The 576716-nt window shown below is 23.0% G+C and overlaps 9 protein-coding genes and 3 long non-coding RNA genes across 19 annotated transcripts; 6 read left to right on the top strand and 6 right to left on the bottom strand.

The window, feature by feature from the left end:
* Nucleotides 1-46972: 46972 nt before the first annotated feature.
* LOC122499817 lies at nucleotides 46973-171751 on the bottom strand. The gene is made up of 4 exons (XM_043608340.1): nucleotides 170637-171751; nucleotides 99349-100431; nucleotides 59705-60496; nucleotides 46973-48161 (listed from the first exon to the last, which is right to left on the bottom strand). Exons 1-4 carry the CDS (start codon nucleotides 170802-170804, stop codon nucleotides 47364-47366), a joined length of 2841 nt encoding a protein of 946 aa, XP_043464275.1. The 5' UTR covers nucleotides 170805-171751; the 3' UTR covers nucleotides 46973-47363.
* On the top strand, nucleotides 68064-68908 carry LOC122499822. The gene is made up of 2 exons (XR_006301384.1): nucleotides 68064-68466; nucleotides 68755-68908. It is a non-coding gene; the product is annotated as an uncharacterized LOC122499822 (long non-coding RNA).
* Nucleotides 77919-79524, top strand: LOC122499821. Its single transcript, XM_043608344.1, has 2 exons — nucleotides 77919-78340; nucleotides 79167-79524. The coding sequence occupies exons 1-2, from the start codon at nucleotides 78041-78043 to the stop codon at nucleotides 79470-79472; spliced, it is 606 nt and encodes a 201-aa protein (XP_043464279.1). The 5' UTR covers nucleotides 77919-78040; the 3' UTR covers nucleotides 79473-79524.
* Nucleotides 82996-83840, bottom strand: LOC122499823. The gene is made up of 2 exons (XR_006301385.1): nucleotides 83438-83840; nucleotides 82996-83149 (listed from the first exon to the last, which is right to left on the bottom strand). It is a non-coding gene; the product is annotated as an uncharacterized LOC122499823 (long non-coding RNA).
* LOC122499820 lies at nucleotides 116268-117744 on the bottom strand. Its single transcript, XM_043608343.1, has 4 exons — nucleotides 117476-117744; nucleotides 116889-117031; nucleotides 116717-116818; nucleotides 116268-116411 (listed from the first exon to the last, which is right to left on the bottom strand). Exons 1-4 carry the CDS (start codon nucleotides 117714-117716, stop codon nucleotides 116283-116285), a joined length of 615 nt encoding a protein of 204 aa, XP_043464278.1. The 5' UTR covers nucleotides 117717-117744; the 3' UTR covers nucleotides 116268-116282.
* LOC122499818 lies at nucleotides 117870-121741 on the top strand. Of its 3 annotated transcripts, XR_006301383.1 has the most exons (5): nucleotides 117872-118044; nucleotides 118174-118338; nucleotides 119104-119478; nucleotides 119574-120819; nucleotides 120968-121741. XR_006301383.1 is itself a non-coding variant. In XM_043608342.1 (4 exons), exons 2-4 carry the CDS (start codon nucleotides 118177-118179, stop codon nucleotides 120033-120035), a joined length of 999 nt encoding a protein of 332 aa, XP_043464277.1. In that variant the 5' UTR covers nucleotides 117870-118044; nucleotides 118150-118176; the 3' UTR covers nucleotides 120036-121741. The 3 variants fall into 3 exon arrangements, 2 of the variants coding, with proteins under 2 accessions (XP_043464277.1, XP_043464276.1); XM_043608342.1 differs by having other exon boundaries at nucleotides 117870-118044; nucleotides 118150-118338; nucleotides 119574-121741; XM_043608341.1 differs by having other exon boundaries at nucleotides 119574-121741.
* Nucleotides 171752-217883: 46132 nt separating the features above from the next.
* Nucleotides 217884-219227, top strand: LOC122499830. Its single transcript, XM_043608351.1, has 3 exons — nucleotides 217884-218080; nucleotides 218497-218626; nucleotides 219126-219227. The coding sequence occupies exons 1-3, from the start codon at nucleotides 217950-217952 to the stop codon at nucleotides 219225-219227; spliced, it is 363 nt and encodes a 120-aa protein (XP_043464286.1). The 5' UTR covers nucleotides 217884-217949.
* Nucleotides 219228-227288: 8061 nt separating this feature from the next.
* LOC122499803 lies at nucleotides 227289-272382 on the bottom strand. Of its 2 annotated transcripts, none has more exons than XM_043608323.1 (2): nucleotides 272041-272382; nucleotides 227289-228365 (listed from the first exon to the last, which is right to left on the bottom strand). In XM_043608323.1, exons 1-2 carry the CDS (start codon nucleotides 272085-272087, stop codon nucleotides 227729-227731), a joined length of 684 nt encoding a protein of 227 aa, XP_043464258.1. In that variant the 5' UTR covers nucleotides 272088-272382; the 3' UTR covers nucleotides 227289-227728. The 2 variants fall into 2 exon arrangements, with proteins under 2 accessions (XP_043464258.1, XP_043464256.1); XM_043608321.1 differs by lacking the exon at nucleotides 272041-272382 and adding an exon at nucleotides 245176-245538.
* Nucleotides 272383-281535: 9153 nt separating this feature from the next.
* Nucleotides 281536-293719, bottom strand: LOC122499848 (protein Daple-like). The gene is made up of 17 exons (XM_043608378.1): nucleotides 293194-293719; nucleotides 292974-293062; nucleotides 290389-290698; nucleotides 289918-290031; nucleotides 289650-289831; nucleotides 288831-288912; nucleotides 288223-288401; nucleotides 287970-288096; nucleotides 287419-287542; nucleotides 286178-286731; nucleotides 283780-283971; nucleotides 283549-283694; nucleotides 283143-283238; nucleotides 282929-282992; nucleotides 282722-282830; nucleotides 282482-282597; nucleotides 281536-281893 (listed from the first exon to the last, which is right to left on the bottom strand). The coding sequence occupies exons 1-17, from the start codon at nucleotides 293239-293241 to the stop codon at nucleotides 281669-281671; spliced, it is 2757 nt and encodes a 918-aa protein (XP_043464313.1). The 5' UTR covers nucleotides 293242-293719; the 3' UTR covers nucleotides 281536-281668.
* A 2333-nt stretch (nucleotides 293720-296052) lies between these two features.
* On the top strand, nucleotides 296053-300730 carry LOC122499815. The gene is made up of 3 exons (XR_006301382.1): nucleotides 296053-296396; nucleotides 296636-296732; nucleotides 300284-300730. It is a non-coding gene; the product is annotated as an uncharacterized LOC122499815 (long non-coding RNA).
* Nucleotides 300731-304430: 3700 nt separating this feature from the next.
* On the top strand, nucleotides 304431-360333 carry LOC122499858 (sialin). The gene is made up of 8 exons (XM_043608393.1): nucleotides 304431-305312; nucleotides 344220-344437; nucleotides 344685-344930; nucleotides 347265-347349; nucleotides 350339-350556; nucleotides 354462-354611; nucleotides 355390-355522; nucleotides 359755-360333. Exons 1-8 carry the CDS (start codon nucleotides 305288-305290, stop codon nucleotides 360207-360209), a joined length of 1530 nt encoding a protein of 509 aa, XP_043464328.1. The 5' UTR covers nucleotides 304431-305287; the 3' UTR covers nucleotides 360210-360333.
* Nucleotides 313053-569226, bottom strand: LOC122499860. 5 transcript variants are annotated; one of them, XR_006301388.1, is made up of 6 exons: nucleotides 491659-492741; nucleotides 488239-488282; nucleotides 432691-432766; nucleotides 368157-368201; nucleotides 315804-315985; nucleotides 313053-313230 (listed from the first exon to the last, which is right to left on the bottom strand). XR_006301388.1 is itself a non-coding variant. In XM_043608397.1 (5 exons), exons 1-2 carry the CDS (start codon nucleotides 569218-569220, stop codon nucleotides 538737-538739), a joined length of 495 nt encoding a protein of 164 aa, XP_043464332.1. In that variant the 5' UTR covers nucleotides 569221-569226; the 3' UTR covers nucleotides 315276-315985; nucleotides 432691-432766; nucleotides 488239-488282; nucleotides 538661-538736. The 5 variants fall into 5 exon arrangements, 3 of the variants coding, with proteins under 3 accessions (XP_043464332.1, XP_043464331.1, XP_043464333.1); XR_006301387.1 differs by lacking the exon at nucleotides 313053-313230 and having other exon boundaries at nucleotides 315276-315985; XM_043608397.1 differs by lacking the exons at nucleotides 313053-313230; nucleotides 368157-368201; nucleotides 491659-492741 and adding exons at nucleotides 538661-538765; nucleotides 568755-569226 and having other exon boundaries at nucleotides 315276-315985.
* Nucleotides 569227-576716: the final 7490 nt, after the last annotated feature.

The raw sequence follows: 576716 nt of genomic DNA, 5'->3' as shown, positions 1-576716 counted from the left end.
AAATAACTACATTTTTTATGGGAATTCAATTATTTTAAAAATAAATTTAAATACAATTTTTCGCAAGAAATCAATTATTTTCAAAAAAAAAAATAAAATTTTTTTCGAGAATTCAATTATTTAAAAAAATTTTGAAAAATGTTTTATAAATTTGAAAAATTATAGTAAAATTTATCAAAGAATAAATTTATTTTCGTAAAATATAACATTCTTCCTAGGAATACAATTATTATTGTTAAAAATAATTATTGTAAAAATCTTCGAAAAAATTCAATTATTTTCGTAAAAAATAAAATTTTTCGAAGCAATTCAATTATTTAAGAAATTTTAATAAAATTCTTTCTGAGAATTCAATTCTTTTTAAAAATAAAATTTTTCCTAACAATTGAATTATATTTAAATAAAATGTATAATAAAATTCTTCGTCAGATTTCAATTATTTTCAATTTTTTAATGGAATTTCTAGATGGAATTTAATTATTTTCAAACATTTTGAAAATATTCTGAGAAATTCAATTATTTAAAAAAAATTTGAATAAAATTCTTCATAAGAAATTAATTATTTTTCATAAATAATAATATTTCTCTCCGACATTCAATTCTTTAAAAAAATTTTTAATAAAATTTTTGCAAGAATTCAATTTTTTTTATATATAATGACGTTCTTTGGAAGAATTTAATTATTTTCAAAAAGTTTTAAAAAATACTAAGAAATTTAATTTTTTAAAAAAGTTTGAATAAAATTCTTCACAAGAAATTAATTATTTTCATAAATAATAATATTTTTCTTCAGAATTCAATTATTTTTACAAATAAAATTCTTCACAAGAATTCAATTAAAATAATTTTTAATAAAATTTTTTCAAGAATTCAATTTTTCTCAAAAATAATAACATTCTTTGGAAGAATTCAATTATTTTTTATAAATAGTAAAACTCTTAACAACAATTGAATTATTGTCAAAAATTTTAATTAAATTCTTGTTAAGAATTCAATTACTTAAAAAAAATGTAATAACATTCTTTGGAAGAATTCAATTATTTTCATAAATAGGAAAATTTTTTTCTTTGGGAACATTAAATTAATTTTAATACAATTTTAATAAAATTTCTCAAAAGAATTCAATTATTTATAAAAATTTTAATAAACTATTTCTAAAAATTTCAATTATTCTCGAAAGTTTTGATAAAATTCTTTGTAAATTTCGATTATTTTCAAAAACAAGTAAAATTATTTTAATAATCTACATTATTTTCAAGCAATTTAAAGAAATTCTTCAAAAAAAATTTAATTGTTTATCAAATTGTTATAAAAGATTTAATTTTCTGTAAATAATTTAAATAAAATTATTAATTACAATAAATTTTTTTCAAAAAATTTTGACTTTAAATAATTGATTACTCAAAAAAATTTCTATTAAAAATTGATTAAAAAATTTATTTCATTTAAAATTTTAATTTATAATTGAATATTAAAAGCATTATAGCGCGAATTTTTAGAAATAATTGAATTTTGAAGGGTTGAATTTAAATATCTTAATTACTATAGAAAAATAATAATTATTAAATATTTATTTAAAAATGAAGTTATTGATGTTTTCGAATAATTTTCATTTTGAAGAAATTTGTAAATAAATGTAATAGAATATTTTTTGGAGTATCCAATAATTTTTGGAGTGAATGATTTTTTGGAGTGAATAATTTTTGGTCAGGAGGAAAAAAGTCAAAATTTTGTCTGGAAATCGGGGAAAAATCAGGAAAAAACAAAATTTAAACCTACCCTGTTTTAAAATTAGTGACGAAATTTTTACGTTCAAGGAAATTTATGTCAAATGATAATTGTGGTGAATGATTTTTTCGTCAAAAATGAAGTTTATGTTGAATAACTTCATGTCAAATAAATTGTGGGCGTTAATCATGCGTATCTTGTAAATAAGTTTTTCATTGTAGTCATGTAATTTTATGATTAGAAAGAAATTTAATAAAAAAATATTAGATATGAAAAGGAATCGCTTAAATCGTTTATACTCTTGTCCTAAATTTACAAAAACGTAATATTGCAATTGTACTCGAAATGACATACGGATTTGTTATTTTATTATCATTTCACGTAAAATAAACGTACCTTTGAGAAAGTTGAAATGGACCAAGAAAGAAATGTATTTTCTCTTGGTCTGAATAATGTACCGTTAAATATGAAGTTCAACAATTGCGCTTGTTATTTTAAAAAAAATATGATGTAATATTCACTTCTTTTATATTTCACGATTCTTACAAAATACATTACCTTTTTTTTCCCCCGTGTTTCATTAATCAAGGAAATTGATGTACGTTTATTGAAAAGATTTGTGCGACAGTTTACACAAATTTAATTTCACTTGTTAAACTCTGTTTTTTTGTCTGTATTTAATTTTCAACTGCTTGAAAAAAAATATTTACCATTTAAAAATTTATGGTAAATGGATTCGTACGTTTTACGCATTGAAAATTCGTCAACGATTATGAATCAAAAGGACAATGAATGAGTAAAATAAAAATGTCAAAGTTGTTGCAAGTTTTATGGGTTTGATATTTTTCATGGGACCTTTTAAGGGAACAACATAAAATGAGATCGCGACACTGATTTTAAAAGTGCAACACATATTTTACACATACAATAAAGGACGATTAAAAGGGGAAAAAAAACTGGATATCATTTTTCACTGCGAGATTTTTTTTTTGTCGGTGACGTAAATGGATGAACCCGGAAACTTTTTTTTCTTTTTCCGCGCAGTAAATGTAATTAAAATCAATATTAATATGGATTCAGAAATCTTGAAATGTCAGGGAATTTTATAAACTTTGAAAAAATGGAAAAGTAGCGGAATTTTTATCGAAATCCTGGAAAATTGTTTTTTCCAAAGTTATTGTGTATTTATTCTTTAAAAATTTGTCAAAATTAAGTTATTATCAATGTTTACTATTTCAATAAAATATTATAAAAGAATTCAATTATTTAAAAAGAAATTTTAATAACATTCCTTTCAAGAATTCAATTATTTTCAAAAATAATATTATTCTCAGCAGAAATTCAAATATGTTCAAAAATTTACAAAAATTGTCGTCAAATTTTCAATTATTTTTATAAATAATAAAATTCTTCTCAGAAATTAAATTATTCTTAAAAATTATGATACATTTCTTGGAAAAATTTCAATTATTTTCACAAATATCAATATTCATCACAAGAATTCAATTATTTTCAAAAATAACAAAATTTTTCACAGAAATTCAATTATTATTGAAAGTTTAAATAATATTCTACGCAAAAATTTAATTATTTCCATAAATAATTAAAATTTTACAAGATTTCAATTATTTACAAATAATTTTCATAAATAATAGAATTTTTTAAAAGGGTTCAATTATTTTCATAAATAATAAAATTCTTTTTTGCAATTTAATTGTTTTCGTAAATAATAAAATTCTTCGCAAAATTCAATTATTTTTATAACTAACAATATTCATCACAATAATTCAATTATTTTCAAAAATAACAAAATTTTTCACAGAAAGTCAATTATTTTTGAAAATTTTAATAAAATTCTACGCAAACATTTAATTATTTTCATAAAGAATAAAAAAAGAGGCAATCAATTATTTAAAAAACTCTTATAAAATTCTTTGGAGAAATTCAATTATTTTTAATACAATTTTAATCAAATTTCTCGAAAAAAGAAATTATTTTTAAAAATTTTATTCAAACTTGTCAATATACTTTTAATAAACAATTTTCTAGAATTATTTTTCTTCAAAAAGTTTAATTGAATTTTTTTAATTATTTGAAGTTTTTATTTATAAATATTAAATTGAAGAATTTACAAATAATCGATGAAATTTCGTAAAATTGAATAAGTTTCAAAAATTTTTAAAAATTCTCGTCAAAATTTCAATTATCTTTATAAATAATAAAATTCTTCTTCGAAATTCAATTATTTTCAAAAATTTTAATACAATTCTTGGCGAAATTTCAATTATTTCAATTCTTTTCAAAAAATTTCCTGAGTTCAATATGATATTCAAAATGTACTATTTTAATAAAATTTTACAACAGAATTCAATTATTTAAAAAAAATTTAATATAATTCTATGCAAACATTTAATTATTTTCATAAAATAATTTTACAATTTTTTTTTTATAAATTTCTTCACAATAATTCAATTATTTTCATAAATAATATAATTTTTACAAGATTCAATTATTCTCGTAAATAATAAAATTCGTTTCAAGAATTCAATTATTTTCATAAATAATAAAACTTATCGCAGAATTTCAATTATTTCTATAATACAATTTTTATCTAATTCCTCGAAAAATGAAATTCTTAAAAATTTTATTAAAATTCGTCCAAAGAATTTAATTATTTAAAAATTTATTGATAAAATAAATTTTAATGAACATTCAATAAATTATTTAATTTTGTATTTAGATAATTGAATTCTTGTAGAATTTTATATTAAAAATTGATTTAAAATTTTAGAAATAATTGAATTTTGTAAAGGTTTCAAATTAAAATCTTTGAAAATTTGAATTTTTCAAATTTTTAACTAATAATTCTGGGGAATTAATTTTTATTTAATAAGTTTAATTATGGTTTTTTTTTTAAATTATTTGATGTTTTTTTTTTAATCTATATTTAATTTAAGAATTTCCGAATAATTGAAATTTTGTGAAATTGAATTATAAACAAACGAATTTGAAAATTCTCAATGAACTTTTTCAAAAATTATTAAAAATAATGGATTTATAGAAGAATTTTAGTTAAAAACACTAAAAAAATTGAATTTTGGAGAAGTTACAAATTATTGCAGAAATTCAATTTTACAATTTCAAAAGTAATAAAATTCTTCGCAGACATTTAAATTGTGTTTAAAAATTTCTAATTTCTTTTTAGGGATTCAATTATTTTCATAATAAAATCTTAATAAAATTCAATATTCAAATTTTTAATTATAATTATTAACAGACACGATTATTTCAAAAAGTTGAAGAATATTGTTTGTTTAATTGATTTACTTTCAACGTTTTCAATTAAAATTATTTTTAAAAATACATTATTTTTAAAAAATTTAAAGAAATTCTTCAAAAGAATTCAATTATTTAGAAAAACTCTAATAAATTTGTTTAAAAAGAATTTAAGTATCTATTCATCGAAAGAATTCAATTATTTTCAATATTTTAGTAACATTCTTTGAATCAATTAAATTATTTTATTTTACTATGCTATCTTTAATTATTATAAAAGATGAAGAAATCGATGACTCCGAGTCTTCGACTCGGAGTCAACGATATCTTCATGTTTTATAATAATTTTCTTAAATGTTATTGAATTTGAAATTTTTGAAAATCTTAATTCCTGTGGAAAAATAATAATAATGAAATATTTATTTAAAAATGAAGTTACATATTGTTGTTTTCGAATAATTTTACATTTATAAAGAAGTTCGTAAATAAATGTAATAGAACATTTTTTTGTGTATCTAATCATTTTGCGAGTGAATCAGAATATTCTTCAGGGTCAGGGAAAAAGTCTAAGTTTTGTCTGGAAATCAGGAAGTTATCTAATTTGGTAAAAAATAAATGTATTTTTAAAAACCTGTAAAATTAAACGAATGTCTAGTTTCTGGTAATACAAGTCTAATCGAACTTGTAATGATGATTTGAATACTTTGATTCTAAAATGTATTTATTCGATTATAGAAAACTTTCATTTGCGATGAGCGTGTGCGTGATCTCAGCTGACCGGAAGATGGAATTCTCTTGATAGCTTCTCTTATATCGAACGCATCTCATAACTTTGTGCTCATTACGTGGTAACTACACTAAACCCCGGTACGCTTTTACTTACCACTTGACATTCTTAAGACATATCACGGTTGGAGAAACAGGTTCACGGAGACGAGAGGGAGCCGCGCAACACGGCAAAACTCGCTATGTACCATTAGGTGCTGCAGGTTGTCCGACCCCAGATCCTTATCGCGAGACACGCGTTTATTTGTGTTGTGTGTTGTGTCAAAAAATTGCGCAAGTACACTTATGATTCGTAGTTACCTGTCGTTCAAATGGTCAAATGATCATTTTCAGTTCGTTACATGCCAATATACATTGCTCCCCTGTCACTCCCAGTGTACATCTCAATTGATTTTTTCTTCCACACATTTCTTATTTTATTTACGTTTGATTGTATAATTCTGTCAGTGATCAGTTGATCACGTAGGTTGGCATCTGTTTACCTTTTTTCACTTGTTTCAAATTTTGTCACATTTGTCAAACTTTGGCAAATTTTTCCTTTTTGTTGCAATTTATATAAGGTCCCAAGGTGTTCACCATAGGGAAATTCTTGTTCATTATTTCGCAGCACTGAATAATTTTTGAGAATAATTCTCAGGGTTGCCACAGGTCAGGGAAATCAGGAAAAAGTCAGGGAAAAGTCAGGGATTTTTATTTAAGTAACTGGAAAAAATTGAATTTTGGAGAAGTTACAAATAATTGCAGAAATTCAATTGAAGCGTTTTGTGCAGAAACCGCATAAGTCCATTTTTTTCGAAAATCACTTTTTTATTGAAAATTTATCTTTAAATGAAGCTTTTCAATCTGGTAAAATATTACATAAGTGACTAAACTCTAAACCCTTAAAAAAAATAATTAAAATATCATTTTATGCAGAAACAACACAAGTCCATGATAAGTTTTATATTTATTTGTGATATTCTTGACGTATTTTAATAATTTATATTAAACAGTTTATATTATAAATAAAAACACTCATGGGAAGCAAAAAGTGACAGTGGTGACTGAATTATTTTAAAATTAGAAAATATTGAAAATTGGTTAAATTTATTCTTAAAACAATTTTATTATTTATAAAATGTTACTAAAAATTATCCAAATTTAATATTTTAAATAAATGTTATTAAATATTTCATAAAACTTTGATATTTCACTGGATTTAATAAATTTTCTGTGTTTTTCATTTCATTTTGTGCAGAAACAGCATAAGTCAAAATGTTTATTTATTTTTTAATTTTTTATATTAAGCAGATAATTAATTAATCATATTGGATTTTTTAACATATAGGTTAGTAGAATATAATGCAAAAAGCCAAATTAAAAAAAAATCTTAACATTTACGATAAAAACAGTTTTTATTGATTCCTGAACAATTTCGAATTATAGACTTATGCTGTTTCTGCACAAAACGCTTCAATTATTTTCAAAAGTAATAAAATTCTTCGCAGAAATTCAATTATGTTTAAAAATTAAAAAAAATTCTCATATAAAAATTCAATTATCTTTAAAAATAATAAAATTCTTTTTCAAATTTCAATTATTTTCAAAAATTTTAATAAAATTCTTTTGCAAATTTTCAATTATTTTCAATAAAATTTTCTCAATTCAATGATTTTCAATATCTACAGTTTTAATAAAATTTTTCAAAAGAATTCAATTATTAAAAAAAATTTTTTGATAAAATTCTAAGCAAACTTTGCAATAATTCAATTATTTTCATAAATAATAACATTTTTTACAAAAATTCAATTATTTTCATGAATAATAAAATTCATCATAGAATTTCAATTATTTTTAATACAATTTTAATTAAATTCATCGAAAAATTTAATTATTCTTGAAAATTTTATTAAAATTTCTCGAAAAAATTAAAGTTTGTTGATAAAATTCTTTATGATAATTTAGATTCGAAAAACATTCATTTGTTCAATAAATTATTTATTTTTGTATTTAAATAATTGAATTCTTGTCGAATTTTCAAATAAAAATTGATTTTAAAATGAATATTAGTTAACATTTGAGATAATAATTGAATATTTAAAGCATTATAGCATGAATTTTTAAAAATACATAATTGATAAAATACATAATTGAATTCTTTCGAAGAATTTTTACAAAATTTTTGAAAATAGTGACATTTTTCGAAGAATTTACTTAAAATTGTATTAAAAATAATTGAAATCCTGTGAAGAATTTTATTAATTTATGAAAGTAATTGAATTCTTGCAATGAATTTTTTCAAATTTTTTTTTAATAAATTGAAATAATGTAAAGAATCTTATTATTTATGAAAATAATTGAATTCCTGCATCGAATTTTATTACATTTTTTTAAATAATTGAATTCTTTTGAGAACTTTTATGAAAAAAGTAGATTATGAAAATATTTGAATTTCAACGAAGAATTTCATTATATTCGTGAAATGTAATTAAATTCTTACAAAAAAATTAAGAGAATAATTCCATTTTTCTAGGAATTTACTTTAAATTGTATTATAAATAATTGAAATCCTGAGAAAAATTTTATAATTTATGAAAATAATGGAACTCTTACAACGAATTTTATCAATTTTTTTTAAATAATTGAATTTATGTAAAAAATTGTATTACTTGTAAAAATAATTGAATTTATGCAACGAATTTTATTACATTTTATTGAAATAATTATACAGCTTTTGAAAACTTGTATTAAAAATGTAAATTTTGAAAATTTTTGAATTTCAGCGAAGAATTTCATTATTTGTGAAATGTACCTAATTGAATTCTTGCAAAAAATTTTTGAAGATAATTTTATTTTTCGAGAAATTTATTTAAAATTGTATTAAAAATAATTGAAACCATGTGAAGAATTTTATTATTTATGAAAATAATTGAATTCTTGCTTAGAATTTTATTATAATTTTTGTAAATAATTTAATTTTTTTTTGAAATATTTAATGTAAATTAAAATTTTTATAAAACATGAAGATATCAATAACTCCGAGTCGAATTGACTCGAAACTGCGAGTCAATTACTCCGAGTCTTCGACTCGGAGTTATTGATATCTTCATGTTTTATAAAAATATTCTTATAAGTTGTTGAATTTTAAAAATGTTTGAATTTGAATGTTTTGAAGAATTTTAATTCCTATGGAAAAATAATAATTAAATACTTATTTAAAAATTTAGTTATTGATGTTTGCGAATAATTTTACAATTTAAGAAATTCGTAAGTAAATGTAGTAGAATGTTTTTTTTGAGTATCTAATAATTTTTAGAGTGAATCAGAATATTCTTTATGGTCAGGGAAATAGTGAAAATCAGTCAGGAAAAAGTCTGGAAATCAGGGAAAAGTCAGGGAAAAACAAAATTAATTTTTTGTGGCAACCCTGATTCTTTTATTTCAACTATTAGCAGATTTAAATTTGTGTAAATTTTCAAACAAAAAAAAAAAAGAATAAAGTAGCTTTTTAGTGTCTGAAATTGAAAAAAAGTACCCAAATAGTAGCATAACGTAAAAAAACTAAAAAAGTAGTAAATATTAGGTTTTACTAGATGAGTACGAAGCCTGCAATTAGTATTTGTTTCGAGTTTTCGACCAATCGTAACTTTAATTTATGATCGAAAGCACTGTCCAAAACTCTCCTAAAATATCTTCTGAGATATTGACGTCTAATTATTTGAAAAATAAAACACTAAAAGCAAAGTTATTAAAAGTAATTTGCTCTGAAAAAGAAAAAAAAGGCAAATCAAAAACATCTGTATCCTAAAATAAAAATTCGTCAGAAGATCCTGTCGATTGAAATTAGTATTCGTTATGCAAAAAAAATCAGTGGAACTTTCAATTGTCGATAGTTTCACTTCCATCATCATGTAAAATATACAGAACGAAGTAAATAATTCCAAAAAAATTATTTCACAATGACAGATAATGTATAGTATACACAGTCACTTATAATCACTAATATAGTCACTTTATCAGTAATAAAAATACCATAACTCACAACTAATATTATCGCAATTTACTTCTTCTAATTTCCATCTTTTGTGTACGAAGAGAATTTTCCCAATTTCTCCATATAATTTTCAAACGGAGACATAATTATGGTACACATAGATAATTAGATATCGAATGTATACATTGACTTAATTTTTTCGTCTCTATTTTTAGTATTTTTTTTACATATTTTTACCTACGTATATGTATGTATGTACAGAAAATGCATATATTCGGTTTATGGAAAAAATCATGTTTTACCAAACTAATGACAACTTCCATATTAGAAAGTTTGGAATGATTTAACACGAGAAGGTATGACATGTTGTCATTTAGCGTTGTTTGGTTTAGAATCTTTAGTTGATGTCATTTCAAGTTTTGGATAAAAAAAAACTCGTGTAACGGTTAACGAAACGTTTCCTTAACGGGCAACAAGTTTTCTATGTTCAGTTGAAACATACTTTTTCCACTGATTTGTCGTCAAAGGTCCTAAAGGTCCGCTTCTACAAATCGATTATTCTTCTGCAAATTTCTCTCAACTTATTTTTTTCTCATTTTCATCATCATTATAACTTGATTTACATAGCAATATCTTTTTCTCTCTCTCTGTAAAAATAAATAGGTATTTAACTCATCGTCTCCCTCCTTTAACAAGCTGTTATCTTTTTTATATAATTTTCTCACAATTTCTCAGTGTTACTAATGAAAAATGTACGCATATATTTTTTCACACGGAATCAAAAGTTATTATTTTAATTTGCAAAATAAGAGAAAACTATTTGTTATTGCAGGAAATCGAGTCTGATGGTGGAGAAAGAGAGAAAGAGAGAGAGAGAGAGACTGATTCTTTTGGTTCCGCATTTAATAACATATTATATGAGTTCACGTTGATCCATGTTATAATAGTCAAGACATTCGTCCTACCTGATTTGGTTAATTTCTTCTCCAAGAGAACTAAACATTTCATGAGTTACACATCGCAATTTAGTAATCACGAACTATATTTTTCCAGTGAATTTCTCGACTTTGCTTTCACTAGACGATTTTTCAGTTATCCATCATACATTCATCCGTAACAAGAGATTGAGTACAAAAAATGGTAGAAAAAATTGATTTATTACACGTTTTGAAAGAAGAAAATACAATTTAGTTTCGATTAACACAATAACGTTGATATAGAAATCTAATCCTAGCGTTTCATCTACTGATGCAATTTGCAGCTGTGTATTTCCATTGTTTTTTTTATTGAATAAATGTATAAGTTTAAAAACTTCAATGTGAAATCAAATATTATAGAAACCCCCCCAAAAAAATATATTTTTATTTTAAAATGCGAAATTGTAACATATTGGACTAATTTTTGTTTCGACTATCCATCAAATATTCTTCCCTTTGAAAATCAACTTTTTTCTTTTAAAAAAAAAATTTTTTTTCTTAAATTTTTTCTTAAAAATCCCAATTTTTGATTTTTAAACAAGCTTTCGAAGAAAGTTATTAAGGTTTTTTTATTTGAAGAACAGTATTTATAGTCATCACAAAGACCATCCTAAAATTTAAATTTTGTTTTGGTGAATTTTTAATTACACTTGAAGAAAAAAATTTTACTTTTCGCAAACTTTGGAAAAATTTGAGTACTTTGAAACTTAAATCTCAGTCTTTAAACTTAGAAATTTTTTCATATAAAGATAACAAACATAAAATAACTTTTACTCGTTAGAAAAATCCAAGTTTGAAATTTTTGACAAACTGTGTTATTAGAATAAATTTTACTAAATTCAAAGTAAATTTTACTAATTTGTAATAAAAATTTACTACGGATATTATAAAGTTTACTCTGGAAATAACGATTTTTAAGAGAAAAATTAGTTACTATTTTCAATGAAAATTTTTCTACAAAAATTATTCAAATTTTCCTCGAATATTACAAGTTGCAATTAAATACCTATTCTTATTTTTAGAGTGAATATTACTATTTTTGAAATAAATTTTTCTAATTTTTATAAAAAGAATATTGTCTTTTAAAATAGTAAAAATTATTCTGGAAATAACAGTTTTTAATATTAAATTTTACTATTTTTGAAAGAAATTTTTCCAAGTCCCAAATTAATTTTACTAATTTTTTTTTCTGCAAAATTTACTTCGTGTATCGTACAATTTATGTAATATTTTAAAACAAAAGTAGCGTTACTAATTAAATTTTCGAAATATACAATTAACAAGATTTGGAATAATTGATATTTTGTAAAATTTAAAAAATAATTGATTTTTTCAAGTATAATTACACATTGTTATTACAATTTTTGAAAATCAACTTTTGAGGAAATTTAATGAAAAATCTTCAAGTGTAAATTTATGAAAATGAAAATTAGTAAAAAGAAGCTTCTAAAAAATAATATTAAATTTTTTTTTTAGAAAGTAATTCTTAAAATTTTTTTCATTGCAAATTTTTAAAATTCAATTATTTTCAATATTTTCAAAATTTTAATTCCGAAAATTCAAATAGGAAAAAAAATAATACAAATATTAAAATTTTTTAAAATTATTTTTAACATTTTGGATAGAACAATTATGGTGAAAATTTTTATTTAAAATACATTAGAATATTTTTAAAAAACTAATTATTAGAAATTGTTGTATCTTAATTTTTTAAGATTTACTTATCTTCGAAGAAAGTGAATGAAATTTTTTTTAAATTTACTTCTTTAGATTCTTATTAAAATTTCGGAAAAATCATGATTATGTTTATAATTAAAATTCTTCAAAAATTTGATTTTTTATTTTGTATTTTTCAAAAATTCAATTATTTTTAAAAGATTTTGTCAAATTTATATTATTTTTAAAAGATTTTGTCAAATTTGAATTATTTTCCAACGATTTTACCAAAATTCAATTGTTTTAAGAAGAGTTTGTCTAATTTCAATTATTTTTCAACGATTTTACCAAAATTCAATTGTTTAAAAAAGATTTTGTCAAATTTCAATTATTTTTAAAAGATTTTGGCAATTTTCAATTATTTTTCAACGATTTTACCAAATTTCAATTATTTTTAATAAATTTTGGCAAATTTCAATTATTTTTCAACGATTTTACCAAAATTCAATTGTTTTAAAAAGATTTTGTCAAATTTCAATTATTTTTAAAAGATTTTGGCAAATTTCAATCATTTTTTAAAGATTTTACCAAAATTTAATTGTTTTAAGAAGATTTTGTCAAATTTCAATTATTATTTGAAGATAACACCAAAATTCAATTATTTGGAAATTTTTTAATTGTATATATAATTGAGAGACTGACTATTATCTTTAAAAAATTATTTACAAATATTTTTAAAAGATAAATTTTAAGAGATTCTTTATTATAATTTTTTTAAAATGTTACAATATTTATTATTATAATAATAATAATCAAAATGCTTACTACTCTTTAATTCTGATTTAATAGAAAATTACTAATGATGTAAGCAAAGTTACCCACGAAGTTACCCAAAAAAAGATGCAGTAATAATTTTACTATTATGGAGCGAAATTTTTTCCAATTTTTTACAGTAGAATTTTATTAGCAATTAGTAGAATTTTTGGTAATATTTTTATTAAGCTTCGATAATAGTTTCCGTAATTCATTTAGTAAGTTAGATGACTAGTAGTGCGTTAAAGTCTCCCAATTTTTCTAAGGATATCAAATTGAGGCAAAGAACGAATCAAAAGTGTTGCGAAGCAACGTTCTGATTCGTTTTTTGTCTCAATTTGATATTTTTAGAAAAACTTTGCTACTAAAATATTAGTAAATATTAGTAACATTTAGTTATATTTTACTAATCGAAAAAGGAAAAAAGTCGTCAGTTCATTAATTAAAAAAGTAACTAATTCGAAAATGGTAGTTAAGATTATGTTAATATTATACTATTAGTTAATAAAACTTAATAATAAGTTAATAATACCATTAGCTCTAAAAATGCTGATAATTAAAAATTCTATTTGATAATGATACTGTTTTAGGTAAAAAAAGAATATTATTAGCTGAAACCATTATTAGTCGAAGATACCGTTAATTGAAATTAAAATCAGACTACTGGTGCTGTGCGGTGATTAAAATTAAAGCGAAAGAAAAGAAATTAAAAGAAAAATGACAGAGAGGTATTTTGCGAAATTCCATTTATGATTAAATATAATTGATAGAGTGAGAAGTAATTATTGGTGTTAGGAACAATGCACTTCTGGATTTTATATAGAGTCTGAAATCAAGTTTTTCCTTTCCTCGTCTTTATGGAGTAATTCCTCGAAATTCCATGCCGATTTCTCGTCGCGACCGCATCGATACTGAATCGAATGACTCTCGTTGTAGTGTGCCACGAGCCACTTGACCAATACAAACATTCATTTCTCCGTACTGTGTGTGTCTGTATATTAAATGCGTGTACAAAGTGTTAAAGTTGTACATTTCCAACATAACACGAACAAGAACCAATCTTCACTATTCACCGTATCAGCACAAGTCAAGAATGTTGAATTCACAAGGAAATGTCGATAGAGTCTTGCTTGTCCGAGAGACACGACCTACCTTACATTTTTATGTCGAGTTTGTAAAAGAGATTATTTTCTCATCGACGCATCTTTTATGTAGATAATAAAAGTAATACGTGGGAAAGGTTTCCGTTTTTCAATATCGAACTATCAAACTATGTTTAGCTTTAGAATAAATAAAGAAATTAAAAATTCGTCAGGGAATTCTGTTTTATCGTTATATAAGGAAAATGGGGAATTCGTTACTATGGAGAAATTAAACATTTTTTTCTCCTCGTCGTATTTGGTTAGTTTTGATTCAATTCTATTTTCAATGTAGCTAATAATTTTTGATTAGAAGATTAGTTTTCCGACATCGAAAAATTAGGAATTTTTTTCTGTGTTTCATTATAGAGAGTTGAGATTTTTTGCTTTTGTTCCATATAGGGAGGAGAGAGAATGAAAGTTAAATTTACGGGAAGAGTAAAAATAATGGACAATTCAGGATTCGCAATCATCTACTAAAACCTACTATTTACCACTTTTTCTTACGTTATGCTACTATTTGGGTACTTTTTTTAGATTTCAGCCACTAAAAAGCTACTATTTCTGTTATTTTTGAGAATTTCAACTACTTTAGATTCGCTAATAGTAAAAATCAAAAAACTATTTGAAAAAATTATAATCAAATTCAATTATACAAAAAAAAAAAAAAAAAAAAAAAAAAAAATTATAATTAAATTCAATTATTTTTAATATCTAGTAATTTCAAAAAATTTGCAAAAGAATTCAATTATTTAATAAAAAAATTTCATAAAATACATCCAAAATTCAATTATTTTCATAAATAATCAAATTCCCACAGGAATTCCTCTAATTTAGAATAGCATTTTCAAAAAAATTTCGAAAAAATCAATTATTTAACAAAATTTTTATTCAATTCTTCACAATAAATCAATTACTTTCACTAATAATGATTACTTTTCATAGAAATTTTAATGTTTTCAATTCAATTCTTTTTAAACATTTTAATTAAATTTTTCGCAATAATTCAATTATTTTCTAGAGTAATAAAATTCTTCTCAAGAATTCAATTATTTTTGAAAATTGTTATAAAATTTTTTCCAAAATTCAATTATTTTAAAAATAATAAAATTTTCGCAGGATTTCAATTATTTTTTATTAATACAATTTTACAGGAATTGCTCAAAAAATGTAATTATTGTTAAAAATTTAATTTCAATTCCTCGAAAAAATCAATTATTTAAAAAAATGATTTTATAAAATTCTTTGGTAGAATTCAATTATTCTAAATGTAATTTGAATTACATTTTTTTTTAAATAATTCGATTATTTTTTAAGATTTCAATCAAATTCATCCAAAGAATTCAATTATTTACATAAATAATTCTTCGAAAGAATTCAATTATTAAAGATAAATAACAAAATTATTTCCGAAAGTTCAATTCTTTTGAGGCATGTTAATAAAATTCTTTGCAAAATTCAATTATTTAAAAAAAAAACTTTTAGAAATTCAATTCTTTTTGAACATTTTAATAAAATTTTTTGCAATAATTCAATTATTTTCATAAATAATAAAATTCTTCTGAAGAATTCAATTATTTTTGAAAATTTTAATAAAATTCTTTGCAACTATTCAATTGTTTTCATAAATAATAAAATTCATCGCAGGATTTCAATTATTTTTTTGATACCTACAATTTTACAGGAATTGCTTTAAAAACTGTAATTATTCATAAAAATTTAATTTCAATTCCTCGAAAAAATGAATTATTAGAAAAATATTTTTTTAAATTCTTTGGAAGAATTCAATTATTTACAAAAATATTAGAATTTTTCACAGGAATTCAATTATTTGCATAAATAAATTCTTCGAAAGAATTCAATTATTTCGATAAATAACAAAATTATTCCCGAAAATCCAATTATTTTGAGACATTTTAATAAAATTCTTTGCAAAATTCAATTATTTTCATAAATAACAATATTCATTACAAGAATTCAATTATTTTTAAAAGTGATAAATTTTTTCTTCGAAATTCAATTATATTTTAAAAAATTCTAATAAAATGGTTCGCAATAATTCAATTATTTTCATAATTATTAAAATGCTTTTTAGGAATTCATTAATTTAAAAAAATTGTATAAAATGCCACACAGACATTTAATTATTCTCAAAAATTTTAATAGAATTCTTTGTAAAATTCAATTATTTTTACAAACTTTTGTTAATTTAATGATTTTTAATATCTACTATTTTCATAACATTTTTAAACAGAATTCAATTATTTAAAAAAAATTTAGTAAAAATCGTTTTAAGAATTCAATTCTATTCATAAATAATAAAAATTTCTCAGGATTTGAATAGAATTTGCATAAAAAATTAGTCGAAGGAAATTAATTATTTAAAATTTTTCATAAAAATCTTCGTAAGAATTCAATTATTTTTATAAATATGTATTTAAATTCTTTCATGAATAATAAAATTCGTTGGGCAGGAATTCAATTTATTAGCAGGATAAGAAAAAAATTAAATATTTTTGACGAAAATTAGGAAAAAGTTGGGAAAATAAAATATACATAAAATGGAATTTTTGGCATTTTTGTGAAGTGTCTACATCGAGTTTTTTTGATCAAGTTTAATTTTTCTATAGCTAATTTTTTTACTACTTTTTTAGTTTGAAAGCTGCTTGTTGATACTTTTTTAAAATTAATTATCGAATGTGAAGTCTGCAATGTACAAAATCGATTAAATAAATTTCTTGAAAAGATCAATTTAGAGTGAAAATACGTATATATTATATAAAAAAAGTAGACACTAAAATTCAAAATCTAAATAAGTGTCAAAAAATTGCAAAAAAAAATTTTTTTCACATTGCAAAAAAAAAGTTCAAATGCAAAAATGGGCCAAATGTCATAACTAGGGACAAAGTTAGAGCAATTTAAATTTAGACTTTTGAAAAAAAAATTTTTTTTACAGGATTTGCACAAAGAGTGTTCATAAGAGCCTAACGAGTCAGAAAGACATAAGATCATCCGAATTGGATAACTACTAAAAAAGTTAGATGGAAAATTCCAAACAAAAATATTTTATCAATTGAAATAAATTGTCTTGCGATTGAACTGTGAGGATACGAAATGAAATAGAAACATTTCCAACAATTATTCATGATTAATCAGATACCAGAGTCATTTAGTAATAATCTTATCGACGGGGTGATGATACAGTTTACTTTTTACTTTTACCTCCACTGACGATGTTAAAAGCCGAACTTGATTACGGATTATTAGAGTAACGAGTTACCTACATGAATTTAAAGCAGTTTAACGAAATCCACACATTCGCATTTCGCAGTTGCGATTATACGAGGATTTATAGTGCAGTTTATGTCCGGATGCGAATAACCGACGCTCATACAATTAAGGTGATAAGTTCGTGCAACAATTTTCACTATGGGGTAATTAACACAAATTTTTATATTGATTAAGTTATACTGGAGCGGATTCCAGTTTAACCGGTGTTCTTCTCAATGCAAAAGGTATATTGGTGCATTCTCAACATGAGACGTAACACTATCTCATGACAGAATTTGCACCTTGTTTTAAATGCATTTGGTTATGTTACACAGCGGCTAACGAGCGCCGCACACAAGAAACGTTTTTCATTTCAACGCTTCCTTTCTTTTTCTTTCTTTCTTTTTCATTTGCATCTCCGATCAATTTTTTATTTTTATTTTCTTTTGGCGAAAGTAAATAAAGTAGTCAAGATAAACGTCTTTCCGTTCTTTTCTACTTTATTTCTATTTTGTTTATCTAACAGTTAAATTAATAAACAAAATTAGTAGATTAATAATCGTCGCATTTTTTAAAGTCGTCGAAAGATTTTTTGCATTTAAAAATTTAGTCACGTATTAAACAATTCACTTTTTTTTATTTTTTTAAATTCAAATTCAAATTATAACGTTGTTTTCAAATAAAAATATAGTTTTGTCATTACAGGGTTGCCACGCAACCTGGAAAACCTGGAAATGTCAGAGAATTTTATAAACCTTGAAAAAAGCTGAAAAAGTCAGGGAATTTTTATTGGAATCTTGGAAAATTATTGTTTTCTAAAGTTATTGTGCTTATTCTTGAAATCTAATTTTTCTTTAATTCAATTTTCTTAATTCAAATTTTTTAATTCAATTTTAAAAGAGTTGCCATCACAATTTTTTTTGGTAATAATTCAATTATTTTCATAAATAATCAAATGTTTTTTACAGAGATTCAATTATTTTCATAAATAATATAACTCATCGCAGAATTTCAATTATTTTTAAAACAATTTTAATTGAATTTCTCGAAAAATGTAATTATTCGTCAAAATTTTATTTAAATTCATCTTTCAATTATTTTAAAAAGCCTTCCTATCATTTATTTATTAGAATTTAAGTATATTATTATTGTCAATACATTTTTAATTAAATTTCTTGAAAGAATTCAATTATTTTCAAAAATTTTAATCAAATTCTTTTTAACAATTCAATTTATTTTCAAAATAATTTTAATAAAATTATTCGTAGAAATTTCCTTATTTTCTATAATTTATAAAAATTCAATTATTTTCAATATCTACTGTTTCAATAAAATTTCACAAAAGAATTCACTTAGGTATTTAAAAAGAAATATTATTCAGAAATTCGTCTGAAGAATTGAATTATATTCAAAATGTAATAAAATTCAATTATGGTCAAAAGTTTGAAAAAATTATAGGATCAAAATTTCAATTATCTCTATAAATATTAAAATTTTTCTCCAAAATTCAATTATTCTCAAAAATTTGAACGAAATTCTTTTTAACAAATTCAATTTTTTTTCAAAAATTCTCCTCCATTCAATGATTTTCAATATCTACTATTTTAATAAAATTTTCCAAAAGAAATGAATTATTTTAAAAATTTTTTGACAAAATTCTAAGCAAACCTTTTATTATTTTTATAAATAACAAATATTTCACAGCAATTCAATTATTTACAAAGTTTTTATAAATTTCTTTGCAATAATTCTCTTATTTTAAAAAATATTCAATTTATTTTCACAGAGATTCAATTATTTTTATAAATATTAAAGAACTTTTTTAAAAATTATTAAAAATAATAAATGTATGGAAGATTATTCCATACATTATTCCATAAGATATTCTGAATAAATAAATAAATAAATAAAAGATGTTTAGTTAAAAACACGAAAAAAAATTCAATTTTGTAAAAATTACAAATTATTGGAAAAATTCAATTATTTTCAAGAGTAATAATATTCTTCGCAAAAATTAAATATTGTTCAAAAGTAATAAAATTCTTCTTAGGAATTCAACTATTTTCACAAATAATAACATTCTTCGTAAGAATTAAATTATTTTTAATACAATTTTAATCGAATTTCTCGTAAAATTTAATTATTCTTAAAAATTTTATTAAAATTCGTTGATAGAATTGAATTATTTGAAAATTTGTTGATAACGAATCTTTATGGGAATTGAATTTTAAGAAACATTCAATTATTTATTTTTGTATTTAAATAATTGAATTGTCGTAGAATTTTCTAATTATAATTGATTCAAATAAGAATTTCAGTTAAAATTGTAGATAATTGAATTTCGATCTTTGAATGTTTGAATATTTCATACTTTTAATTGAAAGTTGTGTAGATTTAATTTTTTTGAAAAAATTGAATTGAATTTTTTTTGAAGTTATTTGAAGTTTTTATTTTCTAATATTTGATTGAAGAGTTTCCAAATAATCGATGAAATTTCGTAAAATTGAATTGTAAACAAAAGGATTTGAAAATGTTGAAAGAAATGTTTTAAAAATTATTTTAATAATAATTAATAATAATTAATTTAAAGAAGAATTTTAATTAAAAATTTTTGGAAAACAATAATTGAATTAAAAGGATGAAAGTAATTTTGAATAAGTTACAGTAACAATAATAATTTTTTATAAGATGTTTAATTTCAAAAAGGTTTGAATTAAAAATTTTGTTAAATATAAATGTAGTTTTAAAAACCTGGAAAAATTCCGTTTTTTAATCTGGAAAAGTCAGGGAATTTGAAATGAGCAAAAGCGTGGCAACCCTGCATTAAGAAATGTCTTAAATTTTCTCTAAATTAGTCAAATTTACTAGAGAACATTGCAAACTTTGCAGTTTGCACTCGATAATTAATTTTAAAAAAGTAACAAAAAGTAGCTTTCAAACTACTATTAAACTTGACGACCAAAAAAACTCGTTTTAGACACTTCATGAAACTGACAAAAATTACATTCCATATTTTTTATTTTCCTCACTCTTTCCGAATTTTCATTGAAAATATTTACTTCTTTCTTATCCTGCTAAAAAATTGAATTTCTGCAACGAATTTTATTATTCATCAAAGAATTTAAATATTTAGAAAAATAATTTAATTTTTGCGAAGAATTTTATAAAAATTTTTAAATAATTCATTTTTTTCGACTAATTTTATGCAAATTCTAAATTAAATAATTAAATTCCTGAGAAATTTTTATTATTCATGTAAAGAATTAAATTATTACAAAGATTTTTACAAAATTTTTTTTAAATAATTAAATTCTGTTTGGAAATTTTATGAAAATAATAGATATACAAATTTTATAATTAAGAAAAATTTTTGAAAATAATTTAAATTTTGCAATGAATTTCATAAAAATTTTTGAAAATAATTGAATTACTGCGAAGAATTTAATGCAAAATTTTAAAACATTTGATTTTTTCGAAAAAGTGTATGCAAATTCTATTTTAAATAATTGAATTCTTGAGAAATTTATATTTGTTTGGGTAAAAATTGAATGTTCGTGTAAAATATAGTCAAAATTTTTGTTTAATAATTGAATTATTTTGAGAAATTTTATTAGAATAGTAGAAATTTTGGGATTTGCTATAAAAACAATATAATATTTCTTTTTAGACGTTTATTGATTAATATAATAGTAATATTATAAATTGTTACATAAATGTTTCTTACTTTTATTTTAGAGTAGTCGTTAATTATGGTTGCAGCTTATAGTCATTGTAGTTTTCTATAATAGTACCTATTAATATTGTTTTAATTGAATGAGATTAACAGCATGTGACTGTTAGATTTATAATGTTAATTTTTCGACCACTTTTCTTTTAAAATATTAAATAAATTGAGCTAGTTTTTTGTCTCATTCGATTTACTTTTGTCACACTACTGGAATATAACAAAATACATGAGTTTTTAATTTCCTAATCTAAACGACGTGTAAAATGTATGCATTCTGACACTTAACATCGTTGTAAATATTTCAAGTAGAAAAGTAATGATAGAAAGAGAATATCCAATTCCTAATACATAGGAAGCTAAAAAAAAAATTTTGTCCTTTTTAATTAAATCTGGTGGCGAAATCTTTTGAGGTGATACGTAAGACGTTTGATATTCGTCTTTAAACAATCCAAACTCTGAGATTTCTTGAATTACTTCATTGTAACGATCAGTGAGAGGTGAGTTGTTTGTTGATTCCCAGATGTCACCATAGTAGTTAACAATTTGTGGTAATATTTTTACATTTAACTCTTTTCCTTCGAAAACTGAATATTTATTAATATAATATTCAGCGTTCTGAATAATGCAGCTTACATTATTATATTTCGCTAAGTAATTTAAGCAATATTTTGCGAAAACTTCTTCAGAGGACCTTTTCGTAATTGCTATTTTTGACAATTTTCTAATATGATAAATAGAACTCTCACGTATATTTAGATAAACATTTAAACTCATCATTGGTCTAAATGCCGAATTAGCCAATTCTTCTAAAGATGAAATTTCAGGTTCTGATTGTAGATTAATGTCCAAAATTACAGAATAAAAATATCCTGTGTAAACAATACATGCTATCAATAAGGAACCATAAACTATTCTCTCTAACGAGTACGTTGGTTCATTATTTGCTGGCAATCCCATTATTATTTGACTAATGTTAAAAGTTTGCCACGTAGTCCTCTTGAATTTCATGAAGAATGCTACGATTCGAATAACGAGAATCGTTCCAATTGTTCCCAAGATCATATGCAAAAGTCCTGGTGAAAAATGAAAGACATTTATAAATTTTTCCGTTCTTGGAATGACTGCTTTAGTACCATCAATATTTTGTAATCGAAAGGGAAGAAATAACTCCCCATCATAGGGTATGTCATTAAATTCCATTTTTGACTTATAATACAGCCATCCATGTTGTGGAGATATGTTACTGTCTTTAAAATTCATCGCTTGCGCAAAAATCGATGTAAATATGTTTTCCATTCTTTCTTTTAGCTTTTCATTGTTGTGATGATTTTCATAGTAAATAGGAGTCATCATTTTGAATCCATTTAAATTATTTATTTTATTTGGAAACCATTGAATGCCAGAGAATATTTTCTGATTAGTGAAATTTTTGGTGAATAGATTTAGTTGACTCAAAAAAGGGGTCACTTGGTGGTTTTGATTGTACGTCATAATTGTGATGTCCAAATAACGATTTTCTCCAAAAAAGTGCAAAGTACTTTTAAGATACTGATGAGTTGAATTGTAAGAATTCATGATTAAATATCTGGGAAATGCTAATACTGTTCTTCTGTTTATTTGAATCAAAGATTTTATAATTTGGTGCATACTGTTTTCGTTCCTTAATTGAAATACAAATAACGTTGTCCTTCTAAAGTGCACTTCCTTCTTGAAGCGATCATTAGTGAATCTAGAAATAAAAAAGTTAATCATTATGTTTTGTGGTATTGTAAAAATTAGAATTGAAATGATAAGGCGTACATTACAGTTCATATAATTTAATAATTTATTTTAAATATAGGGATAAGGTGTTTACGTGAATACAAATTTGCTTATTTTTTTTTATTGGAGCTGATCGCGTCGAATTACATTTGTGCCAGTTCGAACACGACTGGTTATTTTTGAGTTTTCTTATAGAGGAGTTGGTGTAGTACTGCAAAAATAAGTAGTGGGGTACAGACATGGAAGGAGTAGGGTAAAAATGACCATTTTTTTATAGTATTGAAGGGTCTAATGACCAGATGGGTCTAGTTCTAAAATATCAGTCTTAAAATCAGATAAGTTTGAGTCTGGCGACCTGGTTTATGGTAGGGCCCAGAAAAGTGTCTGGAAAGTCCACTAGTTACCCTCAATATAATTTAACAGAATTGGAACAATATATAATAAAATTACAGATGTTACAAAACGTGCTTCTCAAGTAAAATTCTAGCTTAGAAGGACTATCCTTTTTAGTAATTTAGTTTTTATAACAGTATTTATACTATGAACCAACAAAAAATGTACAGAAATGTTCTTCGACAGATTACTTAAAACTAAAAGGATAAATTCATTCTCTAAACATTATTTGATTTCTCATGAGAAATTTGTAGTTCAGGGGAAAGTTTTTAGTTTATTAGGAGAAATCAGAAATTTATTTTTTCTTTACGATACCTTTCGAACAAATTTTCAACTTCATTGTAGTCGATGTTGAATGATGGAAAATTTTTGTTGACCGCTTTTAGTAGAGAATTCATCATAGGATTCATATTGGCGAATTTATCTTCATGAATAAACACAACTTGATGCAGTTTAGATTCATTTAAATAATTTACTAAGTCATCGAAATAATTCGTTGTTATTGGATCCTCGATAGTGATTGTTGAATTTTGTGCTAGAATTTCTTGCCACAAAATATAACAAAACAAATAGGTTTTAATAAACTGCATTATTCAAAAGTCACAACCACTTTCTTCCACGAACAAAAATTTTCTAATACAATTTCTCTAGAATAGATTGCTTATACTTTACATAAAATTATATGTTGTATAATACCTATATTGATACTAATATGATATACCTATATTGATTGTCTTAATATAAATTTGAAATGTAATCAATTTTATGAAACTTGAGTAATATCAGTAATCTACTAATGTATTAGTTTGATTATTTTGGTACTTTTAAAAATTCATTTCTTATAATATTAGATTCGATTAGCCTTATTAGATATTAGTAGAATTAATTCTAAGGGAAGTGTGCCACTTGTGGGCACCGTTTTTTTGTGTTATCAATACAAAAACTGCGTACCCTTAAGAAACTGACTCGCAATACTCAGATTAGTAGCATCTGCTTGCCGTCCAAGTTTACGTAGGGGGTGCCCACAACCGGCACACTTCCCTTACTAATATCTAATAGGGCAAGTGGACTAGTTTCTTAATGATTATAAGAATATTGTTACTGTAACTTCTTTAAAATTATTTTCATTGTTTCAATTCAATTATTATTTTCTAAAATTTTTCAATAAAATTCTTATTTCTAAATCAAATATTTTTAATAATTTATGATAAAGTTTTTTTTGAGAATTTTCAAATTCATTTGTTTACAATTCAGTTTTAACGAAATTTCGATTATTCGGAACTTCTTCAACTAAATGCACTAAAAAATAAAAATAAAAACTTGAAATAATTTTAAAAAATGAAAAAAAAATAGTTTCATAGAATTTTTAATTAAAAGTATGAAAAATTCAAATTTTCAAAGATTTTAATTTGAAACTTTTACAAAATTCAATTATTTCTAAAAAAAAGGCAATTATTAGTAAATTCTCCAAAATTCATTTATTATCGTTTATTATTTATGAAAATAATTGAATTATTGAGAAGAATTTTATAAAAAAACGTTTCAAACAATTGGTTTTTTTTCGAAAAAATGTATGTAATTCTATTTTTATGTTTAATAATCGAATTCCTGACAAAATTTGATTATTTTAGAAAAGAATTAAATATTCGTGTAAAAATTTGTCAAAATAGTTTTTAAATAATTGAATTCTTTTGGAAAATTTTATTAAAACAATAAAAAAAAAAAAAAAAATTTTTGAAAAAAATTGAATTTTGCAATGCATTTGATTATAATTCCTAAAAATAATTGAATTTTGGCGAAGAATTTTCCTATTCAATAATTATAAAGATAATTGAAATGTTGAAAATTTTTTTTGACTCTTTGAAAATTATTTAAATTTGTGCAAAGAATTTTATTAATTTTAAAAATAATTGAATTCTTGTGATGAATATTGTTATTTATGAAAATAATTGAATTTTACAATTAATTTTATAAAAATTCCTGAAAAATAATTGAATTTCTTCGAAGAATTATATTAATTTTGGAAATAATTGAATTCTTGTAATGAATATTTTGTTATTTATGAAAATAATTGAATTTTACAATGAATTTTAAAAAAATTCCTGAAAAATAATTGAATTTCTTCGAAGAATTATATTAATTTTGGAAATAATTGAATTCTTGTGATGAATATTGTTATTTATGAAAATAATTAAATTTTACATTAAATTTTATAAAAATTCCTGAAAATAATTGAATTTATGCGAAGAATTTTATTAAAATCTAAAAGAAGAATTAAATTATTTCTAAAAAAAATGTAATTAAAATTGTATTTAAAATAATTGATTTCTTTCGAACAATTTTCTTCAAATATTTTAAAACAATTGAATTCCTGTGAAAAATTCTAATATTTTTGTAAATAATTGAATTCTTTCAAAGGATTTTAAAAAAACATTTTTCTAAATAATTGATTTTTTCGAAATATAATAAATATTATCAACATTTTAATTGAAATAATTGAATTCTTATTGAAAACTTTATTTTTGAAAGTAAATGAATTTTTCGATTAATTAATTTAAAATAATAAATATAATTGACATTCTTCTAAGAGTTTTATTATTTATGAAAATAATTGAATTCTTGCTTAGAATTTTATTAAAAATTTTGTTAAATAATTGAATTTCCATGAAAAATGTTATTATTAGTGAAAGTAATTGAATCATTGTGAAGAATTGTATAAAAATTTTGTTAAATAATAAATTAATTTTTTCGAAATTTTTTGAAAATGCTATTCTATATTATAATTGAAATTCTGTGGAAATTTTATCATTTTTTTTAAAATAATTGAATCGTTTTAAAGAATTTGATTATAATTTTTGAGAATAGTTTTTTGACTTCTAGTATAAATTTTTTTAATTTAAATATAAATTTGGTTTATTTTGAGAAACGTTTAATCTTTTACTGTTTTTTGCATTGAAAGTTAATCTGTCATAAATTTTTGCAGATTTTCTGGTGAGAAAAGTTTTAACATTTTCTTGAAACGTATCAAAATTTATTCTATAGTTATAGTAAAAGTTATGAGAAATACTGAAAAATTCCAGACAGTATAGCTTTTACTTTATAAGTATAGTAAAAGTTTCATTACTCTTCCTTTTCGTGTACCCAGATCCCAGATCATGTTTATTGTTCGTTTTGGATCGTAATTTTTGTTTACAGTTGCTTTTGATCGACATTTCAATCTTCTTTTAAGGATCGTTAACAATTGTTGGGTAAAAATGGACTTTATAAATACATATAAAGTTGGTAATTTAAGTGTAACGGTACACCGTGTCTTCGTCAGTTAATTAAATTTTCATTTAACACGTAAAATGCAGTTCTTCGCTTATGATTTATAAGTATAAAAGTTGAAGAGAAGCACGCATGGTGTGTTATACCAAGTTGTTCTTAAAGCTCGTCTTTTTTTTAGGCAAAGATTAACGTCATATTTACAAACGTAAATCGTAATGTTCTTTTACACTTATCACAAGATGTTTGTGTTCATCAGTTAGTTATTATCTATGTCTTCAGTAACTTTATCAGCAAGAATGTAATTATTCTTTTTAAGAATATAAGTTTTGCATTTCTTTTAGAGTAATGTGTGTGTGCTGCTGCTGCTGCTGCGTTAGAGTATGATGCCGCGATCTTCTTAGGCACTAAGATTGTAGATTGGTCCGGACTTCATCTTCCTCTTCCTGCTTTTTCTGCATTTTTTTCTGACTTTTTTAGGGTTTTTTTTCACTTGACCCTTGAACTTTGTTTTCTATTACTTACTCCATGGGGAAGGTTGAATATTTTCTATCAGTCGGTATTTTGACTTAGAATTTAGAATTAATATTTAACATAATTTCGAGAATAAAATTCCATCCAAATTACAATTTATTCCAATTTTTATTTAAATTTCTTAATTGTTTTAAATATTAAAAATTAAATTTTTAACGAAACCACTAATTATCACGAATTTTAAAACATACCTTAAATTTGTTCTATTTCTGACAATAATGCATTTTAACTAACTTAATTTTATTGAAGAACTGCCATACAGTTATTACTTATAAATCATTTAATTAAGAATTTTTTTTGAAAAACTTTACTTTCAATTCTGTTGCAATTGGTTTCAATTTTACAAATTTTAACTCAATTCTTTGAAAGAATTTAACTTTCTTAATAAATATTAAAATTCGTTCCAGAAATTCAATTATTTTCAAAATTTTTTTTTAAATTCTCGTCAACAATTTAATTATCTTCATAAATAACAAAATTTTTCGCCGAAATTCAATTATATATTCAGGAATTTTTAAAAAATTCATTGTAAAATTCAATTATTTTCATAAATAACAATATTTATTACAAGAATTCAATTATTTTCAAAATTAATAAAATTCTTCGTAGAAATTCAATTATTTTTAGGAATTTTTATAAAATTCATTGTAAAATTCAATTATTTTCATAAATAACAATATTCATCGCAAGAATTCAATTATTTTCAAAATTAATAAAATTCTTCGCAGAAATTCAATTATTTTCAGGAATTCTTACAAAATTCAATTATTTTCATAAATAACAATATTCATCACAAGAATTCAATTATTTCCAAAATTAATATAATTCTTCACTGAAATTCAATTATTTTCAAAAAATTAAAAAAAAATTGTCGTCAACATTTCAATTATCTTTATAATAGAATAGCAAAATTCTTCAACAAAATTCAATTATATTCAGGAATTTTTATAAAATTCATTGTAAAATTCGATTATTTTCATAAATAACAATATTCATCGCAAGAATTCAATTATTTTCAAAATTAATAAAATTCATTGTGAAATTCAATTATTTTAATAAATAACAATATTCATCACAAGAATTCAATTTTTTTCAAAATTAATAAAATTCTTCGCAAAAATTCAATTATTTTCAAGAATTTTTATAAAATTCATTGTGAAATTCAATTATTTTCAGGAATTTTTATAAAATTCATTGTGAAATTCAATTATTTTCAGGAATTTTTATAAAATTCATTGTGAAATTCAATTATTTTCAGGAATTTTTATAAAATTCATTGAAAAATTCAATTATTTTTATTAAACAATATTCATCAGAATATAAAATTCTTCGCACGAATTTAAATAATTTTCAAAGAATCCAAAAAAAGTCGTCAACATTTCAATTATCTTTTTAATTGAATAGCAAAATTCTTTGACAAAATCCAATTATTTTCAGGAATTTAAATTAAATTCATTGCAAAATTCAATTGTTTTTAAAAATAATATTAGTCGTGACAAAAATTCAATTATTTTCAAAAATTTTAATAAAATTCATGTCAAAATTTAAATTATTTTCAAAAAGTTTTCTTAATTCAATGATTTTCAATATTCTATTTTAATCAAATTTCTCAAAAGAATTCAACTATTAAACTATTCCGAATAATCGAAATTCTGTAAAATTGAATTATATAAATAAATAGAATTGAAAATTCTCAAAGAACTTTTTAAAAAAATATTAAAAAATAAATGAGTTAAAGAAGAGTTTTAGTTCAAAATTGTAGAAAATAATAATTGAATTGAAATGATGAAAATAATTTTGAAGAAGTAGAATATTCTATATAATATAAAATAATGATTTTATCACTTTGTCATCCTTAATTATTATAAAAACATGAAGAAATTGATTACTCCGAGTCGAAGGCTCGGAGTGATCAATTTCTTTATGTTTTTTTAAATAATTTTCTTATAAGTTGTTTAATTTCAAAAAAGCTTGAATTTGAAATTTTTGAAATCTTTTTTCCTCTTAAAAAATATTTTCGAATAATTTTACAATTAAATAAATTCGTTAATAAATGAAATGGAACATTTTTTTGAGTATCCAATATTGTTTAAAGTGAATTCTTTAGGTTCAGGAAAAAAGTCAAAATTATGTCTGGAAATTCGGGAAAAAGTCAGAAAAAAAACAAAATTAAATTTTTGTGGTAACCCTGCAAATGTCAAATTAATTTTATGTCAAATGAAATTTATGTCAAATGGTTTTTTGTGTGGAATGAAATTTATGACAAATAATGTTCATATAATGTGAAAATTAAGTTAACAGCGTGTGACTGTTAGAATTTCAATGTTAGTTTTTCGACCACTTTTCTCTTAAAATATTAATTTTAAATTAAGCTTTGTTTTTGTATGAATAACTAAAATATAATGAGAAAGGACATCATTTTTTATAAATAAAATATTAATTTTTATAAATCACTTTGAAAGTATCAGTTGTACCGCGGTCAAATTTTTTTAAAAATTAAAAAGTGTTTTATAATAATAAATTTTTTAATTATCAAAACTTTAGCACCACAGTGCCTTTCCTCATTATGTTTTAGAGTTATTCACAAAAAAGCTATGCTTAATTTATTTAATATTTTAAGAGAAAAGTGTTCGAAAAATTAACACTGAAGTTCTAAGTTCTAACAGTCACATGCTAGCATCATGCTAGGTTATTTTGGTACTCGTTAGATTAAATGATGGTTTTTTGTCTTAATGTTGTATCTTCATTATGTTTCTTCTCGTTGCGAGTAGTTTGTAGTTTCTTTGCTATCTTGTCTTCTTGCTTATTTTCTTTATCTTCATTTTCTATTTGTCTTCATTTTATTTTATTCTACTGTTTTTTTCTTCTAATTTTCTTCTATTTCTTCTTCTTCTAATTTTCTTCTCTTTCTTCTTCTTCTTCTTCCTCTTCTTCTCTTTCTTCTTCATCTTCTTCTCCTTCTAGTTCTTTTTCTCTTTTTTCTTCTTCTCCTTGTTCTTTTTCTTCTACTTTTTCTCACTGACGTTCTAGCTTTTAATTTTCCTCTTTCTCATCATCATCATCATCATCATCATCATGATCATGATCATTATGATCACCATCATCATCTTGTTCTTCTCGCAAACAGCTTCAATAAAGCACTGTCTACATATATTTATAAATAAAAATTCGCAAAGCTCGTTTAATACAACGATATGAGTCTAATCTACAGCCGAGTCTTTTTACAGTTTACAGTAATTGTTTTTCCGGAAGAGCACATGCAGTTCTCATCTCCAAGGATCATATCCGTAATCTGATACCGTCCGCGAACTCATCCTTCTGAGACTTTAAATAAAAGGCATCTCTCTTTCTCTCTGACTCTACGTTCCTTATGTCACGGGTCACTAACTATATCACGTACCACCATTTATTACTGATTTCATTTTACACACAGGGTGTCTTGCGAGTGTGTCTTGAGTGTGTGCAAATCTCAACAGCAAGTGCGAACTCGTTAAAATAATTTTCTTTTTTCCCCTTTTTTCTTTCTTTTCCCCTGCATCTCTTTTTTTATGGCCTTTCTAAAATTATTACCGCGCATCATTTTCAACTAATCAGAACAAGCGTGATAAAAATAAATGCTGATGGAAAATTGCTTATATATGACGATAAATAGGTGAACTCATTTCTGTAATATTTCATTTTTAACGAGCTATAAGTACACGTGGGAAAGAAATTGTGTTTTTTTTCTTAATTATTTATTTTTATTTATTTTTATTTATTTAGTTTGGAGATGGTAGGTATAGGGAAATGTTTGTGGAACGTGCGCGAGGATAAAAATTAAAAATTAAGGATATGGTAGATATGTATATCAGGATAATAACTTATAACTAATTGGATAGGATTCGTTAAATTCGAGTAGGTTTGTTACAATTAACGGTACTTACCATTATAATTTAGAAAACAAAAAGTTTCGATTTTAATTATTACTGTGGATGTATGCAAATAAGGATTTCTTGCTTTTTATGCATAACTTCTATTATATGATAAAATCTAGGGTAGATTTATCTGTTGATGGTTGTTGATAACAGTTTTGATAATATTTTGCAGCTGCATGCAGTATATGATAGTTTCGATGAATAGCATTTAGGAATAATTCAGTAGTTGCATAATTTTTTTTTGATTAGTGATAGTGACTAATTTTAACAGATTAAATCAACATTTGGAGATAGTTATTTGATGATAATTTTTTTATTAGTGATCGTGATAGTGACAGTAATTTTAACAAATTAAATCATCTGTGAAAAAATAGGGTTGCTACAGGTCAGGGAAAAGTCAGGGATTTTTAATAAAAGTACTGGAAAAAATTTAATTTTTAGAATTCACAGGAAAATTCTGAATTTTGGTAACTTTTTTGTTTGCCTCATAAACTATGAAATTATCACGAATTCCAAAACAAAACCTTCAATTCTTTTATTTCTGTTTATTTTCAACAGTAATAAAAATTTTTACACATAATTTTTTTTAAACTCTTGTCAAAATTTCAATTATTTTTGGAAATAATTAAATTTTTTCGAAATTCAATTATTTTCAAACACTTTAATAAAATTCTCCAAAGGAATTCAATTATTTAAAATTTTTTTTTAATTTCCTCGCATTAATTCAGTTATTTTCAAAAATAATAAAATTTTTACAGAAATTCAATTCTGTTCAAAGTTTTTTTTAAACTCTTTTCAAAATTTTAATTATTTTTGGAAATAATTAAATTTTTTTGAAATTCAATTATTTTCAAACACTTTAATAAAATTTTCCAAAAGAATTCAATTATTTACAAATTTTTTTTTTTAATTTCTTCGCACTAATTCAATTATTTTCAAAAATAATAAAATTTTTTACAGGAATTCAATTATTTTCATAAATAATGAAATTCTTCGCAGACATTCAATTATTTAAAAAATTTTCTTAAAATTCTAGTCAAAATTTCAATTATTTCTATAAGTAATAAAAATTTTCTCGAAAATTCAATTATTTTCAAAAATTTTAATAAAATTCTTTACTAAATTTCAATTATTTTTCAAAATTTTCCACAAGAATTTAATTATTTATAAATTTTTTATAAATTTTTCGCACTACTTCAATTATTTTAATAATTAATAGAAATTCCATAAGAATTCAATTATTTCAAAAATTTTAATAAAAGTCTTGGCAAAATTTCAATTACTTTTAAAATTATTGTTTAATTAAAAATTTTCTAATTTACTGTTTTAATAAACTTTTGATAAAATTCTATGCAAGCCACATTTAATTATTTTTATAAATAATTAAAATTTCACAGGACTTCAAATTAATTACAAATTTTTTATAAATGTCTTCGCATTAATTCAATTATTTTCATAAATAATAAAATTCTTAGCAGAAATTCAATTATTTAAAAAAATTCTTAAAATTCTCGTCAAAATTTTAATTATTTTTAGAAATAATTAAATTTTTCTCCCAAAATTCAATTATTTTCAAAAACTTTAATAAAAATTTCCAAAGGAATTCAATTATTTACAATTTTTTTTTTAATTTCTTCGCGCTAATTGAATTGTTTTCATAAATAATAAAATTTTTTAAAGGAGTTCAATTATTTTCATAAATAATGAAATTCTTCGGAGACATTCAATTATTTAAAAAAATTTTTTCAATTCTCGTCAAAATTTCAATTATCTTTATAAATAATAAAATTCTTCTCCAAAATTCAATTATTTTCAAAAAGTTTAATAAAATTTTCCAAAGGAATTCAATTATTTACAAATTTTTTTAATTTCTTCGCACTAATTCAATTATTTTCATAAATAATAAAATTCTTACCAGAAATTCAATTATTTAAAAAAATTGTTTTAATTCTAGTCAAAATTTCAATTATTTTTGTAAGTAATAAAATTGTTCTCGTAAATTCAATTATTTTCCAAAATTTCCGTCAATTCTCACAAATTTATATTATTTTTGTAAGTAATAAAATATTTCTCGAAAATTCAATTATAAAATTTTTATAAAAATTCTTGACAAAATTTTCTAAAAGAATTCAATTATTTATAAATTATTAATCCATTTTTTCGCACTAATTCAATTATTTTCATAAATAATATAAATTTCTCTACAATTTCAATTATTTAAATTGTTTTGTGATAAAATTCTTTATGAGAATTCAATTTTAAGAATTATTCAATAAAATTTTTTATTTTTGTATTTAGATAATTGAATTCTCGTAGAATCTTCTGATAAAATTTGATTTTAAAATGAATTTTAGTTAAAATTTTATATAATAATAATTGAATATTAAAAACATTACCTATGGCGTGAAGTTTTATAAATAATTGAATTTTGAAAAGATTTTAAATTCGAAATTTCATTTAACTGAATTGTAAACAAATAAGTTTTAAAATTTTCAAAAGAACTTTATCATAAGTTATTAAAAATAATTGATTTAAAGAAAAATGTTAGTTAACATTCTAGAAAATAATAATTAAAATAAAATGTTGAAAATAATTTTGAAGAAGTTACAATAAAAATATTCTTATAATATAAAATAATGATTTTATCACTTTGTCATCTTTAATTATTTGGTATAAAAATATGAAGAAATCGATCGATATCTTTATGTTTTATAATAATATTCTTATAAGTTGTTTTAATTTCAAAAAAGTTTGAATTTGAAAAAAAAAAAAAATTAATGAAAAAAATTTCTGAAAAATTTTAATTCCTACGGGAAAATAATAACGATTAAAAATTTATTTAAAAATGATGTTATTGATGTTTAGGAATAATTTTACTTTTGAAGAAATTCGTAAATAAATGTAATTTTTTAAAATTAAATTGTTCATTTTTTGAGTATCTAATCATTTTTAGAATGAATCGCAGAATATTCATTAGGGTCAAGAAAAAAGTAAAAATTTTGTCTGGAATTCAGGGAAAAGTTCAGGGAAAAAGAAAATTAAATTTTTGTAAAATTATTGTTAAGATTCAAAATAAATAAATAAATAAAAAATTCAATTCAACCCTGAAAAAATTAAAGAACGTGTTTAGTGTAAAATTTGAACTCCAATCTGTATTTTAAAAGGAAAAGTAAATTGATTTATTTTCAATTGAACACCTTGTATAGAGTAATTCTTTTTGTACTTACTTGCACCCTGACAACCTTATAGCGATGCACAAGGCAGCAACAGTTAAGCAACATCGCTGTAGTTTATCATATATATAGGTACGTACCGCGCCCTCAAGCAGCTGCTGAACATGATTTTATGTGCAGCACGAGGAATCATCGAAGCATTAATAAGCTATTAAAATAGATGATTTCTTTTTTTCTCCTCATATACAGGAAATAATATAAAGGGAATTTATTACATTTATCTCATTACAAGATTCGCGGAAACGACTCATCGTCTTTTAGGTTCAATGTAATGCAAAAAAAAGATCGTTTAGTGCGTGTTCTGTGATCTTTTCATAAATTAACATAATGTAGTATTTATTGACACTGACAATTTTTTTACAATAGTCTTTAAATCTGATTTGAATCAGTGACTGACTTTTTGCTACATCAAGTTGGTTTTTTTTACTAATTTTAGTTTAGAGAAAAATTAGGAACGATTTTAGGGAAAACTTGTAATTATGAATTATAATTTAATTATAACTAACCTTGTGCAGGGATGCCACAAAAATTAAATTTTGTTTTTCCCTGATTTCTAGACAAAATTTTGACTTTTCCCTGACCCTAAAGAATTCGCTGTAAAAATTATTAGAACCTTAAAAAAAATGTTCGATTACATTTATTTACGAATTTATTTAATTGCAAAATTCTTCGATAATGTCAATAACTTAACTTCTTAACTTTTTCTAATCATTATTATTTTTTCATAAGAAAAAATATTTAAAAACTTTCAAATTCAAAACCTTTTGGAATTCAATGACTTGAAATCATCGTTTTAATTCAATTATTTTTTGAAGTTTTTAAATAAAATTCTTCTTTAAATCAATTATTTTTAATAATTTTTTAAAAAGTTCTTTTAAGAATTTTCAAATTCATTTATTTATATTTAAATTTTACGAAATTTCGATTATTCGCAAATTCTTCAATTAAATATGCATTCAATTATTATTATCTAAAATTTTAACTAAAATTCATTTTAAAATCAATTTTTAACAGAAAATTCTACAAGAATTCAATTATTTAAGTACAAAAATAAAAAATTTATTGAATAATTGAATGATTCTTAAAATTGAATTCTCATAAAGAATTTTATCACAAAAAAATTTAAATAATTCAAATCTTTTGACAAATGTACTGTAACTTCTTTAAAATTATTTTCATCGTTTCAATTTAATTAATTCTAAAATTTTTGAATAAAATTCTTCTGTAAATCAATTATTTTTAATAATTTATGATAAAGTTCTTTTGAGAATTTTCAAATTCATTTGTTTACAATTCAGTTTTGCGAAATTTCGATTTTTTGAAAATTCTTCAATTAAATATACATTAGAAAATAAAAACTTGAAATAATTTTAAAAAAAATGAAAAAAATTAGTTTCATAGAATTTTTAATTAAAAGTATGAAAAATACAAATTTTCAAAGATTTTAATTTGAAACTCTTACAAAATTCAATTATTTCTAAAAAATGCAATTATTAGTGACTTCTTCAAAATTCAATTATTATTTAAAACTTTAATCAAAAATCATTAATAAATCAATTTTTATTAGAAAATTCTACGAGAATTCAATTATTTAAATCCAAAAAAAATAATTTATTTAATAATTGAATGTTTTTTAATTCAAATTCTGCAATGAATTTTTCAAGAATTTTTGAAAATAATTTAATTCTTGTGATAAATATTGTTATTTATAAAAATAATTGACTTCCTCCGAATGGTTTATTATTATTTATAAAAATAATTAAATCCCTGAGAAGAATTTAAAACTTTATGAAATCAATTGAATTTTGCAATGAATTTTATTAAAAATTCCTGACTTTGAAAATAATTGAATTCTTATGATGAATATTGTTATTTGTGGAAATAATTAAATTTTACAATGAATTTAAAAAAAAATTCACGAAAATAATTGAATTTTTTCGAAGAATTTAATTAATTTTGAAAATAATTGAATTCTTGTGATGAATATTGATATTTATGAAAATAATTGAATTTTACAAAAATTCCTGAATACAATTGAATTTCTGCGAAGAATTTAATTAATTTTGAATATAATTGAATTCTTGCGAAGTTTACTTGGAATTTTATCCAAATTTTTTTTTTAAATAATTGAATTCTTTTGAAAAATTTTATTAAAACAGTAGATATTGAAAATCATTGAATTGAGAAAAATTTTTTGAAAATAATTCAAATTTTGCAAAGAATTTTATTAAATTTTTTGAAAATAATTGAAATTTGAAGAAGAAAGTTATTACTTTTGAAAAAAACTAAAAATTTGACGAAATGTTAATAAAATTTTTGAAAATAATTGAATTTCAGAGAAGAATCTTATTTCTTTTGAAAATAATTGAATTTTTGCGATGAATTTTATGAAAATAATTGAATGTTTGCGTAGAATTTTATTAAAACTTTTTTTTAAATATGTGAATTCTTTTGTAAAACTTTATTCAAATTGTGGATATTGAATATCATTGCATTAAGGAAAATTTTTGAAAATAATTTAATTTTGAAGAAGAATTTTTATTATTTTTAAAGATAATTGAAATTTTGACGAAAATTCTTGTACATTTTTGAAAATAATTGAATTTCTGCGAAGAATTTAATTAATTTTGAAAATAATTGAATTCTTGTGATAAATATTGTTATTTTTGAAAATTATATAATTTTCCCGAAGAATTTCATTAATTTTGAAAATAATTGAATTCTTATGATGAATATTGTTATTTATGAAAATAATTGAATTTCTGGAAAGAATTTTAATATTTATTAAGATAGTTAAATTTTTCCAAATAATTACATTAAAATTTTTAAAATTGAAACCAATTTCAACAGAATTGTAAATAAGGTTTTCGAAAAAAATTCTTCATTATATCTTTATGGCAGTTCTTCAATAAAATAAAATTATTTAAAATAAATTATTGTCAGAAATAGAAAAAATTTAAAGTTTTTTTTAGAATTCGTGGTAATTTCATTGAGGCAAACAAAAAGACGCAAAAATTCAAAATTTTCTTATAAATTCTAAACATTTAATTTTTTCTACTACTTTTAATAAAAATCCCTGATTTCCCTGATGAATTCTATTTTCCCTGACTTTTTCTGACTTTCCTCATTTCCCTGACTTGTGACAACCCTGTTATCGAGGTTCAGTAGTATTGTTACGTTTGTCATTATTATCACTATTTTTTCTTTTATTACAATTTTCATTATTTTTATCATTAAATTAAAAACCTTTTTAAAAAGTTTTTTTATGTGAGTTCGGAGTTTTTTTTTAAATTGCTTATAGTTTTGTAATGAGATATAATCTTTAGAAATTGATGATGTCTAATGGTGAATAAAAATAAATAGATTTTAAAAAGAATGAAATAGTTCTTTCACTAGATCGTGAGGAAAGGAAAATGATTATATTCAATAAAAAATGATGATTGAATTGTAAAAAATTTTATAGAGGAATGCAAAACTTTTAGAAAGCTTCTCTTTTTAGGATATAAATTAAGTTGATAGAAAGAAATTTTATGATAGTAAATTGAGAGAATTACTTTATGATATATATATATATATTATATACATATATTTTCTTTTTGATTTTGTTACGTATTGCAAAATATCCTTTACTTTTACCTCTTTTACGAATGAATATTTCAATCAAATGTAAAGTGCTTCTGATATATCATCATGATGTTAGAAACCTTCATTTAACTGTATCGAAAACAGGATAGATTGTCATAAATCAAGTTAAAAGCCTCATATAATGGAAGATATAAAAGCTTATGTATACATCTGGTGTGTCTGTGTATAGAAAACTTATATAGTGTCTTACAGAAGAAAAGATAAAATCTTTCATCTTATCTCTCGCCATTTTCCCCCTGTTCCTTGACCTGATTATAAACCCTCTTATCATTAGTCTTTATCTCTCGCTATTATCCTTTATCTCGTCTTCCTGATCCAAATTCTATTCAATGCTTGCAGTTTTTTTTTATCAATGACTTTCCATTGTATTGTTTTAATCGATTTTGGTCTTTTGCGTTATTTTTTACCACTTGTTTTCCATTTGTTTACTTTTTTTTTTTTTTTTTTTTTTTTTTTTTTTTAATATTTCAGGTTTTGAGTGACAGGAAAAAATGTGTATATACTTATATTAATTTAGTATATTTAAATTTTTAATGAAACTAACTAATTTAATAAATTAATTTTAATGACACTAACTTTGGATGCAGTAGAATAATGTATACATTTTGAATAGTAAAATTTACTCTGAAAATAAACACTTTCGATAGTAACCGTAGTTAATGTTTACCGTAGTAAATTTTGTTACGTTCAAAGTACTAGTTTTCATACTATAAAATTTACTCTCCGAGAAGTGAAATTTACATTAGAAATAACAACTTTCAATTGTAACGAATTTCAATGTGCAATTTTTTCTTTTTTTTAACAATCAGAAAGGTAAAATTTTACCATTTTTAGTGAAAATTAAAATTTTAAATAGCGATTTTTTAGAGATTATTAAGAAGCTGTCCATCTTGGTGACACTTTTCTTTATAACGAAGGAAAATTTTGACAATTTGAAAAAATACTTAAAAAAATTTGTGTGTTCAAAATAAAAAATCTTTTCTACGGTCGAAAGATACCAAATATATTTAAATTTTTCAGTATATTAGAATTTAACAAATTGGAACTTTTTCGACTTTTTTTTACAAATTTTTGTGACAAAATACCATATTTTTAGTAAAACTGGAGCTTATTTGGATTTTTATTATAGAATGAAAAGTATAATAGACAAATTTTTGAAAAGTTATTTTTGAATAATTTACCTAAGTAAATTTTTGAAATAGACAATTAAAAAGCTTTTGAATAACTGAAATTTTGTAAAATTTAATTCGAAATTGATTTTTTTCAAGTATTTTATTATAAATTTTGAAAATCAACTTTTGAAGAATTTCAATTGGGAAAATTTTGAAAAAATAATTTAATTGTCAAAAATTTTAATGAAAAATTTTCAAGTGTAAATTTAATAGAAATGAAAATTAGTTTCTAAAAAATATATTAAAATTTCTTTGAAGACAGTAACTCTCAGAATTTTTCCATTTTAATTTTTAAAATTCAATTATTTCAAAAATATTCGATTATATATTTCCAAAAATTTAAATATACCTATACAAAAAATAATAACATTAAAATATTTTAGAATTATTTTTAACATTTTGGAGAAAATAATCATATTCAAAGTTTTTAGTAATTAAAATTCTTTAAAAAATTTATTAATTTTTTAAAATTATACAAAACTTTCTTTTATAAATTTAATTAATTTCGAAAAATTACATTACAATATTTGTAAAAAAAAAACTAATTCTTAGAATTGTTTTATAATAATTTTTTAAGATTCAATTTGCTTCCAAGAAAGTAAATTAAAATTTGTTGAAATTTACTTTTTTCGATTCATCAAAATTTCGGAGAAATCCTTTATAATTAAAAGTCTTAAAAATTTGATTTTTTATATATTTTTTAAAAACTCAATTATTTTTCAAAGATTTTATCAAATGTCAATTATTTTTCAAATATTTAACAAAATTTCAATTATTTTTCAAAGAATTTATCAAATTTCATTTATTTTTTAAAGAATTTATCAAGTTTCAATGACTGTTCAAAAATTTTATCAAATTTCAATTATTTTTAAAAAATTTTACCAAGTTTTAATTACTTTTCAGAGATTTTCCAAATTTCAATTATTTTTCATATATTTTGTCAAATTTCATTTACTTTTCAAAGATTTTATCAAAGTACAATTATTTTTCAAAAATTTTTCCAAATTTCAATTATTTTTCTAAGATTTTATCTAATTTCAATTACTTTTCAAAGATTTTATCAAATTTCAATTATTTATCAAAGATTTCCAAAATTTCAATTATAATTTTTTAAAGATTTTATTAAATTTAATTTACTTTTGAAAGATTTTGCCAAATTTCAATTATTCTTCAAAGATTTCCCAAATTTCAGTTATTTTTCAGATTTTATCAAATTTCATTTTTTACTTTTTAAAGATTTTATCAAATTTTATTTACTTTTAAAAGATTTAATCAAATTTAAATTGTTTTTTAAAAATTTTATTAAATTTCATTAACTGTTTAAAGATTCTATTAAATTTCAATTATTTTTCAAAGATTTGACCAAATTTCAATAATTTTTCAAAGATTTTATCAAATTTTAATTACTTTTCAAAGATTTTTTTAAAATTCATTTACTTTTCAAAGATTTTATCAAATTTCAATTATTTTTCAAAAATTTTATGAAATTTCATTTACTTTTCAAAGATTTTATCAAATTTAAATTGTTTTTCAAAAATTCCCCAAATTTCAATTATTTTTAAAAGCCTTTACCAAATTTCAATTATTTTTCAAAGATTTACCAAATTTCAAGTATTTTTTAAAAACTTTTACGAAATTTAAATTTTTTGAATACTTTTTAATTGTATATAATTGTAAAGTTATTGTCATTCAAAAATTATTTAAAGATATTTTTAAAAAATTAATATTAATATTGAAAATTTTTTTATTAAAATTTTTGAAAATTATAAATTATAAAAAATTAATTTTTAAAATTTGTATTTATTTAAATAAGTATTTAAATAGTTGCATTCTTGAAGAACTTTCAAAAAATTATAATTTAGTTAAAAATTGTAGAAAACAATTAAAATTTGGAAGGGTTATAGTTGCAATTTGTCCTAAAAATTAGAACTTTTTTTTAGAAAAACTCCAGAAGTTGAAATTTTTTGAATTTGATTTCCTGTGATTAGATTTAATTATTTATTTATTCCCGTGATTCACAATAGTGAATTAAATAAAAGATTTTTCCGACTTTTTTCTATTTTTAATCGACTAAAGCGACTTTTTTTGCTCGTCGATCCGAGGCCTGTAATTTTAGTGTTAATATGTAAAAAATATTTTGATTTAAAATAAAAATAAAAATTTTAAAATAAAATTTTCTTTAATTCAAAAATATTTGTTTAAATTATATTTAATGCAAAAATATATTATTTTTTGGTTAAAACTAAAAAATACATTTAAAAAAGTATTCGAAGTTAGAAATTGTGTATAATTTGAAATTGATCATAATTTATATTTGAAAAAAATAGATTCTAAATTTTCATTTTTAACAAGGAGGGAAGGATAAAATGAAAAAGCACATTTTAATAAAAAAGCACAATTTTTAATATATTATGAAATATTATTAACTAATTTCTCATCATCTGAAAATAAGATGAGGAAAAAATAACAGTATGTTGGTACATATTTGTTTATATATTTATATATATATATTAGATTTATAAAATATTTATCTAGAATAGTGTGGTATTCTATTAAAATTTTTATAAAATTTTCCGCTTACAAATTAAAGAGAACAGAGAATGCGTAATTAAGGCACATTTTGTTTTACATATTATATATACGTAGTATATGAAAATAAAAGTAGGGGAATGTAGTCAAGGTTGGCCTACTGTCTAGGTAGGCCACTCGCGTTTTTTTGTCAAGTTCACTAGCGCCACCTACGCGCATTTTTGTCGAAGCTTGTCTTAGTGAAACCTAACTTTTTGTTCAATTACATTTTCGGAAAATCGAAAATTGTGTTTTCTGTGACGTCGGTACAAAAAAAGCTCAAAAAAAGTTTTGTGCATAATGTGAAAAACCATTAATAAAAGATAAAAAACAAATTGAATCGTCAAGGCAAGTATGCAGAAAATTTGTGGGACTCATGGTTGAAAGGAAAACAAAGTAAAAAATCGAATCCCGAAACGTATTTCTTTATGGTTACAACAATTCGGTAATGTTACTTACTGTCAAGGTCGGCCACTATGTGTTTAAAATGCGCAAAGTTGAGGACGAGCTACTTCATTTGCAAAAACTGCAATTCTGTATAACTCATAATATAATTGATCATCTTATTAATATTTTTATTTAATTTTATTAATATTTTAGTGCAAAACTTTTTTTTATTTATATTTATTTTTTTATATTGTTTATTGTTATTATTTTGTTATTTCATTAAGTTACAAACTGTAAACAATAAAGAATCAATTTTCCGTAACTCCAAACATGTTATTTTATTTTTTAACGATTAATGCCCTTTGAATTTTAAAAATGGCCGACCTTGACTGTAATGGCCAACCTGGACTACAAATTTTTTTTTTTTTAAATCTTTATAACTTTTTCATTTTTAAACCTGTCAATTTACTTTGTACAGAAAAAATGTTCCTATTAAACAGGACTTTCCAACCATATACTTCAATTGTCCAAATTCATTTTTAAAAAAAAGTTATAAACAAAAGTCAAAAAGGTGGCCGACCTAGACTATGTTCCCCTACTCTAATTATACAAAAACAGCACGGGCACCTAAATAATTGCTATCCTCCTGAATAGTAAAACAGCAGCGTTACTTTCCTAATAAATAAATACAGATTCTTTTTTTTTATTGCAATTCTTATCTATATTTTAAATTACTTTTGCATGTTTGAGTATGTATCAAGTTACCTCTGTATTCCATTATCATACATTTTATACAAAACCAGTCTTGATTCAGAACTAGCCAATAGGAAAATAGTATATATATATATATTTATATATTTACATACACACAGACTCTCACTCAATGATTAAAAGTATTTATGTGCGAATTAAAATTCTCTATACATCAAAGTTGGAAAAATTATTTTCGAATTTTCATTGGAAATTAGCTAATTGGAAGATTTTTCTGTTTTTGATGTGTTTTATTTGGTGTTGTATAATTTAATGCGTTATGCAATTATTGTCGTTAGGATTTTTTTTTGAAAGTTGGAAATGATTCGGAAAATATTTTCGAGATATATATGAAAAAAATAGTGTTATGAGTATTGATTTATAGGGAAATGGAAAATAGTGGAACAATTTCTTTTAAACTCTGCGCTACCGAAGGTCACGTAGTGATGCAATATTTTCTAATTTTGCAATTCGGTGAACTTTATATAATTACTGGGAAGAATTGAAATTGAATAATTATTTAAATAATTTTCGAATAAATTATTATTGATATTTACGAACTTTTTATGCAATGCACTTAGGGAAATATAGTTTTTTTTAGACTAATTTTTCAATTTTGCAAACTTTGTTTAATTGCGAATAAAGATTTAGAAGGAAATTATTAATTAAACAATTTTTAAACAAATTTTTATTGATATTTGCTTAATTTTTGCACTCAGCTGTCTGAAATGTTTTTTCCAAATTCGAAAATTAGCAAATATTTGCGTAGAATCGCGAATAAAAATTTATAAGAAAATTATTATTTAAACGATTTTTACATAAATTATTATTGCTATTTATTAGCTTTTTAACAAAATGTACTTAGAGAAACAAATTTTTTTTATAATCTTTCAATATTGCAAAAATTTGTTATAATTACGTAAACTGATCTATAAGAAATATTATTTAAATAAGTTTTTAATTATTATTGATAATAATTATTAACTTTTTATTTAAGGCACTTCTAGAAAAATACTTTTTTTCCTACCTTTGCAATTTTTCAAATTTTTTTTTATTTGTAAACAAAATGTAATGAAAAAATTAATTTGTGAATAATTTTTAGACGAATTATTATTATAACTTTTAATCAGAGTCGTAGTACACAAAAATCTTTGGTAGCGCGAAGATTAAAGTTATTGGGTAAAATACAATTTTAGAAAAACAATGATTTTCTAAAAAGGGCTCGAACTAGGTCCGTAAATCCCGTAAAAGTCCGTAAATTTGCTTGAAGTACGTAAAAGTCAGTATTTTTTTTAAAAAAAGGTCCGTAAAGTCTGTAATTTGATTGAGAAAAGACGAAAAGTTCGTAAATTGTACGATATAATTTAGAGAATTTTAGAGAAATTACAAATCATTGCAAGAATTCAATTATTTTCAAAAGTAATAAAATTCTTTGCCAACATTCAATTATTTTCAAAAATTTTAATAAAATTCTTGGCAAAATTTCAATTATCTTTAGAAATAATAAAATTCTTCGAAATTCAATTATTTTCAAAAATTATCCTGAATTAAATTACTTTCAATATTTATTATTTTAATTCAATTTTCCAAAAGAATTGCATAATTTTTAAAGAAATTTAATAAAATTCTACGCAAACCTTTAGTTATTTTCATAAAATAACAAAAATTTCACAGGAATTCAATTATCTTTATAAATAGCAAAATTCTTCGCGAAAGTCAATTATTTTTATAAAATTCATTGCAAAATTCAATTATTTTCATAAATAACAATATTTATCACAAGAATTCAATTATTTTCAAAATTAATAAAATTCTTCGCAGACATTCAATTTTTGAAAAATCTAAAAAAGATTGTCGTCAAATTTCAATTATCTTTATAAATAGCAAAAATTCTTCGCCGAAATTCAATTATATTCAGGAATTTTTATAAAATTCTTCCTAAAAATAAAATTATTTACATAAATAGTTCTTCGAAAGAATTCTATTATATCTATAAATAACAAAATTATTCCCGAAAATTCAATTACTTTGAGGCATTTTAATAAAATTATTTGCAAAATTCAATTATTTTCATAAATAACAATATTCATGACAAGAATTCAATTATTTTTAAACATTTTAATAAAATTTTCGCAAACTTTTAATTATTTTCATAAATAATAAAATTCTTCTCAGGAATTCAATTATTTTCATATAAATACTAAAATTCTTTTTAGGAATTCAATTATTTTCACAAATAATAAAACCCTTCACAGAATTTTAATTATTTTCAATACAATTTGAATCGAATTTCTCGAAAAATGTAATTATTCTTAAAATTCTTCGAAAGAATTCAATTATTTAAAAATATGTTGATTTATAGTAGAAGTTGCTAATAAAAGTTGATTTAAAAATAACTGAATAATATTCTTACATTAGAAGAATTAATTTTTTTGAAAAATTTTACTTGAATTTAACTTGAAATTATTTTTTTGAAGTTTTTATTTTCTGGTATATATTTAATTGAAAAATATCCGAATAATTGAAATTTTGTAAAATTGAATTTTAAACGAATGAATTTGAAAATTCTCAAAGAACTTTTTTAAAAATTATTAAAAATAATGGATTTATAGAAAAATTTTAGTTAAAAACACTAAAAAATAATTGAATTTTGAAAAATTTACAAATTATTGCAGAAATTCAATTATTTTAATAAATAATAAAATTCTTTTGAGGAATTCAATTATTTTCATAAATAATAAAACTCATTGCAGAATTTCAATTATTTTAAATACAATTTTAATCGACTTTCTCGAAAAATGTAATTATTCTCTAAAATTTTACCAAAATTCCTCAAAAGAATTCAATTATTTAAAAATTCATTAACAAAATTCTTCATAAGAATTCAATTTTAAGAAATATGCAAATATTTGATAAATTTTTTATTTTTCTATTTAAATAATTAAATTCTCGTAGAATTTTCTAATAAAAATTGATTTGAAAATGAATTTCAATTACAATTTTAGATGATAATTGAATATTTAAAGAAATATAGCGTGAATTTTAAGAAATAATTGAATTTTGAAATTAATTTTTTTTAAAAAGTTGAATTGCAGATTTTTTTTTTGAAATTATTTGTTATTTTTATTGAAGAATTTTAATTTTAATTGAAGAATTTACTAACAATAGGAATTTCGTAGAATTGAATAATTGTAAATAATTGAATTTGAAAATTCTCAAAGAACTTTTCCAAAAATTAAAAAAAAGAATATTAAAATGTAAAAGTTAGAAATTATTGGAAAAATTCAATTATTTTTAAGAGTCATAATATTCTTCGCAAGAATTAAATATTGTTTAAAAGTAATAAAATTCTTCTTAAGGATTCAATTATTTTCACAAATAATAAAACTCATTGAATTTCAATTATTTTTAATACAATTTTAATCGAATTTCTCGAAAAATGTAATTATTCTTAAAAATTGAATTAAAATTCGTTGATAGAATTGAATTATTTGAAAGTTTGTTGATAACAATTCTTTATGGGAATTGAATTTTAAGAAACACTCAATTATTCATTAAATGACTTATTTTTGTATCTAAATAATTGAATTGTCGTAGAATTTTCTAATTATAATTGATTGAAATATGAATTTCAGTTAAAATTGTAGATAATTGAATTTTGATCTTTGAATATTTGAATTTTTCATACTTTTAACTGAAAGTTGTGTGGATTTAATTTTTTTGAAAAAGGTCAATTGAATATTTTTGAAGTTATTTGGATTTTTTATTTTCTAATATTTGATTGAAGAATTTCCGAATAAGCGATGAAATTTCGTAAAATTGAATTGTAAACAAAAGGATTTGAAAATGTTGAAAGAAATGTTTTAAAAATGATTAATAATAATGAATAATAATTAATTTAAACTTTATAAAGAAGAATTTTAGTTAAAAACTTTGGAAAACAATAATTGAGTTAAAATAATGAAAGTAATTTTGAATAAGTTACAGTAACAATATTGTTATAATATAAAATAATGATTTTATCAGTCGGTCATTTTTAATTATTATAAAACATGAAGATATCGATCACTCCGAGTCGAAGACTATGTTGCTTGTTTGATGTATTCACGTTTTATAGTTATGAGAATATTTATTTTTTAGTTTTAAGTAAAATGTTTTCTTATTTGATTCAGACTGGTTATATTTTTGTCAGTAATATTTGGTTTGTAAATGGTCCGTAATTTTTAATTTTTGGTCCGTAAAGTCCGTATTTACTATTTTTAAATACTTTCACTGTTTCGAGCCCTGAAATGAATTCATTTAAAAGATATTCTAATATTTTAAATGATTTGAAATGATAATAGCTTTTCTCATAAATTCCGAATGGAGGGTGAAATGAATTAGCTAATTTCCCTGCCTTATACAGGCGTTCTCGACAAAGGAGTCACAACACTTGACTCCTGATCAGAATTCGGAGGCGTAAGTGCAGTGGCAGGCGATTTAACAACCGTTAAAATTTTCGAACTCTTCGAATCGTTAATACCATTTGGCGCGACGATAATTTCACTTTGATTTATTTTCACACCATTAGGATTATTAATCGTACACTTTTTATAATGCGTTCGCATATTACTGCTCTGGGAGAATCTCAAACCGCAATTGGGACACGAATACGGCTTCGTACCAGTGTGATAATTGAGATGTGTTTTCAGATGATGTTTCTTGGTAAATGCCTTGGTGCACAGTGTACATTGATAGGGTTTAAGACCCGAGTGTAGTCGCGTGTGTAGTGTCATGTTTGACCTGTCGGCGAACGCCTTGTGACACACTTGACACTCGTAGGGTCGTTCGCCCGAATGTGTTCTTAAATGTTGCTTGAGTAGCATTTTCCTTGAGAAAGCCTTACCGCACTGTTCGCATTGATGCGGCTTGACACCGGTGTGAATCCTGACGTGCATATTGTAGGCGACACGTTGATTGAAGCTTTTGCCACACTCGCCGCACGCATATTCCTTTCGATTGCGATGGATCTTCATGTGGGAGCTGAGGTAGCCACGATCGTTGAAATATTTCCCGCATTCCGGACAAGTGGCTGCAAACTCCCTGGTGCCTTCGTGTACGCTTCGATGATACTTATAATTCCGTAACTGGGAAAACTGCTTGCCACAGTCGGCACAACGAAACGGCTTCTCACCTGAGTGCGTCCTGCTGTGGACCTGTGGAAAAGGTGAGAGTTCCTCGCTTTAATTTCAGGGAATAACTCACAGAGAATTATATAACTTATAATAAGGAAGTTGTGATGATAAGTGCTCGAAAAACTAGTTTCATGGCTATTTTTATGCAGTTCATACTCGGATGTGTATTGCGATTTTTTTTATTTCCTTTCCTTTCTTTTCTTTTCTATTTTTTTCATATGTATGTATGAGTATGGGCGTTAGTTCCTTGTGGATAATTATTATAATTTCGTCTGGATAAATGAGAGATTAGAGAAGTATTTTACTGTCTTATTTAGAATGTTAAGAAGTACTTTGAGTTATACTTTTAACTTATTGGTATTACATGGGGATTACAAGTTATTATCTACTCTTTTTACTCTCTAAACTTGAATTAGTTACTTTTTACTAACGAAATAGGGTCGATTCGATCGACTGTTAACTAGAAAGTATCAAATTGCTACGAACTGATATCAAAACTGTGAACCAAAAACTAATTTGATTTAAATTTTTGATATCAATTTGATACAATTTGGTATCAATTTGATACCTTCAATAGAGTTGCCACAAGTCAGGGAAGTTAAGGAAAGTAGAATTAGTCAGGGAAATTAGGGAAAAGTTAGGGATTTTTATTAAAAGTACTGGAAATAATATTAAATTAATATTTCTGACAATAATTTCTTTCTAAATAACTCAATTCTTGAACCTATCATAAAATTATAAAACTCATAAATTATTTAATGAATAATTTTTATAAATAACTTAAATTCTTTTCAAATTAGTTAATTTAATTTTATAATATATATTTAATTAATAAGGGGTCATTCACAAAATACGTCACGCTTTTTCGAGCTGATTTTTACCCCCTCCCCCCCTTCGTCACATTTTTTACGTACAAAAAATTTTTTTTTCAACACTTCGTCACACACAGCTTGACACCCCCCACCCCACCCCCAGGAGTGTGACGTAGTTTATGAACGATCCCTAATTGAAAATAATGGATTTATAGCAGAATTTTAGTTAAAAACACTAAAAAAAATTGAATTTTGAAGAAGTTAAAAATGATTGCAGAAATTCAATTATTTTCAAAAGTAATAACTTTCTACGCAGAAATTCAAATATGTTCAAAATTTTTTTATAAATATTCTCATCTAAATTTCAATTATTTTCAAAAGTAGTGAAATTCTTCTTCGAAATTCAAATATTTTCAAAAATTGTAATAACATTCTTGGCAAAATTTCAATTATTTTCAAAAATTTTCCTCAATTCAATGATTTTCAATATCTACTAGTTTAATAAAATTTTCCAGAAGAATTAAATTATTTACAAATTTTTTATAAATTGCTTCGCATTAATTCAATTATTTTCAAAAATAACAACATTTTTTACGGGAATTAAATTATTTTTATAAATAATAAAATTCTTATTAGCAATTCAATTGTTTAAAAAAATGTTCTAAATTCTCGTCATAATTTCTTAAATAAATGAATAAATAACATTTAAATTATTTTTATAAATAATATAATTCTCCGAATAATACAATTATTTAAAAAAATTTTAATAAAATTCTGTCAAAATTTCAATTATTTACGATTTTTTTTATAAATTTCTTCGCGGAAATTCAATTGTGTTCAAAAATTTTTTAAAGTATTCTCGTCCAAATTTCAATTGTTTTCAAAATTAATAAAATTCTTCTCCAAAAATTCAATTATTTTCAAAAATTTTCCAAAAAAATTCAATTTTTTATAAATTTCTTTGCACTGATTTAATTATTTTCACAAATATGTAATTTTATTTTTACGGGAATTTTATTTTTTACGGGAACTCAATTATTTTCATAAATAATAAGAATCTTTTTAGGAATTTAAAGATTAACAAATTTTTTTTTTATATTCTCGTCAAAATTTAAATTATTTTTAAAAATAATAAAATTCTTCTCTGAAATTCAATTATTTTCAAAAAATTTCCTCAATATAATATTTTCAGTAGGTATCTACTATAATTGAAAAAAATTTTCCAAAGGAATTAAATTATTTACAAATTTTTTATAAATTTCTTCTCACTAATTCAATTATTTTCATAAATAATAAAATTCTTAGCAGAAATTCAATTATTTAAAAATTTTTGTTAAATTCTTTTCAAAATTTTAATTATCTTTATAAATAATAAAATTCTTCTCTGAAATTCAATTATTTTCAAAAACTTTAATAAAATTTTCCAAAAAAATACAATTATTTACAAATTTTTCATTCCTCGCACTAATTCAATTATTTTCATAAATAATAAAACTCATCGCAGAATTTCCATTATACAAAAATTTGTTGATAAAATTCTTTATGAGAATTAAATTTTAAGAAACATTCAATTATTCTATAAATTATTTATTTTTGTATTTAAATACCTAAATGAATTCTCTTAAAATTTTGTAATTAAAATTTATTTAAAAATAAATTTTAGTTAAAAGTTTAGATAATAATTGAATGTTAAAAAAAGTAAAGTTTGAATTTTTATAGGTTTTAAATTCAAAAATAGTAAAATTAACTACAGAAAATTATATAGTTAACGTTAATAATTGAAATAGTTGCCTTAAAAATTAATTAGTAGTTTTTTTTACTGTTAATTAGTAAATTTTGACTAAGAATTAGTAAAAACGATTACTAATTCATTCAATGAATTTATTAAATTAATTAGTCATTTTAGTCATTTTTCAGTTAAATTTTAATAACGAAAATTATAACTACTAAAAAATACTGCAGAGATCAAATAACTCAGTTGTCAAATTTGACTAAAAGTTAATCAGTCCTGATTCTAATTCATTTAATAGTTAAATCGGAGACATTCAATTAGACAAAAGAGAGTAATTCCGATTTAGAGTGTTTGTTTAAACAATTAGTAAAAAAAATAAATAATTATTAGTAGAAAATAACTAAATTATAGTAGATAATAACTAATTATTAATAGAAAATAACTGATTGAATTTGACTATTCAGTAGTGTGTTAGGCCTTTGGACTGTCTGACTCAACAGCAATATCTACTTCGAGATCTATAGTCTCCACCGAGAAAATCAAAGTAGATACTGCCGATTAGGTCAGACAATCCGAACGCCTAATGGACTATTACATGGGCATCTTCAATTATTATTAGTGAAGAAATAACTTTATCATTAGCAAATAAATAACATAAAAATAGTCAAATTTTACTAATTGAATTTGTTACCAAAAATTTTAGCGATTACTTACTATTTGATTTGTAAAAATATTAATTATTTGATTGGTAAAAATATTACTATTTGAACCATTGACTAACTTTTTACTATGCGGATTCGGTTCCCCATAAAATACAGTAAGCATTTTACTAATTATTTACAGTAGAAAACTACTGATTCAGATTTAAATAGTAAAATTATCGAAATTTTTTTTATCTAAAGATTAATGGATTCAACTGTCAAATTATCCACAGTGTTGCTAAACTTGATATTATATTATTATTTGTAACTATTTCCTCATTTTTATTTCTTCATCTTAAATATGTAGTTGAAAAATTTTTCCCTTTGTGTTGCAAAATTTTCATATTTCATACAAAATTGAATTATTCTTTTTTCTTTACATCACTTTCTATAATTTGTACGGAACTTTCTTATCCGGACTCTCCCAGTGGAACGAAAATCTTTCTTTACGATATGGTGAGATATTAATTTTGAATTTAAATTTGGAATTTAATGTATAAGGTTCAAAGGAAAATAGAAAATTAAAAATAACAAGAGAAAACTCTCTAAAAATATGAATAAGTAAAAAATAACTATTTTTTAGTAAAATCGTGTCTGACTTTTTGCTGTAGTAAACATTTTTATTAATTCAAAAGACAGAATTTATTTTTATTCAATAACGAATTGAATTGAATTGAATTTTTTGAAAATCTTTTTAAAATAATCGAATTTTCAATAGCAGGGTTGCCACAGGTCAGGGAAATCAGAGAATTCAGGGAAAAGTCAGGGAAAGTAAAATTGGTCAGGGAAATCAGGGAAAAGTCAGGGATTTTTATTTAAGGAACTGGAAAAAATTGAATTTTGGAGATGTTACAAATAATTGCAGAAATTCAATTATTTTCAAAAGTAATAAAATTCTTCGCAGAAATTCAATTATTTTCAAAAATTTTAAAAAGTTCTCGTCAAAATTCAATTATCTTTAGAAATAATAAAATTCTTCTTCAAAATTAAATTATTTTCAAAAATTTTACTTAATTCAATGATATTCAATATCCACAATTTGAATAAAGTTTTACAAAAGAATTCACATATTTAAAAAAAAATTAATAAAATTCTACGCAAACATTCAATTATTTTCATAAAACTCATCGCAAAAATTCAATTATTTTCAAAAGTAATAAAATTCTTCTACGAAATTCAATTATTTTCAAAAATTTTATTAACATTTCGTCAAATTTTTAGTTATTTTCAAAAGTAATAACTTTCTTCTTCAAATTTCAATTATTTTCAACAAAATTTTAATAAAATTCTTTGCAAAATTTAAATTATTTTCAAAAATTTTTTCTCAATTCAATGATTTTCAATATTTACAGTTTTAATAAAATTTTTCAAAAGAATTCAATTATTTAAAAAAAAATTTTTGATAAAATTCCAAATAAACTTTGCAATAATTCAATTATTTTCATAAATAATATTTTTTTACAAAAATTCAATTAGTTTCGTAAATAATAACATTTTTTTTACAAAAATTCAATTATTTTCATAAATAATAAAATTCATCATCGAATTTCAATTATTTTTAATACAATTTTAATTAAATTTTTCGAAAAATTTAATTATTCTTGAAAATTTTATTAAAATTTCTCGAGAAAATTCAAATTTGTTGATAAAATTCTTTATGATAATTTAGTTTCGAAAAACATTGATTTATTTAATAAATTATTTATTTTTGTATTTAAATAATTGAATTCTTGTAGAATTTTCCAATAAAAATTGATTTTAAAATGAATATTAGTTAAAATTTGAGATAATAATTGAATATTTAAAGCATTATAGCATGAATTTTTAAAAATACATAATTGAATGCTTTCGAAGAATTTTAACAAAATTTTTGAAAATAGTGACATTTTTCAAAGAATTTACTTAAAATTATATTAAAAATAATTCAAATTCAGCAATGAATTTTATTATTTGTGAAAATAATTGAATTCTTGGGATAAATACTATTGTTTATGAAAATAATTGAATTTTTCAATGAATTTTATTAAAATTCCTGAAAATTCAATAAATTATTTATTTTTGTGTTTAAATAATTGAATTCTTGTAGAATTTTCCAATAAAAATTGATTTACAAATGAATATTAGTTAAAATTTGAGATAATAATTGAATATTAAAAGCATTATTGCATGAATTTTTAAAAATACATAATTGATAAAATACATAATTGAATTCTTTCGAAGAATTTTAACAAAATTTTTGAAAATAGTGACATTTTTCGAAGTATTTACTTAAAATTGTATTAAAAATAATTGAAATCCTGTGAAGAATTTTATTAATTTATAAAAGTAATTGAATTCTTGCAATGAATTTTTTCAAATTTTTTTTTAAATAATTGAAATAATGTAAAGAATCTTATTATTTATGAAAAAAATTAAATTCCTGCATCGAATTTTATTACATTTCTTTAAATAATTGAATTCTTTTGAGAACTTTTATGAAAAAAGTAGATTGTAAAAATATTTGAATTTCAACGAAGAATTTCATTATATTCGTGAAATGTAATTAAATTCTTACAAAAAAATTAAGAGAATAATTCCATTTTTCTAGGAATTTACTTTAAATTGTATTATAAATAATTGAAATCCTGAGAAAAATTTTATAATTTATGAAAATAATGGAATTCTTACAACGAATTTTATCAATTTTTTTCAAATAATTGAATTCATGTGAAAAATTTTATTACTTGTAAAAATAATTGAATTTATGCAACGAATTTTATTACATTTTATTTAAATAATTATATTCTTTTGAACACTTGTATTAAAAATGTAAATTTTGAAAATTTTTGAATTTCAGCGAAGAATTTCATTATTTGTGAAATGTACCTATAATTTAATTCTTGCAAAAAATTTTTGAAGATAATTTTATTTTTCGAGAAATTTATTTAAAATTGTATTAAAAATAATTGATACCATGTGAAGAATTTTATTACTTATGAAAATAATTGAATTCTTGCTTAGAATTTTATTATAATTTTTGTAAATAATTTAATTTTTTTTTTTTGAAAAATTTTATGGGAATTAAAATTTTTATAAAACATGAAGATATCAATTACTCCGAGTCGAAGACTCGGAGTGATTGATATCTTCATGTTTTATAATAATATTCTTATAAGTTGTCGAATTTTAAAAATGTTTGAATTTGATTGTTTTGAAGAATTTTAATTTCTATGGAAAAATAATAATTAAATACTTATTAAAAAATGTAGTTATTGATGTTTGCGAATAATTGTACAATTTAAGAAATTCGTAAGTAAATGTAATAGAATGTTTTTTTTGAGTATCTAATAATTTTTAGAGTGAATCAGAATATTCTTTATGGTCAGGGAAAAAGTGAAAATTTTGTCTGGAAAAAGTCTGGAAATCAGGGAAAAGTCAGGGAAAAATAAAATTAAATATTTGTGGCTAGCCTGAATAGACAATTTGTGAAAGTAATTGAATTTTTTAAAAATAATTAAGTGGTTATAAGTTAGTATTTGAAAGTATTTTGGAATAATAAAATTTTATTAAAATTCTTTAAAAAGTAATTGAAGCTTTAGAGATATAACTAATGGTAATTGAAAGTTTTCGGAAGAATTGAATTTTTTAAAGATAATTCAATCTTTACAAACTAGTATAATTGAAAGCTTCTGAAATAATTGAATATTTAAAGAATTATAATAGATGTTATAGAAAATAATTAAAATTTCTTAAAATATATAATTATTATTAATTTTGAAATTTGAATACTGTCTATTAAGTTCGAAAGGAATTTCGAAATTCTTCTTTATTTATAATAACTTATTGATTTGTTAAAAAGTAAAATATATCGTAATTATAATAAATGAATAATAATGATCATTGTTTATTATTATATGGCGTATTCACTAATATAAAATCTAATCTTTTCGGGATAGATAGCGTCTAAGGAATAAGAATTTATAAATTAAAACATATCTTCTCATTTCTAAGTTCTTATCCTATATCTGCTTTTAAAAGTGAACAATCCTAGCATGGTTTTTGCTCATATGTGTTTCTACATGCACTTCATACTACATTGTATATTTATCTTGCATTTCAAAGTCTAGGCTAACAACCGGTCATTCCGTATTTTTCAATAATAATCCGTAACATTGTAGAGAGGCAACCAGTTATTAAGCTATCGTTTTCATTTCTAAAGATGCATAAAAATATTTTTTTTCCTCCTCTTTCTTTTTAAATTTCTGCTCTTCATGAAGGGTAATCAGCAACATTTTGAAGGGAAACTACTTATTATATTTATTGTAACTTGAAATATAGATAATTTCAATTTATTTCGAAGATGTTAATCTTTTTGAAGAGTTTGAAGTTAATTTCCTTGAAAATTAAATGTATAATATATTACAAATGCAAAACTTGACCAAGAGTGTATTTACTACTTAAATATACATATATATGCTCATTATTGGTTGAGAGGAAAGTTTTTTTTTTTAAGAATCTTTTTTCTCCATGCATTGCGGTTTCAAATAGTCATCGTCATGCATTTATCTATATGTGTTTTCCCATGCACGTGCCTATTCGTATATAGGTTATTCAATAATCGAGAATTTATTTTCAAAAAAGATAAAATTTGTTAGTTTATAAGCCATCACACATAGTAGGTTGTCTCTTAATTTGATTAGTAAATTACTTGTTATTATAATTATCGTTCATTCTAGTTTTGTTAGCATTCTTAGTGTTCTTAGCCTTTAGTCTCTTTTTAGTCATTTTTAAGTCTCTGTTTAGTCTATTTTAATTTTTAAGTCTATTTTTAGTCTTTCTTTAGTCTTTTTTTTAGTCTTCTAGTCTTTTCTGCTCTCTTTTAGTGCTTTTCCAAGGAAAAAATTATATTTATCTGATAGGCTATTAATTAGCTCCCGGTTATTATTTGATTAGCAAATTGGATGAAAATAGTTTTTTTTTTTAGTATAAACACTGGTTTTTGTAATAACCGTGATTATTAAATTCTTGTCAAATAAAAATATCCCTGTAACGGTTATTACGACCTGGTTTTATATCTCAAACTTACTGTAATTTCGATTGTTTTTTCTACATTCTTTATCGAGAAATTATGTAGAAAGTTTTCAACTGTTATTAAGTTTTAATTTTAATTTTTTACAAATTTTTTTCTAACAAAATAATGTTAAGTTTTAGGTAGCGAAATTTTATTTAGAAAACTTGGCCCTTGAAGTGAATAGAATTAAATTTTAAGAAGCTTTAAGATTAAAATTTTATTATTCATTTTGTGTTTAAATTTAATTTGAATTTCGCGCCATTAATTCTGTAACCGACCGTCCAGATGGGGATAAAACTCGCTCACAAACGAAATGCAATGAGTAGAGTATTATAGTTATTAAAATTACAGTTTGAATTTGGTTTATACGTGCGGTTAATAATTTTACTGTTAATTATTAATATTTAGAAATATTTATAATAATTATTATTATTTTATTACTGAGAATTATTAAGAATTAATTTTTATATTATTATTATCATTGTTAAATAAAATTATGAATTTTATCAGGGTTTTTGAAAATAATTGAATATTCGTAAACAATTTAATGGTGTATTAAAAAAAAAGTTAAGCCCTTTTCGAAATTCACAATTCAATATTATAACAAATTGAAAAGTTTTTGAATAACTGAAATTTCGTAAGCATTTGTTAAATAAAATTTAATATTTCAATGAGTTTTGTTAAAATTTTTTTAAATAATTCAACTTTTGAGAAATTTTAATTAAAAATTGTGGAAACAATTGATTCTTTAAAAAAAAAATAATTAAAAATTTTGAGAATTGTTAAATTTTACAAAGAATTAAAATTGGTGTTATAAACGGGATCAATTTAGTAAAAATTCTGATTGACACAAGTTGATAAAATTAGGGGGATTTCAGAAAATGTTCCTATCAAAAATGTAGATAAGTAATTAAAAATTTTCAAAATATCTGAATTTTTTAAAAATCTTTTAAAAATAATTGATTTTGATTCAAGAATTTTACTAAAAAAATTAAAAATTATCCAAAATTTAAAGTTTTATTTTTTAAGAATTTTAGTGAAAATTTTGTAAATAATTGAAAGTTCTTCAAATATTAAAAATATTTGAATTTTTAAAAACGTTTATTAAAAATTGGTGAAAATAATCAAATTTTTTAAAAATAATTTAATGTTTATCATCTAGAGATTAAGTTTTTTTTTAAAAATTGAATTTTTAAAGAATTTTAATAAAATTTTTTGAAAAAAATTTTAAAATAATTAAAATTTCATGTTTACAAACTAGTAATTGAAAGCATTTAAAATAATTGAATTTTTGAATAATTTTAATGGTAATTTTTGAAATAATTGGAATTTATTTAAACGTTATTAATAATAATTAAATTGTTAAACAATTTTAGTGGAATTTTTTGAAAATAATTGAATTTTTAAAAATTTAAATGAAAATTCTTGTAATAATTAAAATTTTCTAAAACTTTATTAAAATTAATTGAATTGTTAAACAATTTTATTGAAAATTCGTGAAAATAATTGAATTTTTAAAAGATAATTGAACGTTTATGAATTAGTAATTGAAATCTTTTGAAATAATTGAATTTTTAGAGAATTTTATTGAAAATTTTTGAAATAATTGAATTTTCCTAAAATATTAAAAATAATTGAATGTTTATAAACTATTAATTCAAAGTGTTCGAAAGAATTGAATTTTTAAAGGATAATTCAATGTTTACAAACTAGTAATTGAAAGCTTTTGATATAATTGAATTTTTAAAGAATTTTAATAGAATGTATAGAAAATAATTAACATTTCTTAAAATTCTATTTAAAGCAATTAGATTATTAAACAATTTTATTAAAAAGTTGTGAAAATAATTGAATTTTAAAAGAATTTTAATGAACATTTTTGAAATAATTAAAATTTCCTTATCTCTATTAAAATTGTTAAACAATTTTATTAAAAATTCATGAAAGTAATTGAATTTTTTTTATAGATACATAATTGAATGTTTATTATAATAAACTAGTAATTGAAAGCTTTTGGAATAATAGAATTTTTAGAAAATTTTATTGAAAATTTTTTAAATAATTGAAATTTTCTGAAATATTACAAATTATTGAATTTTTATTTTTAAGGAACTTTATTGAAAATTGGTGTACAGAATTAAGGGAACTTCACCATATTTATTAGTTTTTTTTTTAAAATTGATTTACTTCATATTTTTACTTTCAAAAATTATCCTTTTTTTTATTTGAACTTTCTTTAATTTTTTTTTTGTATAGGGGTAAAGGAAAAATTCAAAATTCTGTCCAGATGACAGGGAAGAGTCAGCAAGAAGCTAAACCGAATTTGTGGTGCAATCGAGAATTAAATTTTTTTTAAATTAACTGAATTTTATAAAGGGTCAGGAATCGGAGTTATTATTATTATTAAATTTTTTTTAAATTAATTGAATTTTATAAAGGGTCAGGAGTCGGAGTCAGGAGAAAAGTAAAAATTTCGTCTGAAAATCAGAGAAAATAAAATCGACTTTTTGTGACAACCCTGATATTAGAGATCGTATTCTAAAATTCCGGTTAGAAAAATACTCGCAATTAAATCCATGATGAATTTTATTGGAGAAATTTTTTAGGTTTTTAGTTCATCGGGAGTGGTTATTAGATTAGACTCTAGATCGCAGACTCAATAGAGACTCTAATATCCGCAAGTCTCATTGAAATGATACAATGAGTACAGAAAATAAAGAGTTTAAAAATTTTCTAACGACGATTTCGTGACAGGATCTATGTGATCAGTTGCTGGCAAATAAATAAATAGTATAAATTTTGAAAAAAAAAGAATAGAAATGAACGGAACCATAGCCACATTGGTAATAAACAAGCTCCTTGAATACTCGGAAAGTCACCTTTCTCTAAACTCCGCGAAACGCTACTTTACTGTCACATTGTTTCCGATTGTGGTGACGGTGAAACGTTTAGAACCCACAGGAGACTTACTTGTCTTTTTTCTTTTTCTTTTCATAGCTGAAATCCGTCAGACTACGTTTATCTCGTGGTCAAACGCGTTTATAACTCACATCATTTCTCAAAACCCGTAGGAATAGAAAAATAATTATTTAGAAAAACTCACCGCCACAATTTTATGATTGCGGTGTGAAATTCTTTTTAAAGAACTATAGCACTTTATTTCCAGGAATATAAATTCTATTTTCACTAAATTTATTCGCTCAATGGAATATTTTAGCGAAAATAGAAGAGAGAAAGAGATTTAAATGTTACATCATGAGAATAATCACCTTTAATGATGCCCTCGTCACGAAAGTTTTGCCACATTGATCGCATCGATGATCATCGGTATTATTGTTTCTTCCACGATTAAATTGATCGCTCGATGCCTCATTGTTATTATTACTGTCACTGCGAACGGATTCAGTTGCAATTGTCATTTTCTCACTGCACTGACCCTCGGCATCAATGTTCACATCGTGATGAGATTTATTTGTTTCTATTGAATCATTCGCTGCTTCTATTATTGAATCACAGAGTCTGCTAATTGGATGAGATATTTCTGGTTTTGGAGAATTTGTTTTTGAGCAAATTTTCTGTTGGGCAAAGTAGGCTTTCTTTGGATTTGGACGAATCACTTGATTTGGCGATGAATTTTGCATTGTTTTTGTCGTTGCACTTGTAGTTGTTGTATTTGTTGTATTTGTTGCATTGGTGGTGGTTGTTGTTGTAGTGAGGATAACAGTGGTATTAGAGTCATTGTTTAAAAATTGTCTAGTTGATGGCAATTGATTTGTATTTGGATAAAAAGCTTGTGATGTTCTTGAAATAACTGTAGGGAGTACGACAGGTTGAGCAACTGGTCCTGAAATGGGAGTTAAATAAAATTCCTGTCTTCTATCCTGACATGGCAAGTGTGATTCTTCTTCACTTGGGCATTTTTTTTCAGGCGATGTTGACACTTGTTCGGAATAATGATTGTTGACTGGGACAAATGGTTTTGGGGAGTTTGTTGGACTGCAGGAACGCGACTCGGTTGATTGTACTTCCGGTAGATGATGCTGCAATTTTCCACTTGGTTCCTGTAACAAAAAATTATTTCTTATTAATTATTTTATTGCTTCTTTTCTGTTTCGTTTTCGTTTTGGCTTTTTTGTTTTCGTTCTTTTTCTGTATATTAAAATTTGTAACGGCAGTATTATAATACTTATTATAGTAGTGCAGATACTGATTTAATACTGTTGCTTCAGAACAATATTAAATTCTGAACTATGGTTCAGTTTCTAAAATTATTGTTCTGAAGCAACAGTATTAAATTCTGTACTATAGTTCAGTTTCGGAAATTATTGTTCTGAAGCAACAGTATTAAATCAGTGTCTGCACTATTACTTCAGCATGACATAAAGTAGTAAAGTAGTAAAAGTATTGTTATCAATACAATGGTCAGTTTTAGCACTATTATTTCAATATTAGATGAAATAGAACAATGTTGTCATTAATACAATGGTCAGTCTATAAAATGGTCAAACATTACAATGACCAATTAATAGAGCAATCAATCATTACAATGACCAATTAATAGAGCAATCAATCATTACAATGACCAATCGGTACAGTGATAAATCAATACAATGATCAATCGGTACAGTGATGAATCAATACAATGATTAATACAATGATCAATCAGTACAGTGATAAATCAATACAATGATCAATCAATCAATACAATGCACAAGAAAATAATCCCATTTACGCAAATTACAGCACAAAACAGGTGCAACAACTTAAAGAGTATATTAAAGAGCAGAAACCGAATAATACGGATGTTGAAGAGAGGAAGCATGTCGAGGGTGGTGACTTAACTGTTAGCGTGACCCTGAGGAGCAGATCAGGTTCGGATGATTCGCGATAAAACCAAGGTCGCCGTGCTCGCTCTTTTTATACCGCAAAACGAGTATACCTCACTTTGTACCACATTATGCTTGTTCCTCAATACCCAACCATTTAAAACCTACACACAAGAAATTATGAACTTGAACATATTTTGCCCGCAGTCTCCGGGTGATTCCGTCTCTTTGCATTCTCCGCGGCCCAATATGACAGGCGAATAAACGATCTCTAGAATCTACTTCATCCAGACACAAAGACGTCAAGATATCTTTTCATTAGAAAGTGAAAAAAAAGATAGCCGTTGTTTCGTGCGCTCAATCATTTGATACTATCCAGCAGAGGGCAATTGTGTAATAAATTCAACGAATGCAAAAGCTCTCATATTCAACTGATGGATTTGACAGTCGAGAAAGGTTAAATTAATGATATTAGCACTTTTACTTCAAAAGGATTGGTCTACCCTTTCAAGAGAGAATATACTCGCAATTTCTACTCTGCTGGAGATTTCTTCATTTTCCCTCCTTTTTCAATTTTTTTTTCTCTCTTTTCAATTCATTAGAGAGATATTAGAATCATTAGCGATATTAGACAAATAATGAACTCTCTAATAGAGAGCATTTTTTTATTCGGATTTATTCATTTATACCTTCACGATGAATCACGTGAAGTGTTAAAATAACACCAGAATGGATTAAAATAATCTGCAACAGTTTAATCACTCTAGGATTAAATTAAGAAAAGAAAGGATTAAAATAATCCGTTTTGGTGTTATTTTTTACTATGAAATTGAATTTTAAATCAAACACCAAGTCGACAATTTGCCAAAAATTTGAAGTAAAATTTCAGTCATAGTGAAAAATAACACAAAAATTGAAAATTATGTTAATTCTGTTGCTTTTTAATACCTCACAATTTACTGTGATTCTGATGAGGTAAAGAAATTATGAAACTAATATTAATTTGTCAAAAGAACTATAATTAGAAAGAAGAGGAAACTTTGTGGAATACTTTCAATTTTCAAATGTAAATTTACATATTTATTGGACCTGTGTATTTTAAAGGAAAGTTTTCCGTCATAAAAGATGCTTTGATGGGAGTTGGTAGATTGCCTAATAGGTCACCGACAACAGGAACTTTTGCAAATGTTTACGACGACTATTACCATTTCTCAGGAGAAATATACGGAGCAATCTGACTAGTATTCCGTTCCTCTATGGTAAAACAACTAAGCTTTAAGATGACCACTTTCGAGTCAATTACAGATGCGTATATGTACATCGAGAGCCGCACATTCAAAGAAAAATATAGCTTTCCACCCTTATATAATATTAAAGCAACAAAAAAAGAAGATTTACCTACGTTACCATTTTTAAAGGTGTTTTAGATTCTCTATAATATACAACTTTCGCTGCTTTAAAGCAAAAAAAAAAAAAAAAAAAATTCACTTCTAGTGCAGGTGTAATTAAAAAATTTCTCAACGAAAGAAAGAGACGAAAAAAACCAAAGAAGAAAAAGGAAAGGAACAAAAAGAGAGACAACACTGTAAAAAGAAAGAAAGGTACGAATTTAGTATCAATTTTGGTACTAAATCGTAATTTTTTTTAATTTTAATACCGAAATCAGCTCTAATTTAGAACCCTTTTTTTACGATAAGAGAAAAGAGAAAAAAGGGAATAAAGAAAAAAAGAGAAAAGAAAAAAGAAGAAAAGGAAAAAATTAAAGAAAGAAAAAGAAAGATCAAATGTAGAAAAGAAGGAAAGAACCTAAAATTACATAAAATCATAAAAGCTAATTAATTTAAAAAGAAACGCGAAATAATGTAAAATTTCTCCAATTAACGATTCCAGATCTCACAATTATATACATTTACTTATTTGCATTACAGAGAAAGATAAATTTTATGAATGTGACAAAAATGTTTCCATTTCATTTCTTCTTAACGAGCCACCTTTTACGATTGTACAAAATGTCAAAGAACACAAATCGAGAGTTTCTGATTTTCTCTATTATACATGTACGTAAATATGATTCAAAAACATTATTAGTAATAGTAGAAAATGGAAGTGCTATTAACATATTTTCTATAACCATAGCTTTTATAACATTCATTTAAATTTTTTTTTATTAAAGTAAAAATTTATAATATATTTTTTTTTTCTTTTAAAAGCAAACAGATTTTAACAGATCAGAAATAATAATAAAACAAATTATAAAGAATAAATAAAGTTGGTACAAAAATTGAATTTTGCTTCTCTCTGCTTTCCAGGCAGAATTTTGACTTTTTCTCTCATCCCTAAATTCGATTTATTACAAGGAAAGAATTTTTAGAAGCAAAAAAATTGATTTAAAACTTTAAAAGTATTTTACCTGTTTTTTAAAAAATAGTTACTGTGGTAAAGTTTCCTCTATTATTTTCACAAATTTTCGATAAAGTAGGTACTTTAAAAATTCAATTATTTTAAATACTTTAAGAAATTTAAATTATTTCAAAAATTTCCATTAAAATTTTTTAAAAATTCAATTATTTCAAAAGCTTTCAATTACTAGTTTGTTCAATTCAATTCAATTATCTTTAAAAAAATTAAATTGTTTTCACAAATTTTCAATAAAATTGTTACACAGTTTAATTATTTTTAATAAAAATTTAGGAAATTTTAATATTTTATTCTTCTAGGAATTTCAATTATTTTCAAAAATTTTTTAAAATTATTTCAATCTATTTAAATTATCTTTATAAATAATAAAATTTGTTTTAGGAATTCAATTATTGTCATCAATTTGAAAAAATTCGCGTAAAAATTTCAATTATTTTCACAAATAATAAAACTCATGGCAGAATTTCATATATTTTTAATACAATTTTAACTGAATTCCTTAAGAGGGTTCAATTATTCGTAAAAATTCTATTAAAATTCGTCCGAAGAATTCAATTATTTAATAAATTATTATTTTTGTATTTAAATAATTTCTCGCAGAATTTTCTAATTAAAATTGATTTAAAAATTAATTGCAGTTAAAGTTATAGATAATAATTGAATTTCTGAGAAATTACAAATGATTGCAGAAATCCAATAATTTTCATAAATAGGAATAAAATTCTTCGAAGAAATTCAATTATTTTTAAAACTTTTACAAAGTTCTTAATTTTCAAGAATTTTAATGATATATTCTTTGCAAAATTTAAATTATTTTTAAAAATTTTCCAAAAGAGTGCAATTATTTAGAAATTTTCTATAAATTTCTTCGTACTAATTCAATTATTTTTAACTCATCCCAGAATTTCAATTATTTTTATTACAATTTTAATCGAATTCCTTATAAAATGAGAAAAAAAAATTTTTTTTATTCTTAAAAATTGGAATAAAATTCGTCAAAGAATTCTATAATTTAAAAATTTGTTGATAAAATTTCTGTATGGAAATTCAATTCTATGAAACATTCAATTATTCATAAATTATTTATTTTCGTATTTAAATAATTGAATTCTCGTAGAATTTTTTAATAAAAATTTGATTTAAAAATGCATTTTAATTAAAATTTTAGATAATAATTGAATATTTAAAGCATTTTGGCATAAACTTTTAGAAATAATTTGAATTTTGTAAAGGTTTCAAATTAAAATCTTTGAAAATCTGAATTTTCTATTTCGAAGAAAATTTCGAAAAAATCAATTATTTAACAAAATTTTTATACAATTCTTCACAATAATTCAATTGCTTTCACTAATAATATTTTTCAGGGAAATTCAATTTTTTAAAAAAATTTTTGCTAAAATTCAATTATTTCCATAAATAATAAAACTCAGAAGAATTTCAATTATTTTTAATATTAATTTCAATTAATTAATCGAAAAATTCAATTATTTTCATAAATATGAAATTCACAAGAATCCACAAGAATTCAATTATTTAAAAGAAAATTTTCATAATATTTATTATTTTTCGAAAAAATTAATTATTTAAATGTTTATAAAATTCTTATGAAGAATTTAATTATTTTCAAAAATAACAAAATTTTTTACACAAATTCAATTCTTTTTGAATATTTTAATAAAATTTTTTGCAACAATTCAATTATTTTCATATACACAATAAAATTCTTCTTAGAAATTAAATTATTTTTGAAAATTGTAATAAAATTGTTTGCAACTATTCAATTATTTTCATAAATAATAAAATTCATGGCAGAATTTAAATTATTTTTAATACTATTTTACAGGAATTGAACAAAAAATGTAATTACTTTTAAAAATTTAATTTCAATTCCTCGAGAAAATCAATTATTTTAAAAAAATGTTTTTTTAAAATTCTTTGGAAGAATTCAATTATTTACAAAAATATTAAAATTTTCCACAGGAATTCAATTATTTTTAAATATTTTCATAAAATACTTTTAACTAAGAAATCTGTAGAATTAATTTTTTTGAAAAACTTTAATTGAATTTTTTTAAAAACTATTTGAAGTTTTTATTTTCTAATATATATAATTAAAGATTTTCCGAATAATTGAGATTCCGTGAAATTAAATTATATAAACTTTAAATTATATAAATTATAATTTATATATTTATAAAAATATACCTATAAATTTTAAAATTCTCAATGAATTATTTTGAAAAATTTTAATTTACTTTGTTCGATGGTAATTGAATCTTAAAAAATTATGATAAAACAATTGCAAGAAATAGTTTTTTATAAATATTGTAATGTTATTTTTCGAAAATAATTGAAAAATTTTTGTACCTATATAATTAAAAAAAAATTTTTTTTACAGAATTTTAATTACAATTTTTGAATATGATTATTTTCCTACAAATGTTAAAAATAATTCTAAATAATTTTAATGTTTTTTTTGTGTATGTATTTGAATTTTCGGAAATATTGAAAATATTGAAAATAATTGAATTTAGAAAAATTAGAACGAAATAATTCAGAGAATTACTTTTTTCACAACTATTTTAATATTATATTTTTAGATCCTAATTTTTATTAATTTTCATTTTTATTAAATTTACACTTCAAGATTATTCATTAAAATTTTTGAGAATTCAATTATTTCCAAAATTTTCAATTAAAAATTAAAATTCTTTAAAAGTGAAAATTTCGTATTATACCAAACTACAAGTGCCAGTATAAATCTAATTCTTCCAGGCATGAGGCAACTTAAATGCTGTTCTAGTGACTTTTTTTCACTAAATTTAAATATTCTTGATGACTTGGTAACTTATTTTTCTAAGTAAATAGCGAAAAATTAAGAGTTAGGAACTCGCCTCAAATTGAAGAGCAAAAAAAAAATTGTTTACCTACAAAATTGTCTATTGAGGAAATATATCTATATTACATAAATATTTTGCAAAACTTGTGCTCGTTTTTAAAAAGCAAAAGTATAAATTTACATATTCTTTTTTTTTTCATACTCCCAAGTGTATCGGGAATGATGGATAGAGTGTAAATTGATGGAAAAAAAAGAAAAAAAAAGAAAAAAAATACACGGTTCTTAAATGCAACTCCTCGGTATAATTATGAGACCTATTCCGCCTTATATCGATTCAGTAATTGACGAAATGCGTCGATTATCAACAGTGAGGCATATAATATTACACAGCAGTCTTGTATCGTCACGGACAATTTAGTTTCACTTTTAATTTCCACCCTGGAGTAATTCGCTTTCTGCGCCATTGAACTTGACGGATGTTGATCAGTTTGTATTTTATGCATGTATTTACCAACCATTACCATTACACATTTATATACTTTTCTTATCCATTTCCTCGGTAATTTTCTTTCACTTCTCCTTGCTTTGCCTTGCTTTTATATACAGAGAATAGAGCTAGCCGCGTAGTTCATTTGAAACGTATATTTAATTGAAGGTAAAAAAAAGAAATCCCTCTCTGTCTCTCGACAACGATGAAAAATTAATCATCGACAAATAGCCACTCTTGGGTATAACGATTAGCACAGAAAAAAGAGGGAGTAAAAAGTTATAATGGTAATGGGTAAAACTCGTTGGGGTACAGGGTAGAGGGTAAAATTGTGAGGGTAAAATTGTTACCAGAATTTCCCTAGAAAAATGTCCGTGATTGTTGATATTATTTGATTAAAATGATGATAATTAAACACTGGTTGCATAAATTTAAATTTGAAATATGCACAATAAAAATAAGACACTACTGCACAGGTATAAATATTAACAATCTTGTCAATTTATATAATTTTAATCATTTTAACAATTCACATGACACTTGTAAAGAAACAGGCTTCGGAAAGCAAGATTTAATTCTCGAAATGAAACAGCAGAGTTGGGTAGGATAGCTATTGGACTAAAAAAATAATCACTCTGGAAATTTGAACTAGTTAAAAAGAATTAAATTAAGTATTAAAAAATTAGTTACTAATGATGAATTAATAATGTTTTTTTTACTAAAAATCTAGTGGAAAATAACTAATCATTAGTTAAATTTCATTTTCAGGTTATGTCGAATAACTATATAATTTTTAGTATAAATATACTAATTTTTTATTTATTTTTGAAGTAATAATTATTTTTTTTACCCATTATTAGTTATTTTTTCACTAATTGCTAATATAAAATTGAGCAATGAATTGATTAATAATAATGAGTCTATTTTTATCTAACATTTTCTTTTTGTTTATTTTATAAAAATTACAAAATTAATTAATTTTTTAATTTGTAATTTTTGAGGTTATGGCTGTATTTTGCATTGTTTCGTTTAAATTGTATCTGTAGGTTATTATTTTATTTAAATGTAATTTATACATATGTGAAATACTTGAATTTTTTTTACGTATTCTGATTAAATAATTATATTAATATATTTTTTTAGTAATATTTATAGCTAATGCATTTTATATTGACTTATAAACATTTTTACAATAAAATATTAGTTTTTCAGTCCCAGATAGATTTGGTAAACAACAATATTGTGTAAGCACCTTCAGTTACCGATTGTCAATTTTAGTTCTTGATACGGATGTATGGCGGCGTTTTTAATTGCGTTTTAGTGTGATAGACACGTGTCTACAAAAACTTTTACGCTTATGTTTGCAATGTTTATTTTTACAAAAACAAAATGTCACATTTATTTCTGAGTTTGACACTGCAGACGTTTAAATTATTTAAGAATTAATATCGATAATTGCAGGTAACTTAAGAACCATTAGAACTGTTTTCATGTTTAAAAAGGTAAATGTTCAGGTCACTTGAGGTATGTATAAAAACATTACCAATTTTTTGTGTGTTTATGATTATAGGTTACAGTAGGTTAAAAAGTTTGATAATTTATTTACGAACTACTTCTCATACAAATTATTAAGAATGTTATTTTTTATTTCCGATATTTTTTATTCATTATTCATTTTTATTGCACTGTAAAATATACCTTCATATATTATTACAATTCGGATTTATATACTCTTGTATACTGTTGTAGGTAAATTATTCGACCGCATTCATGGATGGCGTCGTCCTTACTTGGAAAATAGAGCTGCTTCACGTACTTAAAATATTTTTGCAAGAGTTACTATATAGAATACCAAAAATCAAATACTAATTGGACACACCAAAAAATAAAAATGAAACAATTATCTCTATTTGTATTCTTTGTTCTTCCTGAGAATCTAACCATTTTTGAAAAATTGTTTTCTCCTCTTAAATGTGGAATTTATATTTGGAAAATACATATGTGTAGATTCACGACAAAACTAGGCTTAACTGTAAAAAATCAATTTCAAGTTTCTTATGCTTATGGATATATTTTATAAAACATTTTTATATGCAAAAGACAAAAGTTGTAAATGTCAATTACTTTCGGCAAAAATATAACGTTTTAAAAACGGTATATTGTGTGCTTTCCAGGTTTCGAAGTCTAGTAGCAGGCCAAAAAAGTATGAAAAAGTAGAATTTTGGAAGATAAGTGTCCTCTAATTTGAAAATTAAGTGAATATATGTTGTTGTCGAAAAAATTGAAAAAAAGATACTAGAAATAGGAATTAACAAAATTAAAGGAGATCTTTTATAAGAATTTGATTTTTAATAACTGGCTCAGAATTTTGAGAAGTAAAATTAACACCTTCTTTCTCCTTATTATTTTTGAAAAAACTATCAATAACTGTTTATCATCCATCTAATTTTTTAAAATGAAACGAAAACATTTTTTAGTAATTTACTAATAACAACTGCTAAAATGTAAAAAATGAATTGTTTTTAGTCATATAATTTTTTAAAATTTAGAATCCACATAGCCATAATTTTGTACAATAATAAATTATGAGTAATTTAATTACAAAAAAATATTTTTAATTTTTTTCTAGATAGATCTTCAATATTTATAAATGTTTTTATAATTGAGCAACCGACTTAAAACATTGTATTATTGAAAATACAATTAATATTTTGAAATTTGATAAAAAACTTCTAAACATATAATAAATAGTCACGTTAAATAATATAAATTATAATAATAAATAAATAATTATAAACAAAAAGTTCCCTTAATTAAGGGGAGGGTACATCTATTCTTTCAACTATATGAAGAGATTATTTTAAATATTCAATAAAATTATTTTTATAGTAATTTTTGAGAGGAATTCAATGGTCATAAAAAAAATTCGTTAGAAAATATTTTGACCCTATTTGGATTTTTATTTTTCCTAAAAGTTGATAGATTTTGAAAATATATTTTTGTATCAATAAAAAAATTTCCGAATATATATTATACGAAAACTCATTTGTTTTTTTCTAACTAATTTCAGAACATAATATTTAAAAAAAAAATGTTTTATGGAATAAATTTTGTTTTTATCACTAAACTCGAATATTGGTAACTGAATTTGAAAATTTTTTGTAAATTTTTCTGACGTGACACATGTAAATTATTTAGAAACCAATTTTATAAGGAAGCACTTATAAATAATTTACGTATGTTACGTTAGAAGAATTTACAAAAAAGTTTCAATTTCAATTAATATTTGAGTTTAGTGATAAAAACGAAATTTATTCGATAAAAAATTTGTTTGAAAAAGTTTGTTCTGAAATTAGTTAGAAAAAAAAATAAATGAGTTTTCGTATAATAAAATTTAATAATAATCATATTTTTTTAAATTCTTAACCTGGAAACTATTTTTTTTAATGCTAAAACTTTTGTAAATATTAATTTTTTCATTAGGAAATTTTTTTATGAATACAAAAACATATTTTCTACAGAATTGCGTATGGATTTCAAAATCTATCAATTTTTAGAAAAAATATTCAAAAGGGGTCAAAATATTTTCTGACTACTTTTTTTATGACCATTGAATTCCTCTCAAAAAATTACTATAAAAATAATTCTATCGAATATTTAAAATATTTTCTTCATATAGTTGAAAATATAGGTGTTCCCTCCCCTTAAGAATATTTTTTGGAAAATACACAAATTAAATTTTTTTATTTTTGTTATGAATTTTATTGTCTGCTTCATATTTTAGAACTTCATTATTATTTTAATATTTAAAATATTTTGCATAATTTAATTTAAAGATTAGAATATTGAGATGTCATATAACTTAGAATTAATTACATATTCTTTCTACAAAATATGAAATCTTTAGTTTTATAGCTGCTGACTTTGATTTTTCGAGGGATTATAATTGAAGCGTTTTGTGCAGAAACAGCATAAGTCCATAATTCGAAATTGTTCATGAATCAATAAAAACTGTTTTTCTTGGAAATGTTAAGATTTTTTTTTATTCTGCTTTTTGCATTACATTCTACTAACCTATAAGTTAAAAACTCCAACGTGATTAATTAATTATCTACTTAATATAAAAAATTAAAAAATAAATTAACATTTGGACACATGCTGTTTCTGCACAAAATGAAATGAAAAACACAGGAAATTTATTGAATCGAGTAAAATATCAAAGTTTTATTAAATATTTAATAACATTTATTTAAAATATTGAATTTGGATAATTTTTAGTAACATTTTATAAATAACAAAATGGTTTTAAGAATAAATTTAACCAATTTTCAATATTTTCTAATTTTTAAAAATTTCAGTCACCACTATCACTTTTTGCTTCCTTTGAGTGTTTTTTATTTATAATATAAACTATTTAATATAAATTATTAAAATACGTCAAGAATATCACAAGTAAATAAAAAACTTATCATGGACTTGTTCTGTTTCTGTACGAAATGATATTTTAATTATTTTTTTAAGGGTTTATAGTTGAGTCACTTATGTAATATTTTACCAGAAAGGATTCATTATATGTACTGCTTTATTTGTTGCCCAAATCCTAACACCTCCTCTTTGAAATTCAAACTGATTTCCTTCTCCATGGCGAAATCTATAAATTTAAAATAAACAAAAATTAATTAAACGTAAACGAGCATGTGACACTTATTATCCCTCCGTCACACACCTTAGAAAAAATTACGACTTTACAACATTGTAAAATAAGCGACATTTCAACATAAACAAAGGAATCAACAAAAATTTAGTTTTAACACAAACTTACAAATATGTAGTAAATTATTCTAAATTATAAAATTAATAAAATTAATTTTTGGTCTCAAAAATAATAATTAATTACACGAATGCACAGCTTCGAAGGAATTCCTCTTGACATGTAAAAATAATGTAACATTAACAAATAAGCAAGAAAATCATTAAACAATTCATTTTAATTATATTTATAATATACTTTTGTCATTAAACAACAGTGGAACAAAAAATGTTATGAAAACTTGATTTTTTTATTTAACATAACCTCACTTTTTCGAGTTTTTTCTGGCTTTGGAACTTCATAATTAAATATTAATTATGTTTAAAGTGAATGTTTTTTTTAGAAATGTGTTGTGGAGTAAATTGTCGAAAGGTATAGAAACTGATTTTATTTTGCAACGAGGAAAACAAAAGTTATTTAAAAAAATACTGAAACCATAGAGCGGGAATCCCTTCCTAGGTGTGTGACGGAGGGTTAAGAAGAAATTAGAAATATTAAATTTTTTATTACTTACGTATCAGTGTAAATTTCCTAGGGCTTTTTTCAGTATTATATATTGAGAATTATTCCACCGATGTGCATGGAATACATCAACTGTCAATAAATCGTTAATCGACAAGCATATATAATCTTCGTTAATACGAATTTCATACGCCATTAAATTTACATTGTGTTCCATAGTGGTTACTGTACGGCAAACGAAAAGTGCACTATTATTTCTCCAGATAATAGCATGTAATGCTGCAAATTCAGGTATATTTTGGTCACTATAACGTACAGCTAAGAAGCACTTGGTCGAAACATATTTAATACCGTTTATTTTGACCCAATTAGCTATCTGCAGGCGTCTCACATCTGGAAACATTGCACTAAAGGGAAGTGCAAGTATAGAGACCCATTTTGTTGGACCTACACTGAGATCTCGATCCAATATTCCATTCATTACGTATGCTTGATTCAATTGGTGTTTATTAGCAAGAGTTAAAGGTAGATTTTTATAAGTCCTCATACATTGTGCGATTCTCTTAAAGTATTGATGTTTAGCTTCAGCTCTCATTGTTGAGTAGTTTTGTAGAGGTCCAAATTTAAGAATTGCTCTTATTCTATGAACCAAGAAATGCTGTTTTGGAATTAAATCTCTGTTGTAACATGTTTGAAAAGTTTCAAGATATTCAGATATACAAGATTCCAAGTAACCTAAAATAGAGATTGGTATTTTGTCAGCATGCGATATTAATATAATTTCCAACATTTTTAAATAATTTTCCAACGGTGACCACCCTTGAACAACTCTATCAGAAACAATTAACGGTAGCATTGTCACCAACTGTAACATTTGTGAAGCCGTCTGCTTAAATCCTTTAGAAGCATCTAACAATTGTGTCTCAGTAATTGGTGAAGGTTTAGCAGATTTCTCGGTATATCCATAGTCATAATTTGCTATTCTTTGGTTCAAGTCATGAAGCGTGATCAATTCTAACGTACAGCAAACTTCCTTCAGAAACAATCTTGTTGTAATGATGCAAATTCCTAATAAATCGTCGTGAGTTAAATCCGGTGGGGTGGATTGCGTAACATCAAAATTTTCAATTTCATTAAGCACGCTTCTTCTGTTAATGCCATATAGTGTTCGAAGAGCAGCTTTTTGTTGCTCTCCAACGGCAGCTTCAATTTCCTGAACTCGACGTTCATGCTCTTCTGCTGTTCGTAGAATCGTAGCATCTTCACTGCACATAGTTTTTATTTGAGTCATATTTGCCTTGCATATTCTACAAGGATGAAGTGCACTGAACGATTCTCGAAAACCGCAACACTGATGAACACCAAGATTATCTCCAATTAAGACTGATAATGTTCCGTAAATGACGTCACCGTTTGACAATCGAATACCATTTTGAATTTGCTTTAGGTCATTGATAATATGCTGAAGAATGGCGTTCATTCCATACACATTTATATGAGGGTTGGATACAACTCCAGCTAAATTAATAAATTTTAACTGTGACTTATTTTCAGAAGATATATCATCGTCCATCCAATAGAACATGCCTAATTTGTTAGTAGAAGATGATTTAGACCCCACGGCATCGCACATATCTACTTCGTCAAAATAAAGTTTTATAAACTTACAGTTTGGTTTTTGCAATTTATAGGAATGATTTTGGAAATAGCTTCCATCCATATAAGTTTCAATGGCTTGATTCTCATTCCTTCTTGGATTAAATAAAATATTCCCAAATGAGCCGTTTCCTAACCACGCAGTCAGCACCTTCGAAATAGGGACGTGAATAAATTCGTCTTTCTTTATTTTTAATGGCTGATTCCCATATATTGAAGATGAACCATACGGGACAAATTTCTCACCCAGCCTAATTCTATCAGGCAATACAACTTTAAATTTTTCCTCAAAATATTTATTTTGGTTATGAATGCTATTCAGTCCTTGACTGCAGTCAATGTTATTAATAATTTCGTCTATGTCTATGTACTCGTTCAAATTTATATTGTGTGTCTCTCCTAGAATATTTCTAATATTATTTAGATGACGAGAAAGATACCACTTTACAACTACTTCCATTTTCCTTAATATATTAGTCACGTCTTCATTAGTTGCTCTTGTACTACTTCTCAAATACAGAAGATATTCGCCTATAATTTCTTTCTCGGGGTTATCAGGAACATTATCATCTTCATCATAATCATCCTCAAAATCAGAATCTTCTTCCACATCATCGTCCGAAGTATCATCAATAGGATCTTCAATAATAAAGTCCTCGTCCATAGCTGGAAATGATAATGTAAATAATTAGAATACAAGCTAATAATAGTCAACAAAAATAATTAAGTAGAAAGGCTATTCAATTTGAAATTCTTAAAATGACATTTATATTAATTTATTCATTGTTTAATTTTAGGTAAAGTGAATAAATGTACTTTGCAATACATTCAGAATGAATTTCTTTACAGAAAAAAACATTGTATGGAATGTGGAATTACGACCCTAAGTTTCGAACGTTCAAATAAATGAAATTGATTTATTTCTTATTACATTTTTATTCAAATAATTTTGCTTTAATATAAAAACTTCACTTTTTTCCAAAAAATTCGGCATATAAAAACGAAAAAAAATTTCATGAAGAAAAATTTTATTAAATAATAATTGAATAACTTTTGAGCACAAACACGAAATTGAATGAGGCAAACACTAAAAAAATCTTCGCTACAAATTCTATAATATTTCGAAAAGAAACCTCTTGTAATGAGAATATCTTTATATTTTATTTTTTATATTTTTGTAATTCGTGCTTGTTCTCAAAAGTTATTCAATTATTATTTTATAACTTTTTTGTTTATAAAAATTTTTTATAAACATAATATAAAAAAAAATTTTCGTTTTTTATGCTAAATTTTTAGAAAAAAGAGTAAAGTGTTTTGGTTAACGGTGTTCGATGGTCTATTAAATTTCTCGATAATGTGCGACAAACAGTTATCACCCAACAAATACGGCACTGAACGATTTAAATGACGTGAAATTGGTAAACATTGATTTTGTAACAAATTTTTTTCTGTTCACCGGCACTTTTTACAAAATATGACAACGTACATTTGTCAAAAATGTTTTTAATTGTCTGAATTCAAAAGATTTTGTTAATCCATGCAGAAACGCGGTTGCAGCATTGGAATTACCATGGCAATGTAATGCGAATCATTTTGACAGCTGAGCCTTTACGCTCCCTGCATGCTTCTGCCCTCTACTGACAAAATGGCTGTAACATACGTCTTGTGGCCTGCCATTACATTACTTTTGTATTTCCAATCCTGCAACCGCGTTTCTGCATGGATTAACAAAATCTTTTGAATTCAGACAATTAAAAACATTTGTGACAAATGTACGTTGTCATATTTTGTAAAAAGTGCACGTGTGCAGAGAAAAACTCGTTCGAAAACGGTTGTTTACTAATCCCACGTCATTTCAAACAGACAGTACCGTTTTTCTTGGGCGATAACAGTACAGGGTGGCCACAAGTTTCAGTTTATCAATTTCCCTGACAATTTACTGACATTAAAATTACTTTCCCTGACAAAATTCTTTTTACAGGAAAATATGAATGTTTACGGAAAATGGGTAAAATTTATGAATTTGAATAATTTCTAAAAATTACAATTATAACCCTTCCTGAATTCAATTATTTTTTACAATTTTTAACTAAACTTCATCTCTGAATCAATTAATTTAAATAATTTCCCAAAAGTTCTTCTAGAATTCAATTATTTAAATACAAAAATTTAATTTTTTATAATAATTGTAATTATATAAATATAATAGTTTTCCAATTTTTAATAATTTACAAACAATTAAAATTGGGTAAAATCTTTTTAAAATAATTGAATTTTTGAAAAATATAAATAAAAATGATCAAATTTTTGAAGAATTTTAATTTTAAACAAGACCATGATTTCTCAAAAATTTTAATAACTCTAAAAAGTAAATTTTCATAAATTTTTATTCACATTGTTCGAAGATAGTTGAATCTTAAAAAATTATTATAAAACAATTCTAATAATTAGTTCTTAAAAATATTTTAATGTAATTTTTCGAAAATAATTGAATTTCTTAAAAAAAATTTTGTATAATTTAAAAAACTAATTAATTTTTCTTTAAATTTTAATTAAAAATTTTGAGCTTGATTGTATTCTCCAAAATGTTAAAAATAATTCTAAAATGTTATTATTTTTATACGTATTTGAATTTTTGGAAATATGTAATTAAAAATACTGAAAACATTGAATTTTTACAAATTAGAAGCTAATATTTCAATTATTTTCAAAATTTGCAATTAAAATTCTTCAAAAATTGATTTTTAAAAATTGTAAATAAATACTTGAAATGTTTGGAAAAAAAGTCGAAAAAGTCGCAATTTTTGAAAATAAGTCGAAAAAATTCTCAATTTTCTTAATTTCCCTGACAAAAATTTTTTTCCTGACATTTCCCTGACTTTACTGACAAAAAATTTTTTCCCTGACATTTACCTGACTTTACTGACAAAAATTTTGTTTCACTGACATTTCCCTGACTTTACTGACATGTGGCCACCCTGCAGTAAGTCGAACATAACCTACAAATTTTAGAGAACATCGAACGCTCTTAAGATGGAAAGGAGATATAACGATTTCAAAATTTTTCCAAAATTTTGACATCTAAAAAACTACTGAATATTTTGACGTCATATTTGTTGAAAATATTTCTTTTTGTGTTTAGATTAAAAGTTCTTAATTTCATTTCAATTGGTTTACTTACTCCGAAAAAACTGAAATCTCGCTTGAAATAGCACAACATATAATTTTTGTTCATTTAAAAGTTCAAAACTTATGAAATTAGATAAATACTTTTATAAAAAAAAATTAATGAATTTAGGCAATAAAAAAGATCCAGAATTTAAATAACTGCCCATTTAAAAATTTAAAAAAACATTAAAATGTTTGATTAAACTAAAAATTTTGTTTGTATCACTCATACAAATTTTTAACTATGCATATATATACAAATATGATGAATGTAAACGAAATTTTTTCAAATTATTATTTTTTGTAAAAATATTTCAAATCAATTACTTATATGCTAGAAATACGTTTATATTTTTATACATAAATAAAAACGTATTTAAATTAGTTTAAATAAATTTATTTACCTGTAATCCGTTATCCGTTATTATCGTTAAATAATCGATGATGATTAAATATCAACAGTAGAAAGTCTTTAAAAGGATTTCGAACATGACATGTAAACAAAGTGACAAACTTAGCTATCCGACTCCAAAATATTTTATTGTAATTTGCAGAGTCACCTAGTGTTATTCAAAAAATTAAACGGTTACACCTTTCCAGGCGCCTTAATGGAGCACTCACAGCTCTGCCTGCCTGCGCAGGCAGTAATTGGAGTAAGAGAGAAAGTCAATTAGAGTGAAAGAGACAGTAAATTCAAATTTGTATGCTGCCTACTAGCTGTTGTGAGTGCGCCTTAAGGGTGCACTCACATGGGGCATAAAGTCGGTAAACGACACAGCAAGGCATGGCCATTCAAATAAATATAAAGTGTTTTTATTTAACGCCCATGCCCAACCCTGCATATTATTGTTAATTTTTGTTAAATTACACAGATGGTCTAGTTGAAAGTACGACATTTTTCCACGCGTTTACATATTCAGCAAGTATTTCGAGAATAAAATGAACAATATTGATAAATATAATGTGAAAAGAGGTTTTTGTACGGAGTGTAATGAGTGTCCAGAGTTCGAGAGGAATCAGGATTCAACTAAAAACGTTTGTGGATATTGTGGGTGCTATCCTACAAAACACCGAAAATTGTCAGTAGATTCAATTCATGATGATTCTAATTCAGATGTTTCACAAAATACTTCTGGTGAAAATGAAAATTCATTGCAATTATCCGAGGATTCATCGGATGTGGTCGATAGAAGTGTGTTGCAAGAATCTGGAAGCGAAGAAATAGAAATAAACGAAACGGTAAATACAAAGTAATTTAATTTCATAAGAATAATCAACAGAAATTTTTTCAAGTATTTCATTGAAAATTTTGTAGACATAGGAAATTAAAAATGGAAAAATTTTAGCTTTGACAGAAATTATTTTATTTTATTTCATGTTCCAAAACTAATATATAAAAATTATAATTTTTAAAACGTGTTTTAATAAAAAATATTAACTATATTTTTTTATGGCTCATCTACATATTACGTCAAACTTGAATGTGGAGGAATTTGTGACACAAATCTTCATAAAAATTATATAAAGGTTAAAATGAATAAAAATCTTCAAGAAGGCGAATTGAACAAAGTTGAATTGTTAAAAAATCGATTTAAAATAACATTAACTGAAAAAAAGTTGAAATGAAAGGTAGAATGTCGAATTGTTAAAAAGTCAAATTGACAATGTATCGAATGGTAAAAAAATCGAAATTCTACAATGTTCTCTCTTTGGTTTCTTCACATATTTTCATTGTAACGTGTGTATTTGACAATGAAAATAAATTGAAAATAAATTCTACTTTTTAACTTTTCAACGTTTTTGCCTTTCAATTTTTCTTCCAATTTAACCTTTGACAATACAATTTTTTTATTTTTTGAATTTTTTGACCATTCGACGTTTGTTGCCATATTCAACTATTTGTCAATTCGAAATTATTTATTATTTTTTTATCACTTTTAAGGCCTAAGCAGAATAGAAACTTGTTAACGTATAGAAATGCACCTTCATATAGAAGCAATTTTGTTTATTGTAATAATATTTATTTAAATTGAATTATTTGGTAATTTTGATTTTATTATTTTAGACTGATCTAAGCACGTTAATACCGGAATTTCCCACAGAAATACAGGAACTGATCGATGAAGACAAGAAACTGTTAGCTTCTCAAATATCAGTAATAATTAGATTAGTTACTGAAAAATTGATGGAAAAAAATTTGGATATACCAGGAATAATTTTAGAAATGTCAATTTTGCTGACTGATAAATATCCCTTGCAACTTGCGAGCGAGTATGGCGAGAAAAACGTAAGTCCAATTTTTTATTTGATTAATATATTTTCAAAAGAAATTTGTAAGCGTATCAGTATCAGTATTTTAAATAAACTGTAGTACTGCACAGTTTATTTAAAATACTGATACTTGATTGTTAAGATATGCCTTCTCTCAGGGCAGATACTAATTTGATATATTTTCACCTTTTTATCTAAACAATAATTTACATGCATTATATAGAGTCAGACGCACAACCGTTTGAAATTCTGCTGCAAATACTATCGTTCAAGAAAAAAGGACGCTAAATGCTACTCGAAAAAAGGAAAAAAAAATGCATCAAATGCATTACCGAAATCGAGAATGACAGCAGACGAATTACGTGCGACACGAAGATCAAGGCTGTCAGCAGCGAGAAAAGTGGATACGAAGGAAATATTACTGAAGTGCCCTGAACTGCGGGATAAGAATGTGGTAAAAGCAAAATCATTTACTTATTATTTTGTTTTTCCTTCAAAACAATGTAAAACTTAAATAATTTTCATCACTTTGTGTATTTAATTTTAATTATGACGACTTATGTCGTATACAATTAATAATAAAAATATAACAAACTAATATTCTATTTTTAATTTTTAAAAATAACAGCTACTTTTGGAATTCAGCGAAATAGTAAATTTAGATGTCCCGAAAATGCAGTCCAATTGGGTGGAGCTACTACCAAATCTGTTAAAAATATTGAAAGTTCCTGCCAAAAATCTTTCGGTGGACGGGCAAACAATGTATGTCTTGTATTATTTGCCCAAATTATTTACAAAGGCAAAAGAGAAAGGCAAAATTCTACAATTGTTTCCTGTGAGTACTCATAAATTACATTAATTAGTATCTAAATAAGTTCTTGTTATCTTTTTAAGAACATAATGTGACCTCTAATTCATGCTGTCACTAAAACGTTAATTTTGTCCATAACTTTTCTCATAAAATATTAAATGAATTGAGCTTGAATTTTATGGAAATGTCTAAAATATTGTAAGAAAGGAAGTGGAGTGAGAAATTGTTGAGATATTGTTAAACAATTATGTTAAAACACTTAAAAATTGTTAGAAAATTTGAGGTTATAAGCATATTATTTTCTAATAATTTATAAATAGTATATAATAATTATTCAACAATGTATCAACTTTTCTGCACTTTAATGTCAATCTTCATCATATTTTAGACTTCTTTACAAAATTTTAGCAAAATGAAGTTACTACTTTGTTAAAAATGTTACGATCAAATTAGCATTACAAATGTAAGTGCGACACATACCTCATATCGCGATAGAAAATAAGCAGATGAATAATATTTTACTATAAAAATCGAGAGAGTTGACCAGTGTTTAAAGTTATTTTAAATCTAAATATTGATTTTTCAAAGAAACAAAAAGATAAATAACGATTACAAATTATGCATAATAATTTTTTATAATCCTAAAAATCTAAATAATTTGGGAAATGTTAACAGTTTTTTTTAAGAAAAGTGATTTTATTTAAAAATAATTCTTTCAGAAATTATTCATACAATATAACAAAACATATTTTTTTATTTAGACTGGAACGTCAATGGAAAAGATTGTTCCTGGTGTGACAGAGGCCCCAAAACTTCTTGCGGTTTCCGATAGGCCATTAGACGATCTACATACAATATGCTACAGTGACGGACAGCCAATTTTTGAAGCGAAAGGCCTCAGAGCCTTGCTGTTATTGCTCGCTGTATATTGGGTTTTCCAAATCAATTTTCCACCAGATGCTAAGCAGCAATTTTCTTTCATTGCAATTGCTGTCTTGAGAGACGTGGCAACAAAAGAAATTGATAAAAGCATTTTAACGAAAATAACATTGACAAATGCTTTAAAACAATGTAATTTACTGCCATCTGCATCATCTGAACAATAAATATATAGAGACAAGTAGTTAATGCTACATAGCTATTTACAAAATATTAAAAACTTCTTACAGTATTAAAATAGCTTTAATATATGTAATAAGAAAGAGAACATTTTTTCTTAATTACAATGTTTGAATTTGAATATTGTGAAGTGATATTTTAAATACTTTAAGTGTTATTTATTTAATTTTGTAATATATTCAGTGTTATCTAAAAAATTTAAATATTTTAATATTTTCTAAAAATAAATTAAAAATTTTAAATTAGGTAACTACATTAAACAATATTTAATGTAAGTAAAAACTCTAATACTAAGCATAAGTGAATATTTTTATGAACATAATTGCATAATAAACGGGCGAAATCTTCGATAACATAAATCGTGATAAAAAGCATAATACAGTTCAGGTCTCTATAAATTTATTTCCTTAATACTTGTTTTCAATGCATATACGTTTGCACTTCTTAAAATATTTTTTATATCTAATGTGCGACGAATATTAATAATTGTGTAAAATAAATATTTCAAAAAGAAAATATAAGTTCTAAAAATTTCATCCAAAAACATATTTACTTTCCTTTCCTCCAATAAAAGATATTACGAAATGAATCGAAAGGTAATCAGAGAAAACAAGTCGAATACATTTTTTTTAAATTCAAACGAATAATTGCATTTAATCTATTAACGACCACCAGAACGAAGAAATTTACAGTTCCTATTTTATATAAAAAATTCATTTTTAAAGTTTCAATCCACCATATTGGATCCGTCATTTTTAATTTTTAAAATCTGATTTTATATTCGTATTCAGCAACCCCGAAACTAAAGTAACAGTTACTTTAGTTTGACATATTGGAAATGAAACAAGCATTAATTTAGTATGTTTTTTCGATATCGCCAAATCTTTGTAAAGTACAGAGTTCAAGGTTTTATTTGTCATTATCACGTCAGATTTACCCGGTAGAAAATTTCAACAATTGACAGAAGCGTATTTTTTAGGAGTTTTACATCCACATATTTCTCAAAATCCTGACGTGATGGGAGATTTTTGTTATCAGATTCAGATTTATCGCAGCAAAAATTCAGGAAAATGACTTGCCTGTCTCAAACAACCGAAAAAAAATTTTCCAAAATTCAAAGTCGCGAATTGTGTATGCTAATTTTACGTTTCCCGGATGTCTTTAAGGTTACTGAATTAAAATTTGAAATAAGTTTTCAAAATCGATTAGAGTAGATGCACCAGTTTTGGCCACTTTAAGGAATTCCTCATTTTCAAGACACCTTTTATTATGTTAATTATAAAAAATGAGTGGCTGACAGTTGTTAATAGATTAATTATAATTCTTAGTTTCAGAATTTCTTGTCTTTAAAGGTTAAAAAAATAATAATATAATAAATTAATAAATATATAAAAATGTCAATTTTGTTAGTTTTGGCCACCCCATTTTCATGAATAATAAATATGATTATTATGAACATTGAATACATCTTTTAAGAACATTAATTGTAAAATGACTTTTTATCAAAAAATAAATAGTAAATAGAACCGAAAACTAGAAAAATTAATAAAAGTGTGTGGTTGGCCAAAACCGGTGCCTTGGTCAATACCTGTGCATCTACCCTATGCCACAAAATTTTAGAAAACTTTATCTAATTTAACTCTGTATTTTATTACTTTAGGATTTTAGGAAGAACAAAGAATACAAATAGAGATAATTGTTTCATTTTTATTTTTTGGTGTGTCCAATTAGTATTTGATTTTTGGTATTCTATATAGTAACTCTTGCAAAAATATTTTAAGTACGTGAAGCAGCTCTATTTTCCAAGTAAGGACGACGCCATCCATGAATGCGGTCGAATAATTTACCTACAACAGTATACAAGAGTATATAAATCCGAATTGTAATAATATATGAAGGTATATTTTACAGTGCAATAAAAATGAATAATGAATAAAAAATATCGGAAATAAAAAATAACATTCTTAATAATTTGTATGAGAAGTAGTTCGTAAATAAATTATCAAACTTTTTAACCTACTGTAACCTATAATCATAAACACACAAAAAATTGGTAATGTTTTTATACATACCTCAAGTGACCTGAACATTTACCTTTTTAAACATGAAAACAGTTCTAATGGTTCTTAAGTTACCTGCAATTATCGATATTAATTCTTAAATAATTTAAACGTCTGCAGTGTCAAACTCAGAAATAAATGTGACATTTTGTTTTTGTAAAAATAAACATTGCAAACATAAGCGTAAAAGTTTTTGTAGACACGTGTCTATCACACTAAAACGCAATTAAAAACGCCGCCATACATCCGTATCAAGAACTAAAATTGACAATCGGTAACTGAAGGTGCTTACACAATATTGTTGTTTACCAAATCTATCTGGGACTGAAAAACTAATATTTTATTGTAAAAATGTTTATAAGTCAATATAAAATGCATTAGCTATAAATATTACTAAAAAAATATATTAATATAATTATTTAATCAGAATACGTAAAAAAAATTCAAGTATTTCACATATGTATAAATTACATTTAAATAAAATAATAACCTACAGATACAATTTAAACGAAACAATGCAAAATACAGCCATAACCTCAAAAATTACAAATTAAAAAATTAATTAATTTTGTAATTTTTATAAAATAAACAAAAAGAAAATGTTAGATAAAAATAGACTCATTATTATTAATCAATTCATTGCTCAATTTTATATTAGCAATTAGTGAAAAAATAACTAATAATGGGTAAAAAAAATAATTATTACTTCAAAAATAAATAAAAAATTAGTATATTTATACTAAAAATTATATAGTTATTCGACATAACCTGAAAATGAAATTTAACTAATGATTAGTTATTTTCCACTAGATTTTTAGTAAAAAAAACATTATTAATTCATCATTAGTAACTAATTTTTTAATACTTAATTTAATTCTTTTTAACTAGTTCAAATTTCCAGAGTGATTATTTTTTTAGTCCAATAGCTATCCTACCCAACTCTGCTGTTTCATTTCGAGAATTAAATCTTGCTTTCCGAAGCCTGTTTCTTTACAAGTGTCATGTGAATTGTTAAAATGATTAAAATTATATAAATTGACAAGATTGTTAATATTTATACCTGTGCAGTAGTGTCTTATTTTTATTGTGCATATTTCAAATTTAAATTTATGCAACCAGTGTTTAATTATCATCATTTTAATCAAATAATATCAACAATCACGGACATTTTTCTAGGGAAATTCTGGTAACAATTTTACCCTCACAATTTTACCCTCTACCCTGTACCCCAACGAGTTTTACCCATTACCATTATAACTTTTTACTCCCTCTTTTTTCTGTGAGGTCAGGAACAACTTAATTTTGCCAAAAGCAGAACACATGCACATACGAGATTATATAGTGTGTATTGCCTTTAATTAAAGTGATGTTGAATAAATTTAAACTGGTGCGTGAAACAGTAGCTTTGAGGGAATAAATGAGTGGAGTGAATGGTGTATAGATATTGCGAGAGAGGCTGAGAACGATTTACGATTCGTTGAGTACGTAACAAATGGTTAGATGTCTCGTGGCGAGCGATGAACTTGTATATTATATACTGAATTACTGATGAATGACGTTTCTCGAATCTTTCAAACTCTTTAAGTGGACAGTTCGTCAGAAAAATTATGCGTTTCATTGAAAACACCGAAATTGAAAATAAATACAAGTCAAATAACAAGTTTAGAAAGAAGAAAAGGAAGAAGAAGAAAAGGAAACCAGTAATTGATAGATTCATTAAAGAGAATGACATTGGTCGGTTGGAAGCGAGTCACGCCGATTAGAAACGAGTTATCGTTGACTTCGATCGGCAATTACACTCGTTTAGCGGAAAAAAAATGCTACTCATAAATTTCAAGGTCACTTGGAAAGAAACCGCTTTTAAAGGGCATTGGGGAAAATAATGAAGGGTTGAGACTCTCGTTAAATTCAATTAGAAGAAGGATTCTTTTTCCGAAAGTCGAGCCGAAAGTTAACTATTAGGGAAATGGAAAGGAATAATTGAGAAATGCAATTTTTGTGTTGATCTTTTATGTTTTTTTTTTGAATAAAATTATTTATTAGAAATAGAAACAACCGAAAATCTTCTTTTTGGGTGTAAAAGATACTTCGCACTTATCTACCAAAACTTACTATTTACTATTTTTTTTTACATTATGCTACTGTTTTTGGGTACTTTTTTTAGATTTCACCCATTAAAAGCAACTATTTCTGTTTTTTTAGAATTATTTTAAAAAATTCTAAAAAAAATCGTTCGCAAGATTTCAATTATTTTCATAATTATAATAAAATGTTTTTTAGAAATTCAATTATTTAAAAAAAAATTTAATAAAACACCACACAGACAATTAATTATTGTCAAAAAATTTAATAGAAACAAACAGAATTCAATTATTTAAAAAATTTTTTGTAAAAATCTTCGTAAGAATTCAATTCTTTTAATGAATAATAAGAATTTCCTAGGAATTCAAAAGAATTTGCATAAAATTAGTCGAAAGAAGTCAATTATTTAGAAAATTTTATAAAATTCTTCACAAGAATTAAATTACATTTATAAATAATAAAATCCATCGCAGAATTTCAATTATTTTCAAATATTTTAATAAAATTGTTCGAAAAAAATTAATTATTTAAAATATAATTTTAATTAAATTTTTTTTAAATAATTCGATTATTCTTTTAGTTTTAATTTAAAATTCTTCCCAATAATTCAATTATTTATATAAATAATTCTTCGAAATAATTGTATTATGTCGATAAATAACAAAATTATTATCGAAAATTCAATTATTTTGAGACATTTTAATAAAATTTTTCGCAATAATTCAACTAGTTTCTAAAATAACAAAACATTTTACGGAAATTCAATTCTTTTTAAACATTTTAATAAAATTCTTAACAGTTGTTCAATTATTTTTATACATAATTAAATTCATCGCCGAATTTCAATTATTTTTGAAAATTTTAATAAAATTCTTAGCAACTATTCAATTATTTTAATAATTCAAATTTTACACGATTTACTGAAAAAATGTAATTATTCTTAAAATTTTAATTTCAATTCCTCGAAAAAGGCAATTATTTAAAAAAATATTGTTCTTATATTCTCTGGAAGAATTCAATTATTTTCTAATATTTTAATAAAATTGTTCGTTAGAAATGAATTATTTAAATGCAATTTTAATTAAATTGTTTTTAAGTAATTCAATTATTCTTTTAGATTTTAATAAATTTTTTCCCAAGAATTCAATTATTTATTTACATAAATAATTCTTCGAAAGATTTTAACTATTTCGATAAATAACAAAATTATTCCCGAAAAATCAAATAATTTTGAGGCATTTTAGTAAAATTCTTTGCAAAATTCAACTATTTTCAAAAATAACAAAACATTTTACAAAAATTCAATTCTTTTTATAAATAATAGAATTCATCCTCGAATTTCAATTATTGTTAATACAATTTTACAGGAATTGATCAAAAAATGTAATTATTTTAAAAAAATTCAATTTCAATTCCTCGAAAAAATCAATTATTTAAAAAAATGTTTTTTTAAAATTCTTGGAAAGTATTTAATTATTTACAAAAAAAATATTAAAATTTTTCACAAGAATTCAATTATTCAGAAAATTTTATAAAATTCTTCGCAAGAATTAAATTATTTTTATAAATATTTAAATTCTTTCATGAATAATAAAATTTGTTGCGGCAATTCAATTTATTAGCAGGATAAGAAAGAAGAGTAATTATTTTCGATGAAAATTCGGAAAATGAATTTTTTTGGTCGTCAAGTTTAATTTTTCGATAGCTACTTTTTTACTACTTTTTTAGTTTAAAAGATATTTTTTGATACTTTTTTAAAATTAATTAACGAGTGCGAAGTCTGCAGTGACTATAGATACTTGTTCCATAGCAACGGTTGCTATAGAAACGGTTCCTACAGCAACGGTTTCCATGGTAACAGTTGCTGTAGAATCGACAGCCTGACGACGGTTGCTACAATAACCATTACCGTAGCAACTATAATGGTTACTATAATTATCATGAAAAATATAAATAACTGCACTTTTTTAATTCGATCTCCATTTTCTTCAATTGCCGCTGATTTGCTGAATGACACTTGCTAAATAGGTCAAAGGTGTGCCCATAGAAAAAAGTAAAGTACGACTGCAAAATTTCTTTCCTTTCACAAATTCCTTCGTTTTTATTGTAAAAAAAAATAATCTTAATTTTAGAAGAAAGTATTTTTTTTAATAATATAATGAATATGTACTGAATAAGTTAATTTATAGATTCTAAATAAATAAATTTTAAATAAATTAATACATTTTAAGTAAATAATTTTTAAATAAATTAATAAATTTTAAATAAATAAATAAATTTTAAACAAATAAATAAATTAATAAATTCTAAATGAACTAATAGATTCTAAATAAATGAATAAGTCGCAGTTAAATTAATTTACAATTTCTGGAATTAATGTAATTTAAAATTCCATTTTTTTGCTAAATTTAGATATTAGTAATAAGTACTTAAAAGGATTAGAGATTTCATTTTTTTTTTTTTGGTCATCAAAGGAAAAAAAAATGACGAAAGATAATTTTACAGGTTTTTTAGTGAGGTGCTAATGAAAAATTGAATTATCGTAATGCAAAAATTATGTTATGAATAACTGTAATGGTAAAATGAGAGAGAAGAAAAATAACATTTTCATTTTACACGTGTGTCGTATATGGAGAAAGCAAAGTTGTAAAATATACCTAATTCTAATTCAAGAATCCAATGTACGTATCACATCATTAAGTTGTACACATACGTGAAGATATTTTCAAGTGTTTATTACACCGCACGTGTCTTCATAAATGACCCAATGTTTACGCATCTTCTTCTCAGATATTGGCAATAGGAAAATAGTAGTCATTTTCTCTCTCTCTCTCTTATTTCTTTTTCCGAAGAAATTGGGAAAATTTTTTGTTTCAAAAAAATTAAGTTATTAATAATTTTAAAATAATTAAATACTTTATAAATTATAAAATTCTTCTCTGAAATTCAATTATTTCCCAAAATTTTAATCAAATTCTTGGCAAAATTTCAATTCTTTCCAAAAAGTTTTCTTAATTCCATTACTTTCATAAATATTAAAATTCTTATCAGGGATTTAATTATTTTCATAAATAAAAAAATTATTCTGAGTAATTCAATTATTTTCAAAAATAATAAAACTCATCTCAGAATTTCAATTATTTTCAGTACAATTGTAATTGAATTACTCAAAAAAATTCAATTATTCTTAAAAAAAACTCTATTAAAAATCGTTCAACCAGTTCAATTATTTAATAAATCATTATTTTTGTATTTAAATAAATTAATTCTCGTAGAATTTCCTAAAAAAAATTTATTTAAAAATTAATTTCAATTATAATTTTAGATAATAATTGAATTTTTTTTGGAAATTATAAATGATTGCAGATATCCAATTATTTTCATAATAAAATTCTTCGAAGAAATTCAATTATTTTTAAAACTTTTTCAAAGTTCTCGTCAATTATCTTTAAAAATAATAAAATTCTTCTCCAAAATTCAATTATTTTTAGAAATAATGTAACTCATGCCAGAATTTCAATTATTTTTATTACAATTTTAGTGTAATATTTGATTGTATTATTTAATGTAATATTTGAATTTGATTTTAAGAAACATAAAATTAATAAATTATTCATTTTTGTATTTAAAATTGAAATTAAATTAAAATTTTAAATAAAATTTTAATATTAAAAGCAATATAGCGTGAATTTTTAGAAATAATTGAATTTTGAAAAGGTTTCAAATTAAAATCTTTGAAAATCTGAATTTTTAATATTTTTAACTAACAATTCTGTAGAATTAATTTTTTTGAAAAAGTTAAATTCAATTTGTTTTTAAAATTATTTCAAGTTTTTATTTTTCAATAAATATTTAATTGCAGAATTTTCGAATAATTGAAATTTTGTAAAATTGAATTGTAAACGAATGAATTTGAAAATTGTCAAAGAACTTTTTCAAAAATTATTAAAAATAATGGATTTATAGATAAATTTCAGTTAAAAACACTAGAAAAAAATTAAATTTTGGAAAAGTTACAAATTATTACAAAAATTCAATTATTTTCTAGAGAAATAAAATTCTTCTTAAGAATTCAATTATTTTTACTAATAATAAAACTCATCGCAGAATATTAAATATTTTTAATACAATTTTAATCGAAGTTCTCAAAAGAATTCAATTATTCTTAAAAATAAAAATTACATTAAAATTCGTCGAAAGAATTCAATTATTTAAAAATTTGTTGATAAAATTCTTTATGAGAGTTGAATTTTATTTTTAAGAAATATTCAATTATTCAATAAATTATTTACTTTTGTATTTAAATAATGATATTCTCGTAGAATTTTCTAATAAAAATTGATTTAAAATGAATTTCAGTTAAAATTTTAGATATAATTGAATTATAAAAAGCATTATTGCGAGAATTTTTATAAATAATTGAATTTTGAAAAGGTTTTAAAATTGAAATCATTGAAAATCTGTATTTTTCATATTTTTAACTAACAGTTCTGTGGAATTAATTTTTTTGAAAAAGTTTAATTGCATTTTTTTTTTGGAAATTATTTCAAGTTTTTATTTTCTATAATATATATTTAATTGGAGAATTTTCGAATAATTGAAATTTTGTGAAATTGAATTGTAAATAAATAAAATTCCAAATAATGGAATTCTCGTAGAATTTTCTAATAAAAATTGATTTAAAAATGAATTTCAGTTCAAATTTTAGATTATAATTATAATTCAATATTAAAAGCGATATAAAGTGAATTTTTTTGAAATAATTGAATTTTGAAATTAATTTTTTTGAAAAGTTTAATTGAATTTTTTAAAATATTTATTTGAAGTTTTTATTTTTTAATATGCATTTAATTGAAGAATTTAGGAATAATTGAAATTTCTTAAAATTGAATATTGTAAACAATGGATTTGAAAATTGACAAAGAACTTTTTCGAAAATTATTCAAAATAATTGATATAATGTAAAATTGTAGTTAAAAATTTTTGAAAATAAAAATTGAATTGAAATTATGAAAATAATTTGGAAGAAGTACAATATTCTTATAATATAAAATAATGATTCGAGCCCTGTAAATTCCCTGACCTGTGACAATTCCGAAAAAAAATTTGATGAAAAAAATGAAAAATTGTGACGCGATCTGAAAAAAACTAAAAATTCTAGGTTATGTTTGTATTATTTGGAATGAAAATACAAAAAGCAGATCAACTCTCAATAAAAATCTCTAATGTTCATGTCTTTACGTATAAAATAATTGATAAAAATTTATTTTAATTTTACAAAATTATAAATATAAAAATATAATTGTGGTTTAAAAAGCACAAACATAACCTTAAATGAATTGCTCCTTAGGTTGCTCTCTTCGAATTGTTTTTTCTCTTCTTTCTCAAATAAAAGTCTAAAATAATTTCCCTCCTTTTCCTCCCAAATAAAAACTAGACTTTAATGCATAAACAGTTACAAGTTTCATTCCTACGAGATAAATTGTAAGAAAAAAAAGCCACGTTTTTTTTTTAGTGGGTTAAGAAGACAACTTGCAGTTGTCCCACTCTTGTTTAGGATGCAAAACACGAGTAACAGTAACTTTCTCGTAAAACTCTTCAAGTCACATATATTGTATACTTAAAAACGTTAAAGCATGCGAGTCAAAAGAAGGGAGAGAGAAAAAAATGGTAAAAAAATATCTTGAGTATAAGAAACGGTTTTGATGTATAAAGAAGAAAAAGAAGAAAAAGAAGAAGAAGAACAAGAAATGTCAGGGGGAAAATATTAAAGAACTGAATACACGCAGTTTGAGAAAATCCTCATTTGAAACACGTACGAGCTGTCAACGTTCGAGAGGCAAAAGTTGCGGCTTGCGATACTTTATGCTCTTCAATGAGATTTCCGTGTTCACTCATCGTACCCACAAGTGAACCAACCAAGAAGCGGGAACGTGTTCTTTCACTTAAAAGTAGACAAACATCATCGTTGTCAATGACTAACCATCGCATCGCGAGTTCCGAAGTTTGTCAAGCGACAAAATCTTTGTAAACTGACAAATATTCTTGTTGAGAAAAAAAAATATTCATCCCTCTATTACAAGAAATTGTTTACATTATAAACTGCAATCGATCCTCAAAGCGCAAAGATGTCACGAGTCGATTTCATCAGTTAATAAACGCTTTTCTCCGCTAATTGAAAAAAAAAATAATAAAAAAACAGAAGAATCTATATTCACTATATGGAAAAATAATAATTAAATATTTATTCAAAAATGAAGTTATTGATGTTTTGGAAAAATTTTACTTCTGAAGAAATTTGTAAATAAATGTAATAGAACATTTTTTTTGAGAAAAAATCACAGGGTGTTCGAACTATTTTCGTTAAGCAAAATTCCCTGCTTTGTTCTAATTTTTCCTTGTTTTTTTTTCTCATATTTAAATTTATTTGATTTCGAATAGAAGTAAATCAACAAATGACATCCAAAAATTTTTTTACAGTTTTTATGAATAATTAAATTCTTTTGAATGTTTTTTTTTATAAATTTTAATTAAAATTTTTGAAAATAATTGAATTAAACAAACAATTTTTTCAATTTTTTAAAATAATCTTGTCTGTTCATCATTATAATTGAAAATTTGATTAATTCAATTTTATTAAATTTTTTGATACTAATTGAATTTCTGCCAAGAATTTTACTACTTTATTTTTTATGAAGATAATTGAATTTTTAGGAAGAATTTTATTAAAATTTTTGAAATTAATTGTAATCCTCCGAAGAATTTTATTATTTATAAAAAATAATTTAATTTTTGTGATTAATTTTATTTCAAAACGATTTCTTGACAAGAATTTGTTTAAAATTTTTTTAAATAATTGAAATTCTGTAGAGAATTCAATAATTTATAAAAAAAAATTGAATTCTTGAAAAGAATTTGTTTCAAATTTTTTTAAATAATTAAAATTCTGTAGAGAATTCAATTATTTATAAAAAAATTGAATTCTTGATAAGAATTTGTTTAAAATTTTTTTAACTAATTGAAATTTTGTAGAGAATTCAATTATTTATAAAAAAATTGAATTCTTGATAACAATTTGTTTGAAATTTTTTTTAAATAATAGAAATTTTGTAGAGAATTCAATTATTTATAAAAAAATTGAATTCTTGATAAGAATTTGTTTAAAACTTTTTTAAATAATTGAAATTCTGTAGAGAATTCAATTATTTATTTAAAAAATTGAATTCTTGATAAGAATTTGTTTAAAATTTTTTTAACTAATTGAAATTCTGTAGAGAATTCAATTATTTATAAAAAAATTGAATTCTTGATAAGAATTTGTTTAAAAATTTTTTAAATAATAGAAATTCTGTAGAGAATTCAATTATTTATTTAAAAAATTGAATTCTTGATAAGAATTTGTTTAAAACTTTTTTAAATAATTGAAATTCTGTAGAGAATTCAATTATTTATTAAAAAATTGAATTCTTGATAACAATTTGTTTAAAATTTTTTTTAAATAATAGAAATTTTATAGAGAATTCAATTATTTACAAAAAAATTGAATTCTTGATAAGAATTTGTTTAAAACTTTTTTAAATAATTGAAATTCTGTAGAGAATTCAATTATTTATTAAAAAAATTGAATTCTTGATAAGAATTTGTTTAAAATTTTTTTAACTAATTGAAATTCTGTAGAGAATTCAATTATTTATAAAAAAATTGAATTCTTGATAAGAATTTGTTTAAAATTTTTTGAAATAATAGAAATTCTGTAGAGAATTCAATTATTTATTAAAAAAAAATTGAATTCTTGATAAGAATTTGTTTAAAACTTTTTTAAATAATTGAAATTCTGTAGAGAATTCAATTATTTATTAAAAAAATTGAATTCTTGATAAGAATTTGTTTAAAATTTTTTTAACTAATTGAAATTCTGTAGAGAATTCAATTATTTATTAAAAAATTGAATTCTTGATAAGAATTTGTTTAAAACATTTTTAAATAATTGAAATTCTGTAGAGAATTCAATTATTTATTTAAAAAAAATTGAATTCTTGATAAGAATTTGTTTAAAACTTTTTTAAATAATTGAAATTCTGTAGAGAATTCAATTATTTATTAAAAAAATTGAATTCTTGATAAGAATTTGTTTAAATTTTTTTTAACTAATTGAAATTCTGTAGAGAATTCAATTATTTATTAAAAAAATTGAATTCTTGATAAGAATTTGTTTAAAATTCTATGAAGAATTTTATTATTAAAGAGAATAATTAAAATCTTCAAAAGAATTTTATTTTTTATGAAGATAATTGAATTTCTCGGAAGAATTTTATTAAAATTTTTGAAAATAATTGAATTTTAGAGAACAATTTAATTATTTATCAAAATAATTGAAATTTTGAGGAGAATTTAAAAAAAAAATTTTAAACATAATTGAATTTTTGCGAAGTATTTTATGGAAATTTATAAAAATAATTTAATCCTTGTGAAGAATTTTTTTTTAAAATAATATTCAAAACAATTAAGTAAATCTGAAGAATTTTGCTATTTATGGAAATAATTGAATTCTTGAGAATAATTTTTTTACAGTTTTTAGAAATAATTTAATTCTTTTGATGAATTTTTAATAAAAATTTTAAGAATAATTAGATTTTATGATTAATTTGATTAAAATATTGTATAAAGAATAATTGAAATTCTGCAATGAGTTTTACTATTTATGAAAATAATTGAATAAGTTGCAAAGAAATTTTTAAAAATAAAATTGTAATTACGGTAAAAAACTTGTCTTGATTATTTTCGAAAAATTCAAATAAAATTCTTTAAAAGAATTCAATTTTTTTAATAGAATATAAAAAAATTTTAATTATTTAAAAAATTTTCAATTATTTTTTTTAAAAAATTCAATTTTCTTGAAACAATAGAATTGAAAAATTTCAAAAATCTTATTTTTCAGAATTTTCAAAAAAACTTTGCGAAAATTCAATTTTTTAATCTTAGCACTAAGAAACATAAATACATTAAAATGAGACTCTTTATGAAATTCAATTATTTATCAAAATTATTAAATTAAAATACTTTGAAAATTCGATTTGTTAAAAAGTTTTTAATGAAATTCTTTAACAAATTTAATTATTTTCAGACGAATTTTACAAAATTTCTAATTCAATAATTTTTTTTAATTTATTTACTAACTATACATATGTGAATCAGTGACTGATTTTTTACTATCAAATTAATTATTTTTAGGTAATTCAAATTTAGAGAACAGTATAAATATCTAGAGAAATTGAAATAAAAAGCGAATTTTTGAAGAACGAATGAAAATAATAAAACTTTTTTTAATTTGGTAAAAAAAATTCCCGGTTAGTAGATTACCTTGAATCAGAATATTCTCTAGCGTCAGGGAAAAAGTCAAAATTTTGTCTCGAAATCAGGAAAAAGTCGGGAAAAAACAAAATTAAATTTTTGTGGCAAAACCTGCGTTTTTAATTAATACCGAATGTAGGAATAAACAATTTTTTTATTCGAAAGAAGAATTGAAAAGTTAAAATATAATAAAAAGTATTTAAATTTGCAGTTAGGTGAAAAATTAATACTTGGCTTGAATGAAAACGAGCAGTAAAAAAAAATTACACGGTAATATTCAAACCGGCAACATGAATCGAATTGGTAATTAGAATTGATTGCTCATCGTCAAATTATATTCGTGGAGGAAAATATTTCCGAGAATATATTGTAACCCAAATGAAACACTTTAAAATCCAAACCCAAATCTTTTAGTCTTTCTTAAAATTTGATGTTTTTTTTCACACGTTTTTCTTGTTCTTTTTAGTGAACAGAAAAAAAATTGAATTTTTTTTTATTTATAGATGTGTTATAGATGTATTTATAAATTTTTTATTTTTCATGAGAGTGTTAGAAAAGAATAAATTTTATTTGTTCAAATAAGATGGGAATGATTTTTCTATTTTTCAGTTTCTTATTCAAATGAGATGGAATGATTTTTCTATTTCTTCCTTTTTCCTTGTCTGTCTAGTTGTTAAAAATATGCTCGTACGATCGAATTGCTTCTTTTTGATAGTAGAGTAAAAGGCAGACACATATACACGCCATTGAGGCGTTGAATAAATTTCAATAATCATCTTGTCTCGATTAAAGCGTTTGTGAGACAAGTACCGAAACATCGTTAGCCTCAATTCCGCCCAAGTGCTTAAGGACATGAAACGAAAACCTTATAAGTCACACTTGGAGAGGAAAATTAGTTTTATTCTTCTCTCGCATTTTTCGATCCCTTTTTTTGCTAATTGAATTTTTTTTTCTTCTTTTATTAATGCGAGCGAAATTTTTATAATTATACGATAGTCGATTGTCGTTTTGTAATTTATTGAGAATTTTAATTTTATTGGTACCTATACCAATTATTTTATATTTATAAATACAAATAAATTTAACAATTTTAACTGTAGAAAAAATTTAATTAACACAGACTTCGCACTCGATAATTTATTTTAAAAAAGTATCCAAAAGTAACTTTCAAACTAAAAAAAAAAAGTAGTAAAAAAGTGGCTATCGAAAAATTAAACTTGACGACCAAAAAAACTCGTTTTAGGCTCTTCACAAAACTGACAAAAAATTCTACTCTATATTTTATTTTCCTGACTTTTTCCTAATTTTCATCAGAAATATATTTACTTCTTTCTTATCCTGCTAATAAATTGAATCCCTGCAACGAATTTTATTAATCATCAAAGAATTTGAAAATTTATAAAAATAATTTAATTCTTGCAAAGATTTTTATAAAAATTTTTAAATAATTGATTTCTTTCCACTACTTTTTTGTAAATTCTAATTTAAAAAATTGAATTCCTGAGAAATTTTTATTATTCATGAAAAGAATTGAATTCTTACGTAGATTTTTACAAAAAATTTTTTAGATAAATTGAATTCTGTTTGGAAGTTTTATGAAAATAGTAGATACTGAAAATCATTGAATTGCGAAAAGTTTTTATAAATAATTAAATTTTAAAAAGAATTTTATTAAAATTTTTGATAATAATTGAATGTCTGTGTAGTATTTCATTAAAATTTTTTTTAAAAATAATTGAATTCCTAAAAAGCATTTTATTATTTATGAAAATAATTAAATTCTTGCAAACGATTTTATAAAATTTTTTTTAAAATAATTGAATTTCCAAGAAGAAATTTATTACTTTTAAAAATAATTGAATTCTTGTAATGAATATTGTTATTTATGAAAATAATTGAATTTTGCAAAGAAATTTATTAAAATGCGTTAAAATAATTGAATTTTTGGTAAAAATTTAATTTTAATCTAAAAGAATAATTGAATCGTTTCAAAAAAATTTAATTAAAATTGTAGGTATTTAAAATAATTAATTTCTTTCGAACAATTTTATTAAAATATTTTAAAATAATTGAATTCGTGTGAAAAATTTTAATACTTTTCTAAATAATTAAATTCTTCCAAAGAATTTAAAAAGAAACATTTTTTTTAAATAATTGATTTTTTCAAGGAATTGAAATAAAAATTTTTTAAAATAATTACATTTTTTGACTAATTCCTATAAAATTGTATTAAAAATAATTGAAATTCGGTGATGAATATTATTATTTATGAAAATAATTGAAAGGTTGCAAAGAATTTTATTAAAATGTTTAAAAAGAATTGAATTTTTGTAAAATGTTTCATTTTTGAAAATAGTTGAATTTTGCAAAGAATTTTATTAAAATTCCTCAACAAAATAATTGAATTCTTTGGAAGAATTTTATTAAAATCTAAAAGAATAATCGAATTATGTCAAAAAAATTTAATTAAAATTCTATTTCAAATAATTAATTTCTTTCGAACAATTTTATTAAAATATTTGAAAATAATCTAAATCGTTCGATGGATTTTATTATTTATGAAAATAGTTTAATTATTGCGAAAATTTTTTTAAAATGTTTATAAAGAATTGAATTTCTGTAAAAAGAAGTTTGTTATTTTTGAAAATAATTGAATTCTTCATAAGAATTTTATAAACATTGTTTTAAATAATTAATTTCTTCGAAATATAATAAATATTATGAAAATTTTATTTTAAATAATTGAATTCTTGTGGAGATTTTATTATTTATAAAAAAAATTTAATTTTGGATGAATTTTATCAATTTTTTTTAAAATAATTTAATTCTTTTGGGAAATTTTATGGAAATACTAGATTTTGAAAATAATTGAATTTTGCAAAGAACTTTATTAAAATGTTTCAAAATAATTTTTATTTTTTAAAAATAATTAAATTCTTGATAACAATTTTACTATTTAAAAAAATAATTGAATTGCCGAGACAAATTTTTGTTACTTTAAGAAACAATTGAAATTCCGGTCAAAAAATGCTTGTTATTAATCAAAAATAATTGAATTTTTGTGAAAAATTTTGCTATTTAAGAAAATTATTAAAGTCCAGAGAAAATTTTTGTTATTTATGAAAATTAATTGAATTCCTGAGAAAAATTTTATTATTCATGAAAATAATTGAATTATTGCGAAAAGTTTTATTAAAACGTTTAAAAAGAATTGAATTTCTTGTGGAAAATTTTATTATTTAGGAAAATAATTTAATTTCCTTAAAAAGTTTTTCTTATTTTTTAAAAATAATTGAATTCTTTATAAGAATTTTACTTATTTAAAAAAATAATTGAATTCCCGAGAAATATTTTTGTTATTTTAAAAAAAAATTGAATTTTTGTGAAAAATGTTGCTATTTAAGAAAATAATTGAATAACAGACAAAAATTTATTATATTTTTTCAAAAATAATTGAATTCCTCGGACGAATTTTATTTTTTACGAATATAATTGAATTATTGCGAAAAATTTTATTAAAATGTTTTAAAAAAATGGAATTTCAGTGAAAAATTTTATTATTTAAAAAAATAATTGAATTTCTGAAAAAAAAAATAATAAATTTTATGAAAATGTTATATTCAATATAATTGAATTCTTATGCGGAAAACTTTATTTTTTTGGAAATAATTGAATTTTTCCTTTAATTGATTTAAAATCCTATTAAAAAGAATTGAAATTCTTCGATGAGTTTTATTATTTATGGAAATAATTGAATTCTTGTTTAGAATTTTATACACAATTTTTTTTTTAATTGAATTTCCACTAAAATTGTTATTATTAGTGAAAGATTTTTGAAATATTTTTGAAAATGCTATTCTAAATTAGAGGAATTCCGGTGGGAATTTTATTTATGAAGATAATTGAATTTTGGATAAATTTTATCAATTTTTTTCTTTAAATAATTAAATTCTTTTGCGAAATTTGATGAAAATACTAAATATTGAAAATATGAATTTCGAATATTTTTTTGAAAATAATTGGATTGTTTTAAAGAATTTGATTATAATTTTTTTGAATAGTTTTTTGATTTCCAGTATTAGCGAATTTAAAGTAGTGGAAATTCTCAAAAAAAAAAAAAAAAAAAAAAACAGAAATAGTAGCTTTTAGTGGTTGAAATCTAAAAAAAGTACCCAAATAGTAGCATAACGTGAATTAGCATAACGTTTTAGTATAGATGGTAGGTTTTATGAGATGGTAGGTGACAATTCGTGACAATTCGTTGCAATTTGATACTTTTAAGGTATCTCCGGCTGCTACTCTTGAAAAAATTGAGTTTTCATAGATTTTCTTCAAATTTTGAGAAAATGTTTCTGAAAATATCTCGTTTTTTGACATGGCAAAGGGTTTTGAAATTTTTACCACATTTAAAGGGTAACCAAAGAAACAATTTCTTAAAATTTGAAGAAAATTTATCGAAAATCGAGTTTTTCAATAAAGTAACAGCCGGAGAAGTGCCTTAAGTTAACAGTGGAATGAATAAAAATGGTAAAGAGGTAAAGAGGAGTACTCACTGTTTCCTGGTGAGATGGGAGTATTTGAGGTTGAATTTTAGGCGAATGATGAGGCCTCGTTAGTTGCCTCCATGGCGATGCGGTGACTTGATTAGCGACATGTCTCCTGGGAGGTTTCCACCTACAACAACTCTCACCACACGTTAGATCCTCACCAGTTTGTGAATAATCAAGCCTCTCGATGCTACTGGAAGTGCCGATGGTCGTCGTGCCATAATATAAAGGTGGCACTCTCTGCTCCAAGAACTTGTCATCATTCCTTTCGTGATAGCCTGTATCCGTGGCAATTCCAAGGCTAGTCAAACGATGCATATCGTCCCCTCTTGATTTGCAATTAGACTGTCTACACGACTCACTGAAAATTCTCATCTTAAGTGCATCGACATTTTCTGAAATTGGTTCACTGGGTCTTTTCGACGACAAGTAGGACGGTACATCATCGTGTCCCTTGCCAATAAAACTTTCACAATACCTAGACTCCTGTGAGTAGAGGATTTGATTTTTTATTGAATCCGATCGCATGTCTTCGGGAAGGAGACTATTTCTTTGCTCGCTCTCTGCAACTGCCGTTGATGTGGTTAAAATATTCTCGTGACTCATTTGCCAATAGGGCGTTGGACTTTCGAAGAAGAAGTTGTTTCGATATTTTATGTGATCGTCTGACCTGCGATAAATTTGTGAATTTGCTTTTGTATAATCATCATAAGCGGAATAGAGGGTCTCCTGTTTTTTCTTTAATAAATTCTGATCGTAGTCGTGCGAAAGAATTGTACGTCGAGGACGATGATACCATTTTTCGTTCGATGGATATTGATCGCACTCGAGATATTTTGTACTTATTTTTAGGTCCTTTATGTCCTCGGGTTTGCAGTCATTTTTCATAACCATTGGCAGTGGTGGCAGTTGAATGTGAAGTGCTTCGGCGGCTCTGAGAAAAGCGCTCAGTCTTGGACGTGGTACAGTCGCATTTCCGGTGTAGACGAAACCTAATATTGCTGCCAATTCCGGTCCCTCGACTTCCGCCAGAATTACTGTTATCGGCTCGCAATAATCGACGCCTTTACTGTGCGCCAATAGGACCTCCTGAAACAAAATAATTAACAATTGTTGTTTAACAATGTTCAACAATATTAGAACTCGAAGCAGTGAAAGTATTTAAAAATAGTAAATACGGACTTTACGGACCAAAAATTAAAAATTACTGACCATTTACGGACCAACTGACAAAAATAGAATCAGGCCCAATAAAATAAGAGAACATTTTACTTAAAACTAGAAATTCAATTTTTCATAAATATAAAACATGAAGAAATCGACAACTCCGAGTCTTCGACTCGAAGTCATCAATTTCTTCATGTTTTATAATAATTAATAATAATTATTAATAAAAATTATTATTATTATTATTTTTTTTTTAATTTTTGAAAAAGTTCTTTGACAATTTTCAAATTTATTTCTTTACAATATTCAATTTTACGAAATTTCAATTATTCGTAAATTCTTTAATTAAATAAATATTAGAAAAAAGAAACTAAAAATAATATTAAAACAACTCAATTAAACTTTTTCAAAAAAAAAATTAATTACAAAATTCAATTATTTTTTAAAATTCACGCTCTATTGCATTTAATATTCTATTATCTAAAAGTTAAACTAAAATTCATTTTTATGAAAAAAAATAATAAAAAAAAAAAAAAAAAATTTTTTTTTTATTATATAATAATAATGAAAATCAATTTTTATTAGAAAATTCTGCTAGAATTCAATTATTTAAATAAATATTGCGAATAAATAATTTATTGAATAATTGAACGTTTCTTCAAGTTCGATTCCCATAAAAAATCGATATCAACAAATTTTCAAATAATTCAATTATTCTATCAACGAATTTTAATAAAATTTTTAAGAATAATTACATTTTTATTATTTATGAAAATAATTGAATTCTTGCGAAGAATTTTATTCAAATTTTCAAAAATAATTAAATTCTTGTAAAAAATTAACAGGAATTCAATTATTTTTAAAAATTTTTAATAAAATTCTTGGCATGATTAAAAATAACAAAATTCTTAGCAGATATTCAATTACTTTCGGAAATTTTAATATTTTCGTAAAATAATAAAAATCTTTGCAGAGATTCAATAATTTTCAAAAATATCAGAATTTTAGCAGAAATTCAAACATTTTAAAAAGTTATGATAAAATTTTTTTTTTTGGTAGAAATTCAATTATTTAAATACAAAAATAAATAATTTATTGAATAATTGAATGTTTCTTGGAATTCAATTCCTATTAAAAATTTTATCAACAAATTTTTAAATAATTAAATTTATTGGACGAATTTTAATAAAATTTTTAAGAATTTTTTCGATGAATTCGATTAAAATTCTATTGAAAATAAATGAATTCCTAAAAAGAATTTTATTATTTACGAAAATAATTGAATCCCTGTAAAAATTTTGCAATGGATTTTATTAAAATTTTAGAAAATAATTGAATTTTATTCCTTTAGAAAATAATTGAATTTTATTCCTTTAGAAAATAATTGAATTTTATTCCTTTAGAAAATAATTGAATTCGTGTGATAAATATTATTAATTATGAAAATAATTGAAATTTTCCATTGGATTTAATTAAAATTTTTGAAATTAATTGAATTTTATTCCTATATAATTGATAAATATTGTTAATCATGAAAATAATTGAAATTTTGTAATTAATTTTAATAAAATTTTTGAAAATAATTGAATTTCGGAAAAGAATTTTAATATTTCTAAAAATAATTAAAAATTCTAACCAATCATTTCGATTCATTTAAAATACAGTTTCCTTCAATTTTTTTGAAAAAAATGAATTGTTTAAAAGAATTTTTTAAAGTTCTTCTTTGTTCTTTTCTTTGAATTAATTTATTTTTAAGGGCATTTGAACCATGATGACGTCACAGATTTAAAACTAATGCTTTGCACAAACTGTGACGTCATCAAGGTTCAAATCCCCTTAATTTAATTTCAATAAAATTTATTTTAAAGTATTCAATTACTTTCAAAAAAATTTTTTTAAAAATTCTATACCTGTAAGAAAATATTTTCTATAAAATGTTAATTAAATAATTAAATTCTTGTAAAAATTAGATTAATTATTAAATTAATTGAATATTTGCGAAGAATTTTAATAAAATTCTCTTCAGTAATTGAATTTATCTAAAGTATTTTCTTATATTCATGACAATAATTGAATTCTATCGAAAAAATTTTTACTTATGAGAATAATTAAATTCTTCCAAATTGTTTTCGTCGAATTTAATTAAAATTTTATTAAAAATAATTAATTTCTTATATAGAACTTTATTACAATTGTACTAAAAATATTTCAATTCCCGTGAAGAATTTTGTAAAAATCTTTTAAATAATTGATTTTATTTTGAAAAAATTTAAAGAAAATTATATTTTAAATAATTTCAATTCTACGATGAGTTTTATTATTTATAAAAATAATTGAATTACTGCAAAGAAATTGAAAAAAAATTAAATACAAAAATAAAAATTTTGTTGAAGAATTGAATGTTTCCTAAAATTGAATTCTCATAAAGAATTTTATCAACAAATTTGTAAATAATTGAATTCTTTCGACAAATTTTGATGAAAATTTCAAAAATAATTACATACTTCGAGGAATTCAAATAAAATTTTTTTTTTAAATAATTGAAATTCTATAATGAGTTTTATTATTTATGCGAATAATTAAATACATAAAAAGAATGTTATTATTTATGAAAGTAATGGAATCCCTGTAAAAAAATTTTTTATTACTTATAAAAATAATTCAATTATTGCGAAGAAATTTATTAAAAATTTGTAAATAATTGAATTCATGTAAAATTTTTATTATTTAGGTATAAAAATAAATAATTGTTTTCGTAAAATTTTTTCAAAATGTTTTTTAAATAATTGAATTCTTTTTGAACATTTTATTAAAAGTATAGATACTAAAAATCATTGAAAATAATCGAAATCTTGCCAAAAATTTTAATAAAAATTTCAAAAATAATTGAAACAATGCAAAAAATTTTATTTTTTTTCAAAATAATTGAATGTTTGCGTAGAATTTTATTAAAATTTTGAAAAATAATTAAATTCCTAAAAAAAATTAAAATCTTTCCAAGAATTAAATTCAAATTTTCTTAAATAATTGAATTCATTTGAAAAATTTTATTAAAATAGTATATATTGAATAATCATTGATTTGCAGAAGACTTTTGAAAATAATTGAATTTTAGAGAAGAATATTTTATTATTTCCAAAGATAATTAAAATTTTGTCGAGAATTTAAAAAAATTTTTGAAAATAATTGAATTTCAAGGAAGAATTTCAATACTTTTGAAAATAATGGAAATTTAGACGAGGATTTTTGAAAAAATTTTCGAACATAACTTAATTTCCGCGAAGAATTTTATTACTTTTGGAAATAATTGAATTTCTGCAATCATTTGTAACTTTTCCAAAATTCAATTTTTTTGCGTTTTTAACTAAAATTTTTAAATAAATTCATTATTTTTAATTTTTTTTAGGACTCTTACTAAAAAACTTTATCGTTTCTCTGACCAATTCTACTTTCCCTAAAATTTTTCCTGAAGTCCTTGATCTGTGTCAATACTGATTCTACTTGTTGCAAATATTATTTTTAAACATTTTTTGTGCCGAATTCAAAAATTTGTGTCTGAAGAAAAATCAAAAAATCGTGTTCGACTCGATTTTAATCCTACCAGGAAAATTCTATTATCTATCTCACTGAAAATCATAAAAAAAATTCTAAATTTTTGCAAAAAAAAAAATTTACACAAACCCTGAGGATATTTCCTTTTTGGAAAATAAATTATCAACGTAATTAAGTATCGTACTTTTTTTTATCAGACAATTAATATAAATGTCGGAAGTATGTGTTTTTAAAGTGAAAGATGCCACTCGAGACAACTTACATAATCTATCTTTTAATTACGACATTTGTAATTAATGAACTGTGATTTTTTTCATCGTGGCAATATTTAGTAGCACTCAAGATGGATAATAAACATTATATCTGTCGTGTTTTTCTTAAAATCACCGTTAGAGACTATTTCTAGATGAGAGTCCCCTGAAAATTAGTAGCAATGAGCGAATGGAAAGTGACTCATCTTACGAGACAAGTTAACGGTGATTTTTTTTTTCATCACTATATTTCTGCTAATGTTTTTCACCTAATAAATATCAAAATGTGCATAAATATATTCTTATCTCATTCGTAGAAACGCCGCAATTTTGAATATATAACGTCGAAGGTGTTCGAAAAAGACTGTAAATTTTCAAATTATCCTCAATTTAGTGTCAATTTTGTTTTTTTTGGACTTTTTTTTTTTTTTTGGTCGAGACGATGTGACTAAACTCGCAGTTATATTGCGTGAATTTAAATTTATAAAATGTCTACGATACTGCCGCATTGGGTCATTGGGGTGAGAATTTTTATGTCTCTATGTTATAAATGACACATGAAAGTAATCAAAAATAAATTATGCAAATCATTACAACAAATTATGAGAATTAATTGCACGAGTAACTTAACAAGTAATTATACAAATAATCGGGCAGATAATTATAGGAATAACATTTTTTTTTCCTATACTGTATATTTGGGTTTTTTGATAAAATATTGGAGTGTACAATTTTTTTTTGATATAATGAATTTGGATAAATAAGTAGCAGATGTTAATAAATAAATTAGCAGGAATAATGTTAAATAAATTAAGGATAAAACACATGTAGATTAATAGATTAACTAGTAACAATTCGCGCACTAAAGCGCGCGGCTAACTTCTTACATAATATTTTTAATAAAATAAGCAATTTTAAAAAATAATAGAATTTAAAAATTTGTAATTCAAATTTTTTTCATAAATATAAAATATAAATTGGAATATAGTTTTTAAACTATTACAATTCTATAATAATCATAATTTCTGAAACAGAGGATTCAGGGAAAAGTCAGACATTTTTATTAAAAGTACAGGAAAGAATTTAATCTTTAGAATTCATAAGAAAATTCTAAATTTTGGTGTCTTTTTGTTTGCCTCATAAACTATGAAATGACCACAAATTCTAATAAAAAAACCTCATTTTTTCTATTTGTGACAAAACTTCTTTTTAAATAACTGAATTCTTGAACAACTATTATAAATTATAAAATATAAATTATTTAATGAATAATTTTACTTCAATATTTCAAAATTAATTCAATTTTAAAAGAGTTGCGTTTACAATTTTCATGAATAAATTAACTTCAAACGGTTTCAATTTAAAATTTTATAAAATTTCAATGTTAAATGAATGCAATTAGAAATTTTATAGAACTTAGATTTTTGAAAAATCTTAAAAATTGAAATTTTTCTTGAAATTAGTTAAATTTGTCAATAAATTTAATTAATTATTAAAAATAATGGATTTGTAGAAGAATTTTAATTGAAAACATTTTAAAGAATTGAAATTTGGAGAAGTTACAAATAATTGCAGAAATTCAATTATTTTCAAAAATTTTAATAAAATTTTTCGCAATAATTCAATTTTTTTCATAATAATAAAATTGTTCGCAGGAATTCAATTATTTTCAAAAGTAATCATAAAATTCATCTTAAGAGTTCAATTATATGTACAAAATTAAAGAAGAATTGTTGTCAAAATCATAATGATTTTTATAAATAACAAAATTCTTCTCCAAAATTCAATTATTTTCAATAATCTTTTCTCATTTCAATGAATTTCAATATCTACTGTTTTCATACGTTTCCCAAAAGAATTCAATTATAAAAAAATTTTTAATAAAATTGTACTCAAATATTTAATTATTTTCATAAATATTAAAAGCTTTACAAGAATTTAATTATTAATAAATTTTTCAGACATTTCTTCGAAATAATTCAATTTTTATAAATAAACTTCGTTGCAACAATTCAATTATTTTCAAAAGTAATAAAATTCTTCGTAAAAATTGAATTATTTTCCAAAATTTAATGAAATTTTAATAAAATTCTAAGTGGACATTTAATTATTTTCAGAAAAAATAATAATTTCATAGGAATTCAATAATTATTTACTAATTTTTTAAAAAATTTCTTTGTAATAATTCAATTATTTTCATAAATAATAAGTTTCCTATTAAAAATTCAATTATTTCATAAAATTTTAATTAAATTCGTCGAAAGTAATTTGTAAAAATTCAATTATTCTAATAAATGAAAAATTTTATTCTCTGAAATTTAATTATTTTCAAAAATTTTAATAAAATTCTACGCAAACATAATTATTTTTATAAATAATAAAAACTTTACTCGAATTCAATTATTTTTATAAATAAATAAATTTGTTTTAAGAATTCAATTATTTTCATAAATAATAAAGTTCATCGCAGAATTTTCATTATTTTTAGTACAATTTTAATCAAATTCCTGGAAAAATGTAATTACTCTTAAAATTTGATCAAAATTCGTCAAAAAGAATTCAATTATTTAACAATTTGTTGTTGATAAAATTCTTTATAAGAATTAAATTTTAAAAAAACATTAAATTATTTATCATTTACTTTTGTATTTAAATAATTGAATAATTTTGAAAAGTTTTCAAATTAAAATATTTGAAAATTTTAAATTTCTATCCTTTTAACTGGCAATTTTGAAGAATTAATTTTATTGAAAAAGTTTAATTTTAATTTATTTTTAAATAATTGGAAGTTACATGGAAGTTACGTGGAATTTTTTTCCAAATATGGGAAATTTTCCTATATTCTCAAAAGGAAATTTTTTCTAAACATTTAAGAGAATTTTTCCAAACTTTTTTGAATTTTTCTACATTATTTCATGGGAATATATTTCTAAATTCATAGGAAGGTTTCGATAATATTTTAGAAAAATTCCTTTATGTATGTTAGTAAATTTTTCTAAATAATTAGTGGAATTTGCCTCTTAAATTTTTTTGGGAAAATTTCCACATTTTTTTTTTAACAGTGGTTTTAATTGAAGTATATTTGAATAATCGAAATTTCGTAAAATTGAATTTTAAATTTTTGAAAATCTTAATTCCTGTGGAAAAATAATAATAATGAAATATTTATTTAAAAAAGAAGTTATTGATGTTTTTGAATAATTTTACAATTTAAGAAATTCGTAAATAAATGTAACAGAACATTTTTTTGAGTAAAATTTTACCCTTTTTTTCTAAAAATTTAGAAATTTTCAATTTCATTTTCAATTAAAATTTGCAATTGACAAATAGAATTTATAAACATTTTTTTCCATTATTTTTAAAGAACTTTGAATTTTATTGAAGCAAATGTAATCAAGAAATAGAAATGATGCAAATTATTTCCTTATGAAAATTGAAAATTTTCTAGAAAAATATTAAGAAACGGAAATATGTGATGTTTTTTTCCCAAAAAAAAGAATCAGTTTGTGAACAATATTGTTATTGAGAATTAAAAATTATGCAAAAAATGAATATATTTCCTATTTCTTAATCATAATTTTTTGACAATTAACAATTTTCTATTTTTTATAAATAAAAAGGAAAAAAATTTGCCAAATTTAGATCAGCCAAACGAAATTTGTTATGAAAAAGCGTATAAAAAACAAAAATTATTTGCTAATTATATTTTTTTAAGTTTTCTAATTTCAAATATTATTTTTTTATAAATTATGAAAAATACCATAATAGCAAATTTTCGATTTTTCGAACAATATTTTCTAAAGAAAAAAAACAAAAACATACACAAAAACTAATTTCAAATTACGGACAGAATGAATGAAAGAATGAATTATACGAAGATCATTGTAGTTAATATTAGATTTATAGACTTACAGATTTTGTATGGAAAAATTAAAAAACAGACAAATGAATGAAAACAAGTTGTAAAATTTCTAATGTGAAAAAAATTAACTCGCGATAATTAAAATATTTATACTTTTTCCGGACGAATTTTATATATACAATTCATTGCATAATGTAAATGTCTCGTTTAGAGAGGAATTTTTTGAAAGCCTTGTTATTGGCAGAAATTTAAGGTGTTAACAATGTAGAACTTTCTTTTTTATTATATAATGAAGAATTTTATATTTTTATTCGGTAAAAACAATATAATTGCCATTTTCAAAAAGTTAATAAATATATAATAAATGTGTGTGCATGTGTGTGTAACCTGTCATGAGCATATTTATCCACATTTTCTAAATATTGATCTGCAAAATTTCTAGTTGTAAATATATTTATATATTTTTATCTTTCATAAATTGGATTCACCAATAAATGTTAATGTTCTTTTTTTCCCTCCCGAAAACACTATATAATTAGAGTGTAACCCAAACGTTTGACGTTTTTTGTCCCTTGTTGTTTATATAATAACAAATTACGTTCAAGAAGCGAAAACATACCTGACAATAACAAATTACGTATGAAAATAAATTACCAGTCTTATAGTGGGTAATAAAGAAAAAGGGAAAAGTTCTTTTTTTTTCTTTTTTATCTTCATGTGTAGGAAAGTGAATAAAAATTTATAAATACGTGAATTGTAAACGAGAGGAATTCTGTTGGGAAGAAGGTTTCATAGGAAAAACATATGCATACGATGTAGAGCAAGTTGATTTTATCGTTGCACATAAATTCAGGACAAGAGTGACGTTTGCAATCCAGTACATATGGAAACATGCAACGGATCTTTTTGTTTTTTTGAATTGTAAATCAGATGTTGAATTTAATACTTATTGAGGAAAAATTGATATTAAATATTGTTGATGTTTATGGTTTAGAAATTAAATTACGTGTCAACTGAAAGAATTTTTATTTTTTTTTATTATTTTTGTCATGTTTGTTTTTTTAGGTTTGGTAATAAAACCGTACTAACTACCGTTTCTTCTTAATACCGATTTTAATGAATATATACAACTACCGCCTGTTCTGACTGTCAAAGTTTGTGAAAAGTCCATTATCTTTAAAAAAAAAAAAAAAAAAAAAAAAAAAATATTCTAGAATATATAAAATCTTTGACAATTTGAATTATTTCAAAAAATTTCAATAACTTGAACTAAAAATTCAATTATTTTTATAATAGAATCTTAGGTAGTTTCAATTACTTCAAAAATTGTAAAGAAAAAAATTAAAAATTTACTTTAACTACTATTTAAGAATAACAATAAAACTCTTCTACGAATTTCTATTATATTTTCAAAAATTTTAAGAACATTCTTGACCAAATTTCAATTGTTCTCAAAAATTTTCCTCAATTAAATAATTTCTAATTTTCAATATTTAGTATTTTAAAAAAATTTTCAAACAATATTTAATTTTCCAAAAGAATTCAATTATTTTTAAAAATTTAATAAAATTCTACGCAAAAATTTCATTTTTTTCATAAATAATAAAAATTTTACAAGAATTCAATTATTTACAAATTTTTTTTTTATAAATCTCTTCACAATCATTCAATTATTTTCATAAGCAATAACATATTTTTTTTCAGTAATCTAAGTTAACAATTAATTATTTTAACGAAAAATAATAATTTCATAAAAATTCGATTATTTACTAATTTTTTTTATAAATTTCCTAGCTAGCAATAAGTAATTCAATTACTTTAATGAAAAAATAAAATTTTCTACAGGAATTCAATTATTTTCATAGATAAAATTCGTTGCAAGAATTTAATTATTTTCAAAATTCATAAAATTCTTCGCAAAAATTCAATTAGGTTCAAAAATTTTTTAAAAAATTCTATAAAATTCTAAGTAAGGATTTAAATATTTTCACAAAAATAAAATAAAAATTTTTTCAAGAATTCAATTATTCATAAATTTTTTGGAATAATTTAACTATTTTTATAAATAATAAATTTCTGTTTAGAAATTTAATTATTTAATTAAATTTTAATTAAATTCGTAGAAAATAATTTGTAGGAATTCAATTATTCTCATAAATGAAAAATTCTTCTTTAAAATTTAATTATTTTCAAAAATTTTAATAAAATTCTACGCAAACATTTACTTATTTTCATAAATAATAAAAATTTTACTCGAATTCAATTATTTATAAATTTTTTTATAAATTTCTTCGCAATAATTCAATTATTTTCATAAATACAATCAAATTCTTTTTAGGAATTCAATTAGTTTTAAAAGTAATAAAAGTCGTTGCAGTATTTCAATTATTTAAAAATTTAAAATCAATTATTTAAAAGAATTTTTAAAAAATTTTTCGCGGGAATTGAATTATTTTCCGTACAATTGTAATAAAGTTATATATAAGAAATTAATTATTTATAATAAAATTTTTATTCTTCTCCAAAATTCAATTATTTTCTTAAATAATTTAATTAATCTCATAAATAATAAAATACTTCACAAGAATTCAATTATTTATAAATTTTTTCGCAACAATTCAATTATTTTTATAAATATTAAAATTGTTTACAGGGATTCAATTAATTTTATAAGTGATAAAATTCATTTTTACAATTCCAATATTTTCCTAAATAATAAATCTCATCAGAGAATTTCAATTATTTTAGTACAATTTTAATTGAATTCGTCAAAAGAATTCAATTATTCCAAAAAAATTCTATTAAATCGTCAAAAGAATTCAATTATTTAGAAATTTGTTGATAAAATTCTTTATGAGAATTGAATTTTAAGAAACATTGAATTTTTCAATAAATTATTTACTGTTGTATTTAAATAATTGAATTTTCATAGAATTTTCTAATTAAAATTGTTTTAAAAATGGATTTCTGTTAAAATTTTAAATAATAATTATTGAATATTAAAAGCATTATAACATGATGAATGGATTTTTAAAAATAATTGAATTTAGAAAATGTTTCAAATTAAAATAATTGAAAATTTGAATTCTTTAAAAATGAAATTAATTTTTTTGAAAAAGTTTAAATGAATTTTGTTTCTTTTATTTGAAGTTTTTATTTTCTAATATGTATTTAATTGAAAAATTTCCGAATAATCGAAATTTGGAAAAATTGAATTGTAAACAAGTGGACTTGAAAATCCTCAAAGAACTTTTTCAAAAATTAATTATTACAATTGATTTAAAGAAGAATTTTAGTAAAAAATTCTAGAAAATAATAATTGAATTGAAATGATGAAAATAATTTTGGTCAAGTTACAGTAAAAATATTCTTATAAAATAATGATTACCTATATCACTAGGTCATCTTTAATTATTATAAATTGTTGAATTTCAAAAGGTCGGGTGCAGTTTTTCTAAAATGTATTTTCTAATTTTTCATTTTCTAAAAATTTTTTTTCTAATAAAGGTGAATTTATAAGAAACTTTTTTCTAATGAAGAGGATTTTCTGATTTTCTTTTTTCTAATAAAGGTCATTTTCTAAAAATTTCTTTTTCTTAATAAAAGTAATTTTCAAAAAAATTTTTTTTAACAATATTTGAAATTTCGTTAAAAAATTATAATAAAAAATAGAAATTATGCAAATTTTTTAACAAAATTTTAAAATAATCTAGTTAAAAATCGTAATTAACAAATAAAAATTATAGGAATTTTTTTCCTAAATATATTAAAAAATTTTTTCAAAAACTGTTTTATAAATAAATTAATTTGGGAATATAAAAATGATGCAAATTATTTTTTTTTTCAAAAATAAACAGAATTTTGTTAACAAATTGTGATAAGAAATAGTAATTTTATAAAAAATTTTCTATTCTTTTAAAATCTACTATTTTAATAAAATTGTACACAAACATTTTAATTACTTTCAATAAAAAATTTCACAAGAATTCAATTATTTACAATTTTTTTAAATAAATTTCTTCGCAATTATTCAATTATTTTTATAAATTTTTAATTATTATAAAATTTATATTATTATAAAACTTGAAAAAATCGATCACTCCGAGTCTTCGACTCGGAGCAATCGATATCTTCATGTTTTATAACAATACTTTTATGAATTGTTTAATTTCAAAAATGTTTGAATTTGAAATTTTTGAAAGTCTTAATTCCTATGAAAAAATAATAATATTTAAATATTAATTTAAAAAATAAGTTACTGATGTTTTTGAATAATTTTGCAATTAAAGAATTTCGTAAAAAAAATGTAACAGAACATTTTTTCCTTTATTTTCTATAAAATTTAAAAATTTTCATTTTCAAGTAATTGACAAATAGAAATGAAAAATATTTTTTTCCTTTATTTTTAAAAAACTGAATTTTATTAAAACAATTTTAATTAAGAAATAGAAATTATGTAAATTATTTCCTTATGAAAATTGGAAATTTTCTACAAAAGGTAATATTTTTTTTAGAAATTTTTTAGAAATCAAAATTTTTTAGAAAAACGTTTTTCAGAAAACAGATTTCATTAGAAATCGTTTTTTTTTAGACAAAAAGGATTAGAAAATATTTTTTAGAAAAAGTGGCCACCTACCATTTAATTGATAAAAGACAAGTAAAACCATCGATTTTTAATTCAAATAAATTTAAAAAAGAAAATTTTTTTTTTTTTTTTTATTGATGAATTATTACACAATTTAATTTATGTTCGAAAAAAAATTCATCACAAGACGAGTCAAAAGATTAATTTACATTCGAGAAATAAAAAATTCTGGTACGAAATAATTCATCACACGATTAATTTATGATTAGGAAACAAAAAAACAGAAATAATTCATCTATGACTATGTTTAGACGCATATTTATAATACACATCACACGGAAAAAAAATCCTACTGCACGTATCGCACGTATCAATGAATTCTTTTAGCATTATATAGTAAAAAAATAGAAAGAAAGAAAAAGTATGAAAAAAGAAAAAAAATTGTTCATAATCGTTTGGCTTGTCACAGTCAATATATTGACACTCGACCTGTCCTGTTATATACGATTGCAATATGCAAATGTCACACAGGCGTTTTATAAATTAGGTATTAAATTGTAAAAGGCATTGAAAAGTTAAACGTCGATGCTTTTAACATCAAGAATCGTAAAGCATTTGCTGTCGAATCAAGATTGTAGTTATCGACTGTTCACCTCTCTGTAATTAGTCACGATATTTTTAAAGAAAACACGTGGGTGGCTCAATCGGCAGACGATATGATTATCGGAGACCTTTCAGGTTATAAAGAAATATATAATGCAAGTTTTGCATTTAAACTATACGTCAACTCTCGAATGATTAAGTGTCACGATACAGATTTTTATTATCGCGATTTCTGTTTTTTTTTTTTTTTTTTTTTTTTTTTTTTCAGTGTCGATATAATATAATGTATAGCCCAAATGTGTTACAAATAATTAATGCAGGCTATTATTTATCGGTTTTTTTTTCCTCACCACACGTCATGAATATTAACCCTTTCATTATGTATTGATATACATTGGTAATACCAAATATTATCCTATCGTTATTGATACACATTAGTAATTATTATATGATGCGCCGTATCATTTGGGTGCAAAATATTCAGAGTGTTATTATTATCGTAATTATAGTAATTTGGCACTTGGCTGCAGTGTTAATGTTGAAATTTATTTTCGATTGTTAACTTCATGTACCGCTATGGTTGGGTAAGTAAAATTTTAGGAACATTTATTTTTTCATTATATTCGAGTTTAAAAGTTTATTTTTAGTTTCATTTATTGTGATGGTTCTCAACAATTACAGTTGCAATTATACCGATTATTATAATTGTTAATATTATCATTCATCCTTAATATTATTTATTAAAAAAAAAAAAAAAAAAAAAAAAAAAAATTACTATTATTTAACTGATTAACATTATTTGACAATTTAATGATTATTCATTAATATTATTCTCAAGGGACTCGAAGCAGTTAAAGAATTAAAAAATACGGACTTTCAAGACCAAAAATTAAAAATTACGAATTGTAAAATTAGGTCGAAAAGATCAATAACTTCTTTTTTAAATAAATATTCAATCATTATTATTTTTCCAGAGAAATTAAGATTTTCAAAAATTTCACATTCATTTTTACATCAATTTTTAATAGAAAATTCTACAAGATTTCAATTATTTAAATAGAAAAATAAATAATTTATTGAATAACTAAATGTTTCTTGAAATTGAATTCTCGTGAAGAATTTTATCAACGACTTTTTAAATAACTGAATTCTTTCGACGAATTTTATTCAAAATTTAAAGAATTATTACCTTTTTCGAGAAATTCCCCTTATGAAAAAAGAGTACTGGAATGAGTATTGGAAAGAGTACTGGAATGAGTATTGGGAAAAGTACTGGAATGAGTACTGGTTTGAGTATTGGTTCGAGTATTGGAAATCCAGTACTTTTTTCGCCTTATGGAAAATCTGTTACGAATAACATATGTAGCAGATATTGTGACCCATTGTTAAAATTTTAGCATTAAAGAATCTTTGGAAAATACGTGAAAAGTTTTGAGCATTAACTCTAACAGATTTCTCTCCGTACACTAATAAAAAAAATTTCAGAAATTTGGTAAAAACATTATATTGAACTTTTTTGCGGTTTATGCAATGAAATAAATTGATGTGAAGTAATTAATATAATTTATTATTAATTAAAATGAAAATAATATTTGACGAAAGTACATATAAACTGTTTTCATTTATAAATTTTACTTTCTTTTTCTTGAAGAAGCATTATTTAATTTTTTACGTAGCGCTGAGTGAAATAAAATGTGGTTATCATGCGTGTCACCAAATATTGAAAGGACATAATCTGTAAATAAAAACCATAATTAGCAAATATTTCCCAAACAGAACGTTATTTTAAAGTGATATCACAGTAATCTTAAATTTTTCGCCTTATGGTGGAAGTATTGTAATATTACATTCTTACCTAACATGCCCTTAACACGAATTGGACAAAGTTGTTTTTTTGGTACAGCATCCGTTTTCTTCTGAAAGTTTGAAACTGTTCCAGTCAAACTACTCTCTTTAAGTTCTTCTTTATCGAACACTACATTGCATATTTCCGACGTAAATTTTGATACACTCGCTCTATTACAACATGCCAATCTGTTGTAACTACACTCTCTTCCACCAATATTAATAACTTTATCCTACAAAAATTCAGTAAATTATTAGAAATATTTTTATTTAAAAAATTAAAAAATTTTAATAATAAAAAAGTGTTATAAAGTAAAAAGTAACTTTTACCATTTACAATATAAAACCAAAACTGACTGAAACTTCTACGCACTTTTATAATAAAAATTGCCAAAAATGCACAGAATTTTTCTGTTAAAAGAATAAACAATATTACATAATTTTGCAACAGATAAATTTTATTATAAAATATGACTAAAACTTACTTTGTGCTTTAGTGACGATTTTTGAGCTTTTAATATCTTTGGCTCATTTACAGCCAACGATTCTTTAGACAGCTGTTGCTCCTTTGCATCAGGAATTTTAGGTATAACTTGTAAGACACCATCAAATAATACTTCAGTAGGCAGGATTTCCGACTATAATATAAATATAATATTATTAGGACTGTTACTGTACAAATAAAATATATATAAAAATTGAACTCGACTGCGATGACATACCTTTTTATTTGAATCACGTCTTTGATCATTACCATTAGGAAACATTTTATCACCTGAAAGCTCTGTGGATGTTGTCGCTTGTGTTTTTAACTGAAACTAATAATTTTAATACCGCTGTTAGTATTGAAAGTAGTTTATTTACTATCAAATAGAATTGAAACTGCTTCGAAGAAATAAGAGTATAGCTTTTTAATGTACATAATAGCAACACACCTCATTATTCAAATTAGTAAGATCCACCGATGAATTTATTAGTACCGTGTCATAATGACCAAGGTCGGAGGATGTTGCTTCTTGTGCTATTAGTTCCGTGTCTTGGTGATAAATGACGGAAGATGTTGACGCTTGTGGTATTAGGCTCTTGAGTTTGAATTTTCTTCCTCTATAAGTTTAAATTTTTTTCTTAACAATTCTACGCTATTGTCAGAAGATTCACTAGAAGTCGACTTATCCGAATCGGAGGACAGTTCGTCATCACTTATCTGTCAAGGAAAAAAAAATTTTATTCGAATTACATTTTGGTAGATCTTTTCAAAATATGCGGAAAATTGGAAAATTCATCTAACAAGAAAAGTTAAAGAAAAAAATGAAAACTATATATCCAATTTTGACTACTCCAACTGAATTAAGATTGTATAACTTTTATATATTTTACAGGAAATCAAAAACTAGTAAATCAAATTACATTTTCCAAAATGTGTTCTAAGATTGAAAACAGCACAAATTGAATAATTTAGCTCTTTAAAATAATTTTCACTAAATAAACTATGCAAAACTGATAACTCACTGTTGTTCCTCTTGATTTAGCGACTTCCAATTTCTTAATAAAATCATCCTTTCTGATATTAGTAACTTTTTTCAAATTGACTTTTTTTCCCTTTTTTGAAATCTAAAATTAATTAAATATGTTAATTTGATCAATATTTGAATTTCTAGTGGAAAATTTATATTTTACAAACCTCTTTATTTCTTTTCATTCCTTGTTCATTTTTTTTACCACTGTGTACATTTCTGTTTTTTAGAAGTTTTCTTGTGCTTTTTGTTGAATCGAGAACATTCAAGTCTACGAGCGTTTTTGCTTTCTCGCACATTTCAGTCCAACCTAAAATTTGAAATAAAAATGTATTACAAAAAGAAAAATATTTCATTCTCATGTTTACAGGGTTATTTTTATTCAAGTTCTAAGATACTATTAAATATTATCAAAATAGTCATTTCTACAAGAATATTAATATAATCATTACTTATTTAGATATTTTTAAAAAGAACTATGTTATGAAATATCATTTTCAGTTCTGTAAATTTACACGATTGTGTATTTCTAACCTCAAAATAATTATTATCTTACTGAATGCAGTAAAATTACATAATTATTTAAAAAATTTCATTACAGAACCGTGTAATTTTACAATTTCAACTGCAAAATTCAATACCTCTCTTCTACAGCGTATATATAAAAAAAATGTTTTGTTGTCTGAAATACTTATTAAATTTCAAAAAAGAAAAGTCATTTTTACTACTATTTAGTTAAAATATTTTTACTTACTGCCCGCAGCAAGAATTATAGCAACACATTTTTTCCAATTACACGATTCAACTTTTTTCTTCATTTTAGACGCTGGCTCAATATCACAATCAGGCCATTTAATTAAGGTATCAATTCCCATTTCAATTGCATGTGACAATTTCTGCTCACTTAGTGGAATAAGAATCCATTCTTGAAAACCAACTGCGATTGAACAATTTTCATTCACGAACTCTAACAACAAACACTTTGAATCATCCATCGTATTACACTATTGCCATACACTGCATGTACACCACGTGCGTTTGATTTCAAATTTTCACATTTATGACTGCACATGCGTTGTATCTCTCTGCGCAGTGCGCATTAATGCGTATGTTAGTTATTATTGTGTTAGTATTAAACACTGACACAGTTTGTATGCGCGCGCCGAATGTTTTTACCTGGCTAATGACTGTTATAATTAGCAGTCGAATATTTTTGAAAATATTGAAATGTGATTTAGTGAAAAAAGTTATCAAGTCACAAATTATAAAATTCATTTAATTTTTTGATGTTGTCAACACATTAGAACTTTTCTATATAAAACAGTAAGTAATTTATTTCTATTTTTAATAATCCACCTGGGATTCCTAACCTCACTTCATGCATGCAATTCGTATAACTATAATAATAGTTATATTTCAATAATATAGTAATTCCAATGAAATGGTTAACAGAGAATGGATGAAGATGGATATAAACGATATTTACGTGAAGACACGGGGACAATACCAAAATCAACACAACGTTCGAGAGAAAAAATTTTGGTTGCACGTGCAGAGCACACACGTACTTTGCAAGCTAATTATCAAGAAATATCAAGCAATTCTAGTGAAAGTGAGGTAATGTATTTAATATATATGAGGTAATATATTTATTATTACATGAATATATTAAATTTTTTTATTATAATAATTATTAAAATTTTAAAAATGCACATCGAAAAAAATTTACTGTGATAATGAGACATTTTTTAAATATAAATAATATGCAGAACTTGAGCATTTTTGAGGGTCTCGATCAAAGCACCGGTTATAATTATTTGACGTTACAATTAGTTGGCCATTGAGTCGAAAACTTTTTTTCAATGTTCGATTGATAAGGCAAACGAAAATGAATTATAATAAAAATTGAAAAAGTTATTAATTATTTTCTAAACTGATACAAAATGATTGACTTCCAAACTTCCATCGCTTCATTTATCTGAAAAATTTTTACCACAAATGAAACAATTTTTCTCAAAGAGAAAAAAGATGCATAATTAAATATTCTATGGAAATATGCTTTTTAAAAAATTGAAATTAAAGAAAAGAATTTTTTCAACCCAGAGGCAAACTAATTCTATCGTGAAAGAATTATAGCCGGTTTTTCGATCGGGGACCTTAAAAAATATGTCTTTTAAGTTGTGTGATAATTTTTCATATTTTAACAAGAAAAATATTTATATAATTATTTTATAATCTGAACTTTTAATGTCTTCTAAAAAAATATTTTTTGAGTACTGAATGTTTATACCATTTTTTTATTATGAACTAGAGCTACAAATGCACTCTCATCTTATCTGGATATTATTTATTTCTTTGTTTAAAATTTAATACTTTCAACAGGAGGAGAGCAGTAATAATGGTGACTTTTCACATTTGGAAAAAAATGAAAGCTATTTGCATGCAATGGAAGAGGATATTAATTTTCCAGAACAAATGGAAGAGGAAAATAGCAGCATTGAACAACGAATGGAGGAAGAATCTTCAGACGAAAATAAAAATATTTCTAACGTTTCTGAAGAACGTGATGAATTAGAAACAGAAGATCTGCAAGCTGATAATGAATCAAAAGATAGTGAATCTGGTGGTTCCGAAAGTTCATTTACAGAAGAAATGGAGAGCGATATCTCTGATTCTGAAGATGATGAAATGTTTTCTGTGTATAATAGTGAGAATGATTTTAACGACTCGGAAGGAAGTCTTAATATAGATGTCCAGGTATGCTAAAAATATATGTAAAATTGTCAACTTTCTTATATACACTTGAAAGAATATTCAGGTTTTAAAATAATATATAATGTATTTTTTTATAGGAAAGAAATGTGATTCATGATAACTGCGACCTCACATATGAAGAATCTCATCTATTAATTTTGGCACAAGCTCTTCGTAATAATTTATCGGATGTTGCTTTAGAAAGTTCTATTAACCTAGTAGATTGTCACCTACCATACGCCGTACATCGCAGCAAGTACAATTTTTTGAAATCTTGTCCTGAGCCAAACGTGATTACATACTATTATTGTCCACAATGTTCAATCACTATTAATTTTGAAAATATAAATCGAGCAGAATGCGATGGATGCGGAGTACAGCACAATAAGTCAACTTTAAAAAAAGATATGAATTATTTTTTTTACTTACCTTTGGAGCCGCAGTTAAAGCGTTTACTTAATAGCAAGCATTTTCTAAATTTTCGAAAAGAGTGCAACGAAAGTGATGTTATAAAAGGTAAAGAATATCGTCGATTAGTTGAAAAAAAACGTTATTTCTGAAAATGATATAACTATTCAATGGAATAGTGATGGAGTAAGTGTCTCTAAATCTTCGATCAAATCTATTTGGCCAATTTTGGTTATGGTCAATGAATTGCCTTACCGATTGCGAAAAAATAATATGCTTCTGTGCGGATTATGGTTTGGCACAAAACCGCAAATGAACCTTTTTCTCCGACCATTTGTAGATGAGCTTATTGAATTGCATGATAATGGTTTTAAATCGACGACATTTGTTTGTAAAGATCCTGTAGTAATAAAAGTGCATACTCTTCTTTCTCCAGTAGATTCAAGCGCGCGCTCAAAAATACTAAATTACATGCAATATAATGGAGAGTTCGGCTGCCCTTATTGTCTTAAGAAGGGTGAAAGAATACCTGTAGGAGCTGGATATGCACGTGTTTTTTGCGGATGTATTGAAAAATTGCGAACATTAGCCCAACACAATAAAGATGCTAAAAAAGCAGATGGGAAGGTGCCAGTTCGAGGTGTAAAAGGGTACTGTGTTGTTAGCCTTATACCTTTGTTTAACGTTGTTAAATGTTTTCCACCAGAATATCTACATTCTGTATTAGAAGGAGTTACCAAATTAATTGTAAGCACTCTATTTAATTCTGCGAATTTTAAGGAGGAATGGTATTTGGGCAAAAAAATTAAAGACATTGATGATAAATTAACTAACACAAAGCCTCCATCTGAGATTACAAGAACACCACGTTCCTTAAATCACCTTGACAAATGGAAAGGTTCGGAATGGAAAAGTTTCCTTTTATATTACTCATTGGTATGTTTTGAGAATTATTTACCTGCTAAGTATTTAAAACATTGGTTTCTTTTTGTTTATTCAATTACAATTTTTTCCAAACAAGAAATAAATGAAATTGAATATACAAAAGCTAGTGAAGCACTCAAAAAATTTGTTTTGGAAATAGAGAATCTGTACGGGAAAGAATATATGAAATTCAACGTTCATATTTTACTGCATATTCCACCAGCTGTACGGAGTTTTGGTGCTCTTTGGGCGTGGTCAACATTCCCTTTTGAACATTATAACGGAGTTTTGAAAAAATTATTTCATGGTACTCAGTACATTCCGGAACAAATTTGTAAGTTCTATACAAGACTCTCCTTCATAAACTCATCATCAGACATTTTTTCTAGAGAAGATTGTAACAAGAGAGGCAAAAAGTTATTTCGTTCATTGATGAAAGAGTGTGGCGTTAAGAGGTGTATTCAATACGATGATTTCTTAAGAATATTTGGTGCTTCAAAAGATTTAAGTTTAACTTTAATTGAAAAAATCGTTATTGAAGAAACTCTTCAAGAAACAATTGAAGTAAAAGCTCAATCATTTGAACGTTTTATTTTTAAACATGTGTTATATCATTCTTTCAATAGTCGTAGAGTAATTAAAAGAAATAATGGGACAATTGAAACAGACGATGGACGATTTATGATTATTTCTCACCTTCTCATAGTAAAACTCGCTCGAAATGGGGAAAATAGACATATTCTTTTGGGAAACGAATTACAAAAAGAAAATAGAATTTTGTGCTTCAATGGAAACTTTTCTTCCAATGACTTTTCGTATATTGTAAAAAAAACAAATAATATCATTTCCTGTTCTCTTTCATCAATTAAAAAAAAATGTGTAAATGTACAAATGACCGAAACCATGAGTAGCATCGTACCACTTGTAAACCACATTGAAACCGATTGAAATAAAAATATAATTATACAAGATTAACGAACGATATTGTTAATGCCAGTCTTAATTTAAGCTCAGCTTGTGTGAAAATAAGAATAAGAAATCTGAATTTACAGATTATGTGTTATAAAGGCGAAAAAAGTACTGGATTTCCAATACTCGAACCAATACTCAAACCAGTACTCATTCCAGTACTTTTCCCAATACTCATTCCAGTACTCTTTCCAATACTCATTCCAGTACTCTTTTTTCATAAGGGTCGATTAAAATTGTATTAAAAATTTTTGAATAATTGAAATTCTACATTGAATTTCATTATTTATGAAAATAATTGAATTCTTGCGAAGAATTTTATTAAAATTTTCAAAAATAATTAAATTCTTGTAAAAAATTAACAGGATCTCAATTTATTTTTTTTTAAATTTTAATAAAATTTTTCGCATAAATTAAAAATAACAAAATTCTTAGCAGATATTCAATTACTTTAAGAAATTTTAATAAAAATTTTTCGCAAGAATTTAAATATTTTCGTAAAATAATAAAAATCTTTGCAGAGATTCAATTATTTTCAAAAGTCTTAATAAAATTTTTCCCAAGAATTCAATTATTTTCAAAAATATCAGAATTTTAGCAGACATTCAAACATTTTAAAAAGTTTTGATAAAATTTTTTGTGGTAGAAATTCAATTATTTTTAAGACAATTTTAAAAAATGTCTCGATAAAATTCAATTATTTTTAAAATTTTAATGAAATTCTTCGAAGGAATTCAATTATTATAATCTAAGATTTTAACTGAAATCTACATTTAAAACAATGTTTATAAGAAAATTCAACCAGAATTCAATTATTTAAATACAAAAATAAATAATTTATTGAATAATTGAATGTTTCTTGGAATTCAATTCCTATTAAAAATTTTATTAACATATTTTTAAATAATTAAATTCTTTGGATGAAGTTTTATAAAATTTTTAAAAATTTTTTCGATGAATTTGATTAAAATTCTATTGAAAATAATTGAATTCCTAAAAAGAATTTTATTATTTGCGAAAATAATTGAATCCCCGTAAAAATTTTATTATTTATGAAAATAGTTGAATGATTGCGAAGAAATTTATAAAAAAAATTGGTTATTAATGAAATTCTTGTGAAATTTTTATTATTTTTTGAAAATAATTAAAAATTTTTGTAGAATTTTATTAAATTTTTTTTTTGAATAATTAAATTTATTCTTCTGGTAAATTTTATGAAAATAGTAAATATTGAACAATATTTAATTATTGAGAAGAATATTATTACTTTTAAAAATAATTGAAATTTTGTAATGGATTTTATTAAAATTTTTGAAAATAATTGAATATTTGCGAAGAATTTTATTAAAATTCTCTTAAGTAATTGATTTTATGTAAAGTATTTTTTTATATTTATGAAAATAATTGAATTCCATTGAAGAAATTTTTACTTATGAGAATAATTGAATTCTTTCAAATTGTTTTCGACAAATCTAATTTTATTATTTTTAAAGATTTTTCAAGATATGTAATTGAAATTTTGACGAAAAGCATTGGAAATAACTGAATTCCCGCGAAAAATTTTGTAAAAATTCTTTTAAATAATTAATTTTTTTTTAAAATTGGAAGAAAATTGTATTGAAAATAATTGAAATTCTGCAAGGAGTTTTATTATTTAAAAAATTGTTGAACTACATAATTAAATTTCTGCGAAGAATTTTATTAATTTTGAAAATAATTCAATTCTAGGAACGAATTTTATTACTTATGAAATTAATTGAATCCCTGTAGAATTTTTTTTTATGAAAATAATTGAATTATTGTGAAGAAATTTATAGCAAATTAGTAAATAATTGAATTTCTGTGAAATTTTTATTTTTTGCGAAAATAATTAAATGTTTACTGCAGAATTTTATTAAAATTTCTTTAAATTTTTGAATATAATTAACTTTTTGCGAAGAATTTTATTACTTTTAAAAATAATTAAATTCCTGCAACAAATTTTATTATTTATGAAAATAATTGAATCCTTGTCAAAAATTTTATTTTTCCATGAAAATAATTGAATTCTTGCAACGAATTTTATTATTTATGAAATTAATTGAATCCCTGTAGGATTTTTTTTATGAACATAATTGAATTATTGCTAAGAAATTTATATAAAATTAGTAAATAATTGAATTCCTGTGAAATTTTTATTTTTTATGAAAATAATTAAATGTTTACTTAAAATGTTATTAAAAATTTTTAAAATTTTTAAACATAATTGAATTTCTGCGAAGAATTTTATTAATTTTAAAAATAATTGAATTCCTGCAACAAATTTTATTATTTATGAAAATAATTGAATGTTTACTTAGAATTTTATTAAAAATTCAAAAACTTTTTCAACATAATTGAATTTCTGCGGTAAATTTTATTATTTTTGGAAATAATCGAATTTTTGCAACTAATTTTATTTTTGAGAATAATTGAATCTTATTGTAAAAAATTTTATTTTTTATGAAAATAATTGAATTATTGCGAAGAAATGTATAAAAAAAAATTTGCAAATAATTGAATTCTTGTGAAATTTTTATTATTTATGAAAATAATTGTTTGCGTAAAATTTAATTAAAAGTTTTTGTTAATAATTCATTTTTTGTGGAAAATTTTATTAAAATAGTAAATATTGAAGTAAAATTTGAAATAATGAGTAAAATTTTTGAAAATAAAAATTGAAATTTTGCCAAGAATTTTATTACCTACAATTTTTGTAAATAATTGATTTTCAGAAAAGAAGTTTTTTATTTATAAAGATAATTGTAATTTTGCCAAGAATTTTATTAAAATTTTTAAAAACAATTGAATTTCTGCGAAGAATTTTATTATTTTTGAAAATGATTAAATTTCTCCATTCATTTGTAACTTCTTCAAAATTCAATTTTTTTAGTGTTTTTAATTAAAATTCTTCTATATATATATTCATTATTTTCAACAATTAATTAAATACGTTAAAGAATTTTACTAATTTTAAGAAGAATTTGGTTTATTAAAATTTTTCATAAATTTAAGTTTATTTACTTCAATAGAACATGTTGTTTAATTGAAATAAATATTTACTTGCAGGAATAAAAATTGTTTCTTAATAATTGAATTTTTTTTGGGAAATTTTTTTTTCATTGAAATCGTAGTTTCTGAAAATAATTGAATTTCAAAAATTTTTTAATAATAATTGAATAGTTTGGTATTTAGAGATTTAGAGAGTTCGAGCGTAGAAAAATTCTAGTAAAAAATAGTAAAAATTGACAGAAAACCGACGTTCCATTTAGTTAAAATTTTTACTTTCTGCAAATAGTAAAAGTTATCTTTCTATTTTTTTTCATATCTACTACAGCAATCGTAACTATACTAACTTTTATCAAAATAATACTAAACAGTGAAAGCAACGTAAATTCCGAATAAAACAATCATCTCCTAATCTCCTCCATTACTAATAATACAAAATGATGTTAATTGCCGGGAAGTAAATCGAAATTAATCCAAGAAAAGAAAATTAATAGCATTCGAATGTAATTAATTCTATATATTTATCAATTAATATTAATTGCATATAAAGAGAAGAATATAATGAAGCGATATAAAGTACTTTAAAGTGAGATAACGCGCAAATTCAAAGAAAGAGTAAAAGCAAAGAAAAAGAAAAAGAAGGAGAAGGAGAATGAAAACAGTAAAATTAGATTAAATGTGCAATCGAAATAATAATAAAGAGTTAAAAGGAATTGAAACAATTAAGTGAATGGATTCTATGGCGATTTCTATATACCTAATGTACAAATAGGTATTTGCTGAAAATTGAGAGAGTAAAATATATAACGCAATAATAAACTAAAAAGATTTCATCTCTCATTGGATGTTCGATTGAATATTTTGCCCACGATATTATATAATTATTTTCTGGATTATTTATTTATTGCGAGTACATGCATCTTGTGAAAGAGCATATAGACATTTTCCTGATTCCTTGGGCCCCGACCTACCGTAATACATGATCTCCTTATGCGGTGTACGTTTGATCTTCTGATAACTTCAACGTCAGTAGGAATAATATATCGTCTTATCTCGGTTCAACTCCTCGCGGAAGTCAAGTAATTTGCATGCCCGTATTTAGACGATCAGATTTTTTTTAGTCTCCTCCCTCTTTTATTTACGAAAAAAAGAAGAAAACTCCTCTGAAAGACACTTTTTGATGCTCAAAAATCAGACAGAAGGAATTTCATTCTGTCTGACCGCAGTTTAAAGTTAGTTTCTGTGTATGATTTTTTTTATTTAGAAAATATTGTTTGACAAATTGAAAATATGCAAGTATTTTTTAAGATTTATAACAAAATATAAAATAATATTTTAAATTAGAAAATTAAAAAATTTTTAAAAAATTATAAATAAATAAATTTTGTTTCTTATATGCTTTTTTATAATAAATTTGGTATGACTAATCTAAATTATGCCAATTTTTTTCCTTTTTATTTATAAAAAATAGAAAATTGTTAATTGTTAAAAAATTATGATTAAGAAATAGGAAATATATCCATTTTATGCATAATTTTTATTTCTCAATAACAATATTGTTCACAAACTGATTCTTTTCTTTTGGGAAAAAAAACATTTCTATTTCTTAATTACAATTGCTTTAATAAAATTTAAAGTTTTTAAAAAAATAAAGGAAAAAAATGTTTATAAATTCTATTTGTCAATTAGAAAATTTAATTGAAAATGAAATTGAAAATTTTTAAACTTTTAGAAAATAAAGGAAAAAATTTTACTTAAAAAAATGTTCTGGTAAATTTATTTACGAATTTCTTTAAATTTAAAATTATACGAAAACATCAATAACTTCTTTTTTAAATAAATATTCAATTTTATTATTATTTTTCCACAAAAATTAAAATTCTTCAAAACATTCAAATTCAAATTTTTTTTTTGAAATTAAACAGCTTATAAAAGTATAATCATTATTTTATATTAAGAATATTGTTACTGTACCTTTTTCAAAATTATTTTTATCATTTCAAATACAATTATTATTTTCTAGAATTTTTAACTAAAATTCTTTTCTAAATCAACTATTTTTAATAATTTTTGAAAAAGTTCTTTGAGAATTTGCAAATACATTTGTTTAAAATTCAATTTTACGAAATTTCAATTATTAGAAAATTCTTCAATGAAATACACTGTTAAAAAAAATTTGGAAATTTTCCCAAAAAAATTTAGGAGGCAAATTCCACTAATTATTTAGAAAAATTTAATAACATAAATAAAGGAATTATTCTAAAAAATTATAAAAAAAACTTCCTATGAATTTTGAAACATTCTCATAAAAAAGTGTAGAAAAAATCTCAAAAATTTGTAAAAATTCTATTAAATGTTTAGGAAAATTTCTGAGAATTTGGAAAAATTCCCATATTTGGAAAAATTTCCATGTAACTTCCATTAAACTTCAAATTATTTAAAAAAACGAAAATAAACTTTTTCAAAAAATTTAATTCTTCAAAATTGCAAGTTAAAAGTATAAAAAATTCAAATTTTCAAATATTTTGATTTTAAACATTTTCAAAATTATTTAAATACAAAAGTAAATAGTTTATTGAATAATTGAATGTTTTTTTTGAATTTAATTTTTATATAGAATTTTATCAACAAATTTTTAAATAATTGAATTCTTTTGACGAATTTTAATCTAATTTTTAAGAATAATTACATATTTCGAAGAATTCGATTCAAATTGTTCTAAAAATAATTAAAATTCTGCGATGAGCTTTATTATTTACAAAAAGAATTGAATTCCTAAAACAAATTTATTATTTATAAAAATAATTGAATTCATAAAAAAAATGTATTATTTATGAAATTAATTGAATTATTGTGAAGAAATTTATTAAAAATTTGTTAATAATTGAATTCCTGTGAAATTTTTATTATTTATGAAAATAATTTAATGTTTGCGTAGAATTTTAATAAAATTTTTGAAAATAATTAAATTTCACAGAAGAATTTTTCATTCATGAGAATAATTGAATTCTCACAAATTATTTTTGACGAATTTAATAAAAATTTTTATTCAATGATTGAATTATTAAAAGGAAATTTATTATTTATGAAAATAATTGAATTATTGCGAAGAAATTTATAAAAAAATCAATAAATAATTGAATTACTAGGAAATTATTTTTTTTTGGTGAAAATAATTAAATATTTATTTAGAATTTTATTAAAATTTCTTTAAATTTTTCAACATAATTGAATTTCTGCTAAGCTTTTTATTACTTTTGAAAATAATTGAATTCTTGCAACGAATTTTATTATTTATGAAATTAATTGAATTATTTTGAAGAAATTTATAAAAAAAAATTTAAATAATTGATTTCCTGTGCAATTTTTATTATTTATGAAAACAATTAAATGTTTGAGTACAATTTTATTAAAAATTTTTTTAAATAATTGAATAATTGAAATCTTGCCAAAAATTTTACTAAAAATTTCAAAAATAATTGAATTTCAAAGAAGAATTTTATTAAAATTTTTAAAAATAATTAAATTCCTAAAAATAATTTTATTATTTAGAAGAATAATTGAAATCTTGGCAAGAATTTAATTTAAATTTTCGAAACAATTGAATTCATTTAAAAAATTTTATTAAAATAGTAGATATTGAAAATCATTGAAATGAGAAAATTTTTTGAAAATAATTGAATTTTGGAGAAGAATTTTATTATTTATAAAGATAATTGTGATTTTAACGAGAATTTTTCTTTAAATTTTGAACATAGTTGAACTTTTGTATGAAGAATTTTATTAATTTTGAAAAGAATTGAATTTCTGCAATCATTTCTAACTTCAGTTTTATAAAATGTTTTTAACTAAAATTTTTCTATAAATCAATTATTTTTAATAATTACTTAAATTTATTGACAAATGTAACTAATTTCAAGAAGAATTTGAATTATTATCATTTTGCAAAAATGTAAGTTTTTTAAAATTCCTAATTAGATTCATTAAGAATCGAAATTTTATAAAATTTCAAATTGAGGCCTTTTGAAGTTCATTTATTTATGAATATTATAAACGCAACTCTTTTAAAATTGAATTAATTTTGAAATATGTAAGTAAAATTTTCATGAAATAATTTTTAAGTAATAATAATTTTATTCTTTATTCTTTATTTATTATTATTCTTTTATTCTTTATTTATTTGATTCTTTTATTCTTTTATCAAGAATTAGTTATTTAGAATGAAACTTATTTAAATTAAAGTTTTTTAAACAGAAATTATTGTCAGAAATATAGAAAAAATTGAAGGTTTTGTATTAGAATTCGTGGTAATTTTATAGTTTATGAGTCAAACAAAAATGACCGAAAAATTTATAATTTTTTTTTGAATTCTAAAAATTTATTTTTTTCCAGTAGTTTTAATAAAAATGTCTGACTTTTCCTTGAATCCCCTGTCTCAGAATATATGATTATTGTGGTTATAATAGTAATATGCTTCATTCCAATTTATATTTTATATTAATGAAAAAAAAATTGAATTGAAAATTTGTAAATTCTATTTTTTTTAAATTGATAATTTTATTTAAAAAACAATGTAAGAAGTTAGCCGCTCGAATTGTTGCTAGTTTGAATAATAATAGCAGACTTTAGTATTCTTCCCTCAAGGATTAGCTGGCATGTAATATTATTGTAAGTAGCTATAAGCTCGGCTATATAAGTGGAAGTATTTAAAAATGTTTCCTGCGCGCCCCAAAGTCATTCATCTCGTACAATCAACAATATATATATAGTATATATTATATGTATTTAAAAGCGATAAAAAATGTTGGATAAATCACGGGATTAATGTCGGTCTTGGAACTTGGTCAACTGGACTGTAAAAGGTACTTGGATATACGTATCCCGACCGGTTTACAATTCCAACTACACTTCTGGTTCTTATATACAGCATACGGAATCCGCGAGCGTGTGCTGTAAGTTTATTTCTTTCGTCGACGACAACTTCTATTCGATATCTCTTGCTAGGATTTATGGGAGACATTGGAGGACGAATAGAAAACTAATCATTGCATTTTTTTTTCTCTTACTCTCGTCTTAGTAAACCGATCAGAACATTCAGTGTGACAAGGGGCAAAAAAAGGAAGGGGAGAAAAAAACTCTTGCCGACTTAACTAATTGATACTAAGTATGGCTTAAATTATTTGGCGGGTGTTATCTTTGAGAACATTCCTGATCGACTTCCCTTTTGGCACCGAAAACAATAATTACGATAATGAGTTCTAATTGTATGTAATTATTATAATTACATCCAGAAAAATGTTTTGAAATCAAATATAATTTTCTTGCGATAATTAAAAAAAAAATATTTATCTCAGAGCCTAAAATTATTTGTTTTGATCCATTATTCTTTTTTCAGGATGGTATCTTCAATGGTAATCACTGTTTAAATGGTAATTATCATCATCTACATATTAGCTATTACTATTCAAATGGTAAATATCATCAGTGTGGTAATTTTTACTATTTTTTTTCTAAATTATTTTCCAAAAATTATTAAATTTTGGAAATGATAAAACATCTGGTTTTTTATAAATTTGGTGTGATACACTTCAGTAATTACTAATTTGTAATTTGTTACCACCAATGACAATCGCAATTACAAAATTATTTTCTCTTCCCCCGAAAGAAACATATAACTTTAAAAATAGACAAAAAAATAGAAAAACATTTGAAATGTCAAATTCCTTGATAACACTTTTCTAATAAAAGATTAATTCCGATAAAGAGACTTGATATTTTACAAAGCAATTATAAAATCAGAAATTCTTAATAAATTATTTTTTCCAATATTGTCTGATGCATTTCAAAAGATCTTTCGGATTAGACATATATCATTTATATAAAAGACAGTGATATGATTTTCCATGAATCTTGCGATAAAGTAATTATTATTATGTCTTTATTTTAACATTGATGAGGGAAAGAAATTTTTTTTTTTTTTTTTTTTTGCGAAAAATTATTGGATATTGCTTGAAAATAAAATTAAAAATTAAAGATAGTTAATATTCTCTTGTATTTTATAAAGCACTTGCAATTGTAGATATACGATATGGCATTTAAATGAATTGGTTAGCACGAATTCGTTTGAATTAGTGGATTAAATATCAGTAGACTCTCACAGTTTCAGTGTGATTTTAATCGTGATAATGAGAATTCGATTTCGTCACTTTGATAATGAAGAATGATGTTCCCATCACAATAAGAATTTTTTTTTTCGTATTTCTTTATTGTTCATCAGTTCATCTCTGCTTCTTAATCTACTTTTCAACTTTTCTATTGTAATATCCAATATCATCAATAATTGCTATTGCATTGAGAAAATTTTAACTGTACTAGCATTTCAAAATTATCATTACTTTCAATATTTTTTTTTAATAATTAATTGAATCAATAACATAATTTTAATGTGTTTAATAATTTAAACTCAAAAAATTTATTTGTTTCAATTTTAATTAAATCAGGGTTGCCACGCAACCTGGAAACCTGGAAATGTCAGGGAATTTTATAAACCTTAAAAAAAACTTGGAAAAGCCAGGGAATTTTGATTAAAATCCTGAAAAATTATTGTTTTCTAAAGTTATTGTGCTTATTCTTCAAATCTAATTTTTCTTTAATTCAATTTTCTTAATTCAATTTTAAAAGAGTTGCCTTCACAATTTTTATTCGCAATAATTCAATTATTTTCATGAATAATCAAATGTTTTTTACAGAGATTCAATTATTTTCATAAATAATCAAAAACTATAGATTTACAATTATTTTTATAAATAATATGACTCATCGCAGAATTTCAATTATTTTTAATACAATTTTAATGGAATTTCTTGAAACATGTAATTATTCGTCAAAATTTTATTAAAATTCATCAAAGAAATTCAATTTCTTAAAAGAATTCAATTATTTTCAAAAATTTTAATCAAATTCTTTTTAACAATTCAATTTATTTTCAAAATAATTTTAATAAAATTCTTCGTAGAAATTTCATTAATTTCTATAATTTATAAAAATTCAATTATTTTCAAAATCTACTATTACAATAAAATTTAACAAAAGAATTCAAATTGGTATTTAAAAAGAAATATTATTCAAAAATTCGCCTGAAGAATTCAATTATTTTCAAAAGTAATAAAATTCTTCGCAAAAATTTAATTATGGTCAAAAGTTTGAAAAAATTATCGTCAAAATTTCAATTATCTTTATAAATATTAAAATTTTTCTCTAAAATTCAATTATTTTTAAAAATTTTAATGAAATTCTTTTTAACAAATTCAATTTCTTTTTCAAAAATTCTCCTCCATTCAATGATTTTCAATATCTACTATTTTAATAAAATTTTCCAAAAGAAATGAATTGTTTTAAAAATCTTTTGATAAAATTCTAAGCAAACCTCTTATTATTTCTATAAATAACAAATATTTTACAGCAATTAAATTATTTACAAATTTTTTATAAATTTTTTTGCAATAATTCCATTATTTTCAAAAATATTCTATTTATTTTCACAGAGATTCAATTATTTTTATAAATATTAAAGAACTTTTTCAAAAATTATTAAAAATAATAAATTTATGGAATGTGTTTAGTTAAAAACACGAAAAAAAATTCAATTTTGTTAAAGTTATAAATTATTGCAAAAAATCAATTATTTTCAAGAGTTATAATATTCTGCGCAAAAATTAAATATTGTTCAAAAGTAATGAAATTCTTCTTAGGGATTCAATTATTTTCACAAATAATAAAACTCATTGCTGAATTTTAATTATTTTTTACAATTTTAATCGAATTTCTCGAGAAAAGTAATTATTCTTAAAAATTTTATTAAAATTCGTTAATATAATTCAATTATTCAAGAAATTCAATTATTTTTGAAAATTGTAATAAAATTCTTTGCAACTATTCAATTATGTACATAAATAATAAAATTCATGGCAGGATTTCAATTATTTTTAATACTATTTTACAGGAATTGAACAAAAACTGTAATTACTCTTAAAAATTTAATTTCAATTCCTCGTGAAAATCAATTATTTGAAAAAAAAGGTTTTTCTAAAATTCTTTGGAAGAATTCAATTATTTGCAAAAATATTCGAATTTTTCAAAGGAATTCAATTATTTTCAAATATTTTAATAAAATTGTTCAAAACAAATCAATTATTTTAAATACAATTTTAATTCAATTTTTTTGAAATAATATATTCAATTATTCTTTTAAATTTTAATATAATTTTTCTGAAGAATACAATTATGTCAATAAATAACAACATTATTCCTGAAAATTCAATTATTTTGAGGCATTTTAATAAAATTCTTCACAAAATTCACTTATTTTTAAAAATAACAAAATTTTTCACAGAAATTCAATTATTATTAAATATTTTAATAAAATTTTTCGCAATAATACAATTATTTTCATAAATAATAAAATTCCTCTCAGGAATAAAAAAATTATTGCAAAAATTCAATTTTTTCAAGAGTCATAATATTTTTTGCAAAAATTAAATATTGTTCAAAAGTAATAAAATTCTTCTTAGGAATTCAATTATTTTCACAAATAATAAAATTCATTGTTGAATTTCAATTATTTTTAATACAATATTAATCGAATTTCTCGTAAAATGCAATTATTCTTAAAAATTTTCTTAAAATTCGTTGATAGAATTCAATTATTTGAAAATTTGTTGATAACGATTCTTTATTGAATTGTAAACAAAAGGATTTAAAAATGTTGAAAGAAATGTTTTAAAAATTATTAATAATAATTAATAATAATTAATTTACACTTTATAAAGAAGAATTTTAGTTAAAAATTTTAGAAAACAATAATTGAATTAAAATTATGGAAGTAATTTTGAATAAGTTAGAGTATATTCTTATAATATAAAATGATTTTATCAGTCGGTCATTTTTAATTATTATAAAACGAAGATATCGATCACATGGAGTTATCGATATTTTCATGTTTTATAACAATTTTTTATAAGATGTTTAATTTCAAAAAGGTTTGAATTAAAAATGTTGTTAAATATAACTGTAGTTTTAGAAATTTGGAAAAATTCCGTTTTTTAATCTGGAAAAGTCAGGGAATTTGAAATGAGCAAAAGCGTGGCAACCCTATAATTGAATCAAATAAATTTTTTTGTTTAGTGTAACAAATATAGAACTTGTAAACAAATAAAAATTCCTAAATATTTTTACAGCAAACTTTTTATTCATTATTCGTATAAAAAGTATAGTTTTTTATTCGTATAAAAATCTAGACTACCTGTAGTCTAGATCAATACACAAAGAACAGAAAATATAAAACAGAAATAAAATTCTCTCCTTCATTTTAAAAATCACATGTATTTGAAAATATAAATAACGATTAAGATGTTCAATTTTATATTCCATTCGTTTTATTTCTATAAATTTTTCTGTCGATTTCTGTTTATTGAATTTTTATTAGAATTGAAATAAGGTAAAAAAAATGTTTTATAAAGAAGGCGGAACAATAAGTTGTACAAATTTTATTGCACTATTCTTCAAGAGTAGATAAATGTCACTGACCGCGAAGAAATGGACTATAAATAAAAAAGAATATATATAGTGAGGAATATTATTAGCAATCATTAGTCTTCTGTTAAAGGAAGTTTTAGTAGAGGAAACTATCAAATTGATCATAGAATTTATAGGTAGGTTGAAGCCAGTCGAGAGAGAAAGGATATATTATATTTTGTGTGTAGGAAATTCACCAAGCAAATTTTCAACTATATACACAATTTATTTTCGACCACCGATTTTATTATTCGCAATGAAAAATGAAAACATTCAGTTTCTGGAATTGCATTATTTATGTGTTTATTACAAAAACAAGGTTCCCCTATTTTTCCTTCTTTTTGAATCAATACTCATAAATCGATAATATTTTTTTAAAAAACTAAACGCTCGAATGGATTGTGTCCCATTTAAGTATCTGTACTGAAATTTATGTCCTTGCCATGTGACGTTAACCCCAATCTTCAATTTTACTTTAGTTTTATTTATTGTTCGAGTTGAATTGCAATTTATTTGTATTTATCGCGTCTATCTAAAAGTTTGACATTATATCCACATCAGGGTTAATTGTTCATTTTTCCAACGTGCTTCCGTTTCTATTTTATATTGACTAACGAAACTTTATCTTATTTCAAATAATCCATTACCTATATCAAGAAAAAAATTGTAATTTTTTCCCGAATCTATTTTGAGTTTGGACCTAAATAATTTTCTGCAATTATTGGCCCAGGATTCTAACTGAATAAAAAAGTTATTTTTTCGGTCATCTTTAATTTATTAGAAAACATGAAGAAATCGATCACTCCGGAGCAATCGACATCTTCATGTTTTATAACAATTCTTTTATAAGTTGTTCAATTTAAATAAGATTTGAATTTGAATTTCTTACTTCCTTTGGTAAATCCTGTTCCAAAAATAAGATTAAAAATAGGAATTTTGCAAATATTTTTTTTTCTTCTTCTAAATAAAAAAGTTTGAAAACCATAAAACGGTACTGTGATCGGTGCAAAATGAAACACTTCGCGAAAGCGAGGCAAAAGTAATAAAGAAAATGTCAAACGTAAGAAACTTGAAATAACCCTAAGCACGATAGGTTATGTCAGAGAATTTAAATGTATTTAATTTTAATAAATCGCATTTGAATTGTGTCAATGAATTCTTTGCTGAGCGTGCGACTATGAAGCAGTTGTGATTCGAATGTAAAAGGCCAAGAGTGTGCGTTCATCATTCGCGATAAAATTTTTCCCTTTTCGTTTATATTGCGGTGTACAGCCGAGAGAGTTGACGGATAGGAGTAATGCTCAGAGAGCCGCACCTGAGAATTTCCAGTAAAACGACCACGCCAATTTATCCAATTGTACTTTTAGCATTTAAACATCATATTTCCTCGATTATTACATTCTATTTTTATTTTTAGCAATCACAACGATACACGACATAATAGCTATATTGATGATAAAGATGATCATGATCGATATTGTACAAAGCGTGGATCATCGATTTTATCCAATAAAATGGGTCACGACAGGTGTAAAAGTAATAATGCTACTACATTACTCATTTTCCACCACGAAGGTGTCATCGTTATATCCTGATTCATGATACATTATTTCAATGATTTATTTATTATTCTTTGACGTGTTTCGTCTATAAATAAATCAAAAGCACTTCTAATTCTAATTTATTGTTTTCTAAACATATTGCTGTGGTAGCGGAGTTTTTATGTTTTATATTTGTTGCTGAAAACTATTTCTACAAATGTTTCTTGACAATTTCAAAGATTTCTCAAGGTTACAGTGAAAAAAAATTTGTTGAATCAAATAAAAATTACTTGATTCAGATATAGTTTACTTGTCTATTATCCATTAAATAATTATTTGAACTTTGTAAATATTTACTGGACTATGCTTTTAATTAAACATATTTTATAATTAAAGTAAACTTAATTTTTATTGAATCAAACTTATTATGTAATTGATCAAAATTATTATGTTTAATTCAAAAATAATTTTTGGCCGACTTTATAACAAAGATAATTGTGTTTGATTCAAAGTAAAATCTTGACTTTTTCCCTGACCCTAAAGAATATTCTGATTCGAAAACATCAGCAACTTCTTTTTTAAATAAATATTTAATCATTAATATTTTTCCATAGAATTAAAAAAAAAAATTTCGAATTCAAACCTTTTTGAAATTTAACAGCTTAGAAGAATATTTGTTATAAAACATGAAGTTTCATGTTTTGTATTATTTCATTCATGTCTTACAATAATTAAAGATGATCGAGTGATAAAATTTTTATTTTATATTATAAAAATAATGTTACAACAACTTCTTTAAAATTATAAACATCAATTCAATTCAAATCTTCTCAGTGTATTTCAATTATTTTCATAAATAATAAAATTCTTTTTAGGTACTGAATTATTTATAAAAAATTTAATAGAATTCTTGGAGAAATTTCAATTATTTTCAATGATTGTCAATACCTAATATTTAAATAAAAGTTTCCAAAAAAAATCAATTATTTTTAAAAAATTTTAATAAAATTATATGCTAACATTCAATTATTTTGAATAATAGTAAAACTTTTTGCAATATTTCAATTATTTTTGAAATTTTTGTCAAGATTTCAATTATTTTCAATGATTTTCAATATCTACTATTTTCATAAAATATTCCGAAAGAATTCAATTATTTTCGAATTTTTTTTATAAATTTCTATGCAGTAATTCAATTATTATCATAAATAATAAAATTGTTTAAAGGAATTCAATTATTTTCAAAAATCTTAACATTCTTGAGTAAATTTCAATCATTTTCAATTATTTTCATTGTTCACTATTTTAATAAAATGTTCCAAAAGAATTCAATCATTTAAGAAAATTGTTGATGAAATTTTCGTAAACAATTAATTATTTTCATAAATAATAAAAATTCCACAGTAATTCAATTATTTACGAATTTTTTTTATAAATTTCTTCGCAGTAATTCAATTAATTTCATAAATAGTAACAATTTCACAAGAATTCAATTACTTACCAATTTTTTTTTTTTTTTTATAAATTTCTTTGCAATAATTCAATTTTTTTAGAAATAATAAAATTTCTTACATGGATTCATTTATTTTTATAAATAATTAAAGTCATCGCAGAATTTTAATTATTTTTAATATACAGTTTTAATCGAATTTCTCGAAAAATTTAATCATTCTTAAAATTTGTCAAAGAATTCAGTGATTTAAAAATTTGTTGATAAATTTGTTGATAATTCTTTATAAGAATTCAATTTTAAGAAACATTCAATTAATCAATAAATTTTTATGTTTCGTATTAAAATCTTTGAAAGTTTAAATTTTCCATACTTTCAATTAACAATTCTGTAGAATTAATTTTTTTTTTTTGAAAAAGTTTAATTGAATTTTTTTTTTTTTAGAAATTCTTTGAAGAATGAAGGAAGAATTTTTTGAAGAATTTCCTAATAATCGAAATTTTGTAAAATTGAATTGTAAATAAATGGATTTGCAAATTCTCAAAAAGAATTTATTTCAAAATTATTAAAAATAATTGATTTAAAGAAGAATTTTATTGAAAAATTTGAAAAATAATAATTGAATTGATGTTTATAATTTTAAAAAAGTTGTAGTAACATTTTTATAATATAAAAAATTTTATCACTCGATCATCTTTAGTTATTGTAAAACATGAATGAAATAATATAAAACATGGAACTTCATGTTTTATAACAATATTCTTCTAAGTTGTTAAAATTTCAAAAGGGTTTGAATTCGATTTTTTTTTTTTTTTTTTTTTTTTTTTTTTTTTTTTTAATTCTAGGAAAAATATTAATGATTAAATATTTATATAAACAAGAAGTTATTGATGTTTTCGAATCAGAATATTCTTCAGGGTCAGGGAAAAAGTCAAAATTTTGCTTGAATAACAGGGAAAAGTCAGAGAAAACCCAAATTAATTTTTTGTGGTAACCCTGTATTAGCAGAATCAGAAAAAACATTAATATTTTTTTGATGAAAATTAGAAAAAATTTTGGGAAATAAAATGCAGAATCAAATTTTTGTGAATCGTCTAAAACAAGTTTTTTTTAGTCGTCAAATATAATTTTCCAATGGCTAATTTTTTTTACTACTTTTTTCGGTTTTTAATCTACGTTTTGATATATTTTTTTTAAAAATTAATTCTGTACTCTCAAAATTTGGCTAATATTGTCGATAAAATTCGATCTAGTATTCATCCTTTTAAAAACATTAAATTGAAATGTAATACGGTAAAATCTTGAAAAACAAGATTGAATTATACTCACGACAACATTGAACAAAAGTATTTACAATAATCCGGTTTCACGGCGCCATAATGTAAAATCAAAGCAAAAGACATGAATTTATTTTCTATGAGAAACGGATGTGTGCATTGACGCCATGCAGACACTGTATCTTTATTGGGAGCATGTTTCTGCTTACAATCGGTGATAGGAGAACATTAAAACTTATGGTTGTGTGTCGGTGCCGATAAACTAAAAGTGTTGCGACAACAGTAGGAAGTTGGAGAGAAGTATTCGATACAAGAGAATCGGCATTTTTTTTTTTTTTTTTTATTGCTTTTCTTTTTCTCTCTCTCTTTTTTCTCATCTATTAATTAAACTATAATGTGAAACTAACATCGATGCTCGGGCATTTTCCTAAAGAGTCTTACAACGATTAGACATTCCTTTTGCAACATAAGTTCTAGTCAATTTTACGAGTGCTTCGTGAGAAGTGAATTTTTCAGAATTCTTTCCTTTAATTACAATCGATGTTGAATTAATTGATGATTCAGTTTCTTAATTAAGAGGCCTTGCCCTGAGAAAACTATTTTTCATCAATAAAAAAAAATCCACTATATTGCAAGTTTTAAATTTTCAAATTAAATTTATGTTTTTTTCGTGTCAGGTCGCAATTTATTAAAGTAGTTTGTTTGCATCTTTGGATTAAAAGTTTTAATTTTAATTAATAATTATTCATTGAGGTGAAAAATACTTCTTAATTTATAAATAATTTCAATTAAAAAAGTTTGTTTGTTGAAACGTAATTTGTCTTACGTAATTACTAGACTGTTTCATCATATTTTAATAATCAATTAAAAATCTGTCTTGAGGAGAAAATTTCAATTCAAAAAAAAAGAAAAAAAATGTTAATGATTTGTAAATGGAAATTTTTGTTTCAGTTATTAATTATTAATTAATTTATCTATAGTAATTGACAAATTCTTTCATTCATTCTTTTTGTCCACATCTGAAGTTTGACTTTTGTTATTCCTTTTTTTTTTTCTTTAGAAAATATTGTTTGACAAATCGAAAATATGCAGTTATTTTTCATGATTTATAATAAAATAATATTTGAAATTGGAAAGTAAGAAAATTTAAAATAATTTTTTTTTATATGCTTTTTTATAATAATATTCGTTTGACTGATCTTATAATTATGCAAATTTCCTTCCTTTTCATTTATTAAAATTTTAAAATATTAGAAAATTGTTAATTGTTAAAAAACTATGCTTAAGAAATCAAGAAATCAATTTTATGCTTAATTTTTATTTTTCAATAACAATATTGTTCAAAAACAATTTTTAGAAAATAAAGAAAAAACTTTTACTTAAAAAAATGTTCTGTTAAATTTATTTACGAATTTCTTTAAATTTAAAATTATACGAAAACATCAATAACTTCTTTTTTAAATAAATATTCAATTTTATTATTATTTTTCCACAAAAATTAAAATTCTTCAAAACATTCAAATTCAAATTTTTTTTTGAAATTAAACAGCTTATAAAAGTATAATCATTATTTTATATTAAGAATATTGTTACTGTACCTTTTTCAAAATTATTTTTATCATTTCAAATACAATTATTATTTTCTAGAATTTTTAACTAAAATTCTTTTCTAAATCAACTATTTTTTTTAATAAGTTTTGAAAAAGTTCTTTGAGAATTTGCAAATACATCTGTTTACAATATTCAATTTTACGAAATTTCGATTATTCGAAAATTCTTCAATTAAATACACTGTAAGAAAAATTTTGGAAATTTTTCCAAAAAAATTTAGAAAGCAAATCAGGAAATTTTTTAAAAAATTATCGGAAACTTCCGATGAATTAAGAAACATTCGCATATGAAATAATGTAGAAAAAATCCCATAAGTTTGGAAAAATTCTCTTAAACGTTTAGGAAAATTTTTGAGAATTTGGAAAAATTCCCATGTAACTTCCAATTATTTAAAAATAAATTAAATTAACCTTTTTTTAAAAAAATTAATTCAACAAAATTGACAGTTAAAAGTATCGAAAATTTGAATTTTCAAAATATTTTAATTTGAAACCCTTTTCAAAATTATTCAATTATTTAAATACAAAAGTAAATAATTTATTGAATAATTGAATTTTTTTTTTTAAATTTAATTCTTATTATTAAAAAATTTTACCACTAAATTTTTAAATAATTGCATTCTTTTGAGGAATTTTAATCAAATTTTTAAAAATAATTACATTTTTCGAGGAATTCGATTAAAATATTGTTCTAAAAATAATTAAAATTCGGCGATGAGTTTTTTATTGATGAAAATAATTGAATTCCAGAAACAAATTTATTATTTATAAAAATATAATTGAATTCATAAAAAAAAATTTATTATTTATGAAATTAATTGAATTATTGCGAAGAAATTTATAAAAAATTTGTTGACAATTGAATTCCAGTGAAATTTTTATTATTTATGAAAATAATTAAATGTTTGCGTAGAATTTTAGTAAAATTTTTGAAAATAATTAAATTTCAGAGAAGAATAATTTTTCATTTCCAAGAATAATTGAATTCTTACAAATCATTTTCGACGAATTTAATTAAAATTGTAATAATTGAATTCCGAAGAGGAAATTTATTATTTATGAAAATAGTTGAATTATTGAGAAAATTTTTTTAAATAATTGAATTCCTGTGAAATTTTTATTTTTCGGGAAAATAATTAAATGTTTACTTAGAATTTTATTAAAATTTAAAAAAAAATTTTAACATAATTGAATTTTTGCGAAGAGTTTTATTACTTTTGAAAATAATTGAATTATTGCAACGAATTTCATTATTTATGAAAATAATTGAATCCCTATAGAAAATCTTATTGTTTATGAAAATAATTGAAATTTTTATGAGAATTTTTTTAAATTTATGAAAATAATTGAATTCATAAAAAAAAATTTATTATTTATGAAATTAATTGATTTATTGCGAAAAAATTTATAAAAAAATTTGTTAATAATTGAATTTCTGTGAATTTTTTTTATTTATGAATATAATTTAATGTTTGAGTACAAATTTATTAAATTTTTTTTTGAATAATTGAATTCTTTTGGGAAATTTATTAAAATAGTAGATATTGAAAATCATTGAAACGAGGAAAATTTTTAAAACTAATTGGATTTTGTGATAAGAATTTTATTATTTTTGAAAGTAATTGAATTTCTGCAATTAGTTGTAATTTCTCAAAAATTCATTTTTTTAAAATGTTTTAACTAAAATTTTTCTAAAAATCCATTATTTTTAATAATTAATTAAATTTATATTGACAAATTTAATTAATTTCAAGAAGAATTTTGAATTATTAACATTTTGCAAAAATCTATGTTTTTTTTAAATTTCCAATTAAATTCATAAAAAATTGAAATTTTATAAAATTTCAAATTGAAACCTTTTGAAGTTCATTTATTTATAAAAATTGTAAACGCAACTCTTTTAAAATTGAATTAATTTTGAAATATTTAAGTAAAATTATTTATTAATTATTCATTAAATAATTTATTTATTTTATGATAGTTGTTCAAGATTTAAGTTATTTAAAAAGAAATTTTTGTCAGAAATTTAAAAAAATGAAAGTTTTCTATTAGAATTTGCGGTAATTTTATAGTTTATGAGTCAAACAAAAAGACACAAAAATTCAGAATTTTCTTATGAATTCTACAAATTTAATTTTTTTCAAAACTTTTAATAAAAATTGCTGACTTTTCCCTGAATTCCCTAAATCAGAATATATGATTATTGTGGTTATAATAATATTAAAACTATACTTTTCAATTCAGATTTTATTTTTATAAAAAAGAATTTGATTTATTTTGGTTATAATATTAATAATCTATATTCCAATTATTCATATTTTATTTTTATGAAAAAACATTTTTAATTCTATTTTTTTTAAACCCGTGTAGAAATCACCATGCTATGCCTAAAATGATTATTGGCCCTAGCTTGGACCTAACTTGGCAACCCCTTTTTATATATCCTAGGCTGGTCCTAACTTGGTACTAGCTAGGAGATCCAGTTATGACTTAGAAAAATTTTTAGGAAAATAAAGTGTCAAAATTGATACATGAAAAACATGTAAAAATTGATAAATATTCTCAATTAATATTTATAAAATTAATTGATAATCATATTTGTTTAAACAATTTATTGTTTGACATAAATCAGAAAATTATACAAATACTATAAAATAAAGTTAATTTATTAATTTATTAATTCAGCAATTGTTTAAACAAATAATTGTTATTTACTAACTTTTTACACAATCAACCTAGAAACTAGCAGTTTTTTCTAATTTTGCAATAAGTAAATACTCAGATTAGTTAATTGCAAAATTTTAAAAGACTACAAGTGTCTAGACGCTTTATTGTCTTAAGAATTAATAAATAACAACAATTTTTTGTTTAAACAAATGCTGAATTGTTAAAATTATAAATTATCTTCATATTTCACTACTCAAGTGTAATAATCGCGAAGTTAGATAAAAACTGCAAATTTTTAAGTAATTTGTTACAAAAGTTAATATAACAGCAAAATTTATTTATTTATTTAAACAGATACAGACTGCAATATAATTATCATTAGTAAAATATATTTCTAATTTCGTTCGCTGATTTTAAGTTTCGTTTAAGTTGGTGCTAAACACTAAGAGATATTGCAATTCAAATGTGGGCTGACCCACCCAGGTCCAACCCAGGACCTACCTGGGCTTCCTAGTTTCATTAGCAAAAATTTCTAAGTCCAAGTCTAAAAAAATTTTTGCAACAAAAAATTAATGCTTAAAATGATTTAGAATAATGAAAAACGTGTTTTTAACATAAATTTTTTTGACATTTTTTTAAAAAGTGGATCACCCGCTTAATTAATTAGGAAAAATTTCCAAGTCCAAAAGACGAATATTTTTTTTAGACCAAGAAATTAATGTTAAAAATGATTGAGAACAATGAAAAACCTGTTTTTAACGAAAATGTATAGATATTTTTTTTCTTGATATAATATAAAAATATTAATTTTTGAATTTTTATATTTGGATATTATTTTATTATTATTGTTGTTGTTAAACTATTCTTTTTATTTATTATCGTGTATTAGTGTCAATAACTACTATATTGAATCATCAAAAGCAAGTCCACAAGTCACTGACAATAAAAATTTTGATCTCAACTAGTTTCATTAGCATAGTGGTTAGGGCGTTAGTCTCGTAGTCCGTAGGTCGTAGGTTCGATTCCCGCGTGCGTTAGATTTTATTTACTTCTTAGGTTTGCGTTTATTCCGATTTTTCTGCATTGTATTCGTATAAGTATGCAATTTAATGATTATATATACTGTAAAATAATTTAATTAACAAATTTCTAATTTTTTTTATAATTTTTAATGTATATATTAGAGGAATATATATTAATCTCTACATATACTAACATTATTTATGAATTCGCTTTTGGTCATCACTTAATTGAAAAAAATAATAATTAATTAAAACTAATACTTATTATTAATAATTTAGGTTATTTCTTTAACAAATATTATTAACTAATTAAAATTATAATGAAATAGAAAATACTGTCTGAGATGGTCCTTTCTAGGTCCTAAAATGGACCCATAAACTGGTCCTAACTAGGCTCCCAAGTTAGGACCAGGCTAAAATCGCATCACCACCCATTGTTGGTCCAACCTACACTGCCAACCTAGGACCAAGCTATTAACAGGGCAAAATAGGTAGGACCTGGCTAGGACCAATTTTCATTTTCCACACGGGAATTGCTAATTTTATTTAAAAAAGTATGTAAGAGGTTAGAATTGTTGCAAGTATTTTGATTAATAATCAATTAAAATTCTGACTTGAAGAGATAATTTAAATTGAAAAAATAAATGTTAATGATTTGTAAATAGAAACATTCGTTTAATTATTTAGCATATAATGAAAGTGTTATTAAATATAATTATAAAGGAAAGGAAAATTGTCTATGCATAGTGATTAAAATATCATCAAAAGGTTCAAATTGATTTCTATCTTCAGTTTGAAACCTTTGAATAAGAAGCAAGTATTTTTTAATTGACCAATGGTTGTTTACCTACCAATTAATTTGGTTGAGATTGCTTCTATTGCAACAGAATGATCGATGGTGTGTGAGATGAATGGTTTCGGCTGGGGGATCTCTTATTTAACGACCTACCACCATTATTTCATTAGTTATACGATAAATTAACGTGTGTAAACGGCGCGAATTATTTATTAGAATAACAATAAAAACACACACACACAGAGTTGGAAAAAAAATCGAATGTAACATTTTAATTATAATTATAAAGAAAATATAAGAGTCTTTTTATTCACTTGCAAAAAATAAAAAAAAAAATAAAAATGCGATAAAATATGTCAAATATTTTATTCACTCCCGTGTGTAATTATATTTGATTTCGTTATAAATTACTTGTATCCGTTATTACGAAAAAATATATATAGAATCTTAAAATTTTCGCGTATTTCACATCTCTCTTCTCGTTTTCTTTTCTTTCCATGAAATAAAATTCTAACAGAGCCTTAAATAGAGTTCATTAACTGCAATGTTTATAAAACGTGAACTTCGAAATAGTTCACTGGAAGTTTCGTCAGAACATTTATTTTAAAGTGGCTTTCACTATATATATATATATATATACTTGTTGAGGAAGCTGAAGAAAAAATTGGTTCCAATATTTATGTAGAAATTAAAGATTTTCATGAGATGGGAAATTATGTTTTTGTTATATTTATAAAAATAATGAAAATTTTAAAATTATTTTTTTTCTCAATTTCCAAAATTCTCGGAGAGAAAATTACGAATGATTAATGTTGCGGGCTTCTTCTACAGCAAAAGGGACAATTTTTTTTACTAAACTAATTAAATTAACCAAATTTAATCGAATTTTGCCTAAATTGCACAATATTGGAGCTCAACATTAAAACAAGGGATGAAAAATTTAATTTAGTTTAAATATTATTGTATTAAGATAATTAAGATCATTTCCTTTGCCTTTAGTTATAAATACATTGAAAAAAAAATTAAATTAATTTAATTTATTAATTTAATAAATAAATAAACTTAATTAAAATTAACGATTACTTGTCTATTAATAAACAAATATTTACTTGAATCAAATAATATTTATATTTAATCAAATAAATTGTACTTGAAGAAAGAATTTATTTTACTAAACAGTATTTGAAGCAAATACTATTTAGTTGACTTAAATAATAATTATTTGATACAAACAAAAATTTAGTTCATAATAGACACGAGTAATCATTTATTTTAATAAAATAGATATTTTTTTCTTGTGTAAGTTTCTCTGTAATAATATCATTTATCAAAATATTATTACCAAGTTAACTGATCTTGTAATTATTCATCAATTATTTGAATAAAATTGAAATTTTTATTCACTGAAAATTAGAATCAACTGAAATTTTTATGAAATTTTAATAAATTGCAATTTAAATAGAATTGAAATTTTGATCAATGGATATTAGAATCAGGTAAAATTTCAATATTAAATTGTAATTTACGTAAATTGTAATTTGAACAGAATTTAAATAGATTGCAGTTCAGAAGGAAATGAACATTGTTTAGTAATTAATAATTGAAATTTCTACAAAATTATAATTTCAATTAAATAGAAATTTTAATCCACTGAAAATTTTAATAAAATCAAAAATTTAATCCATTGAAAATTTTAATAATATTGAAATTTTAATAGAATTAAATTTTATTATTCTACTAAAAATTGAAATTTTAACAAATTTTAATTGGGATAGAATTGAAAATTTGCCCAACTAATATTAAAATTAGGTAAAATTCCAATTAAATTGAAATTTAAGTAAATTTTATTTTCGATAGAATTGAAGTTTAAATAAATAGAAACTTGGATAGAATTAAATTTCAAATAAATTATAATTTATGTTAGAAATTAAATTTTAATTAAATTGAAATTTGAATATATTTTTTTTACTTTGATAGAATTAAAATTTTTATCAACTAATTTAAGAGTCTGGCATAAATTTAATTAAATTGAAATTTAAGTGTACTGCAATTTGAATAGAATTGAAATTTAAATAAAATTTAAAATTTGGATAAAATTGAAATTTTTAACCACTTCTACTAAAATCAAATAAAATTATTATTATTTTTAATTTGAGTGAATTGTAAATTCGATAAAATTGAATTTTGATTGAATTTGAAAAAATTGTATTTTGGATAGAATTGAAATTGAAATTAAATTTAAATAAATTCTAATTTGAATAGTATATTGAATTTAAAGATTTAAATACATTATAATTTGTAAAGAATTGAATTTTGAATACTTAAATTAAAATTTGTATATATTGTAGTTTTGATAGAATAATTGAAATTTTGAAAATAAAATTGAAATTTTAATAGAATAAAAATTTTTGTCGATTAAAAATTAGTATTAATTGAAATTTTAACCGCATTTTTAATTTGGAACGAATTGAGTTTTCAATGAAATTAAAGTTTTAATACAATTAAAATTTTGATCCACTAAAAATTAGTAATTATTGTAATTTTAACAATTCTTAATCCCTTCAAAAAATAATTAAAATTTTTGACGAAAATATTGTAATTTTTATCGAGTGGATTTTAAATTGAATAAAATCTGATTCAATCGAAATTTAAATAAATTGTAATTTGAAAAAAATTGAAATTAATAAAAATAAAAATTTGAGTGAAATAAAATTTGGAGAAATTGAAATTTAAAGAAATTGAAATTTGAATAGAATTGAAATATGGATAAATTGTAATTTGAATATTAGTGACTGACTTTTTATTTTTATATTAGTACATTTTACCAATAAATAGTAATTTCTATAATCAAAATTCAATTCTTTTCAAATTATAATTTATTTAAAAATATAAACTATATATATATAATTTGTAAAGAATTGAATTTTCATTAAATTGAAATTTATATAAATTCTACCTATTTGGATAGAATTGAAATTTGAAAAAATTGTAATTTGGATAGAATTGAAAATAAATCAATTTTAAATAGATCACAATTTCGAAGAATTGAATTTTGTATTGATTGAAAATTGAAGTGAAAAATAGAAAAAAAAACTCAACGTAAAATTAAAATTTTAATCAAATTCAATAAATTATTATGAATAAAAAATAAATTTAAATATGACTTTTAGTTAAAAACACTAAAATAATTAAATGTTTTTAGAAAAGTTACAAGTGATAGTGCAGAAATTCAATTATTTAAAAAAATAATAAAATTCTTCGCAGAATTCCAATTATTATTAGTACAATTTTAAGAAACATTTATTCAATAAATTATTTATTTTTATATTTAAATAATTGAATTCTCGTTGAATTTTCTAATAAAAATTGATTTAAAAATTACTTTCAGTTAAATATTTAAATAATAATTGTTATAAATTTCTCAAAAAATGCAATTCTTCATAATTTTATTAAAATTCATCTAAAGAATTAAATTATTTTCGAAAATTTAAATAAAATTCTAGTCAAGAATTCAATTATCTTCGTAAATATTTAAATTCTTTTTAGAAATTTAATTATTTTCATAAATAATAAAATTCTTTTTAGGAAATCAATAATTTTCATAAATAAAACTCATATCGCAGATTTTCAATTACTTTGTAATATAATTTTAATCCAATTTTTTCGAAAAATGTAATTATTCTTAAAAATGTTATTTGGATTTCGTCATATAAGAATTTAATTATTTTAAAATATGTTGGTAAAATTCTTTATGAGAATTCAATAAAAATTATGTATTTTTGTATTTAAATTTTAAATAATTGAATTTTCGTAGAATTTTTAAATTAAAATTTTTGAAAATCTGAATTTTTCATACTTCACTATAACAATTGTGTGGAATTAATTTTCTTTTGATTATCTTTTGAAATTATTTTAAGTTTTTATTTTCTAATTTATATTTAACTAGCTGTCGTACCCGTCTTCGACGGGTTTTAGTTTCTACCAATACATTTAACAGTGTGTCTACCAATTTGGAAAATAAGGAAATAGCTCAGGAATTTAATTTGACCGGAAAAAAATAATAATTAGTTAGGTACCATTATAGCTATTTCAGTAGGAAAATATTACTATTTGAATCAGTGATTGACTTTTTATTATCAAATTAGTTATTTTAACCAATTCAAATGCAGAGAACAATATTTGTCAATTTGTAGTACTTTAATTAATGCATTAAAAATTTATCAAATTTCCCACCCAGTTTTTGGAGTTATAGTAGAGTCTAATTGGAACTAATTGTATCGCAAAGGTTACGACTGCTAAAACCTAACATAAGACCTATATTTTAGACTGAAAGTAGGGCTTAAATTTTGACCCGGGTCTGTTTTCATAAATATTATACATCAATAAAAATTAAAGTAAAAAGCAATTTTTTAAAAGCGAATTAATATAATGAAACTTTTTCTTAATTTGATTGGAAAATTCCCAGCTTTTTCCAGTTTTCCCCGTTTGGTAGTTACCCTGTTAAATGTATTAGTAGAAACAAAAAACTGTCGTAGACGGGTACGACAGCTAGTAATATAATCTATATTTTATATGAACTTGAGGAACAGTATTTTCATAAAAATAAGTAAATTTTTATAGCCATTTGTAGATTTATTTATGGATAAAATCAAGTAAATTTAAATTTAACAAAAAAAAGATAAACCGTGAAAAAGGACAAAGCAGGAAATTTTGTTAAATAAAATATACACCGTGTTAACTTTTGTCTTTACATTGCTCAAAACATCTCTAAAAGTTAAATCTAGAGTTAAAATAAAAAAAACGTTTTAACATATAAGTTTTTGCCTAGTGGCATATAATATGCTTGTATTGTATCAGAGGTGACTTACAATTTCTTGACATCCTGCAATATCATTTTAATCATAAAAAATTTGCATTTTCAATATTTCTGAAATTCTTGAAAATATTAGATTAATTTGATAAATAATTCTCAATTACACTATTTTTACGTCAAAATCATAATCAGAGACTCCAAAAATACTACTGAATTAAACTTCATAGTAATTAGTATCGATTTTTTGATATTGAAAATATTTTTATATTTACTTATAGGATAGTATTTTTTGCAAAATTATGCTAAAATCTGACTAAATAACATATAATATTGAATTTTAGAAAGTTTAAAAGCTATCCATTAAAAATGTGAAATTTGGAAATTTTCCATTTTTTCAAGTTTTTGAAAATATTTTTATATTTACATCTTAGTTATAGGATAGTATTTTTTGCAAAATTATTCTAAAATGTGACTGAATAACATGTAATACTCAAATATAGAAAGATTAAAAGCAATCCATGAAAAATGTAAAATTTTGAAATTTTTGATTTTTTGAAAACATTTGTATACTTACATATTAGTTATAGGACTTTATTTTTTGCAAAATTATGCTAAAATGTGACTAAATAACATGTGATACTCAAGTATAGAAACTTTAAAAGCAATCCATGAAAAAATTAAAAATTTTGAAATTTTCGATTTTTTGAATTTTTTGAAGAAATTGAATATCTCCCGTTCTAATTAATATTTTTTAAATCTGTAAATTTATAAACCTTCCTTGGGTCAATACCTAATAACCTACCAAGTTGGACTTAAATCGATTTACATGTTTTTGTGTGATTGGGGTACAAACTTTTTGTGACAGACATACGTACATACATACGTACATACATTAAATTTTTTAAGAATATTTTTGGAATCCCTGATGTCCATAATAACTAATCATGTTAACATTTTGAAGTTTTAAGCAATGTACAGACAGACATCTGATTTTATTAATAAGGATTGAAGAATTTACGAAGAATTCTTATAATATAAAATAATTATTTTATTACTCGGTCATCTTTATAATTATTATAAAACATGAAGAAAGCGTTTACTCCGAGTCGAAGACTCGGAGTGATCGATTTCTTCATGTTTTATAACAATTTTTTATAAGTTGTTTAATTTCAAAAAGTTTTGAATTTGAATCTTTTGAAGAATTTTAATTCCTATGGAAAAATAATAATTGATGTTTTCGATTAATTTTACAATTACAGAAATTCTTAAATTAATGTAATAGATTTAAGGCCAGTTTTACCAACTCCGATTAAAAGTTAATCAATAATTAAATCCTTAACCGACCAATCATGGGCGGTTAAAATGACTTTAATCATTGATTAACTTTTAATCAGAGTTGGTGAAACTGGCCCTTAATTTGGTAAATAATAAGTGTAGTTTTAAAAACCTGGAAAAATTTCGTAAGAAAAAAATATTTATGCGGTAGCAAAGATTTCTTTTTTTACTATGAAGTAAAATTTATGTGACAAAGTTTTTATAGTTTATAGTGCAAAGTCTGACATAGGAACAATATTTTGAAAGATTATTTTAAATCCTAAACTTGGCCTAATTTAAAAATTTGAAACCTTGAACCAATTGAGTAACTGCGCAATGATATAGAGAAATTTCCATTTTTAGTCAATAAAAGAATAGAAAAATAAAAGAATTATTGCAATTTTCCAACCCTCAATTGAGAGAGTAATTTCCCCCTGTGTGTCGCAAGAAATATTATCGGCGCCGTCAAAGTAAAATTATAACATTCTAATATCATACCTTTTGAGAGTTAAAAACACAACATAACACGCTTTGAATAGAAATGAAGTCATGAATTTTTTCCATGATTTTAACATTGGCTTTTTGAACTAGATAGAAACAATCAAAATACATAGGTGCGATATTTATAAAAGGTAGGTAGGTAGGTGTTGTCACTTATACAACTATATACAGTTGTGTATATTTAATAATATGTTATGTGTAGCGTAAATTTATAATTATGCATGTATATGTATGGTAATTTTTTGTTTCCTAAGATTCGTAACAAAGCATATAGAATAAACGAGAATAAACAATGTAGGATACATTTTATGTATGCATATATATGAACCGTGGCGAGTCAACCACCATAAAATAACTGAGTACAAGCATTTTAATGATTTTAATGCATTGAACTGATATCATTCGTATCGGATATATAGTTGTATTAGTTTTATATATAATGTATCGAGTGTAAAGGTAAACTCAGCATGAGAACTGTTCTCAGAAAACTTATATGTTATAAACACATCTCGAGAGCTATATACATTTATATTCAGGGATGAGATTTATGCAGTCAACTTAAGAGAAATTATTGCTTTCGAGTTAATTGCAAAATCTTAATCATTTCGTTATTATAACATACATGCAGTCGGATATATAAAATTAGATTTATAATTATTTATTAATACATTTTTTAATAGTTAATACCCTTTGAATCGAAAATTTACAGTTTTATCTTTTATGGACAAAATTTTTTATCTACATAGTACATACATGTTAGTTTTGTGCGGTTAGGTATAAATATATAAATTCCGAGACGATAAATCTTTTTTTTCTATTTTTAATTAAAATTCCATTTTTTATTCACATTTTTATATTTATAAAGGCAAAATATTATTTTCCTTCTTAAAAATAAATTTTAATTTTCCAGGTCTCGGATGACTTTTTCGACTATTACACTAAAAATTTATTTCATTCAAATAAATTATGAAATTACCACGAATTCTAAAAAAGCATTAAATTTTTTCTATCTCTGACAATAATTAATAATTAATAAATTATAAATTTATAAATTAATTAATTATAAATTTATAAATTTATAAATTAATAAATTATAAATTATAAATTTATAAATTAACAAATTATAAATTTATAAATTTATAAATAATAATTAATAATTAATAAATATTAAAATTCTTCCTAGAAATTCAATTATTTTCAAAAATGTTAAAAAAGTTCTCGTCAGCATTTCAATTATCTTTATAAATAGGTAATTATCAAAATTCTTCGACAAACTTCAATTTTATTCAGGAATTTTAATAAAATTCATTATGAAAATTAATTATTTTCAATATAAATAATACAAATTCGTTGCAAGAATTCAATTATTTTGAAAATTAATAAAATTCTTCGCAGAAATTTAATTACTTTCAAAAAATCATTAAAAAAAATTGTCTTCAACATTTCAATTATCTTTAGTCTTTACAAATGAATAACAAAATTTTTCGACAAAATTCAATTATTTTTTTTAGGAATTTTAATAAAATTCATTGCATCTTCCAATTAATTTCAAAAACTTTTCTTAATTCAATGATTTTCAATTTTCTACTAGGTATTTTAATAAAATTTTAAAATTCTTTTCATTGTTTTATTTATTATAAATAACAATATTCATCAACAAGAATTCAATTATTTTCAAAAGTAATATAATTCAATTATTTTCGAAAATTTTTCTTAATTCAATAATTTGTATATCTATTATTTTTTTTTATCTATTTTTTTTTTTAACAAAATAGGTATAAATAAAAACTATAGTTAAATATTTCTTAAAATTGATATCCTATAAAGAATTTTATCAACAAATTTTTAAAAAATTGAATTATTATTTTATAATAAAATTTTCCAAACAAATTCAATTATTTAAGAGCAATTTTGATAGAATTTCAATTACTTTTTCTAAATACAATTTTAATCGAATTTCTCGAAAAAAGTAATTATTCTTAAAAATTTTATTAAAATTCGTCGAAAGAATTCAATTTTTTAAAAATTTGTTGATAAAATTCTTTATAGGATATCAATTTTAAGAAATATTCAATTATTGTTTTTACTTATATTTTGTTTATTTTCTTTGTATTGTTTTTATTTAAATTTTAAATAAATGAATTCTCGTAGAATTTTCTAATAAAAATTGATTAAAAATTTAATTTCAGTAAAAGTTTTAGATAATAATTGAATTTTTGAGAAGTTACTAATAATTGCAATTTTTAGAAATAATCGAATTTTGTAAAAGTTTCAAATTAAAATCTTTGAAAATTTGAATTTTTCACACATTTAATTAAAAATTCTTCAAATGTAAAATTATATAAATGAAAATAAATGAAAGTAAATGGAAATTAGCTTCTAAAAATTATAATAAAATATTTTTCGAAATAAGTAATTCTTAGAATTTTTTTTTTGTAATATTTTTAAATTCCTCATAATTTTTTAAGAATCAATTTTCTTCGAATAAAGAAAATTAAAATTTTAGCAAAATTTACATTTTTAGACTTATTAAAATTTCGTAGAAATCATGTTCGTATTGATAATTAAAATTCTTCAAAAATTTGATTGTCTTCGTATATTTTTCAAAAGTTTGCTTATTTTAAAAAGATTTTACCCAAATTTTAATTATTTTTTTCAATATTTTACAAAATTGAAATTATTTTACAAAAATTTTGGAAAAATTCCATTTATTTTGAAAAAATTTTACTAAATTTCAATTATTTAAAATTATTTAATTGTATCCTGTTCATAATTATAATTAATAGTCTTCAAAAATCTAATTGTTTTTTTATATTTTGTAAAAATTGAAATATTTACAAAAGATTTTATCCAAATTTTACAATTTATTTAAATTTCAATTTCATAAAAATTTTACAATTTATTTAAATTCCAATTTCATAAAGATTTTCAATAGATTAAAATTTTGATTGTCCAAATTTCAATTACTAAAGAAAATTAATTTCTTTCCGAATTGCAATTTATTTAAATATCAATTTTGTCCAAATTTCAATTTTTTTTTCAAATTTTAGTTTATTTAAATTTTAATTTCATTTAATTTCAATTTTTTCCAAATTTAACTACAATTTATTTAAATTTCGATTGAATCCAATTTTATTCAAGAATTTTAATTAATTTGTCAAGTGATCTACTTTTTAATCAATTCTTATTTTTCACGGTCAGAATAAAACTAATAGAATTTTTTATCTATTTTTTATACTTAATTTATGCATATTTTAAATTGTGGAAATTTCAATATTGGTTTAAATTTTAATCCAATGCAAATTCTATCCATTGAAACTTAAAATTATCGACATTTTTATAATAATCTGAATATTAATAAATTCAAGTGTCAAATTTTCATACACCAGAGTTTTAAAAAAATTAAATGAAATTTAAAAATAGTTGAATTAAAATTTGATTAATATTTTTGTTATTTTGCGATATTATTCTTTTTGTTATTATTTACTTTATTATTTTTGTATTATTTATTTTATTATTTTCATATTATTTTCTTATTTTTATTATTATTTTTTTATTATTTACAAAAAAAATTTAGGTAGAAATTAATAACTTTGACCTATAATTATAATAAATAATAAACACTTTTTTCGTAACCCTTTCGTCAATTATTATAATTTCCAAAAATAGGTGACAAAAGAGTTACCAAAAAAAATTTATTTTCGCAGTAATTCACCTATTCAATAAAAGGTTCTACAATTCTTGGAATAATGTTAATTTTTTATTGGCAGTAAATTTATTATTGCAATCGTAATTGTACAAAAAAAAAAAAAAAAAATATTTTTCCGAATTTGTATATTAAATGATTAATAATAATTACAGCTCGAGCTCAATAAACTCTTGGTAATAATGTCTTGATAAATGATATCCTGGGAGGTTGGTTGGTGCCAATGTTGAAAATTACTTCGTGCAATACTGACATTTTCCTGTTAAAAAAAATTGATTTGAAAAAAAAATGGTTGTCTTATAATTACAATATTTGCTAGGATTGGCGAAAAATAAATATAAAGCCAACGGAAGAGAAAGAGAGTTTTAAATCGGAGATAGCTTTATTAACAGTTTGTCTGTGATTTATATCGTAATTATCGTGTTCTCGATTTCAATTAAGTTTCAATTTAGCCTTCGTCTGACGGATGTTTTCAACGTTTTCTTACGCTCGACTGATGAATACCTTCGCCAAACGTTACGTTTGTTTGTGTCAATCGAATCAAACCAACTTTCATCTCCTGAATAATAGAAGAAAAAGAAAAGAATATTCAATTTATTGTCAAATACCGTTTCATCAAGCGAATTTGACGATTGACTATTACCCATTAAATATGTAATAAATTTCATTTCTAATTAATTTTTTTCTTTTTAATTCCATTTTTAATTAATCGTCTATTTACTTCGTTTTTCGTTCAAATTCCCATTTTATTTACAATTTAAAAGTTTGCCTTTGTTTTTAATTTAAGTACCCAATTTTTTTTAATGAATAACGAATAAATTTCATAAATTTTAATATTTTAATTTAGTTGCAATTTTGTTTTTTTGTTTTCAATAATTTAAAAATTTTTTTTTTTTTTGAAGTTTTTTTTTAAATCTTTGGAATTTTTAAAAAATTGTTGAAAATCAGATTTAATGGCTTGAAGATTAAAAAATAACAAATGTTAATTAAACGAAATTGTTTTGAATTAAAAATTATAATTGAAATTGATATTTAAAAATAAAAAATTTCTTAACTTGCTTGATAATTAAAATTTATTATTATAAATTTTGAAAATTATTAATTAAATTAATTTTTAACTTAATTTTATCAGGGTTGCCACAGTTCAGGGAAGAATATGATTTTAATTTCAATTAATTTCCCAGGAATTCAATTATATTTTTGAATTTCAATTAAATCCACTGCAAAATTCAATTATTTTCATAAATAACAGTATTTTTCATAAGAATCCAATTATTTTCAAAAGTTAATAAAATTCTTCACAGCAATTCAATTGTATTCAAAAATTTAAAAAAAGATTCTCTTAAAGTATTCAATTATCTTCATAAATAGCAAAATTCTTCACTGAAATTCAATTATTTTCAAAAATTTTAGTAAAATTCTTTGTAAAATTTCAATTATTTTCAACAAAAAAAATTTTGGAAGAATTCAATTATCTTAAAAATTTCAAAATTCTTTCCAGAAATTCAATTATATTTTCGAATTCAAATTAAATTCATTGCTATAAATTTAAATATTTTCATAAATAACAGTATTTTTTACAAGAATTCAATTATTTTCAAAAGTAATAAAATTTTTCGCAGAAATCCAATTATTTTCAAAAATTTAAAAGAAGATTCTCCTAAAGATTTCAATTATCTTCGTAAATTATTTCTTCACTGAAATTCAGTTATTTTCAAAAATTTTAGTAAAATTCATTGCAAAATTTCAATTATTTTCAAAAATTTTAGTAAAATTCATTGTAAAATTTCAATTATTTTCAAAAAAAAAATTTTTTTTGAAAGAATTCAATTACCTCAAAAATTTCAAAATTTTTCCCAGAAATTCAATTATATTTTCGAATTTAAATTAAATTCATTGCTAAATTTAAATATTTTCATAAATAACAGTATTTTTTACAAGAATTCAATTATTTTCAAAAGTAATAAAATTTTTCGAAGAAATTCAATTATTTTCAAAAATTTAAACCGAGATTCTCATCAAGATTTCAATTATCTTCATAAGCAGTAAATTTGTTTGCCGAAATTCAATTATTTTCAATAAAAATTTTAATAAAATTCATAGCAAAACTTCAATTATTTTCAAAAAATTTGTTTCATTCAATTATTTTCAATTCAACTATATTTTCATAAAATTCTGCAAACGAATTCAATTATTTTCAGTGCAATTTTTAATTGAATTACTGAAAAAAATTCAATTATTCTTAAAAATTCCATAGAAATTCGTCGAAGGAATTCAATTATTTAAAAATTTTTTGATAAAATTCTTTATTAGAATTAAATTCCAAGAAACATTCGACTATTCAATAAATAATTATTTTTGTGTTTAAAAAATTGAATTTCTATAGAAATTTTTAATAAAAATTGACTTAAAAATTAATTTCAGTTCAATTTTTAGATAATAATTGAATTTTGAAGAAGTTTCAAATTAAAATAATTGAAAATTAAAATAATTGAAAATTAAAATAATTGAAAATTAAAATAATTGAAAATTAAAATTTTTCTTACTTTTAACTAACAATTCTGTAGAATTAATTTTTTTTTAAAAAGTTAAATTAGGATTTTCAATTATCTAAAGTTTTTATTTTTTAATATATGTTTAATTGAAGAATTTCAGAATAATCGAAATTTCATAAAATTTAGTCGTAAATTTAATATAAAAATTCTCAAGGAACTTTTTTAAATATTATTAAAAATTTTAGAGAAGTTATACTAACAATAAAGTTCAAGCAACCCTGTTTATTTTAATTAAATATCACCTGATAACATTTTAATTAAATAACTAAACTATTATATTGATTAAAGAAATAAATAACTAATTTTATTTTTAATTAAAATATTCAATTAAATTTTTAATTTAAACACCTTATTTTATTTTTAATTAAGATTCCGAATTTTATTTATTTATAAATGAAAAGAGGTTAAAATTTTTTTTATATTTTAGATTGAAATTTAATTTTCTATTAACCTTGTAATCTAATTTTTCCCAACTATTTAAATAGTTGAATGCCCATTTAATATGAATTTTAATTTACTTCAAAGTTTAAAATTTATGAAGTTAATAGTTTCTCTTCAATCTTTTTCTACTTTATAAAAGAACGAAGTTTTCTTTTTTTATTAAAATTAACATCACAATCTTACAGGTGTTTTTTGAAAAACTAACTTCTAAGTAAATAACTCCAACTTCAGCAAATTTATATAAAAAGATAAAAGAAATTTACCAAATTTTTTTCACTTTTAAATATATATTTATAACTCTTAAAATACAAATTGAAAAAATAAAATATTAATATTAAGTTTATAATTAAGAAAAATTGCGATGGAATTTCTGTGAGCTTCCATATATATATATTATAAAATTATTAAAAGTCATCTTATTTTCAATAATTAAATATTAAACGACTGTGAGAAAGAAGAAAAAGGTCAGGGGGATTTTAATTATTAATTAACGTCAAATAAAGAATTTGAAAAAAAGAAGAAAAAATGAACGATGACACCTGCAAGTAAGCCGAGTGAATATCGTATATGTATATATATGTATACATTGTTGTAAAGTTCGATTTGTTACGACATTTATGTTATAATACTTTATATATGCCAACTCGTTAAAGTAAATTCACCTCCCGGCGAAAACAGACTTTCTTGTCTCGGCGCCATTTTCTCTTTTATTATTATAAATCTACTTCTGCAATGTTGTATCATTCGACATGAAAAATGACATAATCGATGCAGATATCTAGCACGCTTAGCATAGAGATATGTGTGCATATTATCAAGAGGGATATACCTCTTGATACGGTAATTAATCATTTTGACATTTTGTTACAATATCCAGATTGGAAAAAAAAATTATTTATCATCCTCAATTCCGCCAGAAATCGCATAGCTTCGTTAAGAGATATACACGCCTTTACTATACTCGATATATTTTTGTCCTAAAATAAGTAGATTAGTGTCCATTTTTTTTCCTAAATCGACAATGTTTATCAGACAACTACCGTTAAGTGCAAAAAAAGAACGGTAACTTTGATTTTTAAAAATTTTACTTCTCGTTGTGTGAGAATATTTTCGATTGTTGTTTCTGCCTTCATAGTTATTGTTATAACTACCGTGAGACAAAAATAACAGTTTTTACCACTACCGGAAGTTTAAAATCGTGTCAGAAAAAATTACCGGCTGTCGTAATCACCGTAAGACAAAAAATATAATTTTTGGCACTACCGGTAGTTAAAAATCGTGTAGGTAAAAATTACCAACTATTTTAACTACCGTGCGACAAAAATAACACTTTTTACCACTACCGGTAGTTAAAAATCGTGTAGGTAAAAATTACCGGCTGTTGTAACTACCGTCAGACAAAAAAATATTTTTTTTCACTATCAATAATTGAAAATTGTATTAGAAAGAAATTACCAACTATTGCAACTACCGTACGACAAAAGTAGCCGTTTTTGTCACTGCCGGTACTTAAAAATCGTGTCAGAAAAAATTACCGTCTGTTAAAACAACTGTAAGATAAAGGAAGCATTTTTTTCAATAAAGATAGTTAAAAATTGTGGCAACAAAAATTTCGGGCTATTGTAACTACCGTCGGACAAATGTAACAATTATTGGCACTACCGGTAGTTAAAAATCGTGTTTGAAAGAAATTACCGGCTGTTGTAACTATCGTGAGATGAAAGTAACCGTTTTGGCACTACCGGTAGTTACGAATCGTGTCAGAAACAATTACCGGTTGTCGTAACTACCGTAAGACAAAAAATATAGTTTTTGGCACTACCGGTAGTTTAAAATCGTGTAGGTAAAAATTACCAACTATTTTAACTACCGTGCGACAAAAATAACACTTTTTACCACTACCGGTAGTTAAAAATCGTGTCAAAAAGAAATTACCAGCTATTGTAACTACCGTCAGACAAAAAAATATTTTTTTTCACTATCAATAATTGAAAATCGTATTAGAAAGAAATTACCAACTATTGCAACTACCGTACGACAAAAGTAACAGTTTTTGGCACTACCGCGGTAGTTAAAAATCGTGTAGGTATAAATAGCCGGCTGTTTTAACTACCGTCCGACAGAAATAACACTTTTTACCACTACCTGTAGTTAAAAATCGTTTCAGAAAAAATTACCGTCTGTTGTAAATACCGTCAGATAAAGAAAAATAGTTTTTGTCACTGTCGGTAGTTATAAATCGTGTTTGAAAGAAATTACGAACTGTTTAAACTACCGTACGATAAAAGTAATAGTTTTTGGCACTATCGGTAGTTAAAAAAAAGTGTCAGAAAAAATTACCAACTTCTGCAACTACCGTAAGATAAAAGAAACATTTTCTTCAATATCGATAATTAAAAATTGTGTCAGCAAAAATTACCGACTGTTGTAACTACCGTGCGACAAAAATATAGTTTTTTGGGACTAACGGAAGTTAAAAATCGTGTCAGAAAAAATTCCCGGCTGTTGTATCTACCGTCAGACAAAAAAAATAGTTTTTGTCACTGTCGGTAGTTAAAAATTGTATTAGAAAGAAATTACCAACTATTGCAACTACCGTACGATAAAAGTAACAGTTTTTTTGCACTACCGGTAGTTAAAAATAGTGTCAGAAAAAATTACCGACTGTTGCAACTACCGTAAGATAAAAGAAACATTTTCTTCAATATCCATATTTAAAAATTGTGTCAGAAAAAATTACCGGCTGTTGTAACTACCGTCAGACAAAAAAAACATTTTTTTCAATATCAGTAGTTAAAAATCGTGTCGGAAAAAATTATCTTCTGTTGCAACTACCGTGGGACAAACATAACAGTTTTTACCACTAGCGGTAGTTAAAAATCGTTTCAGAAAAAATCACCAGCTAATGTAACTACCGTCAGATAAAAAAAATAGTTTTTGGCACTATCGTCAGTGACAAACTACCGTCAGATAAAAAAAATATTTTTCTAAAAATAATTGCAACCAAAACAATTACTACAATATTGATATTTACAGTTGGTAGTTCCAACTAGCGTCTAATTAAAAAAAAAATTCAACAACAGTTGGTAGTTGTAATATAAACCCAAATTTCAACATTTTGTAGTTTTATTCCTTGAGTAAAAATTGAAAGATTTAATTTAATTAATAATTTAATTCCAGATGTTGTTCAAATTGGTAGTTTAACTAAAGGAAATTAAAATACTGTAAGTAAATACATTCAGCAGTTGGTAGCTTAAGTTATATGTTCAATAATTGGAAAATATTTACAGAACAGCTTTCACAGTTGGTAATTCCAGTCGTTTTTTTCAATTGGTAGTTATTGCATATTAATAAATACAAAAATTAATAGATTATTTTGTTCGTACAACAATTGGTAAATGTTTACAAAGCAGCTTCAACAGATGTCAATTATTTTCAAAGTTTCTCCAATTGGTAGTTTTTTTGTAAATTAATTAATTTAACAATTGGTCATTTTAATTGATTGTACAACAATTGGAAACAATTACAAACTATCTTCAACAATTGTTTATTCCAGAGATTCATTGAATTAGTAGTTTTCGTAAAATAATAAATTTAACAATTGGTAGTTTTATTTATTTGTTTTGTAGTTTGTAGTTCGAGAGATTTTTTTAATTCTCAGTTGGTATAGTTTAGTAGATTTAACAGTAGGTAGTTTAAATTGTTTGTACGACAATTGGAAATTCTAGAGGTTTATTCAATTGGTAGTTTTCTATATTAGTAAATTCAACAGTTTGTTGTTTATAGAATAATTAGTGAATGTTACATACTAGCTACAATTGGATGGTTGTTTGAACAACAATTAGTAATTGTTACTAACTACAACAGTTGGTAGTTGCAGTTGTTCTATAGTTATTAGATTTTTGTGGTTTATTTCGAACAATTGGTAGTAACCGTCGTTCGTACAATTGGTAGCTGTGAAGTAATTTACACTATTGGAACTTGTAGTTTACGCAATTGGTAGTTCTTGATGTTATAATTGGTATTTTTTGTTTTTATAATTGGTAGTTCGTTTAATTGGTAATTGTAGTTCGTTCAGTTGGTAATTGCAGTTCGTTCAGTTGGTATTTTGTGTAGTTTATACTATTGGTATTTTTTGTTTTTATAGTTTGTAGTTGTAGTTCGTTCAATTGGTAATTGTAGTTGGTAGTTTCTTTTATTAGTAGTTTCAATAGATTTTTTATTTACCCTACAATTTACTCAACTAGTACTTGTAGTTTACCCGATTAATATTTGTTGTTTTTAAAATTTGTAGTTGGCTCAATTAATATTTTCAGTAATTTGTGCAATTTGAATAAATAATAAATAGCAGTTCCAATTGTAGTAGTTTACACAATTAGTAGCTTGTATAGCTGGTAGTTTTAATATAGCGAATTAAAGTGAAAATAAAAATTAATTTAAATATCAATTGTATAAAATAGTTCAAGTTTCACAAATTACTATAATAACTACCAATTGTATAAACTACTAAAATAATTGCAAATATAGAAATGTAGTATAAAATTATTATATTTGGTAGTTGTTTTCAATAGTTGTGAAAAAAAATTATTTTAAAACTACCAAATGTGGAAACTACAATTGTATAAACTACTACAATAATTGTAAAAATAAAATAGGGAAGTAAAAATTATATTGAAACTACCAACTGTAGAAGCTACTAATTATATAAACTACTACAATAATTATTATAAAAATAAAATAGGAAAATAAAAATTATATTGAAACTACCAACTATAGAATCTACCAATTGGTAGCTAAAATAGTATAAAAATTATTTTGAAACTACCAACTATGGAAGCTACCAATTGTATAAACTACTACAATAATTTTAAAAATAAAATATGGAAATAAAAATTAAATATTGAAATTACCAACTACAGAAGCTACTAATTGTATCAACTACTACAATAGTTGTAAAAATAAAAGAGGGAAATAAAAATTATATTGATACTACCAACTATAGAAGCTACCAATTGTATAAACTACTATAATAATTGTAAAAATAAAAAATTGTATAAAAATGTTATATTTGGCAGTTTCAGTCAATAGTTGTACAAAAGCAGTTAATAACAATTAAAAATTGACAATTGGTTTTTGTACCCAAAACTACAACGTATTTTTTAAATCGGTAGTTTACACTGTTTTGGATTTACATTCTAAGTTCATTCAACAATAACGCACGACTAAAAAAAATTGTAAATTTTTTTTCTAAACGTAACTCAAACCGTTTCCTATTTCGCTAAAACAAATCGTTTAAAAAATTGGTATTCGCTGAGAATTTCTCACAGATAGTTACAAACGCGTGGCGCCTGGTGGGCGTAGATTTAATATTCAGGAATCTTTTTTTGACGCATTTTTCCGTTCAAAAGAGACGGCTATTTTTTTTTTCCTTTTTCTTACTTCTTTTAGTTCACTAACTTCGTATTTTCGAATGTGAAAGTGAGTACTCGTAAAACTGAGTGTATTATTTTTAAGTTACTGTTTACTGACTTAATATTCAGGTTGGACCAGTAACTTCTGGGCGTGACGGTGATTGTTAAAAATTGTGTGTGTGTGTGTGGTTGTGTTTTTCCCAATAATTCTATATTATATCTTAGGCACTTTTTTTTCACTATAATATTTCTATAAATAGATGAAACTATAATCTATTTTCATCTATACTTATTTATTTATTTTTATACATTTATATAGATTGAAGGATATTTATCACAAAATGAAAAATATTTCAGCACAAAATTAATAATTTACTGATTTTGTGAATATTAAAAATTAAAATAAATCATAGTCAAGTTGAGCAAAAAAAAAAAAAAATGTTGGAGTGTAAAGAATAGAGTTGTGGATATTTCGATAAATTGCCTTTCAAGAGGTATAAAGATTATGCAGATTTTTTCTGTTTTTTTTTATTTTTTTGAATTATTACTATATTTCAGTGCCACGTGCCCTAGAATTATTTTTTGAATACCTACTTGTGGGATATTGAAAAAAAAGGTGCATAATTTTCATGACAATAATGTTTATTAAAATTTTTCTCTTTTTCTTTTTTTTACTCTCTCTATACACATGTTTGTGTGTGTAATGGAAAATTGTCGTTTTTTAAAGTTCATTGAAAATAAGAGGAATTTCTTTCACAACAGAAAATGTCACAAGTATGCCATTTAATTAAGGCGCTCATTTCCTTTTAAAGAATTAATCCGTAATTAGCCTTTTCATTTGAGAGTGTTACACAGTTTAAGTTGAAAAATTTTTCTACTCATTTGCCAATATTTTACGTTGAAAATTGACAAAACGTTGTTTACAAAAAGTAAAATAATGTAAATTTTTGGGGAAAAAAATTTTAATTACTTGGGGTGAAAAAAAATCATGAGTAAAAAGAAGAAAAAAGGATAATTTAATTTATCCTGAGGAGTGTAAAACTTAAAAAAAAATTGACACTCTTTCTGTTTAGAACTCAATTTATGGAGTATCAAGTTTTACATGTTTTACAATCCTCAGGGTAAATTTAAATTATTCCTTTTTTCTCCGTGTACTGAATATTAATTTAGGAGAAAGAAATTCTGATGAATTTTATTTTTGTAAACAAGTAAGTAAGTAAATAAATAATCAAACGAATAACTAAATAAATTAGCAACTAAATTAAAATAATTAATTATGTTGTTGAAAAAACAAAAATAACTAGATAAATTAATTAATTAGCAAATAAATAAACTAGTAACTAAATTAGTAAATAAATAAATTTATTATATTGTTTAGGAGACCAAAATAAATAAATTAATTAATTTAGAAAAAAAAATTATTTATCAAACTGAATAAATAAATTAGTAACTAAATTAATTAATTAATTAATTAATTTTATTTCCTTTAGAAAACGTAAATAAATAATTAATTAATTTACTAATTTAGTTACTAATTAACTTATGAATCGAGAATTAGTAAATTAATAAATTAATCAGTTAGCAAATGAATAAATTAGTAACTAAATTAGTAAAGTAATTAATTAATTATTTATTTACTTATTTTTTATTTATTTATAAACGGGACACAAACAATTATGTTGTTTAGTAAAAAAAAATTAGTAATTTAATAAATAATTAAGTAAGTAAATTATTAAATAAATAAGAAAAATAAATTAATTAATTAGCAAATGAATAAATTAGAAACTAAATCGTGAAATTAAGTATTTAATTAGCAGAGGAAAAAATTAGTTGATGAAAAATTAATTATTAATTGACTAAGTAAATAAATAAATTAGTAACTTAATTAGGAAATTAATTAGTTTTTAAGTAAATTATCTAGTAAACAAATGAATAAATTTTTTTTTGCTTAGAAAACGTAAATTAGTAAATAAATAAATTAATTAATACCTAACTAAATTAAGAAATTAATTAATTAATTATGTTTATATTATGAACGTAAATTAGTAAATAAATAATTTAGTTAATAAATAAATAAATTATCAACTAACTCAGTTAATAAATAAATTAGTAACTAAATTGGGAAATTATTTAATTAATTAAATAGTTACGTTGTTTAGAAAATACAAATTAGTAAATAAATAAATAAACAAATAAATTGTTTTTGTTTAGAGAACATTAATTTGTAAATAAATAAATTAATTAGCAAAGAAAAAAATTAATTGATAAAAAATTAATTATTAATTGACTAAATAAATAAATAAATTAGTAACTAAAATAGGAAATTATTTAATTAATTAATTAGTTTTGTTATTTAGAAAATATAAATTAGTAAATGAATAAATTATTTAGCAAGCAAATAAATTATTTTTTTTGTTTAGAAGACGTAAATTAGTAAATAAATAAGTATCTAAATTAGAAAATTAATTAATTAATTATGTTTATACAATAAACGTAAATTAATGCTTAGAAAACGTAAATTAGTAAATAAATAATTTAGTTAATAAATAAATAAATTATCAAATAACTGAATAAATAAATAAATTATCAAGTAACACAGTAAATAAATAAATTAGTAACTAAAATGGGAAATTAATTACTTAATTAATTAGTTACGTTGATTAGAAAACGTAAATTAGTAAATAAATAAATTATCCACCAAACAAATAATTCAATAAATTTTTTTTTCTTCGAAAACGTAAATTATCAAACAAATAAATAAATTATCAAACAAATAAATAAATTTTCAAACAAATAAATAAATAAATTAGTAAATGAATAAATAAATAAATTAGTGAGTGAATAAATTAAACAATTAGCAAAATGAATAAATTAGATAATAAATTAATCGATTTGTTATATTGAAAACAACAAAAAATTTCTTTATATTCGAATTGAACACATTTTCGCAAATTCATCACAAATTTTTTTTTTCTCATGTCCCATAACTGTAGTATTTATATTTATCAAACGGTTTTTTTTTAATTGAATAATTGAATAGTCAATTGGCGAAACTGTAAAAAAAAAATAAGTGTTGTGTGTGACGTGCCTGTGCGAAACGATAGAAGATGATACTCGACAATTTCACATAGTATCAAATGGTCCAAACGAAAAGTCATTTGAATAAATATAATAAATTTTTTTCCTTTAGTGGGTGGCCATTCTATTTAAATCACTTGTTAAATTTTACTGTTAGAAATTTCTCGTTCGCAAATTTCACCATGTGCGATCAGTATTCATTCGTCACAAAAGGTATTTACGTTTGTCAATCTTTTGAGAATGTGACAAGGATCAACAATATAATTCATCCTTATCAAATTAAGGACTCGACTATGTAAATTTATCGAGTCTTTTCCATCGTTAGTTTTTTTTCGTCTTCTTTTTTTTCGAAAAAGGATTTCCGGTCTGGTGTCTTTATATTGCTTATTTTTATTTTTATTTTTTTTAGTTTTTTATTACTATTTTTTTATTTTAGTATTTTTTGTTACTATTGTATTTCTTTGTTTTTTGTTAGTGTTCTTTACTATTTTTTTATTTTACGACTTTTTTTTACTGTAGTATTTGTTTGCTTTTTGTTGGTCCAATTCTTTTTCTACTATTTTTTTATTTTACCACTTTTTTACTGTAGTATTTCTTTCTTTTTTGTTGGTTTAATTTTCTGTTTACTACTTTTTTTTACTGTAGTATTTTTTTCTTTTTTGTTCACCTTTGTTTACTATTTTTTTATTTTACTACTATTTCTATTATAGTGTTTCCTTTTTTTGCTGGTCTAATTTTCTTTTTACAGTTTTTTTTTATTTTACTACGTTTTTGCTTTTTTAGGCCAATTTTTTTACTGCTCTTTTTATTTTCCTTTTTTACTGTTTGTTTGTTTTTTTAATAGTTTAAATTTCTTTTTACTATTCCTTTTATTTTACTACTTTTTTATTATTTTTAGTCCAATTTTTTACTGTTATTTTTATTTTACTTTTTTTTACTATTTGTTTGTTTTTTTAGTTTAATTTTCTTTTTACTATTCCTTTTATTTTATTACTTTGTTAGTCCTATTTTCGTAGTGCTTTTTTTCATTTTACTATGAAATGTTTTTACTTTTTTTTTGTTATGCCTAATTTTTCTTTTTACTATTCTTCTTATTTTACTATTTTTTATTGCTATTTTTATTTTTTTTATAGTCAAATTTTTTTTTCTATTTTTTTTTATTTCACTACTGTTTTTGTTATTTTTAGCTTAATTTATTATTATTTTAATCTAATATTTCAATATTTTTGTAAATTTTGTAAATAAATACAATTTTTTTATTTTTATATTTTTTTTGTTAGTTAAATTTTCGTTTTACTATTCTTATTTTACTACTTTTTTTACTAAAGTATTTTATTGTTCCGTATTAGTAAAACTTTTTTAGCGAAAAGCGATTTTTGGCGTAAACGACGGTTTTGATATCAACTATGTAATAATTATTTCTTTGTTAGTTAATAATTTTATTAATTATTCTAAAAAAAACTAAATAAAAAAAATTAGTTTTTTTAACAAGGAAGTATTAACTCGACAAATTTTTTTTCATTTATCCAACAATAGTTTTTTCTTTTTGAATATAATTAATGTCATTTCAACTGAAAATTTCAGCGTTTTGAAGGTTGAAATGAATGAAATTTTTTTTTTAATAAAAAAAATTACTATTTAAATAAAAGTTACTTCATTCAAATTGAATTTTATTAGAAACTATTTTTTTTCTAAAGTAAAATATTAAAATCTTCAACTATTTAAATTTTCGACGAGTAATCGAAATTTCATACAATTAAATTGTAAACAAATAGATTTAAAAATAATTTATAAGAATTCAATTATCTTGATAAATTTAAAAAATTCTTCCCAAAAAATTCAATTATTTTCAGGAATTTTAATAAAAAATTCATTGTAAAATTCAATTATTTTCATAAATGTTATTTATGAAACTAATTGAATTATTCATCCCAGAATTTCAGTTAGTTTCAGTACAATTTAAATTTAATTCCTCAAAAAAATTCAATTACTTCAAAAAAAAAAAAAAAATTCAATTGAAATTCGTCGATACAATTCAATTATTTAAAACTTTGTAGATAGAATTCTTTAAAAGAATTCAATTGTTTTTGAAAATTTTAATAAAATTTCTAGCAACTATTCAATTATTTTCATAAATAATAAAATTCATCGCAGGATTTCAATTATTTTTCATACAATTTTACAGAAATTGCTTGAAAAATGTAATTATTCTTAAAAATTTAATTTCAATTTCCTCGAAAAAATTAATTATTTAAAAAAATTTTTGTTTAAAATTCTTTGGAAAAATTCAATTATTTTCAAATATTTTAATAAAATTGTTCGAAAAAAATCAATTATTTTAAATTCAGTTTTAATTAAATTTTTTTGAAATAATTCAATTATTCTTTTAGATTTTAATAAAATTCTTCCCAAGAATTCAATTATTTACATAAATAATTCTTCGAAAGAATTCAATTATTAAAGAAAAATAACAAAATTATTTCCGAAAATGAAATTATTTTGAGGCATTTTTAAGAAATTCAATTATTTTCATAAGTAACAATAAATTCATTACAAGAATTCAATATTATTTTCAGACATTTTAATAAAATTCTTTACAATATTAAATTATTTTCAAAAATTTTAATAGAATTCTTTGTTAAATTTAATTATTTTTAAAAAGTTTTCGCAATTCAATGATTTTCAATATATCCACTATTTTTTATAAAATTTTCAAACAGAATTTAATTATATTTGTAACATTTTTTTTTAACTATTTGTAAGAAATAAATTCTTTTCGTGAATAATAAAAATTTTTCAGGAATTCAATTATTTAGTTAAAATTTTAGATATTCATTGAATATTGAAACCTTTATAGTGTAAATTTTTTAGAAATAATGGAATTTGGAAAAAGTTTCAAATTGAAATCTTTATAAATCTAAATTTTTCATAATTTTAACTGTAGAATTAATTTTTTTGAAAAAGTTTAATTGAGTTTTTTTTGTAAAGAATTTTATTAAAATTTTTGAAAATAATTTAATTTTGAAGAATTTTTTTATTTATAAAGATAATAATTGGGATTTTGTCGAGATTTTTTTTTGGAAATTTTGAATATAATTGAATTTTGTGATAAGAATTTTATTACTTTTGAAAATAATTGAATTTCTGCAATCATTTGTAATTTCTTCAAAATTTAATTTTTTTTGTGTTTTTAACTAAAATTCTTCTATAAATCCATTATTTTTTATAATTAATTAAATTTATTGACAAATTTAACTAATTTTAGAAGATTTTGAATTATTAAAATTTTTCAAAAATGTATGTATGTTCATTAAAGTTTCTAATAAAATTCATTCAAGATTGAAATTTTATAAAATTTAAAATTGAAACCATTTAAAGTTCATTTATTTACGAAAATTGTAAACGCAACTCTTTTAAAATTGAATTAATTTTGAAATATTTAAGTAAAATTATTAATTGAATAATTTATTTATTTTATGATAGTTCAGTAATTTTAATAAAAAATTGCTGACTTTTTCCTGAATTCCCTATGACAGAATATATGATTATTATAATTATAAATTATAATAATATTAAAACTATATATTCCAATTCATATTTTATTTTTATGAAAATAAATTTGATTGAAATAAATTTTTACGTTCTATTACTTAAAATTTCTAATTTTATTTTAGAAAAGTAAGTGAGAAGTCACTCACTTTTCTAGTTAATACAATAATTCTAGTTCATTATATAAATTAATTAATAATTCTAGTTAATAGAAAAAAGAAGAAAATAATAATACCTTTTCTTTTTGATTTGTTATCGATTAAATTAACATTCGAAAGAAGTGAAAACATTGTAATTAAAGGAAAACGAAATAAAAAGTTTGGAGAAAATTTAAAAAGAATTAAATAAAAGAAATTTCATTTAATTTTAAATTAATTTAAAAAGAATTAAATGAAAGAAATTTCATTTAATTTTAAATTAATTTAAAAAGAATTAAATGAAAGAAATTTCATTTAATTTCAGGTAAAAATTTGTTTGCGAACCAAAAACAGGAAGTGAATGATTAAAATTTTGATTTTCGACGACTCACCTGTAAATAAGGACTAGCTGCGGAGAGAACGAGGCGATGAGCAAGAAATCTCGGACCTCCGGGACAGCAGAGAGCAACATCGGCGAATCTTTGAGACAGCATTGCTTCCCTCAGAAAATCCCCAACATCCGGTGCTCTACCGGAAACCCGTATCGCTTCCCCCATCATGATGATTATTATTAAATGGACCACAAATAACAAAAGCACGTTTCACGAAAGTCCCTTTCGATAAATAACGATTTATTTAACGATCATCACAATATTACACTCTTATCCTTTCGCTCCCGTTCTTTATCGGCCCATATCACGTGCCATTCATTTTTTTTTCCAGTTCACTTTTTATATTGATTAAAATCCACCAGAGAAAAAAAAACACTTCAATGTCTTTTTTCTTCAATCCCTTTTTCTTCGGGAATAAAAAAAAAATTATCGATCGATAAAAAAGATTTTTAATCGATTTCACTTCGTTCTTGTTATTATTTCAATTTTTTTTCCCCTCCGTGCACAAATTACACTTAAAAGCATCTCGTTTCTAAATAACAAACGCACGTGTCTCTCGCCTATGTTATTGCAACGTGATCGGAAATCACATTTTTCGTAAAAAAAAATATTCGATTTTTTTAACCTTCACTTTCGCTTACTCAACCGGAAATTAACTCACGTGGAGAACGAGTATTTTTTTTTTTATTGAAAAAAGTCCTTTTTGGAAAAAAATTTTTTTTTTTGGGAAAAGAAAATACTCTGGGAAGAATGCAAAAGCTCTGGAAGGAAAAAAAATTTTTCGAGGGGAAAAAAAATTTTTTTGTTGTTGTTTATAGTTTGCACGTGGAAATAAGTGGAAAACGTGCGAGAATAAATTGGCGATGATGGTGTATTTCGTTTTTTAAAAAGTGGCTAAAGTAGTAAAATGCTTGTGTGAGCCCTTCGCTGAGCGACTCAGCTGGGCGACTGCCACCTGAAAACACCTGAGGTGAGCAGGCCACCACCGCCGCGGTTTACTCTTTGCAGTCTCTCCTCTCGTATGGAACTTGAAAGAGAACTCCTCCCATATTTGACCCCTCTTTACCTCGCGAAGCCACAACACGAATATCGCTATCGCTAACTTCTTTTACTCCTTGACTAGCTATAGTACTCGTATGTACTTTCATACGTGAGCGCCTGCCGAGAGATAGGCCACTCTGGAATGGCTAGTAATTAGACGAGTCGAGTCAGGAAGAGCGCGTCTTCTCTGTCATATTGTGTATACACATACAAAAGGGGAGGGGGAAATATTTTTTATCTTTAATTTAGAAAAAAAAATAAATATTTTTTTGACAATATTAAAACTGTATTTTTTTTTTATTTTGGTGGGTATTACAGTAGGATAAGGAAACTTTCGAATAAACGTGATCGAGCTGTTCCAGTCTTAAAAAGCCATGGAACCTAAATAACTAAATTTACCCAAGTTTGGCCCAGGATTGACAAATTTGGAAATTGTGAACAATTCTTGAAGTTAATAGTGGCCCGAGATTTCTATTTATTTAAATAATCTTCTAGCCTGGTGATTGAATCAGTACTGGACATGAATTTAAGACCAAGATTGGACCAAGATTACTATTTTACTATTTATATAAAAAAAAAATTTTCTAGGCTGATGACTGAATCAATATATTAAACGAATTTTTGTTGACAATATTAGCGTAAGATTCTTATTTAATAATTTACTAGACTGATAATTTAATTAATATTAAAGCAGTTTAGATTGCCAATATTGGCCCAAGATTCCTATTATTTAAAATAATTATTTTCTAGACTGACGAGTGAATCGATGTTGGACCAAATTTTATTGCCATTATTGGCCCAAGATTTCTATTATCTACTAGAACAATTTTCCAAGTTGACGATTGAATCAATTTCGGACGAATTTTTATTGCCAATATTGACCCAAGATTTGTATTTAAAAGAAATATTTTCTAGACTGTCTACTAAATGAATATTGAACATTTTCTATTTCCAATATTGGCCCAAGATTTCAATTTAAAGATTAATTTCCTAGGTTGACGATTAAAATTGGTCTATTTTTCATTGCCAATATTGGCTCCAATTATTCAATAATAAAAAAAAAAAAAAAAAAAAAATTATTGAGAAAATTGGCCTAAGATTTCTATTTAAAAAAATAATTTTCTAGAATGACGACTAGATTAATAATGAATGAATTTCAGGCTTGGTACTCATCTACTAAAACCTACTATTTACTACTTTTTTTACGTTATGCTACTATTTGGGTACTTTTTTAGATTTCAGCCATTAAAAGCTACTATTTCTGTTTTTTTTAGAATTTCCACTACTTTCAATTCGATAATACTAGAAATAAAAAAACTATTCTCAAAAATTATAATCAAATTCTTTGAAATAATTCAATTATTTTCAAAAAATATTCGAAATAATTCAATTATTTCCAATATCTATAGTATTTTCATAAAATTTCGCAAAAGAATTCAATTATTAAAAAAAAATTGATAAAATTCATCCAAAATTCAATTATTTTCATAAATAATAAAATTTTCACTGGAATTCAATTAATTTAGAATAGCATTTTCAAAAAAATTTTGAAAAAAAAAAATAGTCAACAAAATATTTATACAATTCAATTATTTTCACTAACAATAACATTTTTCATGGAAATTCAATTTTAAAAAAAAATTTTTTGATAAAATTCTAAGCAAGAATTCAATTATTTTCATAAATAATAAAACTCATCGAAGAATTTCAATTTTTTTCAATACTATTTCAAATAATTAATCGAAATATTCAATTATTTTCACAAATAAAGTTTTCCACAAAAATTCAATTATTTAAAATAAAATTTTCATAATATTTATTATATTTCGAAAAAATTAATTATTTAAAAACAATGCATATAAAATTCTTACGAAAAATTCAACTATTTAATAAAATTTTAATTAAATTCGTCCAAATTAATTTATAAGAATTCAATTATCTTGATAAATTTAAAAAATTTTTCCCAGAAATTCAATTATTTTCAGAAATTTTAATAAAATTCATTGCAAAATTCAATTATTTTCATAAATAACAGTATTCATTTCAAAATTTTTAACAGTTTGAGTACAATTTTAATTGAATTTCTCAAAAGAATTCAATTAATCCAAAAAAAATTCTATTGAAATTCGTCGATACAATTCAATTATTTAAAACTTTGTATAGATATAATTCTTTATAAGAATTCAATTATTTAAAAATTATTTATTGTTCTGTTTAAATAATATTTTGTAATCAAATTGATTTAAAAATTAATTTTAGTTAAAATTTTAGATAATAATTAAAATTTTTGGAGAAGGTACAAATGATTGCAGAAATTTAATTATTTTCATAAATAATAAAATTTATTTTTGCAATTTTATTGTAAATTTTTATGAAGAATTCAATTACTTTCAAAAATAATAAAATTTTTTACGTAAATTCAATTCTTTTTAAGCATTTTAATAAAATTTTTCGCAATAATTCAATTATTTTCATAAATAATAAAATTCATTGCAGGATTTCAATTATTTTTAAAAAAATTTTACAGGAATTGTTCAAAAAAATGTAATTATTCTTAAAAATTTAATTTAAATTCCTTGAAATAATCAATTATTTAAAAAATTTTTGTTTAATTCTTTGGAAAAATTCAATTATTTACAACAATATCAGAGTTTTTCTCAGAATTCAATTATTTTCAAAAATATCAACATTTTTTACAGAAATTCAATTCTTTTTAAACATTATAATAAAATTTTTAACAATAATTCAATTATTCTTTTAGATTTGAATAAAATTCTTCCCAATAATTCAATTATTTACATAAAAATTCATCGAAAGAATTCAATTATTAAAGATAAATAACAAAATTATTCCCGAAAATTTAATTATTTTCAGGCATTTTAATAAAATTCTTTGCAAAATTCAATTGTTTCAAAAATAACAATATTCATCACAAGAATTCAATTATTTTTCAAAGTAATAAATTTCTTCTTGGAAATTCAATTATTTTTGAAAATTCTAATAAAGTCTGTCGCAAGAATTCAATTATTTTCATAAATAATAAAATGCTTTTTAGAAATTCAATTATTTTCAAAAAAATTTAATAAAATACTACAGACATTCAATATTATTGTCAAAAATTTTAATAGAATTCTTTGTAAAATTTAATTATTTTTAAAAACTTTTCGCAATTCAATGATTTTCAATATCTACTATTTAGTATTTTCATAACATTTTCAAACAGAATTCAATTATTTAAAAATTTTTTAGCCAACTGACACAATATTCAGCCAATTAACAAGGTTGACAATTAATTTTTTAAACAATTAAAATCTTGGGTGAAAATTGTCAATAAAAATTAGTCAAATATTTAGCTAATTAATTTAATTATCAAAGTTGATAGTTAATGTTTTAGATAATTGGAATATTGGCAATAAAAATTAATCCAATATTTAGATAATTATCAAACTTGACAATTAATTTTCCAAATAATTGGAATCTTCGGTGTTTATTAGCAATCAAAATTGGTTCAGTATTTAATTTTTATTTAATTATTAATTAATTATTCATTTAATTTTTATTTTAAAAATTGTTATAAACAATGAACAAAAAGCAAATGATTTTTACCAAAAAATTAGCAGATTTGCAAAAAAAAAAATTATTTTTTGCCAATTTTCATGACAGTAAATCTGAATAAAAGAATTCTAAGAATTAAAGCCTCCTTAGATATTCTATAAACACTTAACACTCGAATGTTAATTTTCTCTTTCATTAAGAACAGAGATTTCAAGTTCATTTTCTGTTGCGAATAAAAGTACAATAAAATTACATTACAGTTATTCTTGTAGGCGTTTAGAATGTAAATAAGAATTTTACCGAAAAACTTTTCATTTCATTAAGAATTTGTTATTTATTTTTATTTTTTTTTGACATTTCATCTTTACTGAAAATAATAAAAGTTCCACGCATTTGTCTATATATTGCAATCTGACATATAATTGAATCATTCATTGGAATTTCTAATTTTAATATACGATCGGTAAGATCTTATGATAAGTCTCATAGTAGTTTAATAGCTTTTAATAACTGTTATAGTAGTTTAATGTGTTTCAATTATGTTTATTGTTCTTTAATAGTCTTCATGATTTTGCAATGATTTGAAAAAAGTTGTTAAAAAAAAATCTCGTGCGTACTTTATTTTTTGGACTAATGATTTCTTGAATTCTCAATGTTTTTATTATAATTTTTTTTTTTTATTTGAATGATGGAATTTTTTTAAAATTATTATTATTTAAAAATTACTGCGCGTACTGTATATTAATATTGATTCAGGAATGTATTCGATTGACACAATTTATAAAGAATTTTTTTTTTTTTTTTTGCTAAATTGGAGAAAGATGATTAGAAAATATTTTTCCATGTTCATTGATCGTGTATGAGTAATTTCTGTAAAAGATGTGTTACACGACATTTTATTTTGAATTCGCATAAACGACGATGTGTGACAGGAAAAAAAGTGCAGTTACAAACCTGTTTATCCTTCTACTGATCTTATGTAAACTCGTCATTTTGTGTCAAATATTAATGTAATTTTCTGTATGATAATTGCAAATCAATTTGCTTACAATCGAAAAATCCTTTTTGGAATACTTTTACTTGAAAGTAAAAGAAAAAGTTGAATTTTTTACTTAAATGGTTTTTCAATTATTAATTTTATTCATTTACGTTAAATAAGAAAATTGATAAAATAAATAATAAATTTAATTAATTAATTAATTTAAAAATAAGTTAATTAATTAATTTAGTAACAAGTTAATTAATTAATTTAGCAACAAGTTAATTAATTAGTTTAGTAATAAGTTATATTAATTAATTAATTTATTAATAATAAGTTAATTAATTAATTTACGAAAAAGTTAATTAACTTAACAATAGATTAATTTTAAAAATAAAATTATTGAAATAAATAAAAAGAATTATTTTTTAAAATAGTAAAAGGAAATGAAAAAAGGAAATTTTTTTTTGTGAACGAAACAATAATTTTCATTGTGTCATTAAACTCCTAACCCCGATGGATTGTAATGAACTATTATTTAGCTGATCATTGATGACTTTGCACTCGTGTGTGCGTGTATGTATGTAATGAGACAGACATTATTCATAGACTTTTTTTTTTTTGTTTATTATTAAAAGAGTAAATATTGATTTATTTGACGTAACCCGGTTTCAGTTATTCGCATACAAAGTAGACGATTTATTTTTCATATCAGTAATTTTCATAGAGAGCTAAGATAAAATAAAGTTTACGATTAAAAAAAATTAAGTAGCTATAAAATAAAATAAATGAATAAAAAATAAATATAACGTCAAACAATATACAGACAAAAATCAAACAATAAAAAAAACAAAAATAAACAAAACAAACAGAAAGCAAGAAAAACATCAAAGAAACAAATTGCAAAAAAAAATCTTCAGAGAAATAAACAGAACGAACAAAAATAAAAAGAAACATCACAGAAAGTGACAACAAACAAATAAACACAACAAGTGAAATACAAAAAAACAAAAATTACAGAAATAAAATACAAAATACAACCATTAAACAAACAAAATACGAAAAAAAAACAAAAAAACCAAAAAAAACCAAAAAAAAAACAAACAAATTAAACAAACAATAAAAAAAACAATAAAAAAAATAAATAAAAAACAAACAAATAAATAAAAACAAACAAATTTTTTTTATAACAATAAACAAACAAATAAACATTAAAGAAATAAGGCAAATAAACATAAAAAATATAATTTTTTTCAAAAATTTTCATCAAAATTACAATTATTTTCAAAAGTAATAAAATCCTTCTCCAAAATTCAATTATTTTCAAAATTTTAATAAAATTCTTGACAAAATTCAATTATTTACAAAAATTTTCCTCAATTCAATTATTTTTAATATCTAGGTACTATTTTAAAAAGAAATTTTGAAAAAGATTTTTTTAAAAGATTTGAAAAAAAATTTTTTAAAGAAATTTTCCAAAAGAAATCAATTATTTAAACAAAATTTTAATAAAAACTTCACAGGAACTCAATTACTTACCAATTTTTTATAAATTTCTTCGCACTAATTCAATTATTTTTAATTTTTAATGACGTTTCTTAAGAAGTTAATAAAATTCTTTAGTTAATAAATTTGCAATTTTCTTAAAATTCCCCGGTACAATTCAATTATTTTCAATACAATTCTTTTTAAGAATTCAATTATTTAAAAAAATATGAATAAAATTCTTTGCAAGAAATCAATTATTTTCATGAATAATAAAATTTTTCTCGAGAATTCAATTATTTTGAAAAATTTTGATAAAATGCTTTATAAATTTGAAAAATTATAATGAAATTGCTCATAGAAAACAATTATTTTCGTAAAATATAACATTCTTCCTTGGAATACAATTATTGTCAAAAATGTTTGTAAAATCTTCGAAACAATTCAATTATTTTCGTAAAAAATAAAATTCTTCGAAGTTATTCAATTATTTAAGAAATTTTAATAAAATTCTTCCCAAGAATTCAATTCTTTTTTAAAACACAGAAATTCAATTATTCAAAAAAAAAAAAATTTAATAAAATGCTCCGTCAGTTTTCAATTAATTTCAATTTTTTAATGAAATTTCTCGATAGAATTTAATTATTTTCAAAAAAATTTTTAAAATTCTGAGAAAATCAATTATTTAAAAAAAAATTTGAATAAAATTCTTTACGAAAAATTAATTATATTTTTATAAATAATAATATTTTTCTCTGGAATTCAATTGTTTTCACAAATAAAATAATTCTTCACAGGAATTCAATTTTTTAAAAATTTTTTAATTAAAATTCTAAGCAAGAATTCAATTATTTTCGTAAATAACAAAACTTATCGACGGAATTTCAATTATTTTTTGTACAATTTTAAATAAAATGATAGAAAATTGCATTTATTTAAAAAAAATTTTTTTTAAATTCGTCGAAAAAATTCAATTATTATTAATTTTTTAATGATATTTCTTTACAAGTTAATAAAATTCTTTAGTTAATAAAATTGCAATTTTAATAAAATTTCCCGGTACAATTCGATTATTTTCAATACAATTCTTCTTAAGAATTCAATTATTTTCACATACAATTCTTTTTAAGAATTCAATTATTTAAAAAAATATGAATAAAATTCTTTGCGCGAAATCAATTATTTTTATGAATAATAACATTTTTTTCGAGAATTCAATCATTTAAAAAATTTTTCATAAAATACTTTATAAATTTCAAAAATTGTAATAAAATTGATCATAAAATACAATTATTTTCGTAATATATAACATTCTTCTTAGGAATACAATTATTTTCAAAAAAGTTTGTAAAAATTTTCGAAACAATTCAATTATTTTCGTAAAAAATAAAATTCCACGAAGCAATTCAATTAGTTAAGAAATTTTAATAAAATTCTTCCCAAGAATTCAATTCTTTTCAAAAATAAAATTTTTCACAGAAATTCAATTATTTAAAAAATTATACTTTGAATATAGTAAAATTCATTATGTGTGTAATTGAATTTACTGATGGTCAAATTAAATTTACTTTTGATATAGTAAAATTTTCTACGGATTCAGTAACATTTACTTCGAGTATAGTAAAATTTTTTATATTTGTAATTAAATTTACTTTGGATATAGTAAAATTTTCTACGAGTCTAGTAAAATTTACTACTAATGAAATTAAATTTACTTTGGATATAGTAAAATTTACTACGGATACAGTAAAAGTTACTTTGGATATAGTAAAATTTACTTCGAGTATAATAAAATTTACTCCGAATATAGTAAAATTTTTAGAGTACACACCAAGTATATTTCACTATTTTCGAAGTAAATTGTACTATGTTTGACGTAAATTTTAGTATGTAAAAAAATAGTAAACTGTACTCTGAACGTAGCAAAATTGACCTCTCCGGAAATGATAAAAATAAGCCGCAAAAAATTCCAAAAAGTTTAGCTTCTTTTGCAGCCAATAGTAAAAGTAACTCTAAAATTTTTTTTCGCCATGCATTGTTAATCACAGACGAGAAATTATTTATCGACATTATAATTAATTCCATAATTCAATTGATAAGAATTTCACATTGTAATATTATACAAATGGAGAGCACTCACATGGAGGTAAACAGTTCGCAATTATTACAAATATCTTTCATGAATATTCAGCAGCAACAAATTGCTTCTAATTTTACTTCTGCGAGATCGTTTGTCACTTTCAATTTTAAGATATTTCCAGTGATTACATATAAGGTTAATTAAGGATAATTTGAAATATGCATCATTTATATCGTATATTATATATACTATATGGAATGGGAAAGTTTATATGCATTTTTTTCTGCTGGGTTATAAAAAGAGATAAAAAAATCGTTATAGAAATAACTTTCAATTTTCTAAATATATATATATTGTTATATGATTAAATATGTATAAATATACACGGGGCAAGAATCCCTAATATGTACCTCTGAATTATATGATGATTAATTTAAAAATGATTATTGAACTCATTGATTTCGAAGGAAATGAAGAATTAATAATAATTCAGTATATACAAAAACCGTTTTGATGAGTGGTATGCATATAACTCGATAATCCGGTTTCATATGTATGAAGAAAAGATCGATTAATAGAACCAGTTCCATCACTGTCATTCATAACGCAATAGAATTTACAACTCGAAACGATATCACTTTGGAATTCGAGCTATTAGGAAATTTAATCTCTTTTTCGGCAACTAACGTCATTTTTTGAAGGTCGAAAAAAGTGAATGGGAAACGTGTGTCTATGTGTATGTTGTGTTTGTTCTATAAACGGATACAAAAGTGTCAAAAAAAAAGAAAAAAAAATAATCTCTCCAACTTGAATTTTAAAAAAAGTCCTTATTGATACAGATTTATGCAATCATTGATGACTGTCTCAACAAAATTTTCTTTCTGGAAATTATCAAAATGTTTTCCATTTCTAGCATAACTGCCTAAATTAACATTTGTTTTGTTTTCTCTTTTTTTAATTGATCTTTGTTTCGTTTGTTTACATTTTGTTTACTTCATGTATTTTGTTATTTGTTTTTAAACTTGTTTTGCTTGTTTCCATTTTGTTTGCCTATTTGTTTTTTGTTTTGATAATTTTATTTGTATTGTTTGTTTGCACTTTATTCATTTGTTCGTATTTGGTTTTTTTGCTTGATGTTTGTATTTGGTTTGCCTTTTTAATTTTTGTTTGTTTGCATTTAGTTTATTTATTTAGTTTCTGTTAGCATTTAGTCTTCATGTTTGCATTGCTTTTTGTTTGGGTTCTTGGAAAACTTCTTCTGCCCTTTTGTATTTTGTTTATGTTTTGTTTCTTTTACTTATATAAGCAAACAAATAAACATCATAAAAAGAAGCAAAACAAACAAACAAAATACAAAAAAAACAAAAATGAAAAGAAATTTTTACTGTAAAAGTATTCTGAGAAGTATTCTGTAAAAAATGTTAAATAAGAAAATTTCTTGTTTTTGGAAGTTCTCTCCTACAATCCATACAGTGTAATTTTTTGTCTCCGATAAAAATGACTTTTTATTGAATAAATAAATTGAATAATTATTTTTTTTATTTTCAGTACATACGGAAATAGAAAATTGCGAATTAGAAAAGAAAAATGATGAAAACCTTTTTGTATAGTGTAAAACCGTTATTTAGTGATCGAGTTTTATGATTGTTGGATGAAATAAATAATATATAGATGTGTAGGTATTATACGCATAAAATAAGTGTAGATATTCTCACCTCACTTGAGTTATACATTTATAAGACATACACAACTAGAGTGAAAGCGACATCAACGTTGTCCACGTGGATATATATATGTGCGTTAACATGCCGCAATAATTATAAAACGTATGTTCCGCAGGCGATGTATTTTTATATACATACCGTAAAAAAAGGAGAGTTTCATTTTTAACTCCTAACATAATTTCAGAAAAGTCGCTCACACATTTTGAGTTAATGAAATGAGGAGAGGAAAAAGTAGAGGTAAAAAATTTACATTTCCACTTTTATTAATCGTGATGAGGTTGATGACAAATTAAAATTTTTATTTTGAAAGTTTCATTTTTAAATTTTACACAGCATTTCTTAAAGTTTTTTACATTTTTACTAATTTTTTTTTAAAAAACTTTATTTTCTTTTAATTCTTGTTAAAAATGTAGCAATCACGGGACTAGGAGAAGCGGCTCCCCAACATGCAGGCGCTTCCCCCTCCACTTTGACTATTCTGCCGCATGGTGGGGGGTCGCTTCTCCTAATAAAGTTCTTGCTGTCTCCTCGATCGCTTTGCAAGCATATATAAATATTATTATAAACATAAAATTAATTAATATTCATAATTAATAATTATATTTAATTTTTTAAATTCAAATTTAAAAATGTTGTTATAATTAAGTTTTTAAAAATTGTAATTTAAATTTTTTTGAATATTAGTTGGAGTTTTGAATATAATTAATTGAAAAATTTTCGAATAATAGAAATTTCGAAAAATTGAAATAAAAATAATTGAATTTTTTAAAATGTTCTATTAAAGTTTTTTAAAGTAATCGAAGAGTAGAAAAAAATTTTAATCGCATAAAAAATTGAATTTGGGAAGAGTTACAATTAAAATAATTCCCCATTTGTTTGAAAAGGTTCAAAATTGAAAATTTCAACAGTAATTTAATTTATGAAGAATTTTATTCAAAATTCAAAAAAAACCATGTTTTTTAAAAATATTTAATTGTAGTTTTTAAAATAATTGAATTCTCGTAAAATAAATTATTATTTTCGAACAATTTAAATTTTGTAAAATTTTATTTACAAGAATTAATATTTTAAGCGAGATTTTAAGGAATATTATTAGAAAAATGTTTTTAAGTAAAAGAAGAAGAATTTGAATTGAACATTTTTAAAATAATTGAATTTTTTGTGGAATTTTATTACAATTTTTGAAAGCAATCGAAGAATGCCAGAAAAATTCAAATGGCGCATAAAATAATTGAGTTTTGAAAGAATTATAATTAAATTTTTGTTTAGTTCCTTAGATTTAAAAAGATTTAGAATTAAAAGTTTTAAAAAATCAAAACTATGATATAATTCAAGTTCCAAGGAATTTTATTCGAAAATAAAATTGTATTTTTAAAAAAATTTTAATTTCACTTCTAGAAAATAATTGAAATTTCGTAAAATAATTTATTAAAAAATAATTGTCAAATAATTAAAATTTTTGTAAAATTTTATTCAAAAGAATTCAATATTTTAAAAATTTTTACTGGAAAATTTAATTTATTATTTTCAAACAATTAAAACTTTGTAAAATTTTAATTTAATAAGAATTAATATTTTCAGGAACATTATTAAAAAATGTTTTTAAATAAAAGAAGAAGAATTTGAAGAATTTTAATTGGAAATTTTTAAAATAATTGAATTTTTTATGAAATTTTATTAGTTTTTTAAAGCAATCGAAAAATAACAGGAAAAAATCAAATGGCTCCAAAAATAATTGAATTTTGAACGAATTACAATTAAATTTCTTTCAAATTTCTTATATTTAAAAAGATTTTGAATTAAAAGTTTAAAAAAATCAGAACTATGATATTATTCAAGTTCCAAAGAATTTTATTCAAAAATAAAATTGTGATTTTAAAAAATTTTTATTTCACTTCTTGAAAATACTTGAATTCTCGTGAAATAATAATTTATTCAAAAATGTTCAAATAATTAAAATTTTTGTAATATTTTTATTTCAAAAGAATCCAATATTTTATAGATTTTTACTGAAAAATTTTTTCAATAAAAGAAGAAGAATGCAAAGAATTTTAATTAAAAATTTTGAAAATAATTGAATTTTACACAAAGAGAGTAAGAGAACAACAATAAAAATGGAGGACAAATTAGTTGTCTCCTAAATTGGAAAAATCAATGGGCGATTGAAAAAAAAACTATCTCTTCAAGTGTTGTAACAAGAATCACTAAATCAGTTCAAATGGAAAAAAAATGTCAAATGTCGTCGAATCTATTGAATTTCATGGTGGTGTTTTTTTCCTCCCAGAGAACATTGTCCTAATTGCAAATTAGTGGTAATTGCTCTATCAGAAACTAATAACCAATCGTGACGAAACTAATGCAATAGTTCGGAAGAAAAAAACTTGTTCTACGTAAAGAGTGTACATAAAATATTTCCACCAACGCACTTTTAAAGAGATTTTATTTTCAAAATTTTTATCCACAATATCTAACCAAAAAGTACCTACAATTTGCGAATTTTTAATAGAATATTTTTTTTTTATTAATTTTCCAAATAATAGAAATGTATTTTTCCGTTATAATTTATTTATTATTGAGTAATTCAATCATAGCAAAAGTACGTATAATAATTAATGAGGTAATAATTTAATCGATAAACAATTAAATCCGCGGGTGTTCTCACTAATCACGTGTTTAGAAAAAAACGATAAGTATTATTTAATGATGAATTTAGTTTTACTTTTTTTATTATTATTTTTTAGTATTTTATTTATGTTAATATAATTATTTATTTTTTTATTATTATTTTAACTATTTCTATAATTTCTATCGACAGTAGTTTCTACCAACGATAATTTTTAACGACGGTATTTTCTACGGTAGATTCTACCAATTACTATTGGTAGAATCTACCGTAGAAAATTTATATAGACGGTAATTTTTACAAACCATAATTTTTATAGACGATAGTTTCTACCAAAAGTGATTTTCATAGACGGTAATTTCTACCAACGATAATTTTTATCGACGGTATTTTCTACCAACGATTGTTTGTATGGACGGTATTTTCTATCAATGATAATTTTAATCGACGGTATTTACTACGGTATGTTCTACCAATAGTAATATTTATAGACGGTAATTTCTACCAACGATAATTTTTATCGACGGTATTTTCTACCAACGATTGTTTGTATGGACGGTATTTTCTACCAATGATAATTTTAATCGACGGTATTTACTACGGTATGTTCTACCAATAGTAATATTTATAGACGGTAATTTCTTCCAATAGTAATATTTATAGACGGTATTTTCTACCAACGATTGTTTGTATGGACGGTATTTTCTACCAATGATAATTTTAATCGACGGTAGATTCTACCAGTAGTAATTTCTATAGGCGGTAATTTTTATTTATTATTATTATTATCGACGGTACTTTCTACCAATGATAATTTCTGTAGACGGTAATTTTTTCAAATATTAATTACTATCGACGGTATTTTCTAACAATAGTACTTTTTATAGACGGTAATTTCTACAAATGGTAATTTTTATTTTTTATACACAGTATTTTCTACCAATGAAAATTTCTACCGTCGTAATTTTTATTAATAATAATGTCGACGATAGTTTCTACCAATGGTAACTTCTTGCGAGGGTAATATTTATTAACTCATTTAGTAATTAATAAATAAATTTAAATAGTTATTACTTCAATAATTAAATTAATTACTTTTGTTGTCATTTAACTTTTATTGAATACTTATTAATAATATTTTATTACTGTTAAAAGTGATAAAAAATTTAAAAAACTATTGATTAATAAAGTTTTATTTTTTATTATTATTAATAAATAAATTGGTAAATAAAAAATTTGGTTATTAGAAAAATCGTTTTAAAAAAAGAAAAAAAAATTTGTTTTTTTGCGCTTGAAAAATTTTGGTGAAACTTATTTTTATTTCCTGACAAAATTAAGATACTGTTAATCTATTAGCGCTTGCGGAGACGTTACTGGTTATCAGACAAATATTATTCTCAACTCGTACCGTTTTACCCAGATTTTTAATAATACCTACTAACGTATTTAGCCTAAATCTCAATGCTGACACTGGATTTTCGATCTGACCATGAAACGGTCGTTTCGTTAGCAATGCTTTACACGGTCGTGTAAAGTAATAATAATTCACAAGTTTTGCTCCGAGGAATGCCAAATTTCTCTTTTCTACCCAAGACAATATCACGAATTTTGTATTTTCTGTTCGTCTTTTTTAAATATTATAAATAAAAGAAAGAATTTTGACGAAAATTCATAAATTTCATGAAAAGAAAATCAAAAAATTTAAATTGACAATAAATAAACTCTTCGTTTCTTTTGAGAATAAAAAATTTTTCTTATGAATCAAATATTTTTTTCTCAAACATTTTCATTTGAAAACAAAATTAAATATGTAGACTAGACCTTGAAATTCACTATTGTTGTCTTTTTTATTGCATAAAAAAATATTTTTAAAAAATAATAAAAAAATAATATATAGTAAGAGAATTTCTCTTAAAATACCGTCGACAGAAATAATTATTGTTAGAAAATACCGTTGATAAAAATTACCGTTGGTAAAAATTACTGTCTATAGAAATTACTATTGACAGAATCTACCGTTGATAAAAATTACTATTGTCAGAATCTACCGTCGATAAAAATTACTATTGTCAGAATCTACCGTCGATTAAAATTATCATTGGTAGAAAATATCGTTCTTACAAACAATCGTTGGTAGAAATTACCGTCTATAAAAATCACTATTGGTAGAAAATATCGTCGATATAAAATTATCGTTTGTAAAAATTACGGTCTATAGAAATTACTATTGGTAGAATCTACAGTTGACAAAAATTACCATTGGTAGAAAATACCGTCAATACAAATAATCATTGATAAAAACTACCGTTGATAGAAATTTTTATTGGTAGAAAGTACTGTTTGTAGAAATTTCCATTGGAAAATCGAAATTACCATTTGGTAGAAAGTACTGGCAATAGAATTTTCAAATTAGAAAAAACTACCGTCAATAGAAGTTGCCATTGGTAGAAAATACTGGCGATAAATATTACTGTTAGTTAAAAATACTAATTATAAAAATTAATTCTTAAAAAATACCGTCTATAAAAATTATTAATGGTAGCGCCCACTGTCGATAATAATTATCGTTGGTAGAAAATACCGTCGATACAAACTTCTATTAGGTTGAAACAATCATCGCTTAAAAATTGTGCTTAGTAAAAATTACCGTCTATAAAAATTACAATCACGAAACTATCGTCGATAACAATATCATTGGTAGAAAATACCGTCTATAGAAATTACTGTTCGTAGGAACTACTGCTGGTAAATTTTATCGTTGGTAGAACTTGCCGTCTATGAAAATCACTATTGGTAGAAAATATCGTCGACAAAAAATTATCGTTTGTAAAAACTACCGTCTATAGAGATTACTAGTGGTAGAAACTACCGTCGATAATAATTATCGTTGGTAGAAAATACCCTTTACAGAAATTACTATTTATAAAAACTACCGCGGATAAAAATTATTGTCGGTAGAAACTACTGTTGTTATAAATTACCATTGGTAGAAAGTACTAGCAATGGAAATTTCTCTTGGTGGAAACTACCGTTAGTTAAAATTACCATTGGTAGAAAGTACTGACAATAGAAATTTCCATTAGTAGAAATTACCGTTAAAAGAAATTGCCATTAGTTGAAAATACCGGCGATAGTAATTACATTAGGTAAAAATTACAATGGATACCAATTACTATTTAAAACAATTACCGTCGATAAAAATTAACATTGTTAGAAACTGCCGTCGATAATAATTATCGTTGGTAGAAAATACCGTCGATACAAACTTCTATTAGCTTGAAACTATCGTCGCTAAATATTGTCCTTGGTAAAAATTACCGTCTAAAAAATTAACCATTGATGGAAACTATAATTTCTACCAACGATAATTTTTATTGACGGTATTTTCTACCAACGATTGTTTGTATTGACGGTATTTTCTACCACTGATAATTTTAATCGACGGTAGATTCTACTAGTAATAATTTTTATAGGAGGTTATTTTTACCAACAATAATTATAATCGACGATATTTTCTACCAATGGTAATTTGTATTGAATGTATTTTGTACGGTAGATTCTACCAATAGTAATTTCTATTGACGGTAATTTTTACAATCGGTAATTATTACCAACGATAATTGTTATCGACCGTAGTGTATACCGATAGCAATTTTTATAGACGGTAATTTCTACTAATAGTAATTTTTATCGACGGTATTTTCTACAAACAATTGTTTGTATGGACGGTATTTTCTACCAATGATAATTTTAATTGACGGTAGATTCTACCAATAATAATTTCTATATGCGGTAATTTTCACCAAGAATAATTATTATCGATGGTAGTTTCTACCGTCGTAAAAATTATCGTTGGTGAAAAATACCGTCCATACAAATTACTATTTGTAAAAAGTGAAAACTACCCTCTATAGAAATTACCATTCGTAGAAACTACCGTCAGTAGAAATTACCGTCTCCAGAAATGGCTCTATTTTTCTTCTACCTACAAAGTATAGGGGGATTACTTTTTTTTCTCTAATTGAAATGTGAAATATTTAACAAATTGTTCTATTTATTGCCGATATGTGAATAAAATTAGATGTGAAGGTTAATAAACTCAGTATTCAGGAAAGGTGAGTTTCTCGATTCTCAAAGTGAAAAAACGGATACAATCTTAGAGTAAAAATAAAGTAAATTGGAATCTAGTGGAGTTTTAATATGATAAGAGATGTGGGAATAACGTTGATCTCCGATTATATACGAAGTAACTGGTCATATAAGTTATATTTATGGCGCAGGATAAATGTCCCAATAATCGACATCATTTCGAGATAAATCCTCGCATCTCTTTTTTTCTGAGACTTTTGTTGGTGAAAAATAAGAATTTTACACAATTTAATGCTTCGTTAAATTTTCTTCTTTTGTTTTTAATGAATATAAAGCAAAAAAAAAAATTGTTTCTTTATATTCCACATTAAATAATTAATATCACGACATTATAATTTTATTTAATTAACTATTGCAATAGGACAAGTGAAATAAATATTTATTAGCAAAATAAATATATTTTTAATTCACTATAATAATCGTTAATTTCGAGTAAAATTAATTTGTACAGTTATTTAGATATTAACATTATTTTTACTGTTTTTTTTATTTTATTGACATTTTTTTTTTTTTTTTTTTTTTTGACGGATAATAATATTATATTTTTATATTTATTGTAGTTTGCATAAAATTTGTGAATTAATGAAGCTTAGAAATTTTGATGGAAAGTTATTGGATTTTTTTTTCAATAAAATTGCAATATTGATTTATTTTGCATGTTTTTGATGTAATAATGACTATCGATCATTTTGTTTTTTATTGAATATTATTAATGGATGATTTATTTCGTATATTTATAAGTAATTAAAGGATCAATCATTCTCGGTTTTTTTTAATATCTAATAGATTAGTGTAATGTAACTAATGGATCATTAGATTTGAAATTAAAACAAATACAAACTATTGCAATTATTTGCATGAAAGTTGATTAACTCAAATGTGAAATTTTGCTCATTAAGAGACACTTTTAGTGAAAAATGGGGCATAAGAGAATTTTTATTAACATTTAAACGACGTCAATATAGATAGTACAAAGTTATAAATAATTAAAAAAACATAAATAAATAGGAGAAAATGTAATTTTTAGAAAAATGTACACTCGTCAAAGATAAATTTTATTTTGTTTAAGTAAAAAAAGTTTTTCGCGACAACAAACATTTTATTTGATTAAATAAAATTTTTATTTGTTTAAATTTTTAAATTAAAATTTTTATTTTCGAAAAAAACAATTTACTCGTCTTAAAGAAATTTAATTGTTATATTTAAATAAAAATGTTATTCGCGAGAATAAACATTTTATTTGTAACAAATAAATTTTACTTGTAGGCGTTTTTTAAATAAATAAGTAAATAAATTTTATTTAATTCATATAAAAATTATTCTCGCTCTAACAAATATTTTATTTGCTTCAAATAAATTTTATTTAATTCAAATAAAAATTATTCTCGCAGTAACAAATTTTTTATTTGTTTCAAACAAATTTTATTTAATTCAAATTTTTTATTTGCATCAAATAAATTTTTATAATTTCTGAAAAACTGTTTTTAAGCAAAAAACATTATTTATTTGTTTAAATAAAATAATTCTATAAATAAAAAATAACAATTAATTTATTTTAACTAATTTTTCTGTAATATTAGTCAAACTTACTTTTACACAACAAAACATTATATTTGTAATAAATAAATAAATAATTAACTAAATAAATTAACTAAAATTAACTAAATAAATAAACAACTTTGTTTTAAATATATTTTATTGAAAGGAAAATAAAAATTTGACTCACTCCAAAAAACATTTTATTCGTTTAAAAATATTTAATTTACATAAAACTTCTATTTGCGCAACAAAACAGTTTATTTACAACAAATAAATTTTTTTAAATGTAAATAATATTTAATTTAAATACTCGCAACAAAAAAATATTTTATTTGTTTAAAAATAAATATTATTTAATTTGAAATAAAACATTTATTTGCAACAAATAAATTTTTTTCAAATAAATTATATTTAATTTAAATAAAAATATTATTTGTGCCAAGGAACATTATATTTGTAATAAATAAAAATAATAAAATAATAATAAAAAAGAATAAAAAAAAATAGAAATAAATAAAAAATAAAAATTTGTTTCGAATAAAATTTTTTTTAATGAAATCTTTATTTGCGCAAAAAGCGAAAAATTAAAGTTAATTTGATTCAAACAAAACATTTCTTTGCATGTACAAATTGAAAATAGAATTAAAAAAATATTCTCTAATGAAGGCACCTGTTGTGGAAAAATAATTAAAAAATAATATTCCAAACTCTCATTAAAAAAAAAGAAACATATTTTGAATGTAATTTAAAAATAATATTTCCAGTAAATTTTGACAAATTGAGATATAGAGAGAGGACGATATTCATTATCTGGAAATCGATCCTAAATATTATTATATTTACTTTGTTAAGGACAGAAGTCAGTGGTTTAGTAACTTTTATTAGGAAATAAGTAAATTTTCTTGCATCATACTTTAAATATACTCAAGTTATAATTGGTAATAATCAGTGACACTAAAATGAATAAAAAATTATCTCTGACTTATTTTTTTCAAAAATTTCTCTATTTCAAGAATATTTTTTTTTTGAAGAGTATTTTTAAATCTATTTTTGATGAAAGTTATTATTGTCTGTATATTAGAAAACTGGGAATTCCCCCGTATCGTCTATCGATTTTTAAAGTCCATTTTCATTATAGATTTGTTTTTGTTTTGTGAAAAGAATTTACATTTTTGAGAGGAATGTAAATAAATACGAGAAAGATAAGAAAACTCGGAAAAGTTCCATTTAAATTTTAAACTTCTGTTAATTTTGTTTTTAATTTAAAAAAAAAGTGCATTTATGATTCGATTTTTATTTAATTTAATTAATTTTTTATTTAAATTAAATTTTTTTAAATTAAATTTTTATTTACTTTGCTTAATTTTTTTATTTGGTTCAATTAAATGTTTATTTAGTTCAATCTCGAGTTCAATGAATTTTTATTTAATTTAATTAATTTTTTATTTAGTTTAATTAAATTTTTATTTATTTTGCTTAATTTTTTATTTGGTTTAATTAAATGTTTGAGTCTATTAATTTAGTTCAATTAATTTTTATTTCATCTAATTTATTTATTTATTTATTTATTTATTTATTTATAATCAACATTTTCTTAATTATTTATTTTTACTCTATAATAATTTTTGTTATTAATTATTTTTAATTCATTTTTTAATAATTTCTTTTTTATGAAATATTAATAATGAAAAATTGAAATAAAAACAATAATAAAATTCTAAAAATGAGAAATAAACTTTCCTGCATTCTTTAAAAAACAATATTTTCCACTTGAACGAAATATTATCAAAATTTGAACTTCTTAAAAAAAATATACCAAAAATAAAAAATTTTTAATTTAAATAACAATAAGAGAAAAAAAATTCGAAACTTTCACTGTATATTTCACGAAATTAATCCATCGATCTAGATCATTTTATCGACCTAAATAAATGATTTGTCATATAAGTAGTAGCACCACCTTGAATGTCACTCAATACATAATGCATATTTTTTAACCCAATGTGAGGATTATTTCATAATTCTCCTACTATTATTTATGCTCACAATGACATTCTAAGTCAAATTAATACCAGGTATTTTTTTTCCCCGTTCAATATATTAAATGAAAAAAAAAATGACAAAATGTTAATCAGTGACTTTCCTAGAGAAAAAATAAGAGAAAGAGAGAGAGAGATGAATTTTAATTAAGATTTTTGTCTTTCCTTTAAATACTTAAAATATTTATTGAACGTCTTTGGAAACGCATTCTGATGTGAAATCAATGTCAAAATAAATTTATTCATTTGCGTCGAAATTTTTTGGCGACTTCAGTGTTTTTTGGCGTAAAAAAGATAATATCCCACGCTCATAACGGTCACGTTCACGAATTATGCATTCGCGTTTATTTACATTTAATAATATATAGTTACCTTTCAATTTGTGTGTAATACATTGAAACTTTTAATTTTCGAATCGATTTATAAAAAAAAAACAGAAAATACAAATTTAAGTACAAAAATTGTTTTTACAAAATCGAAAGTGTTTATTTTCATCTTTGTTAAATTATTTATAAATATTTATTTAGGGAAATTCATTAAAAAATAATAAAATAATTATACAAATATTAAAAATAATGAAAATAATGAAAAATAATAAAAAAAACGAAATTAAATTAAATTAAGTAGAAATTTAATTCAATGAAACAAAAATTAATTTAATTAAGCAGTAAAAGTAAATAAAAATAAATAAAATAGAAAAAGTAAATAAATCAATAAAAAAAGTATTTAAATAATTGAATCCTCGTAGAATTTTCTAATAAAAATTGATTTAGAAATAAATTTCAGCTAAAATTTTAGATTAATAAAATAAATTCCCCAAAGAATTCAATTATTTATAAAGAATTCTAATAAAATTCTACGCGAATATTTAATTATTTTCATAAATAATAAAAATTTCACAGCAATTCAATTATTTACCAATATTTTATAAAATTCTTCGAAATAATTATTGAATTTTATAATAAATAATTGAATTCCTGTGAAATTATTTATTATTCATTGTCATAAATAATAGAATTCATTTTAAGAATTCAATTATTTTCATAAATTTAAAAAATTTATCATAAAAAATTTCAATTATCTTCATAACACCCTAATAAAATTTTTCAAAGTTCAATTATGTTGAAAAATTTTTAAAAAAATTCACGTCAAACATTTCATTATTTTCATAAATAATAAAAATTTTATAGGCATTCAATTATTATAAATGAAATTTTTTACAATAGGATTCAATATTATTTTTCAAACAATGTTAATCAAATTTCTCAAAAAATGTAATTATTCTTAAACATTTTTATTAAAATTCGTCGAAAGAATTCAATTATTTAAAAATTTATTAATAAAATTCTTTCAATTTTAGAATTGAGTTTTCAAGAAAAATCCAATTATTTATTTTTGTATTTAAATGATTAAATTCTCGTAGTTTTCTAATAAGAATTGATTAAAAAATGAATTTTTGTTAAAATTTTAAGTAATAATTGAATATTAAAAGCATTCTAAGATAAATTTTCAGAAATAATTGAATTTTGAAAAACTTTGAAAATCTGAATTTTTCATGCTTTTAACTAAGAATTTAAAGTATGAATTGCGAAGAATTTTATAAAAAATTTTAAATAATCGAATTCTTTCGAGTAATTTTATCTAAATTCTAATTTGAATAATTGAATTCCTCAGAAATTTATATTATTCATGAAAAGAATTGAATTCTTATGACAATTTTTAAAATATTTTTATTTTTTTTTATTTTTTTTATTTACTATTTATTTATTTAAATATAATTGAATTCTATTTGGAATTTTTTGTAAATAATTGAATTCATTCAAAGAATTTTAAACAAAAAATTTTTTTAAAATAATTGATTTTTTCGCGGAAATAAAAATAATGATTTAAATTTTTCTAAAAAAAGAATAATATACCTACATAATTAAATTTTTTGAGAAATTCCTGTAAAATAAAACTAAAAATAATTGAAATCCCGCGAGAATTTTATTATTTAGGAAAATAATAGAATAGTTCCAAAGAATTTTATTAAAATTTTCACAAAGAATTGAATTTCTGTGAATAATTTTGTTCTTTTTGAAAGTAATTGAATTCTTCATGAGAATTTTATAATTATTGTTTTAAATAATTAATTTTTTCTAAATGTAATAAATATTATGAAAATTTTATTTAAATAATTGAATTCTTGTAGAAATTTTATTATTTATGAAAATAATTGAATTTTTGGATGAATTTTATTAATTTCTTTTTTTAAATAATTGAATTCTTTTGCGAAATTTTATAAAGATACTATAGATTTTGAAAATAATTTAATTTTGCAGAGAATTTTATTAAAATGTCTCAAAATAATTCTTATTTTTTTAAAATAATTGAATTCTTGCTAAGAATTTTACTATTTAAGAAAATAATTGAATTCCCGACAAAAATTGTTGTTAATTTAAAAACAAATTGAATAATTGCTAAGAATTTTAATATATTTTAGAAAGTAATTGAATTCCCGTCAAAAATGTTTGTTATTTATTAAAAATAATCGTACATATTTTTATGAAAAATTTTGCTATTTAAGAAAATAATTGAATTCCAGAGAAAAATTTTTGTTATTTTTTAAAAAATAATTTAATTTCAAAGAAGAATTTTATTATTCATGAAAATAATTGAATTATTGCGAAAACTTTTATTAAAACGTTTAAAAAGAATTGAATTTCTGTGAAAAATTTGGTTATTTTTGAAAGTAGGTAATTGAATTCTTCATAAGAATTTTTATAATCATTGTTTTAAATAATTTTTTCGAAATGTAATAAACATTATGAAAATTTTATTTATATAATTGAATTCTTTTGGAAAACTTTATTTCTGAAAATAATTGAATTTTTTAATCAATTAATTTAAAATAGTAATAAAAATAATTGAAATTCTTCGATACGAGTTTTATTATTGGTAAATATTAATAATTACAAACATTGAATATATATTTAAAATCTATAAAAAGTTCTTATGTAAATAAAATAATTTGTCAACAATTACAAAAGAAAAGTATGATTATAAATAGAGGGAGATTTCAAAACCCTATTGCGAAATAATGATCATTTTCGAAAAAAAAGATAATTCCTCCACGATGCGAGAAAATGAAAATTATAAATACAAAGTGCAAACAAAAAGCAGTTTAAACTGTTTCTGAATAAATTTTATTACCAAAACTATTATTATAATGAGTATTTGAAGAAACATTCAGAGAATTTAAAGTTTTAGATTTCATGAAATTTTTCTCATTGTACGACTATATCCTTATCTGAAATCATGGATGATAGTTACTCTTTTTTTTCGACATCTGAATACAACTTCCTTGGTTAAAGAGGGAAGTTATGGTTTTCTGATTTCTCGCGCGGCAATTGCGAATGCCTTTTAAATGTATAAATGTGTATATATATACATTTACTGCACAATCGTCTATTAGCAAGTTGCGTGTCGACGCAATTCTAATCAGTAAAATCAGATATCTGACCGCAAATCGTACTCCAGTCAAGGACTAGGTCACTGACCTTCAATATACGATTCAAAGTGATTTACATTTTTCCCTCAACACGCGACACATATCGTTTTATTTTCTCTACGCTAAATCTTTATTAGCAAACTGCAATTAAGGTGAATCCGCACTTTCATCTTGGAAACTTTTCTCACGACATAAAACGTATACGTGTACTTAATTAATTAGATCCTTTTAGTTATACTTCAATTAATTTACACTTCATTGATTGCATTGCCTCTCGTGAAAAAGGGAGGATTCTTTTTTGCTACTAACCCACAAAAAGAGGTGGTTAAAAAATTTTACATCTTTTTCTCTCAGCTTCTATTTATTTATTAATTATATTAATGATAATAATTCACTTATTTCGTACTCTTCTACTAAAACCTACTATTTACTACTTTTTTTACGTTACGCTACTATTTCGGTACTATTTTTAGATTTCAGTCACTAAAAGCTACTATTTCTGTTTTTTTTTACAATTTTCACTAATTTAAATTCTCTAATACGAGAAATTTATTTATTTATTTCAAAAAATAGAAATCAAAAAACTATTCTCGAAAATGATAATCAACTTCTTTAAAACGATTCAATTATTTACAAACTCGTTTACAACAAATGTGCGAAATTCAATTATTTTCAATATTTAGTATTTTCATCATATAAAATTTCGCAAAACAATTCAATTATTTAAAAAAAATTTATAAAATTCATCAAAAATTTAATTGTTTTCATAAATAATAAAATTTCCACAGAAATTCAATTAAAGAATAGCGTTTTGAAGAAAATTTCGAAAATTCAATTATTTAACAAAATTTTATACAATTCTTCACAATAATTTAATTACTCTCACAAATAATAACATTTTTCGTAGAATTTCAATTTTTTAAAAAAATTTTTGATAAAATTCTAAGCAAGAATTTAATTATTTTCATAAATAATAAAACTCATCGAAGAATTTCAATTATTTTTAATACTATTTTAAATTCAATTATTTTCAGAAATAAAGTTTTCCACAAGAATTCAATTATATAAATAAAATTTTCATAATATGTTTATTACATTTCGAAAAAATTATTTAAAACAATGATTATAAAAATTCTTATGAAGAATTCAATTACCTACTTTCAAAAATAACAAAATTTTTCACAGAAATTCAATTATTTTTAAACGTTTTAATAAAATTTTTCGCAATAATTCAATTATTTTAATGAATAATAAAATTTTTCTCAGGAATTCAATTATTTTCGAAAAAATATCCTAAATTTTTCACTGGTAATCAATTATTTTCTTAAATAGCAAAATTTTTCACAAAAATTTAATTTTTTTTTTAAGTAAAACAAAAATATTTCTCGGGAATTCAATTATTTTCTTAAATAGTAAAATTCTTTATGAAGAATTCAATTATTTTCATAAATAATAAAATTCTTTTCAGGAATTCAATTATTTTTGAAAAAATAACCAAAATGTTTCTCTGGAATTCAATTATTTTCTTAAATAGCAAAATTTTTCACAACAATTCCATTATTTTTTAATAATAACAAACATTTTTGACGGGAATTTCAATTGTTTTTTAAAGAAACAAAAATTTTTCTCGGCAATTCAATTATTTTCATAAATAATAAAATTCTTTTCAGAAATTCAATTATTTTTGAAAAAATAACCAAAATGTTTCTCTGGAATTTAATTATTTTCTTAAATAGCAAAATTTTTCACAAAAATTCAATTATTTTTAATAAATAACAAACATTTTTGACGAGAATTCAATTATTTTCTTAAATATACTAAAATTCTTAGCAAGAATTCAATTTTTTTAAAGTAACAACAATATTTTTTGCGGGAAATCAATTATTTTCTTTAGTAGTAAATTTCTTAGCAAGAATTCAATTATTTTTAAAAAGTAAGAATTATTTTGAGACATTTTAAAAAAATCCTCTGCAAAATTAAATTATTTTCAAAATCTAGTATCTTCATAAAATTTCGCATAAGAATTCAATTATTTGAAAAAAAAATTAATAAAATTCATCTAAAATTCAATTATTTTCATAAATAATAAAATCTCCACAAGAATTCAATTATTTAAATAAAATTTTCATAATATTTATTACATTTAGAAAAAATTAATTATTTAAAACAATGAATTATAAAATTCTTATGAAGAATTCAATTACTTTCAAAAAGAACAAAATTATTCACAGAAATTCAATTCTTTGTGAAAATTTTAATAAACTTCTTTGGAACTATTCAATTATTTTTATAAATAATAAAATTCATCGCAGGATTTTAATTATTTTTAATACAATTTTACAGGAATTTCTCAAAAAATGTAATTATGTAAATTATTCTTAATTTTTATTTCCTCGAAAAAATCAATTATTTAAAAAAAAATTTTGTTTAAAATTCTTTGGAAGAATAAAATTATTTACAAAAATTTCCAAACGGAATTCAATTATATTTCAATAAATAAATAATAAATAAAAAAAAATAAAAATATTTAAAAATCATCGTAAGCATTCAATTCTTTTCATGAATTTTAATATAAATTTCTGAGGAATTCAATAGTTAAAAATTGTTGAAAATAATAATTGAATTGAAGTAATGAAAATAATTTGGAAGAAGTATAATATTCTTCTAATATAAAATAATGATTTTATTACTTGGTCATCTTTAATTATTATAAAATATGAAGAAATCGAAGACTCGGAGTTATCGATATCTTCATGTTTTATAATTATAAGAAAATTTAATGATCTAAAATTTCAGTCATTGTAAAAAATATCACCAAAATTGATTATTTTAATCTTTTTTGGTGTTAATTTAATCTGCAACACTTTTTAATACCTCACGATTTACTGTGATATAAATATAATTATTAATTTAACACTTAATATTACTTTTAGATTTACTTTACCGGTGTGTGAGGCACTTAATGGGGAAGAAACTGTAGAGCGCAAGCGCGAGAGCCGGAGTGGGGATAATGAGAGTGAGAGAGAACTCTACGAACTTCTCTCTCGCTCTCATTGCCCCCACTTCGGCTCTCGCACTTGCGCTCTCCACTTCTTTTTAATTAATACTTCCTGTACCAATTAATCAAGTCTCGTAAATACAAACACTGTAGAAAAAAGAAATAATAAGAAAAGAAAGTTAATATTATTTATTTAATTAATAAAATAATAGAATTAAAAATTTTTTTCGTACAATATTTATTATTTATTTGAATAAATAATAAATGAAAAATAATAAATGTACGAAAAAAATTTATTTGACAAAATAATTTTTACAATTTGCAGCGTCGATTGCAAATAATAGAAAAAATAAAAGGATAAATAAATATTGTCGTCTATGAATTATTCTTCAGGATCTATTCGTATGTTACTTTGTAAGGAAGAAGTTATTTATTTATTTTTTTTTTTGTTCGTTAAGGCTATAGTAAAAAAAGACATATATTGTCATGTAGGAAACTAATGACTGATTTTAATGCAGATCGATATCTGAAATGGAAAAGATTATCTTCCGAGGGACATAAAGACGAAAAATGTACCAATAACGAGTTGTTAGTTTATACATGCAATGTTCATTGGAACTTGGAACTTATACTATTCATTGAATCCCGATAAAATATACGTTTCTTCTTCTATATGTTTCGATGTAACGAGACAAATGTATTTTAGTTTAATTGATACTTATCTTGCTCTCGCTCGAATACCTTTTATGAGCTCTCAGGTGTTACCCTTATATCTCGAGAAAAGTGTGATATTCAAGCATTTAAAAAATATAATCTCACCTCCCTTTTTTTGTAATTTATTATTTTAATCTCGCACAATAGTAGTTTATTTCGTATTTTATTATCAATATTTATTTTATTTTATTATTGATAAATATAGTAATTACAATAATTTTATTTTCGTAAAGTATGAAAATGCATTTTAATTTTTTTATAAATTTTATAAATTTTATAAATTTTATGAATTTTATTATTTTCATAAATAATACAATTCTACGCAAGAATTTAAATAATGATTTTCATAAATAAAATTAATACAATAATTTTTCACAAAAAATTAAATTATTTTCAGAAATCATAAAGTTCTTGAGAATTCAATTACTTTTGTAAATAATATCTGTTTTCCAAATTGGTGGAGAACTCGTTCGTAAAATTCCTTATTCATGTTGATTAAAGTAGATCTTATAAGTTTTAAGGCCAATGTATAATTTGTAATTTTTGTTTTTGTTTGAACGTATTAATTAATTTGTTGAGTAATGAGAAGACCTAGATACGGTTTGTTTTTTAATGAAATTTATTAAAATCCCAACTAGTTTCGAACTATATATAGTTCCTCATCAGGGGATGAATAATTTTATAAACATATTATTATCCAAGCGTCGGACATAGTTTATAAGATTTGAAAAAGGATTAAATAAAAATTAAATGATCTAAAAGAGAAAAATTTTCCTTCGTGTGATCTTGTAATTATTTAATTAAGGCCGTATCTAGGCCTTCTCATTACTCAACAAATTAATTAATACTGTCAAACAAAAACAAAAATTACAACTTATACATTGGCCTTAAAACTTATAAGATCTCTTCAGAATATTAAATTATTTTCAAAAATTTAAAGAAAATTCTGGACAAGAATTCAATTATTTTCGTAAATAATAATATTCTTTGGAGGGATTTAATTATTTTGAAAAAATTTGTTATAATTCATTATAAAAATTTAATTATTTAAAAAAAATTTGTTACAATTCTTTATGAAAATTCAATTATTTTCAAAAAATTAGTTACAATTCTATATAAAAATTCAATTATTTTGAATAGAATTGTAACGAAATAATTTTCAAATCTCTTCAAAATAATTAAATTATTTTCAAATATTTGAATAAAATTCTGGACAAAAATTCAATTATTTTTGTAAATAATAATATTCTTTGGAGGGATTTAATTATTTTGAAAAAATTTGTTATAATTCATTACAAAAATTTAATTATTTTCAACAAAGTTACAATTCTTTATGAAAAGTCAATTATTTTTGTAGATAATAAAATCTGGGCGAGAATTCGATTATTTTTGTAAATAGAAAAATTCTTCGGAGGAATTCAATTATTTTTGTAAAAAATAATATTCTTTGGAGGGTTTCAATTATTTAAAAAAAATATGTTACAATTCTTTATTAAAAAATTTAATTATTTTTAATAGAATTGCAACAAAATAATTTTTAAATCTCTTCAAAATAATTAAATTATTTTCAAAAATTTGAATAAAATTCTGGACAAGAATTAAATTATTTTCGTAAATAATAAATTTCTTGTCAAAAAATCAATTATTTTTGTAAATAATAATATTCTTTGGAGGGATTCAATTACTTTCTAAAAATTTGTTACAATTCTTTTTAGAAATTCAATTATATTCAAAAAATTTTTTACAATCTTCATGAAAATTCAATTATTTTCAACAAATTTGTTACAATTTTTTTTATGAAAATTCAATTATTTTGAACATATTTGTTACAATTCTTTATGAAAAGTCAATTATTTTCGTAAATAATCAAATCTGGGCAAGAATTCAATTATTTTTGTAAATGAAAAACATTCTTGGGAGGAATTTAATTATTTTTGTAAATAATATTATTCTTTGGAGGGATAGAATTATTTTCAAAAAATTTGTTTCAATTCTTAATAAAAATTCAATTATTTTCAACAAATTTGTTACAATTTTTTATGAAAATTCAATTATTTCCAAAAAATTAGTTACATTTCTGTATAAAAATTCAATTATTTTGAATAAAATTGTAACGAAATAATTTTTAAATCCCCTCAAAATAATTAAATTATTTTCAAATATCTGAATAAAATTCTGGACAAAAATTCAATTATTTTCGTAAATAATAAAATTCTTGTCAAAAATTCAATTATTCTTGGAAATAATATAATTTTTCAAAAGAATTCAATTATTTCCAATAAAATTTAATTAAATTTTCTTGATCAAATTCTATTATTTTTATCAAAATATTAGTCAAATTCCTTAAAACAATTAAATTATTTTCAAATATTTCAATCAAATTTCTTGACAGGTTTCAATTATTTTCAAAAAATTTGTTATAATTCTTTATGAAAATTAAAATATTTTTAACAAATTTGTTACAACTATTTTCAACAAATTTGTTACAATTTTTTATAAAAATTCAATTATTTTCAATAAATGTGTTACAATTCTTTATGAAAAGTCAATTATTTTCGTGAATAACAAATTCTGGGCAAGAATTTAATTATTTTTCAAATAAAAAAATTCTTTAGAGGAATTCAATTATTTTTGTAAATAATAAAATTTTTGACAAGAATTTAATTATTTTTGTAAAAAATATAATTTTTTGAAGGAATTCAATTATTTGCAATAAAATTTAATTAAATTTTCTTGATCAAATTCTATTATTTTTAGAAAAATATTAATTAATTTCCTTGAAATAATTAAATTATTTTCAAATACTTTAATAAAATTTCTTGACAGGTTTCAATTATTTTCAAAAAAATTGTTATAATTCTTTATGAAAATTCAATTATTTTCAACAAATTTGTTACAATTATTATTTATGAAAATCCAATTATTTTCAACAAATTTGTCACAATTCTTTATGAAAATTCAATTATTTTCAATATTTGACTAAATGTCATGAAGGAATTTTTAATCTTTTCCAAATTTATAGTTAAATTATTTTCAAAAATGTAAAAAAAAATTTTTGATAAAAATTCAATTATTTTCGTAAATAACAAAATCTTGGGAAGAATTCATTTATTTTTGTAAATGAAAACATTTTTGGGAGGAATTCAATTATTTTCAATAAAATTTAATTGAATCTTTTTGATAAAGTACAATTATTTTTAGAAAAATATTAATCAAAATTCCTTAAAACAATTAAATTATTTTCAAATATTTTAATATAATTTCTTGAGAGGTTTCAATTATTTTCGATAAATAAATAAAAAAAAAGTTAAATTTTTTTTTTAATATTAAAAATAAATAAATAAAGTTGAAGAAAGAATAATAATTTATAAAAAATAATAATAAAAAAAACCAAATTTTCAATTATTTTCGATAAATAAATAAAAAAAAAGTTAAATTTTTTTTTTAATTTAAAAAATAAATAAATAAAGTTGAAGAAAGAATAATAATTTATAGAAAATAATAATAAAAAAACCAAATTTTCAATTATTTTCGATAAATAAATAAAAAAAAAGGTAAATTTTTTTTTAATATTAAAAATAAATAAATAAAGTTGAAGAAAGAATAATAATTTATAAAATAAATAATAATAATAAAAAACTAAATTTTTTTTGAATGTTCTTATTTTTTCGCGAATTAGGACCACCTACAATAAATGAAAGTAAATTTAAATTTTTAACGATAGACAACAATGGAGCCAAAAGTCTCTGTAATCCGTCATCGAAGGTTATGAAAAGGTGACATCATCTCGGGAGATTATAGGGTTTTAATTTTTTAAATTAGGCACACCACCAAAATTGGTCGCGATTCATTTAAATATAAGATTTTGAAAATAATTTAATTTGAGTAGTTTTTTTTTCTTTCCTTCTTTCTTCACCGTGAAGGTGTTCTTTTCTATTGTCATGTTGTGTGAGCGAGGAGTATGTATGCGAGAGTGTTTTAATCGAAGTGCAAAATCGTTTCCCATCAAAGGCACTTTAATGCAAATTCACCACGAATGTACTTTCTAAATCTCAATCAGAATATAACCGGACAAAAATTAAATTAAATCGTGCGTAATTAGCGAAACCATTCAGCTGATAATAAACCAACTTGTAAATTTTATATTGACCGTAAAATGAAGTGTAAAATATTATATTATAACAAGAAATATCCGTTAAAAATAACATGAATTTTTTTTTAATTTCAGTGTGATTAGAGAAAATTATTATAATGTGTTCGCGAAAATAATCGGTGTGGAGAAAAAGATAATAGGATTATTCGCGAAAATGTCGAGCGGAAAAAAGTTTTGAGGGGAAATTATTATTTGTTTCTATATAAAGAAACAAAAAGTGTATAGAAAATTTGATTATAGAATAAATATACTATTATTATAAAATAAAATAAGAATTTTTTTTATTTTTTTATTTATATTTTACATTATTTATAATAATCTTTGTATTTTTTTTCTTCTATCCACACCTGCGCTGCTGTTAGAATTTGTGTATATTTTGTTTTTTCAACATTTGTAAGTAAGTGTTAAATTTTAACACTTACTTACTTACTTAATTTACAAATGAACAGTTAAATTTTAAAGTTTCTGAATTATTAATTATTATTATTATAAAAAATTAAGTATTGTTAATTAGTTTTATTTATTTAAAGAAAGAAATAAAAATTTATTTAAATTTCTTTATTAAATATTATTAATTATTATTTATTATTATTTATTATTATTTTTGATTTATTTATCAAATTTTCGGTAAATTGAAGTTATCTTTATAAGGATACTTAAAACCGTTTTTGTATTTAGTGAAAAAAAAGTTTTAATTATTTTCCAATTAACAAGTAGTTCGGAAATGTTCGCTAAATTTCTAAAATCGCGAGTGAGTGTTTCTTGCAACCCAAAGCTGACAATCCAGTCAATTAGAAAAATTTTAATAATTCAAATTCTTGTGAAATTAGTTCAATTTTTTAATATATATTTTATTAACTATTAAACATTATAAATTTATAGAAGTTTTAGTCAAAAACACTAAAAAAAAATTGAATTTTTCAAAAATTATAAATGATTGCACAAATTCAATTTTTTTCAAAAGTAATAAAATTCTTCGCAAAATCTTAATTATATTAAAAGTTTTTTAAAAATTCTCGTCAATATTTTCAATTATTTTTATGAATAATAAATTCTTCTCCGAAATTCAATTATTTTTAAAAATTTTCCCCAATTCAATTATTTAAAAATTTGTTGAAATTCTTAATGAGAATTAAATTTTAAAAGACATTCAATTATTCAATAAATTATTATTTTTGTATTTAAATTTAATTAAATTCTCGTAGAATTTTCTAAAAAAAAAAATTGATTTAGAAATGAATTACAGTTAAAATTTTGGATTAAGAAAATAATTTCCCCAAAGAATTCAATTATTTAGAAAGAATTTTAATAAAATTCTACGCAAACATTTAATTATTTTCATAAATAATAAAAAATTTCACAGAAATTCGATTATTTACAAATTTTTGATAAAATTCTTCGCAATAGTTCAATTATTTTCATAAATAAAAATTCTTTTTAAGAATTCAATTATTTTCATAAATTTAAAAAATTTATCTTCAAAAATTTTCAATTATCTTTATAAATAATAAAATTTTTCTCCAAAATTTAATTATTTTCAAAAATTTTAATAAAATTTTTGTCAAAATTTCAATTATTTTCAAAAATTTTCCTCAATTCAATGATTTTTAATATCTTACGAAGATTTTTACAAAGAATTTGTTAAATATTTTCTATTTTCTTAATTCTGTTTGGAAAAAGTTTTTAGAGGTAGGTAATTAAATTTTACAAAGAATTCAATTAAAATTTTTGTCAATAATTGAATGTCTGTATGATATTGTATTACATATTTTTTAAAATATAATTAAATTTCTAAAAAGCATTTTATTATTTATGTAAATAATTAAATGCTTGCGAACGATTTTGTTAGAATTTTTTGAAATAATTGAATTTCCAAGTAGAAATTTATTACTTTTAAAAATAATTGAATTTTCAAGTAGATTATTTATTAATTTAAAAAATAATTGAAATCCTTTGATGAATTTTATTATTTATGAAAATAATTGAATTTTGCACAGAATTTTATTAAAATGCCTGAAAATAATTTAATTTTTGGGAATAATTTTGTTATTTATCTTTAATAATTGAATTGTTTTTAAAAATTATTTATACAAATAATTGAATTTTTGGAAAGAATTTAATTAAAATCTGAAAAAATAATTGAATTATTTAAAAAAAATTTAATTAACATTTTTACTAAGAATTTTAATATTTAAGAAAATAAAATTGAATTCCCGAGAAAAATATTTGTTATTTAAAAAAAGAATTGAATTCTTGCTAAGAATTTTAGTTTATTATTTAAGAAAATAATTGAATTCCCTTCAAAAATTTTTGTTTATTTATTAAAATTAATTCAATTTCAGAGAAAAAATTTTTTTGAAAATAATTGAATTCCTTAGAAGAATTTTATTATTTATGAAAATAATTGAATGACTGTGAAGAAATTTATAAAAAAATTGGTAAAAAATTGAATTCCTGTGAAATTTTTATTATTTTATTAAAATAATAAAAGGTTTGCGTAGAATTTTAATATATTTTTTTTTAAATAATAATTTAATTCTTTTGGAAAATTTTATTAAAATAGTAGATGTTGAAAAATAATTGAATTGAGGAGAATTAATTTTATTTTTGAAAATAATTGAAATTTCGCTAAGAATTTTATTAAAATTTTTGAAAATAATTGAGTTTCGAAGAAGAATTTTATTATTTATAAAGATAATTGAAATTCTGACGAGAATATTTTTTGATTTCCTAACATAATTGAATTTCTATGATGAATTGTATTACTTTTGAATATAAATTGAATTTCTTTAATCATTTGTATCTTCTTTAAAATTCAATTTTTTTAGTGTTTTTAACAAAAATTCTTCTATGAATCCATTATTTTCAATAATTAATTGAAAACTATAAATAAAATTTTTCATAACTATAAAATAATATTGCTTTAAATAGGTATTCAATTATTATCTAAAATTTTAACTGAAATTCATTTTTAAATTAATTTTTATTAGAAAAATTCTACGAAGAATTCAATTATTTCAATAAAAAAAAATGAATAATTTATTGAATAATTAAATATTTCTTAAAATTAAATTTTCATTAAGAATTTTATGAATAAATTTTTAAATAATTGAATTCTCTTGAGAAATTTTAATAACATTTTTAAAAAATAATTTCATTTTTAGAGAAATTTGATGGAAATTGTATTTAAAAATAATTGAAATTCTTCCAAGAATTTTATTAAAATTTTTTCGAATAATTGAACTTCAGAGAAAAAATTTATTATTTCTAAAGATATATAATTGAAATTTTGACGAGAACTTTTTAAAAAATTTTTCTAACACAATTGAATTTTTGCGAAGAATTTTATTAAAATATTTTCAAATAATTGAACTTCAGAGAAAACATTTATTATTTCTAAAGATAATTGTAATTTTGAGGAGAATTTAAAAAAATTTTTGAACATAATTGAATTTTTGCGAAGAATAAAAAAGTAAATAAAATTTTTTTTTTCTAAATTGTTTCAAGTATATAAATAAATATTGTAATTTCCAAGCAAATATGAATATTAAAGGGCAGTTTTAAATTGAGAAAAAAAATCCCCCCTCATCCTTTAAGTGATTGAGATGTTTCAATGAATAGAAATAAAGTTTCTCGCCCATGAAAAATATCTCACATCCTGCGCGCAAAGAAATCTAAATGTAATATCAATTTTCTAAATTGTGTTACTCGCATGATTGAAACTTGGCAAAGTTATGAGGCATTTATATTAAGGGAAATAAATGAGTGTACATTTGCTCGGAAGATTTATACGGGTATTTATTTTAAAGCAGATCTGACCGATTGCTTCAATCTGTCTAAAGAAAACTGGTTTTTCACTAAAGAATTAAAAACAAGAAAAAAAATAAGAGAAAAAAAAAGAATTTATATCAATGCATGAAATATATGCAGATAAATATTATCAAAGTTATTTTACTCATGCACTTAAGATTCTTTTTTCTTGCCTTTTTCTTTTTTCACTTTTTTTTTTCTTGTTTGTTACAAACGTTATATATATGTATAAAATGTATAAAGTTCTAATTGTTCTGAATCCGTGGTATTTCCGCAATCCACAAGAGAGGAACGATTGGCTACGCGTTACGAGAAGATATACATAGATAGAAGGCACGCATTAAAACCGGTATTATTCTCTCAGTTATGTCTCCATTAGATGCGAGTAAAAGTATATAGGGAGAACTTTAACTTTATAGATATAAAGTTAATTATCGCACTGCACCGCACCGCACCAGCACCACCAATATCCAGGAGCAAATTCTATTTTTAATCGATTCTAGTGGCTAACCTTTTGCAAACTAATAACAGTTTTCGTCCTTCCTCATACATAATTTTTAATAGTTACATTCCCTATAAGTGCCCAGAGTCTATAATTAAAATATAGGCAATAAATTAGTCACACGAAAATTATTGATCGATGTACCAAGCTTTTTCAGATTTTATCATATTATATTTTCAAGATGCAATTTTTTTTTATTTTATTATAAATCAACGTTATGAAATTGATTATCATATTTTGATATATTCATTCTCACAGAATCTCTCTGAATTTGAATTAGTTTAAGCTTTAAGGGGATGCAAACTTTGTACTCGATAGTTAATTTTTAAAAAGTGTCTTTAAGAATCAAAAAAAGTTGTAAAAAAAAGTAGCTAACGAAAAATTATTTGACGAGTCAATTTTTTTCACAATTTAATAAAAATAATAAAATGGAAATCATTAAAATAAAGAATTATTAAAATAATTAAAACAGAATAATTTCGAAAATAAAAAAAAAAAAAAAAATTTGACGACTCAATTTTTTCTAAAATTAATATTTAAATACCTATTTACTTTTTCCACGTGGAATTAATATTTATACTTTAAATGCGATTCAGGATTGCCACAAAAAATTATTTTTCTTTTTCCCTAATTACCGGAAAAAATCATTATTTTTCCGTAGAAATTAAAATTTTTCAAAAACATTCAAATTCAAACTTTTTTGAAAACTAAACAACTTATAATAATTAAAAATAACCCAGCAATAAAATTGTTATTTTATATTATAAAAATAATTTTACTGGAACTTTTTCAAAAATTATTTTCATCATTTCAATTCAATATTATTATTTTCTAGAATTTTTAACTAAAACTCTTCTTTAAATCAATTATTTTTTATAACGTCTTTAAAAAAAGTTCTTTGAGAATTTTTAAATCAATTTGTACAAATAAATTTTACAGAAATTTCGATTATTCGAAAATTCTTCAATTTAGAATATAAAAAGTTCAAATATTTTGAAAAAAAAAATTAATTCTACAGATATTAATTAAATTTATTCAGGGTGTCTAGTATTTTCGTTCAACAAAATTCCCGGTTATTTCCCGGATTTTCCCGGTTATATCCAAATTTTTTCCCGGTTTTTTTTCTCATCAAATTTAAATTTAAATTTAAATTTGATTTCGAAAATAAATATATCTTTAAATTTTTTTAATTTTTCAAAAATAATCTTGTCTCTTTATAATTATAATTGAAATTTTGATTTTTTAATTTTATTAAAATTATATTGATAATAATTGAATTTCTGCAAAAAAATTTCACTATTTATAAAAACAATTGAATCCTTCCAAAGAATGCTATTATTTATGAAAATAATTTAATTCTTGTGAAGAATTTTATTAAAATTTTTGAAAATAATAATCATTAATAATAATTAATTATTTACTTAATAAGTAATAAACATTTAATCAGAAATTTAAAATTATAAAAATTTAAGAGAAGTTTAATAATATTTTTAGAAGCAAAAAATTGATTTAAAACTGTAAGAGGGACTTTAAATTTTAAAAATTAAATTATAATTACGGTCACTAACTTCCCTTGATTATTTTCGAAAAATTTAAATAAAATTCTTTAAAAGAATTCAATTATTTTTCAAAAAATGTAAACAAATTTCAATTATTTCAAAAAATTTCAATTATTTGTTTAGAAAAATTCAATTATCTTGAAACAATAGAATTAAAAAATTACAACAATCTTATTTTTCGGAATTAAAAAAGAATTTGCTAATTATTAATCTTCGCAGTAAGAAACATGAATACATTAGAATTTAACTCTTTATAATATTCAATTATTAATCAATTATTAAATTAAAATACTTTGAAAATTCTATTTGTTAAAAAGTTTCTAATGAAATTTGTTAACAAATTTAATTACATATTTTCAGTCGAATTGATTTTTTACTATCAAATTAATTATTTTTAACTAACTTAAATTTAGAGAACAGTATAAATACCTATAAAAATTGAAATAAAAAGTGATTTTTTAAAAACAAATTAAAATAATAAAACTTTTTTAATTTTGGTTAAAAAATTCCCGGTTTGGTATAAAATTTCCGGCTAATTCCCGGTTTTTTCCGGTCAAATATAATTCCCGGTTATTTCCCGGTTTTCCCGGAATTCCCGGTTAGTAAACACCCTGTAATTAAAAGAATGGCAAAATTTAAATTTTTAAAGATTTTAATTTATATTTTTTCAAAATCCAATTATTTCTAAAAATTTACACTATTGGTAATAATGCTATTAATATTCAATTATTATTATCTAAAATTTGAAGTAAAATTCATTTTAAAATCGAATTTTATCAGAAAATTCTACAAGAATTCAATTATTTATGTATACTTAAATTTTATGATAATTTCAATATCCATAAACTTTTTCATATAAATTCAATTATTATAAAAAAAAATCTAATAAAATTTGTTCTGTAAGAATTCAATTATTTTCATAAATAATACAAATTTTACATAGGATTTCAATTACTTTGAATACAATTTTAAACGAATTCCTCAAAAAATGTAATTAATTTCAAAAATTTTTTTGCAATAATTCAATTACATTTCACAAATAATGAAATTTCATTATAATAAATATTTTATTTACAAAAATATTAGAATTTTTCACAGGAAAAATATTTTCAAATATTTTAATAAAATTGTTCAAAAGAAATAAATTATTTTAAATACAATTTTATTTAAATTTTTTTGAAATAATTCAATTATTCTTTTACATTTTAATAAAATTCTACCCAAAAATTCAATTATTTACATAAATAATTCTTCCCAAGAATTCAATTATTATTAAAGATAATTAACAAAATTATACCCGAAAATTCAATTATTTTCAGAAATTTTAATAAAATTATCTTTGCAAAATTCAATTATTTTCGTAAATAACAATATTCATCACAAAAATTCAATTATTTTTAAAAGTAATAAATTTCTACTTTGAAATTCAATTATTTTAAAAAATTCTAACAAAATCGTTTGCGAGAAATCAATTATTTACATAAATAATAAAATGCTTTTTAGGAATTCAATTATTTTTTTTTAAAAAAATGTAATACAATACTATACAGACATTCAATTATTGACAAAAATTTTAATTGAATAAAATTGAATAAAAGTTTGAATTCAATTATTAAAAAAATTCTTTGTAAAAATTTTCGTAAGAATTCAATTCTTTTCATGAATAAAAAAAATTTCTCAAGAATTTAATTATTTAAATTAGAATTTGCATAAAACTTAAAGCAATACAGCGTGAATTTTAAGATATAATTGAATTTTGAAATTAAATTTTTTGAAAAAGTTTAATTGCAAATTTTTTTTTGAAGTTATTAGAAGTTTTTTTTGAAGAATCTTAATTTTAATTGAAGAATTTACGAATAATAGAAATTTTGTAAAATTGAATATTGTAAACAACTAGATTTGAAAATTGTCAAAGAACATTTTCGTAAATTATAAAAAATAATTGATTGAAAGAAAACTTTCACTGGTTCGAGCCTTGTATTTACTATTTAATTTTTTATGTACTTATTATTTATTTACTTATTTACTATTTACTTTTTTTTTTATTTATTATTTATTTACTTATTTATTGTTTACTTTTTTTATTTACTTTATTATTTATTTATTTGTTATTTACTTATTTATTTATTATTACTTAGTTTATGTTTTCTTCTATAATTACTTATTCCTGAAAATTTATATTTCACAAGACAAATTTTATATAGAGCTGATTAGACATAAATTCTCTATATTTACCATAAATTTTGTTTCGTATACATTTTTCTTTTTTATACATCTCACTTTACTTGATTGTATCAAATAAAAATGGTAATAAGTGCTATTTATGTTTAATGAGATTTTCAGCGAGTAAGATTTATGTGAATTGAGATTGTTTCCAAATGAAAGTAAAGTGACATTTATGTTATAAATATTAGATAAATCTGATTAACGTTTTTTTTATATATAAATTTGATTTGGGAAAATTTTATTTAACATGAATCTCAATTGAATTTATTTTTATTTAACATAAGTATCCTTTGACATAAATCATGACCTATAAATTCTGTCATAAAATTTGACCTTTTACTTCAATAACATATTTCTTAAACATAAATGTAATTTGTCCCAACTCTTATTTTACATAAATCTCATTTAACATAATTTTTGTTTTACATAAATCATATTCGACCAAATTTATACTTAACATAAATCACTTTTGACTTTAGTTTTACTTAACATAAATCTTATTTTTCCTATTATTTTTTTTTCACATAAATATCCTTTGACATAAATCTCCTTTCACTCATTTCTTATTTTACATGAATCTCGTTTGACATGGACCTCATTTAACCTTCGTTATTTTATATTTTTCTTTGACAAAAATCTCATTTGACCTGCGTTTTTATTTGACATAAATCTCATTTGACTTGATTTTTATTTTAAACAATTCTCCTTTTGACATAGGTCTCATTTAACCTATTTTTTATTCCATATAAATATCCTTTGACCTAAATTTCATTTGACCATCTTTTATTTCAAATAAATATTCTTAGAAATAAATATAATTTTCCCAAATTCTTATTTTACATAAGTCACATTTAAATAATTTTTATGTTTTACATAAATCTTTTTTGAAATAGGCTTATTTGACCTATTTTTACATAATTATCCTTTGACATAAATATATGTAACATAAAATGACATAAAATGATATTTGAATAAAATGTGATATATGTTAGATGTGTTTTATGTGAAATGATATTTAAGCAAAAGGTGATTTATGTTAAATTCAGTTTATGTAGAATGAGATTTAAGCAATATGAGGTTTATGTTAAATGCATTTTATGTAAAATGTGATTTATGTTAGATGTGATTTATGTAAAATTATATTTAAGCAAAATGAGATTTCAGTTAATGCGATTTATGTAAAATGAGATTTAAGCAAAATGTGATTTACGTAAAATGAGATTTAAAAAAAATGCGATTTATGTTAAATGTGATTTATGTAAAATGATATTTGACCAAAAGGTGATTTATGTTAAATTCAATTTATGTAGAATGAGATTTAAGCAAAATGAGACTTATGTTAAATGCAATTTATGTAAAATGAGATTTAAAAACAATGTGATTTATGTAAAATTATATTTAAGCAAAAGGTGATTTATGTTGAATGCGATTTATGTAAAATGAGATTAAAACAAAATGTGATTTACGTTAAATGTGATTTATGTAAAATGATTTTTAACCAAAAGGTGATTTATGTTAAATTTGATTTATACAAAACGAGATTTCAGTAGAATGTGATTTATGTAAATGAGACTAAAACAAAATGTGATTTATGTTAAATGTGATTTACATTAATTGTGATTTATGTAAAATGATATTTAACCAAAAGGTGATTTATGTTAAATGCGATTTATGTAAAATGAGATTAAAACAAAATGTGATTTATGTTAAATGTGATTTACATTAAAGGTGATTTATGTTAAATGCGATTTATGTAAAATGAGATTAAAACAAAATGTGATTTATGTTAAATGTGATTTACATTAAATGCGATTTATGTAAAATGAGATTAAAACAAAATGTGATTTATGTTAAATGTGATTTATGTAAAATGATATTTAACCAAAAGGTGATTTATGTTAAATGCGATTTATGTAAAATGATATTTAACCAAAAGGTGATTTATGTTAAATTCGATTTATGCAAAATGAGATTTATGTAAAATAAGAGTTACGAAAAATGTAATTTCTGTTGAATGAGATTTATGTCAAATGTGATTGATGTAAAATGCGATTTACGTAAAATATGGTTTACGTTAAATGAGATTTACCTTAAACGTGATTTATGTTTAATGAGATTTATACAAAAAATTGCTAATAAAAAATAAATTTAAATAAAAAAAAGTATTCTTCATTTTTCAGCAAAATTATCAATTTAAAATTAAAAGTACACATTACACGAAAAATTAATTTTCATGTTTAGTTCATTCCCGAAGTCAGTGAACTCTGTCTGTATATAAGACAAGTTTCCGGTCAAATTGTTTATTGCATTAAAAAAAAAAAAAAAAGAGAAAGAGAAAGAGGGGAAAAAATGGTATTTCTATATAGTGCCATGAAATTTGAACAGTAAACCAGAAGATTTCACGTCCATTGCATTGTATACGAACGAAGAAATTGCATTTTGTAAGAGCAGGTTGTGTATTTCGCTAAGTGCAGATCATATTGCAAAAGATGTTGGATATATCGTTCTATATGATAGCCGTAATAGTTGAGGGTAAACTTTCTAACTTTGTACACCCGCGACAAGATTATTACTGAAACGACTTCTTGAAATCGCGCGGCGCGGGTAGCATCATTGTTTTGACAGAAAACTTTATATGTATATATATTATAATCTATTTTCCAATCTTCCTTTACTAATCCGATGACAAGAACAGATTTATACACTTTAATGTAATATTCCATTTCGATACATCTTCTCTGTATTAAATAATAATTCATTCAGTGAGACGGTATAGTATTTTACGGAATGGGTCAAAATTTCTGAATGAATTCAATTTTAGATTGACAATATGTTTTGGAATTCATTTAATAATTAGACGGTAGTTTCCATCGACGGTACTTTCTGATGAAGGTAATTTCTCTGAACATTATTTTATACCAACGGTAATTTCAATCGACGGTACTTTCTACCAAAAGTAATTTTTATCAACGGTATTTTCTGTCAACAATAATTTTTACCTATATATAGTAGTTTCTACCAATGGTAATTTTTATCGTCTGTAGAATCTAACAACGGTAGTTCCCAACGACGGTATTTTCTACTAATGGTAATTTTTATCGACGGTATTTCCTATCAACAATCATTCTTATCTTCGTTAGTTTCTACCAATGGTAATTTTTATCGACGGTAGAATCTACCAACGGTAATTTTTAACGACGGTATTTTCTGCCAATGATAATTTTTATCAACGGTATTTTCTACGAATAATCATTCTTATCTACGGTAGTTTCTACAAATGGTAATTTATATCAACGATAGTATCTCTACTAACGGTAATTAGTTTCAACAACGGTAGTTTCTACTAATTGTAATTTTTATCAACTGTATTTTCTACCAACGATAATTTTGATCTATGATAGTTTTTACCAATGGTATAATGGTAATTCCTATCGACGGTAGTATGTATAAACGGTAATTTCCAACGACGATACTTTCTACGAATGGTGATTTTTGTCATCGTTATTTTTTACTAACAATACTTTTTTTACAATAGTTTCTAGCCATAGTAATTTCCATAGACGGTAATTTCTACTAACGATTTAATTGATATTTTCTGTCGACGGTAGTTCCAATAAAGAGTACTTTCATTCAATGGTCGTTATTCTATTTGATCGTTTTTATCATTGCTGGTGACAATCGACGGTATATTTGTCGTTTCTATCAATAAGTTGTAATTTATAAAAGCGACGGTATTTTTTAACAAATTTTGAATTATCGTTAAAATTTCAATCCATTGTATTTTTCATCATTGCTAATTTCAATTAGTTCAAAAAAGGTACAAAAAGAAATAATTTTCTATCTACGGTACCTTATGGTAAAAAAAACAACGGTAGTTTCAATGAGTTTATTTTTAACTAGTACCACAATAGACGGTAGTTATTTTTATGCCGACGCGAATAATTAGTTTCGTTAATAGGATAGTAGACGGTAATAAATTGATAATAGTTTCTATCGACGGTAATTCCAATCAAGTAAGATAGTACTTTAATTCGACGGTAGTTACACAATTTGGACGTTTTTATCATTGCTGGTGGTAAACGACGGTAATTATATTTAGCGCTTCTATCAATAGGTAGTATTTAATACAAAGGACGGTATTTTTCTTGAATTAGACGGTAATTTCTTGTTAATAGTATTTCTCAGTATTGCTAATTTAAATTGGTTCAAGAAAGGTACAAAAAGAGGTAATTTTCTATCGACGGTACTTTATGGTAATAAAACAACGGTAGTCTCAATGGTGTTAGTTTCAACTAGTATCATAATAGACGGTAATTTTTATTTGTTCCAATCAAGCAGTACTTTCATTCGACGGTAGTTACACAATTTGGTTGTTTTTATCATTGCTGCTAGCAATCGACGATAATATTTTGTGGTTTTGTCAGGAGATAGTAATTAATACAGAAGACGGTATTTTTCTTGAATTTGACGGTAATTTCTTGTTAATAGTATTTCTCAGTATTGCTAATTTAAATTGGTTCAAGAAAGGTACAAAAAGAGGTAATTTTCTATCGACGGTACTTTATGGTAATAAAACAACGGTAGTCTCAATGGTGTTAGTTTTAACTAGTATCATAATAGACGGTAATTTTTATTTATGTTGGTGTCAATAATTAGTAGTTTCGTTTCATAGAAGTACAATAGACGGTAATATATTGATGATAGTTTCTGTCGACGGTAGTTCCAATCAAACAGTACTCTAATTCGACGGTAATTATACAATTTGTTCGTTTTTATCATTGCTGCTAGCAATCGACGATAATGTTTGGTGGTTTTGTCAGGAGATAGTGATTAATACAGAGAACGGTATTTTTAACGAATTTGACGGTAATTTTTCGTCGACAGTATTTTTCTAGTGTCCTGAATGGTCAAGAAATCAATGGTAGTTTCATTCAATGGTAAAAATGAAATTAAATGAAATTTTCTATAAATTTCCTCGGCGGTAGTTTTATTAGACAGTGAAACTAATTTTTATCATTCCAGTGACGGTAGTTTCAATTTTTTAGTACGCGAGACGGTAGTTTTGTTCAATTCCGCTTTAAATGGGTTCTTTTTAAACTAATTACAATTAAGAATTATTTTTTTTAGCAATAATTTTTTTAGTAACAAAAATTGACTCTGAAATGTTTAGATTCCGAATGGTAGTGAAACGCAACGAATGATTTTTTTTTCCTTTTTTTTTGTCTCTTTCATTTGCTCGATTGAAACAAAAATATGAAGATATGATAAATATTTTGTAATTAAAAAAAAAGTAAAGGTAAAATTCAGGCCACGTTCGTCCTGAATAGTCGTCGTTTCTTTCAATATCGTGTTTTCTTTTACGTGATGTTGCGTCGTCGTACCGCTCGCGCTCTACTCGAGAGTAGCTAGAGAGAAAGATTGCACATCGTATCTTAATGATTTCAGTATTTTCTATATAATATATATATATATATAACTGAAGCTGTGTGTAACGAGATGGTGCAGTGATTGGTTCAAACGTTGGTCACAAGTTAAATAATTGAGATCAGCGCGGCAGACAAATCAAAGATCCGATCTCAACGGATGGAACTTAATTGCTTATTAGAGTTAATTATAAAAGATTCTGCGAAAGCTGTATGAAATTTGATGAAATTGTATAGAAGTCAAAGTAAGGCCGCATTGTTTCCGTGATCGATTAATGTTATAATACATTGTAATTTCGAGAAATTCGTATTTACGAATTTTATTCTTGCAACACTTTATTAAAGAACGATTGCTGCAGTGGCTTTTCACTTGAAAGTTTATTGCCTTTCTGTAATCACTTGATTTTTTTTTTATTTTTTTCAAAGGGTATTTTTAATTTTCATATTTTTTTTAATTACTCTTTTTGTTTGGAAATTAATTTATTTATTACATTGGTATTTTTTTAATTATTTCTTTTTGTTGGGAAATTATTTTATTTATTAAATTCTTATTTTTTCCATTACCTACTTTCTTTTGATGGGAAATTAATTTATTTAGTAAATTCGTATTTTTTTAATTATTTCTTATTTTAATTACTTTTTTTGTTGGAAAATTATTGTTTTTATTGTATTCGTATTGTTTCAAATACTTCTTGTTTTAATTATATTTTTTGTTCGAAAATTATTTTATTTATTAAATTTGTATTTTTTTAATTAATTTTTTTAGTTAATTTTTTTTAGGAAATTAATTTATTTACTAAACTCGTATTTTTTCCATTACTTGCTTGTTAGAAAATTAATTTATTTACTAAATTCATATTTTTTCAATTACTTCTTATTTTATCTAATTACTTTTTTTTAGAAAAAATTATTTTGTTTATTAAATTCGTAATTTAAAAAAAATTTTTTTGATTGAAAATTATTTTATTTTTTTAATTACTTTTTTTTGTTATGAAATTAATTTCTGTACTTAATTCATATTTTTTCAACTACAATTAATTTTTATTTATTTTTTTTTTGTTAAAAAAAAAAATAAAAAAATTTTTTTGCTTGTCAAAAAAATGTTTTTGGGAGAAAAATAATTGACAATCGAGGACAAAACAAAAATGTTCGAAATGAAGCACGCGATGTATGAATTTGTCGAGATTTTAACCTGATTTTATGGAAATTTATTAATATTTACAAATGTGGGCTAATAATAATAATAAAAAGAAACTTGCTTCAACATGGACACCAGCAACCCCATTGAAAACTCCGGATCATATTATATCATCCGATTATACAAAAGCAAAAATATTTGTACCGTCCTATGAAAAGTGAGCTTTGCATATTTTTAACGTCAACTTGTTTGCTTCATATTATTAAAAACAAAATATTGAATTTTAAATTAAATTTTATAAATAATTTTTAGAAAAATTATTTTATACATACTATCAATATAAATGTTTTCTATGAAATTAATAATTTATTAATTAATAAATTACTTAGCAGTTGTTATTTTTTAATTTTCTTAATTGTTTATTTACAAATAAATAAATTAATATTAAAGTAAATAGATTAAATAAATTATTATTAAATAACAAATAATTATTAAATTAAAATTAATATTACCATAAATAAATAGTAAAATAATTATTATTATTTTAAATTCCTTAAATTATTTCTTTATAAAGTTTAATAATTTTTTTTTAATTTAAAATTCCAATTGAAATAAAAAAAATTAAACTTTTAGAAATTGTGATCAATGTATTGAACAATTATTGACCAATGAGTATCAGAGAATTTGGTGGAAGGAGCAGGAAGCGTGGTCGAAAGTATTTTATGCAAATAAAAACCAAAGTAAACGAATACTATGTCGTGGGGTAAGAATTTCAATGACAATAATAAAAAAAAATAATTTTTATGTAGGTACAGTGAAACCTGTCGGAATGCAACTCGATTTTTTAAATTTTATTACTGAAAAAAAATCCTTAAAAGAATTAAAATTGTTTTATAATTTCATTTTGTAATTTATCTTTACAATATATTCTGGAACTAAGTAAAAATAATTGTTTGACATTTTTGAATGCAAAATAAAAAAATGAAAAATAGAATTCTATTCCTACAGGTTCAACTGTATTTTAAAAAAATTACTTTCGGAAAAAATTTTGAAAAAATTTTTTTTTTCTTTTTTTAATATTTTACATATAAAAATTAATAATTTTTTTTTACTTATTTTTAAAGCTATTTATAGTAAATAATTTTTTCTTTATTAAATTTCAAATATTCGAATTAAAAATATTAAAATAATTAAGAGTTCAAATAAAAAATTTAAATATGTCATTAAAATAAAAATTGCAACTGTTTAAAAATTTTTTTTAGAGGAATCAAAAACAAATGTCTAAATCAACAACTGAGAAATGTGCTCCAAAATGCAAAAAATCACAAAATGATGAAAGTAATTCGAAAAAATGTTGGAAATAATTGTTAGGGAATATTTTTAAAAATAGAAATTTTTTAATAAAGATTTTGTCTGTTTTCGAAAACAAGAGTTCCGAAGAGAATGAATCAAGTTTTTTAATTGCTAGAAATAATTGTTTATAATAATTATTTATTTGCTAGAAATAATTGTTTATAATAATTATTTATTTGCTACAAATAATTATTTAAAATAATTATAATAATCATTTATTTGCTATAGAGAATTGTTTATAATAATTATTCATTTGCTATAAATAATTATTTACAATAATCAATTGCAGTAAATAATTATTTATAATAATGATCCATTTGCTATAAACAATTGTTTTGAATAATAAAAAAAAATATATTCATTGTAAATTTCATCTAAATACTCATTGAAAATAATGAAAAAATACGAAAGAGAAGAAAATAAAAAAAAACATTTTTTAATAAAAAAATAAAGAAAAATAAAATTTAAAAAGTGAAAAAAATATAAAAAAATAAACAGAAGCAAATAAAATATTATTAATTTCAAATAAATAATTATTTAGTTAAAAAATAATTAATCAAAAAGAATAATTATTAATCATTGACGTCTCCCTTGAAACAGTTGATAATATTCAAAAAATTGAGAATTATAAATTAATTCAATTACTATAAAGCGAGGTTGAATTCTTTTTTTCAATCCTTGAAAATCTCAAGAGGGGTAATCAATTTCGAGTATATTAATGCTTTATTGCAAACTTACGGAGGTTCAATGTGGCATATTAACATTAAATTTATTGACTCATTAAGAGAAAGATGAAAATCTTGTTAAATTTAAAACTCATGTTATGATGAATTTTTACAAAAATTTGATTCATCATTCAAAGAATTTCTTATTAATTTCCATTATTATCATTGAATATTTTTCTTCTATTAAAAAAAAATTGAAAAAAATTTTTAAAAATTGCGCAATAAAAGAAAAACAATGAAAAAGTTGGAAAAGTAAGAGAACAGAGCTTTTTGTAATTAAAAATTAAAAAATAGAATATAAAAAATAATGCAAACAATAATAAAAAAATATGAAAAAATAAAGAACTAATAATTATTAAAAAATATACTGAAAAATGAATAAAAAACACAAATATTGTAAAATAATAAATGAATAAAAATAGAGTATTTAAAAATATAATTATAATTATATTATATTAATTATATTTTATATAATAATTTATATAAAAGATATAAAATAATTAGGTGTAAATTATGAAATAGTAATAAATAATTTTGTTTAATAACATTCTATTTCGTTAAAAAAATTGTTTTTCATTGCTTATTGTTATTTTTTGCCTTTTCCTACTAATAGAAACTAATTTTTTTTTATTTTTATTATTAAATTTTATTTTATTTATTTATTATTAAATATTTCTGTTTTCTATTTTTATTTTAAATTTAATTTTTTTTAAAATATCTAGTGACTGAAAAGCAAATTTTCGTTGTATTTTAAGTTAAGTGTCTCCATCTATCTTTTAAGAATTGAATCACAAAATTGATAAAGAAGATATCTACTTAAAAAATTTTTAAAATAAAAATTAGTTATTGAATTAACTTTATTAATTATTTTTTAATATTAATTAACTTTTATTAACTTTATGAGATTAACATTTACAAATTTTTGTATTTTAATATTTTGAAATTATTTTTTATAAACTCTCCTTTTTATAAATACCAAAACTTATGCCTTTTGTTTATTTATTATTAATTAAGTATATTTTTATATTTTAATATTTATATTTAAATTTAATGAAGATTTTACTAAAGAAATTTTTAATTTTATTAATATAATTTAATTACTCTTATTTTTCCCATATTATAAAGTAAATAATTATTGAAAATTTCTTCATTTGAAATAATTGAACTTTTGTAAAATTTAATTGAAAATAATTGATTTTTTCAAGTATTATTATTAAAATTTTTGAAAATCAACTTTTGAAGAAATTTAATTGCAAATTTTGTGAAAGTAATTGAATTCTCGATAAAATTTAATAAAAAATCTTCAAGTGTAAATTTATGAAAATGAAAGTTAATGAAATCTAGCTTCTAAAACATAATAATAAATTTTTTTTAAAAAAATGTAATTCTTAAATTTTTTTTTAAAAAATGTAATTCTTAAAATTTTTTTTATTATAAATTATTAAAATTCAATTATTTTCCATATTTTCAAAAATATAATTCCGAAAATTCAAATACATAGGTACAAAAAATAATACAAACATTAAAATTTTTCAGAATTATTATTAACATTTTGGAGAAAGCAATCATTGTGAAAATTTTAAATTAAAATTTTTCAAAAAATTATTTAGTTTCTTTTTAAATTATACAAAAATTCTTTTAAGAAATTCAATTATTTTCGAAAAATTACATTAGAATATTTTTAAAAAACTAATTCTTAGAATTGTTTTATCATAATTTTTTAAGATATATACTTATCTTCGGATAAAGTAAATTTAATTTTTTTAAATTTATTCTTTACTTTAGATTCTTATTAAAATTTCGAAAAAATCATTTTTATATTTACAATTAAAATTCTTAAAAAATTTGATTATTTATTTTATATTTTTCCAAAATTCAATTATTTTTAAAAGATTTTGTCAAATTTCAGTTATTTTTAAACGATTTTACCAAAATTCAATTGTTTTAAAAAGATTTTATCAAATTTTAATTTTTTTAAAACGATTTTACCAAAATTAAATTATTTTAAAAAGATTTTGTCAAATTTCAGTTATTTTTAAACGATTTTACCAAAATTCAATTGTTTTAAAAAGATTTTATCAAATTTTAATTTTTTTAAAACGATTTTACCAACATTAAATTATTTTAAAAAGATTTTGTCAAATTTCAATTATTTTTAAACCATTTTTACCAGAATTCAATTATTTTTAAATGATTTTGTCAAATTTCAATTATTTTTATATGATTTTACCAAAATCTAATTGTTTGGAAACTTTTTAATTGTAAATATATAATTGAATGACTATTATCTTTCAAAAATTATTTTAAAATATTTTCAAAAAATTAATTTTAAGAGTTTGTTTATTAGAATTTTTTTAAAGAAATTACTAAATTTCATTTACTTGGAAATTTTTCAGTTCTATATTATTTTAATTAAAAAATCAATTATTTTTCAAAAATTATTTAAAAGTATTTTGAAAAAACTAATTTTAAGAATTTTGTTATTACAATTTTTTTAAAAGTTAATTATTTAAAAAATTTCCATTTACTTATTTTCAATAATTCACTTTTATAATTTAAAAAAAACTGAAGAGTTAATTACAATTATTTTAAAAAATTTAATTTTTTTATTTATATAATTGATTTTACAAAAAATTTTCGGAAATGTATTTAAAGAAATAATTGATTTAGAAAATTTTAGTTAAAAAGTCTAAAATAGAATTGAATTTTGAAAGAATTAAAAAATTGAACACCTCTTATTTAAATAATTGCATTTTCAAAGAATTTTTGAAAAATGATTTTGAAAAATAATTTATTTAGAAAAGTCTAGTTCAAAATTCTAGAAAATAATTGATTTAGAAAAGTTTAATTCAAAATTCTAGAAAATAATTGAATTTTGAAAGAATTACAGTTGTAATTTTTGTAAATAGTTGGGGTATAAAATTTAAATTTAAAAAATTTTAATTTGTGTGGAAAACTAAATGACAAATATTTAAATATTTGTTTAAACAAATTATTAAAATTGTGAATAATTAAATTTTAAAATTTTTGAAAAGTCAGGGAAATACAGTATTAAATTTTTGTGACTGCACTAATTAAAATAAACAACTTTTTTAGACTCGACTATTAAAATAGATTTTTTTTTGAAAAACGTCAGAAAATAAGAAAATTTTTTATTATCTATTATAACATTATCTAAAAATTATAATAATATAATTTATAATTAAAAAAACAGGATTCTAATAAAGAAAATAAAATAGTCTCCAATTATTGAAAAATGCAATTGCAAATTTATTTTCAATGTTTTCTTGTACATAATTGGTACAAAGATATTTTCAATGAAATTTCAAAGTTTATGAAACATAATTAAATGAAATGATTATAGAATAGAAATTTTGTCATTATTAAATCGCATATGAACCATGATGAAAAATACATAAACAATCATTGGCTTTTGATTAAAAACTATGATAAACAAATGTATAAACAACAATGGTAAATTTTCGTTTTTTTTCTCTCTTCTCTCTCTCTCTCTTTTTTTTTCTTTTCGTCTTTTACAATGAAGACAATATCACTTCTTCTAAAAACTAATATAGACTTTGACAATTCATTCTTAATAATAATAATTTTTTTTTAAAGTTAAATGTTATTCGCATTTTTAGGCAAAACATAGTGAGGGGAATATAGTATATATTTTTTTTTATTAGAGAAAAAAACTAGGAATTTCGCGTCATTGCTTTTGCGGAATGCTATACGATTCTAGATTCTTTGAAAAAACGGAAATTAATCGAAAGAATCAAAAATAGGTACATGAATAATATGAAGAAAAATTAGTAAATATGAAAAAAAAAAAAAATAAACACTTACTGAAAAAAATGAAAAAAAAAGTAATTAAATGAAAATAAAAATGATAAAGTTTTGAAAAAATTATTTCGAGAAAATAATTTTCTAAATTTGAGAAAATTAGAATAATTTTCAAGAAATTAAAAAATTATTGATAAATTTGAATACATTTCAAATTTATCAATAATTATATAATATAATTATTTTGTTGATAAAAATGAGAATAGAAAGAGTTTCCATTTTTTTCTGTAAAAATACAAATTTTGGCACATTAAAAAAGATGATTTTAGTTATTTTTTTTTTTTTTGAAATTCGAAAAATATGTGAATAGTATGAAAGTGCTTTGATGGACTGCAAAAGCAAATCAAGTGATGCGTGCACAAAACATTATAATATTTGAAAAATTGTACGAATTGACACGCAATCGTGAGCCAATTATTTATCACTACGATTTACATTACGCGATCTTATTTACAAATTATATACAGAGAGTGAAACAAGGTGAGAGTTACGCTCCATGCAAAGCACAATAATTCTTTTTTTTTTTTTTACTGTAAATAATTTGCTCAATGCAGCCTTTTTCATTCTTTCTTTCTTTATTTTCTTTTTTTTTTTTTTTAAATCTTGAGATGAAAAAAAATTCTTTTCTAAAAAATTCAATACACAATTCAGAATTTGATCAAGAAACTATTATTTTTTCGTTGATATTTTTTTTCTGTCAATGAAGAATAATTTAGTTTTTATCAATGGTTTTTCATTGATAAAAACTAAATTGTAAAAAGTAAATTGTTTTTTATTTATAACGAAAGAGAAACGTTTTTTATAAATAAAAAACAATTTCGTTTTTTTTTAAATAACAAACTATTTTGTTTTTATCAGTGGAAAGTAATTTAGTAGGAAAAAAATCGTTTTTTTTATTCTAATTCAAACAATTTAGTTTTGACCAAAATGTTTTCTATTTATAAAAACTAGGTTTGTTTTTTGCTTATGAAAATCAATTTTTTTTTAATGAATAAAAATCCATTTTATTTTTTATAAATAAACGACGATTTTTTTTCTATAAACAAAGAAACTAATTTAATTTTTACTAAAATGTTTTACATTTAGTTTTTACTAAATTGTTTTAAATTTAGTTTTTACTAAACTATTTTGAATTTAGTTTTTACTAAATTATTTTAAATCTAGTTTTGTACTAAATTATTTTAAATTTAGTTTTTACTAAATTTAAAAATAATAAATTTTTACTAAATTATTTTCGATGTAAAAAAAAAATAATTTAGTTAACAATTTAGTTTAATTTTTACTTAATTATTTTAAATCTAGTTTTTACTACATTATTTCAAATCTAGTTTTTACTAAATTTAAAAATAATAAATGTTTACCAAATTATTTTCGATGTAGAAAATTAAACAATTTAGTTTTTCAAATAACAAAAAAAGGTATTGAATTTTTTTTAAAAGTAATTTCATTAAATAAAAAAAAAAGGTACAGAAGAAACAAAAAATAAAACTTGCGACCTAAATACAAATACACAAGTTTTGTTTATTTTATTTTATTCTTCTTTGTGGTTGTTTTTTTTTATATAAATAGAATCGTTTTAAAATATAGAGAGTAATAAAAAATAAATAGACGTGAAACCTAATCCTATTTACAATATCGATCCTAATTACCGTATCTAATTACCAGTCATCCAGCGATACGAAAAATGCGGTTTTCTTTTTCACCTAAATCGACGCGAACATTGAGCTTAAAAGTTATTTCGATCAATCGCCTGGAATTTTCTTTCTTTATCGAGAAAATTAATTAATTAATTAAAATTAATCAAAATTAAAATTAAAATTAATAAAAGTTAAAATTAATTACAATTAAAATTAATTAATTCCAATTATTTTCTAAAGTTCAAATGAACGAAATATTTTTTCAATATAAATAGTTTTTTTTAAATAAATCTGCTATGAAAAATTTGCTGTAAAAAACAATTTTTAATTTAAATTACTTTGAATTTTTATAAATTGTCTTCTGCAGGACAATATTCTCAATTATATTTATTATTTTTCACTTTTATTATTATTATTATTGTTGTTATTAATTTAATATTTATTTTTATTTTTACAATTATTATTATTATTATTTTCATTTTCATTTTCATTTTCATTTTTTATTTTCATTATCATTATTATTTTCATTTTCATTTTTATTTTTACTTTTTATTCTCATTATTATTTTTATTATTATTTTCAATTTCAGTTTTATTTTCATTTCTCTATCAATTTTATTTGTTATTTTCATTTTTATTTTTATTTTCCTATTCATTTTTATTTGTATTTATATTTGGATTTTTATTAACTATTTTATTATTATTTTTCAGTTAATAAAGTAAATAAGTAACCAAAAAAAAAAATACAAATTTTCATTTTTATTTGTCTTTTTTATTTTTACTAATTATTTTACTATTTTTATTATTTGATCACTAAAGAAAATAAATAACTAAATAAATTATTCTGTTATTTATTTGTTTACTTGTTTATTTACTTATTTATTTTATTGAATTAATATTGAAAAAATACTAAAATATTGAACAAATAATTTCTCAAAGACTAAAAAAGCCCTAGAATTAAATTTTCACAATAATACAAAAAAATGTATTCTATTTATCATAAATTTATTTAAATTCAAAAAAGAAACAAATTCCACTTCATATTTTGTTAGAAATAAAAAAAAATTTCGTACATTTGAACATTATTGAAATTATTTCAATTATTTTTCAACGAAAAACAAAGAAAACTAACGAGATTCTTTTTTTTTGTGTTTTACAATTTTTTCTTTATAGTCCTTTTCCTTTTTTTCACCAAAATTGAGAGCGAAAAAAAAATTATTTTTTTTTAAAGCATTTTTCTATATATATATTTATAAAATTAAAAAAAAGAAAAACAAAAATGACTAGCAAAAAATTTTAAATAGTCTCAATTTTTTTTTACTTTTTTAAGCGTTCAATTTTGTGAATTAACAATATTAATTATTAACAATGATGAAATTAAAATCATCGTCGTAATACAATAGTTTTTTCTTATTAAAAATTAAAATTTGTCATTATTTCTCAAAAAAAAGTCTTATTTTTTTGTTAATTTATCTTTGAAATTTTTCCATGAAAATTTCTCAGATGAAAGTTTTATTTTTTTTATATTCATGCAAGTCAGGAAGTTTTATATTTCAAGAAAAAGAGAAACGAACCAAAGATCGTGGTTTGTAAAAATTAATCTTTTTTATTTTCGAATTTTAAGGTCCCTGAAGTTGGCGTCTGTTTTTATTATTTTTTGTTAATATTATTAATTATTAATTATTAATTATTAATAAAAGAAAATTATTTTTTTATTAATATTAATAATTGAACATTTTTTTACTATTTTATTTATTTATTATTCAAAAAACGTTTTGATAGAAAAGTTTTTTTTTTGGCAAAAATCGAAAAGGGAATAATTTTTTCGAGGGTCAAAAAACATTATTTGGAGGCGACTAAATTTTTTATTTCAAAGAAATTTACTTGGTTCAAGCAGACAATTTGTGTCGAATAAAATTTTTATTTGGAACAAATAAATTTAGGGCCTGAGACATTTGTTTTTTTTTTGTTCAACTCATAATATTTGGTTTGTATAAAATTTTCCTCTTCTTCCTGTAAAGGAAGTGAAATTAGTTCGACGCAAACTTCAGGGACTTGAAAATTAAAGAACACTTTTTCGTAGTCGAGAACCAAGGAGACTTTTTTTGATTTTTCGTTAAACTGGACGTAATTCTAATTTTTTTTTGTTATCTCCTGCTCTCCAAGTTGGTTATCAAGATTCGACGAACAACGTTTTTTTTTTGTCGTTACAAATATTTAACAATCGTTAGAAATTAATTAGAGGATGATGAGAATGTTTTGCGAATGAGGTAATGAAGGATCGACATGGGGAGAAGAAATTGGAATATCAGACTTGTCCTCCAATATCGGCTTGATATCGAAGAGTTAGATATTCAGCAGCGTCTGTCATTCGAGCAATGCTACGATGAAGACCACGTAAGTGACGTCGGAAATTTTCAGCGGCAATTGTTGCCATACGATCGCCATATTCCTCAGTCTCAAGACCCGAGTCATTTTCAATGCCAGCATCTGACTCTGAATCCGATGAACTTGATACCATTGACGATGCACTTTGTACACTTTGCATTGATGTTGTACTTGGACAACGTGCATGACCCAAACGAACGCTGCCATTCTCCGATTGTGTTTGACTTTTGTTTCGTTGAATGTCATCACGTTCAAGATCAACTTGCGATTTTAGTGTCTCCTGCGACCAGAGAAGTTCAACTTTCATCTTATTCACGATATTGTAGAGTCGATAGAGATCTGTATTGGCCATTGTGTCCTTGATGTTTGAGCCACTCTTGCCCTTTTCGCAAATAATGTCCGTTGAATCGCCAACAACGAGATCCAATAGCCGACTTGGAACGAGAATTGTATCCTCCATCTCGTTCACCGTTCGTACAAATTTCTCCATACTGTTGAGAATGCTCGCGTTACTGAACTCTGGCTCCTCGTGCCTTGCGATCTTCCGCAAACTGGTTCTGTAAAATAAACATATTTATTAGTTTGGAAAATTTATTTCTTTTCTTTTTGTTGTAAATGTGGATAAAATTAGTGTTAGGGATTGTAATGGGCAAAGTAGAAAAGTCCGAAGCCTAAAGGCTTCGGACTCATTTACTAAATCCTACTTTTCTACTAAAACCTACCATCTACTAAAACCTACCATCTACTAAAACCTACCATCTGCTGAAACGTACCATCTACTAAAACCTACCATCTGCTAAAACGTACCATCTGCTAAAACGTACCATCTACTAAAACCTACCATCTGCTAAAACGTACCATCTACTAAAACCTACCATCTGCTAAAACGTACCATCTACTAAAACCTACCATCTACTAAAACCTACAATCTACTATTCTTTTCACGTTATGCTACTATTTAGATACTTTTTTTAGATTTCAGTCATTAAAAGCTACTACTTCTGTTTATTTTAGAAATTCGACTACTTTAAATTCACTAATACTGGAAATCAAAAAACTATTCGAATAAATTATAATCAAATTCTTTAAAACGATTCAATTATTTTCCAAAAATATTCGAAATTCAATTATTTTCAATATCTAGTATTTTCATCAAATTTCGCAAAAGAATTCAATTATTTAAAAAAAAAATTTTTTTTAATTCATCCGAAATTCAATTCTTTTCATAAATAATAAAATTTCCACAAAAATTCAATTAATTTAGAATAGCATTTTCGAAAAAATTTCCAAAAAATCAATTATTTAACAAAATTTTTATACAATTCTTCACAATAATTCAATTACTTTCACTAATATTAACAACTTTCGTGGAAATTCAATTTTTTAAAAAAATTTTTGATAAAATTCTAAACAAGAATTCAATTTACTTTCATAAATAATAAAACTCATCGAAGAATTTCAATTCTTTTAAATAGGATTTTAAACAAATTCAACGAAAAATTCAATTACTTTCACAAATAAAGTTTTCCACATAAGAATTCAATTATTTAAAATTAAATTTTTATTATTATTTGTTATATTTCGAAAAATTTAATTATTTAAAACAAAGTTTATAAAACTCTTATGAAGAATTCAATTATTATCGAAAATAGCAAATTTTTTTTTGCAGAAATTCAATTTCTTTTAAACATTTTAATAAAAATTTTCGCATTTATTTAATTATTTTCATAAATATAATAAAATTCTTTTCAGGAATTCAATTATTTACAAATTTTTTATAAATTTCTTCTCAATAATTGAATTATTTTCATAAATAATAAAATCCATCACAGGATTTTAATTATTTTTAATCCAATTTTGCAGGAATTACTCAAAAAATGTAATTATTCTTAAAAATTTAATTTCAATTCTTCGAAAAAACCAACTATTTAAAAAATTGTTTCTTTTTAAATTCTTCAGGAGAATTCAATTATTTACAAAAATATTAGAATTTTTCACAAGAATTCAATTATTTACAAAATTATTAGAATTTTTTTACAAGAATTCAATTATTTACAAAACTATTAGAATTTTTCACATGAATAAAATTCAATTATTTTCAAAATATTTTAATAAAATAATTGTTCGAAAAAAATCAATTATTTTAAATACAATTTTAATAAAATTTTTGTTGTTGAAATAATTCAATTATTATGTTAGATTTTAATAAAATTCTTCCCAAGAATTTAATTATTTACATAAATATTTTTTCGAAATTATCCTGAAAATTCAATTATTTTCAAAATCTAATATTTCTAATATTCTAATATTTTAATATTAATATTTCTAATATTTTCATAAAATTTGCCAAAAGAATTTAATTATTTTAAAAAAAAATTGATAAAATTCATCCAAAATTCAATTATTTCCAGAAATAATAAAATTTCCATAGGAATTTTCCACAACAATTCAATTATTTAAAATAAAATTTTCATAATTATTATTATATTTCAAAGAAATTAATTATTTTAAACAATGATTATAAAATTCTTATGAAGTATTAAATTATTTTTAAAAATAACAACATTTTTCACTGAAATTCAATTCTTTTTTAACGTTTTAATAACATTTTTCACAATTATTCAATTATTTTCATAAATAATAAAATTCTTCCCAGGTATTCAATTATTTTCTAAAAAATAACAAAAATTTTCTCTCTGGAATTATGTAAATTATTTTTTTAAATAGAAAAATTTTTCATAAAAATTCAATTATTTTTAATGAACAACAAAAAATTTTGACGGGAATTCAATTATTTTCGTAAATATACTAAAATTCTTAGCAAGAATTCAATTTTTTTTTAAAATAACAAAAAATTTTCTTGTGGGAATTCAATTATTTTCTTAATAGAAAAAGTTCTTAGCAAGAATTCAATTTTTTTTTAAATAAGAAAAGTTCTCAGAAATTCAATTAATTTTGAAAATTTTTTAAAAATTCTTTGCAATTATTTAATTATTTTTATAAATAATAAAATTCTTCTCAGGTATTCAATTATTTTTAATACAATTTTACGCACAAATTGCTAGAAAAATGAAATCATTTTTAAAAATTTAATTTTAATTCCTGGATAAAATCAATTATTTAAAAAAATGTTTTTTTTTAATTCTTTGTAATCATTCAATTATTTACAAAAATATTAGAATTTTTCAGAGGAATTCAATTATTCTTAAATATTTTAATAAAATTCTTCAAAAATGCAATTTTATTCAATTATAATTCTTCGAAAGAATTCAATTTTATCGATAAATAACAAAATTATTCCCGAAAATTCAATCATTTTGAGGCATTTTAATAAAATTCTTTGTAAAATTTAATTATTTTCATAAATAACAATATACATCACAAGAATTCAATTATTTTTAAAAATAACATATTTCTTCTTAGAAATTCAATTATTTTAAAAAATTTTAATAAAATAGTTTGCAAGAATTCAATTATTTTTAGAAATTCAATTATTCTAAAAAAATTTAATACAATTTTTTTTTTTTTTGTAAAATTTAATGATATTTTTAAAAATTTTTTCGTAATTCAATGTTTTTTATTATCTACAATTCTTTTCATGAATAATAAAAATTTTGTTTGGAATTCAATTATTTAAATTAGAATTTGCATAAAATTAGTTGAAAGAAATGAATTATTTAAAAATTTTTATAAAATTCTTCGCAAGAATTAAATTATTGTTATAAATATTGAAATTCTTTGATGAATAATAAAATTTTTTTGCAGGAATTCAATTCATTAGCAAGATAAAAAAGAAGTAAGTATTTTTGATGAAAATTAGGAAAAAGTCAGGAAAATAAAATATAGAATGGAATTTTTGTCATTTTTGTCGTCAAGTTTCTATTGCCAGAATACAAATAGTTCAAAAATAGAATCCTTCTGGACAATTTGTCATATAGAATTTAAAAATTCAGAAACTGGTTTATAAAATAAAATCATAAAATACTAATCTATAATTTCAGAAAAATAGTCAATTTGAAATACAAATTTGCAAAATTGTATTCCAATAAATATTAGCAAAATATTTTGATGCAAATATTTATTTCTGGCATTTTTGATTTTTTCTCCAAAATGTAATAATTATTTAATTTTTGCAAAATAAAATTATTTATTGAGCAATTTGTAATAAAATCTAGAAATTTTTAGTAATTTTTCGAAAAAAAAGTATCATTTAAGCAATTTTCTTGAACAATATTTGATGAAAGATAAATTTCTCTGGGACTAATTAACATAACTCGGAACAAAACAAAAGCAAATATAAACGTTAATGACATTCGATTTTCCTTTCAATTTTAATGGTATAAATTAGCCTAATTATTCTTTTTCTTATTTTTTCTTTTTTTTTTTGTTTAACTGAAACGCGATATAATCGAGACTACTGCTTCGGAATTTTAAACACTAATTTTTTCCGACCTAAATTCTTAACCTCAAGTTTTTACGTAATCTAATATATATGCGCTTTACTTTATTCAATTTTTCATCGCTCCTATATACATATTGCACTCTATGCTTTTTTGTATTAATAATTACATTATTGTATGATAAAAATTATTATATTTTAATAATTATTGTCTCTATATTTTAATTTATTATTATTTTTATTTATTCTTATTTATTTTTTATATTATTCTCTCAAAATAATAAAAATATTTGAATTTGTAAAAATATTTACTAATTTCAATTAAGACTTACTTTTTGCTTTTGAATTAGTAAATTTTACTAATAAATAGTCATTTCCACTAATTTATTAGTAAAATTTACTAATTCTATTTTTGAGAGTTGTATAATATTAGAATAGAAAAAAATTATATTGTGTATGAATTATAATAATAATAATAATTTATTTTTATTAATAACTATTTTACTTTAAGAACTATTTTTATGATTCAATTTTAATAATAATTATAATTATAATCAATAATTATTTTAATAATAAAAAATTTTAATAATAATTATTATACTTTAATATAAAATTAAAATTATTAATATAAAAAATAATTGTTATTAAAAATTAACGTTTTTGTATGAAGAAATAAATTAGAATTGTTTGAAAATTGCAAAAACTAAACAAGTAAATTATGAGAAAAAAAAATAAAAAAATGTTTCAATTTTTTTTTTTAAATGCGTCGTTATTGCAACAAAAAGCATTTTGCCATTTTATGTTTAAAATTTGCATAGGTTGTGACCGAAGGCAATTAATAAAAGATTTTTATAAACTCCGTTGGAAATTTGACTTTAATAATGAATTTTCACTTCCTTTTGAAGAAGGAAAAATTTTAAAAAAGAAAAAAAATTTACAATTTACCTTCTTAAAAAGTAATAAAATTGTCATTTACCTAAAATATTTGCTATGACTTAAAAATAAACAAATTCAACAATTGACGCACGATTTACTATTTAAGAGACTGTGGCAACAATCAATTTGTTAATTTATGTCTGCAAAGAATATAAAATAAAGTTTTTAAAGACTAATTCATAAAAGTCTTTCGCACGTCATTAAATGACAAAAAAAATAAATAACCGGAATCCGTAAGATTATTATTATTATTCATAAAAGAGTTATGTGCAAAATGAATTATTTCAAAAAGGTAAATTTACTTTTCTAGAACAATTATGGGCGTGTGAAAAAAAAGAAAAAAAAATTTTCCACAAATATAATTTCAAGTTGAATACTAATTATCACGAAGATAAATTTGAATTAAAGATTTATTTCTTTTTGTAAATATCTTATAAATATACAAAAGTTTTCAATGTTATTCTAAAATTGTTTATTTAAACAAAAAAAAAAGAAAGAAAGAAATGAATTATTGGTAATTTAATTTCTTTTTCCTCTAAAGAAAAGTTATGGAATAATTTTATGAATTTTTTCTTGTTCAATTCAATGTCAAGTTCATTGCAAGATAAAAAAAAAAATAAGACAAAAAATTCAGAAATAATCTTTAATTAGAATAAAAATAGATTAAATTACTAATTTAATTTTGTTTTTGTTTTAGGAAAATAACGAGAATTATTTTAAGACATTTTTTTCTTTTAAATTCAATGTCCATTTCATTGAAGGATAAAAAAGCGAAACAAAAAATTCAGAAACAATGTTTAATTAAACTAAAATATTATATATTATAAAATTTTATATTCCACATTAATAATATAGTAATTAATTTATTTCTCAATAACAATATTGTTCACAAACTCATTTTTTTCTTTTGGGAAGAAAAACATTAGATTTTCTCATCTTTTAATATTTTTTTTATAGAAAATTCTCAATTTTCGTAAGGAAATAATTTGCATCAATTCTATTTCTTAATTTAAATTTTATTGTTTTAATAAAATTCAGTGTTTTTTTTTTAAATAAAGGAAAAAAATGTTTATAAAATATATTTGTCAATTAGAAAATTTAATTGAAAATGAAACTGAAAATTTTTGAATTTTCAGAAAATAAAGAAAAAAATTTTATTGAAAAAAATGTTCTATTTTTATTTACAAATATTTTAAATTGTAAAATTATTCGAAAACAATAATTTCTTTTTTAAATATTTTAAATTAAATAATTTATTTATTTTATGATAGTTGTAATTAATATATTTATATTTATTATATTTGTATTTATTTATTTATATTTATTAATTAATAATTATAATATTAAAATATCTGTGATATAAATATATTATTAAATATTAAATTTGAATAATTAAATAATAATTAAAAATTAATAATAAATAATAATAATAAACAATAATAACAATATATAAAATATGTAAATATTATTATTTTATTATTCATTATTTCCTATTATTATTTATGTATATAAATAATAAATCAAGTAATAATTAAAAACAACCTTTAATTAGACTAAAATATTCTTTTATAATTATTGTAGAGAAATTTTAATTACAAAGAAGAATGTTTTGATTTTATTTATTTCCGGGAATAATTTGAGACGATATTATTAAATTTTCCTCGTTATCTAAATACGTCTGGAGGAAATGAATATTTTAACCCCCTTTTTGTATAATTGACTATATTGTATGCAAATGTTTCTTTTTCTTTTTTTTTTTTTTAGTAAAGGAAAACGAAAAAAAAATTGAATGTGTGAATGAATACAATTGTAAAGCGTTTGAAAAATTTTACGTAATTTAATTAATTCCACGCGAGGGTTTGTAGACCTTTGACCATATAAACAATAAACTCTCCTTTAAATAAAATGATTGTTTGACCAAAGAAATACCTTTGCATTTCTCTAAGGCCATTGACGTAAGTGGGAAAAACGTAGTTACATTATTAAAGAATCAACGCAACAAAACTTATTTGCATTTCATTTCCATCTAATTTATATATTAAATTCATAAATAAATAAATAATGGATAATTAATTAAGTCATTCGCATCAAAAAATGTGTCTTTTCGTTTTGTTTATCAACTGTCAACATTTCGTGAACACGTGCCGAATTCTTTTTTATGTCCGGATCCTTTCTCATTGGACTTTGATACTCAAATATTGGTCACAAGTGGACCTTGATCCAACTCATTTTATGTTCTTTTTTTTTCAAGGTTTCTCGTATTAATTTTAATATTGAAATTGGAATATATTGAAATTTTACCTACCGTCGATTGTAATTAGCGTCAATTTTATTTGTAATCGATTTTAATTTTTGACGTGTAATTGTATAATTACTGTGCATTTTAATTGCGATAAATGTTAATTACTGACTGTAATTATGATACATTTTGAATAAAATTGATTTTAAGTACCGTTGACGGTAGTTACCGTAAACTATGACTGAAATTGTTACGGTAATTAACCATAAAATATTGCCAACAATTCATTGTAACCTTAATTATGACAACTTTTGACTAAAATCGATTATAATTACCGTTGACGGTAGTTACCATAAATTGTGACGGTAACTAACGGTAATAACAATCGACGGTAGGTAAATTTTCAACAAATTTGTAATCATAAATTTTGCGTAAAATTTTCAAGAACTACCGTCGACGGTAAATACCCTGTGTTTAAACGTAAATTTTAACAAAAATTTATTGTAACCGTAATTATGATAAATTTTGGCTAAAATCGATTATAACTACCGCTGACGGTAGTTACCATAAATTTTGTTGGTGACTAATGATAATTACAATCGACGGTAGGTAAAATTTCAACCTTTTAATCGTAATGATAAAGAAATCATAATTTTTGCGTAAAATTGGCAAGAACTACCGTCGACGATAAATACCATTTGTTGTGGCTGAAATTGACGGTAATTACCATAAATTTAGGCGAAAATCGATTGTAAATACCGTCGACGGTAACTGGAATAAATTTTGTCTACAATTGACAGTAATTATTATAAATTTTTGCAATTTTTTGTAACTACTGTTAACGGTAGGTACTGTACATGCTGACATTGGCGGTAATTACCGTACGTTGCAATACGGTGATTACCATAAATTTTAACTTTAATCGATACAAAACTACCATCAACGGTAGCTTCTATAAATTGTGACTAAAATAGACGGTAATTACCATAAATTTTTACAGAGATCGACAGAAAATACCGTCGAGATTTTCTACCGTATATTGTAACTAAAATTGACGGTAATTATCAAAATTTTTGCTACAATATATAGTTTCTAGTATCGACGAAAGTAATAATAAATTGTATTAACAATAGACAGAAGTAATTAATAATTTTCTAAATAATTGATAGATAGAGAAAGGTAGATTATGCATTTTGAGTCCCTCTAATTATGCGCTAAAATTGTGCGCAATTATGCGGAATTATGCGCTTAAATTGTGTACAATTATGTGGAATTATGCGACCAAAAAATTAATTCTGCGTTAATTATGCGCTAAAATGAGCATGATTATGCAGAATTATGCAATTAAAAAGAATTCTGCTTCAATTATGCGCTAAAAAATGTTCATTTTACAAAATTATGTTGCATTTGAAAAATTTTTTTTGATTTGAAACGGTTACTGGTTATTTTTTGAAACCAACTTCCCGAAAGGTCCTATCCCGAATGTCTAAAATTACAAATACCTTTTTCCCGAATCTAATTTCCCGAAGATTTATGTACCCAAAAATTTCTTTGTTTTTTATTATGAAATGGATATATGTGCGACTCCAAGTAAGAATTTAGTTTTCTCGGAGTAAGTAAAACAATTGCTATAAAATTCAGGAATTTTAATCTACACATAGAAAGAAATGTTTCCACCACACTTAATTCAGCAAAAAAAACGAAACAATTGTTTATATTATGTTTATACAAATTTTTATTAACACAACAGATATTAAATAATAATAATTAAATAACTTTTGAACGACCAAACGAAATTGATTGAGGCAAACACTAAACAAATCTTTGCTGTGGTTTCTTTAAGATTCCAAAAAAAAATTTTAACAACGGAAACATCTTCATACAAAATTTTGTATAAAAGTATTCGAGATTTTAGACATTTGATAAATATTAGACATTCGGGAAAATGATCGGAAACGATTTTACTCATCATAATTATATAGCACTTACTGCTTTTTAAAATTTAAGATTTATTTAATTTTTCAATAACATTTAACAAGTTAGTTAACAGTTTAAAAACTTATTTATTATTTATTTTAAAAATAAAGAAACTGAAAAAAAAGTTCATGGTTTTTAAATAAGAAAAGCACTATTTTGAAAATTTTGAGCCTATTATGCGATCATTATGCAAAAAGAGTACAATTATGCAGTGAGTAAAAAATTATGCAATATTATGCGCTCTAGAAACATGTTGTAAAAGGTTTAAAACATGAATTAACATAATATTATAATGTTTCTACTTGATTTTAAAAAATTATGCAATTATGCAATCGCATAATCTACCTTTCTCTATTGATAGAAAATACCGTTGACGGTAGCTACCATAAATTTTGACTAAAATTGACGGTAATTACCATAAATTTTAACTGCAATCGTGTATAAATATCATCAACAGTAACTACCATACATTTTGACTAAAATTAACAGTTATTAACTTAAATTTTGGTTGTAGTCGACAGTAACTACCGTCGACGGTAAGTACTATACAATATTGACTGAAATTGACGGTAATTACCATAAATATTGAGTAGATGTAATTAACAAAAATTTTAGCTGTAATCGATTGTAATTACAGTTGATCGTAAATAAAGTGTATTGTAACTGATATTAACGGTAATCACCGTGAATGTTTTCTATATTAGATTCTAACTACCGTCGACGGTATAAATCTTTAACGGTAACTATTATAACCTGTTTATTAATTTACCGTCGACGGTTAGTTACTTAACCGTCATTTAATTTCCGTCGACGCGACGGTAATTCGATCAACCGTCTATTAATTTATCGTCGACGGTAAGTCAATCAACCGCCTATTAATTTACCATCGACGGTAAGTCGATTAACTGTGTATTAATTTACGGTCGACGGTAAGTTAATTTACCGTCTATTAATATACCGTCGACGGTAACTAATAATTAATTAATTATTATACTACTATTACTAATTTACATAATTATACATTTTAAAATATAAATATAATAATAATACAGTAATTTATTGATAATTATTATTTAATCTGTAATTACCGTTGACGGTATTTATTATAGACTGACTAAAGACTTCATTAATGGCAACAGCCATAAATGACATTGTTTACTGTCACACAAATGTCGACAGTTTTATAATCGATTTAGACAATTATCAACATAATTTTCTTCTTTTTTGAAGCGTTCTAAAAAAAAATTATACGTATGTTCTCTAATTCCTGTAATTAAATCAAGAACGTAACGCATGTACAGTACAAAATTTCTCTGAAATAGTATTTATTTAAATTATTACAGAAAAACATAAAAGTAATTTAATTCTGGGATTTCATGTATAGAAGGTTAACACTCGTGCACATTAATGACTATATGTGAACTGAAAGTTATCGTTAGACAACTTTCTTACATCAGCGAGCGTAATAGATTTTTTTTTCCCCATTCACATTTATTTATTTTACAGTGCGTATACATTTTTTTCCCATTTTTTTTTACTATTTTTAGGAAAAAATATTTTATAAAAATGAAATATTATTTTCATAAAAAAATATTTTATAAAAAAGAAATACTTTTTTATAAAAAGTATTTTATAAAAAAATATTTTATAAAAAGAAATATTTTTTTATAAAAAAATATTTTTGTAACAAAATATTTTATAAAAAGAAATATTTTTTTAACAAAATATTTTATAAAAAGAAATATTTTTTTAACAAAATATTTTATAAAAGAAATATTTTTTTATAAAAAAAATATTTTTATAGAAAAAAAATTCTCTATCTTTTGTTATAAAAGTGATAATTTGAAAATTAAATGTTCAGCGAATTCTAGGGAGAAAAAATTGTAATTAATCAATTAAAGTGTTTTTCACGTGTGAGAAACGTCAAGGGACAAAAAATATGGATATTAAAACGAATAAGAAAAACAGTAATAGGTGTGAGATTAATTAATTTTTCTAGAATGAAAAAATAGGAGAAGGGGAAAAAAAATTTGCATATAAATTTATAATTTTATCGAAAGATAAATTTTGTTTACAAACGTTAAGTTTTTCTAACGGTACAAGAAACATAAATTAGTGGCAAAAATTTTATTTTTAAAGAAAATTGATAGAAAAACTGAATGGTTATAAATTTCCAATTGAGGCAGGCGAGCTTATTAATAAATCAATGATTAAAAAAAGGGTTATAAATTTCAAAATAATTTCCATAAACGCTTGGATGAGAATTTTTTTTTTCGATATTACGAATGTTAATGATTTCAATTTTTTTTCATTTTACTTTTTTGATTTTAATAACTTTATTTCTTGAAGATAATTGTAAAATGTTCTCGAAACTTCTTCGTTTTTATATTTTTTAATTATTGCAAAAAAAAATTATTCATTAAGAAATATTATAATTTATTTATAATGAATTATAATTAATGTAACATAATTTTTTTTAAAAGTATATTATTGATACAAAAGTGAATCAAATTTTTACCAAAAATTCGGATCATCTTATGATTTGATCCACATTTTTGGTATCAATTTGTTGCAATTGATACTTTTAGGTTGACAGTGAAAATAAATAATAATAATAATTATTATTATTAGTGATTTTTTGTTTGTTTGACCGTATTAAATATTCATTTGTAAGATAATGAAAAGGTCTATTTTACTATTTATTTATTTTATTTACTAGGCCTATTTTTTATTTTTTTATTTTTTTTTAATTATTATTATTATTATTACTATTATTATTATTATTTCATATTTTTTTAATTACTATTGTTTACTTGTTAATTATTTTATACTCACTAAATAATTATGAATTATAATTTATTTATATTTATTTATAATCATTACTTCTAGTAAAGTAAATAATTGTAATTAGTAATTAAATAATTATAATTATTCACTAAATACTTGTCAATTATAATTTATTTATATTTATTTTTACTTATTACCTATACGAAAGTAAACAATTATAATTATTCACTAAATAATTATAAATATTCATTAAATAATTAAAATTGTTCATTAAATAATAATAATTATTTACTAAATAATTATAATAATAAATTATAATAATAATAATTATTCAATAATTAAATTATTTAAATTATTCATTAATTAAATTATTAAAATTATTCATTAATAATTATAATTACAATTTATAATTATAATCATTCGTTAATTAATTGTAATTATTTACCAAATATTTACCTAATGATAATAATCACATACAGTACCGTGAATATTTTAAAATAAAATTTTAAAAAAAAACTTTCGGTAGACAAAAAAGTAAAATAAAATTTGAATTCGAAATTCATAATTTTTTTTTTTTTTTTAAACTTTAGAATTTTCTGAAAGGTGAAATGGCGGAGTTATAAGGTTCATTACGAAGTGCGATTACGAAATAGGATTATTCAATTTTCCAAGCAACTTGCACATTCCCGTCGCAAGAGTTGTTGGTATAAGCAGTGTCGACTTCTTAATTTTTATTTCACCTCGAGTCAATATACACATATATATCAGCACGCATATTGTAGAATTTTAAAATCACTTTGACAGTTTCTGCGAATTTTTTTTCCTTTGTCTTATAGGATTTTTTTATTTTAAAACAATGTTTTTGAGAGACAGAGAGCGTGAAGATAATTATGTTACTGATCAATTACTATTGGAATTAAATCTAGTCTTTAAAACCAGTGGTTCAAACAATTATTTATCGGATTATTTATTTATTTATTTTATTATTTATTCATTTTGTTATTTATTTATTTATTTTGTTATTTGTTTATGTTATTGTTTACTTATTTTGTTATTTGTATATTTTATTATTTATTTAATTGTTCATTTATTTTGTTATTTGTTTATTTAATTGTTTATTTATTTTGTTATTTGTTTTTTTAATTGTTTATGTATTTTGTTATTTGTTTATTTAATTGTTCATTTATTTTGTAATTCGTTTATTTAATTTTTTATATATTTTGTTATTTTGTTTATTGTATTATTTTCATATTTAATTGTTTATTTATTTTGCTATTTGTTTATTTAATTGTTTATTTATTTTTCTATTTGTTTATTTAATTGTTTATTTATTTTGCTATTTAGTTATTTAATTGTTTATATATTTTGTTCTATGTTTATTGTACTATTTTTATATTTAATTGTTTATTTATTTTGTTAATTGTTTATTTTATTGTTAATTAATTTTTTTATTTATATATTTTTGTATTTATTTATTCAATTATTTATTTATTTTGCTATTTGTTTATTAAATTGTTTATTTATTTTGTTAATTGTTTATTTTATTGTTAATTAATTTTTTTATTTATATATTTTTATATTTATTTATTCAATTATTTATTTATTTTGCTATTTGTTTATTAAATTGTTTATTTATTTTGTTAATTGTTTATTTTATTGTTAATTAATTTTTTTATTTATATATTTTTGTATTTATTTATTCAATTACTTATTTATTTTGCTATTTGTTTATTTTATTATTTGTTTATTTAATTGCTAATTTATTTTGTAATTTGTTTATTTTACTATTTGTTTATTAAATTGTTTATATATTGTGTTATTTGTTTATTGTATTACTTTTTTATTTAATTGCTTATTTATTTGATTAATTGTTTGTTTTATTGTTTATTTATTTTGTTATTTATAAATAACAAAATTATATAAATATATTTTTGTATTTATATTTATCTAATTGCTTATTTATTTTGGTATTTGTTTATTTTATTATTTGTTTAATTGTTCATTTATTTTGTTATTTGTTCAATTAATTGTTTACGTATTTTGTTATTTGTTTATGTTTATATTATTATTTATTTTAGTATTTGTTTATTAATTTTAGTATTTGTTCTTTTTTTTTAATTCTTTATATTATTTATTTATTTTATTACCTAAAATTAACGATAATCACCATTAATAGTATAGTTACGATCAACCGTAATTAAAACCAACAGAAACTAATAATCAATAATAGTTGCATAAACTTCTGTAATTATCATTAATAGTAATGAAATTGAAAATAAAAAAAATCATTTGATAAACATTTTTTTTTCTCTCTCCGTCTCTTAATTTTGTAACAATCAAAAATATCTCGATGTAATACGTAAAAGAAACGTGTTTTTTTTCCCTTATTGCGCAAATTTTCAGGTATAGGAGAGAAAGGTTGATTTGCAAATTATGTTGAATCATCCTGAGAATCCCGTTCAAAAAATTGAAAGAATCCAAATTCCATTGGATATATGACGTGTGTTTTTTATCGCATCAAAAAGTTTGTAACGAAAATGTTTCTTTTTTTTCCTTTAATGATATAAATTTGAATAATTGAGAACATAATTTTTTTTTGTAATCGTATAATATTGTATATATATATATATTTTTTTTTTTTCAACGGACACGCTCTGCTTAAATGATTAAAAAAGACTTTGTTCAGTCGAAAGAATAATTAACTTTTGAACTGATAAAACAAAATACGGTAAAGATGCATAAATTAATTTTCTGAGACAATAATACTCCATTGTGTTATGATTTTTATTATCATATATTGTTTATTAATAATTCAATTACGGTTTAAAAAAGGATTTTTTTTAATCAGTTACTCTTTCTGTCTCTTTTGGGGTTTAGTAAGATCCACATAATTTGTCAAAAAAAAAAAGTTATTTTTATTTTTATCGATTACTTTTTCAATCAATCTTTATTTTTGATAAATATGTCGATTCGTTAGGAAACGAAAATAAAAAAAAATAAATAAAAATAGTCAATGTGCCAAATCTTACTCTATCACGCAGACACTTCGTGTATCAATGAATAAGCCGCACGTGTTCCATTCTAACTTCTGTGATTTCATTTAAAAAAAAAAATTAAAGATACAATCCCAATCGAAACTAATTCATTTCGATCTTTTTTTATTAGAATCAAAACAAATGTGGGTTGTTTTATTTAGAGAAAAAAATTCACTTTGGGAACTTTTTACCTATTTTACTATTTTAATTTTTTTCTGAAACATTTTTTTTTTATTTTTTATTTTCAGATTTTTTCTATTTTTACTATTTTGATTGAATTGAAAACGTGACTGTACTGAGAGAACGCACTTAGTGTTTTTAAAACGATTGAGAAGAGTTCTCTCGAGTCAATGACATCTAGTTGGAGAGATCAAATTAAGAGCAACTTTTTCTTTTGTAACATTTTTCAATTTTCTCAAACATTATGTAGAAAAATAAATTTTTTTTTTAAATTAAATTTTAATTATAAAGGTAACAAAATTAAAAATTTTTTTGTATTTATGAAATATCGACGAGCAGTAAAATTTTGATTTGGATCAGAAGAATCAAATAAATTCATTAAAAAACAATTAAATATTGAAAGAAATAAAATAAATATAAATAAACAATAAATAATTAAATCAATAAATATAATAAACGAAGAAAATAAATTTTTTTGATTGAAAATTTGTAGTTTTTAATAATTAATAAAAAGGAAAAAACCAGAAAAGTTGTCATTCAAATCTTAAATTAATTAATTAATTAATAATTTTATTCATTAATTTATAAAACAAAATAAATCGAAGAAATAAAATTTTTTCTATGAAAATTTTGATTTTAATTAATTTAAAATTTAAAATTATAATATAAACGGAAAAACTAGAAACTTTATTAATGAAATAAAAAATTAATTAATTAAATAAATAAATGGAATAAATATAGAAAAAATAGAAAAGTTTCTATAAAATAAAAAAAAATTTGAAATAATTTTTGTTTGTTTATTCTTTTTTTTATTAATAATTTCCCTGAATTAATTTCTATGTAGCTTTTTTAATGCTGTGAAAAAATAATCTCCATAACGAGAGACAGGATAGAGATCAATTAACGACCCCTTTTTATCAATTACTATTTCTGTATTGGTCGGAATTATTTTTACAAGGGAGAATTAGTTGTTAAGTTTCTCGTTGCATAAAAATATATATTGACAGGGGAACTTAAAAATAAATATGAATCACAAGTTTTTCTCTAAATTAATTTAACATATTTTCAAATCTATTTAAAAATATTTCTAGTTTATACAATAATTTTAAAACTTTTAAATATTTTCAGATATTTTTAATTTAATTTGGAATTTGGAATTTTTAATTTCAATTCTGAAATTTTTAACTTTTAAATTAAGTTAAAAATTTTCATTTGGACATTGTAATTTTTTAAATTAAATTAAAAATTTTCATTTGGACATTGTAATTTTTTAAATTAAATTAAACATTTTCATTTGGAAATTGTAACTTTTTATATTTAATTAGAAATTTTCATTCGGAAATAATTCTAATTTTTTATATATTTAATTATAAAAATGTAGTCTTTAGTTTACTCGTAAAATTTTGATTTTTAATTTAATTGTAAAACTAAAAGACACTGTTTTTAAATAAATAAAATTGTAATTTTCAGTTCAATTGTGAAATTATAATTTTTAATTTAATTTTTTAAAAATTAATTTTCAATTTGATTTTGAAATATTAACTTAATTTTAAATTTGAATTAAAAATGACATTTTTAAATTAATTTTTTTCTTTTTTATTAATTAATTAATTTTTTTTTTAAATTAAAAATGTAACTTTCAACTTTTCGGTTAAATTTCGCTTTTTTTTATCGAAAAAATAGTCCATGCGGTAAAAGTTTTAACAAGTTTTTATATTATTAAAAATTTACCTTGTCACTTTTACAATCGAGAATTGCCAGTAGATAATTTTTATAAAGATTTTAATTTAAATGAAAGAGAAAAAAAGACTCACAAGAAGCCATTCGTTGACACACAATTAACGAGCAGATGAGGCAATTCCATTTTCTCCTTTCTGCCCGAAGAATTACTCATCGTTAATAATTTCTTCTTTCTTATTACGAAGAAACGAAAAAGAAAACTAATTGTATTTTTAATGGGAAAATAGTTTTCTTAAAAAATTACTTTGCGGCAAAAATATTGGAGAATTTAGGGAAAAAAAATTATTTTCGATTAAATTGTTTATTACGAAAAAAAAAAAAAAAAGAGTTAATACCGAAAGGATAAATTTGAAGTGACTATCGATTTAAATTATTGAACTCTATCACTTCCTCTCGTTATTTATTGTTCAGTTTCACTGTCAGGTCAGAGAGTTACTGTCGGTCTTAAAATGAAGGCCTGTTACTTTAATGTTGTCATTTCCCTCATCCATTGCTAATGAGACGTTAATTTTTACATTATTATTCATTTTATAATAATATTCAACAACAAGAAAAAAAAGTGTCTTTGATTTTGATAGTTTTTTTTCCTGCCTTTGATATTTTACTGGAAAGTTTCGTAAAAAGTTTCTAGAGACTTTTTACACCGATTGCGATTATGTACTGGCATTTTTTTTTTTAGAATTTAAAAAGTAATTCGAGAATGAAATCAAAATTTAGTTCAATTCCATATTTTTCTGTATTGTAACTTCTTCAAAAATTATTTTCATCATTTAGATTCAATTCTTCATTTCTAGAATTTTTATCTACAATTCTTCTTTAAATCAATTTTTTAAAAATAATTTTTTAAAAGTTGTTTGAAAATTTTCAAATTCTTTTGTTTACAATTCAATTTTACGAAATTTCGATTATTTTGAAATTTTTCCATTAAATATATATTTGAAGTTTTTATTTTCTAATTCAACATAATTATTAATTAAAAGAGTGAAAAATTCCGAATTTCAAAGTTTTTAAAATTCAATTATTTTTAAATTCAAATTTTTAAAATTCAATTATTTTTAAAAATTTACGCTATAATGCTTTCAATAGTCAATTATAATTGGAAAATTTTAACTGAAATTTATTTTTAAATTAGTTTTTATTAAAAAATTCTGCGAGAATTCAATTATTTAAATATAAAAATTAATAACTTATTGAATAATTGAATGTTTCTTAAAATTGAATTATCATAAAGAATTTTTTAAAAGAAATTTAAATAATTGAATAATTATCTTGACAAGTTTTAATAAAATTTTTAAAAATAATTTCATTTTTCGAGAAATTTGATTAAAATTGTATTAAAAATAATTGAACTCAAACAAAGAATTTTATAAGAGTTTTTGAAAATAATTCAATGCCAGTGGAAGTTTTATTATTTATGAAAATAATTAAATGTTTGCGTAGAATTTTATTAAAATTTTTTTGTAAATAATTGAATTCTTTTGTGAAATTTTATTAAAGTATAGTAAATATTAAAAATCATTGAATTGAGGAAAGTTTTTAAAAATAATTGAAATTTTGCCAAGAATTTTATTAGAATTGAAATTTATTTTTGAAAATAATTGAATTTCGGAGAAGAATTTTATTATTTTTATAAAGAATTGAAATTCTGACGAGAATTTTTGTAAATCTTTCAACAATTGAATTTCTGCGAAGAATTATATTTCTTTTGAAAATAATTGAATTCTTGTGAATTTTCATAAAATTTCTTTTTAAATAATTGAATTTTTTTGTGAAATTTTATTAAAATATTAGATATTGAAAATAATTGAATTTTGACAAATTTTTGAAATTAATTAAATTTTTACGAAGAATTTTATTAAAATTATTTTGAAAAAAATTGAATTGTTACAAAAAAATTGCATTAAAATTTTTGATAATTTAAATCTTTGAAGAAATTTAATTAAAACTGTATTGAAAATAAAACTTAAATTCTAATAAATAAATTGTAGCAAAAATTTTTAAAATACTTGAATTTCTTTGATGAATTTTAATAAAATTTTTAAGAATAATTACATTTTTCGAGGAATTCAATTAAAATTGTATAAAAAATAATTGAAATTCTATTATAAGTTTTATTATTCATGAAAATAATTGAATTTCAAGAAAGAATTTTATTATTTATGAAAATAATTGAATAATAATTTACAAAAATAATTTGTAAATAATTGAATTCTTGTAAAATTTTTATTATTTATGAAAATAATTTAATTCTTTTGTGAATTTTTATTAAAGTAGTAGACATTAAAAATCATTAAATTGAGAAAAGTTTTTGAAAATAATTGAAATTTTTCCAAGAATTTTATTAAAATTGAAATTTATTTTTGAAAATAATTGAATTTCGGAGAAAAATTTTTCTACTTTTGAAAATAATTGAATTTTTGCAATAATTTATAATTGCTTTAAAATTCAATTTCTTTTATTGTTTTTAACTAAAATTCTTCTGTAAATTTTCTTCTCACAATTTTCTATAAATTATTTTTTGTACCAAATTTTTTTTTTTTTTAATCAATTTTCTAAATTTTCTAAATTCTAAAGACAAATCTTAAAATAAATAATCTAAATAGAATAAATATTTTGTATGAATCTTTGAGATTAGAAAATTGAGTATTTATACTATGCTAATGAAATCGTTTCTTAATATCGAAATTTTTTTCACCTAATTGCAAAGTTTAATAATAATTCAGAGCAAAAAGAGTTTTCTTACTTTTCCCTATTTTTTCGATAATTGCAAATTATATTTAGAGGCAAAAAAAAAAAAAAAATGAAGAATTAGATTAATTTTTTGTCATTACGATTAATGTCTGAATGTTAATATTAGTGTTAATGTTAAATAATAAATAATAGATTTTCATTTTTTTAAACAAATGATAATAAGTTTTTTTTATTATTTTTAAATAATATATAAAAATTAGAATAATTCATATTAATGGGAATTTTACAGAATTGTTAATTGTAGAATTTGTACAATTTCTATTCACAAATTTTCTTCTCCTGATAATTTTTTAAACTGAATTTCTATTATTATTTATTCTATATTTATTTCTCTATTTTTATTATTTAGAAATAAATCGAAAAAAATGGATCTAAATTTAAATAAATATTTTTTCAAGTTAAATTTAAAAAAAATTTTGAAACTGAAAAATTCTTTTATTGAAAAAAATGACGAATTTCAACGATTTTTTTTTAATTTAGAAAATGTCGAAATTAAAAGATTTTTTTAATTTAGAAAATTTTGAAATTTGAACATTTTTCTCTAAATTTATAATTTTTAAAAATGAAAAAATGTTCGATAATTTTTTTTGCGCAAGTTGTGTTTTTTTTTTGCAAGAAAAGAAAGGAAAAAAAAATAAAGTGTGCGGTTGAGGAGATGAGATTTTTGCAGATTTGCAATAATCGTGACTTTACATTGTGCGATGCAACTGTACGTTAACAAAGACTAACAAATACATTTTCACTTTTGGCGCATCGTGTTTCATGTATGGAATATAGAAGACTTTGGCGAACCAAAGTGGTCGATTGCTTCAGCTCTTGCGTGTGAGTACTCCTCGATATACTTTCGAGAATGCTGTTGTATACTCAAAGCGACCTAGACACACGACATAAAGTTGGTCGTCAAAATCTCCCTCGTTTTTCGTCGTAGTCTCTTCGTCGTTCGCAAACGTCACGAATCGATTTCAAACAAGTTCCCTCGAGCTATCAGGTGACGTTTCGAGGAAAGACGACGAAAAAATGTTATTATTATTATTTTTACATAAAAGTATTGTCACTTTTTCTTTTTTTTTTTTGTTATTTTTTTCATTTTCTGTTATTCTGTTATTTTTTCTTTTTTTCTGTTATTTTTCCTTTATTTTGTTATTTTTTCTTTATATTTTATTGTTTTTTCTTTTTCTGTTATTTTCTTTATTGCATTTTATTCAATTTAAATGGGCAAAGTAGCAAAATATTTTTGTTATTTTCTTTTTTTTTATTCATCTATTTATTTAATTTAGACGGGCAAAGAAGCAAAATATTTTTGTTATTTTCTTTTTTTTATTCATCTATTTATTTAATTTAAACGGGCAAAGAAGCAAATTATTTTTGTTATTTTCTTGTTATTTTGCTATTTTTCAATTTTATTTATATACTTTTATAATTATTTATTTATTCATGACATAAACATAATTATTTATCATTTTTGTTATTTTTTTGATTTAATTAATTAATTTATTTATTTATACACTTAATTTCGACGGGCAAAGAAGCAAAATATTTTTGTTATTTTCTTATTGTTTGTCAATTTTATTTATAAATTTCATTCATTAAAACGAGTAAAACAGCAAAGAAGTTTTGTTATTTTTTAATTATTTTGTTATTTTTTGTTATTTTTTCTTTATATTTTATTATTTTTTCTTTGTTATTTTCTCTTTTACATTTTATTCATTAAATGGGCAAAGTAGCAAAATATTTTTGTTATTTTCTTTTTTTTTATTCATCTATTTATTTAATTTAGACGGGCAAAGAAGCAAAATATTTTTGTTATTTTCCTTTTTTTATTCATCTATTTATTTAATTTAAACGGGCAAAGAAGCAAATTATTTTTGTTATTTTCTTGTTATTTTGCTATTTTTCAATTTTATTTATATACTTTTATAATTATTTATTTATTCATGACATAAACATAATTATTTATAATTTTTGTTATTTTTTCGATTTTATTAATTAATTTATTTATTTATACACTTAATTTCGACGGGCAAAGAAGCAAAATATTTTTGTTATTTTCTTATTGTTTGTCAATTTTATTTATAAATTTCATTCATTAAAACGAGTAAAATAGCAAAGAAGTTTTGTTATTTTTTAATTATTTTGTTATTTTTTGTTATTTTTTCTTTATATTTTATTATTTTTTCTTTGTTATTTTCTCTTTTACATTTTATTCCATTTAAATGGGCAAAGTAGCAAAAATATTTTTGTTATTTTCTTGTTGTTTTGCTATTTTTCAATTTTATTTACATATTTTTATAAATATTTATATTTTTTGTTATTTATTATATTTTATTTAATCCATTTAGACAAAACTTTTTTGTTTTTTTTTTCTTTTTTATTTATTAATTAATTAAATATTCACTAAATTTAGGCAGTTTTCAATTTAGACGGGAAAAATAGAAAAGTATTTTGTTATTTTCTTTTAGTTTTGTTATTTTTTTTAGACTTTATTTGTTTACTTAATTTAGAGCAAAGCAAAGTAGCAAATTATTTTTGCTATTTTCTTGTTATTTTGATATTTTTCAATTTTATTTGTATATTTTATTCAAACGAGTAAAATAGGAAAGAATTTTTGTTATTTTTCCTTCATTTTGGTTTTTTTTTTGTTATTTTTGCTTTGTATTTTATTATTTTTTGTTATTTTCTCTATTGCATTTTATTCCACTTAAATGGGCAAAGTAGCAAAATATTTTTGTTATTTTTTTGTTGTCTTAATAATTTTTCTATTTTATTTATCTATTTATTTAATTTATACGGGAAGAATAAAAAAGTATTTTGTTATATTTTTGATTCTTTATTTGTTTATTCAATTTAGACTTTAGAGCAAAGCAAATTAGCAAATTATTTTTGTTATTTTCTTGTTGTTTTGCTATTTTTCAACTTTATTTATATATTTTTTTAATAATTATTTATAATTTTTGTTATTTTTTTCTATTTTATTTATCTACTTATTTATTTAATTCCATTAATTTAGGTAATTTTTTCGAATTTAGAGGAATATTTGTTATTTTCTCTTCGTTTTGTTATTTTTTCTATTTTATTTACCCCTTTTTTTGTTATTCACTCAATTTCGAGGTACAAAGTAGGAAGTATTTTTGTTATTTTTTTTTCGTTTTTTTTATTTTGTTATTTTATTTATTCATTCCATTTAAACGGGCAAATTAGCAAAATATTTTTTGTTATTTTCCTGTCGATTTGTTTTTTCTATTTTATTTATTTATTTAATTTAGACGATTGTTTTCGAATTTAGACGAATTTTTGTTATTTTCTTTCTTTTATTAATTTATCCCTTTATTGAATTTTTTTTTGTTATTCTTTCTCTTTTGTGTTATTATTTTTTCCTTACACGCAGTTATTTTCCGATTTTTCCTCTATTTTTCCTTTTACGCAAAATTTTTTCCTCTCCATAAATTAAAATAGTGCAAATTCACAATATTGCACATATTTACCAAATAAGGAAATGTTTTTTTTTGTCTATGGAAAATTTGTCATTTAAACATTAATTAAAACAATGTCGAAGTAATTTTCTAAAAATAAATGAGAAGAAAAATCTCTCTCTTAACATTTTATTTAGATAAGATTTGTAAATGCTTGTGTCCTTATTAAGAGACCCTCTCTTCTCTCTTCCCCTTCCATTTCCTTCTTTTTCTCTCTTTTACTCATTTTTTTTTTTATATGAGATAATTTTTAAAGTGTTTTCAAATTGATTAAATTTTACTCCACGTGTCAAATTTATACACACTTTATAGTTTATATGATAAATTTTTTTTTTCCCTTTTCTGTTGATAATTCACATTCACCCACGTGTTTTTTGATGTTATTGTTTACGGATACTTGAGATTATTTCCAGTCGAATCTAGATTGATCTTCTCATTCTTAAATTTGAAGATGAATGATTCTCTCAAAATTCAGTTAGTATATTGATCCGAAAAAAATTTTTTTTAGTGTAATTTTTATTTAAAGAGATGAGTTTTCTTTGAGCCTGAATTACAATAAGTGGAAATTAACGTAAATAAAAATTTCACTATAAGTAGAAATTAAACTAAATAAAATCAAATTTTTATTTAGTTAAATTTTGTTTGGTATCATTTTTATTAAAAGGGAAATTTATTTTATTTTATTTTATTTATGTAAAGTAAAAATTTTCTTTTTAGCCAAATATTCACTCAAAAAAATTTTTTATATAAAAAAAATATTTATTTAGCAGAATAAATAAAAATTTAGGAAACTAAATTCAATAAAAAAAAAATTCACGAAACCAAAATAAATAAAAATGCAGAAACTAATATATAAATAAAGAAATCAGTGAAAAGAGAAATTATTAACAAAATAAAATTTCTCTTTACAAAAACTTTCTTTATATAAAAATTATATTAAATATTGATTCAACATTTTAAAATTCGGTTCACGAAAAATCGAGAGAGAAATCTCCAGCGTGTGAGTTGCACGAGGAGATAAGAAATAAAAAAAAAAAAAAATGCAACCTCACGTTTTTTGGAAACACATCCGAATCCACTTGTGTGTTGAAAACTGGATTCCAATAAACGTTTGCCGTTGAGAAAAAGGGGGAATTTTTTTTAAAAGGAAAGATTTTTCATAAGTACCGTATGAAATGGGTTTGTTCTTCGACTTTAAGGAATTCCTTTGCTTCACAGTCTGAAGCGCCTCAGGGGCTCTCTCTCCCTTCTTCTTCTTCTCCTTTTTCTCAACAAGACGTGTGTTCTTATGTGTGTGTGAGTGTGTGTTTAAAAAATGAAGTTTCTCAAAGTTTTGGTATTGGAGAAGAATAAAAAAAAAGCAAATAAATCAATGGACTTTGGACCAGGAACAAATAATAATTCTCTTGCGATTATATTGACGAAAGAATATGACGACTTTGAAAAATTAATGACACAATTGATGAAGAATACGGGATTTATGGTCTACAGCCAAAGTGCAAAGTCATTTGCAATTAAATAGAATTAAGAAAAGTTTTTCGTATAAATTATAAATATATGGAAAAAAAAGAAAACAAAGATTTTTTAATGACTACAAAAATGTCATCGCGTCAATGACAAAAATATACCATAAATGTCATAAATTAACGACAACCAAAGATATTTATCTAAAGCAGAAGAAAAAATTTGCTTAGAAAAAAAATCGCTTTGTAAAAAAAAACAAAAAAAGAAAAAAAAAGAAGCAAAAAAAGAATTTGCAAAAAAAAAATAAAGATAATTTACTTAGAAAAAAATATATCCGCTTTATACAAAAAGAAGCAGAAAAACAATTTTTTTAACTTTTTAAAATAATCGTGTTTGTTAACAATTATCCGAATAAAATATTTCATTTTTAAAGCTTATTAAAATTGTTTTGAAAATAATTGAAATCCTCCGAAAAATGTTATTATTAATGAAAATAATTGAAATTTTCCAAAGAATTTTTTTTTATAAAGATAATTGAATTCTTGTGAAGAATTGTCTTAAAATTTTTAAAAATCATTTAAATCTTAAGAAGAATTTCATTATTTAAGAAAATAATTGAATTTTCAAAAGAATTTTATTTTTTATAAAGATAATTGAATTTTTAGGAAGAATTTTATTATTTATAAAAAATAATTAAATTTTTGCGATGAACTTTATTTCGAAAGAATTTCTTAACAAAAATTTGTTTCAATTATTTTTGAAATAATTGAAATTCTGTAAAGAATTCAATTATTTATGAAAAAAAATTGAATTCTTGATAAGAATTTGTTTCACAATTTTTGAAAATAATTGAAATTCTCCGAAGAATTTTATTATTTAAGAAAATAATAATTGAAATTTTCCAAAGAATTTTATTTTTTATTGCGAAGAATTTTATAAAAATTTTTGAAAATAATTGTAATCCTCCAAAGAATTTTATTATTTATAAAAAATAATTTAATTTTTGCGATGAATTTTATTTCGAAACAATTTCTTGACAAGAATTTGTTTCAAATTTTTTCAAATACTTGAAATTCTGTAAAGAATTTAATTATTTATGAAAAAAAAATTGAATTCTTGATAAGAATTTGTATCAAATTTTTGAAAATAATTGAAATTCTCCGAAGAATTTTATTATTAAAAAAAATAATTGAAATTTTCAAAAGAATTTTATTTTTTATGAAAATAATTGAATTTTTAATAAGAATTTTATTAAAATTTTTGAAAATAATTGAAATCTTCCAAAGGATTTTCTTTATTTATAAAAAATAATTTAATTTTTGCGATGAATTTTATTTCGAAAGAATTTCTTGACAAAAATTTGTTTCAAATTTTTTCAAATACTTGAAATTCTGTAAAGAATTTAATTATTTATGAAAAAAAAATTGAATTCTTGATAAGAATTCGTATCAAATTTTTGAAAATAATTGAAATTCTCCGAAGAATTTTATTATTGAAGAAAATAATTGAAATGTTCAAAAGAATTTTATTTTTTATGAAGATAATTGAATTCTTGCGAAGAATTTTATTAAAATTTTCGAAAATAATTGAAATTCTCCGAAGAATTTTATTATTTAAGAAAATAATTGAAATCTTCAAAAGAATTTTATTTTTTATGAAGTTAATTGAATTCTTGCGAAGAGTTTTATTAAAATTTTTGAAAATAATTTAAATTCTCCAAAGAATTTTATTATTTAAAAAAAAATAATTAAAATATTCAAAAGAATTTTATTTTTTATCAAGATAATTGAATTTCTCGGAAGAATTTTATTAAGATTTTTGAAAATAATTCAAATCCTTTGAAAAATTTTAGTATTTATGAAAATAATTGAAAATTTCTTTTGACGAGTTTCTTTAAATTTTTTGAAAAAAATGTTTTTTTTAATAATTTTAATTAAAAATTTAGAAAATAATTGAATTGTAGAGAACAATTTTAAAAAAATTTAAACATAATTGAATTTCTGCGAAGAATTTTATTACTTTTGAAAATAATTAAATTATTTTTTTTAGAATTTTATGTAAATTTATGAAAATAATTGAATTCTTGTGAAGAATTCTTTTTAAAATAATATTCAAAAGAATTTTTCTATTTATGGAAATAATTGAATTTTTGAGAAGAATTTTTTTACAGTTTCTAGAAATTATAGAAATAAAAGAACAGGTAAAAAATAATATGTCGAGAGAAATAAAAAAATGTAAAAAAAAGTAAGAAAAAAAATAGATAAAAAAAAGGAAAAATATTTTTATTTTAGTGATAATATTCCGTTTTCTTCGAATGGAAAAAAGTAAACATTTTCCACCTCAGAGAAAACAGAACTTGACACAAAAATCATGTGTAACACTTTTATCAAAAGGAAATAAAAAAAAAAAGAAAAAGTTCAATTAAATATATTTCCAAATGAATGCAGGAATTCAATAATGAATGCAATTTTATTAATTAAAGAGAAAAGGAAAAGAAGAATAAAATTGGAGTCAAACTAATGAGGAATATTAAAATGATTTTTCAAATGATACAAAAATTATTAAACGGAAATAGAATAAGAAGAAAATCTAGGTGCGACTTTCTTGAAAGAATTATAAAAAGAGTGTGTTTAGTCGCAGAAATATTATTTACCAAGCAACTATTATAGAAGACGGAAAAATAGCCGCATGTTATTTTGAATTATGATGTTTTCTTGTGTGTATCCAAATGGCTTTGTGTTGTTGCAAAAAGGAATTTCTTGCAACGTTCCATTTTCTTCATCAGTTATTCCCGTCACGAAATGTAATTATGTTAACATCCTCACAAGGTTAAATCCCGTCTACGATATTTGATTGCATTCTTGCTCTCGAAATCGAATCCAAACTCACTTCTTCGAACGCACTGCGACTTTATTTTTTTTTCTCTCTATCTCTTCATTTCTAACTTGTGTTCCAGAAAAATTTAATTGTCCATTTAAAATCATTGATTCATTTTTACACCCATTACGATTTAAAAGATTTATTTTGCTTTTGTTTATCTTCTGCTTTTATGCGCTTTTAGCTTATTGTATTTTTATTATTTAATTATAATAGTAATTTATAATAATATATAATAATTTTAATAAAAATAAAAATAATAATAATAATAATAATAATAATAATAATAATAAAAATAATAATAATAATAATAATAATAATAATAATAATAATAATAAAAACAATAATAATAATAAAAACAATAATAATAATAAAATATTATTTAATTATAATTATTTAATTGTTTAATAATAATAATAATAATGATAATGAAAATAATAAAAATTTAAAAAAATAATACTGTAATAATCAAGATTTTCTGTCCTCACTTAAAGTTAGTATTTTTTTTATTTTAAATTGTATTAACTTCCAATTTTTATGCGTCTAAAATTTTACAGTTAATTTGTAAAATAATCAAATAAGATGTTTCTAAAAAATGTTTTCTTATTCTAGAAAATAATTGGATTTTGGAAGAATTGCAGTTCAAATTTTTATAAATATTTAAATTTACAAATTTCATAGTTAATTTGTAAATATAATAAAATAAGTCAAGTAAAAAATTTTACCCAAATTAGTGTAAAAAATCCAATCATTATTTAAATGATTTGAATAATTTAAAAAAATATAAGAAACCTTAAATTGGCTTTGAATTTTCGTTCTCAATTTAAAAATTTCTAAAGCACATCATAAATAAGGTACAATTATTGCAATTTGTGAAAATAATTAATGTTTTCACAAATTATTTATTTCAATAATAATAATTGAATTGAAAATAATTTAATAAAAATAAAATAATTAAATTTTCGAATTGATTTAAAAAGAAATTTTAGATCAAATTTTAGAAATTAATTAGAAACTTATTTATTAAGAAGGATTTTTTTAGAAATAATTTAATTTAAAAAAATTGTTTAATTAAAATCTTTGATATTTTAATTGTTGTAAAATTACAATACTACTTAAATATAAAAAATTTATTAATTTGTTAGTTTCCTGAAAAATTTTTGGATATTTTTTTTCTAAAAATGTTTTCCTAATTCTAGAAAATAATTGGATTTTGGAAGAAATGCAGTTCGAATTTTTATAAATATTTAAATTTCCAAAAGTTTTACATTCAAAAGTATTTATAAATTTGAATTCATTCGTTGATTCAATAAATAATTATTATTGAAAAATTTAATTTGGATATTTTGAAAAAATTAGGTTTTCGAAAAAAAAATTACAATTTTTTAAAGATTGAAAATAATTTTAAACGATTAAAATAATTGAAATTTTTGACAAATTTCATGAAAATAAAATAAATTTTAAATTTTGAAGAATTTTATTTTTTTACTTTTATAAAAATTATTTTTAAATACAATTGTATTTTTAAAGAATTGCACCAAAAATATAATTTTCAATTATAAATTTTAAAAATTTTAATCGCTGTACAATTATTCTTACAATTTAATATTTTTATAGCAATTAAAATTTTAATAAACATTTAGAAAATTGTTAATAATATTATTTTTCTACAAAAATTATTAAAGTTTTTATTTTTGAATATAATTTTATTAAAAAATTTAATTAAATAAATATTTAAGTATAATTAACAAACTAATTTATTTACAATTTAAATAAATAAACAATTAACTAAATTAAGTAAACAATTTTTTCTATAAAAATTATTAAAGTTTTGAATAATTTTATTAAAAAACTCCAAAAAATAATTGGAATTTTGAAAGAATTTCAGTTTGTAATTTTTTGAAAATAATTAAGTTTTAAAAGGTTTTTCATTGAAATTATATTTGAAATTTTAATTCCTGTGGAAAATTAATACCAATAAGTTGGTAAATATTTCTTTTGACGAAAGTTTATTGAATTTTTAAATAATTTAATTTGGAAATTCTGAAAAAATTAGTTTTTTAAAAAATTGTAATTAAAAATTTCTTGAAGATAATAATTGAATTCCGGAAAATAATTTTACAAAATTAGGAATTAAAAATTTTATATTTTAAAGGAATTTTATTTTTTTTACTTTTAAAAATTATTTTTAAATCTAATCGTATTTCTGAAGAGTTCTAACTGAAAATTTGGATGATAACTACTCGAGTCATTCAAATAATTCTTAATTTTCATTTCAATTTAAAAAAAAAACTGTCCGAAAAATTATAATCTTTGTGGTCTCGGGGTTAAGTTCACCGACCTGCGAGCGTTGGGAACTTGGGTTCGATTCCCAGCTCTTGGAGATTTTTTCTCTTTCATTAAATTTTAAAAAGAAATTTTTTTTAACTAATAAGGAGTTTACTGATATTATTGTTATTGTTTTCGTTATTATTTCCATTAATTTTTTTATTTATATTTCCTCACTATTAAAAATTCGTTTTTAAATACAATTGTATTTTGAATTAAAATTTTTTTTAAATTGTATTTTGAAAGAATTGTATACTTAAAAATTTAGAAAATAATTGAATTTCATTCAATTATTACAAAATAATTTTTTTTATAAAATATTTATAAAAATTTATATTTATAAAATATTTTTATTATCAATATCTTTATTATGTCTTACTGGACAGAATTTTTTTTTTATCTTTTCATTATGATTTTTCTTTATTATGATTGCAATTTTGAAATAATTATAACTTTTTAAATTTTCACAAGTAAAAAAATGTCAATTTCCCTTTTCTCCATAAAGAAAAACAAATAAATGAAAGTTTTAATTAAAAAAAAAAAAAAAAAAAAAAAAAAAAAAAAAAAAAAAATTCTGTCCAGTATGACATATTGAGCGAATGACCCGAAGGGAAGCCCCGAGATGAAAAGTACGACGACCGCAGAGTCGATTATGTTGCATTTTAAATCCATCTAATAATAAAATGATTAAAATACAAAATAGAAGAAGAAAAAAAATTACTCCTAACAAGGGTAGTTTTTTTCCATATAGAAATAGAAATTTATACCCATTAAAAAAGGAGAAGAGAAAAAAAAACTTTCAACGCGGAACATAAATTGCGCGCATTTAGAATCATGTAACTTTCAATTTTCTTCATAATAATTCTTCACTCGAATCTTTCTCTTATGCACAATTTATAACACGAGCATAAATATAGACAATTTTTCCTTAAAGAGAAATTTAATTTTAAAATTACGCATTAAAAAAAAAAAATAGTGTAGCAGTAGGTATAGAAAAAAGGATTTGAAAAACCGGTTTTGAAAAAAGATTCTTTCAATCTTTTTTTTTTTTTTTTTTTGAGACGAAAATTAATTTTTGTTTCACAAAATTATAATATTCTTTGGCCTTTTAGGTCAGGTAGAAATTTCGAAACAATTTTCTTTCAAGGCAGACGACCACTACGTATTTTCTTTGCTCGGCGGTTAATGTTTTACTAATTTATACGTTATAAACGAGACTTGTCATTTACATAATAATTCCTCAGCGTTTACACACGCTCGTTGCAATTCAAGTTTCACTGACTTCGTGATTGTCATTTTATTCAATTCAATTAGATTTCTCAAAATTTAGTTTTTTTTACTTAGATTTAACTATTTCTACCCAAAATTGGATTTAAAATTAAATTCAGGTTTAAATTTGAATTTAAAATTAGATTGAGGTTTAAATTTGGATTAAGAATTAGATTTCGGTTTAGAATTAACTATTTGGAGTAGGTTCAAATTTTATTTACTGAAAAGAAAACTAAATTTGAATAAAAATTCAATTATTATTTTTTCTAGCATCGTGTGCTTTGTGGTCTCGGGGTAAGTTCACCGACCTCCGAGCCTTGGGACCTTGGGTTCGATTCCCGGCTCCGGGGAATTTTTTCTCTCGAATATAAATAAAAAATACTGTTGTTAATAATAATAACAACAACAATTTAAATAAATAATAATACAATAAGTAATAGTAACAATAAAATAATTAATAATTTATAATTAAACAAATAATTAATAATAATAAACAAAATAATTGTCATCTTATTAAATAAATTAATTAATTAAAAAATCAAATTAAAAATAAAAAGAGTGACGAATAAATAATAAATAAAAGTAAATAATAAAATTAAACACATAAAATTAGAATTAAGTGAAATAAAGTATGAAATTGATTGAAACAAGTGGAAATAAAATAGAAATAAAAAAAAGTCGAAATATTTCTTTGAGAATGTGCAATAAACTTTTGTTTATGTCGCTAATATAATGATAGTGAAAAATTGATTAATAAAAAGGAAAAAATAAAATAAAATTAATTGCGATAAAATGTAAATTAGACTTTGGAAATAAATATGGACTTTGGAGCTTTCCCTTTGAATATAAAAGGCAATCAAGGATTGTGTCTCTTTTGATGTGTATAATATGTTTCTTTTTTTTTAAAGACGTAAAATACAAAAGAACTTTAAGGTTAACTTGGAAACATCCGCTTTCTATCTTTTCCATTCTAAAGTCTAAAAAATCAACTCCTTTCTCCTCTTTCTGTGATAAATTCTCCAAAGACCTTGAATTCTAAGATAAACAAAATTGTAAAAAAAAAAATAAAATAAAATGGAATAAAATAAAATAAAAAATGTATTCTTTTCAAGGATTCACATATACTTATGACCTTCAAATGTGCAATTTTTCAAGAGCACGCTGCTCCAGCTTCTTTATGATTATTTTTTTTTCCTCTTATTCTTTAAATTCTCCTTTTTACATTCACATTTCCAGTTTTTGAGTTCAAAGACTCCATATCTCGTGATGGAATTTTTCCCCGTGACTCGACAGCACGTCACGTTTTTTTATTGATGACGAAAATGTCAGTGGAACGTTTTTTAGTAATGTGGATAATTTTTATTAATATTTATAACAAAATGGATAATTATTATTTATAATAACAAATTTAATTATTTTTATTAATATTACTAACAAATTTAATCATTTTTATTTTTATTACTAACAAATTTAATCATTTTTATTTATATTGATAGCAAAATTAATAATTAATTGTTATTAATATTAATAACAATAATATTATTAACAATAACGGATTAATAATTTCACTGATATTAATAATTTTATTCATGATAATAATAATTTTATTAACATTATACTGTTTTTGTTAATTATAAATTATAAACTACTGCTTTACTGACAAGTTTTACTAATTATGTTGTTATTATTTATTAATAATTGTGGTTATTATTTTAAAAACAAATTTTTGTTGGTTATATTCAAGAGAAAAAATTCCTAAAGAGCCAGGAATCGAACTCAAGATCCCAACGCTCTGAGGACGGAGAACTGACCCCGTGACCACGGAGCACACGATCAGAGAAATTAGAATTCTACTTTTGCGAATTAATTTTTATTAATAAATAAAAAGCTCCTTTTTTCTTTTTTTTTAGAATTTACACTGCTTTAAATCAGCTAATAATTGAAATAAAAAATTATTCTCAAAAATTTTTTAAATTTCTCTGAAACGATTCAATTATTTTGAAAAATTTTAAGAAACTATTTTGTAAGAATTCAATTATTTTCCTAAATAATGAAAATCTTTGCAGAAATTCAATTGTTTTCAATATCTACCATTATTTAATGAAATTTCCCAAAAGAATTATTCAATTTTTTAAAAGAATTTTAATATAATTCTTTGTAAACATTCAATTATTTTTATAAATAATAAAATTTTTACTGGAATACAATTATTTAAAATACAATTTTCATTGAATTTTTTCGAAAAAAATCAATTATTTAAAAGAATTTTTATAAAATTATTCTGGGGAATTCAATTATTATTTGAAAATTTTAATGCAACTCTTCGCAAAAATTCAATTATTTTTAAAAATTTTATTAAAATTCTTTTTCAAAGAATTGAATTATTTTCATTAAAATTTTAATTAAATTCGTCGGAAAAAATTTCTAAGAATTTAATTATTCAAGTAAATAATGAAATACTTTGAATAAATTCAATTATACTTTGAATATAATTTTAATAAACTTCTTCGCAGAAATTTAATTGTTTTCATATAGAGAATAAAATTTTTACAGGAATTCAATGACTTAAATTACAATTTTCATGAAATTTTCCCAACAAAATCAACTATTTAACAAAATTTTATTCTTTGCAAAACATAAATTATTTTTATAAATAATATTACGTTTCACACAATTTCAATTATTTTTTTATTACAATTTTAAATGAATTCATCGAAAAATGCAATTATTTTTAAAAATATTATTAAAATTCTTCGAAAGAATGTAATTATTTTATGAAATTTTGATAAAATTCTTTATAAGAATTCAAGTTTAAGAAATATTTAATTATTCAATAAATTATTTATTTGTATTTTTAAATAATTGAATTTTCGTATAACTTTCTAAGAAGATTAACAATGTAACAATATTAAATTTTTTATTTTTTCAAATATATTTAATCAACAAAAAAATTATTTATTTTTAGAAGAAGAATTACAGTTTCAATTTTTAGAAATTGTTAAATTTCAAAAATATTTTACACAGTAATTATTTAAAATAATTGTAATTGTAATTTTTTCCGTGGATAAATAAATAAGTATTTAAATATTTATTTAACAAAAAATTATTCATGTTTTGAATGTATAATTTAATTTGAAAATCATGAAAGAAGACATTTTGAAAAACTGTAATTAAAATGTTTTTAAAAATATTTGAATTCCCGTAGATTATTTTTAAAAGATTAAATTATTTTTCCAATTATTTGGAAATATTGTCAAATTTAATTGAAATATTATATTGTACGTTAAAAAAAATTTTATTTTTACATTTGAATATTATTTTTAAATATAATCGTATTTTTGTAGAATTTAAAATTAAAATTTGAATTTTGTAATAATTTAGAATTGAAGTTATTAGCAGTAGAAGAAAAAATGTTAATATTTTAGATGAAATTTAGAAAAAAATGTAGAATTAAATTTTTGGGATTTTTCTGAATCATCTAAAACGAGTTGTTTTTAGTCGTTAAATTTAATTTTTTAATAGTTACTTTTTTACTACTTTTTAATACCTTTTTGAAATTAATTATTGAGTGCGAGGCCTGCAATAATAATTTTATTAGTTTAATTTAATTAATTAATTAATTAATTCAATTTATAATTGAAATAATAATTAATTAATTCAATTTATAATTTAAATAATAATTAATTAATTGAATGTAATTCATTTTTAAAAATTAATTATTAATACTAATAAAATTATTATTAATATCAATAATATAATTTCTTTAATTTCTTTAGTATTTATAAGTTTGCTGATAAATCAAGAAATGTATTGACGACACTATTGCACGAATTTTTCCATTATCAAATAATTATGTTAATATTTATTACTTTCAATAATAATTTAAATTTGTTGGTTTCAAAATTTGATAAATTTTTTAATACACAAAAATTTTTAAAACAAGTTCTATTAGCGCTGAATTCGGGCCACGTTAACTGGGCCGAATTGAGGAAAAAAAGAATAATGTGAAAGGATCTGTAATTTCTCCACATGATTTTTTGGTTCGTGTCCTCTTCACTTGCGGAGAATGAGTCTAATTTTCCTCATCTCAAAGTAGCACGAATGTTTAACCTTCTGTATAGAGGAAAATGTTTATATATATCTATATATTCAATATCTCGTCTAGACACGATACTAAATTAATCATTAGTGACACTTCTTTTTTTTTTATTTTAACATTAATTAATTTGCGGAAATTGCAATAATTCAAAATATACATATATATATTAAAAAAAAAGACAGCTGTTTTAACTAATGAATTAATCATGAAGTGATAATTCATTTTTTAATGTTGATTATTTCGCGATTCAATTATTTTAATTATATTTCTGTTGTAAGCAGAGATTATAACATATACAACATGAAACTATAAACTTTCACTTGCGTCTCAATTTGTCTCATTTATGATAGTTTGTATTTTTTTTCTGTTTTTCTATTTTGTTTCAAATTAACATTTTTTTTTTTTTTTTTTTTGGTTTCTTTGGAATTTAATTATGATTGAGCAATTTGTTTTTTAATGAGTTAAAACAAAAATTAGTTTGGGAAAAAATTGTGTGTAAATATAATGGTGGTTTGCAAGTGATGGTAGTGTTTAGGTACAGACGGTGTTAAAAAAAATTGTAGTTTTTTAACGGACTTAGAATTTTACGGTACCGTCTGTATTTTAATTAAATTTAAAAATGAGGATTAAAATACAGACGGTAGTTTTTCTATAAAAACTACCGTCTGTTTTTTTAATAAATTTAAAAAAAAAGGATTAAAATACAGACGGTAGTCTGTATTTTAAATAAATTTAAAAAAGAGGAATAAAATACAGACGGTAGTCTGTATTTTAAATAAATTTAAAAAAGAGGAATAAAATACAGACGGTAGTTTTTCTATAAAAACTACCGTCTGTTTTTTTAATAAATTTAAAAAAAAAGGATTAAAATACAGACGGTAGTCTGTATTTTAAATAAATTTAAAAAAGAGGAATAAAATACAGACGGTAGTCTGTATTTTAAATAAATTTAAAAAAGAGGAATAAAATACAGACGGTAGTTTTTCTATAAAAACTACCGTCTGTATTTTAAATAAATTTTAAAAAAGGATTAAAATACAGATGGTAGTCTGTATTTTAAATAAATTGCCGGTAGTTTTTCTATAAAAACTACCGTCTGTATTTTAATCCTCTTTTTTAAATTTTCAACAAATCGTAAAATTCTAACTGCGATAAAAAAAACTACCGTTAATTTTCAATTAGGGTTTGCAATTAAAACTGCGTCAATTTTCATAAAGTAAAAAAAAAAGAGGAGGAAGAAGAAAAGTAAAAAAAAAAATCTCTGCTTTAAAATATTGAACTCACATAACTAAATATTACATAATAAATTGACATACCTTAATATTACATCATTCAGATCGATATTTAAAACTGAATGGCATTTGTCATTCAATATAAAAGAAAAGCAAATAACAAATATGCTCTTGAATCTAAATCGATAAAAAAAAAAAATTCTTCAAAATATATTATAAAAGACAAAACAATTGCATGCACTTTGGAAAAATTCATGAACATATAACACTGACCCATAATCGCAATAGTGACTTTCGATCGAGAAATATGACTGATTAGGAAACGAGGTGCGACTGTATGTGTGAGTATGCAATCTAAAAGTAAATTTCACGCCACGCGTTGCAATCTATGTTTATATAGATATATATATATACATAAACATACTTCTAGTAAACCAAGAGTAAGACTTTTCCAAGTGCAGCAGTACTGACACTGTTTACGCATTAGGTGTATTTAAATTTATTTATTTATAAAAAATAAAAAATTTTTAAGAATATAATTAAATTTATGTAATTTACGTAAATTATTATATAATATTATTTATTATTATTATTATTTATTATTATTATTATTATTATTATTATTATAATTATTACTATTATTATTATATTAGCGCAACAATCCGCGCGCGGCTGACTTCTCACTCACTTTTTTAAATAAAATTAACAATTTTAAAAATAATGGAAAATATTGTTTTAATATTATTATAATTATTATAATAATCATATATTCTGACATAGGGGATTCAGGGGAAAGTCCGGAATTTTTATTAAAAGTACTGAAAAAAATTTAATTTTAATTAATTTTGAATTTTTTGGGTCTTTTTTGTTTGACTCATAAACTAGGAAATTACCACGAATTCTAATAAAAAACCTAATTTTTTCTATTTCTGACAAAAATTTCTTTTTATATAACTGAAATCCTGAACAACTATTATAAAATAAATAAATTATTTAATGAAAATAATTTTACAAATATTTCAAAATTAATTCAATTTTAAAACAGTTGCGTTTACAATTTTCATAAATAAATGAACTTCAAACGATTTCAATTCGAAATTTTCAAAAATTTCAATGTTGAATGAATTTAATTAGAAATTTTAATGAACTTAGATTTTTGAAAAATTTTAATAATTCAAAATCTTCCAAAATTAGTTAAATTTGTCAATATATATTTTATTAATTATTAAAAATAATGGATTTATAGAAGAATTTTTGTTAAAAACACTAAAGAAATTAAATCTCGAAGAAAATTACGAATTATTGCAGAAATTCAATTATTTTCAATGGTAATAAAATTCTTGTCACAAAATTCAATTATGTTTAAAATTTCCAAAAAAATCTCGACAAAATCCCAATTATTATCTTTATAAATAAAAAATTCTTCTTCAAAATTCAATTATTTTCAAAAATTTTAATAAAATTCTTGTCAAAATTTCAATTATTTTCAAAAATTCTCTCATTTTGATTTTCAATATCTACTATTTTAATAAAATTATTGAAAAGAATTCAATTATTTAAATAAAATTTTAATAAAATTGTACAAAAACATTTAATTGATTTCATAAATAATAAAAATTTCACAGAAATTCAAATATTTACAAATTTTTTATAAGTTTCTTTTCAATAATTCAATTATTAAAATAAATAATAAAAATCGGAGAATTTCAATTATTTTTAATACAATTTTAATCAAATTCCTTGAAAATTGTTAATATTCTAAAAAATTTTATTAAAATTCGCCAAAAAAAATTCAATTATTTAAAAATTTGTTGATAAAATTCTTTATAAGAATTAAATTTTAATAAACATTGAATTATTGAATAAATAATTTACTTTTGCATTTCAATAATTGAATTCTAGCGATGAATTTTATTAAAACTTTTAAAAATCTTAATTAAATTCTTTTGAAGAATTTCTTTGAATTTTTTTTTTAAATAATGGAGTTTCTTTATAAATTTTAATTGAAAATTTTGAAAGCAATTGAATTTTATGAAGAAGAATTTTATTCATAAAAATAATTCAATTCTTGCGAAGAATTTAACTATTTATAAAAATAATTGAATATTGTTTTGAAGAATTTATTAAAATTTTAGGAAATAAATAAATTTTATGTAAATATTTGAAAATAATTAAATTCTTTTTGAGGAATTCTAATAAAATTGTTTAAAAAAGAATTCCATTTCTGCAAGGAATTTTAATATTTATAAAAATAATTGAAATGATCGAAGAATTTGTTAAAATTTTAGGAAAAATTGAATTGTTTTAAAGAATTTTATAGAAATATTTAATAATAATTCAATTCTTTCGAGAAATTCAATTAAAATTGTTTCGAAAACAATTGAAGTCCTTTAATTTTTTTAACGAATATATTTAAAAATTGCATTGAAAGTAATTTAATTTTCATATGTAGAATTTTTCTTAAAAATATTTTGAGAATAATTGAATTATTTTTATAAAATTTTAAATTCTTCTTGACATTGAATTTTATGAAAATTTTTGAAAATAATCAAATTCTTTCGTGTAATTTTATTTTTAATTGGATTAAAAAAAATTTAATTCCTGCAAAGAATTTTAATTTTTATAAAATTAGTTGAATTGTTTCGAAGAATTTTTAAAAATATTTTAGGAAATAAATTCATTTTATGTAAATATTTGAAAATAATTAAATTCTTTTGAGGAATTCAATTAAAATTGTTTTGAAAATAATTGAATTCCTGCAAAGAATTTTTCTATTTATAAAAATAATTGAATTCTTGCGATGAATTGTATTAAAATTTTTGAAAATATAAACAACAATAATTAATTTTGTACTTAATAAGTGAATTTTTTACATTTTGATTATGAAATTATTTTAAAATTTATATTTGAAAATCTTTATGTTTTATAACAATATTTTTAAACTTAATTAATTTCAAAATGGTTTGAATTTGAATGTTTTGAAGAATTTTAATTCCAACTTGAAAATAATAATAATTAAATATTTAAAATATATTTAAAAAAGAAATTATGGTTTTCGAATAATTTTACAATTAAAGATATTCGTAAATAAATTTAACAGAACATTTTTTTTCAATAAAATTTCTTCCTTCATTTTCTAAAAATTCAAAAATTTTCTGTTTCATTTTCAATTAAATTCTTTAATTGACAAATATAATTTTTAAACATTTTTTTTCTTTATTGTTAAGAACTTTGAATTTTATTAAAACAACTAAAATTAAGAAATAGAATTGATGCAAATTATTTTCTTATTAAAATTAAGAATTTTCTACAAAAATATTAAGAAACGGGAAAATCTAATGTTTTTTTCCCAAAAGAAAAAAAAATGAGTTTGTAAACAATACTGTTATATATTATAATTATAAATTATATTATTTATACAAAAAAAAATTCAAAAATATTTCTGCACTACTATTATTTTTTAACTAATTGTTAATGAATATTTGTCCTTCGGTAACAAGTCCTCTCAAATAGTTTTCAACTTGGTGCGAGTAATAAAATATAAGTGGACAGGAAAATAGACGCAAAAACCGGAATTTTAAATGTTATTATCATTTTCAAGAAGTGGACTGATAACTAAACTTCAAATACATCCTGAAACTAAAAAACTGTCCATATTTATATAACTTCCATATTTTTATATCTTTTTTATAAAAATTATTTTTACATACAATATATTTTTTTACAAAAATTATTTTTATACATAAAATATATTTTTTTTTTTAAATAAAAGTAAAGAAAAAAAAATTATTTTTTTTTTTGTCAATTTTTGTCAACAAAAAAATAAGAATTTCGATATTAATTTATTCATTTTTTATGGGAGTGTGTTTTATAATTTCAGAAGTAAATCTGAATTCAATTTCAGATTCTTTTACATCATAGGAGAAATCGAAAGTCACTATTTTCTTAGATTCGAGATGATATAAAACCGAATAACATCAACGCCTGTGAGTCAGACATCAACGAATTCTTTCCAATCTTTTGCGAAAAGAAGAAAAAGAAGAAGAAAAAAAAAATATTACAAAATGAATATGTAATGTTCGTCAATTTTCCACGAAGAATTCATTATATTATTATTTAAAAAATCAACATAGGACAATACAAATGTTTGATAATATTTATCAGCATGAGAATTACTAGTATTATAGTATTTTTGCTGTCCAGATTAAGTAGAAAACTTGACTTTAAGGAAATTACTCATTAACACGCGAATTCTATTTTTAGAAAATTCTCTCATTTTTTTTTTTAATGATTTATTAAAATTTAGTCCGGCACAATTTTTTTGGGATTTTTTTCTTTAGTCATCTTTCTCGAGGTAAAATTAAATTAGTTTCTACTTTTAATTTTGCTGAAAAAATTATATTTTTATAATTATTGTTTTTAATTTTTTTAAATTATTTTAAATTATTTTTAATTTTTTTTAATTTTTAAAAAATTTTCTATGAATTTTTTTTATTGTTTTATTTTTTAATTTTTTAATTTATAGAAACTTATGACAAAGTATTGCAAAAAAAATTTTCCTCAATACGTTAAACTTTATTAATATTGTTAAATATTATAAATATTATTTATTATTCATTATTTTTTTCACTATTATTTATAAAATATATTAAAAATTTTTGTAATTATATTTTATTAATAATAATTAATAATTATGAACAATTAAACAATGTTAATTATATTAATATGATTAAAGTACAATATAAATATTAATTATTATTATTATTGACAATAATTATTAATGAAAGAATTATTAGTTGAGAATTAAATAAATAATAATTGCAGTTATTCGAATTAATAAATTAGGAAAAAAGATTAATTAGAAATTAATAACGTAATTGGCCTAAAGATAATTATTTTCATGACAATTATTATTAATTAATTATTATAATTAACTATAATGATTATAAATAAGACTTTGAGGTTAACGATCACTCCGAGTCAAAAAGTCAAAAAATTTCATTATAATTAATATAATAATTCATATTATAATAATTATTAGAATTATTAATATAATAATTAATATTACAAATTACAAATTATTAATAATTAATAACAAATAATTAAATTAAAAATAATATTATATTATAACTATAATAATACAAATAATTACTGTCAGATCAATTAAATAATTATTATTATAATTAAAATAAATAATGATTGATGGATGAGATTTTTAACGTCCGTTTAAAATATAAATTTAATCATAAATTATATAATTATACATAATTATTATTGATTTAATTAGGACATTGATATTAATATTAATAAAAATTAAAAATAATAAAAAAAATTATATCAGGTGATAAATAATAATAATTACAACTTTCCCAATTAATAATTTTCAAAAAGGGGATTAATTAACAAAAGAATAGCGTAATTAGGATGGAAATATTAATATTAATAAAAGTTGACACGACATGAGGGTGATGTTGAAAAAAAAATGTCAACGCCCTTGACTCTAGAAACTACAAAATGAATATTAAACTTTGCTTATGAATTTTTCGTGCCATCAAAGTGAATGAATTTTTTTTTCTTCTTCTTCCTTTTTTTTGCTACAATTTTCAATGGAAATATATATAAAAAATTTTTGCAACTTACTAAAGATAAAAAGGTTAAACATTATAAACTTATTTACATTACCTATTTTATAATGAATATTTTAGAATAAATTTGATTTTAAATGTATTTTAAGTGAAAAAAAAATTTTTCCTTTCAAACTTGCGAGAGTGTTTTGAAAGTAATAAATTTAAGAAAATGTAATTTAGGAATTTATCTTTTAATCCTTCGGAGGGATTGTTGTTTATATACTATAATCCTCGTTTCCGTTGCTTTACGGCAGATGACCGCAGCATATGTTCATTTTCTTCAGCCACTTGGGGAAAATTATATTTTTTCCTTTGGAATTTCAACTATTTTATTTACTATTTCTTAATTAATTTTTAAAGTTTTAAAATTATTTTTCTATTTTTGAATTAATTTTTCAATTTTTTAAATAATTTTTCTATTTTCTTATTAATTTTTCTATTTTTTAAATTAATTTTTGTATTTTCCTACTAATTTTTTTATCTTTTAATTAATTTTTCTATTTTTCAATTAATTTTCCAATTTTTTAAATAATTTTTCTATTCTTCAATTAATTTTTCTATTTTTTAAACTAATTTTTGTATTTTACTATTAATTTTTCTATTTTTTAAATAATTTTTTTTTTTAAATTTATTTTTACATTTATTTCTCAATTATTTTCTATTCTTTTAATTCATTTTTCTATTTTTTAAATTAATAATAATAATTTCATATTTGAAATGAAATTTCTTGAAATAATTTCATTATTTGAAGCAAAAACCATTTAATTAGCTTAAATAAAATTTATTTTGAAATAAATAAAATTAATAAATCACTGAATTTTTAACAAAAATTAAAAAAAAAAATAAAAGACGTTTTCCTTTATTCGTAAAGGAAAAATTTATTAATATAATTTTTATTAATTGTTTATTTGAATCAAATTTTTAACAATTAAAATAAAAACCGATATGTTCAATAGGAAAAGTAGGTGAAAAAACAATATTTTTTTCCTATCTAAACAAAACTATTACCATTTGTTTTTCTAACAAATTTCTTCGGATAATTTTAATAATAACGCATTGTTTACATCAATATTGTAAATAGTGACAAAAATAAATAAATGACGAGGAAAAATAATAAACAATTTATTGAAAATATCAAAATTGAAAAAAAAATTGAAAAAACTCGAGAAAAAATTGAATTATAAATATAAGTAATAAACACAAATAAACAAAAAAAGAATAAAAGGATAGTTTTTAATGAAAAGCTTTCTTAAAAAAAAAACACAAGAGGGTTGCATAATATTGAATACCACAGAAATCGACCTAAAAAATACGTCCCTGATGTTTGAGCAGATACGTTGTAAAGGAAAACTGTCACTCGATAATTAACAAAAAAATTCCCAGACAAATAACCAAAAAACTTTCTCTATTCGAAATCATATAAATAAATTTCCATTTTCATCCTCCGGGGCAATTTAAAATTTTTCACTTCAAGGTGATTGAAATGAAATTCCGTTTGAATTATGACAACTTTTAAGGGACGCCGCCTATTTATACCTTGTGCAATTTTAAACCATTTAGAATGTTAAACAAGAAATTTCATAATTACGAACAAAAAATAACAAATAAATAACAAATAATTACAAGAAATTAAAAAATAAAATTTAAATTTTTCCCAAGGGAAATATTTCCGATTTTTAGATCGTTTAACACAGTATTTGATAATTCCTGACGACGCCCTATTTTTGATTTTAGAGCAAACTATAACCTCAAAAAAGAAAAATTCTTTTTGAAACAAAATATTGTTACACAATTTTACGAATAATTTTTTTTTTGCACTCACCTATTGTTTTCCACATTGTTTGTTGTTAAATCCGCTCCGTAACTCATTTTTTTTTTTTTTGGTGTGTGTGATTTTTTGATAATAAGATCGTTAAAAATAAAAAGCGTTGACAAAGCACTTTTTTTTTTTTTTTGAAACAACAACAGCAACAATAACAAAAAAAGAAACTGAAAATATTGACACTATTGCACGAACGCACAAATTTTTCTTATTTTCTACTTTTTTTTGTTTTTATTTTGAAAAGAGACCCGAGTTGAATTAAAAGTTGATAAGGCGATGTGATGTTAACATGTACGATCGGACAGTCGGGCTAGGACTATCTGCGTTCGTAGTTGTGTAGAAAGGTGACGTGAAGTGAGCATCGTTTATATGAATCATGGCGGGGGAGCTCTGTATTAAAAGAGGGGAGGGGAGTGAACCCAATGTTTCTAATCAAAAAAATGCTAATTAATTTTTCGGAATTTCATTCATTATTATAATTTGATTTTTTAATCGAATTTGAATTTGCTTTTTTTAATTTTCTTTAGAAAAAGAAGGTAGGAGAGGGGGTAACAGCCGCGTACATTCGAATCAATGATCACGTGACCTTCTTAGAGTAATTTAACATCACATTTTAAATATATTTCCGGAGAAGGTTGTCGCACTTGTTAAATTGTAAACAAAGGAATAATTAGATATTATAATATTATTATTATTCGCAACAATTCGCGCGCTTACGCATGCGGATAACTTTTTACGCACTTTTTTAAATAAAATTAGTAATTTTAAAAATAATAGAACGTAAAAATTTTTAATTCAAATTTTTTTTTTAAACTTTTTATAAAATTCTTGTCAAAATTTCAATTATTTTCAAAAATTTTCCTTATTTCAATATCAAACTATTTTAATAAATAAGATAATAATAGTATAATATTCGTAAATAAATTTAAAAGAATATTTTTTTCAATAAAATTTTTCCCTTTGTTTCCAAAAAATTCAAAAATTTTCAGTTTCATTTTTAATTAAATTTTTCCAATTGACAAATAGAACTTATAAACATATTTTTCCTTTATTTTTAAAAAACTTTGAATTTTATTAAAACTTCTTAATTAAAATTTTTTAACAATTAACAATTTTCTAGTATTTTTTGTAAATAAAAAGAGAATAATTTGCATAATAATTTAGATCATTTAAAGAAATTTCTAATTTTCATAAAAAAAAATATTTTCATTTTTTCTTCTACTGATAATAACTAGAAATCTAAATTTTTACAAAAATCAAAAATTTTCTAAATTTTAATTTTAAATTCTACAAAAATACAATTATATTTAAAAATAATTTTTAAATGTAAAAAAAAAATTTTAACGTACAATATAATATTTTAATTAAATTTCACAATAATTTTAAATTAAATTACATTCAAAACATGAACAATTTTTTGTTAAATAAATATTTAAATACTTATTTATTTATCCACAGAAAAAATTACAATTACAATATTTTAAATTATTACTGTGGAAAATCTTTTTGAAATTTAACAAATTCTAAAAATTACAACTGTAATTCTTCTTTCAAAAAATAATTAAATTCTTTCCAAGAATTTTAATATTATTTTTAAAAATAATTGCATTTTTCGACGAATTCATTTAAAATTGTAATAAAAAATAATTGAAATTCTGTGAAGCGTATTATTATTTATAAAAATAATTTAAGTCTTGCAAAGAATAAAATTTTTTAAATTAGTTGATTTTGTTTGGAAAAATTTTATGAAAATTGTATTTTTAATCATTGAATTCCAGTAAAATTTTTATTCTCTATATAAAAATTATTAAATTTCTGCGTAAAAGTTTATTAAAATATTATATTCAAAGTAATTGAATTTATTTAAATTATTTTATTATTTACTTGAATAATTGAATTCTTATAAATTTTTTCCGACGAATTTAAGTAAATTTTTATTGAAAATAATTCAATTCTTTTATATATAGAATTTTAATAAAATTTTTAAAAATAATTGAATTTCTTCGAAGAATTATTGCATTAAAATTCTCAAATAATAATTAAATTCCCGAGAAGAATTTTATAAAAATTCTTTTAAATACCTAAATTGATTTTTTTCGAAAAAAATTCAATGAAAATTGTATTTTAAATAATTGAATTTCTGCAAAGATTTTCATTATTTTAGAAAATAATTGAATGTTTACAAAGAATTTTATTAAGATTCTTTTAAAAAATTGAATTATTCTTTTGGCAAATTTCATTAAATAATAGTAGATATTGAAAATAATTGAATTTCTGCAAAAATTTTCATTATTTGGGAAAATAATTAAATTCTTACGAAAAAGTTTCTTAAAATTTTTCAAAATATAATTAAATCTTTTCAAAGAAATTAGAAAAATTTTTTAAAAATAAAAATTATTTGATTCAAGTAAATATTGTTTGATAATTTTTCATAATAATAATATAATAATTCTTTTTCATAATTATAAATAATAATTGAAAAATAATCAGTATAATAAATATTATAATAATCGATTACAATTTGTGATTTTATAATCGATTTATTATCAGTAGCGATTTGTTGTAAATTTTATTTTTAATTTTTTATCTTTATTATTAGTATCAATAGGAATTTTTGCAAATAATAGAAAAACACAATATTTGCACTATGACAATGCAATTTGTTGTAGAAAATAAAAATTACTTTAGCACTTTGTAACGAAACAATTCTTATTATTTTAAGAAAAAAAATTGTGTAAACGAACTGGAAAATGTTGAATTAATTATTTCGCGAAAAATGCACTTTTGAACTGGATAACTTTTTTTTTTTTTTTTTTTGCATAAAAGTAGAAGGGGGAAATCATTAAGTGGAGGTACTGTTATAAAAAGACGTTTTAACGCGCACTTGACCAAAATATGTTTGACGTCTTAACAAAATAAATCCCCTGGTTTGAATAAATGACAAAAAAAAAAATTTTCATCGGTAAATATTTTTATTGTAATCTTTTATTTTTGTGAATTAAAAATTTTTCATAATTAATTTTAAAACAAAAGTATTTTTTTACTTTAAACTTGAAATAATATATACATTTAATTAAAATACATATTTAAATGTATATTTTAAACTAATAATTATATTTCAAGAAAAATATTTAGATAAATAAATATTTTAATAAACAGTAATATTTTGCTAAAAGCATTTATTAATTATTTTGTCAAAAAAAGCCTGAAATTTGTTTTTTTGGCAAAAAAAATTAATATTTACTTGAATTTTCAAATAAAAAAACTTAAATTTTCTTAAATTTTGAATTTAAAAATAATGTTTACTTATTTATTTAAAAATAAAAATTATTTGTTTAAATATTAATTCTATGAAAAAATTCCTTTATTAAATATTAATTTGATTTTAAAAATTAACTTTATCAAATATTAACTTTAATAAGAAATTAATTTTGTTAAACATATTAATTTTATTCAAATTTAATATTTAATTAAAATTTACTTTAAAAAAGTTTTAATATTTTATAATAATACGAAAAATATTTACTTTCACAGTAATAAAAATAAAATAAAATAAAAAAACATTAAAATATTTGTGATTAAAATTGAAAAAGGGGTAGAAAAAAAGATTCGTTTATGATATTTATAAAATAAAATTTCACGAATAATTTTCTTGTTTACTATGAACGAGAAAAACAATTTGAAAATTGTAAATAATTTAAAATATTTAAATTGGAACGAGCTTGTAATATGAATGAGACGGCCCTGTCCACCCTCCATTAAATTCACGTGTCAGACCATAATCTGAGCTTGCGATTGGCTCTCGGCGAACACGCCAGACCGGCATTCTTTGTCGGTTTAGAATTGTTGCAGGTACGAGACAATGATTAACACGTGGAGTGTCGTGCGCATGTTGCATATATAGATCCAGATGCACTCAAGAGAAAAGTACATTTCTTTAAATTACATACTCAGTGAGTCATTTTTTTTTATTCAAATTATTCTTTTCAATATTCAAGTTGCAAAAAAAAAATTTATATATTTGAAAAAGTTTACTTGATTCAAGGAAAATTTATTTGGGCGAAATAAAATTTAATTAATTGAAATAATGTTAATTTAGATAAAAAAAAAATTATTTAGTTGAAAGAAAATTTATTTAGTTCAAATAAAATTCAATTTAGTTCAAATAAAATTCATTTAGTTAAATTGATATTAATTTAGTTAAATTAATATTAATTTAGTTTAAATAAAATTTATTTAGTTCAAATAAAATTCAATTAGTTTAAATAAAATTTATTTCGCTAAATTAATATTAATTTAGTTAAACTAAAATTTGTTTAGTTAAACTAATTTCGAGACTTCGCATTTGATAATTAATTTTAAAAAAATATCAAAAAATAGCTTCCAAACTAAAAGAAGTAGTAAAAAAGTAGCTATCGAAAAATTTAACTTGACGACTAAAAAACTCGTTTTTGACACTTCACAAAACTCACAAAAATTCCATTCTACATTTTATTTTCCTGACTATTTCCTAATTTTCGATCAAGAATATTTACTTCTTTCTTATCCTACTGCTAATAAATTGAATTCTTGCAACGAATTTTATTACCTATTCATCAAAAAATTTCAATATTTATAAAAATAATTTAATTTTTGCGAAGAATTTTAGAAAATTTTTTAAATAATTAATTTCTTTCGACTAATTTTATGTAAATTCCAATTTAGAAATTCCAAAAAGAATTGAATTCTCATGAAGATTTTTACAAAAAATTTTGTTTAAAAATTTTATAAAAATAGTAGATATTGAAAATCATTAAATTGCAAAAAGTTTTTAAAAATAATTAAATTTTACAAAGAATTTTATTCTATAAAAAATTTTAATTGAATGCTTTTGTGGTATTTTATTAAATTTTTTTTTTAAATAATTGAATAGCTAAAAAGAATTTTAATATTTATGAATATAAATGAATTCTTACATACGATTTTTTTTTTAAATAATTGAATTTACAAGAAAAAATTTATAACTTTTAAAAATAATTGAATTTACAAAAAAAAATTTATAACTTTTAAAAATAATTGAATTCTTGTGATGAATTTATTGTTATTTATGAAAATAATTGAATTTTTCAAAGAATTATGTTAAAATGCCTGAAAATAATTGAATTTTCGAAAATAATTATTTTGTTATGAAAATAATTGAATTCCTGTGAAAAATTCTAATAGTTTTGTAAATAATTGAATTCTTCCAAAGAATTTTAAAAAAACATTTTTTAAAAATAATTAATTTTTTCTTGGAATTGAAATTAACTTTTTAAGAATAATTACATTTTAGAGCATTTCTTGTAAAATTGTATTAAAAATAATTGAAATCCTGCGATCAATTTAATTATTTATGAAAATAATTGAATAGTTGCAAAGAATTTTATTAAAATTTTTTAAAAAGAATTGAATTTCTTAGAAGAATTTTTGTTATTCACGAAATTAATTGAATTATTGCGAAGAATTTTGTTATTTTTATCTATGAAAATAATTGAATTCTTCATAAGAATTTTATAAACATTGTTTTAAATAAATAATTTTTTTGAAATATAATAAAGATTATGATAAAATTTTATTTTAAATAATTGAATTCTTGTGGAAAACTTTCTTTGCAAAAATAATTGAATTTTTCAAATAATTAATTTAAAATAGTATTAAAAATAATTGATATTCTTCAATACGAGTTTTATTATTTAAGAAAATAATTGAATTCTTGCTTAGAATTTTATCAAATTTTTTTTAAAGAATTGAATTTCAATGAAAAATGTTATTAGTGAAAGTAATTGAATTATTGTGAAGAATTGTATCAAAATTTGGTTAATAATTGATTTTTTTGAAAAAGTTTTTCTAAATTAATTGAATTCCTGTGAAAATTTTATTATTTATAAAAATAATTGAATTTTGGAAGAATTTTATCAATTTCTTTTTAAATAATTGAATTCTTTTGCGAAATTTTATGAAAATACTAGATATTGAAAATAGAATTTCGAATATTTTTTGAAAATAATTGAATCGTTTTAAAGAATTTAATAATAATTTTTGAGAAGAGTTTTTTAATTTCCAGTATTAACGAATTTTAAATAGTGGAAATTCTAAAAAAAAAGCCGAAATAAAATTATTTAAATAAAAAACAGACTAAAATTTCTTTTTGGTAAAACTAAAAATTATTTAGTTAATTTTTCTAGTTAAAAAAAGTTAAAACTAATATTTAATTTTATTAAATTAAAATCGATTTGGTTTTGAGTAAATAAATTTTTTTATCGTACCGATAATTAAAAGATTCTTGTTTAAAATTTTTTTGTATTTAAATTTATTAATTATTTTATTCATTATTGAATGTAAATTTATTATTGAAAAAAAATCGTACATTGATTTTTTTCATGGAATAATATTTTTCCTTTTTTTTGCAAGTAATTAAAAATATATAAGTGCGATTAATTCAATATTCACTTGATGTGAGTAAACTAATGAAAAAAAAATTACACAAATAATTATTAATCCATTATATATCAAATGACGCGACGTGACAATCAATAATGCATTATTTTTGCAAATTACATACGCGTGAAAAACAAAAATACAAAACAATTTAACAATTGAATATATGTCTTTGAGTTATTAAATTCCTAATTTCAATATTAAACAGTAAAGAAATTATATGTTATTATAGTCAGAAACTATGATTAATTGGAATTCGTATTCTTGAAATTCACGTCATTTTCAAATTGTTCGGGTATTCCAGCCAGTATTTGTATTTTTTTACATTATTATTTATTATTATTATTTTACATTATTAATTAATTTTTTACATTGTTTTAAATTAATTTTAATTGCTTTAAATTAATTATAATTGCTTTACTCTCTTTTTATTGAAGCAAAAAGAGTGTAAAGTAATTAAAATTAATTTTCATTGTCTTACGTTACTTTTACATTTATTCTACTGGTGTGAAAGCCGCTTAATTGAGAAGAAAGTGAGCGCGCAAGCATAAGGAGCGTAGTGGGGACAGCGAGAGTGAGAGAGAACTACTCGAACTTCTCTCTCGCTCTCATTACCCCCACTACGCTCCATGCGCTTGCGTACTCCGCTTTTTCTTAGTTTACTATCTTCGGTAACAATTAGTCGTCGTTAGTACAAACACAAAAGAAAGAGGGAACAATAGAGAGAAAAGAAAGTAGGTTTCCTCGAAGAAGGCAAAGAATAAAATTATAATAAATTTGACATTTGGAAAAAAATAGTAATTAAATAGAATATTAAAAAAGAGTGTACTCGTTTAGTGCATGAAAGTGAATTATGAAATAAAATTTAATCAACTCATTGCCATTGATTATATTGGACCAAATCCAAGAATGAATTTCCGCTCAATTGTAGAGAAGTTTCTCGTTCAGAATGCATTTGAAATAAAGCTTTCTTTGTGCTCTAGAAATGCATCACGTCTAATATAGGTCCATAAGTGATTTATTCTTAAAATAAATTTTTATTATACTAGTGTCACGTGGTCGAAAATTTTATATATTCATAATTGAAAAGTTTTACTTTAAATGTAGTACTATCAATTATTATTTAAATTGACATTATTAAATTTAGATTGTTATTTATTTAAATTAATATTAGAAATTTATTACATAATAAAATTTTTAATTAAATATTGTAATTTATAAAATTTATTTAATTTTAATTAAAGATTATTTAACTAATTTTAATTCATTAATTAACTAAAAATAAGTTAATATTAAATTAACATAAAATTAAATTAATACATTGCTTTAAATTACTTTACATTGTTTTTATATTTACTTTACTGGTGTGTAGGGCGCTTAATTGCAAAGTAGATGAACGCGCAAGCGCATGGAGCGTAGTGGGGATAATGAGAGTGAGAGAGAACTACTAGAACTTCTCTCTCACTCTCATTACCCCCACTCCAGTTTTAGCGCGAACAACAGTAGACTGTGAATTATACTTTGTAGATAAATAAATTATCATTAGAAATGTATTTAATAATTTAAAAATTAAGATAAAATTTTAATTAATTGATATTGAAATTTATATTGAACTAAAACAAAGTTAACATTACATTAATACTGAAATAAAAGTAAATTAATATTCAAATAAAATGAAGTTGACATTAATTTAAAATTAAATGATTATTGAACTAAATGTAAATTAATATTGATACTTAACTGAAACTAACTCAATATTAAATTAAAATTAAATTCATATTTAACTAAAAGTAAATTAATAATGAAATAAAATGAAGTAAATATTAAATTAAAATGAAATTAATACTGAATGAAAAGTAAATTAATATTGAACTAAAATTAAATTAATAGGTAATTTAAAATTGAACGAACATTGAAATAAAAGTATTTTTCATTCTGAACTAACAGTAAATTAATACTAAACTAAAATTAAGTTAATATATTAAAAATTAAAATATTATTTAACTAATATTAAATTTATAATCAGTAAATTTAAATTAATTTTAAAATACAATTAAATTAGTTTTAAATTAAAATTAAAATAATACATTACTTTACATTGTGTAAGGCGCTTAATTGCAAAGTAGTTGAACGCGCAAGCGCAGGCAGCGTAGTGGGGACAATGAGAGTGAGAGAGAACTAATTGAACTTCTCTCTCACTCTCATTGCCTCCACTCAGATTTTTGCGCTACATTATTAATTTAAAATTGAATTACTATTCGACTAAAGAGAAATTAATAATGAAATAAAATTGAATTCAACATTAAATAGAAATTAAGATAATAATACTGAACTAAGATTAAGTTATTACTTAATAAAAATTATATCAATATCAAACTAAAATAAAATTAATACTGCACTAAAATTAAGTTAGTATTAAATTGAAATTAAATTCATTCGTTACTATAATTAAATAATTAATAATAAATTTAATGTTAAATAAATATTGAATTAATATTGAAATAAAATTAAGTAAAAAATAAAATATAAATTAAACTAAAAAATAAAATTATGTAAAAATTAAACTAAAATTAGATGAATATTGAACTAAAATTAAATTATTAATTTATAAATTTAAATGTTATTTAATAAATAACGTTTGTGTGAGGGGAAAAAATAAAGAGTATATTTTATAAATGAAAAATATGTACGTATTTTATTAATTTTTACAATCACATAATAAAATATTAATATCATTAAATTAAATAGCATTTGAAAAATAAATTTTTATTTACGAAGATTACAACTGATCTGAAGTTTATATCGTGAAAATGGAACAACGCAGAGACCTCTTAAAATGAAGATATATACTGCAGCTAACAAATTATTGTCGATAACGCAGAACTTCTCTCGATTTTAAAAATAAAAAATAATTTCACTTATAACTGACTACAAGTGAAAATTATTTTACAATTAAAAAATTTCAAACATGAAGAGAATAAATTATTATTATTATTATTATTATTAATTAATGACTTTTTTTCCACGAAACATCAAATAAAATAAAAATATAATACTGATATAAATATAATTCAAAATAAAATTGAAAAGAAAAATATAATAAAAAATATATTGCCATTCGGAGGGGGGGATAGAAACAATTTTCTCTGATTTTTTTTTATAGAAATAAAAATTATGCGCAACCATATTCAAGCCAAAGGGAATTTTTACTTGCTGATCTTTTTGGATACTTTGGTTTGTTATCGATGATTTCCTTCTGATTTTCGTCTTCATTTGAATTTCCATCTTCGGATTCGTTTATTATTTCAAATGGCGCTCGATTATTGTGAAATTGTTTCAGTTTTTGAATTGGTTCATTTTGCTGTTCATCTTCGGACGAAGGAATTTTAAAATCCGACTGGAAAACAAAATTCAAAATTTTTATTTCTATATTTATTTGGAATTAATATAATAAAAAGCAATAAAATATTTATGATAATAAATTAATTTAATAATAAATAAAATAGTAACAAGTGAATAAATAATAATAAATAAAAAAGAAATTTGAAAATCCGACTGTAAAAATTCAAAATTTTTGTTTCTAACTTTAATTGGAATTAATATAAAAAAATTTCATTAAAATATTTATGATAATAAATTAAATTAATAATAAATAATAGTAATAAGTGAATAAATAATAATAAATTAAAAACAACTTTGAAAACCGCCTTGAAAAATTTTTGTTTCTAAATTTATTTAGAATTAATATAAAAAATTGCAATAAATTACCTATTTATGATAATAAATAAGAATAGTAATAATTTATTGAATATGAATAATAATAAATAATAATAATAAACTAATTAATTAACAATAAATAATAATAAATAAAAAACGAATTTGAAAATCCGACTGGAGAATATAGTATAAATTAATAAATAGAAAAAAATTTTAATTATTTTTTTGCAGTAAAATAAATAGAAATAATTAAAAATTCGTGACTCACATCTGAAGGAGATCCAGAAATTTCATTGTCCTCATAGAAATTGGAAAATTTGCGTCTCCCTACACTTCCGAAACTTCCCAGAGACACATAATCCCGAGATCCTAAATTTCTTTTTCCTAAAATTTATTTTTTTTTTAAATTGTTAATAAACCAGAAAAGTAATAATAAAATACAAGGAAATTTACATAGGCAGCAATTAATATTATTTTTTTCATAATTAATAATTTCAAATAAATTTACCTCGTAATAATCGTGGATCGAGTGTCATTGTACGATTTTTCATTTCATTCGTTACTTTGTTATCTGTTTCTTTAATATTATCCTCCCAAGAATTAGAAGAACGACGACTCTAAAAAATTTAATTAAATTTATTTTGAAAAAAATCAATGAATTTCAGTAATAAAAAAGTTTATTTTTATTTTTTTAAATTAAAATTTAAATATTTACCCTATTAAACAAATCGGAAGTGGTTTTTATCATTTTCGAAACAAAATTTGGTTTTGTAGTTTTCCTGCAATTGCAAAAAATATTGTAAGAAATTTGGAAATAACTTTTTGTAAAATATTCAGTTAAAAACTGAATAAATCAATTATTTATTAAAATAAATAATAAATTTTTTAAAAATAAATAATAAATTATATAAAATAAGTAAATAATTTACCCCTTATTACATGTCGAAGGTGGTGCGTTTTTGTAATATTCCATTATTTTTTCCTCCAATTTTCTCACGTGACAATTCATTTGATTAATGGTGTTTCTATAAATAATTAGAAGATTTTAATTTAATGAATTTTAAAGTAATTAAAAAATTTGTTTACTCTACTAATTTTTGAATAAAAAATTTGAATACAGATGTACTCTGAGAAAAATATTATTTGAATCAAGTAACATATTTACTTGTCTATATACTTATCAAATAAATAATTATTTACTTGAATCAAAAAATTTTTATTTGAATCAAATAATTTTTTTCCTATGTATTAAATTATTAATTAAATTATTAATTTAAATTTATTCAAAATTTAATTAAATGTATTAAATTAATATTAATGTATTAATATACTGACATGTAATTTTTTTTTTCCTGATAAAAATTATCCTTTTCCTCCAAAGTTTGCTCGAGAAAGTCTTTATTTTGAAGTGTCAGATCGTGTGTGTAAGTCATAAGTTTCTGCCGATCGGTATTTAAATGATCATTCATTTCCATTAGTTCCTGAAAAAGCAAGAAAAAAAACAATTAGTAAAAAAATAAAAAAATTTTATATTATTATTATTTACTCGGAAAAAAAATTTCTTACCTCGCAACGTTGATTCAAATTTTTGATTTTATATTCCAAACTCAAACATCTTTGTTCTTTGGTAGATAATGCATCTTGCATGTCGCTTACTTTAATTTTCAATTTATTTAAATCCTCATTACTTTTCTCTTCCAGATTTTTATGCTGAACCATCAGTAGTTTCGAATTCACGAACATGTTCCGGAAATCCTCCTAAATCAGTTGAGTCATTAGCACATTTTTTATAACAAATTTTTTATAAATTTATTAGTATTGTAAAATTTAATTGAAAACTATTATTTATTATTAATTATTTCGCAAATTAATTAATTTAAGTATTTATTTATATATTTCTTTTGAAAAACGAATTTGACTTGAAAAAGTCAAATAGAAAAATTGTTCTTCTTAGTTTTGTAGTTTCCAATTAAAAAGCAATTGTTCTATTAAAAAAATAATTCATAATTATTAACTTTTAATTGTTTTAATTAAAAAGTAATTTCTAGTTTAATAACTCTCAATTGTCTTAATTAAAAAGTTATAATTTAAAATTTGGTACTAACGATTATTTTAATTAAAATGTAATTTGTAATTAAAATAATTGTAATTAAAATAAATAATAATTTTAATTAGAAAGTAATTAATAATTAGTAAGTTTTAATTGTTGTTGTTAAAAAGTAATTTCTAATTAATAACTTTGAATTATTTTCATTACAAAATAATTAATAATTAAGGACTGTTATAATTAGGAAGATATTTGTAATTAATTTAATTATTTTAATTGAAATATAATTTATAAATAAAAACTTTTAATTGTTTTAATGAAAAAGTAATTTATAATTAGGTAATAACTTCCGAATTATTTTAATTTAAAAAATAATTGGAAATATTATTTTTACAATTTATAAATTATTGTTATAAAAAAATATATCTATAACAATACTTTTAATTGTTGTAATTAGAAAGTTATTTATAATTAATTTATTTATTAAAAATAATTTATATATGAAAACTTTCAATTGTTTTAATAAAATGTAAAAACAAATTAATAATTAATTTTAAAAAAGTAGTAAAGAGTAGCTTTCAAACTAAAAAAAGTAGTAAAAAATTAGCTAATATCGAAAAATTAAACTTTGACGACCAAAATTGCGAAAAGTTTTCAAAAATAATTAAATTTTACAAAGAATTTAATTAAAATGTTTTTTAAAGAATTGAATTCTTGCAAAAGATTTTATTAGGATTATTCAAAATAATTGAATTTGCAAGAAAAAATTTATTACTTTGAAAAATAATTGAATTCTTGTGATGAATATTGTTATTTATGAAAATAATTGAATAGTTGCTAAGAATTTTATGAAAGTGCCTCAAAATAATTGAATTTTCGGAAATAATTTTGTAATTTATTTTTAAATAATTGAATTCTTTCGAGGAATTATTTATGTAAATAACTGAATTCTTGGGAAGAATTTTATTAAAATGTAAAAGAATAATAATTGAATTATTTCAAAAAAATTTAATTTAAATTGTATTCAAATTTTAAAATAATTGATTTGTTTCGAACAATTTTATTAAAATATTTGAAAATATAATTGAATTCTATCAAAAAATTAAAAAAAACATTTTTTTAAAATAATTAATTTTTTCGATGAATTGAAATTAAATTTTTAAGCTTAATTATATTTTTTGAGCAATTCCTGAAAAATTGTATTCAAAATAATTGAAATCCAGCCATGAATTTTATTATTTTTGAAAATAATTGAATTCTTCATAAGAATTTTATAAACATTGTTTTAAATAATTAATTTTTTCGAGAAATATAATAAATAATTATCAAAATTTTATCATAAATAATTGAATTCTTGTAGAAAATTTTATTTTTGTGAAAATAATTGAATTTTTTGATTAATTAATTTAAAATAGTATTAAAAATAATTGAAATTCTTTGATGAGTTTTATTATTTATGAAAATAATTGAATTCTTGCTTAGAATTTTATCAAAAAGTTTTTTTTAAAAATGGAATTTCCATGAAAAATGTTATTATTAGTGAAATTAATTGAATTATTGTGAAGAATTGTATACAAATTTTCTTAAATAATTGACTTTTTCGAAATTTTTTTTGAAAATGCTATTCTAAAGTAATTGAATTCCTGTGAAAAATTGTATTATTTTTGAAAATAATTGTATTTTGAATGAATTTTATTAATTATTTTTTAAATATAGTTAAATTCTTTTGCGAAATTTAATGAAAATACTAGATGTTGAAAATAATTGAATTTCGAATATTTTTTGAAAATAATTTAATTTTGAATATTTTTTTATAATAATTAAATAGTTTTTTTTCCTTTCATAAATTGCTTTTTAATTTATAAAAAAAATACGAAAATATAAAAAAAAGTATTTTTTTTTAATTCTAAAATTTACCTTCAACTTAATATGCTCCTTCTTGAGATTCTTGTAATTTCTCATTTCCATATCGTAATTTTCCCGATTACTCTGCAAATCGCTGTAATCCAATTGAAGTTTATCGTGTGATTCTTGAAGTAATTTTAATTCACTGTTAACATCTTTGAGATTATTTTTCAAAATTTCCCTCTCGTGAAGACGATTCACGTAATCTTTACTCAATTGATCGTGTTGAAATTCAAGTGTAATTTGATCGTCAAGTTCATCTTGTTGTTTCTTCAATGATATTTGCAGTTGCTTATTCTCTTGTTTCATTATTTTATAATTATGCTCTAAATGCGAATTTTGATGAACTAATCGCTCATATTTTTTACTCAATGATTGGAATTTTATTTCAATGTCTTTTCGCTCTTTATCGAGATCCATTAATTTTTGAGGACTTCTTTGAAATGAATTTTCTTCCTTCATTGATTTTACAATTGACGAGAGACGACGATTTTCCAATTCGAGCCTTCGCGCCTGCTTTTGAGCACTGTTTGTCAATTGATCTGACAATGATTTATTTCCAATGCCTATTATTTGGTGAACAAACAAAATGTAATTATTTATTGAAAAATTAATTATTATTATTATTTTTAAAAAAAATTTTTTCAGTATTTTTAATTTTAGTTAATTTTTATTTAATTTTAATTTTAGTTAATTTTAATTTAATTTTAATTTTAGTAAATATTATTCTATTTAATTTTTATTTTAATTTCGTTACTTAATAATCATTATATTATCAATATAATATTATTTTTCAGTTTTCAAAATTTATAAATCTAGTAATTAATTATTATGAATGGAAAAATAAATATGAGCGCGATAGCCTCGGGGAAAGAACTTTAGTCTTCAAGTTCGTAGGTCGCGGGTTCGATTCCCCTTGTCCGTGACTTTTATAAAAAGAATTAATAAAAAAAAATAGTTTCAGTTAATTAATTATTTACAATATTAATAACTTTAATGATTTATTTTATTAGAGTAATTAATAAACATAAATAGATAGAAAATAATGTAGTAAAAAATAGTAATATTATTAATTTACAATTTAAATTAATTAAACTATGACTTATGATAAAATAAATTAAAATTATTATCTAACAATAATAATATTAAATAATAAAATGATTATTGAAAATAAAAAAAAATTTTTTTGAAGAAAAATCGAATAATAAAAGAAGGAATAATAATTAATTTGAATAATTATTTAAATTAATTACCTGGCTCATCGGAATCGAAACCAGATTCCACTATTGAAACATCTTTTGAAGATTTGGCCAAAACTTGCAGGTGAATATTTTCTTCTTGAAGCTGTTGATATTTTTCTCTCTCAGCCGTTCGTTCCTAATAATTTTTTTTAATAATTAAAATAATTTTTCTTTTAAATAATAATTAAACAAAATATTCTTTTTAATAATTAAAAAAATTTTAATAATTAATGAATTTTCTATTAATAAAAAAAAATTTAATAATTAATAAATTTTCTTTCAATTAAAAAAAAAATTTAATAATTAATGAATTTTCTTTTAATTAACACAAATTTTTTAATATTTAATCAATTTTCTTTTAATTAAAAACAAATTTAATAATTAATAAATTTTCTTTCAATTAAAAAAAAAATTTAATATTTAATGAATTTTCTTTTAATTAAAAAAATTTTTTAATATAATTTACAAAGTTTCTTTTAATTAAAAAAAATTTTTTAATAATGAAAACTTAATGAAAATATGAAAAATTAAATAATAAATAAAAGTTTCATTGAGTTATTTACCGCAGTTATTTTTTCAACAAGTTGTTTACAGTCGGCAATTTGTGCTTCAAGTTTGGGAATTTTCTCATTCAATTTTCGCTGTGATTTTAATTCGTCCTCTAGTGTCTCTTTTGTTTCTAATAAAACTCTAAAAAGGGAGAAAAAAGAAAATGTTTTTTGTTAATTTTTTTTTGTATGAGAAAATTTTTTCTTTTCAAATAAAAAAGTAATATTTAAAGAAAAAAAAAGAATTCAAAGAGGAGAATAAATTTACTTGTTGTCCTCGCGTATTTCCTCGATGGTAGTTTTGTAAAATTCGAGATCATTCATTTTTTCCCGATAACGTGCAACTTCCATTTCAAGACGATCAACTTTCTCTCCCTTTTCAATCGCAGCATCCAATTCATCTCGATAAGATTTGGCAGTTCGCGCTTGCAGCATCAATTTTTCATTCTGCAATTTTTTTTCTACTTAGAAACTTGTTGCTTCAATTGTTAAATTAATGATTAATTTAATTACTATTATTATAATTCAATTATAATTAATTATAATTTTAATCATTAATTAATAATCGATAATAATTAAATTATTATTAATTAACAATGAATTATAATTCAATTATTATTAATTAATATTTAATGATAATTAAATTATCGTTAGAAAATTATAATTAAATTATCATTAATTAACATAATTAGGTTAATTAAATAATTTATTTAATTTCCTTTATTTATTTTATTAATTATATTTTATTATTAAATTTAAACTTAAATTATTTTAATTCTTTATTTGAAACTTGAATAGAAAATAATAGAAAAAAATTAATAAAATAGAAATGAAAAATAGTAAACGAAAAATTAAAAAAAGATTTTGAAAAATTACCTCTTCATAAAGTTTTGCAATTAGAATTGTATTGTGCTCAACTTCTCCTTTGCATTCCATTAGATATTCACATTTCTCTTCCCTAAAACAATTAAATATGGAAAAAAATAAATACTTAGAAGAAAAAAAAATGGTAAAATTTAAAAATTTAGTAAATTTAATAATTAATTTGATAAATTATAAAAATATTAATTGAAAAAAAAAATTATCAAATTTAAAAATTTGAGAAAATTATTTTTCATAACTAATTTGATGAATAATAAAAATATTAATTGAGAGAATAAAAATTGTCAAATTCTAGAATTTGAGAAAATAATTTTTTATAAATAATAATTTGATGATTATAAAAATAATATTTGAAAGAAAAAAATTTATCAATTTTAAAGATTTATTTATTTATTTGATAAATTATAAAAATATTAATTGAAAACAAATAATTATCAAATTTAAAAATTTGAGAAAATAATTTTTCATAATTAATTTGATGAATAATAAAAATATTAATTGAGAGAATAAAAATTATAAATAATTTACTTTTAAAAATTTAAGTAAATAGTTTGATAATTAATTTGATAAATTATAAAGAAATAATTTGAAAGAACAAATTTTTTAAAAGAAAGAGAAAAAAATAAAATTAAAAAATTTAGTAAATAATTTGCTAATTAATTGGATAAATATTATAACAATAATATTTGATAGAAAAAAAATGCGTAAAATTGAAAATTTCGATAAATTATTCATTATAATTAATATGGAAAAATTATTTTTATAAAAAAATAATTAAAAAATAAAAAATTTTTGAATATTCTTGAAACTTACAATTCGTTTCGTAGTTTTCTGACTTTAGATTTTAAATTTGCCACCTCATAACAAGACTGATCCTCCTCACTTTCAAAATAGCCAGTCGAATTTAATACAGATTTACTAAAATAATCACTTCTCGAAAGAATCATTGAATTATTGCATATATCAGGTTCTCTAAGTTCGAATTTCTTTAATTTCTGAAAATAAAGACATTTTTCTTGTTAATTTTTTTGCAATTCTAATTTATGAATATAATAAAGGGGAAAAAAAATTTTATTATTACCTCGCGATATAAATTTCTCTCTTCGATTAAATTTTTCATCTGGGGAAATAAATCAGATGCATTAAGATTCAGTAATAATTCTTGATTAATCACAATACTCTGATCCTCGGTAACCTGCGATGAAAAAAAAATTCATTAGAAACAATTCTGTAATTTTAATTATTAATTTTTTTTAATATTTAAAAATATTTATATTAATTTAGTTAATTAATTAATTAAACAATATTTTTTTTTACTTTCTATTGTTTATTTATATTTATTTTTATTTTTTTTTATTTATTTATATTTCTTTTTATTTCTTTTTATTTATTTATATTTATTTTTATTTATTTTTATTTATTTATATTTATTTATATTTATTTATATTAATTTATATTATTTTTAGATGAATTAGTTATTAGTCTAATAATTTTTAATTAATATCTAATTAAGTATATAAAATAAATAAAAATTATTTAAAAACAGACTTACCAATTTAATAAGATGGACAATTTGCTCTTGAATCGTGACATCGAGAGTTTTAATTTTGTGAATAAAAGTTTCTTTCATTTGGCACTGAATTGCGCAGCCCAAAATTAAAAGCAGTAAATGTTTCATTTCTTCCACGTGTGATTCTGGTTTTTTGGCCAAATCGAAAACATTTGGTAATTTTACTAAAATTTGTCCTAAATTTTCTTCATAATATTGTTTGAGATTTTCTAAAATACTCTCCAAATTTCTCAATCTCATGGACCATTCTTCATTTGCAGTTAAGATATCATTGTGATACGGTTGGGGACATCTGATATAATTAAAAAAAAAGAATTACAAAAAATTAAAGTCTGAACTTTTTTTATTATAAATAATTAAATTATATTTAAATTAATTAAACATTTTATAGATTTTTTGTTGATTCAGTTAATATTTTAACTATTTGTTTATATTCGTTTTTCATATTGCTTAATATTATAAATAATTATTTAACATAATTTCTATGAAATAAAATAACAGTTTGATTTAATTTTCAAAAAAACAGAATTTTCATTTAGTAAAATTTCTACTTGACCCATGAAACTTCATTCAATAGAATTGTTTTATTTACCGCAGAATTTCTATTTTATCTTTTTTTTGACTTATTTTCAAAAATTTATAATTGAAAATAATTCATTTTTTTCAAGTATTATTATTACAATTTTTGAAAATCAACTTTTGAAGAAATTTAATTGCAAATTTTGTGAAAATAATTTAATTCTCAAAAAAATTTAATCAAAAATCTTCAAGTGTAAATTTATGAAAATTAATAAAAACTAAAAAATAATATTAACATTTTTTTTAAAAAGTAATTCTTAGGATTTTTTTCATTATAAATTTTTTAAATTCAATTATTGTCAATATTTTCAAAAATATAATTTCAAAAATTCAAATACATAGATACAAAAAATAATACAAACATAAATATGTTTCAAAATTATTTTTAAAATTTTGGAGAAAACAATCATTGTGAAAATTTTTAATTAAATTCTACAAAAAATTACTTAGTTTTTTTTATTATACAAAAATTCTTCTAAGAAATTCAATTATTTTCGAAAAATTACATTAGAATATTTTATATTTTTCAAAAATTCAATTGTTTTTAAAAAATTTTGTCAAATTTCAATTATTTTTAAACGATTTTACCAAAATTCAATTGTTTTAAAAAGATTTTATCAAATTTCAATTATTTTTAAACAATTTTACCAAAATTCAATTATTTTTTAAAAATGTTGTCAAATTTCAATTATTTTTAAACGATTTTACCAAAATTCAATTATTTTAAAAAAGATTTTGTCAAATTTCAATTATTTTTTAACGATTTTACCAAAATTCAATTATTTAAAAAAAATTTTATCAAATTTCAATTATTTTTAAACAATTTTACTAAAATTCAATTATTTTTGAAAAATTTTGTGGAATTTCAATAATTTTTAAACGATTTTACCAAAATTCAATTTTTTGGAAATTTTTTAATTTTATAGGTATAAATTGAAAGTCGATGCGAGGCCTGAAAAAGCAAAAAATTTGACAGACTTTTTAATTGACCTAATTTTTCTTTAGTAAAATGTATATTTGACCTAATTTTCATTTAGCAGAATTTTCATTTGACAAAATTTCTATTTGGATTAATTTTTGTCAAGCAGAATTTCCATTGAGCCAAATTTACATAAAAGCAAAATTTCTATTTAACTTTAATTTTCATTTAGCAGATGACAGAATAGCTACTGAATTTAATTTTCATTTAGCCTAATTTTTTATTTACGATAATTTCCATTTGACCTAATTTTCATTTAGCAGAATTTTCATTTCACAGAATTTGCATTTGAATTAATTTTTATTAAGCAGAATTTCTGTTAAGCCTAATTTACATAAAAACTCATTTTTATTTATTTTAATTCTCATCTAAATAAATCGTTATTTGATCTAAATTCGTTCAAATAAACATTCGACTTCAAAAATATTCGCTTTAATAAATATTCTGTTACTTAAAATTAATGTTAAATAAGATTTTTGTTACTTTTAAAACATTGTTAAATAAATATATTGTTAGAAAAATATTGTTAACAAAAAATACTGTTAAAAAAATATTGTTAATGAAAAATATAGTTAATGAAAAATATTGTTAATGAAAAATATTGTTAATGAAAAATATTTTTAATGAAAAATATTGTTAATGAAAAATATTGTTAATGAAAAATATTGTTAATGAAAAATATTGTTAAAGAAAAATATTGTTAATGAAAAATATTGTTAATGAAAAATATTGTTAATGAAAAATATTGTTAATGAAAATATTTGTTATGAAAAATATTGTTGATGAAAAATATTGTTAATGAAAAATATTTGTTACGAAAAATACTGTTAAACAATATCGTTGAATAAAAATGTCAAACATAGTTTTTGTGAATTTAAAAAAATCTTAATTTCTATTAAATAAAAATTCCAACAAAATTGAATTTTACAAATATTTTTTTTTTTGAACTGAATCAACAAACTTTATTTTCTAGAAAAATAAATTTTTTTGGAAAATTTTTGCGACTTACATTTGGGTAAAAACATCGTGAAGTAAAACTCCGTCCACAAGATCATCATACGATACCAGTAGATTTGCATCACTTAGACAGCTTATAAACTGTTTGTGAAAATATAAAACAATTTCAATTATTTATAAACTATTTGTGAATTTTATTTTTCTAATTTATCGAATTTATTTCATTTTGCTTTTAAATGCGAAGCGTGAATTTTATTTCATTAAAAACTTACCCAAGTGACTAAAGGTCCTGACAGAAATTCATCAATTTCAGATGACATCTTTATTTTTCAAATTGAAAAATTGCAGCAATACACTTTTAAATATCACTTATAATAAACATATAAATTTTTTGTTTTAAATAAAATAAATAAAAATTTGAATAAAATGAATATATTTTTCTTTGGTAAAAATTTGTTTCGAGTGTTTCTATCGGTGAATTTGTTTCTTTCTGTTAATTTTGTTACTGATTCGAATTTAAAAAAAGATAATTTAGTTGAATAAAAATTGAATCACTTAAAATCACTTTTAAAAAATACTGTTGGTCGACTTGAAATTTCTTGATTTAAAAAGGGAAATAATTCGTTTTTTTACATATAAAATATTTAAAATGTTGGCGTTTTCCGTTTTTTTTCACTATTTTTGCTTAATTCTTAACTTCTCACTGTATACAAAAATGACTAATTTACAAATAAGTGATGAAGTTTTCTAAGCACCTCAGTAACGTTTGAGGTTTTCAAGACGACTAATAACTTATGTACCTGGGTGACAAAAGGGACCCAAAATCTTATACTGTTTAAAATATCTCTATTAATACTTCCGGTAAATTATTTACCATAACCAAACACCTTCACACATATTTTTCAGGATGAAAAAATATTATTTAAATAATAGTGAAAAATAATTTTTTGATTTAAAAAATCAAACGAAGAAAATAAAAAATCAAACGTAGAAAATAAATGGTTCTCTCGGTAGGAATTAATAGTAAATCAATTTTCAAAAATAATATTTATTTTCAAAATTTAAAATAAATTTCAAAACTTAAATTAATTTTTAAAACATAAATTAATTTTCAAAACTTAAATTAATTTTCAAAAATTTAATTAATTACAAAATTAAATTAATGGATTAATTAAAAATTTTAATCAGAATTAAAATTTTGATTCAATTTTTTAATCATTATTATATTAAATATTTCTTATATATTTTTTAAATTATTATATAATTATACCTATTAATTAATAATTGTAATTAATAATTAAAAGCAATGTTTACTTGTAAATATTAATTGTAACTATTAATATTAATTATTAATTGTTATAATTTATTGTAAAGATTAATATCAAATATTAATTGCAATGTTTGAATGTAAATATTAATTGTAAATATTAATTTCAATATTTTTTGGTAAATATTAACTGTAAAGATTAATTACAAATATTAATTGCAATATTTAGTTGTGAATATTAATTGTAAAAATTAATTGCAAATATTAATTACAATGTTTTTTTTATCAAAATTCAATTGTTTTAAAAAGATTTTACAATTCAATTATTCAATTCAATTATTTTTGAAAAATTGTGTCGACTTTCAATTATTTTTTTACGATTTTACCAACATTCAATTATTTTAAAAAGATTTTGTCAAATTCCAAGTATTTTTATACGATTTTACCAAAATTCAATTATTTTAAAAAGATTTTGTCAAATTTCAATTATTTTTAAGCGATTTTACCAACATTCAATTATTTTAAAAAGATTTTGTCAAATTTCAATTATTTTTATACGATTTTACCAAAATTCAATTATTTTAAAAAGATTTTACCAAAATTCAATTATTTTTGAAAAATTGTGTCGACTTTCAATTATTTTTTTACGATTTTGTCAAATTTCAATTATTTTTGAAAAATTGTGTCGACTTTCAATTATTTTTTTACGATTTTACCAAAATTCAATTATTTTAAAAAGATTTTGTCAAATTTCAATTATTTTTAAAAGATTTTACCAACATTCAATTATTTTAAAAAGATTTTGTCAAATTTCAATTATTTTTTAACGATTTTACCAAAATTCAATTATTTTTAAAAGATAATAATATAATAATATAATTTTAATTGTTATCTTCAATTATAAATTTTATTTATTAATTGTATATATGAATTGTAATTAATAATTTCAATTGTTATCTTCAATTATTATAAATTTCAATTATTAATTGCAAATATTAATTGTAATGAATAATTTCAATTATTATCTTCAATTATAAATTTCAATTATTAATTGTATTAATAATTGTAATTATTAATTGCAATATTTAGTTGTAAATATTAACTGTAAAGATTAATTACAAATATTAATTGCAATATTTAGTTGTGAATATTAATTGTAAAGATTAATTTTAATTATTAAGGGCATTTGAACCATTATGACGTCACAATTTTAAAACTCATGCTTTGCACACATTGTGACGTCATAATGGTTCAAATGCCCTTAATTGCAATATTTGAATGTAAATATTAATTTCAATTATTAATTTTAATAATTTATTGTAAAGATTAATTTCAACGTTTAAATGTATATATTAATTTGAATTATTAATCTTAATTATTAATTGTAATAATTTATTGTAAAAATTAATTTCAATCTTTGAATGTAAATATTAATTGCAATTAATAATTTAAATTATTAATTGTAATTATTATTTGTAATAATTTATTGTAAAAATTAATTTAAAATATTAATTGCAATCTTTAAATGTAAATATTAATTGAAATTATTATTTGAAATTATTAAGTTCATTTATTAATTATAGTTATTAGTTGTAATTATAAATATGATTTTTAATTGTTAATGAATAAACATAAAAAGGATTAAAAAATAAATGAAATATTTTTAAAGAAGAAAAAAACAGGAAAGAACACGTTCTAAAATCAGTAGAAAGACAAAATATGAAAATTTTTGTGAAAATAGTGAAAATAGTGAAAATGAAGTAAAATGGGTACATGGTGAGAAAATTAGCATTTCACAGGCATTAATGACTACCTGTTTCTAAGAAAATGATACCTCATTTTGAACCCAAACCTTCAATTTCTAATCCCCATCGTAATTCTTCTATTATATTCTCAAGTTAAGGTCAAGCGAATACCTTGCAGTTTTTAAACAATATTTGCCCATTTTCTCCCACCATTATTTGTTCGCACCCCTTCTTCTTTTTCCTATTCTTCTTCTTCTATTCTCTCGCCCCTTACACTCTTTCCACTCTTTCTTTCTTTTTCATTTCGTTGACCATTCATTTCACTCTAGTAGCAGTTGCCTGTAAAGTTAGTGTGTCAGGCGTTCACTGTGTCATTTCATTAAAGAGAGAAAAAAATTGGAGGAAAAAATTGCAGAAGAGAAAAATATACAAAATTTTCTTTTAAAGTGCAACGAAACAAAAGGTAAATTTTATTTTTTTTCTTTTCTAGTTGAAAAAGTAGTGAAATTATATTAAATTAGTGTGACGCTTTTATTGTGATGACGCCATTAGTTGAATTAATATTTTTGCACGCAGAAGGAAAGAGAAGAGAATTGAAAAAAATTGCAAATATTTAAATAAATATTGAGGGGAATAATAATGAAAAAATAAAATAAAATATGTTAAAAAAGAAATGTATAAATAACACGTTTTCTTTTGCAGACAAGGCAGGAGTCGACATCTATGCACGAACTGTACAAGTCATTTGAGGAAATTCCATATCGATAATATCACTCAAGAAGTTTCCGACATTATCGAGGTAAAGTTTTCAAGTATATTTCAAATTTTTTCTTTTTATTTTGATTACATTTAATTTAATCATTTCAATTATTATTATTAATATAAATTAATTATAATTTTTTAAATTAAATACTTACACGCCTCGGATATTTATGACTTTTTCGACTAATCTTCCAAATTTTGCAACAAAATACCACATTCTTTATAGTATAAAATGCAACTAATTTCGATTTTTATAGTGTAAAAAGTATAACTATAGATAAATCTTTAAAAAATTATTTTTAAATAATTTTTTTATTTAATTTTCGAAATATTCAATTAAAAAGATTTTTAATAATTTAAATTTTAAAAATTTTTTAAAAATCAATCATTTTTCAAGTATTTTGTTAATAATTTTTTAAAATTAAATTTTGATGAATTTTAATTGAAAATTTTAGAAATAATTGAAAAGTTATTTTTGAATAAATTTTCTATTTAAATTTTTGAAATATACAATTAAAAAGATTTTGAATAATTGAAAAATTTTGTAAAATTTATTTAAAAATAAATCATTTTTTTTTCAAGAATTTTATTACAAGTTTTGAAAATTAACTTTTCAAGAATTTTAATTGAAAATTTTATGAAAATAATTGAAAAGCTATATTCGAATAATTTTTCTAATTAAATTTTCGAAATATACAATTAAAAAGAGTTTGAATACTTTAAAATTTTGAAAAAATTTAATTGAAAAAAATTGATTTTTTCAAGAATTTTATTACAATTTTTAAAAATTAAATTTTAGAGAATTTTAATTGAAAATTTTGTGAAAATAAATGAAAAGCTATTTTTGAATAATTTTTCTAATTAAAGTTTTGAAATATACAATTAAAAAGATTTTTAATAATTGAAATTTTGCAAAATTTAATTGAAAATAATTGGATTTTTTTCAAGAATTTTATTACAATTTTTAAAAATTAAAGTTTAGATAATTTTAATTAAAATTTTTGGAAATAATCGAATTCTCAAAAATATTAATGAAAAATCTTCAAGTGCAAAAATGAAAATTAATATGGAAATTAAGTTTTAAAAAATAATATTAAAATATTTTTGAAAAAACTAATTCTCAGAATTTTTTCTTTCTAATTTTTAATTTCAAATCTTTATATTTACTTAATATTAGACATATACCGTAAATTAATTCGACCTAATAATATCGTTAAACTTTTATCTCCTGTGGCCTATTTTTTATTTGACTCAATATTCTTTTGACCTAAGACACATCAGACTTAATCTCTTTTGATCTAATTCGCATTTAGCTTCATCATCTTTGACCTAATTTTTATTTGACGCAAATTATTTGTCTCTAATATTTATTTGACTTAAAATATTCTGACCTTATATTTATTTGACTAAAAATATTTTGACCTATTTTTTATTTGACTAAAAATATTTTGACCTATTTTTATTTGACTAAAAATATTTTGACCTAATATTTATTTGACTAAAAATATTTTGACCTAATATCTATTTGACTAAAAATATTTTGACTTATTTTTTATTTGACTAAAAATATTTTGACCTATTTTTTATTTGACTAAAAATATTTTGACCTAATATTTATTTGACTAAAAATATTTTGACCTAATATCTATTTGACTAAAAATATTTTGACCTATTTTTTATTTAACTGCAATTACTTTGACCTAACTTTTATTTATGATGTAAATTACTTGCGTCCAATTGTTATTTAACCAAAAGTATTTTGACCTAACTTTGATTTTGTTGTCTATTATTTCCACAAAAATTTTTATTTTACTAAAACTATTTTGACCCTATTTTTATTCGACTTTATCTAAATTGACCTAAATTTCATTTGACTTCAATTATGTTGACCTAATTATTCCATGACTTTAATTATTTTGATCTGAATTTTATGTGAATAAAATTATTTTGACCTAAATTAGATCAACCAAATCTTATCTTTATTTAACTAAAAATATTGTGAACGACCTTTTATTTGACTAAAATAGTTTTGACCAGATTTTTATTTGACCTAAATTATTTAGACCTATCTTTAATTTGACCTTAATTATTTTGACCCAAGTTTTAACCGACTTGAATTATATTAATCTAATTTTTTTATTAAAATTATTTCGACCTAATTTTTATTCGACTCAAATTACATTGACCTGATATTTATTTGACTGAATGTATTTTGAACTAATTTTAATTCGACTAAAATTATATTAATTTAATTTTTGTGTGACTTGGAACTATTTTGACTCAATTTCTGTTCAATTAATATTATGCTAACCTGATTTTTATTTGAGTGAAGGTATTTAGACCTACTTTTTATTTACCTAAATTGCTCTGACCTAAATTTTAATCGACCTTATTTTTTTATTGATCAAAATTATTTTTTAACTAATTTTTATTCGACTTGAATTATATTAACTTAATTTTTGTGAGACTTAAACTATTTGGATGCAATTTTTGGTCGATTAAAATTATACTGACCTAATTTTTGTTTGTCTAAAAGTATTTAGACCTATTTTCGACCTGACCTAAATTTGACTGAAATTATTTTGACCTAATTTTTGTTTGATTAATATCATAACTGACCTAATTTTTGTTTGTCTAAAAGTATTTTGACCTATCTTCGACCTGACCTAAATTATTATGACCTGAATTTGACTGAAATTATTTTGACCTAATTTTTGTTTGATTAATATTATACTGACCTAATTTTTGTTTGGCTAAAAGTATTTTGACCTATCTTCGACATGACCTAAATTATTATGACCTGAATTTGACTGAAATTATTTTGACCTAATTCTTGTTTGATTAATATTATACTGACCTAATTTTTGTTTGATTAATATTATACTGACCTAATTTTTGTTTGACTAAAAGTATTTTGACCTATCTTCGACCTGACCTAAATTTGACTGAAATTATTTTGACCTAATTTTTGTTTGATTAATATTATAACTGACCTAATTTTTGTTTGTCTAAAAGTATTTTGACCTATCTTCGATATGACCTAAATTATTATGACCTAAATTTGACTGAAATTATTTTGACCCAATTTTTCTTCAACCTAAATTACATTCATCTAATTTTTTTTTTATTTTCTTTCTTATAATTCTTCTTTGGCTGAATTTTTTTGACCTTATTCTGATTTGACTTTATCTTTCTCGACCCAATTTTCATTTGACATTATCTTCTTTGCCCTAATTCCTAAATTACTATCTTCTTGGTCCAATGAATATAAAACATACATTTTTGGAAGAAATAGAATTTTTTTTCAATTTCAATAAAAGTCATGCTTGCAGTATTAACGAGGCTAATTGTAAGTAAATATTATGCCAAGGTAAAATTAGGTAAAATTAGAATTTTTTTGAATAAAAACTATACTATAATGGAGTATAATGACAAATGATAATTAGGTAAACGAAGTTAGAATTGGAATAAAAAAAAAACCAATTTTTTTTTTGAAAAATTAAAAAAAAATTTTGTTAATTAACTATAACATATTTATAATTTTATTAAACTGTAGTAAAATTACATAAATATTATTTTCTGTTACAGACAATTTGCTGATAGTTGATTAGGAGAGTTAGATAATAATTTAGTTTATAAAAATGACGAATAATTTTCAATTTCTAAATTTTCTGGTGAATCGATGGAAAATATTTGCCAATGAAATAACATTAATTGTAATAGATAATTTACAATAATTTACAGTTTTTCGGTAAAACGATGGAAAATGTTGCAAAAGATTGTATAAATGAGGAGAAAATGAAAAAAATTAATTGTAATAGCTACTTTTTGTAGAAATAATTTTACAATAATTTACCGTTTTTCGGTAAAACGATGGAAAATGTTAAAAAGGATTGTATCAATGCGGAGAAAATGAAAAGAAAATTATTATTCTCTGTATTTAGGAATGTAACTAGGTATAAGTTGCGAAAATTTGTTTGTAAAATGTATATGAAATATAGTTTTTAAAAATAAAAATAAATAATTAATCACTAATGATCTATAGACCATTAATTAATGATTCAAAGTTATTATAATTATTACACGAAAATTGTTAATCCATTTTTCAGTGATCTATCGATCAAAAGCCTGCAAAAAAAAATTTCCGTTGTCTGAGATCGAGAAGTCATTTCCCGCAGTATTTGGTGCGCTGAATCCGAATCTGGCAACTAAAACCTCCAATCACGTCAGGATTTTGAGAAAAGTGGGGGTAAAAGTCCCAAAAATCACTTTTCAGCAGTTTTTGAAAATTTAAACAACAAAACTAATCTATGGATGATTATTACTGATCTATGGATCAGTAATTTATTATTATTACTAATTTATTAATCGGCTAATCAATACTCAAGTGAATTAATTAATTATTTCATTAATTCATTAATCTATAATTAATAATTTAAATTTGCTAATACATAAAACAGATGATCTAGGGATTCTTATAGATAAATATTCTAGGGATCTACAGATCAATAGTCTGTTTGGAAATTTTATGAAAATAGTAAATATTAAAAATGATTGAATTGCGAAAAGTTTTTGAAAATAATTAAATTTTACAAAGAATTCTATTAAAATTATTTAAAATAATTGAATGTCATTTTATTATTTTATTATTTATGAAAATAATTGAATTCTTGCAAACGATTTTATGAGAATGTTTTTAAATAATTGAATTTCCAAGAAAAAATTTATTACTTTGGAAAATAATTGAATTCTTGTGATGAATATTGTTATTTACAAAGATAATTGATTTTTACAAAGAATTTTATTAAAGTGCCTCAAAATAATTGAATTTTCAGGAATAATTTAAAAGAATAATTTAATTATTTCAAAAAAATGTAGGTAATTAAAATTGTATTTAAATTTTAAAATAATTGATTTCCTTTGAATAATTTTATTAAAATATTTGAAAATAATTGAATTCCTGTGAAAAATAAATTCTAATATTTTTGTAAATAATTAAATTCTTCCAAAGAATTTTAAAAACCTTTTTTTAAATTTTTCAAGGAATTGAAATTAAATTTTTATGAATATAAGTACATTTTTTCAGCAATTCCTGTAAAATTGTATATTAAAAGCAATGGAAATCCTGCGATCAATTTTATTATTTTAAAAAATAATTGAATAGTTGTAAAGAATTTTATTCAAATTTTCAAAAATAATTGAATTCTTGAGAAGAATTTTATTGTTTATGAAAATAATTGAATTGTTGCGAAAAATTTAATTGAAATGTTTAAAAAGAATTAAATTTCTGCAAAACTTGTTTTTTAATTTTTGAAAATGATTCAATTCTTTATAAGAATTTTATAAACATTGTTTTGAATAATTAATTTTTCCGAAATATAATAAATATTATAAAAATTTTATTTAAAATAATTGAATTCTTGTGAAAAATTATAATATTTTTAAAAATAATTGAATTATTGTGATGAATATTGTTATTTATGAAAATAATTGAATTTTGCAAAAAAATTTTTTAAAATGCCTCAAAATAATTGAATTTTCGGAAATAATTTTGTTATTTATTGACATAATTGAATTCTTTTGAAGAATTATTTTTGTAAAAAAATTGAATTCTTCCAAGAGAATTTAAAAAAAACATTTTTTTAAATAATTGATTTTTTCGAGGAATTGAAATTAAATTTTTAAGAATTATTACATTTTTTTTAGCAATTACTGTAAAATTGTATTAAAAATGATTAAAAATCCTGCAATTGATTTTATTATTTATGAAAATAATTGAATTATTGTGGAAAATTTTAGTAAAATGTTTAAAAAAAATTGAATTTCTGTTAAATTTTTTGTTATTTTTGAAAATAATTGAATTTTGCAAAAAAATTTATAAACATTGTTTTAAATAATTAATTTTTTCGAAATATAATAAATATTATAAAAATTTTATTTTGAATAATTGAATTCATGTGGAAAACTTCATTTGTGAAAATAATTGAATTTTTCGATTAATTAATTTAAAATAGTATTAAAAATAATGGAAATTCTTCGATAAGTTTTATTATTTATGAAAATAATTGAATTCTTGCTTAGAATTTTATTAAAAAGATTAAAAATCCTGCAATTGATTTTATTATTTATGAAAATAATTGAATTATTGTGGAAAATTTTAGTAAAATGTTTAAAAAAAATTGAATTTCTGTTAAATTTTTTGTTATTTTTGAAAATAATTGAATTTTGCAAAAAAATTTATAAACATTGTTTTAAATAATTAATTTTTTCGAATTATAATAAATATTATAAAAATTTTATTTTAAATAGGGTAAATGCACTAGTAGTCGGACACTTAAGGATACAATCTTAAATTATGCTTTTTTTCTTGAAATAGCAAATATCTACTGTGTTTATAAGCACATTATTAATTAAAGGAGTTCTTCAGGATTAAAAATCATATAAATTTGTTACAAATAGTTGAGTATTTAATAAAATATAAACATTTTAATAAAAAAATTACGAATGCTTTAGTAGTCGGACACTTTTTCCCCTTGTTTCTATAGTCGGACATCTGTCAGATATTTTGGATTTATAAAGTAAAACAGATAATTTTTTAATTGCTATCGGCTGAAAAATGGAATTAAGGCATATTAGAAGTTATTAATATAATATTTAAACCCTATAAGTTTTAATATTTATGATTAATTATCAACAAAACTTTGTGCCACTCATCGCGCTACTCGAAAATGGTTGTATCTATAGTCGGACACCATGATTTTTAAAACATTAAATAAAATATTTCTTGTTTAATTATTTTCAAAAATAACACTATTTTAATAAAATGTAAACTTCACACATTCGTCTAGTATACTTTTTAAAGTAATTATCACAATGCATTATTATTTATTTGCCAAAAAACACGGAATTGTCCGACTACTAGTACTGTCCGACTATACCCGCACTTACCCTAGTTGAATTCTTGTGGAAAACTTTATTTGTGAAAATAATTGAATTTTTCGATTAATTAATTGAAAATAGTATTAAAAATAATTGAAATTCTTCGATGAGTTTTATTATTCATGAAAATAATTGAATTCTTGTTTGGAATTTTATCAAAAAAATTTTTTAAAAATTGAATTTCCATGAAAAATGGTGAATTTTTTGAATAATTGAATTTTGGTTGAATTTTATTAATTTTTATTAAAAATAATTGAATTCTTTTGCGAAATTTGTTGAAAATGTTAGATAAATTGAAAATAATTGAATTTCGAATATTTTTTGAAAATAATTGACTCGTTTTAAAGAATTTGATTATAATTTTTGAGAATAGTTTTTTTGATTTTTACTATTAGCGAATTTAAAGTAGTGGAAATTCTCAAAAAAAAAAAAAAAAAACAGAAATAGTAGCTTTTAGTGGCTGAAATCTAAAAAAAGTACCCAAATAGTAGCGTAACGTAAAAAAAGTAGTAAATAGTAGGTAGGAATAAATAATTTACAGTGATCTGTAAATTCAATGATAAAATTATGAAAATAATTGAATTCTTGCGAACGATTTTATTAGAATTTTTTTAAAATAATTGAATTTCCAATGAAGAAATTTATCACTTTTAAGAATAATTGAATTCTTGTGATTATACAAGAAAAAAAAATAATAGATTTTTATAGAATTTAAAGAATTTTTCTAGAATTAAGAAAATGTCTTGAAAAATAATTGACGATAAATAAAAATAGTTGTTGATCGCAACGAAGAAATAATAAAAAGTGAGAGCTTTCACTTGGACTTGTAATTGTGCTTTTATGCGTATAACATTACACATGAATGCATGCGACTTTTGACAATTAGGATTTTGCACTTTGATTTTGCTTGTTTTGTGTGTTTGTGTGTAAGTGAGTAAGAGAGAGAATCACAATTGAGAGGAACATTATATTAGAGGATCTTTTACGTCTAGTATTGCGATGACCCCTTCCACCAGCAATCGTGTACTCTTTTATTACGACATTGCGACATGACGTAGGCACAGACACGCGATTGCTATCGTTCACCAGAGGAGCTATAGGGTTCCTTTAGTTTGAGTTGTACCACCCGTCGGCGCGCCAACGCTTGCGCTCTTTTCTTCGAAGGAAATAAAAAAAAAAAAAAAAAAAAAAAAAAAACAAGTTGGCAAAAAACCACGAATAGCGCCTAGCGAATGTCAACATGCTCGAGCTTTTAAAACTCTAAATACCTTTGCCGGCAAATCACAGTTATTTTCACCTTTTTTTTTCTTTCTTTTTGTACATTTCAATAAATAAATACAAATAATTTTTTGTAAAAATAGAAACAAATAGGAGAAATTTGAATAAGATTTGTCTCTTTTATTCAGTGAACAAGTGCTTTTTTATAATTGAAGAAAATTGATAACTTTTTTTTTGAGAAGAAGAAATAAGAGAAAAATCATTTTTCGTGTCAACGTTCTTTATACAAGTGTCGCTATTTGATGAATTTTTTTCTTCTTCTTCTTACCCCGTGTATTATAACGGTTCTTTGACTCAAGTGTGATTTGTTACTAATTTAAGGACTCTATTGGAATTTGCACGCTAATTGTCTTCTAATTACGAATTTTCAACGATATGGCGTCTAACATTAAATACACAGGTGAGTTTTTTCTGAAAGAAAATTCAATTTTTATTTTTCAATGCGCTATTTACTCTTTAACACTTTATTTTATTCAAATAAATAATTAAATCACCTCTTTATTTATTATCTGCTTATTAATTATTATTTCTTTATTTATTACTTTTTTTTGTTCATCAAGTTTTTATTTCTTTTATTTTATGTACTTCTTTAATTATTTTATTACTCTCTAAATTTGAATTAATAAAAATGTTTGCTTATTTGAATATCAGTGACTGACTTTTTGCTTTTGAATTACTAAATTTTACTAATAAATAGTAATTTCTACTAACTTAATAGTAAAATTTTACTAATAAATAGTATTTTCTACTAATTTAATAGTAAAATTTTACTAATAAATAGTATTTTCTACTATTTTCTATTAATTAATAGTAAAATTTACTAAATTACTATTCAGTAAATTTTCCTAATAAATAAAGTAAATTCTACTAATTTAATAATAAAATTTACTATTTAGTAAATTTTACTAATAAATTAGCAGTAGAAATTACTATTCCACTAAATCTATTAGTAAAATTCACTAAATAGTAATTTCTACTAAATTTATTAGTAAAATTTACCAAATAGTAATTTCTACCAATTTATCAGTAAAATTTAATAAATAGAAACTTCTACTAATTTAATAGTAAAATTTACTAATTCAAAAGCAAAAATTCAGTAAATTTTACTAAAAAAGAGTAATTTCTACTAATTTCATAGTAAAATTTACTATTTAGTAAATTTTACTAAAAAAGAGTAATTTCTACTAATTTAATAGTAAAATTTACTATTTAGTAAATTATACTAATAATAATTTTACTAATAAATAAAGTAAATTCTAATAATTTAATAGTAAAATTTACTATTTATAGTAAATTTAATAGTAAAATTTACTAAATAGTAATTTCCACTAATTTATTAGTAAAATTTAATAAATAGAAATTTCTACTAATTGAATAGTAAAATTTACTATTTCAAAAGCAAAAATTCAGTAAATTTTACTTAAACAATAGTAATTTCTACTAATTGAATAGTAAAATTTACTAATTTAAAAGCAAAAATTCAGTAAATTTTGCTAAAAAATAGAAATTTCTACTAATTTTTTAATAAAATTTACTAATTCAAAAGCAAAAAGTCAGTTTCGAATTTAAATTAATAAACATTTTTACTAATTCAAATTTAGAGAGTATTTTTTTTAAATTTTATTTGTTTATTTATTTTTAAATCTTTTTTATTAATTTTTTATTGACTTTTCATTAATTATTATTCTATTTTTACTTTTCATTTATATTTATTAAATACAAAGATTTAATAAAATTTACTCTTTTGAAAATATAAAAGAATCTTAATTAATTACTATTTTTTATTATTGAAAATAATTATTTATTTATTAAAAATACATACATATTGTTTATTACGTTCATTATTTACAATCGTAGCTAATTAACAATGTTAAATTAGTAGTGAATTATTATTAATTAACAAATTGTTGATTAGCAGTGAACTATTTTGTGAATTCACTAAAAAGTAGTTAATTAATTAATTAATCAATTAAGTAATCATATAGTTATCGTTAATTAATTAAAAGCATCGAGCTATTGTTTGAATAATAATTACCAATTGACAACAAACTATTATTGTTTTTGTTTTCCAATTGATAATTATTTATGTTAAATATTTATTATCCACAATTATTATTGAAAAATTTAATTATTAAACAAAAATATTATAAAAATTTTAAATTAAATAAATAAAAAAAAAATGTATTATAAAAATTCTGTTTTGTAAAACGATTTGGTAGTTTACTTACATTGTAGGACGGAGATTTATTTTTGTTATACAGAATTTTGTTTATTTTTATTGCTGACGAATAAATAATACTATTACTCTACTACAAATTAATTAATTCATTTTATAGTATTGAATTCATTAAATAAAAAATAATTAATTAATTAATTACAAACTTAATTAAAACATTTAAAAAATTAATTAATTATTAATTAATAGAATAATATATAAATTAATTTTAATATAATTTACTCGAGTTAATAGTAATATTAATGATTAAAATATTATTAGTGGATTGTCAATGAAATGATTATTAATCAAGTAATATATTATTTTTATTAATCGTAAATAATTTAATTACAATTTAATAGTAAAATTAATTAAATAAAATTAAATATTATATTATAAGGGAGCGTTCACAAATGGAAAAAAAAATTTGTTTCATTTAAATAATTTTTATTTAAATCAATTAAATATTTTGCTTCAAATACTAAAATTATTGGTTCAAAAATACAATTTATTTGATTTAAATAAAAGTGTAATAAAAATTATTTATTTCAAGTAAATATTTATTTGATAATAGACGAGCAATCAGTTATTTGAATCAAATAAATTTTTCTTCACTGTTTTTTATTATACTACATAAATATAATATTATTATATGGAAAAAAAATATAAATTATTTTATTTTCGGTTCACTATTTTATTATTTTTTATTTATTTTTTAAAAAAGATAATAATTTATGCTTATTACCAAAAAAATAATTTATATTTTATTATATTAAACAATTTAATTAATTTGTAGTATAGTAATAGTATTATTTATACGTAAGCAATAAAAATAAACAAAATTCTCTATAATAAAAATAAATCTCCGTCTTACAAATTACAATAATGTAAATAAACTACTACGGCTGTTCGTTTTGCAAATAAAGTTTTTCAATTTAATTACGAAATTTGTTTCTCGTGCCACATTATCGAATAACATACGTATAAGTATACACACAGTGCAGTATTATTATGCAAAATCTTATTTATTCCCAGCACTGTCCTTCCAAATTTACAATGTATAAACAATTCTGCGGTAATTTAAAATTTCTAATTTTAAATTAATAATTATTAAAATTTAATAATTGTCTTATAAGAAAATTATTGTATCTCTCTTATACGTTTTATAATACTATAGTTTGTATATTTTCTAAATATATTGTCCTGAATTTCATGTAGTCTAAATATACAAATACTTTCGTTGACTCCAGGAAAATTGTGGTAGAAACAATTTGACTTTTTTTTTATTTTTTTTAATAAAAATTTTGTTTGTAATTATTATGTTGAAAATTATATTGACGAAATTTATAAATATAATTTTAATTTACATTCATGCCAAAAGGAAAATGCTATTAATTTCAATGAATATGCTTTTACTAATAATAGAATTCTTCACTGAATCGTGATACACGTGTTGAGATTTCACATAGAGTGTGTATTATATATTCAAATACGAATAATTTTCTATTATATATTTCAAAACGTGTCTGAAATTTTTTTTTTTTTTTTTTTTTTATAAATATATTCAAACTTTTTGTTTATCTGAATAATTTTATTGTTTTATCGTAATTCTTACTTTGCAAAAATGAAACTTATTTCTTAAAAATTATTTTTTAATGGAAAAATTATAAATTAGGTAAAAAATAATTATTTTTGTTTACTACGACTAACTGTATAAAGTAATTATTTTATTATAAAAATAATTATAATAAAAATTACTATATTATAAAAATAATTATAATGAAAACTATAATTATTTTTATTACACTAATAATTATTTATTATTTTTTTATTTATTTAACAAAAAATTCATCTAAATTTTGACGTAACGTTTCGGCCCTTAGGGGAGGGGGCGTTACATGGGGGTTTAACAATTAATAATTTTTATTATAATTATTTATTAATTACAAATTGTGTAGTTTGTATTTATTCGCAATTACAATTTAGTAGAGTGAATAATTAAAATTAATTATGAAGCATTAAGACAATAACAGATCATAAATCATAAATAATTATATATAATTATAAAATAATAATAATTATAAAAAAAATAATTATATAAAACTGAATAATTATATAAAGAACTATAAATAATTAAAAATTCTTAAGATTAATTGTAAACAATATTATGAATTTAATTATAAATAATTATGAATTGTTGTCAATAATTATCATATAAGTTATAAGGAATTCAAAAATGATTAATTACTATATTAAATTATAAAAATTTAACAGTTATTAGACGGTTATTAAAATTAATGCGAATTAAATTCTACTTTATGTAAAAATTTTACAGTTATTAGTCGATTATTATAAATAATGCGAATATTAAATTCTATTTATGTAAGAGTTTAATAGAAATTAGATTATTAAAAATGTTCTAATTTTAATTTATTAATTTTTAATATTTTTTTTAGAAAATAATATTTAATATGTACCTGTAGAATAATGTACTTTTTGATGTCGTCTAAATAAGTTTAACTTATTAAATAAACATGACACTAGGTTTTAATGTCAAATGGAAAAAGACTTCAATGCTCGAATTGAAAATGCCTGAATTTTCAAGTATATTGTCAACAATTGTAATTTATTCAAATATTATAAAATAATCAGTTTGGACGATAAAATTTCCTCTCAATTGTTTAAATTTGAATTTCTGAATATTGAGCTTTTTTTCCCCATGCAAAGCAAAATTTATGTTTTCGAACAATTGAATTTAAAAGAAAAATTTTACCCATAGGAAAAAAGATATTTTTTTCACAACATATTGTTTTTTTAAAAAAAATTTTTAAACAAATTTGAAAAAAGAGAAAAATTTTTCCATAGGAAAAAAATTATTTTTTTTACAACGTATTGTTTTTTTTAAAGTTTTCAAACAAATTATTAAATTTCGTAATTAAAATTAAAAGAAGAAAAAATTTTCCCCCATAGGAAAAAAAAATTTCTTTTGAAAACTTATTGTTTTTTAGAAAAAAAAATTTTTTTTGCATAAGAAAAATATATCTAGAAAAAATAATAATTTTAAACAAATTGAAAAAAGAGAAAATTTTCCCTATGGGAAAAAAATACTTTCTTTTGAAAACTTATTTTCTAAAAAAAAATTTTTTTTTCTAAAAAGAAAAAAATATGTTCCTTCTGGAAATGAATGGAATTTTAGAACAAAAAAAATTTGAATGAAGAACTATTTATTATCTGTTTTGAAACGTATATAGAGAAAACTTTCCTCCGAGTTCTATTAAAGAACCTTCATATCTGAAAATTTTATTCGCCAGACTAATCGCTCATTTTTTTTTAATGAGCCTAAAACCTTGGAAATGCATAAAACTTACTCTGCAACTGTGATTCAATCATTGAAAGAGAGAAAGAGTGAGAGAATTTATTTCTCATTGATAGATAATATGTTTTGTGATAATTTAATATAAATTTTTCTTCAATAAACGGAAGTTATCGTTTGTAACCATTATCGCCATTTTTTCCCCCTTTTTTCTTATATTCATTCAGACAATCTAAATTATTCCATTACAATTCCAATTTAGATATTTCACTCGGAAACTAATTTTCCAATTTTTTTTTTTCTTTCAAATTGAATTAATTTTAACATTTATCAGATTAATTTGTTACATTGAAAAAAATAACAATTTACGAAAATTATTTTTTGGTAGACTTTTGTTGTATTTTATTTTTCATTTATTTGATTATTTATTTATTTAAATAATTATTTATTTAATTATTTACTTAATTATTTATTTACTTACTTCAATATTTATTTAATTCATTAATTATAATTTTAATTAATTTCTTATAACTATTCATTTATCTAATTGTTTATTCAATTATTTATTCAATAATTTCCAAAATTGCAATTAAATTTTTTAACCAGGTTAATTAATAAAATTTTAGTAAATTATAAAATTTTCAATTTTCAATTGAAAATTTTTGAATAATTTCATAATCAAAATTTTAAAAAATTCAATTATTAGGTACAAAATTAATTATTATTGTTTGTATTTTCAAAAATTTAAATATAATTCTTTGCAAGAATTCAATTATTTTCATAAATAATAACATTCTTGAGAAGAATTCAATTATTTTTATAAATAGCACAATTTTTTGCCAAAATTCAATTTTTAAAAAATTTCACGAAAGAAATCAATTTTTTTTCTTAATTCGTAATATTTTTCAAAAGAATTCAATTATTTTCTAAAAATTAAAAAAATTCTTTAAAACAATTCAATTATTTTTTTTAATACAATTTTTAAAATATTTCATGAAAGAATCCAATTTTTTAAAAAATTTTTAATGAAATTTCACAAAAAAATTTAATTATTTAAAAAATTTTTTAAAATCTTTGCAAAAATATAATTATTTTTAATAAAATTTCAAGAAAGAATTCATTTTTTTTCGTAATTCGTTATAAAATTGTTCATATAAGAATTTAAGTATTTTCTACAATTTTAATAAATCCTTCGAAACAATTCAATTTTTTTCAAAATTGTTATTAAAATTATTTTAGAAAATTGTAATAAAATTCTAAAAAGATGTTAATTATTTTCTAAAAATTTTAATTAAATTCAATAATTTATGATTTATTTCTTTTGTAATTTTCTTTAGAATATAAGATCTCTTTTGTTAAGGACTTTTTTGTCCGTCCAAACTTTAAATAAATAAATAAATAATTTAATTGTTAAATTTAAATTATTAAGAAACACGATTATTTAAAAAACTTGAAAGAAATTCAATTATACATTCAAAATTATCAATTTATTTATTTATTTTCAAAAAGTTTAATAAAACTTTTCGCAAGAATTCAATTAATTTTCCATAAATAATAAAATTCTTCGAAGAAATTCAATTTTTTAAAAATTGTTACTAAAATTATTTTAGAAAATTTTAATAAAATTCTAAAAAGATGTTGATTATTTTCTAAAATTTTTTTATAAAATTCAATAATTTAATTGTTCAATTTCAATTATTAAAAAACACGATTATTTGAAAAACTTGAAAGAAATTCAATTATAAAATTCAATTAAGTACATTCAACATTTTCAATTTATTTATTTATTTATTTATTTAATTTCAAACATTTTAATAAAACTCTTTGCAAGAATTCAATTATTTCCGTAAATAAAAAAATTCTTCGAAGAAGTTCAATTATTCTCAAATTTTTTGATAAAATGCTTTGCAAGAATTCAATTATTTTCTTAAATAATAAAATTTCTTGAAGAAATTCAATTATTCTCAAATTTTTTTATTAAATTCTTTTGTCAAGAATTCAATGATTTTCATATTCATTTTAAAATTGAAAATGTTTAAAAAGGAAAATTTATTAAAAAAGTCTGGAATCAAAATAGCAAACAACATAATTGTAATAATTATTTATTTATAATTATATTTACTCAAATATTTATTTAATTTTTTTACTTATTAATTAATAAAGTAAATAAAAAAAATTTCAAATTTTAAATTGTGTCAAATAATTTAATATTGTTTAATAAATAAATATATAATCGTAATAATTATCTATATTAAGAATTATTTTCTTAATTACTTATTAAATTAATAATTTATTTATTCAATTATTTATTTAATTATCTTTTTAATTATTTATTTAATTATTTATTTAGTTATTACATTATTTATCTAAACTATTTATTTAATTATTTGATTATTTATCTAGAACTATTTATTTAATTATTTAGGTAATTATTTAATTATTTATCTAAACTATTTATTTATTTAATTTTTTCTTACAAAAATCTAAGTCTGGGAACATTTTAGGAAAAAATTGTAGGAAAATATAAATCGTTTTTGAAAAGAAAAATAAAGTTATTTTTAATGAATTTGGATCGAGAGGAATAAAGAAGAAAACTACAATAATTTCCTCTCAAGGGATTCCCAAGGGTGATTGCTGGAAACAACCGGCATGTACTTACTTTCACAATGCATAATGTATTCGTCAATATCACCGTAATTATCTGTAATTATGGCATAATATACTTTATGATTGGTCCATGGCACCATTTCGTCATTAATCTTGAGCAAGGTTAAAAATCGACATTCCATTCTGTAATTTCAAATCCATTTCTATATTTATAGACTCCTTAATTACCAACTCTCATCTATTGTCTTCTATTTATAACCCTGGTTCAATAAAACGACAAAAAAATTACATTTTCAATTCATTTGCACCATTCGCAAAAAGAAATTTTCCACATTCGCGTTAGCCGAAGGCGCTAAGGCGCTTTACAAGCTGGGTTTGATTATCCGGTCGGGGTTCGATCCCACCCGGGAATAAATTTTATTCCTATTTTTTCGAATTCAGTCCAACTTGTAGTTGAACAATTCTTGTTATTATTATAATAATTAACATAATCTTTCTTCACGTGAAGTTAGTGTTTCTTTATTCCAATTTTTTATAGTTCGAATTGTGATGTCAAAAATTTGACAGTTAATTTGTAAATAATAAAATGGAGTAAAAAAATTTAAACCCCAATTTCAAAAACTCAATAAAGAGGTGCAGTTGCAATGTTTAAAAATAATAGCAGAGCATTTCGAAATTTTAAGCAAATAAAAAGAACAATAAGAATTTAAATCTTTATTTTAGAAAAATGATTGAAATTTGAAAAATTTAATTTAGAAATTCTGAAAAAATTAGGTTTTTGAAAAATAGTAATTAAAATTTTTTGAATATCTATAAATATCATTGAATATCTATAAATATAATTGTATTTTTGAAAAAACATTATTTTTTCAATTTACAAAAATTAATCAAATTTAAATAATTCAATTCTCGTCGTTGAATTTTGATAGAAATTGATTTTAAAAAAATCACAGTTAAAATTTTAGGAAACAATTGAATATTTAAAACGTTATAACATTAATTTTAGGAATTAATTGAATTTTAAAATGTTTTTAAATTAAATTCCTTGAAAATTTAAGTCAAGGAAAAGTAGAAAAGAATAAAATTTTTATTTAAAAAAAATATTGTTTACATTTTTTTTCTTTAAAAATTCTAAAAAAAGAATTAAATTTTTGAAGAATTACAGTTGCAACTTTTAGAAATAATTAAATTTTATGAGGTTTTTCATGGAAAGTAATTCAGAAGATAATTAAATTTTTTCGAAAAATATTCTTAATAAAAATTTTAAAAAAATTGAATTTTATGAAATTTTATTAAAATTGTATTAAAAATAAAATTTTTAAAAAGAATTTTACTATTTATACAAATAATTGAATTGTTTCAAAGGATTTATTAAAGTTTTTGAAAATTAATAAATTCTTTTGTGAGATTTTATTAAAATTTTATTGAAAATAATTGAATTTTTGCAAAAAAAAATTGTACTTTTTATAAAAATAATTGAATTCTTGCGAAAAATTGTATTTTTGAAAATACATAATTTTATGAATTTACAAAAAATTATTGTATTTACATAATTCATATTCATATTCATATTCTCGTCGTTGAATTCTGATAGAAATTGATTTAAAAAAAAATTCAGTTAAATTTTTAGAAAATAATTGAATATTTAAAGCCTTTATAACATGAATTTTAGGAAATAATTAAATTTTAAAATGTTTTTAAATTGAATTCCTTAAAAATTTAAGAGAAGCAAAAATAAAGACATTTTTATTTTAAAATATTAATAATTATATTATTTTTCTTTAAATATTCTTAGTTTTTCAATAATATTATTTAAAAATTCTAAAAAAAAAAAAAATAATTGAATTTGGAAAGAATTACGGTTGCAATTTTTAGAAAATAATTAAATTTCATATTTGAAATTTTAATTTATGTGGAAAAATAAATATAAAATAAGTTTCTAAATATTTTGTTTAACCGAAAGAATTGAAGTTTTGAATAATTTCATTTAGAAATTACGAAAAATTGTTTCTTGAAAAAATGTATTTAAAATTTTTTTCAAATAATTGTATTTCTAAAAATAATTTTAAATAATTGAAATAATTGAAAATTTGAAACAATTGAAAATTTTGATAAATTTCATTGAAATAAATTTAATATTTTATCGAATTTTATTTGTTTACTTTTAAAAATTATTTTGAAATATAATTGTATTTTTGAAGAATTCTAATTGAAAATATGGAATATTATTTCAATTATATTGAAAAAGAATTTACCAAGTTCATGTTAGCCGAAGACGTTAAAGCGCTTTGCAAGCCAGCTTTGATTATCCGTTCGGGGTTCGATCCCACGCGGGAATAAATTTTCATCAAATTTTTTCGAGTTTAGACAACTTGTAGTTGAATAATTCTTGTTATTTTATTTGTTATTTCTTGTTATTTTTGTTAAATTGAATTAATTCGTATTAAAATTGAAGTCTTGAATAAAAAAAAGTAAATAAAATAAAGTCGCACGCGAAAGAAAATAATTTTTCTCAAAAAATTCTTTGCGAGTAGCGGCAAGTGAATCATAATGTATCGAAGATGAAAGCCAATCACAGAACAAACACTCGTAATTTATGGTTATTTGAGATTAAATTCAATGAAGAAGAGTAACAAATATCTACAAATGAGATCGTAAACGATATTCCTGGCGCCAATTGAACTTAATGAATGAATGTCTCTTCAGCATTAACCTTTTGAATCATTTCAAATTCAATACTATAATTTTGCTCTTACCCTCCGAACTCTCGTTTATTAACTAATCCAATTTACCAGGGAGGAAGGCGCTCTCCTCTCTATTTTAGTTATCTTGCACCCACGTGCGGATCTTCAAATGACATCAAGTGTATATCCGAAACAAGTTCTAGTTCTAGGTGAAGGTAATTGGTTGCGATTATTTAACATCCTTGAGAACGACTCTGTAATGACAAATGAGAAAGTATATGACAATTATAATACTGTGGAGATTTTGACAAAAAATTATCGTACATTGACCCTTAAATAAATTGAGAGTGAAAATAGGAATAAAAAAAAATCATAAAAGGAGAATAAAATTTGGATGATTAATTCCTAGTATTGTTTAGATAAAAAAAATTTAATTCTCAGATATTAAACGTAAATAAATATATTCTGTTTAATGCAAAAAATTAAATTTCATAAAATTTACAGTAGAAATAAAAATGACTAAAAAAAATTATTTCTAAAAACTCACGCTCACGTGTTTTTAATATTCAATTATAATCTAAAATTTTAATTGAAATTTATTTTTAATTTAAATTTTTATTAAAAATTCTGCTAGAATTCAATTATTTAAATACAAAAATAAATCATTTATTGAATAATAATTGAATGTTTCCCAAAATTTAATCAACAAATTTTTAAATAAATGTATTCTTTCGACAAATTTTAATAAAAATATTAATAATAATTATTACATTTTTCGAGGAATTTGATTCAAATTGTATTAAAAATAATTGAATTCTTATAAAAAGAATTTCATTATCATTTAAAAGTAATTGATTTTCTGCAATCATTTTTAACTTCTCCAAAATTCAATTTTTTTTAGTGTCTTTAAGTAAAATTTTTCTATAAATCCTTTATTTTTAATTATTATTAATAATAAATGAAAAATATATTGACAAATTTTTAACTAATTTCAAGAAGAATTTGAATTATTAAAATTTTTCAAAAATCTAAGTCCTTTAAAATTTCTATAATAAAATTCATTAAAAATTGAATTTTTCTAAAATTTTAAATTAAAACCTCTTGAAGTTAATTTATTTTTGAAACTTGTGAATGTTAAATTGAAATTGAATTTTTTAAAATTGAATTAATTTTGAAATATTTAAGTAAAATTATCTTCTATATTAATAATCGTTGTATTCCGGTAATTTAATTATTTAGGAAAATAATTGAATTCTCAAAAAGAAATGTAAAAATTTTTGATAATTCTAATTAAACTCTTTTCGAAGAATTTCTTTGAATTTTTTTTTTCAATTAATGGAGTTTTTTTTAAACATTTTAATTAAAAATCTTAAAAATAATTGAATTTTATGAGCAATATCTTTCAAGTTTTTAAAATAATCGTGTTTGTTAATAAAATTGAAATTAAACATTTAATTATCGAAATTTTATTAAAACTTTTGAAAATTCTTTTGAAAAATTTTATAACGAATTAAGAAAAAATTGAATTTGTTCGTGAAATTTTTTTTTTTTGAAGAGAATTGAATTTTTGCAAAGATTTTTATTATTTATACATCTAATTGAATTGTTTCGAAGGATTTATTAAAAGTTCCAAAAATAATTGATGTTTTGCAAAGAATTTCATTACATATTTACAAATATAATTGAAATTTTTCGAAGAATTTATTAAAATTTTAGAAAATAATTGAATCCTTTGGAATTTTTTATAACCAATTAAGAAAAAAAAATTGAATTTTTTTGAGAAATTGTTTTGAATATAATTGAATTTTTACAAAGAATTTTACTATATTTATGAATATAATTGAATTATAATGAAAGATTTATTAAAATTATAGAAAATAATTGAATTCTTTTGAAATATTTGATATCGAATAAAGAAAAAATTTTGAATTTTTGCGAAAATTTTTTTGGAAAATAATTGAATTTTTGCAAAGATTTTACTACTTAAAAAAATAATTGAATTCTTTCCAAGAATTGATTAAAATTTCAGAAAATAAATAAATTCATTCGTGAAATGTTATTAAAATTTTATTTGAAAATAATTCAATTTTCGCAAAAAATTTTACTATTTATAAAAATAATTGAATTCTTTCGAAGAATGTTATTTTATTTATGTAAATAATTGAATTCTTGAGAAGAATTTTATTAAAAATTTTGGAAAATTCTTCTGAAATATTTTATAAGGAGAATTAAGAAAAAAATTAAATTCGTTCCTGAAATTTTTTTTAATATAATTGAATTCTTGCAAAGATTTTTATTATATATTTATAAATATAATTAAATTGGTTTGATAGATTTAATAAAATTTTTAAAAATAATTGAATTTTTGCAAAGAATTTTACTAGATTTACAAATAAAATAGAATTTTTTCAAACAATTTATTAAAATTTTAGAAAATAATTGAAACCTTTGAAATTTTTTATGTAACGAATTAAGAAAGAGAAATTGAATTCTTTCATTAAATTGTTTTGAATAATTGATTTTAGAAAATAATTGATTTTTTTTGAAATTTTTTTTTTTTTTTTTTTTCATTTATTAGCAAGTGAATTCTTTAATGAATTTTTATTAATAGTGTATTAAAAATAGTTAAATTTTTGCAAAGAATTTTACTATTTATAAATAAAATTAAATTGTGTCGAACGATTTATAAAAATTTTAGAAAATAATTGAATTCTTTTGAAATATTTGATATCGAATAAAGGAAAAAATTCAATTCTTTCGTGAAACTTTTTGGAAAATAATTGAATTTTTGCAAAGATTTTACTATTTAAACAAATAATTGAATTTTTTCGAAGAATTTATTAAAATTTTAGAAAATAATTGAAACCTTTGAAATTTTTTATGTAACGAATTAAGAAAAAAATTGAATTCTCTCGTGAAATTGTTTTGAATATAATTTAATTTTTGCAAAGAATTTTACTATTTATGAATATAATTGAATTGTATTGAAGGAATTTATTAAAATTTTAGAAAATAATTGAATTTTTTCGAGAAATATTATTAAAAATTTTTTAAAATTGTTTCTTTCATGAAATTTTATTAAAATTGTATTAAAAATAGTTAAATTTTTGCTGAAGAATTTTACTATTTATAAATAAAATTGAATTGTGTCGAACGATTTATAAAAATTTTAGAAAATTGAATTCTTTTGAAATAATTGATTTCGAATAAAGAAAAAAATTGAATTCTTTGGTGAAATTTTTTGGAAAATAATTTAATTTTTTTAATTTTTTTTTTGCAAAGATTTTACTATATTTCCAAAAATAATTGAATTGATTGAAATTTTAGAAAATAATTGAATTCATTTGTGAAATGTTATTAAATTTTTTTTTTTAAATTATTGAATTCCTAAAAAACATTTTATTATTTATGAAAATAATTGATTTCTTATGAAGAATGTTATTATTTATACGTAAATAATTGAATTCCTAAGAAGAATTTTATTAAAATTTTTGAAATTATTAAACAAGATTAATTAATTTTATACTTAATAAGTGAATTTTTTTAATTTTCCGATTGTGAAATTATTCAAAACTTTATAATTGAAAATTGAAAATTAAGTTATTGCTGAATTCAAATTGAGGTCATAATTGAAAAAGTCATCTTCAAATTGTCGATTAAAAGTAGTTTAAATGTTTTCTCAGGGCTTTCAATAAAAAAAATTCTCTTTTCTACATTTTTATCACGAAAAACTGCACTTTTACTGTACTGGACAGAAATTAAAAATAGAATAATAAATAAATTTTATTTCAATCTTTATTTTTGATGAATTATTTTAATTGACTGACAACTATTAAAAAACCATATATTTTATTTATATGTTAAGATTATTTTCCTGTAAAAAAATTTCAAAAATATATTTAATCATTAGTGTAAATAATTCTCTTGAACTAAAAATGAAGAGTTCTATTTTTACGTTTCCCTTGATGGCTGAACATGTAAATTTTTGTTGTCAATTTTTGCTGTGTGTTGTGAAGACTTAAAGAACGATAAAACTTGAGATGCAGAGAAGAAGAAGAAGAAGAAGAAGAAGAAGAAGAAGAGGAAGAAGAAGAGGAATCTTTTATAAGAAAATGCATTGCTTCCTCTCTATAATACTTACAGTAGGACAAATGCACACTATGCATACAACAATCACGTATAATTTAATAATGAATTGACAACCGACAACCGACAATCGACCGTGAAACAAGACCATGTACACGAGGTGGGATTTTGGACGTGAGAATCAAAAAATTGAGGTCACTGATGACCTTTAGTGCATTTTGAGTAAGTGAAAGGATTAGTGAATTCAAAATGTAATGAATAAACATCTGAATTGTATAAACAATCAAAAAATACAATTTTCAATCAAAACTAGTCGCGTCATATTAGTCAAATATTTATCGTCAATAGTCGAAATCATCGCAGTAAATGATGAAAAGTTTATTATTCAAAAATAATAAAATTTACTCGAGTTTTTTTTTTTTTTTTTTTTTTTTTTTTTGAATAATGAGAGCATTAAAAAGTGGAGTAACAAATTTTTTGTTTACTCTGCAAACTCGAAGCGTCGTCGTTCTATTTCAATATTGAATATATCTACGTCAAACTATGTTGTATGAATTGGAAAAAATCTAAGACGATAATAAGCGAATAATATTTGTCAATTTTTACAATAATTCTTTATTAACTGTACTTCTTTTTTTTTACACTCAGCTGTTGAGTAATTGTTTACAATTTTATTTATTTTTAACGGGTCGAAAATTTATCACGATTGCCAAACAATATGAATATTTAATCGAGAGAAAAAAAATACAATTTGCATTATAACAATTTTTTTATTTATTTAGTAATATACAAGTTTTTTTTTGCAATTTTGTATCTACAAAATATATTTTTTTCTCTAATCCAATTTTTACAAATTTTAAATCAATGTGACAAATTTTTCGTCCATGGAAAAAATTTACGAATTTTACTTTTAAATATTTTTTTATTGAAAATGTTCTAGAAATTGAATTTCAAATTATTGTTCTTTTATTATTTGAATATTAACGATTTTAAATTATTTTAAAATTTTATTTATTTATTTGTTATCGTTCATGATTTCATTTATTTTTATTAACTCTCAAAATCTGAATTTCTTAAAAATAACTAATTGTTAGGAAAATCTTGGCTGACTTTTTGCTTTAGCAAATAATAAAAATTAACTAATTATATAGAAAATATAGTTAATTATTATTTATTAGTGCAAAAAACCTAATTATTAGTAAATAAATAACTAAAAAATAGTCAAATTTGACTTTTAGGATCAGTCACCGAAAGTTTTAGTAATATTGACATTTATTTATTAGTTTTGAATAATAATAATATTAATATTTTTTAATAATAATATTTTTAATAATTTTATAATAATATTATATAATAATAGACAAATAAATAAAAAGCAAATTCAGATATTTATTTAACAGAAATGAATAATATTTCAAAAATTTAATTTAGAAATTCGGAAAAAACAAGGTTTTTAAAAAATCGAAATTACATTTTTGTTTCAAATATATAGTTGAAATTCTGAAAATAATTTTTAAAAATTGAAAAATAGGAAATTTTCTCAAATTTCATTAAAAAATTTTATAAATTTTACATTTAAAAGAATTTTATTTTGTCATTTTAAAAAATTATTTTAAAAAATATTTTTGCAACAATTTTTTTTGACAATTATTGTAACTAAAAATTTGGAGAATAATTAAATTTTACAAAAATGTTTGTATTTAAAATTTTAAATAATTTAAAATTTCCAAATTTAATAAAATTTGGAAAATAATTAAATTTTATAAAAATTTTTGTATTTAAATAATTCAATGATTGTTGAATTCTAATAAGAATTGATTTAAAAAATAATAAAATTTTGAACGTTATAACAGGAATTTTAAGAAATAATTAAATTTCAAAAAGTTATAAAATTAAAATCTTTTTATCAAAGTTTTGTATATAATTTTATTTTCGAAAATTCTATAAAATAATATACTTTTGAATTTTGGAAAAATTGCAGTTATAATTTTTTGGAAATAATTAAATTTCATAAAGATTTTATATTAAAATTATTTGAAATTTCAATTAAAATAAAAAAAACAATAAGTTTTCAAATATCTGTTTTGGAAAAAATTATGGAATTTTTTAAATAATTTAATATAGAAATTCCGAACAAAATTAGTTTTTCAAAATATTGAAATTAAATTTTTTTTTGAGGATAATTGGAATTTCTGAAAATAAATTTTGAAAATTGAAACAAATAAATTTTATATTTCAAAGAATTGTATTTTGTCACTATTAAAAAATTATTTTCAAAAATTATTGTATTTTTTAAAAAATTGTAATTAAAAATTTGGAAAAATTTTTCAAAAATAATTAAATTTTTTTACAAAAATTATTCTATTTCAAATAATTCAATTTTCGTGGAATTCTAATAAAAATTAATTTAAAAAGGAATATAATTTTGAAAAATAATTGAGAATATTAGACCCTTTTCAACAGGAATTTTAAGAAATAATTAATAAATATTAAAAAGTTTTTAAATTAATTTTTTTACAATTTAATCGCCTTAAAAGTATAATAATATTTAAATGTTTATTTAAAAACATTATTTCATAAGGTTTTACATTGAAATTATTTGAATTCCCAATTAAAATAAATAATTTTTCATTTTTTATTAAAATAAATAAGTTCTTAAATATTTGTTTAGGTAGAAATTTTTAAATATTTTAAATAATTTAATGTAGAAATTCTAAATAAATTTAAGTTTTCGAAAAATTGTAATTAAAATTTATTTTTCAAAATAATTGAATTCCAGAAAATAATTTACAAAAATTGAAGGAATGACAAATTTTGTCAAATTTAAAAAAAAAACAATTTTTTTATTTTAAAAGAATTTAATTTTATTACCTTTTTAAAAATTTGTTTTCAATTATAATCGTAGTTTTAAGGAATTATATTTCGAAAAAATTATATTTTTTAAAAAATAATAAATTTTCACTAAAAGTTTCAAAAATAAATTACTTGTAATTAACAATGAGTTCTAAAATTTTACTCGTGCGTATATTCATGCTTGTTAACTAATAAATTAGACATTAATTATTTGATAAGCAGAACTATTACAATTTTAATCAGTAATTGACTCATTACTATCAAAATAAGTTATTTTTAACTCATTCAAATTTAGAAAAAATTATTTATTTATTATTTGTTTGCTTAGAATTTTAATTAATTATATTTTCTTTTTGTTAAAAACTTAAAAAATTCTTTTTTGGAATACAAAATTTTAATAAATAAATATTAATAAAAAACTGCAATAATTCTTTTTACGTTTCGGTCGTACAACTGTCTTCGTCAGAAACTATAAAATTTATTAAATTAAAAAAGTATTTAGAAAATTAATAAAAAAAAAAAATTACAATTTAAGGGCATTTGAACCTTGATGACGTCACACATGCTTTGCACAATCTGTATAACGTCATCAAGGTTCAAATGCCCTTAATTGAAACTTAATTTAATAAAAATAAATTTTAATAAATAAATATTAATGAAAATAAATTTTACTGAAAATAAATTCCAATTTAATTGAAATTTAATCTAACGAAAATAAATTTTAATAAATTAATAATAATAATAAAAGAAATTTTACTAAAAATGAATTACAATAAAAACACTTGTCTTGGAAGAAAAATTGTTGAAATAATTTATTAAATGCAAAGAATTCAAGAAAAATGAGTCAATCTTGATGAAAATTAATTATTATTCCACTGGAACATCTGAAACAAATAATTCCAAAGCGACAATGTTAATAAATAATATAATGTAAAGTCTATCTAAATGATTCCCTTTTTTTTCGTCGATAAGAATAAATTTTATGAATTGGGAGCATGGCTCAAATGAGGAAATATTCCATGACGTTGAGTAATTTTTTTCGATCAAGTTTTCTTTTTTTTGTAATAAAAAAAGGCGTGTTCAATAATCATTATCAATAATGAAATATTAAAAAAAAAAAAAAAAAAAAAAAAATGAATTGACTCGGAAAGACATTGTTATAGAACATATAGAAAGGAATATACGATTAGATGCGATAATAATGATAATAATAAATATAAATTGCGAAATAAAAGGGTCTTTATAAGTTTATACTTTTCTCGTATATTAAAATAGATAGCCCGACAACCTCGAATAAATTATCTCACTTTGTTAGCAATATATTACATAGTTTCTTTACTATCGAGCCAAAACGTTTTAATTCCCACATTATTCCATTCAAGACCCTCAAGGCAAGTTGCATCCACTTAAGACATCCTGTACTTTCCAATTAAATCTTCAAATAAAATTATTTCTAACCACATCAGACATTCCACAAATTCTCGTGTGAAAATTATATTCATGATTTTATGTAATTGTCCATTGCAGGCAATTGATTATGATTGATATATATATACATAGGTATTGTATTTTATGGAGAAAAGGGGGAAAAAATTTCTTTTTTAAAATTTCTATTAGGTCTTTTTCCTTGTTAACAAAAAAATTTTTTTTTGTTGGGAAAATTTTCGTTTAGCGAAAGTCAGCAAAAGGTGAAACTGAATTCTATTATTTGTGTTTATTTATAAATTAATTTAATATAAAAAAAAAATTTTTTTTTATTTAATATATTAATAATTTTAATTATTTGTTTTATTAAGTGCCCTTCTATTTTAGATGAATTTTCCTTTAGGGGTCGTCCATATACCACGTGGACACTTTTGGGGGGAGGGGGGGGGGTAAAAAAGTTTGAAAATGTCTACGATCCCATGTATTTTTGTGTCCACAAGGGGGGAGGGGGGGTCAAAAATTTTTGAAAAACTGTCCACGTGGTATATGGACGACCCCTTAGCAGATTTCTACTTGGACAAGTTTTTATTTGGTAGACGTCTACTTATGTAAAGTGACATTTAGAAAAATATTCCGATAGCGGAAATCTTTTTAAAGGTTAATAAAATCATTCAGCGGAATTCTACTAACGACAATTTTAATTAGACTGAATTTTACATAAAAAAATCTTAATTTGATAGAAATCTGCAAAGGAGAATTTTTATTAAGCAGAATTTTACTTACAATCATTAAAATTAGGATAAATTCTTTACAAAAAACTATTAATTAGAAAGAATTCTCAAAGGAGAATTTTTTTAAACAGAATTTTACTCCAAAAATATTAATTAGGCTGAATTTCACATAAAAACACTTAATTGGAGTAAAATAAGAGAATATTTTACTTAAAACTATAAATTAAATTTTTCATAACTATATAAAACATGAAGATGTGTTTTTATAATAATTAAATATGGCCCAGGTGATAAAATCATTTATTGAAAATGCATTTGAAAATAATTTAATTTTTGGCGAAGAATTTTATTATTGACGAATATAATTGAATTTTTTGAAAATAAGTATAGTGGAGTTTCCTTAATAATTTTTAATTGGAAATTTCCAAAGTACTTGAATTTCATGAAGAATTTTTTTCAAGTTTTTAAAATAATCGTATTTTTAACAATTATTGAAATTAAACATTTAATTATTGAATTTTATTAAAATTTTTAAAAAATAATTAAATTCCTCTTAAAATTTTATTACAATTTTTTAAAATAATTTAACTTTATTCAAAGAATTTTACAAAAATATTTTTAAAAATAATTGAAATCCTAAAAAGAATTAAAAAATTTTTGAACATAATTGTATTTCTGCGAAGAATTTTATAACTTTTGAAAATAATTGAATTTCTGCAATAATTTGAAACTTCTCCAAAATTGAATAATTTTTTTAGTATTCTTAACTAAAATTCTTTTATAAATCCATTATTTTTAATAATTTTTGAAAAAGTTCTTTTGAGAATTTTCAAATTCTGTTGTTTATAATTCAATTTTACAAAATTTCAATTATTCGTAAATTCTAGAAAAAATTTTAGAAAATAAAAACTTCAAATAATTTCAAGTGAAATTCAATTAAACTTATTTAAAAAAAATTAATTCCACAGAATTGTTAGTTAAAAATTTGAAAAATTCAAATTTTCAAAGATTTTAATTTGAAATCTTTTCAAAATTCAATTATTTCAAAAATTTTAACTGAAATCTATTTTTAAATACATTTTTTTTTAGTAAGTTCTACGAAAATTCAATTATTTAAATACAAAATTAAATAATTTGTTAAATTGAATAATTGGACGTCTCTGAAAATTGTTCAATTTTCAGAAATTCTCGTAAAGAATTGTATTAAAAATTTTTTAAATAATTGAATTCTATGGACAAATTTTAATATTTTTTAAGAATAATTCCTTTTTTCGAGGAATTAGATAAAAATTGTATTATAGAAATAATTGAAATTCTGCGATAAGTTTTATTATTTATGAAAATAATTGAATACCTAAAAAGAATTTTATGATTTACAAAAATAATTGAATCTCTGTAAAAATTTTATTATTTATGAAAATAATTGAATTATAGCGAAGAAATTTATAAAAAAATTTTTAATAATTGAATTCCTGTGAAATTTTTATTATTTTATGAAAATAATTAAATGTTTGCGTAGAATTTTGTTAAAATTTTTTTAAATAATTGAAATCATTGAAATTTTGCCAAGAATTGTATTAAAATTTTTGAAAATAATTTAATTCTAAAATTTTTTTTAAAATTCTCGTAAAAATTTCAATTATCTTCTTTATAAATAATAAAATTCTTCTCTGAAATTCAATTATTTTTAAAAATTTTAACAAAATTCTCGTTAAAATTTCAATTATTTTAAAAATATTTTCTCAATTCATTGATTTCCAATATCTGCTATTTTAATAAAATTTTCCAAACGAATTCAATTATTCAAAAAAAAATCTAATAAAATTCTATGCAAACATTTAATTATATTCATAAATAATAAAAATTTCACAGGAATTCAATTATTTACAAATTCTTTATAAATTTCTTCGCAATAATTCAATTATTTAAAAAAAAAAAAAAAAAAAAAAAAAAAAAAAAAAAAAAAGAGTCTCGCTTGAGCTGTCAGAGAGTACGGATGTTTTTGTTTGTCAGCTCGCTGCCTGTTTACTAAATGTATATTTCTAATTTCTTCTCAGTTATAATTATTCTCTGAGTTTTCTTTTCACGATTTTCACGTTAAAACAAATCGGACTTTTAAAAAGTATATTGTGTTTTGTTTTTTGTGAAAGTGAAAGATTATAAATTGCAATTGACAAAATTTGACTTTTTGTTTGTTAAGTGCATTTTTTAAATTGCTCTGTGAACTATATGTTTTAAGTGAACTATATGTTTTTTTTAACAGACTTGACGAGATACAAATGCGATATTACTCGCGATTTTTTATTTTCTAATAGTTTTGTGCACTGGTGCGTTTTCCCCTTATTTTAAATGTGAGTTTGATTTTCTGTGATTTAAGTTCATATTAAATTAAACTAAAGTTGGTCTCTTTTGTTTACCCTGTCAACGGCCTTGACGTTTACTTGTTGCAAAAATGACGTCACATGATGAAGAGAGATGGGAAAAATTGTTTTCATCCATAGAGGAACTAACTAAATCGAATAACAGAATAAGTTCTGAGATACAAATGTCAAATCAACGCATGGATTCTATGTCACAGAGATTGTTTTCTAATGAGAGAAGAATAACTAAAATTGAAAGGGATTTTTCCTCGTTTGCATACCAACAGAGACTCAAAAATATTGTCCTTTTTAAACTGGAGGATACTGCTGCTATAAATAATAATTTATTTGCAGCAGTTTTAAATATTTTTTCACAAGTGGGTCTAGAAATTCCTGATTTGTCTATTGATGATATTTTTCGGTTGGGTAAAGTTCCTGGGAACCGACCAGTGTTAATTAAATTTACTGCTTCGAGATGGGTGAGAGATGTTTTTACCAAGATTAATGAAATTAAAAAGTTAAATTATATTGTTGCTAATGACCGTTCAAAGGAGGAAAGGGAGATGCGTCGTCAGCTACTTTCAAAGATCTTTAAATTGCGTGATGCTGGGCAAGATGTGTCCCTGAGAGGTAATAAGATTTTTCTGAATGGTTCAACGATCATCACCAAGGAAAAACTGGACTCTATGTTGACTACTGCGATGGTTCCTGTATCGCCCGATACACCTGGGGCTTCTCAATCTTCGGCACATTTGACAGAAACTAAATCTAAGAAAAGAGGACGCCCTAAAAAAGAGTCGCTTTTGGATCATGGGAAGTCTCAGTTTTCCAAGAAACTGGAGAATTATTTCTCTCCTGGAGTTTTAGTTAGTGCAGAGGGTGTGGGTGCTAAGAAGCAACGCACCACGAATAATAAAGATTCACCATCGGAATTATAGCAGCAACATTTAACTTTGTCTCGGGAATGTCATAAGGTTACGTTTGATTCTTCTTCCCAGGCGAATTCTGTGGAGGCGAGAATAATCTTTTGGAACGTTCATGACTTTAAAAATATTCCTGAAATTTCGAACCAAGTACATAATGGGGATATACTTTGTGTTTGTGAAACGTGGTCCATTAAAACCGATCTTAAGTGTCAACAGCTCCCTAATTTTACTTCTATTGTTTCGCCTGCGATAAAATCAAATATTTATGGAAGAGCAAAAGGTGGACTTTTACTTTTATTTAATCCTGCAGTTTATCGGGTAACAGAGATATCAATCTGTACAAGTCACATTTTTGTTATAATGCGTTCGTCTCACACACATTTTATACTCGGACTAATATATTTTTCACCTAGTGATAATTTTTTGGAGCTTCTCGACGATCTCGACCAAATGCTAAACTTTATTGCCAGCACGCATCCTGACTTACCATTGGTGGTGGGGGGTGATTTTAATTGTAGAATCGCTTCCCTCAATCAATTAAACCCGTCCTTTTTTACGCAATTATATGGTTTTAATCCGGAAAGGCAGTCATATGATGTTATTCTGAATTCTAAAGGTAAAAGTTTGGTTGAATTATTAGAGTCTTATAATCTGATTGTTTTAAATGGTCGTTCTATGAGCGATTTACCGGCTAACTTTTCGTTTATAGGTGAGCAGGGTGTGAGTGTTGTTGATTTGGTGTGGTGCTCTTTTACAGGTCTATCTTTATTTTGTGATTTAAAAATTTTAAATATTCCTTCCCTATCTGATCATCTTCCCGTTGCATTGTTTTTTAACACTCCGACCGAATCATCAATAAGATTTAAACCAAATATGTGTCATAAGTTGTTTTTTGACATAGATAAAGGTGATTCGTTTTATTCTTTGATGGAATGGAGGAGGGAGGTTGCAGACCTGAATCAGGATGTGGATGGAATGAATGAGACGCTCATTTCATGTATAAATTCTGTTGCTAATGAGCTTAATATGGTACGACGACCTTCATATAATAAAAAATTATACCAAAAACCGTGGCATGATAAAGAATGTAAATTGGCCAAGAGGAAAGTCTTGTTTACTTTAAATTGTGCTAAAGCTGATTCCTTTTCGGTGGAATCAAGATGCGAATTGCTGAGAGAGAAGTCAGCGTTGAGAAAACTTCTTAAAATTAAAAAACAAAATTATCGAAAGGTTATAATTAATAAAATTGCTTGTTGCAATCAACAAAAACAATTCTGGGAAGTCATTAACAATTTTAGAAAACGAAATACTCAGCGTTCGTGCATTGACCTTCCGACTTGGCAAGATTATCTACGCGAATCTTATCCTGTATTGGTTTCTCGATTTCCATTGAATGATTCTTTTTTAAATGTTTCTCACCCGATTTTGGACGGTTCTATTACAACTGAGGAAATAGTACATAGTATTGCTAATTGTAAAAATGGAAAGGCTCCAGGAGTTGATGGAATTAGCTATGAATTTTTTAAAAATCTCCCCCAAAATTGGATATTATATTTGGAGATGTTTTTTAATAAGATCTTGGATACGGAAGCGGTTCCGCAGGACTGGGGTAAACTAATGACTTCCATGTTATATAAAAAAGGAGATCCGGGTACTCCAGAAAACTATAGACCTATTACTTTAATTAATTCAATTGCAAAAATTTTCACCCAAATTATTTGTGATCGTTTGGTAACCTGGGCCTCGGAACTGCTTTTGTTGCCGGAAGCACAGTCGGGCTTTAGAAAGGGCAGAAGCTGCCTTGATAACCTTTTTTCGTTACATACAGCTATTCAATTGCATTTAAGTAAACCTAAGACAGTAGCTTATGCTATTTTCATCGATTTTAAAGGAGCTTTTCCATCAGTTAATCACGACCTTTTATGGATAAAATTACATAAATTAGGTGTAAGCTCCAGAATAATTAGAATTGTTAAAAGTTTTTATGCATTTGCTTACACTTGTATTAGGACTGTCGAGGGTCGCACAGAATATGTAAAGGTATCAATTGGCGTTTTACAGGGCGAAGTATTAAGCCCCTATTTATTCAATCTTTTTATTGGTGACCTGGAGGATTACCTTATAAATAACAATTGTAGAGGTCTTTCTGTTACCAGTGAGTGTGAGATAATGGATTTGGGCTATGCCGACGATTTTGTTTTTCTTTCGGATTCTCCCCTCGAAGTTAAAAGAAAACTAGAAGCTTTGTACCGATATTGTCGCGAAAATTGTCTTTTTGTTAATACAGAAAAAACCAAGATTGTTATCTTCACTAGATCTGGAAACGCATCTGCAAAGAAATTTAAATCATTTAATTTTGGATCAGAAAGTATTAAAGTTGTAAAACAGTACACCTATTTGGGTATTCCTTTCTCAAGCTCGGGTTCATTTCTTCCGGCGGCAAGTGGGGCGATTGATTCGGCATATTTAGCGATTGGAGGAATCATGAATATAATTTATTCTACAGGGGCTGACTCTTGGACTTCCTATCAGAAACTATTTCAGAGTCTTTCGGTGAGCATACTATACTACGGAGTGCAGGTGTGGGGTCCATGTTTTTTGGATGAAATCGAGAGAGTTCAGCTTGCTTTTTTCAAGAGACTTCTTTCCTTGCCAAATAATACTCCGAATTATGCGGTGAGATTGGAGACGGGCTCCCTTCGACTGTCTCATGGAGTTCTTTCGAATACGCTGAACTGGATATATAAAATTTCTAAAATGGATTCTTCAAGGTACCCCAGACAGTGTTTCGAGGGACTGGCGAGACTGGCGATCAGGAGCCCAAAATGCCGAGCTAACTGGCTACTCCAGTTTACGGATTCTTTTGGTTTGAGTGAGTTGATTGTTGATTGGTGGGCCTCACCTCTGGACTTCGTGGTAAGAAATAGAGATTTTATTCTTGTGGAGTATGAACGAAGATTGAGGTATTTGGACTTAGAGCAATATTCGAAGTCTAAAAGTCTCTTGATTTATCCACATCTTTCGGTAGTTCAGGGTCCTCAGAAATACTTAGTTTCTCGATTTTCATTACAGACGAAAAGAGTCTTCTCTCAAATAAGACTTTTAAATAAATACGTCTGCAGAATAAATTTTGGAAAGTTTACGTATAAGTTTAATAGAGAAGATTATTGCACCTTTTGTCGTCGGGAGAGTGAAAGTTTTTTACATATTATTTTTAATTGCCCCGCCTGTGAACATTTATGTGCAGCTGCGTTTCCGGACATATATTCGGTTTCTGATGTGGAGAATGGTTGGTACGCTGTTTTTGGTTCTTCGGAAATAAAAATTATTAAGACATTCGTTAAGCTGATTAGGGAATTACTTCACGAACGTCATGTGTCAAGAGCATTATTATGTTGAAGTATTATATAATTTAATTAACCGTACAGTAATTGCCCTAGTGTGTTTTGGATGTGTTTAAATTTGAATGTGACTTTCTTATGTTTTGTTTCATTTCTTACTTTTTTGTAATGCGAAACTCAGCTTGTACTCGTTTTAACGAGATAGACAAGTAAATAAATAAATTATTTTTAAAAATAATAAAATTTATTTCAGAGATTCAATTATTTTCATAAATAATAAAACTCATCGCACAATTTTAATTATTTTTAATCGAATTTCTCGAAAAATGGATTTATAAAAGAATTTTTGTTAAAAACACTAAAAAATTGAATTATGTAAAAGTTACAAATAATTGTGGAAATTCAATTATTTTGAAATTTTAATAAAATTTAATAGAATTTCAATTCTTTTTAATACCATTTTAATCGAATTTGTCAAAAAATGTAAATTCCTAAAAATTATAATAAAATTCGTCTAAAGAAATTAATTATTTACAAGTTTGTTGATAAAATTCTTTATGAGAATTTAATTTTAAGAAGCATTCAATTATTCAATAAATTATTTATTTTTGTATTTAAATAATGGAATTCTCGTAGAACTTTCTTACAAAAATTTATTTAAAAATCAGTTAAAATTTTAGATAATAGAATATTAAAGCCATTATAGCGTGAAAATTTTATAAATAATTGAATTTTGAAAAGGTTTTAAATTAAATAATTGAACATTTTTATTTCTCATACTTTTAAGGTTTATAATTAATAATTCTGTAGAATTAGTTTTTTTTTAAAAGTTGAATTAAATTTTTTTCGAAATTATTTGAAGTTTCTATTTTCTAATATATTTTAATTGAAGAATTTCCGAATAATTGAAATTTCACGTAAAATTGAATAATTTTAAACAAATAGATTTAAAAATTTTTAAAGAACTTTTTTAAAAAATATTAAAAATAATTGATTTAAAAAAGAATTTGAGTGAAAAATTCCATAAAATATTAATTGGAAATTAATTGAAATGAGGAAAATAATTTTTAAGAAGTCAAAATTTTGTCTATAAATCAGGAAAACGTCAGGGAAAAATAAAATAAAATTTTTGTGTCAACCCTGCTTTTTTATACCAAATATTTAAAAAAAATCGAACTCATAATTTTTATGTAATTTGCTGATTTTCATTTTCTTTAAAGAAAAAAAAAAAATTTGTCTTTAAAAAAACAGTCAGCAAATAATCCCATTATATAATTTCCAAACTCATGGGAATAAAAATTTGATGTCAAGGTTTTTAAAATATTTATTCGCTGCTGTGCGACGAGCCTCAATTTTTCATTGGTTCTTGAAAATTGTATAATATATAATCAATCGACGTAAAATTGTGTGACGTTCAATAAAACATAATAAAAAAAAAAAAAAGAAAAAAATTTTTTTTTCTCTCTCTCTCTCTCTCTCGATAAAATGATAAACGCAAAATTATAAAAAAATAAACGACAAAAAAAAATTTACAAACATAATTATTATAAGTGTGTCGTAATTTTAATCGAGCCTACAAAATTCGCGTGCTTCTTATAAATCTCATATACTTTAAACAGTAGCTCGTGTGTACACACGCATTTGTATACAATGTAAACAAGTAATTTTGCAAATGGATTGCATTATCAGTTACTCATCTCGATAATAATGAATCGCGTCATTTCATTAATCAAGGTCATGATCTTGAATGTTCCCGCACGTTCCTATGCGTACATATTAGAGGTCAACATTTATATTATTTCAAATGGAAATGAGTAAAAAAAAAAATCGATCTCCAATAGCGATTATAATATTGATCTCGAGAAGAAGAAGAAGGAGAAGAGAAAAAAAAATGTTGCAAACTTTTTTCAGAATTGCGTGTACAATTTTTGCTCTAATAAATTTTTGGACTTTGAGATTTGTACATTATGAAATACTTGCGATGGGAATTTAGTATAATTAGTGCATTATCATTTAGAGAAAGAGAGTTTCTTTTCATTAAAATGTTGATTACAAATAAACAAGTGTCATTAAAAACATTTGCACTATATTTAGCTTAGATTGGTATTTTTAATTTCAAGATTGGTGATATTTGAAAAAAAAAATTGTTTATTTCTTTTCATTATCATCATTTTTTCCGAGAATTGTTTATTTTTTTTAACTATCGCCTGAGTTGTGGGTCGGAAATATGGAATATTTTAAAAATTTTCTCTTTTTTCAAATTGTTCTTATTTCGTACTCTCTAAATCTTAAAATGTTTTTTAAAATTTGTAAATGTTTTTTCTTTTCTTTTTTTTTACCAAAAAGACGACTATTAATTTTCCAAATAATGCAAATTAGTACAAAATTAAATTTTTTTCAAGAAAATTAAGTACAAACATTTCAACTACAAAATAAATACTAGAAAATATTCAAGGTAGTAAATATTTACAACTATAAATAATCTCGAAATAATTACAATAGTAAATATTTAATACATAAAATTTTTACTATTAATAATATTGTGAATATTTACAGTAATTAATATTTGGAGTAGTAAATATTTACTATACCAAATATTTGGAGTAATAAATATTTACCATACCACATATATTTAAAGCAGTAAATGTTTATAATCTCAGAACTTTTTAGTAGTAAATATTTACTGAGCTAAATATTTACAGTAGTAAATATTAACTGTGTCAAATATTCAGAGTAGAAAATATGTATAGAAGTAACTATTTACATTTGTAAAAATTCACAGTAGTATTTTTAGTAGTAAATATTTACACTAGTAAATATTTATCGTTGCTAATATTCACACTAGTAAATATATTTAATAGTAAATATTTTCTACCAATAGAAGCAACAATTTACATTTGTAAACATTCACAGTAGTATTTTTAGTAGTAATTATTTACTCTAGTAAATATTTTAGTAGTAAATATTTACTCTAGTAAATATTTTAGTAGTTAATATTTACACTAGTAAATAGTTTTAGTAGTAAATATTTTTAGTAGTAAATATTTTTAGAGGTTAATATTTACTCTAGTAAATATTTTAGTAGTTAATATAAACACTAGTTAATATTTTTCATGGCTAATATTTACACGAGTAAATATTTTTAATAGTAAATATTTACTATCAATAGAAGAAACAATTTACATTTGTAATCATTCACAGTAGTATTTTTAGTATTAATAATTTTTGTAGTAAATATTTTCCGTGGCTATTGTATTTATAGTAGTAAATATTTATACTAGTAAATATAACTAGTAGTTATTATTACAATATTAGAAATCTGTATTAGTAAATATTTACACCAGTAAATATTTTTAGTAGTAAATTTTTACACCAGTAAATATTTTTAGTAGTAAATGTTGCCTCTAGTAAATATTTTTTGTAGTAAATATTTTACGTGGTTAATATTTATAGTAGTAAATATCCACACTAGGAAATATTATTAGTAGTAAATATTTACACTAGTAAATATTTTTAGTATAGTAAAAATATTTAGTAGTAAATATTTTTAGTAGTAAATATTGACACTAGTAAATATTTTTAGTTGTAAATATTGACACTAGTAAATATTTTACGTGGCTAATATTTTTAGTAGCAAAATATTTAAACAAATTTAATTAATCACTCTTTCTTTTTCTATTTAGCAGGTAAGAAATTTTTTCTTCGATCCCAATATTTTAGTTCTCTCGATTTTCAAAAGTCTATTATCCGTTATCTATTTTTCGTTTTGCTTTCAAATTGACAAAAATAAAAAAAAAACTTGTTTTTATTGTGGAAGAAATAAGAAAATATGGATTTCGTGATGTTACAGTATAGTTTTAATGTTGACAATATTATAAATATATGATCCAGATATTTGCAACGTACACAGTCTATAATAGAGAATAATGATTTGCAAACTAATGTAACCAGACAATATTATATTATGTCATTCAGCATCAGAGAGCATCAATTAAAATTAACCGTCTTATTTAATAATTATCATGATCATTTAATAACCTTGTGAAAACTTATATTTCAAATATGTTCCACATTAAGACAGGGATATAAATTTTTTATACACGTGTTTTTCTTTTTAATCCCCAAGGAATAGAAAATAAAAACAAAATTTCTTCCGCATTTATAAAAAATACAATATTAAAAACAATATAATACAATATTTTTAATTAATCTTCTAATGCTTTATTAATTGTTTTTTTTTTATTTTTTGATGGTATTTTTAAATAATTTTTAGAAAAAATTAATTTGTTTATTAATTTTTATTAATTCTATTAATAAATTATTTCTTTTTGATAATTATCTATTTTTTATTATTTCATTTTTATTTTATTATTAATTTATTGTTCATTGGGTATTTATCAATTTTATGAATTTTTTTTATTTCCTTATTTACAAAAGGGACATGGCCTTTTGTATATAAGTAAGTTAATTTATTTATTATTAACATTCTATTAAAAATTTTTTTTTAACCATATCTTTTTTGACTTATTAATTTATTATTTTCTATTTTTTATTTTTTATTATCTAAATAGATAGACTTATTTATTTATTTTTATTATTTACTGATTTATTTATTATTATTCACTTCTTATTATTTATTTACTGTCTTATTTATTATTATTCACTTACAATTATTTATTTATAGTTGCTAATTGTTAATTAGATAAACTGATATTTAAACTTAATATTATTTACTATTCTACTCCAAACACATAAACTAGGATTTAAAAATCTCGCACCAACGGGGGATCGAACCCTAGACCAAAGGAACTCATAGTCGAGTATGCATACCGCACAGCCACGGAAGATTAATATTTTTTTGAATAATTTTGTCATTAAAATCTTTTATTACTCTACGTTATGTTAATATTTTCTGCTAATTATTAATTCTTTATTAATTATTAATTTTTTTATTAAAATTTAATTAATTTGTTATTGTTAATAAATTCCTTCATTCACCTTTTAATATACGGTTTATTTAAAATTAATGTTTTATTTATTTATAATTAAAATTCCTCATTAAATAGTAAAAAAAAAATACCCACGATGATTTTGTTAATGATTTTTATTATTAAAAAAAAAAAGTTATGATTTTGCGAAAAATTTACTTTATTATATTATTTATGCTTTATATTTACACTGATTCGTTTTGATTGAAATTTTTCGTTAATTAAAAAGTAATTTGCAACTATATCTATTATTAAAAGTTTATTGTTATGTAATGTGTGTACAACTACACATCCGGGAATTTGAGTGGTGCACGTTCAGAATTCCCAGATCATTTAATAACAATTAATCTTTCTCTGTTATTTATTATTCAATGAAATGCATTCAGTATCATTGCTGAGGTATAGAGCAAGGCGAAGGCTAACAATAAGTATTAATGGCCTAGGTAGCGGATCGCGTCTATTTTTAGAATCTTTGACGTTAGCAAAAAGAAAAACCACCAACAGTCTGTATTTATTTTTGATTTTTCCTACTCTTCAAAAAAGGGAATATTTTTTTTACGAGAAAATTAAAAATTGAAAATTTATTCAACATATTCTATTTTTATATTCTATTTTTTTCCATTTCTTTTTATTTGTATTTATTATGTAATTTTTATTTCTGAAAATGGTATTTTTTAAAAGTACATAATTTTTTATTGTACACTGATGTACAATGTACCTTTGGCAGAAAATCAAAATACGTATTCGAGCATCAGAGAATTATTGAATATCAAAATAATTTCAGACTTCGCGCTCGATAATTAATTTTAAATAAAGTAGCTTTCAAACTAAAAAAAGTAGTAAAAAAGTAGCTATCGAAAAATTAAATTTGACAACCAAAAAAATTAATTTTAGACACATCACGAAACTGACAAAAATTCCAGTCTATATTTCATTTTTCTGACTTTTTCCTAATTTTCATCAAAAATATTTACTTCTTTCTTATCCTACTGCTAATAAATTCAATTTCTGCAACGAATTCTATTATTCATCAAAGAATTTCAATATTTATAAAAATAATTAAATTCTTATGAAGAGTTTTATAAAATTTTTTAAATAATTCATTTCTTTCGACAAATTTTATGCAAATTCTAATTTAAATAATTGAATTTCTAAGAAATTTTTTTTATTCAAGAAAAGAATTGAATTCTTAGTAAGATTTTTACAAAAATTTTTTTAAATGAATTCTGTTTGGAAATTTTATGAAAATAGCAGAATATTGAAAATCATTGAATTGTGAAAAGTTTTTAAAAATAATTTAATTTTACAAAGAATTTTATTAAATTTTTTGACAATAATTAAATGTCTGTGTGGTATTTTATTAAAATTTTTGAAAATAATTGAATTCCCAAAAAGCATTTTTTTATTTATGAAAAATAATTGAATTCTTGCGAACGATTTTATTAGAATTTTTAAAAATAATTGAATTTTCAATAAAAGATTTATTACTTTCAAAACTAATTGAATTCTTCTGATGAATATTGTTATTTTTGAGAATAATTGAATTTTGCAAAGAATTTTATTAAAATGCCTCAAAATAATTGAATTTTCGGGAATAATTTTGTTATTTATCTTTAATAATTGAATTCTTTCGAAAAATTATTTATGTAAATAATTGAATTCTTGCGGAAGAATTTTATTAAAATCTAAAAGAATAATTGAATTATTTCAAAAAATTTAATTAAAATTGTATTTAAAGTAATTGATTTCCATCGAAAAATTTTATTAAAATAATTAAAAATAATTGAGTTCCTGTGAAAAATTCTAATATTTTTGTAAATAATTGAATTCTTGCAAAGAATATTAAACAACAATTTTTTTAAAAATAATTGATTTTTTCTCGAGGAATTGAAATTAAATTTTTAATAATAATGACATTCATATAATCAATTCGTGTAAAATTGTATTAAAAATAATTGAAATCCTGCGATGAATTTTTTTCTTTATGAAAATAATTGAATAGTTGCTAAAAATTTTATTAAGGTTTTCAAAAATAATTGAATTCCAGAGAAGAGTTTTATTATTTATGAAAATAATTGAATTATAGCGACAAATTTTATTAAAATATTTAAATATAGAATTAAATTTATGTTATTTTTGAGAATAATTGAATTTTGCAAAAAATTTTATTAAAACATTTAAACAGAATTACATTTCTGTAAAAATTTTGTTATTTTTGAGAATAATTGAATTTTGCAAAGAATTTTATTAAAATATCTCAAAATAATTGAATTTTTGGGAGTAATTTTGTTATTTATCTTTAATAATTGAATTCTTTCGAAAAATTATCTATGTAAATAATTGAATTCTTGCGGGAAGAATTTTATTAAAATCTAAAAGAGTAATTAAATTATTTCAAAAAAATTTAATTAAAATTGCATTTAAAATAATTGATTTCTTTAGAACAATTTTATTAAAGTATTTGAAAATTATTGAATTCCTGTGAAAAATTCTAATATTTTTGTAAATAATTGAATTGTTCGAAAAAAATTTTAAAAAACATTTTTTTAAATAATTGATTTTTTCGAGGAATTGAAATTAATTTTTTAAGAATAATTACATTTTTTAATCAATTCCAGTAAAATTTTATTAAAAATAATGAAAATCCTGCAATCAATTTTGTTATTTTAAAAAATAATTGAATAGTTGCAAAGAATTTTCTAAAGATTTAAAAAAAATAATTGAATTCCTGAGAAGAATTTTAATATTTATGAAAATAATTGAATTATTGCGAAAAAATTTATTGAAATGTTTAAAAAGAATTGAATTTTTGTGAAAAATTTTTTGTTATTTTTGAAAATAATTGAATTCTTTATAAGAATTTTATAAACATTGTTTTAAATAATTAATTTTACCGAAATATAATAAATATTATGAAAATTTTATTTGTGTAAATAATTGAATTTTTCGAGTAATTAATTTAAAATAGTATTAAAAATAATTGAAATTTCTTTAATGAGTTTTGTTATTTATGAAAATAATTGAATTTTGGATGAATTTTATCAATTTTTTTTTAAACAATTCAATTCTTTTGCTAAATTTTATGAAAATACTAGATATTGAAAATAGAATTTCGAATATTTTTTGAAAATAATTGAATCGTTTTAAAAAATTTGATTATAATTTTTTCGAATAGTTTTTTGATTTCTTGTATTAGCGAATTTCAAGTAGTGTAAATTCTAAAAAAAAAAACAGAAAATAGTAGCTTTTAGTGGCTAAAATCTAATAAAGTACCCAAATATTATCATAACGTAAAAAAGTAGTAAATAGTAGGTTTTAGTAGTTAAGTGCAAAGCCTGTGATTCATTAGGTTTTTCTCAAATAATTCGAAAATACAAATTAAAAAATACTTTCGAGAAAAGAAGGAGAAAAAAATTTGTTTGAAATAATAATTAAATATTATTACCCACAATTACCGGAACCAAAAATCATTCATGTAGAATAAATTGAAATTTTTCAATTAAATTTTCAACGCTATTAAATTTTCGTTGCATAATAAACTTTCCTTAATATCAGAAAAAAATTAATGATATAAACAAAGCAGAAAAATTATGAATAAAAAATTCAGTGGAATTATCCTTATTTTGTGATTATTAAAATCGATCGAAAGCAATAACCTTTTAATTTCTTAATGATAATTCAAGATTGAATTTATAAAATGAAAATTAGTGTCTATAATCGAGACATTAATGATAAAGATTTTGATTCCGAGGGCGAACAAGATTGACCCGGGTCTATTAGATATTCTTCAATGCTTGATAATTAATTACATCGTACCATCCAAAGTTCAAAAACAAAAAGAGTAATATAGTTTCAAAAGATTAAAAAAGGTATAGTGAGAAATGAAAGAAATTTCAAATAAAAAAAAATTTTCCACTGCATTTTTTTCTCTCCTTTAATTTCTATTTCATTTTTTTCAATAATTAATAATTAGTTATTTTCTGATCTAAATGAAAATAAACTATTTCTAAATATTTTCGATTTTTTAACATTGAAATACATTGAAACATTATTTTTTAATATTTTAAAAAAATTTGAAAATATTATAAAATTTTTTAAAAATACTTCACTCGAAAATAAAAGAAATGTTAGAATTAAAATAGTTTTAAAAAAAAGTACGAAATAGAAATTCAAAGAAAATAATCTTTTCCTCTGCTACGTAAAGAATCTGCCGTGTATAATCGATTCCAAGTATTATTAATTATTATTAATTATTAATTATAAAAGAGTGTTAAAAAAATTAAACGAGACTATTAGAAATATTAAAAAAACCATAAATATTTTTCTCCATGTTGCATAATAATAATTACAACACAGAATTTTATCGAAAATATTTATTTCCCTCTATATGCTTGCTAAATTCTTTTGAAATAAGATAAATATTGTGCTTGCTATGAATTATTTATCTATAATTAATTTGAAATAATACTGTTGAAGAAATATTCTTTCGTCACTTTTTTTATTTTTATAAAAAGCAAAACTGTTTTTATGAGATTAGAAAAAAAAATTTGTAATTTCTATAAAATTATAAACTATCGTGTGGTCTATTTATTATTTAAATCTGTCATCAGTTGTTGTAATCATCAGGTTGCTACTGCTATGACAATCACTGACAGTTGAATCAATTATTATTAATAGTTGTAACTATAATTAATTGAATTGATTCCAAGTTGTAAATTGCAAATGACTTGATCTTGATTTTATGCTCAGTTGTGACTACAGAATCGTTTTTTTATCATTTTTGTTTATAACTACTATCAGTAAAAATAGGAGTGTACTAATTTTTATGAAATTACTTGATTTTTTTATTCTAAAGATCATTTTACTTATAGGACAAGATTTTCATGAGCAAAGGAGGAATTAATTTTATGAAATCACTTGTTTACTTCTATAATAAAAAGCTCAGTTTCAATGAAGTACTTAATTATTTCCCTAGGTCAATAATAGTCACTTTATTGACCTTGCTCAGTGGTTAATAATAAAGTACTTATCACTACCCTAGGTCAATAATAGTTACTCATTATTATCCTAGGGCAATAATGGCCACTCATTATTACCATAGGGCAAAAAATCAAAAAAACTCGTTTTAGACACTTCACAAAACTAACAAAACTTACATTCCATATTTTTTATTTTTCTGACTTTTTCCTAATTTTCATAAAAAAATATTTACTTCTTTCTTATCCTACTGCTAATAAATTGAATTCTTGCAACGAACTTTATAATTCATGAAAGAATTTAAATATTTATAAAAATAATTTAATTCTTGCGAAGAATTTTATTAAATTTTTTAACTACTTCATTTCTTTCGACTAATTTTATGCAAATTCTAATTTCAATAATTGAATTCCTGAGAAATTTTTATTATTCATTAAAAGAATTGAATTCTTAAGAAAATTTAAAAAAAAATTTTTAAATATAATTGAATCCTGTTTGGGAAATTTTATAAAAATAGTTTTAAAAATAATTGAATAAAAATTTTTGAAAATAATTGAATGTCTGTGTGGTATTTACTAAATTTTTTTGAAAATAATTGAATTTCGAAAAAGCATTTTATTATTTATTAAAATAATTGAATTCTTAAGAACGTTTTTTTTAAGAATTTTTTTATAAAATTAAATTTTCAAGAAGAAATTTATTACTTTTAAAAATAATTGAGTTCTTGTGATGAATATTGTTATTTATGAAAATATTTGAATTTTGCAAAAATTTTATTAAAATGCCTGAAAATAATTGAATTTTCGGGAATAATTTTGTTATTTTATAATTGAATTCTTTCAAAGAATTATTTATGTAAATAATTAAATTCTTGGGAAGAATTTTATTAAAATCTAAAAGAATAATTGAATTATTTCAAAAAAATTTAATTAAAATTGTATTTTAAATAATTGATTCTTTTCTTTTATTTTTATTAAAGTACTTGAAAATAATGAATTCTTTCAAAGAATTTGAAAACAATTTTTTTTTAAATAAATGGTTTTTTTAAATTTTATTTTTTATGAAAATAATTTAATTATAGCGAAAAATTTTATTAAAACATTTAAACAGAATTTCTGTAAACTTTTTGTTATTTTTGAGAATAATTGAAATTTGAAAAAAATTTTATTAAAATTAATTAATTAATTCATTAATTAATTAAATTTCAGTAAACAAATTTTTTAACTTTCAAATTAATTGAATTTTGCAAACAATTTTATTAAAATACCCCAAAAGTAGTGAATTTTCAGAAATAATTTTGTTACTTATCTTTAATAATTGAATTCTTTCGAAGAATTATTCATGAAAATAATTGAATTCTTAGGAAGAATTTTATTAGAATCTAGAAGAATCTAAATCATTCTTTTTGAATGATTTCAAAAAAATTTAATTAAAATTGTATTTCAAAAAATGCATTTCTTTCGAACAATTTTTTTCAAATACTTGAAAATAATTGGATTTCTGTAAAAATTCTAATACTTTTGTAAATAATTGAATTCTTCCAAAGAATTTTAGAAAAACATTTTTTTTAAATAATTGATTTTTTTAAGGAATCGAAATTAAATTTTTAACAATAATAATTACATTTTTGAGCAAATCCTGTAAAATTGTATTAAAAATAATGGAAATCCTGCGATGAATTTTATTATTTTTGAAAATAATTGAATAGTTGTTGAGTAAAATTTTTTAAAACTTTCGAAAATAATTAAATTTCTGAGAGGAATTTTATTATTTATAAAATTAATTGAATTATTGCGAAAAATTTAATTAAAATTTTTAAAAAGAATTGAATTTCTATAAAAATTTTTTGTTATTTTTGAAAATAATTGAATTCTTTATAAGAATTTTATAAACATTGTTTATAAAATTTAGGCCTTGTCTCATTACTCTACAAATTAATTAATACGGTCAAACAAACAAAAATTACTATTATATACTGACCTTAAAACTAATAAAATTGTTTTAAAATAATTAATTTTTTCGAAATATAACAAATATTATGAAATTTTTAGTTTAAATAATTGATTTCTTGTGGAAAACTTTATTTGTGAAAATAATTGAATTTTTCGATTAATTAATTTTAAATAGTATTAAAAATAATTGAAATTCTTCGATGAGTTTTATTATTTATGAAAATAATTGAATTCTTGATTAGAATTGTATCAAAAATTTATTTAAAAAATTGAATTTCCATGAAAAATGTTATTATTAGTGAAAGTAATTGAATTATGAAGAATTGTATAGAAATTTTGTTAAATAATTGATTTTTTCGAAATTTTTTTTGAAAATGCTATTGTAAATTAATTGAATTCCTGTGAAAATTTTATTATTTATGAGAATAATTAAATTTTGGATACATTTTATGAATTTTTTTTTTTAATAATTGAATTCTTTTGCGAAATTTTTTTGAAAATACTCGATATTGAAAATAATTGAATTTCGAATATTTTTCGAAAATAATTGAATCGTTTTAAAGAATTTGATTATAATTTTTGAGAACAGTTTTTTGATTTCTAGTATTAGTAAATTTTAGTAGATTAGTGCGAAGCCTGTTATTAATATAGGACAATAATGATCACTCATTATTACCCTAGGGGAATAATGGTCACTTTATTGACCAGGGGCTATATATACCGAAATTATTTTTTTTTTTAATAAAAAGCATATTTTCTACATTAATTAAGATTTTTTGTGACTGGATTGTGTAAAAAAGAATTGATATAAAAACATTGAATTAAATTGCATTCTTTTTTTTGTTCCAGGTGGACTATCATGTCGTCAGGTCCTGAATATTATGGTGATATTTGGATTCATGATAAACTACATGCTTCGAGTAAATTTGACAATTGCCATGGTCGCCATGGTTTATCCTAATACTAGTAAATCACATTCCAATTCAACGATAGAAAATATTTATTCACTCAATAATACTGGAAACATTCCAAAAATTAATTCTACTCACGAGGTTCCTTCTCAATTAGTAAGTGTATATTTCCTTCTCTGTAAGCATAAAATTCTATTTTTCTCTCAACACCGATCTAAATATTCTTTTTCAAAATACAAATTTTTTTTATTTCTGTTTCTGAAAAAATGTCAAAATGTAAAGAAAATAATAAAAAATTGGTTTCCTCAATACAAGAAACAAAATTGTTTTTTTTGCAATATTTTGTAATTTTGCAATTTTGTAATTTTGCAGTTTTGTAATTTAGTAATTCTGTAATTTTCAGGAAGGAAGAGAACAGACAAAGTATCATTGGAACGAATACGAGCAAAATTGGATATTCGGTAGTTTTTTCGCGGGTTATATTTTGACTGAAGTGCCAGGTGGCAGAATGGCGGAACTCTTTGGTACCAGAAGAGTTTTTGGATACAGTATGCTATTTTCTAGTTTAATTACACTATTGACACCGGTCGCGGCTTCACTAGGATTCTCCTTCGTCGCTGCCTTACGAGTTCTCTTAGGGTTCTTTTTGGTAATTACATTTCTTAATTTTAACTATTGTAAATTTTACTAAACTAAATCCAAAATTTTTGCTTTTACTACGTAGTAAATTTTACTATCTACTTCAGTAAAACCTGGGGGTTGATTATGTAATTTCATTTCTACTTTTACTTTGACTTTCCCTTTAACAGATTTTTATTTTCAATTTTCATTTGATAGATTTTTATTTTTACTTTAGCTGATTGTTTTCAATACTTTACAAAAATCCCTCGAATAAAAATGTTTAACTCAAATTATTAACAAACACGATTATTTAAAAACTTTTTAAAAAATTCTTCAAAAAATTAATTACTTTTAAAATTTTAAATTAAAAACATAAAAAAAACTTTATTATTTAGAAAAAATTTTTTTAATTCTTTAAAAGAATTTAAATAGGTAAGATTTTCAGAAATTTAAATAAAATTCTTTGCAAAAATTCAATTTTTTTTTACAAATAATAACATTTTTTACAGAAATTTCATTTTATAAATAAATTTTTGATAAAATTCTAAGCCAGAATTCAATTATTTTCAAAAATAAAAAAAAATCATCGAAGAATTTCCATTATTTTTAATGCTATTTTTTATTAATTAATAGAGAAATTCAATTATTTTCACAAATAAAGTTTTCCACGAGAATTCAATTATTTAAAATAAAATTTTATCATAATATTTATTATATTTCGGAGAAATTAATTATTAAAAACAATGTTTATAAAATTCTTTGCAACCATTCAATAATTTTCATAAATAATAAAATTCTTCTCAGGAATTCAATTATTTTTGAAAATTTTAATAAAATTCTTAGCAACTATTCAATTATTTTCATAAAGAAAAAAATTCAGCGCAGGATTTCAATTATTTTTAATACAATTTTACACGAATTGATTATATGAATGTCATTATTATTAAAAATTTAATATAATTCCTCGAAAAAATCAATTATTTAAAAAAATATTCTTTTTAAATTCCTTGGAAGAATACAATTATTTACAAATATATTAGAATTTTTCACAGGAATTCAATTATTTTCAAATATTTTAATAAAATTGTTCGAGAGAAATCAATTATTTTAGATAAAATTTTAATTTAATTTTTTTTTGAAAAAATCAATTATTCTTTTAGAATTAAATAAAATTCTTACCAAGAATTTAGTTATTTACATAAATAATTTTTCGAACGAATTCAATTATGTCGATAAATAACAAAATTATTCCCAAAAATTCAATTATTTTGAAGGCATTTCAAAAAAATTCTTTCGAAAATTCAATTATTTTAAAAAATAACAAAACTTTTTACAGAAATTCAATTCTTTTTAAACATTTCAATAAAATTTTTTACAATAATTCAATTGTTATTATAAATAATAAAATGTTTCTCAAGAATTCAAATATTTTTGAAAATTTTAATAAAATTCTTAGCAACTATTCAATTATTCTCATAAAGAATAAAATTCATCACAGAATTTCAATTATTCTTAATACAATTTTGCAGGTATGGCTCAAAAAATGTAATTACTCTTAAAAATTTAATTTCGATTTCTTGAAAAAATCAATTATTTTAAAAAATGTTTTTTTATGATTCTTTGAAATAATTTAATTATTTACATAAATAATTCTTCGAAAGAATTCAATTCTGTTAACAAATAACAAAATTACTCCCGAAAATTCAATTATTTTGAGTCATTTTAATAAAATTCTTTGCAAAATTCAATTATTTTCATAAATAACAATATATTTATCACAAGAATTCAATTATTTTCAAAATTAATAAAATTCATTGTGAAATTCAATTATTTTCATAAATAACAATATTCATCACAAGAATTCAATTATTTTTAAAAGTTATAAATTTTTTCTTGGAAATTCAATTATTTTTAAAAAAATTAATAAAATTGTATTGTATAGGTAATATTCTTTATTGTATAAATTCATTATTATTACAAAATTCCGATAGGTGTCACTGCATTAGAAATAAACCTAAAATATTCTAAGCAAATTTTACTAAGTTTTATTAGTAAAATTTACTTATTCAGAAATAAAAAAACTTACTATGAAAAATAGTGAAAATTACGATACAAAGATACACAGAAATTCCCAAAAATTTAGGTTTTAGTATGATAGAGAAAGAGTATTTTTTTCTTTGATTTTATCAGCAAAAAAAAAAAATCTGCTTTTTAATAGTGGATAAAAATTCTTTCTTATTGAGAAAAAAATTAGAAAAAGAAACAATTTATCAAAATGTGATTGAAAACAATTAAAAAAATTTTTTAAATTAAAAAAAAAATTAAAACAATTAAAACTAATTCGATTTGAATGAAATTCTAGGGAGCCACGTGGCCAGCAATTCATCCAATGACCGCTGTTTGGATTCCGCCAAATGAGCGCAGTAAATTCGTATCGAACATGATGGGTGAGCATAAATTAAATTATCATACACTCACGTACATATCAGCAGCAAAAATTCCACTAAATGTTAACTTTGTTCGATGATCAATTATTGCAATGCCATAATTTTCAAGATAATTAACTCCTTATATACAAAATACAATCACTAAACTTTGGTATTAACTATAATAATCGTCTTATTCATTCTTTCATTCTGTCCACACCTGAAGTTAGTTTTTGTGTATTCTTTTGTTTCTTTTCTTTAAAAAAAATTTGTTTTGACAAATCGAAAATATGCAGGTATTTTTTCATGATTCATAATAAAATAATATTAGAAATTAGAAAAAAAAAAAAATTTTTATTAGAAAATTTGTTAAAAAATTATGATTAAGAAATAGTAAATAAATACCTATTTTATGCATAATTTTTATTTCTCAATAACAATATCATTCTTTTATTTCGGAAAAAAAACATTACATATTTCCGTTCCTTAATATTTTTGTAGAAAATTTTCCATTTTTATAAGGTAATAATTTACATTATTTCAATTTTTTAATTACAATTATTTTAATAAAATTCAGTTTTTTTTTTTTAAAATAAACGAAACAAATGTTTATAAATTTGATTTGTCAATTACAAATTTTCATTCGAAATGAAAATTTTTGAATTTTTCGAAAATAAAGGAAAAACTTTTACTAAAAAAAAATGTTCCGTTACATTTTTACGAATTTCTTTAATTATATAATTATTCAAAAACATCAATAATTTCTTTTTTAAATAAATATTTAATTATTATTATTTTTTCACACAGGAGTTAAGACATTCAAAAATTCCAAATTCAAACCTTTTTGAAATTAATTTTAGGAAATTTCAATTATTTCTCAACTATTAAATTAAAATTCTTCAAAAAATCGACTTTTTGGGATTAAAATTCTTTGAAAAATAAATTTTTCAAAAGAAGTTTTTGGAATATTTCAATTATTTCTCAACTATTAAATTAAAATTCTTCAGAAAATCAATTTTTTAAGAAAATTATTCGTTAAATTCAATTATTTTTCAATTATATATTTAAAATTCTCTCAAAACACAATTTTTTTGGAAAATCCTTAAAAAATTCAATTTCTTTTCAATTTATAAAATTAAAATTCTTTAAAAAATCGATTTCATGTAAAATTGTTTGTAAAATTCAATTTTTTTAAATTATTAAATTAAAATGCTTTCAAAAGTCGATTTTATTGAACATTTTTTTCTAAAATTCAATTATTTTTTAATTATTAAATGAAAATTCATTGAAAAATAAATTTTTCAGAAAAAATTTTTGGAAGATTTTAATTTTTCTTTTATTATTTAATTAAAATACTTTGGGAATTCAATTTTTTGTTAAATTGTATGTAAAATTCAATTATTTTTTCATTATGAAATTAAAATTCTTTTAAATGTCGATTTTATTGAAAATGAAAATTTTTGAATTTTTAGAAAATAAAGGGAAAAATTTTCATAAAAAAAAATGTTCCGTTACATTTTTTACGAATTTCTTTAATTGTAAAATTATTCAAAAACACCAATAATTTCTTTTTTAAATAAATATTTAATTATTATTATTTTTCCACAGGAATTAAGACACTCAAAAATTCCAAATTCAACCCTTTTTGAAATTAAACAACTTATAAAAGTATTTTGCTATAAAACATGAAGATATTGATTGCTCCGAGTCGAAGACTCGGAGTGATCAATTATTTCATGTTTTATAATAATTTATAAGAACTAAAAATTTACGAAAATAATTGAATTCCTGTGGAATTTTTAATATTTTTGACAATAATAATATGTTTGTGTACGATTTTATTAAATTTTTTTTTTAATATGAATTTTTCTCGAGATAATTTTATTAAAATAGTAGATATTGAAAATAATTGAAATTAGAACAAGAATTTTATTGTCGTTTTTGAAAATAATTGAACTTTGGGTAAAAATTTTGTTATTTACAAAGAGAATTGAGATTTTGACGAGAATTTTTTTTTTAAATTTTAAACATAATTGAATTTTATGAGAAGAATTTTATTACTTTTGAAAATAATTGAATTTCTGCAATAAATTATTTGCAATTTTTCCAAAATTGAATTATTTTAGTGTTTTCAAGAAAAATTTGAATTTAAAATTTTTAAATTCTATTATTTTTAAAATTGATAATTAATTAATAATTTAATAATTAATTGATAATTAGTTAATTGATAATTTTATTTAAAAAATGAGGTAAAAAGTTAGCACCACGCTTTAGAGCGCGAATTGTTGCTAGTTTTATAATAATTATACTAAATCGATAAATAAATCATATCCACGTGTGTTTTTTTTTCTCTTTTCGGAAAGACCGCAAGTTTTTTCCTTTTTTCCCCCCAAGTTCTCTTTTACCTTGAAGAAAAGAGAACAATTTTCTCTAAACTAATCACGTATAGTTTGTATAGTACATTATAGCAATAAAAAAAGAAACACATTATTTGACTATAAATCATTCAAGTACATAAATGATTTAGTCATGGGTTTATTTAATTATAGTTGATTGAATACGAATCAGTATATAATATTAAATATATATTCAGCTTCTGGTTTTATTATCTCCTTTATCATTTCTAATTTATACTGTCTGTACGAATTGTTGGAATTATTCAAAAAATGATTGAAAGGTAGTTGGAGAGATATTTTAATGAGGCTAAATTGTAGTGTTGGAAGGTAAAAATTCATGTCAGGGACAGTTTCTTGATATGTTTTTCAATTTTTTTTTTTATTTCGCCAAAGATTGAAATATGGTATGAAATTCTTAATGAATGTTGAGGATCGTAATAAAGTGCGCTCTGGCGAAGGAGTGTATAAGACACCGTTACAAATAAACCCGCACCCATGCAATACAAATGGCAAATTGTTCAGGTTTTCGCTGCAGTTAAAAGTTTTTTTCTATCTCTCTCTCTCTTTTATTCAAGGTTGTAGTAAATATTATAAAGACACACCTTTTTTCACAGCTTCCTCCCTTGGTGCTGCGATTACAATGCCAATTTGTGGATATCTCATTGCATCCCTGGGCTGGCAATCTGTTTTCTATGTTACTGGAGGAATTGGATTTGTCTGGAGTCTCACGTGGTTTTTCCTTGTTTTCGACTCGCCGGCACAGCATCCGAGAATTTCGGACAGTGAGAGACGATTCATTGAGGAAGCTATTGGAAATACCTCGAATAAAAAGGTTAAGTTTCCTTTTTTCTAAATTTATTTTTATTTAGGTTATTCGATTTGAAAAATTCTTTTTTTGTTCCCCATATTGGATCCGCCATTTTGGATTTTTAAAAACTGACCTTAAATTTGAATTCAGCGACCCAAGAAACCTCTGAGTTACTATTTTCAAGCGAATTCAGTCGATTTTTAATTTTCATGTCCGCCATATTGAATCGGACATTTTGAATTTTTTAAAAATAATCACAGATTCATATTCAGTCAGAACTCGAACTAGGTCCGTAAAGCCCGTAAAAGTCCGCAAATTTGCTTCAAATCCGTAAAAGTCCGTTTTTTTATTCAAAAAAGATCTGCAAAGTCCGTAATTTGATTGAGAAAAGACGAAAAGTTCGTAAATTGTACAATATAATTTGGAGAATTTTAAAGAAAATACAAATGATTGCAGAAATTCAATTAATTTCAAAAGCAATAAAATTCATCGCAGAAATTCAATTGTGTTCAAAAATTTTTTTAAATTCTTGACAAAATTTCAATTATCTTTAAAAATAATTAAATTATTCTTCTCCGAAATTTAATTATTTTCAAACATTTTAATAAAATTCTTGTCAAAATTCAATTATTTTAAAAAAATTCTCCTCAATTCAATGATTTTTAATATTTATACTATTTTAAAAAAAATTTCCAAAAGAATTCAATTATTTAAAAAAAAAATTAGTAAAATACTATTCAAACCTTTAATTATTTTTATAAAATAATAAAAATTTCACAGGAATTCAATTATTTTCAGAAGTAATAAAATACTTCCCAGAAATTCAATTATGTTCAAAAATTTTATAAAAATTCTTGTCAAAATTTCAATTATCTTTAGAAATAATTAAATTCTTCTCCAAAATTCAATTATTCACAAAAATTTTAATAAAATTTTTGTCAAAATTTTAATTATTTTCAAAAATCTTTCCTCAATTCAATGATTTTTAATATCGATACTATTTTAATAAAATTTTCCAAAAGAATTCAATTATTTAAAAAAAAAATTAGTAAAATTCTACGCAAACCTTTAATTATTTCTATAAAATAATAAAAATTTTACAAGGAATTCAATTATTTTCATAAATAATAACATTTTTTAAGGAATTCAATTATTTTCAAAAGTAATAAAATGCTTCCCAGAAATTCAATTATTTTCAAAAATTTTTTTAAATTCTCGTCAAAATTTCAATTATTTTTTAAAATAATTAAATTCTTCTCCGAAATTCAATTATTTACAAAAATTTTAATAAAATTCTTAGCAAAATTTCAATTATTTTCAAAATTTTTTCTCAATTCAATGATTTTTAATATCTATACTATTTTAATACATTTTTCCAAAAGAATTCAATTAGGATTAAAAAAAAAAAAATTAATAAAATTCTACGCAAACCTTTAATTATTTTCATAAAATAATAAAAATTTCACAGGAATTTAATTATTTACAAATTTTTTATAAATTTCTTCGCAATTATTCAATTATTTTTCATAAATAATAAAATTTTTACAAAAATTCAATTATTTTAATAAATAATAAAATTCTCTATAGGAATTCAATTATTTTTAATACAATTTTATTATAATTCGTCAAAAGAATTTAATTATTTAAAAATTTATTGATACAATTCTTTATGAGAATTCAATTCTAAGAAACATTTAATTATTCAATAGACTATTTATTTTTGTATTTAAAATTGAGAATTTTCTAATAAAAATTGATTTAAAAATGGATTTTAATTAAAATGTTAGATTATAATTGAATATTAAAAGCATTGGAGCGTGAATTTTTAGTAATAATTGAATTTTTAAAAGATTTTAAATTAAAATTTAAAAAAAATTTTAATTTTCATATTTTTAACTAACAATTCTGTGGAATTAATTTTTTTTTGAGAAAGTTCAGTCGTTTTTTAATTTTCATGACCGCCATATTATATCCGCCATTTTGAATTTTCGAAAACTGACCACAAATTTATATTCAGTGATCTTAAAAACCCTGTAATATAACGAGTTTAAAGGAAATTTAGTAAAAAGAAAAATGCGTGACTAAAAAGGGTTAAGACTATAAAAAAATATAAAATTCGCTAAAAGTTGAAATAAATAAATTTTTCTTTTAAACAAATTTTTTAAAAAATTCTTAGAAACGATTCAATTGTTTTTAAAAATGTTTCTCAATTCAATTATTTTCAAAATCTACTATTCAAATAAATTTTTTCCTTGAATTCGAATTCATTAAATGTAGAATTTTAATAAAAATTTTCGCGGGAATTCAAATTTTTCAATGTAATTTTAATAAAATTCTATATAAGAAATACATAAAAATCATACAAAAAAAATTCTTCTCCGAAATTCAATTATTTTCAAATAGTTTAATAAAATTCATGTCAAAATTTTAATTATTTTTAAAAATTATTTCTCAATTCAATGATTTTCAATATATTTATTATTTTAATAATGTTTTTTGTTTAAAAATTCAATTTAAAAAAATTTTTAATGTTAAATTCTCTGCAAACGTTTAAATATTTTCATAAATAAATAAAAATTTCACAGTAATTCAATTATTTACAATTTTTTAAAAAAAATTCTTCGTAATAATTCAATTATTTTCATAAATAATAAAATTTTTTACAGTGATTCAATTATTTTCGTAAATAATAAAATACTTTAGATAAATTCAATTATTTAAAAGAATTTTTATAACTTTAAATGAAATTTTAATAAAATTTTAATTAAATTCGTAGAAAATAATTTGTATGAATTCAATTACTTATTCTCATAAATAAAAAGTTCTTCTTCAAAATTCAATTATTTTCAAAAAGTTTAATAAAATTCTTGTAAAAATTTCAATTAGTTTCAAAAATTATTTCTCAATTCAATGATTTTCAATAAAATTTTCCAAAAGGATTTATTTAAAAAAAATTTTTAATGTTAAATTTTCAGCAAACATTTAAATATTTTCGTCGCAGAATTTCAATTACTTTTTATACAATTTTAATCGAATTCCTCGAAAAATCTAATTATTCTTAGTTCTTACAAATTTTATTAAAATTCGTCGAAAAAATTCAATTATTAAAAAATTCGTTGATAAAATTCTTTAATGAGAATAATCGAAATTTCGTAAAATTAAATTGTAAACAATGAATTTGAAAATTCTCAAAAAGAACTTTTTCAAAAATTATTAAAAATAATTGATTTAAGGAAGAATTGTAGTTAAAAATTGTGGAAAATAATAATTGAATTGAAATGATGAAAATAATTTTGAAGAAGTTACAGTAACAATATTTTTATAAAATTGTAATAAATTATTGAATTTTAAAAGGTTTTAATTTGAAATTTTGTAAAAATCTTAATTCCTGGGGACAAATAATAATAAGTAAATGTTTATTTGAACTGCTGACAGTTGAAATTTAAAATTATAATTTTTGACTGCCATCAATTGAAATTATAAATATTACAGTTTCTGACTACCGTCAGTTGAAGTTAAAAACTTAAAAGTATTAATTTCTGACTACCAGTAGTTAAAAGTAAAAATGTCAGTTACTAACTACCGTCAGTTGAAATTAAATATATTAGTTGCTAACTACCGACAATTGGAATTAAAAATATTTAAAAAAAAAATTAAAAATTGAAAAAAAAAAATTTTTTTAAATTAAAATTTATTTATTACTACCGTCAATTGAAATTACAAAAATCAGTCACAAACTACCGTCAGTTAAAAAAATCCCTAATTAACTAAATAAATAAAGATTCTCGTAAAGCCCCAATAAAATCATCACACTAATAATAAAAAAAATTCAAAGAAATCTCGCTGCCTTGATGAAATTGATTGTTTCCTCAATCTGAGAAATTTTTTTCATTTAAAATAAAAAAAAACGATTAATTTTTATTTGACAGCATCATGCAGTGCCATGGAAAGCAATTGTAACATCAGCTCCAGTCTGGGCAATTGTTATTACTCACGCCTGTAGTGTCTTTGGTTATTTCACAGTTGTAAACCAATTACCGACCTACATGAAGAATATTTTACATTTCAACATTAAAGAGGTACTATAATTCTCAAGAATACTACATCTCTTTACTTCGAAGTCGTAATTTTCATACAACCATACTCGCAAGCATTTATTTATTTTCATTTTTTTTTCCTCCTCATTTTTCTTTTTTATAATATACTTCGCAGAATCATGATTTAAAAATAAAAATTGTTTTTCAAGTGAAACGTATAATTTTTAATAATGTTTAATTATTATTTTCTTTTTTTTTTAATGGTTAGTATTAAATTTTCGTTACATATGAAACATAAAAGTTGTTTTTATGTTAATTATACTTTTTTTTAATTTAATGCTGCACATGTAACTTGTTTTGTATTTTTTATTTATTTATTTTTTGTATTAGAGATAGAAATTAGTAATTTATTCAAAAAGAAATAAATAGAAAATTTAAAGTTAACTAAACTAAGCGAAAATTAAATAAACTAATCTAAAACTAAATTAAACAAAACTAAACGAAATTAAATTAAACAAAGCTAAACCAAATTAAAATAAACTATATGTAAATTAAATTATTTTCATTAGTGAAATAAAAGAAAAAAAATTAGTAAAATTTTACTATTTGTTAGTAAAATTCTACTAGATCAGATTTTAATCTTAATTTTAGTTTAATCTTAAACGAAATTAAATAAAAATAAAGTAAATAGAATGAAACTGAACTAAATTAAAATAAATGAAATAGAAATAAATTTTCTTAAACTAAATGAATGTTAACAACAATAAATTAACAATATAAGTGAAATTTATAGTTTATAATGATTTTCTATTTTCTACAGAACGGACTCCTTTCCTCATTGCCATATTTGGGAAAATATCTGTTCGCTCTGGCGATGTCAACACTTGCCGACTATTTGCGACAAACTAATAGATACTCAGTGACTTTTATCCGAAAGGCCTTCACAACTTTTGGTGAGTTTTACTCATTTTCAAAAAATATGTTCTTGAAAATTTTATAAAAAGAGCTTTTTTGGAGAAATCGGACAGTTCATAAATTAATAATTAATAAAATTAATAAATAATTAATAAAATTAATAAATTATTTAATAAATAATAAATAATTTCCTATTTGATCTAATTTTTCTTCAGTATATTTCTCATTAGGCAAAATAACTATTTGACCTAATTTTTATTTAGCAGAATTTTCATTGAACAAAATATTTAAACTATTTTTAATTTATAAATTCTATTTGACCTAAACTTTACTCGGCGGAATTCTTAATTGAAAGAATAACTAATTGACATAAATTTTATTAAGCTGAATTCTCATTTGTTTATTTAATCTAATTTTCATTTAGCAAAATTCTCATTTTACTGAATTTCAGTGTATTTTAATTTTTGAATTTTTTAATTAGTTTAATTTTTATAAAACCGAATTATAATTTTACCAGGCCTCGGATCGACCATAAGACACAAAAAAAGTCGCTTTAGTCGATTAAAAGTACAAAAAAAGTCGAAAAAGTCGTTTATTTAATTCAGTGTTGCAACAAAAATTTTATCTTGTAACTGTAATTATTGTACATGTTTTTTTTAAAGTTAATAATATTTTTAAAAAATTATAATAAAGAAACTCTTAAAATTATTCTTTTAAAAATATTTAGAAATAATTTTTTAAAGATAATCGTCTTTCAATTATTACCATTAAAAAATTTCCAAACAATTGAATTTTGGTAAAATCTTTTAAAAATAATTGAAATTTGATAAAATCTTTTTAAAACAATTGAATTTTGGTAAAATCGTTTAAAAGTAAATAAATAATTGAAATTTGACAAAATCTTTTAAAAATAATTGAAATTTGTCAAAATCATTTAAAAATACTTAAAATTTGATAAAATCTTTTTAAAACAATTGAATTTTGGTAAAATCGTTTAAAAATAAATAAATAATTGAAATTTGGCAAAATCTTTTAAAAATAATTGAAATTTGGCAAAATCATTTAAAAATACTTAAAATTTGATAAAATCTTTTTAAAACAATTGAATTTTGGTAAAATCGTTTAAAAATAAATAAATAATTGAAATTTGGCAAAATCTTTTAAAAATACTTAAAATTTGATAAAATATTTTTAAAACAATTGAATTTTGGTAAAATCGTTTAAAAATAAATAAATAATTGAAATTTGGCAAAATCTTTTAAAAATACTTAAAATTTGATAAAATCTTTTTAAAACAATTGAATTTTGGTAAAATCATTTAAAAATAAATAAATAATTGAAATTTGGCAAAATCTTTTAAAAATAATTGAAATTTGATAAAATATTTTTAAAACAATTGAATTTTGGTAGAATCGTTTAAAAATAATTGAAACTTTACAAAATCTTTTTAAAACAATTGAATTTTGGTAAAATTGTTTAAAAATAATTGAAATTTTACAAAATCTTTTAGAAATAATTGAATTTTTGAAAAATATAAAATAAATAATCAAATTTTTGAAGAATTTTAATGATACAAATATAAATTATTTTTCCGAAATTTTAATAAGAATCGAAAGAAGTAAATTTTTTTAAAAATTTATTTTACTTTGTTCGAAGATAAGTAAATCTTAAAAAAATTATGCTAAAAAAATTTTAAGAATTAGTTTTTTAAAAATATTCTAATGTAATTTTTCGAAAATAATTGAATTTCTTAAAAGAATTTTTGTATAATTTAAAAAAAAACTAAGTTATTTTCTGAAGACTTTTAATTTAAAATTTTCTCACAATTATTGTTTTCTCCAAAATGTTAAAAATAATTCTGAAAAATTTTAATGTTTGTATTATTTTTTGTACTAGTCTTTGAATTTGCGGAATTATATTTTTGAAAATATTGAAAATAATTGAAATTTAAAAATCCATAATAAAAAAAATTCTAGAAATTACTTTTTAAAAAAAAAAATTTCATATTATTTTTTAGAACCTAGTTTTTATTAATTTTCATATTAATAAATTTAAACTTGAAAACTTTTCATTAAATTTGATTGAGAATTCAATTTTATTTTCACAAAATTTGCAATTAAATTTCTTCAAAAGTTGATTTTCAAAAATTTTAATATTAATACTTGAAAAAAATCAATTATTTTCAATTATAAATTTTACTAAATTTAAATTATTCCAAATCTTTTTAATTGTACATTACAAAAATTTAATTAGAAAAATTTAAGAGAAGTTCCATTTGACCTAAATTTTAATTTAGTAGAATTCCCCTTTTACTGAATTTCTAACTGATTAAAAAAATTATAAATTAAATATTTATTTCCAAAAACATTTTTTTATTATAGATTGCAAATTGATTAATAAAAAATGTAAAAAATAGAAAAATGTAGAGTTGGACTATAATTTTCATTTGACTATCTCTCTTATCCTTTTTTCAAATATATTATTAGAATTTAAGAATATATTAAAATACATTATTATTTTAAGAATACATTAAAAAGTATTATTATATAGTAAGAATATTTTTGAATCTATTATTTCTATTAAATTTATTATTTTTTTTTTTTAATTTTATTGCTATTTATTTATTTTGTAAAAAATAAAAATAGCTAAGAAGTTTAAAATTCATGTATAGTTCTAAAATATTTGATTTTCTGTCATTAAAAAAAAAGAAGTTTTCGAGATTAATAACAATTGTGTAAAGCATTTTAATAACATTTAGTCAACAACTTTGATCAAATTTAAACCAAGGAAAGAGAGGCGTCGTCCTTAATTGGCCAGACATCTGAACTGCTTTTTGCTTATTAAACGCGCTTTTACTGGACGCTCTATTTTCAATATAAAATTCTATTTAATATCTTTTTCACTTCTTAATTTTTTTGATTTCTTCCTTTTTTGTCTTTTTTCTTTTTTAATTGTTTAATTAATCTCTTTATTTTCTTTTATTTCATTTTTAATTTTTTTCCCTTCATTTTAATTTTTTTCATTTTCTTTAAATTCTCGGCATAAAGACAACTTTTATTTGAACCAAATAAAGTTTTTTTGAACCAAATAAAATTTATTTGAACCAAATTTATTTGAACCAAGTTTACTTGAACCAATTTTATTTGTACCAAATAAAGTTTTTTTGAACCAAATAAAGATTTAAATTCATTTGAATCAAATAAAATTTCATTGAAAAAAGTTCACTTGAACCAAATAAAGTTTTTCTTTGAACCAAATGAAATTTATTTCAACCAAATAAAGATTTAAATTTATTTGAACCAAATAAAATTTATTTGAACCAAGTTTACTTGAGCCAATTTTATTTCAACTAAATAAAGTCTTTTTGAACCAAATAAAGATTTAAATTTATTTGAACCAAATAAAATTTCATTGAAAAAAGTTCACTTGAACCAAATAAAGTTTTTTTTTAACCGAATGAAATTTATTTCAACCAAATAAAAATTTTAATTTATTTGAACCAAATCATAATTTCTTTGAACAAAGTTTACTTGAACCAAATAAAATTTATTTGAACCAAGTTTATTTGAACCAAATAAAATTTCATTGAACGAAGTTGACTTGAACTAAATAAAATTTATTTGAACCAAATGAAATTTATTTCAACCAAATAAATTTTTTTTTGAACCAAATGAAATTTATTTCAACCAAATAAAGATTTAAATTTATTTGAACTAAATAAAATTTCTTTGAACAAAGTTTACTTGAACCAAATAAAATTTATTTGAAACAAGTTTACTTGAACCAATTTTATTTGAACCAATTAAAGTTTTTTTGAACTAAATGAAATTTATTTGAACCAAATAAAATTTCATTGAAGAAAGTTCACTTGAACCAAATAAAATTTCATTGAACAAAGTTCACTTGAACCAAATAAAATTTCATTGAACCAAATAAAGTTTTTTTGAACCAAATGAAATTTATTTCAATCAAATAAAGTTCATTTGAACCGAATAAAGTTTCTTTGAACCAAATAAACATTATTTGAACCAAATAAAGTTCATTTAAACGAAATAAAATTTATTTGAACCAATAAAAAGTCTAGTTGGCTCTAAAATAAATCTTTTTTTTGGGCGTGCAATTTAAATGGAATAAAATTAAAAATAAAAATATTAAATCCAATAAAAACTCCGATTTCTCCAATTTAATTCTCAATAATTGAAAAATTATCATTGAAAAAAAATAATTTCCTTACAATAATAATTTTTGTTTTCCTTTCTCCCCCATAAAGCTGTAATGAGTCCAGGACTTTTGATGATACTACAAGCAAATTTGGGAAATGATCGAGCGACATCAGTGACTATTTTCACATTGGCCTTGACACTAAATGGAGCGGTAACTGCCGGATATCTTGGTAATGGTCTCGATATTGCTCCAAATTTTTCCGGCACAATATTTGGCATTGCAAATACTTTAAGTTCATTGGGCGGATTCCTGAGTACATATATGGTGGGAATTATAACAAATGAAAAATCCAGTACATTTTCTCAGTGGCGAATTATTTTCTATATTCTCTCAGCGACTTATATTATCGGTGCAATTGCATTTGCAATATTTGGCACTGGGAATTTACAAAAATGGAATAGTCCCGAGGACGAGGAAATTGATAAGAAAAAAGCAAAATTAGAAAATGAAAATGATAATGAGGAGTCAGTGCCACTCAAGAATCAAAATTCCGTGTCATAGTTGATTTTTCTATTTTAGAATTTTTGATTACTTTGAAAAAAAGGAATTTTAATTTTTTGAAAATATTTCATTTGCTTTTAAATATTTAATTTTTTAATTTTTAAACTTTTTAAATATTTTTTTTTTTATTTAAAAAAAATTAGAAAATTAAATATTTAAATTTGAAAATTTTTTCTAAAAATTTGAAAAAGAAGAAATTTTTGGAAAAAAAACGAACACTTGGTTTGGTGAATTAATATAAAAAACGACTAATAATTGACGCTCCGATTTTCAAGCGAGAGAGAAAGAGTATAGAAAAGTGTTCGGTTTTTCGTCAATAAATTAAAATACGACTCGAAATGGTGATAATTTATTGCCATAGTATTTGACAGTAGACGCAATGCGCATAAATCATGACCATCATAATTTTTTTTTTCTTAATCAATTTTTTTTAAAGAGAAAATTTTAAAAGCGAACTTTGTACGTAAAAATAATTTTTTTTAAAAAACTTTTTCGAAAATTTTTTACTGAGTATAAAGAAAACAATTTTTTAACTTAATAATTGTAAATAGGAAAAATAATGAAATGTGTACGAATAGTACCTAATTAAATTTAAATAGAAATTTTAAGAATCAAAAATAAATTAAATATGAATGAAAAATAATTAATTTAATTTAATTAATAATTAACAATTCATTTCAAACATATTTGAAAAATAAATAAATTAAAATAAATTAATTAACTAAAAATAAATTAAATACGAATCAAAAATAATTGAATAAAAAAGAAGAATAATAAAAATTAATAAATTAATTGAGGAATAATCAAAAGTATCAAAAGTTGATAGATCCATGTATTTTTTTTTATTTCGAGAATTTGAGGAAAGAAAAATTGTAGCAAATTATTTATAAAAAACTTTTTTAAATTAAAGGCGTTTTACTTTTAATTAAAAAATTATTATAATTAGGGAATTTAAATGATTTGGAAATTTTTTCCCAGTAAAGAAGAAAATTAAAAATGACCTTTTTTGGGTCCAAATTTTTATAAACTAAAAAATTATTGTTAATTTAATTTTTTAATTAAATTCAACAGTGACAGATTAATATTCTGAAGTTCACATTCTATTAATATTTAAAAATAATAATACTAAATAAAAATAATAATATTAAAATAAATAATAATAATAAAAATAATAATAATAATAATATTAATATCAACAATTATAATTATAACAAAAAATAACAACAACACCAACAATAGTTATAATAATAAAAATAATAATAATAAACATAATAGTAAAAATAATACTAAGCATAATAATAATAATAATAATAACAATAAAAATAACAATAATAGATAAAAAATTGTTGAAATTATCGATGATTGAAATTGAAGTGATGATAATAATAAATTCGCAATAACAATAATAAATAAATAAATAAATAAATAAATAAATAAATAAATAAATAACAATAAAAAACTAATTTTAAATTTAAAATTAATGTGCTAAACTTCACGTTTTTTGAAAATGGATTTATTAACTTTTGAAAATTGACACAACAATTAATTATTTTAATTAATTAAAAATAAATTAGCCTCGTGAAAATATTTTGAAAAATATTGTAGAATAACTTTCGAGAAATTTTACAAAATTTACTAAAACAAGACCTCATTTTTTATGAGATTGCAAAAATTTTTACCCAAGTTAATTAATTGAAGGAATAACTGAATAATTAATTTATGAAGTATAGCAAAATAAAATTTTTTTTCTATCCTTATTAATAAAATCAGATGTCTGTCTGTACATTGCTTAAAACTTCAAAATGTTAACATGATTAGTTATTATGGACATCAGAGATTCCAAAAATGTTCTTAAAAAATTTAATGTATGTATGTATGTATGTATGTATGTATGTATGTATGTATGTATGTATGTATGTATGTATGTATGTATGTTTGTCTGTCACAAAAACTTTGTACCCCAATCACACAAAAACATGTGAATCGATTTAAGTCCAACTTGGTAGGTTATTAGGTATTGACCCAAGGAAGGTTTATAAATTTACAGATTAAAAAAATATTAATTAGAACGGGAGATATTCAATTTTTTCAAAAAATTCAAAAAATCGAAAATTTCAAAATTTTTTATTTTTCATGGATTGCTTTTGAAGTTTATACACTTGAGTATTATATGTTATTTAGTCATATTATAGCATAACTTTGCAAAAAATAAAGTCCTATAACTAATATGTAAGTATAAAAATGTTTTCAAAAAATCGAAAATTTCAAAATTTTACATTTTTTTATGGATTGCTTTTAAACTTTCTATATTTGAGTATTACATGTTATTTGGTCACATTTTAGCATAATTTTTCAAAAAATACTATTCTACAACTAAGATGTAAATATAAAAATATTTTCAAAAACTTGAAAAATGGAAAATTTCCAAATTTCATAATTTTTAATGGATAGCTTTTAAACTTTCTAAAAATGAATATTATATGTTATTTAGTCAGATTTTATCATAATTTTGCAAAAAATACTATCCTACAAGAAATATAAAAAAATTTTCAATATATCAAAAAATCGATACTAATTACTATATGAAGTATAATTCAGTAGTATTTTTGGAGTCTCTGATTAATATTTTGATGTCAAAATAGTGCAATTCAAAATTATTTATCAAATCAATCTAATATTTTCAAGAAGTTCAGAAATATTGAAAATGGAAATTTTTTATGATTAAAATGATTTCGCAGGATGTCAAGAATTGTAAGTCACCTGTGATACAATACAAGCATATTATGCCACTAGGCAAAAACTTACATGTTAAAACGTTTTTTCATTTTAACTCTAGATTTAACTTTAAGAGATGTTTTGAGCAATGTAAAGACAAAAGTTAACACGGTGTCTATTTTTGTTTAACAAAATTCCCTGCTTTGTCCAAACTTTTCACGGTTTATCTCTTTTTTGTCAAATTTAAATTTACTTGATTTTATCCATAAATAAATCTACAAATGGCTATAAAAATTTACTTATTTTATGAAAATACTGTTTCTTAAGTTCATATAAATATAGATTGTATTACTTGCTGTCGTACAGTTTTCTGTTTATACTAATACATTTAACTGGGTATCTACCAAACGGGAAAAACTGTAAAAAGCTGGGAATATGCCGAACCGGGAATTTTCCTATCAAATTAAGAAAAAGTTTCATTATATTAATTCGCTTTTAAAAAATTGCTTTTTACTTCAATTTTTATTGATGTATAATATTTATGAAAACAGACCCGAGTCAAAATTTAAGCCCTACTTTCAGCCTAAAATTTAGGTCTTATGTTAGGTTTTAGCAGTCGTAACGTAGGGTCTACTTGCGATACAATAAGTTCCAATTAGACTCTACTATAACTCCAAAAACTGTATGGAAAATTTAATTTTTTTAATACATTAATTAAAGTACTACAAATTGATAAATATTGTTCTCTGCATTTGAATTGGTTAAAATAACTAATTTGATAACAAAAAGTCAATCACTGATTCAAATAGTAATATTTTCCTACTAAAATAGCTATAATGGTAACTAATTATTATTTTTTTCCGGTCAAATTAAATTCCCTAGCTATTTCCTGATTTTCCAGATTGGTAGAAACTTAAATGTATTGGTAGAAACTAAAACCCGTCGAAGACGGGTACGACAGCTAGTTCAGAATAAATTGAAATTTTATCCACAATTTGGTTTAAAAATACAAGCAGAAAAAAGGTATATTTGACTCAGAGCCTACTAAACTATTTATTTGTTCCAAATAAATTATATTTGATTTGAATAAATTTTCTTTTTTCTAATGAATTTTTTTTTCATAAAGTTTCTGAATAAAGTTCATTTAAAAAAATAAAATTTTACGTAATCAAATATAATTTATTTGTTTATTTTCCAAATAAATTATATTTTGTTCCAATAAATTTTCTTTTATTTTTTCTAAATGAATTTTATTAAGAAACTTTATTATAAAATTCACTAGAAAAAAAGAAAATTTACTGGAACCAAATATAATTTATTTGGAGCAAATAAATTATGTTTGCTTCCAATAAATTTTATTTTTCTCAAATGAATTTTATTAAGAAACTTTATTATAAAATTCACTAGAAAAAAAGAAAATTTATTAAAACCAAGTAAGTATCTATAATTTATTTGAAAAAAATAAATTGTAGAAAAAAAATGTATTGAAACCAAATATAATTTTTTTTAACAAATAAATTATATTTGTTTTCAGTAAACTTTCTTAACTCTAATGAATTTTATTGAGGCCTCATTTTATTTGGTCCAAATAAATTTGAATTGTTTTAAATTAATTTTATTTGCAGTTCAAATAAAAATCTTACTTGCGTTAAATAAAATTTTTATTTAAAACAAATAAATAATTTAGTATAGACTCTGTAAATAAATAAACTTTTATTTGACGCAAATAAATTTATTTTAGAAAAATTTTAATTTTATTTCATTCGTTTTATCAAAATTATTATTTTTACGAGAAATTTCGCTTCGTCTTGAATCGTATACTCATTTTCATAAAAAATTTTATTCATCAATTTTCTAATAGTCTATAAGTGAATTCTGTACAAAAAAAAAACAGTGAATTATTATAATTCACTGTAGGGTAAGAATTCCTGAAGTGGGCAACGGATTTTCCAAGGTTTGCAATTTCTATAATAAACTTTATAAAAATAAAGTACTAATAGAGGGACAAACAGTCACCAAGTTTTATTTGAAAATATTCATTTGTTTATTTTTTATAAACAATTTAATTTTAATGTAACATTTTTTTTAAACATTTATATCTCAGAACTGGATTATCGGATTTTGATGAAAATTTTTGGACACAATTAATGAAGATTTCAGCTTTTTAAGAAAAATTATTTCAATGTTGAAAAAAATTATTTATTGTAAAAAATAATTGTTAATAATAAACAAATGAATAATTAATTGTGTTCTGGACCTTTTTCCTAAAATTTTTTTTCAGAACCTTAAACTATATAAATCAAGGATTATATAACTGAAAGAAAAAGTTGGTAGATCGAAATAGTTTATTAACTGTGGATTTTTTTGTGAGCGCGGTCGCATTGTCCGTGCGACGCGGCTTGATGTGGAGCTCCATAAGTTCATTGCACACTCACCACGAACACAGAGTATTCTTAAAAACTGAAATACAGAATAATTATCTAAAATTTAAGATTATTAGTAGAATTATTTTACCACATTATTGTTTATACTAGTGACAATAATATGTAAAAATAATTATTTTATTAAGGTATTTTTAAGAAATGTAATTTATTTTCAATTAAATAAATTTCACTTTGTTGGTGTTTAACTAGTCTTTTTGTTTCAATTTTCGACTAAATTTGTAAGTAAATAAAAAATGTTTTTGTTAAATAAGTAAAAAGTTCACAGTAAAAAAATTTTCTTTAGATTAAAATTTTTGTTATGGATTTTTATTGAAACTGGTAAAATTTCGTCTAAAGCAGAGAATTCAAATTTCCTTGTGTTAGATTAATAAAACAAATTATACAATGTTTCTCGAACAAAAAATTAAAATTGAAAACATTCCAAGTGTAAAATATTGTCTTCTGAGTAATAAACAGTTTTTTTTCTTCAAATTATCGTTGATGATATTAAAAAAATAAATCCAACATAAGCAAATTTAAAATCTTTACTTTAGACGAAATTTTACCAGTTTCGATAAAATTCCATAACAGAAATTTAAATTTTTACTTTTAACTAAAACATTTTTTATTTATTTACAAATTTAGTAGAAAATTAAAACAAAAATACTAGTTAAACACCAACAAAGTGAAATTTATTTAATTAAAAGTAAATTACATTTCTTAAACATACCTGAATGAAAAAATTATTTTGGCATATTATTGTCACTAGTATAAACAATAATGTGGTAAAACAATTCTACTAATAATCTTAAATTTTAGATACTTATTCTGTATTTCAGTTTTTAAGAATACTTGGTGTTCGTGGTGAGTGTGAAATGAACTTATGGAGCTCCACGTCAAGCCGCGACGCACGGAACAACGCGACCGCGCTCACAAAAAAATTCACAGTTAATAAACTATTTCGATCTACCAACTTTTTCTTTCAGTTATTTAATCCTTGATTTATATAGTTTAAGTTTCTGAAAAAAAATTTTACGAAAAAGGTCCAGAACACAATTAATTATTCATTTGTTTATTATTAACAATTATTTTTTACAATAAATAATTTTTTTCAACATTGAAATAATTTTCCTTAAAAAGCTGAAATCTTCATTAATTGTGTCCAAAAATTTTCATCAAAATCCGATAATCCAGTTCTGAGATATAAATGTTTTAAAAAAATGTTACATTAAAATTAAATTGTTTATAAAAAATAAACAAATAAATATTTTCAAATAAAACTTGGTGACTGTTTGTCCCTCTATTCGTACTTTATTTTTATAAAGTTTATTATAGAAATTGCAAACCTTGGAAAATCCGTTGCCCACTTCAGGAATTCTTACCCTGTAACAACATTCATATATAAAAATATTATATAAATACACGAATATATAAATAAAGAAAAATTAAAATTAGAAAACTTGAAGAAAATTAAAATTCATAACCTAATAAACGTTAAAACAAAATTATTGACTTTAACCAAACAAAATATTATTGTTTGTCATGAAAATTGGATTTTGTTTGTTTTTCTTCAAGAGTTCTAAATTAAGTATATATTATGTAAAATTAGTGCTGCATCAGCACTTAAAGTAAATATTTTATTTTAGCCGCACAAATTATGCATTATAGAAAGTTCAAAGTACACTTTTTGAATTTTCTTCCTGCTGTTAAATTTTTTTTCTATTTTATTTTATTTTTTTTATTTTATTTTTTTTTATTTTATTATTTTTTTTTTTGTTGAAATAATTCAATACAGAAAAAGTGATAGTATTATTAGCAAAACTATTCAATGTATAGTTCGTCTGAAAATACTTATTTGTGACTTTTATGCGAGAATTGAAACACACTCGTTAAATGTCGTGTAATAATGTCGTAAATTATTAAATAATTAGAACATTAATTTACAAAATTAATTTAAAGTAAATTTACAGATAGTTAAAAGTTTACTGTCCATTCAAACTGAATTTATTGCTAATCAAAAGTAAATTTACAGTTAATTAAATTCATTATTGAATTTTCCATTAATTTATTTATATTATTATAATATAATAATATATGTAATATTAATTATAATTATATGTATAAAAAATATATAATTATAAATAATAATGGTAAAAATAATAGTAATTATTATTATGTTAATAATAAAAAAAATATAACAAAATAATAATAATTATTATTATTTTTATTTTTACTATTTTTATTATTATAATTATAATAAATAAAAGAATAGTTTGAACAAAATAATTATAATAATTGCCATAATAATTAGGAAACATAATTGTTATAATTATATTATTATTATTATTATTATTATTATTATTATTATTATTATTATTATTATTATTATTATTATTATTATTATTATTATTTTTATTATTATAATTTTGATAATATGATAATTGTAACAATAATTGAGGCATAATAGTTATTATAATATTACAATAATTTTTTTTTTGGTTATTATATTATAATGTTAATAAATAAATTAATTAAATTAATCAAAATTAAATGAGATTAATTAAAAGTAAATTTACAATTAACAAACCAAGTAAAATTAACAGTAAACCAATTGAATGTAAATTAATTATAAAAAAATATTTTTTTGGTAGTTTTACACCAAAAAAAAACCCTTCGAATTTTAATTATTTCTGCAAAAAAGTTGCAAAGGAAAATAAATATTTCGGCAATTTCAAATAAATTAACGCAATTATTGAAGTATGTAATGTAAATTTTAACTAATCTAGATAGTAAATAGTAATTTAAATACCTGTAATACGTTAAGCTTGCACGTTATATAGTAACATCGTGAAAACTGAAACAAACCAAAGTTGTGATATGTTTACAATTAGTATGAGCCATGATAATTAGCTAATTTACTGTATAAGACATTTTTTTTTTGTATAAAACATTATGAACGAATATTCAAATTTTTTCATGTCTTCCCGTGAAAAATGTACATGTAATAAAAAAAATAAAGAGATTTTAATTTCAAAAATTATACTATTATTAATTTTATATACCCAAATTGTTGGGTTGTTTTATAATTATAAGCAATAATTATTAATTTTCCATACAATATTTTTCAATTTTTATATTTAATGGCAAATATTTATTAAATTATTGTTAACGAATTTTTTAATTTATTTATTTTAATTAACAAATTAATTAATTTATTATTTTTTTTATTAGATATTAATTAACAAATTAATTAATTATTTTTCTTATTGATATTAATTAATTATTAATAATTTGTAAATGAATAATTATTAACATTAATATACTATTAATTAAATTTTTCCTTTTTTGAATTTCCCGCCAATACAGTTCTTTAAATTGTCGCCTAGAGGGCATGAAAATTCTCTCACAAACGAAATGAAGCAAATAGGATTTCTTAACGAATTATAGTAAATAATAGGTAAAAATTTTTTTTAAAGATATAAACATATTTAAAATACATTAAAAATATTAATTTTTAATTGATAATTAATAATAAATTAGGTAATACTTAATTATAATTTAAGTAATAATAAATAAATTACTAATTACATTTAATTGTAAATTTTTAATTATTATAATTCTCTCTAATGCTATTAATTAATTTTTCTTTTTTTGAATTTCGCGCCAATTCATTTCTTTGAACTGCCGTCCAGATGGCATGAAAATTCTCTCACAAACGAAACGAAGCAAGCATAGTACTTAAAAGTATAGTGAAGATAGGAAAATTGTTTCGTTTCAGTTATAAAATAATGAACAGTATTGTAAATTACAAGAATAAATAAATTGCAATTAATAATTATTTATAGTATGAAATCAAAGAAATAAAATTGGGGGAATTATTCTAGAGAAATTCAATAAAAGTATTCACTAGAATTTTTGTAGAATTATTTTGCAGAAGCATTGTAGAAAAATTCTACAAATTCTTTTTAAACTGAATTTTAAATAAAATTAAAAATAGATTTCCATTTAATCTACAGTCGATAATTTAGAGGAAAACATGTAAAATTATGATTTTTACTCGAAAGTAAATAAATCGTTTGATACTAAAATTCAATTTAATTAAATACGTTAATTAATTTTGTTAATTAACCCCTTAACTGCCATGGCAAAGATTTTGTCCGTCAAATATTTGCCATGGCAGTTAAGAGGTTAAATTAATTCAATTAATTTAAGTAATTAATTCTATTTATTCATAAAATTATTTAAATTAATTCAAATAATTAATTCAATTTAAACGAGCCAGAAAATGAAAAAAAAATAATGATTTGTTGTGAAAAAAAGAGCACAAAAGAAATACAGAAAAAAATACTAACAGTAGGTAAAATCAATTTCTCGCTTTTAAAATCAAAGAAACTCTTGAAATTGACCTTACCGACTGTTGATATTACCGACATTAATTTCTTCCCCTCGATTTTTAAGGAACGTTCACCAGATGTCTCTAGACTATAAAAACCAATGATAAAGAAGTTTCCCTACGAAAATTTTCAAATCCAATCGAGTGCGCGCAAAAACTTGACGAGATATGGTTACTATTATAATTATTGTCGTAGTTGACTTTTGCGTAACTCGCGGCCGCATGCGGAAACTGTGTTTAATAATTTTCAGGCAATTCATGACGCAAACAGAGAGGCGATGGAAAAGGTGAGAGTGAGAGAGAGAAGGGAAGAAGGGCGATTTCGTTTGTCTGGTCTGGACAATTGTATGCAGTAAATATACTATTGTTGTTGTCGGCGTACGGACGCCGAGCGTTGCGGTGGTGCTCGCCGTGACGCGTGGCGCTGCGGCGGTGCGACCTCATATCAGGATAACAGAAACCACACGAAGCATACAATTATATTGTCTTATCTCTCACGAAACTCATGTCTCCTTATTCACTTATAAATCCATATTTTCCTATTCTACTTTCAATTTCATTCAGTTTAAAGTATTTCAATTATTATTTCTCTTCTAGTTTCGTTCATTTTTATTCGATCCTGCTTTTTGGCCGTTTCAATATTTTTTTTTATTTACGCAAATAATTTACATATTATAAACACGTGTATTTTTATTGATAGTATTTAATTGTGATTAATACTATTACTATCAATTTACTATTAATAATATTAACGAAAATAATAATTATTATTATTTCTATTAATAAATATTAATATTATTCAATCTGCAAATTATTATTATTTATTCATAAAATTACACCCTTGTCTTTTTAGTACACTATTCACGCTTTTACAAGCGACTATTTTTATTATTATTATAAATATAATTATTATTATTTTAAATAATTAATGAATTAATTAATAATTAATTATTTCATATTAATATTTAACATTTAGCTCCAGTCTCCCCCCACCCATTTTGTTTATTATATATTTGTCTCTATAACAAATTTCGTTTGACTGATTATTATGCAAATTTTTCTCCATTTTATTTATAAAAAATAGAAACTTTGTAAAAAAAATATGATTAAGAAATAGGAAATAAATACCCATTTTATGCGTAATTTTTATTTCTCAATAACAATATTTTATACAAACTCATTTTTTTCTTTTGGGAAGAAAAACATTCAAAATTCCTGTTTATTAATATTTTTGTAGAAAATTTTCAATTTTCATAAGGAAATAATTTACATCATTTCTATTTCTTAGTTACAATTGTTTTAATAAAATTCACAGTTTTTCAAAAATAAAGGAAAAGAATGTTTATAAATTCTCTTTGACAATTAGAAATTTTAATTGAAAATGAAATTGAAAATTTTTGAATTTTTAGAAAAGAAAGGAAAACATTTTATTGGAAAAAAATTTCAGTTAAATTTATTTACAAATTTCTTTAATTGTAAAATTATTCAAAAACATCAAACAACTTCTTTTTTTAATATATGTTTAATTATTATTATTTTTCCACTAGAATTAAGATTTTAAAAAATTTCAAATTCAAATTTTGAAATTAAACAACTTTAAAAATATTGTTATGAAATATGAAGAGGATCGAGTGCTAAAATTATTATTTTTCATATTATAAGAATAATGTTACTGTAACTTCTTAAAAACTATAATAATAATTTAGTTTTTAAATTTATAATTTTAAATTATAAAAATAATTTTCATATTCAATTATCTGAAATTAAAACTGAAATTCATATTCAAATCAATTTTTATTCAAAAATTCTACGAGAATTCAATTATTTAAATACAAAAGTAAATTACTTATATTGAATAATTGAATGTTTCTTAAAAATTTAATTCTTATAAAGAATTTTACCTGCCAAATTTTTAAATAATTGAATTCTTTTGTCAAAATAATAACATTTTCAAGAATAATTACATTATTCGGGACATTCAATTAAAATTGTATTAAAAATAATTGGAATTCGCGGGCGATAAGTTTTATTATTCATGAAAATAATTGAATTGCTAAAATAATTTTATTATTTATCAAAAAAATCGAATTATTGCTAATAATTTGAAAATTTTTTTATTAAATAATTGAATTCTTTTGACAAATAATTTTAATAAAATTTTTAAGAAATAATTACATTTTTCGAGAAATTCAATTAAAATTGTGTTAAAAATTGAAATAGAAATTTGAAATTCTGAAATTGAAATTCTGCGATGAGTTTTATAATTCATGGAAATAATTGAATTCCTAAAAGAATTTTATTATTATTATGAAAATAATAATTGAACTATTGCGAAAAATTTTTTAAATAATTGAATTCTAGTAAAATTTTTACTATTTATGAAAATAATTTAATGTTTGAGTAAAATTTCATAAAAATGTTTTTAAACAATTAAATTACTTTGGAAAATTTTAATAAAATAGTAAATAATAAAAATCATTGAATTCAGGAACATTTTCGGAAATAATTGAAATTTTTGACAAGTATTTCATTAAAATTTTTGAAAATAATTAAATTTCGAGTAAGGATTTTATTTTTTACGAAGATATAATTTAAATTTCAACGAGAATTTTTTTCTAATTTTTGAAAATAATTGAAATTTTGCAAAGAATTTTATTAAAATTTTTAAAAATGATTGAATTTCCGCAATCATTTAAAACGTCTCCAAAATTAAATTTTTTTAATTGTTTTTAACTAAAATTCTTCTATAAATATTCATTATTTCTAATAATTGATTTTAAGTGAAATTCATTTATATAAATAAATTTTTATTAGAGAATTCTATATACGAGAACTCAATTATTTAGATACAAGATTAAATAATTTATTGAATAATTGAATGTTTCTTGAAATATTGAATAATCATAAAGAATTTTGCCTGACAAATTTTTAAATAATTGCATTCTTTTGACGAATTTTAATAAAATTTTTCAAGAAATTCGATTAATAAAATGAAATAAAAATCTCTGACTTTTCCTTGAATTTCCTGTGTCAGAATAGATTATATTATATATAGTTATAATATTAAAACTATTTTCCAATTCATATTTTACTTTTTATGAAAATAAATTTGAATTAAAAATTTTTACGTTCTATTATTTTCAAAGTTGTTAATTATATTTAAAAAAAAGCAAGCAAAAAGTTTGCCGCGCAACGTAAGCGCGCGAATTTTTGCTGTAGTTAAATATTATTCTACTAAAAGGAAAAAAATTGACTTGAATAATAAATTGATTAGAAATAAATTATGTTTGATAAATATTTAGTGGGCAATATATTGAAAAAAAAGAAAATTGTTTCTTCTTGGTTTTTTTCACCCCCGCCAACCATTCAAAGGGACCAAACACAACTGATCTACCTCTAGTGGTCGACTAATCTCTTGTTACATGATAAATAAAAGCCGAGTGAAAGAGAAATTTAAAATAATGTCGAATTTACCGCTTGAGGAATATCCGCGAATCTCTGAGAGTAGGAGCAGTAGGAGTCTGCGTTGGCGCCACGTCGCGGAATAAAAGTGCGAAACGCGAGAGGGAGAGGCGATCTAGTCCCCCCCTCTCTTCTTCTTCTATCGTTCTGTCCCTCTTTTTTCTCTCTTTCTATCTTCTTTTCTCTCTCTTTCGCTCTCTTTTTCTTTTTCTGCGAACAAGAGAGCGAAAGAGAGAGAAAAAAAAGAAGATAGAAAGAGAGAGCGAAAGAGAGAGAGAGAGAGAGAGAAAAAGAGACAGAAAGAGAGAGAAAAGAGAGAGGAGAGAAAAAAAGAGAAAGAGAGAGAGAGAGAGGGATTCTGTTTCTACGGTCCTGTCTGGGACCTGAGAAGATAGCCTCTCGGATTATCATGCACCGTGCATGTTGACAAAAGAAGTTTAGCTTGGTAAAGCTGATTAAACCTTAGTTAATCACAACTGATGAGGAGGGTATAAATGACAAGTTGCTGGCGTGCGCGCGCGCCCGTCTCTCGCCACTAGCCTCAACGCGCACACTCCAACTTCTTTTCATTATGTTCATCTGATAGTTGACTGTTGGACGGGCGGTCTCACCGCGGCAAATATTCACCACGCGCCCTCCTCACTTATCCTTCACTCCTGCTATCGACGAAATAGCAACTGAATTCAGTGCTGCAGTCTAAAGATTTTACGGGCATACCTAATATTCCTTGCGTCTAACGTTCCTAACGATGTGCCGATCCGATTGCCTATATTCAAGGCTCTCTGCTCAAGAATGGCACGAAAGATTCAACGTCGCAGACTTACATCTCTCACTCTCTCTCTTTATATACACCTATACACGCCGTCCTTCTTCATTGCTCATTCAGAAGATTGCGAAGACTTTCAACTTCGCGCGATAAAAATTCATGCGTCTAGATATACATATACGAATTGCGATGCAAAAAAAAGACAATTTTTATTCGCGATTTTTTTCAAACTTTCTTTTATTTCGTTTCATTAAAATATAGATTTTTAATTCATTAGTAATTAATTGATTCTAATAGATAATTAAAATTAATATTTTTAATCAGGGTTGCCAGAAAAATTTAATTTTGTTTCTCCCTGACTTTTCCTTAATTTCCAGACAAAATTTTTACTTTTTCTCTATTAAAGAAAAATTCTGATTCATTCTAAAAATGATTAGATACTCTAAAAAATTTTCTATTACATTTATTTATATGCGAATTTCTTTTCATAGTAAAATAATAAAATTATTCAAAAAACATTATTAACTTCTTTTTTCAACAAATATTTAATCATTACCATTCTTCCATTAGAATTAAGATTTTCAAAAATTTCAAAATCAAAACTTTTCGATATTTTATATAACATGAAAAATATTGTTACTGGAAACTTTTTCAAACATATTTTCTTGAATTCATTTATTAATTTCTACAATTTTTAACTAAAATTTTTCTTTAAATCAAGATTCACATTTTAATCATTTTTGAAAAAGTTTTTTTTTTTGAGAATTTTTAAATCCATTTGTTTACAATTCAATTTTACGTGAAATTTCAATGATTCGAAAATTCTTTATTTAAATATATAATAGCAAATAAAAAGTTCATACAATTTAAAAAAAAATTCAATTAAACTTCTTCAAAAAAGTTAATTCTACAGAATTGTTTGTTAAAAATACGAAAAATTCAGATTTTCAAAGATTTTAAATAAGAAACTTTTTCAAAATTCAATTATTTCTAAAAATTGACGTTATATTGCTTTCAATATTCAATTATTATCTAAAATTTCAACTGAAATTAATTTTTAAATAAATTTTTATTAGAAAATTCTACGAGAACTCAATTATTTCGACACAAGATTAAATAATTTATTGAATAATTGATTATTTCTCAAAATTGAATTCTTATAAAATATTTTATCAACAAATCTTTAAGGGCATTTGAACCTTGATGACGTTACACTTTGTGCAAAGCATGTGTGACGTCATCAAGGTTCAAATGCCCTTAAAGAATTGAATTTTTTAGGCGAATTTTTATTAAAAATTTTAAGAATAATTATATTTTTCAAGGAATTTGATTAAAATTGTATTAAAAATATAATTGAAATTCTGTAATGAGATTTAATATATAAAAAAAAAATTGAATTCCTAAAAAGAATTTTATTATTTACGAAAATAATTGAATTCCTAAAAAGAATTTCTCATTTGTGAAAATAATTGAATTGTTGTTAACAAATTTGTGAAAAATTTGTAAATGATTGAATTCCTGTAAAAAAAATCTTATTATTTATGAAAATAATTGAATTCCTGTAAAAAATTTTATTATTTATGAAAATAATGGAATTATTGCAAAGAAATTTATAAAAAATATGTGAATATATTGAATTAATGTGAAATTTTTATTTATTTGTTAAAATAATTAAATGTTTGCGTAGAATTTTATTAAATTTTTTTTTAATAATTAAATTCTTTTGGAAAATTTTATTAAAACATTAGATATATTAAAAAATCATTATGAGTTGAGGAACATTTTTGAAAATAATTTGGATTTCTTTGAAGAATTTTACTATTTATAAAAATAATTGAAATTTTGACGAGAATTTAAAAAAAATTTTGAACATAATTGAATTTTTGCGAAAAATTTTATTACTTTTCAGAAAGTAATTCAAGGAATTCGATTAAAATTGTATAAAAAATAATTAAAATTCTGCGATGAATTTTATTATTTAAGAAAATAATTGAATTCATGAAAAGAATATTCTTTATTTTATTAATTACAAAAATAATTGAATCAATGTAAAAAAATTTATTACTTATGAAAATAATAGAATTATGGAATTAATTTGCGTGGTTAATTAATTAGACGTGGTTTTCATAAAGTATTTTGTTTTTGAAATTTTATAAAAATTTAATAAAACTATTTATATTTTTATTGAATTTTCTATACCTATGATTAAAAATTATTAAATTCAATTATATTTAAAAAATTAATAACATATTTTTATATTTCTTAAAAAAAAATGATTTAATTGTTTAAATAGATAATTATTTCACCTAAAAAACATTTAATAACAGTCGACAAATATAAGTATAACTCACAACTCCACACACACACACAGGAAGTAAAAGAAAATGTTTTATGCGAAAAAATAAATTTGTTCCATGAAGCAAATTAATTTTTTTCACACAATTTCTTTCCTTCAATTTTATTCAATTTTCTCTCACTCTCTGCGGAAGAAAATTATTTTCTTTTCCCCTTTAATTTCATTTTATTTTATATTTTTTTTCAACTTAAAATTGGCAACAAATTGTAGGTAAATTTAAGCAATTATTTTTTGTAAATCCATAGGTATATATAGAAAGAGAAGTATGTGTATATAATAAGTTTCCAAGGAACTGTCTATATGTATACCGCATGTATCTTAAAGGAAATATATAAAACGCCTTCTCAACTTTCTATACTCCTGATCTTTCTGCTCGTGTGTTCGTCGCACAACGTTCGTAAACGAGTGAAGCAGCGAGTTACCCTTTCACCTACGCTACTCCACTTCCCAGTAGAGAAACCACTTATACTGCCGCCAGGCAAAGACAAAGGTCTTCGAGAGCGAAAAAACTTTCCGCCTTTTAAGTAATCCTTCAATCTCCACGAAAAAAAAAATTTCTGAAAGTAATTGCACCTCTGGGAAGAAAAAAGAGGTTTTTTATTTTCAAACGTCCCACAGTTTCGAACTGTATATCTTTTTCTTATCTTTATTGAAATTTTTCTTGTTTTCAGAGCTAAAACGCTAAAAATAATGCGGTGGATTTTTCATGTATCGATTGTCGCTAAATTTCTTTTTTGGTAACTGTTCACTGGAAGCAATATAAGATAAAAATAGCGTCGAGTATAATTATTATAATTTTTTTCGACGGTTGTAACTGGTGATGACGCTAACTACCGGCAGTTGTATTTAGTAATGTCTCTAAATACCGTCGATTGTAGCTAGCAATGACGCTAACTACCGATGTTTGTAACTAGAGATGACGCTAACTACCGGTGGTTGTAACTAGCAATGACTCTAAATACCGGCGGTTGAAACTATAAATGACGCTAACTACCGTCGTTTATATCTAGAAACCACTACCATCGATTAAAACTATCAATGACGCTAACTACCGGCAGTTGTAAGTAGCAATGTCTCTAAATACCGTCGATTGCAGCTAGCAATGACGCTAACTACCGATTGTTGTAACTATCAATTTACTCTAAATACCGGTGCGCTGTAACTACCAATGGATCTATAACTACCGGCGGTTCTACCTAGCAATGACTCCAACTATCGGTGACTCTAACTATCAGCGATTGCAACTAACAATGATTGAATGGTTCTAACAACGACTCTAACTACCGGCGACGGTAATTACCGGTAACTCTAACTACCGACTATAATTACTAGCGACGCTAGCAAAAGTGACATTCCTTCTTTCCCTCCATTGGATAACAAAAAAATACAAATGTACTTGGGAAAATGTGTGGTAGTCATCTTTAAAAACCAAAATTGCTCCTAAAGTACACAATTTTCAAAATGAAATGCAAATTGTCAGAAGCTATAATACCGAATGATACAACGATAATTCCACACGCTAATAGTACACCAAACCATCCCATATACATATAAATGATGATCGGAATCAAAAATTCATCAGATCTTTCTCCTACTCTTCTTCTTTTTCTCTCTCTCTTTCTCTCTCTCACATAATGAATGCATTTCGTTTCGGAATGGTTCTAAAGGATACTTTTTTCACAGGGCGCAGAAGTCGTTGTTCTTTCTCGCCACATTCCCGCAAAATTGCCGCCTACCAAAAGGATGGCTCGTGCAACAACGGGCATTGGTCGTGTCTCTAAATCGAGGGCTCACAGAGCAATGGGGAGAGAAACTGCTTTTAGCCCCGAGGATGTTCCCATGAGTCGGGGGCGGCCACCAATGTAACTTTCCTATAAGGTATCCCCTTTTGGGTCCCTCGGGCTATCACTGACCGATGCGTGCAACCAGACTGCGAACCTTTAATAACCATCAAGCCGAGAGGCTCCAAATCCGTTCGTGTCTTTTTTGCTATATACACTCACTCTCTCTCTCTCTCTCCCTTGCCTATAACAGAACAACGATGTGAACCAATGGCTCATCTCTCGCATTTATATTCGCGGCTAGTCTTTTCCATCATTCGTTCCTTCCGCAATATTCTTTATTTTTTGCTCCAGTTCGATCAATTCTACTTTTCAAATCATAGTATTGATACTCTCATTATATTCATTTTGAATTATCCTAACTTTCTTTTCTTCGAATCGATAAATAACGGTTTATGATAAAAAAAACATCTAAAATTAAGCTTGCGAAATTAAATACTTGTTTCATCCGACCGACGATTGCAAGTACCAATCATAACTGCCATCGATGATCAATACCATCAAATATAACTTTCGGTGTCGGTAAATATTCGCGATTGTAACTATTCACGATTCTAATTACCAATGACTGGTAGTTACCGTTGATGGTATTTAGAATCGTCGCTAGTTACAACCCCCGGTAGTTACCGTCGTTAGTAACAACTACTGTTATTTATAGACGTCGGTAGTTAAAATCGTTTATGGTAATAAATCCTGATGGTTGCTGTCTCCTATAATTAAAGTATCTGGTAGTTACCGTCGACTACCATCAACGATTTTAATTACCGTCGCGTCGAAGGAACATAACAGTAGTTAAACCACTCGCGATTCTAAATACTGATGGTGATAATTAGCAAAAAATTCTAACTACCATCGACGGTGACTACAAGATAACGGTAACTCTAACATCCAGCGGTTGGAACTAGCAACGACTCTATAACTACCGTTGATGGTAATACAAACTTTTGCGCGAAATCCAAATTGCTATTTTACTTTTTTCATCCGACAGAAAAGTTTATTTATTCATTTAGAAAGAGGATGAGTTTAAATAATCTAAAATTGTTTTATACGATGCGCATTTTAAGCTCATACTCTTTTCTAAATAATTTATATTTTAGTCTGGAAGATTTTGAGATTTACAAAATTGTTTACTTGAAATAATTGAATTAATTTAGACAAATAATTTTGGTACGTAAACAAAAAGTCTCCAATTTAACTGCTAACACAAGTCAAATAAATGTTAAATGTTAACATATTAAAAAAATAAGAATAAGAGAATATTGCCTCATTGTGTTATTTATTATCTATTAGAAGAGAAAGATACATTTATTTAAGGTGTGTTACCTTGTCTGATTAACCAAATTACAATCGAATTAGGTTCGTTGGTAAAAAAAGAAGAAAGAACTCCTTAACCATTGGGTTTTAAGTGACTGATGACGATTCACTCCGGTTTTAAAATTTGTTGAATGGGCCCTTGATTTGCTCGTTCATCTGAATATAAATATTCGAAATTATGTCTGTCAAATTAGGAATAGAAGTTGCGTCATCAATTTTATTTAGACAAAAATTGGTAATAATAGTTTTAGTTGAAAATAATGGTTAAAATTGTCAACCATTATTTTGTTATTATCTGTCAGGAATTTCTGAAATGTTTTCATGTATTCGTATGTATGTCTTGGTCGACTGTGAATGTTGATTGATTATTTATTTTTTTGTAACTTTGGTCTGAGATTAGGCACAAAGAATATCAAGATTGATTAACTGTTAAAAGTGATGTTTACATCACTATCGCGGATAATTCCTGCTATACAAGTTCTTATTTAAATAAAATGCTTTATGAATTTTGTCTTATATTGTTAGGTTATGTTCAGAGTCTTCAGTGAGTCACGTTTCGTTATGTTACCTTGGTTATTTGTATTCGTCACGTCGAGAGATGCTCAGGCAACCCTCACTTAACGTTCAACCAACAGTCAGGGAACTCTCAATCAACGGTTACCTCACTTTGAGGAACGTGTTCCCGATCGATTATCAAGGTCTAATCAAAGTATTGCCAAGGTCGTGGCGACGATCCATCAGCAGTGGGCCATCCTCTCCAATCAAATAGTTATTTCTGCATCAGGAGACTAATTGACCTAAAAATCTACTCAAGGAACAAATTGTAAGTAAAATCGGTTTTTTTTAAAGATCTTATCTTTGGGTCCTAGTATTATTCTAACTGCCCAGGTGGAGAAGTTAACGTTAGCTAATGATACTAACGTTAGACTAACGTTAACTTATGTTAGACTAACGTTATCTTATGTTAGACTAACGTTATCTTATGTTAGACTAACGTTATCTTATGTTAGGCTAACGTTAATCTAACGAAATTTTTTGGGCACTAACGTCAGATTAACTCTCAGCTGATGCTAACGACCGTTATCGTCAAAAATCGTCATTCTGGACGCCTGGTGGGGACTATAAGAGTTACGTTCTTTGGCGATAGAGTGGGAATAAGTTAGCATCAGCAGAGGGTTAATGTTAGCTAAATGCTAGTCTAACGTTAGTCTAACATTAGTCTAACGTTAGTTAACGGTACTTAACGTTAGTCTAACTTTAACTAACGTTAACTTTTCCACCTGGATGATTGGTTTCTCTTTCAGTGTGGAAATCAATAGGACGGATCAAGTTCGAGTTGTCAATTCCAAAGATTCTTGTCAAGGTTCATTTTGTAATTGAGCGAATAAACGTGTAAAAAAATAAATAAACGTCTAAAAAAAATAAATAAAATGTAATAAAATAAACGTCTATAAGCTTTTATTTTATGAAGCCTGTTCCCTTACCTTCGGTTTCGTAAATAATTCTGGTAATTAAATTAAAATAATAAGTACAGGTCCCCTTCAGGAACATAACAATAGACATTGGCGAAATTTGTCCCTCCTCACAAATGAAATGGTGCAACAATTCAGAACACAAACGCTGCAGCCCGAGGCGAGTTCACACGAGCGGAATTGAAAAAAAACACTGACATTGACGTTCAGAAGTCGAATGCAAATCGACTGATGGTATTTTTGAAGAAAGCTAATCGGGTGCTCGTTAGAGGATACATATACATAACTTCCCTTTTTACTCGCAGGGTGCAGGGGCATTGAGTAATGGATCGAGTGCTTGGTACTGATGCAAAAAGAGAGGGACAGAAAGAAAAGGAAAGGGACAGAGAGAAATAAGGAGCAAAAGAGAACGAGAAACAAGGAATCAAATCAGAGGGACAGAGAGAAACAAGGATCAATTGAGAGGGACAGAGGGAAATAAAGAGGAAAAGGAAGAGAGAAAGAAAGAAAGAAAAGTGCGGGTATATATAAAGCAAAAAGGGAGACTCTGAATGTTCTCCCATGAGAGATGTGTCGAAGTGAAAGAGGAAGGAGCATTGGAGCGTGGAAGTGGAGAGATGTTGGCCTGGCATATATGCCAGGTATGCCAGTGAGAAACACCCCGGGCGCCTCCTGGTCCGCCTACGTTTAAGGTGGTACACCGTTTCAAACCGCCACTCTTTCTCTACTCATGAGAGGAGTCAGTGGTGCCTTAAAGGCTATGCAACCAGGACTCACCTGCACACAACTTGTACACGCGATCAAAACCTTCCTACTCTTTTTGTTCATCCCAGTACGAGGTCTTGAACGCCCCCGCGGGCACACGCCACACACCATATTGCAACCTCTCCATAACACACTTTATTCCCAAGTCGAGATAAATGCGAAAAAATTTGCATTTCGCAATTTTTAATCCCTCCCTTCACGTTATTATTCTCTTTATTCATTTTCCTTTGGATTGCAAATGAAAAAACTATTGTTTCATCAAAAAAAAAAAAAATATTCAAATTATTCTAATATAATGAAATATTATTTTAAAATTTATAGAAAGAATAAAAGAACTTTAAATAATTCAAATGCTTATAAGAATATTTTTTTTTTATTCATAGTTCATACCTTACGGTTTCAGACGAACTTCCAAATTACATCACACATAAGAATATTGTTATAAAACATGAAGAAATCGATCATTCCGAGTCTTCGATTCGGAATGAACGATTTCTTCATATTTTATAATAATTAGAAATAACCTAGAGATAAAATCAACTTCTTCAAAATTTTTTTCAAAATTCAATTATTATTTTCTGTAAAATTCTTCTTTACATCAATTTTTCAAATTTTTTTTATCATTTTAATTCAATTATTATTTTCTATAAAATTCTTCTTTAAATCAATTCTTCAAAATTTTTCCATCCTTTTAATTCAATTATTATTTTTTATAAAATTCTTCTTTAAATCAATTATCAATTATTTTTAATAATTTTTGAAAAAGTTGAGAATTTTTATATCTATTTGTTTTCAATTTAATTTTACGTAAAATTTCAATTATTCTAATATTCTTCAATTAAATATACGTATTAGAAAATAAAAACTTCAAACAATTTTAAAAAAATACAATTAAATTTTTTCAAAAAATAAAATTCTACAGAAATGTTGGTTAAAAGTAAGAAAATTCAAATTTTCAAAAACTTAACTTCTAATCTTTTCAAAATTCAATTCTTTCTAAAAATTTATGCAAATATAATAGTTTTAATATTCAATTATTATCTAAAAATTCAACTAAAATTCATTTTTAAATCAATCTTTATTAGAAAATTCTACGAGAATTCAAATAATTTTTCAAATTTTTTAATTAAATTTCAAATAATTTTTTAAATACAAAAATAATTTAATAAATAATTGAATGTTTTTTAAAATTGAATACTCATGAAAAATTCCATTAATCAGATTTCAAACAATTGATTTCTTTTGTAAAAACTTATGCAAATTCAAATTTTTAATAATTAAATACCTCTAAAATTTTCATTTTTTTAGAAAATAATTGAATATTCGTGTAGAATTTTGTCAAGGAATTTTGCTATTTATTTATAACAATAATTGAAATGTTGACAATTTATTTTTAGATTTTTTGAAAATAATTAAATATTTACAAAGAATTTTATTAATTTTGAAAATAATTGAATTCTCGTGATGAATATTGTTATTTATGAAAATAATTGAATTTTAGAATGAATTTTATAAAAATTTCTTTATATAATTGAATTTCGGCGAAGAATTTTGCTATTTTATTATAAAGATTTATTTCGAGGAATTCAATTAAAATTGTATTAAAAATAATTGAAATTCGGCTTAAATAATTTAATTATTTATAAAAAAATTGAATTATTGCGAATAATTTATAAAATTTTTTTAAACAATTGAATTCTTTTGACGAATTTTAATAAATTTTTTAAGAATAATTACATTTTTCGAGGAATTCAATTAAAATAGTGTTAAAAATAATTGAAATTCTGCGATGAGTTTTATTAATTATGAAAATAATTGAATTCCTAAATAGAATTTTATTATTTATGAAAATAATTGAATTCCTAATAGAATTTTTTTATTTATAAACATAATTGATTTCCTAAATAGAATTTTTGTACTTATGAAAATAATTGAATTTCTAAATAGAATTTTATTATTTATGAAAATAATTGAATTATAGCGAAGAAATTAAAAAAAAATGGTAAATAATTGAATTCCTGTGAAATTTTTACTATTTACGAAAATAATTAAATGTTTGCGTAGATTTTCATAAAAATGTTTTTAAATAATTGAATTCTTTTGGAAAATTTTAATAAAATAATAAATAACAATAATCATTGAATACAGGAACATTTTTTCTTGAAATAATTGAAATTTTGACAAATATTCTATTAAAATTTTTGAAAATAATTAAATTTTAGGTAAGAATTTTATTTTCAATAAAGATAATTTAAATTTTGACGAGAATTTTTTTTAATTTTTGAAAATAATTGAAATTTTGTCAAGAATTTTATTAAAATTTTTGAAAATAATTCAATTTCTGCAATAATTTTTAAAAAATAAAAAAATAATTTGTTACTCCCTCAAAATTCAATTTTCTTTTATTGTTTTTAACTAAAATTAATTTTTAATAAATTTTTATTAGAAAATTCTACGAGAATTCAATTATTTAAATACAAAAGTAAATTATTTATTGAATAATTAAATGTTTCTTTAAACTTAATTCTTATAAAGAATTTTATAAACAAATTTTTAAATAATTGAATTTCTCAGACAAATTTTAATAAAAATTTTAGGAATAATTACATCCTTTCGAGGAATTCGATGAAAATTGTATTAAAAATATTTGAAATTCTGCAATAAATTTTATTATTTATGAAAAAATTGAATTATTGCGAAGAAATTTATAGAAAATTTTTAAATAATTGAATTCTTTTGGAAAATTTTATTAAAATAGTAGATATTGAAAATAATTGAATTGACAAACATTTTTTCAAATAATTCAAATTTTGCTAAGAATTTTATTAAAATTTTTTCAAAATAATTGAATTTAGGAGAAGAATTTTATTATTTATAAAGATAATTGAAAAATTTTAACAAGAATTTAAAAAAATTTTTGAATAGAATTAAATTTTTGCGAAGAATTTTATTATTTTTGAACATAATTATTGAACTTTTACAATCATTCGTAAATTCTCCAAATTTCAATTTTTTTAGTCTTTTTAACTAAAATTCTTCTATAAATTCACTATTTTTAATAATTAATTATTAAATATATATTAAAAAATGTAACTAATTTCAGAAGAATATGAATTATAAAAATTTTCCAAAAGAAATGTTTTATTTGCGAGAGAAATGCAGGGAGTCGGTTTTGAAATACCGCTTGCGAGAGAGAAATTCCCATTATTCTGTCGGTCTGTGCCACTTTTAAATTGGCGGGAAATTCAAAAGTTTATATTTTATTTTCTTCTGCTTTTACCTTACGATTAAAAATAATTTTGAAGTGAATAATTTTTTGAACCTAAAGAGTTAAAAAATTAACCAATGGGGGTCGATTATAAACTATAAATATAGCATTTTAAAAAAAGAGGGGGGGGGGCTCAGGCAATAAACTACAACCTGCAGAAAAATGGCGTTAATGTTCATAACAGTGCGTGCTACATGGGGGGCTGAAACAGGACGGTTTAAAACTCCCAAAAGAAATAATTACGTAGTTTATGAACGACTGCATAGAGTAAAGAAAAAAAAATTGCGAATTCCTTTATGGTAGTTATAATTTTTGAAAAGGCCGTTGTGACAAGCTCTCGGTTCATTTATCATTTTCAATTGAAAAATGGCGATGGTTAAGGATAATCGAATGTATTGCCTCGGGGGCTTCTCCCCTTGTTTTTGAACTCGACCCTGTCGTAATGTAGCGACGACTAATAATGCATCGATGCACAAGAAGTTGCATAAAGTCAGGCGAGCTGGCCGATTATACCGGACATAAATTGTACCCCTTTCATCGATGCAGTTACGGTTCTCAGTAATAAACAGATTTCTTTACTGATAAGTGCATCATATATCGCTATCGGGTGTCAATAAACGTATCAGATACTCCCACTTGCAATAAATCAGTGAAGGCTCTCGCTACGCACATAATTTTCTAAATTCTCGCTTCCTACATATATATTCAACGTTCGGGAAAATAAAGTCGCACAATTTTTTTCTTTTTTATAATTATATCGACTATTAGTTTTTTATTGTTGTTTTAATTTTTTATTGAATTATTTCTGTAATTTATGACTATAACTACCGGTTAGAGGTTGTAACTAGTAGTGACTCTAACTACCGTCGCGACGGTAACTCGAGTATTAAATTTTAATAAAATTAGGTAACTACCGGCACGAAAAAAAAATTTTACCTGGAACAACGATAACTTTCCCTAGAATAGCGAAACTATTAATTAAAACAAATAAAAATTTCGTTAATATAGTGAAATTTTTTGCTGTTTTAAGTAAAAATTGTTATTCGTGAGTGACTTTTAATAAAATATTTTTAAAAATTTCAAAAAATTTTAATAAAATTATTTCATACGATTTGATTATTTTCAAACATTTTTCGAAATTCAATTATTTACAATATCTACTATTTTAATAAAAAAATTTCCTAAAAGAATTTAATTGTTTAAATAAAATTTTTATAAAATTCTTTGCAGACATTCAGTTGTTTCTATAATTATAATAAAATTTGCACAGAAATTCAAATTTTTCAAACACGATTTTCATAAAATTTTTCGAAAAAAATCAAATATTTAAAAAGATTTTTATAAAACTCTAAGGAAAAATTCAATTATTTAAAAAAAAAAATTAATAAAATTCTTCGGAAGAAATCAATTATTTCAAAAAACAATTCATAAAGTTCTTCGCGAGAATTCAATTATTTTAATAAGTAAAAAAATTCTTCTGAGGAATTCAATTATTTAAGAAAAATGTAATTAAACTTCGATTCAAAAATTCAATTATTTTCATAAATAATAAAATTTTCGCACTAATTCAATTATTTTTAACACAATCTATATTATTTTAAATAAATTCTTTAAAAAATGCTATTATTTTAAAATTTTTTTATTAAAATTCTTTAAAGGAATTCAACTATTTTAAAAAATGTTCACATCATTTATTTATTAGAATTTAATAATTATTTTGAATACATTTTTAATTGAATTTCTTTAATTATTTAAAGATTATTATTTAAAGATATTAAATTCAATTATTTTCAAAAAAATTTAATGAAATTCGTAACAATTCAATTACTTTTAAAATATTCGTCGAAATTCAATTATTTTCAATATCTACTTTTTCAATAAATTTTCCCAAAAGAAAACAATTATTCAAAAACATTTTTAATAAAATTCGATTCAAGAATTTAATTATTATCATAAGTATAAAATTCTTCGTAAAATTTCAATTATTTTCAAAAAATTTTCGAAATCCAATTATTATTAATATTATAATAAACAATTTGCCGAAAAAATTCAATTAATTACAACATAATTATTTTTAAATTTTTAATACAATTTAAAATAAACTCCTTAAAAAATAGAATCTTAAACAATTTTCTTAAATTTCTTCTCCGAAATTTTATTAGAATATTAGAATATTCTACAAGAATTAAATTATTTAAATGCAAAAGTAAATAATTTATTGAATAATTGAATGTTTCTCAAAATTCAATTCTCATAAAGAATTTTATTAACAAATTTTTAAATAATTGAATTCTTTTGTCGTGGTTTATTAAAATTTGCATGAACATAATTACTTTTTTCAAAGAATTCAATTATAATTGTATGAAAAATAATTGAAACGCTGCGATCAGTTTTATTATTAGTAAAAATAATTGAATCCTTTGAGAAGAATTTTATTACTCTTCAAAGTAATTGAATTTCTGCAATAATTTCTAACTTCTCTAAAATTAAATTTTTTTCTAGTGTTTTTAACTAAAATTCTTCTATAAATCCATTATTTTTAATAATTTTTAAAAAAGTTTTTTGAGAATTTTCAAATTCATTCGTTTACAATTCAATTTTACAAAATTTCAATTATTCGGAAATTCTGCAATTAAATATTTATTGAAAAATAAAAACTTGAAATAATTTCAATAAAAATCCTATTAAACTTTTAAAAAGAATTAATTCTACAGAATTGTTTGTCAAAAATATGAAAAATTAAGAATTTCAATGATTTTAATTTGAAACTTTTTCAAAATTTAATTATTTCTAAAAATCTACGTTATAATGCTTTAAATATTTAATTGTAATCCAAAATTTTAACTGAAATTCATTTTTATGAAATGAAAAACCATTTTTATTAGTAAATTCTACGAGAATTGAATTATTTAAATACAAAAATAAATCATTTTTTAAATTCATGTTTCTTGAAATTAAAATCTCATAAAAAAATGTTATCAGATAATTTTTTAAATCATTAAATTCTTTGGACGAATTTTAATAAAATTTTTAAGAATAATTACATTTTTCGAGGAATTTGATTAAAATTGCATTGAAAATAATTGAAATTCTGCAATGAGTTTTATTATTTATGAAAATAATTGAATTCCTAAAAGAGTTTTATTATTTATAAAAATAATTGAATCCTTGTAAAAAAAGCTATTATTTATGAAAATAAATGAATTATTGCGAAGAAATTTATAAAAAAAATTTGTAAATAATTGAATTCCTGTAAAAAATTTTATTATTTATGAAAATAATTGAATGTTTGCGTAGAATTTTATTCAAATTTATTTTAATAATGGAATTCGTTTGGAAAATTTTATTGAAATAGTAGATATTGAAAATCATTGAATTTTAGAAAACTTTTGAAAATAATTGAAATTTTAACAAGAATTTTATTAAAATTTTGTGAAATAATTGAATATCAGAGAAGAATTTTATTATATTTATAAAGAGAATTGAAATTTTGACGAGAATCTTTTTAAATTTTTGAACACAATTGAATTTAGTAAATATGTTACTAAGTTAGTTAGTGAGTTAGTTAGTAAGTTAGTTAGCAAGTTAGTAACTTATTATTCTCCCTGGAAAAGCTAAATTCGTTGATTTTCGTTGACTTTGGTTTTTGATTTAAAGTAGAATTTAATTTATAGTTAAAAATAACAGCAAAATAGATTATTTTAATCCTTTCTGGTGTTAGTTTAATTCTAGAGGGATTAAACAGTTGCAGCTTATTTTAATCCATTCTGATGTTATTTTAACACATCAATATGAAAACTTTAGTTATAAATTCGCCAATTTTGCTTGGTAAACTTTAATTTCACTAATTGTTTGGACAATTACAATGAATGTTATTTTTGCATCAAAGATTTTTTTGTTGGGATAGAAATGTATATAAAAATTTTTATAGAAATTAATTTAGAAATTTATTCCTGGAACCCCGACGACAACGACGCGACAACGGCGAGGGCAACATTGAAAATTAGTGAATTTCAACATTTCCTCGTTGTTCGAGAATGTAATTACAGTTTCGTGTGAGTTAGAATTTCAACATTCCATGGCACATTGCACTTCACACATGCAACAGTATTCCTATCGTCTTCACATTGCTATAATCCTCGCAAGTCCCACGCTCTTCGGACATTAGAGAAGTTTCGCTTCCTTCTCTTTCCGATGAACTACTATATAATACAGCACAACACACACTCACACACACACACATATATGCACCCGGACTAAACTTGTGTGCTATTCCCTTCGGGCAAAATCGTAATAGTTATTTCGGAAGAGGAGAAGAAGAGGATCCCTATAATACCAAAATCGAAATCATTAACTGAGCGCGAGAGAGATATACTCCAATTAAGTCCCTCTTAAATTTATTATGACCTTTTTCTAATTTCTCCTTTTAGAAAAAAACCCCAACAATCAACACAAATCATTTCCCAAAAATACAACCACCATCTAATCTATATATAAATGTGAAAAAAATATCCTTTAATTTTTAAGAATCATTCTTTAAATGCGCGGAGAGATAGAGGGAAAGAGTAAAAATTGGAGAAAAGTATAGTTGTCGACTAATGACTCACAATTAATTTAATTTAAGACTAGATTCCTATAAGGCAAGGGTCTTCGTGACTATTCATTCGAACATGACCTTAGAGTCAACGACTCGGTGTGTCTCTCCTGGGATACATCTAATGATATACTTCTCCTGAACCATTGAAATCATTCGATCGTTTAAACATATATCATTGTTTAAAAACCTCCCACGATCAAAAACCAATTTGTCCTGGAAATGCATTGTAATTTTTTAATTTACCTTTTTAGAAAGTGAACAGTGAACGACAATTATTACGCAATTTTATTTTTAAGCAAGACTTATAAAAATATTGGCATTTTTCCTATAAGTTTCATCAATTACTAATTTCAATGTATTAAATTAGTAACTCACTTTTTGCCTTTGAATTAGTAAATTTTATGAATAAATAGTCATTTTTAGTAATAAATAGTCCTTTTTACTCATTTATTAGGAAAAGGTACCTACTAATTTTATTTATTAAATTAATTAGATTAAATTTTATTTACATCCACTACAAATTTACTAATAAATAGTAATTTCTACTCATTTACAGGCTTCGCACTCATCTACTAAAACCTACTATTTAGTACTTTTTTTAAGTTGTGCTACTATTTGGGTACTTTTTTCTAGATTTCAGCAACAAAAACCTACTATTTCTGTTTTTTTTCTAAATTTCCACTACTTTAAATTCGCTAAACTAGAAATCAAAAAACTATTCTCAAAACTTATAATCAAATTCTTTAAAACGATACAATTTTTTTCAAAAAATATTTCGAAATTCAATCATTTACAATATCTAGTATTTTCATCAAATTCCGCAAAAGAATTCAATTATTTACAAAAAATTAATAAAATTCATCCAAACTTCAATTATTTTTACTAAAAATAAAATTTCTACAGGAATTCAATTAATTTAGAATAGGATTTTAAAAAAACATTTCGAAAAAATCAATTATTTAACAAAATTTTTATACAATTCTTCATAATTCAATTACTTTTACTAATATAATAACATTTTTCATGGAAATTAAAATTTTTGAAAAAATTTTTTTGATAAAATTCTAAGCAAGAATTCAATTATTTTCATAAAGAATAAAATTCATCAAAGAATTTCAATTATTTTTAATAGGTACTATTTTAAATTAATTAATCGAAAAATTCAATTATTTTCACAAATAAAGTTTTCCACAAGAATTCAATTATTTAAAATAAAGTTTTCATAATATTTATTATATTTCGAAAAAATTAATTATTTAGAACAATGTTTATAAAATTCTTATGAAGAATTCAATTATTTTCTTAGATAATAAAATTTTTCACAGAAATTCAATTCTTTTTAAATGTATTTTAATATAATTTTTTGCAATTAATTTAATTATTTTCCTAAATAATAAAATTATTATGGAAAAAATTAATTATTTTCAAAATTTTTGAAGTATAATTCGGCAAAAGAATTTAATTATCTTGGTAAACAACAACATTCTTCCCACAGAATGAATTATTTTAAGGAATTTTAATAAAATTCTTTTACAATTTACAAAATTCAATTATTTTGATAAATATCAAAATTTATCACAAGAATTCGATTCTTTTGAAAAGTATTAAAATACTTAGCAAAAATTAAATTATTTTTCAAACTTTTAAAAAATTTTCAAAAATTTCAATAAAATTCTTAGCAAAATTTCAATTATTTTCAAAAAATTTTAATAAAATTCTTCGCATGAATGCAATTATTTTCATAAATTGTTATTTAAATTCTTCTCATAAATTCAGCTATTTATGAAAATTTTAATAAAATTCTTGAAAAGTTTTGAATTATTTTTAAAAAATTGTTATAAAATTCTTTAATTTAAAAAATTTCTGTAAAATTTTGTCTAAATTCCTTAAAAAAAATTAATTTTTATAAAAATTTGTTAATAAAATTCTTCAAAAACATTCAATTTTAAAAAACATTCAATTATTCAATAAATTATTTATTTTTATATTTAAATAATTGAATACTCGTAGAATTTTTTAATAAAAATTTATTACAAAATGAATTTCAGTTAAAATTTTCCATAATAATTGAATATTAAAAGGGATTAAAGCGTGAATTTTTAAAAATAATTGAATTTTGAAAAGAATTCAAATTAAAATCTTTGTAAATCTGAATTTTTCATACTTTTAAATTAATTAATAGATAATTAATAATTCATAAATAATAAAATTCTTCTCGAAAAAATCAATTACTTAAAAAAAATGATTTTTTAAAATTCTTTGGAAGAATTCAATTATTTACAAAAATATAAAGAATTTTTCACAGGAATTAAATTATTTTCCAATATTTAAATAAAATTTTTCTAAAGAAATCAATTATTTTAAATACAATTTTAATTGAATTTTTCTGAAATAATTATATTATTCTTTTAGATTTTAATAAAATTCTTTGGAAGAATTCAATTATTTACATAAATAATTCTTCGAAAGAATTCAATTCTTAAAGATAAATAACAAAATTATTCCCGAAAATTTAATTATTTTAAGACATTTTAATAAAATTCTTTGCAAAATTCAATTATTTTCATAAATAACAATATGTGACGCGTTCCCAAGAAAGGTACCTAAGAAAAAAAAATTTGAGGTTATGTTTTAAATTTTTTGAGTAAAAATACAGAAAGAGAATCAATTATTAATTAAAAATTGTTGGTTTTTAAGTTTTCATTATATTCAAAATATTCAATTAATATTGGTTTAAAATTCAAATAATTAAAAATGAACTTTTAATCAAGATAAATCTAACTCGAACCCAACCTATAATTCGTTTGCTTCTTAGGTACCTTTCTTCGGGTCGCGTCACATAACTCAAATATTTCGCGTCAAGAACTCAATTATTTTTAAAAGTAACAATTTTTTTTTTTAATTAGTTATTTTAAAAAATTTTAATAAAATCGTTCGCAAGAATTCAATTACTTTCATAAATAATAAAATGCTTTTTAGGAATTCAATTATTCTCAAAAAAAATTTAATGAAATGACACACAGACATTCAATTATTCTCAAAAATTTTAATAGAATTCTTTGTAAAATTTAATTATTTTAAAAAACATTTCGCAATTCAAATTTTTAATAAAATTTTCAAACAGAATTCAATTATTTAAGAAATTTTTTGTAAAAATCTTCGTTAGAATTTAATTCTTTTCATGAATAATAAAAATTTTTGGGGAATTCAATTATTTAAATTAGAATTTGCATAAATTTAGTCGAAAGAAATCAATTATTTAAAAATTTTATAAAATTCTTCGCAAGAATTAAATTATTTTTATAAATATTTAAATTCTTTCATGAATAATAAAATTCGTTTGCAGGAATTCAATTTATTAGCAGGATAAGAAAGAAGTAAATAGTTTTGATGAAAATTAGGAAAAAGTCAGGAAAATAAAGTATAGAATGCAATTTTTGTCAGTTTTGTGAAGAGTCTAAAACTAGTTTTTTTGGTCGTCAAGTTTAATTTTTCGATAGCTACTTTTTTTTACTACTTTTTGTAGTTTAAAAGCTACTTTTTGCTACTTTTTTAAAATTCATTATCGAGTGCGAAGTCTGCAAATGTTTTTGAAAATTTCCAAAAAGAACTTTGTCAAAAATTTTTTGGAATTAATTGATTTAAAGAAGAATTTTAGTTAAAAATTCTAGAAAATTAATTGAATTCAAATGATGAAAATAATTTCAAATATAATTATAATTATATACTAAACACATAAGTTTTTATAAAACTTAATTTTTTTTTATATCAAAATTTCGCTTTGTCGCATTTTTTCCCAAATTGTGAAATACTTTTACAAAATTCAATATAATCTTCTCTCCGTGTGCAAATAAAAGTATTAGAACATTTTTAGAGTGAATCAAAATATTAGAAGAAAACTAAGTGAAAAATTTGTTTTGAAATCAGGGAAAAACGAAGTTAAGCTTTTGTGCGGCAACCGAAATAAACGTCAACTCACTCTCATATACAGTCATCAGAAAATAATTTCATATTTAATGAATCGAGCATTTGTGCTAAAATTGGGTCAATGGTTCTCATGTCTATATGTGCACACACCCAATATTAGTGGAGTACCACAAAAGCGTGTGCACTTGACATCATACATGAAAAAGGGGAAGTGAAGTGAAGAGGAGGACGTATTATAAGTATATCTGGACACTATATTTTTTATTATCTTTTTCAAGCTCACATTTCGACGGTTATATTCAATGGGCTTGAGATGTACGCGATTGTTATTAATTAGACAGTTGGCGATGCTGTTGGCCAGGTGGTTAAGTTCACCTGCGGCCCACACACCGGACTTTTCTCTCTTTTTCTCTCTCTTTCTCTCTATACAACCTGCGGCTAAAATGGGACTTCCAACTCTCGCACGGACTGACTTTTTATACATTCAGAGGTCGCCCACATGACATCTGACCCACATCCGGCCCCTCATCTATTTCCCCGTCTCAATATTCTTGACCAAAAAATAAAGAAAGAATAAAAAGACGAAGGGAAAAACAAAAACAAAAAAGAACAGAAGGATGGTATGTAACACCATAAGGCTCGAGGAGAACCGGTGCCATCAGATTTATGAACAGATTGAAAAGACACCTTTTGTTTCTTCGACAGAGACAAATGCATAATTCGTTTTCATATATTTTGGTATAGTTTTATAGTTCTTTGTAAGGTGGAAATTTAAATTATCAAAATGCTGAAAGTGAAAATAAATGGAATTGATATCACGTACAATTCATATTGATGCGCATTTTGGAGGTGCGTATCAATTAGATTTTAGAATTATTTTATAGCATTTACATTAAACTAGCTGAAATAACGAGCGTAAAGTTTCTCATTTTAATGTCTATAATTTTAGAGAGTGAATAAATTAATTTTCTTAATAACAAATTTCTAAACAATTAATTTTTGAACAATAAATTTGGAAACTAAATTGTGAACAATTAACTATATTATTAATTTGAATGTTCTTTCATTCTTTCATTCATTCACTTTTTCTGTCCCTTACACTCTGAAGTTGTCTTCTATTTATATTTTTGTTTTTGTTATCTTTAGATAACTATAGAAAATTTTACGCGCGGAACGTGATATTCAATTTATTATTGTTATGCAAATTACAAATATTTTTAATCTTCAAATATAAATTTTTGAAATAATTTCATAATCAAAATTTAAAACATTCACTTATTATTAAGTACAAAATTAATTATTACTATTCATATTTTCTAAAATTTTAAATAAATCCTTCGTAAAAATTCAATTATTTTTATAAATAGTAAAATTCTTCACAAGAATTAAATTATCTTTAATCAAATTTAAATAAAATTACATGAAAGAATTTAATTATTTTCAAAAATTTCCATAAAATGCAATTTCAACAAGAATTTAAAATTCTCGAAAAATAATTCAATTATTCTTAAAATATTTTAAAAAAATTTTATATAAAAATTAAATTACTTTCAATGCAATTTTTAAATATATTCGTCAAAAAAATTGAAAGAATCCAATTATTTTCAAAAAAGTATAATAAAATTCTTTTGATGAATTCAATGATTTTGAATATACATAATTTTAAGAAAATTCTTTAAAGAAATTCCATTATTTTCAAAAACAATTTTAATTCAAATCCTCTGATGAATTCAAATATTTTTAAATATTTCCATAAATTTCAATTATGTCCAAAAATTTTAATAAATTCTTTGAAACAATTTTTATAAATATTAATAAAATTCTCCGCAAGAATTCAATTATTTTCAATTCACTTTTAATAAAATTCTTCTTCATATAATTCAAATGCTTTCAAAATTTTCAATTAAAATTATTAAAGAAACTCCATTAGTTTAAAAAAAAAAATTCAAAGAAATTCTTCAAAAGAATTTAATTAGGATTTTAAAAAATTTTAATAAAATTCTTTGTGAGAATTCAGTTATATTCCTAAATAATAAAATTCTTTGAAGGAATTCTGTTATCAAATTTTTTGCAACAATTCGATGATTTTCAATATATTAATTTTAAAATTGAAAATATGGGACGCATGATTATTCTCCAAATGTCATTTTTCCTTAATGTCATTTTACCGAACTGCGATTTTGCGAATAGTCATTTTTGCGAAAAGCCATTTTTGCGAATAGTAATTTTTGCGAAAAGTCATTTTTACGAATTTTCATTTTGCGAATTGTCGTTTTTGCGAATCGCCATTTTTACGAATTGTCACTTTTGCGAATTGACATTTTTACGAATCGCCATTTTTACGAATTGTCACTTTTGCGAATCGCCATTTTTACGAAATGTCATTTTTGCGAATAGCCATTTTTGCAAAAAGTAATTTTTACGAATTGTCGTTTTTGCGAATTGTCATTTTTGCGAAATTTCATTTTTGAGAAATGTCATTTATGCGAATTGTCACTTTTGCGAATCGCCATTTTTACGAATTGTCACTTTTCCGAAAAGTCATTTTTGCGAATTGTCATTTTTGCGAAAAATACAATAGTGAATCTATATATACCTACAAGTTTACTATTGTATTTTTCGCAAAAATGTCAATTCACAAAAATGACTTTTCGGAAAAGTGACAATTCGTAAAAATGGCGATTCGCAAAAGTGACATTTCTCAAAAATGAAATTTCGCAAAAATGACAATTCATAATAATTACTTTTCGCAAAAATGGCTATTCGCAAAAATGGCTATTCGCAAAAATGACATTTCGTAAAAATGTCGATTCGCAAAAGTGACAATTCGTGAAAATGGCGATTTGTAAAAATGTCAATTCGCAAAAGTGACAATTCGTAAAAATGGCGATTCACAAAAATGACAATTCGCAAAAATGGAAATTCGTAAAAATGACTTTTCGCAAAAATTGCTATTCGTAAAAATGATATTTCGCAAAAATGGCTTTTCGCAAAAATGACAATTCGCAAAAGTGCAGTTCGGTAAAATGACATTTCGGAAAAATGACATTTGGGGAATAATCATGCGTCCCTGAAAATATTTGAAAAGAAAAATTATAAAAAAGTTAATAATAATGCAATTTATTTTGCATTATTTTTGTTTATGAATCACAATTTTTTTAACAAAATTATTATTTTGTTTTAGAAAAAGAAGAAAAATATTTGCAAAATTCCTATTTTTTTAATCTTATTTTTGGAACAGAATTTTTCACAGGAATTAAGATATTAAAAAATTTCGAATTCAAACCTTTTTTAAATTAAACAACTTATAAAAGTATTTGTTATAAAATATGAAGATATCGAGTGCTCCGAGTCGAAGACTCGGAGTGATCGATTTCTTCATTTTTTATAATAATTAAAGATGACCAAGTAATAAAATCATGATTTTATAATTATTATAAGAATATTGTTACTGTAACTTTATCAAAATTATTTTCATCATTTTAATTCAATTATTATTTTCTAGAATTTTAAATTATTTTTTATGAAAATAATTGAATTCCTTAAAAAAATTTATTATTTATAAAAATAATAATTGAATTCCTGTGAAATTTTTATTATTTATGAAACTAATTAAATGTTTGCATACAATTTTATTAAAAATTTTTTTTAAATAATTGAATTCTTTTTAGGAAATTTTATTAGAATAGTAGATATTGAAAATCATTGAAATTAGAAAAATGCATTTTATTTTTGAAAATAATTGATATTAGGACAAGAATTTTTTTGACATTTAGGAAAGTAATTAAATTTTTCAGAAGAATTTGTTACTTATAAAGATAATTGGGATTTTTACAATTTTTTTTTCAAATTTTGTACATAGTTGAATTTTATAAGAAGAATTTTATTTATTTTTTCTTTTAAATAGTTGAATTTCTGCAATTAATTACAATTTATCTAAAATTGAATTTTTTTTAGTGTTTTCAACAAAAATTTGAATTAGAAAGTTTTCAAATTCTATTATTTTTAATATTGCTAATTTTATTGAAAAAAGGTATTAAGAAGTTAGCCGCGCGCTTTAGCGCGCGAATTGTTGCTAGTAAATATTTAAACTATAAATTTGGATTCTAAAAATATTGAAGTGGTTAACTTTAATGCAATAAAAAAATTAAACAACAAATATTAAGACAATAAATTTCCAGACAATAAATTATTGAAGAATATTTTTTCTTTAATATTTCTTCTTCAAAGAAGTAGAAGTAAATTTTTAATTATAAATTTTAATGCAATAAATATTTAAACAATAAATTTTCGAAGACCTACAATTTTAAATAAGTTTTATAAAAACAAATTTTAAAACCTGTAATTTTTCTATCAAAAATCAAATATTTTTTAATTGCTATTTTCTTCATAGCATCATTAATAAAACAAAAAAAGCATCTGCGATTAAAAAAAAATCGTCGATGCAACTTTTCTTTTTTATAGTCAATTTCAATATGAATGTGTTGGAGACTTGCACCTGACGCGTCGAGGGTTGGGCTTGTGGCCGCCTCTTTGTCGTAGATTACACGATAGAGATGTTAATGATCGCGAATTGAGACTGCAGATAAATCGACAAATGGCCAATGAAAATAATTACCCCTTTTTTTCTTTGTTGATCAAAAGCGAATTCAAACCCTCTGTTCTTTTGACTCTTCCTCTCATACACGAAATGAATAAAAAAAAAAAAAAAAAAAAAAAAAAAGTTTTCCTTTTACAACAAAAAATAAAAAAGAAAAAAAAATGTGCAAGCTACAATAAAACGAGCGAAGTGCCAATGGCAATACCTTGGCTGTGCTTCCAACCATAAATTTTAGCTCTCTGCGAAATTCAGCACTGCAGCAAATTCAAAATCGAGCCATATCGTTTGGCAATAGTCGTTCGCGAACACATGCCATTTATTTTTTAAACCACTTCCGCAATTAGACTTGTCATTTTGAAACGATATTCGAGTCACGAAACCGCAATATTCCTGCACAAAAATGACGCAGAATTTATATCGTTACAAGGACAATTTCTTAAAACACTTATACTGTAGTGTTTTTATAATGATGTTATTACTGTCATCTCTCTTTCTTTTTACATTTTTTTGGAATAGTTGAAATACTCTGGAATGTATTCATGAATTTCCATTTTTCAATCGTATAATTTTAATCAGGGGTTGCAAGTTACAATTGACGTTAATTAGCGTCGTTGCTACTTACAACTAACGGTAATTAGCGTCGTTGCTGGTTACAACTGACGGAAATTAGCGTCGTTGCTGGTTACAACTGACGGTAATTAGCGTCGTTGCTGGTTACAACTAACGGTAATTATTATAATTGCTTCTTACAACTGACGGTAATTAGCGTCGTTGCTACTTACAACTGACGGTAATTAGCGTCGTTGCTACTTACAACTGACGGTAATTAGCGTCGTTGCTGGTTACAACTAACGGTAATTAGCGTTGTTGCTACTTACAACTGACGGTAATTAGCGTCGTTGCTGGTTACAACTAACGGTAATTATTATAATTGCTTCTTACAACTGACGGTAATTAGCGTCGTTGCTACTTACAACTGACGGTAATTAGCGTCGTTGCTACTTACAACTGACGGTAATTAGCGTCGTTGCTGGTTACAACTAACGGTAATTAGCGTTGTTGCTACTTACAACTGACGGTAATTAGCGTCGTTGCTACTTACAACTGACGGCAATTATTAGCGTCGTTGCTGGTTACAACTAACGGTAATTATTATAATTGCTACTTACAATTGACGGTAATTAGCGTCGTTGCTGGTTACAACTGACGGTAATTAGCGTCGTTGCTGGTTACAACTGACGGTAATTAGCGTCGTTGCTACTTACAACTGACGGTAATTAGCGTCGTTGCTGGTTACAACTGACGGTAATTATCATAATTGCTACTTACAACTAACGGTAATTAGCGTCGTTGCTAGTCACAACTGACGGTAATTACAGTTATTGATTCAAAATTTATTGCTTAAATATTTATTGTGTTTACAATTTAGTTTCACAATTTATTGTTCAAAAATTGATTATTTAGAAATTGATTATTAAAAAATTTATTTATTCTTTGTTGAAATATTTTATCTTTAATATTTTATTGTTTGGACAATTATTGTTCGAATATTTATTGTAACAAAATTTATTGTATAAAAATTTTATTGTTTAAATACTTATTGTACAAAAATTTATTCTCTAATCATTTATTGCATTGTTTAAAATTTTGTCCAAAAAATTGATTGTTCGAAATTCAATTCTTATTTTGAAACTGTCATGTTTTTTCGTATTCAGTTGAATGAATTTTTGTTAGATAGTTGAAAAATGAGAGTCAATCTGAAAAATCAGGAGAATGTGACATGCGACGCTTATGCGTGGAAAGTAAAGACACAACCCTCAATAAAGAGGTGCAGGCGTGTGCGAGAACGTAAGCATTTCTATACCAACCATTTCTGTATACATGAGCACACGCCGGAACCGGAAACTATCCGAGCACGCGAGCAACACGCGCACAGGAAATTAGGGTGAAATGACTCGAAAGGGCCAAGACTCGTTAAAATCAGGGACATTTATCTTACTCAATCTTTTATGTTTAACTATTCACATAAGTAATTCATTTATAAAAAGTACAATTATTTCCAGATTTTTTTTTAACTTAATTTTGTACCGTCGACTGTAGTTTACAAGCAATTACTGTTTTACTTTCATTTAAAATTCAATCAACTTAATTTGTTTTGAAAATTTTTTTATTTTATTTAAACTACAATTGAATTTAATTAATTGTACTACAGTTGATTACCGGCAGTAGAAGAAGAACTACCGTCAGTTGTAACTACTGTTAATTGGAATTGTAACTACCGTCAGTTGTAATTAATTGGAATTGTAACTACTGTCAGTTGTAACCACTGTTAATTGGAATTGTAACTTCCGTCAGTTGTAACTACTGTCAGTTGTAATTACTGTCAATTGTAATTACTGTTAATTGGAATTGTTACTACCGTCAGTTGCAACTAGTGTTAATTGGAATTGTAACTACCATCGATTAGAATTACAAATACCGATAATTGTAACTACCGTGATTTAGAATTTCAGCTTCCATAAATTATTTCTACCGTTAATTTGATTTATAACTACTATCAGCTGTAACTACCGTCGTTTAGAATTACAAGTAACGAGAGTTGTAACTGCTGTTATTTAGAATTAAAATACTGTCAGTTCTGACTACCATAGATTAGAATTACAACTACCGTCAGTTGCAATTTCTGTCGATTAGAAGTACAATTACCGACAGTTGTAGTCTTTGTCTCTTAGAATTGCTAAATTATTTCAATAATGACTATTATTTCAAACTACCGTCGATGGAGATTTCAACTACCATCAGCTGATAGTAGTTGAAATCTCCATCGACGGTAGTTTTAAATAATAGTAGTAGTGATTCCAAGGTTAGTTTTAACTACCGTCAATTAGAATTAAAACTAACTAATTGCAATTACCGTCGATAGGAATTACAAATACCGACAGTTGTACCTACCGTCGATAAGAAGTAGCACTACTATTATTTAAAACTACCGTCGATGGGGATTTAACTACTGTCAGTAGTAAATAACCGCCGATTACAATTATAAGTACCGTCAGTTTTAACTACAATAATAATAACTACCGTCAAATATATTTCCATTCGATTAAATTTTTACGAACGGTAGTTAAATATTTTATAGCAGTTTCCAATTAAAACGACCGTTCTTGTTACTTTAGCAAATAGTTACCGTCGATTTTTTATGACCTACTTTAAAAAATTCTAATATGAAAAAATTTTTTCCTTTTCTAATTAACAACTTTTCTAATTACAATTCGAGAAAAGAAAGCATTGAGACAAAAAAACTTTCAATATACAAACATTTTTCTACATTTAAATTTTAAACGATGAGTTAATAAATAATGTTTGAAGTACCCATTTCACGAAAGTAAATTTCAATTTTGAAAACACCTTGTAATTCCTTTGTTACAAGTGCAACATTCCCATCATGGAAATTAAAAGCAACACCTGTACCCGCACATGTATACCAAGAGGGTAAACTATAGTTGTGTACACTTAGATAATGAGAGACTTAAGTCAATCCCACAGTCCAGATAGACCCTAATAGGTGCCACAAGATGCCAATTATAACCAATCCCTCAGGTGTGTCTCGAAATCTCTAACATATTGCAGAATTTAATTTATTCAGCATCAGCAACAAAAAAAGCACGATGAAAAACAAGAACCAAATCCGAACAATTAGTATATAATTAGGTCAATGTAAAACAATTGAGAGCGTTAATTGAAAATACAACACACCTAAAGGGTAAGATTACTGTTAATTGATTGTAATTACCGTCGATTAAAAATACCATTTCTTACTAATATATATCGTCAACAAATAATATGTCTATATTGAACCATTAATTATCACTTGTTTTTTTTTATATTAAACCACTAATTATCAATTGTAATTTAAAACTGTTAAATGTCAGTAAATTTAATTTGAATCTTTTTAAAGCAATTGAATTTTGGTAAAAACGTTAAAAATGATTGAAATTTGACAAATACTTTTAAAAATAATTGAATTTTTGAAAAATATAAAATAAGTACTCAAATTTTTCAAGAATTTTATTATTTATTTTATATTTTTCAAAAATTAAATTATTTTTAAAAGTATTTGTCAAATTTCAATAATTTTTAACGATTTTACCAAAATTCAATTTAAAATTTTAATAAGAATCTAAAAAAGTAAATTTAAAAAAATTAAATTTACTTTTTTCGAAGATAAGTAAATCTTAGAAAATTATGATAAAACAACCCGTGTGGAAAAATATTGTGGCAGTCTAGAGTCCAATGATTTCCCGATTAGCAATCATCAAGTCCGTCTAATTCTAGACGGTCCATCAAGTCCCGAATCAGTGACTTAACAGATGGGCTTATTAGAAAAAATCTAAGTCAAATATGTCCGCCTAGTACGGTGTTATTAAGACCGTCTAGATTTGGTCTAGGATGTTATATGCGCATGCGTCGATGTATGCCCAGCTGTTAAGTAACATGGCGCCTAAAGGCGTCGCGTCGTTTGGCGTCGTTAGATCAGTCAGCGTATGGTGCATTTTCTTTGTGAATTTTAGTATTCGTTGTGGTTTCTGTTTTATGTGAATAATAATGTGCTATGTTGTTGCTGTTTTCTGTATAATTTAATTTTAAATGTGCACTGAAAAAATAGATTTTGATGTGTTTCTATGTGTTTTGACTAGTCGGCTGAAGCTAGCAGTCGTACTCAGCATCAATGTTTAGGCGTCATCTACAAATATGCCTCTCCTTCAAATTTAGTAATACTTAATGATTTAAAAAACCATCGAATATTGTTATTTGAGAATAAATTGTACACTAAATAGCAAATTTAGTAAGTTTTTATTTATTAATTTCATCAATTAGTGGTTGACGCCTAAAGATTGGTGCTGAGTACGACTGCTAGTTTCATCCGGCTGTTTTGATTTGCAGTAAATTTTATTTTACAAAAAGACTACTATATCTCCAATGCCAAAGATTGGGAGGGACACAAAGCCTTTCGCTTAAAGAAAGTTGAAGTGAAAAATACAGAAAATTAAAATATTTTTTTATACTTTTTATGTAAAAAAAAGTCATCAAAATTATTTCAAATATAATTAAGTTTTATCATTCTAAGAATAGTTGTCATAACATATAATGAGAAATTTTGAATAGACGTAGATTAGAATTTACTAGCACTGCTGATCAGACCAGAAACGCTGGTCTATTCTAGACTATAGCGTGGAAGTTTCGTTTCAATTCTGAACAGCCGCTCGACAAGACCGTCTGCCCTGGGTCTAGAAAGACGTTAGACAGTCTATTAAGCGCTTGGTCAGCGCCCTAAAATTTTTCCACACGGGAATTCTAAGAATTAGTTTTTTATAAATATTCTAATGTAATTTTTTGAAAATAATTGAATTTCTTGAAAGAATTTTTGTATAATTTATAAAAAAAACAAAGTAATTTTTTGAACAATTTTAATTAAAAATTTCCACAATGATTGTTTTCTCCAAAATGTTAAAAATAATTCTAAAAAATTTAAATGTTTGTATTATTTTTTGTACCTATGTATTTGAATTTTCGGAATTATATTTTTGAAAATATTGTAAATAATTGAATTTTAAAAATTTATAATGAAAAAAATTGTAAGAATTACTTTTTTCAAAAAAAAATTTAATATTATTTTTTAGAAGCTAGTTTTTATTGATTTTTATTTTCATAAATTTACACTTGAAGATTTTTCATTAAATTTTTTTTAGGATTCAATTATTTTCACAAAATTTGCAATTAAATTTCTTCAAAAGTTGATTTTCATAAACTGTAATAATAATAATACTTGAAAAAAATCTATAATTATTTTCAATAAAATTTTATAAAATTTCAATTATTTCAAATCTTTTTGATTGTATATTTCAAAAATCTAATTTTGAAAATAAGTCGAAATTAAATCGCATTTTTCAGGCCTCGGATCGACTTAAAAGATAAAAAAAGACGCCATAGTCGATTAAAAATAGAAAAAAAAAGTCGAAAAAGTAGTATATTTAATTCAGTGATATCAAAAAAAGTTTATTTTTTATTTTCCTGATTCTTCACTGATTTTTAAATTCAATTAATCAAAACTTGAATAATTTTGCTAAATAAATATTAAAATACTTCTTATTTAAATCACGGGGGGAATAAATAAATAATTAAAATAAATAGATAAATTTATGTTCTTTTAAATTAATTGTAATAAAAAATTTTTAAAATATTTTCACAAATTAATATATTGGAGATAATAGAATATAAATAAATTAGTTTTTATTTCTAAAAATTCATCAAAAAATAAGATAACATTTTTAATGATTAAGATTTCTCTATTAATAATTTATTATCGCATTTTTCTTTAATTCATAGAAATAGATATTTAATTTTTGATTGTAAAATAAATATAACATTTTTAATTTTGATTTTTTACAATGTTAGCTTCAGAAATATTTTTTAAATATTCTAATTTATTATTTTCCATTAATTTTTGTTAATAAGGGGAAACGTTCACAAAAGATGTCACGTTATTTGGGTCGTCTTGTCTTATACTCCTTTGAATTTTTGTTTTCAAGGACAATAAATATTTATTTATTATTGATTAATAGAAATAAGAATTTTTTGTTTTTAAATATTTTATGTTTTTTAAATTATAATAATTAAATTTATTTTAATTTTTTATTATTATTATTATTATTATTATTATTATTATTATTCAGATAATGTTTTTGTGGCCTTTGGTTTATCTGCGAAGAATTTTATTAAATTTTTTTTAAATAATTAAAATTTTGCCAAGATTTTTATTTAAATTTTTTACAATAATTGAATACTGGAAAAAGTTTCACGACCTATTCATAAACATAATTTAATTCTTGACGAGAATTTTTAAAAACTTGAAAATAATTTCTTTCAAGCATTTTATTACTATTCAAACAATTGAATTCTTGTTACAAATTTCGTTATTTATCAAAATACCTAATTGAATTTTTTGCGACGAATTAAAAGTTATTTTTTAAAATAAATAATAAATATAATATATAATAAATAAGTAAATAAATAATAGATTATTGTAACGAATTTTATTATTTAATTAAATATAAATTGAATGTTTCTTAAAATTAACTTCTTTCGGCAAGTATCAATAAAATTATGAAGAATAGTTATTACAATTTTCGAAGAATTTATTTAAAATTGTATTAAAAAAATTTGAAATTTTGCGATGACAATAATTGTATTCATAAATAAAATTTTATTTTATTATTTATGAAAATAATTAAATGTTTTTGTAAAATTATTTGATAGATTTTATAAAAATAGTAATTATTGAAAAATTTTTAATTGTTAAAACATTTTGAATATAATTGATAACTGAATTCTTGACGAGATATTCGTAAATTTTTTTAAGAATAAAATTTTTTAAGAATAATTGAATTTCTTTAAAAAATTTTATTACTTTTGAAAAAAAAGAATTCTTGTGACGAATATTGATATTCTTGAAATTAGTTGAATTACTCTGAATGAGTTTATTATATTTTATAAAAATAATCAAATACCTGAAAAAATGTTTAAAATTTAAAATTATGTTGTGGTATTGGTATAAAATTTAATTTGTAGCATAGAAGTTTATAGTTAAAAAAATTGAATGGGCGCGCGTAGCGCGCAGAGTTTGTTCTAGTACAAACTTAATTCTCCATCCCTTGGAAAGAATATAATTGTAAATTTTCTGTGCGATCAACTCGCAGTAATGCATATTATTGAATAAAAAGTGAACGCCCCATCAAAGAGGAAATAAAGCACATGGCTTAAAGATTCGAAACTGGACACAAATTTGGGGCATCAAGACGGACACATGAAACTATATAATGATCAATAAATGTGCCACATGTTCTCCACATGGAATTCGAGAGCCGAGCGTATCATCTGCGCTGAATTGTTCAAATTAAAATAAAGTATTTTCAATTTCACTTTTTCCAGCAGCAGCTCTACAAATACCCCAAACAATGAAAACAACTGTCATTAATTTAATATTTAAAAAAAAATCGATTTTTATAAACAGTGTGATAGAGAGTTTCTTGAACTCATGTTATTTCACCATGAATAATGAGTAATGACATTTAACCTTGTGCACGTCAATGTAGAATAGAAAAACTATTTTTCAATATTATTCACACAAAATTAAATATTAATACAAGTTTTATTTGACAATTTAACTGAAATTCAATTGACAAAATATTTATCGAGAGAAAAAAAAATTGATTATGCATTCTCTTCTATATATAATACATTATAGTTTCAGATGTGTATACACAGTTTTCGATGAAATAACAATATACTGAACCAATTTGTATAAATTGATGTGCTAAGGAGGCGGTGGCATTGAATATAGCAATTTTATCTGACAGATGGTAGATAAAGTGTAAATGATTCTCCTCAATGCCGGAAACACCATTTTAAAACGAAATAACAACAGGTTACTCGGACAATTAACAATTGTTAAAAACATAAATCATATTGTAATGCTTGATTGCCTTTCAACAGGTGAACAAAATTTATAGAGTTCGCAAGATCTTATCGCGCAAAAAAAAGAGAGAAATAAAAGTAGAAAATCGAAGATAATTATTTTTTATTATTCAACATTCAAAAGTTGGTTTTATTTTATTAATTTAAAATTTTACTCCTTTATTTCAATTTTAGTGTTTTAATATTATTTTATATAATTAAAAAGAATTAATTTTAATATGTTAATTAAAAATTATTAACTTCGGACTTTTTACATTTAATTATTGTGCAATTTCAATAATTGTAAAATTTAATAGAATTAACCGAATTCCATTAAAAGATTCAATTAAATTTAAGAAATTTCAATTCAATTCAAACTTTAAAAAAATTTAATTATTAACTAATTTACTAACTAGCAACCAATCGCGCGCTAAAGCGCGCGGCTAACTTTTTACTACCTTTTTTAAATAAAATTAGCAATTTTAAAAATAATAAAATTTGAAAATTTTCTAATTTAAATTTTTGTTGAAAATAGTAAAAAAAATTCAATTTTGTAGAATTTAAAAATAATTGCAAAAATTCTTTTAAAAAAATAAAATTCTTCTTATTAAATTCAACTATGTTCAAATCTTGAAAAAAATTCTCGTAAAAATCCCAATTATCTTTATAAGTAACAAAATTCTTCTCCAGGGTTCAATTGTTTTCAGAAATTTTTCTAACTTTAATGATTTTCAATATCTACGATTTTAATAAAATATTTCCCAAAACGAATTCAATTATTTAAAAAAAAATTTAAATTTAAATTTCAGAAAATGACAATTTTGAATTAATGAATTAAATAATAAAAATTTCAGAGGAATTCTATTATTTACAAAATTTTTTTATAAATTTATTCGCAATAATTCAATTATTTTCATGAAGAATAACATTTTTTTCACCAGGAATTCAATTATTTTCATAAATAATCAAAATCATCGCAGAATTTCAATTATTTTTGATACAATGTTAATGGAATTTCTCGAAAAATGTAATTATTCTTAAAATATTTATTAAAATTAACTTTCAAAGATTTTAATGAAATAATTTTTAACAATTCAATTTTTTTTCAAAATAATTTGAATTAAATTCTTCGTAGAATTAAATTAATTTCAATAATATCAAAATTCAATTATTTTTAATATCTACTACTAGTTCAATAAAAATTCACAAAAGAATTCAATTATTTAAAAAGAAATATATTATTAAAATTCATCGCAAGAATTAGAGTATTTTTCATAAATAATAAAATTCTTCTCAGGTATTCAATTATTTTCAATACGATTATTAAAAAATTCGATTGTATTCAATAAATTAAAGAAATTTTTCCAAAAAAATTCAATTATTTTCTAAAAATTTTAAATAAAATTCAAGAATTTAATGCTTAATTTCAATTATTAAGAAAGAGGATTATTATAAAAACTTGAAAGAAATTATTCATATAGAATTCAATTACTTTGAAAACTTGTAATTAAAATGATTAAAGAAAGTCCATTATTTTAAAGAAACTCAAAAAAATTCTTCAAACGAATTTATTTAAGATTATGTAAAATTTTAATAAAATTCTTCCTAAATTCAATTATTTTCATAAACAATAAAATTCTTCGAAGAAATTCAATTAGTATCAAATTTTTTGATAAAATTCTTTGCAAGAATTCAATGATTTGTAATTTTTTTCACAATAATTCACTTGTTTTCATAAACAATAAAATTCTTCGAAGAAATTCAATTATTATAAAATTTTTTGATAAAATTCTTTGCAAGAATTCAATCATTTGCAAATGTTTTATAAATTTTTTCGCAATAATTCAATTATTTAACAAAAAAATTAATAAAAGTTTTTCATAAGAATTCAATTATGTTTGAAAATTTTAATAAAATTCGTTGCAAAAATTCAATTATTTTAAAAAAGTTTGATAAAATTCTTCGAATCAATTCAATTATTTAAAAAAAATTTTGAAAAAATTCTCGGCAAAAATTTCAATTTTTTTCAAAAATTTTCCTCAATTCAATGATTTTTATAATATCTGCTAAAATTTATCAAAAAAATTCAATTATAAAAAATTTTATTGAAATTCTGCGCAAACATTTAATTATATTCATAAAATAATAGAAATTTCACAAGGAATTCAATTATTTTCATAAATAATAAAATTTTTTAAGGAATTCAATTATTATTTTCATAAAAAATAATTTAAAATTCTAGAAAATAATAATTGAATTAAAATGATGAATTTTTTAATGTCTTAATTCCTGTGTAAAATCCTGTTCCAAAGATAAGATTAAAATATAAATTGTGCAAATATTTTTCTTTTTTTTCTAAAACAAAATAATAATTTTCTTAAAAAATTTGTGATTCAAAAAGAAAATAATGGAAAATAAATAAATTTTCTATTTCTTAATCACAGTTGTTTAATAATTTTCTAATTTTTTTAGAAGTAAAGAACAAAAATAATTTCAGTTTGACAAAACATAATATTTAACAAAATTTTAGTCTTTTAATGAAAAGAAGTGAAAAAAATTCCGATGATTTCTATTTTCTATCTAAAGTTAACAAAAAACAAAAGTATAAACAAAAGACAACTTCAGAGTGTGAGGGGCAGAAAAAGTGAATGAATGAAAGAATGAAAGAACATTCAAATTAATATAGTTAATTAATTATTCTTGTTTATTAATTTCAAAAATATTAATAAAATTCTTCGCAAGAATTCAATTATTTTTAAACAAACAATTCAATTATTTTTTTAAATAGTAAAATCTTTGCAAAAATTAAATTATTTTCAAAAAACTTTCACGAAAGAATTTAATTTTTTCTTAATTTGTAATAAAATATTTCAAAAGCATTCAATAATATTATCTAAAGTTTTAATAAGTTCCTCGAAACAATTCAATTTTATTTATAAATAGTAAAATTATTTGCAAAAATTCAATTATTTGCCTACGAGAAAAGAAAAATTCAATTTAAATTTATTAAATTTCTTTACTTTGAACTTTTCATTAAAAATAAATGTAATCTAAATTTGAATGTATAAATATATTTTGTCATTTCTACATCCGCGTAAAATTACAGTTCGAAAAATAATATAATGCGAGCGTGCTATTAAAATTGTTAATTATTTAACCTTTAAAAATTGTGTTTACACAGAAAAAGAAGCTTGACACGTGTCGTATCGTCGTGAATATATTATACTGTATGTTTGAAAAGTCAAATACTTTGGTAACACCTGACCCTCATGAGAATCTCTTAAAAAATCACCTGCTCTGTCTTTATGTTTAATTCAAGCTTCATGAAACTAGATCGTATTTATAGTAAGCGACTATTTTTTTTTAATAAAAAGAAAAGACAGTCAGTCACTCAATAGAACGTAAAAAAGCTTCTTTCAAAAACAAAAAACAAATTTTTTCGAAAAAAAGTCGAGAAATTCAAGTTATTTAAATTTTTAATTGTTTTAACAGAAATATAAAACAAAATTAAAATGTTAATTAAATTAAATTATTTTTTTATTTATTTCAATTTCAGTATTTAATTAAAATTAAGTAATTTAAATTTTTTCACTCAATTAAAATTTAGAAATTTGAATATTTAATGAAAATTAAATAACTTCAATTTTTACACTCAATTAAAATTTAGAAATTTCAATTTTAACATTCAATTGAAATTTTTAAAAAAATCAATTTTAATTTTATCATTTTATTGATAATTTATTACTAAATTTAATTAATCAATTTAAATTATGTATATTTGAACAATATAGGATTCGGTTCAGGATTATTCACCGAATATTAACCCTAATTTCAAGGAATATTCTATAAATGTTCCTGGAATATTTATTTTTAACAAGCAGAAGAAACGAAAATAGAAGAAAAAATATTCTTTTTTTTTTCTCAATGAAAAAAAGTTTCTCTTTCGTTTCCTTCATAACTACTGCAAAAAATAAAAATAAAAAGTAATGCGCACTTTAATTGATTCATACATTTCACAGTGTATATGCATTTATCCAACAAATTGTTTGTCATGCCGTGCGCCTACATTCGAAAGGAATATAGCTAGTATCTAATTACATATAAAGTCTTATACTCGAGTTACTTGGATTACTTAACATGTCCTCGTCTTGTCTTAGCGCCACACGTTCGTTCTCCCCCCTTGCTCTCTCTCTCTCTCAATTTTCTCAATTCAATATCATTCACCCTATTATTGTATGTATACATATAGTTTCAGGCAATTTCCTATATACCATTTATAATTCAGAAATAAATCTATATGACACACTCATAAGCCTCTCTTGTTATGGTAATGTCACGCGCCCACGTTTCCTCCATTTTTTAACATTAACGAATAATTTTCAGCCGTTTTCAGCTGAGCGACAGGCAAAACATATATGATAGAAGAACATTATAATATTACTGTCAACTTTCTTATATAGAGAATCAGGGGAAAAAAAAAGATTTTAAAGGTCTTGCTCACATTTACATTTTTCTGATTGACAGTAATTGCATATAGGCATATAGTTCCTTAATTTTTATTTTAACCTGACACCTCTTTCGGACCAAAAAAGAAGGAAAAGAAAATAGTGATTTAATACTTTGTAAATTGTAGATTAAAATCAGTCGCAACTACTGACAATTATAAAATACAACTATCAGAATGTTCTAATTATGCTATTTATGATTTATTAAAATTTCAACTATATCATTACATGTAACTACCGTCGTTGTAAAAATTTTTAATTACAATTAACAACTAATTAGTTGTAACTACCGTCAGTTGCCATTAATTATAAGCGTCATTAATTACAATTAAACAAATCCTAATGAGTTGTAATCACCTATAGTTGAAAATGACTTTAAACACAATAAGTTATAACTACCGTCAGTTAAAAACACTTTTAAAAAAATTGAAAACTATTGAGTTTTAACTACCGTTAGCTGTAAACGTCTTTATAGACACTATTGAGTTGTAACCTCGATTGTAACTACCGTCAGGTGTAAAGTTCTTTAAATGTAAACACTATTTAGTCGCAATTACCGTCAGATGTAATCACATTAAATTACAATTAAACACAATTGAGTTGGAACTACCGTCAGTTGTAAGCGCCTTTAATTACAACTTAAAACTACTGAGCTGTAACTACCGTCAGCTGCGAACGGCTTTAATTGTAAACGGTATTCATTTGTAACTACCATCAGCTGTAAACTACTTAAATTACAATTAAACATTATTGAGTTGTAATTACCGTCAATTGTAAACGCCTTAAATTACAATTAAGCATTAGTAAGTTGTAATTACTGTCAGTTTTTGACTCCCTTAATTGTAATTGAACTAACTATTATTAGTTGGAATTATACCGTCGTTATAAATATTTTTAATTACAAACACTAATAAGTTCTAACTAATGTCAGTTATAAATCCTTTTTATAATAATTGAAAAATATTGAGTTTTAACTACCGTTAGTTAGTCGGAATTTCTGATATTTTAAACTACCGTCAGTTGAAACTAATAAGAATTTTTAATACCGTCAACATTACTACTGTCAGTTGCATAGATTGTCAATTGTTTCTACTATTAATTGTAACTACCATCAGTTAAAATTCCAGTTAATTGTAACTACCGTCAGTTGAAATTACTATTTACTGTAACTATCTTCAGTTAAAATTCCTGTTAATTGCTACTACCGTCAGTTGAAATTACTATTTACTGTAACTACCGTCAGTTAAAATTCCTGTTAATTGTAACTACCGTCAGTAGAAATTACTGTCAAATGAATTTACCGTCTGTTGAAACTACTATCAATTTTAGATACCGTCAACTGTTACTACTGTCAATTGCAACAATTCCTAATTGTTTCTACTGTTAATTGTTACTACCGTCAGTTGAAATTACTATTTACTGTAACTACCGTCAGTTGAAATTACTGTTAATTGTAACTACCGTCAGTTAAAATTACTATTTACTGTAACTACCGTCAGTTAAAATTCCTGTTAATTGTAACTACCGTCAGTAGAAATTACTGTCAAATGAATTTACCGTCTGTTGAAACTACTATCAATTTTAGATACCGTTAACCGTTACTACTGTCAGTTGTAATGATTATCAATTGTTTCTACTAGTAATTCTAACTACCGTAAATTGCAATATTATCAAAGCTGTTATTACTATCAATAGTAACTACCGTATAACTAATGTTATTAAAAATTACCGCCAGTTGGAACTACAATCAATTTTAATATCGTCAACTGTTACTACTGTCAATTGCAACTATTCTTAATTGTTTCTACTGTTAATTGTAACTACAGTCAGTCAAAATTACTGTTAATTTCAACTACCGTCAGTTGAAACTACTATCAATTTTAAATACCGTCAATTGTTTCTACTATTAATTATAATTACCGTGAGTTGGCACTTGCAACTACCGTAATTTAAAACTAATTTTAATTAAAACTACTGTCAGTTGGTACTACTGTTTATTATAGTTATCGTCAAACATAACTATAGTGTTAGACGCCAGATACTGTCGATTTAAATTGTTGTTAGATATAACTACCGTTGATTGAAACTATCAGATGTTATTACCGCCTTTAATTATAAACACTATTGAGTTGTAATCTCGGTTTTAACTACCGTCAAGTGTAAAGGTCTTTAAATGTCAACTCTATTGAGTTGTAATTACCGTCAGTTGTCATAGCCTTAAATGACAAGTAAACACAATTGAGTTGGAACTACCGTCAGTTGTAAGCGCCTTTAATTACAACTGAAAACTAGTGAGTTATAAACACTATTTGTAAACACTATTGAGTTGTAACTACCGTCAGCTGTAGTCTATCTAAATTGCAAAGACTATTGAGTCACTTGTGAATACATTTAAATGTGAACATTATTGAATCGTAATTACCGTCTGATTTAAACTCCCTTAATTACGATTAAATTCTAATGAGTTGTAATTACCGTCAGCTGTAAACGTCTTTAATAGTGAATGTACTATTGAGTTGGAACTACCATCAATCGTAGATGCCTTTAAATACATGTAACTACCGTCAGCTGTAAACGCCTTTAATTATAAAGACTATTAAGTTGTAATTACCGCTAGTTGTAAACGTCTTAAAATACAATTAAACACTAATGAGTTGAAACTACCGTCAGTTGTAAGAGCCTTTAATTACAATTGATTTCGTAAATCAATTGTATGTAAATTCCTTTAACTGGATTTTATGAATTACAAACAGTTGAAAAAAATTGTCAGTAAAGTAACTATAGTTATACCGTCAGTTGCAACTACCGTCGATTTTAATTTCATAACATTTAACCTAGCTTATCACTTCAACTAACTTTGTTATCATCTTTATAGTGTTAACGAACATCAATTGTTAGTAAATTGATTCTAATAGCGTCAGTTGTAACTACCGTCATCTGTAATGACATTTATCGGAAACTTAAATAATCCTCACAAACCGATATTTTTTTCTAAATTTATTTTTTACTTTTTGTAACTATTGAGTAACTTCTGTTATAATTATAACTGAGGTAATCATAATAGTTTTTTTTTAAAAAAGGTCTGTAAAGTCCGTAATTTCATTCAGAAAGGATGAAAAGTTCGTAAATTGTACGATATAAATTTGAGAATTCTAGAGAAATTACAAATCATTGCAGAAAGTCAAATATTTTTAAAAGTAATAAAATTCTTTGCCAAAATTCAATTATGTTCAAAAATTTTTTTAAATTCTCGTCAAAATTTCAATTATTATCTTTAGAAATATTAAAATTCTTAGACAAAATTCAATTATTTTCAAAAATTTTAATAAAATCCATTGCAAAATTTCAATTATTTTCAAAAGTAATAAAATTCTTCGCAGAAATTCAATTATGTTAAAAAATTTTTAACAATTCTCGTCAAAATTTCAATTATTTTTAGAAATATTAAAATTCTTCTCCGAAATTCAATTATTTTCAAAAAATCTAAACAAAATGTTTAAAACATCTCAATTATCTTTATAAATAAATAGCAAAATTCTTCGCAGAAATTCAATTAATTTCAAAAATTTTAATAAAATCCATTGCAAAATATCAATTATTTTTAAAAGTAATAATATTCTTCGCAAAAATTAAATATTGTTCAATATCTACTATTTTCATAAAATTTACCAAAAGAATTTAATTATTTAAAAAAAAAATTTAATAAAATTCTACAAAAATTTTTAATTATTTTCAAAAAATAATAAAAATTTCACAAGAATTTCATTAATAACCAATTTTTTTTATAAATTTCTTCGCAATCATTCAACTATTTTCATAAATAATTAAATTTTTACAAGGAATCAATTATGTTCGTATTTAATAAAATTCTTTTTAGGAATTCAATTATTTTCAATAGAATTTTAATCGAAATTTTTCGGAAAAATTCTTAAAAATTTCATTTAAATTCGTCCAAAGAGTTTAATTATTTAAAAATTTGTAGATAAAAATTTTTAATGGGAATTGATTTCCAAGAAACATTCAATTATTCGATAAATTATTTATTTGCATTTTATTTGTATTTAAATAATTGAATTCAGGTAGAATTTTTTTATTAACATTGATTTAAAAATAGATTTCAGTTAAAATCTTAGATTATAATAATTGAATTCTTTCGAAGAAATTTCATTAAAATTTTAAAAATAATTGAATTTTATCGAGACATTTTTTTTTAAATTGTCTTAAAAATAATTGAATTTCTACCAAAAAAAGTTTTATCAAAACTTTTTAAAATATTTTAAATTTCTGCTAAAATTCTGATATTTTTGAAAATAATTGAATTCTCGCGAAGAATTTTATTAAGACTTTTGATAATATAATTGAATCTCTGCGCAAAGATTTTTATTATTTTACGAAAATATTTAAATTCTTGAGAAAAATTTTATTATAAAAATTTCTGAATGTAATTGAAGATCTGCTAAGAATTTTGTTATTTTTAATTTATGCCAAGAATTTTATTAAAATTTTTAAAAATAATTGAATTCTGGTAGAATTTTCTAATAAGAATTGATTTTCATTTTATTAAAATAAATTTCAGTTAAAATTTTAGATAATAATTGAATATTAAAAACAATATGGCGTGAATTTTAAAAAATAGTATTTTATAATTAATTTTTCTGAAAAAGTTTAATTAAGTTTTTTTAAAATATTTTTAGTTTCTATTTTCTAGTATTTATTTAATTAAAGAATTTACGAATAATTGAAATTTCGTAAAATTAAATATTGTAAAGAAATGAATTTGAAAATTGTCAAATAACTTTTTCGAAAATTTAAAAAAATAATCGAAAAATTTTAGTTTTAAATTCTTAAAAATAATAATTGAATTGATAATGATTTTAATTATTATAAATTATTTTTATTCATTTTTATCAATAATTATTATTAATTATTATAAAACAGGAAGAAATCGATGACTTCGACTCGAAGACTTATCTCTTTGATTATTCTCTTTGATTCGGCCTGATTCTATTTTTGTCAGTTGGTCCGTAATTTTTAATTTTTGGTCCGTAAGGTCCGTATTTACTATTTTTAAATACTTTCACTGCTTCGAGCTCTGTAATTATAAAAGTGAAGAGTCGACAAAGAAAAAATTAATGACAAGTTATACTGTCGATAAAAAAAACAATATTTTTCACTATACTAATAAAAAAACATTTAATTAAAACATCAAAGCATGTAATTAATTGATAATACCGATCATGTGATTAATTTGCCAACAAAAATCCCAAGCGTTGTTTGATTAATAAAACCTGTAATTAATTGCGGTGTAAAAAAGAATTTTTGTGAATTGAAAAGCGAAAGTTGTGAAAAACATTTGACAAGAGGAGGAATAAATTTTCATTTTCACGCAGTTTCCCATGCGATTGAATCGAGGTCACAAACCAGAAATGTACTTGTATTATATATATATATATATAATCGTTCATTCATAATCATCGACTTGTTAATGATGTCATGCGAACAGGGTAATTAAGTGCTGTCTCGCGAACTGTTTCCTTACTGCAAAGCCGTGAGGCATTGCGTTATTTGCAATATGTACTAATCATTGCGAGATTTAATGGTTTCTCATATAGTTTTTCCATTTTTTTTTCTCTCTTTTTCTCTCTTTCTGTTTTTGTCCGCGACACCTTAATGGTGGCATATATATATTTTCAGTTCACCCAACTACATAGGAATTGTCAGCCATTAACGGTATCAAGTTACAAACGTTGCGTTGCGTGTACGTGCTTTCCGAACAGTTTGTCGCTTTTACGTGAAAAAGAGCGCGCGCGACAACAATTTTTACCTCGATTTTCATCTTCATCCTTGCGAAAGAGAATATTACACGTGGGAAACTTTTCATTCCGCGAAATCGCTTCGAATTATTCGAAACCATGAAATTTTATTTCCAACATTTTGCGGGTGCGAGAATATAGTTGTACGTAAAAAGATGTATTGCTTTCATCGTAATTTTAACAAAATTAAAAAATTTAAAAAAAATCTTTGTTTTTCTCATTTATTTTTTATTTATAATTATTATTATTAATATTAATATTAATATATCTCCAATTGCGTACAACATTTCATTCGCATTCTTGGAATATTTAATTAGAAAGTTGGAAATATTCTTCTGGAATATTCCATTCGAATTTTAGAAATATCAAAGTTTTGGAACTTTGGAATATTGCTTTGGAATAATGTATTAAAAAAATTTTAATAAAATACTATGAGAACATCATTTCGAATTTTCTATATGTTTTGAGCATTCGAGGAGTTCAACTTTCGAGGTTTTAAATTTTCTAGATTTTACACATTATCGGGGATATATAAAAATTGAATTCTTGCAAACGATTTTATTAAATTTTTTTAAATAATTGAATTTCCAAGACAAAATTTAAAACTTTTAAATATAATTGAATTCTTGTAATGAATATTGTTATTTATGAAAATAATTGAATTTTGCAAAAAATTTTATTAAAATGCCTCAAAATAATTGGATTTTCGGGAATAATTTTGTTATTTATCTTTAATAATTGAATTCTTTCGAAGAATTATTTATGTAAATAATTGAATTCTTTCCAAGAATTCAAATAATTTAATTCTTGGGAAGAATTTCATTAAAATCTAAAAGAATAATTGAATTATTTCAAAAAAATTGAAATAAAATTCTATTTAAAATAATTGATTTCTTTCGAACAATTTTATTAAAGTATTTGAAAATAATTGAAATCCTGTGAAAAATTCTAATATTTTTGTAAATAATTGGATTCTTCCAAAAAAATTTTAAAAAAGCATTTTTTTTAAATAATTAATTTTTTCGAGGAATTGAAATTAAATTTTTAAGAATAATTACATTTTATGATCAATTCCTGTAAAATCGTATTAAAATCAATTGAAATCCTACGAAGAATTTTATTATTTATGAAAATAATTGAATTATTGCGAAAAATTTTATTGAAATGTCTCAAAAGAATTGAATTTTTGTGAAAATATTTTTATTTTTGTAAATAATTAAATGCTTCATAAGGATTTTATAAACACTGTTTTAAATAATTAATTTTTTTGAAATATAATAAATATTATCAAAACTTTATTTTAAATAATTGACTTCTTGTGAAAAACTTTATTTGTGAAAATAATTTAATTGTTGCAAAGAATTTTATTAATTATAAAAATAATTGAATTTCGCAAAGAATTATATTAAAATGCCTCAAAATAATTGAATTTTCGTAAAGAATTTTAATAAAATTTTTTGAAATAATAATTGATTTTTTTTAAATTTAATAAAAAATCGTATTTTTAATTAATTGTCATTTCCAATAAAAATTTTATTATTAACGATAATAATTGAATTGCTGTCAAGAATTTTTTTAAACATTTTTGAAAATAATTGAACTATTTCGAAGAGATTAAAAATTCCTTCAAGACTAAATGTTAAAAATTGAAAAAAATTGAATTTTCATAAAGAATGGTAAAAATTTTTTTAAATAATTGAATTTTCATAAAGAATTGTAACAAATTTTTTGAAAATAATTGAAACCCTCCAAAGAAGATTATTATTTACAAAAATAATTAAATTTTTAACAAGAATTTTATTATTTACGAAAATAATTGAATTTTTGACCAGAATTTTATTCCAATTTTTGAAAATAATTTAATTATTTTGGATAGATTTAAAAACTATTTCGTTACAGTTATATTAAAAATAATTAAATTTTCATAAAGAATTGTAACAAATTTTTTGAAAATAATTCAATTTACATAAAGAATCGTAAAAAATTTTTTGAAAATAATTGAATTTTTATAAAGAATTGTAACAAATTTTTAGAAAATAATTTGAATCCCTCTAAAGAATATTATTATTTACGATAATAATTGAATAATTGCGAACAAGTTGATTAAAATGTTTAAAAAGAATTGAATTTCTGTGAAAAATATTGTTATTTTTAAAAATAATTAAATTTTGCAAAGAATTATATTAAAATGTCTTAAAATAATTGAATTTTTGTAAAGAATTTAAAAAAAATTCTTTGAAATAATTAATTTTTTTTTTTTGAAAAAATTTAATAAAAAATGCTATTTTAAATTAATTATCAATTCCAATGAAAATTTTATTATTTACGAAAATAATTGAATAGTTGCTAAGAATTTTATTAAAATTTTCAAAAATAATTGAATTCCTGAGAAGAATTTTATTATTTATAAAAATAATTGAATTATTGCGAATAAGTTTATTAAAATTTTTAAAAATAATTGAATTTCTGTGAAAAATTTTGTTAATTTTGAAAATAATTGAATTCTTCATAAGAATTTTATAATTTTTTTTTTAATTAATTAATTTTTCCGAATAATAATAAATATTATGAGAATTTTATTTTAAATAATTGAATTCTTTTGCGAAATTCTATGAAAATACTAGATATTGAAAGTAATTGAATTCCTGTAAAATTTTTTAATATTTTTATAAATAAGTGAATTCTTCCAAAGCATTAAAAAAAAATTTTTCCGAGGAATTGAAATTTAATTTTTAAGAATTTTTTGTCTCAATTTGACATTTTTATAAAAAAAAAAACTCTGTATTGTGGATCAATTTTACAGAATTATAAATATATAAAAGTAAATTTTCTGAAATAGACTATCAGTAAAGGCAGAGAAAAAAAAGTAAAAAGAAAAAATTGAAAGAAGCAAATGTTAACTGTCACATTTTGAGACATTTCCGTACTTGCGTGAGTAAAGTGTGTGCGTGTGTTGAGTGTCTACAAGTTTTCCTTATCTGAACTCGCGAGATGCGCCTATATACGTATATGGACCGATTCCTGGCGCCAGGATGACTCTGTCGTGATTCACGTTCTGTATATATTTCTTCACGTCCATCTCTCTCTCTCTCTCTCTCTCTTTTTCTCAACATGCGTTATTTCCCATCTCAGTGAAAATTATAAGTACATTTAACATTCTCTCCATTTCTTTAATTTCAAAGTCCTTTATCATCTCTAATCACCCCCCTCTTCTATATCCAATAGTGTGTGCATCGTGGCAGAAAATGTACAATTCATTATATTAAAGTTTAATGCAGTAGGATGCCCTGTTCTGTAACAGCCAGTGCGGTTAATGTAATTCAGTCACGTAGAAAGGAATATAATAGCTTGGACAACATGTCGCACTGTCCTGATACGGATATCCTGTCTCTAACCACCCGAGATTTACTCTCACTCTAATCCCTTTTCTCGGAAAAAAATTATGACCGTCAGGAGAAAAATTAATTTCACCAATTTTTTTTTCCTTTCAAAAAATTTTTATTCTATATAAAGAAACAAAAATGACATAATGTCTGATAAAACTTTTAGTCGTTTAAAAATTTATACACGTTCTACATTGTGATTAATTACCGTTTTAAATTAACTTTACTTTTTGTTTGTTGGCAAAAAAAGTTTAGGAATTAAAAATACATATTTATTGATTGGAAGATCTTTTAATTATTGGTAATCAATTGGAAGGACTGTTAGTCGAAATAAGTTCTATTTGAAACTACCGTCAGTTAAAATTACTATTTAATGCAACTACCGTCAGTTGAAATTACTGTAAATGGTAACTACCGTCAGTTGAAACTAATAAGAATTTTAAATACCGTCAACATTACTACTGTCAGTTGCAACGATTGTCAATTGTTTCTACTGTTAAAATTGTAACTACCGTCAGTTAAAATTCCTGTTAATTGTAACTACCGTCAGTTAACACTACTGTTCATTGTAACTACCGTCAGTTAAAATTCCTATTAAGTGTAACTGCCGTCAGATAAAATTACTATTTGCTGTAACTACCGTCAGTTGAAATTACTATTAATTGAATCTACCGTCGGTTGAAATTAATAAGAATTTTAAATACCGCCAACATTACTACTGTCAGTTGCAACGATTGTCAATTGTTTCTACTGTTAAAATTGTAACTACCGTCACTTAAAATTACTATTTACTATAACTACCATCAGTTAAAATTCCTGTTAATTGTAACTACCATCCGTTAAAATTCCTGTTAATTGTAACTACCGTCAGTTAAAATTACTGTTTGTTGTAACTACCATCAGTTAAAATTCCTATTAACTGTAACTGCCGTCAGATAAAATTACTATTTTCTGTAACTACCGTCAGTTGAAATTACTATTAATTGAATCTACCGTCGGTTGAAACTTATAAGAATTTTAAATACCGTCAACATTACTACTGTTAGTTGCAACGATTGTCAATTGTTTCTACTGTTAATTATAACTACCGTCAGTTAAAATTACTATTTACTGTAAGTACCGTCAGTTAAAATTACTGTTATTTGAATTTATTGTCTGTTGAAACTACTATCAATTTTAGATACCGTTAACCGTTACTACTGTCAGTTGTAATGATTATCAATTGTTTCTACTAGTAATTCTAACTACCGTCAGTTGAAACTACTATCAATTGTAGATAACGTTAACCGGTACTACTGTCAGTTGCAACGATTATCCATTGTTTCTACCACTAATTATAACTATTATTGTCAGTTGCAACTATTCCCAATTGTTTCTAGAGTTAATTGTAACTACCGTCAGTTGTAATAAAAGTTCATTGTTACTAAAGGAATTTCTATTAATTTTTAACATTACTACCATTAGTTGAAACTACTGTAAATTGCAATTATTATTAAAGCTGTTATTACTATCAGTTGTAACTACCGCAAATCTAATGTTATTAGAAATTACCGTCAGTGGAAACCATTACAATTAATTTTAATATCGTCAACTGTTACTACTGTTGATTGCAACGATTGTTAATTGTTTCTACTGTTAATTGTAACCACCGTCATTTAAAATTACTGTTACTTGCAACTACCGTCAGTTGAAATTACTGTTAATTGTAACTACCGTCATTTAGAATTACTGTCAATTTAAACTATCGTCAGTTAAAACGACTATAAATTTTTGTTACCGTCAATTGTTACTACTGTCAGTTGCAACGACTCTCAATTATTTCTACATTTAATTGTAACTACCGTTATTTAGGGGCCGTTCAAAAAATACGTAACGCTTTAGGGGGGAGGGGGGTCAAGCTGTTTGTTACGGTCAGCAGAAAAAATGGCGTTAATGTATACAACATTGCGTTACATGGGGGGAGGGGGGGTCCAAATTTCCGAAAAATAGCGTTACGTATTTTTTGAACGGCCCCTTATAATAAGAGTATAATAAAAGTATAAAAGTATAATAAAAGTTGTAACTACCGTAAGTTAAAACTATCTATAATAAGAGATAGTAACTACCGTTCTTTGTTATTATTGTTAATTGTACCTGCAGACAATTGTAACTACTAACAATTTTAACTACCGTCTGTGAATTGTCAACACTGCTAATTATAACTACCACGAGTTTAAATAGCTGTCAGCTGTGCATACCGTGAGTTAAAACTACAGCTATAATTATTGTAACTCATCAGATGCAAGTAATTGCATTAATAACAACTTCTGACACTTGTTTATGTTAATTGACGGTAAATATGCTTAATGGTAATTCTTGACGGTAGTATTGACTGTACTTTCAAATACCGGTAGCTATCAATTATGTTCTACGGTAGTTACAACTGCTTGTAGTTTCTAGAATAATTAGGCTAAAAGGTGCAAACTATCTGATTCAGACGGTAGTTATAATTAATTGTAAATGAAATCATTTATGACAGTTATTCTCACTGACGGTAGATATCAAATGTAATGGACGGTAGTTACAAATTTTGTAAGTTTGCAATCAAGATGAGCGATAGTAACTGATCGTAGTTTTTAATTTTTATTGACTGTAGTTGTGACTAATGGTAGTTTTCAATTTTTATTGATTGTAGTTGTGACTGATGGTAGTTTTCAGTTTTTTTGCGACTGGCGGTAGTTTGCAACCATAATTGGTTATAGTTTCAAATGTCGGTAGCCATCAATTGTAATCGAGAGTTAATACAATTAGTGTTAATTGAAAAAAAATAAATGTTAAGTTAATAGCAATCGCAACTGACGGTAGTCGACGGTAAATATTATTGGTCGAAGTTTATAATCATGATTAGCGTCATTAATAAAACTACGTCCTAATTCAGCAACCGTCGATTTAAATTGTTGTCAGATACAACTACCGTCGATGTAAATTACTAGATATAACTACCGTATATACTACTTTTTTATGTAAAGTAACAGTTATAAAAGTACTGTCGCGTGGATTGAAACTCGTCAGATGCAAGTAATTGCATCAAAATGACAAATTCTGACACTTGTTTATTTTTATTGACGGTAAATGTGTTTGATGGTAGTTCTTGACGGTAGTGTTGACTGCAGTTTAAAATATCGGTAGTTATCAATTATAATCGACGGTACTTACAACTGCTAGTAGCTCCAAGACTATTTAATAACAATGTTTAAAGAGATAATGAATTCAATCTTAACTGACGGTAGTGAACGGTAGTTACACTTGATGAAAGTTTGCAGTCATGAATAATGTCACTAACTGATAGTTGATTTCAATTTTAATTAATAGCAAATGTTCCTGACGGTAGTATTGATTTTAGTTTCAAATACCGGTAGCTATCAATTATAATCGACGGTAGTTACGGTAGTTACAATTGCTAGTATTTGATAGAATAATTAGGCGGAAAGGTTTAAACAAACTGATTCATACGGTAATTCGTATTCAGACGGTAGTTATAATTATCGGTTGTTTTCACTGACGGTATATTACAAAGGTGATCGACGGTAGTTACAAATGTTGTAAGTTTGCAATCAGGGCAATCGTAGTTTTAATTTTTATCGACTGTAGATTAGACTGAAGATAGTTTTCAACTTTTATTGACGGTAGATACGACTGACGGTAGTTTTCAACCATAATTGGCTATAGTTTTAAATGACGGTAGTCGACAATTGTAATCGAAAATAAATACATTTAGTGTTAGTTGGAAAAAATAAATACCAGATGAACAATCGCAACTGACGGTAATAGGCGGTAGATATAATTGGTCGAATTTTTCAGCCATTAGTAAAATTACGTTCTAATTCATTGACACTGATCAAAATCCTATTTTAACACTCCTCTCTAACTTATAGTTAAAATAAAAAAAAAAAAGATTTTGCAATGCGATTTGAAATGTTTGAAGAGAGGCAATGAAAAAAAGAAGTAAGTCAAAGGCATGGTAGTTGTAAATTCTTGGCTGCCGTATTGTCAGACTTAACCGGGTGCTAATAATACTTACGGAAATGCTCGAAATAAATATTTCACGGAGCATTGACCTGAATGACATTGCGACAGAGGTCAACGTTAAGGGTCATATGCGTAACTTGCGAGTCGTGTGTAACTTCTCACGTTAACTGACCAATAAACAACTGCCTACCGACATACACAAGGTTCACGACCATCCAATCAAGTCAATTTAAATTTTTCATTAATTATTAATTAAGAGAGTACAATTAAACGTGCGATTTATTAAAGCTTATATTTACTGTCTGCATTTCATTATGTAACCAAAGACATAGACACGTTTCTTTCCTATCGCGTGTAGTTTTAATTATATAATAGTGAATTATAATTAATTCCTCGTAAATATATATGCTATGCAGTGTGCGTGAATGTAAATAATTTTGAATAGAATTTTTATCAAATTATTCGTTGAAATTCAATTATTTTCATAAATAATAGAATTTTAATTTGAAAGTGACAATTAAAGAATTTAAAATACAATTTTTTATTAAATTTTTTCAAAAAAAAATTAATTATTTCGAAGAATTTTTCTAAAATTCTTCACGAAAATTCAATTACTTTCAAAAATTTTATTGCATTCCTTGCAAAATATTCAATTATTTGTAAAAAAATTTTAATAATATTCTATATAAAAATTGAATGATTTTCAAATTAAATTTTAATTAAATTTGTCGACAAAATTTGTAAAAATTCAATTATCCTAATAAAGAATTGTTTTATTTTATTTTCATAAATAATAAAATATTCATTGGAATTCAATAATTTAAAATACAATTTTTATAAAAATTTTCCAACAAAATCAATTACTAAAAAAAAAAAAATTGTTATAAAATTCTTCACAAAAATTTAATTAATTTCACAAATAATAGAAATTATCGCAGAATTTCAATTATTATTCTTAACGACTCTTAATATAATTTTAAATGAATTCCCAAAAAAATGCAATTATTCTTAATAATCTTTTTTCTTAATTTTTCGAAAGAATACAATTATTTTCAAAGATTTTAATGTAATTCTTCGTTAAAATTCAATTTTGAGAAATATTCAATTATTCAATAAATTATTAATTATTATATATTTAAATATTTGAATTCTCGTAAATCTTTCTAAGAAAAATTATGATTTCAAAATTAATTTCAGTTAAAATTTAAATAGTCTTTTAAAACTTTGTAATAAAATTGTTTTGAAAATATAGTTAAATTCCAGTAAATAATTGAAAAAAATTAAATTATAGTTTCTATTAATTAAAAATTTGTTTGTCAAATTTAATTGAACTAAATTAAATACTTTAAAGAATTTTTTTTTTACTCTAAAAAATTTTATTGCAATTCTTCGCAGTTATTCGATTATTTTTAAATGAATTTTAATAAAATTCTACATAAAAACTGAATGATTTTCAAATTAAATTTTAATTTAAATTCGTCGAAAAAAATTGTAAAAATTCAATTATTCTCATAAATAATTATTTTTTATTTTCATAAATAATAAAATATTCATTGCAATTCAATTATTTAATAAATTATTTATTTTTATATTAAAATAGTTGAATTCTCGTAGAAATTTCTAATAAAAATTGATTTAAAACTGAATTTCAGGTAAAATTTAAAATATTTAAAATTCCTGTGGAAAAATAAAGAAATATTTAAATATTTATTTAAGAGAAATTATTCAAGTTTTAAATGCAATTTAATTTTGAACTTATGAAAAAACATTGTCTTTTGGAGGAATTCGCTTTAAATTGTATTAAAAATAATTGAAATTTTTCGATGAGTTTTATTATTTTTGAAAATAATTGAATCCCAAAAAAGAATTTTATTATTTATAAAAATAATTGAATTTTGCAAAGAATTTGATTAAAATCTAAAAAAATAATTGAAATCCTGCGATGAATTTTATTATTTATGAAAATAATTGAATTCAGGAGAAAATTTTTTTTAAAATGTTTAAAAATAATTGAATTTTGCAAAGAATTTTATTATTTACTAAAATAATTGAATCATTGCGAAGAAATTTTTATAAAATTTGTAAATAAATGAATTATTGTAAAATTTTTATTATTTATGAAAATAAGTAAATATTTGCATAGAATTTTATCAATAATTTTTTTTAAATAATTGAATTTCGGAAAAGAATTTTATTATTTTTGAAAATAATTGAAATTTTTACGAGAATTTATTGAAATTTTTGAATATAATTGAATTTCTACTAAAAGTTTTTATTGTACTTTTGAAAATAATTGAACGTCGGAGAAAAATTTTATTACATTTGAAAATAATTGAATTTTGGAGAAAAATTTTATTACTTTTGAAAATAATTGAAATTTTTTTGAGATTTTATTTAAATTTTTGAACATAATTGAATTTATACTAAAAGTTTTTTTGCTTTTTTAAATAATTGAATTTCGAAGAAGAATTTTATTATTTTTAAAAATAATTGAAATGTTTACCAGATTTTATTTAAATTTTTTAACATAATTGAATTTCTGCTAAAAGTATATATTATACTTTTGAAAAGAATTGAATTTCGGAGAAGAATTTTATTATTTTTGAAAATAATTGATTTTCGGCAATCATTCATAACTTCTTCAAAATTCAATTTTTTTCATTGTTTTTAACTAAAATTCTTCTAGAAATCAATTTTATTTTTAATAATTAATTAAATATACAATAAAAAATTTCTGGTAATTTCATAGTTTGAGGCTAATGAAAAGACATCAAAATTAAAAAATTTTTTACGAATTCTAAGAATTTAATTATTTTATTACTTTTAATGGATTTTTCATTTCAATGGATTCAATGGATTTCAATGGATTTTTATCTATTGATTTCCTTTATTCAAAAAATTATTATGAAAATAATGTTTTAGAAAAATGATTAGAAAAATATTTTTCTGGAAAATTTAAATCACTTTTTTGACATAGTTAAAAATTTATATAGTTGAAGTTTCCCCATAAAGCTACTTTTTTAAAATTAATTATCGAGTGCGAAGCCTGTTATATTTTAACGCCAATATATTTCTGTAATCCCAAAAGTAACCGCAAAATGTTTGCCATTCATCAAAATGCGACAAACTTAATTTCCACCAGAATTTGCATATTCGTACAAAAAATAAAGGAAATAAAATTTTAGGAATTAAATACACGTAATTTCATTAAAGTGATAAGCATCGAATTCGATCAAAGTTTTATCATTTGATTCCCTCTTTTTTTTCTTTTTTGTTTTTTATTCCTCGCTTTGAGAACCAGGAGCCAATTAATTAACGGAAACGAGTGAGGGATAAGAAATGAAGTATATGAAGGAAGAAAAAAAGATGCTTTCGAGTCACATTACGACGTCTCGTTTCACGTCCCAGGATGATAAAGGACTTCTCTTTCGTGTATACAGTAGCCGGTCAACAAGACTGAGTTTGGCTCGAAGCTGCATTCCATGCTTGCATCGACAACACACCAACACCAACACACCTACATCTCTTTTACACATTCAATTGGCCAAGCCGCGTGCAAATCTTCTCGCGAGAGTTCTTCTTTTGATGGTCCACTTATGATGCCATTTGGCGCATTTCACGTATATACATTACACGAGACTTTTATAATAAAGTGTAATTTTCTTTTAATAACGCGGAACGTCAAATTTTATAATACTTTATTATATCTTCTTTTTATTCTTTTAATCTTTTTATTTTCGTCTGAATGCAGCTGAATGTGTACGATATAGCACGTGTATACGTGTTTTATTCAATTTTATACCGTCATGTTCTTTTTGAAAAATTATCACGATTTTTTGGTATATAGTGATTTTTTATCGGCAAGAATTTATATGGAAATTTTAGAGTTGCGTGTTCTTAAGTATTTATAGTGGAATTCATTTTTATTCAAGTGAATTTATATTTTATAACATTGCAATTTTCGTTGCAAGTTTTCACTGGAAATTACTCACAGTTGTTACTGCAATTTTCGGAAATTTTAATATATAATCGTATATAAGTAAAAATTACTATTCATGAAAAGAAATTACTATTTCAGGCTTCGCACTCATATCTATAACTAAATAAGAAAATTGACAATCAGAAACTTTAGAAAACTTTTTTTTATTTTTTATTATTTAAATATAAATTTTGCTCTAGACCAAGATAAGTAAATTCACTCAAAGGAGTCAAATTTATAGAAAGCATCTTTATAAAATTTAACTTTATAATTTTCAATAAAAAAAAAAAAACTAAATAAAAATTCGCTTGGAAAAATAAAAAAGCAAAATATGAAAATTCAGGTAAATAAAAATTCGACCTTATAAAATTATTGTTTACTATAAACACCCGGCTACAAAAATCATGTTCGAAAAAATGCGAAAAAAGACTTTATGAACAGAAACATCTGCAGCATTGAGAGAGAAACAAAAATATTGATACAACCGAGAAGAATTTACAGCGTGTTTTTCAAAGTAGTCTATTGCAAAATCAAGAAAAAAGATTGATTCAGAAAAGTTGAATTTTTTTATTGCTAAAAATAAAAATAAAAATAAAAATTTTCTCAAAAATAATTAATTTTCTACTTTTTTCTCGAGAATGAAAAATTTCCTAAGGAATAATTAATTTTTTACTTTCGTCGGGAATGAAAAATTTCCTAAAGAATAAAATTAATATTCCACATTCATTGAGAATGAAAATTTCCCCAAAAAATAAAATTAATATTCCACATTCATTAAGAGTGAAAATTTTCAAAAAAATAAAATTACATTTCCACATTCATCACAAAATAAAAATTTCCAAAAAATGGTAAATCTGGGTTGCCACGCTTTTGCTCATTTTAAATTCCCTGACTTTTCCAGGTTCTCCAGGTCAAAAAACAGAATTTTTAACTAAAATTCTTCTTTAAATTAATTATTATTAATAAGATCAAAATTCAATTATCTACAATTTTAACTGAAATTCATATTTGAATCCATTATAATTAGAAAATTAAACGACAATTCAATTATTTAAAGACAAAAATAAATAATTTATTAAATAATTCAATGTTTCTTAAAATTAAAATCTCATAAAGAATCGTTATCAACAAATTTTCAAATAATTCAATTCTATCAACGAATTTTAATAAAATTTAAAAAAAGAATTAAATTTTTCGAGAAATTCGATTAAAATTTTATTAAAAATAATTAAAATTCAGCATTGAGTTTTATTATTAAAATATTTGAAAATAATTGAATTGCTGTAAAAAAATTTAATATTTTTGTAAATAATTGAATGTCTGTGTGGCATTTTATTATTTATGAAAATATAATTGAATTCTTGCGAACGATTTTATTAGAGTTTTTTAAAATAATTAAATTTCCAAGCAAAAATTTATTACTTTTAAAAATAATTGAATTTTTATGATGAATATTGTTATTTATGAACATAATTGAATTTTGCAAAGAATTTTATCAAAATGCCTGAAAATAATTGAATTTTAGGAAATAATTTTGTTATTTATCGACAGAATAGAATTCTTTCGAAGAATTATTTATGTAAATAATTGAATTCTTGAGAAGAATTTTATTATAATCTCAAAGAATAATTGAATTATTTCAAAAAAAATTTAATTATAAATTAAAATTGTATTTAAAATAATTGATTTCTTTCTGTCAATTTTATCAAAATATTTGGATATAATTGAATTCCTGTGAAATATTCTAATATTTTTGTAAATAATTGGATTCTTCGAAAAAAATTTTAAAAAAACATTTTTTTAAATAATTGATTTTTTCGAGGAATTGAAATTAAATTTTTTAGAATAATTACATTTTTTGATCAATTCCTGTAAAATCGTATTAAAAATAATTGAAATCCTGCGATGAATTTTATTATTTATGAAAATAATTGAATAGTTGTTAAGAATTTTATTAAAATTTTCAAAAATAATTGAATTCCAGAGAAAAATGTTATTATTTATGAAAATAATTGAATTATTGCGAAAAATTTTATTAAAATGTTTTAAAAAGAATTGAATTTCAGTGAAAAATTAATATTTTGAAAATAATTGAATCCCTAAGAAGAATTTTATTACTTTTGAACAATATTTAATTTTTGCGAAGAATATTATTACTCTGGAAAATAATTGAATTTTTCCAATAATTTGTAACTTTTACAAAATTGAATTTTTTTCGTGTTTTTAACTAAACACCATAAATTTACTATTTTTAATAATTTTTGAAAAAGTTCTTTAATATTTATAAAAATAATTGAATCTCTGTGAAAATTAATTGAATATTTTGGAAAGTAATGGAATTATTGCAAAGAAATTTTTAAAAAATTTGTAAATAATTGAATTGCTGTGAAATATTTGTTATTTATAAAAATAATAAAAGGTTTGTTTAGAGTTTTATCAAAAAATTTTTAAAATAATTCATTTCTTTTGGATAATTTTATTAAAATAGAAGATATTGAAGAACATTGAATGGAGGAGAATTTTTGAAAAAAAATTGAATTTGTAAAAAAGAATTTCATTAAAATTTTTGAAAATAATTGCATTTTGGAGACAAATTTTAATATTTATAAAGATAATTGAAATTTTGACTATAATTTTTTCAAACTTTTGACCATAATTAAATTTTTGCGAAGAATTTTATAACTTTTGAAAATAATTGAATTCTTCAGAGGAATTTTTGAATAATATTTCTTTTTAAATACCTAATTGAATTCTTTTGTGAAATTTTATTGAAATAGTAAATATTGAAAAAAATTGAATTTATATAAATTATAGAAATTAATGAAATTTCTACGAAGAATTTTATTAAAATTTTAATGAAAATAAATTGAATTGTTAAATAGAATTTAATTAAAATTTTTGAAAATAATCGAATTCTTTCAAGAAATTTAATTAAAAATGTATTGACAATAATACTCAAATTCTAACAAATAAATGACAGGAAGGCTTTTTAAAATAATTGAATTTCATTGATGAATTTTAATAAAATTTTGACGAATAATTTAATTTTTCGAGAAATTCCATTAAAATTGTATTGAAAATAATTGAAATTCTGCGATGAGTCATATTATTTATGAAAATAATTGTAAATCTATAAAGTTTTTTATTATTTATGAAAATAATTGAATCTCCATAAAAAAAACATTTGATTATTTATCAAAATAGTTGAATTATTGCGAAGAAAAACTGTGAAGGTAACTCTTTTAAAATTGAATTAAGAAAATTGAATTAAAGAAAAATTAGATTTCAAGAATAAGCACAATAGCTTTAGAAAACAATAATTTTCCAGGATTCCAATCAAAATTCCCTGACTTTTCCAGGTTTTTTCAAGGTTTATAAAATTCCCTGACATTTGCAGGTTTTCCAGGTTTCCAGGTTGCGTGGCAACTCTGAATTCGAAAGAAGACGCAACAAAAAAAACGAATGTCAAATTACTCAATAAAATATCCCGAAAGGAATAAGGTACCGTTCTTTTTTTCTTTGAAGAATAAAAAAATGGAGGAAGATAACACTAATGGCGATAGGACGCAAAAGAAAAATCAATTCCGCTCTCGTATAATAACCGAGGTGCGATATCAAGTAACCGCCATTAAATTTGCTCAGCCTATCTGCGTCATATCGCGGCACAAGTGCATATACTTTGATATGGACCTTGTCGGCTCCGACGATCTCGGTTCGGCGCTACTGTCGGCAACGACTTCTTTTTTTTCTCATCTTTTCTTTTTTTTTCTTTGTCCTCTCTTAAACAACTTTCGCATCGTTCTGCATCTGGCATCGAAAAATTAAACTGGAATCGGGAGCAACTATAAGAGAATTCAAAATTATATTCTCTCGAAAAGAATGCTATATATATATATGATAAACAAAAATTAAAGAATCGTTAATTCTTGCAAATTTTTCTTTTTTACGAAACACTATAATCGATTCACGAAATTCAGAAAAATGTTTAATCTAAACAGGTCAATGTCTCCATTAACCCCCCCGGTCTTATTGCGAAAATAATTGTTAAAACTTCGCAGAAAAAGAACTTTTTTTCAACGAGTCATTTTCGAAAAAAAAAAATATTTTTCCTAGTTCACTATTTCCAGGATTAATCACCTTTATTTCTTAAATTCTTGCTAACTAATTAATTATGGAGGGCAAAGTCTGTTGTTTATTAGTAGAAGTTATTATTTATTATAGTAGAAATTACTATTTATTAGTAAAGTTCACTAATTAAAAAGAAAAAAATCACTCACTAATTAAAATTAATAAACCTTTTTAATAATTCAAATTTAGAGTGTTAAAAAATTTTTAAATAAAAAAAACAAGAAATATGTATATAGAATGTATAACACTCACCGATTCAACATTTTATGAGCTGTCAGACACTCGCTATTCGATTTGATGAATCGTTTACCATTGTCGATGATGGGTTCTGCAAAAAAAAGGAAAAAAAAATTTCGTTTATATTGTGATCGACACCTCGTGAATAATTGCTAGTTGTCAATATTCTTTTTCGGTCAGCAAACAACTGACACGTTTAAACTATTACTCAGGGGGAAAAATGAAACTAAACACTACGATTGACAATTAAAAATATATTATTCTTTTAACGAATGATAGTATAGATTTCGTTTAAAATTGTATAACAACTGGAGCAGAAATATTGTCATAATCGTACTTGACATAAATCACATTTATACATAAATCACAATAGAGATGAATGTTATTTGACTTACAAATTTATTTAACATTAATCTCACGTGACCAGAAAAATTCAAATGTATAAATGGCACTTGACATGAATTTTATTGTTACATAAATCACATTTGATATAAATTTTATTATACATAAATCACATTTGGCATAAATTTTATTTTACATAAATCTCATTTGGTATAAATTGTGGCATAAATCTTATTGTCATGAGATTTGTGTCACATATATTTATGTCACATGAGATTTATGTCACAGGAGATTTATGTCACAGAAGATTTATGTTACAGAAGATTTTTGTCACAGGAAATTTTTGTCACATAAGATTTATATCATATGCAATTTATGTCAAAAAATAATTGTCACATGAGATTTATGTTGCATAAGATTAAAATCACATGCGATTTATGATTCAAAAGAATTGTTACGTAAGATTTATATTTATAGGCAATTTGTTTCAAATGTGATTTATGACAAAGTAGATTTATGTGAAATGTGATTTTGCAAAGAAAATACTTATGTCAAATGTGACTTATGACAGAAAAGATTTATGTCAAGTGTGATTTCTGACAAATAGAAGATTTATGTCAAATGTGATTTTTGATAAGGAAGACTTGTCAAATGTGATTTACGTAAAAAATATTTATGTCAAATATACTTTATGATAAAGAAGACTTATGTCAAATGTGATTTTCGACAGAAAATATTTATGTCAAATGTGATTTATGACAAAGAAGAAATTCTTGTCACATGAGAATTATGTTGTATGTGATTTATGTCAAATGAGATTTATGTCAAATGTGATTTATGACAAAGTAGATTTATGTCAAATGTGATTTACGTAGAAAATATTTATGTCAAATATACTTTATGATAAAGAAGACTTATGTCAAATGTGATTTTCGACAGAAAATATTTATGTCAAATGTGATTTATGACAAAGAAGAAATTCTTGTCACATGAGAATTATGTTGTATGTGATTTATGTCAAATGAGATTTATGTCAAATGTGATTTTTGACAAGGAAGACTTGTCAAATGTGATTTACGTAAAAAATATTTATGTCAAATATACTTTATGATAAAGAAGACTTATGTCAAATGTGATTTACACAGAAAATATTCATGTCAAATATACTTTATTCTTTCTAAAGAAGACTTCTGTCAAAATGTGATTTATGCCAAAAATTCCTTTTTTTCAATCTTTTCACATATAAAATAATTTATAACTAATTATTTTATTTAAAAAAAAGATCCCATTTTCGCAAAATATGTACTAGTTTTTTTTATTTAAATGAAAATTGTATTTTTAGAAAAAATTCAAAGTTCCGTGCAGACTGAAATTTCCGGTGTTAACACATGGGGGAATATATGTGTATACATATACCGAAATAAGGGTAAGAATTTTGAGAGATGATGCATCAGGAATTATCAAGAGCTTCCAAGAACGAATGGCTCACTCATATATACATATATAATACCGTGTGGAAGATGGAAAATTGGATATTCTGACGCGGGTGTCGCGTATTTCGGTGATACCCCGTTCTAATTCCGGGGACACGTGCCCACTGAAACAGATGTGCCCGCGCCCTCTTGCCCGTATAAATATATCGCGACTGACTCGCGCGTTGAGTTGTAATGGCTCTGGCCAAAATCTATATAACAGAAATACTATGATTTCAAATTCGTTCCGGCTAAAAGAACATGTGCAAGAATGTCTTAACAATAACAAAATAAAAAAAAAAATTAAGTCAATTTTCAACAAATAAAATCATTTTTCACTTAAAAACAACACATATTTCTTTTTCGAAAAAAATAAAAGAACAGTATCAAAAAAAAAAAATTCGAAATTTTCGCCCAATGAAAAATTTATATACATAAAATTAATATCGTTCCCTTAAAAAAATGTTATTTTCAAATAAAGAAATGCGTATTGGGAAATGGATAAAAAATAGATCGACTGGCGCCAAAGAGGTCCGGAAATTCGAGCTATTTGGATCGTGGCTTGAACCCTTTACGTGTGCTATCGATGTCCAAACAAAAAAAGGAAGCAAAAAATAAAGGAAATTTTTCGGTGAACGTGAAATCGCCGGATGCATTTACTATATAGTAGCTTTCTTGAATTTGGGTGAGAGAGAGAGAGAGAGAGAAAATTTGCTCCGGAATTTGAACTCTTTACCCATCTTCGAGAGATTTCTCGTCGGCACGATTTTCACACGCCACTGAACTCAACCCGTTAAAGTAAAAGGTCAAATCAGTAACTCGGAAACTAGCGAGAGATACCTTATACACGTCGCTTACATTAAAAGGGCTAAATTAACCAATTAAATTGGTCATTTTTTTAACTCCTCTAATTTGCAGCTATTAAAATTGTTATTTTCTCTACTTCAAGTAGACGGTTACATTACCGTCTGATGTTTGACTATAATTTATTGCTGGTAGCATTGGTAAAAGAGCTAATTACAATCGAGTGCTGATAATAAATTAATTCCGTAACTATCGTCACTATTATATGGCAATACTGCCGCTGTTAAACAAATCAACTATAATTACCGTCTGTTGTAATTTATAATACCGTCGATAGTAACTAAAAAAACTTAAATTACCGTCAGTTGTAAATACCGTCGGTATTTACTGAATTAACTCTTATTATCGTCAATTGTAACTACCGTCCATAGTCACTAAATTCACTCAAATGAGCGTCAGTTTTAAGTACCGTCAGCATGTACAGAATTAACTCTAACTACCGTCAATTGTAACTTTTACCAATAGACGCTGAATTAACTCTAATTACAGTCAATTGTAACTACCGTTGATAGTCACTAAATTCACTATAAATACGTCACTCCTAAATACGGACGGTATTCACTGAATTAACTCTAATTATCGTCAATTGTAACTACCAACGATGATACCTGAATTACTGTCAGTTGTAAATATCGTGTGTTCACTGAATTAACTATAATTACCGTCAATAGTAAATACCGCCGATATTTACTGAATTAACCTCAATTACCGTCAGTTGTATATACTGATGATGTTAACTTAATTGACTTAAATAATACTGTCAATAGTAACTATCGTCGGTAATCAGAATAACTCTAATTAGCGTCAGTTGTAAATATCGTCGGTATTCACTGAATTAACTCTAACTACCGTTAATTGTAACTACCGTCGATAGTCACTAAATTCACTATAATTACCGTCAGTTTTAAATATCGTCGGTATTCATTGAATTAACTCTAACTACCGTCAATTGTAACTACCGTCGATAGTCACTAAATTCACTATAATTACCGTCAGTTTTAAATATCGTCGGTATTCATTGAATCAACTGTAATTACCGTCAATTGTAAGTATCGTCGGTATTCACTGAAATAACTCTAATTACCGTCAATTGTAACTAACGTCGAAAGTCACTAAATTCACTATAATTAGCGACAGTTGAAAATATCGTCGGTATTCACAGAGTTAACTCTAATTACCGTCAATTGTAACTACTGACAATGTTACCTGAATTACTGTAAGTTGTAAATATCGTGTATTCACTGAATTAACTCTAATTACCGTCAATAGTAAATACCCCCTGATATCACTATGAATGAACCTCAATTACCGTCAGTTGTATATACTGATGATGTTAACTTAATTGACTTAAATAATACTGTCAATAGTAACTATCGTCGGTAATCAGAATAACTCTAATTAGCGTCAGTTGTAAATATCGTCGGTATTCACTGAATTAACTCTAATTACCGTGAAATATAACTACCATCGATAGTCACTAAATTCATTCCAATTAGCGTTATTTGTAAATACCGTCGGGATTCACTGAATTAACTCTAACTACCGTCAATTGTAACTACCGTCGATAGTCACTAAATTCACCATAATTACCGTCAGTTTTTAAATATCGTCGGTATTCATTGAATTAACTCTAATTACCGTCAATTGTAAATATCGTCGGTATTCATTGAATTGACTGTAATTACTGTCAATTATAACCACCGTCGATAGTCACTAAAATAACTTAAATTATCGTCAATTGTAACCACTAAAATTACTGTCGACAGTCATTAAATAACTTTAAGTACCATCAGTTGTAAATACCGTATGTATTCACTTAAAAAAGACTCTAATTACCGTCAGTTGTAAATATTGTCTGTATTCATTTAATCAACTCCAATTACCGTCAATTGTAACTGCTGTCGATTATTGTAACTATTTTAATTTTTACTACCGTAAGTTACTACTATTTGTAACTACCGTCTAATTTTGCTACTGTTAGTTCTAAAAATCGTCAACTGTAATTGTAACTACCGTCAAATGCAAAGATTTCGCAGTTTTAACTTTTATCTACTGTAGGCTACTAGTTTTAACTACCGTCAATTGTAACTAATTTAATTAAATTTACCGTCAATTTTAACGACCACCAGTGGTAAATACCGTATTTTAGGTGCTATGAATTTTAAGTTTAACTACCGTCAATTTTAATTTGTTTAATTCAAACTTCAAACTCTAAATCGAAGATTTATCTATTAAAATTAACGGGGTTAGTAATGAAAGTACTTTGAGTTACCGTCAAGTATAAAGAGTTGGAAATACCGTTAACTATTAGTAAGTTAATTTTAACTTCCGTTGATTGTAAATCGATTCAATTTTAAATCCAATTGTATAAATATTACAATATCATGTCTAATGTAGACAGTATAACTACTGTAATAATTATATCTACCGTATTTTGTAAGAAATTACCGTCAAGTGCAACTAATCGTACCGTCGACAGTAAGAAAATGAATTTCGATTACCGTCCACTGCAACGAACACAATTTGTAATTACTATCAACTGTAAGTGATATAATTCCAACTACCGTCAATTGTGACAACTGTCAATTGAAACTACCGTCTATTGTACTTGAAGTAAGTTTAACTCTGCCAACCAAAAGTGTCATCTGTTGCAACTATTGTGGGTTGTAACTAATTTGTTTCCAATTACCGCCAAGAATATAGCTATTGACTGTCGACAGTAGCGAATTTAAATCCAATTACCGTCGATGGATTACCATCGACGGTAATTGGATTTAATTTCGCTACTGTCGACGGACAATAGCTATATTCTTAATTACTTATTTAGAATTAGGTAATTACTTATTTAGAACCACCGTCAATTGTAATTACGTAATTATAACTACCGTCGATAGTAGTTTCCTATCATCAGTTGCAAAAAGCACCAGTTGCAATTACCGTCAATTCAAATTTCCTTTCTACAGATAACAATAAATTAATATAACTTAAAATTTATTTTGAATTATTTAACGAACAATTATATTGATTGTAATAAACTTTATAACACATGGCTGCTCATCTGGACTGGTGAATTCCTCCTCGATTACAGATTTTTTTTCGCCCTTCGAATCTAAATGATTAGTCACGTAATTTATATATAAAGGCCAATCGAGAAGATAATGAAGAGGAATTTTTACAGGCCACGTCTATTTGCAGAGGGCAAGAAATAAGGCATCAGTCGCGATAAAATGCGTCCACCACAAGAAATTATATGCGGGGATAAAGTTGAGATTGAAAACCGTGTCCGTTTCTTGTTGGACAAGTTGAACGGAAAAAGATATATCTCTAAAATACTCGCAGCTCTTTGAAAGTACAAGAATATAAATATACACGTATACAAGATAACCGCAATCCTTTTCACTTGTTGGTGACACGTTTGCATTTTGCTTTTGCAATTACTGACAGAAGGATAATATTTTCAAAAAGGTTTTAGGAGCAGAGAAGAAATACCGTATTTGTTGTACGGTACATGTTGAACTTGAAGATAAGACACTGCGGTGTATGCATATATAAATGTGATGTTGGAATAAAATTGTACTCTACTCGCATCCTCTTTCATCTTTCCGGTCCCTTTTCTTTCGTGGACGCGTATCTTTTTTCCACCCACCCCTCGCCACTAAAAATGGGACTTGGAGATGACTTCTCGACATGATCTCTCAAAATTCTTCCTTACTGCGAATCCTCATGTGGACCTGCTTTCGCTGTTCCTCTGAAACGGATTCCTTGTGAAACGCATGACGCGTGTGCACGAGATGCATAATAATGAAAGACGACTTTGCATATATGGTCATCTTCTGAAGGAGTAATTTAACTGCTTTTTAGTATTATGTGGCGAATTTCAGGAAGCGAAAAACAATCGCGTGGAATCTTGTAGGTAGTCCTAATGATTAGAGTAGTTAAACCAAAAATTAGTTACCGTTTGGTAGAAATGGAAGTGATACTAAAACAGAAGTTTGTTTTAATTTGTAAATTCATGGTGCAATCAATTGTACTTACAATTGACGGTAGTTTTTTATACCGTGGGGCCAGTAAATTTGATGATAGTTACAACGAATTTGATTTTTTACCAACTATATTTATATGTATAAATAAATAAGTAATTACATAATCGACGGTAGTTATAATTGAGGGGCTGGATGCGCCATTATTAATTAACTATATTAATTATTGAATGTTCTTTCATTCTTTCATTCATTCACTTTTTCTGTCCCTCACACTCTGAAGCTGTCTTTTGTTTATACTTTTGTTTTTTGTTAACTTTAGATAGATTGTATGTATATTTTATTATTATGTTATAATTATTTTATTTTATAATAATTTCAATATTGTAGTGACAAAAAGAAATCATCAGAATTTTTTCACTTCTTTTCATTTTAATACTAAAATTTTGTTAAATATTATGTTTTGTCAATTTGAAATTATTTTTGTTTTTACTTCTAAGAAAAATTAGAAAATTGTTAAACAACTGTGATTAAGAAATAGAAAATTTATTTATTTTGCATTATTTTTCTTTATGAATCACAATTTTTTTTAAGAAAATTATTATTTTGTTTTAGAAAAAGAAGAAAAATATTTGCACAATTTCTATTTTTAATGTTATTTTTGGAATAGGATTTTCCACAGGAATTAACACATTCAAAATTTTCAAATTCAAACCTTTTTTTAAATTAAACGACTTAAAAAAGTATTGCCATAAGTTTTCTAAAAATTAAAAATGAACGAGAGATAAAATTATTACTTTATATTATAAGAATATTGTTACTGTAACTTCATCAAAATTACTTTCATCATTTTTATTTAATTAGTAATTTCTAGAATTTAAAATAGTTTTTTATGAAAATAATAATTGAATACCTTGAAAAAATGTTATTATTTATGAAAATAATTGAATTCTAGTCAAATTTTTATTATTTATGAAAATAATAAAATGTTTGCATAAAATTTTATTAAACTTTTTTTTAAATAATTGAATTCTTTTTGGGAAATTTTATAAAAATAGTATATATTGGAAATCATTAAAATTAGAAAATTTTTTGAAAATTATTGAAATTAGGACAAGAATTTTTTTGACATTTATATGAAAATAATTGAAATTTGGAGAAGAATTTTGTTATTTATAAAGATAATTGGGATTTTTACAAGAATTTTTTTATTTTTTCTTCAAATAATTGAATTTCTGCAATTATTTGAAAATTCTATTATTTTATTTAAAATTATTTTCGAAAAAATCAATTTTGTTTTTAAATCAGATTTTATATTTTATAAATAGATTTTAATAACATTTTTTTAAAAATAATTGCACTTTTCGCGAAATTCATTTAAAATTGTATGAAAAAATAATTGAAATTCTACAATAAGTTTTATTATTTATAGAAATAATTGAATTTTTGCATCAATTTTAATTTTAAAAAAATTGAATTCCTAAGAAAAATGTTATTATTTAGAAAATTAATTGAATTCTTGCCCAAAAAATTTATTAAAATCTTTAAAATCATTCAAATTTTGCAAAAACTTTTATTATTTTTGCAAATAGTTGAATTTTTTAGAAGAATTTTTATTATTTATGAAATTAATTGAATTCATCCAAAAAAATTGATTAAAATCTTTAAAATCATTCAAATTTTGCAAAAACTTTTATTATTTTTGCAAATAATTGAATTTTTCAGAAGAATTTTATTATTTATGAAATTAATTGAATTCTTTCAAAAAAAAAATTGATTAAAATCTTTAAAATAATTGAATTCCTCACAAGAATTTTCTTACTTATGAAAATAATTGGATTTTTATGAAGAATTTTGTTAAAATTTTCAAAAATAATTGAATTTTCCTGAAAAATTTAAGTATTTATAAAAAAAATTGAAATTTATTTATTTATAAAATAAAATTTATTTATAAAAATAAAAAAAAAAAAAATTTATTTATTTATAAAAATAATAATTGAATTCTTTACAAGAATTTTGATTTAAATCTTTGAAATAATTCGAATGTTGCAAAGAATTTTATTATTTTTCGAAATACTTGAATTCGTCAGAAGAATTTTATTATTTATGAAAATAATTGAAATTTTGTGAAGAATTTTGTGAAGAATTTTGTTAAGATTTTAAAAAATAATTGAATCCTCTTGAAAAATTTAATTATTTATAAAAAAAAATTGAATTCTTTACAAGAATTTTGATTAAAATCTTTGAAATAATTTAAATTTTGTAAAGAATTTTATTTTTTTTTTTTGAAATAATTGAATTCTTACGAAAAATTTTTATATTTTATATAAATTGAATGTTTGAGAGGAATTTTTTAACATTTTTTTTTTTTTAATAATAGAATTGTTTTGTGAAATTTTAGTAAAATAGTAATTAAAATTTGAATTCTTTTTGGGAAATTTTATTAAAATAGTAGATATTGAAAATCATTGAAATTAGAAAAATGCATTTTATTTTTGAAAATAATTGAAATTAGGACAATAATTTTTTTGTCGTTTATGAAAATAATTGAACTTTGTCGAAGAATTTTGTTATTTATAAATATAATTGGGATTTTTACGAGAATATTTAAAAAATTTTGAACATGATTGAATTTTATAAGAATTTTATTTTTTTTTTTTTAAATAATTGAATTTCTGCAATTGTTTGTAATTTCTCCCAAATTGAAGTTTTTTAGTGTTTTCAACAAAAAATTAAATTAGAAAATTTTTAAATTCTATTATTTTTAAAATTGATAATTTTATTTAAAAAAGGTAGTAAGAATAGTTAGTAGCGCGCTTTAGCTCGCGAATTATTGCTAGTGTTAAGTAAATGACGCGTAACGACTTATAGCATCCAGTCCCTTAATTATGTATTTATTACAATCGACGGTAGTTATAATTACTTAAATACAATCGACGGTAGTTGTAAATAAGTAATTACTATCGACGGTAATTCCAAATACTTCCTCTATGAGGAAGTAATAAGTATTAATCATCGACGGTATTTATAATTAGGAAACTACAATCGACGCGGTAATTGACATAAATGTAGAAAACATTTTCAAAAACTGGAAATTATGAAAATAGAACTGAGAAATTTTGCAAAAAAGAAGAATATAGATACTCTAGGTTGAATGTAATTTGCGTTAATGTGCTCACGTTGCATGTAAATAAAATTGATAAGGGGGACGAAGGAAAATGCAAAAGCGGTATTATATAGTGTGGCGTCGCAATCTAACGGTGATATGCCAGCTGGACGTCGGCGCCGCGACGTCGCTACGATTGCGTCCTTGTTTTGCAAAGACGCCTGCACGACGTCGACGTCTCGACGTTCAAAAAGCTCTTTTGCCCTCTGCCACTCTTTTCGTCCCCCCCACTTCCCTCCTCGTCCATGCCATTTCAAGTCAGTGTGCTATTCTCCCAACAGACAAATACGTGCAGGTGTTCCGCGGGTGGAATGGAAATGGACCGCGCGCGTTTCGTTATATACACTCTCTATCTCGCTTCAGTCCAAAATGATTATCTTTTCCCAGCTGCGCGACAGAATGAAAATAACTTTTTGCATTCGAGTCACACACTCACTCACACTCACGTTCATTCGACTTTATACCCGATTGGTCTAATCACGACCTTTCAAATTTTTCTTTTTCTTTTTATTCAAAAGTGTATTGTAATTTTTATTTTTCTCCAGTTAGTTGGAAAATTAGGAAAAATAAAATTGAGGGGCTGGATGCTATAATGTGTTACGCGCCATGTTAAATGAATAGCGCGTAACACATTATAGCATCCAGCCCCTCAATTCCTTTAGGGCAAATAAAATCCATTATAATTACCGTCAAGTTTACTGTCACTACCGTCAAAAAAACTACTGCCAATTTGATTGCAACTATTCAATGTCAAACATTGTGTGATGAAAATAAAATCTGTAATAACTATTATCGTTAAGTTTACTGTCACAACGGTAAAAAAAATACCGTCAATACATTTACTGTCATTCACAAATAAAAAATAAATTATAAGTATCGCGTCAGTTTTAAATTATATTATAATGTTTTAATTTTCCTTTACAAAAATATTTCTTCCCTCTATGAAAATTGTGCCGCGAATAAAGAAGTAATTAACGTCTTTTATAAAAATACTTTATGATCAGAGATATTAATCTCTAATGTCACAATTGTCTGGCGTCTAATAATATATAATTATTGACCGATTCTGATATAGTCTTTAGATTGCGATAAAATCTATCTGAATTATTCAAAAGACACGCTTCGGTAGCGTTTGACATAGAAGCCCGACTCTCTTTTTTTTTATATCATTTTTGTGTTTAGAGAAAATTTACAATAGTTCCACATTGATAATTCAAGCATAAATACAAAAAAAATACCCTCTCACAGGTGTATTATTATTATTTATGTTATTGCTCAAAGAAAAATTCATATACATATTTTATCACAGAGTAACATATAAAAAAATATTATTAATTAACGTTAACGATAATATTCGTCTTATTTTTTTTTCATTCTGTCCATACCTGAAGTTAGTCATGGTAATTCTCTTGTTTTTTATACGTTTCGATAGAAAATACAAATAAAATATAAAATAACGATTTTATAACAAAATTCATGCTTTTGTTTTCTTTATATGTTCTAATACATAATATTATACTTGATTATTTTTTTTCTATTTTTAGGGTTCCGTACCCGGTAGGAACCCTATTAAAACGGTTACGGAAAATGACCATGTATACCCCCCCTAGCGCTCACAGTTTTTTACCTAGAAAGATGAAAATTGGTATGCATATGTATTTTCAAAAATGGATTACAGGAAAAATATAGCCAACATGATTGGATTTGATCTTCATGGTGCGTTTTCATCGAAAAACTAAAATCTCTTTTTTCAAGCTCGAAAATTCTTTAACCCTTACTGGTTCTCACAATTCTTAACCTAGTCGTCTGGCGTTATGCATTTTTATTTATTTTTTCGTGTAGATTTCAACCAACGTACAGAAAAAATTTTTGGAGTTTATCTTCATATTTTTTTTGCGAAAAACTAGAAAAAAAATTTCGTTTTAGAAAAAAAGTGTGTATTCCCTCCCTTAGTTTTCAAAATTCTTCGCCTATTGATGGACTGCAGTTTTGCTTATTTTATGTATTTTCGTGTGTAGATTTCAGGAAAAATACAGTGAAAAATATTGGAGTTGATCTTTATATATTTTTCAGCAAAAAAGTAGAAGTTTTAAACGAGGGTACGGAACCCTCGGTTTTAGTACGAGTCATCTACTCGCACTTGTCCGGTTTTTTTTAAATTTAATAATATTATTTTTAATTCTCAAATAATTCAAAAATATTTTTATTAATCCAAAAAAATTATTAATGTTATTATTCATTGTTTCTTTGTTTCTAGAAAAATTAGCATTTTATAACAAACATTTTAGATAATTAACAAATGCAAATCCTGCAAAATGTTTTCTTTTTTTTAATATGAAAAACTTAATTACTTGTCAAAATTTTGACTTCTTCCCTGACCCTAAACAATATTTTGATTTACTCTAAAAATAATTAGATACTCCAAAAAATGGTCTATTACATTTATTTAAGAATTTCTTTAATTCTAAAATTATTTGAAAACATCAATAACTTCTTTTCTCGATAAATTTTTATCATTATTATTTTTCTACAGAAATCAATTATTTTTAATAATATTTGAAAAAAATTGTTTGAGAATTTAAAAAAAAATTTATTTACAAATCATTTTTAGGAAATTTAAATTATTCAGAAATTCTGTAATTAAATACGAATTAAAAAATAAACACTTCAAATAATTTTAGACAGAAATTTAATTAAACTTTTTAAAAATAATTAATTCTACAGAATTGTTAGTTATAAGTATGAAAAATACAAATTTTTAAAGAATTTGATTTCAAACCATTTTCTTAAAATTCATGCTATAATGATTTTAATATTCAATTATTATTTAAAACATTAACTGAAATTCATTTTTAAATCAATTTTTATTAGATGATTCAATATTTTTAATGCAAAAATAAATAATTTATTAAATAATTAAAATTTCTTAAAATTTAAAGTCTAATAAAGAATTTTATCAAAACATTTTAAAATAATTCATTTCTTTTATCGATTTTTCATCAAATTTCTAAGAACAATTACATTTTTCGATGAATTGGATTAAAATTATATTAAAAAGAATTTAAACTCTGCGATGAGTTTTATTTATGAAAATAATTGAATTCCTAAAAAAAAATTTTTATTATTTATGAAAATAATTAAATTATTGCGAAGAAATTTATAAAAATTTTGTAAATAATAAATTTCTTATTAAATTTTTTAAAAATAATTGACATTTTGACGAGAATATTAAAAAATTCTTGAACATAATTAAATTTCAGTTAAAGTTTTATTTTTTATTTTTTCAGTTGTTCATATTTCGATGACTGTGAATCGAAAGTAGGTAAACTTAACATTTAAATTTCTAAAATTATATTCTTATAATGGAATATTTTTTATCAATTTTCATCAAAGAGTTTTTTGCCCTATCTATGATTCTTTTCTAATTATTCATGTCATTTTTGTCAAAACATTATCAGGGCTTCTGACCTGAAGCTCAGAACATAAATTTTTTTTACCACGTGCACTATTTTAGTGGGAGTTTGCGTGAAATATTTATTTAATTATTTTTCTAGATAGCAAATTTGAATATTTTGAATTTAATTTTAGATCAGAATTTTGGGTATTCCCCTTCCATGACTCTTCTTTATTTTTTAACAATGCAAAGTAGCCTCACGAATTGGTATATATATAAAGATTCTTGAAACAAAAATTTCAAACTGATACAAAAAGTCTGTAGCTATTTCAATAAGTATTAATTTGATATTAATCATTGTATAATAGGAAGAAAGAAAATATAAAATCATTGAAAAATAATAAGTATACTTAAAAAGAAAAAAATTTATACAAAATGTATACAAAAAATTCTCATAATTTAGGTAATTATAATTTTAATGTATTAAATATTTCTATTAATACTTATTTCTCACTAAAGTTGTAGATTAAGAAAATTGTTTTAAGGTGTTTAATTTGCTTATTAGCACTATAATATTTAAATCCAACTTTGTTATGACAAATTTCTGTTGCAAACAATAAAAAAACTAAAAAACTTTGTGACCGAAAATTTTGAATGCTTTGCTAACTTTGCACAAAATTTCATTTTTAAGCCTCCAAATAATAAATTGAATTTTGGATAAACTATATAACTGAAGTTCAATTATGTTCAAGAATTTTTTAATATTCTCGTCAAACTGTCAATTATTTTCAAAAATTTTCCTTAATTTCATAATATGAAATCTATTATTTACAAAATTTTTATAAATTTCTTCGCAATAATTTAATTATTTTCATAATTAATAAAAAATTTTTTTTAGGAATTCAATTATTTTCATAAATAAAACTCATCGCAGAGTTTAAATTCTTTTTATAATATAATTTTAATCCAATTCATCGAAAAATGTAATTGTTCTTAGAAATTTGATGAAAAATCGATAAAAGAAATGAATTATTTTAAAATGTTTTGATAAAATTCTTTATTAGACTTTAAATTTTAAGAAATTTTAATTATTCAATAAATTATTTATTTTTGCATTAAAAATATTGAATTATCTAATAAAAATTGATTTAAAAATGAATTTCAGTTAATGTTTTAAATAATATTTATAACATTAATAATTTTATTTTTAAAAATAAGTGGGTAAGAAGTTAGCCGCGCGCGAATTTTGTGCTATATAAGTGATGATACTGAAAAGAATTGCTGTTATTTGAAAAGAATGAAAAATGATTTGAACATGAAGAGAGATGTTTGATGTATCCATTCGATATGGACGAGTAACATATCAAATGCCAGCCACAATACCGGTTATGTTTACGACGTGCTCGTCTAATCCTCAAGGGTGAGAATTAATACATTGGAATGGCAGTAATTACTGAAATTTACCAATACGCGAGAGAGGCTCTATTAAGAGTTTGTGAATTGCTACTGTGCCGACAAGTCACGCATAGTGCGCGCTCAATGTAAGATGAGGCAAACAGAAGAAGAAGAGAAGGTTCGCCTTGATGAATGCAGAAACGGAAAATATTCTCCACCTTCGGCATGTTCCTGTCGTTTAAGAACTCCAGGCACGACAACCACGCTATTTCTCGATACTTATTCACATAAGAAGAAAGCTTTTTCTATTTTATTTTTATTCTTCCTCTTCTTCTTCGTCTTCTTCTTTTCATATATATTTGTATTTATTTTCCAACCACGTGCTCCTCTTAATTTCTCCGAGATTATATCTTCAGGCTCGCTTTATGCTAACCACTCGCTATAAATTCATTTACGCTTTCAACTCTCTGTCACGTAATTGATAAGGGATTGCTTACAAGAAAAAGTCTATAAGACAACGGACAATAAGGATTCAGCATTGATCGCAAATAATTGCCGTGGTAGAGGCTGGTAATTAGAAACTTTAACTAGGAAAAAATTGACGGTAGTTTCAATCGACTGCTACACGGTCTGCTATACTAACTACAACCGTTTGTTATCCAGACAACAATTTACGATCATTTTTAGTAACATTGACGGTAAATATAACTACCGACAATTATCGACATAATTATAAACTTAGTTAAAACTGAGATTTATTTTTCATTATAATTTAAACCAGACAGACGGTAGTTATCCCCAATAATGGTTACAAGTGATGGTGGTTATCACACTTATAAATTACAAGTGCCAGTGATTATAAGTCACAATCGCAAAATACTTGTGAAAGAAATTTAAAGTAACCATAAGTGAGAAAAAAATGTAAATGTACTTTTTTTGGGGCAATTATTTGTTTTCGTAATTTCAGTTGCATTGTCGAGTGTGTTTGTGTGTGTGTGTGTGTATGGCAAATGCGCTTTTTCGTCTGGGTTATATTTCTCAAAACCTTTTCTTCCGTCACCTTCTCGGGCGTCCAATTACTTCTTCTACATTTCAACTCGCTTCAGAAGTTCACCTGTCCCACTCTTTACTGCAAATGTGCTTATTAACGTCAGCCGACGAAGTAAATGCGCTAATAACTTCTCGTTTCTTGTCGCTTTTATGTCGGAACGTGACTCTTCCCATTCGAATTGGTCACTATATGCGTATACATATACATATATAAACCCAGTTGTAAGTGCCCTCTCTATTTCTTGAGCTCGCAATATTGCGTTCAATGTCGTTCTTACTAAGCGATAATTGCTACAAAAATCTTAATGGTACACTTTATAGTTTGATTTTTATTTCTTACTCAATTATCAAAAATTGGCGGAGAGATTTTATCATTATTTATATACAGTGAGATTATTTCTTTTACGCAAACTTTTTTGGTAAACCTTGTTTTCTTTTTTTAAAGTAAATAAATTATCTGAAAATAATTTGAATAAACAAAATATTAGTTAATTTGTTAATTATATATTCCAACTCGTCTAATCTTGTCAAGATTGAAATTTATTCCTGTATAGAAAAAAAGCAGTCACTTTGAATTTATTGCAAAGTTATAAATTATATATTCTAATAAAAAAAAAACACTCACATAATAACTTTAAGAAAAAGAAAATGAATGTCCTACGACCCACTTTTCTAAAAGCACAGAGTGAGGCACAAGCGGGCACAAGTTTCCACACCTCGCTCATATATCAAAACATAACTTAATGGCTCGCGCGCGGTTTAAAAACATGCGCGAGCTATAATAAATCCCGTAACATAAAAGTGTGAGCGCGTTTTAAAGAAGGGAAATTAGTGTATCATTAAAGATGTTATCATGACGAAATGACTATAAGGATATAAAAAATCTTTTTTTTTCGCCTGTGGTTGCGCTATAATGATAATATTATAAATGTACGTTTCCATAGAGATCCGAGAGCGAGTACTTTAATGGATGTCATGTGCGAGATGATTATGCCGCGTAAAAACTATTTAAATTGAGAGATGCAACATCTTTTCAGACGCATTAGTGCAGAAAATTCTCTATCATTCACACTCGACTGGCGCCAGGTATATATGCAAGCATAACACGTGCAAATATCTTGTGTGTCTAACCTATGAGTGCGAATAGAATATTATGGTCTCTCTTACTCTCTTACTCTCTCAGGCCCGTTTCTATATTCATTAAGCCGTTAAAGGAATGCTCACAACATTGTATAGTTGGTTCCGCATCATGTCTCTAGACTTTAAACGACGCTCTAGTCGATAAAAGAGTCTCGTAAAATTGGTTAATTAATTTTTCCTGGATCTTATTAATACTCTTCTTCTTCTTCTACTTTCTTCATTACGATTCTATCTGTTTTCAAATCGCATATTAGAAAACTGCTGTATAGTTTAATTAAATTTACTGTACACAATATTTTAGTTGTCATTTTCAATTACATTTTTGCCATTATTTTCATTAGTTGCATAGGGTAAAGAAAGTAAAGTAGTCGGACACTTTTCAATTTTGAATAGCTATCACAGTAAATCGAGAGGTATTAAAAAGTGTTGCAGAATAAATTAACAACAAAAAAGATTAAAATAATCAATTTTGGTGTTATTTTTGACAATGAATGCAATTTTAGTTCATTAAATTTTTTATAACTATAAAACATGAAGATATCGATAACTCCGACTTCGGAGTGATTCGACTCGGAGTCATCGATATCTTCATGTTTTATAATAATTAAAGATGATCAAGTAATAAAGTCATTATTTTATATTATAAGAATATTATACTTCTTTCAAACTATTTTCATCACTTCAATTCAATTATTATTTTGAAAAATTTTTAACTACAATTTTACTTTATAACAATTATTTTTAATAATTTTCGAAAAAGTTCTTTGGCAATTTTCAAATCCATTTCTTTACAATATTCAATTTCACGGAATTTCAATTATTCCTAACTTCTTTAATTAAATGCAAATTAGAAAATAAAAACTTCAAATAATATAAAAGAAAATTCAAACTTTTTCAAAAAAATTAATTTCAAAATTCAATTATTTTTAAAAATTCACGCTAAATTGCTTTTAATATTCAATTATAATCTAAAATTTTAACTGAAATTCATTTTTATGAAATGAAAATCAATTTTTATTAGAAAATTCTACGAGAATTCAATTATTTAAATGCAAAAGTAAATAATTTATTGAATAATTGAATGTTTCTCAAAATTCAATTCTCATAAAAAATTTTATTAACAAATTTTTAAATAATTGAATTCTTTTGTTGAATTTTATTAAAACTTGCATAAACATAATCACTTTCTTCAAGGAATTCAATAATAATTGTATGAAAAATAATTGAAACGCTACGATGAGTTTTATTATTAGTAAAAATAATTAAATCCTTGCGAAGAATTTTAATACTCTTGAAAATAATAGAATTTCTGCAATAATTTGTAACTTTTCTAAAATTAAATTTTTTTCTAGTGTTTTTAACTAAAATTCTTCAATAAATCCATTATTTTTAATAATTTTTAAAAAAGTTATTTGAGAATTTTCAAATTCATTCCTTTAGAATTCAATTTTACAAAATTTCAATTATTCGGAAATTCTGCAATTAAATATTTATTGAAAAATAAAAACTTGAAATAATTTAAATAAAAATCCTATTAAACTTTTAAAAAAAATTAATTCTACAGAATTGTTTGTCAAAAATATGAAAAATTAATAATTTCAATGAATTTAATTTGAAACTTTTTCAAAATTTAATTATTTCTAAATATCCACGTTATAATGCTTTTAATATTTAATTGTAATCCAAAATTTTAACTGAAATTCATTTTTATGAAATGAAAAACCATTTTTATTAGTAAATTCTACGAGAATTCAATTATTTAAATACAAAAATAAATAATTTATTAATTTCATGTTTCTTGAAATTAAATTCTCATAAAAAGTGTTATCAACAAATTTTTTAAATCAATTAATTCTTTTGGTGAATTTTAATAAAATTTTTAAAATAATTACATTTTTCGAGGAATTTGATTAAAATTGCATTAAAAATAATTGAAATTATGCAATGAATTTTATTATCTATGAAAATAATTGAATTCCTGAACGAATTTTATTATTTATAAAAATAATTAAATCCCTGTAAAAAAGTTATTATTTATGAAAATAATTGAATTCTTTCAAGAAATTGAATTAAAAATGTATTGACAATAATACTTAAATTCTAATAAATAAATTCTAGCAAAGGTTATTAAAATAATTGAATTTCTTTGATGAATTTTAATAAAATTTTGACGAATAATGAAATTTTTTGAGAAATTCTATTAAAATTGTATTAAAAATAATTGAAATTCTGCGACGAGTTATATTATTTATGAAAATAATTGAATCCCTAAGAAAATTTTTATTACTTTTGAACAATATTTGATTTTTACGAAGAATATTTTTACTCTTGAAAATAATTAAATTTTTGCACTAATTTGTAACTTTTAAAAAATTTGAATTGTTTTTTGTGTTTTTAACTAAACATCTTCCATAAATTTATTATTTTTAATTATTTTTGAAAAAGTTCTTTAATATTTTTAAAAATAATTATATCTCTCTAAAATTAAATTGAATATTTTTGAAAATAATGGAATTATTGCAAAGAAATTTTTAAAAAATTTGTAAACAATTGAATTGCTATGAAATATTTTATTTGTTATTTATAAAAATAATAAAAGGTTTGCTTAGAATTTTATCAAAAAAATTTTTAAATAATTCATTTCTTTTGGAAAATTTTATTAAAATAGTAGATATTGAAAATCATTGAATGGAGGAGAATTTTTGAAAAAAACATTAAATTTGTTAAAAAGAATTTCATTAAAATTTTTGAAAATTTGAATTTTGGAGAAAAATTTTAATATTTTTAAAGATAATTGAAATTTTGACGATAATTTTTTTTAAACTTTTGACCATAATTAAATTTTTGTGAACAATTTTATTACTTTTGAAAATAATTGAATTCTTCAAACGAATTTTTTAATATTTCTTTTTAAATATCAAATTGAATTCTTTTGAAAAATTTTATTGAAATAGTAGATATTAAAAATAATTGAATTTTTATAAATTATAGAAATTAAAATGAAATTTCTATGAAGAATTTTATTAAAATTATTTTGAAAATAAATTGAATTGTTAAGAAGAATTTGATTACAATTTTTGAAAATAATTGAATTCTTTCAAGAAATTGAATTAAAAATGTATTGACAATAATACTTGAATTCTAATAAATACATTATAGGAAGGTTTTTTAAAATAATTGAATTTCTTTGATGAATTTTAATAAAATTTTTAAGAATAATGAAATTTTTCGAGAAATTCTATTAAAATTGTATTAAAAATAATTGAAATTCTGCGACGAGTTATATTATTTATGAAAATAATTGAATCTCTGTAAAAAACATTCGATTATTTATGAAAATAATTGAATTATTGCGAATAAAAATTGTGAAGGCAACTCTTTTAAAATTAAATTAAGAAAATTGAATTGAAGAAAAATTAGATTTGAAGAATAAGCACAATAACTTTGGAAAACAACAATTTTCCAGGATTCCAATCAAAATTCCCTGACATTTCCAGATTCTCCATGTTTCCAGGTTTCGTGGCAATCCTGATTCCATAATGAGAAATAGTAACCGACTGGCACTGAAGAGAAAAAATTTTCCTATTCTCATAGGATATAAATAAAAATATATTATCTTGATTCGAAAACAAAAGCAAGGAGCGCGCAGAGAGCCAGCAGGTCGATGTGTGAAATAGAATCCAACGCATAGGGAAATAAGCTGTTGAGAATAAAACCGGAAGTATAAGACAAGATATGTGTTTAGAAAGAATCGTCGCTATCGTAACTTGGACGCTTGCCATATGTGCGACGACGATGCAAATGTAGTGCAAAGCTATCGCAATTGAGAGAAGGATGGCGCTTTCCAAATAATGTACAAGGCTACGCGCGGCTGCTGCAGAAATACTCACAGCAAACTATATGTAGCGAGTAAATGGATAAATTCATTTGTGAGGGAGGAAACGCGTGCGTTACACGATGAGGTCATCGAACACAAATTCGACACAGTTCTGAATCACCCAAAGAGACAATTACAATTCCCTAAATATATCACAGTCTGTCTCGCATGTAAACAGATGTTCTTTAATACATATTTAATTATATTCTCCGCGAATAAAAATCCTGACAAAAACTAACATTTCCTATTTAATAAGTCTTCTCCCTCTTTGGCCTCGTCTTTGACTTCGAAACTTAATTCTCCAAAAACTATTCCTTGAATAATAAAACTTTGAATATACAGTTCTGTACTAAACATTAAAATTTGAATCTGGAATTTGTACCTTTTTCTGTTTTCCACATTGTGATGAAAGAATAGTAATACATATTAGAGATTGTATAAATCAAGTTGGTATTTTTATAATGTGAATGCAGCTTTGTTTCACACATCATCTAGCCAATGATGATGATGATGTATATTTTTGAGCAACAGTAGCTAGAAGCAACAGTGACAATATTCATGTGTGTCAAGACGGCGCATAAAATGAATCAAGTGCCAAGTTTTCGTGCAAATTGCAGAAAGCATTTGAGAAATGTGCATCGACTCTTTGGCCTCAGGTGAGTCATTCTCGGAAATGTATGCGCACACGTGAGAGGTATAGAGGGCAAGGAAGAATGCCGACATCACATGGAAAAGCAGAAAGGCGAGGCTTGCGCGGAGGCGTTAAACGTCGTTCACCAACTGCCACTGTTCAACTTTTGCTCTCGAACATGCTCCTTTGCAATCTTGTCTAACATCTTGCTCGCCTAATTCTACCCTTGTCGCTCAAAATGTCACCATTTTATTTTTCTCCTCTTCTTCCTCTTCCTCTTCTTCTTCTTCTTCTTCTTCTTCTTCTTCTTCTTCTTCCTTTCCTGAAAAAGCATCTCACTCCAATTAGATTGTAATATATCCTTCAGTTCTTTTAGAATTACAATAGGAGTGGCAAACAATATATTATTTTGCTGGGACAACTGTGTAATTTTGCTAATTGTTTGCTGTCATCATTAACTACTTGGTATGTTGTTAGTTTCAACTACAAATCATAACTTAATCATAACAAGTTCTACTAATCTATCTTTAAATTTCACTAAAACGGATAACTACCGTCAGTTGCATCCACTATTCGTGACAACCGTCAGTCTTTCCTAATTTTGGAAACAAATACCGTCTGCTGTTATGGTAATAAATACCGTCAGCTGCATCTACAATTCGTGACAACAACCGTCAATTCTAAGTTCTATTGATAAAAATTACCGTCAGTTATAACTCACTTAGTTCATCCATAAGTCATAACTGACGGTACAATCACCAGAAATATTAATTACAACTGTCAATAATTATCACCAATTTCTTTTTTTTCAAACAACGATTAGACAAATATTTTTCCACACAAAAAAACAACACTATCCTCGTCAACCTAACCGAATATATCACCTATATCAAATCCGACAAATCACATTTTCATTGCACTACAAACTGATCTGATTTCTATGTTCGCTTTTATGCAAATAAAATTTTTTAATGGATAGAGAGAAAAAAAAGCAATACAACGATGCGTCAATAGATTTTATTGAGAAAGTAAATATACTGTACAATTTTTTTTTAGAAAACTAAAAGCGTGCAGGGGGTATTATATGTTTGACATGATTTTCCATTGTTTAAAATGAAGTGTTGCAGAATGTGAGTTCATATACTTATATAAATTTGTGCAATATATAAAGTGACCGTTGTTGTGTGGTGGCGGATAATTTGCATAGATTGTAGAGAGTTCTGAAGAGTGGAAGCGAATTGGTTGGAGGTACTGGCCGTCAAATGCATTAGGGTCGGAGGTCGAATATCCTCATAAATTATCGCGGTAACAAAATAAAAGTTCAGAGGCACGTTTTCGTGTGGGTTTTGAATTGCTGTCGACATGGCGCATGCAAACCGTACAGTACCGTCCGCAATTGTCAGTCCACCCATTTTCAAAGGAATGACAAAAATTTTTTAACATAAAATTCATGAAAAGTAAAATTTTTTTTGGTTTATATTTTGAAAGACGATAAAATTTTGAAAAGAATAAGACCTTACAGAAGTCATTTGGCCAAAATTTGTAGAAGATATTCTTAAAAATCGTCATTTTCAATGTTTTACAAAAATTTGAATAACTTCTAAAATAATGAACGCTTTTTAATAATCTTAGGCTTATTTTAAAGGTCTTTTTCTACGGAATAAGAATTACTTATAGGCATTAACCTGTCATTTTTAACTTGGAATAAGCATGACGTCAAAATTAGACAAAAAAATTGTAAAAATTTGAAATCAATTTTTTGTACTAAAAACTATTCTAGAACATATATAAAACATGATATGGTGTAGATTTTTCAAGAAAATTTAATAAAAAAATATGTTTGAATTTCAAAAATTATTTTTCTTTTAATAATATTATTTCAAATTTTTTGAATTTTTTTGTCTAACTTTGACGTCATGCTTATTCCAAGTTAAAAATTACAGGTTAATGCCTATAAGTAATTCTTATTCTGTAGAAAATGGTCTTTAAAATAAGCCTAAGATTATTAAAAAGCGTTCATTATTTTAGAAGTTATTCAAATTTTTGTAAAACATTGAAAATGACGATTTTTAAGAATATCTTCTACAAATTTTGGCCAAATGACTTCTGTAAGGTCTTATTCTTTTCAAAATTTTATCGTCTTTCAAAATATAAACTAAAAAAAATTTTACTTTTCATGAATTTTATGTTAAAAAATTTTTGTCATTCCTTTGAAAATGGGTGGACTGACAATTTCGGACGGTACTGTATACTTCAAATCACACAGACATTTACAAATTCATCTCTAATTCTCTAAATAAATATATAACTATCTATAAGTATTTATACATTCCAGGGTTCGCACTCAATAATTAATTAAGAAAAAGTAGCAAAAAATCGCTTTAACATTGAAAAAAGCATTAACCAGTAATAATTTTTGAAAAAGTTCTTTGACAATTTTCAAATCCGCATTTGTTTACAATATTCAATTTTACGAAATTTCGATTATTCGTAAATTCTTCAATTAAATAAATATTAGAAAATAAAAACTTGAAATAATATAAAAATAATTCAATTAAAATTTTTCAAAAAAATTAATTTCAAAATTCAATTATTTCTAAAAATTCACGGTGTATTGCTTTTAATATTTAATTAGGGGCCATTTAAGTATTACATATAAGCATATTTTTGATGTTTTCTATACGAGAATTCAATTATTTAAATATAAAAATAAATTATTTATGGAACAGTTGAATGTTTCTTAAAATTGAATTCTGATAAAGAATTTTATCAACAAATTTTTAAATAATTGAATTCTTTCGACGAATTTTAATAATATTTTTAAGAATTATTAAATTTTATACGAAAAATTCGATTAGAATTGTATTAAAAATAATTGAAATTTTGCAATGAATTTTATTAAAATTTCTGAAAATAATTAAATTTTGTCAAAGAATTTTGCTATTCATTTGTAAAGATAATTGAAATGTTGATATTTTTTTTAGATTTTTTGAAAATAATTGAATTTCTGCAAAAGATTTTATTAATTTGGAAAATAATGGAATTATTGTGATGAATATTGTTATTTATTAAAATAATTGAATTTTCCAATGAATTTTATTAAAATTCCTGAATATAATTGAATTTTGGCGAACAATTTTGCTATTCATTCATAAAGATAAGAGATATGTTAAAAATTTTTTAACAAATTTTTGAAAATAATTTAATTTCTGGAAAGAATTTCAATATTTATTAATATAGTTGAATTTTTTCGACGAATTTTAATAAAATTTTAAAGAATAATTCCTTTTTTCAAGAAATTTGATTAAAATTGTATCAAAAATAATTGAAATTCTGCGAAAAGTTTTATTATTTGTGAAAATAATTGAATTCCTAAGAAGAATTTTATTATTTTTGAAGTTTGAACAATATTTAATTTTTGCGAAGAATATTATTACTCTTGAAAAATAATTGAATTTCTGCAATAATTTGTAACTTTTCTAAAATTAATTTTTTTTCGTGTTTTTAACTAAAATTCTTCTTTAAAATGCATTATTTTTTATAATTTTTGAAAAATTTCTTTTGAGAATTTTCAAATTCATTTGTTTAGAATTCAATTTTACAAAATTTCAATTATTTTAAAATTCTTCAATTAAATATATATATATATTAGAAAATAAAAACTTGAAATAATTTTTAAAAAAAATCCACAATTAAACTTTCCCAAAAAGAAATTAAATTCCACAGAATTGTTAGTTGAAAATATGAAAAATTCAGATTTTCAAAGATTTTTATTTGAAACCTTTTCAAAATTCAATTATTTATAAGAATTCACATACTCTAATGCTTTTAATATTCAATTATAATCTAAAATTTTAACTGAAATCAATTTCTAAATCAATTTTTATTAGAAAATTCTACTAGAACTTAATTATTTTAATACAAACATAAATAATTTATTAAATAATTGAATGTTTTTTAAAATTGTATTCTCATAAAGAAGTTTATCTATAAATTTTTAAATAAATGAATTCTTCTGACGAATTTTAATAACATTTTTTACAACTGTTACATTTTTCAAAGAATTCGATTAAAATTTTATTAAAAATTTTTGAAATTCTGACATATTTTCTTATTCATGAAAATAATTGAATTCTTGGGAACGATTTTATTAGAATTTTTTTTAATAATTCAATTTCCAAGAAGAAATTCATTACTTTTAAAAATAATTGAATTCTTCCGATAAATATTGTTTTGTATGAAATTAATTGAATTTTGCAAAGAATTTTATTAAAATGCCTCAAAATAATTGAATTCTTGTTAAAAATTCTAATATTTTTGTAAATAATTGAATTCTTCCAAAGAATTTTAAATTAAAATTTTTTTAAATAATTGATTTTTTCGAGGAAATTAAAATTAAATTTTTAAGAATAATTACATTTTTCGAGGAATTCTTGTAAAATTGTATTAAAAATAATTGATTTTCTGAAATGAGTTTTATTATTTATGAAAATAATTGAATTCCTGTAAAAGAATTTTATTATTTACGAAAATAATTGAATCCGTGTAAGAATTTTATTATTTATGCAAATAATTGAATTATTGCGAAGAAATTTATAAAAAATTTGTAAATAATTGAATTCCTGTGAAATGTTTATTATTTTATAAAAATAATTAAAGGTTCGCGTAGAATTTTATTAAATTTCTTTTAAATAATTGAATTCTTTTGGAAAATTTTATTAAAATATTAAATATTGAAAATCGATGATTGAGGAAAATTTTTGAAAATAATTGAAACGATTATATTAAAAAATAATAATTTAACCAGTAATTTGAAGTAAATTCCATTTAATTGACTAAAATAAAATTTAGTTAATTTAAGTAAATATTAATTTGATGCAAGTAAATGTTTATTTGATTGAAGTAAATATATTTACTTGAATCAGTAAATATATTTACTTGAGTCAAATAAATATTTACTTGAATCAGTAATTTAATTGGAAATTTAACTATTTCAAAGTTTTACAAGAATTAAACTATGCTCAAAAAAAGTATAATTAAAATATTTGAAAAGACTAATTTGTTCATAATTTCTGAATTAAATGTTTCAAAATTGAATTTTGAAATGAATTTGAAAATTAAACGACTTTCACTTTTTTACTTTTAAATATTGACGAGGAATATTGCAAAAATATTTTTGCAATATTGTGTCAGGACGAACATAACAAATATTGCAACAAAATTGCCTTAGTATTACCAAAGAAGTGTTGACAATATTACCACGTAAAATTGACGTAATATTGTCGCCATATGTTCTGCTATTTGGAATAAATGTGCACAAGTGACATGACGGAAAAGACAATCGTACATAAAATTTTATGTCCGAGTAATAGAAAAGCTAAAAGCGAAATTACTCACACGAACTTATATATACAATTGGTGCCAGATGTCACGCCTTGTAATCTTTATACCAAACTGGGCAGGATCGACAACTTAACCTCCGGAGTCTTTGAAATGGCATATCGTATTTCCATAGCCGCAACAATAATGCTTCACTGCACTTAAGGACCGCCACGGGTCAAGCCCCTATATACAGGATCAGTTATTTGAAAAAATTAATTTCACGCTGCGCACAAAATAACTTATCTTTTTATCGCTTTCACTTTTACAATGTCAAGATTCTATCTAAACGATAAAATATACACTCAATTTTAGAAAAATTCTAATCTCAACAATTTCATCACATTGTCGCCCTTTTATTTTCAAATAGTGCAAAGTCAGGGAAAGTAGAATTGGTCAGGGAAATCAGGGAAAAGTCGGGGATTTTTATTAAAATTACTGGAAAAAATTAAATTTTTAGAATTAATAAGAAAATTCTGAATTTTTGTGTCTTTTTTTAAAAAAAAAACTTTAATTTCAATTTTTTTAATTTTAACGCAATTATTTTAATTACCCAGGCGAGAACTGACGCTGGATTCAGGCTTTACGGAACCTTCGTTGAGGCTTGGTCAACATTGATCAAGCCTTGGTGGGACGGCGGAACGAAGGTTGCTTCTAGCTATAATGTAACACTTATTTAAGACTGACGCTCCAGTCTTTGTTGTAGATTGGCGTTTAATGTTCAATCAATGCTGCGGAACCCTATAATGCAGGACTGAAATAAGGCTGCTTCCACTGTTCCCAAATTTACGCGTCTCTCGCGCTTATTCAATATAATATGAATATATATGAATTGTATATAATAATATTAATAATAATATTAATAATAATAATAATTATTATTATTATTATTATAATAGTAATGAATATTATTGATATTATTTTTATTCATGTTATATGCGTTTGTTTGGAAATAAGTTATTATTATAATAATTATATTATTTTCATATAAATAATATATTACTAACAATAAATTTCATTTGAAATAGTAATATTAAAAAAATAATTTTAGTAAAAGAAACCAATTTTTCTGTTAATCGGTACATTTTTTTCTCGATTTTTCAGCAGACTTTTTAATATTATTTACAAACATATTCACATTTTTTTATTCACAACACAACACACAATTTTATTATTATATATAACGCTTAAAACAAAGAATGAAAAATATTCGCTCGCATGTGGGATCGAACTCACGCACCCCGCCCCTAACGCATACCCGGAAGTCCTAAACGCACGCATTTAAACCGCTCGGCCACAGAAGGCTGGAAGGCACCTCGCCTAATCTACTATTTCAATGCCAGCGCCGTATATTCTGTATATACGGCGCGTCACTCAATATTTGTTCAGCATGGGACACCAATGTTCGTCCCATGCTCGATTCAAGACTCGGTCAATCTTGATACAATATTCACTTTCTTTATTACCGTGTGCACTGAACAATATTAAATATCAATATTTATAAATTATTTATTATTAAAATATTTTTTATGATAATTTTATAAGTTAAATTATATATATTATTGTTTTTCTTGTATACAGTGTCAAATTATTATTTTCAAAGTTTAAGAGTTTCGTTTATCTGAAAAATTATTAGTAAAAAAAATGTTCATTAGGTAGTGATAAATATATATGCTTAGTAATTTTACACTAGGACTACTATTTTACTAATACTACTAATTTTACTATTTAGTAAATATTATCAAAAAACTATTTTTTGTCAAACGCGCGCGACTAAACACAAATAACCTTGAAACTCCAGCATTACCAACTCAACACATACGTTAAACTCTTAAGTTGGCAATGCTAAAGTCTCAAGGTTATTTGTGTTTAATCGCACGCGTTTGACAAAAAATAGTTTTTTGATAATACATATTTACTAAACAGTTAATCCTAGTGTAAAACTACTAGGCATAAATATTTATTACACCCTAATGAACATTTTTTTAACACTAAAAATTTTTCAGACAAACGAAACTCTTGAACTTTGAAAACAATTATTTGACACTGCAAGAAAAAAATAATAATGTATAATTTAACTTTATTTATATAAATTTTATATAATTAATAATAATAATAATAATTATTATTATTATTATAAAAAAAATAATATTTAATATTTATTTTTAATTTAATATTTTTTATAATAATAATAATAATAATAATTATTATTATTATTATTATTATTATTATTATTATTATTATTATTATTATTATTATTATTATTATTATTATTATTATTATTATTATTATTATTATTATTATTATTAATAATTAATAATTAATATAAATATTATACACTAGATAAATATTAATATTTATTTACCAATTGATATCTTAATAATAATAATTAATAATAATTTTTAAATAGTATACAAAATTATCATAAAAAATATTTTAATATTAATTAATTTATAAATATTTATATTTAATATTTTTAAGTGCACACGTCAATAAATAAACTGTCAAGATTGATTTAGGCTTGAATTAAGATCAGATGTTCGAGCTTCACTCACAAAGATTGACCGAGTCTTGAATCGAGCATGGAACGAACAGTGGTGTCCAATGCTGAATCAACATTGAGTGACAGTGGTATAAAGACTGCTTCAACACTGGGTTACCCAGGCTGGGCGTTCAAGGCTCAATAAATCTTCAATCCATCGTCAGCATTGGTCTTTCGCGCCTGGGTATCTTTATAAATAGCAAAATTCATTTTAAAATTCAATTATTTTCATAAATAACAATATTTATCACAAAAATTCAATTATTTTCAAAATTAATAAAATTCTTCTCAAAAATTCAATTTTTTTCAAAGAGTCCCAAAAAAAATTGTCAGCATTTCATTTATTTTTATAAATAAATAGCAAAATTCTTCGACAAAATTCAATTATTTTCAGGAATTTTGATAAAATTAATTGCAAAATTCAATTACTTTCATAAATAATAGTATTTGTCACAAGAATTCAATTATTTTTAAAAATAATGAAATTCAATTATTCTCAAAGATTTTAATAAAATCCATGTCAAAATATCAATTATTTAAAAAAATGTTTATTAATTCAATAATTTTTCAATATTCTACTATTTTAATAAAGTTTCCCAAAAGAATTCAATTATTAAACAACAATTTTGACAATATTTAACCAAACATTCAATTATTTTTCAAGCAAATAAAAATATCACGCAGGAATTGAATTATTAAAAATATAATTTGCATACATTTTTCTTTAGATTTTTTGAAAATAATTAAATTTCTGCAAAAAATTTTATTAATTTGAAAAATAATTAAATTATTGTGATGAATATTGTTATTAACGAAAAAAATTTGCATACATTTTTTTGAAAAAAACTAATTGTTTGAAACTTTTTTTTTATAAAATTCTTCGCAATAATTTAATTATTTTCATAAATAATAAAATTCATTGGAGAATTTTAATTATTTTTAATAAAATTTCAATCGAATTTCTTAAAAACTGTAATTATTTTTAAAATGTTATTAAAATTCGTCGAAAGAATTTAATTATTTAAAAATTTGTTGATAAAATTATGTATAAGAATTCAATTTTAAGAAACATTTAATTATTCAATAAATTACACAGCCACACAAAAAAAAAAAAAGTTCTGATCTGGGGGTCTCACTATGTAGACTTTATGTTTTTTGGGTCGCTGAATCCGAATCCGAGGTCCATTTAACCCCATCAGATCAGGATTTTGACATAACCTCAAAAGACCAATATGGCGGACACATTTTTGAAAAGTTCATTGGATTCGCTTCAAATTTGTTACTCGGGAGTTTTTGGGGTCGCTGATTACGAATTTGAAATCTGATTTCAAAAATTCAAAATGGCGGATCCAATATGGCGGACACGTTTTTGAAAAATTCATCGGATTCGCTTGAAATTCGTTACTCGGGGGTTTTTGGGGTCGCTGATTACGAATTTGAAGTCAGATTTCAAAAATTCAAAATGGCGCATCCAATATGTATGTGTCAGCCATATTGGATCCGCCATTTTGAATTTTGAAAAACCGACATCAGATTCGCAATCAGCGACCCCAAAAACCCCAGAGTAACGAATTTCAAGCGAATCCGATGAAGTTTTCAAAAACGTGTCCGCCATATTGGATCCGCTATTTTGAATTTTTGAAATCAGACTTCAAATTCGTAATCAGCGACCCCAAAAACTCCCGAGTAATGAATTTGAAGCGAATCCAATGAACTTTTCAAAAATGTGTCCGCCATATTGGTTTTTTGAGGTTATGTCAAAATCCTGATCTGATGAGGTTAAATGGACCTCGGATTCGGATTCAGCGACCCAAAAAACATAAAGTCTACATAGTGAGACCCCCAGATCAGAACTTTTTTTTTTTGTGTGGCTGTGTTATTTATTTTTGTATTTAAATAATTGAACTCTGGTACAGTTTTTTTTAATAAAAAATAAAATTTTTTCAAAAATGACTTTTAGTTCAGTTTTTACATAATAATTGAATATTTAGAGACACTTAAACCTGAATTTTTCAGAAATAATTGAATTTTGAAAAAGTTTTATTTTCAAAATTGGCAAAATTTTAATTTGTTTAAAAAATGTTCTCCAATTCAATGATTTCCAATAACTACTATTTTAATAAAATTTTCTAAAAAAATACAATTTTTTGCAATAAATTTTAATAAATTAAATTCAACTATTATTTACAATTTTTTTTAGAAATTTTTCGCAATAATTTAATTATTTTCATAAATAATACAATTTTTAAAAGGATTCAATTATTGTCTTAAATAAGAAAATTCTTATTAGGAATTGAATTATTTTCATAAATAATAAAGCTCATTGCAGAATTTTAATTATTTTTAATAGAATTTCAATCAAATTCCTTGAAAACAGTAATTATTCTTAAAAATGTTATTAAAATTCCTCGAAAGAATTGAATTATTTAAAAAATTTGTTGATAGAATTATGTATGAGAATTCAATGTTAAGAAACATTTAATTATTCACTAAATTATTTATGTTTATTTTTAAATAATTGAATTCTTATAGAATTTTTTAATAATAATTGATTTATAAATGAATTTCAGTTAAAGTTTTAGATAATAATTGAATTTTGGAGAAGTTACTAATAATTGCAATTTTTTTTAGAAATAATTGAATTTTGTTCAAGTTTTAAATTAAAATCTTTGAAAATTCGAATTTTTCATACTTTTAATTAAAATATGGAACTAATTTTATTTTCAAAAACATTAATTGCAATTTAAAAATTATTTCATGTTTTTCTTCTAATCTATATTTAATTGAAGAAATTTCTGAATAATTAAAATTTCACGTATAATAGAATTATAAAGAAATGGACTTAAAAATTTTCAAAGAAGAAGTTTTTTTTAAAAATTATTAAAACTTGATTTAAAGTAGAAATTTATTTAAAATTTTGAGAAATTAAATTGAATTGAATTAAAACGATGAAAAGAATTTTACAGTAAGAATTTTACTTTTTAAGAATTTTTTTTCCTATGAGAAAAATAATAGTGATTAAAAAAGAAATCAAGTTATTGATATTTTCGAATAATTTTACAATTAAAGAAATTCTTCAATTAAATAAATGTACCTATAATAGAACATTTTTTTTTTGAGTATTTAATTATTTTCAGAGTGAATCAGAATATTCTTTAGGGTCAGGGAAAAAGACAAAATCAGTCAGGAGAAAGTCTGGAAATCAGGGAAAAAGAAAATTAAATTTTTGTAGCAACCCTGACAAAGTTATTCACACTGCGTGCAAAAATCGATTTTTGAAACGTTTCCCTTTTTCAATTTTAACTTAAAATGACATTTTTCTCGAGAGAAATATTTTTTTTTTCTTTTTTTTTCCTTTGTGAAAATAAATTCAAATAGCGTGCGCGCAAATGCTACTTGAAAAGAATATAAGAACGAGACAAAAAATTACTCAAAATACGTGGAATATGATATGTGTCTTGTGTACACGCTGCGTGGATTTTGCCTTGAAAGATATAAATCCTGCTTAACGTCGCGTAGGCCATCCAACCGCGACCACAAAAAAGGACACGTGACATTCGCTAAAAATGTCCAATATACACGAAATCGATATTCGCAACACTAACGTAAATATCTGCGGCTCTCGAATGACTCACCTAGACTTCTATTAATAAACTTTTATTCTTTTCATTCTTGTCAAATTTAATCATTTTTAGTAATTTGTTACATTTAAAATTTTAAGTAGGTAAAAAAAAATTGAGTTGAAATTTCCTTTTCTATTCTCTGTACAGAGTATTATCAATAAATTAAAACTATTCTGTCTGACTAAAATTGATTTCTACCACTGACTCCGAAATATCAAGAATGTCTGATATTGACTTTCACTACTGTGAGGAAAATTATGAGAAATGATGAAAAATATTCTTTACTGCTACAAGGAAGAAAACGAATAAAGTGATTATTATTATAATTTTTGTTAATTGCAACTAATGAAAAACAAAAAAAAAACAATTTAAAAAAAAAACTGAAAATAAACAATACAATTTACTAAAAATACAACTGACGGTAATTATAATGTTTATAGTAGTTACAACTGACGGTAATTATGTTAAATAGTAAAGACATCTGCCGATAATTGTTATCAATGCTATTAACATCTGACAGTAATTAGTTCTAATAGTAAAGACAACTGCCGATAAATATTAATACTATTGACGGTAATTCTAAGTATTCTAACTCTAAAGTAGAATTTACAACCAAAAATAATTAGCTAAAAACACACAAACAACGGTCGATAATTATCAATAGCATTTACAACAGATTACAATAAATAGAACTAGTCTTCAATACTAGTAACAACTGACGGTAAAAATTTGACGGTTAAATTTGTTCATAAATATTAATTATATTTACAATTTGCAAAAGTTGACATCATAAATTACAACTGATGGTAATTATTCTAAATAATCACAGTATTGATAATTATCAGCAGTTATCTTTACTATTCAAAATAGTTACCGTCAGTTGTAACTTGTAAGTCCTATTGATGACAAGTTCTATAAATAAATAGTATTGATAAACATCGGCAGTTGTCTTTAATATTAAAAATAATTACCCTCGGTTATAAATGGTATTATTAATTATCATTGACAATTTAGAATAATGACCGTCAATTACCGTCAGACATAGACAACTTATCAGATGTATTATTACCGTCATAGACAACTGACGGTAATTATTTTTAATATTAAAGACAACTGCCGATAATTATTAATTGATTTTGCCGGTAAGTAATTCAAATTAAAAAAAACATCTGACGATAATTATCAAAAGCAGTTACAACTGCCAGAAGTTGTCATCATTCTTAATTACAACTTACGGTAATTTTTAGTTGACTCACTTCAAATCCGATATAAGTGGGTTTCACTGTATAGTAAAGACAACTGCTCATAACTATTAATTACAATTGCAAGTAACTAATTCAAATTATAGAAACAACTGACAAAAGTTGTCATCAAATATATAGTTACAACTGACGGTAATTTTCAAGAATAGTAGTTGTAAAGGTTGGGAATTCTCATCAATAGTTGTCACAACTGACGGTAATTATTTTAAATAGACAAATGCCTATAATTATCAATACTATTTACAACCGACAACTGCCAGTAATCATCAATACAACTTACAACAGACGGTAATTATTTTTAATATTAAAGACAACTGAACAGAATTGACTGTAATTATTATAGAATTTACAACCTACGGGTGTTTAATTTAAGTAGTAAATTGAACTGCCGATAATTTTTAATAGTATTTACAATTCACTATAATTACTATTAGTAAATACAACTGCCGATAGTTATTAATTGCATTTGCCGGTAACTAATTCTAATTATAAAAACAACTGCCAATAATTATTAAAAGTAATTACAACTGACAAAAGTTATTATCAAATATTAGTTACAACTGACCTGAACTGGTAATTTTTATAATTAATAGTTGCGAAGATCGGTAATTTTTCTCAATAGTATTTACAGCTGACGGTAATCATTAACAGTATTCTTATGGAATTTATTCTCGACGGTATTTACTTTAAATAGTAAAGACAACTGACGGTAGTCGGTAATTATTGTTAATATTAAAGACAACTTACAAATGATAAAAGTTGTCAACGTGAGTATTTACCGCCGTCGGTAATTATTACAGATATAAAGACATCTGACGGTAAGTATTAATACCATTTATTAATACTACTTCAATCGACAGTAATTGGTTCAAATAGTAAAGACAACTGTCTATAATTTTTAAAAGCAATTACATTTCTCAGAAGTTGGCATAAAAAATAGTTACCACTGACGGTTTGTATTTAAAGCGAGTGAAGACAACTACCGTTAATTATCAATGCCATTGAAAACCGACGGTAAATAGTTTAAATACTAAAAACAACGGTCAATGTTTATCGATACTATATTTAAAATTAATAGAACTTGTCATCAATGGTACTTACAACTGAAGGTAATTATTTGAAATAGTAAAGACAGCTGTCAATTATTATTAATACTATTTATAACTGACGGTAATTAGTTTATATTGTAAAAGCAACTGCCGATAGTTTAGAATGGCAATTACAACTGATAAGTTGTTTTCAAAAGTAATTACAACTGACGGTAATTTTTACCCATATAATTTACAACTGACGGTAATTCGTATCGATGAAAGTTGCAACTGATGGTAGTTTCAAACAATAGTGGACGCAACTGTCATAACAGAATTTACATTCGACGGTATTTATTATTTTAAATAGTAAAGACAACTGCCGATATTTATAAATGCTATTTACAACTTCCGATAATTATTAATATTATTTACAACTGACGGTAATCATAGATTACTATTTAAATTAAATACCGTCGGTTGTAAATTCTATAATAATGACAGCTATACTGTTGAGCAAAATTACCGTCAGTTGTAATTAATATTGATGGTAAGTTCTATTTCTTGTAACTATTTTTGATAATCAGGCAGTTGTCCTTACTATTTAAACTAATTACCGTCGGTTGTAAATGCTAATTATAATTACCAGCAATTGTGGATAATATTTAAAATAACCTACTATTGATAATTAAAAATAAATACTATTAATAATTACCGGTAGTTGCCTTCATTATTTGCAATAATTACCGTCAGCTGTAACTACTATATTATGATGATTACCGTCAGATGTAAATGCTATTCATAGTTATGAAAAGTTTTATTAACTATTTGAAGTAACTACCGTCTGTTATAAATACTATTAAAAGTACCGTCAGTTGTCGTCAATCGTCAACTACCGTCAGATGTAAGTGCTTTTCAGTTATGAAAAGTCTTATTAACTATTTAAAGTAACTACCGTCTGTTACAAATACTATTAACTCTACCGTCGGTTTTAAATACTGTTAACACTATTGTCGGTTATAAATACTATTAAAACTACCGTCAGATGTTGCTAATATTCATAAATAACACCAGTCAGTCAAATGAAAATATTTAAATTACCGGCAGTTGTTTTTATTTTAATTTCGAGTAAATACCGTCACAACGGAAATAATAATTTATTGTAGAGTTGTGTGGCTCTTATTTAGTATAGCAACGAATAAAGATAGAAATTCCTATTACAATTTTTCAAAACTACCGTCAATTATGATGACCGCCGCTGTAGGTATTCGTCTCGTACATGTCTCATGCACGCAAGTGTCATGTGAACTTACTGCCGTAAATCCATTTTTTTTTGTCTGACGAAGTGTATTCAAGTTTTCTTGGCGGTCAGTGCATGTGCCGTCGTTGGGTTTCGTTATCCTTGCATTTTGCGTTACCGGAGATATCAGTGAACTCGTATCTGCACACTTGGTATGTGCGCCAAAGCAACCCACGATGATATGTGGGAACTGGTTCAGTTTACAAGAAGATGCTTCATTCCCTCATCTCTTCCTCTTTTATTAAGTCTTGAATAATACTTCATATCTTTTTTTTTCATACTTCATACTTTTTTTTTATAAACCATACGTGAAAAATATCCCTATAGTGTGTCGATAAAAAAATTTTTATTTCACAAACAAAGGTTATGATGTACACCATGTAAATTCTTACGTAATTCTTGTTCAGTGTCTTATTTGAATTTGAACTTTATTAATTTGTTAATTGCAGTTACCGGTAATTAATTCAAAATGTAAAGACAACTGCCGATAATTATTAAAAGTACTTGCAACTGACAGAAGTTGTCATATCTAGTACTTACAATTGACGGTAATTTTTATCAATAATAATTACAACTGACGGTAATATTCAACCATATTAGTTACAAATGACGGTAATTTTTATCGATAATAATTACAACTGACGGTAATATTCAACCATATTAGTTACAACTGACGGTAATTTTTATCAATAATAATTACAACTTTCGGTAATAATCAACTATATTAGTTACAACTGACGGTAATTTTTATCAATAATAATTACAACTGACGGTAATATTCAACCATATTAGTCACAATTGACGGTAATTTTCATAAATAATAATTGCAAAGGTCGGTAATAGTTAGTTACCGATTTTCTCAATAGTAGTTACAGCTGACAGTAATTATAAACAGTACTTTTATGGAATTTATAACCGACGGTAGTTAAGTTAAATAGTAAAGACAACTGCCGGTAATTGTCCATAGTATTTACAATTCACGATAATTACTAATTGCAAATACAAATACCGATATTTATTAATTTCATTTGACGGTAATTAGTTCAGATTGTGAAGACAACTGACGGTAATTACTGTAAGTAGTAAATGCCTCTGCCGGTAAATTACCGGCAGATGCATTTACTACTTAAAGTATTTTCAACTGGCGAAAATTTGGATAATGACAGTAATTTTACGAGAAAGGCGGTAATTTTACTATTTGCAACTGACGGTAGTCGTCAAAACAATCGTATAACGAAAAATTCACTACCAGTTTAGAGCAAACCGAGGGAGAAACCTAAAACTGAAATTACAGACGAAATGCTAGAGAGAATAAAAATTTTATTATGCTAAATGCAGCGAAGGCATTGCACTGAAAATGGACGACATTAATGGCCCTTAAACTGAATGAACACGACCAAACCTGAGCGCGCACACTTTATCTGAACGCAACTCGAGAGGATAAACCGGTCAACGAGCAAACGATATACATATACACTTCATCAAAAGCAGGAAAGCCAAGAAGACTCAAGATAATGTAATTTAATTACCCAGAGTCCCTTTTATTTTTATTAAATGTCTAGACATCAGGGCTAATATGTCCTGGAGGACAGCAGCCTGCAGATGCTATATCTGAATTAACGTTCGTTTAATGAATAGCAGTGGTGAGATATACATGAACATGCAGTTGATATTCAGGTGGTGTCCACTCCACTCTTTAGATCGATATTTATTACCATTCGAGCTCATTAAATGCTTATTGATCTTCAGTGCTTTATTTTCATTCTTTTATTTTCCTCTCATGTCACTATTTACCTTTTTGATAAATACTCCAATTACTCTCACGAATAATAATCAATATGCTTACTATATATCGAAGGGTACAATAAACTCATCGAACCCACGAAAGTTAATAAATATACTTGGAATGTGTATATAACTGCAGGGGGTTGAAACTACCGTCGATAAACACCTGACAATAATGATGAATATCGTTGGTTGTTATAATTATCGATTTTAAGTATGGATTTAAATTATTAAATAAAATTAAAATCAGCTGTTTACTGATGTTCACAATATTCACCTATACGAATCAGTAATAATAAAAACCAAGACGGTAAGTGCAATATTAGCACTTATTGATATAGGAAACGGTAAGTGCAATTTAAAGCTTATTCATTAATAAGCGATAAAAGCTATAAAAGCGCTTTTTGATATAGAAACGGTAAGTGCGATATTAGCACTTATTGCTATAGAAACGGTAAGTGCAATTTTACAACTTATTTCTAAAGAAACTATAAATGCAATAATAGCGCTTGATATAGAAACAGTAAGTGCAATATTAGGACTTATTGCTATAGAAACGGTAAGTGCGATGTAGCACTTATTACTAAAAAGACGGTAAGTGCAACTTTAGCACTTATTGCTAAAGAAACGATAAGTACAATATTATCACTTATTGTTATAGAAGCGGTAAGTGCAATATCAGTACTTACTGATTTAGAAACGGTAAGTACAAAATTGAAACAAACGAACTTGAAACGTAATGAAAATAAACGAAAAGTTAAATATAGAAACCTGAAAGGCACGGTAAGTGCGATACGATAAGTGCAATTTAAAAACTTATAGACTATATGAAATATCGAATTTAAAGACTATTTGAGAAATCTCTAATAATGTAAATGAACGAAAGGTTTAGGAATAAAAACAAACGAAATACGGTAAGTGCAATATTAGCACTTATAAAAAAGCGGTAAGTGGAAAACTAAAAACCATAAAACTTAAATTTGAAGAATACCAGAGAAATGAATACGAAGTTATAACAAACGAACTTGAAAGGTAACCAAAATAAAAGAAATGTTAAATATAGAAACCTAGAAGAGCCGGTAAGTGCAATACCAGCACTCATAAAAGACAGGAAGTGCAGTAATAAAAATCTAAAAGACGAACACGGAAATTGAAGTCTATAAGAGAAATAATTAGTATTTAAAAATAAACGAAAGGATTAATAATAAAAATGTAAAGAATACGGTAAGTGCAACATTAGCACTTACACGAAACAGTAAGTGAAAAAGTGAAAAATTTGAAACGTGAATTTAAAGACTACAAGAGATATCATTGGTAATAATAATAAACCGAATATAAAAATAAAGAAATAATATAGAAACTATAATGATATTGAAACCAAAATACACGGTAAGTGCAATATTAGCACTTATAATAAACCATAAGTGGAAAAATTAAAATCTGACAGCGAAAAACGGAAAAAAATAAAGACTAAACCTATCATTCGTAATTGAAATAAATGTAAATAAATGAATTATAGAAATCTTAAAAATACAGTAAGTGCAAAAACGGGAACTTGAAATAAATAAATAAATACGGTAAATGTTAAAACACGCACGGTAAGTGAAGAAATTCGAATTTAAAAATAAGAAAATGCAACAGTACTTTCTGAAATAAAAAGTAAACTTAAAAAAATTACGGTAAGTTCTATCACTTACTGCAATTTAAAGTTTAAAATCGAAAAAAATTTAGACAAAAACGGTAAGTGAATTTCTCGGTACTTCAAAACCAAACATGGAAATGAATTGAGGTTCGAAACAATTTATAGTTTATGATACATAACTACGAATTTCTATTCTTTGACTGACAGTAACGGTAACGGTAAGTGTAAAAGGAAACTTAAAAGCTGACGGTAATTTCAAACAGACAGTAAATCGTTCATTTTTAGTAGGTAAAAACACGGTAAGTGTAAAAAAATACTGTGTATGTTTTAAAAAGTACGTTAAGTTAAATAATGCAATAATAAAATAAAATGAATTTTGAAAATAGACGGTAAGTGAAATTTCCGTTCACAGAAACGAAAATGTCAAAATTTATTAAGTTTCAAAATAATTATTCTATACTTCAACAGATTACTGTCTGTCCTTTATTTTGTAATAAGTAAAACGCGGTAATTGTAAAGGAATACGGTAAGTATAGAAAATACGCCAAGTTAAAAAATACGGTGTTTTTACACTTACCGTATTTTTTATATTTACCGTATTTTTAAATACAATAAATGTAAAAATACAGTTAGTATTACAATTACGGTAAGTGCAATAAAGCTAATGTAAAATAAAAAGGAATGTTAAAAATTGACGGTAAGCACGGTAAGTGAAATTTTCCATAAATTGAAACAAAAAATGTCCAAAAATGAAGTTTCGAAATAATTACTTTAATCTGCAACTAGAATTTAGATATTTCGACTGACGGTAAGTGCGCAGTAGTAAAGAATTAAACCTAATCTAATAATTATATACAAAACAAACCTCTATAAATAAATATAACATCAAATAGGATAAAAATCTAGAAAAAATGTCTGCTTTATTAAATTAATTGCAGTGAGAAACACTTAATGCAACAAAGTTCAATGAACAAGCAATAAATAAAACATTTTTCCTAGCAATTAATTGCAGAGCATTTGAAGGAGTTTCTTTTGCCAAGAACAGTCGGTGTGATACTTTTTTTTGCCTCTCTTTTTTTGTTTAATTTTTTTTGCAGAAAAGTTAGCGTTGGAAGTGAACAAAACGGTTAAAGAACTTTTATGCATTCGCGTGACGTTTGGCTTATGATTTGTGAACGGCATGGAGAGGACCGTCGGCACTTTGTATGCAGAGTGATCCAGCTGGTGCAACCGGGTCATTTTATTCCAGCGAGCTAAACAAGTCGCTGTTGTCACGCTCAGGGATATCGGGTTGCCTACGCAGAACGGAATCTCCTTACGGGGAACCGCAAGAAATGCCTAATATAGCCCTCGGTATATGAGATTCATAAAAAAAAATTAGTTGAGGGCCTGCCAACAAAACTGGTAGTACTCATAACGCCATATAAGTTGAAATTTTATCCCTCTTTATCTAAGAACCATATTTCTGTTTTTAATAAAATTCCAGAAAGCGGGGAAAATATAATCACAACATTATAAAATAAAACTTATGTAAGTAAGAGAGGGGTTCTTTTTTTCTTCTCCTTTTTCGAAATTGATAATTACAAGACTAAAGGATTAATTACAGAAGATAAGATATAGAAAACTATTTGTGCTGTGTGTATGAGTGTTTATTTACTTAGTTGTCCGACAATCATTGAGAAAACATTGCACCAGGTATAAAAAGCATTTTTCAACGTTTAATCAAGAGGAATTCCACCTGATATACCTGAACATCATTCTGAGAATTACAAAGAAGATAACTGCGAGTGTGGCATAGTCTTTTCTGGAATTTCACCACACCGACCTTCTCAGCTACCTTGTCGCGCCGCTTCCTCTTCGCTTCCTCTTTCCGCTTATCTTTTCTTTGCGTCAGCAAATCCGTAAATCCGTTCGTCGATCACCACATATACAGAAATACTGCAGCTGCTACTAGGTTTTGTGGTTGCAAAATCCCCCCTCAAAGTTGCCAACTCTTTGTGAACATTCCCCCTCCGAAACAGAGTCGATACACAATCATAATTCCGATATTACATTTTCGCAATGTTATCAAAAACGTATCAATACTATCAAAAAGAAAAAAAGGAAAAGAAAAGAAAAAAGGTAAGAAAAAGGAAAAAAGAAAGAAAAGAAAGAAAGGAAAAAAAAGGAAAGAAGAAAGAAAAGAAAAAAGGAAAAAAAATAGCAAAAGAGAATGGATCTAAAAGTCCGATCGATCAGTAAAAAAGAAACTTTTTTTCAAAAATCACTAATACTGGTATTTCGAGAAGTGCGAGTGAATTTGTTGTTGAATGTATCCATATGGGTTCAGAATATTTGGAACTGGTTTGTTCGGGAGCAAAAAGTAAGTGGGGACCAATATTATATGTAGATATTAGAGTGGATACCAGTCTCGTCTAGACTAGACAAGAATAAATAAAAGAGACAAAAAAGGGAACTAGCACAGGTGTGCCTAGGCGCCAGAACGCAGCGGGTAATATCCCCACATCGAAAACCGTGTCGAGGAGAGATAAAGAAGTTTCAGGACCTCAGGCAATGAAAAAAAAAATAAATGTAAAAAAACGACAATCATTCGAGAATTTAAACCTCGACTTCGCGACGCCAACACACACTCACACATATAAATACACAAAAAAAACCCAAGTTCTTTTATTCAAATTTTATTTTCATTCTTCCGTCTTTCGAAAAATCTCCAAAATAACAAATCAATCCAAAGAAACCATATGGTCATCATAAATCTTTTGTTTGGTAAAAAAATAATATAAAGGATTGAGCATAAATATTGGTTTTTGGGTTTGTAGGAAATAATACATCTGTTATTAAAGTAGACGGTAAGTGCGATAATTTGAAACTAAAATTAACGAAAAGTAATTAATATACTAAAAAATATTACTTAACTTCCTTTCTTTAAAGGAAGTAAAATTTAAAATTGCTAAAATTTAAAACACGGTAAGTGTTTTAAATAAAAATGTACTAAATAAAAATTTACGGTAAGTGAAAAATTAGCAATTGTAACAAACGGTAAGTGTAACAATATTTAAAAGCGAATAGCGAAAATTTAACGATTACGAGAGAAATAATTGGTAATTAAAATAACCGAAAGGTGTACTAATAAAGAAATAAGTGATACGGTAAGTGCAATATTAGTACTTGTAACATACGGTAAGTGGAACAATCGAAGTTGAAAAGTCGAAACCTTTTTGGGAAACTTAATACTATAAGAATAATTAATAGTAATTAAAAGAAATGAAAGGTGTAATAGAAACCTAAAATTACGGTAAGTGCAATATTGGCACTTGTAACGAACGGCAAGTGTAACAATATTTAAAAGCGAATAGCGAAAATTTAACGATTACGATAAAAATAATTGGTAATTAAAAAAACCGAAAAGTGTAACAATAGAAAAATAAGTGATACGGTAAGCGCAATATTAGCACTTATAACAAACGGTAAGTGGAACAATTCAAGTTTAAAAGCTGAAACCTTTTTTGGAAAATTAAAGATCATTAGAATAATTAATGGTAATTAAAAGAAATGAAAGATGTAATAGAAACCTAAAAGTACGGTAAGTGCCATATTAGCACTTGTAACAAACAATAAGTGTAACAAAATTTGAAGCGAACAACAAAAATTTAACGGCTACGAGAAAAATAATTGGTAATTAAATTAACCAAAGGTGTAATAATAGAAAAATAAGTGCTACGGTAAGTGTAATATTAACACTAATAACAAACGGTAAGTGTTTACGATTAAAATTTAAAAGCGAAAATGAAAATTTTAAAGACTTCAAGAGAAACCATTGGTAATTAAAACAAGCGACGAACGTATCGTTATTAGTTAAAATAATCAAAAGGTGTAATAATAGAAACATAAAAGGTACGGTAACTGTAACATTAACACTTATAACAAACGGTAAGTGAAACAATAAAAATTTAAAAGCGGAAAATAGTGAATTTAAAGATTAAAAGAAAAATCTTGGACAATTAAAATAAACCAAAAGTGTTATAACGTTATAAATAAAAAATTAAAAACCATAAAATACGGTAAGTGCAATGTTAGCATTTATACAAAACGGTAAGTGAAAAACTTAAAACAATAAAACGTGAATTTACCGACTGCAAGAGAAATAACTGAAAAATTCAAGCAAACAATGTTGAATTGTAACAAAAATAATAGAAAACTAAACGATACGGTGAGTGCAATATAAGCGCAAAATAACCAATTAGGTAATTTTTCTTGTTGACAATAAACGGTAGGCTCACTAAAATAGACTATATAAATAATACGATAAATCGTAAAAACGAAACTTTTAATACACGTCAAGGCAAAAGTGCAATTATTGTTATTTGAAAATAGATACAGTTCGCTATTAATACTTAAAAGTAGACGGTAAGTTTAATTTTAGTTTCCAAAACAGACAGTAAGTGTAATATTAACGCTTTAAACAGACGTTAAGTGTAATATTAAATCTTTGAACAGACGGTAAGTGTAATATATTAACGCTTTAAACAGACGTTAAGTGTAATATTAGATCTTTGAACAGACGGTAAGTGTAATATTAACTCTTTAGACAGACGGTACGTGTAATGTTGGCTTTCCAAATAGACGGTAAGTTCATACAAATACCGTCTGTTTAGAAAGCTAATAGTACACTTACCGTCAGTTTCGAGATCTAAATTAAATATTGTTCTCAAAATAAACGATCGAAAAATTGAACTGACGGTAAGTGCAAGATATTGTTTTACATTTAAACTGTTACAAGAATTTATACTTTAAATATACAGTAAGTAGAAACAGAAGTATGAAACTGACGGTAAGTGTTCTACTCACTAATATAATGAAACGAAACAAGCATTAAATATAAAAATAATTAATGTTTTTAGTTAGAAGTAAATATATTTAAACTATAGCAAATTCTCCCGCTAACGGTAAGTGCAATACGACTTTAAAACTACGTAAAAACGTTAGTCTACATTCGTATGATGCTGTAAGTGAAAAAAAGAGAACTTGACTAATGTGAATTCATTACAACCATAATCAAAAAAGTTATTAAATAGTTTGCTACGTCTGGTGAGTAGTTTTTTTAAACAACGGTAAGTGCAATACAGGAACTTTAAATTTATTTAAGTTTATTTAAAATTATTTAAGAAAAATACTTAAAGTCAAATAAGAAGCATAGCCGGTAAGTACATTCAGCACTATCTGCAAAATCCGAAAAAGGCAAAAAAATCGAGTTAACATTAAAGATTTATTTGTAATCAAAAGTGTTAATATTTCAACTAACGGTAACTGCACTATGACTTTAAATTAACCGTAAAATATCTAGAATACCTTAATATACCAAAAATTGGTATAAAATTGATACCAAAAACAAAAAGTAAAGAAATACCCAAAGCCATACTAATGAATTCTCCTACGAACGGTAAGTTTAATAGGAAACAGTAGCACTAGCGCTGGTATAAAAAAGCAAAAAAAATTCTGATAACTGAAGAAACAGCGCCCAACTCCTAGAATCAAACTAAAAATAAAGAATTAACAATCATTACATTGAAACAAATAGCTAACCTACAATTGAACAAAATTCCAGAGCAGAAAATTCTCTCAAGCTTAATATATTATATTTTCATGGAACCAGATATAAATTTTCTTTTGTTTGGGAGAGTAGAACAATAAAGATGAGAATTGTGAGAGAAAGTTCTGAGCGCACATCAGCAAAATTGAAGTAATATACATAGAACACTATATATATATAGTAGTGTATATATATGTAAAATGAAATGACATCACGTTTGGACCGCATTGACGATAAAACACTGTAGAGAACCTGAGAAATAAAGGCAATAAATGATGCACACCGGCAGGTGTACAGTTTCGAGTTTAACGACTGGTCCGATCTCAGACTCCAGAGCACCTGTATATATATAGATATATATAACACTTGAGAGTGAACCATCGAAACATCCCAAAGCCGCCACCTCGTTATTATATATATACTATATATATATACTCTCTTCTCTCCAATACGGTAGCCTCATTTTCTCATGCATATTTTTTTGCTCCACTCTTTTTTTTCTCCTCTTCAATAAATATAAATATATCGACAAAACTCGTGTAAATCATTGCGGTTATTTATAACCACACAAGTCGAATAAAAAAGAAGAGGAATCATTGTGTCCTTTCACACAATTCTTAATTAGTCGATTTTTAATGTGATAATTTCTGTTTTATTTTTTATGGTTGTAAAAAGCGGTTGTTATGGCAACTATGGCGATGGATTCTATAAGGGAACGGTAGCTAATGATTCGGTTAGCATGGCAACTGTTGGTATAGTAACGGTTATACCATAACAACCGTTGGTATAGTATCGGTTACTATAACAACCGTTTGTATAGTAACGGTTACCATAACAACCGTTTGTATAGTAACGGTTATCACAGTAACGATAACTAATGATTCGGTTACCATAACAACCGTTCAAATGGAAGCAATTAATATATCAACGGTTCCTAAGGAAACGTTTACTATAACGACTATTTCAGGTTCCTTATAGAAACCGTTGTTACGATAACCGTGAAAAAACTCCCAAAATGTTTCGACCCAAGGCCATGAAATCCTTAAAGAATAATGATATAACTCTTCGATAAAAATAATAACCCACCGTCAATTCTACATATACACATTAATAATAACCCTCTCAGTCATTTTTACACATACATTAATAATAACCCATCGTTATTTTGATATACAATAATAATAACCTCAAGAAATTAGAGAATCGGTCGAGTTTAATGAAAGACCACAGGAGATACGAGATTAACTAATAATATAAGATTTTGTAACGTCGCGTAACTGATAAGAGGGTTCAGTTTACATCTAAGCAATATAACCAGAAGATTATCTGAGGCCATTTATCATTTGGCATATATAGGTGAGGAAACGTGTTTTAATGCCGGGAGTGGACAACATATAAGTGGCTTTGATGCTATATAACATGAGGCGCGATGGCGAATAAGATTTGAATCTCTGTTTTATATTACGCACTGTAAAGCGTTAAGCTTGTTTTATGACTGCACGCGTTGATTTCACTATATGGGCAACGCACACACAACACTATACACTTATTCTCAAGAAGGACGAATGAAATAATTCAGTAGACGCGAGAGTAGCAGGAGCAACTGAAATTAACACTCTGATTTTATAAGAACAACTATACTAACGATGAGGATTGTAAAAGAAATAGGGCAATACTTTGTTTTACATGCAAATTTTATATTTCTCTTTGCAAAATAAAAAGGAAATATTTTCAACGAAAATAAGAACAGTGCATAATTTTATGGTGAAAGTATAAAACGACTTTTTATTTTATTTCTATATTTGAGATTCTAGAGAGTATGTGCTTTTAAAGGATCATACTAATCATAAGGGTTCTTATTTCTTTAAAATACCGTCGACTGTGATGCTATATAAGTATATTGTTCTCGATTCTTTTTCAAATAGTTTGCGACTAGAATTTAACTTATCGTACGATTGCACTCATTGTAATTAAAATTACAATTATACTGTCATCGCAACTACACTTGATGTGTAATTGCACTTACCGTCTAATTTCGTTTACCGCAATTATATTTATAACTACACTTACCGTATAATTTCACTCCCCGCAATTATACTTACAATTTGACGGTAAGCGTAATTACACTTACCGTATAATTTCACTCACCCAAATTGTACTTATAATTACACGGTAAGTGTAATTACACTTACCGTATAATTGCACTTATCGCAATTTTAATTCTAAATTCACGGTTAGCGAAATTGCACTTACTGTATGACTATCAACATACAGTAAATGTAAAATGTGAAGTTAAAAATTAATTGTTATTAACGGTAAGTGACATAAGAGGGATTTAAATTTTACGATAAATTCTATAATTGGAACAATAATTGAAATAAAAAAACCTTACAACAATTCTAAAGTTAAACAGAGCTTTTTATAAAAGCCGGTAAGTGCAATAATAAAAATTTAAAAGACGCAGTAAGTGAAAACTTTTAATTTTTAGTAAACGGTGAGTGCAATAATGAAAAAATTAAAGATACATTAAGTGAATTTCTAACAGACGGTAAGTGTGCTATAATAAAAAAATTAAAAGACGCAGTAAGTGAATACCGTGAATTTCCAATAGACAGTAAGTGCAATAACAAAAATTTAAAAGACGCAGTAAGTGACAACTTTTAATTTTTAGTATACGATAAGAACAATAATGAAAAAATTAAAGACACTGTAAGTGAATTTTCTATAGGCGGTAAGTGCAAGAATGAAAAAAAATATAATGACGCAGTAAGTAAATACCGTGAATTTCAAATAGACAGTAACAAAAATAACAAAAAAATAACAAAAATTTAAAGATACAGGAAGAGAATGATTTGAATTTCCAATGGACGGTAAGTACAATAATGAAAATTTAAAAGACGCAGTAAGTGAAAACATTTAATTTTTAGTAAACGGTAAGTGCAATAATGAAAAAAATTAAAGACACTGTAGGTGAATTTTCAATAGACGGTAAGTGCAATAGACGCAGTAAGTGAAAACTTTTAATTTTCAGTAAACGGTAAGTGCAATAATGAAAAAAATTAAAGACACTGTAGGTGAATTTTCAATAGACGGTAAGTGCAATAGACGCAGTAAGTGAAAACTTTTAATTTTCAGTAAACGGTAAGTGCAATAATGAAAAATAATGAAAAAATTAAAGATACAGAAAGTTCTAATAAAGGTTAAGTACAATAGTGAAAAAATTAAAAGACGCAGTAAGTGAATACTGTCAATTATCAATAGACGGTAAGTGCAATAATGAAAAAATCCAAGATACAGTAAGTGCATAATTTTAAATTACAATAAACGGTAACTACAACAATAAAAAATTGAACGACGCAGTAAAATTGCACTTATCGTTTATTGTAAATTCAAAGTATGAATACTTAAAAAAAAAGTAAGTAATAATAGTAATAAAAGTAAGTGTAATTGTAAGTGTAATTTTTTTAATCATAACATTTAAAAAAGAAATGAGTTAATTTATCCCCTTTCCCATATTTATCTAATTTATGCTTCATATATTAAACGGTAAGTGCAATAACGAAAAAATAGAAGAAACAGTAAGTGAAAAATTTGACTTTATAACGGACAGTAAGTGCATTGTACAATTATTAATATTTAAATATTAAGGTTTAAATAAGCAATAAGTTTATCTATAAATAAAGAACATTAGATAGTACAACGATACACTTAAACGGTAAGTGCAATAATAAAAAACTAAAGATCGCTGAAAGTGAAAATTTTGAATTTATAATAGACAGTAACTGTACAGGAATATTCACACTCATGGGGGTCTAAAATAAGCAATAACTTAATTCATAAATTGAGGACATTAGGGCATACAGCAATCGACAGAATCGACGATAAGTGCCCAGAACCAAAAAATCAACGTTTATTATACCCAATTCAAAGAATTCTTTTCATTATACAAACATACATTGAATATACAAAATGTGTAAAGAAATATTTCCCCCTCAAATATTGAAACACTTTGCATTATATTTTAATGAATAAGAAATACATAAACATAAAATTTCCTTCAAGTTGAACGAGAGAAGGTTTCGTGTTTCTTTCGATAATGCAAAAGAATTGGAATTTAAGAGGGGGATAAAAACGGGAAAATAATGCAATTTAGAGAACAATTTTGATTGAATTGCGAGGATGTAATTTTAAGGAAGGTTATTATACTATCTCTCGATATAATATATAGCGAGAGAGAAAGAGAGGAGAGAAAAAGACTTGAAATTCTTGTTTTCCATCACAACAGGTGCTCTGGACGAGTATAAAGGTTTTACAACCGGTGTACCCTTGGTATCGATTTCAAAGCTCCTACCGACGGACAATCACACAGCGGGGGAATGGGGTATCGTCTTGTCACGCCATTTTGTCTGCCATGGAAATTTACGAATGAAACAGGTTGCTTGCATTGCCACCTACCCAGTGGGCGATCGTAATGCTTTTAAGTTACTGCTTCTTCAAGACAAGCTTAAAGCTACCTTCACAGAAAAAAGTGAGTGTTATTTTAACACTGAATTCGGTGTTAAAAGTGTCTGCATCAAACTTTAGCTCGGAAGTGTTATTTTAACACTGAAAATAAGGTAAATTTTCTATTATAGAAAATTTATCCTCACTAAAATTACCCTACCAAAATTTACCCGCATCAAAAACAACACTCGCTTTTCTCTGTGTTTTTACCTTTCTTATTTATTTTAAAGCCACCCTTTTAACTTTTTATTTACTTTTATTATATTTTGTTTATGTATTTTTCATTTTTTTTTCATGCGTCATATTTCCGACATTATGACAACTTGAATTCTTTTTACACGCATACGAATATTTATATATGTTCCCCTGATAAAATGCAAGCGCCTATTATTTAAAAAAAAATTTAAATAAATAAATCTTTAAATAAAGTTCATTCTCTGAATTCGAATTACAGTGAAAAGTCATCTACTACTTGGTAAAGATTCCTATACTTTTAGTTAAATTTTACCATTTGATAGACTCTACTTATTTTAATTGATAACTGAATTAATTAATTCATAACTTTCAATAAATTCCAATTCAGTAATTAAAATACCTTCAAATAAGTAACACGGCAAAAAATGATAAAATTTCAATAAATAATATCCAAATTAACTGAATATTAAATTCCAACATAACTTTAAGCGCTAAAATATCTTTATCAATGTATAAGTTATATTTATGTTTCGACTGGGAAAAAAAATTATTTTTAAATACTTATATGCACGGAATCGCAAAAGAAATTGAGCATTAATTAATAACTGGTACAATATTTACGACTCGACCGGGGCAAGTTTTCCTTTATTTTTAAACTCAAAAATTATTAAAAGAGGACGTTATATTCCTTGATAATTTAGTATCAAGTATTAAGTAAGTTAATGATAATTTGATGCTATTTTAATAAAGTAATAAAAAGAAAAATAAGAAATACAATATTTAATGAGCCTGCCGAGGTAGGAGGATGTTCTTTTTAATCGTTTCATTACCAGTAATGCGACTCCATATTCGGAGTAAGAGATGAGCTCATTAAATCATCATTTGTTAGCTGTACTTTTTCTTGAGTCCTTTTAAACTGAGGGGGGTTTCTTTTTTCCATTCCGCGCAGCCAAAAGGTCATGCGCATGAGTACCGTGAATTAATTTTTTGTCCTGTGAGAGAGTTAATATACGAATGTAATAATGCGCATGATACTTGACGAAATTTGTCACGCTCCACGGAGATTGAATGGCGAAAATATAATTTTTAAGGATATGAGACGGAAAATCACTTATTATAAATTACTAACCATCGATTATAACTTTATTTTCATTTCCTAATAATGGAAATTAGGAATACCGTTCGTATTGAATACCAGTAAAGACTATACCTTTGATTATAATTTAAAAAAACTTATTACTTTCATAGTTTTAATTCAATTATTGTTTTCCAAAATTTTTAACTAAAATTCTTCTTTATAAAGTGTAAATTAATTATTATTAATTATTATTATTAATAATTTTTAAAACATTTCTTTCAACATTTTCAAATCCTTTTGTTTACAATTCAATTTTACGAAACTTTATCGATTATTCGGAAATTCTTCAATCAAATATTAGAAAATAAAAACTTCAAATAACTTCAAAAAAATTCAATTAAACTTTTTCAAAAAAATTAAATCTACACAACTTTTAGTTAAAAGTATGAAAAATTCAAACATTCAAAAATCGAAATTCAATTATCTACCATTTTAACTGAAATTTATATTTGAATCAATTATTATTAGAAAATATAAATATAAATATTTATATTTCATTTTTGCGAAGAATATTTAAGGATAATTGAAACTTTGACAAGAATTTTTAAAATTTTTCGAACATATCATTAAATTTCTACAAACATTTGTAACTTCTCCCAAATTCAATTTTTTTTTGTGTTTTTAAATAAAAAATTTAAATTTGAATTATTAAAATTTTTCAAAAATCTAAGTTCCTTAAAATTTCTGTTTAAATTCATTCAAATTAAAAATTTTATAAAATTTCAAATTGAAATATTTTGAAACCTATGAAAATAATTGAACTTTTGCGAATTATTTTTTTTATAAAAAATTTCTAAATAATTGAATTCCTGTAAAATTTTTATTATTTATGAAAATAATTTATAAATGTTTGCGTAGAATTTAATCAAAATGTTTATAAATAATTCAATTATTTTAGAAAATTTTTGAAAATAATTGGATTTTTTACAAGAATTTTTTTAAAAGTAATGTAAATAATTGAGTTTCGGTGAAGAATTTTATTATTCATAAAAATAATTGAAATTTTTACGAGAGTTTTAAAAAAATTTTTGAACATAATTTAATTTCAGTGAAGAATTTTTTTAATTTTGAAAATAATTGAATTCTTGTATTGAATATTGTTATTTATGAAAATAATTTTCCAAAAAAAATTAATTCCACAGAATTGTTAGTTAAAAAAATGAAAAATTCAGATTTTCAAAGATTTTAATTTGAAACATTTTTAAAATTCAATTATTCCTAAAAATTCACACTCTAATGCTTTTAATATTCAATTATAATCTAAAATTTTAACTGAAATTCATTTTTAAAATAAATTTTTATTAGAAAATTACTAGAATTCAATTATTTAAAAACAAAAATAAATAATATATTGAATAATTATTAAATGTTTCTTAAAATTGAATTCTCATAAAAAATTTTATGAATACATTTTCAAAAAATTGAATTTTTTTGATGAATTTTTACAAAATTTTTTAGAATAATTACATTTTTCGAGAAATTCGATTAAAATTTATTGTATTAAAAATAATTGAAATTCAGCAATAAGTTTTATTATTTGTGAAAATAATTGAATCCCTAAGAAGAATTTTATTACTTTTGAACAATATTTAATTTTTGCGAAGAATATTATAACTCTTGAGAATAATTGATTTTTTGCAATAATTTCTAACTTTTACAAAATTGAATTTTTTTCGTGTTTTCAACTAAACATCTTCCATAAATTTATTATTTTTAATAATTTTTGAAAAAGTTCTTTAATATTTATAAAAATAATTGAATCTCTGTGAAAATAAATTGAATATTTTTTAAAAGAAGGGAATTATTGCAAAGAAATTTATAAAAAATTTGTAAATAATTTAATTGCTGTGAAATATTTGTTATTTTTAAAAAAAATAAAAGGTTTGCTTAAAATTTTATAGACAAATTTTTTAAATAATTAATTTCTTTTGGAAAATTTTATTAAAATAGTAGATATTGAAAATCATTGAATTTGTTAAAAAGAATTTCATTAAAATTTTTGAAAATAATTGAATTTTGGAGAAAAATTTTAATATTTATAAAGATAATTGAAATTTTGACGATAGTTTTTTCAAACTTTTGACCATAATTAAATTTTTAAGAAGAATTTTATTACTTTTGAAAATAATTGAATTCTTCAGACGAATTTTTGAATAATATTTCTTTTTAAATACCTAATTGAATTCTTTTGTAAAATTTTATTGAAAGAGTAGATATTGAATGTAATTGAATTTTTATAAGTTATAGAAATTAATGAAATTTCTACGAAGAATTTTATTAAAATTATTTTGAAAATAAATTAAATTGTTAAAAAGAATTTGATTAAAATTTTTGAAAATAATTGGATTTTTTGAAGACATTGAATTATAAATGTATTGACAATAATACTTGAATTCTAATAAATAAATTATAGGAAAACTTTTTAAAATAATTGAATTTCTTTGATGAATTTTAATAAAATTTGACGAATAATTACATTTTTCGAGAAATTCCATTAAAATTGTATTAAAAATAATTGAAATTCTGCGATGAGTTATATTATTTATAAAAATAATTGTAAATCTATAAAGTTTTTTATTATTTATGAAAATAATTGAATCTCTGTAAAAAATATTTGATTATTTATGAAAATAGATGAATTATTGCGAAGAAAAATTGTGAAGGCAACTCTTTTAAAATTGAATTAAGAAATTTGAATGAAGAAAATTGAATTAAAGAAAAATTAGATTTTAGAAAACAATAGTTTTTTAGGATTTCAATCAAAATTCCCTGATTTTTTCAGGTTTCTAAATAAAAAATTAAAAAATTATATGTCAGACACAAGTTTTACTTTCCAGTTTCCACACGACACGTTAAATTTTTTATTTAACATTTGTACCTTTCTATATCACTTATTTTCGAAAAATATTATTCATCTTTTTACCAATATTTTAAAGAAAACAATTGCTGTGATCCCTGATTTCCTTTGCAGTCTGTTTGCCCTCTAAAATTCGAAAATGCACTTTACGAAATGCTTTACTTTATTCTTCTTTTTTTTGGGGGGGGGAACCAGAATAAATTTACATTTCAATTCACCAGTGAAAATCTATATAATATGAGAAAATTGAGTCTGTAATTCCAAAGTCAACTTTTGGAGAGCAAGCATTACTTGGTGAGTATGCTAATAAATAAAATAATTCGTTTGAAAACTTAAACTGCAATGGCAGTTATAACGATCGTTAACCCAAAGTCGTAATTCGTTTCTGGTTAAATCCACAGTAATGGCTTAACCAAACCTTGAAAACATACACCTGCGCCTTCTCTGTCTCTATTACTGCGAAACTATTGCGCGAATAGAGTTGTAAAGACTATATTCACACGATTCCAATTCCACACTCTTTTCTTATCGCACATTCCATTCTCCGCGCAGTTGAAAACATACATACACATATACTATACAAAGTTAGGTGTTAATGATGACGAAAGTTAATTTCGTAATTTTACAGTCAGCTGCCTTTTTCCAACATATACAGTTGATTAGGTTCTAGAATCTCACCTGTTTAAATTAGACACGTGTATATATTTTATACAATATCTATAAAAACGAGTAAACATTTCGGAACGCCTTTTATGTTAAACAGTAAAAAAAAGTGTTCATTCATTCTTTTATTAGGCGGTGAAAAAAACACGAAGGGTCTAATGATGCGATTGCAAAAAATGTGATTTATAAAATATTTTCAAATTCATTCTCTAAAAATGTCATTATCTCGATTCTCGGGTTTCCCTTTATATTGGGTAGCAGTTTTTCTAATGATATTAGAAACTTTTGGGATGTTGTTATTATGCTTATTAATTAACTGGTATATTGAAAATACCGTTAATCCTGTCCTGGCCTCAATCTCTTTTAGTTTTTTATTCTCTCTAAATAATCATATACTTTAGACTTTAAAATAAACTATTTTCGTCGATTTTGTAACTATAATTACAAAAAAAAAATAAAAATGCGTATAAAAACATTGGTTGTAATGATAGACCAAGATGAAGAATTTTGGTTATTGAAAATATTCCGAGTTATTAATTTTTGTTTTTGACCATTGGAAAATTTTTGATTTTCTGATACGGGCGGGAGGGAACGCTGCGACTATTAAAAGTTCACCGAAAAAATTCCCAGTGGTTAAAGATTAAAGCGCTTTTATCTTTATGGAAAAAAAAATTAACCAGAAACTATATTTACTAAATTTTTAATAAAATTTTTGAAAATTAGTGAACGTAATAAAAAAACTCACCATTACAATTTCTGCCTGACAGTTACCTCTCCTGGATCAACTATCTGAAAAAATAAAAATATATATTATTAATTATAAGTTACATGTAAAATATTTGGAATAAAGAATAGTTTTCAGAAAATCAATTTTATCATTTTAATTATATTAATTTACTAATTAGTTTTAATTTTAGATGAATATTGTTTTTCTGTTATTTAACAAATATTTTATTATTCATAAGTTTAATTTTCGTTCCTCTTTTTTCTTTTTTTCAATAATTGTAGTTAATTCTATATTATTTCGTTTTCCTATACTTAGCATATCATAACTAATTTTTAAAAAATTTATTTTATTATTTAATTTTTCTTTTAAATTTATTTATTTTTTTTAATTTAATTTTTAAATTAGTTATTTTCTGTGGAAAAAATTTAATATTACATTAAATATGACATTTTAAATATACTTAAATATTGTACCCAAATATATGCAATCAATAGATGAGAAAAACAGAAGCCAAAAGATTTATTCCTCTCTTTATCTATTACAAATAGATTTCTCTCCTCAATCTCTAACCTTTGTTTCAACTATACAAATATACTGTTTCAAAATTGACTCTCTATCTATATAGAGAAATTTAAATGACTCCCTAACAAGAATAAACAAATCTATTAATCAGGAGACTATTCTATATAAAAGGAGATTCTCAAATCTAAAGTATACATAAATTCCCATTAAGATTAAAATTTAAAATAAATTTTCCATATTTTACAAACTTGCTTTTTTGGTACTTTTTTCATGGTGCTAATAATTTTACGAATTAATAATTCAAGTATTCATAATTATAGTAGTTAAAAATGATTCAACTATTCTATTAATAATTATTAATATATTATTATATTCCATTTCTTATTATATTGTAAATTTAAAAAATTTTATATTTTCAAGAATAAACATCAATTTTTGAATGATTACAGATTTAAAATTTAAAGACTTCACTTATTGAATACATAATAATAAATATTCTTATTCAAAAATTTTCCTCAAATTTGTCGTAAGAATTTCATTATTCTCAGAAATAATATCTTTTACAGCAATTCAATTATTTTCAATAAAATTTTTAATAAAATTTCTCGAAAGAATACAATTATTTTTAAAACTATTAATTAAATTCGATTATTTATTTATTTTCAAGAATTTTAATATAAATTTAATTATTCTCAAAAATTTTGATGAAATTCTTTTTAAAAAAACAGTTATTTTCAAAATTTTTAATAAAATTCTTTCTAAAAATTCAACTATTTTCAAAAATTCAGTTAAAATCGTTCGAAACAATTCAATTATTTTTAAAAATTGTAATAACATTTTTCTAATCAATTCAATTGTTCTTAAAAGATTTTAATAAAATAAATTCTTTGTAAATTTCAATTATTTCCAAAATTTTCAATTAAAATTACTTTAAAAAATTACATTATTTTTACGAAATTTAATGAAATTCTTAAAAAAAAATATAATTATTTACAAAAACTATAATAAAATTGTTTAAAAGAATTTAATTTTCTATGAATAATTTTATAATATAATTTAATAGGAAAATAGTTTATTGTAATTAACGAATAATAAACACGATTATTTTAAAAACTTAAAAGAAATTCTTCTTAAAATTCAATTATTTTCAAAAATTTTAGTAAAAAATATTTTTAAAAAACTCTTTTATTTCCAAGAAAATTGAAATAAATTCTTCAAAACTCAATTATTTTAAAGAATTTGAATAAAAATTTTGCCAAGACATTTTATTATTTTCAATTATTATTTTCAATACAATTTTAATCAAATTTCTAGAAAGAATACAATTATTTTTAAAAAATATTAATTAAATTCGATTATTTTCAAGAATGTTAGTGTAAGTTCAATTATTTTCCACAATTTTAATGACATCTTTTTAAAAAAATAGTTATTTTCAAAATTTTTAATAAAATTCTTTCTAAAAATTCAACTATTTTCAAAAATTGAGATAAAATATCCTTCGAAGCAATTCAATTATTTTTAAAAATTGTAATAATATTTTTTTAAGCAATTCAATTGTTCTCAAAAGTTTTTAATAAAATTCTTTGTAAATTTCAATTATTTTCAAAATTTTCAAAATTTTCAATTAAAATCACTTTAAAAAATTACAATATTTTTACGAAATTTAATGGAATTCTTGAAAAAAGTGTAATTATTTACAAAAACTATAATAAAATTGTTTAAAAAAATTTAATTTTCTACAAATAATTTTAATGTAATTATTTTCAATACAATTTTAACTACATTTTTTCGAAAGAATTCAATTATTCAAAAAACGTTGATAAAATTCTTGAAATAAATTCAATTATTTTCAAAGTTTTATAAAAAATACTTTACAAGAACTCAATGATTTTCAGTATATTCACAATTTAATTATTTCTGAAAATAATTGAATTCTTAAATAGAATTTTATTAGAATTGTATTTAAATTTTAAAATAATTAAATTCCTGTGAAAAATTTACTATTTATTGATATTATTGAACTTTTTCAATGAATTTTAAAAAAATGTTTAAAAATAATTTAATGTTTTCTGGAATTTTACTATAACTTCATCAAAATTATTTTCATCATTTTAATTCAATTATTATTTTCTAGAATTTTAAATTATTTTTTATGGAAATAATAATTGAATTCCTTAAAAAAATTTTATTATTTATGAAAATAATTAAATGTTTGCATACAATTTTATTAAAATTGTTTTTAAATAATTGAATTCTTTTTGGGAAATTTTATTAAAATAGTATAGATATTGAAAATCATTGAAATTAGAAAAATGCATTTTATTTTTGAAAATAATTGAAATTAGGACAAGAATTTTTTTTGACATTTATGAAAATAATTGAATTTTGAAGGAGAATTTTATTATTTATGAAGATATTTGGGATTTTTACGAGAATTTTTTTCAAATGTTGAACATAGTTCACTTTTATAAGAATTTTATTTATTTTTTTTGAAAATAATTGAATTACTGCAATTATTTGGAATACAACGATTAATAACTACAAAAGTGAATAATTATTATTTTACTAATAATTATATAATTGTATTTTTTTACTCAAAAATAATTTTTTACATTCTTATTAAAAATGATAAAGTCTTGGATTTGTGTGATTTTGAGCAATGTCTAATTTTGGTAAATCTTTTTTTTTTATTGGAAATCAGCCAATTTTTACTACCAATCAGTTATTTTTTTTTTACTGCCGGCAAAAGTAAAAGTCATTTCAAAATGTAACCGATTTAAATTGAGCTCGCAAAAGAAAAATAAGAAAAAAAAACCAAAATACCCCGGGTCGAAAATGGAATTTCTCAAACGAGCTTTAAAAATAAAAATACAAGATAATATTCTCCTTGGACAACAAATCCTTGAAAATCCTTACCTCCACAGACAATGAAAGAAACAAGTATTCATCCCTTGACTAATTTTTATCTCGAGAACAAGTCGCGACGTCAACATCCACTGTGACTGGCTCCGGACTTTAAACCATCGAGAGACGGATAATTAGAGGGGCCCAGGTATCACAATTTCCGGGAAGTATATCTTTTACAGAGAACAATGGATGCTCGAGGTGTTTTGGAGTATCGGTAACACAGGGAGAGAATGAGAGAGAGAGAATCCACTTGAAGTGGATTGAGTGGACACTATTGACTATGGCAAGTCAACCGTTTTCAAAACCAGGGGGGTTCCACTTCACTTCTATGCACCTGTGTTCTCCGTTTACATTTTATAAAGTTTGCCGTTTTACCACCAACACTCGACTCCAGCATCCCAGGCTCCATTGCCCACAGGCACTTGAGAATGACAGGGACCCACTAACGCACAATTATTCCATGACCCATGGGGAATAAAGCGCTCTTCACAAACTAAAGTAAGTAATAATAAGGCCCTTCCAATACAATATTCACAAAAACTCATAGCCTCTAGTATAAAAGGCGTGACGAAAACGACCACCTCTTCAAATTTTAACAACCTCCAAATTGTCTATATAATTTCACCTTTTTTCACTCAGCTTCTCCCTCCCTCCCTCCCTCCTTCCTTCTTTCCTTCTTTCTCTATATTTCTCAAATTTCTAAACCTACAAAGTACAGAAAAAAATAGATTCAAAATTGTTAGAGTTGATAGACTGCAAAAGTATAATAATTTTACGACTTGAAGGCCTAGGATCCACTTTAAAACACAAAAAAAGTCGATTAGTCGATTAAAAATACAAAAAGCAGTCGAAAAAGTCGTTTATTTAATTGAGTGTTGTGTAGTAATGTTTTTGTCAGGAAATGATAGAATAAAACAGATTAGTTATTAATATAAAGATATAATTTATTAGTCGTAGAGCAACGTCTTAATTTATTCGCGGTAAGTTACAGACTGTCCCCCCGTCTTATTACTGGTGATGACCCCCCTTTATACATTGTCACTCATGCGCAATAATTACTTTAAAATTAAACGTTCACAACCATACTTTACTACTACAGTTGCAACAAAAATGATATCTTGTAACTGTAATTATTATCCAAGTTTTTTTTCTTTTAAAAATATTTGTAAATTTCCAAACAAGTGAATTTTGGTAAAATCTTTTAAAAATAATTTAAATTTGATAAAATCTTTTTAAAACAATTAAATTTTTTGTAAAATCGTTTAAAAATAATTGAATTTTTGAAAAATATAAAATAATCAAATTTTTGGAACAATTTTAATAAAAAACATAAAAAATGTCAAAAAAAAAAATGAAAACGAAGAGAAAAACGAAAAGAAAAATAAAAAACAAAAATTGAATAAGAAATTTAAGAAGAAAAAGAATAAAAGAGAAGAAAATTAAGAAAAAACTAAAAAAGAAAAAAAAACAAGAAAATTAACAAAATACATCAAGAAAAAAGCTAAAAACCATGAAAGAAAGCAAGAAAAACTAAAAACTGAAAGAAAAACAAGAAAAATAAGCACAAATTAAAAATTGAAGAAGAAAGCAAGAAGAAAAAAAAATTAAAACATATAGATGAAGAAAAATAAATAAAAAAAACAAGAAGAAGAAAAATTAAAAAAAAGGAAAATATAAAATAAAAACAAGGAAAATAAAAAATAAAAGCACAAAGAAAATTGAAATAAAAGTAAGAAGAAAACTGAAAATTCAGGATTTGCCACGCAATCTGGAAACCTGGAAAACCTGGAAATGTCGAGAAATTTTATAAACCTTGAAAAAATCTAGAAAAATCAGGGAATTTTGATTGGAATCCTGGAAAATTATTGTTTTCTAAAGTTACTGTGCTTATTCTTGAAATCTAATTTTTCTTTAATTCAATTTTCTTCATTCAATTTTAAAAGAGTTGCCTTCACAATTTTTATTCGCAATAATTCAATTATTTTCATGAATAATCAAATGTTTTTTACAGAGATTCAATTATTTTCATAAATAATAAAAAACTATAGATTTACAATTATTTTCATAAATAAAATAACTCATCGCAGAAATTCAATTATTTTTAATACAATTTTAATGGAATTTCTCGAAAAATGTAAATATTCGACAAAATTTTATTAAAATTCATCAAAGAAATTCAATTTTTTTAAAAAGCCTTCTTATCATTTATTTATTAGAATTTATGTATTATTCTCAATACATTTTTATTTAAATTTCTTGAAAGAATTAAATTATTTTCAAAAATTTTAATGAAATTCTTTTTAACAATTCAATTTATTTTCAAAATAATTTTAATAATATTCTTCGTAGAAATTTCATTAATTTCTATAATTTATAAAAATTCAATTATTTTCAATATCTACTATTTCAATAAAATTTGACAAAAGAATTCAATTAGATATTTAAAAAGAAATATTATTCAAAAATTCGTCTGCAGAATTCAATTATTTTCAAAAGTAATAAAATTCTTCCCAAAAATTTAATTATGGTCAAAGGTTTGAAAAAATTATCGTCAAAATTTCAATTATCTTTATAAATATTAAAATTTTTCTCCAAACTTCAATTATTATCAAAAATTTTAATGAAATTCTTTTTAACAAATTCAATTTTTTTTTCAAAAATTCTCCTCCATTCAATATGATTTTCAATATCTACTATTTTAATAGAATTTTCCAAAAGAAATGAATTATTTTAAAGATTTTTTGATAAAATTCTAAACAAAACCTTTTATTATTTTTATAAATAACAAATATTTCACAGCAATTCAATTATTTACAAATTTTTTATAAATTTCTTTGCAATAATTCCATTATTTTCAAAAATATTCAATTTATTTTCACAGAGATTCAATTATTTTTATAAATATTAAAGAATTTTTTCAAAAATTATTAAAAATAATAAATTTATGGAAGATTTTTAGTTAAAAACACGAAAAAAAATTCAATTTTGTAAAAGTTCGATATTATTGCAAAAATTCAATTATTTTCAAGAGTAATAATATTCTTCGCAAAAATTAAATATTGTTCAAAAATAATAAAATTCTTCTTAGGGATTCAATTATTTTCAAAAATAACAAAATTTTTTACTGAAATTCAATTCTTTTTAAACATTTTAATAAAATTTTTCGCAAAAATTCAATTATTTTCATAAATAATAACATTCCTCTGTAGAATTCAATTATTTTTGAAAATTTTAATAAAATTCTTAACAACTATTCAATTTTTTCATAAATAATATAATTCATCACAGGATTTCAATTATTTTTAATACGATTTTACAGGAATTGATCAAAAAATGTAATTATTTTTAAAAATTTAATTTCAATTCCTCGAAAAAATCAATTATTTAAAAAAATGTTTTTCTTTTAAATTTTTTTGTAAGAATCCAATTATTTACATGAATATTAAATATTGTTCAAAAGTAATAATATGCTTCTTAGGGATTCAATTATTTTCACAAATAATAAAACTTATCGTTGAATTTCAATTATTTTTAATACAATTTTAATCGAATTTCTCGAAAAATGTAATTATTCTTAAAAATTTTATTAAAATTCATTGATAGAATTGAATTATTTGAATATTTGTTGATAACGATTCTTTATGGGAATTGAATTTTAAGAAACATTCAATTATTCAATAAATTACTTATTTTTGTATTTAAATAATTAAATTGTCGTCGAATTTTCTAATTATAATTGATTGAAAAATGAATTTCAGTTAAAATTGTACACTGTTAGAAATTTTTGTTGGAATTTTCAGAAAAAAGCATAACTGAAGTTTTCTGCTGTTACGTTTTACGTAATATTTTGAAACGTTTTATAATTTTCAGAACCATGTGACTATGCATAAATTTTTAATTTTTTTTTTTTAATTTTTTTTTTTTTATTCAAATTTTGTTACAGTTTCGTAATTTTACGAAACACGTAACTGCAGAAAACTTCAGTTGCTTATTTTGGAAATTATGTTACAATTTCGTAAATTTCTGGAACACGCAATAGAATAATACTTCCGTTACATACCTTGAAAAATATTTTACAGATTCGAAAAATGCAATTATTTCTTGAAAATTTTATTAAAATTCTTCAAAAGAATTCAATTTTAATAAATTTTACTAAAGTTCCTTATAAGAATTAAATTTTAAGAATAATTCAATAAAGTATTCATTTTTGTATTTGAATAATTGAATTCTCGTAGAATTTTTTAATAAAAATTTATTTCAAAATGAATTTCACAAGTTTTAGATAATAATTGAATATTTAAAGGATTACAGCATGAATTTTGAAAAATAATTAAATTTTTGTATCACGTTACAACTTGAACTTGCTGTTGCTCCTTTTCGAAATTTTTCTTTAGTTTATTCATAATTTTTCATAATATGTCATAGCTTGAATTTTTTTATTTTTCCTAAAAATTTTGCTACCGTTTTTTTCAGTTTTGATTATTAAACAATAATATATAACTAAAATGTTACATAGGGAGCGTTCATAAATGATGTCACGCAATTTTTCGGGACTTGAATGGTCCCTAATGGAAATGGAAAAATTTGTTTTTTCTTATGATTTTTCTTCTTTTTTCCCCCAAAAAATGTCAATTTTAATTTTTTAAATTCTTTCCCCACATAAAAAAGTTCCTTTTTTTTATAATCTCACCATTTTTGGGTATATGAGTATAAAATTGGTTGTAAAATCTCAAGTGTTGTTTCATTATATATAAAATATATAAAAATAACAATGCATGAAAGAAACATTTTTTGCCTTTTGTCTTGAAGCTTAAAGCAGGTAAAATATCAATATAAGACGGGGGAAATTCTTCAAGTTTTGAGCGTCAAGGATTCTTCAAGTTTTCCACTCTCATATTTCGCGATTGTTTCAAAGTCCCTTGGGTCGTGGTGTATAGTCGTTGTTGTTGTCGTCGTCGTCGTCGTCGGCGTTGTCGTTGTCGTCATTTTGGAAAAGAGGGAAAGTCGTCAAGTAGTGTACCCTCGTCTCATAAGACGAACAAACATAAATCAATTTCTGATGGTGAAGAAGAGAAACCAAGTTGTTCGTAAATTTTCCTCTCTTCACGAACAATGCCGCGCGTAGATCTTACTGATTTCAACATCCAATGGACCAATATTATATATTATATAGTTCTCCGCTGAGCATTTGAAATTGATATCTCAGGTCATGAAAAATTGCACCTGTTTATCCCCAGACTATGAATCTAAAACACTATTATCGAATAATTGAAAAAAAAATTTTTTTCCTTTTGTTTTTTGATCTTTTGTCCTGTTTTATTGTTGAAAAATTTAATTTATAGTTTCAAGTAAAATGTTCTTTTATTTGAAAATAAAATAATTAAATATTAAAACTACATAATTATCAAAAATAAAAAAAATTAAATAATTATCAAAAATAACAAAATTAAATATTTGAAACTACATAATAACCGAAATTAAAAAAAAATTAAATAATTATATAATTACCAAAAATAGAAAAAAAGAAGAAAATTAAAATTGTAAAAAAAAATAATTGAAAGCAAAGAGAAAGAGAACTCTTGACAGGAGAGTCAAGAGAGCTGGCTTTTTGATTTAGAAAATTACAAAGTAGAGAGAAAAAAGAAGAGAAAGAAGAGAAAGAAGAAAAAGAAGAAGAAGAAGAATACATCAGCAGGTGACTTTGAGGACCTCGCGAACGATTCCGGGTGGTAAGAGAGCAGGGGCAGTCATTGTGCCACTTGCCGAGCAGTTAGTCGAGACATTATTTTGCAAGTGGCGGTAACATGGATTTCGCAAGGAATGCATCCCCTAATACAAAAGGCAAGAAGACCTTTTACCGTTTCTCTTGTTCTCAACCTTTTTTTTCTATTTTCTCGTCTTCTTGTCTTAAAGAATATTTCACCGCGAGGCGTGGTCTCTTTGGAAAAATCGACTACATTGTCTAACTGTGACAGTGTGCATTATCGCGTTCACTTCAAAAAAAAGCTTCCGACAAAAATTTTTACATTTCATTTTTTTTTAATACCTTCCTTCATCATTATTATTCCCATTTTTTATTTTTTTGTTCCAACATTTTTAATTCTAATTTATTCAAACATTTTTTAATTTTGATTTAATCAGGGTTGATACAAAAAATTAATTCTTTCCCTGATTCCCAGACAAAAGTTTGACTTTATCCCTGACCCTAAAGAGCCCTAGGAACTTGATTTCTTTAAATAAATAAATTATTATGATTCACTCTAAAAATTATTAGATATTCAAAAAGATGTTATATTTTTTTTATTTACAAATTTCTCTAAAAGTAAAATGATTCGAAAACGTCAATAAATTCTTTTTTAAATAAATATTTAATCATTATTATTTTTCCGTAGAAATTAAAATTTTTCAATACATTCAAATTCAAACCTTTTGACATTCAATAACTTTTAAGAATATTATTATAAAACATGAACATACCGAGCACTCCGAGTCTTCAACTCGGAGTGAGTGCTATCTTCCTGTTTTATATTAATTTAAATTTTTATAAAATTTTTCAAAAAAAAAAAATCATTTACAAAAATTTTAGGAAAATCCTTCACAAGAATTCAATTTTTTTTATAAGTAGTACATTTTTCACATCAATTCAATTATTTAAAGAAATAAAATTTTTACTTCGATTTAAATTAGTTATTTAGTTTTATTACAATTTTAAATAAATTCCTCGAAAAATGTTATTATTTTCAAACATTTTTTGGAAAAATTCAATTACATTTTTTCACAAATAATGAAATTCTTCGCTGAAATTTCAATATTTTTAAAATCTACTATTTTAATAAAATTTCTCAAAAGAATTTAATTATTTAAAAAAATGTACTAAAAATTCGTTGCAAGAATTCAATTATTCTCCTAAATAAAAAAATTCTTCGCAGGATTTCAATTATTTAAATTAATTTAATAAAATTCGGTACAAAAATTCAATTATTTTCATAAATAATAATATTCTTCACAGGATTTCAATTATTTAATAAAATGTAATAAAAATTCGTTGCAAGACTTCAATTATTTTACTAAATAATATAATTCTTCACAGGATTATAATTATTTTTAATACAATTTTGAGTAAACTCTTCGAAAATGTAATTAATTTTAAACATTTTATTAAAATTCTTCGAAAGAAATAAATAAACAATTATCAATTATTTTCAATAATTTTTGCAAAAGTTCCTAAAGAATTTTCAAATACATTTGTTTAAAATTCAATTTTACAAAAATTTTGATTATTCGAAAATTCTTCAATTAAATATTTGGAAAATAAAAAATTGAAATAATTTTTAAAAAATTCAATTAAACCTTTTCAAAATACAATTATTTCTAAAAATACTTGCTATAATGCTTTTAATATTCAATTATTATCCAAAATTTTAACTGAAATCCATTTTTAAATCAATTTTTATTAGACAATTCTGGGACCGTTCAAAAAATACGTAACGCTTTAGGGGGAGGGGGGGGGTCAAGCTATTTGTTACGGTCAGCAGAAAAAATGGCGCTAATGTATACAACATTGCGTTACATGGGGGGAGGGGGGGGGTCCAAATTTCCGAAAAATAGCGTTACGTATTTTTTGAACGGCCCCTCTACAAGAATTCAATTATTTAAATACAAAAATGAGAAAATTATTGAATAAATAAATGTTTCTCAAAATTGAATGCTCATAAAGAATTTCTTCAACAAATTTTTAAATAAATAAATTTTTTTTGACGAATTTTAATAAAATTTTCAATAATAATTTTTTTTTTCAAGGAATTCGGTTAAATTTGTATTGAAAATATTATTTAAAATTCTACAATAAGTTTTATTATTCATGAAAATAATTAAATCTCTGTAGAAAATTTTATTATTTATAAAAATAATTGAATTATTGCGAAAAAATTTATAAAAAATTTTTAAATAGTTGAATTTTTGTGAAATTTTCATTATTTATGAAAATAATTGAATATTGTAGAAGAATTTTATTATTTTTAAAAATAATTGAAATTTTGACGAGAATTTAAAAAAATTTTTGAACATATAATTGAATTTCTGAAAATATTTGTAACTTTTCTAAAATTCAATTTTTTTTTAGTGTTTTTAATTAAAATTCTTCTATAAATTCATGATTTTTAATAATTAATTGAATATATATTAAAAAATTAAATAAAACTAATTATGAATCCTGCAAATTGAACTTTTTCCAGTACTTTAATAAAAATCCCTGATTTTTCCCTGATTTCCCTGACCATTTCTATATTTTTCCTGATTTTTTCCTGAATTCCTTGATTTTTCTGACCTGTGTCAACCCTGTTAATCAAACATTTTCGAATTTACTAATTTAATTAAAGTACTACTTTAAAAAAGTAATTAAGAATAAAATAATTAATGAATAAATAAGTAAAATTAATAATTTTTTTTTACTACTTTATTAATATTTATACTATTATTTATAGAAAATTATAATTAATTAAAATAAAAACAGTGAGCGAGTATTGCTGCAACTTAACGGATAAGTGACGATCAATATTGGCGCGAAATTTAATTTTAATTTAAGTGAAACTGTAAAAAAAAAGTTCTTTGAATTTGAATTAGTAAAAATTAACTCTATAATTAACAGTAGAATTCTACCTTGGGGCCATCTATCCTATAATATTTATTTGAAAAAAAATTAGTTTATTTAAATAAAAGCTGAAGGGGAAAAGTATTTTCAACTGGTTGATTCTTATATGTATATGCGACGATTAGTATAAATATCCAGGGTTCCTACAGAATCTGGAAATCATGGAAATCATGGAAATGGTATGGGATTTTTAAAAGGCTTTTGGAAATCAGGGAAATCATGGAAAAGGCCTGGAATTTTTAAAGGTTTTTTAAATTTTTCTGTTTTCCATTTTTTCTCTTGAATAGAAATTCAAATAATAATAAAGCTAAATGGTATAAAAAAGAAGAAAAAATGTTAAATTTTAAGAAATTCGGATTTTTAAATTTTTGATAATTTTCGATAATTTTAAATTTTTTACCAAAGAGTTGAGACTATTCGATAAGTAAAGTATTTTTCAAAAGCACAAAAATATTGAAGCTAATTGCCATAAAAGAAAACGAAAAATGTTGAATTTTAAGAAATTCGGATTTTTGAATTTTTGATAATTTTCGATAATTTTAGATTTTTCACCAAAGAGTTGAGACTATTAAATAAGTAGAGTATTTTTCAAGAGCACAAAAATATTGAAATTAGATTTTAAATTCCACTGGAATTTCGTAAAAATTTGACCTGGAAATCATGGAAAATGTATGGAATTTTAAATTCGGATTTCTGTAGGAATCCTGATATCGCTTGTGAGCGAGATTTGCTGCCACCTGACGGACAAGTACCGAATAATATTGGCGCGAAATTCAATTTTAATTAAACTGGAACTAAAAAAAATAACTATTCTCTGACTAAAAAATAGAAAATAAGGAAAGAAGGATAACACTATCTTGGTATTATTAAACGAAATAAACTTCTCCAGAATCTTGGACCAAAATTCACCGAAGAATTTAAAAACACTGTTTTCCCAAAACAGATAAATATAAGGGTAGGTGTAAGAAGAAATAAAATGCATATTTACCGAGAATGCGCGTATCCCTTTTGGTTTACTTTTTGCCGACATTTATATTTCTTTGGGTCCAGCCAGCTGCTCGGAAATTCAGTGCTAATTTGACGCTACGTGACTGCGTCACACTTGGTCAGATTTAACGGCTATACAAGTCAGGTGTCTCTATGTGTATTCACCAGTCGTGTGGGATTTATTTTCTTTCCGGCGCTCCATGGGAAAAACCGATCCGGTATGGCAGGTATCTCTCCGAGAGAGACTTAGTCTCTTACTTTTGCGTCTATAGCCTTCATCTTGAGATTTCTTTAAGGATAAGCCCTTATAGTCGTCAGTTATTCAACGCAAGGAAAAGTCGCTGGACTGGCTCCACATTTTTTTCTGTCTCTCTCTCCCTCTCCCTCTCTCTTTTTTTTTTTTTTTTTGCTCTCAACATTATAATATTATGGTGTCAGAAATTCAATAAAGCCTACTTTACGATGAGGAAACAACAACACAAATCCAAAATACATATATATGGGTGACATTTTTGATGTCTTGATTAATTTTGAAAAATCTACTCTCTAATAATTATTAATCATCTTCATAGTACAAATTTAACACTCATTTATCATTCAAAAACAATTCAATTATTATTTTCTAGAATTTTTAACTAAAATTCTTCTTTAAATTAATTGAGAAGTTGGGTGCTATAAGGGGACACGTATAAAAAATTCAGATTATCAAAGATTTTAATTTTAAACCTTTTCAAAATTCAAATTATTTCTAAAATCCACGCTGTAATGCTTTTAATATTCTATTATTTAAAATTTTAATTAAAATTCATTTTTAAATCAATTTTTTATTAGAAAATTCTATTAGAATTCAATTACTTAAATAAAAAAAAAAATAATTTATTGACTACTTAAAAGTATCTTAAAATTCAATTCTCATAAAGAATTTTGTCAACAAATTTTTAAATAATTAAATTTTTTCGACGAATTTTAATAAAAATTTTTTAGAATAATTACATTTTTCGAGGAATTTGACTAAAATTTTATTAAAAATACTTGAAATGCTGTGATGAGTTTTATTATTTATGAAAATAATTTAATTTATGTAATATTATTTGTTACTTCTTCAAAATTCAATTTTTTTAGTATTTTTAACTAAAATTCATCGGTAAATCCATTATTTTTAATAATTAATTAAATATATATATTGACAATTTTAACTAATTTTAGAAGATTTTGAATTGTTAAAATTTTTCAAAAATCTAATTTCTTTAAAATTAATATTTAAATCCTACGTTCAAAATTAAAATTTTATAAAATAAAATTCCGCTTGGAGCCTATATGAAAATAATTGAATCCCTGTTTTATGAAAATAATTTAATTATTGCGAAGAAATTTATGTAAAAAGTTTGTAAATAATTGAATTTCGGAGAAGAATTTTATTATTATTTATAAAGATAATTGAAATTTTGACGAGAATTTAAAAAAAAAATTTTAACACAATTTAATTTCTGCAAAGAATTTTCTTACTTTTTGAAAATAATTGAATTTCTGCAGTCATTTTTAACTTCTTCAAAATTCAATTTTTTCGCGTTTTTAACTAAAATTCTTCTATGAATCCAATATTTTTAATATATAATTAAATATAATTTAATTTAATTTAATTTAATTTAACTTTATTGAAATAAATCCAACAGTCACAAAGACCAATTACAGGATTATCGGTTATAATTTTAATTTCGAAAATGGCGCAAAACAATTAATAATTATAGCATTAGCAATTATAGCATAATATTAAAAAATATAACTAATTTCAGAAGAATTGGAATTATTACAATACAATTGAAAAAAATAATAAAGTTCTTTTTTCTTCAACGAACAAAAAAAGTGAATTTATCCAAAATATATTAACAAGAATTATCTATCTCTATTATTACCCATATAATATTCGTCTGTATTTATTTTTCCTAATATAGTTTCCTCGAATTTTGGGAATAGAAAAATAAATCTAGAGCACGTTTTGGAGTTTTAAGCTTTTTGAGATTTTTCTCCTTTGGAAATTGGGATTCCCCAGAGGTGAAAATTTCCCCATCTGTTTTCAGTTTTTGTTTATATAATAATTTTTAATCCTTTTGGGTTTAATGTGTCACAATTCTTTTGTCTCGTATACACATAGTTAGAAAAAAGTTTTCCCCTTGTTTATTTTTACAGATGAATTATAGTAAAAAAAAGTTATTTTGCCTAATAAAAAAAAAACTCTTTAAGAAAAATTATGCACAATATTAATTTGATACTTTCAAGAAAACTCTGATTAGTAAAATTTTGTTAAATAAAAATTTAGTTTTAGTGAATTTTATTAAAATTTTTTTAAATAATTGAATTTTAAAGAATTTTTTTATTTATTAAGATAAGAATTGGGATTTTGTCGAGATTTTTTTTTTTTTTGTAAATTTTGAACATAATTGAATTTTGTGGTAAGAATTTTATTACTTTTGAAAATTTGAATTTTTTTAATTTCTGCAATAATTTGTAACTTCTTCAAAATTTAATTTTTTTTCGTGTTTGTAACTAAACATCTTCCATAAATTTATTATTTTTACTAATTTTTAAAAAAGTTCTTTAATATTTATAAAAATAATTGAAACTCTGTGAAAATAAATTGAATATTTTTGAAAATAATGGAATTATTGTAAAGAAATTTATAAAAAATTTGTAAATAATTGAATTGCTGTGAAATATTTGTTATTTATAAAAATAAGAAAAGGTTTGCTTAGAATTTTATCAAAAATTTTTTTAAATAATTCATTTTTTTTTGATAATTTTATTAAAATAGTAGATATTGAAAATCATTGAATGGACGAGAATTTAAAAAAAATTGAAATTTTTTAAAAAGAATTTCATTAAAATCTTTGAAAATAATTGAGTTTTAGAGACAAATTTTAATATTTATAAAGATAATTGAAATTTTGACGATAATTTTTTCAAACTTTTGATCATAATTGAATTTCTGTGAAGAATTTTACTACTTTTGAAAATAATTGAATTCTTCAGACGAGTTTTTGAATAATATTTCTTTTTAAATTCCTAATTGAATTCTTTTGTGAAATTTTATTGAAATAGTAGATATTGAAAATAATTGAATTTTTATAAATTATAGAAATTAATGAAATTTCTACGAAGAATTTTATTAAAATTATTTTGAAAATAAATTGAATTGTTAAAAAGAATTTGATTAAAATTTTTGAAAATAATTGAATTCTTTCAAGAAATAATTGAATTAAAAGTGTATTGACAATAATACTTGAATTCTAATAAATAAATTATAGGAAGGCTTTTAAAAATAATTGAATTTCTTTGATGAATTACGAATACCAAAAATCAGACAAAAGGATTTTCAAAAATATCTAAAAAAAAATTTTTTTTTAACAATTTTTTAATTTTTGAAAAAATTAATTTTTGGATTTTTTGAAATAACTTTTTTCTATATTAAAATTTTTATTAATTCTTGTCAAAATTGCATTCCTGACATAAAAACGAATCGATTCATGTATATAAAGTATATATTTTATCAAAATTTATAGAATTAATAAATATTTTAAATCTTCACAAAAAATTGAAATTTTGTATTTTTTGACAATTTATCTTAACACTTTAAAATAATTATTCTAAAATAAAAAATTAAACAATTGGTATATATTATATTGAGGAAGCTTAATGATCATGAAATGAACAACTTGTTTTCATAAATAATACAATTTTTTCCTAAGATTTCAATTATTTTTAATACAATTTTATAAATAAATTCCTCGAGAAATGTAATTATTTACAAAAATTTTTGCAAGAATTCAATTACCTTTTACAAATAATGAAATTCTTCGCTGAAATTCAAATATTTTCAAAACCTACTATTGTAATAAAATTTCTTAAATGAATTCAATTATTTAAAAAAAAAATTGTAAATGTAAATCTATAAAGTTTTTGATTATTTATGAAAATAATTGAATCTCTGTAAAAAACATTTGATTATTTATGAAAATAATTAAATTATTGCGAAGAAAAATTTTGAAGGCAACTCTTTTAAAATTAAATTAAGAAAATTGAATTAAAGAAAAATTAGATTTCAAGAACAAGCACAATAACTTTATTATTTAAAAATTCATTGAAAGGAAGTCGTATAAATTTTTGTTTAAATATGAAGTAAATTACCAAATTTTTACCTTGGTTATAAATAAATAAATTATTAACAATTACTAGCTAATAGATTTTACAAAATAAATCCCAACATTCAAAAACTCACTTTCAGAAGAATCATCCACATCTAAACATCAATATTTAAGTATATTTACTCAGCTGAACACTCTTCAAAACTTTTATTTTATTTTTTTTTAAAGATGCTGGTGAATTTTTGTGGCCACGGAAATGAATTTCTACAAAATAATGGACAAATTGTCCCTTGGAAATTTTAATGGTGCTTGAAATTGGACCGCATCGAGATTGGAGAACGTGAGAGAGAGAGAGAAAGAGAGAGAAAGGGAACCAATATAAAATATATACATATATGGTTCGAAGAAAAGTTATAAAAGTCAAACACACTTTCTTGATGATCGACAAGAAGCATAAGGAGATATTATAAAATATACCATGAAATATGTTTCTTTCACTAATTTATAGTCACTGAATTTCTCACAGTTTAATTACAAAAACGAAATACGATATTATTTTGACTTTTTATGGACCAAAGATTTTTCTACATAGATGAGAGTAAATTTTACGATCCAAAAATACGTCCAAACACTTTTTTTCCTCTTTTTCTCCTCATCGAAAAAATTAAAGAAAGAATAACTGTTTCATAAATCTTTTTTGTAAAATTATTCTTTTTCAATATTCTAATTTCCACTTCTAGAAAAAATAGAAGAACCTCTTTCAAAAAAAAAAAAAAAAAAAAACACTGTCAGTTTGTCAGTCTTAAAAATTAATTCTCAAAATATTATTGTGAAACTTATAATCCGATTTTTTTCCCTCAACCTTTAAAATCGAAATTGATTAATTTAAATAAAGATATTTTTTAAATAAAAGAAGAAAATTATAAAAATGAATAAAAACGAACGAATTGATGAATATTAAATGGGATTATATTCGAAAAAGGATGAAGAAAAAAAGAAGTGTGGTAATAATAAGGATAATATAAATTGGGATTATTTTCATGAGCGAAGAGAGAATGTAAAGTAGGCAGAATTTACTGGAAATAATATCGAAGTAAATAGGCTCTCTGTAGTAATAAAAAAAAAAGAATCAGAAAAAAAAGTACAACAACAACAAAAAGTACAGTCGTGAATCAACAGGTGGGCTTCGGGCGCAAAAGAGAACCCAACGATCTAAACTGCTTTGCTCTGCACGACGAGTTCGTTCGCTCGTATTTCATAAGGAGCACACATTTATTTATCGCGTTTCTCAGAGCTCGAAGGAAGAAGCTTCCTGAATTACGAGGCCTCAGGAACGCAAAACTTTATCTCGATCCTCTTTTTTTTTCTTCTTTTTTTCTTCTTTTTCATTTCGCCCGCAAAAAGAGTCATAATTCAATTTGTCCAATTTTTGCATTCACCATCAGCCAAAAACATCAAAATAACAAATAAATTTTATTCAGTTTTACTGCGCTTACGAAATTCGAAATTTGTTACTATTGTCGGGTATAAATTTACTTTATAGATAACTTGGAATTGTGGGGAAATTGCAAAAAATATTATCAATTTAATTTTGGGATACTTTTCGGTGGCAGCGGTGGGATTTCCTATATTCTTCAAATTAATTAAACTAATTAAAAAAATTAAACTAATTCAATTAATTAAAATAATTAAACAAATTCAATTAATTAAACAAATTCAATTAATTAAACAAATTCAATTAATTAAACTAATTCAATTAATTAAAATAATTAAACAAATTCCATTAATTTAAATAATTAAACTAATTAAATTAATTAAAATAACTAAACTGATTATATTAATCAAAATAATTAAACTAATTAGATTAATTTAATTATAGTTAGAATAATTGAATCGTGGATTTTGAAAAGTGCTCAATACTAAAAATCGTATAGGAATCATTCTTACACATTTGTTATACGAAAATAAGACCTATGCTTTTTTAAATTGAGCCTTTTTCCAAATTCACGATTCAATTAAATTGATTAAATTAATTTCATTAATTAATTTCCTTAATTAATTTCCTTAATTAACTATAAAGGACATTTTATGAGAAAAAAATTAACAACATTTCCATATACCACGATAATTAATAGGCTGTACACGGAACGAAAATAAATATTAAATTTTCAGACTTCGCAGTCGATAATTAATTTTAAAAAAATTAGCAAAAAGTAGCTTTTAAACTAAAAAAAAAGTAGTAAAAAAGTAGCTATCGAAAAATTAAACTTGACAACGAAAAAAACTCGTTTTAGACACTTCACAAAACTGACAGAAATTCCATTCTATATTTTATTTTTCTGACCTTTTCCTAATTTTCATCAAAAATATTTACTTCTTTCTTATCCTTATAACAGCTAATAAATTGAATTCCTGCAACGAATTTTATTATTTATGAAAGAATTTAAATATTTACATATAAAAATAATTTCATTTTTGCGAAGAATTTTATAAAAATTTTTAAATAATTCATTTCTTTCGACTAATTTTATGCAAATTTTAATTTAAATATGTAATTGAATTCCTGAGAAATTTTTATTATTCGTGCATAATTTAATATCTATGTGGCATTTTATTAAATTCTTTTGAAAATAATTGAATTTCTAAAAAGCATTTTATTAGATACTTATGAAAATAATTGAATTCTTGCAGACGATTTTATTAGAATTTTTTTAAATAATTGAATTTCGAAGAAGAAATTTATTATTTTTAAAAATAATTGAATTCTTGTGATGAATATTGTTATTAATAAAGATAATTGAATTTTGCAAAAAATTTTATTATTTATTTATTTTTGGGAATAATTTTGTTATTTATCTACAAAATTCAATTCTTTCGAAGAATTATTTATATGTAAATAATTAAATTCTTGGGAAGAATTTTATTGAAAACTAAAAGAATAATTGAATTATTTAAAAAAAATCTAATTAAAATTATATTTAAAATTTTTAAATAATTGATTTCTTTCGAACGATTTTATTAAAGTACTTGAAAATAATAGAATTCCTATGAAAAATTTTAATATTTTTGTAAATAATTGAATTCTTTTAAAGAAATTTAAACAGAAATTTTTTTAAATAATTGATTTCTTCGAGGAATTAAAATTAAATTTTAAGAATAATTACATTTTTCGAGCAATTCCTGTAAAATTGTATTAAAAATAATTGAAATTTTGCGATGAATTTTATTATTTATGAAAATAATTGAATAGTTGCAAAGAATATTGTTAAAATTTTCAAAAATTGAATTATCAAAAAGCATTTTATTATTTATGAAAATAATTGAATTATTCCGAACGAATTTATTAGAATTTTTTCAAATAATTGAATTTCCAAGAAGAAATTTATTATTTTTAAAAATAATTGAATTTTGGAAAGAATTTTATTAAAATGCCTCAAAATAATTGAATTTTCAGAAATAATTTTGTTATTTATCGACATAATTAAATTCCTGTGAAAAATTCTAATATTTTTGTAAATAATTGATTTCTTCCAAAAATTTAAAAAAAAACTTTTTTTAAATAATTAATTTTTTTTAAAAATTGTAATTAATTTTTTAAGGGGATGTCAAAATCGATTGAATTTTTGCATTAAGCTTCAATGGAAAAATTGCATCGACCCCCTTAAAAATAATTACATTTTTTTTTAAGTAATTCCTGTAAAATTGTATTAAAAATAATTGAAATCCTGCGATAAATTTTATTAATTATGAAAATAATTGAATAGTTGCAAAGAATTTTATTAAAATTTTCAAAAATAATTGAATTCCTGAGAAGAATTTTATTACTTATAAAAATAATTGAATTATTGCGAAAAATTTTATTAAAATATTTGAAAAGAATTGAATTTTTGTGAAAATTTTTTTTTATTTTTGAAAATAATTGAATTTTTCTATTACTTAATTTAAAATAGTATTAAAAACAATTGAAATTTTTCGATGAGTTTTGTTATTTATGAAAATAATTGAATTGTTATTGCTTGGAATTTTATCAAAAGCTGATTTCAAAAATTGAATTCCCATGAGAAATGTTATTATTAGTGAAAGAAATTAAATTATTGTGAAGAATTGTATAAAAATTTTGTTAAATATTTGATTTTTTCGAATTTTTTTTGAAACCGCTATTCTAAATTAAATGAATTTCTACTGTGAAAATTTTATTATTTATGATAATAATTGAATTTTGGATAAGTTATAACAATTTTTTTTTAAATTGAATTCTTTTGCGAAATTTGATGAAAATGCAAGATATTGAAAATAATTGAATTTCGAATAATTTTTGAAAATAATTGAATCGTTTTATAGAATAAGATTATAATTTTTGAGAATAGTTTGTGATTTCTTGTATTAGCGAATTTAAAGTATAGTGGAAATTTAGAAAAAAACAGAAATAGAAGTTTTTTGCGGCTGAAATCTAAAAAAAGTACCCAAAACCAAAAAAAATTTTTGGTATAAAAAATACTAAACTTTGAAAGAATTTATGTGAAGTTTAGTAAAATTATATGAAAAAATAAAAATTAAATTGACAATTTTACGATTTTTAACAAATTTTTATATTTTAAATATATGCGCAGTCTTTGATTTATTTTTTCCAACATTACAAAACTAAAAATTCTATGGAAATTCTAAGATTTTTTTACAGAGTTTTCAACTGGAATTTGTATGGAAATTCCAAGGATAACGTAAATTTAATTACAAAAATTAAATTAAAAATAAAAATTCTTTGGAAAGTTGTCCTTTTTGTTTATTTTTCCATCCACTTTTTGCCTAACTTTGTATCTACTTTTTCTCTATTTTTGTATCTATATTCTTTGCGCATTTTTTGCCTATTTTTGTACCAACTTCTTATCTATTTTTGAATCTATTTTTTGCCTATTTTTGAATCTGCTTTTTGTGTATTTTTCTATCTACTTTTTGCCTAATTTTGTATCTATTTTTCCCCTATTTTTGTATCTATTCTTTTTGCTTATTTTTCCATCTATTTTTTATATCCTCAAGAATAATTGATTATGCTATAAAGTCTTCTAGTAAAATCTCGTTTGTGAGAGAGTTTTCTAATTTTCTTACCATCTAACGAGCAATTAACGAATAAAATTGTCGGGAAATTTGATTTTAATAAAACAAGAAATTCTTCTAAGCTTTACAATTACAAATGAATATTGTTTTAAAGAGCGAGAATCTAAATAAAAGAAAAAGAAATTTCTCGGAAGTCAAAGGAGGAAGTATAGCAACAGTTGGAAAACGATTCTCACCTGCCCATTTCGAAAAATCATGATTCTATGCTCAGGTGCATCGAGAGAGAATGATCTCGAGCCAACCTGTCACTTTTGTTAAAAATGTTACGCTCGACCTCGACTCAGCTGCATATTAGCTGAGGCAAAAATAGGTGCGCGTGGCTGCATAAATTTGGCCGAAAAATTATTATTCAAAGGCAGGGTTTGCCAGTCCAATTGGGAGACTGAATCATATAGTCATTCTCTTCTCTCTCTCTCTTTCTCTATGTTCCCATCGAATAAATATTTCCCCATCATCATGGTCAAAAAATTTGCTTTAAAAATGCATCTCTCCCTCGCACTCTCCTTTTCTCGGCTGCTGACCATTCTCGTGGTCACGCGACTATACGTGCCATATAATCGACAACTTTGGATTATCTCGCGGAATTCGGAAGGAAACTATTATTTCCCAAGAAAAAGGAAGGAGAAAAAAGACAGAGAGAGGGAGAGATTCTGGAATTTCTTAAACTATACCGTGGGAAGTTTGACTTTCGTCAAGGATTCACAATTATTTTTGCCCAATTCTTCCATTTTTTTTTGCTTTGCTTTCTCTATACAACGACCTATTTCTGATTTATTTCGATAAATAGAATTCCCTTTTGTTCGCAAAAAAAAAATATATATATAGATAGGAACTGTCATTATTAGAATTCTCACACGCGATGATTCTCGATTGGTAAAAAAAATCGGTTTGATGAATAAGGGAATTGTTAGTGGAACAAAGGAATTGCAATCGGGGAATTGGTCATTGTTTGCGAATTAGAATCAAATTACTTGAATTTTATATAAAAAAAAAAATTTCTATTTAATTTATCGCTACGTTGTTTATATATAGGCAGAAAATAGACAAAATATAGACAGAGAATAGATCCAAAAATAGGAACAAAATTTAATACAAATTTGGGTAAAAAGTAGATACAAAAATAGGCAAAAAGTAGATACAAGAATAGGCAAAAACTAGATACAAAAATAAAACCAAAAGTAGGAACAAAAATAGACAAAGAATAGATACAAGAATAGAGAAAAAGTTGATGAAAAGCAGCTAAAAAGTAGAAAGTAAAATATGCAAAAATTTGATACAAGAATAAGGAAAGACTAGATACAAAAATAGGCAAAAAATAGACAAAGAATAGGTACAAAAATATAGACAAAGTTAATACAAAAATAGGCAAAAAGTAGACAAAGAATAGGTACAAGAATAGGCAAAAAAATAGATACAAAAATAGAGAAAAAGTAGGTAGAAAATATGACAACAAATAAATAGAAAAATAAACAAAAAGTAGATACAAGAATAGGCAAAAACTAGATACAAAAAATACCAGAAATAAATCCAAAAAGTAGATACAAAAATAGAATAAAAATAGGTGAAAAAGTAGGCAAAAAGTAGATAGAAGAATAAACAAAAAATAGATACAAGAATAGGCAAAAACAAAATATAAAAATAAAAAAGAAGTAGGTACAAAAATAGACAAAGAATAGATACAAAAGTAGAAAAAAAAATTGATTCAAAAATAGATAAAAGGTATAGATACAAAATTAGGTAAAAAAATAATCGAAAAATAAATTCAAGAATAGACAAAACTAATTATAAAAATTTACAAGAAGTAGGTACAAAAATAGGCAAAATATAGACAAAGAATAGATATAAAAATAAGAAAAAAAAGATACAAAATTAGGTAAAAAGTAAATAGAAAAATAAATAAAAAGGTGGTACAAGAATAGGTAAAAACTAGATAGAAAAATAAACAAGAAGTAGATACAAGAATAGGCAAAAACTAAACATCTAAATAGGCAAAAAATATGTAGTCGAAAAATAAGCAAAAAAAAATACAAAAATAGAGAAAAAGTAGGTACAAAATTAGGCAAAAAGTAGATAGAAAAATAAACAAAAAGTAGATACAAATACAAGAATAGGCAAAAACTAGGTACAAAAATATGCAAAAACTAGGTACAAAAATATGCAAAAAATAGACAAAGAATAGATACAAAAATAGAGAGAAAAATTAGGCGAAATGTAAATAGAAAATTATGCAAAAATGTAAATTAAATGGAAATTCAAGAATAGGCAAAAACTAAATGCCAAAATAAACAAAAACGAGATAGAAATCTAGGCAAAAAGTAGAAAAAAAGTAGAGAAACAATATTCATACAAAAATAGATGAAAAAAGTAGACAGAGAGTAGATGCAGAAACAGCTATAAAAAATAGAAAAATAGGAAAGATAAAGAAATTAAGATCAAGAAAACCATAAATATTATGCGTCACCCTTAAACCCAAAAGCTGCGGTATAACCATATTAAAAAAGAAACACTAATTTTTGAAACGAAAAAATAATAATTTCAAAGATAGAATCAAAAAAGGATTAGAGGCAGTCAGGCAGATGGAGAAATCAAAACTTTTCTGAATCGGTGCAGCTGCATAATTTGGAGTTTTGATGATTAGATACGCAGTCACACATATGTGAATAATTCCCTAATATACACATAGAGAGACTCATCGATCTAAATTCCACTTTTAGAAGTGAGATTCAGCAGTGCCACTGTTTTTGAGTGGGGAACAGGTGCGTCTGATTGCACACCAGTGTGTAAAAGGAGAGACAATTTTCTCCGAAATTGCTAGTTCCAAGTCTAACCATATACATATACATATATATTCTGGACCAAAGTCGTAAACTCATCGACAGGAATCTCGGCAATAAAATTAGAACCCTCCTGAACCGAAACACTAATAAACTTTAATTCTTTAATTATAGTCACACACATTCCACCGAAAGTTTAAATAATATTTCCAATTTGCAAAAAATAAATTCATTCCCTCCTCATTTTTAGGACCAATAATTAAATTTTGTCGAACTGTGTGAATATTTGGCATTTTAGACGCTTAGCGAAAAAAAATTTATTTCGACGCTATTAAATTTAGTGATTTGAATATCACTGTCACTGCTTTCATTGAAGTAGGATTGTAAAATTTTTTACAACTCTTTTCTAAACCTAAGAATTTTGAAAATCCTTTCTTTTTTTGGTTGATTTTTTTTGCATAAGAAAACACGTCACTGAAGTTAGCGTCAACACACTCAACTATTATTTGGGGTTTTTAGAGATAACAATTTTACTAATATCACTTCTTTTATTCATTTTGGAAGCGGAAAAAAATTTTTAATCTAAAGTTCTTCAAACAATTATTTTTCTCTACAGAATTTTGTAAATTTAAAATTTAAATTGCAAATTGTATATTATAAACTGTACTGTAAGTTGCTTTGTATAAATTATAATAAAAATTATACACAAATAATTAAAATAAACAGATTAGCGTTTTTTTTAGTGTTTTTGGCGATGAAAAAACTAACTAATATGTCACTGCATGGCTCAAACCAGTGAAAGTATTAATTTTTAAATAACTATAAAACTTCTTAAAAATTATTTTCATCATTTCAGTTCAATCATTATTTTCATAAATTTTTAACTGAAATTCTTCTCTAAATTTAATAATTTTCGAAAAAGTTCTTTTTGAGAATTTTTTAAATACAATTTTACGAGAAATTTCAATTATTCGTAAATTCTTCAATTAAATATATTGTAAAAAACAAAAAATTCAAATAATTTTTTAAAAATTCAATTAAACTTTTGCAAGAAAAAAATTAATTCTACAGCATTTTTATAGATAAAAATATGAAAAATTCAAATTTTCCAAAAATTTCAATTTACATTTTTGAAATTCAATTATTGATAAAAATTCACGCTATAATGCTTTTAATATTGTGAACAATTTTATGAAAATCTTAAAAAATAAATCAATTCCTGCTGAAAACATTGTTATTTTTTAAAAGAATTGAATTTTTAGGAAAAGTTCTGTTATTTGTGAAAAGATAATAATTAAATTCTATCCTAGAAATTTATTTGAAAGTTTTGCAAATAATTGAATTTTTGCAAAAAATTTTATGAAAGTTTTTAACATAATTAAATTTTTGCGAAAAATTTTATGAAATTTTTGAAAATAATTGAATTCTTGCGAAGAATATTATAATTTATAAAGATAATTGAACTCTTGTCAAGACCTTAATTTAAAGTTTTGAAAGTAATAGAATATTTGCGAAGAGTTTTATAATAATTTTTGAAAATAATTGCATTCCTGCTAAAAATTCTGCTATTTTTGAAAATAATTGAATTTTTGCGAAAAATATTATAAAATTTTTTAAAATAATTGAATTTTTGCGAAAAATTTTATGAAATTTTTGAAAATAATTGAATTCTTGCGAAGAATTTTGTTATTTATAATGATAATTGAATTCTTATCAAGAATTTTATTACATTTTTCAATAATAAATAATTGAATATATCTGCGAAGAAAATTAGTAAAAGTTTAGAAAATAATTGAATTTCTGTGAAGAATTTTATTATAATTTTTGAAAATAATTGAATCATGTTAAAAATTTTGTTATTTTTGAAAATAATTGAATTTCTGCGAAGAATTTTGATATTTCTAATGATAATTGAATTCTTGACAAGAATTGTATTACAATTTTTAAAAATAATTGAATTCCTGCTAAAAGTTCGGTTATTTTTGAAAATAATTGAATTTTTGAAAAAAAATTGTTATTTATAATGATAATTGAATTCTTGTCAAGAATTATATTACAATTTTTAAAAATAATTGAATTCTTGCTAAAAATTTTGTTATTATTGAAAATAATTGAATTTCTGCGTAGAATTTTATAAACAAAAAAAAATTTTAAATAATTGAATTCCTGCGAAGAAGTTTTTTTTTTGATAATAATAATTGAATTTTTCTTTTATTATTTTTACAAATAATTGAATTATTGCGAAGAAATTTATAAAAAATTTATAAAAATAATTGAATTATTGCGAAAAAAATGTTATAAAAAATTTATAAATAATTGAAATCATGGGAAATTTTTATTATTATTTATAATTATGATAATAATTAAATGTTTGCGTAGAATTTTATTAACATTTTTTTAAATAAAAGATTTTTTTTAAATAATTGAATTCTTTTGGAAAATTTTATTAAAGTAGTAGATATTGAATTGAGGAAAATTTTTAAAAATAATTGAATTTCAGATAGAAGAATTTTATTATTTATATAAAAATTATTAGAATTTTGACAAGAATTTAAAAAAATATTTGAACATATAATTAAAGTTTTGCGAAGAATTATATTACTTTTGAAAATAATTGAATTCTTGTGATGAATATTGTTATTTCTTATTTATGAAAATAATTGAATTTTGCAAAGAATTTTATTAAAATGCCTCAAAATAATTGAATTTTCAAGAATAATTTTTTTATTTATCTTTAATAATTGAATTCTTTCGAAGAATTATTTATGTAAATGTAATTTCACATTTCACATTTTTCCATTTCGAAAAAAAAATTATTTCGTCGCTAACTTCAGAAACCTGATTTAATTAAAAGTTTAAGATAAAATAACACAAGCAAATTACAAGGAAACTTAATCATTAACAATGAAAATAAACCAATAATTTTAAAAATAGAAACCATAATTACAAGTAAACGGTGCTTAGAGTACCTGTTTTTTTTTCTATTACAAAAAAGGGAGGGTGGAAATTCTGTTTTACAACGACAAGAAGATAAGAGGGTGTTGTATCGTGGGAAAGAAAGTTAGTTTTTTTCTTTCTCTTTTTTTTGATAAATATCATGTTTACACATGCATTTCTGAATCAAGTTAAACAGCTGAGAGTTGAAGAATAAAATAGTCGAGTCTAACCATTAGCGAGTTGGACAACCGGTCGTGAAGGGCGGACACTTGGGTTAAATATGACAGATATTCCACTTTGTTTCCTAAACACCGATTAAATTTTATCTTTCCCTCAAAAAAAGAAAAAAAAAGAAAATCGAAATAAATATTTTCGATTATTTCCCAACGTTTAGCAATAACACGAAATAATTATTCAAAACAGTTGCCATTAAAATCGATAAAGGAAAATTTTTTACAAAATAATTTTTAAATTTAGTTTTAATAATAAATTTAATAAAATATATTTTATTACTATCTTTTTATTAGTAGTAAATTTTATTAATAGTAAATATTAAATTTTTATTACATTTTTATCTATTTTTTTAATAATTAATTATTATTGTTCATATTTTCAAAAATTTTAATATAATTATTCTTAGCAAGAATTCAATTATTTTTATAAATAAGTAACATTTTTTGCAAAAATTAAATTATTTTCAACAAAATTTTAATAAAATTTCAGGAGAATTCAATTATTTTCTAAAATTTTAATAAATCCTTCGAAAAATTCAATTATTTATTTATAATAGTAAAATCTTTGAAAAAATTCAATTACTCAATAAAATTTTACGAAAGAATTCAAATATTTTTAATTTTTTATAAATAGTTCTATTTTTTGAATAAAAAAAATCAATTAAATTGATAAATTTAATTATTATAAATTAGAAGATTTAAAAATATTTAAAATGAAGTTGAAGATATACATATTTTAAAATCCTAAAGAAATATATTTTTTAAAAAAATGGATAATTTGATTGAACGCTATAGAAAGTGGATAATCTGCATCATATTATCGGACAAATCAAATTCAGGTAGTTAAATAGTTTTGCTATTGAGAAAATTTCAAGACGCGCGATGGGAATTAAAAAAAGAAAAATTTATTGGATATGCGTGACAATAACAAGTTTGCTTCAATTTACAAGGAAGACAATATTCTCACTCTCTCTCACAGAGAATGAATTGGGAAGCAAGCGCGTAATCGCGGTCTGACAACGTCTATCGTTCTTTGGATCCATTATCACATAACTGCACCAGGCGTGGGAGCCACTGCTGATCCCAAAAGCCCCTCGGGGATACAAATTACTACTATAAACTTTTCATGCCTGCGAACCACACGCACGTGCGTTTTGAATTCCAATGTAATTCGAGACTGTATGTATATATTATACACACTCTGGAAAAATCGCTATACTATTTTTTATGTAACAAAAAAATAGTCCTACTCTTTTTTATTTAACAAAAAAAATCGTCCTACTTCATTTATATTTAACACAAAAATATCGTCCTACTTTTTTTTATTTAAGAAAAAAATAGTCCTTTTCTTTTTTATTTAAGAAAAAAAATAGTCCTACTCTTTTTTATTTAACAACAAAAAATCGTCCATCACTTTGACAAGTAATAAATACCAAAAATCTTGATAAATAACAAAATTCTTCAGAAAAATTCAATTATTATTATCATAAAAAATAAACTTCTTCGCAGGAATTCAATTATTTAAAATTTCTTTTTTATAAAATTCTACGCAGAAATTCAATTATTTTCAAAAATAACAAAATTTTTAGCAGGAATTTAACTATTTTGAAAAATTATTATAAAATTCTTCGCAAAAATTCTATTATTTTCAAAACATTTAATTAAGTTCTTGACGAGAGTTCAATTATCCCTATAAATAACAAAATTCTTCGTAAGAATTCAATTATTTTTATAAAGAACAAAATTCTTAGTAGGAATTAAATTATTAAAAAAATTTTTTACAAAATCCTTTGAAGAAATTCAGTTATTTTTAAAAAATTGTAATACAATTCTTGTCAAGAATTCAATTATTTTCAAACATTTCATAAAATTCTTCGCAGAAATTCAATTATTTTCTAAACTTTTCATAATTTCCTTCGCATTTATTCAATTATTATTGAAAAATGTAATAAAATTCTTGACAAGAATTCAATTATCATTATAAATAACAAAATTTTTTCAAAAATTCAATTATTTTCAAAAATAACCAAACTTTTAGCAGAAATTCAATTATTTTCAAAAATTGTAATACAAATTTTGTCTTTTGATGAATTTTAATGAAATAATTGTATTAAAAATAATTGAAATTCTTCGTTGAGTTTTATTATTTATGAAAATAATTGAATTCCTAAGAAGAATTTTATTATTTTTTAACATACTTAAATTTAGCGAAGAATTTTTTCACTTTGGAAAATAATTGAATTTCTGCAATAATTTGTTACTTCTTCAAAATTAAATTGTTTTTTTTAATGTTTTTCATTAAAATTTTTCTATAAATCCATTATTTTTAATAATTTTTGAAAAAGCTATTTGGAAATTTTCAAATTAATTTCTGTTTAACTTAAATTTCTTTTTAAATCAATTTTTATTAGAAAATTCTACTAGAATTTAATTATTTAAATACAAAAAAATAATTTATTGAATATTTTAATATTTCTTAAAATTGAATTCTCATAAAGAATTTTATCAACAAATTTTTAAATAATTGAATTCTTTTGACGAATTTTAATAAAATTTTTAAGGATAATGACATTTTTCGAGAAATTCGATTAAAATTGTATTAAAAATAATTGAAATTCTATGATGAGTTTTATTATTTGTGAAAATAATTGAATCCCTAAGAAGAATTTTATAACTTTTGAACAATATTTTATTTTTGCGAAGAATATTATAACTCTTGAAAATAATTGAATTTTCCCAATAATTTGTAACTTCTTCAAAATTTAATTTTTTTTCCTGTTTTTAACTAAACATCTTCCATAAATTTATTATTTTTACTAATTTTTAAAAAAGTTCTTTAATATTTATAAAAATAATTGAATCTCTGTGAAAATAAATTGAATATTATTGAAAATAATGGAATTATTGCAAAGAAATTTATAAAAAATTTGTAAATAATTGAATTGTTGTGAAATATTTTATTTGTTATTTATAAAAATAATAAAAGGTTTGCTTAGAATTTTATCAAAAAATTTTAAAAATAATTCATTTCTTTTGGAAAATTTTATTAAAATAGAAGATATTGAAGAACATTAAATGGAGGAGAATTTTTGAAAAAAATTGAATTTGTTAAAAAGAATTTCATTAAAATTTTTGAAAATAATTGAATTTTGGAGAAAAATTTCAATATTTATAAAAATGATTGAAATTTTAACGATAATTTTTTCAAATTTTTGACGATAATTAAATTTTTACTAAGAATTTTATTACATACTTTTGAAAATAATTAAATTCCTCAGACGAATTTTTGAATAATATTTCTTTTTAAATATCAAATTGAATTCTTTTGTGAAATTTTATTGAAATAGTAGATATTGAAAATAATTGAATTTTTATAAATTATAGAAATTAATGAAATTTCTACGAAGAATTTTATTAAAATTATTTTGAAAATAAATTGAATTGTTAAAAAGAATTTGATTAAAATTTTTAAAAATAATTGAATTCTTTCAAGAAATTTAATTCAAAATGTATTGACAATAATACGTTAATTCTAATAAATAAATTGTAGGAAGGCTTTAATAATTGAGGCCTTGGATCCAATAACTCGCCCGACGCTCGGAGGAACGCGTAACTGCCAGTCAGTGAGCAGTGAGCGCCTCTGGGCCACTCACTGCTACCCGACTGGTATTAGCGCGTGCCTTCGAGCGTCGGGCGAGTTATTGGATCCAAGGCCTCAATTGAATTTCTTTGATGAATTTTAATAAAATTTTTACGAATAATTTTTCGCCATTTTTCGAGAAATTCCATTAAAATTGTATTGAAAATAATTGAAATTCTGCGATGAGTTATATTATTTATGAAAATAATTTTAAATCTATAAAGTTTTTGATTATTTATGAAAATAATTGAATCTCTGTAAAAAACATTTGATTATTTATGAAAATAATTGAATTATTGCGAATAACAATTGTGAAGGCAAGTCTTTTAAAATTGAATTAAGAAATTTGAATGAAAGAAAAATTAGATTTTAAGAATAAGCACAATAACTTTAGAAAACAATAATTTTCCAGGATTCCAATCAAAATTCCCTGACTTTTCCGAGGTTTTTTCAAGGTTTATAAACTAAGACAACCCTGAGCTCTGATATTGCGATAAATTGTGAGTTTAGCTCAAGTTGTGAGCTTCTTTCTAAAATGATGTATGTTGTGTGTTAAAACACAAAAAAGTTTAGCTTGAAATAGATATTAAAGAGCTAAGATATGTTAATTTGTTAAAACATTTTTTTAGAGAAGCCACAGTTTTGATAATTGAAAGTATAGTATCATGCTATTAATAAATGTACTTTAAAATTGGTAGCATGATTAAAAATACACTATACAACTCTTGTAATGATATAATACAAGATTTATTTAAATCCATAGTGCAATAATCAATAGCACATGTTATTAATTATTAATTAGTATTTGTATTCGAACGATATTGAATATGTCGTTTATTGCTACAAACAAATACGTTATTGATTCGATAGAATCTTTTTCTCAGTGTAGTGGCAGACAACATTACGACTGTAAAAAAGAAATTCATTTAAATGATATAAATTTTGAAAATATATTTAAAAAGAGGAAAAACATTAGTTTGGATTTGGAAGAGTTTCGCTTTGACTTTTGATGACGACGCAATAATATATTCTAGTTGGGGCGTGTGATGGTTTAGTCCGGTTTGCACGTCGTCGATGCGGCAAACCTCTTGGGATTAATGAGAGACAGAATGGCAGTGAGTCGAATCTCACGAATAGTGTATTTGCCCGCCTAATTAGCGTTACCAGTCACTACTCTCTAAACGCAGGTGTTCATTTTTATCCCCGTCTGCGTGTATTGCTGCTCTCGCACATTATGTAGAAACAGCTGAAGCCTCTTTCTGCCTCGCGAAGCTAATGCCTAATATAAATTCTAGATTTGCCATACGATTCGTTAAAAAAGCAACGTCTCTTTCTCGTTTTGTTTCGACGTTTTTCATTCACACCTGTGCCCTCTTCGAATTCATTTTCTTTGTTCTATTCTTGTCAATTGCGCTTTTATTCCCCATTCTTTATTACTTTCGTTCTCAATTTAGCAAGATTACTGCTTTATAGATTGGTACAGATATTTTCATTTGAGAATTTTTAGTTCAATAATCCGGATTTGAATCAGTAAAACTATTTACTAATTTGATTGACTTCTTGCTTAAGAAAATAACAAATTAATTGAAATAATTTGAAGTCGAAAAAATTAAATCAGAATAATAAATTAATTATCCAAACTTTTTCTCTTCCACAATAAAAAAAAAGACCTTGAGGGAGAAAAAATGGACAAATTGGATACAAGCAATTGGAATGAGCAAAGATTTAAATTGTTTCCTGGGAAGTAAACATGGTATTTCTTCCCTTTTTTATATGCTTAAATCCGCAGTAGAAGCACGATTCGTTTCCGTTTTATGGAAATACTTGAACGCTGAAAGGGAACAGGTGTGAAACGATCCGGGCTTGATTCTCAAGATGGGATAGAACACCTGAATTCCAAGTCTTTACGACGTGGGTAACTGTAAAGGAAATAGCTCAGTGGAACAGACCCAGGGGTGTAATCCAATCTGATAGAATGCCTGGTTTCGTCACTTGTAATCTGACTTTCAAAAAACATAAAAGAGGGATTTGAACATATACACACCAAAAAAAAAAAAAAGGAGGAAAAAAATATAAAGAATGTAGAAGAAAAGCACATCTCAGCTATAAAATCGGCTAATGATGATTTAACGTCTGGAATTAAATCGTAAAATTATCATTATTTATGGCTTATCTAAACATAATGATTCGATGTTCTTGAATGTATTTTTCGAGTGAGAGAAAATTACTTTAATATTGTAATAAAAGTAACGTTATGGTGTAAAATCGAAAGAATTATTATTGATACAGGTACAAACACGATTCGTTTGGTGTAAAAGGGGAAAATTTTCAAAATTGACGAATCTGATCTACACTGAGAAAAAAATGCTTTGCTTTTCTAAAAAAAAACAACTGTTCTAAGAAATAAACATATCTTTGCTCTTTAATACCAATTTCAAGCTACACTTTTTTGTAGGTTATTTATCGCAATATTAGGGCTCGAACTAGATCCGTAAATCCCGTAGAAGTCCGTAAATTTGTTTTAAGTCCATAAAAGATAGTTTTTTTAAAAATGTCCGTAAAGTCTACTGTAATTTGATTGAAAAAAGACGAAAAGTACGTAAATTGTACGATATAATTTGAAGAATTTTAAGAAAATTACAAATGATTGCAGAAATTTAATTATTTTCAAAAGTACCCAATAAAATTTGTCGAAGAAATTCAATTATGTCCAAAAATTTAAAAAAAATTCTAGTCAAAATTTCAATTATTTTTAAAAACTTTCCTCAATTCAATGATTTTAAAAAATTTCAATAAAATTCGTGGCAAAATTTCAATTATTTTTAAAAACTTTCCTCATTTCAATTATTTTTAATATCTACTATTTTAATCAAATTTTCCAAAAGAATTTATTTACTTAAAAAAAAAATGTAGTAAAATTTTACGCAAACATTTAATTATTTCCATAAAATAATAAAAATTTCACAGGAATTTAATTATTTACAAATTTTTTATAAATTTTTTCGAAATAATTCAATTATTTTCATAAATAATAAACTTCTTCGAAGGAATTCAATTATTCTCAAAATTTTTTTTATAAAATGCATTGAAGAATTCAATGATTTTTAATACATTAATTTTTAAAATTGAAAATGTTTAACAAAAAAAAATAATTAGGAAACAAAAAAGCAAACAACATTTAACTTCAAACTGCGTACAGATTACCGGAATACAACATTTATCAATTACAATGGATTTATCAGAATCATAATGGAATTTATACAAAAATTTAAGTCAAAAACACTAAAAAAATATTTCATTTTGGAGAAGTAAGAAATTATTGCAGAAATTCAATTATTTTCAAAAGTGAAAAAATTGTTCGCAAAAATTTAAGTATGTTAAAAAATAATAAAATTCTTCTTAGAAATTCAATTATTTTCATAAGTAATAAAACTCATCGCAGAATTTCAATTATTTTTAATACAATTTGATTAAAATTTATCAAAAGAAGTAAATTATTTTCAAAATTAATAATATGCTTCGCAGAAATTCAATATATTTAGAAATTTTTTTAAATTCTTGTCAAAAAATGTAATATAAAATTCTTATCAAAAGTTCAATTATCTTCAGAAATTTTAATAAAATTCTTCTCAAAATTTCAATTATTTTCAGAAATTTTGATAAAAATTCAATTATTTTTGAAAAGATTCATTTATTCAATACAATATTTATTTTCGTATTTAAATAATTGAATTCGCGGAGAATTTTTTAATAAAAATTAATTAAAAAATGAATTTCAAAAAATTTTAGATAATAATTGAATATTTAAAGTGTATTTATTGGGTAAAGTATTTATTGGGTGCTTTTTCAGAAATAATAAGAAGTTTGAAAAGATGTCAAATAATTTTCCAAAAGAATTTAATTATTTAGAAAAAATTTTTAATAAAAATGGCACGTAAACATTTTATTATTTTTATAAATAATAAAAATTTCACAAGAATTTAATCATTTGCAATTTTTTTTATGAATTTCATCGCAATAATTGAATTAAATTGAATTAATTAAAAAAATTAAATTAATTAAAAAATTAATTAATTAATTAATTAATTAAAATTAAATTAATTAAATTTTAATATTTTTATAATAAGTTATTGCAGAAATTCAATAAATTTAAGTATGTTTAAAAATAATAAAATTCTTCTTATATAAGAAGAATTTTATAGAAATTTCTATAGAATTTCTATAGAAATTCAATTATTTTCATAAATAATAAAAATTGGAGAATTTCAATTATTTTTAATACAATTTTAATCGAATTTTTCGGAAAATGTAATTATTCTTAAAAATTTTATTAAAAATCATAGAAAGAATTCAATTATTAAAAAATTTGTTGATGAAATTCTTTATGAGAATTGAATTTTAAGAAACATTCAATTATTCAATAAATTATTTATTTGCATTTTATTTGTATTTAAATAATTGAATTTTAGTAGAATTTTCTAATAAAAATTGATTTAAAAATGAATTTCAGTTCAAATTTGAGATAATAACTGAATATTAAAAGCAATAAAGCTTCAATTTTAAAAAATAATTGAATTTTGAAATTAATTATTTTAAAAAAGTGTAACTGAATCTTTTTTTATATTATTTAAAGTCTTAGGGATTCAATTATTTTCACAAATAGTAAAACTTATTGCTGAATTTCAATTATTTTTAATAAAATTTTAATCGAATTTCTCGAAAAATGTAATTATACTCATATATATTATTAAAATTTGTCAAAAGAATTCAATTATTTAAAAATTTCTTGATAAAATTCTTTATGAGAATTCAATTTTAAGAAATATTAAAATATTCAATAAATTATTTTTTTGTATTTCAATAATTGAATTCTAGTAGAATTTTCTAATAAAAATTGATTTAAAAAGAAATTTAAGTTAAACAGAAATTAATTTGAAAATTTCCAAATAGCTTTTTCAAAAATTATTAAAAATAATGGATTTATAGAAAAATTTTAGTGAAAAACACTGAAAACAATTTAATTTTGAAGAAGTAACAAAATTATTGCAGAAATTCAATTATTTTCAACAGTGAAAAAATTCTTCGCTAAAATTTAAGTATGTTAAAAAATAATAAATTTCTTCTTAGGAATTCAATTATTTTCATAAATAATAAAACTCAACGAAGAATTTCAATTATTTTTAATACAATTTCATTAAAATTCATCAATAAACAAAAATTGTATTACAATTTTTGAAAATAATTGAATTCCTACTAAAAGTTTGGTTATTTTGGAAAATAATTGAATTTTTGAAAAAATTTTGTTATTTATAATGATAATTGAATTCTTGTCAAGAATTGTATTACATTTTTCAATAATAATTGAATAAATGCGAAGGATATTATGAAAAGTTTAGAAAATAATTGAATTTCTGCGAAGAATTTTATGAAGTGTTTGAAAAAAATTGAATAATGTTACAATTTTTTTATTTTTGATAATAATTGAATTTCTGCGAAGAATTTTATAAACAAAAAAGAATTTGTAATAATTGAATTCCTGCGAAGAAGTTTATTTTATATGATAATAATAATTGAATTTTTCTGAAGAATTTTGTTATTTATCAAGATTTTTGCTATTTATTACTTGTCAATGTAATGGAGTTATTACCAAGAAATTTATAAAAAAAATTAAAGAATTGAATTTCTGTGAAATTTTTATTGTTTATTTATTTTTTCATAACTATAAAACATGAAGATATAAATAACTCCGAGTCGAAGACTCGGAGTTATCGATATCTTCATGTTTTATAGTTATGAAAAAATAAATAAATATCATTTTCCTTTCTGTAATTGGTCGTCCCTTCTGGGATTAATTATAGCAACAATTTTTGAATCATTTTGCAAATTATGTGTGTAAATTTCGTTTTCGAGTCGACACGTATATAAAACAGGAAGTTTTCCAGTAATCTGTGACAGGAAGTGGTAGGCCAATTAAGGTCGTTTGGATCATAAATTTTGAGGAGGCGAAATATAGGCGCACGCGTGAAACACGCAGGTCACTTGATATCTTGTGGACTTAGATAATTATTCTCTTCCTCTCGTTATCGGGTTTTTAGTTTTGTTGGTCTCCATCGTCTGGAGGCGGTTATATTGCGACAGATGGAAGGATTTAATGCTTCCCGAAAATGGAATCACGTTAGATGGAGACTGCTTGTTTTTTTCTTACAAGAAAACAAAAAAAAAAAAAAAAAAAAAAGATCGAGCCAAAATCGTTTTGCTGCACGAATTTTAAAACCAACCACTCGCAATTTGATTGACATGTCGCACCTGTTTTTTTCACTCGCAAACATTTCAAGCGATTGGCATATTAGTCACGATCCAATTTCATTCTCAGACATCCGAAGAGAAAATTTCGACATCTATTTGTCAGTTTTATGTTCTCATTCTGACAGTGATTTTTGTTTTGTTTTTCTTGAAATTTAAATCTTGTCCGAAGGATGTTTTTGTTTTATTCTTGGATTTTCGTAATGTTGTTTAGAAATTTTTATTTAGAACATTTTTTTTGAGTATCTAATCGTTTTTAGAGTGAATCGCAGAATATTCTTTAGGGTCAGGGAAAAAGTGAAAATTTTTTCTGGAAATCAGGGGAAAAAATCAATCCTGACGAATCTTGCGGACATCAGTAGGACTATTTTTTATTTTTTTTTTTGTATGATTAGAACTATTTTTTCACATTCCCTTTTTTCGAGAACCCAGAAAACAAGGTTCTCGGGTAAAATTTCCGCATGGAAAGAAAATCATCAATATTCCAAGAGTTCTCAAAAGCAAAGTTGGAATTTTAAACAGAGGGTCAACAATTCGAAAACGATTGAGATGTCAGCGGCAGTAGGTGTACGCGTTAATTAACGCTGTGCAAAGTCGATAAATCGATTATGGTTTTGTTATATCGGGAAGGACACACACACCCACACACACATGGGAGCCTAACATGAAGAGGTGAATTCGGCTGGGTGCCGCGGCGGTTGTTTGCAATCACGTATGTCAGAGACTTCCATTGACGATGGTCGTCATTGTCAACAGAACCCTATGACATTCTCTTTGTTTACGGTACGCACCGCACGACTGACAAATCACTTTGAATACTAACGCGGCCGGATTCCCGCGGCCCGAACAACATTGCACCAGAATTTTGCTACGGCCCTGTATGTACACCATACATATAAACATGAAGGAGCGAGAGAGAGAGAGAAAAGCGCATTTTGTACTCTTCGCATACGTGACGCAAGTTCCAACAGGATGCCGTTATTTGTCCGAGATATCATCGATGCATTTTACACGTTCCTACTGTGCGGCCAATAATTTTGCAAGTTACTACCGTCGTATTTTCAAACAATTTACAACCTATTTCCTTCTATTCGACGGTTTTTCTCTCTCCTCTCCTTTTATTATATTGTTGCATCAGGAATTCAACGATAGGCAGTAGCGCATCTAAATCATTCTCATTCCTTTATTTTTTTGTTGTCTATTCTTTATGTACCAATTCGGCGAATTCACTCGGGGAGAAATGTATATTTCACTTAACCAAAAGTGTTGTAAATTAACCTATTTTACTTTGTCTCGATTGAACAGTTTTGATTCAAATAAAAATTTGGTTCATTGTAAATTGTAACGTAATCATTAAAATTCATTCAATTACGCAGAGGAAAAAATTTTTAATCCATAAATATAAGTAGCCAACCAAAAAAATATGATTGAATTAAACATTCAGGATTGACACAGGTCAGGGAAATCAGAAAATCAGGGTTGCCACGGAACATGAAAAACCTGGAAATGTCAGGGAATTTTATGAACCTTGAAAAAACCTGGAAAAGTCAGGGAATTTTGATTGGAATCCTGGACAATTATTGTTTTCTAAAGTCATTGTACTTATTCTTGAAATCTAATTTTCTTTAATTCAATTTTCAAAGAGTTGCCTTCACAATTTTTCATATCAATAATTCAATTATTTTCATAAATAATCAAATGTTTTTTACAGAGATTCCATTATTTTCATAAATAATCAAAAACTTTATAGATTTACAATTATTTTCATAAATAATATAACTCATCGCAGAATTTCAATTATTTTTAATACAATTTCAATGGAATTTCTCGAAAAATGTAAATATTCGACAAAATTTTATTGAAATTCATCAAAGAAATTCAATTTTTTTAAAAAGCCTTCCTATAATTTATTTATTAGAATTTAAGTATTAATGTCAATACATTTTTAATTAAATTTTTTGAAAGAATTAAATTATTTTTAAAAATTTTCATCAAATTCTTTTTAACAATTCAATTTATTTTCAAAATAATTTTAATAAAATTCTTCGTAGGAATTTCATTAATTTCTATAATTTATAAAAATTCAATTATTTTCAATATCTACTGTTTCAATAAAATTCCACAAAAGAATTCAATTTGGTATTTAAAAAGAAATATTATTCAAAAATTCGTCTGAAGAATTCAATTATTTTCAAAAGTAATAAAATTCTTCGCAAAAATTTAATTATGGTCAAAAGTTTGAAAAAATTATCGTCAAAATTTCAATTATCTCTGTAAATATTAAAATTCTTCTCCAAAATTCAATTATTTTCAAAAATTTTAATGAAATTCTTTTTAACAAATTCAATTTTTTTTCAAAAATTCTCCTCCATTCAATGTTCTTCAATATCTTCTATTTTAATAAAATTTTCCAAATGAAATGAATTATTTAAAAAATTTTTTGATAAAATTCTAAGCAAACCTTTTATTATTTTTAAAAATAACAAATATTTCACAGCAATTCAATTATTTACAAATTTTTTATAAATTTCTTTGCAATAATTCCATTATTTTCAAAAATATTCAATTCATTTTCACAGAGATTCAATTATTTTTATAAATATTAAAGAACTTTTTCAAAAATTATTAAAAATAATAAATTTATGGAAGATGTTCAGTTAAAAACACGAAAAAAATTCAATTTTGTAAAAGTTACAAATTATTCCAAAAATATAATTATTTTCAAGAGAAAAAATATTCTTCGCAAAAATTAAATATTGTTCAAAAGAAATAAAATTCTTCTTAGGGATTCAATTATTTTCAAAATAACAATTTCTCACTGAAATTCAATTCTTTTTAAACATTTTAATAAAATTTTTCGCAATAGTTCAATTATTTTTATAAATAATAACATTCTTCTCTGGAATTCAATTATTTTTGAAAATTTTAATAAAATTCTTAACAACTATTCAATTATTTTTATAAATAATAAAATTCATCGCAGGATTTCAATTATTTTTAATACGATTTTACAGGAATTGATCAAAAAATGTAATTATTCTTAAAAATTTAATTTCAATTCCTCAAAAAAATCAATTATTTAAAAAAATGTTTTTTTAAAAATTTTTTTGCAAAAATCCAATAATTTACAAAAATATTAGAATTTTTATACAAAAATTCAGTTATATCCAAATATTTTAATACAATTGACCGAAAGAAATCAATTATTTTTAATACAATTTTAATTTTTAATTAAATTTTTTTGAAATAAATAATTAAATTATTCTTTGAGATTTTAATAAAATATTTCTCTGAAGAATTCAATTATTTACATAAATAATTCTTCGAAAGAATTCAATTCTGTCGATAAGTAACAAAATTATTCCCTAAAATTCAATTGTTTTGAGGCATTTTAATAAAATTCTTTGCAAAATTCAATTATTTTCATAAATAACAATATTCATCATAAAAATTTAATTATTTTGAAAAGTAATAAATTTTTGCTTGGAAATTTAATTATTTTAAAAAATTCTAATAATATCGTTGTCAAGAATTCCATTATTTTTATAAATAATAAAATGCCACACAGACATTCAATTATTTACAAAAATGTTAAATTTTTTTACAGTAATTCAACTATTTTCACAAATAATAACATTCTTCGTAAGAATTAAATTATTTTTAATACAATTTTAATCGAATTTCTCGGAAAATGTAATTATTCTTAAAAATTTTATTAAAATTCGTTGATAGAATTGAATTATTTGAGAATTTGTTGATAACGATTCTTTATAGGAATTGAATTTTAACAAACATTCAATTATTCAATATATTACTTATATTTTTGTATTTAAATAATTGAATTGTCGTAGAATTTTCTAATTATAATTGATTCAAATATGAATTTCAGTTAAAATTGTAGATAATTGAATTTCGATCTTTGAATGTTTGGATTTTTCATACTTTTAACTGAAAGTTGTGTAGATTTAATTTTTTTGAAAAAGTTGAATTGAATTTTTTTGAAGTTATTTGAAGTTTTTATTTTCTAATATTTGATTGAAAAATTTGCGAATAATCGATGAAATTTCGTAAAATTGAATTGTAAACAAAAGGATTTGAAAATGTTGAAAGAAATGTTTTAAAAATTATTAATAGGTACCTAATAATTAATTTAAAGAAGAATTTCAGTTGAAAATTTTGGAAAACAATAGGGGAGAGTGGGGCAAAATGGGGTAGGCGGGTCAAATGGGGTACCTCTGTTTTTCCATGATAGGTACTTTTAATTTTTTTATCCTCGACATATATCATTCATGTTGATAAGAAACTGTTATTAATTATGAAGACACTCCAAAGAAAATTTTTTTTTGAAAGTTATACAACTTTTAAGTTTTAAGCAAAAAAAATATGAATTTTTTTCAAAATTAAAGTGCTTACCAAACTTTTTGGGATAATGCATTTAATTTGGCAAGTGTGGTATCTTTTTCAGTACTTATTCTAGAGTAATTTCCAATAGAATAGATTGTTTAATTGTTTACAATAACTTGTAAACATTGCATTTTGTTTTAATATGCAGTGTGGGGCAGAATGGGGTACCTAAGTGTGGGGCATGCCGGAAGCTACGCCGTTTCATTAAAACTATTTATATTATGCATATTTAAAGGTTTCCTGCAAAAGAATTGATATTTTTGTTTGGAAATTTATACCATCGATGTTTCATTGTCGATATATCGATATTTTGCAATATAGATGTTTTTTTGTTAAATTCCAATAAATATTACTTGTTTTTTCATAGTAATAAAGAATCCTACTTTTTGTTTGTATTTATAATCTCATACAACAAGAATTTAATAAATTTTGAAAAAAATATTCCATGTTTTGTATAGTTATTTGATGACACCCCATTTTGCCCCACGGGTGGGGCAAAATGGGATTTTAGCACTTTCTCAGAAAATACGATATAAGTTCTTTCAAAAATTTTTTTCTCCGCTATTATCATAATTTCCTCAAAGCTAAGTGTACAAAGAAGAATTCTGAAGTTTAGCTGAATCGATTTATTCGTTTGGTTCTCTGTAAACAGCCAATTTCAAAAAGGTACCCCATTTTGCCCCACTCTCCCCTAATTGAATGAAAATGATGAAAGTAATTTTGAATAAGTTAGAGTAACAATATTGTTATAATATAAAATAATGATTTTATATCAGTCGGTCATTTTTAATTATTATAAAATATGAAGATATTGATCACATGGTGTTATCGATATTTTCATGTTTTATAACAATTTTTTATAAGATGTTTAATTTTAAAAAGATTTAATGAATTAAAAACCTGGAAAAGTCAGGGAATTTGAAATGAACAAAAGCGTGGCAACCCTGGTGAAGATGAATTTAGTTTAAAAATTAATTCTTTTTTGATTTTTCGTTTTTAAAAACGTTGCAGATTTCAGCTTCATATATTTTCAGGGCACGAACTAGGTCCGTAAATTTGGTTGAAGTCCGTAAAAGTCAGTTTTTTTGAAAAAAGGGTCCCATAAAGTCCGTAATTTGATTGAAAAAAGACGAAGTGGGGGGTAAACTTTTCCAAAATCTGTTTTGGAAAAATCGCCCCCCCCCCTTCATTATGTAACACTTCTGCGTAGTTTATGGACCACATCTCCCGTGGATCGGGTCAAAACACGTATTGTTTTTTTTTTCTTGTCACTATTTGTTTTTTTCTTCAAGTCCGAAAAATATAAACCCAAACATGAATTTATAGTTAGAAATCCCCCAGATGTATGTGATGTGTCATTTTGAGAAGAACATGTGGACACAAACAGCAACGATATCCTGTAAATTTTAGAGAATCAGAAATTCTCCACCCTTATTGAACTTCTTCTTCTTGTGTTTTTGTTTCCTGAAAATTTTTGAAAAGGAACACACTTAACACGTGTTCGTCCTCATCCCCACTCTTCTCTCTTTCTGCAAAAACATATGGACAATTATCACAAAGTACAAGATGGTGTGTTGTAATTCTTCCAAAAGTTTCTCCCCCACTGACCACCCGCACCAACGCATATGTGGTTCTTTTATTCCTCGCCGAAAAGTTTAGAGTCTCTTGAATTTAGTGACGATTTAACGCCACCACGCCTACACAACAGGGAAGTGTATCTTGTTTCAGAAGTTTGAGAAACTTGCCACATTTCGAGCACACTTGTGGCCCTTTTCAAAAAAAAGTACAGATGCAGCAAAAAATGAGAAAGAATAACATTTCTGAAAATTTTCCTTATTTCAAAAGCTTGTTTTGAGATATGAAATCTGTTGCGGAAGTTTTTATCGTGTTGGTTCTATTTCGTTTGGCTGATTTCAAAATTTGCTTTTTTTGGAATCGTTATCTGCCCCAGGGATTAATTTTAGTAACAATTTTGAGTCTTATTATGAAACTAAAGTCTGCGTTTTTAAAAACGAAAAAAATTATTAATAAACATTCTCGTTAAAATTTCAATTAGGATCTTTATTAATAACACAATTCTTCTCTGCAATTAAATTATTTTCAAAAATTTTGAATAAATTTTATTTACATTTTAGCTAAACCACTGCTTTTGTTAAACTAAATAATATGAAAAAGTTTTCCAAATTTTCCAAATTAATTAAAAGCACACACAGAATAAGAGATAATTTTTTCCATCTATCATTAAAGGTGCTATAATTTCTGGTCCATTTAATTAAACACAATACGCCTGACGTGTTAGATTTGGCAAGACTATTGATTACAATAAAGTGTTAGAGAGATCTGCTCAGATAGTGGGATAACTGACACACAGAGTGAGAGAGAGAGAGTGCATTAGATACGGAATATTCTGCTGCTAGTCTCGTCGAGAGAATTCTGCAGACTATAATTATGGTCTGAGAGTTGGATAGATGGTTTGATGGACCTGGAGGCTGGTCGTTTGAAACATATATATATACGAAGCCGCCGAGCGTATCGCACGTTACAGATTTAATCGGGGGAAACCCAATATTCCCACGCTGTTATTCTATACCAGATTTTCGAGAATTAGATACAAGATGGAAAAGCGAATACACATCACGGATAGTAAACAATTGTCACGTTTCATATTTTCACGCTTGTCATTTAATTGCGACAAAATATTAAAAAAGAGAGAGACAGAGAGATGTAAACAATAAATATAGCGAAACGAAATGAATAAAATTCATTTCAATATAATATTTTTCCATAACTCAAGTTATTTTTATCAAAAATTTTTTTTTATTTTACTAAGGAAAATAAAACTTAGGCGACTTTGGAAAAACAGCTGAAATTTCGCTTTAAAAAAAAAAGTGTCCCCAAGGTGGCCCCATTCAAAAATTCACTGAAAAATTAAAAAAATAGTTGCAAAAATCAATTTAAGGTAATTTTATTTGAAATCTATTGTTTTTGGCTTATAATCACAGAATTAGTAGTTCAGGGTTGCCACAGGTCAGGGAAGTCAGGGAAAGTAAAATAAGTCAGGGAAAACTCAGGGATTTTTAGTAAAAGTACTGGAAAAAATTGAATTTTTAAAATTCATGAGAAAACTCTAAATTTTGATGTTTTTTTTTTGTTTGCCTCGTAAACTATGAAATTACCACGAATTTTGATACAAAATCTTGAATTTTTTCTATTTCAGACAATAATTTCTTTTTAAATAACTTAATTTTACGCAAGAACTGTCATAAAATGATGACTTATAAATTATTTAATGAATAATTTTTAAAATTTTCATAAATACCAGATTGATAGAAGAATTTTAGTTAAAAATACTAAAAAAAAATTGGATTTTGGAAAAGTTACAAATAATTCCAGAAATTCAATTATTTTCAAAAGTAATAAAATTTTTCGCAGAAATACAATTATATTCAAAAATTTAAAATAGTTCTGGTCATTTCAATTATCTTTATAAATAATACAATTCTTCCTTCGAAATTCAATTATTTTTAAAAACTTTAATAAAACTCTTCGCAGAAATTCAATTATGTTAAAAAATTTAAAAAAAATTCTTGTCAAAATTTCTATTATCTTTATAAATAATAAAATTCTTTAATATTCAATTATTTTAAAAAACTTTCTTTTTTATTCTCGTCAAAATTTCAATTACTGATATAAATAAGAAAATTCTTCTTCAAAATTCAATTACTTTTAAAAAATTTGAATAAATTTCTTTGAAATAATTCAATTATTTTCATAAATAATACAATTTTCACATGAGTTTAATTATTTAATTAACAAAATTTCATACAATTTTTCGAAAAATATCAATTATTTAAAAAGAATTTTATAAAATTGGTCGCAAGAATTCAATTATTTAAAAAAAATTTCACAAAGTTTTTTTCAAAAATTCAATTATTTTTAGAAATAGTAAAATTCTCCACCGAAATTCAATTATTTTTATAAACTTGAATAAAATTCGTTGGAAGAATTAAATTATTTTCAAAAGTAATGAAATTCTTCGCAGAAATTCAGTTATGTTCAACAATTAAAAAAAAATTCTTGTTAAAATTTCAATTATTTTTATAAATATTAAAATTCTTCAATCTTCAATTATTTTTAAAATTTGTTTAAAAATTCTGGTCAAAATTTCAATTATTGTTATAAATAAGAAAATTCTTCTTTAAAATTCAATTATTTTTAAAAACTTGAATAAATTTCTTTATGAAATAATTTAATTATTTTCATAAATAATAACATTATTCTCTGGAATTCAATTATTTTAGAAAAATTTTAATAACATTTTTAATTATTTTCATAAATAATAAAACTCATCGCAGGATTTTAATTAATTTTTGATACAAATATTTTAATCAATTCCTCGAAAAATGTAATTATTTTTAAAAATTTTATTAAAATTCGTTGATAGAATTCAATTATTTAAAAATTTCTTAATAAAATTCTTTATGAGAATGCAATTTTACCAAACATACAATTATTCAATAAATTATTTATTCTTTAATTTAAATAATTGAATTCTTCTAGAATTTTCTAATAAAAATTTATTAAAAAATAAACTATCTAATAATCGATTTATTATTTATGAAAATAATTGAATTATTGCAACGAATTTTATTAAAAATTTTTCAAATAATTGAATTTTTTTGAGAAAATTTACTACTTTTAAAAATAATTGAATTCTTGCGAAGGATTTTATTAGGATTTATGTAAATAATTAAATTTTTTTTGAAAAATTTCATGGTAATTTAAATTATAACAAAACATACATAATAATATTTGTAATAATATTTTGTAATAATATTCTTATAAATTTTTGAATTTCAAAAAGGTTTGAATTTGAATAGTTTGGAGAATTTTAATTCCTACGGAAAAATAATGATTAAATATTTATTTAAAAAAGAAGAATGTTTATCATTTATTAAAAAACCAAACCAAAAACTACAAAATTAGTTGTTTTCAACTATAAAATTAAAATTTACAATCTTTACATTTTTATTCGACTGAAATAAATTGTATTTGGTTTTATAAATACGAAATACGATTAAATACGAAACATTTCTCTGGATGTGAGATGGAAAATATTTCGACCATGTGTTCAATTTATTGTTTCTCTTTACCTTCGCAACGCAACCCCCCATCGCAGATAGTGGGTTGATAAAGCAATGGTGCCATTAGTTCGCCCTCTGTGTGTCAGGAGACACGTGCTGTTTCAATTACATGCACATATAAGGGTACATGGATCCCTTTTTCGTATATATATATATATATATATGCGATACGCCACGATACGCTATCATGATACAACAAAATCAGAAATTGAAACAAGTCCCCGATAAGAGGATGATATTTTACAGAGGAATTATTAATCCCTTGTAACCAAAGAATCTTGTCATTTAAAACCAACCAGAATTAATATATCATTAAAATTTCTCTACCATAATGAAAATTATTCAAAGAATGGGAATTTTTTTCACCCTACTGCATAAAGAAGAGAAATTCGATGCTAAAGTTAGAAAGTTTGATAATTGACAAAATTTTTTAGTTATTTTTACTAATTGGCATTTAAGATCGATTCGTTGATGGTTTTACAGTGGTACATGTGGTGGAGATAGAATTGACAATCAAGAAACATTATTACTTATAGGAATAAATAAAAGCGACTGTTGTTGATCTTTCTAATCCATTGTTACCCATCTGGCGTCGTGGCGAACGTTTCAAATTGTGGAAGGGATGAAAATCCGCGACCAACTGTTTTACAAGGGTAATCTCCTTTAATAAGTCAAGTCCCAACAGCCGTGACGCGAGAGCCGAATGGGGGATTTGTATTTCATATATCGAGTGCCATTTGGCCGCCTCTAATGCACACTGTATGCGGATAATACTAAAATGCAACTAAAAAGGGCGAAACCTGTGTCGTAACAAAAATCAATTGTTATCAAATTTAAAATGCTTCTGATCAATAATGTCAGAGTCGATCAAAAGTACCACATTATGGAAAAGTTTTCCTCTGCAATTTAATGCCTCACTTTATTTTATTAGAGCTAAAAGTCCTGCAATTAGATTATGCGGCTAAACTTAAAATTTTAGTCGTCAATTAATTTTTGGTTTTTATAAGTTGGTTACAACTTTTCAGATATTTGGTACTTATTAGTTAGTTACAACTTGAACGTTAACTGAAACTTTGGTGACAAATTTTAAATCCGTTACAACTTTTTAGTTACAAATTATAAGTTGGTTACAACTTGCAAATTAGTTGCAACTTGTAAAGTAATAATGAATAGTAAATCAATCCCAACTTGTAATTTAGTTCCAACTTGTAAGTTAGTTCCAACTTGTAAGTTAGTTCCGACTTGTAAATTAGTTACAACTTATAATTTAGGTACAATTTCTCATGTAGTTACAACTTGTAGGTTATTAATCACAAATCGTAATTCAATTAGAAACTGTAAATCAGTTACAAATTGCAATTAAGTTACAAATTGTAAATCCGTTACAATATGAAAGTTATATAGTCATAACTACACTGAGTTGGCCGTCAGTAAACATTAAATCGAAAAATAAGAATTTTCATTTGCAGTAATAGATGATTCTCATGCAGGAACCTTTTATTATATTTGATGATACCTGACACTTAGAGACGTGTTCAAAATTCGAAACGTGGAGGCATATGGTGCTTAATAATTGAAGCTGACATAGACGCAGATGTGACCCTCGTCGCATGATTCGCCCATCAAATATTTAGAGATAGTAAGCTGCAATTGCCGATAGCAACTGACGCAACGGCGAAACATTGTTCCACCCCCGATAAGGAAACAAACACTGCTTCTATTACTTCGTATGCGTCAAAAATTCTACGATAAAAACCCAAAAATCAAAATTACAATCAATCGCATCATAGTATCAACTGTTCGATTATCCGACTCTCTGTTATCCTAACTTCCAACCTAACTCCATAATCCGAATTTATTCTCGTAGTAAAAAAATTTAACTCTTCAAAATTTTCTCTCTCACAAGCGGTATTAATTCCATCATTTTTTAAAATCTAGTGCAATCAATAGCACATGTTATTAAACCAACAGTATTTGTATTCGAAAGATATTGAATATACCGTTTATTGCGACAAACAAATATCGTCATTGATTCGATAGCATTTTTTCTCGGTAGGATTAAAATTTAAAGAATTAGCTTCAACTCCGCAACAACGTGTGATTTTTATAGAGTCACATTAGGAGTTAAAACCAAACTTTCCCTTTTTTACTCAATCAAAAACAAACGCATCTGTCCTCTTTCTGAAAACACAAAGGCCGATAAAGTATCATTTGTCCCGCCGCCTATCTCTTTCAATCTAAACTTTACGCAAAGGCACAAGGAGAAAAACAGAAGAAGAAGACTGTCGTCCAGATGTTCCGCGGAGTACCTGAATTACAAGAAGGAGAAGAAAAATAAAAGACACCCCGATGCCTCCCGGTTGAGACAATAAAGCAAAGGGAAGATAATTGCCTGTAAAAGCCGCTCGGCATGGTCAGATCGGACATTATATTGCCTCAGTCGTAAATTATCAAAGAGCTCTTGAAGATCATATTAACGAGGTTTATTATCCCCGCCAACTTTGAACGTTTCCCCCGTACTCATCCTCCAAAAAGTAATATCACAAAAATGTGGTAATAAAAATTCAAGAAAAGTATAGCAAGTTAGCAAAAAGAAAAAAATAAATAATCGAAGATAAAATAGGAAAATTTTTTGTTTGATAATAAATTATATGGGGGGAAAAACATATATATCGAAAATCGACTCACCGGACGATGATTTCTTATACTGCTTTGATCATTCCCCAACTGCTGTACTCTGGCATTTTTATATTGGAACCAAAAATTATCGCCTCAACAATGATTCTTTTTTGCCTGAAACAAATAAAGAATGTTTATTATTTGATAATGTACAAGTATTTTTATTATAGTAAGAAAATTATTTAGAATAGAGAGCCAGAGAAAAAACCTAGAAAAGTCAGGAAATTATGATTGGAATCCTTGAAAATTATTGTGCTTATTCTTGAAATCTAATTTTTCTTTCATCCAATTTTCTTAATTTAATTTTAAAAGTTGCCTTCACAATTTTTCTTCGCAATAATTCAATTATTTTCATAAATAATCAAAAAACTTTATAGATTTACAATTATTTTCATAAATAATATAACTCATCGCAGAATTTCAATTACTTTTAATACAATTTTAATGGAATTTCTCGAAAAATGTCGAAAAATTATTCGTAAAAATTTTTTTAAAATTCATCAAAGAAATTCAATTATTTTAAAAAGTAATCAAATTCTTCGCAAAAATTTAATTATGGTCAAAAGTTTGAAAAAACTATCGTCAAAATTTCAATTATCTTTATAAATATTAAAATTTTTCTCCAAAATTCAATAATTTTCAAAAATTTTAATGAAATTATTTTTAACAAATTCAATTTTTTTTCAAAAATTCTCCTCGATTCAATGATTTTCAATATCTACTACTTTTATAAAATTTTCCAAAAGAAATGAATTATTTTAAAAATTTCTTAATAAAATTCAAAGCAAACCTTTTATTATTTTTAAAAATAACAAATATTTCACAGCAATTCAATTATTTACAAATTTTTTATAAATTTCTTTGCAATAATTCCATTATTTTCAAAAATATTCAATTTATTTTCAGAGAGATTCAATTATTTTTATAAATATTAAAGAACTTTTTCAAAAATTATTAAAAATAATAAATTTATGGAAGATGTTTTGTTAAAATCACGAAAAAAAATTCAATTTTGTAAAAGTTACAAATTATTGGAAAAATTCAATTATTTTTAAGAGTAATAATATTCTTCGCAAAAATTAAATATTGTTCAAAAGAAATAAAATTCTTCTTAGGGATTCAATTATTTTAAAAATAACAAAATTTTTCACTGAAATTCAATTCTTTTTAAACATTTTAATAAAATTTTTATTATTCGCAATAATTCAATTATTTTCATAAATAATAACACTCTTCTCTGGAATTCAATTATTTTTAAAAATTTTAATAAAATTTTTAACAACTATTCAATTTTTTTCATAAATAATATAATTCATCACAGGATTTCAATTATTTTTAATACGATTGTACAGGAATTGATCAAAAAGTGTAATTATTCTTAAAAATTTAATTTCTATTTCTCGAAAAAATCAATTATTTAAAAAAATGTTTTTTTACATTTTTTTTTTTTTTTTGAAGAATCCAATTATTTACAAAAATATTAGAATTTTTCACAGGAATTCCATTATATCCAAATATTTTAATAAAATTGACTGAAAAAAATCAATTATTTTAAATACAATTTTAATTTTTAATTACATTTTTTTGAAATAATTCAATTACTCTATGAGATTTTAATAAAATTCTTATCAAGAATTAAATTATTTACATAAACAATTCTTCGAAAGAATTCAATTCTGTCGATAAATAACAAAATTATTCCCTAAAATTTAATTATTTTGAGGCATTTTAATAAAATTCTTTGCAAAATTCAATTATTTTCATAAATAACAATATTCATCATAAAAATTCAATTATTTTTAAAATTAATAAATTTTTGCTTGGAAATTTAATTATTTAAAAAAATTCTAATAAAATCGTTCGCAAGAATTCAATTATTTTCATAAATAATAAAATGCCACACAGACATTCAATTATAAAAATATTAAATTTTTTTTACAGGAATTCAATTATTTTCAAATATTTAAATAATAAAATTCAATTCTGAATTTTAATAATTTTTAATGCAATTTTAATCGAATTTCTCGAAAAATGTAATTGTTCTTAAAAATTTTATTAAAATTCGTTGATAGAATTGAATTATTTGAAAATTTGTTGATAACGATTCTTTATGGGAATTGAATTTTAAGAAACATTCAATTATTCAATAAATTACTAATTTTTCTATTTAAATAATTGAATTGTCGTAGAATTTTCTAATTATAATTGATTGAAATATGAATTTCAGTTAAAATTGTAGATAATTGAATTTTGATCTTTGAATTTTTCATACTTTTAACTGAAAGTTGTGTCGATTTAATTTTTTTGAAAAAGTTGAATTGAATTTTTTTGAAGTTATTTGAAGTTTTTATTTTCTAATATTTGATTGAAGAATTTCCGAATAATCGATGAAATTTCGTAAAATTAAATTGTAAACAAAAGTATTTGAAAATGTTGGAAGAAATGTTTCAAAAATGATTAATAATAATAATTAATAACAATTAATTTAAAGAAGAATTTTAGTTAAATATTTTGGAAAACAATAATTGAATTGAAATGATGAAAGTAATTTTGAATAAGTTACAGTAACAATAGTCTTATAATATAAAATAATGATTTTATCAGTCGGTCATGTTTTATAACAATTTTTTATAAGATGTTTAATTTCAAAAAGGTTTGAATTAAAAATTTTGTTAAATATAAATGTAGTTTTATACAATGTTTTGATAACTATAAAAAAATGTCGTCCTGTCCCTAAGGTGGCCACCATGCGTTTTTATGTAAAATCACATTTTAATTTTTTTACGATGTAATATTTATCAAAATATATTATGAAAAATGTAAATTTTATCGATTTGGAAAATTTTATGATAAATGATAAAATAATTTAGTTTTTAATGTAGGAAATAGGATAAATAATATATTTTTACTTATAGAATTTGAAAAATGTATGTGAAATAGAAAAAAGTTTCTAAATCAAAGACAAAAATTCAGAAAAAAATCGCCAAACAGGAAACTAGTTCAGAACACCCAGGATGTTCGTTTCGCTAAATTTCGAAGAAGAAGAAGAAGAAGAAGACTCAGCAGGTTAACTAGTGTAAGAGAGAATATATATAAGAAAATAAAGAAGCATTTTCGGCAAGTTCGTTAGACAAATGAGTGCAACGATTCGACGATCGTTTGTATTCGTTTGCGAAAGGGGGCGACGAGATATTTCGACCAGACTGCCGAGTGCGTCATTAATCAGAAAGGATAGGAAGTTCGCGAACAGTTAGAGGAGAAGATATAGGAAAGAGAGACGAAGAAACGTTGAAGGCGCATCTGTTCCCAACATCGGTCGAGTCATCCAGATCCAGACTTTGGCAAAGAGAACTTTTTGGCACTGCACTAACGTGTCGCGATTTGTCAGCGAACCAACGGCAACTACACCTGCCACATACACACACACACTCGCATACACACCAAAAAATCAGACGTGCTAATAAATTTTATTATTCGCCAAAATGCCACGTTTGGCGTATCGCCCGATCGAAATCGATTACGAGACATTCATTTTTTACCGCACTTATTTTTTTTCATCAAATCAATGCCAACTATTGGAATTCGATTTTTCAATCGAATTTGTAATCATTTGGATTGTCAGAACATGTGAAATGGAGCTTTAGAAATGGGGCATTTTTTTCTTAAGTGGGACAATTTTTTTCTGTACTTGCAATTTGATATAGAAGAACAAATATTTATTCAACAAAATTATTAAAGTTCAGAATAATTAAATTTAGAAATCAATGCGAACGGTCGGAGTGCAAAAGAAAATTTAAGGCTAGGCCTGTTACAAGGATAATAGGAAAAATTTTACAGACATTAAATTTGTGGTCTTTCCACATTAAAGTTTTGACCAAGAGAATAATTGCACTTTTAAATGTTTAAATTCATGCTTTCCCACTAGAATTTCGTCTGCCCGCCCATATTTTTATTTCTATTTACTCTACGGTAATTGCCATCCGTAAATTCCAGACATTGCAAAACATGTTGTTCCGATTGCAATCTTCCAAACAATATTACAAACGTAAGCATCATAATTTTGCTGGGAGGAAAAATTGAAATGTTTTGACAATTTGCAGGAATAATCCCCCCATTGTTGTAATCTTCTAATCCCCCGCCAAAGTATACACGTGTTTGGTTATAGTCTTTAAAGAATGCCAAATTGCAGTGAGCAAGTAAGCAAGCAGGCAGGTATGAATAGTCATTAAACCTGAAAATTCCTTAGGTATATAATTGACCCAAAAGACGATTAGGTATAGGGGACCCCCAGGCTGTTTCTAAAACACGACACGTGTGCATCAGAGGAGCTTCAGTATTTTTGGGACATTGCAGGAATAGCATTTGGTTCAATAATGTGTGTTGGGGAAAGACTGGGGAAACCCCCATATTTATTGTGGGGGCATCATCGCTGTATCTGCTAAACATATGCGCTGATAGGGGTGTGTAAACGCGCTCGAGAAAGGCCAACACTAAGAGTATTAGTTGAAACGTGTGCATCAGTAAAAGTTTCGCCAGATGGTTCCGCAAATAGGGCGAAAAAGAAATTCCCAGAGGCTACGACGACTACTGTCATTCTTCTAATCATCCTCAAGAAAAAAGTCTCCTTCCTGATTCTCCTCCTGGGGCTAAATAAATTGCCGCAGAAACAACTTCTTTTTGACCCTTATATTACTTCCCCTAATGGCTCATTCATGAAAGATTAATGTCCCTAGTTTATTTCTCTTCACGTTCAAAATTCTCGCCTCAAAATTAAGATGTAATGCGGGGACTTAATTTGGCACTTTCTTTAATTTTTTTTCCCTAGCACTTTTTGTAATTAGGATCTTATTTTTGTATACGTCTGTTGTAACTTTACAAGTATTTCGATTTTACATTTAGGGTATTCTATCTCAAGTGGGATAATCCTTTGCTTCTTTTCAAATATGATCCAAAAATATTAGTCACTTTCATTCAAAAAAAGAAACTACATTATGGATTTTTCATGAAAAAAATAAATTCCAATTTCAATCCTTCTGAAATTTAAGTATTTCTGGGATCTAAAAATTATAACTATTTTTTTCTTTAAGAAAATTTAAATACTTTTTTGAAATTTGAACTGAACTTCTTCTCTAAATCAATTATTTTGAATAATTTTCCGACAGTTGTTCGTGAATTCAATTATTTAAAATTTAAATACAAAAATTCAATTATTTACAATAATTCTAACTGTAACTCTTCATGATATTTCTTTTAAATTTATGAAAGTGAATTTGTTGAAAATGATTAACAGAAAACCTATATTAATAATATGTTGTATTCTGGTAATCAGTTCGTAGTTTGAAGTTAATTGTTCTTTGCTTTTTTGTTTCTTAACTTTTTTAACAATTTTTCTTTTTACAATTAATGCATTGAAAATTATCAAATTGTTGCTAAGAATTTTATCAAAAAATTTCATAATAATATAAATCCTTAAAAGAATTTTATTATTCAGCAAAATAATTGAATGCTCGCGAAGAATTTTGTTAAAATTTTTTTAAATTCTAATTAAATTCTTTATGAAGAATTTCTTTGATTTTTTTGAAATTAATAAACTTAGTTTAATGATTTTAATTAAAAATTTTTAAAATAATTGAATTTTATGAACAATTTCTTTCAAGTTTTTAAAATAATCGTGTTTGTTAATAACTGAAATTGAATTTTCTTAAAATTTTAGAAAATAATTGAATTATTTTGAAAGATTTTATAACGAATTAAGAAAAAAATTGAATACTTTCGTAAAATTGTTTGAAAATCTATAATTGAATTTTTGCAAAGGATTTTACTATTTACAAATTTTGAACAATATTTAATTTTTGCGAAGAATATTATTACTCTTGAAAATAATTGAATTTTTCCAATAATTTGTAACTTACAAAATTGAATTTTTTTTTCGTGTTTTTAACTAAACATCTTCCATAAATTTATTATTTTTAATAATTTTTGAAAAAGTTCTTTAATATTTATAAAAATAATTGAATCTCAGTGAAAATAAATTGAATATTTCTGAAAATAATGGTATTATTGCAAAGAAATTTATAAGAAATTTGTAAATAATTCAATTGCTGTGAAATATTTGTTATTTCCTATAGAAATAATAAAAGGTTTGCTTAGAATTATATCAAAAAAATTTTTATATAATTCATTTCTTTTGGAAAATTTTATTAAAATAGTAGATATTGAAAATCATTGAATGGACGAGAATTTTAAAAAAAATTGAAATTTTTTAAAAAGAATTTCATTAAAATTTTTGAAAATAATTGAATTTTGGAGAAAAATTTTAATATTTATAAAGATGATTGAAATTTTGACGATAATTTTTTCAAATTTTTTACCATAATTAAATTTTTGCGAAGAATTTTATTACTTTTGAAAATAATAAATTGAATTCTTCAGACGAATTTTTGAATAATATTTCTTTTTAAATACCTAATTGAATTCTTTTGTGAAATTTTACTGAAACAGTAGATATTGAAAATAATAATTGAATTTTTATAAATTATAGAAATTAATGAAATTTCTACGAAGAATTTTATTAGAATTATTTTGAAAATAAATTGAATTGTTAAAAAGAATTTGATTGAAATTAATGAAATTTTAGTAGAAAATTTTACGAGAATTCAATTATTTAAATAAAAAAATAGACAATTTAATGCATAATTAAATGTTTATTAAAATTGAATTTTCATGAAGAATTTTGTCAACAAATTTTTAAATAATTGAATTCTTTCGACGAATTTCAATAAAATTTTTAAGAATAATGACATTGCTCGAGGAATTCAATTAAAATTGTATCGAAAATAATTGAAATTATGCGATGAGTTTTATTATTTCTAAAAGTAATAATTGAATTCTTTTGTAAAATTTTTTTAAAATAGTAAATATTAAAAATTATTGAATTGAGGAAAATTTTTGAAAATAATTGAATTTTTAAGAAAATTTAAAAAAATTTTTGAACATAATTGAATTTTTGCGAAAAATTTTATTATTACCTGCATTTAAAAATAATTGAATGTCTGCAATTATTTGTATAATCTTCAAAATTCAATTTTTTTAGTGTTTTTAACAAGAAATTCTTCTATAAATTCATTATTTTTAATAATTAATTTAAAATGTATGAAAAAATTTTACTAATTTCAGAAGAATTTCAATTATTAAGATTTTTAAAAAATCTGTGTTCTTTAGAATTTCTAATTAGATTCATTGAAAATTAAAAATTTTATAAAATTTGAAATTGAAACGTTTTGAAATTCTTTTAAAATTCAATTAATTTTTGAAATATTTAAGTAAAATTGTTCATTAAAAAATTTATAATGGAAAAATTTAATGACATAGTTCTTTAAGAATTAAGTTATTTTAAAATAAATTATTGTTAGAAATAGAAAAATTTAACATTTTTATTAATTCAAATTAAATTCAATTAAATATTTAATTGATAATAGGCAATCGGTTATTTAAATGAAATAATTTTTTTCCAGTACACTATTTGTAGATATTTGAATTTTCGGAAATATATTCGATTTAGAGTTATTAATTTTGTTACTTTTATTTAAATTCAATTTGAATTTCGCGCCAATAATTCTCTAAAACTGTCCGTCCAGATGGCGATAAAACTCACTCACAAACAGTGAACTTACTGACTAGTTGCAAGTTAAGTTTTGTTTTTTTCTACACTGAGTAAACAATTTTACTGGTAATTACATTATTTATTGTAAAGCCCGAAAGAAAATTGCGTGTAAATTCCAATTCAAGAATCAGGAAAAGAAGAAATTAAATTTTTCTGTCATAACCTTTGCGGAGAATAATAACTTGCCAGGGGAAAAATAAGAAAAAAATGTATTTCATCGAGGAATAGCGGAATAATAATGATTGTCGTATTTCCATTAAAGAAATGAGTATTTGTGGGCATTATTTAAGGATCCCTGGCAGTGAATGTCGACTGGGAAGAGGGGGATTAGCTGATTGAAGACGGCAAGGCAAAGCCATCTGTTTCTCACCGTAAACCCCTTCTGTGAGGATTAGAATTAGACCTCGCAAGCAGAGTATTCTTTACATGCCATCCGCAAGGACAGGAGCAAAACTTGAGCCACCAGGGCTGCATGTGTATATATATAGACGCGTATGTAGTTCAAAATGAAAATACGACAGGAGCACGACATCCACTCGAACGATGAAGACAGCTGACGCAATCAAACTTATTATTCCCGTGGGTCGAACAAGTGAGAGACTCATTCCAAAATTTCTTCTATGGAAGAGAGTGAGAGAGCAAAGTACATTGACTGATAAAGCTCCCTCCCTCTTCCTTGCCCCTCTTTGCCATCATTCGCAGGGTGCATGAAGGGCGTGAGTGGTTCATACATGTGCCTCTCGAGGGAATCCAGAGACCACTCGCACTGACTCGCACTCGCACTCCCGTGACCGACGCTTCACGAGTGCCATATATGTATATATATGCGGTGAAACCATACTCGAACCATTTTAGATTGGCTGACAATCCACTGGGACGAAATCCCAATCATCAAATTCAACTTCCTCTATAACTGCCCTATTAATATGCTTTTTTATACCAAACAAAAATTCTTTCATCCAAATTTTTCTGCTGTTCCGCTAAATACAAAATTCTATGCTCTCAATCACTGGAAGGAAGAATAATTGGATCCCCGTACTATTATAGAACTGAATGGAAAAAATATAGAGTAGGTAACTTTTACCTCATTTACTCTCTAAATCTGGAATTATAGTCGTTCAATGTCTAAATCAAAATTAGTATAGAATTCTACTAACAAATAGTAAAATTTCACTAATCTTTAGTAACTTCAATCATATGGTGTGTCTCAACTAACTTCAATCCAAAAGTGCTTGCTCTCGGTTCTTTTTCAGGGCTCGGATCGTCTATAAGACTCAAAAAAAGTCGCTTTATTTATTTAAGATACTTATACGGGCAAAGCCCTTAATACAAAAAACGGTTATAAAAATAAGTAAGTACTGTCGCAAATTCAGTCGCATAAATTCACAACAAAAGTCACGAAAAGTCGCATAAAATTTCTAAAAAAGTCACATGAAATTTAAAAAAAAAAAGGACAAAAAGGAACCACACGAAATTGTCAAAAATTGTAAAAAAAAATCACATTTCTCCACAACACATATTTTAATATCAAACAATCCGGAATAATATTTAATAAAATTTAATAAAATTCATAGAAAAATTTTAATTAGGTATTTTTAACATTTTTTTTTTAAAATCTGTACAAAATAATAAAATTCTTCTCCGAAATTCAATTATTTTCAGAAGTAATAAAATTCTTCGCACAAATTCAATTATTTTCAAAAATTTTTTTAAATTCTCCTCACAATTTCAATTATTTTTATAAATATTAAAATTCTTCTGCAAAATTCAATTACTTTTAAACATTTAAAAAAAAAATCTGTTCAAAATTTCAATTATTTTTATAAATAATAAAATTCATCCTAGAAATTCAATTATTTTCAAAAGTAAAAAAATTCTGGGCAGAAATTCAATTATTTTCAAAATTATTTTTAAATTTGTCGTCAAAATTATCATTATCTTCATAAATAATAAAATTCATGATTGAAATTTAATTATTTTTAAAAGTTCTGATAAAATTCTTTGCAAAATTCAATTATCTTCAAAAGTAAGAAAATTCTTTGCAAAATTCAATTATCTTCAAAAGAAAGAAAATTCTTTGTAAAATTCAATTATCTTCAAAAGTAATGAAATTCTTCGCAGAAATTCAATTGTTTTCAAAAAATTTTCTTAAATTCTCCTCACAATTTCAATTATTTTTAAAGATATCAAAATTCTTCTTCAAAATTCAATTACTTTTAAACATTTTTAAAAAAATCTGTTCAAAATTTCAATTATTTTTATAAATAATAAAAATTCTTTTCTGAAATTCAATTATTTGCAAAGAATTTTAATAAAATTCTTGTCAAAATTTCAATTATCTTTATAAATAATAAAAATTCTTCTCTGAAATTCAATTATTTGCAAAGAATTTTAATAACATTCTTGTCAAAATTTCAATTATCTTTATAAATAATAAAATTCATCCTAGAATTTCAATTATTTTCAAAAGTTATAAAATTCTCTGCAGAAATTCAATTATTTCCAAATTTCTTTTTAAATTTCTCGTGAAAATTATCATTATCTTCATAAATAATAAAATTCATCATGAAAATTTAATTATTTTCAAAAGTTCTGATAAAATTCTTTGCAAAATTCAATTATTTTCAGAAGTAATAAAATTCTTCGCATAAATTCAATTATTTTCAAAATTTTTTTTAAAATTCTCCTCACAATTTTAATTATTTTTAAAGATATCAAAATTCTTCTTCAAAATTCAATTACTTTTAAACATTTTTAAAAAAATCTGTTCAAAATTTCAATTATCTTTATAAATAATAAAATTCTTCTCTGAAATTTAATTATTTGTAAAATTTTAATAAAATTCTTGTCAAAATTTTAATTGTCTTTATAAATAATAAAATTCATCCTAGAAGTACAATTATTTTCAAATTTTTTTTTTTTAAATTTCTCGTCAAAATTTTATATAAATAATAAAATACATCGTGGAAATTTAATTATTTTTAAAAGTTCTGATAAAATTGTTTGCAAAATTTAATTATCTTCAAAAGTAAGAAAATTCTTCGCAGAAATTCTATTATTTTCAAAACTTTTTTTAAAAATTCTCCTCAAAATTTCAATTATTTTTAAAAATATCAAAATTCTTCTTCAAAATTCAATTACTTACTAATGTTTTATAAATTTCTTCTCAATAATTCAATTATTTTCATAAACAATAATTAAAAAATTTTTTTATTTATAAAGTCTTATAATATAAAGAAATGATTTTATCACTCAAAAAGTTTTGAATTTGAATCTTTTGAAGAATTTTAATTCCTATGGAAAAATAATAATTAAATATTTATTTAAAAAAGAAGTTATTTGTAAATAAATGTAACAGAACAATTTTTGACTAAAACTTTTTCCTTTAATTTTCTAAAAAAATTTTAAATTTCAGTCGCATTTTACTAAAAAAAATCTTGAAAAAGTCTATTAGTCGCATCTTTTCACAAAAAAGTCGAAAAAAGTCGAAAAAGTCGCACAATCCGAGCCCTGCTTTTTCTATTTTGTTTCTAGAATGCCTTCTGATGATTTTGGGTCTAAAATGAAAAAAATCGGTTTGGCCGTTTTTGAAAAACCTTCATTTTTGTATTTTTAAAAAGGTTAATCAACATATATATGTGAAAATATGTTCAAATAAGTGCCATGTAAAACCACATAAAATTTACAATCAGATTTAGAGAAAATATTGTTAAAGTTTCAATTGACAGCGCATATTACGAGATAATTCTATTATTTTTTCGACTACAGAAGAAAAAAAATCACCGTTTTAAATTTTTCCTCCCGCTTTTTATTTCCCATGAGGTAAAATCATCATCTGTCACTTTAATATCGCTATAACGGAGAGGAGACAAATAGTAGTGGTAAACTGAGACGATTCACATACAGCTTTATTCATTTAAAAAGGAAAAAAAAGACAACGGAAGTTCAGACACCATTAATCAAATTCATTATACAACTAATTGATGTCCCCTTTCTTGACAAATAATTTTAACAAATTACTACAACTACATTAACATCAATTTGTCCAGAAGATGTCAACCAGTTAAAAAAAACGACAATTTCAAACATTTGTTTCCAATTTTTCTCTTAATTCGGAAAAAATTTTAAGTAAATGTGAATTTAAATACAATTTCTTAATTTGTTATTATTCAGTTGAAAGAGTTTTTCTTTTTTCTTTGTTTGTTTGTTTATTTTCTTAAAACAAGAAAAGAACGTGTAAGCGAAATGAAAACTACGAATAAAATGCAGAAAAATTTTAACTGATAAAGATAAGCGATCTGACAGAATAATAAATTTATAAGTGTTTATTATGCATTTTCTGTTATTCGTCTCCTAGACATAAGATTTAAATAAGTTTAAATTAAGAAAAACAAATCTGACATTCGCGTATATAAATATTATCAGCAGCAGATGTAATACTTTAAAAATTTCCTATCATCTAAGTTCATTAAATCAACAAAATTATTGAAAGTTAAATACTTTGTACTAAACTTTTATTTCTTCATTTTTGATAAATTGTCATGGTTTTTTTTTCTATTTTCCGAATAATTTAAACTTCGTCAAATTCTATTTAAAGTAATGTAATTATTTTTAAATGAATTTTATTAAGTTGATAAAAGTTTTCGAATTTCCAAGACATAAATTTAAAAAATTTATAAATCTAACTAAATTTTACAAAAAAACAAAAATATATTAATTTTGGAAGAATAAAAATTAAAATTGTTGTATTTCAAAAGATATTGCAAAAAAACATTTTTAGTAAAAACTAAAAATTGCAAATTATTTCGATTTTTCTAGTGTGAAAAATAACTATAAACAAATCTTTCAAAAATTATTTTTGTATAATTTTTCTTATTAAGTTTTTGAAATATACAATTAAAAAGATTTGAAATAATTGAAATTTTGTAAAATTTAATTGAAAATAATTGATTTTTTACAAGTGCTATTATTATAATTTTTGAAAATCAACTTTTGAAGAAATTTAATTGCAAATTTTGTGAAAATAATTGAATTCTCAAAAAAATTTAATGAAAAATCTTCAAGTGTAAATTAATGAAAATGAAAATTAATAAAAACTAGCTTCTAAAAAATAATATTAAAATTAAAAAAAAGTAATTCTTAGAATTTTTTTCATCATAAATTTTTAAAATTCAATTATTTTCAATATTTTCAGAAATATAATTCCGAAAATTCAAATACACTGAGTTCTCGCGAGTCGTTCAACTCACGAGTCGTTCAAACTCGCCAGTCGTAATTAAAATTCTTCGAAAAGTTGCTTAGTTTTTTTTAAATTAAACAAAAATTCTTTTCAGAAATTCAATTATTTTTAAAAGATTTTGTCAAATTTCAATTATTTTTAAACGATTTTACCAAAATTCAATTGTTTTAAAAAAAGTCGTTAAATTTCAATTATTTTTAAACAATTTTTCCAAAATTCAATTATTTTTAGAAGATTTTGTCAAATTTCAATTATTTTTGAACGATTTTACCAAAATTCAATTATTTTTAGAAGATTTTGTCAAATTTCAATTATTTTTACTAGAATTCAATTATTTTTAAAAGATTTTGTCAAATTTCAATTATTTTTAAACGATTTTACCAAAATTCAATTATTTTCGAAAAATTTGGTTAAATTTCAATTATTTTTAATCGAATTTACCAAAAATCAATTGTTTTAAAAAGTTTTTGTCAAATTTCAATTATTTTTAAACGATTTTACCAAAAATCAATTGTTTTAAAAAGTTTTTGTCCAATTGCAATTATTTTTAAACGATTTTACCAAAATTCAATTGTTTTAAAAAGGTTTTATCAAATTTCAATTATTTTTAAAAGATTTTACTAAAATTGAATAATTAAATTGATTGATAAATTGAATTATTAAAATTAGACAATTATGAAATTAAGTGAATTTTAGGAAAATGCTGAATTGTAGTTATTATTGTTCCCTTTTTTTTAATTGAGTAATGGACTTAAAATTATTTCAGTAATTAAATTTTAGACATCTCAATTCTTTTTTATTTAATTATTATTAATTATTTAATCATTATTCATTATTTTGTTATTCATAAATAATCATTAAGTATATTTTCGAAAAGTTCGTTAGTTAAAAATTCCAAAGAAAATTTTATTTTAGATTAATTTCCATCAGTTGCAATTTTAAGAAACAATTGAATTTTCAAAGGTTTTATAATATTCAATTTTTCGTAAATTTGAATTGGAAAAATTAGACGTAATATAGGTATTATTTTCTATTGAAAAAATTAATCGACAAAAAAATGGTAAAAATGGTTAAAAAATCCATTAAAATCAATTTTTTTTTAATCTCCCGGTCCAATGGAGATGGATTTATTCGACTGCGAGTAATAATTTAAATACACTGGATGCGAATTCATATAATGACCGGGTGGACCGCGTCTATTCTGACAATTGCTGACAGAATTCAACCGATAGTATAATAATTACAAAGAACCAGTTTCCATTTATCAGGAAAATTAGTTCACTAGTTATTATTGATGATTGAAGCATTGGATAAATCAGAGTCTCATAAAGTCAATTTTCAATATATGGTACAAGTTGATTGACTATAGGTAAATGATCTATTGTCCCTTATTTTTGATGCACTCAAAGTAATAAACGATAAATTTTTTTATTAATAAATGCCGAATTTTAACCAAATTATTGTGGCACAATTATTTTAATAGAAAGGTTTAATTGGCGAATTGAATTTAAATAATATTTTAATTCGTGATTGATTTTTTAAAATTTTTCTTTAACTTTTTAGAGGGCCGGGGTTAATGGGAATTTGACATCTTCATTAGTGTTTTAGTCTTTTGAAAATATTGAGATGCTGCGTAAAATTACTATTTACAAAATGTGGTACCGAAGAGAAAAAAAACGGTAGGCTAGATAATGATCGTAATTATTTGAAGAAGAGACAAGCAGAGTGGAGAAATATTTGAAAAATATAAGGTCCACGTCAGTTTGTAATTTAGGGTTTTAAGTTCGAAGCTCAAAAAGTAAAAAGACGATAATCAGTGTGGTTAGTGGATAACCTTGTTTGTCATTCGATTCTTGGGAGTTTTTGTCGAAACTGTCGGCCATCTGGTCAAAACGCGACTATCGATGGGTTTCAAAACCACTTCGACATTTCTGACTAATTGGGAAAGTTTCTTACTGATAGTCAGTCTACTGCTGGTCTGCTGCTACTGCTACTACTCCTTGTCAGATAAACGATTATCGGTTTTCGTGGTATGTAGGTTCTAAGCATTTGTATGTTAACGAAAAAAAGATCTTCTCATCCCTTCTCTAATTCTTTTTGGTAGTTGCATAAAATAGTCATTATTGTCTGCTATATGGTGGAATCGATGGGAAATTTACTGTTTTAGAATAATGTACTTTAGAAATTCTGCACTTTTTTAATTACTTTGCTAGAAAAATTTAATTTTCTTTTCCCTGATTTTCAGACATAAAGAATCACAAGGACGTGTGTACAAAAAATAAAAGCATTCGACAGCTATTAAAGCTGCACGGATCGTTTTCGAGATTATAGAAGTAGATAAATGTTGACCCTATTTCACAATATTACAGACACCTCTCATAGCATTAAGCAAACATACCATCAGGAGGAGAGATTTCAACTCGGCTATAAACAACTTCTTTGCGGCGTGATTCTCCGCGGAGAGCATATACAGAAGATGCGCTTTTGTAAAAGAGAGAAAAGAGAGAGAGACGGAATCTTTGTCAGTGAAGAGGAAAATAGACGACTCGTAAACGGAGCAATCTCTCCTTCTGAGTGGGTGTCGCTGAGGGACAACACGAGGATGACTGTTTATAAATGTTCAGTTCGTGAGTGGAGTCATGTATAGAGTTGAACAGCTGAGACAATAAGTGCCGCACCCGCGACAAGGAAACGGTTCATTTACCAACTGAGCACAACTGAGATCAGTCACGAAGGCGGGCGCGACTCGTGGAAGTCAGTGGAAGTCGCCTGTCACGGGGCATCAAGGGTCTTTGATTTTTCAAAGACTCGTTCCTCATTTTTATTTATCCTTCACTCTCACACTCGATGAGGACCATCGGAGACGAGAGATGAAAGGAATCTCTGTTGAGGAACTCATTCCCAACAGTTGGCTTCGTTTCGCCTCACAACTTTTTAGGGTTACGCTTTATCGTCATCGATGACATTCACTATAGTTGGTAATCATAAACCAAAGAGTTGGCAATTGTCAACCAAATAGTAATACACTTTACCATCTGCAAGATTGTAATTCAAAATTCAGGGTTGACACAAAAATTTAATTTTGTTTTCCCTGATTTACAGACCTCGTACCAGTAAAAGTATTTAAAAATACTGACTTTAGGGACCAAAAATAAAAAATTACGGACCAATTACTGACAAAAATATAACTATTATAACTTAGTCTGAGTCAAATAAAAAAACATTTTACTTAAAACTATATAAATTAATTTTTTTTAACTATAAAACATGAAGATATCGATAACTCCGAGTCTTCGACTCGGAGTGATCGACTTCTTCATGTTTTATAATAAATAAAAGATAGCAAATTGATAAACTTATTTTATATTATAAGAATATTCTACTTCAACATTATTTTCATAATTTCAATTCAATTATTATTTTCGAGAATTTTTACCTAAAATTCTTCTTTAAATGAGTTAATTTTCGAAAAAGTTTTCTGACAATTTTTAAATCCATTTGTTTACAGTATTCAATTTTAAGAATTTCAAATACTCGTAAATTCTTCAATTTTCTTCAAATATTAGAAAACAAAAACTTCAAATAATATAAAAACGATTCTATTACACTTTTCAAAAATAATTAATTTCAAAATTCAAGCAATATTGCTTTTAATATTCAATTATTATCTAAAATTTGAACTGAAATTCATTTTTATGAAATGAAAATCAATTTTTATTAGAAAATTCTACGACAATTGAATTATTTAAATACAAAAATAAGTAATTTATTGAATAATTGAATGTTTCTTAAAATTCAATTCCCATAAAGAATCTTTATCAACAAATTTTCAAATAATTCAATTCTATCAACGAATTTTAATAAAATTTTTAAGAATAATTACATTTTTCGAGAAATTCGATTAAAATTGTATTAAAAATACTTGAAATTCATAAATGAGTTTTATTATTAAAATATTTGAAAATAATTGAATTACTGTAAAAAATTTAACATTTTTGTAAATAATTGAATGTATGTGTGGCATTTGATTATTTATGAAAAGAATTGAATTCTTGCGAACGATTTTATTAGAAGTTTTTAAAATAATTAAATTTCCAAGCAAAAATTTATTACTTTTAAAAATAATTGAATTTTTATGATGAATATTGTTATTTATGAAAATAATTGAATTTTGCAAAGAATTTTATTTAAATTGCCGCAAAATAATTAAGTTTTAGGTAATAATTTTGTTATTTATCGACAGAATTGAATTATTTCGAAGAATTATTTATGTAAATAATTGAATTCTTGAGAAGAATTTTATTAAAATATCAAAGATAAAATTGAATTATTTCAAAAAAATTTAATTAAAAATTAAAATTGTATTTAAAATAATTGATTTCTTTTAGTCAATATTATTAAAATATTTGGATATATAATATTGAATTCCTGTGAAAAATTCTAATATTTTTGTAAATAATTGGATTCTTCAAAAAAAATTGAAAAAAACATTTTTTTAAATAATTGATTTTTTCAAGGAATTGAAATTAAATTTTTAAGAATAATTACATTTTTTGATCAATTCCTGTAAAATCGTATTAAAAATAATTGAAATTCTGTGATGAATTCTATTATTTATGAAAAAAATTAAATAGTTGTTAAGAATTTTATTAAAATTTTCAAAAATAATTGAATTCCAGAGAAAAATGTTATTATTTATGAAAATAATTGAATTATTGCGAAAAATTTTATTAAAATGTTTATAAAGAATTGAATTTCAGTGAAAAATTTTGTTATTTTTGACAATAATTGAATCCCTAAGAAGAATTTTATTACTTTTGAATAATATTTCATTTTTGCGAAGAATATTATTACTCTTAAAAATAATTGAATTTTTCCAATAATTTGTAACTTTTACAAAATTGAATTTTTTTTCGTGTTTTTAACTAAACATCTTCCAGAAATTTATTATTTTTAATAATTTTTGAAAAAGTTCTTTAATATTTACAAAAATAATTGAATTTCTGTGGAAATTAATTGAATATTTTTGAAAATAATGGAATTATTGCAAAGAAATTTATAAAAAATTTGTAAATAATTGAATTGCTGTGAAATATTTGTTATTTATAAAAATAATAAAAGGATTGCTTAGAGTTTTATCAAAAAATTTTAAAAATAATTCATTTCTTTTGGAAAATTTTATTAAAATAGTAGATATTGAAAATCATTGAATGGAGGAGAATTTTTGAAAAAAATTGAATTTTTTAAAAAGAATTTAATTAAAATTTTTGAAAATAATTGAATTCTTTCAAGAAATTTAATTAAAAATGTATTGACAATAATACTTAAATTCTAATAAATAAATTATAGGAAGGCTTTTTAAAATAATTAAATTTCTTTGATGAATTTTAATAAAATTTTTACGAATAATGAAATTTTCCGAAAAATTTGATTAAAATTGTATTAAAAATAATTGAAATTCAGCGATCAGTTTTATTATTTATGAAAATTTTAATTGATTCTTTGCATAAAATTTTATTACTTATGAAAATAATTTAATTATTGCGATAAAATTTATAAAAAAAATTTTAAATAATTGAATTCTTGTGATATTTTTATTATTTATAAAAATAATTAAATGTTTGCGTACAATTTTATTAAACATTTTTTCTAAATAATTAAATTCTTTTGAAATATTATTTGAAACCTTTTCAAACTTCAATTACTGAAAAAGCATCCAATAATGCATTAAAAATATTCAATGATTATCTAAAACTTGTAAAATTAATTTTTAAATCAATTTTTATTAAAAAATTATTACGAGAATTCAATTATTTTAATACGAAAATAAATGATGTATTGAATAAATGAATCTTTCCTAAAATAATTGAATTTTTATCAAAATTTTTGAAAATAATTGAATTTTTGAGAAGCATTTTAATATTACTTTTGAAAATAATTAACTTCTTTTGATGAATTTTAATAAAATTCTTAAGAATAATTGAAATTCTGCTATGAGTTTTATTATTTATGAAAATAATTGAATTCCAAAGAAGAATTTTATTATTTTTCAACATACTTAAATTTCTGCAAAGAATTTTTTCACTTTTGAAAATAATTGAATTTCTGCAATAATTTGTTACTTCTCCAAAATTAAATTTTTTTAATGTGTTAAAGAATTTTATCAACAAATTTTTAAATAATTGAATTCTTTTGACAAATTTTAATAAAATTTTTAAGAATAATTAAATTTTTCGAGTAATTCGATTAAAATTGCATTAAAAATAATTGAAATTCTGCAAGGAGTTTTATTATTTATGAAAATAATTGAGTTTCTAAAAAGAATTTTATTATGTGCGAAAATAATTGAATTTCTGCAATAATTTATATTATTTATGAAAATTATTGAATTATTTCGAAGTAATTTTTTAAAAATTTGTAAATAATAAAATTGAATTTCTGTGAAATTTTTATTATTTTATAAAAATAATTAAATGTTTGCGTAGAATCTTATTAAATTTTTTTATAAATAATTGAATTCTTTTGGGTAATTTTATAAAAATAGTACCTAGATATTGAAAATCATTGAATTGAGGAAAATTAATTTTATTTTTGAAAGTAATTGAAATTTTGCCAAAAATTTTATTAAAACTTTTGAAAATAATTGTATTTCAGAGAAGAATTTTATTTCTAAAGATAATTTAAATTTTTCACTAGAATTTTTAAAAAATTTTGGATATAATTAAATTTCTGCGACGAATTTTATTACTTTTGAAAATAATTGAATTTCTGCAATCTTTTGTAATTTCTTTGAAATTCTCCAAACTATATTGTACAATTTTCGAACTTTTTGTCATTTTTCAATCAAATTACGGACTTTACGGACCTTTTTTCAAAAAAACTGACTTTTACGAACTTGAAGCAAATTTACGGACCTAGTTCGAACTCTGGCAACAGGAAAATGAAGGGATTTTAAATTTTTAATAGAAAAGAATTTTCCTAGTATTTCTATAAAAATTCGAGATTTTTCCATTCCTTTTACGACAGAATTTTCTGCGACTTTTAAATGAAATTTTAAGTCAGGAATTATTTCGTAATGGAAAAATAAAGAGAAATTAGGGGGAGAAACGTTTTTTTTTTGTTTCTTCTTTTTTCGATGATATCGTTATATTAAACAGACGCATCATAGTCTCATTACATAGCGGACACGAGCTTTTAATGATTATTATTCTATGAGGCGTCTCGATGGCTAACTGATTCCAACGGTATGCACGAACAATTCAACGCGTGTTATTGCATCGTGAATGGCGTCGATTCAAATCTGTTTAATTTCAATTTAACATCGAGAGAATCACATGCAACACACGTTTCTTGATATCTTTTTTCCCCATCGCATGTACTGTAATTTCTTGTCATATCCAAAAAAAAGACAAAAATCATTTCTCTCCATTTTTCCGCAATTATTTTAAATGAAACATGAATAATAATATTGGTTTTTCAATTTTTTATTTTGTTTTTCTTTGAATAATGGAATAATTTTCAAAATTAAAAACAAAAATTAAAAATTAAAAATTAAAAATTAAAAATTGAAATTTTTTTAAAGACGAACAAGAGGTTTTAAAATAAAAATTAAAAGAGAGATTAAAAAAGAGTTTGAAGGAAGTAATCTCAAAAAAATTGCATCAGCTTAACAATTTTATCAAAACAAATAGAAAACGTAACTAATTTAAAAAAAATACGCACGCGAAACAAATAGAAATAAATAACAAATCTTATCGAGATTTTTAAAAAAAATTTAGTCATGTTTTCGATAAATTTTTAAGTGTGTGCAGATAATTATCTTTTCTCTCTCTGATGCGAAGATCTTTGTAAAGCGATAAATCGAAGATCGATTACAAATTGTTATTCTCGGTGCAGAAGCACTGAAAATATTTGTTTCCTTATCAAAACAACTTTTTTTTTTATCATCAGCTACATACAGTTATCAACATTTACTAGAGTTCTTTATATATAGATTTTCCGCAGACAAATTCCAAACTCAGGTAATATTTTCCAATATTAAAACACTGATTTCAAATAATTAATATCTGCTAATTCAAAAAAAGAAACAATAATTTTTTTGTTCCTATAGTTTCGAAACTTCAAATAAATTTTTTTTATTTAAAATTTTTTATTCGAAAGAAATATTTTTAGTATTTCTGTTAAATTGCATTTTTCTATAAAAAATTATTTTCTAAATTAAAAAAAGGAGTTTAGACATAAAAAAGTAAATTATCGTAAATAAATTTTTAATTTACATGATCTTTTATTATTCTTATTATAATTTTATTATTAGGCATTCTTTTTGAAATTATTTTATACCGAAAAACAATTTTGTTCATTTGAACATTTAAAACTTCGAGAACATTTTTTATTTGAATCAAATAATTTATATTTAAATCAAATAAATTATTTTTGAATCAATAATTTCAGTATTTGAATGAAATACATTTTAATTGACTCAAATAAAGATTATTTGATACAAGTAAATATTTATATGATAATAGACAAAATAATTGTTTATTTGAATCAAATGCAGTCGAACCTGTCGGAATTGAATTTTGGTAAAATCTTGAAAAACTAAATGAAATTTGATAAAATCTTTTTAACACAATTGAATTTTGGTAAAATGTTTTAAAAATAATTGAAATTTGATAAAATCTATTTAAAACAATTGAATTTTGGTAAAAACCTTTTAAAATAATTGAAATTTAAGAAAATCTTTTTAAAACAATTGAATTTTGGTAAAAACCTTTTAAAATAATTGAAATTTAAGAAAATCTTCTTAAAACAATTGAATTTTGGTAACATTTTATTTTTCAAGAATTGAAATTTGATAAAATCTTTTTAAAACAATTGAATTTCGGTAAAATTGTTTAAAAATAATTAAAATTTGACAAAATCTTTTTAAAATAATTGCATTTTTAGAAAATATAAAATAAATAATTAAATTTTTAAAGAATTTTAATTATAAATATAAACATGATTTTTTCGAAATTTTAATATGATAATCTAAAGAAGCAAATTTAAAAAAAATTTAAATTACTTTGTTCAAAACTAAATCTTAAAAAACTTTGATAAAAGAATTCTAAAAATTAGTTTTTTAAAAATATTCCAATGTATTTTTTAGAAATTAATTTAATTTCTTAAAGGAATTTTTGTATAATTTAAAAAACTAAGTAATTTTTTAAAGAATTTTAATTAAAAATTTTCACAATGAATGTTTTCTCAAAAATGTTAAAATTAATTCTGAAAAATTTTAATGTTTGTATTATTTTTTGTACCTGTCTTTGAATTTTCGGAATTATATTTTTGAAAATATTCAAAATAACTGAATTTTAAAAATTTATAATAAAAAAAATTCTAAGAATTACTTTTTCAAAAAATTTTAATATTAGGTATTTTTTAGAAGTTAGTTTTTATTAATTTTTATTTTTACAAATTTACACCTAAAAAATTTTCATTAAGTTTTTTTTCAGAATTTTAATTATTTTCACAAAATTTGCAATAAAATTTCTTCAAAAGTTGATTTTCAAAAATTATAATAATAATACTTGAAAAAAATCAATTATTTTCATTTAAATTTTACAAAATTTCAATTATTCAAGATCTTTTTAATTGTATAATTCGAAAATTTAATTAGAAAAATTATACAAAAATAATTTTTGAAAGATTTGTCCATAGTTATTTTTCACACTAGAAAAATCGAAATAATTTGCAATTTATACTGAAAATGTGGTATTTTGTTGCAATATTTGGAAGAAAAGTCGAAAAAGTCGCAATTTTTGTAAATAAGTCGAAAATAGTCGCATTTTTGGAAATTAGTCGAAAAATGTCATAATATCCAAGGCCGGTTATAATTATAAAACAATTTTTTAAGGTGATTGTTTACAGTACTAAAATTTAGAAAATCGAGTTGCATTACGACAGGTTTCACTGTAAATTTTTTTCATTGAAATAAATTTTTTCTAATTCTTAAAAAATTTAAAAAAATAATTTACGTAAAAAATATATAAAATTATTTTTCTATTAATTCTTCAATTTTTTAAGGATTGTTTACGGTACTAAAATTTAGAAAATCGAGTTGCATTACGACAGGTTTCACTGTAAATTTTTTTCATTGAAATAAATGTTTTCTAATTCTTAAAAAATTAGAAAAAATAATTTACATAAAAAATATATAAAATTATTTTTCTATTAATTCTTCAATTTTTTAAGGATTGTTTACTGTAATAAAATTTAAAAAATCGAGTCGCATTCCGACAGGTTTCACTGTAAACTTTTTTCATTGTTATAAATTTTAAATAATTCTTAAAAAATTAGAAAAAATAGAAAATTTTATTTCTATTAATTCTATAGAGCAATGGAGTAATTCTACTAGTAAAATTCTATGTAGAATTTTTTTTTAACTTGGTATAATTTTTAAATTCTGTAATTTTGAACTAAATTAAATACGTAATTGGTGAGTAAATAAAAAAAGTCAGTAAAAAAATAATTCCTCAATGAGAAAAAATTTAATTTTTTAAAAAATTCTTTTTTAAAATTTCTTGAAAAATTTCTTGAAAAATTTCTAAAAACCGAATCTAGGACTGAATGCCATGAACTCGTTTTTGAGCTATGCCTTTGCACGTCTGTTCATCATTCTAATAATACCGGATCCTCATCGGAAACGGAAGTCAGCTGACAGCCGACACCCGCGGCAAAGAAACCGGCGATATATAAATTCAACGTTAGAAATGTGAACTTGTGATTTACGTTAATAGGCAGCACGCGACCAACTGCCAAGCAATCTTTCTCTTTAAAATTCTCTTTTCTCTCCCTCCCTCCCTCTCTCTCTCTCCCTTTTTGTGTCAAACCAAATAATAAATCAATATATTAGAATATCAAGTGCACTTTTATATCATATGAATCATTTTATCACCTACAATACGATAAACTTTTTTTTTATCATGTAAATAAAAAAAATCCTCTCTGATATAATATATAACAGTACAAGTGCTTTTGCACCGAGAAACGTGTCTGTAATTATCAGATTCTTCATATCTCACACACCTTCTGGTGCAGGTGGCTATGATATCAATTTTTCTTTTTTTAATATTATCTCTATACAAATTTTACGAAAAAAATTCTTTAAATTTAATACATGTCTAATCGAAGTATGGCTATAATTTAATTATACAGAAATAATTTAAACAAAAAAATATTAGAGACTTGAAATTAAGTTGATAATTAAGAAAACATTTATAAATTCTTTTTTTAATTTATTATTTACAATTGACATTTTAATTGACAAATTTGAAAATTAACATTTTTCAAAATCTTATTATGCGATCTTAAATCTTATTCTTTGAAATAAGGAAATCGTTTTTTAAATAAATCTTAACTTAAATTTTTTAAAGAAATAATTATTGTATCTTTTGAATGTAAAACGCGGGAAAAAATTGTAAACTTTTACTATTTTTCAAAGTTATACCTTAAATGATTTGAATTTTAAAAAACTGTTACTTTTTTCCGAAAGAGAAAATTTGCTACTTTCTGATTAAAATTTGTTAATTTTTATACTAAATTTACTTTGGAAGTATAGTAAAATTTACTGTCGAGAAATTCAAATTTATTTAAACAAAAAGCAAATGTTAATTTCAATTCTGACTCATAATTTAATAAATAAAGAAAATTAAAATTTTCTTTAATTTTTAATTTCAGAAAAAATTATATTTAAATTTGTTAAATTGAATTTTTTGTAAAATAAAAATTGTCAAGAATCTCATTCCAACAATAAGTAAATAGTAATAAATTCAATTTCTACTCAATTGAACTAATAAAAAATTTTTTATTTGAGAAAAACATGATTTTAATTGTTAAATTTCTTTTTTTTAATAAAATTTTCCTATAATTTAAATTACAATTAATTTTTGTTTAAAATTTAAATTTTATTGTAATTTATATTTGACTTCAAACTTGTTTATAAATTAAATTTACATTCAAAACTTGTTTGTAAATTAAATTTGGGTTCAAATTTGTTTGAAATTGAATTTGAATTCAAAAAACATAAAATTTCGAAATTAAATTTCGATCTGGCAATTAAATTTGAGTGCAAATTTTTTTTTAAATTAAATTTAGGTTCAAATTTGTTAGGAATTCAAATTTGAGTTCAAATTTGTTTTAAATTTAAATTTGAGCTCAAATTTGCTTATAGAAATTAAATTTGAGCCCAAATTTATTTATAGAAATTAAATTTCGGTTCAAATTTGTTTATAGAAGTCAAATTTGGGTTCAAATTTGTTTTAAACATAAATTTGAGTTCAAATTTGTTTTAAATTTAAATTTTAGTTCAAATGTGTTTTAAATTTAAATTTGGGCTCAAATTTGTTTATAGAAATCAAATTTGAGTTCAAATTTGTTTAGAATTTAAATTTGAGTTCAAATTTATTTATAGAAATTAAATTTCGGTTCAAATTTGTTTATAGAAGTCAAATTTGGGTTCAAATTTGTTTTAAACATAAATTTGAGTTCAAATTTGTTTTAAATTTAAATTTTAGTTCAAATGTGTTTTAAATTTAAATTTGGGTTCAAATTTGTTTATAGAAATCAAATTTGAGTTCAAATTTTGTATAGAATTTAAATTTGAGTTCAAATTTGTTTATAGAAATTAAATTTCGTTTCAAATTTGTTTAGAAATTAAATCTGAGTTCAAATTTGTTCTAAATTTAAATTTGGGTTCATATTTGTTTATAGAAATCAAATTTGAGTTCAAATTTTGTATAGAATTTAAATTTGAGTTCAAATTTTGTTTAGAATTTAAATTTGAGTTCAAATTTTTTCGGAATTTAAATTTGAGCTCAAACCTGCTTATAGAAATTAAATTTGAGCTCAAATTTGTTTATATAGAAATTAAATTTCGGTTCAAATTTGTTTATAGAAGTCAAATTTGGGTTCAAATTTGTTTTAAACATAAATTTGAGTTCAAATTTGTTTTAAATTTAAATTTTAGTTCAAATGTGTTTGTAAATCAAATTTGTTTTAAATTAAAATTTGTGTTTAAAAAAAATAAAATTTTTGGAATTAAATTTGGATTTAAAAATTAAATTTGAGTTTAAATTTGTTAGGAATTTAAATTTGAGTTTATAATTGTTAGGAATTTAAATTTAGGTTTTGAAATTAAATTTGAGTTTAAATTTGTTTTGAAATTTGAATTTGGGTTCAAATTTTTTTAGAAATTAAATTTGAGTTCAAAAAAATTCAAAGTTGAGTTCAAAATTGTTTAGAATTTAAATATGAGGTCCAATTTGTTTGTTTGCAAATTAAATTTGGGTCCATTTTTTTTTTTTGAATTTAAATTTGAGTTTAAATTTGTTTATAGAATTTAAATTTAGGGTCAAATTATTTTAAAAATAAAATTTGAGTTCAAATTTGTTTGTTAATTAAATTTGGGTTCAAATTTGTTTAGAATTTAAATTTGAGGTCCAATTTGTTTATAAAAATCAAATTAGAGTTCAAATTTCTTTGAAAATTAAATTTGAGTTCATATTTTGGAAATTAAATTTAAATTCCAAATTTAAAATGAAAAAATATAAATTATCAAAAAAAAAAAAAAAAAAATCGAACTGAACCGTATTGAGAGAAGGAACGTGCGAGAGTCACGAGAACAGCAGTTGTAAATAATCGATTTTCCCAATATTTTCCGAATAACAAAATTCATTCTCAATTTAAAACCCCATTCCCCTATTCACAAACACATTTCAAAATTAAGTTACTCACCTTCAAATAAAAGAAACAACAATCAAAACGTTAATATTAGTTTAACTACATTAAAAAATCAAAAAAGCATATTCTTAAAATCGTGCCCCATATAGATAAATTACGTTCCTAAAAAAAAATTCTCATACAACACAAAAGAGGGGAAAACGACTCGATGAAAAATAAACTCAAGATATATTTTCCTATTAATTTCTTTTTTCCTATAACGATCTGCTCGAGTGTTTATTTGAAGATATATTATAAAGAGGAGATAGAGATGAACTCTTAAAAAAGGTTGTCAAAGATATACACTGTTCTGAAAGTGCAATAAGTTTGTGTGCTCTGAAATATATATAAATCGAGAAGGAAAATTCCTGCAAAGCTTGTCTAATTATGAGTCTAGACATAAGGTTCACTCTTGGCGATTTATAACAGAGCAGCGAGAATTCAAGTGGCACTCTATTTTCTGGCTCAGCCAATGCTGGAAAGATCATCACGAGTGGTCTTCCTCTTCTCGAATCTAGTGCGTGCACTGCAGGGTGGTCTGGTCCAAATAAGTATCATACACCTTCTAAATGCAATTCTAGTTTCTAAATATCCGAGAGTAAGTCAAAAAAACAAAAAAAAAGTCCCCAACATATTGTTATCAACTGCTATTTTCAATCTTAATAAATTAAACTATTGGATCGAACTCTCGAAATTTCAATTAGTAAAAATGTTTACTAATTTTAATTAGTGAATTAGTAATTAGTAAATTAATAAATTAGTAAAATTTACTAATAAATAGTAATTTCTACTAATTTAAAAGTAAAATTTACTGATTCAAAATCAAAAATTAAGTCGCTAATTTACATTCAGGGTTTGACACAGAAAATTAATTTTGGTTTTCTCAGACATTTTCCTGATTTCCAGACAAAATTTTTATTTTTTCCTTGATTCTAAAGCATATTATGATTCATTCTAAAAACTATTGAATACTTAAAAAAAATGTTCTATTATACATTTATTTTCAAATTTCTCTACATAATTGTAAAATTATTCAAAAATATTAAGAACTTCTTTTTTAAATAAAATAAATATATTTAATCATTACTTTTCCATAGAAATTAAAATTTTTTAAAATTTCAAAATTGAAATTCAACAATATTTAAGAATATAATTATAAAACATGAAGAAATCCGAGTCTTCGACTAGGAGTCATTGCTAACTATGTGTTTTATAATAATTTCAATTTCCATAAAATTTAAAAAAAAAAATTAAATTATTTACAAAAATTTTAATAAAATCCTTCGCTAGAATTCAATTATTTTTAAAAGTAATACAATTTTTTGAATCAATTCAATAATTTAAAAAAATTTAATAAAATTTTCCATATAGGATTTCATTTATTTTTAATACAATTTTACAGGAATTGATCAAAAAATGTAATTATTCTTAAAAATTTAATTTCAATTCCTCAAAAAATTAATTATTTAAAAATTTTTTTTTTAATTCTTTGGAAGAATTCAATTATTTACAAAAATATAAAAATTTTCTACAGGATTTCAATTATTTTCAAATAGTTTCATAAAAATGTTTGTATACAAAATCAATTATTTTAAATACAATTTTAATTAAATTTTTTTCATTATTCAATTTATTTTTTAATATTTCAATTATTCTTTTAGAATTAAATAAAACTCTTACCAAGAATTTAGTTATTTACATAAATAATTTTTCGAAAGAATTCAATTATTAAAGATAAATAACAAAATTATTGCGAAAAATTCAATTATTTTGAGGCATTTTAATAAAATTCTTTACAAAATTCAATTATTTTCATAAATAACAATATTCATCATAAAAATTTAATTATTTTTAAATTATTTTAAAAAATTCTAATGAAATCGTTGCAAGAATTTAATTATTTTCATGAATAATAAAATTCTTCACAGAATTTCAATTATTTTCAAAATCTATTATTTTAATGCAATTTTTCAAAAGAATTCAGTTATTTAAAAAATGTAAAAAAAAATTCGTTGCAAGAATTCAATTGTTTTCAAACATAATAAAATTCTTAACAGAATTTCAATTATTTTTAATAATTTTTACTAAATTTCATAGAGAATTTTCAAATCCATTTATTTACAATTCAATTTTACAGAATTTTAATTATTCAGAAATTCTTCAATTAAAATAATATAGGTATATTAGAAATTAAAAACTTGAAAAAATTTTTTAAAAAAATTCAATTCAACTTTTTCAAAATTTAATTATTTCTAAAAATTCATGCTATAATGCTCTTAATATTCAATTATTACCTATATCTAAAATTTTAATTGAAATTAATAAATAGTGTAATTTAACGATTTAATTGAAATTCATTTTTAAATCAATTTTTATTAGAAAATTCTACGAGAATTCAATTATTTAAATACAAAAAAATAATTTATTTTATAAATAAATGTTTCTCAAAATTGAATTCTTATAAAGAATTTTATCAACTAGAAGTAATTGAATTTATTCGACGAATTTTAATAAAATTTTCAAGAATAATCGCATATTTTTCGAGCAATTCGGTTAAATTTATATTAAAAATAATTTAAATTTTATGATCAGTTTTATTATTCACGAAAATAATTGAATCTCTGTAAAAAATTTTATTATTTATGAAAATAATTGAATTTTTGCGAAGTAATTTATAAATAATTGAATTCCTGCGTGAAATTTTTATTATTTATGAAAACTGTTTTATGTTTGCTTAGAATTTTATAGAAATTTTTTAAAATAATTGAATTTTGGAGAAGAATTTTATCATTTTTAAAGATATAATTGAAATTTTGAAAAGAATTTTTTTTTTTAATTTTTGAACAGAATTGATTTTTTTCAAACATTTGTAATTTCTTTAAAATTCAATTTTTTTACTTGTTTTAACTTAAATTCTTCAATAAATTCAAGGTTTTTAATAATTAATTAAATATACATTAACAAATTAAATAAAAAAAACTAATTTCAGAAGAATTTGGACTATTAAAATATTTCAAAAATCCAAGTTCTTTAAATTTTTTTATTAAATTCATTGAAAATTGAAATTTTCTAGATTTTTAAATTAAAACCTTTTGAAAAGTTCATTTATTTATGAAAATTTGATACCGGTCACGGTGTGGTGGTGAGTGACTGGCTCAAAGGTGCGAGAGAACAGTTCACGAGGAACTCAGAAGGGAAGAACAAAACCAATTCAGACGTATAAATTGTTGGTGGCCCTGAAAAGGGCCGGGGTGCCTTGAAGGCGAAGTTGCGCGACGCGCTCGGGTTGAGGGAAAAAAGACCTGTGTCCAGGCGACCGACTCTTGGACTACTCGATCCACCCAAGAGATAAGAGGTCTAGACGCAGGCGTAGAAATAGACGTTTGGGCAGACGTCTTCGTGGGGCCCGGTGATGGGCGTCCGGATGGCGGCGACCGTACCTTTCACTAGGGCTTGACAGGTTTTTACCCAGCCCTGGTGTTGTCGAACTAGAGGGTGAACCCGGTGTAGCTTTACGTCTTGTAGGGGCCGACGGGTAGCGCTGACCACGTTGTCCGAGTCGGGGTTGGCCGAGACCACGGCGAGGTCCAGGTCCAGGGTGAGGATGGTGGCCCGGTTCTGCGAGTGAGCTACCGGGAACAAGGTGCGACGGGCGCTACTGAATTTGGCCCGGATGCGACGGCGTAGCCTGCACACCTTGTGCAGAGGAACGGACCCTTGTGGCAGCGGAGCGTAGCGGCCCGGGGGAGTGCGGTGACCTAGTGATCCCCAGATGCCCTCCTCCTCAGCTTCTTGGTCGCTGACAGCTGGGTCCTGATGGGCGTCGTCGACGTCGAGTGGCCGGTCCACACCGGCTTCCTCGCGGCGTTGACGATGGCTGCGACGTTGGCGAGAGTTCTTGGCCATACGAGGTGGCAGCTCGTTTACTTAAGAGGTTGTTCGTCAGACACAGAAGGTCCCGGTTAACGGGCCTTAGGTTGTCTTCGGGTGACAACCTCAGAAGTGGTGCAGAAGGTCACGAGGCCTTAGGTCACCAAAGCTGCACCTGTATGGGCAGCGACCCCAAACTCCCTTATGGCGATGTAGGCGGATGTAGCTGCGGCGTCGGCAAGCGGCTTCTGGGAGTGGTCCTCGGCCTCCGAGAGACGTCGTCTGCAAAGCGGCGATCCAACTGCGGCTTCCTCACGGCGTTGACGGGATCCCTGGCCGGGCTAACGGCAGGCCGGCTTCTTCTTGGGAGGCTATCTCTTCAGACCCGGAAGGTCCCGGTTAACGGGCCTTAGGTTGTCTGGGTGTGACAGCCTCGGACGTGGTGCAAAAGACCACGAGTGCGAGTAGAGTTACTCTTCCGTGAACGTCGTTGCCCTGAGAAGGGCAGATTGTTTGAACCCACGTAAAAGATGCCCTGAAAAGGGCAGATTGTGCAATGTCCGAACAAAATAATTCTTATCGTCCTGACAAGGACGGATTGTTAAGTATTGGCCCTGACAAGGGCCGATGATGGTGTCGGGGCGTACTCCCGAGGGAGAGTAAGAAGACAGCGGCTCCGAGAACTGGTCCTTTATTGATTCCGTGCGGGGAGCACGGTATGTCGACTGGGTGGCAGTGGCTGACGACTAGGTTCGCTTCCAGCGAGCCCTTGGTGACGGCGGTGATCGAGGAGGTCCCGACCTCGTTCCTCCTCCTTGGGCACTTGTAAGGTGGCCGACTGGCTCCAGCAAGTCGGGTGTGCGCGGCGGCAACGGCGTCCAGGTGGTCCTCTAACGCGTGTCGAAACCAGAGAAGGCGGCGGTCGAAATGGTGCCAAGGACCGAAAGAGGTCTTGACACGTCGAAGTCCAGGAGAGTTCTGAGAGCGAGGCAGGGAAAACGAGCGGTATTTATGCGCCTCTGCCGAGTCGCATCCGCGGTTTCCCTTTCCCACCAGGCAAGAGCCAATTAGCGCTCGAGATACCCCCACTCGGGCGCGCGCAGGCGCGGTGCGGTGGAGCGAGAGTTAGTCGAGCGAGAGCAGAGGAACGAGTAAGATGTGCTGCGATGCCCTCTCTCCGCGTAATATTTTTTTGCCATTACCAGCCAGTCTCATACCATGCTCCAATACATTTATAATATAGTCTAAATAATACGAATAATATCAACGATATTCAAACAGTAATATTAATAGTAAAAAGAAAAAGGAAATAATAATGTTATAACGCAAACAATAATATTATAAGATAAACGATACTAAAAACAGTAATATTAATAATAAAAAGAAAAAGGAATGATAATGTTATAATATGATAACATAGTAGCAATAATAAATAATAAATATCATATGCAATAACAACAACAATAATAATAATAATAATAATAATAATAATAATAATAATAATAATAATAACAATAATAATAATAATATTAATATTAATATTATTACTAATAACATTACTATACTAATAATACTATACATAATTGTATAATTATATATTATTATCAATAATTATCAATTAGCATATGATAATATCATAATAAAATAATAATAAAGAAAAATTAAAACATTAGAGTTAAACATGCTAAAACAAGTTTTTAGCATTAGGGCAGATGGCCGACAACGTCACGGGTTTTTCCTCTACCCGAGCCAGACGCATTTTGGGTTTTTCCTACGGCGTTGTCGCCGCTCGTGACAATAGGGGCTTAGATCTGCCTAAATGTTTCATTCTTTAGTTTAGGGTGTTTGTGTAAATTGCATTACCTTTGCAGGTAATGTTTGCAAACACAAACATCCCAAACTTGAAGAAGATGAATGTAACAATTGGCCCCATTTAGGCAGGGATAATCCTCTATGGTTCCGAGAGGTACCGAGGCAAAACAAAGGCTATCTTGAATTTACGAGTTGTTAACCATTTTTCTTGGCGCATATCGACGCGCGTCCCTGTAGTTGACTATTCTTGGTGGTCGACGGGGATAACGTCTCCGGACGTTATCGGCTAGATCTTTCTTGTCGTTTGCCACTCCTGTTTGAGCTCTTTCAGCCACATAAGGATCGGCTTCAGTTATCTCTCCGGAGATAACACTAGGTGGTGGTTCACAGGGCTGCTCTTCTCCTCGTACAGTGGCTTCTTCAGACGCAGGTACCGTTTCGACGGGCATCTCCTCTGGGATGACGAAGGGTGTGGTTTGCGGATTCGTATGAGCTTGTTCAGCTGCATGTAAACCCGTCGTTGCTGTCCCACCAGGGACAGGGTTAACTCCTTCTTCGGCTATTTCCTCCGAAGCGGCGGTTACTGGTTCTAGAATGGCCCCGTTCAGTCTTTGTTGTTCTTGAACCGGCATTCTTTCTTCTCGAGGGGCGGCGACAAGTTGCGAGTGGTGAACTTTGTGCGGCCCTCCTTCCTTCTGGATCCAGTACACTTCCGATGACGCTACTTCAATAATTCGGTATGGCCCTGTGCGGGCTAAATCCAGGTTCGCGTTGTAGCGCTCGGCAGCATTCGACAATTTGTGATTCCGTGCATAAACGAAATCACCAACTTGGAACAGTGGATCAGATGCGGGTCCAGCATACTTCTGCTGGTAGCGTTGTTGACGTATGTTGGCCTCTTCTTCGCGTCGAGCAGCTGGTTCCGGGTCCGGCTCGGGTTGTTGTTCTGGATGCAAGCCAACCTCTCCGGGGCGTTTGATTTCTCGTCCGAAAAGTAAGTATCCAGGGGTGAATCCGGTAGCTGCGTTCTTCCTCCTTCGTAGTGTGAATAGCAGCTCGGGTAACTGCTGATCCCAAATCTGCTGATTTCCTTCGTGTAACCTTAGGCGTAATCCTTTCTTGATCTCTTGATTTCGCCGTTCAGTAGGGTTGGCCCGAGGATGGTACTCCGGTGTTGTCCACAACGTGCAGTTCCAACGGGCGCAGGCTGCGGCCCACGTTTGACTACGGAATTGTGGGCCATTGTCGCTCAGGATGCGGCGAGGGTAGCCGTAGCGTGAGAAAACTTCTTCTTCTAAAATTTTCGTCAGCGTAGGGGCTTCTGACGAGCGTAGAGGGAAAGCCTCTACCCATCTCGTGAACAGGTCTGTAATCACGAGGATGTAGCGGTGGCCCTTTTTTGTGAGAGGGTAGGGGCCCATGAGATCGACGGCAAGTGTGTGCCAGGCTGTGCGAACGGATCTAGGGCGTTGTCCAACCGTAGGTTGTCCGTGTAGCGGTTTGGTGCAGAGACATAGGTGACATTGTGACACGTATCGCTTGACATCCCTTGTCATTCCGGGCCAAAAATAGTATTCCTGGATGGAACGTGTGGTCTCCTCGGCACCGGGGTGACCCGCTAGTTTGGCGTCGTGATGCTCCCACATCACTCGTTGTTTCATGGTCGTCGGCACTCGTAGCTTCCACTTGCGGGTCTGCTGGCAATATTTCCAGAATCCCTTTGCATCCAGTTGGTTTCCGTTAAGAAATTCTTCTTCGCGAGGGTTAGTGGTCCCGTTGCGACGAAGTGCGATCCATTGTTCCATCTGACGGGAGATAAGAGGGTCGAATTGTTGCTCATTCGTGATTTCTTCTGCTAAGGTGGTCATGTAAAGGGCGTTGACCACAGGATGAGCGGCAGGGGCGGACGCGGACATCGTGTGCGGATAGGCAGCTCGTTCCAAATCTGGCTCGCCGGGGGAAAACTCTTCAGGGTTCGGCTGTCGGGAGAGCGCATCAGGTAATTCGTTTGCTTTTCCTGGCACATGCTCAATGCGGAAGTTGAACTCATTGAGCAGCATGCGCCAACGTGCTAATTTGGCCTTGGAGTCCTTCATATTATCGAGCCAGGTAAGAATTTTACTGTCAGTTCTTATCACGAACGGGCGATCCTCCAGGTAGGGCTGATACTTCTTGATGGCCCATATGATAGCCATGCACTCTTGCTCGTTGCAGTGGTAACGCGTTTCGGTCGGGCTGAACTTAGCGCTAGCGTAGGAGATGATGTTTCGTTTGCCTTCTGGACCTTCCTGGAACAGAACAGCACCCATCCCCAGGGCGCTTGCATCAGTTTGGAGAATGAACGTCAGGTTGGGGTCAGGTCGACTTAGCGGTGCTGGATTTCTAAAGGCCGCCTTCAGGGACTCAAAAGCGGCTTGGTGGGTTGATGTCCATTTATAGGGTTTTTTCGGTGATAGCAAATCGGTTAGAGGAGCGGTTAAGAGAGAGTAATTTGGGATGTACTCCATTAACCAATTACATGTTCCCAGGAACGAAGATAGTTCCTTTCTAGTCTTCGGGGGTGCTGCATGCTGGACCGCATCCACATGGCGTGGTTGGGCTTGATTCCCTTCGGAGGTAACGATATGGCCCAGGTAGGGTAAACTGGTTAGCCCAAAGTGGCATTTGGATGGGGAGCACGTCAGGCTATAAGTGTGGAGACGTTCTAGCACTAAGGACAGATGGTGAATGTGTTCTTCCCAAGATGACGAGAAAACGATGATGTCGTCTAGGTAAGCGATGCTGAACTTTCCCCAGTACGAGGCTAACACCTCCCTCATTAGGGTTTGGAAGGTGCCTGGGGCATTTTTCAAGCCGAAAGGCATCACTCGGAAACGGTACTGTCCGCCGTCAGGAGTTGAGAAGGCGGTGTATTTCCGGGATTCAGGGGTTAGTGGTACTTGCCAGTAACCACTTTTGAGGTCAAGGGTGCTGAAGATGGAGGCTGTCCCAAGATCTTTCAGAACTTCATGTATACGCGGTATACATTGGGGAGCATCGACAGTTTGCTTATTGATCGGGCGGTAGTCTACACATAAGCGAAATTCGCCACTAGATTTTTCAGTCACTACTAGGGCGGAGCTGAACTCTTCAGTGGCGGGCTCGATGACATCGTCGGCAAGCATCTCGCGAGTTTGCTCGTCAATGAAACGTTTTTTAACGTCCGAGAAGCGTCTGGGGGGCTCTCGGAAAGGCTTAGGATTGAGAATTTTGATCTCATGCTGTATCGACAGGGTTTGTCGAAGTTTACCCCCTTTATGGAACACTGATTCGTAAGTTTGAAGTATCGAACGAATTTTAGTGGCGTATTCAGAAGGTATTTCTGACGATAGATCGAATTCGATCGGTTTGAAACTTGGGTCTAGTCGAACGGTCACAGGGTTGAGGAAAATGCGCTGACGTTCGTGGTTACCTACGTAGAGGCAGTCGGTGTGATGTTCGTGGTGAACTTGGTGATCTTTTAGCCAAGCTCGGCCCAGGATGAGGTCAGCACGTAGGTCTTTACAGGCGTGAAAAGTACCTGGGTACTCCTGACTTCCTAAGCGTGGGGATAATCGAATGGAGCCGAGCAGCCTCATATACGCTCCGTTTGCGGCCAAACTAGCGTGGGACGGTCCAGGTTGAAGTTGGCTCCGTTCAGCTTCCGTGAGGATAGAGAGCCTTACGAAGTTGTGCGAGGCGCAGGAATCTATTTCAGCCATGACTTCTCGATTTCCGAGACGTACCCGTGTTCGTGGTAGATCCTGCGATGATGAGTAAATCGAATTTACTGCTGGTTGGTTGGAGGCACGGCAGCCGTTGAGGATGTTGCGGCTGCCGTGGCTCGCCAGTTTTCCGACGGGCGTTCGTCTCTACGAGCTGCCAAGACGGGACAGTCGCGATGGAAGTGGCGGCTTGGACAGAAGCGACATGGGGGAAGTTGTTGCTCCCGAGGCGGTGGAACATCTTGCTGTTGCTTCCTCGCGGACTCCTCCTTTGGTTGGGCTGATTTCTTTGGAGCGCAATCAGCTTCATCCTGTTCGGCTTTTATTGAGGCCTCAAGCAATCCCGAGAAATTTTGGGGATTGGTTGGGCGGACCAGCCGACGTAGTTGGGGTTTGAGAGATTCGAGAAGAAGGGTCGTGAGGTCAAATTCCGACATAGAAGTGTTCAGACGTTTAGCGAGAAGATACTTTTGCTGCAAGAAGACTGCAACTTGTTCTTTCTCTCCCTGCTTTTGGGAATACAGCGAAGCTTGGAGGCGCATGATTGCTGTTGGCCCCGAATATTTTTTTAAGAACAACTCCTTAAATTCCGCCCAGGAAAGCGACAAATCCTTGTAGACGGCCCACCATTTTTGGGCTTCAGCTTTGAGGCCTCTTCCGACGAGTTGAGTCTTCTGACCATCGTCAGTTCTTGCCTGGCTGTAGTAACGTTCGGCGTTATCCAGGAATCTCTGCGGGTCTTCATGATCGTGCCCACTGAATTCGGGGAAAGGAGGTGCTGGAGATTGAAACGCCCTGATGAGCCCTAACCAGTCCTCGAACGAGAGGTTGGGCGGCATTGCGAGTGTTGGGGTTGCGGATGGACCTGCGACGGCGTGAGGAGGTGCCCCTTGGCCCAGTCCTGGCCCTTGCTGGGTGGTTGCTGCAGGGCGATTCTCGCCAGTTGGATTTTCCGTATCTGGCATGTTGGTAGTTGAAAGTGTGGATTGATCGTTGGACGCCACCGGGTGTTGGTGACCACTCCCGGAAGTGGGATGAACAAGAGCGAGATCGGGGATGCTCGACTCTGGAGAAATATTTACCCTTGGTGTTATGGATGAAGTAGAGTCGCGTTCGGAGGTGAAACTGGGGTGCTCCGTAGAAGTTAAACTGGCAAGACTTCCTAGCAGAGAAGAGCGTCTGCTATCGCTTACCGGCGTTCTACGGGGAATCTCAAGGTTAGGTCGAACTCCTGGAGGAGTGCGGAAAAGGCCTCCTACACGACGACCGGGTAAATTTCGCAGGTTGTGAGGGTTACTCAGAGGTGTGTGGCAGCTAGCGTGACGTGGCATTGGAGACATCTCATTGTTGGGGGATTCGTCTTGAAATCCATCAAGACCCAAAAGAGAAAAATCAAGGAAAATTTCTTTCTGTGCCCCACGTTGGGCGCCAATTTGATACCGGTCACGGTGTGGTGGTGAGTGACTGGCTCAAAGGTGCGAGAGAACAGTTCACGAGGAACTCAGAAGGGAAGAACAAAACCAATTCAGACGTATAAATTGTTGGTGGCCCTGAAAAGGGCCGGGGTGCCTTGAAGGCGAAGTTGCGCGACGCGCTCGGGTTGAGGGAAAAAAGACCTGTGTCCAGGCGACCGACTCTTGGACTACTCGATCCACCCAAGAGATAAGAGGTCTAGACGCAGGCGTAGAAATAGACGTTTGGGCAGACGTCTTCGTGGGGCCCGGTGATGGGCGTCCGGATGGCGGCGACCGTACCTTTCACTAGGGCTTGACAGGTTTTTACCCAGCCCTGGTGTTGTCGAACTAGAGGGTGAACCCGGTGTAGCTTTACGTCTTGTAGGGGCCGACGGGTAGCGCTGACCACGTTGTCCGAGTCGGGGTTGGCCGAGACCACGGCGAGGTCCAGGTCCAGGGTGAGGATGGTGGCCCGGTTCTGCGAGTGAGCTACCGGGAACAAGGTGCGACGGGCGCTACTGAA

This window comes from Leptopilina heterotoma, unplaced genomic scaffold, assembly GCF_015476425.1.
Source record: "Leptopilina heterotoma isolate Lh14 unplaced genomic scaffold, ASM1547642v1 Lhet_177, whole genome shotgun sequence".
NCBI classification, from domain to species: domain Eukaryota; kingdom Metazoa; phylum Arthropoda; class Insecta; order Hymenoptera; family Figitidae; genus Leptopilina; species Leptopilina heterotoma.
Note: the sequence above shows the minus strand (reverse complement) of the source record. Positions and strands in the feature narration are given on the sequence as shown.

Excerpts from the sequence above, each read along its gene's own strand:
- LOC122499821 (XM_043608344.1), top strand. The coding sequence starts at position 78,041 with ATGAACAATATTGATAAATATAATGTGAAAAGAGGTTTTTGTACGGAG. Across the intron at positions 78,341-79,166 it reads AAATAGAAATAAACGAAACG|ACTGATCTAAGCACGTTAAT; the intron begins GTAAATACAAAG and ends TTATTATTTTAG.
- LOC122499820 (XM_043608343.1), bottom strand. The coding sequence starts at position 117,716 with ATGGATGATTCAAAGTGTTTGTTGTTAGAGTTCGTGAATGAAAATTGT. Across the intron at positions 116,819-116,888 it reads GAATGAAAAGAAATAAAGAG|ATTTCAAAAAAGGGAAAAAA; the intron begins GTTTGTAAAATA and ends AATTAATTTTAG. Across the intron at positions 116,412-116,716 it reads CTAAATCAAGAGGAACAACA|ATAAGTGATGACGAACTGTC; the intron begins GTGAGTTATCAG and ends TTTCCTTGACAG.
- LOC122499818 (XM_043608342.1), top strand. The coding sequence starts at position 118,177 with ATGGATGAAGATGGATATAAACGATATTTACGTGAAGACACGGGGACA. Across the intron at positions 118,339-119,103 it reads GCAATTCTAGTGAAAGTGAG|GAGGAGAGCAGTAATAATGG; the intron begins GTAATGTATTTA and ends TACTTTCAACAG. Across the intron at positions 119,479-119,573 it reads GTCTTAATATAGATGTCCAG|GAAAGAAATGTGATTCATGA; the intron begins GTATGCTAAAAA and ends ATTTTTTTATAG.
- LOC122499817 (XM_043608340.1), bottom strand. The coding sequence starts at position 170,804 with ATGATGGGGGAAGCGATACGGGTTTCCGGTAGAGCACCGGATGTTGGG. Across the intron at positions 100,432-170,636 it reads CAGCTAGTCCTTATTTACAG|GAGGTCCTATTGGCGCACAG; the intron begins GTGAGTCGTCGA and ends ATTTTGTTTCAG. Across the intron at positions 60,497-99,348 it reads TCCCATCTCACCAGGAAACA|GAACCAAGTGGAAAATTGCA; the intron begins GTGAGTACTCCT and ends TTTTTGTTACAG.
- LOC122499830 (XM_043608351.1), top strand. The coding sequence starts at position 217,950 with ATGTGGGCTAATAATAATAATAAAAAGAAACTTGCTTCAACATGGACA. Across the intron at positions 218,081-218,496 it reads TTTGTACCGTCCTATGAAAA|AAATTGTGATCAATGTATTG; the intron begins GTGAGCTTTGCA and ends TTAAACTTTTAG. Across the intron at positions 218,627-219,125 it reads AACGAATACTATGTCGTGGG|AGGAATCAAAAACAAATGTC; the intron begins GTAAGAATTTCA and ends AATTTTTTTTAG.
- LOC122499803 (XM_043608321.1), bottom strand. The coding sequence starts at position 245,255 with ATGAGTAATTCTTCGGGCAGAAAGGAGAAAATGGAATTGCCTCATCTG. Across the intron at positions 228,366-245,175 it reads GTGTCAACGAATGGCTTCTT|AACCAGTTTGCGGAAGATCG; the intron begins GTGAGTCTTTTT and ends TTTATTTTACAG.
- LOC122499848 (XM_043608378.1), bottom strand. The coding sequence starts at position 293,241 with ATGTCATCTGAAATTGATGAATTTCTGTCAGGACCTTTAGTCACTTGG. Across the intron at positions 293,063-293,193 it reads CAGGACCTTTAGTCACTTGG|TTTATAAGCTGTCTAAGTGA; the intron begins GTAAGTTTTTAA and ends TTTCACAAACAG. Across the intron at positions 282,831-282,928 it reads CTTCCGATTTGTTTAATAGG|AGTCGTCGTTCTTCTAATTC; the intron begins GTAAATATTTAA and ends TAAATTTTTTAG.
- LOC122499858 (XM_043608393.1), top strand. The coding sequence starts at position 305,288 with ATGGCGTCTAACATTAAATACACAG. Across the intron at positions 305,313-344,219 it reads GTCTAACATTAAATACACAG|GTGGACTATCATGTCGTCAG; the intron begins GTGAGTTTTTTC and ends TTTTTGTTCCAG. Across the intron at positions 344,931-347,264 it reads TTCTCTTAGGGTTCTTTTTG|GGAGCCACGTGGCCAGCAAT; the intron begins GTAATTACATTT and ends ATGAAATTCTAG.
- LOC122499860 (XM_043608397.1), bottom strand. The coding sequence starts at position 569,220 with ATGGCCAAGAACTCTCGCCAACGTCGCAGCCATCGTCAACGCCGCGAG. Across the intron at positions 538,766-568,754 it reads CTGTCAAGCCCTAGTGAAAG|GCAAAAAAGAATCATTGTTG; the intron begins GTACGGTCGCCG and ends TATTTGTTTCAG.